The sequence below is a fragment of the Toxotes jaculatrix genome, chromosome 11, assembly GCF_017976425.1.
Source record: "Toxotes jaculatrix isolate fToxJac2 chromosome 11, fToxJac2.pri, whole genome shotgun sequence".
Lineage (NCBI taxonomy): Eukaryota > Metazoa > Chordata > Actinopteri > Toxotidae > Toxotes > Toxotes jaculatrix.
In genome coordinates this window covers 22,575,552-23,079,393 of record NC_054404.1, presented here as the reverse complement: position 1 = coordinate 23,079,393, position 503,842 = coordinate 22,575,552, and the positions used below count along the sequence as shown (strand labels likewise).

At 41.8% G+C, this 503,842-nt stretch overlaps 23 protein-coding genes and 1 non-coding gene across 33 annotated transcripts; 14 read left to right on the top strand and 10 right to left on the bottom strand.

The window, feature by feature from the left end:
• Positions 1–3,488: 3,488 nt before the first annotated feature.
• galm (galactose mutarotase) lies at positions 3,489–12,284 on the top strand. Its single transcript, XM_041050456.1, has 9 exons — positions 3,489–3,560; positions 3,927–4,120; positions 4,467–4,621; positions 6,735–6,848; positions 7,280–7,372; positions 7,629–7,710; positions 10,455–10,605; positions 10,732–10,906; positions 11,861–12,284. The coding sequence occupies exons 2-9, from the start codon at positions 3,934–3,936 to the stop codon at positions 11,936–11,938; spliced, it is 1,035 nt and encodes a 344-aa protein (XP_040906390.1). The 5' UTR covers positions 3,489–3,560; positions 3,927–3,933; the 3' UTR covers positions 11,939–12,284.
• A 10,946-nt stretch (positions 12,285–23,230) lies between these two features.
• LOC121189406 (heterogeneous nuclear ribonucleoprotein L-like) lies at positions 23,231–59,176 on the top strand. The gene is made up of 14 exons (XM_041049501.1): positions 23,231–23,640; positions 34,213–34,331; positions 35,671–35,780; positions 35,872–35,999; positions 36,902–36,987; positions 37,086–37,182; positions 39,586–39,658; positions 51,752–51,823; positions 52,736–52,953; positions 53,558–53,679; positions 54,165–54,366; positions 54,590–54,647; positions 54,917–55,015; positions 55,232–59,176. The coding sequence occupies exons 1-14, from the start codon at positions 23,434–23,436 to the stop codon at positions 55,285–55,287; spliced, it is 1,647 nt and encodes a 548-aa protein (XP_040905435.1). The 5' UTR covers positions 23,231–23,433; the 3' UTR covers positions 55,288–59,176.
• A 735-nt stretch (positions 59,177–59,911) lies between these two features.
• cdk1 (cyclin-dependent kinase 1) lies at positions 59,912–65,953 on the top strand. 2 transcript variants are annotated; one of them, XM_041050525.1, is made up of 8 exons: positions 59,912–59,994; positions 60,601–60,643; positions 60,901–61,057; positions 62,768–62,891; positions 63,606–63,776; positions 63,917–64,080; positions 64,898–65,039; positions 65,691–65,953. In XM_041050525.1, exons 2-8 carry the CDS (start codon positions 60,607–60,609, stop codon positions 65,805–65,807), a joined length of 912 nt encoding a protein of 303 aa, XP_040906459.1. In that variant the 5' UTR covers positions 59,912–59,994; positions 60,601–60,606; the 3' UTR covers positions 65,808–65,953. The 2 variants fall into 2 exon arrangements, with proteins under 2 accessions (XP_040906459.1, XP_040906458.1); XM_041050524.1 differs by having other exon boundaries at positions 59,946–60,124.
• A 5,165-nt stretch (positions 65,954–71,118) lies between these two features.
• On the bottom strand, positions 71,119–77,340 carry ctu2 (cytosolic thiouridylase subunit 2 homolog (S. pombe)). The gene is made up of 16 exons (XM_041050589.1): positions 76,116–77,340; positions 75,584–75,658; positions 74,992–75,070; positions 74,823–74,882; positions 74,587–74,647; positions 74,373–74,482; positions 74,048–74,289; positions 73,700–73,835; positions 73,461–73,592; positions 73,288–73,379; positions 73,043–73,140; positions 72,779–72,877; positions 72,573–72,681; positions 72,068–72,134; positions 71,841–71,899; positions 71,119–71,557 (listed from the first exon to the last, which is right to left on the bottom strand). The coding sequence occupies exons 1-16, from the start codon at positions 76,169–76,171 to the stop codon at positions 71,497–71,499; spliced, it is 1,536 nt and encodes a 511-aa protein (XP_040906523.1). The 5' UTR covers positions 76,172–77,340; the 3' UTR covers positions 71,119–71,496.
• A 542-nt stretch (positions 77,341–77,882) lies between these two features.
• Positions 77,883–88,911, top strand: LOC121189834 (E3 ubiquitin-protein ligase RNF166). Its single transcript, XM_041050303.1, has 6 exons — positions 77,883–78,406; positions 80,847–81,003; positions 81,176–81,288; positions 81,594–81,708; positions 82,040–82,147; positions 83,052–88,911. Exons 1-6 carry the CDS (start codon positions 78,216–78,218, stop codon positions 83,115–83,117), a joined length of 750 nt encoding a protein of 249 aa, XP_040906237.1. The 5' UTR covers positions 77,883–78,215; the 3' UTR covers positions 83,118–88,911.
• trnal-caa lies at positions 82,437–82,509 on the bottom strand. The gene has a single exon. It is a non-coding gene; the product is annotated as a tRNA-Leu (tRNA).
• A 4,136-nt stretch (positions 88,912–93,047) lies between the features above and the next one.
• LOC121189492 (steroid 17-alpha-hydroxylase/17,20 lyase) lies at positions 93,048–181,342 on the bottom strand. Its single transcript, XM_041049654.1, has 12 exons — positions 181,013–181,342; positions 180,778–180,916; positions 179,925–180,160; positions 179,519–179,605; positions 179,042–179,260; positions 178,591–178,760; positions 178,350–178,453; positions 177,857–178,083; positions 176,694–176,725; positions 96,587–96,684; positions 93,847–94,485; positions 93,048–93,506 (listed from the first exon to the last, which is right to left on the bottom strand). Exons 1-12 carry the CDS (start codon positions 181,325–181,327, stop codon positions 93,328–93,330), a joined length of 2,445 nt encoding a protein of 814 aa, XP_040905588.1. The 5' UTR covers positions 181,328–181,342; the 3' UTR covers positions 93,048–93,327.
• A 670-nt stretch (positions 181,343–182,012) lies between these two features.
• On the top strand, positions 182,013–183,456 carry borcs7 (BLOC-1 related complex subunit 7). The gene is made up of 5 exons (XM_041050118.1): positions 182,013–182,165; positions 182,629–182,691; positions 182,807–182,850; positions 182,969–182,989; positions 183,106–183,456. The coding sequence occupies exons 1-5, from the start codon at positions 182,034–182,036 to the stop codon at positions 183,155–183,157; spliced, it is 312 nt and encodes a 103-aa protein (XP_040906052.1). The 5' UTR covers positions 182,013–182,033; the 3' UTR covers positions 183,158–183,456.
• A 1,683-nt stretch (positions 183,457–185,139) lies between these two features.
• nt5c2a (5'-nucleotidase, cytosolic IIa) lies at positions 185,140–200,009 on the bottom strand. 3 transcript variants are annotated; one of them, XM_041049914.1, is made up of 19 exons: positions 199,961–200,009; positions 198,890–199,011; positions 194,223–194,296; positions 192,533–192,650; positions 192,308–192,403; positions 191,780–191,871; positions 191,306–191,363; positions 191,117–191,210; positions 190,948–191,001; positions 190,711–190,794; positions 190,485–190,526; positions 190,090–190,197; positions 189,852–189,918; positions 189,204–189,374; positions 189,050–189,101; positions 188,414–188,474; positions 187,925–188,101; positions 187,588–187,806; positions 185,140–187,551 (listed from the first exon to the last, which is right to left on the bottom strand). In XM_041049914.1, exons 2-19 carry the CDS (start codon positions 198,988–198,990, stop codon positions 187,537–187,539), a joined length of 1,683 nt encoding a protein of 560 aa, XP_040905848.1. In that variant the 5' UTR covers positions 198,991–199,011; positions 199,961–200,009; the 3' UTR covers positions 185,140–187,536. The 3 variants fall into 3 exon arrangements, with proteins under 3 accessions (XP_040905848.1, XP_040905846.1, XP_040905847.1); XM_041049912.1 differs by having other exon boundaries at positions 185,140–187,806; XM_041049913.1 differs by lacking the exon at positions 199,961–200,009 and adding an exon at positions 199,841–199,951 and having other exon boundaries at positions 185,140–187,806.
• A 366-nt stretch (positions 200,010–200,375) lies between these two features.
• Positions 200,376–206,831, bottom strand: wbp1la (WW domain binding protein 1-like a). Its single transcript, XM_041050582.1, has 4 exons — positions 206,630–206,831; positions 205,170–205,272; positions 204,369–204,530; positions 200,376–202,400 (listed from the first exon to the last, which is right to left on the bottom strand). The coding sequence occupies exons 1-4, from the start codon at positions 206,690–206,692 to the stop codon at positions 201,934–201,936; spliced, it is 795 nt and encodes a 264-aa protein (XP_040906516.1). The 5' UTR covers positions 206,693–206,831; the 3' UTR covers positions 200,376–201,933.
• A 7,276-nt stretch (positions 206,832–214,107) lies between these two features.
• On the bottom strand, positions 214,108–252,541 carry fbxw4 (F-box and WD repeat domain containing 4). Of its 2 annotated transcripts, none has more exons than XM_041049884.1 (9): positions 252,182–252,541; positions 249,527–249,622; positions 249,152–249,337; positions 247,176–247,308; positions 246,858–246,943; positions 229,906–229,971; positions 216,893–217,033; positions 214,454–214,595; positions 214,108–214,309 (listed from the first exon to the last, which is right to left on the bottom strand). In XM_041049884.1, the coding sequence occupies exons 1-9, from the start codon at positions 252,364–252,366 to the stop codon at positions 214,175–214,177; spliced, it is 1,170 nt and encodes a 389-aa protein (XP_040905818.1). In that variant the 5' UTR covers positions 252,367–252,541; the 3' UTR covers positions 214,108–214,174. The 2 variants fall into 2 exon arrangements, 1 of the variants encoding a protein (XP_040905818.1); XR_005894899.1 differs by having other exon boundaries at positions 214,172–214,309; positions 214,454–214,591.
• A 10,043-nt stretch (positions 252,542–262,584) lies between these two features.
• Positions 262,585–268,281, bottom strand: fgf8a (fibroblast growth factor 8a). Its single transcript, XM_041049974.1, has 5 exons — positions 268,239–268,281; positions 268,101–268,137; positions 266,978–267,158; positions 264,633–264,739; positions 262,585–262,869 (listed from the first exon to the last, which is right to left on the bottom strand). The coding sequence occupies exons 1-5, from the start codon at positions 268,268–268,270 to the stop codon at positions 262,585–262,587; spliced, it is 642 nt and encodes a 213-aa protein (XP_040905908.1). The 5' UTR covers positions 268,271–268,281.
• A 30,154-nt stretch (positions 268,282–298,435) lies between these two features.
• Positions 298,436–317,438, bottom strand: slc2a15a (solute carrier family 2 member 15a). The gene is made up of 12 exons (XM_041050706.1): positions 317,257–317,438; positions 314,601–314,699; positions 310,720–310,880; positions 309,499–309,623; positions 308,786–308,931; positions 308,144–308,276; positions 307,514–307,701; positions 302,201–302,311; positions 301,564–301,665; positions 300,443–300,518; positions 298,878–299,005; positions 298,436–298,690 (listed from the first exon to the last, which is right to left on the bottom strand). The coding sequence occupies exons 1-12, from the start codon at positions 317,299–317,301 to the stop codon at positions 298,436–298,438; spliced, it is 1,569 nt and encodes a 522-aa protein (XP_040906640.1). The 5' UTR covers positions 317,302–317,438.
• Positions 317,439–350,147: 32,709 nt separating this feature from the next.
• lbx1a (ladybird homeobox 1a) lies at positions 350,148–351,924 on the top strand. The gene is made up of 2 exons (XM_041050279.1): positions 350,148–350,475; positions 351,389–351,924. The coding sequence occupies exons 1-2, from the start codon at positions 350,148–350,150 to the stop codon at positions 351,922–351,924; spliced, it is 864 nt and encodes a 287-aa protein (XP_040906213.1).
• A 31,468-nt stretch (positions 351,925–383,392) lies between these two features.
• tlx1 (T cell leukemia homeobox 1) lies at positions 383,393–388,124 on the top strand. The gene is made up of 3 exons (XM_041050448.1): positions 383,393–383,846; positions 385,630–385,867; positions 387,749–388,124. Exons 1-3 carry the CDS (start codon positions 383,393–383,395, stop codon positions 387,957–387,959), a joined length of 903 nt encoding a protein of 300 aa, XP_040906382.1. The 3' UTR covers positions 387,960–388,124.
• Positions 388,125–392,569: 4,445 nt separating this feature from the next.
• sdhaf4 (succinate dehydrogenase complex assembly factor 4) lies at positions 392,570–393,879 on the top strand. Its single transcript, XM_041050449.1, has 3 exons — positions 392,570–392,749; positions 392,944–393,057; positions 393,512–393,879. The coding sequence occupies exons 1-3, from the start codon at positions 392,668–392,670 to the stop codon at positions 393,619–393,621; spliced, it is 306 nt and encodes a 101-aa protein (XP_040906383.1). The 5' UTR covers positions 392,570–392,667; the 3' UTR covers positions 393,622–393,879.
• A 1,840-nt stretch (positions 393,880–395,719) lies between these two features.
• Positions 395,720–401,364, bottom strand: LOC121189942 (poly(A) polymerase type 3-like). Its single transcript, XM_041050423.1, has 18 exons — positions 401,242–401,364; positions 400,727–400,897; positions 400,376–400,442; positions 400,175–400,256; positions 399,930–400,039; positions 399,789–399,842; positions 399,573–399,684; positions 399,333–399,422; positions 399,067–399,205; positions 398,766–398,838; positions 398,520–398,640; positions 398,328–398,412; positions 397,187–397,240; positions 396,907–397,023; positions 396,675–396,781; positions 396,318–396,580; positions 395,977–396,225; positions 395,720–395,830 (listed from the first exon to the last, which is right to left on the bottom strand). Exons 1-18 carry the CDS (start codon positions 401,247–401,249, stop codon positions 395,720–395,722), a joined length of 2,013 nt encoding a protein of 670 aa, XP_040906357.1. The 5' UTR covers positions 401,250–401,364.
• Positions 401,365–403,826: 2,462 nt separating this feature from the next.
• Positions 403,827–412,748, top strand: cep68 (centrosomal protein 68). Of its 3 annotated transcripts, none has more exons than XM_041050630.1 (9): positions 403,827–404,121; positions 407,229–407,356; positions 407,437–407,727; positions 407,989–409,041; positions 409,364–409,565; positions 409,652–409,848; positions 410,034–410,156; positions 410,290–410,386; positions 410,500–412,748. In XM_041050630.1, the coding sequence occupies exons 3-9, from the start codon at positions 407,470–407,472 to the stop codon at positions 410,691–410,693; spliced, it is 2,124 nt and encodes a 707-aa protein (XP_040906564.1). In that variant the 5' UTR covers positions 403,827–404,121; positions 407,229–407,356; positions 407,437–407,469; the 3' UTR covers positions 410,694–412,748. The 3 variants fall into 3 exon arrangements, with proteins under 3 accessions (XP_040906564.1, XP_040906563.1, XP_040906561.1); XM_041050629.1 differs by having other exon boundaries at positions 409,649–409,848; XM_041050627.1 differs by having other exon boundaries at positions 409,634–409,848.
• Positions 412,749–418,335: 5,587 nt separating this feature from the next.
• LOC121189362 (ras-related protein ORAB-1-like) lies at positions 418,336–428,530 on the bottom strand. The gene is made up of 6 exons (XM_041049400.1): positions 428,133–428,530; positions 424,697–424,769; positions 424,201–424,296; positions 423,966–424,061; positions 422,329–422,460; positions 418,336–419,597 (listed from the first exon to the last, which is right to left on the bottom strand). The coding sequence occupies exons 1-6, from the start codon at positions 428,144–428,146 to the stop codon at positions 419,397–419,399; spliced, it is 612 nt and encodes a 203-aa protein (XP_040905334.1). The 5' UTR covers positions 428,147–428,530; the 3' UTR covers positions 418,336–419,396.
• Positions 428,531–431,777: 3,247 nt separating this feature from the next.
• On the top strand, positions 431,778–440,867 carry hells (helicase, lymphoid specific). Its single transcript, XM_041050655.1, has 23 exons — positions 431,778–432,085; positions 432,601–432,698; positions 432,994–433,112; positions 433,510–433,632; positions 433,735–433,776; positions 433,862–433,895; positions 434,100–434,158; positions 434,248–434,289; positions 434,416–434,643; positions 434,864–435,046; positions 435,277–435,420; positions 435,632–435,828; positions 436,352–436,445; positions 436,550–436,711; positions 437,278–437,420; positions 437,529–437,682; positions 437,925–438,008; positions 438,947–439,066; positions 439,237–439,353; positions 439,440–439,599; positions 439,738–439,834; positions 439,932–440,008; positions 440,101–440,867. The coding sequence occupies exons 1-23, from the start codon at positions 432,078–432,080 to the stop codon at positions 440,187–440,189; spliced, it is 2,574 nt and encodes an 857-aa protein (XP_040906589.1). The 5' UTR covers positions 431,778–432,077; the 3' UTR covers positions 440,190–440,867.
• Positions 440,868–441,625: 758 nt separating this feature from the next.
• Positions 441,626–445,947, top strand: calhm3 (calcium homeostasis modulator 3). The gene is made up of 4 exons (XM_041050252.1): positions 441,626–442,129; positions 442,694–442,821; positions 442,927–443,054; positions 444,879–445,947. The coding sequence occupies exons 1-4, from the start codon at positions 441,843–441,845 to the stop codon at positions 445,323–445,325; spliced, it is 990 nt and encodes a 329-aa protein (XP_040906186.1). The 5' UTR covers positions 441,626–441,842; the 3' UTR covers positions 445,326–445,947.
• A 1,779-nt stretch (positions 445,948–447,726) lies between these two features.
• On the top strand, positions 447,727–451,059 carry LOC121189719 (calcium homeostasis modulator protein 2-like). 3 transcript variants are annotated; one of them, XM_041050121.1, is made up of 3 exons: positions 447,727–447,890; positions 448,231–448,836; positions 450,087–451,059. In XM_041050121.1, the coding sequence occupies exons 1-3, from the start codon at positions 447,855–447,857 to the stop codon at positions 450,498–450,500; spliced, it is 1,056 nt and encodes a 351-aa protein (XP_040906055.1). In that variant the 5' UTR covers positions 447,727–447,854; the 3' UTR covers positions 450,501–451,059. The 3 variants fall into 3 exon arrangements, with proteins under 3 accessions (XP_040906055.1, XP_040906056.1, XP_040906057.1); XM_041050122.1 differs by having other exon boundaries at positions 447,753–447,882; XM_041050123.1 differs by having other exon boundaries at positions 447,770–447,886.
• A 647-nt stretch (positions 451,060–451,706) lies between these two features.
• ncapd3 (non-SMC condensin II complex, subunit D3) lies at positions 451,707–465,669 on the top strand. 2 transcript variants are annotated; one of them, XM_041050316.1, is made up of 35 exons: positions 451,707–451,780; positions 453,052–453,224; positions 453,529–453,691; positions 454,091–454,257; positions 454,474–454,644; positions 454,732–454,793; positions 454,876–454,963; positions 455,253–455,386; positions 455,562–455,634; positions 455,788–455,913; positions 456,078–456,330; positions 456,588–456,626; positions 457,477–457,569; positions 457,734–457,807; positions 457,976–458,110; positions 458,319–458,539; positions 458,648–458,839; positions 458,935–459,032; positions 459,120–459,229; positions 459,817–459,924; positions 460,300–460,414; positions 460,538–460,633; positions 460,763–461,001; positions 461,168–461,247; positions 461,332–461,469; positions 461,618–461,751; positions 461,889–462,097; positions 462,323–462,433; positions 462,619–462,786; positions 462,981–463,093; positions 463,425–463,471; positions 464,034–464,081; positions 464,387–464,449; positions 464,836–464,884; positions 465,442–465,669. In XM_041050316.1, the coding sequence occupies exons 1-35, from the start codon at positions 451,729–451,731 to the stop codon at positions 465,509–465,511; spliced, it is 4,212 nt and encodes a 1,403-aa protein (XP_040906250.1). In that variant the 5' UTR covers positions 451,707–451,728; the 3' UTR covers positions 465,512–465,669. The 2 variants fall into 2 exon arrangements, with proteins under 2 accessions (XP_040906250.1, XP_040906249.1); XM_041050315.1 differs by having other exon boundaries at positions 451,710–451,780; positions 457,731–457,807.
• Positions 465,670–466,087: 418 nt separating this feature from the next.
• LOC121189846 (cationic amino acid transporter 2-like) lies at positions 466,088–474,374 on the top strand. The gene is made up of 12 exons (XM_041050317.1): positions 466,088–466,226; positions 466,367–466,737; positions 468,212–468,367; positions 468,471–468,636; positions 469,594–469,730; positions 469,844–470,066; positions 470,884–471,020; positions 471,142–471,244; positions 471,385–471,509; positions 473,113–473,279; positions 473,616–473,724; positions 473,873–474,374. The coding sequence occupies exons 1-12, from the start codon at positions 466,216–466,218 to the stop codon at positions 473,992–473,994; spliced, it is 1,827 nt and encodes a 608-aa protein (XP_040906251.1). The 5' UTR covers positions 466,088–466,215; the 3' UTR covers positions 473,995–474,374.
• Positions 474,375–503,842: the final 29,468 nt, after the last annotated feature.

Sequence of the window (503,842 nt, the reverse complement as noted above, 5' to 3'; positions counted from 1 at the left end):
GAATGTTGGGTCGGTGGTAGAGGAAAGGTTCGGAGTTCACAGAAAATCCAGTGGTTATTTTTCAAAATTCTTTATCATGGAACAAGATGTCGATCAAAGGAAAACTAGGACAATTACATTTTCCTGACATTTGACAGTGGCACCACACAGGAATGCCAGAGAGGAAAACAGAATCTGGTCTTCACATCGGGCTCCAATTGTGCAACAAAATTGTTTGACTTCAAATATTCTGACGGACTTTTTAATCTTATCTATTCTAGTTGCAAATAAAAGTGAATGTACAATGCTTCGGGCTTGCTTTCCCAGTATCTTTTGAAATCAGTGGTGCCAAAATTTACTTTAAGGCCGAGGTATTTATGACAGGCTGAAACCTGGTCAAGGTGACCAAAGACTTCTTCCATCACCAGGACAGCATAACCAGCTCATCACCCACCATCAAAGCACTTTAAGGCAGACTGTCCAGTCTCTAAATCACCACTGTCATTCTGAAGAGTAGAGTTGAACCATTATGTTAAACCATTAATGGAGCCACATTAACAAGCAATAAATCTGCATGGCAGGGCCAACTGTAGTCCTTGAACCTTCATGGTATATTGGATGCCGTCTCTCTCAAAGAGTCCTGAGCTCCTCCAATAAGACTTGTGCTGTACATAAGTTGGGGATGTCTATGTGAACGTTTGTATCATGTTACAGTGCTTGCAGGTGTAGATAAAAATTTAAACATAGTCTGAGACATGTATAACAAAATCCTTCACTGATAGCTCTAACTAAAGGTGCTCGTTGCATCTGTACATGTCAGACTGAAGTGCTCTGATGTCTCAGTCTTGTCATATGTGATGGATGGTAGAGACTAGAAAGATTCCCATATTTAAGACTTGAAAATCTCCAGGTCTCAAGACAGTTGTGTGAATGCCAAAGTGGTGTTGTTAGAGACAAGGATACAGGTCTTACTGTACTATTTACTGGACATGGTCCTACATTGTAGGACCATGTCCAGTAAATGTAGGTTTAGTTGAATTGCATGAATGATGGCTGTTGTGAAACATCCAGAAAACTCAGTTTGCTGGTTGAAATTGTGAGTCAGATGTTGATGATCTACAAGCTGTAACTCTGATGTGACATGAATGCATCATGAAGGCTTTATCACACCAGAATGTAGGGACCAATATAATGTGTCTGATGGTTGCAATTAGTGGATACACTCAACTTGGCAATGCTGTTCCCTCCAGATTTCACTTTGATTTGGTTTCAGTGATCAGGTTAGCCATGAGCAAACGGTGTTAAATGATTTAAACTGAGAGGGGTGCAGCCTCTCATTTCAATGAAGAAGCTCTCTGAAAATCATTCAATTTTAAACAGTTCATCTCTGGCAGAAAAACAGCAAAATGGATGTTTTCTGGCCTTGTTGGTCTGTGTCTTCCAAACCAAGATTACAAAAACACTCATATCAGTGTTTTCCTTTCTTGGTTCAGTTTAAGCACAGAAAACAGTTAATCATTGTAATCTGAGTTTAAAAAAAATGACTTGGTTAAGTTTAGATAGCCGTTACCATCGTGCGGTCTTGGATGAAATAACCTCTGCCTAATGTACTTCCTAAAACATTACACCTGTGAGACCCGGCCGTTGTGCTGCACATACAGGATTGTTGAGGAGAGTGGAGGAGTCCGTGGGAGTGATCTCTGATTGTAGGAACCACTTTGTGACAATTAGCATTATTTGCAAATGTTGTAATCGATCATGATCTGTTCTGATTGGCTGGTCCACGATGTCAGTGTTGCAGCAGTTAGATCACCGCAGAGACTCAACCTGTGTTTTCAGCCAGGAAGTGGTTTTATTTTGATGATTTATTACTGTGTAGTTACACTGGCAAGCACATATCTTATCACTGAGTAACATAACAGCAGTGGTTTACCTGCTGGGTAGCAGGTTGCAGTAATGGTGTAGAACTGCACTTGATGATAAACAGTTGGGTGTGGTTGCAGGTGCAGCCACTTCTGACCAATAATCCTGGACGTGGTCAGAGGTCCAGCACATCTGAGACATTTAACCAGCCTGATTTCAAGTTACTCTTTCACTTAACTTCCATCTTTAACCGCAGCACAAACAGTAGCCTTCAGCCACCAGCTGTGCTCACAAATGTCAGTGCGGCTCAGGATCAGAATCAACAAATATGAACTGTCAGCTGCACAGTTCAGTCACCAGGGGAAAAAAACCCACTCCGCATACACAATAATGGAGTAGCTGCACACAAAAGCTGTTTTTAGGCATAATGTGACTACAGAGTACTCACATGTGGGAGTAAGAACTTCAGCTCAAAGGAAACTGCCTGTTTTATGATACACAGCAAACATGAAGTAGAAAAGAAAGTTTTCCGCCTGACAGAAGAATCCTATAGAAGCACAGTGTGAAGAAACCACACACACACACACACACACACACACGTTGAAATGCAACCATCAAAGCATTTGTATATACAGCATACAATAATTCTGATACAGTGTCTGTGCATCCGTGTCCTAAGCACTTCAGTGTGCGTTAATAGTAAAGTAATCATAGGGACAGAGTGAGCATGTATGTTCTGTGCAATATAAATCTGTCAGTGGACATAAGGCAACAGTTGCTGTAATGTTTTGTGTAAAATCTGTGTTGACATACATATTCTGTACATAACTAGATATCATTTAACATTTGTGAACAAATCTGTATATTTTTCACGGAGGGCGTTTTTGACATTTTCAGAGTTTTGTTCTAGAGAGAGCAGAATAAAGTTAAGCAATGTCTTCCCCCAAATTGTGTCCACAGTGTATTTTCTTCAGTTCTCAAATCTTGATTTGCAGATTAAAACACATTTCTTTCTTCTTCTTTTAAATTCTGTTAGTAACTGAAAATGCAGTAGTCAGTGTTACCTTTAAATGGAGACAAACATTCAGAGTTACTCACTGATTTCTTACTTAGTGGGTGTTTAAAAATAAGCATGCAAAGTGTTGTTTATACCCAGGATACACAAAAATCTCCAGGGTCTCATCATATTTTGGTGAAACGTGTTTGAATAGCTACTGCTGAGGACAATGAAGTTATTCCTTCAGTATTTTGTGTTTTGGGGCTTTAGGAAGCGGCATGGGAGGATTTTATGCCCCACAAGTAGAAACTAGAGCACATTAGGTATTTTATAAACTAATCACTGCAGTTTTTTTTCTCAATATATTTAAGTTCAATAAACACAGAATAATTTTCCCACCCTAATTCCTGGCAGTATGGAGCAGACGTCTAGATGTTCATGTTGGAAAATGAAAGTACAAAAAAATACCACTGAATACACAAATATTTAAAATAAATAAATAAGTTTCAGAGACTTCATATTTGGTGTCTACAGAAACATTCCTGTGCTGGAACAGTGGAACAGTGGGGAAGAAACTAGCATGTGTCAGGCTAACTGATTGGCTGCCTGTCAGGCAGTACTGAGGGATAATTTGTACCTGCTTTGACCGCGTCATCATTGTAGGAAGTCGGATGTAAACACGTCGAGGTCCAAAGTCTCATGACTTAAAAGCTGCTTGAAGGTAAGAAATCACTCTCATATATTTGTCACTTAAGCTGTGAACTGTCACGTAGTGTAATGACAACAGTTAGCAAACAGTTCACTGACCGTGGACTGTGCTGTCCAGAGTTTAGTGTGTGTTTGTGAAGGTGTACGTACCAGTGCACGTGAAAACCATAGACTATATAAAAAAAACATATGTCGACTCCAAATGCATTTTCACGCTTGTACATTGTTCATTGTTCTGTATATGTGTATGTGTGTGTGTGTGTGTGTGTGTGTGTATACACATACTTTATGAAGCCACTGTAAATCTTAGAGACATAGCAGCATTTTCACTGTGATATCAGGGTGATGTCCTGTTCTGTACTGCCCTGCTGTGGTCCAGGTCCAGGATGACTGAGGTGAGCCACCAGCAGTGGGGAGAGGTGTCTGGCCTGGGCAGTGTGGACCTGTGGGTTCTCCAGTCATCCCAGGTGCGGGTGGAGATCCTCACCCTGGGAGCCATTATCAGGTCTGTGTGCAGCAGAGGGAAGGATGGTCAAGTGGAGGACGTAGTCTTGGGCTACGATGACCTGGAAGGTAGGAGGGAATATACCTGTCTGCTCGTAGCATTAGACTTCATAACAAGTATTCAGAAGGAAGGAAATGCTGGGGACAGATTCTGTCACCATGACAGGTGCCTCATAAACGTTCAAGTTGCAATCACTAAACCTGCGAGTAGATGAGATCAAAATGAAGGACAAGTTGAAAGATGGATGTGACCTGTCACGCTTGTGTGATCCTATCGTTTGATGGTCTGTAGATATTTGTATGTTAAAAAATATGTCCTACCAGAATAACAGTGTTTGCTTAGGAAAGTAAGCTGGGCATCACTTTGGCGAGGGTGAATAAGAGTAAGCCATGTTGTGTTGTGTTGTGTTGTCAGGTTATGTGTCAGATAAGCGGTACCTGGGAGCTGTCGTAGGCCGTGTGGCCAACAGGATCGCTCGGGGACGCTTTGTCGTGGAGGGAAAAGAGTATCAGCTGGATATCAACAATGGGCCTAATGCATTGCATGGAGGGCTGCGGGGCTTCAATAAGGTAAGACCCAGACAATGTGTTCATCAACTAGAATAAATTTGTAGGAAGCTTCTATCCATAGAACCTGAGTGGAAAAATACCATTTGTGCTTGTTTCACATGGGTGCCGCCTCCCAGTTGCAGGTCAATGAGGGTTTGTAAATAAAGCCATGATATGAGCTGCTCTGTATTCAAAGTGTCTCATTGTAAGCTGTTATTCCATCAGGTGTGACTGAGCCATAGCGGTCTGTCCTAAATGATGTACCTGCTTGTGCCTGCAATTTTCCCTCATTAGTTTTCATACCACTTTGAAAAGATAAACGAACAGAGTACGTGAGACGAGCATCCATCCCATTTGTTGTGCCAGGCTTTGCAAGTATGATGAATGGCCAGACAACATTATCTCCATAATACCCATAATCCCTTGCACTGTTGGGTTGTTTTCTGTGCTGCGTTTGCTCTCACTGTGCTACGACTTGTTGCCGCTAGTTGTTCTCACCTGCCCAAAGTAGCAGACCTAAAGCAAACACTGCTTGGTGTAAATGTGCGATGAGTGTTGCTTGACACTCAGTCACAGCCCTTCTTACTGTACCAAACCACAGCTCATCATCATCATCAGCACACAGGCATCATGGACACTCTGCTGGGTCTGCTTTGAAAATAAACGCTTATAAATTCGAAAAACGTATCATGTCTGCAGCTAAATGCTAAATTGTTTATCCTCAGAGGGACATGAATGTTACTACCAAATATTCATCCGACAGTTTGAAAGCTCAAATATCAACCTCATGGTGGAACTACAGGAAAAGGAAGCTTAGAATCATAAAGGTTCATCATCAGGGAACCATTAATGTCTGTATACAAGAAGTAATCCCTCCAGTAGATGCTGAGATTTTTCGGTCTGGACCAACAGACTGATATTGCCATCCCTACAGCCATGCTGCTAGGCTTAATAACTGACAGTTACTGCCACTGTACATAAAACTCTCATTTGTCATGAAGACATTTTCAGCAGATGTGTGATGTCTGTTAGCAACACACAGGTTAAATGGTTTTAACAAACTACATCAATGTGCACTGTTTTGTTTTAAAAGCAGCAGTCTGTTCATTTGACCTGAGGACTGAGCTGTACTCAGCAATGGCTGATTACTGAGGGTTCAGTTAGCTGCTTCATCAGCTACCACACACACACACACACACACACACACGTTTGTGGTTCTGTCTTTGTAAGGACACTCATTGAAATAATGCATTTCCGTAAGCCCTTACCCTAACCCATAACCTAAACCTGATCCTAACCTGAACCCTAAAACCAAGTCTTAACCAAGTCTCCTCTCAAACAGCCTTTTGAAGGTGTGTCAGACAGACGTCTTCACTTTCCAAATATGTCCTCACTCCGCATGGTGTAAAACTCAAACTGGTCCTCACAAAGATAGACATAAATGTACAAACACACACATATAAAAACTCTACATCTAGTATATTATGAGGTGTGTGTGTGTGTGTCTGTTTGTGTTGTGTATCTAGCATGTGCATGTTTGTTTTTGTGACAGATGTCCATTGGCTTTTATTTATTAATTAAATTGAGATCAATCTGTCTCATGGGGCTGAGACAAACACACTTTTATAATTGCACAGCCTGAGGTGATTTAGTGCTCATCAAACATGACGATGTCTTCAGCTGAAACTGTACAGCAGTGAGAAGAAGGGACAGATTGCATGCATGTGTTCACTGCCCACCCTCCACCCCCCACACCCTTCAGCAACTGACAGCAGACATGAAGTAGTTTCCCTGCTGCTGGTGGGGCTGGTCTGGCTGTCTTATATCTGCTGTCTTATATCTGGCTGCCTTATATCTGGCTGTGTTACTTGCAAAACGTATAATAGAAGAGGAAAATTTCCAAAATAAAAATAAAATCAAGTTATACCTGTAAATCCAGTGGACATATACAGGTGTTCCTCCTACACCATCACTCCACAGTATGTAGCTACTGATGCTTCCTGTTAATGTAGTATTTTACTTTACCTTACCTGTTATTGATCTCTTGAAAAGCAAAAATGACTACTTACAGTTTAGAATCCTATATGTACAGTATATACTCCATTATACGCTATGTGTGTGTGTGTTTTTTCAGGCTGTCTGGCTCGCTATAGCTGTGGAAGGGGGTGTACAGCTGAGTCATACCAGTCCAGATGGAGACCAGGGTTATCCTGGAGAGGTTCAGGTCTCCGTCACCTACACCCTGCAGGTAAACGTGCCTCATAACTTTACAGCTCTGAAGCTGATCGCCCTCAAAGCGTCCCAGACATTTTTCTGTTTATCAGCCAAGGCTTGCTCTCGGCCAGGAGGATGTAGCTCTGGTTTTTCTTTTTTTTTTTGCTCATGAATTATTCTGTTTAATGTTTAATTAAGAAACCAAACAAGTTTTAGTAAAAAACTAAACAACATGGGATGAAAAAGGTCCCAGATTTGCTAAATGTAGAGTAATTACAGACTTTAGGAGGAGGACCTTGTTTTTTTTCCCAGAGGAAATTTAAAAAAAAAACCAAAAAAAAAAACCTTAAAATTAAACTTAACTTTTAACAAACCTTTCCACTGTTTTGCAGCCCGGTCATTGTGTCATCAATGAATAAATGGCTTGCAGATCTGAATTCAGTAAGATCTGAGTTGTGTTTTCAGGGGGAAACACTAACTGCTGAATACCGGGCCAGGTCTACCAAAACCACCCCCATCAACCTCACCAACCACTCATACTTCAACCTGGCTGGACAGGTAAGGACACGTGATCAGCTGCAGGATCATCCAGTTTGTCAGTGCTGTATTTGTTGTAGGAAAGGTGGAAGGAAAAAGGAACATTGGCCATTCTGGATAACCTGCACCATGAAGATGGATATCAGCTGGCTCAGTCAGCTTTGTCTGTCCGACTATGAGTGTGTTCATGTAAAAGTATTGTGCATTGAATAGAAACTATAGCAGGCTACACCTTTCAGCTCTGTATTCCACTGTGTGTGTGTGTGTGTGTGTGCAGGGTGCAGCAGATATCTATGACCATGAAGTGTCCATCAGTGCTCAGTCCTACCTGCCTGTGGATGACACATCCATTCCTACAGGTACAACAGTTACATCACACATCATATCTTCCCATTGGTTATATTTACAAAAATATTGTCAATCAGTGTTGCACTGTCCGTCGTTATTCTGCTAGGCTTTAAAATTAATGGAAACTCGAACTCAAACATAGAATTATGTCACCTGCTATGATCCGCATAAGTGCGATGGGTTGTCTCGAGGCCGGATATCACCAAATCTTCCATTCTTCTTTCCAGCTCAACTTCGGTCTTCTTGTCTTTTTCTTTGATCACAGCGTTCAGTTGTTGCACATCCTCAATTAAATCCAGTAGGCCCATCTGTGTTTTCACCACCTTGCTTAGTTACTCTGACATAAAGCTCAAAGACTTTTTCACTTCTTCCATATCTTCTGCCAACTTCTTAGTTGCCATTTCTTTAGATGATTATAGAAGAATAAAGGAAAGAAAAAACTATCTTGCTGAGATTCCAGGTAATTCAGGAATGCTGGTTGCCAAGCACGTGTCATGAAAAGTGCTCAAAACTTCAAAAATAGGAGAAAATGCTGCAGACCTTTAAGCTTCACTTTCTTGTAAGGTTAATAAAACTTCACAAAGAGCTTAGATGTCAAACTCTTTTCATGATATTTGAAGGATTGATCGAGCTGACCAGCACAGTGTGTCTATCCAGCACCCATCTTGCATGTTTTCAGACCAGAGAATCTTGTTTCTCACAGTCTGAGAGTCCTTTAGGTTGCTTGTTGAACAGACGATTCTTTTCCTCCCCCAAAATACTCAAAATTCAACAGGTTGCCATTTATACCCTAATACTGCCATCTAGTGAGCTTTTAAATGAGTATATCAAGTATTATATTGTATACAAGCTACAGTATTTCTCAGTAAATAACCAGTAGCCTACAAAAAATGCAGATGTTGATCACCTGACCGTAAGGCAGGATCTCATCCTCAGATGCACCCACTTTATTTTGAAGCACAAACATAGCAGCAACAATGACTTTTCAGCGTCTGATGGGGGTATGGCCGGAGCAGGGTACATTCCAGATGAATTGTTCACACACTGTAGTGGACACTTTAGTTCCTCTCTATACTTTTTTCCTCTGACAGAAATCTCTGTTGGAGGAAAACCTCTGTGCTACTGACCTCCTGACTCTGTGTGTCATCATCTCTGTCTGTTTCCAGGGATCACATCCCTTTTTTCTGTGTTGCAGTTTTTACATAACTCTTTGGTTTAGTCTTCGCTTACTTTGTGTGACTGCAGAATCCGCCTTTACTGTGTGCTTTGTACTGTATAAACTTTAATTATTGTGTATGTTTGCTATCATGCCACAGTTAATACAGAAGCATGGAAGCTTGAACACTTGTTCTTTTGTGTGGGGGTGTGTCTCTTCATGCTCTGTCAGACAAACATTCTCATTACCCTGCAATTAGCGTTGGTTTCCCCTGGAGACAGAGGAGCTAATGACTGTTTATTTATATCACAGAATCTGTGTTACAATGGAAATCCAGCTCAAGGGCTGAATTAGAACATGACTTTGAAAATATGGAATCAATTCTGTGTCATGCACAGTTAAAATTAGCGGTCTGTACTCAGTACTTGACTAAGCTGATCCCGCCTTTTGTCCCAGCCTGCGCTTTCTGTCCGTCAAATCCCGAACAGGAGGACTTGAGGGTGAGAGGTGGTGTGGTGTGATGACCTTCAGAATAAAAAGAGCAAAAAAACAAAAAAAACAAAAGCCCAGAGCAATAATCTGCCAGACATTTTAACATGTGTCCTCTCCTGTCAGAGCAGGTGTAAAGTTGACACTGTGTATGATTAATGCATGATTTCTATGTGAGGATAAGAAAGTTAAGACTAGAAGAGTTATTTTGAGAGAGAACTTGTGCCTAACATGCTGTGACTCGCCTGTCTTCAGTTTAGAAGGATAGGATTAGATATTACAGTGTTTTCACCATGTTGTCTGACATGAGTTATCAGCTTGTGCTTTCATTTACTTGCTTTGACAATTACATGCTGCATCACATTTGTCAAAACCTGTGTTACTAAAAGAGTTATAGTTTCGCTCTTGAATTCTGAACGTTTCTTCCAAAAGATTTCCCCTTAAACTCAATTTAGCTGTCTGTCATGCCAAGTCAATCTCAAAGTTATCTCAGGGCACTTTTCTCATAGAGCAGGTGTAGACTATGGGGAGGGGAGTCGCAGAGAGTGTGTGAGAGAGCAGGAGGAAAGAGAACATAACGCAGTGCAGGTTCCTAATAATAATGCCGGGGTGTGAGCCAGAAAGTGTTAAAACTATACATTTAATCAAATTGGACATCAGTTTCCTGGTTCCCTTGTAATTAAGATGGAAACCATCAGATTTACACAATGACGGAGGCTGAACAGTCGGCTGAAACGTTGGTAAGTTTGATTTAATTTAGGTGGTTGGGGGACAGACGCAGTCTCTGTGGGGGTTTTGGGTGTGTGACTGCTCTGATGGAATCACAGTGAAGCGTGTAGGACTGCAACACAGCCTCCTGGCCTCAACTCTGGGTTGTCACGGTTTAGGTCTACTAATACAAATTCTAGATATGAGAACTGATCCATCCAAAGTGGAATGTGTGCCGTCTCTCCTCATCAGACCAGGTCTTCCTCAGAGAGTCCACCTGTTATCTACAAAGCCCACGACATGTGTTGGACACCACCTTGACAGCCAGTCTGTGCATATTCTTTGTATCACATTTGTACCGTATGACTCTCGATCCAAATCAATAAGCTAATGTATCCACAGGAGAGATCAGAGCAGTGGAGGGCACGCCCTTTGACCTCAGAAAGCCTGTTCTGATTGGTCCTCGGCTGAAGGACGTTCCAGGTCCAGGGTTTGACCACAACTTCTGTCTGTCCTCACCCGGAGACGCCTGCACAGAGAGACATTCTGCCAGGTTTGTGGCATTTCCTCACACAAACTTAGCACACACACACACACACACACACATAGTCACACACAGCAACACGCATGCCTTTGTCTTTAATAAAGTCTGGCAGGAAAACTTCTTTCTTCACCTCAGAGTGTGTCACCCGGCCAGTGGGCGTGTCCTGGAGGTTTCTACCAGCCAACCAGGAGTCCAGTTCTACACTGCCAACTTCCTGGATGGCTCTATAACAGGAAAGAGTGGGGTTAGGTACGGGAAGCACAGTTCCTTCTGTCTGGAGACGCAGAATTGGCCTGATGCTGTCAACCAGGTATGAAGATTATGATGGAGAGCAATAATAAAGCCTTTAGTTTTATAATAATGTTATAAAAGGTGCCTTATTAAAAAGATCTACCACAGTTTCTGGCATGTGTGTGAGCAGGTGATGTGTTCCAGGTCTGTATGATGGTGAAATTGTCTAAAGACAAGGTTTACTTACACATGTTAAGAAAGGCTGTGGGATATGGTCAGAAGCTCTAGAGAGAGCTTTATTTAGAATACTTTACCATGCATGTGTGGTTGTAAATCTCCATACACCATATACAAGGTAAGACGGAGCATGATTAATTTGCAACAACAGCCATTATCTTTTAAAGCAAATATTATCTCAGTATATTTTTATGATTGAACAGAAGATGGATCATATTTGGAGGCAGGAGGGTCTAAGGTCAGAGGCTGTTGTGTGTGGTACAGATTGTGAAGTTGTCTGAGGCAAGTATTATCAATGAAATTGTCTTAATGAAAAATTCTCCTTCAGCCTCCAAGCCTCAAGGGGGGGCTGTTGTTTCTGCTTACCTGAAGTCTGAGTCATAGACAGAGATGTCACTGTAGCTTACATGCTAAGAGCAGACAGCATTTTATTAGCAATGGTACAGGGACCACCTCATTCAGCAATGCCAATCAGTTTTCTTTAAAAATGAATATTGATTATTTTCCCCATGCCTCTGAGCAGTGTATCAGCCTGACAAGTCTTGCAGTCCTGCAGCCCTACCTGAGGCAGCCGTGTATAAGGTTCTGACCTCAAAGTTAAGAAACTCTGGTTTAGTATTTCACAACCCAGCTAAGAGTTGTACCGCTCTCTGTGGCTGTGAACACAGATACCAGCTGAAAAAAAAAAAAAAAAAGCCATGTTCACTCTGTGTGTGTGTGTGTGTGTGTGTGTGTGTGTGTGTGTGTGTGTGTGTGTGTGTGTGTGTGGTGTGGTGTGGTGTGTGTGCGACCTCAGGCTTCATTTCCTGACTGCCTCCTGCGTCCTGACGAGAACTATCAACACGTCACTCGCTTCACCTTCACCACCGTCTGATCTGACTTCTGCCAACAGTGGGACAGAGAAGAAGAAGAAGAAAACTGGGTAGAAAATGACGTCCATTAATTCATTCTACACATCAACGTATAGAATATAACCGCGTACCACACAGTTCAGTGCCTTTTTTCAGTGCACACTGAGTCCCCCGGCTGTGTCACTGTTTAATTCGATGTAGGTTTTGTTTTACCAGGCCAGTGCTGTGATGGACCGAACAGACAGAATAAAGACTGTGTCTGTGACGTCAGGTGTGAGGCAGCCTGACCAGACTCTGTTAGTTATAATGTGATTTGTGATCTGTGCCATGTTTCTCACTTTAAACTAAAACCTATTAAAGAGCTTACTCACTCAAGCTGGTTGTTGTTGTTTGTTTCAGAGTGTCAGATTGGTCCCTGTCCACTGAATGATTGTAGTCCATCTGTCCTCTTTGTGCAGTATTAAGAATTATGGAGCTGTCAGACTCAGGCTGCACTCGGGATTTATGTTATGTAGCGTTTCACTGAGTGTTCAGAGAGTCTTCATCTCAGTGTCTTTACACGAGCTGAACTATTCCTAGAGTATTAGGTGAGGAGGCTGTTTTGGGTGATAGGGCATCCTACTACTCTGCCAAGAGACACGTTGTGTTGCTATGGCAACCTCTCATCCTTCACCGTCAGAAAACAAGATAGAAGTTGCGAACCTCTCCAACCCCCCACCCAGAGCTGCAGAAAAGAATGGAAAACTGGTTTCCATCGAACAGACGTTGTGTGACTTCCTGACGTCCTGTATGTGGCTGCAGAGTGTGAGGCAGCCTTCACTGTACGCATCCTGAAGCTGCAGCTGAATTTCATGCAGGGAGGAGTAAGAGCTCTGATTCACAGCGGTAACAGTTTCACAGACTCAGAGGGAGGCCTCTCACTGTAGTCAGTTTATTTTCCTACCATTAACCAGCTCTTCTTCAGGAATTTCTGGAAAGTCTAGTTCCTGGATGAACACGGAAACAGATTCTGTTTGCTTTAATCATTCCTCCTGTTCATACTGCCCATTCCCAAAGAGGGGACAAATCCTCTGTCCTTGTTCAATGCAGATAAATTCTAAAGTTTATGTAAAGCTAATATGAGGCTTCTTTTTATAGGTATAAAATTCCCTCTTTGTGTTTCCATGAACAGGATCCTCCCACAAGGCTGCAGTGCAGAGACAGTAATAAAAAGAGTTCCGACTTATAAATGTCACGTAAAACTGGCTGGGTAGGTGACCAACTCAGTACATTTTGCTATTCCTAAAACAAAAAAAAACCTACTGTGAAGGGTGGATGACTGGGAACATTTTGAAAAAGATATATACTTGAAAATAATTTCATTAAAACATTGAGGAGTGTCTTTTATACATCAAAATATACAAATATACGTATATAGATGTGTAACTTACACAATGTTAATAACAATAATTCATTCAATAATGATAATAACTCATAGGCTTGCAGAAGTGGTTAAAAGGATACCTTGCAACAACTTCTGTGTTCCCTTAGCCATATTTGTTGCATTTCCTCTGATCTACAGCAGCAGTCAGTGTGTTGGTGCAGTTCTCATATAATACACCACCAGTTTGGGGAAACGTGCAGATACTACAGAAAGGAGAAATGGTGTAATGTTTTTAGATGGTGCACATATTTCTCATTTCTTCTTTTAGAGGCCGAGCTCTGACTCACAGCCACCGGCTGTGATCAGCTGCAGCTGCTCCGCCTGGCTGTGCTGGGTGAAGCTGTGATGGTGGATGTGGTTATTGCTCCGACTGCATCTCCTGCTGCTGTGGCCGAGTCTCTGATGCTGTGGCTGCAGAGTCTCATTTAGCATCATTAAGCTGATTTGAACTTGTGTTTCCTCTGTCACATATGACAGATGTGTTAATACAGTAGTTTGAATACATCATCAGAAGCACAACCATGTTACACTCCGCACAAACTACAGCACAACACAACCATGGCTGCAGCTACAATCATAGAGACAACAACAGCCCATTTTTTAGAATCATCATTAGTCAACACAGTGTAGAGAGCCAGGTTCGCTAACCGAGCCTGTTCTCTATCTGCCTACAATTGTAATAAGACTTGTGGCTGAGTCTCCACAGCTGAGGATGCACCCACTCACACCGTGGACACGCTGTCCTAATACATCACACATAATGCTATATCATTACCACAGCTCAGCCTTTCTGTATGGATCACAGGGAATACTACATCCACGGCCAAGATGAGATCATCCTGACAACGTCTCTGTGACTGTGAGTTTGAATTGAAAACCAAAAACTCAGTTTATATTTCCACTTTCGCGTTAAGAATGCAAATTGTCAAACATGAAAATGAAATTTTGGTTGGTTTTTGTTTTGTTTTTTAAATTTAATCCTGTCACATTATTGAATAACTTTCTCAGACTTTAAAGACATACTTTGGGGATTGGTTTAATTTGTAACACATATTGTAATTATGAATAGCCATAGCTATAAACCATTTAATTGCTGTGCCTTGTGTCATGTGTCAGTGTTGTAGGACACAATGCAATTAACCCTATGGACAGATCAGAGTTCAGAGGTTCTCCCTTCTGTGATTATATTAGTGATTATTATAATAAGGTCTCTGTAACAGTGTTCACCCATATCACTGTCGCTGCCTCCGTCCTCCCCATCTGCTCCTCGCCATACCACTACCATACTGACTGTATTAATAAGGCATGATTATTGATTTACAGTGCTGTTTCTCTGTAAGTGGCTCTAGAATAATGTGATCATCCACAACATCAGTGCCAAAAATGTAGGTGGAAATCTATCCTTCAAGAGGAATATTGAAAAGAAGGATTGATGTGAGGGGGCAGAGAGAGAGAGAGAGAGAGAGAGAGAGAGAGAGAGAGAGAGAGAGAGAGAGAGAGAGAGAAAGCGCGAGAGAGTGAGAGCCTGCAGCAGGGAACAGAAGACTGACGAGGTGATGAGTGGGAGGGAGAATGCTTTTAGCTGGACTCCGTAACAGTAAGAGAAAGAGAGTGCAGCTGTGCATGAATCATGTGAAAACTGCACTGGAAGCAAGATTTTCATATGAAATTCAGCTCTTTATTTGTGTCAGTACAAAGCTGGACAAAGACAAATGTTCCATCTCCAGTGAAAGGACTAAACACACTGGACTAAACAAGTTCATCTCTGTTGATATGATTCAATTCTTAATTTCCGCTTTATTTTAAGATCAAGAACCATAACCATGCTCCATAAACCAGCCTGTTAATGGAGCATGGTCAGCTGTCCTAAATTACAGAGTAAGGATCACAGAACTCTGTAGCTCTGTTGAATTTGTAGCCTTTGTAGCTCATTGTGTTAGAAACCACACACCCACACCACCAGCCTGTCCACCAACAGCTATGGTGGGATGGTGAATGCAGAGGAGCATCTAACAGCTTTGGAGCCAGGTATTGATTTCAGAGTAAATACATCAGGTGAACAGAGACTCGCTAACATGTTAGCCAACAGTGAGGTGGTGGCTGTGTACAGCGTCAGAATTCCAAACTCACATCAGAAAATAATCACCTGTCTCAATGCAATGCAACCGTTTCACTGCTCTGCATTAAACAGGACACAACTCTTCATGCGTGTATAACATAAACTTGTGAGTGAGTTTTTAAATTACCAGTTGCATTTAATAATTAACTTGAATCAAAGCATGTTGCTGTGGCCTCTCTTGTTACCTTAAAGCAGTAGTGGCTGAAAGGTCAGAGAAGCTGGCTTGTGATCAGAGAGCTGCTTGTTTGATCCTGGGACCAGCAGGGATTAATCTGGGTGGGGAGAGTGATTTATCCTCACTGAGATACCCTTGAGGCAAAAGTCTAACTGGCAGAGCTGAACTCCCAGCTCTGCCGGGGGGGGGGGGGGGGGGGGGGGGGGGGGGGGCAGAAAGAGAGAGAGATGAGAGAAGAAAGGAGAGTGGCAGGTTGCTGATAGCAAGGAATTCTTTGATGGAGATGGACAATAACTGACTACCCTTCATCCCTGAGGTATTTTTGGTTTCATTTCTGTCTACATCTATTTGTTATCCTAAATGAAGTGAAACCAACACTGAGCTCAGTGCACAGTCAGTGACCATGAGAAGAATACTGGAGCTGGATGGGTAAAACACAGTAACTAACAAACTGAACTGATTGAGCTGGTTGCTGACTGTTGATTAAATTGTCCAGTCTGGTCATTTTACCAGTACAAACCTGTGATGTGACACTGTACAGATAAAGGTTAGGTTAGATGTATCATCCAGCCCTTGCTCTGTGTCAGATGAACTTTTGTTAGCCTCACTGCTGGTAAAGCTGTAAGAGCTCACACCTGTAGTTCAGTTCAGTTGGTTCAGGCCACAGAAAGAAAAAAACCTTGTGCTTTAGCATGGGGTTTGCTATCACTTTTGGTTCAACCCTTGGCCTGATGGATGGGTATATGAAATGAGTCATTTCTTAGTGACAAGCTAAGAAATTGCTGAAGGAATCACATGAGTTACTGAAAATTACAAAATAATTCAGGAAGTTTGTTCATACTCAGCGACTATAGTCAGTTTTACCTTATTTTCAGAGTTAAAATGAAATATGAAAGGACTTCAAATTATTAGCACACACTTTGTATCGATGACATGCATCTTATGTGGATACTACTGCGTAACACTAACATACACATACAAGAATGCACAGCCAAGGTTAACAGGTGTTGGGCTCGGTTGTGTTGCTGCAGGACCTGGCAGTCAGCACACACCACCTGAGGGCTTTAGAATTTCCTGATGAGGAAAGACACTTTCCTGAGCTTGTGCAACATCCTGGACAAAACAAAGACAGTGCATCTGTTTGTGCAGGCTCACTACAAACAAGGAATACTGCTCTGCTTCTAACATCTGTGGTGTCGGTTGCTGACCGGCCTGTTTTTCAAGACCATACAACCGCGGTTCATGTGACCATAAAGAGGAAGGACCTCACCGTGCCAACAGCTTATGAAAAGAAGGTCAGGGTTCAAGGCTTCAGCATGGGGTGAGGCTTTTTTTTATTATTTTGGGAAATGGGGATCAGTCATTCTGGAAGGGACTGTGGACAGCAGAATGGCATTTTGACCTCTTTGGCTTCTCTAAGGCCTGTGGGGTTGTCTGCCAAAGAACTGTGATGCATGCATTGACCCCATTATTACATCTCACCTATCTGTATGTTGTGTATCAGACAACAAAAGTGCATCACTCATTTCCATGTGCTGTTGTTGTAGCTTTTCTACCTTAATTTCTACAGCTCTTCTACAGTCTGATGAAAAACCTCCTTCAGGGTGGAAAACCTCTACATTCTTCAAACTGTCATCTCCCTCTGCGCTGGGCCCCACAGGCTCACCTGTACCTGAGGAGCCTGGTAATCCCTTCAGAGGGAAGCAATGAGGATTCGGCTGAGAGAGGTGATATATCTTGTGTTCATTTCGTGTTCTTAATCATGCGATGGCGTAATGGCATGATAGTCACAGGTTACAGACCGCTGTGCTGCTCACCTGCAGGAATATGATTGGATGTTACTATCCATACGGCTGTGAATGAACCAATCACTGTGAAGCATACTGCCAATCAGGGTATAAAAAGAGAGCTTCAGTGCTCTGCCTGAAATAACGATGTGTCATTAGTGTTACCTTACTCAAAGGGACTGAATGATGAAGTCAGCTAATGTTAGCTTTCTTTTGGCTCAGCCACAGCCATGTTTGCTCAGAGTGAAAAACCACTCCAACCAGGAAGTTGCCTCATTTTGCACAGGACATCTGCATTTCACAAATCAAGTCGTTGTAGGTGCTGGACCTTAAGAACCTGCACTGTTCATTTATCATTGAAAATCCTGCAAACTGTTGGGGCCTGTGCTAAGAAACACGTTCAAAATAACCAGGATATCTTTTTGTTATCTGACGTCGCTGAGCCTAACAACTGTAACCACACTAAACCGCCACACACTCATCTTGCCAAATGCAGGAAGGACAGGTGACTGTATGAACACATCATCCCCCATCATTAAGGCACAAGCAGATCTAACTATAGTTACACTTGTGTATTCCGTCAAGTTGATGTGTTGCTTAGCTGTATTCTTATGGTGTGTATGACAGTTTTGGCTTTTTTCTTTCAGCTGCAGCCCTAGCGGTGTCAAACGGACTAAGGACATTGTTTTCAGCCAACAGGAAAAAAACATGCAATGAAGGGGAGAGGAGGGGGCCCTCCTACACACCAGTACACTCCAGCTCAGGAGCTGGCTCTCTGTAATAATGAGGGTCGCTCATATAAAAAAATGTTCAGGTAAAGCCAAAGGAGTGTGCCTGTCTCTGAACAGTGTGGCCCTCTGCACCGAGCTCCATAGGATCCTCTTAGAATGAGGATGCTATTTTCTGAGAGAACTAATTGGTCAGTGGGCCTAAGATAACCTGCACCAGAGCAGGTTAGCAGCATTCCTCACTTCTTTTGCAAGGAACAACATTTGTTATCTCAGGCCTGTGAAGGGTTGTATTCATATTCTGTGCAAGAGACAAACAGATAATGCTCAGATTTCATTTTAGATTTTCAGTTTCGTATCCATAACACGTAGAGTCCATACTGGTACAAAAACTAAAACTCATTATCAGTCCCTTCACTACATCAGAACAATACCCACATTATATATACACTCATGTTGCGTCACAGACCATGCTGCATTTGTCCAGTCTTCATCTGTCCAGTTTTGGTGAACCTCTGTCCACTGCAGCCTCAGATCTCTGCTCCTGGCTGACAGGAGTGAAACCTGACATGGTCTCTGCTGTTGTAGTTCATCCACCTCAAGGTTGTACAGAGTGGTTATGTGAGTTAGCGTAGCCTTTCTGTCAGCTCCAACCAGTCTGACCTCTCTGACCTCTCTCATCAACAAGGTGTTTTCTGTCCTCAGAGCTGCTGCTTCACTGGATGGTTTTACTATACTGCATCCCTTCCCTTCAGAAGCTCCTGACCTGTATCTGCAGGATTTTATTCACTGCATTGCTGCCACATGATTGGCTGACTGGACAGTTGCATGAATAAGCAGGTGTACAGATTTTATTTCTAACAAAGTGCTCAGTGAGTGTGTTTAGAATCACTCCGGTGTCAGAGCTGCCAGGGAACGAAAACTCTCTAACTATAATTAAAGGTACTCAGTTTTGTATATATGTAAACTGATATAACTACTGACATCATTACCCTCTCCATTCCCCACACTTTATTAATGTGTGTGTGCATTTGTGAATCACACACCGTTTTGAAAGTATTAAGTGAAAGGATCATTTGAACCGTCTCATCTTCCACCTGCAGCCTTGTCCAACAGGCCGTGCTACCTGAAAGCTGATCTGAATCACAGAGCCAGTGTGAAAAACAGGCTGCGTGAGAAAGAGCAGACAAAGAGGTGGATTAAGTGCGTCTGCAGGGTTTGACAGGGAGCAACAAGAAATGGCTCTGATATGTTGTATTATTCAGTGTGTGACCTCACGCTCAGGCCACACGAGCACAGCCGCACACGCTGAAAGACTCACATACATGCACACGAATGCAGAAGGCTGTGACCTCGTGACACTCAGACCACAGTCGCACAAATGTGTTGTTTGAATCACTGACTAACTTGTAGCGTGACGAAACCTTGCAAGATTTCTGTGAGGGCTGCAACTTTTTAAAGGGGCGCTCTTCATCCATTTGCACATAAAGATCAAACCACCCATCACGATGAGTACCGCGCAACCTGCTTTAAATAATACACAAGCCTTCATATTATATTGCATGTCTAGTAGTAGTTTTAAAGATTGAGGCTGGCAACATTCAAGATTTTTCTTATTGTCAAAAAAATATCCCACGTGCAGATTCACACTGACGACGTGTTGGTCCATCTCTCAGTACTTTCCAACTTCCCTGTTTTGTCTGTGGCTCTCAGTTTCAAGCAGACCAGCTCCAGCTGAAGACACATCTTAAAAATGGCGCACAAACGGTTCAGTAATTTCCTAATAGTGTGCATCGTGTACAGTGACTGTGTATTCACGAAGCAACATCACCTGTGACCACTGGAATATCACAGCTGGGAATAAACAGACACTTAACAGGATCCAGTAGTTGCTGCACACCACCAAACGTTTACAACACTTTTTCTGACACTTCAAGCGATGCACTTACCACAAGAACAGAGACTGAACACTGGTGGATAATGGTTGTACACAAAAGAGGAAACTGATTCGAGAGGTGGACATTTGTTAAACAGCATTCTGTCTTTAACCCTGCAGAGCTGCTAATGTGGCTAAACCCACAGAACCTTGGTGCAAGGAGCATTAAAACCTGGAAAGGTTCAGTTTTCCCATGAGTCTCTGAGCCACTGTCTGAAACAGGGGAAGTCCACTGAAGAATCTAGCATTTCTCATTTTGTTCTTCATTTCATTGGCTCGAAACTCAATCCTCAATGTCCCAATCATTCAAGAATAACTTGAATAACTGGAAAATGAAATGACCACACCGTTCAGCCATTCACTGGGCTGTTTCTTACATTCTCTGCAGGTCAGTAGAGACGTCACACACTGTGCATTGTTTCACACCAGCTATGTTCCAATTCGAAAAAAAAAAAGAAAACCCTCTCCATTTTTCACATTCTGCAGATGCACACTATGAAAAACACAATGCCATTCACAAAGGAAATGGATTTTTGCAGTCATGTATTCTGAAAAATATCAAGTAAATTGTTAAAACGTTGAGTTTCCATCTTCAGAAAGGAATTTACCTTCTCATTTAGAAGCTGAACTGTCAGTGTGTCCCATAGGCCTTTATCACAGCAGACATTTTGGCATGTCTCTGTGAGGAAAGAGTCCGTTTGAATAATGACTGCTGGCTGAACTCCATTGCTTCAGTTTCAGGGTCCCCGCAGTACTAAGAGTGAAATCTATTTTTGAGCAGTTAGCAGTTTCAAGTGCTCGTTTCACAGCAGATGTTTAACTTGCCAAAGCAGGAAAAGTAAAAAGTAACTATTGTTATTAGTAATAACATTACTGATGGTTCTTTTCCATTTGGTTGTCTTTGTGAGTTGACATTCACCTAACCTTTATTTAGGTTAGTAATCCCAACGTAACGTTCCTGCTGTGCGTTGTGAAAATGTCTGCTGTTTCAGTTTCATCTTTACAGCTAAGTGACTTTTAGATGCACACCTTTCCAGGGTCGCCATCAGACTCAGGGAAAGAAGGAATGACAGTTTTAGACTGATAATCATGTCTGCATGTAAACGTTGTGCAGTCCTGTAGCCTGTTAGAGCTCTGTAAAATTCCGCTGATTTTTCAGTGAAGTTGTTCTTTTGACAAAAAAAAATCTACAGAAGCTCAAAGAGGCAAGAGAAAAAAAAATTTTGTATGGATTTTTCTTTTTTCTTTTTTTTTTGTTCTATTGTAATTTTATTAGGGAGGGTCATTCACAGTCCAAGTTTAAAAGACAACTGACTCCAAAAATCACATTTACATAAATGCACAATAATAGAAGCATTACTGCATTAAGCCTCGTCCAAATAAAGCTTATCTCTTCTCCTTTGCTCTCCCTTTCATTTTACTATTATATTAGACGCTAAAAAACATTTAAACTAATCAATGTCACACACTTTCATTTACCCACAAAAATCTGGTCTTTATAACACATTCTTCTCAGCAGCCTTAGAGACGTTAATCTCAATAAAAGCAGGCCTGGTCTCCATGAAATGATGTACCTAATCCATTTTGACCACATTTCCCTGAATATCTCTGTCTGCATCTTTCAAAGAAATGGTAGTCTCTCCATTGAGTAGATTCATAAATCATTTTAACCAGTTTTCTAATGTTGGAGCATCTGGTTGTAAACCAATTCCCTCCAACTACACAAGGATGTAGTTGTCCACTGTGATTTGCATATACTTCCTCATTCATCTCCAGATATAACCATTTTAATTTCTCCATTCATTCTAAACATAAGGTATATATACTGTGTTCGCAAGTTTCATAACATTACTCTCACGTTTTTATTTTGGCTAGCAGTGTATTTTAAAGCAAAGTCTTTCTGCCAGAGACGCTGTAGGAAGTCACGTGAGACAGTGTAAAGAGTGACAAAGTCCACATAATGTGGTGGTAGTGACAGATGAATGGGTCAAACACAGAAATATCACCCAGGAGACCTGGATTTCTATCCTGGTATATTTATTGACTTATTTAACTTATTATTTTCTTTCTTTTTCTTTTCTTTTCTTTTTTACCTTTCTGCCAAAAAGCTTTGAAGGCAAACTTCTCCCATGTCCCATCTACTCCCAACCCGATGTCAGAGCCAAAAAGACTGACAGAGAACATCTGATCTCAGAAGTGGTCGAGACAGAGGAGGAACAGAAGTAGAACAAGCAAACTTTACATGAAAATATTGAGGACATAGGGAGGGTAAGGGCCCTGGGGTCAGCTGCTGGGGGAGATGTCCCCACTGCAGTTTACCAGTCATGGCAAGTTTTGCTCAGCCTCAAAATGTATTCCAGTCTGCAAACCAGTTACTCACAACTGTAACTAAACACACAGTCAGTAGCAATGTGGTCCAATGTATACTGTCTTAATGGAGAAAGGCTGTCTGTCATGGCTGCCATCAGGTTGTATCAGTGTGATAAGCTCTGTCCATGGTCTCATACCCAGGATGTGACAGGACAGTTGAGTGTTTTACATATTGGGACCGATAAAGTACTGCTATTTAAATAAAACAGAAAAATATCTCCTCATGAAAACAAATGACAGTGATTTGCATTTAACATTGGCAGGTCTTAAGCTTCTGTCCTCTGGACAACGCTGAATTGCAACACACCTCCTCACTTTGTTTGCTGTGTTGTGATTTGATATTAATGCGCCATGGAAGATTCAGCAGAACTATGTCCAATGAGCTTTAAGCAAGGTTGCTGTCTGTAGTCAGGCCTACTGATGACTTATGAGAAATAATGATAATGATGGATAACGAAGAGAATTATATATTTAATAATGGAGAAGATAAACGTTCATACTGACACTCTCTCTATCTGTCTTTTTTTTTTTACGCTTTGCAAATTTAAGTGTCTCCTTCTCCGTCTTTATCTGGACCACCATTCCCCTCTCTGCTCCCTCTCTGCGCACTCCTCTGCAGAGCGTGGAGAACTGTCTTGTTGACGCAGAGACACCGACCAATCACACGCCGTCTCTCTAAGGCGCAGGACCAGCCTCACCAATGACAGATGTACGGGGATGCACGGGGCGGGATGTATCCGGTCCACTCACACCTCCACACAGAAAATCAGTGGCGTTGGAGAGCGACAGGGACCGAGAGTGGAGCTGCGAGACGTGTCGGGGGGGGGGACAGGGACAGATAAACAGGGAGACGCAGGCAGAGAGACGCATTCAGCCGCTTTACGAGGACACTCTACGGCTCAGCTGCGGACATGGACGTGACGGTCTGACGAGCCCCAGACACGGCCCCGCTCTCCAACAGGTCCACCGCAGCCGCGAGCATGTCGACGGCAGAGGGAACCGGCCAGCGCGAGGAAGGAGAGTACGGAAGGGCGGCAAAGCGGCTGAAAACGGAGGAGAGGGAGGAAGGGGAAGAGGAGCTGGAGGAAGGAGAGGACTCGGACTCCGGTTCGCTGCCCGGTAACGGCGAGTCAGCGGCGGACAACCGGGCCCGATGGAGCTCCAGCCAATACGGAGCAGGACGGAGGGTAAGAAAAAAAAAAAAAACAACATTTTTTGTCCAACGATACCCTGCAGCACAGCATCACAGACGCGTGTCTGCATCTCAGTCAGCGAGTGAGCTACCTCCTCCTACCTGTCACGCGCGCACACATACACCCACACACACACACACGCACGCACGCACGCGGGCTACCTCACGTCAGCATTGTTCATCTCTAACAGGACGTAGGCAAGAAAATCCTGACTACATCTTTAATAACATGCAACTGATAGTCAGCTGTTAATGCATCAAGACTAAAGTGATTAACTGATATATTTACATTTGTTTGATAGTGTATTATTTCCTACTTTTCATGATGAATATTTGTATTAAGTATTAAAAAGAATCTGTTTAGTCTTTTAGGTTTGGATTCAGTTATTTGGGCTTGAAGTGACTGTCCCCGATTCATTTACCAGTGAGGCTGTGAAATTTCCTCAGCTCGCTGTGAATTGTGTTGAGTGTTACCACACCAGTATGGAGGGGTTACTGCCCCTGGTCCAGAGGGTGAGTGGGGGCCCTAAACCAGAGTCTCTGTTTACAGGAACTGTCAACATTTCTCACTGGAAGGTCGTTATCGATTATCTGAGATGTTTAATTTTTTGTGACCTATGTCTGTACAATGCACGCTCAGGCTTACAGTAAGTCCATACTGCAGTTGGTAAAATAATAACAGTGCTGAATGTGTTGGCAGTTTGAAGACAGAATAGTTCTGCGTTAAAGTTAACCTTTGAGATTTCAGTCCCAGGGCCCGTTTCACAGAAGTGATTTGTGAGAAGTGCTTAACACACAGGTTGCCTGTAGTGCCAGAGTCACTTCACAAAGGATGGTTGCTTTCATATCACAAAATGAACACAGGAGAAGGAACTGATCTGTGATCACGTTGATCTGATTGTGTTGCACATCGCAGCTTTCATGTCGTAGATGCGTTGAAACAGGTCCCTGATTTGGCAACAACTGTGGTTACTGGTGGTAACCATGTTGCTATCTATAATGTTTTAATATGACTTCCTCTGCCAAATAATGTTGAAGAGCAGCGAGCGTATGTGTTTCTATGTCTGCTTCAGGTGTCTGTGATCTTATGAGGCGTCTCTGAACATCAGTGGCAATAAGAAAATCACAGAAAGTGTTTACATTGTTTTGCCCCATTACTTTAAAGGAGTAGCTCAACATTTAGTGAAATGCACTCATGCTTTCTTCCTGAGAGTGAGATGATGAGATGGATCGGCATCGTGAAGCCTTGTTGTTTACCAAAAATTTGTATCTTCATGCCTTTAATGCTGAGCACTTTTCAGTGCCAAATTTGATTTGATCTGATCACATGTTTATTTATGCTTTTACTATAATCCAGCTGCAGAGCGGACAGAGTCAGTTTTCAGCCCGCAGCAGTGTTTCAGAGACGAGGTGAACCCACAAACTGCACAGCCACCATTAAAAAAAAAAAAAAAGTGACTGTGTTCAAGTTGCTTGCAGTTACTTGCTGACATATCAGTACTTGAAACTGCTAGCTTCATTTATTTTGTACCAGTGTGCAGTTGCTCCAAACACACCAGGCTTTAGGAGCCAGTTGTTCTGATATGGGGTGAGTTTGATGGCTTTGTTACCTGGAAGAGATCAAGTTTTATGTATCTAATAACAAATATTTGCACGTGTTTGTCATTCGACTGTAATTTCTCTACTGATCAGGCTCTTCAATTACTCTGTACAGCATGAATCAATATTTAAAGGCTAAGAACTGCTAGTTACTGTGAATAACAACTGACAAATAAGACTCTTAATTTTCAGATAGTGTGTGTGTATATATATATTTTAGTTTTTCACTGATTTTACATCAGGCAGTATTAAAAGTCTGCTAACATTAAAAGTGTTGCGGTCAGCTGTGCTGCATGAGGCCTTATCATGACCAGTACTTGTGTAACAGTCTCCAGACAAGGAGTGTGAAGACATGGCAGGACCTGTCTTGTCATGTCTTGTAGTAGAAGGTAAATGGTTGGTTTCTAAGAACGTCTGTAATAAGGCAGATAACTAAAGATCTAGCCCTATCACCCTATACAGTACCAGGAGAGGGATCAACATTGTGTACAGATGCAGCAGCACCTTGATGCTTTGTTGAAAATGATGTTTTTGTGACCTTATGGATGAGGGTCCTCCCAGAGAGCCAAAGTGAAACCAGAACTTAAGAGTTTCTGTTCCGGAAATAATACGATCTCGTTCAAAATTTCATCAACGTTTGTAATAAGGCAGACAACTACAGATCTAGCCCTGTAACATAACCTTACTCTACAGTGTGTTGTGCAGCTCACTCCATTTGTCTCAACAGAGATGGAGATTTTTTTTTTTTTTTTTTTTTTTAAACCACATGGTCTGTGGTCTGCTGTGTGTTTATTTCTGGATCTTGGGTTTATGTATGAGAGAACCACAGATAGAAATATATGTGTTCTCTGCATGCAACTATCTGCAGAGATAAACAACCAGCACAGTGGAGTAAACAGAGAAGTGTGGCTCCAGTAGAAGGATGTAACATATACGTGTGGCTATCACTGTCATCCACACTGTTAGTTCACTGTTTCAGGTCTCTTTGTCTCACCAACACAGGATGCAGGGACACTGGAGTGGCACATTCACACACACACACACACACACACACACACACACACACACACACACACACACACACACACACACACACACACACACACACACACACACACACACCCACACACAGAGTCCTGAGTGAAGGTGGTATCACCTTGCTGTGTAATCAGCATTACATGCATGTAGTCTAGTTTCCACACACTCAGGTATGCATGCACATACACAATTACACACACACACACGTCATCTGATCATTAGAGGGTGATTAAGAAGATGGATGGGCTACTTAGGGATGTTCATTCCTTCAACCATTATTTACAGTGGGAAAGATAAATTGAGTCTTGGCAGTCCCCTTTAACAAGTGTACAGTTTACTATTTAACAAAATCACAAAAAGAAGAAGCAACAGAAGAAACTGAAATTATTTAAAGCACAAGGGTAGCAACACGTACTGGAACGTTTATTGCACATTTATTGCAGCCTGTATCACTAAAGTCAGAGCTGTGGCTCCAAACTAAGATTAGGTTTAAGAGGAAATGCTGATCACTGACCTGCTGCCTGCACATGCTGCTTTCACAGTAACCAGGTTACCACAGAGCACGTAAACACCTTTTTTCTTTCTAATCTGATTTCTCAGCATAACCTGGTTTCTTGTGTGCATGTAAGTTGTCAGTTATGGACATGATTCTTTTCTATGCTAGCATTGTGGTTCTGTGATTGACAGTGTTGCTGTGTCAGTCCATCCACCACTTTGGGACAGACTGAAATATCTGAACAGCTATTAGATGGATTGGTTCAGACATTCATGTTCCCCTCAGGATGAATTCTAAAACCTTTGCTGATCCTCTGACTGTTCATCTCGTGCTTCAGCTGTAGTTTGTGTTTGGTACTAAGTAGCAAATGTTATTGTGCTAACACAGTTAACAAAAAAGTAAGATGTGAACCATCGAAACATTTTGACTGCCAAACATCAGCATGTTAGCATTTCCCTTGCCTGCGTACAGTCTCACAGAGCTGCTAGAATGGCTGTAGACTCGTGTGAGCTGGTTTTTGGCCATAGATTTAGCAACATAGAGCCCCGTTATTCAGATGTGTTCTCTGTGAGGATAAAGATCTGTGCTGTAGAGTGAGTATTGTTTTGCTGTTTTATCTGATGATGAAAAAACTATTCTGTGTATGTGATGCAGATGAAAGAGGTGCAGTTCGTGTCAGTGTTTCTGTTACGGAAGCAGAGATGGAGGAGGAGAAAAGTAGTTCATGTCTAAATGTTGCCTTTATAATCATGGGAAATATTAAACAGATTTTTCTTATAAGAGACAACAGAGGCTTTAGTTGTTATTTCCAATCATCATGGTGTTATTCTGAGCTGCAGTGGAATAAGAGAATAAAAGCATCAGCACCGTTGGGAAATGAAAGAATCTTTGTGCTATTAAAATGCAGCTTTAATCATTGTTATTCAATGATAAACTCTCCCTCTGTTACAAGCTGTTTTCAAACCACAGTTGTTTAATATTTAAACCAGTTATTTATCAATTTATTGTAAACTCCTTTGACCCTCTGTGATTAATAAGGAAGTAAGTAATAAATAATAAAGAGGAATAATAATCTAATATCTATTGAGATGAGTGCTCATCATATGATTACAAGTACCTGAGGTAGATGTGCTGGGAACCCTCCATGCTGTGTGCGTGTTTATATGTGGGAGTATTTATAGACACCAATCAGCCCCAGCATTAGAACTGGTTATATATATGTGTTCCTGTGCTGTTTCTGTGGTTGTTTGTCTATGTTGTGCTCAACACGGTTTCCGCACTTTAGTCACTGTTGAACATCAGATCCTTTAGATAAGACCTGTGAATGTGGTTAGACTGTAAGGGATGCAGGTGTGTGGCTGGTGGGATTCTCCCCCACTGGATGTGCAAGATGCCTTTAAGTGATAAGCCTGCCATGAAAATAAAACCTTTCTAAAATCTCTCAAAAAGCAGCTTTAATTGTGTGAACGATTCTCAGCAAAGTGAGTGCTGCAGTTATTTAGCAGGCTTCAGTGTTTAAATGGCAAATTCCCATTTTAATGTCAGATTTCAGGCCATGTTCTGGCTCCACTGGTCCTGTAACAGCCAGAATCTTTTCTAGTGCAGAATATTGTAAAATATTTTGTTGAATATTTTATCATCTATACATATGTGCAGCTGAATAAAAAAACTGTCTGGTCAGCCTTTGACTTAAAATGAACAAATGAATTCTGGATCCAGGAAACAGATCCCCAGCCTGTAATACCAAACTGTAATGAGCACAAGGTCATGGTCAGTGTCTTCTCTGAATAACAAATTCAATAAGAACAGTTTACAGTGAGCATATATGAGACACTGAGACAGTACAGTCTGGACAATCTGGCAACAATCTGGCATATATATGTGTGTGTGTGTGTGTGTGTGTGTGTGTGTGTGTGTGTGTGTGTGTGTGTGTGTATATATATATATATATATATATATATATATATATATATATATATATATATATATATATATATATATATATGCACTCTTCCTTAATTGTGAGATCAGCATCACACCACACTGTGTATCCCACAGATGGTCTGTGAGTTCTCTCTTGCACAGCCTTAAAATGGCCATGTTCAGGAGGCGTTACAAAGGAGTACAGACAGCAGGAACACATTAGACCAAGCATCCCACTCCAGTAGAGATGAGGAATGGGTAAAAGACCCACAGCTGTACCACCTCTAGTTCAAGAAGGGAAAAATCTAACAAAGTCACCTAAACAAATCAGTTCAATGGGATTGATAAATAAGGTGGTAAAGCATGATGACACCTTTTCTATTAGCAAACATTTCATAAGTGAAATAAAATCTCAATACATCATTCAGAGTCCAAACCAGTTTAGAAAGCATAACTCACTACTGTGTCCTTGATGGTCTCTTGTTGGTCTTGTACCGCGAGCATTGTTCTTCAACACATTTACAAGTGATATTACTATTACAAGTAAATGCTATCTGCAAGTCAAGAGAATCAGAGTCTCAAAGTCTCAGTGTGCACATTGTTCCACTCGTACAGAAGAAAATGATTAAGGATTAAGAAATCAAAATTTAACAAATCAGTGTGGACTTTAGATCTTGATCCAAACACTGTTTTGGTTGTGGAACAGGAAATCAACATGGAACAATGATAAAATCATTATGGGCCCTCTGGATCACGGGCCGGCTGCCAGAGATCCTCCTGGGGTGAGAAGGAGTTCCTCTGTCCTTATAATGTCACACCCAAACCCAGTCTGTGAATCAAATCTTGCAGCTGATTTCCCAGGTTGTTCAGCTCTCGTTGCAACAGTGGAGGAGGACGAGTTGCTCCAGGATTTTCACTGAAGATTTTGAGGCCAGGTTTAACATGCAGCTTCATGGAATTTAAAAAAAAACTATGTTTCCTATGAGTGTTGCCTTCTTCTGATGTCCTTTTTTTTTTTTTTTTTTTTTGTGAAGTCTCTTGATGCCTACAGTTGCACTCTAGCAGCCAAAATCTCTTAGCTTAGAAAGCTGAAATAAATGTATCTATTTTTTTCTGATGGTCACTTTAAGCAAAGGAGTCATTGAGTCTGAAAATGAGTTCATGTGTGGAGATAAACTTGATCTAACTCAGTTTTGGCCCTGCACGTTTGCAGGTTTAGCCCCAAGGACTGAGTGAGACTTAGTTAAAGTCTTCTGGTGGAAGTGATTGTTAGTAACCTTTCTTAAACCTAATTGTGACGATGATGCAGCGCTGTATGGTGCAACATTGGTTTAGTTTCTGGCCCTTACAGCACCAATTACAACATCAAATACTGCGCAATCACTCAGTTTGTTATTAATGAGAACCTTCAGGTCCATGTAGACTCTTTTCTAAACCCTAAGGATAATTACTGGTATTCCTGTGGCAGGGGAATTAAGCTGTTAGCTGTTTGTGTTAATGTGTGAGCTGATGACTAAGAGCGTGGCTTTATGTCAGACGGAGAGCAGTGCAAAGATGGCGGCTGTGGGTGTTCTGCAGGCTGCAGCACAGAGGGAGAGATGATATTTTCAGACTGCACTGCTGGCTTTGAACACGAAGATCTGGAAGAAAAAGAATACCATATGACACAGTAGTACAAACGTCAGATAAAAATACCAGTGCTGAAAACTCAGGGGCAACATTGTCCCTGTAGTTAAAACATTTAAAGACTCAGAGCTGAAAATAATAATACACCCCTGTGTGATCATTGCATCTTCTTATGAAATACACACAAAGGTGTAGTGAAATTGATGACGTTATGATGGAGTTACTGGGTGAAGCAATCCTTCAAAACAAATGTTTTCCACTTGTGCAATATCTTATAGCAGAGTGAGCATTAGACCCTTCTGCACAACAGATCCATGATAATTCAACATCCTAAACCTATGCTAGTGATGCTGGGTGTGATCTGGAGGAGTGCTCTGCTACACCAGTAACCAGGGGGTGCTCAGCCCTCCTTGTATGACTGTAGCTCATAGGATACACTGGTCACCCACAGTGAGTGGGTTGCAGTCTCCTTTATCTTTGTAGTCTAACAGTAATGGAAAGTCAACAGTCTGCAGGTTTTCATTCCAATTATCTGAATGAAAACCTGCAGACTGTTGGCTTTCCATTACATGTGATTGGCCACCCCAGATCTATGGTGTGAACTGGGAAGCAGATGCTAATTTCATGGTGCTATGGACCATGTAAGCCTGGCTCACTGTGAAGACTGTCAGCTGGTATACATGTGGGTGTGGTAACAATTTTTATAACATTTAAAACATGGAAAATAATAGGAGATATAACAACCTCCTCTGAAATCACAGCTGTATACTGTACTATTTATTATATCAGATCCACAGAAATCTGTATCCAGAAAATGTTATTCGCCCTAAATTGAAGTGCTCAATGCACTGCTATGGATAATGGACAGTACACACTTTATTTATAAATGTGAATCATACAGAAATAATGCTAATGTGTCTGAATCAGAGAAGCTAGCAGCCTGGTCAGCAGAGAGAAAAGTTAGTCTCATGCCCTGTTTTTCCTCTCCAAACACTCAGATGAGCCATCTGCCTCTATAAATAGACTAAAAGGAATGTCAATGTGAAAGAGAAGGACAAAAAGAGGGAAGATGGGGGGAAGGGATAGATAATAGGAGGAGAATGAGATAAGCAGAAGAGGGAAGAGATTAAAGTTTAAAAGAGTCAGTATCTGAGGGAATAAACATGATGAGAAGGAAAGATTAGAGAGAGAAGTGTTAAGATTTGACTATCACTCTCACATGTACTTTCCCTCTCTCTGCCCCCTCCTCCTCCTCCTCCCTCCGTCTTTATTCCCATGTCCTGATTCTGAGTCCTCAAGAATACTCCATATTCATGACTGACAGTCAAAAAAGGGCCTTATTGTGTGGGAACATGGGGCTTTTGCCAGCACTGCTGCTCTTTAGTGACCAGTCGATTTCCTGTTTGTCATCGGTCCTATATGTATTCAAGATGAAACACTGGGAGATGTGGAAACAGTTCAGACTTGCACTGATTTGTTTTCAGAAGTCAGACAGAAGCGGATTGCTCTGCTCAGTGAGCCTCAGCTGTCAGGGTGGGTGTGTAGTAGCGGACTGGTAGAAGAAGTTACATCCCTTTAAACTGGTCAGGGACGTGTTTCACTTGTAGAACATGCCACAAGCCTTAAGGTCCTCTAAAGCAGTGACTGTGCACAAACAAGCTCCACTTAATTAGGTACACTTTTTTAACATCTGGACCCGACCTCCTCTGCTCTCAAACAAGCCTTAGGTCTTCGTGGCATTGATTCCACCAGATGTGGGAAACCTTCCTCTGAGCTTCTGCTCCATGTTGACATGATTCATCACATCATTCAAGCTGCTAGTCTCCTGTTCTACCACATCCCAAAGGTGTTCTACTGGATTCAGGTCTGGAGACTGGGGAGGCCTCTGAAGTTCACTGAACTCACTGCCATGTTCATGAAACCAGTTTGATGATTGATGGGTTTTAAGGGGGGTATTATGGATCCGTGTTGTTGACTCCAAATTCTGACCATCTTCATGTAGCAGCTGAAATCCAGATTCATCAGACCAGGCTGCACTTTTCCAGTCTTCATCTGCCCAGTTTTGGTGAGCCTGCATCCACTGCAGCCTCAGATCTGTGTTCTTGCTGACAGGAGAGGGACCTGCTGCTGACAGAGAAGCTCCTCAGCAGAGCACTGCTGTACTGCTCGCTTATTTGAGTTACTGTCTCCTTCCTGTCAGCTTGATTCAGTCAGACCGTTCTCCTCTGACCTCTCTCATTCACAAGGCACTTTCATTTTCACCGCAGAGCTGCAGCTCGCTGGATGTGGAGCATGTGGAGATCTGCAGCGTGTAAGCTACTCAAACAACCAACAGTGATTCCACGGTCAAAGCCACTGAGATCACATTTCTGACTTATTCTGATGTTTGGTTTGAACAACAACTTGAACCTTTTCAAAATGTCTACATGTTTTATGCTTTGAGTCATTGCCACATGATCGGCTGATTAGATATCACCACTGAATGTATGTAAAAGCACCATATTGTACTGAAAGTACTGACATTTATTACCAGACAGAACATCAAAACCAAAAAGATGACAGACCATATCGATTCCTGTCGTCAATATTACTCATCAGCTTTTTTTCCTAAGCTTTCAACCACATTTAGTGATCTTGTGTGGAACTTCAGCCACATGATAACCTTGCACATGCAAACCACATCGTTACAGCGCAAGATTTCAGTGTAGATTCAGGAGGGCCAAGCTACGTCGTGGCAGTTGTTTTGCTCTGCACCCAGAGGAAGTGTAATGTCGAGGGTGAAGTTGTTTGGATGATGCTCTCAAATCAGCTGTATACTGGACTAAGGCAGTCCAGGCAATCAGCCCCCACTGACAGGCACATGTCGAACAGGCACGGCACTAGTACATTTAAGGCTGCTAATAAAACATTTATTGCTGCAGTTCACTGCTCTGCAGTTTCTTTCTACAACATATACATCGATTCAGATACAGTTTAACTGTTACAGCCCAATACAGTCCGTTAATATTGGCCAGCTGATATATTACACGGCGCCATTAGATGTTTTCCAGTAACAAAACAAAGCCATATTATGTGAACTCCTCTAGATGTTGTGACTCAGGTTGTTATGTGATGTGTTAATGATTCAATGGTGTGCTGGTTGTTGTTGCCTAAGGATGAAAAATCGAGGTGAACAGCAACTTACGTTCCACATAGTTACAAAAGACCTTCCCACTCACGTTCAGTATTTCACATTTAGAAATGCAACGGCAGTGAGTTGCTACACTGCTGCAGCTTTCGGTGTGACATGATCTGAATGTGGTCCTAATGTTTGTCACATCCTGTTAAACGATTACATGTTTTGTTCCTGTTTTATTTTGAAATACTCACGCGTCCTTGTGTGTCTTAACACACGCAACCCCGGATTAGGACTGTCACAATATCAGATTGTCACTACATGATTATCGTAGCCAAAATAATTCACAATAACAGTATTACCATGATATCTATAGAAAACTCCAAAAAAATAAAAATACTGTCATTTGAGAGAGAGTCTGGAACCATAATTCTACAAAACTACACCTCCACTAGACACGTCTGCTTTCCTTTTCTTATCCAGTGAGTCAAACATTGTAAGCTGACCTGAATTCCTGGCACTCTCTTTCTCTCTCTCTCTCTCTCTCTCTCTCTCTCTCTCTCTCTCTCTCTCTCTCTCTCTCTCTCTCTCTTCTTTGACGCCGCCTATCAAATAACCGAAGCAGGATTTGTGGTTAGCGAGGTAAATTCAGGTTTAACCCTGGCTTTTCAGGGATACAACAATGGTTCACTTTGTACATCGCCGTGGTAATTTATGCTGCACATGTAACCTGTCAGGTTGAGTGTAACTTAAAACTGTGTGTGTTGCAGGATAACGGTGAGGACTCCCATCGTATCTCTCCCAGTCCTGTGGTCCATGTCAGGGGTCTGTGTGAGGCTGTGGTGGAAGCGGACCTGATAGATGCCCTGGAGAAGTTTGGACCCATATGGTGAGACAGTCACCACTGTGTGTGTGTGTGTGTCTGTGAGTGACACAGCAACTGAACTGAGTGTTGAATCTGTCCATCTAATCTCCAAACAGCTTATCCTGTTTTACAGTAGTGGGGGGGTCTGGGATTTACATGCACCCCAGCTTGGGTCTGATGAAAGGTAGACTTGCTGAGCTTCCAGGCCCCTATAGCACCAGAGAACAGACGGATCCTAGCAGGGCTTTACAGCGTGAGCATTTCACTTGCATATGAAAGTGAAAAATCATTGATGTGCACCTGATTATCATGCACCTGATTTAATAAACCCTGTGGCTGACCAATGAGTTATCACATCTTTTATCTCTCCTCCCTCCTAATAAGCAAAGATCAGTGAACACCACATCCGGACCAGCAGGCTGCTCTCTGTCAGCCAGTGTCCATTGCTCTCAGTGGTTAAAATAACAAATGTCACAGCTACAGCAGATCATATTAGCTGTGGCTAATTAACATTAATTCCATCAACTGTTTGACTTGCACTCAGCCAAAGATTCTTTGCGAGGGGAAAAAGAAACCTCGCTCAGTGCGATCAGAGGTGGACTGACTGTGTTTGGAGTTCAGTAATGCGTTTGTGTTTTCATGGGAGAAATAATCAGCTGATTGTGTCATCGGTCTGAGGAGCTTCTATCGTGGTTCTTTGATGTAGTGATAGCAAAGCTACAGTCAGTCCAACGACGTGACCATTTGAACACGCGTAAACATTCGTGGGGGGACACGTCAAGTAAAAAAAAATGAAAGCGTGTGAAGTCACTGATGTCACGTGATCTGGTGCAATAAACTACAGCGAGCTTCAGGAGCTTTAGTGTAAAGATAGTTACAGATCCTGAATAATTGAAGAAAACATTTTGTGATACTGCAGTTTCCAATGACACCTTCTCCATTATTAACACTCCCTGCGTGATGCAGTATTCATTAACTTCTCATTCACCTGAACGAAGTTGTGGGGAAAAGCATACTGTGAAAGATGCGCACACACACACACACTCACATAAACACAGGTATTTAATTATTGCCCTGATTTGTCCGGCTCTTTAGAGCCGCTTACACTCACATTGTTTGATCTTTCATTACTTTTGAAGGCAGTGAACTCCACCCATGTCTATTCAGATCTGCTGAGAATTGAGGAATAAGGATTGAAACTCAATCAGCTGATCTGAGATGTTGCCAAAGAGTGGAGGAGCTGCAGTATGGCTGCCCGAGGAAACGACGAGTGTCGAGTGACAGTCCGTTAGGTGGAAAAGATTTGAATGAACAGCATGTGTGTGTGTCCTGTGTTAATGATTGTGTGTGTGTGTGTTCTCAGTTACGTGATGATGATGCCATTCAAGCGTCAGGCCCTGGTGGAGTTCTCTGCAGTGGAGAGCGCCGACCGCTGTGTGTCCTGCGGAGCCAAGGAGCCTGTCTACATCGCAGGTTTGATTCTCAGATGAGACTGATGAGCTGCACGTGCTTGTATGTAGCAAACTGCGTGTGTTCATATGTGTTTCATCCATCTGTTCATCAGGCCAGCAGGCGTACTTTAATTACTCCACATCCAAGAGAATCACCAGGCCGACCAATGCTGACAACCCCAACAGTGGCAACAAAGTCCTCCTGCTGTCCATACAGAACCCCCTCTACCCTATAACCACGGTAACCACACTAAATCAACTTATTTCTATCGTATCATCAGTGGATATCGCACGTTTGGTCATATAGTGTCAAAGTTTTGATGATACAACTGATTATTAGTCAAGTTGCACTACATCATTATGATAATGGGACTTTTACAATAAACAGAAAAGGGAAATAAAATGGTTCTAATGGCTTCATCTGGAGCTTGTTTCATGTCCCAACCACATGATTTTCACTGGCTGTCCAGAGTGAATAACAACACACCGAGAAGTCTAAAAGATTGATGGTCATCTGTTGCAGCTGGACTGAAATATACTATATGCTCCTCTCAGGCAGTTTCTAATTCTATACACCAACATTTCATTGTCAGGATGGAGCGCCACGTAATATTTAATCTATCTGCCCGTCTGTCAGCCTCTCCCTCTCATACAAACTAGATTTATTAAGCTTCCCTTAAAAGCAGTAAGACCGTCTAGACTCCTCTGAGGTTTTTCCTCATCTATCATTCCCCTGCCATCAGGATCTCTGTCTCTTTCTGTGCTGCCTCTCTCAGGATGTACGTTTGTGTCCAAACTACTGTCAAGACATTGGACCTGTTGACCAGATTTCACACAATTTTTTTTTTTCTTAGAAAAGTAAGGCCATCAGAATATAATACACACAACTAAACTTTGAATAAAATGGAAAGTAGCTGCCTAGTTTGAAGAAGATGAGCTGAAATTTGAGTTGGCTGATTATAGCGTGGAGTTTTATTTCTCTCTTACTGCTGCAGTACCTTTATGGTATTCATGAAATGCACAGTGGCCTGAGGCCTGTGCGTCATGCATGTTAAGACACACTGCAGCATCAGAAACTTCTAGATTGTGTTGAATGTTGATTTTCTTTCTTTCTTTCTTTTTTTTTTTCTTTCTCTCCCTCAGGACGTTCTGTACACAGTGTGCAATCCCATCGGTAGTGTGCTGAGGATCGTCATCTTCAAACGAAATGGAATCCAGGCCATGGTGGAGTATCCTTACTGAACATGGGAGCGTGTGTCTTTACATTGTGTCTTGGAAAGTGTAGTGTCTTCTCCTTAACTGCACCCCCCCCCCCCCCTCCTCCCAGGTTTGAGTCTGTTCAGTGTGCTCAGAAGGCCAAAGCTGCACTGAACGGCGCTGACATCTATGCTGGTTGCTGTACGCTCAAGATTGAATATGCAAGGGTAAGAGATGCAGAACACATCAGCAGTCATCAGCCTGGTGACCGCTCCATCCAAGCGGGATATACTGTTGTGAACAGGCAGAACTAGTCATTTATGTGCTTCTGCTGTTACGGTGATGTAATGTCACACCATACATCATCTAACGCTGTTATTCTGTTAACTATTTATACAGTTATTTATATAGTATATTTCCTGTTTCCTCTAATGGGCGTGAATGAGAGAGAAAATGGCTTAAACTAACATTTCAGACTGTGGTTAGTCTGTAAATTGTTACAGATATTTTATTCGCTCATGCACAAATACATTTCCCAGTGATGTGACTCCAGTGATGAAATAAATCAGGGATTAAGTAAATCCATGTGACACCCACTTTTAGTTTTAAGCCAAGTTCTTCAGTAACAATGCTGGTTCTCCAGTTTAGGGGAAAGGTTACAAGACACACAGTGATTAATATTTCTGAAGTAAAGCTAGATAAAACTAAAGCAGTATAAAACAACAGGCTGAAATAAATCCTCCCTTCTCAAGGAATGTTGATTTATGCTAATGCTCATTTTGGAGGCTGTAATTTGTGGTGCTGTTGCACTGTACTAGGTTATACTGAGAGGTGTTCCTCATATTTTGTCCATCTTATTTATATGAATTAAGGGTTTGCAAAATATTAGGAACACCTCTTTGTGTAGCCCAGAAGGTATGCTTAATAAATGGCTAGTGAGCCTATGTGTCACATCATTCCGGGGCCTACTGAGTGCAGTGGTGATCCGAAGTGCAGTGCATCCACAATCATCAAGATGAGAGTAAACAACAGCATGAATACGTTTTTCACAGCTGTCCCACAGGAGAAATGGTGTGATCCTGACAGAGAGGAAGACCAAGTGTGGGTGTGTGAGGAAGAGGGGAAGTGTGTGTGGACTGAAGGAAAGAAGTGAAACAGACCACTTTATGTGGTAATCCTGTCATGTGATTCACTGTAGCTTCTGTGGTTTGTCAGTGAAACCTATGGATGTACACTCACTACTGACAGTGCCAACCAGAGACTCACCCATAACCTGTCTCTTATGCAGGGATTATTCACAGTTTCCTGTTTGAGAGGAGCCAGCTGGAGCCATTTCCTGCTAGCTGAAAAAAAAAAAAAAAGACAAACTCAAAATGTTTTGTTTACTTTGCAACATGCTGGTTTAACTGTGAAAAACTGATCACTCCCCTCAGATGCTTCTTTTCAACCGTATTTCCTCAGGAACTAAACTAATGAACTCAAATGTTTCCTTTTACACATTCCTGTTTGCAGAGCAGAAAAAAAGGCAAATTAGTGCAATAACAGTTGAAAAACAGATGTTTCAGTTGCAGTTTTCACACAAGAAGACAGACTCATCGTGCTGTTTCAATGGATGTATTAACTTGATACAAAGAAGCCATGCAGTGGTGAAAAAGGAGACTGAAAACTCCTGAGTGCCTGTCCACAAAGTAGACATTCTGTTGCTGATGTTTATTTATTTCTACTTTCAGAGATATAGCTGCAGTGTTGTCATGTTTTGACACTCTCTCTATATCTCACTCTGATGGGCAATTCATCATGATTCGTCATCATGTAATTTTGTTTTTAATATCAGCAAACATTCCAGGAAATAGTCACCTTTTGTGCTGAATGCGATAGCAGGTGGAGGTGGGCTCTCTACTGCTACTATGTAAAAATACCTGTAAAGAAAAAACCAGCCAACCAGTGCTAGTTCACAAGTTGTAGCAGCCACACAGGGGTTTGTGTTTGACCAGTTGGTAAAGTTCAGCACTGCAAACATCACCCCTTTCATTCCTGAACAATCAGAAAGTACTGTGCCCAGATCAGGGACGTTTTAAGTCCTCCAGTCTAAACACTGATAAGGTTCCTGAGTTCCTAAAATGGTTCCTGGGCCTTTAGAAGAGTTCCTGCACCGTGGGGTTGGAACAGATTCTGACATTCTGATTATGGGGTATAATGACTGTATGAAGATGTTGATGAAACATGAGGTACAAAAATGTGGTTTTGATATTCAGTTTGCTAAGCAGGTGTTCCACATGGGTCTTAAAAGTGAGACTGTTGTCTAAGCAGATAGCTACATATTTTTATCAATCAGTGATTTCAATCTGAGAACCCTGAAGGGTTTGGATCCTCTTGACAACAGCATATATTATTTTTTTCAATATTTGACAATCTGACGCACAAGGTTAACAATGGCCACATTAGAAGAGCTTAGCTTGTTGCATGTAAAACTGTGTCATCTGAATAATATAGTGCCTTACAATGTGGTGTGGCAGAAGTGATATTATTTATGTATATGGTGAATAAATGTGGAGCATGAATGCAGCTCCTGTATGTCTGTGACACATTTAACTGGATCCTGAATGTTTATTTCATCCTTGTGTCAACAGCCAACACGTCTGAACGTGATAAAGAACGACAACGAGAGCTGGGACTACACTAAACCATACTTGGTCAGACGAGGTAAGACACACACACTGTCTCCCTCTGTCTCGCTTTCTCTTTTGTCTTTATTTCATTCTTTCACTAAAGTCAGACTATGACTACTGGACCGTTTGGGGTTTTTTACTATGCAGGAGATCCTGTGAGTGGAAGGTAGGACCCTGTTTTCAGTGTGAATTCTCTATAGGGGCACATTTTCCTCCACTGCAGCCTTCTTTTGAGTCATGTTACACCGATAGATGAAAATGATCTTAGTTTTCACAGTTGTTTGCGAAACTGTATCCAGATCGTCAGTCATTATGGGTCAGTCTCCGACTGTGGATTAAGAGTGTAGTCATAAACAGTTTGGACCGTAGACCTCCATCACACCGAGACTCCTCCGCCTCCCGTCTCTCCATCTCTAATCTAAACACTCTCACACCAGCCAATCACGGGCCTCTCACAAGCCTGCACCTCCGCTTACCATGGGGAGAGAGAGAGAGAGAGAAAGAGAAACATTGAGGGAGAAAGGGAGAACACAGAAAGAGGGATGGACATCAGGCTGACCATGCACAGCAGCTCTCTTCCATCTTCACCTTCTGCAACCCAGCAAAAAGAGAGAGAGAGAGAGAGAGGGAGAAAAAAAGATGGATCTCACTCCTGCTGACCGCCATGCAGCTGCTGCTTCAACATGCCCAGGAGGCCTCAGCCCCACCTCTGTCTGCAGGACTCCAGTAGCACTTCCTTCTATCTATCTACTCCACCCCGTGTTTTTAATCACCTCCTCTGTCCGGAGAAGTAGTCTTGCATGGCCTGATGTCTGGTCCACACAGTGCGATAAGCTCTTCAACGACTGTAGATTCTAGATTTTACTCCCAGTGTTTCTTGAACGACAATCGTGCAGGTCTTCCAGCAAACACCTGAAGATTTACCGTTTGCCCTTAACAGTCGTGTTTGATTAGTTTTCACTGCGAAATCTGATTAAAAGATCTTTCTGGTTAACAACAATCAAAACTGTGGACCAGACGTACCTGTTGGTAATTAAAAGTCTGGCTATTCAAGTCTACAATATGGAAGCCTGGCCTAATCTCTGCTCTCTGTCACTTTACCCCATCTGAATTAGGGCTGTCACGATATCTGAATTTCACTGGACCTCTATTGTGGCACCAAACATCTCGATAACCATTTAGCATTTCACTGCCAAATTCAAAAGGGCAGACAAACAATGTAAAATAAACAGATCCATAGACAGAAAAAAAGCAGTTCAGTAGAATAGTGTGTGATTATAGAATCCAAACTATTCCTAAAATATTGATTCAAACTTTTTCCTCCATTTCACCTTGTTATTTATGTGACCGACATGTTGTCTTGTTGTTGGCAATGACACCAACTGGTTGCTGTAAGTAAGCAAATTCCCAGAATACTCAGGGCCTCTGTGTGAGCGAGTGAATGAGTGAACTGTGGGTGAGGAAGCATCGATGAATAGAATAAGATCTACTTACTGAACGGTTTGACTAAATGACACAGTGTTAGTCTGTGTGCTTTTGTAAATGCAGTGATAATGGTGAAAACCAGTATATCGTGACACCCCTAATCTGAATCCCCTGATTACAGTAGCTGTGTGCTCAGACACGTGCATGGATGATATACATACTGCAGCTCATACAGAATGTTGATTGGTATATTTTTGACCTAAAGGTCTGGAATGTATCAGTGATTTACAGGGATCAAAACAACAGTCCCACTGTAATACGAGCAGTGACAGTCTGTGTTATCTATGCACGGTCCTGTGTCTGGTCAACTGCTACAAATGCTGCATTCTTTGTACTGTACTTGGTGCAGAGCGGAGGATTCTTTCTGAAAAGTCTTAATTTGTGTGCTGAGATGAACATTGGGGTCAGTTCATTCTTAATTCAATCAATTCAGGAAATGAGATTAACTTGCAGACAACATGAATGAAAATAACATCTAAAAGCTCTTTAAAAACTGTTAACTATTATACTACTGTAGTTAAACTATTAAAAGAGTTTAACAAAGACTCAATGATGGTGATGATGCTCAGTCTATGTTTAACCCAATGCTGGTTCAGAGCAAGATACAGCTACTCCCCAGACCACCATGAAGTTTGCTGTAGATAGTCATGGCCTATAGAGTATGATTCAGAATTCTTTGGGTGACACACTGACAGGGATACAAGTGCCGCCTTAAGGCCAAGTTTTACCAGAGTAATGTGTCATTATTTTTCATCTCAATGACCCCACTACCGTTTCTGTAGTGCCACCCTCAGAGCACACTTTACACAGTCATCTCTTTGGACGGGTTACTGTGGGGTATATGATGAACAGAGGCTGTAGGAGTCACTAACACAGCCTTTGACTGCTTTGTTTCAGAATGGTTCATGAAATGATTGATAACACAGTGAACTGGTCCCAACTCTGTTATTAATGAATTGTTCACTAAATAAATGCTTATCTACAATGTTATATGTTTTCAATGGAGGCACATTGTAAGGACACAGACAGGGACAAGTCATGGCTGAACATTGTCTGAGAGTAGCAATGGGAATTACTCTTCACAGGACTCCCACAGTAACTGTGACATAGAATACTGAATGATATAAATATATAGACATATATGGATAGATATAGAATGACAGTGGGTTACTTAGGTTACTTGTAAAACTACAGTTACATCCAGGTAACTATTTCTCCTTGTTCCATTACTGAATAGGAGACTGTTGTGTTTATGTTCGTTAGTGTCTTAGATGCTTTTAGTGGTGGATTTTCCTACTGTCTCAGCTTTTTTCAACAACCTCCACCACATCAGAAACTTGAAGGAGAAAGGGCTCTATTTGAACATTTTATTTTAACATTTAGGGCATGTCCAAATCCACTTTTGCTTGTTTGATGTTGGGGAAAAAAAAGGTTGGAGGGCCAGGCACATAGTTCAAAAGGGCTGAACTAAGTCAGATAATCATGGGTTTCGGGTCATCTCCCACCTCCCTTTAAAAGCAAGCTTGCACTTTGGCAGTTGGCTGAACACTTCTCTGCAGAGGAAATGGATGATGTGCAAAGTGTGCAAACACAGCATCTACGGCAACAGCAGGATGTTTGTGTGTACTAAGCAGCGTGTACACATGTTGTGCCCCTCCCTATGTAGGCGCATACTACTATCTTGAGAATGCACACTTAGAAATAACCGTGAAATACTGCACCATTGACTTCTGACCAGGTTTTTATTGGTCAGTTGCACAGTTGCTTTCTGCTGCTTCATGGTTGCAGTGCATACATTACCCAATTTTAAGACCAACACGCAAGTGCATTTCCTTATCTGAGCATCATGGGCGGATGGATGGGAAAATGACATCAGTGTGAAACTAGCAAACACACTTCCCTCGCACTTAGTGCTGCTTTGCACCAAGTGTAAGATAGGGCATCTCATATTCTTTACTTCTGTCACTGAACTGTTTTCATTGTCTGAACCCACATTGTCTCATCAGTCACTTATCTAGTCTCTCTCACTCTTCCTCTGTAGTAAATCAGCAGTGACAAATCAGGTTCAGGTGTTATGTATATAAATGTCACACACATTTTCAGATTTCCAGGTTCTTAGTAATTGTCGTGATATTTAGTCATAATTCTCAGTCATTTTAAGCATGAACTGAAACATATCTGTGAAACATGTTTTGTGTAAATTTAAAAAAGTGTAAATTAAGAGCTCTCAGTGTCATTTTGGCTTTAAGTAGACATACTAGCATACTAGCCTTGGTAGCATTTGTGTGTCTGTGCCCTTTAAACACACCAATTATGATGCCAGGCACTAAGAGGCAGTAGGCTTGCAGCTTGTAGGCTCCAGCACTGCAAACATTTTAGCTCATTGTCTCAGTTCATTAATTTCTGGAGCCAGGCTTACAGATGTGTGGGTGGACGAGCAGGCTGGTACAGACAACAGGTTGCAACATGCAGGTAACTGGCACAAAGGGAAACATACTTAAATATAAACAGACAATCTGGCAAGGAACAAAGGAGGAGAACTGGAATCAGTGGTGCGCGGCTGATTAGGGATTGAGGTGCATGTGGGGAGAGCTCATGTGACTGCAGGGCTGATGAAGAGTAGGAATAGGTGTGTGGATGGGTGGGGCAGGGTCAGGTGAGGAGAAATGGAGGGAGAGTCTGAGGACATCTGGTGGACAGCTAAAGGGAAAGCAGGTTCTGAGGAGATGATGGTAAGAACATAGCCGAGCGGTACTGAGAGGAAGGTTGTGATACTGTGATTGTGATCATTTTATTCACTGTGTGAATATGGTGTTAATTTTTATGCGCAATTTATTGTGCAGCAAATCAGTCTTATTCGTTGATGCACCATTCAGTGGTACACTGACAGATGGAGCATCAGATAGTAATTTACATGTCTAGGAGGAAGGCTACAGAGATGTATAATTGTCTATTAATATACAGTAAAGGTGTGAACACATGTACAGTGTAATGTCCATGTTACCTTACTCACAGTGTGAGCTAAGAGCTTCCATACCACTCTGTCTCTGTTCTCCTCTTCGCCCTCTTCTTCTCCTCTCAGCTCATCCACTTTCCCATCCTCCTCCACCTCTGTTTACACTCCACCTCCATGCTGCTGCCTCTCTGCTTTCACCCTCTTCATCTTATGCACTCTCATCATCCTGTTCCTGCTAATCCTCTCACCCTCCTCTCTTCATCCTGTCATTTCCTTCTCGTCTTTCCTTCAGCGTCCCTCTCCTCCCACTTCTCCCTCTTCCTCCCCCTCCTCTTTCCTCTGTCAACATCTTTTCTCCCATTCATTTCTTCCTCTCTCATTCCTTTTTTCCCGATAGCTTTTTTCTCTTTTACTTGTTTTTCAATCATCCATGTTTCTACTCCTTTGCCTTCCACAGCTTCCTTCCCTTCTCTTCTTTTTAAAGCAGCTCCTCGTTGTTCCTCTCTTCTTCTCTCTCTCTCTCTGTGTGTGTGTGTGTGTGTTGAGGCATCCCATGGCTCATATTGCTTCAGATCAGCTTGCACAAGGTCACAGCCAAGCTAACTATCCTGACACAGTCATTTAAACACTCTGCTGTTGTATTTTCATCCTACAGTTTGCAAAGGGTCTGCAGGTACAGCAGGCCTCTCTGGGTTGACTGGAGTTGCTAAGTGACAGTAGGTTGCTGTAGATCTTAATTTGGTTCCTGTCTGATGTGCTGGTAGTAATGGCCTTCATGGAGCAGCTGGAAACTCCAGCTCGTAATTAATCAAAGCTCCAGGGGATGTGGTCTGAGAAGGATTTGCTTTGATGTAATGAGGATACAAGAAATGGATTAATATACTTCATGTACCAATTTGTAAAAATGGTAACAGGAAACGGTACATTGTGTGTGTCAACAGACGTCAATCAAGCTGTAACACCAAAAACAGTTTCATCAGTGAGAACATCACAAATAGTGGCTCATTATTTGTGGGTTTTTATTGGTTGGCACTGCTGCACCACTGACCAGACTCCTGTTGCTTCCAGCTGTCACCAGCTCTTTCATCTCTGTTATGACACAACAGTCTTTAGCAGCACTACACTCTCTGAGTTTAGTCTGCATACTCTACTGGCATTTTGAAGAAAATGTTTTGGCTTCTCTAAATTCTGTCAGTGTGAATTCATTACACACTCAATATGTGGTTAGAATGAGTAGAAAATTGACACAAACAGCACTTGTAAAGCAGAGAAGGTCAATTGCTGTAAGATTTTTGCCATGTCCGAAGATTTAAATAACTACTACGCTGCTCGTTCAACATGTGTCTGTCAATAGGGGCTGATAGCTTGGCCTGTGTTACTCCAGCTTGCAGCTTGCATCCAAACAACTGCAAACTTGACACTGCGCTTCCTTTCCATGACAAGTTGTGTCCCCCTAATTCTGCTCTGAAATCTTGTGCTCAAACGACTTAGTTTGCAAGTGAAAAGCAGAGTAAATTTGGCATTACACAATGAAAGCATGGGTTTTTTGTTTGTGCTCAGCTAACCCCAGGGCTCCAGTGTCACATATATAGTGCCACTCGTAAACATTCAGTATGGGCGACTCTGTGTTGTTTGGTACTGCTTGAGTTGGCTAATTTGCTTCTCTCCAGTAGTGTCTGAATGACAGCGTAGGAAGTTCCTTTGAGTTCCGCCTTTCTTTAAAACCCTAGCATGTGTGCGCTGTAAGTTGCCAGGTTGCTGCACAAACCTGAGGTGGATGAAGACCCAGTCGATGGTTTGTGAGGTTGTTTAGAAAATCAAAAGACAGATAGTGAGATTAAGACACCTGTGCTGCTGACGACGACAAATATTAATCAACCCAAAATAAAAGACAGTGCTTTGTCACAGTTGGTCATGAAGATCAAATGGTCAAATCACATGAAGAAGCTGGTCTTGGTGGCTGATGGACACAGTATCTGAGCTCAGCTGCCTCTGTGACTAAGCAGATTCTCTTTTCATGCTGACTGTATGTGCTGCTAATCTGTGGTGTGAAGGTCAGTGCAGATGGCCATCCTGCCGTGTGGATTATCTCCAGGCCTTCTCACTTTTCACTGCGGTAGTATGTCTCCTCTAAATGTGTGTGTGTGTGCCCCTGTCTTCAGGACATAACACAGCAGTGCATCAGCACTCTGCCATATAACTGCTGACCTGTTGACCAGTGTGTGTGTGTGTGTGTGTAGGGAGGATAGAGGGGGTGGGGGGAGGTGGCTGTTAGAAGACTCAGGCTCCTAGGAAAAAAGTCAGTGTCATTCCAATGTGCCTCCTAAGTAGTGTATAGTTTGTATGTAGTATATACGCTGCAGTCTGTAATGCACTCACTGTGTTGTGAATGAGAAATTGTGTGTAAATATGTTTGACAGCCACAGTGATGATGGTGATGTTTTTATCATTATGATGACAATGTAATGCAGGTTGATGTTCTTTCGTGCTGAGGGAGAAAAAAGAGAAAGCTTGATGCCTCACAGGTACTGTCTCTTTCATATCTCTGTCCATATGACCTCTGTATCATTATACCTACCTCTCTCTGAATAAAACCGCCTTAAAGCTGTTTATTTCTGATTTACTCACCTGCATCATTTTCATACAATGTACTGAAGTTTTGTTTTGCTGTCGAAGCATTGCCAGTGACTGTGGTTTATAGAAATAAATGTACTTTGAAATTACGTATTTTCAAAACACAAAAATGACAAAACAGTTACATATGTGTAGTGGTTTGTAGAAGGACTGTGGAGTGTTGGTGAATAAAACAGCTGCCCTTCTGTCTGACGTCTGCTTAACCTTCCTAGCTGTGAGATAGGAAGGTTAAGGTTTTTGTAATTCTAATTTTTGAACGACAGATGAAAGGGCTGAGGCAGAAATGACAGTTTTTAAAAACCTCATCTTTTTCTTGATTTATCATGTACATTAAATGAGTTCTTAAATAAGACCACCTCTGTCAAAGTAGAATTTACCAACTTCATTGGGTGTGTATTTCTTTTACCAAAGTATGTCAAACAAAATGTGTAACTAAATGGCCCTTTTGGTGACTGAGAAATGTAATTTTCTTCACCACAGAGAATGCATACTGTGGTCAGCTGGCTTCACAGCTGCTCTAATGGTTATGACAACTTTTCAAATTATGAAAATATCCATCAAAATGTTTCAATCCATTTCCTGCAGCTCCCCTGTCCATCCTTATCCCTCTACACTTGGATAATGTTTAAAGTGGATAAGATTTGATGCTGTCCAAGGCCCCTATCTTTGGTATGGTGTGTGGCAGTGATTTGTTCCTGTGTCTCAGATCTCAGCTATTAGTTAGGTGAGAACAACGTTTGCAGAGGCCATAGGGCTCCGCCACGATTATGCCTGGTTCTGTTTCATGGACAGAATCTCGAGGTGCAGCAGGTGTTGTGTATTTTGGGCTTGCATGACTCCTGTAGTGAGGAACCCAAGGGTAATAATGGGTAACCTATCTCCTCTGTTTTTTGTTGTTTGCTATGCTGCTATAGAACGTGCTGCAGTTGGCGAATAAATGGTTAGTGTTCAGTCGGGGTCTGACTAATTGTTACACAGGTAGCACGAAAAGGTCAAGGATATAAAAGTTGGCAATGAGGATGTCTGAAGCAACGCATGTTGTCCTTGTGGATGTGCACATGGACAGCTGCGGACACCACAGGCACATTGGTGCTCTCACTTTCTAGGCTGCTTGGAATTCATGCACAAACTGCACAAGCCTTTGTGGTGTAGTGGCCGCACGGACACAACAAATTGACGGGGAAATGGATGCCCACACTGTACACGACGGATGCTTTAAATGACACATTGAGAGCAAAGCTTGTGTGTGGACTAAGACACTGGATCAAAGGCATCATTAACGTCACTCAGAATCTACAGGAAATTCATGAGGCACCTCCCACTATGTCCCTCAGTTTTTAGGACCTATACAGGACATCGAGTGCACATGAAAGGGATGACAGATGTGACTGTTCATTGCTACAGCCAAACTGCAACGCTTCCAGCTTATGTTACCAAGGGAACTCATCCTAACCTGGCTAACTTGGACTCTATGATCAAGAATGAGGTTTTGTAGCCTGTGATGGCTAGTGCATAGGCCATGCCCATTGTTCCAGTACCCGAAAAGGCTGGGGGGAAAAGATGTGCTGACTAGAGGGCCTGGCTCACTTCAGCTTGCCTGTGATGCCTCCCCTTAAGGAGTGGTAGCAGTTATCTCTCATGTATTGCTGGATGGTGAGGGAACGCCAATCACTGTCACATCAAGGACACTGAACAAAGCAGAAACTAATTATGCTGTTAGAATAAGACGCACTGATCACTGTTTTTAGAGCCAGAAAATTCCATTAGCTCTTGTATGGAAGGAAGTCTACACTCTCAACTGACCTCTCACGACCATCCTCAACCCACACATTGGAATACCCTCTTTCACTGTATCCTGAAGGAGCAGCTGGTGATCACTCAAACCTGAAGCCCTCCCTCCAGGGGAGGTTGTAGCTGTTTATTCAGTCTGAATAGTGATACTGTCTGTCCTATTCGGGACAAAGTGGAATAGTACAAATGAATGAAATAGTGAGAAGCTTCTTTTGGTGGCCAGGCTTGGATAAACAGAATCAACACACTGCCAAAAGCAATTCATTTTGCCACAAAGTCTGTAACAACCAGTAGCTCCTCTTGACCCCTGGGAGTTCCCACAGGAGCCATGGCAATGTCTGCACATTGATTTTGCAGGACCGTTTGAGGACAGAATGTTCCTTGTTGCTGCTGATGAACACAGTAAATATCCTGAGGTGGCTGTCCTGACATCACCCACCGCAGAGAAGACAACTGATAAGCTTAGATAAAGGTTTAGTCGCTTTGGATCTCCTGCACTGCTAGAGTCTTTTACAGTGGACCTTCACTTGTGTCACAGAAAATTACTGGCTTTCTACAAGCTAATGACACATTACGTCAGCTCCCTACCACCCACCAACAGATGGTCTTGCAGAAAGGTTTGTTCAGACCATGAAACATGCATTGAAAACATGACTGGGGCAAGGAACACAACTTTCTTCTAAACTACCTCAACATATGCCACCACAAAGACATCCCCTGCTAGCCTGATGCTAAAGAGAGACCTGCACACCACCTTTGGCTTCTTGACGTCCTGGTGAAGGACATTGTGCAACATTAACAGGAGCAACAGCTTGTGTGCAAAGAATAAGTCAAAGAGAGTTTTCAAAGAGAGAGAATCTGTGTTGTTGAGGAACTACCGCAGCAAACCTAAGTGCCTGTCACTGTTATTGCCCAAAGTGGATCCAGTCCAAATTGCTGAAAGCGTTTGGAGAAAACATGTTGATTATCTCCTATTTTGTTTGTGGAGCAGTCACTTGGAATTCTTTAGATGCACTTGTCAACACACTGGTTTAACTATTCACACAAGTGCAGAAATGTTCCAGTTGCTGATGTGACTGCAAACGGGACTAAGACACCTTCCTTTGCTTCAGCACCTGCAATTAGTTCACCATTGAGGGACAGTAAGACCATTATTGCTGCATCGACAACAACAGAGCAGTGGCCTGCACACTTAAATTTATAGCATAGATTAGTGACTGATCCAAATCAATGGGGTGGAATAATCTCTATGTACACAGTCAGGGGACAAGGTAGTCTACCCTCATCCCTAGTTTACAGTTATTCTGATACAAATGATGAAGAGGAAGAAAGGTTGTTGGAAGAAGAAAAACAAAATAAGCTGGACAGAATAAGATAATTGTGTAATGTTAAAACAGAGATTGAGGATGTTATGATCTATTTGGGGACTTAAGAATTTGAGTAATCGCTCAGTTGTTTATTCCATACCTCATTGTAAGAAAGGAGGATATGTTGTATGTTTTGGGCTAGCATGATCCAAAGGGGATCATAGGTAACATTCCTGATATGTGTTTTATTGTTATCCATGCTGATATAGATTGTGTTGCAGTTACCAAATAAACAAGTTAGTGTTCAGCTGGAGTCCAAGTATTTATTGTTATACTGATAGCGTGATACAAGTAGCACGAAAGGGCTGGAGAATATCCAATATGGTGGCCTCAGAAACTATACTTTTTGCAGATGATGTGATTCTGTTGATTTTATCAACCTGTGATCTCTATCTACTGGGGTGACAGCAGGACCTTCAAGACCTCTGTACTGGTGGTGCTCTACAGGACAAAGGGGGTTCTCAGTTGGTGAGCAACATGTCAGGGGTCTTACTCACAAGATAGCAAAATGGACCACAACATTAACAAACAGCTTCAGCAGTGTGTTGTACCAGACCATTGTGGTGAAGAGGGAGCTGATCCTGAAGTCAGAGCTGGCAATTTACCAGTTGATCTATATTCTAGCCCTCATCTGTGCTTGTGAGCTTTAGGTAGTGACCAAATGGATGACACTGTGGATAGGGTTAGGGTTAGCTGATAAAGGACCCAGGTTATGCGAAACTGCATTTTCGGTTCTGTATGTTTGAATTCTCCAGCTGTGCTGCTAATGTACCTCTGGCCCCAAGTGCACCTTTGGCTGTGCTGTGCACTGAAACCCTTGGAAAAGTTTACATAATAAACTGATTATGGTTAATAAGGTGGTTGCATGGGTTGCTTATAGGAATGATTCATTCGTAGTCCTGTTTCCAACCAATGACTGATAGCTCCTTCTCAACATGATGCTACAACATCCATTCAAGATTTTATGTAATAATGGGAAGCAATTTATACATTTTAATTGCTTTTTTATTGCCAATCTGTGATCAGATTGTAATGTAACTTACAAAATGAGACCTCCTTGGTTGACTATAACAGCCTGTGGACTAATTTCTATGAAAAGGACACGGGAAAATCGTGGTCTGGCTCCCAGCATAAAACAAAATGTCTGTTCTTGAGAACCAGTAACTTTGTAGATTTTATATTTTTAATCTCCAGTCTAACATTAGTCATCCCACTCCTATCATCTGTTTATAACTACTATTAGTTTGGGAATATCGTTGTCACTATTCTGTTATCCTGAACATAAGTGCATTGATTTAGCGAAATGAGAGTTGTGATGGAAGCTATCACATCTATAATGAAGTGCGGCAACACATCATCTCAACAAAGCAATTAATAAAGCTGGCTAGCTAGCTAATGTCAGGGTATCATATAAATGCAGGGCAAATCCTTTAATGGATATACTGAACGATATTTTTAAGACTTGGGTATTGTTTTGTGTATCATTTATATCAACAAAATTAACATTGTAATCACCAGGTTAATTGCTGAGATCTGGGAACACATCAACACCTCTAAAGATAGGTCCCATGGGTCAATACACACAAGCAATCAGACAGGTTGTAAACAAACCTCCAGAGTGACTGAGTTACTCAAATTAAAGAGAAAACAAAGGTGACCAGTAAACCGATTACAGAGACTGTCCGTTGTTATCCCTGTCTGAGACAAGCAGCCATCTAAAGATGCAGTTTCATACGGTACACACTGACGTGGCCTCATTCTGGGTTAAATACCTTTTCCAGTTAAACTGCGGAGTCTTCTAAAGTAGTGAATGCAAAGTCTCCATCTGTGAAAGAAGCCAATTGTATTTAATTACTGTGGGCCCTGCAGCAATGTATGTGTTTGTGTGTTTCAGATCGTGGAAAGGGCAGACAGAGACAGGCCATTTTAGGAGAACACCCATCATCCTACAGTGAGAATGGTTATGGTAAGACTAAGACACACACACACACACACACACACACACACACTTGAATTAAAGTGGTAACTGAATCAGCTGCCTTACACAATGCTGCTACTTCATCTACAGTCCCCATACCTCAGAGGTGAAACTTGACACTCTCTCTCTCTCTCTCACACACATTCACATTCACCTAGGGTAGGTGTACATTGCCAGTTGTGTAATGGTCTGAGGTGCAACAGTAGGTATAACTTCACCTGCATGGAAACAGATCCCTGCCAGTTACAGTGTTTAATTTAAGCTGTTGCACTCACACACAGTGTGTAAACGATAAGTTTGGATTTTCTTCCAGGATATCTTAACGCAGTACTTACCTACCATATGTATGTTGAAAGAGTTATGGGTAGCTGTTGTCATTCCTCCCTTCTTAAAGGCTTTGAAGTGATCTCCTCTTAGCATGACTACACTGTAAGTATTAGAGGATAAAATCCAATGCCTTCGTTCTGAAGTTCAGCTGAAGCTAAATCGAGGCTTCAGCAGCCAATTCACAGAATCCATTGGGGACCTTGTTAGTACAAAATTCACTTTTTGTGTGTCCATTCTCTGCTGCAGCTCCTCAAGGAATCACAGTGTGGAGAAATACTGTCTCAAAGATTAAAATAAAACTTAAAGTCAGTGTATGTAGTGTCATTTTCACTGATTAATGTACATAATTCTTATTGGATTATGAGTACAATGTGAGATAATTAAAATGGAAATTACAGCTGTGTAGGTCTCATTAATTGATGTCTACAGGGGTGAATGGGAGGCAGTGTGGGTCTCTTTGAAACCAGAGAACGGAATTTAACATAATCCAAGTAATATCTCATGACATTCATTTCACTACACTTTACTGAACTGTAGTGAGAATCTCAGCTTCTGCTGTCTCTGCCTCCTCAGGTCCACCCTGCCCCCTGCTGCCTCTGCCCGGCAACAGCAGGTACAAGCTCACCTCAGTGGATGTTCCTGACATGGTGTCCTACCCTCTGCCCCAGTCATCCTCCTCATACTCTGGCCACGCCCCTAGCTCTGTTGCCATGGTGAGCGGCCTCCATCCATCCAAGATGAACTGCACCCGCATCTTCAACCTCTTCTGTCTTTATGGCAACATTGAGAAGGTAGGTTGTAAATGTGGTTTCACTTGTCCAGGGCTGTCCCTGAATTAGGATGTTGTTGATGTACAGAGTCGACTCAGGTTCAGCACGGTTCATGCTTTTTCTCATCTATAGATATTTTTAATTTTTTATAAACACTCAGCCTTGGTACTGAGGCCTATTCTTCAGTAAACTTTACCTACAGTAGTTTATAGTATTATTCACTCCACTAGTTAGTGTCAGTTCAGCTGTCCCAAACTAAACTCCTGTATCAGCCTACATGTCTCTCCTGCAGGGCTGCTGACAATGCTGTCAGCTGAATATTTAGAGAAGCCTGTGCCAGCATCTGGTTCATAGTAGTTTAACCAACTTCACTGACAGTCAACACTGGAGCAGCCAACAGACACAAGTCCTCTTATTCCACCACTGGTCTCTACTTTGGTCATTTTGAGACAAGATTTAATAATCAGTCTTCATATGGGCACCTGATTTTTGTTTAGAGACAGACCTGCACACTTGTCCTTTAAGGAATCATTCCATATGTGTTTATCAGTGTTACATCTGAAAAGATGAGTACAGTTTGACTTGTCTTACATTTTTAAGACAGCTGTTAACTGTGTGTGTGTAGGTGAAGTTTATGAAGAGTGTTCCTGGGACAGCGTTGGTTGAGATGGGAGATGAGTATGCTGTGGACAGAGCCATCACCCACCTCAACAGCATCAAGGTGTTTGGAAAGAGACTCAACGTCTGGTAAGAAGTAGATCAGTTCACATGCATACACACATTATTTTATTATTTCATGTCTTTCACACTGTGTGCTGTTATAAAGGAGCTACATGTTAGTCAGATGTAATGTTGCTAAATTATAGAGCTTAACACTCGAGTTTGGTGTGTTTTACAGGTCTATAAATAAATAAAACACTTTGATTGTTGATCAATTTGATGAATTATATGAACAGTCACATAAAAAAACGATCTGAGTCAGGTTTGACCTTGTATGAACATTTGTAACAGGGAGGTTGGAGCCTTCTGTTGGTCATGCCCTCTGGGTGGCGCTCTACACTTCACAGTCTCAACACTGAATAATGCTGCTTTGGATGTGAAATGAGGACATGACCACACACAAACATGCAACATATTGATATGTTAATGGTATAGTTGCTCCTTCATGCGACACAGAAGTGATGTGTGTGGATTTGATCGGACACTGTCTGTAACACCTGTGTTGTGTGCAGTGTGTCTAAGCAGCACGCAGTGATCCCCAGTCAGGTGTTTGAGTTAGAGGACGGCAGCAGCAGCTACAAGGACTTTGCCATGACCAGGAACAATCGCTTCAGCAGCGCTGGGCAGGCCTCCAAAAACATCATCCAGCCTCCATCTGCAGTGCTGCACTATTACAACGTTCCTCCGTGCATATCACAGGACCATTTACTGAGGGTATGCTACTAAATATCCTGTTATATATTGTTAAAGTTTACTTTAAATGAATAAATGTTTACAATTGATTTATTTATTTTTTTAATTACTACTTCTCCCCAAAAGGCCTGTCCCTGTCCCTCTGTCTCTTTGGCAGCACTGAACTGATGCATTGAACTTTACACTGTTAGACATTTAGCAGAGTCATTTAATTAATTTAGTGTGTGTGTGTGTGTTTCGGCAGCTGTGTACGGAGCATGATGTGCCCGGCTTCGTCAAATTCAAGATGTTTGATGCGAAACGTGAGTAAAACATCAGTGTGTGAATATTTATTGGGTTTTTGTTCAAGCTTTTGAAGTACACGTTCTCCTTTTTTAGTCACTCTGTGTAAAGATGGATTCTTACTTCTCTGTTTGAACTGGAGGATTTAAAAGTGACTTTGTGAATTACATATTACTCCCTCCTCCTCCTCCTCCTCCTACTCCCTCTGTGTCCGTCCTCATCTTCTCTGCTGCCGTATTCACTCATCTCTTCCTCTCTTTTAATCTCACATTCTGTCTCTTTCTTTTAGCCTCCTCTAAGACCATCTCTGGCTTGTTGGAGTTCGACAATAAGACGGAGGCTGTGGAGGTTCTTACTGTTCTCAACCACTACCAGATTAGGATACCCAGTAAGTCTGTGTGTCCCACAAGCATGTGTATGCTAATGGTCCACCCTGTCAACATGACCATGTTGCAAATCTTATATAACTACACTAATTATAGAGGCAAAGTGTCAGATACCAAACATGACCAGTACCATTTACAGACAGTGTGACCAGTTTCATCTGCTGTTCTGGACTAAAATGTATGTGTGTGTGTGTGTGTGTGTGTGTGTGTGGTTTCAGATGGGTCCAACCCTTACACTCTGAAACTGTGCTTCTCCACTTCATCTCATCTATAAAAAGCTGTAGAGCACAAGAGAAGGCTGCTGAGTCTGATGGTGGCTGAGCTCTGACCTAAGAGAGGGACAGGGACCACGAGAGACAGACGCACAGACAAGTAGAAGAGAGATACAAGCAAGACGAAGAGAGCGAGGGAGAGATGGCCTTTAAAGGACACAAAGAAGATGGAAAGAAAAGTGTTGAGGGGAGAGAGGACGCTGTCACTGTCTCCAAACCCAACATCAAATGTACATCAATCATCCCACCATCCAGTCACACCTCAGAAGCTGACAGACTATTGACTGTCTGAAATACTCTAATAATGTCTTTATGTTGTCACATGGGGACGTCTGGAGGACATTGATCACGTGTGTGTCCCAGAAGTCTTCACTGCATGGTAAACAGGTCCTCGGGTGTGGACCTGAGCAGACAGACTCTGAGGAATCTGTTGTACAAAAGCTGAGTCCACTTCACTTCAGTGTCTGTCAGACATCTGTAAAATCATGCTCTGCACACGGCAGATTGGTGACTGAAATCATATTTTAATGTTTAGAAACTGATAAATGCAGTGTGTTGCTTTGAATTGCCGTTGAACATATGTAGTAAATATGGATGCGATTTTAACAGAAGTTCTCATTTAGGATTCATTAGAACTGCGTGAACCTCTCTGCCCCGGCAGCGAGGCCTCAGGCCTGAGGAGTCGCTCCACTGCTTGGTCAAACACTTTGCCCCGGAGTGAAATATCTCAACTACTAACCAGCTGCTAAGTTTTGCTGTAGATATTCATGGTCCACAGAGGAAGACGTCATGGTTTTGGTGACCCTCTGATCGGACTTTTTCCATTCCGCTAACATAAGTCCATGTTTCCAGAGGATTTTTTCAAGCCCCATCCTCAGCTTTACCACCATCACCAAACCCATACTTACAAAATATCACACTCTAATAGGCAGATGGTCATGAAATCTACTGAGCACATTCATTCTGTTCTTACAATAACCTCCTTGCATTTCAGACACTCCCATTAGTGCCACCCTCAATCCAAAATACCAGCTTTGCATACAAGATACCTGATAATACAACTGGCAGATTGATGAAAAGTTTCCTAATCGCAATCCTTGAACCCTTTTGATTTTAATGCCATTTCTCTAGCACCACCCCCAGGACAAATGGTACATTTTCAGTCGCACTCCTGGCGAGACTTTTAAGAATAACAAAGTTATTATCCTGCATTTTGTTCTCTCTTTCAAGTTGTGATGTGTAATGAAACTACAGCCTGGAGGGGGTTGCTGACAGGGTTTTAGACTTTGAGAGAGAGAGATGTGAAGTCACAGTGAACACAATGAGAAGATGGAGCTAATTAAAAATATAGATTCTGTGCGGAGGTTGCATGTTCTCCTCCCCTGCTTACTTAGGTTTCTTCTCACAGTCCAAAATCATGCAGGTTAGGTGAACTGCTGACTCTAAATTCTCTGTAGGTGTGAATGTGAGTGTGTTTATCTGTCTATGTGCCAGCCCTGTGATTGACTGGTGACCTGTACAGTGTGTACCCTGCCTTTCACCCAGTGTCAGCTGGGACTGGTTCCAGCTCCGCAACAGCTCTCAAGAACAAGTGGGTGTAGAAAATGGATGGATGGATGGATGGAGCACACAGTTAAGTGTCAAATAGTGTATTGTATCTGGTAGGGATTCCTGGCTTTGCTGTGACATTAACTTATTTAAAACTCTTTAATCTCATTTCAGTGTTTTAAAATAATCTCATGGGCTGAAAACTCACAATACTTCTCTGTCGCTCAATATCGTATATTTAAAATCGCAATTTTATTTTCACATGGTACAGTGTAACACTACAGGGGCTGCCTGTGAGTCTGTGTATTGTGTCTATTAATGTGTATTGTGAAAAGTTAAAAATATTCAGCAGAATATTCCTGAGACACACACACACACACACATCAGGATGGCCACACCGAACACATTGGTGACATGTGGCACTGACTTTAGCGCTGAGTTGCTGATTGTGTCAGTTCACTGCTGTCAGACCAGCAGCCTGAGCCTTCATTGTGATGGTGGAAGGTTGAATTATTTGGTCTGGAGTAGAGTTACAACACTGTAATAAACAAACTGTGCATAGAAATAGTGTTGGGGAGTGGGACTGCCCTGCTCTTCTGGTTGTATATTGTTGGATAAAGAAAGGCTCATTTTACAAGGTGTTGAGCCAAAAACCATATCAGACAAATAACAGGCTGGGAGATAACGGAAATAACTGGACCTCTGCCTGCATGTAAACACAGTCAGTGCTTATTCGATGCTTTGATTAAAGATATTAGACCTAATGCATCAGCGTTTCAATATTCAGATCTCACCTTTACAAAAACAGTCCTGCTTTTTATCTTTTATGATGCTTGATTTTGGGACAGTGACTGATCAGTTAATGTGTGTAAAACAGCAGGATATATCTGGTGGGATGAATAGAAAGGCAGGGTTGTCGAAAAAAAAACTCATGACTTTTTGTTTTGACTCGATTTGATACCTAAAAATGCAGCATGAGGTCAGCACCGAGGACACATCAATTTTTGTGGCACTTTTTCAAGACGTTCAAGGCCCATCTTTGAGTCCATGGTGCAACCTAACACAAGACAGGTTTGAAAGAGTCCAGTTTAACCTTTTAAAAAAGGGTGAATGCACCTAGAAATATCTGTTACACACATGCACTGCTTTTTAAAATGGACTGCACAACTACTGTAAGAGCAGTATTTCAAAATAGAACCAGAAAAATAGTCTAATCTTACATCCCAACTCTTGAATTACATAATATTTAAGGACATTTTGCTTTGTCATAACTGCATATTAATTTCTCTTTTAATATTTTGGTTTTTATTGTAAGTTCTTTTTTTTATTCTAATGCTAATTCAAGATTTCTTTGTGGATTTTGCATGAAACTATGTGAATAAACAGGCTACCTAAATTCTGGAAGAGGCACAGGCATGGATGGATTACTAACCAGGCCCAAGGACCCAAAAGGTCTGGTGGTCTCTGAGTAAGAGCTTCTGTATGAAGAGACAGTTAATATATCTTGTTTGAAAGTTACAGAGCTCAGTTAAAAGACACAAGGCGACTATAAAGAGATGCAAAACGACTATAAAGGAGGCCCTGTACAGAGTCACTCTTACCTGTCTGTGCCCATGGGCCTGTTTTCTCATAATCCATCCATGTCCAGGCACAGAGTGGCTGATTGGACACACTGGGCTTCTTTGAAAAAGTGCAGTAAGAAAAAGTGTATTCCTCTGTTCCACACTGTATCTCACATAGGACATGCAGATTTCAGGATCCATCACACTTGTGAATTAAGGCATGCCTTTTGTATATACTGTGTCGATAAGGAAAGGGTGTGAAGAGTTTTGACAGATGAATCTCACTTAGTCTGTAGTTAAATTATTGCTCCTGTAGATGTTGTGCAACAGTTTCATTAAATGGACAATGAGAAGTTTGTACGTCTCTTACAGCACTTGAATCTTACTGTATTTCTAAGGTGTTTTTTATTTATTCTTTTAAATTATTCTTCCCTGCGACCCTGACGGATTAAGCAGTATAGAAAATCAATGGATGGATGGAATTATTCTTACTTTTTTTTTTAAAGCCTTTGTTAAATGAGGGCTGCTGTTACTCTGAAACTGATGTAAGGTTTTAATCACAGGACAGACAGTATGGGACAGATCCACAGGTATCTCATGATTTTTAGGCTGTAAAGGTTTAATGTTGTTAATAGTCTGTAATCACTAACAAAACATTTAGAAAAATACATAGAACTATATTGTGCCATTCATTTAAGAATCTCTGTGGTTGTAATGTACATGTACATGTTCAAACTGAATAAATTCAAGTCTGTGGCTGTAAGGTCAGCGACACAAAGCTCAACTCATCTAACTCCCACGTGTTTTCATTTATACATGGCATTTTTCACATAAAAAGGATGTTCTTCAATTATTTTTATTTTATCACACATTTGAGGTCACTGGGAAAATACTCAATATGTCAAAGTGATAATTTAACTTCTTTAAGCAGGCCACATTTAAAACTACAATTATACATTTTCTTTTAAATTCAGTGATGTTTTCTATGGAGTCTGGGTGTGCCACTGACAGTTTGAGACTTTTAAGTGCCTATACACTCAGACAGAGCACTTTATTAGGAACACCACACTAATACTGGGTAGTTCCTCCCTTTGCTCTCAAAACAGCCTCGGTTCTTTGTGGCGTGGACTCCACAAGATGTTAGAAACATTCCTGTGAGATTCTGTTCCTTACCTCCTAAGGGTAAGGAGTTTATTTAAAGGTAAATACACGATTGTAAATGCGTACATACATCCATGCCATGGGTGAATATACCGTTTATTAATTCTACAGTTACAACCTTACTGACAGAATAAATCCACACAGGTTGCACACATACAGTCTATGGCTGCACAGTAGATTAAGAACAGAAAGGTTGTTCCTGCCTGGAAGACGAAACACGGGGCTTAAATCTATCGGGCTGCGTCGCCGCGTTCTCTCCCGCTCAGCCCACATGACAGCGTCCCCTTCTCTGATTGGCGCTTTTGAAAAGCACCGCCTGAGCTCATTGGTCAGTTTTGAACCGCTGCAGTACTGCGGTCAATTCAAAAGAGTATGTGAGCATTCCAGCGGCAGTCTGTGTGCAGAGAGGATATACAGGAGCGTGCGAAGCACAGTCAGGTAATTATAATTATTAAACTTTATACACGTCTAAACTGGAGCTAAACGACCTATCGGCTTAAGTGAAGACGTGGACAGAAGGAACCTGGACAGAAAGTGGGTCAGCTGCCGTTAGAAAAAGCGATAGAAGGTAGGCTCAGCCATTTAGCATTAGCTAAGCTAACGTTGGTGACCTTTTTTTGCTCGCTTAGCATGTAAAAAACGGTAAACGTTAACGGTAACCAACATACTTCACGGCCATCTCAACACCAACATTAGTTAGCAGTTAACTAACACCTAATGCCAAAAACACCGAAAAAATATAACTTAGCATACAGCATTGTTCAGGTGACGTAACTCCAACGTAAATGTGTTTCCAGTTTGAACCACCACCTTAGTCTCGGCAAGGTAAACAGCCTGTGGTGCACTGATGTAAGCGGTTAGGTTAACATCTAACAACATGATGTGTTGAAATCAAGATGTTGGTTAAGTTACGTTAATCTCTCACAGCCAGGTTACTTGTTAGGCCACATTTTAAACCGGAGTTAAAATAATCACCTTAACCCAATGTCACCAGCTGAAGTTATAGTAGTTGCTGAAATATGACGGAGTTATTTTTCCTTTCAGGCAATAATGGAAGACTACGTGAAAATAGAGAAAATTGGAGAAGGTTGGTGTCAGTGTTTCCTTGTCTTCCTCTAAAATGTTCACTACAAAGTGGTAGAGATGTTATGTTGCTGAAGTTGTGGAAGGTTTGGTCTTTATGCAGTTACAGTTAAAGTTACATTGACACATTGTTTTCAACATCCTCTAATTATCATTATAGCTACTTTAATCACCAGTGTCATGACTATAAAGTTTACTCAGTGCTGGTTTGGCTCTGCTTCATATGATCAGAATTATGCTGGTATCTCATTGTTCTTGCAGGTACCTATGGAGTGGTGTACAAGGGCAGACACAAGTCCACAGGGCAGGTTGTGGCCATGAAGAAGATCCGTCTGGAGAGTGAGGAGGAGGGGGTTCCTAGCACTGCTGTCAGAGAGGTCTCTCTCCTCCAAGAGCTGAAGCATCCCAACGTTGTACGGTATGCTCGCTTTATATGGAGTCGAGCATGGGTCATATAATGGGGGTGTGTGCGATTTCTGTCAGGGAAAAGAATTTAAAAAATAAGATAAGTAAGATTCTGCATCTTATGAAAAATGCTAACCTTATCTGCAGACATTTGTAGAGAACAGCTGCATCAAATCCCAGTCAAACAGGTCTCAAAATAGCAGCGCAGAGATCAGAAAGTGGCTGATGGTCGACAACTGTCGTTGTAGTGGCATATATCTACTCTGACTGGTATGTCACTGTCAGTGTTTGGTAGGCTGCTGCTGTTTAACAGTACATCACTCATGTTCCACTTAACACAGACCAACAGCAACATGCCAATCATAGCTGACACATGCTACTAGGACAATAGTGGCATGCCAACAACCCCTTCTTGATCCTGCATCTCTTATTCCATTCCTACCACAGGTGGAGTTTAGGGCTGCCTCCTAAAAGTCGGTGTGAGGGTTCATCAGTCTAGAAGACCATGAGTCGACTCATATTATGCCAGTTGACTCTCTGCATTTTTTTTAAGCTGCCTCACAGTACACAGAGCAATGCAGGAGCAACTGTATGATGGGTTGAAAACTTAACAGACTGAGTCTTGTCTTAAAATGACTGAACCACAGAACTAACTGATGAAAGTAGAGGTGGGTGATGGAAACAGAGGGCAGCACAGGGCAGGACCTCGTGCCATGTTTCTGTTAGCTGCTTCAGTGCTTTCAGCTGCAGTGTCCAGCTGACAGTACTGTCTGCGTCCCAGCAGGAGAGACACCGTGCCGTGTGGTAGGATTTCTTAACTGAGTTAAGACCAAAACGTCAACTTTTACTTTTTCTGAGTGGGAAAGTGTTGTTTTCCTATCCTAGGTAATGAACAAAGATGTGAAAAATTGAGTTTTTATGTAGAGTCATGTAAATGATGTCTGGTGTGGGGTGGCTGAACTGACACTACAGGTGCAGTGGGGTGAATTGCACATTTCTCCTATTTGTAGATAAGGTGTAATTGAGTAGAAGACACCAGCAAAACTGTTGTGTATACAAATAAAAAATATAGATAAGAAAAAGCATGAACAAATGAGCCTCAAGCACTTGACCAGTTAATATATCAAAGTAGTATTTTGCTGTTGATTTTTTCCCTATTGAATCTACACTCAACACCCAATTTAGATTTTTTTTTTTTTTTTTTGCAAATTTATTAAAAAGGTAAAACAAAATCAATATGACAAAACAAATATATTGACATAAGTATTCTGACCTTTGGCAGCAATTAGAGCCTTGAGTCTTCTTGGGTATGACAGCAACAAGCTTTACACACCTTGGCAGATTTTCTTTCATTCTTCTTCCAAGTTTTCATTAAGGGTATCTCTGTTCTTTGCATTCAGCTTTCCCTCAACCCTGACCAGTGTCCCTGTCCTTGTCTCTTTGCCATAAAGGCCAGTGATGGTTGTCCTGGATGCTTCTCTCATCTCCACTCAGGAGCTCCGCCAGAGTGACTATTTGACTCTTGGTCACCTCTCTTACCAAAGCCCTTCTCCCTCAATTGCACAGTTTAGCTGTGTGCCCAGCTCTAGGAAGGGTCCTATTTTCATAGCCTTTCCCAGATCTGATCCAAAATGTTAAAAAAAAGTGGAGGGGTCTGAGTGCGTCCTGAATCGACCATATAGTATGAACTAAGACAGAACTTGTGTGTTTGTGTATATCCCAGACTCCTGGATGTCCTGATGCAGGAGTCTCGCCTCTACCTCATCTTTGAGTTCCTGTCCATGGACCTGAAGAAGTACCTGGACTCCATTCCCTCTGGCCAGTACATGGACCCCATGCTGGTCAAGGTAAACATGTGTTTGGGTTTAATAAACTTAATCACACTCTGTTGATGTGTGACAGTTTTATTATTGCAGTCAAGGGCTTTGGTTTTAATTTGGACTATTGAATCAAATTATGTATCTCAAGGAACACAGTGACCTGTAAGTGCTAACACCAGGCTTGTACTTTTACATTTCTGGGCTCATTAGTTGCTTTGTGGCAGTTTCTCTCTCCTGTCTAACTGGTCAGACAGCCAAGCTGATTTCCTGAGGTTAGGAATCTTCATGTACAGCACACAGACACTTTACATTCAAATAAGTGAATGGACTAATTGTTTTCCAGCTGCACTTGAAGTGGATCATAACACTATCAGTAATATAGTAGCATCATATGTACTTCAATGCAGAAGCAGGCACTGGCTTAATAATGGTAAACTGTTTTATTTATAATACATTTTCAAACACATCAGAAAAGAAGAGATAAATATCATATCACTATATTAAAACCATATTTAATATACATTTATGCTGTAGTGAGGAATGGTGACATGAACGTCATAGTAACCTAACACGCTCCCCGCTGACACTGACTGAAGGGGTGCTTAGGTTTTAAACGTTTTGGGAATCACTGCTCTTCACATAGATTAATTTTCCCTTGTTCTGTCCATTCAGCTTTACAACTCTAAACATGTGTCCATCTCCATGTTCACTCTTCTCCCCTCGCCCTTCATCACCTTTCAGAGCTACCTTTACCAGATCTTGGAGGGCATATATTTCTGTCACTGTCGTCGAGTCCTCCACCGGGACCTGAAACCCCAGAACCTCCTGATCGACAACAAGGGAGTTATCAAACTGGCAGACTTTGGCCTCGCTCGGGCCTTTGGTGTTCCTGTCAGGGTCTACACCCACGAGGTAAGAATCCATTCACACACCACTGGGATTCATGGACTAAAGCTGCACAGACACGATAGCTGTATAAGGAGACATTTGATTAACATCATTGAACGTAAAGCCTCTAAAATGACACACATAACCTTTGTGTGTCTTCTCAGGTTGTAACTCTTTGGTACCGGGCTCCAGAGGTCCTCCTGGGTTCACCCCGATATTCAACCCCTGTCGACGTCTGGAGCACAGGAACCATCTTCGCTGAACTTGCCACCAAGAAGCCTCTGTTCCACGGAGACTCAGAGATAGACCAGCTCTTCAGGATCTTCAGGTAGACACGCCAGACCACGCCTATGCCCGTTCAATAAAACCCTCGTCAGCTGTTCAACTCTGTTCGATTAAAACATGAGATGTAGTTGCTGAGGTGAACAGTAAGTCGCTCATCATGCTGTCATACTGTTTCTACAGCTGCCACAATATTTACAGCCACCACATTCATTTCCATTTGAGTGATGCTGCCGTTGCAATCAGAGTTTGTTGTTATGCATTTGAAGCAACACTGTGTTTTCCTGTTTATTTCCTGTATTAACTGTTGAGATCTGATGTTTGAGGTTGGCAGAATGAATGAAAACACAGGAGATGTGTGGAGGTGGAACAGGAGACATGTCTGTCTCTACAGGTCTCCACTCTTCAGAGAGTTTGATGGTTATTTATATCTTTAGCTTTCTTTGGAGTGACTGCCATAAAACGATCAGCAACTATATTTCTCTTCCTTCTCGTTCTTTGTTCTGTCACAGCTCCTTCTCTCGATTGTTCACTCTTGCTCCTTGTCACTCTTCTGCCAACAAGTTCTGAAACTGCCGACAAATCTATAGTTTGTTTCTCAACAGTAGTAGACATCAACAAATGTTGATTACATTAATAATGATGGTTACCTAGTAGATCATTTTTGCTGCAACATTCTGTCCTGTAAACCCCTCTGTAAAAGTTCATGAAGCATCAGAAAGAATTATCCCTGGATCAGGTGATTGTTTTTTATTTTTAATTCTTGAAACTGCCATACAGGAGCTAAATGGAGTCCCTGGTTTCTCCTGCAGCCGTCCTTCCCTGCAGGGTCCTCTTTTAAAACTTCTGTCTGTCCTTACCAGGACTCTGGGAACCCCAAATAATGATGTGTGGCCTGACGTAGAGAGTCTACCTGACTACAAAAACACCTTCCCTAAATGGAAATCTGGGAACCTGTCATCAATGGTGAAAAACCTGGATAAGAATGGCCTGGACCTTCTGGCAGTAAGAACAACAGCTGAAATTACAATTATCTGTTTTGTCTTTAACTCCGGGCCTGTACTGGTTGTCAGTGTAAAAGTCCCTCAGAGTCACAGCACAGGTGAACTTAGATTATCTTTAGTCAGGAAAAACAGAATTTAGTTCCATTACATTATAGTTGTTAATTTGTGTTAGAAATGACAAACTGCTGGTTAGTCATGTCTGACTATGTAAAAACCTGCTTAAAGGAACACACCTATGTAGTAGTGCACTTAAAATGAGTGGACTTTTCCCTTGTTTCCTCTTCTGCCTCAGAATGACAGTGAACTACTTCAGCATCATATGTGTTTCTACTTCAGCATCATATGTGTTTCAGAAAGCTGCTTTTATTTACAACAGGATGAACAAATCCAGATTAAGATTTAATCCTGCTTTAGTTTATATTTAGCCTATATTTGAAAACTGTTCACTAAGTCTTTGGTGGGGGTGAAGGACTAGTGTTGCTCATGTGAAGTGGAGAGTGTAATTAGACAGCTACTCAGAATAATCATGAGACAGGCATGTCAGTCACAGTCAGCATTTAGTGACCCTCCAGTCTGAGCTCACTGCACAGCAGGTTGTTATCACCTCATATTATTGTGTATAAAACTGCCTGTTTTTGTTTCTCTGCTGTAGAAAATGTTGATCTACAATCCTCCCAAGAGGATCTCAGCACGGGAGGCCATGACCCACCCGTACTTTGACGACCTGGACAAGTCCACCCTGCCTGCTGCCAGCATCAACAAAATCTGAAACACATACTGACTTTAGATACTAACACATTCATACCCATTGTGAATTATCATTCTGTAAATACTTGTGTGTGCAAATTGTTGTAGACCTTTAATAGAGTTTTGTCTTTCAACAATGTCTTTTCAATAAAACAGCACTTTCTGTGATTCTCAAGACTTTAAACTTGAGGCTTTCTATTTTGTTAGATTTTTCTCAACATGTGCCTCAACATGTACATCTTCAGCTATAGGTTTAAAAAAAAAAAAATTTAAATGGTTCCATGTATCCACTTTATTTACTACAGCCTGATGACTGACTGCTGATGCTAAAACATTAGAACCTACAAACTGTGCCAGAGAAACCTGAGACGGTTAATGCTGCAGTAGAGAGTTAAAGTTAGGCCTCCAAGAGCCTTTTAATACCTCATGGAAAACAGTTTAAAACCTCATGCTGTCGTAAGTGTGAAAGTATGATGATATTTTTGTTCCCTAATATAATTACATGGATTAATAAGTGAGTTGGCTGTGAGGAGATGTAAAAACATATTTCACTCTTACTTACATCCTTGGCTTTTCACAGATGTCTGAGCAGAAGTGACAACATCTCAAAATCAGAGTCCAGAGTCAAGCAGCTGCAGGTGGAAATGCCAGAGTAAAACTCAGCTCACTGATGCACACTGACAACCCATCAGTCAAACTGAAGAAGGTGAATTTGTTGGTAAATAAATAAGACATGAGAAGAAGAAAAAATGTGACCCTGAATGACTCAGCACAGGGTGCTGCATCAGAAGAGCTGCAATGATCCAGAGTCCTGGTAACAAGTCACCTGCTGCTGGACAGTCTCAACACAACATTGTCATTGCGCTGTGAATGAGAAACACAACTGACACAAATTTTCTAATAAACCTTTTTTTTTTTTCCCAGAGTAGCTGAACAGCTCCAGGAGCGGTGCTGGGGTGAGTGGGTTGGATGAGTCCTGGTACAGTCCAGACCAGGAGTCTTCAATGTTTTTCAGGCCAAGGCCCCTGAAACTGATGGAGAGAGGGAGCAGGGACCCCCTATCCCCCTATATTTTATAAAACTGTGTTTATATATTAAACTGAGCCTAGTGCCATGTATAAACATACCTTGTTACTGTGCATTCAGTACTAAGCTATTCAAACAATACACAGGCTCATATATTAATGTTTTTATTTTAAACTTGCAAGGTACAGTGAGTAGGGTTGCCGTGTCACTGCCATTTATAAACATAGTTATCTCCTTTTCAAATAATATGGCAGCGTGCGTCCTTGTGTCTGGGATCTCAGTTAGCTGAATAGACTGAATAGGCTCTGGGCAAATTGAATTGTGCCAAATGATTGGCACAGCAGCGAAAGGGGCGGGTCCTCCTCTTAGTGTGCAGGACGCTTGGAGGCACAGGTATAGTCTCGTGCAGCGAGTGAACTGGTGTCCAGCTTGAGACAGCTCCTGTTTGTCGCTAAATGTGAGCATTTCTCATTGAAAGATGACAATGATCAGTGAAAAACTCGAATGATCAAAGGCGCTAACGCAACAAAGCACGGCTTTGATCATTCGATGACATCACAATGACGTTGTACAGGAGCTGATAAATTCAGCACTGCAGCCTGGAGACGGCCAGAAGGACACCGCCAGCAGGACACCACAGACCCACCAAAGAGGAGCAGACCCCAAGACCAACAAGGAGCAGCAGGACACCGCCCACAATAAAACCAAAGAGGAGCAGCAGGACACAGCCCACAATACAACCAAAGAGCAGCAGCAGGCGCAGTAAAATAAGTATTTGTATTTTATTTATGACATATCTGACATTTATGTTTTTGTGACTATTTTTTTCCAGAGAACAGGCTCATCGGAAACAGGACACCGCCTACAACACTGAAAGCCCCAGGACCAGCGAGCAGCAGGACACCACCTACCACACCAAAGACCCCAGGACCAAAGAGGACCAGGACCCCAGGGGTCTTCGGGGTCTTCAACGCCAAAGGCGGTCCTCTTTGGTCCAGCCTACCAAAGACCCCAGATGATCCTGGGGTCAGCGAGCAGCAGGACACCGCCTACAACACCTGATCCTCTTTGGTCCAGAAGATCCTGGGGTCTTCGGTGTTGTAGGTGCTGTCCTGGTCCTTATAGGCGGCGTCCTGGTCCTCCTGCCAGTCCTCTTTGGTCCCACCTACTGAAGACCCCAGGATCAGGACACCCTCTACCACAACACGACCAAAGAGGAGCAGCAGGACACCGCCAGCAGGACACCGCCCACAACACGACCGAAGAGGAGCAGCAGGACACCGCCCACAACACCAAAGAGGAGCAGCAGGACACCGCCAGCAGGACACCGCCCACAACACGACCAAAGAGGAGCAGCAGGACACCGCCCACAACACCAAAGAGGAGCAGCAGGACACTGCCCACAATACAACCAAAGAGGAGCAGCAGGACACCGCCAGCAGGACACTGCCCACAATACAACCAAAGAGGAGCAGCAGGCGCAGTAAAATAAGTATTTGTATTTTATTTTTGACATATCTGACATTTATGTTTTTGTGACTATTTTTTCCAGAGAACAGGCTCATTTGAAACAGGACACCGCCTACAACACTGAAGGCCCCAGGACCAGCGAGCAGCAGGACACCACCTACCACACCAAAGACCCCAGGACCAAAGAGGACCAGGGCCCCAGGGGTCTTCGGGGTCTTCAACGCCAGTGGCGGTCCTCTTTGGCCCCGCCTACCAAAGACCCCAGATGATCCTGGGGTCAGCGAGCAGCAGGACACCGCCTACAACACCTGATCCTCTTTGGTCCAGAAGATCCTGGGGTCTTCGGTGTTGTAGGCGGCGTCCTGGTCCTTATAGGCGGCGTCATGGTCCTCCTGCCAGTCCTCTTTGGTCCCGCCTGCTGAAGACCCCAGGATCAGGACACCTTATACCACAACACGACCAAAGAGGAGCAGCAGGACACCGCCCACAAGACCAAAGAGGAGCAGCAGGACACTGCCCACAATACAACCAAAGAGGAGCAGCAGGCGCAGTAAAATAAGTATTTGTATTTTATTTATGACATATCTGACATTTATGTTTTTGTGACTATTTTTTCCAGAGAACAGGCTCATCGGAAACAGGACACCGCCTACAACACTGAAGGCCCCAGGACCAGTGAGCAGCAGGACACCACCTACCACACCAAAGACCCCAGGACCAAAGAGGACCAGGACCCCAGGGGTCTTCGGGGTCTTCAACGCCAAAGACGGTCCTCTTTGGTCCCGCCTACCAAAGACCCCAGATGATCCTGGGGTCAGCGAGCAGCAGGACACCGCCTACAACACCTGATCCTCTTTGGTCCAGAAGATCCTGGGGTCTTCGGTAGGTGGTGTCCTGGTCCTTATAGGTGGCGTCCTGGTCCTCCTGCCAGTCCTCTTTGGTCCTGCCTACCGAAGACCCCAGGATCAGGACACCTTCTACCACAACGCGACCAAAGAGGAGCAGCAGGACACCGCCAGCAGGACACCGCCAGCAGGACACCGCCCACAACACGACCAAAGAGGAGCAGCAGGACACTGCCCACAACACCAAAGACCCCAGGATCAGGACACTTCCTTCAGTGCCTACAACAACAAAGAGGAACAGCAGGACACCGCCAGCAGGACACTGCCCACAATACAACCAAAGAGGAGCAGCAGGACACCGCCCACAACACGACCAAAGAGGAGCAGCAGGAAACCGCCAGCAGGACACTGCAGACCCCAGGACCAAAGAGGACGAGGACCCCAGGGGTCTTCGGGGGCTTCAACGCCAAAGGTGGTCCTCTTTGGTCCCGCCTACCGAAGACCCCAGATGATCCTGGGGTCAGCGAGTATCTGGGGTCAGCGAGCAGCAGGACACCCTCTTTGGTCCAGAAGATCCTGGGGTCTTTGGTGTTGTAGGTGGTGTCCTGGCCCTTATAGGCGGCGTCCTGGTCCTCCTGCCAGTCCTCTTTGGTCCCGCCTACCGAAGACCCCAGGATCAGGACACCTGCTACCACAACACGACCAAAGAGGAGCAGCAGGACACCGCCCACAACACCAAAGACCCCAGGATCAGGACACTTTCTTCAGTGCCTACAACACCAAAGACCAAAGAGGAGCAGCAGGACACCGCCAGCAGGACACTGCAGACCCCAGGACCAAAGAGGAGCAGCAGGCGCAGTAAAATAAGTATTTGTATTTGTATTTTATTTATGACATATCTGACATTTATGTTTTTGTGACTATTTTTTCCAGAGAACAGGCTCATCGGAAACAGGACACCGCCTACAACACTGAAGGCCCCAGGACCAGCGGGCAGCAGGACACCACCTACAACACCAAAGACCCCAGGACCAAAGAGCACCAGGACACCGCCTACAACACCTAAGACCCCAGGATCAGGACACCGTCTACAACACCGAAGACCCCAGGGGTCTTCGGGGTCTTCAACACCAAAGGCGGTCCTCTTTGGTCCCGCCACCAAAGACCCCAGATGATCCTGGGGTCAGCGAGCAGCAGGACACCGCCTACAACACTTGATCCTCTGGTCCAGATGATCCTTGGGTCTTCGGTGTTGTAGGTGGTGTCCTGGTCCTTATAGGTGGCGTCCTGGTCCTCCTGCCAGTCCTCTTTGGTCCCGCCTACTGAAGACCCCAGATGATCCTGGGGTCAGCGAGCAGCAGGACACCACCTACACCACTTATCTCCTGAAAATTCTAAAGCAGGGGTCTTCAATGTTTTTTCAGGCCAAGGACCCTGAAACTGGTGGAGAGATGGAGCAGGGACCCCCTATCCCCCTATATTTTATAAAATTGTGTTTTATATTAAACTGAGCCTAGCGCCATGTATAAACATACCTTGTTATTGTGCATTCAGTACTAAGCTATTCAAACAATACACAGGTTCATATATTAATGTTTTTATTTTAAACGTGCAAGTAGGGTGGCCGTGTCACTGCCACGTGCAGTGAGTGATTTGGTGTTCAGCTTGAGAGAGCTCCTGTGTGTCGCTAAATGTGAGCATTTCTCATTGAAAGATGACATCTTCTGCCTCCATTCGTTAATATGTTCAATTCATGTTAACGTGTGTTTAAATTTGCGGGGAAAAAATAATTTAATAGGAAACTGGAGGGGCAGGTTTAGAATCCATAGTATTTAGTGTTAGGAAGGAAAGTGTTCAGGACATAACAAGGTTTTCTTTTGTTGATGCATGAAACATGGTGTGATACACAGCACTGTAGAAAATGCTAAGCTAATGCTAACAGGAGCTGTGACGGTGTCAAGAGTTAACAGCACAGAAAAAAAGGCATTGTAATAGCTTGAGAGCAGCTTTTAATAAAAAAACTTCAGTTTGTTAGAGCAGCAATTAAAAATACAAAATCAAACTAATGTCTGTTCCAGTTCTCTGTACTTCAAACATCAGTTTTCATAATAATGAATGACATAGAAAAACTTAACATTAAGTTGAAGAGTTTAATATGTTCTGTTTCTAAGTTGTCCAACTGAAGGTTGCTGCAATGCAACAAGTCGTCATCCAGCAACGTAAAGACCAATCAAATACATATGAACACACCCTCTTTCTTTAAACTCTCAATATATTTGTCAAGTGTTTACATTTTAAAGTCCTGTCCTAACTGTGATTTACATTTTTTTTTCACTAGAGATGAACACTGAGCTTCAGAGCCTCCTCCCTCTAATCGCCTGCATCACCATCATCCAGCAGGAACTCACTGATCTCCTCTCTCATCTGAGACCTGCAAACACAACACAACACAACTTTTAGCTCCAAATGTGACAGTACTCCCAAACATTTGAGTTTGTATTGTAATGGTGAGACTGTGTTTCATTATACTTCCCAAAGCAAAACCAGAAGATAGCAGGTTATATTAGGCATCAGAGACCAATGAGGAAAAATGCTCATGTATTAATGTTGATCTGGTTGGTTTGTTTGGCACAGTCTAAGTATTCATACTGAATACGTATATGAAAACGGCATCTTTCAAGTGACCTTTCAAATGAACCAAACACTCTCCTCACCTCCTGTGCCTCCTCTGAGCCTCTGACAGGATGTACTGAGGGAGGCGCTCCACTGACGACTAGAGGGAAAACACAAAGAGGGAAAACCAATAACAGCAGGAGTAACATAAAGCAGATGGCAGCTGAGATCATACATGATCTTAGTTTGCTGTTTCTTTTAAAAAAAACATGAGTTTATAAATCATGGCTCCCATTGAGCCTGCTCCTGCACAGGTGTTTTCACTCACCATGTCTTTGATGGTCAGCTGACAGCTGTAACACAACAGGCTCTTCAGACTGGGTATCTCTGGTTCCCTGTAAGGTATCGACAGCACAGAGAGCTCAGTAATGGACGCGATGGTGACAGTTTGTTGGTCTGACATAAAGCAGACAGGAGAGTTTATCATTTAACCTTTGATGAAACTTGCTGCTATAGGCCTAGACCTTCCCATGATGCACTGAGCTCTTCTTCCTCTCTATCTGTTCTCATTCATATTTCATTAATATGTGTTACTAACTCAGCTTCTTTGCTTTCCTGTAGTTTTGTTCTCTCGTCGCTCTCTGCAGGTTCATCTGTCTCCTGTAGAGCTGCAGAGTCTGGATCTGTGGCTGTGGGCCACCTACTGCTCCATCATTAGTCTCAATACTGTATTGTAATGAAGGCGACTAAGAACCTGAGTCCTGTTAATTGTAGACGGCATCATGAGATTAGTCACCGCACAAATCAACTGACACGAATCCCTGAACTCTTACTTGGCAGAAGAACAGCAGCCTCCACCGCTCTCTGCTCTCCCACAATCCTCTGCTCCTCCAGACGAACAGCACCGTCCGGTGGAAGGAGTGGATTCCAGTTCCACTGGAGCTTTAATGGAAATGCAGGAAACAGAGTTTATTATCATAGAGAGACTACGACTGCAGAAACACAAAAGGCATGAGCGGAGGTGAAACGTGAACCACACCTGGGTTTTGCCTCGGGCTCTCAGTCCCGGTAGCCCCTGCAGATTTAGTCTGGGAGAGCTGCTCTGAGGTCAGTGTGGCCTGAAAGGCTGAAGCGTTCTCTGAGAGGGAAAAGAGGGAGACGAAGGCAGAGGGGACGAAAGAAGAGAGAGGACAGTTCCTAACAAGGTTTATTAAGTTAATTCGACTCGGCTCCTAGTTCAAACACCTTGTATGTACATATACTTGCAGTGGTCCATATACTAGCTGTTCCATACAGCACTCACCCACAGCTGTATCCAGGGCACACATACAGAGCAGACACCTGTCAGAGTGCTCGGCTGTAGAGGAGCTCTTACAGGCCGTCTGCAGCTTCTCACTGGTCCTGCCGGACACACAGCAGCCTTGTCATGAGTCCGTGTTGTGCTTCGTGTCTGACGATTAATTGTATCTTAATTATAACGAAATTATCCAGCGATTATGATAATGCCACATTATCATAATCATGCAATCTTTGTGTTCTCCCACTGACCTGTAGATGGTGCTGACAGTGGAGGGGAAGTCTGCCTGCAGTTTGGTGACAAAGCTCTCAGTCAGACGCTGGATACTGGCTTTGTCTGTCGTCTGTGGGACAGACACACACCACGTTCATGGAATCACAGGAGACCAGTTACTGTCACATCTGCTGCTGCTGGCTGATCTTACCTTAGTGTCCAGGGTAGGTATGACCACAGAGGACACGCTGAACATGTAGTTGTAGAAAGCTATTTCTTTGGCAGAGTAGTCCCTCATTGGCCTCACTAGTATTATGTCACCGTATCTGGAGTCTGAGAAACCCTGTTAACACACACACACATCTAATATCATCTGATAAACTAAAGAGAAACTAAACATTCTTTGTGCTTGACAGTTAAACGTCGTTCGACTCTCGCTCTCATACGCACCGTGTCCTGCGCCAGCTGTGCACCTCTGCCCAGTGATATGCTGGTGAGCAGTTTAACAGCCACTCTGGTGCAGTTGTCCCCCAGCATCAGTTTACTGTAGCCCTCGGTCCGAGCTGTGTGCACCAGCAGATGCTGCCTTTGAGGAGAACACAGTGGTGGTGTGAGATGAGCAAATCTAAAAATACACCCTGTGTTTTCAGAATTCTCACTGGTAAGAAGAATAAGAATGCCAAATATATATCCTCCATTTTCTCTGCACCCCTGCTGCTGTTCTCTCTAGACTTCTCTAGATAAATAACACCCCCCCATGGGTCACACCATGTTGGAGCCACCCCCCCTCTGTCTGACCTTAACGTGTTTAGCAGGTCTTGTCTGGCCGTCAGCGTTTTAGCTGAGCCAATCAGCTGCTGCAGGAGCTGAGTGTTGGACTCCTGAACCTCCGGCAGTGATGTCTGCTCCTGGTCCTGAGTTGTCAAACAGCCACCGCCGTCACTCTGAATGAAGCGATCCACAGCCGCTTTATAGTCGCTGGCAGATTTCTCTGAGTCTGATGGGGCCGTCACCACCACTGAACTGGGAAGGTCCAGAACCTGAGAGGACATTGGAGGACACACTGAATAACCAGTTTGATCTGATGGGGCGGGGGTGGGGGGGCACCTGCGTCCTTCCTCACCTGTTCCAGAGGCACGATGTGAAATGGGAAACCAGTAGCTTTGAACACAGCCCGCAGCTCAGCCACCGTCCTCCGTCTCTCCTCCACAGACAGACCCACAGCACCACCCTCTGGGAACAATCACACACACACACATACAGCCAGTGTAAAAAGGGTTTGAGGCAAAGAAATGATGAAAATCAGTTTAAAAGTGATACTCTTCATTTAGTTTTACCATCAATGTAGACGATGCCCGGGGAGAATCTCAGCTTCTTGTGAGCATTCTGACTCAGACCCTGGGAGGAAGGAGACAGGCTTCAGTTCAATAATAACATCAAGTTATACAGTTATACTGTATCTACCGGGTTGGAACAACCACTAAATTGATTATGTGTCTTTCCAGCAGATGCTGAACCTGCTGAAGGGATTTGCTTTCAAGGAACAGAGGGACTGAGAGACAAACAGATAAACCTCTTGGACTTGACTCAGCATTGAACAGGATGAAGGACCTCCAGATACAGCCAACAGCACCTACAAACAGAGAGGACGCTCACAGTTACAGACACATTGTGTCAGGTGAGAACATGAGTTGTTATTCAGGGAATAAAGCATTCACATGTACAAATAAAGCACAGCTCACCTTCTCTCCTGGGAAAATGATCCTGTTTTTTCCCAGCATGGCTCTGAACTTGTGAATGAAGTACTCCTTGAAACAGCCCCTGACGCAGACAGAGAATCGATTTGAGCAAAGTCAGTAAAAAACAGTACATCTGAAGACTTCTGAGTTCAGAGCGATCCTTTTTCTCTGAGAGCACTGGTGTTACTACACCAGATACAGACACACAAACAAACACCAAACACCTGGACAGCTCAGGACTAAAAGGTACATTTAGGTCACTAACACTTTTTAAGCTACCTTCAAACCTTCCTGTACAGATGTTTCTTCACACTAAAAGCCTTCCAGCTGTTCAGTGGCCATACTTCTTCTCCGTAACGGAAGGCTTTTATTGTGAAACATCAGCAGGAAGAGTTGAGTTTAATTAGCAGTCACTCAGCAGCACTTGAGGATTGTCAGGCTTTTATTTGACAATGTACTGACATGCATTTGGAATATTCTTCTTATAGCATCAAAGAGTCATCGGCTGTCTTTTATCCTGCATACAGTCTGTGGTCTAACCTAGCTATTGTACTGTAGATAGCAGTAACACAGTGCTGAGTGCTGAATGATTTACCTGCAGTATGTATCCCCCGCTCTGATGACCACAGCTGCACTCGCCTCTTTGCATTTCACACATTTCTTGGAAACGCTGATGAACGGAGGAAGAACAGACATCATAAAAACCCATGTGCATGCATTCATCATGTATGTGCTGACATTTATATCAATATCAATATCAATATATATATATATATATACACACACACACACACACATAACAGCTTCATCATTTGCCCAGAGACCAGACTGAGGGGGGGTAACACTGCCTGCCCCTGATGTCAGTTAGTTTGTAGTGATTTTTTCCTCATCGTTGTCATGACAACTCCCTCATGCCTTATGTTCCTGTCCTCCTGCTCGTGAAGTCATCCTTTCCTAACGAACACTAACTCTCTCAGCATACATCTGGAGGAGGGCGGTGTTAACACACACACAGACACTTTAGGATTATGCACCGTGACAGCCCCACAGACTGTAAACGTGGAGACATGAGATGCACAGCTGATTATCTAGACCCGGGTCGGCGGTCTGGTGACGTGACAACCTACCTGGGCACCTCCGCGCGCTCCAGCCCATCACGGTAGTCTTCATCCACCTGGCACATCGGGGCAGATGGCGGACAGACTGAGACAACGGTCCGCTGTTTGTACTTTACCAGAAAGAGACTGATACAAAGCTGTTAGTGACTCCACTTCATTCACGTTCAGCCCCAGACAGTCTCATGTGTCTGAGCCGCGGCTCCCTTTGATGACGTAGAGGAGCTTCTTCTTCTTCTTCTTCTTCCTGATTTTTAATGGCGACTGAAAAACAACAAAGTGATGGTTTACCGCCACCAGCTGGTCTGAAGTGTGAGTCGGGTCTTATCATCTTATTTATTTATTTAAAATCTCTTGATCACAGTAATTGTTGCTTCTTGTATCCTGAGACTGGATATTATTGTTTCCCCTCTTCTGCTTCTTCTACACTGATTTTGCCGTCCGTCCCCCAGTCTTATCTAGAGTCTTCATTTCTGTCTGTCCTACCTTTTGTCTCTAAAAGGAGTGATAGATTATAGACAATAACTAACAAAATTAAAAATGTATATATAATAATACATAGAATAGAAATGAACATTGAATAGAGACTAACAATAGAACCATAACTCGACTATATTGTGTGCTGAATATAAGCTGTACAATGACAGGACTACACTGTAATACCCTGTACATTAGTGCAAGTCAGGTCTGTGTTCTAAAAATCAGTGTATAGTTGGGAGCAGGATTGTCATCAGAACATGAGAACTGTGCAGTGAATACATGCATAAAACATATATAATAATTTACACAATAATTTACAGTGTATGACATATGGCAACAGTATATACAGACAACAGGCTGCTGGTGCTCAACAGTATGTGCAGCATTGTCCTCTGCTTAACCAAGAGCTTCAGAGAAGTCCCAGTCACACAGTCAGCCCTCCTGATCAGTTTGCTCAGTTTGTTGGTGTCTCTGGCTCTGATGCAGCTGCACACACTGGTAAAAGTTTTTTTCTCTTTGTAGAAATCTACCTTAGATTTAGGGAGCAGTCAAGAACTAACATGCAATGCTGATGTCTCACTTGTCCTATCCATTCTACTTTCCTATACAGAAACACGCGAGTCACATGTCACTTGTTACCTGCCAAACTTTACTAAAAATGTAAGTCATATTTCAACATTTTACCATAGACTTAAAGGCATGTTCCACTGATTTTACACAGCAAGGTCAGTTTACCTATCACAGGGAGCCACACTCCCTTACATGCTCTGGCTGTATCCCTGCCATGATGAGGTTTGTACATAGTGTTTAATGTAAGCTGCTGTTCTCTTAATAAAGTGGAAAGGAACGAATAAATAGTATAAATGATGATAAAATGTTTATGTACACACTTTTCAATGTGAAACGTCAAGTTTTCACTTCTTGTTCTAAACTACCATCATAGCCTGTTAACAACAAACCTGTATTAATAACACAATTGTGTTCCAACACCTCCCTTTCTGTAAATCCACAGGTTACCGTTTCTCTGTTAATAATCTTTGGCATTAATTACCTTGACAAAACGTTATAATTAATTGGTGGCAATGCGAGGTTCGATATTTTTTGTCCCGGGCGGCTTGCCATACGCTTGTGAAGTGGGTTCTGGGGTTGTAGTCGCAAAGTAAAGAAGAGTAGTGTGTTCAAATGGAGAGCAGGACTACAACCTCCGTAAAGCACAGCGCGCGGAGGGCTTTTGTTGTAGCCTCTCGTGTTGTTCGTGAGCGTGCATTGACGTTTTTCCAAAAGCGCTAATCTGACAGTCAGGTGGATGGAGCATAAGACGCCCTCCGTGAGTTTATAAATTTGTGTTTTTTATTCAGGTCATCCTCGTAGCACCGCGCCGACACTCGTCAACGAGCCCTGCTCCCAATGTTTACTTCTCCGGCATGTCTTCTTCAGTCAGGGGAAAGTAATGCTTCGCTTTAGTGAAGCTAATTTAACAGCCAGTAGACTGAAAAGCCACCATGTTTGTACGACATATATTCAAACTGCTGCACGGATAATGCCCCAGCTAGCAGCAGTTTGAACAGTTGGACAGCTTCCTTCTCTCGGACAGCGAGCTGTTGTCGACAATTGCAGATCCTCTCCGGCTCCATGATGGCGATGTTTCGGAGCTTTGTCTCGGCGAGCACCCAGCTCCGCCAGCAGCAGCAGCAGCAGCAGCAGCCCAGCAGCGGCTCAGGCTCGCCGGCAGCCCCGGCTGAGGGCATCGAGAGCCAGTTCTCTTGTCCCATCTGCCTGGAGGTCTACCATAAACCCGTCAGCATCGCCAGCTGTTCTCACACGTAAAGTAGCTACTTCTTGCTCGGATGTTGTGTCACTGTGTGTGGACATAGAAGTTACGGGTGACATGTCGGGTTCAAAGAAGTAGGTGTAATGTAAAGTTCATTTGGCCCAAACTGCTTGTTTTTATAGGTAGAGTTTAAAACATCTGGCAGCAGCTGTACCAGGCAGTGACACTGTCATACACCTGTGACTGATGTTGACTCCATTACTACAGTTGTCATCCTCAGGTTAGAAACAGGTCACGACAAGCAGCGCTTCAACAGGACACTGCTGTGTTTGGTTATGTGGCAGACACCCTCTAATAATTCATCAGAGCCTTACAGCTGTGAAATGAGCTTTAAGATTTATTTAAAAATATATATATATCTCAGATGCATGTTTTGTGAACGACATATGTCCTAAAGGTGAAATATATCTTCCATACGAAATAAATAGAGATAGGTTTCAGGTGTCTCAGTTTGACTAATTGATTTTTTTCTCTGTAAAATGTCCAGTTTGGTCCATAACCTGGCCACAATCCTTTGATATGCAAAGTAATTAGAGTCACATCAACAGTGTTTATTTATTTTATGTGATCATGTAAAAAAAAAAAAGTAATAGAGGCTGATATTTTGTTGTTAAACTCTCAAATATCAATATTCTTTGGGTTGTATTTACAGACATGCTTTTAATGTATGGAGTCACATTTACTTGTGGATTTCGTAGACATTACCTTTAAGCAAGAGCATCAGTCACTGCAGCATTTATGTACTGATTTAGAGATTCAGTATGGAAACTCATCATTTACAATTCTGTGTGGTAAAGCAGGGGCAGTGTGCCACAGGTGGCCCTGGTGCTGTGTCTTTCGCTTCACGGGTCAAAGTTCAGCAGAATCTGTAAGATTGTGTGTCTGTTTAACTAAGAAGGCTGGAAAAATAATGTCAGTCCTTTATAATGTTTGGATTGTTCAGAAAACTGAGAAGTTTTAATAATAAGATACAAAAACACACGTGAATCTTATTTAATAGATGTTAAGTCCAAATTTATAGTTGTAATTAAACAAAAATAAGAGTTTTATGTGACTATAGTCAGGAAAAGTTAGATATCATACGCCTGTCTGGCATTTATTACCTTACAAGTGCAGGAGCAGAAAATACAGCTACACCTAAATACTGTGGTGAAGTATTTCATTATTTTTTTTATTACAGCTCAACTCAAAATAGTCAGTTGCCAAATCACTGTGTCATGTGCTGGATATGAGGGACACACCTTTAGTCAAGCACAGATTTGCTGGGGAGGCAAGGGGTAAAGATGCCACACATCTCTGCAGAGACCTAGACTTCAGTCCCAGTAGTTGGTACCTCGTTCCTGTCAGTGTGTTTCACTGATGGTGACGTCATGGGACAAATGGAGGTGGCACCCGTCCGTCTGCAGCACTCCTCTGGTCTCCACAGTCGACTGCGCAGCGCAGAGAGAAAACAAGGGAAAACAGAATTCAGCAAAAAGACAGAAATGACACAGACTAACTCTCCTGCATGTCGGCAAACCCACGTGTAAAAAAAAGAAGAGTTTTGATGACAGACAGAGGCTTGTACCTCTGCTCTGTGAACTCAGGTTAATGGTGAAATGTATAACTGATGGGATTGTGTCGTTATCTTCTTACTTCATATCTAATGAAGTTAGAGAGGAGTTAGTCACCGAGGTGTATTTCTAATCTTTCTCAGTCTGGAGCCGAGGAGAACAACAAAGAGCAGACCAGACCTCAGGTAGCCTCAGTTCTATTTCTGGTTAAAGGGAAAATGCGGCTATTTTTACTCTCCTGCTGCTGATGGGGTTGGATGAAACTTCAGGAAAAACTGGCACTAACACTTGCTTGTCACTGGCCCATACACACTGTACACACACACACACACACACACACAAACACACACAACTGCACAAGGAAACATTTGGCCCTCGACAGACTCACCTCTTTACTGTGTGTGTGTTAAATATATTGTCTCCAGTTCAAAGTTTCATTTGCCAGATGAGTAAATTAAATTGAATTGATGTATCTGCCCAGAATAGATCCTTTTCACTCAGTTTCAGTCACAGCCTTTGTGTGTGTGTGTGTTGTACTGTGTATTGAGACATTTGCTCACTTCAGTTTGGGATTTTGAAGTAAATGTAGGTGAATTCAGCAGCTGCAGTGTTGTCTCCTGTATATGGTAGAATTCTAATTTCTTCTAGATAAAACTCACCACTCAGGCACATGATTACTGTGGTATTTCACAGGCAACACGTACCAAAGGCATATGGCATCAACAAAGTTGATAAAACCATGAGTCATCTGTAAAAACTGCACTCTCTGAGTACACTGGTTCCTTAAAGGCTAGAGAGGTGCTCCCTGGACCAGCAGGGTAACTCTGGGGGGACGGTACTGAACTAAACCTGTCCTCCCCTCACTGTCTGCTGTTCCAGGTTCTGTGGGGAGTGTCTGCAGCCGTGTCTCCAGGTGACCTCGCCCCTCTGCCCTCTCTGTCGCGTGCCCTTCGACCCCAAGAAAGTGGAGCGCTCCTCCAGCGTGGAGAAGCAGCTGGCCTCATACAAAGCACCCTGCAGGGGCTGTAGCAAGAAGGTATGTACTCACCATGCATTACTCATGTCAGACAATCATGGGCACAGCTTTCCATAATAGGTGTCTGTTTATTATTTGGTGCAGAAGTAAATCATTATATTGTTGTTGCTGTTTTCTGAAGTTACACTAATGAGAGTGATGTGACAAAGTGTGTGTGTGTGTCCTTTCTCAGGTGGCTCTGGTAAAGATGAGGTCCCACATCTCTTCCTGTTCTAAAGTACAGGAGCAGATAGCCAACTGTCCCAAGTTCGTCCCTGTGGTGCCCACCTCCCAGCCTATACCAAGGTACACACTCTGTCCATGTTGGTGCTTACCTGCAGAAACAGTGTGTGTGTGCACATAAGCAACTACAGCTCCCATGAGTCTCAGCCATAGGGGACGCTATCAAAGCCTCAGTGGGGGTGGAAGATGTTGTATTTAAACAAAATGATCATTTGTTCTTGGTGATATACAGAAGAGAAAACATTAGATCAGTTGTACATGTACACACAGTGGGCACTGTGAGTCAGCCCCTATAAAATGCCAAGGATGCTACACACTTGTGATAATTCATGTCCTGTCTCTGTGTATGTGCGTCCTCTCTTGCGTAGCAATATTCCAAACCGGTCAACATTTGTGTGTCCCTTCTGTGGGGCCAGAAACCTGGACCAGCAGGAACTGGTCAAGCACTGTATGGACAACCACCGTAATGACCCTAATAAAGTGGTAAGAGACGACCGTCTGATGCACTAGATAATCTGGACTAACTCAGGTGATCCTTTAATCTCCAGCTGAAAAACAGCTCGTTTTTACTCTGTGAACTTTTTATAAAAACCCAGAACCATTTGAGGGTTTTCAGCATTTTGACCGCACAAACTGACTTTCAGTTCTGGTCTTTGCTCCTGCTTCCCCCAAAACGTCATTGTTCCTAAGGTGGAGCAGCAGTGCTGAACACAGCTGAGTGTCCAGCAGAGACCTCCAGACTACAACACCTTGTAATCCGGTGCTATTGATGTTTAAACAACCATTTTGTAGCTGTGTGTGTTTGTATCTGCAGGTGTGTCCGGTGTGTTCAGCCATGCCGTGGGGAGACCCCAGCTATAAGAGCTCCAACTTTCTCCAGCATCTCCTCCACAGACACAAGTTCTCTTATGACACCTTTGTTGTAAGTCCGGTGCTGAAATCACGTTATCATTTTAACAACGCTGAAAGAAAACATATTCCTTCCATAAGTGGAATCTCTCCAAGTAGATTAGTTTTTATTTGCCTAAGCTTAGAGACAGAGATCTGTCTCTGATAGTTCTGTCTCCACCTCAATTTAATGGAGGGGCATGGAATTTATCCTGTCATGGGTGTCATCATCTGCCGCTTATCTGGGTCCAGGCCCAGGTCACGGGGGCAACTTCCGCCCAGTCCACAATGCACCGAAGTCCTACAGCACCTCCCATAGGTGCTGTCCGGAGTGGGGCTCAAACCCACGACCCCGAGAGATTGAGTCTCGTGCTCTACCAACTGAGCTAACCGGGCAGCGAGTTTATCCTGTGTACTGAAAAATTATTTTTGTTATAAACATTGAGCAAACTTAAACAAAAGCCCAGAAAACCAAGAAATGTGTCGTTTTTCCTGTTCCATTTCACACTGACCTGCACTCACTGTCATATCTGCAGCTGATAATTGGAGTCAATGCGATTTATCAGTGATCTTATCAGCACAATTTATTCTGTTAGCCTTCAGTAATGTTCATCTGCTGTCGTCAGACTCCCGGTGTATAACTCCCATGAGCACCTGTTTGTATAAGGAGATTTCTCCCTGTTGACAATTTCACATTAAAAATAACTCAGCAGTTTTTTTGAAGTGAGACAGATGTAAGTATTTAATTTTTCTGAAAGACCAGTTTCCACCTGGTCTCTGTAGTCTGGGATTGAGATGATATAACTGTGAAATGATGAATATCTGAAACTTTTTTTTTTGTTCTGCTCCACAAACTGTCAGCTCACTACTGCTCCATCACACAGAGCTCGTACCAAAAGCATAACATATTTTTTACTCTGTGCTTTGTGTTTCGTCAGGACTACAGCATTGATGAGGAGGCAGCACTGCAGGCAGCTCTGGCACTGTCACTGGCTGAAAACTGACAAGTCATTTCACCACCACCGTCCTCTCGCCACCGTTAGCACCGACTCCACCCCAACCACTGTCGCCCTGGTCCCCGCTGCACTGCTGCTGTTCCTCCCTGGTTCACACAGCGTCATCCAGCCCGACAGACACACCTGACCCCAGGACAGGTTCACACAGTGTCTGCACAGATCCACATCGCCGCAGAGAAGCCCAGCCGGCTTCGGATTAGGTGACAACCTCACTTCCTTTTCACTCCGAGGGTGTTTTTACTCTGGTGCAGCAGCGCAGCCAGTTTGCTACGTTTGGATGCATCTTCACTGCTTCATTCAGGTTTGATGATTTGAAGCATCCTGTGGGTTTGGAATGGATCCAGTGACCGAATCAAGATGAGCTGTGTTAAGTCAGTTTGGACCCAAACAGAACCCATCACCCACTGACAATCTCCCACCTGGAAACCCTCCATCCAGTCCCCAGCTTCTGTTCACTGGACACCTGGAATCTGGGCCATCACAGCATGAAGGGCTACCTCCATGGAAATGAGTCTGAAACATCCTGATGCCTTGCTGACTCTAAAAACCCAGACCAGTGGTTCAGGTGTCTGACCGATAGTCACTTGCTAGGAATTCCTGAATGCTGCTGCTCACTGTGAGTAACCTGGTTGATGCTCAGTGTGAGAAATAGTAGGGGGTAGCACAGTTTCCAGTCTCTGGACTGTTTAAAGAGTTCACATACAGTAGCCAGTAGCTCCAGAGCGCCAGAGCTGGTATGTGTTGCTCTGCTCTTACCACACAAAAAACAGTCACAGTAGTTATAAAGCAGCTGTGTCTCTGTCCCTCAGCTCTCTCACTCTTTCCCTCTCCAAAATAATCTACATTTAGCTACTGCATAAAAAAAATAACCATCTGAAGACCAAGGAAATTAGAAAACGCATCAGCATGATAATTCCATTTAGGGCAGACTTAAGCCAAGTTTATACTTTCTGCATTCACATGACAGGAAGTATATTCCCTCCTCCGCCCATTTCCACCTCCGCCAATAAACATTTGTGCTCAGTTGGCAGTTTATTAGGAACTCCTTGCTAAAGATAATGCAGTCTAATACGATAGTCCTGACCCTCGCGAAGGTTCTAATAATCAGTTTGTGTTTCAGGGAGGCATTGGTGCAGCTGCGTAATCATTTTGGAGGCTGGGGTTTGTGTTGCTGTGCAGAAACACCTGTCTGTGCAACACAAAGCAGAACCAGCAGCACCACAAGCTCCATTAGACTGCATTAGTTCATGTAGTATTCATGGCGTTCATAATAAACTGCCAGTTGAGTGTACATCTGAGTATGCAGACACCCAGAGCAGTATAAACAGAAGTGTATCCACTGTTTGCACTGTATCACGGCCTTTCAGCCTCTTGCTGGTGCTGTCTGCAGCCCTCACCCCGATCACAAACACACACACACACACAGTTAAACCCCTGGTTTCCTTGGCTCAGTGCCCTCTCAGTGCTTTGCCCGAAGGCTAACTCACAGATGCAGAGTACAAAGCTGAAAATCAGTGCAGAGTTGTGGAAACTCTGGTGACTTTGCGCAGCAACAGCAGTGTGACTGGTCAGCGTCTACGTCAAACTCGGCAATATAAATGCTCCTCCAAAGGGAGCAACATTTCAGAATAATCAGGTTTTCTATGCTCATCCATTACTGTGGTCGAAGGTTGACTTCAGCATTCAACGCACTTCAGTCTCTTTTTCAGTGGACTGCAGCCACTGGCGTCCAGAGCTGAAAGTACTGTACGTAAGGGTCCTTTAACTGGATCCCAGAACAGCTGGATTCATTGGTAAAGTGACCCCAAGAGCCAAGTAAGGAAGTGTTGAAGTTAGCAGAGCTGTTGGAGACAGGCAGCCAGCTGACATGCGGACCTGCGGGGACTGATCGGAGCTCAGTTCTGTTTCCTGTCATGTTGAACTAGTTTCCATGACTTTTCCATGATAATTTGGTATTTTAGTCACCATCCTGACACGGCGACACCAAAAGGAAGCTTCACAGGCCGACATCTGCTACAAGTCCTGGAAGCTGAGCCGTAGCCCATCCATTACTGCCCATCCCAGCTTCACCGAGGACAACAAGAGAGACATAACCCTGAGAGACGACTCGAGACTCGAGAGCTGGACACGTCACGCTGCACCAACAAAGGAAGGATCATGTCCCTAACAGCTCAGAATGCCAGTAACACCTTCATGAACTCCACAGTACGTTAACGTTTACAATAACAGGCATTAGCAGCCCATTCACTGTCGACCCCCCCCCCCCCCCCCCCCGCCAAAACATAAAGTCAGACAGTTCCTGTTTTTTATTGGTGTGAATATTTGCACTTGTTAAAGTTTTTTTCTACCAGATCGATCTGTAGATATTAGCCGGGGAAAAAAAAAATCAGAAAGGATGGAAGTGCTAGATCGAGGTCTAACCTCCATTTTACCGTTACCTGCTGCTTCAACTCTTACTACAAGGAATATTTTTATGATGCATCTGCCAAGATAGATGAGTATAAAAAAAAAAAAAAGATATATTTTTGGAAAATGTTTCCGTTTCAAACCACCGGACTAATATCAGACAGGGGTCAGACATGTGTCTGCGACCTTTTGGGGAAACTGAAGCTGATTTACAAACTTGAATTGCTGTTAAACACATACACATACACACACACAAGGAACCTGTACAGGACTATAGAGAGTGAGGCCGGGTGAACAGAGGTGTTTTCAGTAGTGTAACCAGTAGATGGCAGTCCTTCTCCAGACATGCAGAGCATGCAGAGCCATATTGAAGCTAACACACACAAGGAAATCCCCTTTTTCTATGGAGGCAGGTTGTGTTCGGGTAATGTTTCCACAGAGGGATGCATTTATCATTTGCACTTTAATTCATTTAGACTTTTAATAATAGCTGGAATTCTTTTTGTATAATCCTAACTCTTCTTTAATGTTTTTGCAGTTAAATTTCATTGCAGAATGAGTGTTTAGTTTAAAAAAAAAAAAAAAGGTTGACAAAGATCTTGTAAATTGTAAAAGGCGTCAGGGGTTAGTTTGTTTGATAGAAAATATATCATTAGTTTTATTTGTATGACAAAAAAAAAAATCAGATATTCGTTGGCTGAGTGCTTAATTTAAATGGGCAGCATGTGCCATTTTTCTTTTTCTTCCAATACTGTTTTTTTGTGCTCAGAATAAGTAGAAATGACTGGGGATGCTCTTTATGCAACAGTAGACCTGACATGCACCCACAGTAAAAACATCCCACGCTCATGTCAGTGTGAGGTGAAGGCGGGAAAGACTCCCATCTTTATGACTCGTGAGCATTCATGCCAGCTGATGATTGAAGACGGCGTCTGTGGGTTAGAAATTTCTTTTCCATTTCCATTTTTTAAAATTAGGTCCAGTTACTTCAGCTGACGACAGGGGTCTGTCTGCTTGGTTTACTGGCACAAACATATTTTAACTGCCATAGATGAACATGCCACATCTGAAACTGGTGATTGTGGTGCCACCAATATGACATGGACTCAGCATTCTCTCAGAATTCAGTCCGAATGCAAAGATTACAGGACAGTTGATTCGTCTTCAGACTGAACATGAAGCTGATTTTTCTTTGAATGATTGGTGATAATTGGACTGTTGGGAGAGCTTCTTATTTCCAAACAGATGATAAAGAACTGTGTGATGTCTGATGGTGTTATTTCCCACCACACTCCTCTCAGTTTCTCACATCTTTGACTTAAAAAAGTGCTGCACCACCTTTTTAAAAATAACTTCAGGTTCAGTCTGAACACGCCTTTTAGATGCTGACAAACCCAAAAAAAAAAAAAAAAAAAAGTCAAAATCACAGTTAAATTCCATCTATGATTTTAGGATTCTGTTTTTTTTTCTAAATCTGACCTTTCCTCTTCAAAATTCAATTGAAGTTCAGAAGAACTGATATCGTATATTTTTAGAATATGCACAGTGAAAATATTCAAAGTATTTCCTCTTCCATAAACTGCTCAAAATATAAAAATGGAAATCTTTCACATGAATGAAAGCTGTTTTTAATGTCTGAGTCGGTTTCAACCCCTTTGCCTCACACAAAGTTATTTCTCCTGATCATTGTTTTTTTTTATATTCACCTTATAATAGCAATCTTTTCTAAATGTTTGTTACCTACTGCTCTTTCACAGCACTCTTACCTCTGTAGCAGGATTCTTAGACTCTTATTTTGTTACACTTTGTGTCGTCCATGTTTATTAGCGTCTGTCTGAACCCTTCTGTTTCCCCATGAAATGTAAATAATCTGTTTTTTGTGCTGTTGCATTGAATATTTTATGAAACCGTTCCTGCTGATGTTTAAAGGCAGCTGTACAGGTTACAGTAGCTCAGCAGTCATGTACACTTAGAGAAACCGAAGGACGAGAGCAGTGTGTGTCAGACTGTGGAGGCTTTGTACATGGACACGTGTTAAAATTTTCCTAACCGTGTGTAATGCAAACATGGAGGGGCATGAAAACTGTCTGACATGTGACGGTTAAAGGAAAGGTTCAGATTGTTGTCTCAAAACAATATTCACATGCCACATGTGGCTGCTGTAATCTCTAGTAGCGACTGCAGCTACATGGCAGACATGCATTTTAAGTTCAGTTGAAGCTGACAGAGGCTCTGACAGTCTGAGTTAGCCAAATCAAGAGCGTATCTTTGTTCTGGTGTGTGTTCAAGGTCTGTGGACTCTGTCACAGCCCTTTCCTGCTACGTGGCTAGCATGGAGAGGAGGCTCACAGTGACTACAGTGACCACAAACTAGTTCAGTATAAATATGACATGTGACTGTTGTTCAGGAAAAATACGAACCTTTCCTTTAAACATTGCTAACTCGCAGACAGGCTCATTTAGCTCCAACATGCTAACACTACCTTCTGCTAGAACAACAGATGCTGTGTTCAGCCTGCTAATTACATTATTAATTAATTATATTAATAGTAGAACTGTAGCCTGCTTGAACCATGACACCAGCTGGCTAACAGGGTGTCAGGGACTGAATCCACATCCCTGATGAAGCTCGGCAGTTTAAGCATCTCTCTGACAGTCATATCTCACCCTACCAGCTGCTTTAAAGGGGCACTCCACAGTTTTTTTACACATAAAGGTCAGTTTACTGTAAACAGCTCTGGCTCTGGAGGAGCTTTCAGAAAATATTCTCCTGGGTCAAGCTGAATTATGGGAAGTGAAGGTATACACAGGTATACTCTCAAGAGTCCCTTCATGGAAGTGTGCCATTAAACCAGTGGAGTGCCCCTGTAAAACACACCGTAACATGACTGGAAAGCAGTTAGATGTGATGGGAAAGGAGCAACTCCAAAACACTGGAGCAAAAACATTTTCATGTTAATTACTCAAGTTTCTGGGCAAAAAAATAAATAAAATCAGGCATCACCTTTCCAAAAATATATTCACAAAAGCAATTTAAAGTCCATTCAGATTCAAATCTTGAGACTGAACCGATTCTGCTTCTCACTCTCAAGTGAACTTTACTGTTTGCTGTTCATGTGGAAAGAGACGATAGAAGGCAAATGTTTTAAGACAGACAAGTAAATCCAAAGTCTGCCTTCAGTGTGATTTAATATGCATTCTTTCTAAACGTAGTAATAATACCAATAAGAAGTGCTTGCAGTGACACTGCTGCTGGAGATGATGATGATGATGTCTGGGTTTTCCAGCTGCTGCACTGCTTGGGGTTTTATCAAAACACTATTAGGATTTTTTTGTAGCATTTTTTTCCCCCCTAAAATAAAATGGAAAAAACGCAGACTGTGTTGCAGTTGTGTTTTTATTGAAATGATACATTAATGCTCCGCCATACTGTAGCTCAAGACTGTGTGGGATCAAATATAAGGGCATGCACTTTAACAGTGAGTCACTGTGTCATGAGGTGTAGTCAAAAATTGTGTTTGTGGAGTAAATGCATCATAAACCATAAGAAGGTTTGTGATGTGAAAAACAAAGGCAGTGTGCCTTTAATAGGTTTTGTGTCCACTCCAGTCCAGTGGAGGTGAATAGAGTTTGTGGACTGTTCATAGTAACCAGGACTCTGTTTGTGTGAGCACCACACATGGTGAAACTCCATTCACCACCATTGCACTGTGCTGGAGGCAGACACATTAAAAACCAAAGCTGTCTGCACAGAGAGGAGGTGAGAAAATACGCATTTTATAATTTGGGTGAACTGACCCTTTAGTAGATGAATCTAAATAGTATGAAGGGTTTACAGTTTGTGCCTGGAGATGACTGCAGACACACACACACATAGACTCTTCTGGTCGTGGTGGAAAAAGAGGCGGGGGGGGGGGCTTGGTTTGGCATAGTTGGAAATGTTAGCACGCAGCACCTGTTGCAACCTCACTGAGCTGCACAGATATACCCAGCTCCATCTCTCCTGTCTGTCTCCACAGCACCACGGCGTGCCTCCCACCCCACAAATTCACTCCGCTCTTTTCTCACTTCGCCTTCTGCATATAATCATGACCGCATGCGCGCTCATGATGGCATTGTTGAGTAAACACTTCATTTTACATTTTGAGTTCTTCTGTGTATATTTATGTCTTGGGCTTGTGACACACTTTGTTTCAGACAAATGGCTGCCACCTTAGCATCATTGCTGCATACTTTGTGCGTACCTGGAGGAATCTAAAGTGTACCCGTACTTTCTAACACTACACTAACAGGAGCACACTGCAAGCTAGAAACGTGGGCCGGGGGGCAAAGTTTTCTTTTTTAAGTTCATATTAGAGCCTTCCTTGCTAAAGAATCCCAAGATTGCAAATTTAGGAGAACACACTGAAGATTGTAGACTTTTATACTTACTGAATGAACTTTTGGTTGCAGCAAGTACATGTATAAGTGCACACTGGCTTATTGAGGAGATGCTAAAGGGCATGGACAAGCAGATTAAAGGAGCTTCATTGGTGACTGCATGGTTTGCCACCTAGTTCATCAATCACCTTCATTTACAACTAATTTTCAATAGCAGAAATGATTTGAAACAAAATGCTGATACTGCGCATGATATAAATATTCTTCTGGTTATGTTTAGGCAACTTTAAGCACCTGGTTAAGGGTAAAAAGTCAGTGCTTACGTGAGACGCCATGTGTTTACTTTTCCAGTATTTTACCAGTTCTTCCCCAGAGTGTTTCAGTGGCTCAAACCTAAACCTCCCTACATCTTCTGTGAGGTACAAGAGCACAAGCTCTTCAACAAGCAATTACATTTCCTCAAAAACATTTTAGACCAAACCATTTACTGACATACAAACATAATTTGGGTGACATGCTCCCTCATCACCACGAACACACACACACACACACACACACACACACTGTGGTGTATTCTGACTCACACACGCACGCACCGTCCTGCTGTCCCAAATACTCACCACAGCACCACTAATAAGTGCCAGACAGGCCTTTCATAGCCACACACCTGTATTCTTGTGCATTTAATGGCCACCATTCAAATCACTTTCACTCAGAAAGACGTAAACACAACCTGAAATGTTCCTTCTGCTGCCTCTCATCTGACTTCACCACAGCCTCTGACCTTCTCCATCCTTCAACCCTAATTAGCACACACACACATACAAACACACACATGCCCATACACACCCTGTTCCACACTGTGGCAGATGTCTTGGTAACAAGTGTCATTTGCAGGGTATCAGAGGACTTAATGGAAACACTCACAGACTCACTGTGGAAAATACCAACATAATGTGCTGGTCATTGTGTCTATTACCCCCCTCCCACCCACCCACCTCACACACACACACACACACACACTCACACGTTTTTTACTGTATCCGCTGGCCTAATATTGTAGCCTAATAATAGGCCTCATGTCTTGACAGCAGCTAAATCTGGCGGTGCTGTCTTGTATTACTGACACACTGTGAGATGGAGAGCTGCCCTCGTGCCTAATATAACAACTTTCCATGTATTTATAGGCCTGCAGGGAGTCAGAATAGCATCTGTGTGTGCTGAAAATGAACCTGGCTGGCTGCTTGGGAATATGGAGCGTCTGCTGTCGTCCATGTATTGTGCTGCAGAGTTTAACATACCGAAAACATCCATCTATCTATGTATGTATCTGTTTATATTTAGACCTTGTTCCACAGACACTTACTATTCACAGCATTCCATTACATCACAACAGAGCTACTCTGGTGGGCAAACAACAGGTGCTCAGACTCATACTGCAGGTGCTGGGCAGGGTAAAGTGATTGCAGCGTTGTGACAGCAGGTCAAGTATCTTGGAAAAACTTGGATCATCTTTTTATTAAACTGCACATTGTCACACAAGACATTAGAAATGCCTGGGCTGCACTAACTGACAATGAACTGATCATTCAAATATAGATAGATTTACCCAGAATTCTTTGAGGCAGAGGTCTGGACTCACTCTTATGCTGCTTGCGCATTAATGTTTAGCTCATGACCATTAAGTGGTCATGAGGTAAACATGACCACTATCCAAGAAGAGCTGAATCAGCTTGGTTGCAGGTACCAGAAGACGTTTCGCCTCTTGTCCAAGAGGCTTCTTCAGTTCTGACGTCTTCAAGATCCACAACCAAGTCCAGTTTCCCTCGATCCAGCTCTTGTTTGATAACCATGACCTGGATGACAGAGTCTTCACAGACACGTCTGTTCCACTCGCTTCTATAACTCTGTACAATCTCTCACTCAGCATCTGTGTCATCTGGATTTATCACTTCCTCTAAAGATGACTTCCTGTCTGTGAGCTTCCTGACACCAGAGTTCCAGTTGTTCCCTCATGTTTGTCACACACTGAAACAAGTGCATACAAAGGTCAGGACTTCATTTATTTATCAAGTTTAATAGAAAAATATACATAACAATGCAGTGTTTTAACAGAACATAACATTTTCCATTACTTTTTAAGTTTTATTCACTCAGTTTAAAGTAATTTCACACAAAATGCAGTTTCAAACAAACACAAAACAACTTTAGGACATCTATCACAATCTTGATGTGAGTCAGTACTAACTTAATGTAACTGAATACTGAATGTAACTGAATACTCTGTCTGCTACACCGGATCAGCAGATCTTCCTAAGTCTACCTGACGCAGGATGGTAGTTAAGGCAATACAAACACTGCTTCAGCTGCTTGTTAGGTCGGCTTTAAGGTGCAGCCCCTTCAGTCCATAATACTCCTCTGAGCTCAGTGATCCCTGTGACTACACTGTGAGTGACTGTCACTGTCACTTCAGCGTCATCTCAAATTGGTTGGGACTTGATCTTTGGAAGATCGAACACCCCCCACTCCTCAGTGAGCTACAGCGAGACACTGCGAGGGGACGTCACGTACTGCGACTGAACTGTTACCTCCCACAGGTTTCTAATGAGACTGCTGAGAGTGGGGACAACATGAGACAAGACGAAGGAAGTAACTCACTTCTAATAAAGACATCTGCACTGTAATCACCATTCACTGTCACAGTGACAGAATGAACATCAGTAATGACTGTAAGGTCTATGTTTAGAGCATGATATAGCCTGATAACACTTCAGTAGTAATACTATTGTGGTGGTGACATCAACAGCTAAATCCCGATACCTAACTATAAATGAAAATCTACGAAGGGACACAGAAGTGTAATTCCACCTCTAAATGTCAACCGGGGGGTGTCCCAGATGAGGTCAGGATCACGGGACAAAGATCCCATCACAGCTGGGGAGCCACAGGACTCCACGACAACAGGGAGGGTGTGTAGTGGGAGTGTGGCCAAACTGTGACCTGCTAGTGTCAGCCAGTTAGTTCTAACTAAGTCACTGCTGTGAGGCCACAGGTCACATCTGAACATCGACATACATGTGTAGCTGTTTCATTGCTGCTGACCTAGTCATGGCGTGGTCAGTCTGTCCAACACTGTAAACACTTTCTACACATATACACCTGGGGAAACTAAGCAGATGGAAGGAAATTACAGATGTTAATACACAAGCTTCTTCTGGGAAATAATAGATTTGAGGAGGAAGAAAGGCGGTCACATGACACCCCCCCCCCGCTCAGGCACTGGGTTTTGTGATCCACACATCAAGTTATACAAACGTAGTAGTGGGTCTTTGGAGGCTGTCTCGAAGATGTTGCCATCAACATCAGCCAGCAGTGAGACACTGTTTTGGAGCAGGTTGGAGTTTACAGGCTGTCAGGACACAGGGCAGCCCGCCTCCTGGTGCTTGGCTAACAGTGAGATCCTGGAGAAGGTCTTAAAGCAGCTTGAACACTGGTACTTTTTCACTTCAGAGTGTGTTTGGAGGTGAGCTCGCAGGTTGGACCGGTCGGCGAACGCTCGGCTGCAGTGGAGGCACGAGAACGGTTTCTCTCCTGCAGAAGGAACACGGAGACTCGTGTCAGTCATCATAACCCCGTTCCAAGTAAAGATTAATACCCGATTCAGACCCCCACAGTGACGGGGTATAAGACCAGAGAAGCCGGATTTCTCTTTTATGGTTGTTTTTCGTCTTTCTTTAGCTACATTTTGTGTCTCTTTATGATTGTTTTCTGTCTCTTTTGGGTCATTGACATATTTGTTGACAAACAGAAGAGTCCTTACCATGACGGCTGAACAGACCTTCATGTGTAAAATGTTTTTTTTTTTTTTTTTACATACTAATGAACTGAACACATCCTTAAAAATGTGTGAATGTGTGTGTGTGTCACTGACCTGTGTGTGTGCGTATATGTCCCTGAAGCAGCCAGGGTCTGGAGAAGGCCTTGCCGCAGAGTTTACACACACAGGGCAGTGTGTGTGTCCTGATGTGCATCTTGAGCGCTCCCAGGCTGACGTACTCCTTCTCACAGTACTTACAGCTGAAGTACTTCTTACTGCTCCACTCACACTGGAGCTGCTTGTGTTTGGCCAGGCCCGAGAAGCTCAAGTACTCTTTATGACAGTCCAAACACTCAAAGCCCTCCTGGCTGCTGCCGCCTGGAGGGACAGCCGGAAAGAGCGCCAGGAGAGGGAGAGACGGAGGGAGGAGGCTCTCTCTCCTCCTGTGGTCTCCTGTGACACACCGGATACAGGATTCTTCTGGTTTATAGGCGTCTGAGGGGCTTCTACCGTAAGCCTCCGAAGAGGGGCCTAAAACGGAGAGAGGGGAGGTGTTTGGAGAGGAGGAAAGATGCTGTCGGGCTGTTCTGAGAGAAAGAGCACAAGAGGACGAAGAGGAGCAGGAGGAGGAGGAGAAGGAGGAGGAGAGAGACTGGGTTCTGTGCTGTAGCTGTGGACTCAGGGATGGACGCTGATGGTGAGGGTGGACGTCACTGTGCAGCACTGAGTCTTTGCAGGAGATGCAGGGGGCCTCTGTGGAAAACACACACATACATTTGTACTCAATGACATAATGAAGATATGTGTAGAACAACTACACTTAAACCTGCAACTACAGAGGTTTTGAGCATCTGTTTTTTTTTTTATTTCAATTTTTAAAATTGTATTTATTTAGCCAGGTGAAAAGTCTCACTGAGATTCAAGTCTCTTTTTATTGTGTGCAGATTTAAGTTTGGCCCCCTGTGGTAACCCTCTACCCCCTTGCCACATTTGCTGAAAGTGCACATATTGTGCATATATTTATATTTGTTGCCTTGCACATACGTGTTGCACTGTTTTGATAATATGTCTCCAGAGTGCAGAGTAACACTGATACTCACTGCTTCGCTCTTTCATCACTGATGCCAGGGACAAATGGGGATCACACCCAAACTCACACGGCGATAGAGAAAAACACGACAGCTGTACACATGCATTCCATAATCAGGATCTCTCACTTCCAGCTCTACACCCGAGCACTAATCTAAAGTGGCAGTGTATGTAGAAAATGAATTTAGGACCCTGAAAACCTGTTTTGTCAATCAGTTTCTTAATACAGATTCACCAATATAGAGACTGAGACTTAACAATTATAATTAATAAGTGGTGCATGTACCAACATGTACACAAAGAATCAAACAATCCATTTTTAAAAATGAGTTTCTGCTAATTACTCATGCATGTTAAAGATGAGAGTGTTTGAATGGGAATGCTGCAGAAAGAACCAGTGAGGTGATGTGCACACACACACACACAGCCCTCAGATCTCTCCCAGAGTTCACCACTGGCTGTGTTTACTCATGAATACTTAATGTTAAAGAGAAAACTTCAGATCTGAAACCAAGTTTTAATGTTAATTCTAATCCCCCCACTCACAAGATCCAGAACTCAAAGAGCTTTTTCATACAGACAGGAGTTTAAGAACACACACACACACATCTGAACGGTTGAAGTTTGAACAGCTTACATCACTGTGTAGTTTCCTTTAAACTGAAGATGATTTCAGTCTCATTACCAGCTCTTCTCTCTTGGTCCTATTCTGATGCTAACGGAAGTTCATCAAGACAGTGGGATGGGGGGTGGGGGGGCCTCGAGCTTGCTTTAAAGGTTGTATTGGAACAAATACAAAGGTTGAAGGAGGGATTGGCTGGTAGGAGCCTGGAAGGCCGCTACATAGGCTCTTGAGGGTGCTTAATGGGGCCCTTCTGGTCTCTTGAGGAGCTGGGGGACAATACTATAACTCTTTTGGGACGGATTTTGCACCTGCTAAACATAAAAGCACATTTTTGTTTGTGGCCAGACAAATCTATCATTCCCCTTTACGCTGCGTTACTTTCTTTAAGAGCTAAAGACAAAAATAGACACGTTGAACGCTGAAACGTTGTGCATCTTCTATATATATATATATAAAAGAAGTATCTATCATAAACATATATATATATATATATATATATATATATATATATATATATATATATATATATATATATATATATATATACATATACATATAGATAGAGAGAGAGAGAGGCCTATTCTAAAGTTTTTAAAGTGCTCAAAAAGTGGATGTTTCCCATCTCTATGAATAATGCTCTGTAATGACTGAGCCAACGAACATCATGGACTAGAAGGATAACAGGGCTGCACTATATACGATTTATATTAGGATATTATAATATTATTTTTATTAACATTAGGACTTTAGAAATGGGGGAAAACATGCTTAACTTGAGACATGTTTAGTAAAAGTCCACCATTCACAGTTTTTAGCAGTAAAATGTGCTTAAATATGAAAATAAGTCGCTCTGAGGCTTGAAGTATTCACTTTCTGATGGATTCATTAGTAAACAGTATTTTTATGCAGCAGGGATAATGTATTGTGTGATACATATATAAAACAGCAGTGTTTGATTATCTCTCAGCTTATTTCACTCTGAATCTGATATAAACCCTGCAGCTACAAAGCAGTGAAAGTATTTTAAGGATATTTGAATATTTCTATTCTACTAACAGTGTAAAAACCGAAAACAGTGCAGAGAAGAGCCTCAGCCTCAGACTCACAGTGAAGTAAGCTGTGGTCAGGACAGAGTCTTACCCTCAGTCTGTGGCTTCACTCCTCCATAGCTCGGTTTCTTGCTGCTCTGTGTCTTCACTAAGAAAGACCGCGGCATGTTGTCGCCCTGCTCGCGCTGACTCCGTGTGAGGTGACCGTGGTCTTACAGCCACCGGTTAACAGAAGCTGCGGTCTCTGGTGGTGTGTCCACCCGCGGCCTCGCGAACTCTGCCGCCGGCTGCAGACGGTCAGGTGTGAGCCAAGGGTCGCGCGGGGGAATTTCCACACACACACACACACGCCAGTGTCGAACCAATTACAATGACAGGACAAGTGCAGGGGGCGGGCTCTGCGTGTCAATCAGCACAGCCCAACAGAACAGGTGTATGAATGATGACTGTATGGAATATTATATCATCCCACACGTGTACTTTTGTGTCTGTAACCGAAGTTTCACAAACTTGTGTACTTAAGTTTGTGTGTGTGAGCTGTTTGTTTTCTGTGCCTTCAAACAGAGGCTTTGCATGCTGACTTTCACAAGCTGTACATCTATAATTGACATGAGTGGTTTTCCACTGTTGAGCGTCTTGGCGTCTGAGTACCCGCAAAAGCGCTACACAATTTTAACAACAATGTGTAATAATAACAATAACAATAATAATAATTTTAGATGCAATACTCATACTCATAATAGATCTGTGCCTGTGTACCTGTTTCGAAAACATCATCTACCACAATTTACCACATAATCCAATGCTGCACAGGTAAAGTCATATTTAATTATTAATGTTGAGTATGACCTTAAAATGTGGCAAAAAACGTCATAGTATAGTATGGCGTCAAAATGGGCCAAAAAAAGTCATACTTGAGTATGACCTCAAAATGTGACAAAAAACGTCATAGTATAGTAAGGCATCAAAGTCGGCCAAAAAAAGTCATACTTTAGTATGGCCTCAAAAAGACATAAAAAACGTCATAGTATAGTATGGCGCCAAATGGGCCAAAAAAAGTCATACTTTAATATGGCCTCCAAAAGTGTCAAAAAAATTCATGGTATAGTATGGGGTCAAAATGGGCCAAAGAAGTCATACTTTAGTATGGCCTCAAAAAGTCATAAAAAACGTCATAGTATAGTATGGCGTCAAAATGGGCCAAAAAAAGTCGTACTTTAGTATGGCCTCCAAAAGTGCCAAAAAAGGTCATAGCATAGTATGGCGTCAAAATGGGCCAAAAAAAGTCATACTTTAGTATGGCCTCAAAAAGTCATAAAAAACGTCATACTTTAGTATGGACTCCAAAAGTGCCAAAAAACGTCATAGTATAGTATGGCGTCAAAATGGGCCAAAAAACGTCATACTTTAGTATGGCCTCCAAAAGTGCCAAAAAACGTCATAGTATACTATGGCGTCAAAATGGGCCAAAAAAAGCCATACTTTAGTATGGCCTCAAAAAGTGCCAAAAACCGCCATAGTATAGTATGGCGTCAAAATGGGCCAAAAAAAGTCATACTTTAGTATGGCCTCCAAAAGTGCCAAATAACGTCATAGTATAGTATGGCGTCAAATTCGGCCAAAAAAAGTCATACTTTAGTATGGCCTCCAAAAGTGCCAAAAAACGTCATAGTATAGTATGGCGTCAAAATGGGCCAAAAAAATGTCATACTTTAGTATGGCCTCCAAAAGTGCCAAAAAACGTCATAGTATAGTATGGCGTCAAAATGGGCCAAAAAAATGTCATACTTTAGTATGGCCTCCAAAAGTGCCAAAAAACGTCATAGTATAGTATGGCGTCAAAATGGGCCAAAAAAAGTCATACTTTAGTATGGACTCCAAAAGTGCCAAAAAACGTCATAGTATAGTATGGTGTCAAAATGGGCCAAAAAAAGTCATATTTAGTATGGCCTCCAAAAGTGCCAAAAAACGTCATAGTATAGTATGGCGTCAAAATGGGCCAAAAAAAGTCATACTTTAGTATGGCCTCCAAAAGTCATAAAAAACGTCATAGTATAGTATGGCGTCAAAATGGGCCAAAAAAAGCCATAGTATAGTATGGCGTCAAAATGGGCCAAAAAAAGTCATACTTTAGTATGGCCTCCAAAATTCATAAAAAACGTCATAGTATAGTATGGCGTCAAAATGGACCAAAAAAAGTCATACTTTAGTATGGCCTCCAAAAGTCATACAAAACATCATAGTATAGTATGGCGTCAAAATGGGCCAAAAAAAGTCATGCTTTAGTATGACCTCAAAAAGTGCCAAAAAACGTCATAGTATAGTATGGCGTCAAAATGGGCCAAAAAAAGTCATACTTTAGTATGGCCTCCAAAGGTCATAAAAAACGTCATAGTATAGTATGGCGTCAAAATGGGCCAAAAAAGTCATACTTTAGTATGACCTCAAAAAGTGCCAAAAAAACGTCATAGTATAGTATGGCGTCAAAATGGGCCAAAAAAAGTCATACTTTAGTATGGCCTCAAAAAGTGCCAAAAAACGTCATAGTATAGTATGGCGTCAAAATGGGCCAAAAAAAGTCATACTTTAGTATGGCCTCCAAAAGTGCCAAAAAACGTCATAGTATAGTATGGCGTCAAAATGGACCAAAAAAAGTCATACTTTAGTATGGCCTCCAAAGGTCATAAAAAACGTCATAGTATAGTATGGCGTCAAAATGGGCCAAAAAAAGTCATACTTTAGTATGACCTCAAAAAGTGCCAAAAAACGTCATAGTATAGTATGGCGTCAAAATGGGCAAAAAAAAAGTCATACTTTAGTATGGCCTCAAAAAGTGCCAAAAAACGTCATAGTATAGTATGGCGTCAAAATGGGCCAAAAAAAGTCATACTTTAGTATGGCCTCCAAAAGTGCCAAAAAACGTCATAGTATAGTATGGCGTCAAAATGGGCCAAAAAAAGTCATACTTTAGTATGGCCTCCAAAGGTCATAAAAAACGTCATAGTATAGTATGGCGTCAAAATGAGCCAAAAAAAGTCATACTTTAGTATGGCCTCAAAAAGTGCCAAAAAACGTCATAGTATAGTATGGCGTCAAAATGGGCCAAAAAAAGTCATACTTTAGTATGACCTCAAAAAGTGCCAAAAAACGTCATAGTATAGTATGGCGTCAAAATGGGCCAAAAAAAGTCATACTTTAGTATGTCCGCAAAAAGTGCCAAAAAACGTCATAGTATAGTATGGCGTCAAAATGGGCCAAAAAAAGTCATACTTTAGTATGGCCTGCAAAAGTGCCAAAAAACGTCATAGTATAGTATGGCGTCAAAATGGGCAAAAAAAAGTCATACTTTAGTATGGCCTCCAAAAGTGCCAAAAAACGTCATAGTATAGTATGGCGTGAAAATGGGCCAAAAAAAGTCATACTTTAGTATGGACTCCAAAAGTGCCAAAAAACGTCATAGTATAGTATGGCGTCAAAATGGGCCAAAAAAAGTCATACTTTAGTATGGCCTCCAAAAGTCATAAAAAACGTCATAGTATAGTATGGCGTCAAAATGGGCCAAAAAAAGTCATACTTTAGTATGGCCTCCAAAAGTCATAAAAAACGTCATAGTATAGTATGGCGTCAAAATGGGCCAAAAAAAGTCATACTTTAGTATGGCCTCCAAAAGTGCCAAAAAACATCATAGTATAGTATGGCATCAAAATGGGCCAAAAAAAGTCATACTTTAGTATGGCCTCAAAAAGTGCCAAAAAACGTCATAGTATAGTATGGCGTCAAAATGGGCCAAAAAAAGTCATACTTTAGTATGGCCTCCAAAGGTCATAAAAGACGTCATAGTATAGTATGGCGTCAAAATGGGCCAAAAAAAGTCATACTTTATTATGGCCTCCAAAAGTGCCAAAAAAGTCATAGTATAGTACAGCGTCAAAATGGGCCAAAAAAAGTCATACTTTAGTATGGCCTCCAAAAGTGCTAAAAAACGTCATAGTATAGTATGGCGTCAAAATGGGCCAAAAAAAGTCATACTTTAGTATGGCCTCCAAAAGTCATAAAAAACGTCATAGTATAGTATGGCGTCAAAATGGGCCAAAAAAAGTCATGCTTTAGTATGACCTCAAAAAGTGCCAAAAAATGTCATAGTATAGTATGGCGTCAAAATGGGCCAAAAAAAGTCATACTTTAGTATGGCCTCCAAAGGTCATAAAAAACGTCATAGTATAGTATGGCGTCAAAATGGGCCAAAAAAAGTCATACTTTAGTATGGCCTCAAAAAGTGCCAAAAAACGTCATAGTATAGTATGGCGTCAAAATTGGCCAAAAAAAGTCATACTTTAGTATGGCCTCCAAAGGTCATAAAAAACGTCATAGTATAGTATGGCGTCAAAATGGGCCAAAAAAAGTCATACTTTAGTATGGCCTCCAAAAGTGCCAAAAAATGTCATAGTATAGTATGGCGTTAAAATGGGCCAAAAAAAGTCATACTTTAGTATGGCCTCCAAAAGTGCCAAAAAACGTCATAGTATAGTATGGCGTCAAAATGGGCCAAAAAAAGTCATACTTTAGTATGGCCTCCAAAAGTGCCAAAAAACGTCATAGTATAGTATGGCGTCAAAATGGACCAAAAAAAGTCATACTTTAGTATGGCCTCCAAAAGTCATACAAAGCATCATAGTATAGTATGGCGTCAAAATGGGCCAAAAAAAGTCATACTTTAGTATGACCTCAAAAAGTGCCAAAAAAACGTCATAGTATAGTATGGCGTCAAAATGGGCCAAAAAAAGTCATGCTTTAGTATGGCCTCAAAAAGTGCCAAAAAACGTCATAGTATAGCATGGCGTCAAAATGGGCCAAAAAAAGTCATACTTTAGTATGGCCTCGAAAAGTGCCAAAAAACGTCATAGTATAGTATGGCGTCAAAATGGGCCAAAAAAAGTCATACTTTAGTATGGCCTCCAAAGGTCATAAAAGACGTCATAGTATAGTATGGCGTCAAAATGGGCCAAAAAAAGTCATACTTTATTATGGCCTCCAAAAGTGCCAAAAAAGTCATAGTATAGTACAGCGTCAAAATGGGCCAAAAAAAGTCATACTTTAGTATGGCCTCCAAAAGTGCTAAAAAACGTCATAGTATAGTATGGCGTCAAAATGGGCCAAAAAAAGTCATACTTTAGTATGGCCTCCAAAAGTCATAAAAAACGTCATAGTATAGTATGGCGTCAAAATGGGCCAAAAAAAGTCATGCTTTAGTATGACCTCAAAAAGTGCCAAAAAATGTCATAGTATAGTATGGCGTCAAAATGGGCCAAAAAAAGTCATACTTTAGTATGGCCTCCAAAGGTCATAAAAAACGTCATAGTATAGTATGGCGTCAAAATGGGCCAAAAAAAGTCATACTTTAGTATGGCCTCAAAAAGTGCCAAAAAACGTCATAGTATAGTATGGCGTCAAAATTGGCCAAAAAAAGTCATACTTTAGTATGGCCTCCAAAGGTCATAAAAAACGTCATAGTATAGTATGGCGTCAAAATGGGCCAAAAAAAGTCATACTTTAGTATGGCCTCCAAAAGTGCCAAAAAATGTCATAGTATAGTATGGCGTTAAAATGGGCCAAAAAAAGTCATACTTTAGTATGGCCTCCAAAAGTGCCAAAAAACGTCATAGTATAGTATGGCGTCAAAATGGGCCAAAAAAAGTCATACTTTAGTATGGCCTCCAAAAGTGCCAAAAAACGTCATAGTATAGTATGGCGTCAAAATGGACCAAAAAAAGTCATACTTTAGTATGGCCTCCAAAAGTCATACAAAGCATCATAGTATAGTATGGCGTCAAAATGGGCCAAAAAAAGTCATACTTTAGTATGACCTCAAAAAGTGCCAAAAAAACGTCATAGTATAGTATGGCGTCAAAATGGGCCAAAAAAAGTCATGCTTTAGTATGGCCTCAAAAAGTGCCAAAAAACGTCATAGTATAGCATGGCGTCAAAATGGGCCAAAAAAAGTCATACTTTAGTATGGCCTCCAAAAGTGCCAAAAAACGTCATAGTATAGTATGGCGTCAAAATGGGCCAAAAAAAGTCATACTTTAGTATGGCCTCCAAAAGTGCCAAAAAACGTCATAGTATAGTATGGCGTCAAAATGGGCCAAAAAAAGTCATACTTTAGTATGGCCTCCAAAAGTGCCAAAAAACGTCATAGTATAGTATGGCGTCAAAATGGGCCAAAAAAAGTCATACTTTAGTATGGCCTCCAAAGGTCATAAAAAACGTCATAGTATAGTATGGCGTCAAAATGGGCCAAAAAAAGTCATACTTTAGTATGGCCTCAACAAGTGCCAAAAAACGTCATAGTATAGTATGGCGTCAAAATGGGCCAAAAGAAGTCATACTTTAGTATGACCTCAAAAAGTGCCAAAAAACGTCATAGTATAGTATGGCGTCAAAATGGGCAAAAAAAAGTCATACTTTAGTATGGCCTGCAAAAGTACCAAAAAACGTCATAGTATAGTATGGCGTCAAAATGGGCCAAAAAAAGTCATACTTTAGTATGACCTCAAAAAGTGCCAAAAAACATCATAGTATAGTATGGCGTCAAAATGGGCCAAAAAAAGTCATAGTATAGTATGGCGTCAAAATGGGCCAAAAAAAGTCATACTTTAGTATGGCCTCCAAAAGTCACAAAAAAACGTCATAGTATAGTATGGCGTCAAAATGGGCCTAAAAAAGTCATACTTTAGTATGGCCTCCAAAAGTGCCAAAAAACATCATAGTATAGTATGGCATCAAAATGGGCCAAAAAAAGTCATACTTTAGTATGGCCTCAAAAAGTGCCAAAAAACGTCATAGTATAGTATGGCGTCAAAATGGGCCAAAAAAAGTCATACTTTAGTATGGCCTCCAAAGGTCATAAAAGACGTCATAGTATAGTATGGCGTCAAAATGGGCCAAAAAAAGTCATACTTTATTATGGCCTCCAAAAGTGCCAAAAAAGTCATAGTATAGTACAGCGTCAAAATGGGCCAAAAAAAGTCATACTTTAGTATGGCCTCCAAAAGTGCTAAAAAACGTCATAGTATAGTATGGCGTCAAAATGGGCCAAAAAAAGTCATACTTTAGTATGGCCTCCAAAGGTCATAAAAAACGTTATAGTATAGTATGGCGTCAAAATGGGCCAAAAAAAGTCATACTTTAGTATGACCTCAAAAAGTGCCAAAAAACGTCATAGTATAGTATGGCGTCAAAATGGGCCAAAAAAAGTCATACTTTAGTATGGCCTCAAAAAGTGCCAAAAAACGTCACAGTATAGTATGGCGTCAAAATGGCCAAAAAAAAGTCATACTTTAGTATGGCCTGCAAAAGTACCAAAAAACGTCATAGTATAGTATGGCGTCAAAATGGGCCAAAAAAAGTCATACTTTAGTATGACCTCAAAAAGTGCCAAAAAACATCATAGTATAGTATGGCGTCAAAATGGGCCAAAAAAAGTCATAGTATAGTATGGCGTCAAAATGCGCCAAAAAAAGTCATACTTTAGTATGGCCTCCAAAGGTCATAAAAAATGTCATAGTATAGTATGGCGTCAAAATGGGCCAAAAAAAGTCATACTTTAGTATGGCCTCCAAAAGTGCCAAAAAATGTCATAGTATAGTATGGCGTCAAAATGGACCAAAAAAAGTCATACTTTAGTATGGCCTCCAAAAGTCATACAAAACATCATAGTATAGTATGGCGTCAAAATGGGCCAAAAAAAGTCATACTTTAGTATGGCCTCCAAAGGTCATAAAAAACGTCATAGTATAGTATGGCGTCAAAATGGGCCAAAAAAAGTCATACTTTAGTATGACCTCAAAAAGTGCCAAAAAACGTCATAGTATAGTATGGCGTCAAAATGGGCCAAAAAAAGTCATACTTTAGTATGGCCTCAAAAAGTGCCAAAAAACGTCATAGTATAGTATGGCGTCAAAATGGGCCAAAAAAAGTCATACTTTAGTATGTCCGCAAAAAGTGCCAAAAAACGTCATAGTATAGTATGGCGTCAAAATGGGCCAAAAAAAGTCATACTTTAGTATGGCCTCCAAAAGTGCCAAAAAACGTCATAGTATAGTATGGCGTCAAAATGGGCCAAAAAAAGTCATACTTTAGTATGGACTCCAAAAGTGCCAAAAAACGTCATAGTATAGTATGGCGTCAAAATGGGCCAAAAAAAGTCATACTTTAGTATGGACTCCAAAAGTGCCAAAAAACGTCATAGTATAGTATGGCGTCAACATAGGCCAAAAAAAGTCATACTTTAGTATGGCCTCCAAACGTGCCAAAAAACCTCATAGTATAGTATGGCGTCAAAATGGGCCAAAAAAGTCATACTTTAGTATGGCCTCCAAAAGTGCCAAAAAACGTCATAGTATAGTATGGCGTCAAAATGGGCCCAAAAAAGTCATACTTTAGTATGGCCTCCAAAAGTGCCAAAAAACGTCATAGTATAGTATGGCGTCAAAAGGGGCCAAAAAAAGTCATACTTTAGTATGGCCTCCAAAAGTGCCAAAAACCGTCATAGTATAGTATGGCGTCAAAATGGGCCAAAAAAAGTCATACTTTAGTATGGCCTCCAAAGGTCATAAAAAACGTCATAGTATAGTATGGCGTCAAAATGGGCCAAAAAAAGTCATACTTTAGTATGGCCTCAAAAAGTGCCAAAAAACGTCATAGTATAGTATGGCGTCAAAATGGGCCAAAAAAAGTCATACTTTAGTATGACCTCAAAAAGTGCCAAAAAACGTCATAGTATAGTATGGCGTCAAAATGGGCCAAAAAAAGTCATACTTTAGTATGGCCTCCAAAAGTGTCAAAAAACGTCATAGTATAGTATGGCGTCAAAATGGGCCAAAAAAAGTCATACTTTAGTATGGCCTCCAAAAGTGCCAAAAAACGTCATAGTATAGTATGGCGTCAAAATGGGCCAAAAAAAGTCATACTTTAGTATGGCCTCCAAAAGTGCCAAAAAACGTCATAGTATAGTATGGCGTCAAAATGGGCCAAAAAAAGTCATACTTTAGTATGGCCTCCAAAAGTGCCAAAAAACGTCATAGTATAGTATGGCGTCAAAATGGGCCAAAAAAAGTCATACTTTAGTATGGCCTCCAAAAGTGCCAAAAAACGTCATAGTATAGTATGGCGTCAAAATGGGCCAAAAAAAGTCATACTTTAGTATGGCCTCCAAAGGTCATAAAAAACGTCATAGTATAGTATGGCGTCAAAATGGGCCAAAAAAAGTCATGCTTTAGTATGACCTCAAAAAGTGCCAAAAAACGTCATAGTATAGTATGGCGTCAAAATGGGCCAAAAAAAGTCATACTTTAGTATGGCCTCCAAAAGTGCCAAAAAACGTCATAGTATAGTATGGCGTCAAAATGGGCCAAAAAAAGTCATACTTTAGTATGGCCTCCAAAGGTCATAAAAAATGTCATAGTATAGTATGGCGTCAAAATGGGCCAAAAAAAGTCATACTTTAGTATGGCCTCAAAAAGTGCCAAAAAACGTCATAGTATAGTATGGCGTCAAAATGGGCCAAAAAAAGTCATACTTTAGTATGACCTCAAAAAGTGCCAAAAAACATCATAGTATAGTATGGCGTCAAAATGGGCCAAAAAAAGTCATAGTATAGTATGGCGTCAAAATGCGCCAAAAAAAGTCATACTTTAGTATGGCCTCCAAAGGTCATAAAAAACGTCATAGTATAGTATGGCGTCAAAATGGGCCAAAAAAAGTCATACTTTAGTATGGCCTCAAAAAGTGCCAAAAAACGTCATAGTATAGTATGGCGTCAAAATGGGCCAAAAAAAGTCATACTTTAGTATGACCTCAAAAAGTGCCAAAAAACGTCATAGTATAGTATGGCGTCAAAATGGGCCAAAAAAAGTCATACTTTAGTATGTCCGCAAAAAGTGCCAAAAAACGTCATAGTGTAGTATGGCGTCAAAATGGGCCAAAAAAAGTCATACTTTAGTATGGCCTGCAAAAGTGCCAAAAAACGTCATAGTATAGTATGGCGTCAAAATGGGCCAAAAAAAGTCATACTTTAGTATGGCCTCCAAAAGTGCCAAAAAACGTCATAGTATAGTATGGCGTCAAAATGGGCCAAAAAAAGTCATACTTTAGTATGGCCTCCAAAGGTCATAAAAGACGTCATAGTATAGTATGGCGTCAAAATGGGCCAAAAAAAGTCATACTTTATTATGGCCTCCAAAAGTGCCAAAAAAGTCATAGTATAGTACAGCGTCAAAATGGGCCAAAAAAAGTCATACTTTAGTATGGCCTCCAAAAGTGCTAAAAAACGTCATAGTATAGTATGGCGTCAAAATGGGCCAAAAAAAGTCATACTTTAGTATGGCCTCCAAAAGTCATAAAAAACGTCATAGTATAGTATGGCGTCAAAATGGGCCAAAAAAAGTCATGCTTTAGTATGACCTCAAAAAGTGCCAAAAAATGTCATAGTATAGTATGGCGTCAAAATGGGCCAAAAAAAGTCATACTTTAGTATGGCCTCCAAAGGTCATAAAAAACGTCATAGTATAGTATGGCGTCAAAATGGGCCAAAAAAAGTCATACTTTAGTATGGCCTCAAAAAGTGCCAAAAAACGTCATAGTATAGTATGGCGTCAAAATTGGCCAAAAAAAGTCATACTTTAGTATGGCCTCCAAAGGTCATAAAAAACGTCATAGTATAGTATGGCGTCAAAATGGGCCAAAAAAAGTCATACTTTAGTATGGCCTCCAAAAGTGCCAAAAAATGTCATAGTATAGTATGGCGTTAAAATGGGCCAAAAAAAGTCATACTTTAGTATGGCCTCCAAAAGTGCCAAAAAACGTCATAGTATAGTATGGCGTCAAAATGGGCCAAAAAAAGTCATACTTTAGTATGGCCTCCAAAAGTGCCAAAAAACGTCATAGTATAGTATGGCGTCAAAATGGACCAAAAAAAGTCATACTTTAGTATGGCCTCCAAAAGTCATACAAAGCATCATAGTATAGTATGGCGTCAAAATGGGCCAAAAAAAGTCATACTTTAGTATGACCTCAAAAAGTGCCAAAAAAACGTCATAGTATAGTATGGCGTCAAAATGGGCCAAAAAAAGTCATGCTTTAGTATGGCCTCAAAAAGTGCCAAAAAACGTCATAGTATAGCATGGCGTCAAAATGGGCCAAAAAAAGTCATACTTTAGTATGGCCTCCAAAAGTGCCAAAAAACGTCATAGTATAGTATGGCGTCAAAATGGGCCAAAAAAAGTCATACTTTAGTATGGCCTCCAAAAGTGCCAAAAAACGTCATAGTATAGTATGGCGTCAAAATGGGCCAAAAAAAGTCATACTTTAGTATGGCCTCCAAAAGTGCCAAAAAACGTCATAGTATAGTATGGCGTCAAAATGGGCCAAAAAAAGTCATACTTTAGTATGGCCTCCAAAGGTCATAAAAAACGTCATAGTATAGTATGGCGTCAAAATGGGCCAAAAAAAGTCATACTTTAGTATGGCCTCAACAAGTGCCAAAAAACGTCATAGTATAGTATGGCGTCAAAATGGGCCAAAAGAAGTCATACTTTAGTATGACCTCAAAAAGTGCCAAAAAACGTCATAGTATAGTATGGCGTCAAAATGGGCAAAAAAAAGTCATACTTTAGTATGGCCTGCAAAAGTACCAAAAAACGTCATAGTATAGTATGGCGTCAAAATGGGCCAAAAAAAGTCATACTTTAGTATGACCTCAAAAAGTGCCAAAAAACATCATAGTATAGTATGGCGTCAAAATGGGCCAAAAAAAGTCATAGTATAGTATGGCGTCAAAATGGGCCAAAAAAAGTCATACTTTAGTATGGCCTCCAAAAGTCACAAAAAAACGTCATAGTATAGTATGGCGTCAAAATGGGCCTAAAAAAGTCATACTTTAGTATGGCCTCCAAAAGTGCCAAAAAACATCATAGTATAGTATGGCATCAAAATGGGCCAAAAAAAGTCATACTTTAGTATGGCCTCAAAAAGTGCCAAAAAACGTCATAGTATAGTATGGCGTCAAAATGGGCCAAAAAAAGTCATACTTTAGTATGGCCTCCAAAGGTCATAAAAGACGTCATAGTATAGTATGGCGTCAAAATGGGCCAAAAAAAGTCATACTTTATTATGGCCTCCAAAAGTGCCAAAAAAGTCATAGTATAGTACAGCGTCAAAATGGGCCAAAAAAAGTCATACTTTAGTATGGCCTCCAAAAGTGCTAAAAAACGTCATAGTATAGTATGGCGTCAAAATGGGCCAAAAAAAGTCATACTTTAGTATGGCCTCCAAAGGTCATAAAAAACGTTATAGTATAGTATGGCGTCAAAATGGGCCAAAAAAAGTCATACTTTAGTATGACCTCAAAAAGTGCCAAAAAACGTCATAGTATAGTATGGCGTCAAAATGGGCCAAAAAAAGTCATACTTTAGTATGGCCTCAAAAAGTGCCAAAAAACGTCACAGTATAGTATGGCGTCAAAATGGCCAAAAAAAAGTCATACTTTAGTATGGCCTGCAAAAGTACCAAAAAACGTCATAGTATAGTATGGCGTCAAAATGGGCCAAAAAAAGTCATACTTTAGTATGACCTCAAAAAGTGCCAAAAAACATCATAGTATAGTATGGCGTCAAAATGGGCCAAAAAAAGTCATAGTATAGTATGGCGTCAAAATGCGCCAAAAAAAGTCATACTTTAGTATGGCCTCCAAAGGTCATAAAAAATGTCATAGTATAGTATGGCGTCAAAATGGGCCAAAAAAAGTCATACTTTAGTATGGCCTCCAAAAGTGCCAAAAAATGTCATAGTATAGTATGGCGTCAAAATGGACCAAAAAAAGTCATACTTTAGTATGGCCTCCAAAAGTCATACAAAACATCATAGTATAGTATGGCGTCAAAATGGGCCAAAAAAAGTCATACTTTAGTATGGCCTCCAAAGGTCATAAAAAACGTCATAGTATAGTATGGCGTCAAAATGGGCCAAAAAAAGTCATACTTTAGTATGACCTCAAAAAGTGCCAAAAAACGTCATAGTATAGTATGGCGTCAAAATGGGCCAAAAAAAGTCATACTTTAGTATGGCCTCAAAAAGTGCCAAAAAACGTCATAGTATAGTATGGCGTCAAAATGGGCCAAAAAAAGTCATACTTTAGTATGTCCGCAAAAAGTGCCAAAAAACGTCATAGTATAGTATGGCGTCAAAATGGGCCAAAAAAAGTCATACTTTAGTATGGCCTCCAAAAGTGCCAAAAAACGTCATAGTATAGTATGGCGTCAAAATGGGCCAAAAAAAGTCATACTTTAGTATGGACTCCAAAAGTGCCAAAAAACGTCATAGTATAGTATGGCGTCAAAATGGGCCAAAAAAAGTCATACTTTAGTATGGACTCCAAAAGTGCCAAAAAACGTCATAGTATAGTATGGCGTCAACATAGGCCAAAAAAAGTCATACTTTAGTATGGCCTCCAAACGTGCCAAAAAACCTCATAGTATAGTATGGCGTCAAAATGGGCCAAAAAAGTCATACTTTAGTATGGCCTCCAAAAGTGCCAAAAAACGTCATAGTATAGTATGGCGTCAAAATGGGCCCAAAAAAGTCATACTTTAGTATGGCCTCCAAAAGTGCCAAAAAACGTCATAGTATAGTATGGCGTCAAAAGGGGCCAAAAAAAGTCATACTTTAGTATGGCCTCCAAAAGTGCCAAAAACCGTCATAGTATAGTATGGCGTCAAAATGGGCCAAAAAAAGTCATACTTTAGTATGGCCTCCAAAGGTCATAAAAAACGTCATAGTATAGTATGGCGTCAAAATGGGCCAAAAAAAGTCATACTTTAGTATGGCCTCAAAAAGTGCCAAAAAACGTCATAGTATAGTATGGCGTCAAAATGGGCCAAAAAAAGTCATACTTTAGTATGACCTCAAAAAGTGCCAAAAAACGTCATAGTATAGTATGGCGTCAAAATGGGCCAAAAAAAGTCATACTTTAGTATGGCCTCCAAAAGTGTCAAAAAACGTCATAGTATAGTATGGCGTCAAAATGGGCCAAAAAAAGTCATACTTTAGTATGGCCTCCAAAAGTGCCAAAAAACGTCATAGTATAGTATGGCGTCAAAATGGGCCAAAAAAAGTCATACTTTAGTATGGCCTCCAAAAGTGCCAAAAAACGTCATAGTATAGTATGGCGTCAAAATGGGCCAAAAAAAGTCATACTTTAGTATGGCCTCCAAAAGTGCCAAAAAACGTCATAGTATAGTATGGCGTCAAAATGGGCCAAAAAAAGTCATACTTTAGTATGGCCTCCAAAAGTGCCAAAAAACGTCATAGTATAGTATGGCGTCAAAATGGGCCAAAAAAAGTCATACTTTAGTATGGCCTCCAAAGGTCATAAAAAACGTCATAGTATAGTATGGCGTCAAAATGGGCCAAAAAAAGTCATGCTTTAGTATGACCTCAAAAAGTGCCAAAAAACGTCATAGTATAGTATGGCGTCAAAATGGGCCAAAAAAAGTCATACTTTAGTATGGCCTCCAAAAGTGCCAAAAAACGTCATAGTATAGTATGGCGTCAAAATGGGCCAAAAAAAGTCATACTTTAGTATGGCCTCCAAAGGTCATAAAAAATGTCATAGTATAGTATGGCGTCAAAATGGGCCAAAAAAAGTCATACTTTAGTATGGCCTCAAAAAGTGCCAAAAAACGTCATAGTATAGTATGGCGTCAAAATGGGCCAAAAAAAGTCATACTTTAGTATGACCTCAAAAAGTGCCAAAAAACATCATAGTATAGTATGGCGTCAAAATGGGCCAAAAAAAGTCATAGTATAGTATGGCGTCAAAATGCGCCAAAAAAAGTCATACTTTAGTATGGCCTCCAAAGGTCATAAAAAACGTCATAGTATAGTATGGCGTCAAAATGGGCCAAAAAAAGTCATACTTTAGTATGGCCTCAAAAAGTGCCAAAAAACGTCATAGTATAGTATGGCGTCAAAATGGGCCAAAAAAAGTCATACTTTAGTATGACCTCAAAAAGTGCCAAAAAACGTCATAGTATAGTATGGCGTCAAAATGGGCCAAAAAAAGTCATACTTTAGTATGTCCGCAAAAAGTGCCAAAAAACGTCATAGTGTAGTATGGCGTCAAAATGGGCCAAAAAAAGTCATACTTTAGTATGGCCTGCAAAAGTGCCAAAAAACGTCATAGTATAGTATGGCGTCAAAATGGGCCAAAAAAAGTCATACTTTAGTATGGCCTCCAAAAGTGCCAAAAAACGTCATAGTATAGTATGGCGTCAAAATGGGCCAAAAAAAGTCATACTTTAGTATGGACTCCAAAAGTGCCAAAAAACGTCATAGTATAGTATGGCGTCAAAATGGGCCAAAAAAAGTCATACTTTAGTATGGACTCCAAAAGTGCCAAAAAACGTCATAGTATAGTATGGCGTCAACATAGGCCAAAAAAAGTCATACTTTAGTATGGCCTCCAAACGTGCCAAAAAACCTCATAGTATAGTATGGCGTCAAAATGGGCCAAAAAAGTCATACTTTAGTATGGCCTCCAAAAGTGCCAAAAAACGTCATAGTATAGTATGGCGTCAAAATGGGCCAAAAAAAGTCATACTTTAGTATGGCCTCCAAAAGTGCCAAAAAACGTCATAGTATAGTATGGCGTCAAAAGGGGCCAAAAAAAGTCATACTTTAGTATGGCCTCCAAAAGTCATAAAAAACGTCATAGTATAGTATGGCGTCAAAATGGGCCAAAAAAAGTCATACTTTAGTATGGCCTCCGAAGGTCATAAAAAACGTCATATTATAGTATGGCGTCAAAATGGGCCAAAAAAAGTCATACTTTAGTATGGCCTCCAAAAGTCATAAAAAACGTCATAGTATAGTATGGCGTCAAAATGGGCCAAAAAAAGTCATACTTTAGTATGGCCTCCAAAAGTGCCAAAAAACGTCATAGTATAGTATGGCGTCAAAATGGGCCAAAAAAAGTCATACTTTAGTATGGCCTCCAAAAGTGCCAAAAAACGTCATAGTATAGTATGGCGTCAAAATGGGCCAAAAAAAGTCATACTTTAGTATGGCCTCCAAAAGTGCCAAAAAACGTCATAGTATAGTATGGCGTCAAAATGGGCCAAAAAAAGTCATACTTTAGTATGGCCTCCAAAAGTCATAAAAAACGTCATAGTATAGTATGGCGTCAAAATGGGCCAAAAAAAGTCATACTTTAGTATGGCCTCCAAAAGTGCCAAAAAACATCATAGTATAGTATGGCGTCAAAATGGGCCAAAAAAAGTCATACTTTAGTATGGCCTCAAAAAGTGCCAAAAAACGTCATAGTATAGTATGGCGTCAAAATGGGCCAAAAAAAGTCATACTTTAGTATGGCCTCCAAAGGTCATAAAAGACGTCATAGTATAGTATGGCGTCAAAATGGGCCAAAAAAAGTCATACTTTATTATGGCCTCCAAAAGTGCCAAAAAAGTCATAGTATAGTACAGCGTCAAAATGGGCCAAAAAAAGTCATACTTTAGTATGGCCTCCAAACGTGCCAAAAAACGTCATAGTATAGTATGGCGTCAAAATGGGCCAAAAAAAGTCATACTTTAGTATGGCCTCCAAAAGTGCCAAAAAACGTCATAGTATAGTATGGCGTCAAAAGGGGCCAAAAAAAGTCATACTTTAGTATGGCCTCCAAAAGTCATAAAAAACGTCATAGTATAGTATGGCGTCAAAATGGGCCAAAAAAAGTCATACTTTAGTATGGCCTCCGAAGGTCATAAAAAACGTCATAGTATAGTATGGCGTCAAAATGGGCCAAAAAAAGTCATACTTTAGTATGGCCTCCAAAAGTCATAAAAAACGTCATAGTATAGTATGGCGTCAAAATGGGCCAAAAAAAGTCATACTTTAGTATGGCCTCCAAAAGTGCCAAAAAACGTCATAGTATAGTATGGCGTCAAAATGGGCCAAAAAAAGTCATACTTTAGTATGGCCTCCAAAAGTGCCAAAAAACGTCATAGTATAGTATGGCGTCAAAATGGGCCAAAAAAAGTCATACTTTAGTATGGACTCCAAAAGTGCCAAAAAACGTCATAGTATAGTATGGCGTCAAAATGGGCCAAAAAAAGTCATACTTTAGTATGGCCTCCAAAAGTCATAAAAAACGTCATAGTATAGTATGGCGTCAAAATGGGCCAAAAAAAGTCATACTTTAGTATGGCCTCCAAAAGTGCCAAAAAACATCATAGTATAGTATGGCGTCAAAATGGGCCAAAAAAAGTCATACTTTAGTATGGCCTCAAAAAGTGCCAAAAAACGTCATAGTATAGTATGGCGTCAAAATGGGCCAAAAAAAGTCATACTTTAGTATGGCCTCCAAAGGTCATAAAAGACGTCATAGTATAGTATGGCGTCAAAATGGGCCAAAAAAAGTCATACTTTATTATGGCCTCCAAAAGTGCCAAAAAAGTCATAGTATAGTACTGCGTCAAAATGGGCCAAAAAAAGTCATACTTTAGTATGGCCTCCAAAAGTGCTAAAAAACGTCATAGTATAGTATGGCGTCAAAATGGGCCAAAAAAAGTCATACTTTAGTATGGCCTCCAAAGGTCATAAAAAACGTCATAGTATAGTATGGCGTCAAAATGGGCCAAAAAAAGTCATACTTTAGTATGACCTCAAAAAGTGCCAAAAAACATCATAGTATAGTATGGCGTCAAAATGGGCCAAAAAAAGTCATACTTTAGTATGGCCTCCAAAGGTCATAAAAAACGTCATAGTATAGTATGGCGTCAAAATGGGCCAAAAAAAGTCATACTTTAGTATGACCTCAAAAAGTGCCAAAAAACGTCATAGTATAGTATGGCGTCAAAATGGGCCAAAAAAAGTCATGCTTTAGTATGACCTCAAAAAGTGCCAAAAAACGTCATAGTATAGTATGGCGTCAAAATGGGCCAAAAAAAGTCATGCTTTAGTATGACCTCAAAAAGTGCCAAAAAACGTCATAGTATAGTATGGCGTCAAAATGGGCCAAAAAAAGTCATACTTTAGTATGGCCTCCAAAAGTGCCAAAAAACGTCATAGTATAGTATGGCGTCAAAATGGGCCAAAAAAAGTCATACTTTAGTATGGCCTCCAAAAGTGCCAAAAAACGTCATAGTATAGTATGGCGTCAAAATGGGCCAAAAAAAGTCATACTTTAGTATGGCCTCCAAAAGTGCCAAAAAACGTCATAGTATAGTATGGCGTCAAAATGGGCCAAAAAAAGTCATACTTTAGTATGGCCTCCAAAGGTCATAAAAAACGTCATAGTATAGTATGGCGTCAAAATGGGCCAAAAAAAGTCATGCTTTAGTATGACCTCAAAAAGTACCAAAAAACGTCATAGTATAGTATGGCGTCAAAATGGGCCAAAAAAAGTCATACTTTAGTATGGCCTCCAAAAGTGCCAAAAAACGTCATAGTATAGTATGGCGTCAAAATGGGCCAAAAAAAGTCATACTTTAGTATGGCCTCCAAAGGTCATAAAAAACGTCATAGTATAGTATGGCGTCAAAATGGGCCAAAAAAAGTCATGCTTTAGTATGGCCTCAAAAAGTGCCAAAAAACGTCATAGTATAGTATGGCGTCAAAATGGGCAAAAAAAAGTCATACTTTAGTATGGCCTGCAAAAGTACCAAAAAACGTCATAGTATAGTATGGCGTCAAAATGGGCCAAAAAAAGTCATACTTTAGTATGACCTCAAAAAGTGCCAAAAAACATCATAGTATAGTATGGCGTCAAAATGGGCCAAAAAAAGTCATAGTATAGTATGGCGTCAAAATGCGCCAAAAAAAGTCATACTTTAGTATGGCCTCCAAAGGTCATAAAAAATGTCATAGTATAGTATGGCGTCAAAATGGGCCAAAAAAAGTCATACTTTAGTATGACCTCAAAAAGTGCCAAAAAACGTCATAGTATAGTATGGCGTCAAAATGGGCCAAAAAAAGTCATACTTTAGTATGGCCTCCAAAGGTCATAAAAAACGTCATAGTATAGTATGGCGTCAAAATGGGCCAAAAAAAGTCATACTTTAGTATGGCCTCCGAAGGTCATAAAAAACGTCATATTATAGTATGGCGTCAAAATGGGCCAAAAAAAGTCATACTTTAGTATGGCCTCAAAAAGTGCCAAAAAACGTCATAGTATAGTATGGCGTCAAAATGGGCCAAAAAAAGTCATACTTTAGTATGGCCTCCAAAGGTCATAAAAGACGTCATAGTATAGTATGGCGTCAAAATGGGCCAAAAAAAGTCATACTTTATTATGGCCTCCAAAAGTGCCAAAAAAGTCATAGTATAGTACAGCGTCAAAATGGGCCAAAAAAAGTCATACTTTAGTATGGCCTCCAAAGGTCATAAAAAACGTCATAGTATAGTATGGCGTCAAAATGGGCCAAAAAAAGTCATACTTTAGTATGGCCTCCAAAGGTCATAAAAAACGTCATAGTATAGTATGGCGTCAAAATGGGCCAAAAAAAGTCATACTTTAGTATGGCCTCCAAAAGTGCCAAAAAACGTCATAGTATAGTATGGCGTCAAAATGGGCCAAAAAAAGTCATACTTTAGTATGGCCTCCAAAAGTCATAAAAAACGTCATAGTATAGTATGGCGTCAAAATGGGCCAAAAAAAGTCATGCTTTAGTATGACCTCAAAAAGTGTCAAAAAACGTCATAGTATAGTATGGCGTCAAAATGTGCCAAAAAAAGTCATACTTTAGTATGGCCTCCAAAGGTCATAAAAAACGTCATAGTATAGTATAGCGTCAAAATGGGCCAAAAAAAGTCATACTTTAGTATGGCCTCCAAAAGTGCCAAAAAAGTCATAGTATAGTATGGCGTCAAAATGGGCAAAAAAAAGTCATACTTTAGTATGGCCTCCAAAAGTGCCAAAAAACGTCATAGTATAGTATGGCCTCCAAAAGTGCCAAAAAACGTCATAGTATAGTATGGCGTCAAAATGGTCCAAAAAAAGTCATACTTTAGTATGGCCTCCAAAAGTCATAAAAAACGTCATAGTATAGTATGGCGTCAAAATGGGCCAAAAAAAGTCATACTTTAGTATGACCTCAAAAAGTGCCAAAAAACGTCATAGTATAGTATGGCGTCAAAATGGGCCAAAAAAAGTCATACTTTAGTATGTCCGCAAAAAGTGCCAAAAAACGTCATAGTATAGTATGGCGTCAAAATGGGCCAAAAAAAGTCATACTTTAGTATGGCCTGCAAAAGTGCCAAAAAACGTCATAGTATAGTATGGCGTCAAAATGGGCCAAAAAAAGTCATACTTTAGTATGGCCTCCAAAAGTGCCAAAAAACGTCATAGTATAGTATGGCGTCAAAATGGGCCAAAAAAAGTCATACTTTAGTATGGACTCCAAAAGTGCCAAAAAACGTCATAGTATAGTATGGCGTCAAAATGGGCCAAAAAAAGTCATACTTTAGTATGGACTCCAAAAGTGCCAAAAAACGTCATAGTATAGTATGGCGTCAACATAGGCCAAAAAAAGTCATACTTTAGTATGGCCTCCAAACGTGCCAAAAAACCTCATAGTATAGTATGGCGTCAAAATGGGCCAAAAAAGTCATACTTTAGTATGGCCTCCAAAAGTGCCAAAAAACGTCATAGTATAGTATGGCGTCAAAATGGGCCAAAAAAAGTCATACTTTAGTATGGCCTCCAAAAGTGCCAAAAAACGTCATAGTATAGTATGGCGTCAAAAGGGGCCAAAAAAAGTCATACTTTAGTATGGCCTCCAAAAGTCATAAAAAACGTCATAGTATAGTATGGCGTCAAAATGGGCCAAAAAAAGTCATACTTTAGTATGGCCTCCGAAGGTCATAAAAAACGTCATATTATAGTATGGCGTCAAAATGGGCCAAAAAAAGTCATACTTTAGTATGGCCTCCAAAAGTCATAAAAAACGTCATAGTATAGTATGGCGTCAAAATGGGCCAAAAAAAGTCATACTTTAGTATGGCCTCCAAAAGTGCCAAAAAACGTCATAGTATAGTATGGCGTCAAAATGGGCCAAAAAAAGTCATACTTTAGTATGGCCTCCAAAAGTGCCAAAAAACGTCATAGTATAGTATGGCGTCAAAATGGGCCAAAAAAAGTCATACTTTAGTATGGCCTCCAAAAGTGCCAAAAAACGTCATAGTATAGTATGGCGTCAAAATGGGCCAAAAAAAGTCATACTTTAGTATGGATTCCAAAAGTGCCAAAAAAACGTCATAGTATAGTATGGCGTCAAAATGGGCCAAAAAAAGTCATACTTTAGTATGGCCTCCAAAAGTCATAAAAAACGTCATAGTATAGTATGGCGTCAAAATGGGCCAAAAAAAGTCATACTTTAGTATGGCCTCCAAAAGTGCCAAAAAACATCATAGTATAGTATGGCGTCAAAATGGGCCAAAAAAAGTCATACTTTAGTATGGCCTCAAAAAGTGCCAAAAAACGTCATAGTATAGTATGGCGTCAAAATGGGCCAAAAAAAGTCATACTTTAGTATGGCCTCCAAAGGTCATAAAAGACGTCATAGTATAGTATGGCGTCAAAATGGGCCAAAAAAAGTCATACTTTATTATGGCCTCCAAAAGTGCCAAAAAAGTCATAGTATAGTACAGCGTCAAAATGGGCCAAAAAAAGTCATACTTTAGTATGGCCTCCAAACGTGCCAAAAAACCTCATAGTATAGTATGGCGTCAAAATGGGCCAAAAAAGTCATACTTTAGTATGGCCTCCAAAAGTGCCAAAAAAGTCATAGTATAGTACAGCGTCAAAATGGGCCAAAAAAAGTCATACTTTAGTATGGCCTCCAAAGGTCATAAAAAACGTCATAGTATAGTATGGCGTCAAAATGGGCCAAAAAAAGTCATACTTTAGTATGGCCTCCAAAGGTCATAAAAAACGTCATAGTATAGTATGGCGTCAAAATGGGCCAAAAAAAGTCATACTTTAGTATGGCCTCCAAAAGTGCCAAAAAACGTCATAGTATAGTATGGCGTCAAAATGGGCCAAAAAAAGTCATACTTTAGTATGGCCTCCAAAAGTCATAAAAAACGTCATAGTATAGTATGGCGTCAAAATGGGCCAAAAAAAGTCATGCTTTAGTATGACCTCAAAAAGTGTCAAAAAACGTCATAGTATAGTATGGCGTCAAAATGGGCCAAAAAAAGTCATACTTTAGTATGGCCTCCAAAGGTCATAAAAAACGTCATAGTATAGTATGGCGTCAAAATGGGCCAAAAAAAGTCATACTTTAGTATGGCCTCCAAAAGTGCCAAAAAAGTCATAGTATAGTATGGCGTCAAAATGGGCAAAAAAAAGTCATACTTTAGTATGGCCTCCAAAAGTGCCAAAAAACGTCATAGTATAGTATGGCCTCCAAAAGTGCCAAAAAACGTCATAGTATAGTATGGCGTCAAAATGGTCCAAAAAAAGTCATACTTTAGTATGGCCTCCAAAAGTCATAAAAAACGTCATAGTATAGTATGGCGTCAAAATGGGCCAAAAAAAGTCATGCTTTAGTATGATCTCAAAAAGTGCCAAAAAACGTCATAGTATAGTATGGCGTCAAAATGGGCCAAAAAAAGTCATACTTTAGTATGACCTCAAAAAGTGCCAAAAAACGTCATAGTATAGTATGGCGTCAAAATGGGCCAAAAAAAGTCATACTTTAGTATGGCCTCCAAAAGTGCCAAAAAACGTCATAGTATAGTATGGCGTCAAAATGGGCCAAAAAAAGTCATACTTTAGTATGACCTCAAAAAGTGCCAAAAAACGTCATAGTATAGTATGGCGTCAAAATGGGCCAAAAAAAGTCATACTTTAGTATGGCCTCCAAAAGTCATAAAAAACGTCATAGTATAGTATGGCGTCAAAATGGGCCAAAAAAAGTCATACTTTAGTATGGCCTCCAAAAGTGCCAAAAAACGTCATAGTATAGTATGGCGTCAAAATGGGCCAAAAAAAGTCATACTTTAGTATGACCTCCAAAAGTGCCAAAAAACGTCATAGTATAGTATGGCGTCAAAATGGGCCAAAAAAAGTCATGCTTTAGTATGACCTCAAAAAGTGCCAAAAAATGTCATAGTATAGTATGGCGTCAAAATGGGCCAAAAAAAGTCATACTTTAGTATGGCCTCCAAAGGTCATAAAAAACGTCATAGTATAGTATGGCGTCAAAATGGGCCAAAAAAAGTCATACTTTAGTATGGCCTCAAAAAGTGCCAAAAAACGTCATAGTATAGTATGGCGTCAAAATTGGCCAAAAAAAGTCATACTTTAGTATGGCCTCCAAAGGTCATAAAAAACGTCATAGTATAGTATGGCGTCAAAATGGGCCAAAAAAAGTCATACTTTAGTATGGCCTCAAAAAGTGCCAAAAAATGTCATAGTATAGTATGGCGTTAAAATGGGCCAAAAAAAGTCATACTTTAGTATGGCCTCCAAAAGTGCCAAAAAACGTCATAGTATAGTATGGCGTCAAAATGGGCCAAAAAAAGTCATACTTTAGTATGGCCTCCAAAAGTGCCAAAAAATGTCATAGTATAGTATGGCGTCAAAATGGACCAAAAAAAGTCATACTTTAGTATGGCCTCCAAAAGTCATACAAAACATCATAGTATAGTATGGCGTCAAAATGGGCCAAAAAAAGTCATACTTTAGTATGGCCTCCAAAGGTCATAAAAAACGTCATAGTATAGTATGGCGTCAAAATGGGCCAAAAAAAGTCATACTTTAGTATGGCCTCCAAAAGTGCCAAAAAACGTCATAGTATAGTATGGCGTCAAAATGGGCCAAAAAAAGTCATACTTTAGTATGGACTCCAAAAGTGCCAAAAAACGTCATAGTATAGTATGGCGTCAAAATGGGCCAAAAAAAGTCATACTTTAGTATGGACTCCAAAAGTGCCAAAAAACGTCATAGTATAGTATGGCGTCAACATAGGCCAAAAAAAGTCATACTTTAGTATGGCCTCCAAACGTGCCAAAAAACCTCATAGTATAGTATGGCGTCAAAATGGGCCAAAAAAGTCATACTTTAGTATGGCCTCCAAAAGTCATAAAAAACGTCATAGTATAGTATGGCGTCAAAATGGGCCAAAAAAAGTCATACTTTAGTATGGCCTCCAAAAGTGCCAAAAAACGTCATAGTATAGTATGGCGTCAAAAGGGGCCAAAAAAAGTCATACTTTAGTATGGCCTCCAAAAGTCATAAAAAACGTCATAGTATAGTATGGCGTCAAAATGGGCCAAAAAAAGTCATACTTTAGTATGGCCTCCGAAGGTCATAAAAAACGTCATATTATAGTATGGCGTCAAAATGGGCCAAAAAAAGTCATACTTTAGTATGGCCTCCAAAAGTCATAAAAAACGTCATAGTATAGTATGGCGTCAAAATGGGCCAAAAAAAGTCATACTTTAGTATGGCCTCCAAAAGTGCCAAAAAACGTCATAGTATAGTATGGCGTCAAAATGGGCCAAAAAAAGTCATACTTTAGTATGGCCTCCAAAAGTGCCAAAAAACGTCATAGTATAGTATGGCGTCAAAATGGGCCAAAAAAAGTCATACTTTAGTATGGCCTCCAAAAGTGCCAAAAAACGTCATAGTATAGTATGGCGTCAAAATGGGCCAAAAAAAGTCATACTTTAGTATGGACTCCAAAAGTGCCAAAAAACGTCATAGTATAGTATGGCGTCAAAATGGGCCAAAAAAAGTCATACTTTAGTATGGCCTCCAAAAGTGCCAAAAAACGTCATAGTATAGTATGGCGTCAAAATGGGCCAAAAAAAGTCATACTTTAGTATGGCCTCCAAAAGTGCTAAAAAACGTCATAGTATAGTATGGCGTCAAAATGGGCCAAAAAAAGTCATACTTTAGTATGGCCTCCAAAGGTCATAAAAAACGTCATAGTATAGTATGGCGTCAAAATGGGCCAAAAAAAGTCATACTTTAGTATGACCTCAAAAAGTGCCAAAAAACGTCATAGTATAGTATGGCGTCAAAATGGGCCAAAAAAAGTCATACTTTAGTATGTCCGCAAAAAGTGCCAAAAAACGTCACAGTATAGTATGGCGTCAAAATGGCCAAAAAAAAGTCATACTTTAGTATGGCCTCCAAAAGTGCCAAAAACCGTCATAGTATAGTATGGCGTCAAAATGGGCCAAAAAAAGTCATACTTTAGTATGGCCTCCAAAGGTCATAAAAAACGTCATAGTATAGTATGGCGTCAAAATGGGCCAAAAAAAGTCATACTTTAGTATGGCCTCCAAAGGTCATAAAAAACGTCATAGTATAGTATGGCGTCAAAATGGGCCAAAAAAAGTCATACTTTAGTATGACCTCAAAAAGTGCCAAAAAACGTCATAGTATAGTATGGCGTCAAAATGGGCCAAAAAAAGTCATACTTTAGTATGGCCTCCAAAAGTGCCAAAAAATGTCATAGTATAGTATGGCGTCAAAATGGACCAAAAAAAGTCATACTTTAGTATGGCCTCCAAAAGTCATACAAAACATCATAGTATAGTATGGCGTCAAAATGGGCCAAAAAAAGTCATACTTTAGTATGGCCTCCAAAGGTCATAAAAAACGTCATAGTATAGTATGGCGTCAAAATGGGCCAAAAAAAGTCATACTTTAGTATGGCCTCAAAAAGTGCCAAAAAACGTCATAGTATAGTATGGCGTCAAAATGGGCCAAAAAAAGTCATGCTTTAGTATGACCTCAAAAAGTGCCAAAAAACGTCATAGTATAGTATGGCGTCAAAATGGGCCAAAAAAAGTCATGCTTTAGTATGACCTCAAAAAGTGCCAAAAAACGTCATAGTATAGTATGGCGTCAAAATGGGCCAAAAAAAGTCATACTTTAGTATGGCCTCCAAAGGTCATAAAAAACGTCATAGTATAGTATGGCGTCAAAATGGGCCAAAAAAAGTCATACTTTAGTATGGCCTCAAAAAGTGCCAAAAAACGTCATAGTATAGTATGGCGTCAAAATGGGCCAAAAAAAGTCATACTTTAGTATGTCCGCAAAAAGTGCCAAAAAACGTCATAGTATAGTATGGCGTCAAAATGGGCCAAAAAAAGTCATACTTTAGTATGGCCTCCAAAAGTGCCAAAAAACGTCATAGTATAGTATGGCGTCAAAATGGGCCAAAAAAAGTCATACTTTAGTATGGACTCCAAAAGTGCCAAAAAACGTCATAGTATAGTATGGCGTCAAAATGGGCCAAAAAAAGTCATACTTTAGTATGGCCTCCAAAAGTGCCAAAAAACGTCATAGTATAGTATGGCGTCAAAATGGGCCAAAAAAAGTCATACTTTAGTATGGCCTCCAAAAGTGCTAAAAAACGTCATAGTATAGTATGGCGTCAAAATGGGCCAAAAAAAGTCATACTTTAGTATGGCCTCCAAAGGTCATAAAAAACGTCATAGTATAGTATGGCGTCAAAATGGGCCAAAAAAAGTCATACTTTAGTATGACCTCAAAAAGTGCCAAAAAACGTCATAGTATAGTATGGCGTCAAAATGGGCCAAAAAAAGTCATACTTTAGTATGTCCGCAAAAAGTGCCAAAAAACGTCACAGTATAGTATGGCGTCAAAATGGCCAAAAAAAAGTCATACTTTAGTATGGCCTCCAAAAGTGCCAAAAACCGTCATAGTATAGTATGGCGTCAAAATGGGCCAAAAAAAGTCATACTTTAGTATGGCCTCCAAAGGTCATAAAAAACGTCATAGTATAGTATGGCGTCAAAATGGGCCAAAAAAGTCATACTTTAGTATGACTTCAAAGAGTGCCAAAAAAACGTCATAGTATAGTATGGCGTCAAAATGGGCCAAAAAAAGTCATACTTTAGTATGGCCTCAAAAAGTGCCAAAAAACGTCATAGTATAGTATGGCGTCAAAATGGGCCAAAAAAAGTCATACTTTAGTATGGCCTCCAAAAGTGCCAAAAAACGTCATAGTATAGTATGGCGTCAAAATGGGCCAAAAAAAGTCATACTTTAGTATGGCCTCCAAAGGTCATAAAAAACGTCATAGTATAGTATGGCGTCAAAATGGGCCAAAAAAAGTCATACTTTAGTATGACCTCAAAAAGTGCCAAAAAACGTCATAGTATAGTATGGCGTCAAAATGGGCCAAAAAAAGTCATACTTTAGTATGGCCTCAAAAAGTGCCAAAAAACGTCATAGTATAGTATGGCGTCAAAATGGGCCAAAAAAAGTCATACTTTAGTATGGCCTCCAAAAGTGCCAAAAACCGTCATAGTATAGTATGGCGTCAAAATGGGCCAAAAAAAGTCATACTTTAGTATGGCCTCCAAAGGTCATAAAAAACGTCATAGTATAGTATGGCGTCAAAATGGGCCAAAAAAAGTCATACTTTAGTATGGCCTCAAAAAGTGCCAAAAAACGTCATAGTATAGTATGGCGTCAAAATGGGCCAAAAAAAGTCATACTTTAGTATGACCTCAAAAAGTGCCAAAAAACGTCATAGTATAGTATGGCGTCAAAATGGGCCAAAAAAAGTCATACTTTAGTATGGCCTCCAAAAGTGCCAAAAAACGTCATAGTATAGTATGGCGTCAAAATGGGCCAAAAAAAGTCATACTTTAGTATGGCCTCCAAAAGTGCCAAAAAACGTCATAGTATAGTATGGCGTCAAAATGGGCCAAAAAAAGTCATACTTTAGTATGGCCTCCAAAAGTGCCAAAAAACGTCATAGTATAGTATGGCGTCAAAATGGGCCAAAAAAAGTCATACTTTAGTATGGCCTCCAAAGGTCATAAAAAACGTCATAGTATAGTATGGCGTCAAAATGGGCCAAAAAAAGTCATACTTTAGTATGGCCTCAACAAGTGCCAAAAAACGTCATAGTATAGTATGGCGTCAAAATGGGCCAAAAGAAGTCATACTTTAGTATGACCTCAAAAAGTGCCAAAAAACGTCATAGTATAGTATGGCATCAAAATGGGCAAAAAAAAGTCATACTTTAGTATGGCCTGCAAAAGTACCAAAAAACGTCATAGTATAGTATGGCGTCAAAATGGGCCAAAAAAAGTCATACTTTAGTATGACCTCAAAAAGTGCCAAAAAACATCATAGTATAGTATGGCGTCAAAATGGGCCAAAAAAAGTCATAGTATAGTATGGCGTCAAAATGGGCCAAAAAAAGTCATACTTTAGTATGGCGTCAAAATGGGCCAAAAAAAGTCATACTTTAGTATGACCTCAAAAAGTGCCAAAAAACGTCATAGTATAGTATGGCGTCAAAATGGGCCAAAAAAAGTCATACTTTAGTATGACCTCAAAAAGTGCCAAAAAACGTCATAGTATAGTATGGCGTCAAAATGGGCCAAAAAAAGTCATACTTTAGTATGGCCTCCAAAAGTCATAAAAAACGTCATAGTATAGTATGGCGTCAAAATGGGCCAAAAAAAGTCATACTTTAGTATGGCCTCAAAAAGTGCCAAAAAACGTCATAGTATAGTATGGCGTCAAAATGGGCCAAAAAAAGTCATACTTTAGTATGACCTCAAAAAGTGCCAAAAAACGTCATAGTATAGTATGGCGTCAAAATGGGCCAAAAAAAGTCATACTTTAGTATGGCCTCAAAAACTGCCAAAAAACGTCATAGTATAGTATGGCGTCAAAATGGGCCAAAAAAAGTCATACTTTAGTATGGCCTCCAAAAGTGCCAAAAACCGTCATAGTATAGTATGGCGTCAAAATGGGCCAAAAAAAGTCATACTTTAGTATGGCCTCCAAAGGTCATAAAAAACGTCATAGTATAGTATGGCGTCAAAATGGGCCAAAAAAAGTCATACTTTAGTATGGCCTCAAAAAGTGCCAAAAAACGTCATAGTATAGTATGGCGTCAAAATGGGCCAAAAAAAGTCATACTTTAGTATGACCTCAAAAAGTGCCAAAAAACGTCATAGTATAGTATGGCGTCAAAATGGGCCAAAAAAAGTCATACTTTAGTATGGCCTCCAAAAGTGTCAAAAAACGTCATAGTATAGTATGGCGTCAAAATGGGCCAAAAAAAGTCATACTTTAGTATGGCCTCCAAAAGTGCCAAAAAACGTCATAGTATAGTATGGCGTCAAAATGGGCCAAAAAAAGTCATACTTTAGTATGGCCTCCAAAAGTGCCAAAAAACGTCATAGTATAGTATGGCGTCAAAATGGGCCAAAAAAAGTCATACTTTAGTATGGCCTCCAAAAGTGCCAAAAAACGTCATAGTATAGTATGGCGTCAAAATGGGCCAAAAAAAGTCATACTTTAGTATGGCCTCCAAAAGTGCCAAAAAACGTCATAGTATAGTATGGCGTCAAAATGGGCCAAAAAAAGTCATACTTTAGTATGGCCTCCAAAGGTCATAAAAAATGTCATAGTATAGTATGGCGTCAAAATGGGCCAAAAAAAGTCATACTTTAGTATGACCTCAAAAAGTGCCAAAAAATGTCATAGTATAGTATGGCGTCAAAATGGGCCAAAAAAAGTCATACTTTAGTATGGCCTCAGAAAGTCATAAAAAAGGTCATAGTATAGTATGGCGTCAAAATGGGCCAAAAAAAGTCATACTTTAGTATGGCCTCCAAAGGTCATAAAAAACGTCATAGTATAGTATGGCGTCAAAATGGGCCAAAAAAAGTCATACTTTAGTATGGCCTCAAAAAGTGCCAAAAAATGTCATAGTATAGTATGGCGTTAAAATGGGCCAAAAAAAGTCATACTTTAGTATGGCCTCCAAAAGTGCCAAAAAACGTCATAGTATAGTATGGCGTCAAAATGGGCCAAAAAAAGTCATACTTTAGTATGGCCTCCAAAAGTGCCAAAAAATGTCATAGTATAGTATGGCGTCAAAATGGACCAAAAAAAGTCATACTTTAGTATGGCCTCCAAAAGTCATACAAAACATCATAGTATAGTATGGCGTCAAAATGGGCCAAAAAAAGTCATACTTTAGTATGGCCTCCAAAGGTCATAAAAAACGTCATAGTATAGTATGGCGTCAAAATGGGCCAAAAAAAGTCATACTTTAGTATGACCTCAAAAAGTGCCAAAAAACGTCATAGTATAGTATGGCGTCAAAATGGGCCAAAAAAAGTCATGCTTTAGTATGACCTCAAAAAGTGCCAAAAAACGTCATAGTATAGTATGGCGTCAAAATGGGCCAAAAAAAGTCATGCTTTAGTATGACCTCAAAAAGTGCCAAAAAACGTCATAGTATAGTATGGCGTCAAAATGGGCCAAAAAAAGTCATACTTTAGTATGGCCTCCAAAAGTGCCAAAAAACGTCATAGTATAGTATGGCGTCAAAATGGGCCAAAAAAAGTCATACTTTAGTATGGCCTCCAAAGGTCATAAAAAACGTCATAGTATAGTATGGCGTCAAAATGGGCCAAAAAAAGTCATGCTTTAGTATGACCTCAAAAAGTGCCAAAAAACGTCATAGTATAGTATGGCGTCAAAATGGGCCAAAAAAAGTCATACTTTAGTATGGCCTCCAAAAGTGCCAAAAAACGTCATAGTATAGTATGGCGTCAAAATGGGCCAAAAAAAGTCATACTTTAGTATGGCCTCCAAAGGTCATAAAAAACGTCATAGTATAGTATGGCGTCAAAATGGGCCAAAAAAAGTCATACTTTAGTATGGCCTCAAAAAGTGCCAAAAAACGTCATAGTATAGTATGGCGTCAAAATGGGCAAAAAAAAGTCATACTTTAGTATGGCCTGCAAAAGTACCAAAAAACGTCATAGTATAGTATGGCGTCAAAATGGGCCAAAAAAAGTCATACTTTAGTATGACCTCAAAAAGTGCCAAAAAACATCATAGTATAGTATGGCGTCAAAATGGGCCAAAAAAAGTCATAGTATAGTATGGCGTCAAAATGCGCCAAAAAAAGTCATACTTTAGTATGGCCTCCAAAGGTCATAAAAAATGTCATAGTATAGTATGGCGTCAAAATGGGCCAAAAAAAGTCATACTTTAGTATGACCTCAAAAAGTGCCAAAAAATGTCATAGTATAGTATGGCGTCAAAATGGGCCAAAAAAAGTCATACTTTAGTATGGCCTCAGAAAGTCATAAAAAAGGTCATAGTATAGTATGGCGTCAAAATGGGCCAAAAAAAGTCATACTTTAGTATGGCCTCCAAAGGTCATAAAAAACGTCATAGTATAGTATGGCGTCAAAATGGGCCAAAAAAAGTCATACTTTAGTATGGCCTCAAAAAGTGCCAAAAAATGTCATAGTATAGTATGGCGTTAAAATGGGCCAAAAAAAGTCATACTTTAGTATGGCCTCCAAAAGTGCCAAAAAACGTCATAGTATAGTATGGCGTCAAAATGGGCCAAAAAAAGTCATACTTTAGTATGGACTCCAAAAGTGCCAAAAAACGTCATAGTATAGTATGGCGTCAAAATGGGCCAAAAAAAGTCATACTTTAGTATGGCCTCCAAAGGTCATAAAAAACGTCATAGTATAGTATGGCGTCAAAATGGGCCAAAAAAAGTCATACTTTAGTATGACCTCAAAAAGTGCCAAAAAACGTCATAGTATAGTATGGCGTCAAAATGGGCCAAAAAAAGTCATACTTTAGTATGGACTCCAAAAGTGCCAAAAAACGTCATAGTATAGTATGGCGTCAACATAGGCCAAAAAAAGTCATACTTTAGTATGGCCTCCAAACGTGCCAAAAAACCTCATAGTATAGTATGGCGTCAAAATGGGCCAAAAAAGTCATACTTTAGTATGGCCTCCAAAAGTGCCAAAAAACGTCATAGTATAGTATGGCGTCAAAATGGGCCCAAAAAAGTCATACTTTAGTATGGCCTCCAAAAGTGCCAAAAAACGTCATAGTATAGTATGGCGTCAAAATGGGCCCAAAAAAGTCATACTTTAGTATGGCCTCCAAAAGTCATAAAAAACGTCATAGTATAGTATGGCGTCAAAATGGGCCAAAAAAAGTCATACTTTAGTATGGCCTCCAAAAGTGCCAAAAAACGTCATAGTATAGTATGGCGTCAAAATGGGCCAAAAAAAGTCATACTTTAGTATGGCCTCCAAAAGTGCCAAAAAACGTCATAGTATAGTATGGCGTCAAAATGGGCCAAAAAAAGTCATACTTTAGTATGGCCTCCAAAAGTGCCAAAAAACGTCATAGTATAGTATGGCGTCAAAATGGGCCAAAAAAAGTCATACTTTAGTATGGACTCCAAAAGTGCCAAAAAACGTCATAGTATAGTATGGCGTCAAAATGGGCCAAAAAAAGTCATACTTTAGTATGGCCTCCAAAAGTCATAAAAAACGTCATAGTATAGTATGGCGTCAAAATGGGCCAAAAAAAGTCATACTTTAGTATGGCCTCCAAAAGTGCCAAAAAACATCATAGTATAGTATGGCGTCAAAATGGGCCAAAAAAAGTCATACTTTAGTATGGCCTCAAAAAGTCATAAAAAACGTCATAGTATAGTATGGCGTCAAAATGGGCCAAAAAAAGTCATACTTTAGTATGGCCTCCAAAAGTGCCAAAAAACGTCATAGTATAGTATGGCGTCAAAATGGGCCAAAAAAAGTCATACTTTAGTATGGACTCCAAAAGTGCCAAAAAACGTCATAGTATAGTATGGCGTCAAAATGGGCCAAAAAAAGTCATACTTTAGTATGGCCTCCAAAAGTCATAAAAAACGTCATAGTATAGTATGGCGTCAAAATGGGCCAAAAAAAGTCATACTTTAGTATGGCCTCCAAAAGTGCCAAAAAACATCATAGTATAGTATGGCATCAAAATGGGCCAAAAAAAGTCATACTTTAGTATGGCCTCAAAAAGTCATAAAAAACGTCATAGTATAGTATGGCGTCAAAATGGGCCAAAAAAAGTCATACTTTAGTATGGCCTCAAAAAGTGCCAAAAAATGTCATTGTATAGTATGGCGTTAAAATGGGCCAAAAAAAGTCATACTTTAGTATGGCCTCCAAAAGTGCCAAAAAACGTCATAGTATAGTATGGCGTCAAAATGGGCCAAAAAAAGTCATACTTTAGTATGGCCTCCAAAAGTGCCAAAAAACGTCATAGTATAGTATGGCGTCAAAATGGACCAAAAAAAGTCATACTTTAGTATGGCCTCCAAAAGTCATACAAAGCATCATAGTATAGTATGGCGTCAAAATGGGCCAAAAAAAGTCATGCTTTAGTATGACCTCAAAAAGTGCCAAAAAACGTCATAGTATAGTATGGCGTCAAAATGGGCCAAAAAAAGTCATACTTTAGTATGGCCTCCAAAGGTCATAAAAAACGTCATAGTATAGTATGGCGTCAAAATGGGCCAAAAAAGTCATACTTTAGTATGACTTCAAAGGGTGCCAAAAAAACGTCATAGTATAGTATGGCGTCAAAATTGGCCAAAAAAAGTCATACTTTAGTATGGCCTCCAAAGGTCATAAAAAACGTCATAGTATAGTATGGCGTCAAAATGGGCCAAAAAAAGTCATACTTTAGTATGGCCTCAAAAAGTGCCAAAAAATGTCATTGTATAGTATGGCGTTAAAATGGGCCAAAAAAAGTCATACTTTAGTATGGCCTCCAAAAGTGCCAAAAAACGTCATAGTATAGTATGGCGTCAAAATGGGCCAAAAAAAGTCATACTTTAGTATGGCCTCCAAAAGTGCCAAAAAACGTCATAGTATAGTATGGCGTCAAAATGGACCAAAAAAAGTCATACTTTAGTATGGCCTCCAAAAGTCATACAAAGCATCATAGTATAGTATGGCGTCAAAATGGGCCAAAAAAAGTCATGCTTTAGTATGACCTCAAAAAGTGCCAAAAAACGTCATAGTATAGTATGGCGTCAAAATGGGCCAAAAAAAGTCATACTTTAGTATGGCCTCCAAAGGTCATAAAAAACGTCATAGTATAGTATGGCGTCAAAATGGGCCAAAAAAGTCATACTTTAGTATGACTTCAAAAAGTGCCAAAAAAACGTCATAGTATAGTATGGCGTCAAAATGGGCCAAAAAAAGTCATACTTTAGTATGGCCTCAAAAAGTGCCAAAAAACGTCATAGTATAGTATGGCGTCAAAATGGGCCAAAAAAAGTCATACTTTAGTATGGCCTCCAAAAGTGCCAAAAAACGTCATAGTATAGTATGGCGTCAAAATGGGCCAAAAAAAGTCATACTTTAGTATGGCCTCCAAAGGTCATAAAAAACGTCATAGTATAGTATGGCGTCAAAATGGGCCAAAAAAAGTCATACTTTAGTATGGCCTCAAAAAGTGCCAAAAAACGTCATAGTATAGTATGGCGTCAAAATTGGCCAAAAAAAGTCATACTTTAGTATGGCCTCCAAAGGACATAAAAAACGTCATAGTATAGTATGGCGTCAAAATGGGCCAAAAAAAGTCATACTTTAGTATGGCCTCAAAAAGTGCCAAAAAATGTCATTGTATAGTATGGCGTTAAAATGGGCCAAAAAAAGTCATACTTTAGTATGGCCTCCAAAAGTGCCAAAAAACGTCATAGTATAGTATGGCGTCAAAATGGGCCAAAAAAAGTCATACTTTAGTATGGCCTCCAAAAGTGCCAAAAAACGTCATAGTATAGTATGGCGTCAAAATGGACCAAAAAAAGTCATACTTTAGTATGGCCTCCAAAAGTCATACAAAGCATCATAGTATAGTATGGCGTCAAAATGGGCCAAAAAAAGTCATGCTTTAGTATGACCTCAAAAAGTGCCAAAAAACGTCATAGTATAGTATGGCGTCAAAATGGGCCAAAAAAAGTCATACTTTAGTATGGCCTCCAAAGGTCATAAAAAACGTCATAGTATAGTATGGCGTCAAAATGGGCCAAAAAAGTCATACTTTAGTATGACTTCAAAAAGTGCCAAAAAAACGTCATAGTATAGTATGGCGTCAAAATGGGCCAAAAAAAGTCATACTTTAGTATGGCCTCAAAAAGTGCCAAAAAACGTCATAGTATAGTATGGCGTCAAAATGGGCCAAAAAAAGTCATACTTTAGTATGGCCTCCAAAAGTGCCAAAAAACGTCATAGTATAGTATGGCGTCAAAATGGGCCAAAAAAAGTCATACTTTAGTATGGCCTCCAAAGGTCATAAAAAACGTCATAGTATAGTATGGCGTCAAAATGGGCCAAAAAAAGTCATACTTTAGTATGACCTCAAAAAGTGCCAAAAAACGTCATAGTATAGTATGGCGTCAAAATGGGCCAAAAAAAGTCATACTTTAGTATGGCCTCAAAAAGTGCCAAAAAACGTCATAGTATAGTATGGCGTCAAAATGGGCCAAAAAAAGTCATACTTTAGTATGGCCTCCAAAAGTGCCAAAAACCGTCATAGTATAGTATGGCGTCAAAATGGGCCAAAAAAAGTCATACTTTAGTATGGCCTCCAAAGGTCATAAAAAACGTCATAGTATAGTATGGCGTCAAAATGGGCCAAAAAAAGTCATACTTTAGTATGGCCTCAAAAAGTGCCAAAAAACGTCATAGTATAGTATGGCGTCAAAATGGGCCAAAAAAAGTCATACTTTAGTATGACCTCAAAAAGTGCCCAAAAACGTCATAGTATAGTATGGCGTCAAAATGGGCCAAAAAAAGTCATACTTTAGTATGGCCTCCAAAAGTGCCAAAAAACGTCATAGTATAGTATGGCGTCAAAATGGGCCAAAAAAAGTCATACTTTAGTATGGCCTCCAAAAGTGCCAAAAAACGTCATAGTATAGTATGGCGTCAAAATGGGCCAAAAAAAGTCATACTTTAGTATGGCCTCCAAAAGTGCCAAAAAACGTCATAGTATAGTATGGCGTCAAAATGGGCCAAAAAAAGTCATACTTTAGTATGGCCTCCAAAGGTCATAAAAAACGTCATAGTATAGTATGGCGTCAAAATGGGCCAAAAAAAGTCATACTTTAGTATGGCCTCAACAAGTGCCAAAAAACGTCATAGTATAGTATGGCGTCAAAATGGGCCAAAAGAAGTCATACTTTAGTATGACCTCAAAAAGTGCCAAAAAACGTCATAGTATAGTATGGCATCAAAATGGGCAAAAAAAAGTCATACTTTAGTATGGCCTGCAAAAGTACCAAAAAACGTCATAGTATAGTATGGCGTCAAAATGGGCCAAAAAAAGTCATACTTTAGTATGACCTCAAAAAGTGCCAAAAAACATCATAGTATAGTATGGCGTCAAAATGGGCCAAAAAAAGTCATAGTATAGTATGGCGTCAAAATGGGCCAAAAAAAGTCATACTTTAGTATGGCGTCAAAATGGGCCAAAAAAAGTCATACTTTAGTATGACCTCAAAAAGTGCCAAAAAACGTCATAGTATAGTATGGCGTCAAAATGGGCCAAAAAAAGTCATACTTTAGTATGGCCTCCAAAAGTGCCAAAAAACGTCATAGTATAGTATGGCGTCAAAATGGGCCAAAAAAAGTCATACTTTAGTATGGCCTCCAAAGGTCATAAAAAACGTCATATTATAGTATGGCGTCAAAATGGGCCAAAAAAAGTCATACTTTAGTATGGCCTCCAAAAGTCATAAAAAACGTCATAGTATAGTATGGCGTCAAAATGGGCCAAAAAAAGTCATACTTTAGTATGGCCTCCAAAAGTGCCAAAAAACGTCATAGTATAGTATGGCGTCAAAATGGGCCAAAAAAAGTCATACTTTAGTATGGCCTCCAAAAGTGCCAAAAAACGTCATAGTATAGTATGGCGTCAAAATGGGCCAAAAAAAGTCATACTTTAGTATGGCCTCCAAAAGTGCCAAAAAACGTCATAGTATAGTATGGCGTCAAAATGGGCCAAAAAAAGTCATACTTTAGTATGGCCTCCAAAAGTCATAAAAAACGTCATAGTATAGTATGGCGTCAAAATGGGCCAAAAAAAGTCATACTTTAGTATGGCCTCCAAAAGTGCCAAAAAACATCATAGTATAGTATGGCGTCAAAATGGGCCAAAAAAAGTCATACTTTAGTATGGCCTCAAAAAGTGCCAAAAAACGTCATAGTATAGTATGGCGTCAAAATGGGCCAAAAAAAGTCATACTTTAGTATGGCCTCCAAAGGTCATAAAAGACGTCATAGTATAGTATGGCGTCAAAATGGGCCAAAAAAAGTCATACTTTATTATGGCCTCCAAAAGTGCCAAAAAAGTCATAGTATAGTACGGCGTCAAAATGGGCCAAAAAAAGTCATACTTTAGTATGGCCTCCAAACGTGCCAAAAAACCTCATAGTATAGTATGGCGTCAAAATGGGCCAAAAAAGTCATACTTTAGTATGGCCTCCAAAAGTGCCAAAAAACGTCATAGTATAGTATGGCGTCAAAATGGGCCAAAAAAAGTCATACTTTAGTATGGCCTCCAAAAGTGCCAAAAAACGTCATAGTATAGTATGGCGTCAAAAGGGGCCAAAAAAAGTCATACTTTAGTATGGCCTCCATAAGTCATAAAAAACGTCATAGTATAGTATGGCGTCAAAATGGGCCAAAAAAAGTCATACTTTAGTATGGCCTCCGAAGGTCATAAAAAACGTCATATTATAGTATGGCGTCAAAATGGGCCAAAAAAAGTCATACTTTAGTATGGCCTCCAAAAGTCATAAAAAACGTCATAGTATAGTATGGCGTCAAAATGGGCCAAAAAAAGTCATACTTTAGTATGGCCTCCAAAAGTGCCAAAAAACGTCATAGTATAGTATGGCGTCAAAATGGGCCAAAAAAAGTCATACTTTAGTATGGCCTCCAAAAGTGCCAAAAAACGTCATAGTATAGTATGGCGTCAAAATGGGCCAAAAAAAGTCATACTTTAGTATGGCCTCCAAAAGTGCCAAAAAACGTCATAGTATAGTATGGCGTCAAAATGGGCCAAAAAAAGTCATACTTTAGTATGGACTCCAAAAGTGCCAAAAAACGTCATAGTATAGTATGGCGTCAAAATGGGCCAAAAAAAGTCATACTTTAGTATGGCCTCCAAAAGTCATAAAAAACGTCATAGTATAGTATGGCGTCAAAATGGGCCAAAAAAAGTCATACTTTAGTATGGCCTCCAAAAGTGCCAAAAAACGTCATAGTATAGTATGGCGTCAAAATGGGCCAAAAAAAGTCATACTTTAGTATGGCCTCCAAAAGTGCCAAAAAACGTCATAGTATAGTATGGCGTCAAAATGGGCCAAAAAAAGTCATACTTTAGTATGGCCTCCAAAGGTCATAAAAGACGTCATAGTATAGTATGGCGTCAAAATGGGCCAAAAAAAGTCATACTTTAGTATGGCCTCCAAAAGTGCCAAAAAACGTCATAGTATAGTATGGCGTCAAAATGGGCCAAAAAAAGTCATACTTTAGTATGGCCTCCAAAGGTCATAAAAAACGTCATAGTATAGTATGGCGTCAAAATGGGCCAAAAAAAGTCATACTTTAGTATGACCTCAAAAAGTGCCAAAAAACGTCATAGTATAGTATGGCGTCAAAATGGGCCAAAAAAAGTCATACTTTAGTATGGCCTCAAAAAGTGCCAAAAAACGTCATAGTATAGTATGGCGTCAAAATGGGCCAAAAAAAGTCATACTTTAGTATGGCCTCCAAAAGTGCCAAAAAACGTCATAGTATAGTATGGCGTCAAAATGGGCCAAAAAAAGTCATACTTTAGTATGGCCTCCAAAGGTCATAAAAAACGTCATAGTATAGTATGGCGTCAAAATGGGCCAAAAAAAGTCATACTTTAGTATGGCCTCAAAAAGTGCCAAAAAACGTCATAGTATAGTATGGCGTCAAAATGGGCCAAAAAAAGTCATACTTTAGTATGACCTCAAAAAGTGCCAAAAAACGTCATAGTATAGTATGGCGTCAAAATGGGCCAAAAAAAGTCATACTTTAGTATGTCCGCAAAAAGTGCCAAAAAACGTCATAGTATAGTATGGCGTCAAAATGGGCCAAAAAAAGTCATACTTTAGTATGGCCTGCAAAAGTGCCAAAAAACGTCATAGTATAGTATGGCGTCAAAATGGGCCAAAAAAAGTCATACTTTAGTATGGCCTCCAAAAGTGCCAAAAACCGTCATAGTATAGTATGGCGTCAAAATGGGCCAAAAAAAGTCATACTTTAGTATGGCCTCCAAAGGTCATAAAAAACGTCATAGTATAGTATGGCGTCAAAATGGGCCAAAAAAAGTCATACTTTAGTATGGCCTCAAAAAGTGCCAAAAAACGTCATAGTATAGTATGGCGTCAAAATGGGCCAAAAAAAGTCATACTTTAGTATGACCTCAAAAAGTGCCAAAAAACGTCATAGTATAGTATGGCGTCAAAATGGGCCAAAAAAAGTCATACTTTAGTATGGCCTCCAAAAGTGTCAAAAAACGTCATAGTATAGTATGGCGTCAAAATGGGCCAAAAAAAGTCATACTTTAGTATGGCCTCCAAAAGTGCCAAAAAACGTCATAGTATAGTATGGCGTCAAAATGGGCCAAAAAAAGTCATACTTTAGTATGGCCTCCAAAAGTGCCAAAAAACGTCATAGTATAGTATGGCGTCAAAATGGGCCAAAAAAAGTCATACTTTAGTATGGCCTCCAAAAGTGCCAAAAAACGTCATAGTATAGTATGGCGTCAAAATGGGCCAAAAAAAGTCATACTTTAGTATGGCCTCCAAAAGTGCCAAAAAACGTCATAGTATAGTATGGCGTCAAAATGGGCCAAAAAAAGTCATACTTTAGTATGGCCTCCAAAGGTCATAAAAAACGTCATAGTATAGTATGGCGTCAAAATGGGCCAAAAAAAGTCATGCTTTAGTATGACCTCAAAAAGTGCCAAAAAACGTCATAGTATAGTATGGCGTCAAAATGGGCCAAAAAAAGTCATACTTTAGTATGGCCTCCAAAAGTGCCAAAAAACGTCATAGTATAGTATGGCGTCAAAATGGGCCAAAAAAAGTCATACTTTAGTATGGCCTCCAAAGGTCATAAAAAACGTCATAGTATAGTATGGCGTCAAAATGGGCCAAAAAAAGTCATACTTTAGTATGGCCTCAAAAAGTGCCAAAAAACGTCATAGTATAGTATGGCGTCAAAATGGGCAAAAAAAAGTCATACTTTAGTATGGCCTGCAAAAGTACCAAAAAACGTCATAGTATAGTATGGCGTCAAAATGGGCCAAAAAAAGTCATACTTTAGTATGACCTCAAAAAGTGCCAAAAAACATCATAGTATAGTATGGCGTCAAAATGGGCCAAAAAAAGTCATAGTATAGTATGGCGTCAAAATGCGCCAAAAAAAGTCATACTTTAGTATGGCCTCCAAAGGTCATAAAAAATGTCATAGTATAGTATGGCGTCAAAATGGGCCAAAAAAAGTCATACTTTAGTATGACCTCAAAAAGTGCCAAAAAATGTCATAGTATAGTATGGCGTCAAAATGGGCCAAAAAAAGTCATACTTTAGTATGGCCTCAGAAAGTCATAAAAAAGGTCATAGTATAGTATGGCGTCAAAATGGGCCAAAAAAAGTCATACTTTAGTATGGCCTCCAAAGGTCATAAAAAACGTCATAGTATAGTATGGCGTCAAAATGGGCCAAAAAAAGTCATACTTTAGTATGGCCTCAAAAAGTGCCAAAAAATGTCATAGTATAGTATGGCGTTAAAATGGGCCAAAAAAAGTCATACTTTAGTATGGCCTCCAAAAGTGCCAAAAAACGTCATAGTATAGTATGGCGTCAAAATGGGCCAAAAAAAGTCATACTTTAGTATGGCCTCCAAAAGTGCCAAAAAATGTCATAGTATAGTATGGCGTCAAAATGGACCAAAAAAAGTCATACTTTAGTATGGCCTCCAAAAGTCATACAAAACATCATAGTATAGTATGGCGTCAAAATGGGCCAAAAAAAGTCATACTTTAGTATGGCCTCCAAAGGTCATAAAAAACGTCATAGTATAGTATGGCGTCAAAATGGGCCAAAAAAAGTCATACTTTAGTATGACCTCAAAAAGTGCCAAAAAACGTCATAGTATAGTATGGCGTCAAAATGGGCCAAAAAAAGTCATGCTTTAGTATGACCTCAAAAAGTGCCAAAAAACGTCATAGTATAGTATGGCGTCAAAATGGGCCAAAAAAAGTCATGCTTTAGTATGACCTCAAAAAGTGCCAAAAAACGTCATAGTATAGTATGGCGTCAAAATGGGCCAAAAAAAGTCATGCTTTAGTATGACCTCAAAAAGTGCCAAAAAACGTCATAGTATAGTATGGCGTCAAAATGGGCCAAAAAAAGTCATACTTTAGTATGGCCTCCAAAAGTGCCAAAAAACGTCATAGTATAGTATGGCGTCAAAATGGGCCAAAAAAAGTCATACTTTAGTATGGCCTCCAAAGGTCATAAAAAACGTCATAGTATAGTATGGCGTCAAAATGGGCCAAAAAAAGTCATACTTTAGTATGGCCTCAAAAAGTGCCAAAAAACGTCATAGTATAGTATGGCGTCAAAATGGGCAAAAAAAAGTCATACTTTAGTATGGCCTGCAAAAGTACCAAAAAACGTCATAGTATAGTATGGCGTCAAAATGGGCCAAAAAAAGTCATACTTTAGTATGACCTCAAAAAGTGCCAAAAAACATCATAGTATAGTATGGCGTCAAAATGGGCCAAAAAAAGTCATAGTATAGTATGGCGTCAAAAGGGGCCAAAAAAAGTCATACTTTAGTATGGCCTCCAAAAGTCATAAAAAACGTCATAGTATAGTATGGCGTCAAAATGGGCCAAAAAAAGTCATACTTTAGTATGGCCTCCGAAGGTCATAAAAAACGTCATATTATAGTATGGCGTCAAAATGGGCCAAAAAAAGTCATACTTTAGTATGGCCTCCAAAAGTCATAAAAAACGTCATAGTATAGTATGGCGTCAAAATGGGCCAAAAAAAGTCATACTTTAGTATGGCCTCCAAAAGTGCCAAAAAACGTCATAGTATAGTATGGCGTCAAAATGGGCCAAAAAAAGTCATACTTTAGTATGGACTCCAAAAGTGCCAAAAAACGTCATAGTATAGTATGGCGTCAAAATGGGCCAAAAAAAGTCATACTTTAGTATGGCCTCCAAAAGTCATAAAAAACGTCATAGTATAGTATGGCGTCAAAATGGGCCTAAAAAAGTCATACTTTAGTATGGCCTCCAAAAGTGCCAAAAAACATCATAGTATAGTATGGCATCAAAATGGGCCAAAAAAAGTCATACTTTAGTATGGCCTCAAAAAGTGCCAAAAAACGTCATAGTATAGTATGGCGTCAAAATGGGCCAAAAAAAGTCATACTTTAGTATGGCCTCCAAAGGTCATAAAAGACGTCATAGTATAGTATGGCCTCCAAAGGTCATAAAAGACGTCATAGTATAGTATGGCGTCAAAATGGGCCAAAAAAAGTCATACTTTATTATGGCCTCCAAAAGTGCCAAAAAAGTCATAGTATAGTACAGCGTCAAAATGGGCCAAAAAAAGTCATACTTTAGTATGGCCTCCAAAAGTGCTAAAAAACGTCATAGTATAGTATGGCGTCAAAATGGGCCAAAAAAAGTCATACTTTAGTATGGCCTCCAAAGGTCATAAAAAACGTTATAGTATAGTATGGCGTCAAAATGGGCCAAAAAAAGTCATACTTTAGTATGACCTCAAAAAGTGCCAAAAAACGTCATAGTATAGTATGGCGTCAAAATGGGCCAAAAAAAGTCATACTTTAGTATGGCCTCAAAAAGTGCCAAAAAACGTCACAGTATAGTATGGCGTCAAAATGGCCAAAAAAAAGTCATACTTTAGTATGGCCTCCAAAAGTGCCAAAAACCGTCATAGTATAGTATGGCGTCAAAATGGGCCAAAAAAAGTCATACTTTAGTATGGCCTCCAAAGGTCATAAAAAACGTCATAGTATAGTATGGCGTCAAAATGGGCCAAAAAAAGTCATACTTTAGTATGGCCTCCAAAGGTCATAAAAAACGTCATAGTATAGTATGGCGTCAAAATGGGCCAAAAAAAGTCATACTTTAGTATGGCCTCCAAAAGTGCCAAAAAACGTCATAGTATAGTATGGCATCAAAATGGGCCAAAAAAAGTCATACTTTAGTATGGCCTCCAAAAGTCATAAAAAACGTCATAGTATAGTACGGCGTCAAAATGGGCCAAAAAAAGTCATACTTTAGTATGGCCTCCAAAAGTGCCAAAAAACGTCATAGTATAGTATGGCATCAAAATGGGCCAAAAAAAGTCATACTTTAGTATGGCCTCCAAAAGTCATAAAAAACGTCATAGTATAGTACGGCGTCAAAATGGGCCAAAAAAAGTCATACTTTAGTATGACCTCCAAAAGTGCCAAAAAACGTCATAGTATAGTATGGCGTCAAAATGGGCCAAAAAAAGTCATACTTTAGTATGGCCTCCAAAGGTCATAAAAAACGTCATAGTATAGTATGGCGTCAAAATGGGCCAAAAAAAGTCATGCTTTAGTATGACCTCAAAAAGTGCCAAAAAACGTCATAGTATAGTATGGCGTCAAAATGGGCCAAAAAAAGTCATACTTTAGTATGGCCTCCAAAAGTGCCAAAAAACGTCATAGTATAGTATGGCGTCAAAATGGGCCAAAAAAAGTCATACTTTAGTATGGCCTCCAAAGGTCATAAAAAACGTCATAGTATAGTATGGCGTCAAAATGGGCCAAAAAATGTCATACTTTAGTATGGCCTCAAAAAGTGCCAAAAAACGTCATAGTATAGTATGGCGTCAAAATGGGCCAAAAAAAGTCATACTTTAGTATGGCCTCCAAAGGTCATAAAAAACGTCATAGTATAGTATGGCGTCAAAATGGGCCAAAAAAAGTCATACTTTAGTATGGCCTCCAAAAGTGCCAAAAAAGTCATAGTATAGTATGGCGTCAAAATGGGCCAAAAAAAGTCATACTTTAGTATGGTCTCCAAAAGTGCTAAAAAACGTCATAGTATAGTATGGCGTCAAAATGGGCCAAAAAAAGTCATACTTTAGTATGGCCTCCAAAAGTCATAAAAAACGTCATAGTATAGTATGGCGTCAAAATGGGCCAAAAAAAGTCATGCTTTAGTATGACCTCAAAAAGTGCCAAAAAATGTCATAGTATAGTATGGCGTCAAAATGGGCCAAAAAAAGTCATACTTTAGTATGGCCTCCAAAGGTCATAAAAAACGTCATAGTATAGTATGGCGTCAAAATGGGCCAAAAAAAGTCATACTTTAGTATGGCCTCAAAAAGTGCCAAAAAACGTCATAGTATAGTATGGCGTCAAAATTGGCCAAAAAAAGTCATACTTTAGTATGGCCTCCAAAGGTCATAAAAAACGTCATAGTATAGTATGGCGTCAAAATGGGCCAAAAAAAGTCATACTTTAGTATGGCCTCAAAAAGTGCCAAAAAACGTCATAGTATAGTATGGCGTTAAAATGGGCCAAAAAAAGTCATACTTTAGTATGGCCTCCAAAAGTGCCAAAAAACGTCATAGTATAGTATGGCGTCAAAATGGGCCAAAAAAAGTCATACTTTAGTATGGCCTCCAAAAGTGCCAAAAAATGTCATAGTATAGTATGGCGTCAAAATGGACCAAAAAAAGTCATACTTTAGTATGGCCTCCAAAAGTCATACAAAACATCATAGTATAGTATGGCGTCAAAATGGGCCAAAAAAAGTCATACTTTAGTATGGCCTCCAAAGGTCATAAAAAACGTCATAGTATAGTATGGCGTCAAAATGGGCCAAAAAAAGTCATGCTTTAGTATGACCTCAAAAAGTGCCAAAAAATGTCATAGTATAGTATGGCGTCAAAATGGGCCAAAAAAAGTCATACTTTAGTATGGCCTCCAAAGGTCATAAAAAACGTCATAGTATAGTATGGCGTCAAAATGGGCCAAAAAAAGTCATACTTTAGTATGGCCTCAAAAAGTGCCAAAAAACGTCATAGTATAGTATGGCGTCAAAATTGGCCAAAAAAAGTCATACTTTAGTATGGCCTCCAAAGGTCATAAAAAACGTCATAGTATAGTATGGCGTCAAAATGGGCCAAAAAAAGTCATACTTTAGTATGGCCTCAAAAAGTGCCAAAAAATGTCATAGTATAGTATGGCGTTAAAATGGGCCAAAAAAAGTCATACTTTAGTATGGCCTCCAAAAGTGCCAAAAAACGTCATAGTATAGTATGGCGTCAAAATGGGCCAAAAAAAGTCATACTTTAGTATGGCCTCCAAAAGTGCCAAAAAATGTCATAGTATAGTATGGCGTCAAAATGGGCCAAAAAAAGTCATACTTTAGTATGGCCTCCAAAGGTCATAAAAAACGTCATAGTATAGTATGGCGTCAAAATGGGCCAAAAAAAGTCATACTTTAGTATGACCTCAAAAAGTGCCAAAAAACGTCATAGTATAGTATGGCGTCAAAATGGGCCAAAAAAAGTCATGCTTTAGTATGACCTCAAAAAGTGCCAAAAAACGTCATAGTATAGTATGGCGTCAAAATGGGCCAAAAAAAGTCATACTTTAGTATGACCTCAAAAAGTGCCAAAAAACGTCATAGTATAGTATGGCGTCAAAATGGGCCAAAAAAAGTCATACTTTAGTATGGCCTCCAAAAGTGCCAAAAAACGTCATAGTATAGTATGGCGTCAAAATGGGCCAAAAAAAGTCATACTTTAGTATGGCCTCCAAAGGTCATAAAAAACGTCATAGTATAGTATGGCGTCAAAATGGGCCAAAAAAAGTCATACTTTAGTATGGCCTCAAAAAGTGCCAAAAAACGTCATAGTATAGTATTGCGTCAAAATGGGCCAAAAAAAGTCATACTTTAGTATGACCTCAAAAAGTGCCAAAAAACGTCATAGTATAGTATGGCGTCAAAATGGGCCAAAAAAAGTCATACTTTAGTATGTCCGCAAAAAGTGCCAAAAAACGTCATAGTATAGTATGGCGTCAAAATGGGCCAAAAAAAGTCATACTTTAGTATGGCCTGCAAAAGTGCCAAAAAACGTCATAGTATAGTATGGCGTCAAAATGGGCCAAAAAAAGTCATACTTTAGTATGGCCTCCAAAAGTGCCAAAAAACGTCATAGTATAGTATGGCGTCAAAATGGGCCAAAAAAAGTCATACTTTAGTATGGACTCCAAAAGTGCCAAAAAACGTCATAGTATAGTATGGCGTCAACATAGGCCAAAAAAGTCATACTTTAGTATGGCCTCCAAAAGTGCCAAAAAACGTCATAGTATAGTATGGCGTCAAAATGGGCCAAAAAAGTCATACTTTAGTATGGCCTCCAAAAGTGCCAAAAAACGTTATAGTATAGTATGGCGTCAAAATGGGCCAAAAAAAGTCATACTTTAGTATGGCCTCCAAAAGTGCCAAAAAACGTCATAGTATAGTATGGCGTCAAAAGGGGCCAAAAAAAGTCATACTTTAGTATGGCCTCCAAAAGTCATAAAAAACGTCATAGTATAGTATGGCGTCAAAATGGGCCAAAAAAAGTCATACTTTAGTATGGCCTCCGAAGGTCATAAAAAACGTCATATTATAGTATGGCGTCAAAATGGGCCAAAAAAAGTCATACTTTAGTATGGCCTCCAAAAGTCATAAAAAACGTCATAGTATAGTATGGCGTCAAAATGGGCCAAAAAAAGTCATACTTTAGTATGGCCTCCAAAAGTGCCAAAAAACGTCATAGTATAGTATGGCGTCAAAATGGGCCAAAAAAAGTCATACTTTAGTATGGCCTCCAAAAGTGCCAAAAAACGTCATAGTATAGTATGGCGTCAAAATGGGCCAAAAAAAGTCATACTTTAGTATGGCCTCCAAAAGTGCCAAAAAACGTCATAGTATAGTATGGCGTCAAAATGGGCCAAAAAAAGTCATACTTTAGTATGGACTCCAAAAGTGCCAAAAAACGTCATAGTATAGTATGGCGTCAAAATGGGCCAAAAAAAGTCATACTTTAGTATGGCCTCCAAAAGTCATAAAAAACGTCATAGTATAGTATGGCGTCAAAATGGGCCAAAAAAAGTCATACTTTAGTATGGCCTCCAAAAGTGCCAAAAAACATCATAGTATAGTATGGCGTCAAAATGGGCCAAAAAAAGTCATACTTTAGTATGGCCTCAAAAAGTGCCAAAAAACGTCATAGTATAGTATGGCGTCAAAATGGGCCAAAAAAAGTCATACTTTAGTATGGCCTCCAAAGGTCATAAAAGACGTCATAGTATAGTATGGCGTCAAAATGGGCCAAAAAAAGTCATACTTTATTATGGCCTCCAAAAGTGCCAAAAAAGTCATAGTATAGTACAGCGTCAAAATGGGCCAAAAAAAGTCATACTTTAGTATGGCCTCCAAACGTGCCAAAAAACCTCATAGTATAGTATGGCGTCAAAATGGGCCAAAAAAGTCATACTTTAGTATGGCCTCCAAAAGTGCCAAAAAACGTCATAGTATAGTATGGCGTCAAAATGGGCCAAAAAAAGTCATACTTTAGTATGGCCTCCAAAAGTGCCAAAAAACGTCATAGTATAGTATGGCGTCAAAAGGGGCCAAAAAAAGTCATACTTTAGTATGGCCTCCAAAAGTCATAAAAAACGTCATAGTATAGTATGGCGTCAAAATGGGCCAAAAAAAGTCATACTTTAGTATGGCCTCCGAAGGTCATAAAAAACGTCATATTATAGTATGGCGTCAAAATGGGCCAAAAAAAGTCATACTTTAGTATGGCCTCCAAAAGTCATAAAAAACGTCATAGTATAGTATGGCGTCAAAATGGGCCAAAAAAAGTCATACTTTAGTATGGCCTCCAAAAGTGCCAAAAAACGTCATAGTATAGTATGGCGTCAAAATGGGCCAAAAAAAGTCATACTTTAGTATGGCCTCCAAAAGTGCCAAAAAACGTCATAGTATAGTATGGCGTCAAAATGGGCCAAAAAAAGTCATACTTTAGTATGGCCTCCAAAAGTGCCAAAAAACGTCATAGTATAGTATGGCGTCAAAATGGGCCAAAAAAAGTCATACTTTAGTATGGACTCCAAAAGTGCCAAAAAACGTCATAGTATAGTATGGCGTCAAAATGGGCCAAAAAAAGTCATACTTTAGTATGGCCTCCAAAAGTCATAAAAAACGTCATAGTATAGTATGGCGTCAAAATGGGCCAAAAAAACTCATACTTTAGTATGGCCTCCAAAAGTGCCAAAAAACATCATAGTATAGTATGGCGTCAAAATGGGCCAAAAAAAGTCATACTTTAGTATGGCCTCAAAAAGTGCCAAAAAACGTCATAGTATAGTATGGCGTCAAAATGGGCCAAAAAAAGTCATACTTTAGTATGGCCTCCAAAGGTCATAAAAGACGTCATAGTATAGTATGGCGTCAAAATGGGCCAAAAAAAGTCATACTTTATTATGGCCTCCAAAAGTGCCAAAAAAGTCATAGTATAGTACAGCGTCAAAATGGGCCAAAAAAAGTCATACTTTAGTATGGCCTCCAAAAGTGCTAAAAAACGTCATAGTATAGTATGGCGTCAAAATGGGCCAAAAAAAGTCATACTTTAGTATGGCCTCCAAAGGTCATAAAAAACGTCATAGTATAGTATGGCGTCAAAATGGGCCAAAAAAAGTCATACTTTAGTATGACCTCAAAAAGTGCCAAAAAACGTCATAGTATAGTATGGCGTCAAAATGGGCCAAAAAAAGTCATACTTTAGTATGGCCTCAAAAAGTGCCAAAAAACGTCACAGTATAGTATGGCGTCAAAATGGCCAAAAAAAAGTCATACTTTAGTATGGCCTCCAAAAGTGCCAAAAAACGTCATAGTATAGTATGGCGTCAAAATGGGCCAAAAAAAGTCATACTTTAGTATGGCCTCCAAAGGTCATAAAAGACGTCATAGTATAGTATGGCGTCAAAATGGGCCAAAAAAAGTCATACTTTATTATGGCCTCCAAAAGTGCCAAAAAAGTCATAGTATAGTACAGCGTCAAAATGGGCCAAAAAAAGTCATACTTTAGTATGGCCTCCAAAAGTGCTAAAAAACGTCATAGTATAGTATGGCGTCAAAATGGGCCAAAAAAAGTCATACTTTAGTATGGCCTCCAAAGGTCATAAAAAACGTCATAGTATAGTATGGCGTCAAAATGGGCCAAAAAAAGTCATACTTTAGTATGACCTCAAAAAGTGCCAAAAAACGTCATAGTATAGTATGGCGTCAAAATGGGCCAAAAAAAGTCATACTTTAGTATGGCCTCAAAAAGTGCCAAAAAACGTCACAGTATAGTATGGCGTCAAAATGGCCAAAAAAAAGTCATACTTTAGTATGGCCTCCAAAAGTGCCAAAAACCGTCATAGTATAGTATGGCGTCAAAATGGGCCAAAAAAAGTCATACTTTAGTATGGCCTCCAAAGGTCATAAAAAACGTCATAGTATAGTATGGCGTCAAAATGGGCCAAAAAAAGTCATACTTTAGTATGGCCTCCAAAGGTCATAAAAAACGTCATAGTATAGTATGGCGTCAAAATGGGCCAAAAAAAGTCATACTTTAGTATGACCTCAAAAAGTGCCAAAAAACGTCATAGTATAGTATGGCGTCAAAATGGGCCAAAAAAAGTCATACTTTAGTATGGCCTCAAAAAGTGCCAAAAAACGTCACAGTATAGTATGGCGTCAAAATGGCCAAAAAAAAGTCATACTTTAGTATGGCCTCCAAAAGTGCCAAAAACCGTCATAGTATAGTATGGCGTCAAAATGGGCCAAAAAAAGTCATACTTTAGTATGACCTCAAAAAGTGCCAAAAAACGTCATAGTATAGTATGGCGTCAAAATGGGCCAAAAAAAGTCATACTTTAGTATGGCCTCCAAAAGTGCCAAAAAACGTCATAGTATAGTATGGCGTCAAAATGGGCCAAAAAAAGTCATACTTTAGTATGGCCTCCAAAAGTGCCAAAAAACGTCATAGTATAGTATGGCGTCAAAATGGGCCAAAAAAAGTCATACTTTAGTATGGCCTCCAAAAGTGCCAAAAAACGTCATAGTATAGTATGGCGTCAAAATGGGCCAAAAAAAGTCATACTTTAGTATGGCCTCCAAAGGTCATAAAAAACGTCATAGTATAGTATGGCGTCAAAATGGGCCAAAAAAAGTCATACTTTAGTATGGCCTCCAAAGGTCATAAAAAACGTCATAGTATAGTATGGCGTCAAAATGGGCCAAAAAAAGTCATACTTTAGTATGACCTCAAAAAGTGCCAAAAAACGTCATAGTATAGTATGGCGTCAAAATGGGCCAAAAAAAGTCATACTTTAGTATGGCCTCAAAAAGTGCCAAAAAACGTCACAGTATAGTATGGCGTCAAAATGGCCAAAAAAAAGTCATACTTTAGTATGGCCTCCAAAAGTGCCAAAAACCGTCATAGTATAGTATGGCGTCAAAATGGGCCAAAAAAAGTCATACTTTAGTATGGCCTCCAAAGGTCATAAAAAACGTCATAGTATAGTATGGCGTCAAAATGGGCCAAAAAAAGTCATACTTTAGTATGGCCTCAAAAAGTGCCAAAAAACGTCATAGTATAGTATGGCGTCAAAATGGGCCAAAAAAAGTCATACTTTAGTATGACCTCAAAAAGTGCCAAAAAACGTCATAGTATAGTATGGCGTCAAAATGGGCCAAAAAAAGTCATACTTTAGTATGGCCTCCAAAAGTGCCAAAAAACGTCATAGTATAGTATGGCGTCAAAATGGGCCAAAAAAAGTCATACTTTAGTATGGCCTCCAAAAGTGCCAAAAAACGTCATAGTATAGTATGGCGTCAAAATGGGCCAAAAAAAGTCATACTTTAGTATGGCCTCCAAAGGTCATAAAAAACGTCATAGTATAGTATGGCGTCAAAATGGGCCAAAAAAAGTCATACTTTAGTATGGCCTCAAAAAGTGCCAAAAAACGTCATAGTATAGTATGGCGTCAAAATGGGCCAAAAGAAGTCATACTTTAGTATGACCTCAAAAAGTGCCAAAAAACGTCATAGTATAGTATGGCGTCAAAATGGGCAAAAAAAAGTCATACTTTAGTATGGCCTGCAAAAGCACCAAAAAACGTCATAGTATAGTATGGCGTCAAAATGGGCCAAAAAAAGTCATACTTTAGTATGACCTCAAAAAGTGCCAAAAAACATCATAGTATAGTATGGCGTCAAAATGGGCCAAAAAAAGTCATAGTATAGTATGGCGTCAAAATGGGCCAAAAAAAGTCATACTTTAGTATGGCGTCAAAATGGGCCAAAAAAAGTCATACTTTAGTATGACCTCAAAAAGTGCCAAAAAACGTCATAGTATAGTATGGCGTCAAAATGGGCCAAAAAAGTCATACTTTAGTATGACCTCAAAAAGTGCCAAAAAACGTCATAGTATAGTATGGCGTCAAAATGGGCCAAAAAAAGTCATACTTTAGTATGGCCTCCAAAAGTCATAAAAAACGTCATAGTATAGTATGGCGTCAAAATGGGCCAAAAAAAGTCATACTTTGGTATGGCCTCAAAAAGTGCCAAAAAACGTCATAGTATAGTATGGCGTCAAAATGGGCAAAAAAAAGTCATACTTTAGTATGACCTCAAAAAGTGCCAAAAAACGTCATAGTATAGTATGGCGTCAAAATGGGCCAAAAAAAGTCATACTTTAGTATGGCCTCCAAAAGTGCCAAAAAACGTCATAGTATAGTATGGCGTCAAAATGGGCCAAAAAAAGTCATACTTTAGTATGGCCTCCAAAAGTGCCAAAAAACGTCATAGTATAGTATGGCGTCAAAATGGGCCAAAAAAAGTCATACTTTAGTATGGCCTCCAAAAGTGCCAAAAAACGTCATAGTATAGTATGGCGTCAAAATGGGCCAAAAAAAGTCATACTTTAGTATGGCCTCCAAAAGTGCCAAAAAACGTCATAGTATAGTATGGCGTCAAAATGGGCCAAAAAAAGTCATACTTTAGTATGGCCTCCAAAAGTGCCAAAAAACGTCATAGTATAGTATGGCGTCAAAATGGGCCAAAAAAAGTCATACTTTAGTATGGCCTCCAAAGGTCATAAAAAACGTCATAGTATAGTATGGCGTCAAAATGGGCCAAAAAAGTCATACTTTAGTATGGCCTCCAAAGGTCATAAAAAACGTCATAGTATAGTATGGCGTCAAAATGGGCCAAAAAAAGTCATGCTTTAGTATGACCTCAAAAAGTGCCAAAAAACGTCATAGTATAGTATGGCGTCAAAATGGGCCAAAAAAAGTCATGCTTTAGTATGACCTCAAAAAGTGCCAAAAAACGTCATAGTATAGTATGGCGTCAAAATGGGCCAAAAAAAGTCATACTTTAGTATGGCCTCCAAAAGTGCCAAAAAACGTCATAGTATAGTATGGCGTCAAAATGGGCCAAAAAAAGTCATACTTTAGTATGGCCTCCAAAGGTCATAAAAAACGTCATAGTATAGTATGGCGTCAAAATGGGCCAAAAAAAGTCATACTTTAGTATGGCCTCAAAAAGTGCCAAAAAACGTCATAGTATAGTATGGCGTCAAAATGGGCCAAAAAAAGTCATACTTTAGTATGGCCTCCAAAGGTCATAAAAAACGTCATAGTATAGTATGGCGTCAAAATGGGCCAAAAAAAGTCATACTTTAGTATGACCTCAAAAAGTGCCAAAAAACGTCATAGTATAGTATGGCGTCAAAATGGGCCAAAAAAAGTCATACTTTAGTATGACCTCAAAAAGTGCCAAAAAACGTCATAGTATAGTATGGCGTCAAAATGGGCCAAAAAAAGTCATACTTTAGTATGGCCTCCAAAAGTCATAAAAAACCTCATAGTATAGTATGGCGTCAAAATGGGCCAAAAAAAGTCATACTTTAGTATGACCTCAAAAAGTGCCAAAAAACGTCATAGTATAGTATGGCGTCAAAATGGGCCAAAAAAAGTCATACTTTAGTATGGCCTCCAAAAGTGCCAAAAAAGTCATCGTATAGTATGGCGTCAAAATGGGCCAAAAAAAGTCATACTTTAGTATGGCCTCCAAAAGTGCCAAAAAACGTCATAGTATAGTATGGCCTCCAAAAGTGCCAAAAAACGTCATAGTATAGTATGGCGTCAAAATGGTCCAAAAAAAGTCATACTTTAGTATGGCCTCCAAAAGTCATAAAAAACGTCATAGTATAGTATGGCGTCAAAATGGGCCAAAAAAAGTCATGCTTTAGTATGACCTCAAAAAGTGCCAAAAAACGTCATAGTATAGTATGGCGTCAAAATGGGCCAAAAAAAGTCATGCTTTAGTATGACCTCAAAAAGTGCCAAAAAACGTCATAGTATAGTATGGCGTCAAAATGGGCCAAAAAAAGTCATACTTTAGTATGGCCTCCAAAAGTGCCAAAAAACGTCATAGTATAGTATGGCGTCAAAATGGGCCAAAAAAAGTCATACTTTAGTATGGCCTCTAAAAGTGCCAAAAAACGTCATAGTATAGTATGGCGTCAAAATGGGCCAAAAAAAGTCATACTTTAGTATGGCCTCCAAAAGTGCCAAAAAACGTCATAGTATAGTATGGCGTCAAAATGGGCCAAAAAAAGTCATACTTTAGTATGGCCTCCAAAGGTCATAAAAACGTCATAGTATAGTATGGCGTCAAAATGGGCCAAAAAAAGTCATACTTTAGTATGGCCTCCAAAGGTCATAAAAAACGTCATAGTATAGTATGGCGTCAAAATGGGCCAAAAAAAGTCATACTTTAGTATGGCCTCCAAAAGTGCCAAAAAACGTCATAGTATAGTATGGCGTCAAAATGGGCCAAAAAAAGTCATACTTTAGTATGGCCTCCAAAGGTCATAAAAAACGTCATAGTATAGTATGGCGTCAAAATGGGCCAAAAAAAGTCATGCTTTAGTATGACCTCAAAAAGTGCCAAAAAACGTCATAGTATAGTATGGCGTCAAAATGGGCCAAAAAAAGTCATACTTTAGTATGGCCTCCAAAAGTGCCAAAAAACGTCATAGTATAGTATGGCCTCCAAAAGTCATAAAAAACGTCATAGTATAGTATGGCGTCAAAATGGGCCAAAAAAAGTCATGCTTTAGTATGACCTCAAAAAGTGCCAAAAAACGTCATAGTATAGTATGGCGTCAAAATGGGCCAAAAAACGTCATACTTTAGTATGACCTCAAAAAGTGCCAAAAAACGTCATAGTATAGTATGGCGTCAAAATGGGCCAAAAAAAGTCATACTTTAGTATGGCCTCCAAAAGTGCCAAAAAACGTCATAGTATAGTATGGCCTCAAAAAGTGCCAAAAAACGTCATAGTATAGTATGGCGTCAAAATGGGCCAAAAAAAGTCATACTTTAGTATGTCCGCAAAAACTGCCAAAAAACGTCATAGTATAGTATGGCGTCAAAATGGGCCAAAAAAAGTCATACTTTAGTATGGCCTGCAAAAGTGCCAAAAAACGTCATAGTATAGTATGGCGTCAAAATGGGCCAAAAAAAGTCATACTTTAGTATGGCCTCCAAAAGTGCCAAAAAACGTCATAGTATAGTATGGCATCAAAATGGGCAAAAAAAAGTCATACTTTAGTATGGCCTGCAAAAGTGCCAAAAAACGTCATAGTATAGTATGGCGTCAAAATGGGCCAAAAAAAGTCATACTTTAGTATGGCCTCCAAAAGTGCCAAAAAACGTCATAGTATAGTATGGCGTCAAAATGGGCCAAAAAAAGTCATACTTTAGTATGGCCTCCAAAAGTGCCAAAAAACGTCATAGTATAGTATGGCGTCAAAATGGGCCAAAAAAAGTCATACTTTAGTATGGCCTCAAAAAGTGCCAAAAAACGTCATAGTATAGTATGGTGTCAAAATGGGCCAAAAAAAGTCATACTTTAGTATGACCTCAAAAAGTGCCAAAAAACGTCATAGTATAGTATGGCGTCAAAATGGGCCCAAAAAAGTCATACTTTAGTATGGCCTCCAAAAGTGCCAAAAAACGTCATAGTATAGTATGGCGTCAAAATGGGCCAAAAAAAGTCATACTTTAGTATGACCTCAAAAAGTGCCAAAAAACGTCATAGTATAGTATGGCGTCAAAATGGGCCAAAAAAAGTCATACTTTAGTATGACCTCAGAAAGTGCCAAAAAACGTCATAGTATAGTATGGCGTCAAAATGGGCCAAAAAAAGTCATACTTTAGTATGGCCTCCAAAAGTGCCAAAAAACGTCATAGTATAGTATGGCGTCAAAATGGGCCAAAAAAAGTCATACTTTAGTATGGCCTCCAAAGGTCATAAAAAACGTCATAGTATAGTATGGCGTCAAAATGGGCCAAAAAAAGTCATGCTTTAGTATGACCTCAAAAAGTGCCAAAAAACGTCATAGTATAGTATGGCGTCAAAATGGGCCAAAAAAAGTCATACTTTAGTATGGCCTCCAAAGGTCATAAAAAACGTCATAGTATAGTATGGCGTCAAAATGGGCCAAAAAAAGTCATACTTTAGTATGGCCTCCAAAAGTGCCAAAAAACGTCATAGTATAGTATGGCGTCAAAATGGGCCAAAAAAAGTCATACTTTAGTATGGCCTCCAAAAGTGCCAAAAAACGTCATAGTATAGTATGGCGTCAAAATGGGCCAAAAAAAGTCATACTTTAGTATGGCCTCCAAAAGTGCCAAAAAACGTCATAGTATAGTATGGCGTCAAAATGGGCCAAAAAAAGTCATACTTTAGTATGGCCTCCAAAAGTGCCAAAAAACGTCATCGTATAGTATGGCGTCAAAATGGGCCAAAAAAAGTCATACTTTAGTATGGCCTCCAAAAGTGCCAAAAAACGTCATAGTATAGTATGGCGTCAAAATGGGCCAAAAAAAGTCATACTTTAGTATGGCCTCCAAAAGTGCCAAAAAACGTCATAGTATAGTATGGCGTCAAAATGGGCCAAAAAAAGTCATACTTTAGTATGGCCTCCAAAAGTGCCAAAAAACGTCATAGTATAGTATGGCGTCAAAATGGGCCAAAAAAAGTCATACTTTAGTATGGCCTCCAAAAGTGCCAAAAAACGTCATAGTATAGTATGGCGTCAAAATGGGCCAAAAAAAGTCATACTTTAGTATGGCCTCCAAAGGTCATAAAAAACGTCATAGTATAGTATGGCGTCAAAATGGGCCAAAAAAAGTCATGCTTTAGTATGACCTCAAAAAGTGCCAAAAAACGTCATAGTATAGTATGGCGTCAAAATGGGCCAAAAAAAGTCATACTTTAGTATGACCTCAAAAAGTGCCAAAAAACGTCATAGTATAGTATGGCGTCAAAATGGGCCAAAAAAAGTCATACTTTAGTATGGCCTCCAAAAGTGCCAAAAAACGTCATAGTATAGTATGGCGTCAAAATGGGCCAAAAAAAGTCATACTTTAGTATGGCCTCCAAAGGTCATAAAAAACGTCATAGTATAGTATGGCGTCAAAATGGGCCAAAAAAAGTCATACTTTAGTATGGCCTCCAAAAGTGCCAAAAAACGTCATCGTATAGTATGGCGTCAAAATGGGCCAAAAAAAGTCATACTTTAGTATGGCCTCCAAAAGTGCCAAAAAACGTCATAGTATAGTATGGCGTCAAAATGGGCCAAAAAAAGTCATACTTTAGTATGGCCTCCCAAAGTGCCAAAAAACGTCATAGTATAGTATGGCGTCAAAATGGGCCAAAAAAAGTCATACTTTAGTATGGCCTCCAAAAGTGCCAAAAAACGTCATAGTATAGTATGGCGTCAAAATGGGCCAAAAAAAGTCATACTTTAGTATGGCCTCCAAAAGTGCCAAAAAACGTCATAGTATAGTATGGCGTCAAAATGGGCCAAAAAAAGTCATACTTTAGTATGGCCTCCAAAGGTCATAAAAAACGTCATAGTATAGTATGGCGTCAAAATGGGCCAAAAAAAGTCATGCTTTAGTATGACCTCAAAAAGTGCCAAAAAACGTCATAGTATAGTATGGCGTCAAAATGGGCCAAAAAAAGTCATACTTTAGTATGACCTCAAAAAGTGCCAAAAAACGTCATAGTATAGTATGGCGTCAAAATGGGCCAAAAAAAGTCATACTTTAGTATGGCCTCCAAAAGTGCCAAAAAACGTCATAGTATAGTATGGCGTCAAAATGGGCCAAAAAAAGTCATACTTTAGTATGGCCTCCAAAGGTCATAAAAAACGTCATAGTATAGTATGGCGTCAAAATGGGCCAAAAAAAGTCATACTTTAGTATGGCCTCAAAAAGTGCCAAAAAACGTCATAGTATAGTATGGCGTCAAAATGGGCCAAAAAAAGTCATACTTTAGTATGACCTCAGAAAGTGCCAAAAAACGTCATAGTATAGTATGGCGTCAAAATGGGCCAAAAAAAGTCATACTTTAGTATGTCCGCAAAAAGTGCCAAAAAACGTCATAGTATAGTATGGCTTCAAAATGGGCCAAAAAAAGTCATACTTTAGTATGGCCTGCAAAAGTGCCAAAAAATGTCATAGTATAGTATGGCATCAAAATGGGCCAAAAAAAGTCATACTTTAGTATGGCCTGCAAAAGTGCCAAAAAACGTCATAGTATAGTATGGCGTCAAAATGGGCAAAAAAAAGTCATACTTTAGTATGGCCTGCAAAAGTACCAAAAAACGTCATAGTATAGTATGGCGTCAAAATGGGCCAAAAAAAGTCATACTTTAGTATGACCTCAAAAAGTGCCAAAAAACATCATAGTATAGTATGGCGTCAAAATGGGCCAAAAAAAGTCATAGTATAGTATGGCGTCAAAATGGGCCAAAAAAAGTCATACTTTAGTATGGCGTCAAAATGGGCCAAAAAAAGTCATACTTTAGTATGGCCTCCAAAAGTGCCAAAAAACGTCATAGTATAGTATGGCGTCAAAATGGGCCAAAAAAAGTCATACTTTAGTATGGCCTCCAAAGGTCATAAAAAACGTCATAGTATAGTATGGCGTCAAAATGGGCCAAAAAAAGTCATGCTTTAGTATGACCTCAAAAAGTGCCAAAAAACGTCATAGTATAGTATGGCGTCAAAATGGGCCAAAAAAAGTCATACTTTAGTATGACCTCAAAAAGTGCCAAAAAACGTCATAGTATAGTATGGCGTCAAAATGGGCCAAAAAAAGTCATACTTTAGTATGGCCTCCAAAAGTGCCAAAAAACGTCATAGTATAGTATGGCGTCAAAATGGGCCAAAAAAAGTCATACTTTAGTATGGCCTCCAAAGGTCATAAAAAACGTCATAGTATAGTATGGCGTCAAAATGGGCCAAAAAAAGTCATACTTTAGTATGGCCTCAAAAAGTGCCAAAAAACGTCATAGTATAGTATGGCGTCAAAATGGGCCAAAAAAAGTCATACTTTAGTATGACCTCAAAAAGTGCCAAAAAACGTCATAGTATAGTATGGCGTCAAAATGGGCCAAAAAAAGTCATACTTTAGTATGTCCGCAAAAAGTGCCAAAAAACGTCATAGTATAGTATGGCGTCAAAATGGGCCAAAAAAAGTCATACTTTAGTATGGCCTGCAAAAGTGCCAAAAAATGTCATAGTATAGTATGGCATCAAAATGGGCCAAAAAAAGTCATACTTTAGTATGGCCTCCAAAAGTGCCAAAAAACGTCATAGTATAGTATGGCGTCAAAATGGGCCCAAAAAAGTCATACTTTAGTATGGCCTGCAAAAGTACCAAAAAACGTCATAGTATAGTATGGCGTCAAAATGGGCCAAAAAAAGTCATACTTTAGTATGACCTCAAAAAGTGCCAAAAAACATCATAGTATAGTATGGCGTCAAAATGGGCCAAAAAAAGTCATAGTATAGTATGGCGTCAAAATGGGCCAAAAAAAGTCATACTTTAGTATGGCGTCAAAATGGGCCAAAAAAAGTCATACTTTAGTATGACCTCAAAAAGTGCCAAAAAACGTCATAGTATAGTATGGCGTCAAAATGGGCCAAAAAAAGTCATACTTTAGTATGACCTCAAAAAGTGCCAAAAAACGTCATAGTATAGTATGGCGTCAAAATGGGCCAAAAAAAGTCATACTTTAGTATGGCCTCCAAAAGTCATAAAAAACGTCATAGTATAGTATGGCGTCAAAATGGGCCAAAAAAAGTCATACTTTAGTATGGCCTCCAAAAGTGCCAAAAAACGTCATAGTATAGTATGGCGTCAAAATGGGCCAAAAAAAGTCATACTTTAGTATGGCCTCCAAAAGTGCCAAAAAACGTCATAGTATAGTATGGCGTCAAAATGGGCCAAAAAAAGTCATACTTTAGTATGGCCTCCAAAAGTGCCAAAAAACGTCATAGTATAGTATGGCGTCAAAATGGGCCAAAAAAAGTCATACTTTAGTATGGCCTCCAAAGGTCATAAAAAACGTCATAGTATAGTATGGCGTCAAAATGGGCCAAAAAAAGTCATACTTTAGTATGACCTCAAAAAGGTCCAAAAAACGTCATAGTATAGTATGGCGTCAAAATGGGCAAAAAAAAGTCATACTTTAGTATGGCCTCCAAAAGTCATAAAAAACGTCATAGTATAGTATGGCGTCAAAATGGGCCAAAAAAAGTCATACTTTAGTATGGCCTCCAAAGGTCATAAAAAACGTCATAGTATAGTATGGCGTCAAAATGGGCCAAAAAAAGTCATACTTTAGTATGGCCTCAAAAAGTGCCAAAAAACGTCATAGTATAGTATGGCGTCAAAATGGGCCAAAAAAAGTCATACTTTAGTATGTCCGCAAAAACTGCCAAAAAACGTCATAGTATAGTATGGCGTCAAAATGGGCCAAAAAAAGTCATACTTTAGTATGGCCTGCAAAAGTGCCAAAAAACGTCATAGTATAGTATGGCGTCAAAATGGGCCAAAAAAAGTCATACTTTAGTATGGCCTGCAAAAGTGCCAAAAAACGTCATAGTATAGTATGGCGTCAAAATGGGCCAAAAAAAGTCATACTTTAGTATGGCCTCCAAAAGTGCCAAAAAACGTCATAGTATAGTATGGCGTCAAAATGGGCCAAAAAAAGTCATACTTTAGTATGGACTCCAAAAGTGCCAAAAAACGTCATAGTATAGTATGGCGTCAAAATGGGCCAAAAAAAGTCATACTTTAGTATGGCCTCCAAAAGTGCCAAAAAACGTCATAGTATAGTATGGCGTCAAAATGGGCCAAAAAAAGTCATACTTTAGTATGGCCTCAAAAAGTGCCAAAAAACGTCATAGTATAGTATGGCGTCAAAATGGGCCAAAAAAAGTCATACTTTAGTATGGCCTCCAAAAGTGCCAAAAAACGTCATAGTATAGTATGGCGTCAAAATGGGCCAAAAAAAGTCATACTTTAGTATGGCCTCCAAAAGTGCCAAAAAACGTCATAGTATAGTATGGCGTCAAAATGGGCCAAAAAAAGTCATACTTTAGTATGGCCTCCAAAAGTGCCAAAAAACGTCATAGTATAGTATGGCGTCAAAATGGGCCAAAAAAAGTCATACTTTAGTATGGCCTCCAAAAGTGCCAAAAAACGTCATAGTATAGTATGGCGTCAAAATGGGCCAAAAAAAGTCATACTTTAGTATGGCCTCCAAAAGTGCCAAAAAACGTCATAGTATAGTATGGCGTCAAAATGGGCCAAAAAAAGTCATACTTTAGTATGGCCTCCAAAGGTCATAAAAAACGTCATAGTATAGTATGGCGTCAAAATGGGCCAAAAAAAGTCATACTTTAGTATGGCCTCAAAAAGTGCCAAAAAACGTCATAGTATAGTATGGCGTCAAAATGGGCCAAAAAAAGTCATACTTTAGTATGACCTCAAAAAGTACCAAAAAACGTCATAGTATAGTATGGCGTCAAAATGGGCCAAAAAAAGTCATACTTTAGTATGGCCTCCAAAAGTCATAAAAAACGTCATAGTATAGTATGGCGTCAAAATGGGCCAAAAAAAGTCATACTTTAGTATGACCTCAAAATGGGCCAAAAAAAGTCATAATTTAGTATGGCCTCCAAAAGTAATAAAAAACGTCATAGTATAGTATGGCGTCAAAATGGGCCAAAAAAAGTCATACTTTAATATGGACTCCAAAAGTGCCAAAAAACGTCATAGTATAGTATGGCGTCAAAATGGGCCAAAAAAAGTCATACTTTAGTATGGCCTCAAAAAGTGCCAAAAAACGTCATAGTATAGTATGGCGTCAAAATGGGCCAAAAAAAGTCATACTTTAGTATGGCCTCCAAAGGTCATAAAAAACGTCATAGTATAGTATGGCGTCAAAATGGGCCAAAAAAAGTCATACTTTAGTATGGCCTCAAAAAGTGCCAAAAAACGTCATAGTATAGTATGGCGTCAAAATGGGCCAAAAAAAGTCATACTTTAGTATGACCTCAAAAAGTGCCAAAAAACGTCATAGTATAGTATGGCGTCAAAATGGGCAAAAAAAAGTCATACTTTAGTATGGCCTCCAAAAGTCATAAAAAACCTCATAGTATAGTATGGCGTCAAAATGGGCCAAAAAAAGTCATACTTTAGTATGACCTCAAAAAGTGCCAAAAAACGTCATAGTATAGTATGGCGTCAAAATGGGCCAAAAAAAGTCATACTTTAGTATGGCCTCCAAAAGTGCCAAAAAACGTCATAGTATAGTATGGCGTCAAAATGGGCCAAAAAAAGTCATACTTTAGTATGGCCTCCAAAAGTGCCAAAAAACGTCATAGTATAGTATGGCGTCAAAATGGGCCAAAAAAAGTCATACTTTAGTATGGCCTCCAAAGGTCATAAAAAACGTCATAGTATAGTATGGCGTCAAAATGGGCCAAAAAAAGTCATGCTTTAGTATGACCTCAAAAAGTGCCAAAAAACGTCATAGTATAGTATGGCGTCAAAATGGGCCAAAAAAAGTCATACTTTAGTATGACCTCAAAAAGTGCCAAAAAACGTCATAGTATAGTATGGCGTCAAAATGGGCCAAAAAAAGTCATACTTTAGTATGGCCTCCAAAAGTGCCAAAAAACGTCATAGTATAGTATGGCGTCAAAATGGGCCAAAAAAAGTCATACTTTAGTATGGCCTCCAAAGGTCATAAAAAACGTCATAGTATAGTATGGCGTCAAAATGGGCCAAAAAAAGTCATACTTTAGTATGGCCTCAAAAAGTGCCAAAAAACGTCATAGTATAGTATGGCGTCAAAATGGGCCAAAAAAAGTCATACTTTAGTATGACCTCAGAAAGTGCCAAAAAACGTCATAGTATAGTATGGCGTCAAAATGGGCCAAAAAAAGTCATACTTTAGTATGTCCGCAAAAAGTGCCAAAAAACGTCATAGTATAGTATGGCATCAAAATGGGCCAAAAAAAGTCATACTTTAGTATGGCCTGCAAAAGTGCCAAAAAACGTCATAGTATAGTATGGCATCAAAATGGGCCAAAAAAAGTCATACTTTAGTATGGCCTGCAAAAGTGCCAAAAAACGTCATAGTATAGTATGGCGTCAAAATGGGCAAAAAAAAGTCATACTTTAGTATGGCCTGCAAAAGTACCAAAAAACGTCATAGTATAGTATGGCGTCAAAATGGGCCAAAAAAAGTCATACTTTAGTATGACCTCAAAAAGTGCCAAAAAACATCATAGTATAGTATGGCGTCAAAATGGGCCAAAAAAAGTCATAGTATAGTATGGCGTCAAAATGGGCCAAAAAAAGTCATACTTTAGTATGGCGTCAAAATGGGCCAAAAAAAGTCATACTTTAGTATGGCCTCCAAAAGTGCCAAAAAACGTCATAGTATAGTATGGCGTCAAAATGGGCCAAAAAAAGTCATACTTTAGTATGGCCTCCAAAGGTCATAAAAAACGTCATAGTATAGTATGGCGTCAAAATGGGCCAAAAAAAGTCATGCTTTAGTATGACCTCAAAAAGTGCCAAAAAACGTCATAGTATAGTATGGCGTCAAAATGGGCCAAAAAAAGTCATACTTTAGTATGACCTCAAAAAGTGCCAAAAAACGTCATAGTATAGTATGGCGTCAAAATGGGCCAAAAAAAGTCATACTTTAGTATGGCCTCCAAAAGTGCCAAAAAACGTCATAGTATAGTATGGCGTCAAAATGGGCCAAAAAAAGTCATACTTTAGTATGGCCTCCAAAGGTCATAAAAAACGTCATAGTATAGTATGGCGTCAAAATGGGCCAAAAAAAGTCATACTTTAGTATGGCCTCAAAAAGTGCCAAAAAACGTCATAGTATAGTATGGCGTCAAAATGGGCCAAAAAAAGTCATACTTTAGTATGACCTCAAAAAGTGCCAAAAAACGTCATAGTATAGTATGGCGTCAAAATGGGCCAAAAAAAGTCATACTTTAGTATGTCCGCAAAAAGTGCCAAAAAACGTCATAGTATAGTATGGCATCAAAATGGGCCAAAAAAAGTCATACTTTAGTATGGCCTGCAAAAGTGCCAAAAAATGTCATAGTATAGTATGGCATCAAAATGGGCCAAAAAAAGTCATACTTTAGTATGGCCTCCAAAAGTGCCAAAAAACGTCATAGTATAGTATGGCGTCAAAATGGGCAAAAAAAAGTCATACTTTAGTATGGCCTGCAAAAGTACCAAAAAACGTCATAGTATAGTATGGCGTCAAAATGGGCCAAAAAAAGTCATACTTTAGTATGACCTCAAAAAGTGCCAAAAAACATCATCGTATAGTATGGCGTCAAAATGGGCCAAAAAAAGTCATAGTATAGTATGGCGTCAAAATGGGCCAAAAAAAGTCATACTTTAGTATGGCGTCAAAATGGGCCAAAAAAAGTCATACTTTAGTATGACCTCAAAAAGTGCCAAAAAACGTCATAGTATAGTATGGCGTCAAAATGGGCCAAAAAAAGTCATACTTTAGTATGACCTCAAAAAGTGCCAAAAAACGTCATAGTATAGTATGGCGTCAAAATGGGCCAAAAAAAGTCATACTTTAGTATGGCCTCCAAAAGTCATAAAAAACGTCATAGTATAGTATGGCGTCAAAATGGGCCAAAAAAAGTCATACTTTAGTATGGCCTCCAAAAGTGCCAAAAAACGTCATAGTATAGTATGGCGTCAAAATGGGCCAAAAAAAGTCATACTTTAGTATGGCCTCCAAAAGTGCCAAAAAACGTCATAGTATAGTATGGCGTCAAAATGGGCCAAAAAAAGTCATACTTTAGTATGGCCTCCAAAAGTGCCAAAAAACGTCATAGTATAGTATGGCGTCAAAATGGGCCAAAAAAAGTCATACTTTAGTATGGCCTCCAAAGGTCATAAAAAACGTCATAGTATAGTATGGCGTCAAAATGGGCCAAAAAAAGTCATACTTTAGTATGACCTCAAAAAGGTCCAAAAAACGTCATAGTATAGTATGGCGTCAAAATGGGCAAAAAAAAGTCATACTTTAGTATGGCCTCCAAAAGTCATAAAAAACGTCATAGTATAGTATGGCGTCAAAATGGGCCAAAAAAAGTCATACTTTAGTATGGCCTCCAAAGGTCATAAAAAACGTCATAGTATAGTATGGCGTCAAAATGGGCCAAAAAAAGTCATACTTTAGTATGGCCTCAAAAAGTGCCAAAAAACGTCATAGTATAGTATGGCGTCAAAATGGGCCAAAAAAAGTCATACTTTAGTATGTCCGCAAAAACTGCCAAAAAACGTCATAGTATAGTATGGCGTCAAAATGGGCCAAAAAAAGTCATACTTTAGTATGGCCTGCAAAAGTGCCAAAAAACGTCATAGTATAGTATGGCGTCAAAATGGGCCAAAAAAAGTCATACTTTAGTATGGCCTCCAAAAGTGCCAAAAAACGTCATAGTATAGTATGGCGTCAAAATGGGCCAAAAAAAGTCATACTTTAGTATGGCCTCCAAAAGTGCCAAAAAACGTCATAGTATAGTATGGCGTCAAAATGGGCCAAAAAAAGTCATACTTTAGTATGGCCTCCAAAAGTGCCAAAAAACGTCATAGTATAGTATGGCGTCAAAATGGGCCAAAAAAAGTCATACTTTAGTATGGCCTCCAAAAGTGCCAAAAAACGTCATAGTATAGTATGGCGTCAAAATGGGCCAAAAAAAGTCATACTTTAGTATGGCCTCCAAAGGTCATAAAAAACGTCATAGTATAGTATGGCGTCAAAATGGGCCAAAAAAAGTCATGCTTTAGTATGACCTCAAAAAGTGCCAAAAAACGTCATAGTATAGTATGGCGTCAAAATGGGCCAAAAAAAGTCATACTTTAGTATGACCTCAAAAAGTGCCAAAAAACGTCATAGTATAGTATGGCGTCAAAATGGGCCAAAAAAAGTCATACTTTAGTATGGCCTCCAAAAGTGCCAAAAAACGTCATAGTATAGTATGGCGTCAAAATGGGCCAAAAAAAGTCATACTTTAGTATGGCCTCAAAAAGTGCCAAAAAACGTCATAGTATAGTATGGCGTCAAAATGGGCCAAAAAAAGTCATACTTTAGTATGACCTCAAAAAGTGCCAAAAAACGTCATAGTATAGTATGGCGTCAAAATGGGCAAAAAAAAGTCATACTTTAGTATGGCCTCCAAAAGTCATAAAAAACCTCATAGTATAGTATGGCGTCAAAATGGGCCAAAAAAAGTCATACTTTAGTATGACCTCAAAAAGTGCCAAAAAACGTCATAGTATAGTATGGCGTCAAAATGGGCCAAAAAAAGTCATACTTTAGTATGGCCTCCAAAAGTGCCAAAAAACGTCATAGTATAGTATGGCGTCAAAATGGGCCAAAAAAAGTCATACTTTAGTATGGCCTCCAAAAGTGCCAAAAAACGTCATAGTATAGTATGGCGTCAAAATGGGCCAAAAAAAGTCATACTTTAGTATGGCCTCCAAAGGTCATAAAAAACGTCATAGTATAGTATGGCGTCAAAATGGGCCAAAAAAAGTCATGCTTTAGTATGACCTCAAAAAGTGCCAAAAAACGTCATAGTATAGTATGGCGTCAAAATGGGCCAAAAAAAGTCATACTTTAGTATGACCTCAAAAAGTGCCAAAAAACGTCATAGTATAGTATGGCGTCAAAATGGGCCAAAAAAAGTCATACTTTAGTATGGCCTCCAAAAGTGCCAAAAAACGTCATAGTATAGTATGGCGTCAAAATGGGCCAAAAAAAGTCATACTTTAGTATGGCCTCCAAAGGTCATAAAAAACGTCATAGTATAGTATGGCGTCAAAATGGGCCAAAAAAAGTCATACTTTAGTATGGCCTCAAAAAGTGCCAAAAAACGTCATAGTATAGTATGGCGTCAAAATGGGCCAAAAAAAGTCATACTTTAGTATGACCTCAGAAAGTGCCAAAAAACGTCATAGTATAGTATGGCGTCAAAATGGGCCAAAAAAAGTCATACTTTAGTATGTCCGCAAAAAGTGCCAAAAAACGTCATAGTATAGTATGGCATCAAAATGGGCCAAAAAAAGTCATACTTTAGTATGGCCTGCAAAAGTGCCAAAAAATGTCATAGTATAGTATGGCATCAAAATGGGCCAAAAAAAGTCATACTTTAGTATGGCCTGCAAAAGTGCCAAAAAACGTCATAGTATAGTATGGCGTCAAAATGGGCAAAAAAAAGTCATACTTTAGTATGGCCTGCAAAAGTACCAAAAAACGTCATAGTATAGTATGGCGTCAAAATGGGCCAAAAAAAGTCATACTTTAGTATGACCTCAAAAAGTGCCAAAAAACATCATCGTATAGTATGGCGTCAAAATGGGCCAAAAAAAGTCATAGTATAGTATGGCGTCAAAATGGGCCAAAAAAAGTCATACTTTAGTATGGCGTCAAAATGGGCCAAAAAAAGTCATACTTTAGTATGACCTCAAAAAGTGCCAAAAAACGTCATAGTATAGTATGGCGTCAAAATGGGCCAAAAAAAGTCATACTTTAGTATGACCTCAAAAAGTGCCAAAAAACGTCATAGTATAGTATGGCGTCAAAATGGGCCAAAAAAAGTCATACTTTAGTATGGCCTCCAAAAGTCATAAAAAACGTCATAGTATAGTATGGCGTCAAAATGGGCCAAAAAAAGTCATACTTTAGTATGGCCTCCAAAAGTGCCAAAAAACGTCATAGTATAGTATGGCGTCAAAATGGGCCAAAAAAAGTCATACTTTAGTATGGCCTCCAAAAGTGCCAAAAAACGTCATAGTATAGTATGGCGTCAAAATGGGCCAAAAAAAGTCATACTTTAGTATGGCCTCCAAAAGTGCCAAAAAACGTCATAGTATAGTATGGCGTCAAAATGGGCCAAAAAAAGTCATACTTTAGTATGGCCTCCAAAGGTCATAAAAAACGTCATAGTATAGTATGGCGTCAAAATGGGCCAAAAAAAGTCATACTTTAGTATGACCTCAAAAAGGTCCAAAAAACGTCATAGTATAGTATGGCGTCAAAATGGGCAAAAAAAAGTCATACTTTAGTATGGCCTCCAAAAGTCATAAAAAACGTCATAGTATAGTATGGCGTCAAAATGGGCCAAAAAAAGTCATACTTTAGTATGGCCTCCAAAGGTCATAAAAAACGTCATAGTATAGTATGGCGTCAAAATGGGCCAAAAAAAGTCATACTTTAGTATGGCCTCAAAAAGTGCCAAAAAACGTCATAGTATAGTATGGCGTCAAAATGGGCCAAAAAAAGTCATACTTTAGTATGTCCGCAAAAACTGCCAAAAAACGTCATAGTATAGTATGGCGTCAAAATGGGCCAAAAAAAGTCATACTTTAGTATGGCCTGCAAAAGTGCCAAAAAACGTCATAGTATAGTATGGCGTCAAAATGGGCCAAAAAAAGTCATACTTTAGTATGGCCTCCAAAAGTGCCAAAAAACGTCATAGTATAGTATGGCGTCAAAATGGGCCAAAAAAAGTCATACTTTAGTATGGCCTCCAAAAGTGCCAAAAAACGTCATAGTATAGTATGGCGTCAAAATGGGCCAAAAAAAGTCATACTTTAGTATGGCCTCCAAAAGTGCCAAAAAACGTCATAGTATAGTATGGCGTCAAAATGGGCCAAAAAAAGTCATACTTTAGTATGGCCTCCAAAAGTGCCAAAAAACGTCATAGTATAGTATGGCGTCAAAATGGGCCAAAAAAAGTCATACTTTAGTATGGCCTCCAAAGGTCATAAAAAACGTCATAGTATAGTATGGCGTCAAAATGGGCCAAAAAAAGTCATGCTTTAGTATGACCTCAAAAAGTGCCAAAAAACGTCATAGTATAGTATGGCGTCAAAATGGGCCAAAAAAAGTCATACTTTAGTATGACCTCAAAAAGTGCCAAAAAACGTCATAGTATAGTATGGCGTCAAAATGGGCCAAAAAAAGTCATACTTTAGTATGGCCTCCAAAAGTGCCAAAAAACGTCATAGTATAGTATGGCGTCAAAATGGGCCAAAAAAAGTCATACTTTAGTATGGCCTCAAAAAGTGCCAAAAAACGTCATAGTATAGTATGGCGTCAAAATGGGCCAAAAAAAGTCATACTTTAGTATGACCTCAAAAAGTGCCAAAAAACGTCATAGTATAGTATGGCGTCAAAATGGGCAAAAAAAAGTCATACTTTAGTATGGCCTCCAAAAGTCATAAAAAACCTCATAGTATAGTATGGCGTCAAAATGGGCCAAAAAAAGTCATACTTTAGTATGACCTCAAAAAGTGCCAAAAAACGTCATAGTATAGTATGGCGTCAAAATGGGCCAAAAAAAGTCATACTTTAGTATGGCCTCCAAAAGTGCCAAAAAACGTCATAGTATAGTATGGCGTCAAAATGGGCCAAAAAAAGTCATACTTTAGTATGGCCTCCAAAAGTGCCAAAAAACGTCATAGTATAGTATGGCGTCAAAATGGGCCAAAAAAAGTCATACTTTAGTATGGCCTCCAAAGGTCATAAAAAACGTCATAGTATAGTATGGCGTCAAAATGGGCCAAAAAAAGTCATGCTTTAGTATGACCTCAAAAAGTGCCAAAAAACGTCATAGTATAGTATGGCGTCAAAATGGGCCAAAAAAAGTCATACTTTAGTATGACCTCAAAAAGTGCCAAAAAACGTCATAGTATAGTATGGCGTCAAAATGGGCCAAAAAAAGTCATACTTTAGTATGGCCTCCAAAAGTGCCAAAAAACGTCATAGTATAGTATGGCGTCAAAATGGGCCAAAAAAAGTCATACTTTAGTATGGCCTCCAAAGGTCATAAAAAACGTCATAGTATAGTATGGCGTCAAAATGGGCCAAAAAAAGTCATACTTTAGTATGGCCTCAAAAAGTGCCAAAAAACGTCATAGTATAGTATGGCGTCAAAATGGGCCAAAAAAAGTCATACTTTAGTATGACCTCAGAAAGTGCCAAAAAACGTCATAGTATAGTATGGCGTCAAAATGGGCCAAAAAAAGTCATACTTTAGTATGTCCGCAAAAAGTGCCAAAAAACGTCATAGTATAGTATGGCATCAAAATGGGCCAAAAAAAGTCATACTTTAGTATGGCCTGCAAAAGTGCCAAAAAATGTCATAGTATAGTATGGCATCAAAATGGGCCAAAAAAAGTCATACTTTAGTATGGCCTGCAAAAGTGCCAAAAAACGTCATAGTATAGTATGGCGTCAAAATGGGCAAAAAAAAGTCATACTTTAGTATGGCCTGCAAAAGTACCAAAAAACGTCATAGTATAGTATGGCGTCAAAATGGGCCAAAAAAAGTCATACTTTAGTATGACCTCAAAAAGTGCCAAAAAACATCATAGTATAGTATGGCGTCAAAATGGGCCAAAAAAAGTCATACTTTAGTATGGCGTCAAAATGGGCCAAAAAAAGTCATACTTTAGTATGGCGTCAAAATGGGCCAAAAAAAGTCATACTTTAGTATGGCCTCCAAAAGTGCCAAAAAACGTCATAGTATAGTATGGCGTCAAAATGGGCCAAAAAAAGTCATACTTTAGTATGGCCTCCAAAGGTCATAAAAAACGTCATAGTATAGTATGGCGTCAAAATGGGCCAAAAAAAGTCATGCTTTAGTATGACCTCAAAAAGTGCCAAAAAACGTCATAGTATAGTATGGCGTCAAAATGGGCCAAAAAAAGTCATACTTTAGTATGACCTCAAAAAGTGCCAAAAAACGTCATAGTATAGTATGGCGTCAAAATGGGCCAAAAAAAGTCATACTTTAGTATGGCCTCCAAAAGTGCCAAAAAACGTCATAGTATAGTATGGCGTCAAAATGGGCCAAAAAAAGTCATACTTTAGTATGGCCTCCAAAGGTCATAAAAAACGTCATAGTATAGTATGGCGTCAAAATGGGCCAAAAAAAGTCATACTTTAGTATGGCCTCAAAAAGTGCCAAAAAACGTCATAGTATAGTATGGCGTCAAAATGGGCCAAAAAAAGTCATACTTTAGTATGACCTCAAAAAGTGCCAAAAAACGTCATAGTATAGTATGGCGTCAAAATGGGCCAAAAAAAGTCATACTTTAGTATGTCCGCAAAAAGTGCCAAAAAACGTCATAGTATAGTATGGCATCAAAATGGGCCAAAAAAAGTCATACTTTAGTATGGCCTGCAAAAGTGCCAAAAAATGTCATAGTATAGTATGGCATCAAAATGGGCCAAAAAAAGTCATACTTTAGTATGGCCTCCAAAAGTGCCAAAAAACGTCATAGTATAGTATGGCGTCAAAATGGGCCCAAAAAAGTCATACTTTAGTATGGCCTGCAAAAGTACCAAAAAACGTCATAGTATAGTATGGCGTCAAAATGGGCCAAAAAAAGTCATACTTTAGTATGACCTCAAAAAGTGCCAAAAAACATCATAGTATAGTATGGCGTCAAAATGGGCCAAAAAAAGTCATAGTATAGTATGGCGTCAAAATGGGCCAAAAAAAGTCATACTTTAGTATGGCGTCAAAATGGGCCAAAAAAAGTCATACTTTAGTATGACCTCAAAAAGTGCCAAAAAACGTCATAGTATAGTATGGCGTCAAAATGGGCCAAAAAAAGTCATACTTTAGTATGACCTCAAAAAGTGCCAAAAAACGTCATAGTATAGTATGGCGTCAAAATGGGCCAAAAAAAGTCATACTTTAGTATGGCCTCCAAAAGTCATAAAAAACGTCATAGTATAGTATGGCGTAAAAATGGGCCAAAAAAAGTCATACTTTAGTATGGCCTCCAAAAGTGCCAAAAAACGTCATAGTATAGTATGGCGTCAAAATGGGCCAAAAAAAGTCATACTTTAGTATGGCCTCCAAAAGTGCCAAAAAACGTCATAGTATAGTATGGCGTCAAAATGGGCCAAAAAAAGTCATACTTTAGTATGGCCTCCAAAAGTGCCAAAAAACGTCATAGTATAGTATGGCGTCAAAATGGGCCAAAAAAAGTCATACTTTAGTATGGCCTCCAAAGGTCATAAAAAACGTCATAGTATAGTATGGCGTCAAAATGGGCCAAAAAAAGTCATACTTTAGTATGACCTCAAAAAGGTCCAAAAAACGTCATAGTATAGTATGGCGTCAAAATGGGCAAAAAAAAGTCATACTTTAGTATGGCCTCCAAAAGTCATAAAAAACGTCATAGTATAGTATGGCGTCAAAATGGGCCAAAAAAAGTCATACTTTAGTATGGCCTCCAAAGGTCATAAAAAACGTCATAGTATAGTATGGCGTCAAAATGGGCCAAAAAAAGTCATACTTTAGTATGGCCTCAAAAAGTGCCAAAAAACGTCATAGTATAGTATGGCGTCAAAATGGGCCAAAAAAAGTCATACTTTAGTATGTCCGCAAAAACTGCCAAAAAAAGTCATAGTATAGTATGGCGTCAAAATGGGCCAAAAAAAGTCATACTTTAGTATGGCCTGCAAAAGTGCCAAAAAACGTCATAGTATAGTATGGCGTCAAAATGGGCCAAAAAAAGTCATACTTTAGTATGGCCTGCAAAAGTGCCAAAAAACGTCATAGTATAGTATGGCGTCAAAATGGGCCAAAAAAAGTCATACTTTAGTATGGCCTCCAAAAGTGCCAAAAAACGTCATAGTATAGTATGGCGTCAAAATGGGCCAAAAAAAGTCATACTTTAGTATGGACTCCAAAAGTGCCAAAAAACGTCATAGTATAGTATGGCGTCAAAATGGGCCAAAAAAAGTCATACTTTAGTATGGCCTCCAAAAGTGCCAAAAAACGTCATAGTATAGTATGGCGTCAAAATGGGCCAAAAAAAGTCATACTTTAGTATGGCCTCAAAAAGTGCCAAAAAACGTCATAGTATAGTATGGCGTCAAAATGGGCCAAAAAAAGTCATACTTTAGTATGGCCTCCAAAAGTGCCAAAAAACGTCATAGTATAGTATGGCGTCAAAATGGGCCAAAAAAAGTCATACTTTAGTATGGCCTCCAAAAGTGCCAAAAAACGTCATAGTATAGTATGGCGTCAAAATGGGCCAAAAAAAGTCATACTTTAGTATGGCCTCCAAAAGTGCCAAAAAACGTCATAGTATAGTATGGCGTCAAAATGGGCCAAAAAAAGTCATACTTTAGTATGGCCTCCAAAAGTGCCAAAAAACGTCATAGTATAGTATGGCGTCAAAATGGGCCAAAAAAAGTCATACTTTAGTATGGCCTCCAAAAGTGCCAAAAAACGTCATAGTATAGTATGGCGTCAAAATGGGCCAAAAAAAGTCATACTTTAGTATGGCCTCCAAAGGTCATAAAAAACGTCATAGTATAGTATGGCGTCAAAATGGGCCAAAAAAAGTCATACTTTAGTATGGCCTCAAAAAGTGCCAAAAAACGTCATAGTATAGTATGGCGTCAAAATGGGCCAAAAAAAGTCATACTTTAGTATGACCTCAAAAAGTACCAAAAAACGTCATAGTATAGTATGGCGTCAAAATGGGCCAAAAAAAGTCATACTTTAGTATGGCCTCCAAAAGTCATAAAAAACGTCATAGTATAGTATGGCGTCAAAATGGGCCAAAAAAAGTCATACTTTAGTATGACCTCAAAATGGGCCAAAAAAAGTCATAATTTAGTATGGCCTCCAAAAGTAATAAAAAACGTCATAGTATAGTATGGCGTCAAAATGGGCCAAAAAAAGTCATACTTTAATATGGACTCCAAAAGTGCCAAAAAACGTCATAGTATAGTATGGCGTCAAAATGGGCCAAAAAAAGTCATACTTTAGTATGGCCTCAAAAAGTGCCAAAAAACGTCATAGTATAGTATGGCGTCAAAATGGGCCAAAAAAAGTCATACTTTAGTATGGCCTCCAAAGGTCATAAAAAACGTCATAGTATAGTATGGCGTCAAAATGGGCCAAAAAAAGTCATACTTTAGTATGGCCTCCAAAAGTGCCAAAAAACGTCATAGTATAGTATGGCGTCAAAATGGGCCAAAAAAAGTCATACTTTAGTATGGCCTCCAAAAGTGCCAAAAAACGTCATAGTATAGTATGGCGTCAAAATGGGCCAAAAAAAGTCATACTTTAGTATGGCCTCCAAAAGTGCCAAAAAACGTCATAGTATAGTATGGCGTCAAAATGGGCCAAAAAAAGTCATACTTTAGTATGGCCTCCAAAAGTGCCAAAAAACGTCATAGTATAGTATGGCGTCAAAATGGGCCAAAAAAAGTCATACTTTAGTATGGCCTCCAAAGGTCATAAAAAACGTCATAGTATAGTATGGCGTCAAAATGGGCCAAAAAAAGTCATACTTTAGTATGGCCTCAAAAAGTGCCAAAAAACGTCATAGTATAGTATGGCGTCAAAATGGGCCAAAAAAAGTCATACTTTAGTATGACCTCAAAAAGTACCAAAAAACGTCATAGTATAGTATGGCGTCAAAATGGGCCAAAAAAAGTCATACTTTAGTATGGCCTCCAAAAGTCATAAAAAACGTCATAGTATAGTATGGCGTCAAAATGGGCCAAAAAAAGTCATACTTTAGTATGACCTCAAAATGGGCCAAAAAAAGTCATAATTTAGTATGGCCTCCAAAAGTAATAAAAAACGTCATAGTATAGTATGGCGTCAAAATGGGCCAAAAAAAGTCATACTTTAATATGGACTCCAAAAGTGCCAAAAAACGTCATAGTATAGTATGGCGTCAAAATGGGCCAAAAAAAGTCATACTTTAGTATGGCCTCAAAAAGTGCCAAAAAACGTCATAGTATAGTATGGCGTCAAAATGGGCCAAAAAAAGTCATACTTTAGTATGGCCTCCAAAGGTCATAAAAAACGTCATAGTATAGTATGGCGTCAAAATGGGCCAAAAAAAGTCATACTTTAGTATGGCCTCAAAAAGTGCCAAAAAACGTCATAGTATAGTATGGCGTCAAAATGGGCCAAAAAAAGTCATACTTTAGTATGACCTCAAAAAGTGCCAAAAAACGTCATAGTATAGTATGGCGTCAAAATGGGCCAAAAAAAGTCATACTTTAGTATGACCTCAAAAAGTGCCAACAAACGTCATAGTATAGTATGGCGTCAAAATGGGCCAAAAAAAGTCATACTTTAGTATATCCGCAAAAAGTGCCAAAAAACGTCATAGTATAGTATGGCATCAAAATGGGCCAAAAAAAGTCATACTTTAGTATGGCCTGCAAAAGTGCCAAAAAATGTCATAGTATAGTATGGCATCAAAATGGGCCAAAAAAAGTCATACTTTAGTATGGCCTCCAAAAGTGCCAAAAAACGTCATAGTATAGTATGGCGTCAAAATGGGCCCAAAAAAGTCATACTTTAGTATGGCCTGCAAAAGTACCAAAAAACGTCATAGTATAGTATGGCGTCAAAATGGGCCAAAAAAAGTCATACTTTAGTATGACCTCAAAAAGTGCCAAAAAACATCATAGTATAGTATGGCGTCAAAATGGGCCAAAAAAAGTCATAGTATAGTATGGCGTCAAAATGGGCCAAAAAAAGTCATACTTTAGTATGGCGTCAAAATGGGCCAAAAAAAGTCATACTTTAGTATGACCTCAAAAAGTGCCAAAAAACGTCATAGTATAGTATGGCGTCAAAATGGGCCAAAAAAAGTCATACTTTAGTATGACCTCAAAAAGTGCCAAAAAACGTCATAGTATAGTATGGCGTCAAAATGGGCCAAAAAAAGTCATACTTTAGTATGGCCTCCAAAAGTCATAAAAAACGTCATAGTATAGTATGGCGTCAAAATGGGCCAAAAAAAGTCATACTTTAGTATGGCCTCCAAAAGTGCCAAAAAACGTCATAGTATAGTATGGCGTCAAAATGGGCCAAAAAAAGTCATACTTTAGTATGGCCTCCAAAAGTGCCAAAAAACGTCATAGTATAGTATGGCGTCAAAATGGGCCAAAAAAAGTCATACTTTAGTATGGCCTCCAAAAGTGCCAAAAAACGTCATAGTATAGTATGGCGTCAAAATGGGCCAAAAAAAGTCATACTTTAGTATGGCCTCCAAAGGTCATAAAAAACGTCATAGTATAGTATGGCGTCAAAATGGGCCAAAAAAAGTCATACTTTAGTATGACCTCAAAAAGGTCCAAAAAACGTCATAGTATAGTATGGCGTCAAAATGGGCAAAAAAAAGTCATACTTTAGTATGGCCTCCAAAAGTCATAAAAAACGTCATAGTATAGTATGGCGTCAAAATGGGCCAAAAAAAGTCATACTTTAGTATGGCCTCCAAAGGTCATAAAAAACGTCATAGTATAGTATGGCGTCAAAATGGGCCAAAAAAAGTCATACTTTAGTATGGCCTCAAAAAGTGCCAAAAAACGTCATAGTATAGTATGGCGTCAAAATGGGCCAAAAAAAGTCATACTTTAGTATGTCCGCAAAAACTGCCAAAAAAAGTCATAGTATAGTATGGCGTCAAAATGGGCCAAAAAAAGTCATACTTTAGTATGGCCTGCAAAAGTGCCAAAAAACGTCATAGTATAGTATGGCGTCAAAATGGGCCAAAAAAAGTCATACTTTAGTATGGCCTGCAAAAGTGCCAAAAAACGTCATAGTATAGTATGGCGTCAAAATGGGCCAAAAAAAGTCATACTTTAGTATGGCCTCCAAAAGTGCCAAAAAACGTCATAGTATAGTATGGCGTCAAAATGGGCCAAAAAAAGTCATACTTTAGTATGGACTCCAAAAGTGCCAAAAAACGTCATAGTATAGTATGGCGTCAAAATGGGCCAAAAAAAGTCATACTTTAGTATGGCCTCCAAAAGTGCCAAAAAACGTCATAGTATAGTATGGCGTCAAAATGGGCCAAAAAAAGTCATACTTTAGTATGGCCTCAAAAAGTGCCAAAAAACGTCATAGTATAGTATGGCGTCAAAATGGGCCAAAAAAAGTCATACTTTAGTATGGCCTCCAAAAGTGCCAAAAAACGTCATAGTATAGTATGGCGTCAAAATGGGCCAAAAAAAGTCATACTTTAGTATGGCCTCCAAAAGTGCCAAAAAACGTCATAGTATAGTATGGCGTCAAAATGGGCCAAAAAAAGTCATACTTTAGTATGGCCTCCAAAAGTGCCAAAAAACGTCATAGTATAGTATGGCGTCAAAATGGGCCAAAAAAAGTCATACTTTAGTATGGCCTCCAAAAGTGCCAAAAAACGTCATAGTATAGTATGGCGTCAAAATGGGCCAAAAAAAGTCATACTTTAGTATGGCCTCCAAAAGTGCCAAAAAACGTCATAGTATAGTATGGCGTCAAAATGGGCCAAAAAAAGTCATACTTTAGTATGGCCTCCAAAGGTCATAAAAAACGTCATAGTATAGTATGGCGTCAAAATGGGCCAAAAAAAGTCATACTTTAGTATGGCCTCAAAAAGTGCCAAAAAACGTCATAGTATAGTATGGCGTCAAAATGGGCCAAAAAAAGTCATACTTTAGTATGACCTCAAAAAGTACCAAAAAACGTCATAGTATAGTATGGCGTCAAAATGGGCCAAAAAAAGTCATACTTTAGTATGGCCTCCAAAAGTCATAAAAAACGTCATAGTATAGTATGGCGTCAAAATGGGCCAAAAAAAGTCATACTTTAGTATGACCTCAAAATGGGCCAAAAAAAGTCATAATTTAGTATGGCCTCCAAAAGTAATAAAAAACGTCATAGTATAGTATGGCGTCAAAATGGGCCAAAAAAAGTCATACTTTAATATGGACTCCAAAAGTGCCAAAAAACGTCATAGTATAGTATGGCGTCAAAATGGGCCAAAAAAAGTCATACTTTAGTATGGCCTCAAAAAGTGCCAAAAAACGTCATAGTATAGTATGGCGTCAAAATGGGCCAAAAAAAGTCATACTTTAGTATGGCCTCCAAAGGTCATAAAAAACGTCATAGTATAGTATGGCGTCAAAATGGGCCAAAAAAAGTCATACTTTAGTATGGCCTCAAAAAGTGCCAAAAAACGTCATAGTATAGTATGGCGTCAAAATGGGCCAAAAAAAGTCATACTTTAGTATGACCTCAAAAAGTGCCAAAAAACGTCATAGTATAGTATGGCGTCAAAATGGGCAAAAAAAAGTCATACTTTAGTATGGCCTCCAAAAGTCATAAAAAACCTCATAGTATAGTATGGCGTCAAAATGGGCCAAAAAAAGTCATACTTTAGTATGACCTCAAAAAGTGCCAAAAAACGTCATAGTATAGTATGGCGTCAAAATGGGCCAAAAAAAGTCATACTTTAGTATGGCCTCCAAAAGTCATAAAAAAAGTCATAGTATAGTATGGCGTCAAAATGGGCCAAAAAAAGTCATACTTTAGTATGACCTCAAAAAGTGCCAAAAAACGTCATAGTATAGTATGGCGTCAAAATGGGCCAAAAAAAGTCATACTTTAGTATGACCTCAAAAAGTGCCAAAAAACGTCATAGTATAGTATGGCGTCAAAATGGGCCAAAAAAAGTCATACTTTAGTATGGCCTCCAAAAGTGCCAAAAAACGTCATAGTATAGTATGGCGTCAAAATGGGCCAAAAAAAGTCATACTTTAGTATGGCCTCCAAAAGTGCCAAAAAACGTCATAGTATAGTATGGCGTCAAAATGGGCAAAAAAAAAGTCATACTTTAGTATGGCCTCAGAAAGTCATAAAAAAGGTCATAGTATAGTATGGCATCAAAATGGGCCAAAAAAAGTCATACTTTATTATGGCCTCAAAAAGTGCCAAAAAACGTCATAGTATAGTATGGCGTCAAAATGGGCCAAAAAAAGTCATACTTTAGTATGACCTCAAAAAGTGCCAAAAAACGTCATAGTATAGTATGGCGTCAAAATGGGCCAAAAAAAGTCATACTTTAGTATGGCCTCCAAAAGTGCCAAAAAACGTCATAGTATAGTATGGCGTCAAAATGGGCCAAAAAAAGTCATACTTTAGTATGGCCTCCAAAAGTGCCAAAAAACGTCATAGTATAGTATGGCGTCAAAATGGGCCAAAAAAAGTCATACTTTAGTATGGACTCCAAAAGTGCCAAAAAACGTCATAGTATAGTATGGCGTCAAAATGGGCCAAAAAAAGTCATACTTTAGTATGGCCTCAGAAAGTCATAAAAAAGGTCATAGTATAGTATGACGTCAAAATGGGCCAAAAAAAGTCATACTTTAGTATGGCCTCCAAAAGTGCCAAAAAACGTCATAGTATAGTATGGCGTCAAAATGGGCCAAAAAAAGTCATACTTTAGTATGACCTCAGAAAGTCATAAAAAAGGTCATAGTATAGTATGGCGTCAAAATGGGCCAAAAAAAGTCATACTTTAGTATAGTAAGGCATCAAAATGTGCCAACAAAAGTCATACTTTAGTATGGCCTCAAAATGTCATAAAAAACGTCATATAGTAACGTTTCAAAATCGGCCAAAAAAGTCATACTTTAGTGTGGCTTCGAAAGGTGCCAAAAAACGTCATAGTATAGTAAGGCGTCAAAATGGGCCAAAAAAAGTCATACTTTAGTATGACCTCAAAATCTGCGAAAAAACATCATAGGATAGTTAGGCGTCAAAATCGGACAAAAAAAGTCATACTTTAGTATGACCTCAAAATGTCATAAAAAACGTCATAGTATAATAAGGCGTCAAAATCGGCCGAAAAAAGTCAGACGTTAGTATGGCTTCAAAATATGCCAAAAAACATTATAGTATAGTAAGGCTTCAAAATGGGCCAAAAAAACTCATACTTTAGTATGACCTCAAAATGTGCCAAAAAACGTCATAGTATAGCATGGCGTCAAAATCGGCTGAAAAAAGTCAGACGTTAGCATGGGTTCAAAATGTGACAAAAAAAACGTCATAGTATAGTATGGCGTCAAAATCGGTTACATTGAGCGACAGATTCGTAGACAGGCACTGGCAGTTAGATCTTTTCTAAAGCATCAGCTGGGCTAGGCAGCTACATCCAATGGCCACCGGCTACCTCCAGCGGTTGACAGAGGCTGCAGAGGACGTATTTGTTTGCCAATGTTCGGATGGGTTTTTGTGACAGTATGGCTTGTTGTAGTGTAGACTGTACTAACTAGCATGTATTAACATATTTTGCCGCTGACTTATGACTTAATTGCCGATTTATGGTCGCTGCTGATACAGATGGAGGACTGCAGCAGCTAATGTTAGGAATGCTGTTGCGGTGTGTTCCATGCTCTCAGAGTCTGTTCATTGTGGGAATACTAGGCTACAATTTTATTTCATCTCATTTTTCTGTTTAAGAAGTCAGACGTTGCATGGACAGAGCAGCTCCGTCAGTAAGCAGCTGCTGTTGTTTGTGTGCTGCTGTAACTGTAAGTGGATAGTGGATGGAGGCAGCGGCGAAATCCAGTAAATATTAAACATTTTAATATATTATTATGATTATAATTATCGTTATTTTTATTGTTATCATTAATATGACAATAAAATTCTTGAAAAAAATTCTTAACATCATTTCAGATAGTAATTGTTGTAACGAGTTGTAACGTTGACGTTAACTTTTAAGATGGGATTTTTTTGGCTTTATTTCTTATGTAGTATGACCTCAATAAAAGATTAATTATTATTTCATTATTACGAGCGCTCGCTGTGTGTCGCGGTCGCACAGGGTCGAGCTAGTCGGGTCAGACTTAGGGACTGTCGTGTACGCATGTAGCTGCCGCTTAGCTTGTTAGCCTAGCTGATTAGCAGTACGCTAGCTCGGTTGCTCTGAGCTAAGTGGGTGGGGGGTTCTCGGCCAGCTGACCCATAGAGTAACCGCCTCTCTGCCAAATATGTACACTCCCACTAAAATCCAAGATGGCGCAGCTCACGTGCCCATGGTTTGGTCACAAAACCGACTCCCCGAAACCAATGGGTGACATCACGGGTGCTACATCCGTGTTTTATACAGTCTATGAACCTAACGTTAGACTGGGATGATTTCGCACCGCTGGACTGGGTGAAAGTAATATTTTGCATATTAAGGGGGGATACGAACGGCCCCTCCCAATTTGAGATGATCCCTGTTTCTACTGAAATGTGATTGGCTCAGCCGCTCAGTCAGTCATCAAACTGTCAAAAGAAAACAAGAAAGACGGGCCAGGTAAATTAAGAAAGAAGCCACAGACACACACACATACACTTAATTGCTTTTATTTGAGCAAAACCACATGCAAGCAATACACAAAGCATGTTCTTTTCCATGTTTTCTTGCTACCAAATAAAGCAGAAATTGAACAGAATTTTGCCAGTCTTTTTGCCTCTGTTCTCCGCGCGCATGCACACACGCACACACACACACACACACGTTTTAATTTTTAAATAAACATAGTCTTTGAGTATGCATAGTATGTGTGAGCATATGTAGCTTACTTTAGTACACTCTACTTACTGTATATCATTAGATTGTTTTTATATTGCAAATAAAGTATTCATGTTAAAATCACAGTTCCACTTACATCCATTGTGCGATCGGGTAAAAGGCCTCTCCAAACCAAGCTCCCGGGCTGAATTTCAACCCCAGCCCGCCCCTGACTATCGGTACGTGGACCCTCGTCTAGTCTTATTTCATGTTTTAGCAGAGTGTCCAAACACTACATATCAGACCCCAAACTGTATTCATAAAAAATGTTGAGAGCTGTTAGTTGACTCTGAGTTACATTGTTGAGAAATACTAATAAATGTCATGCATACAAACAGATGTCATGTTCTCTGCTTGATCTCCTGCCTGATGATGTAAAAAACATGGGGTCCAGTCTCACTATGCCTGGAACTGGTTTGTCTCCCATCCTGGTCTGGGCGTGGCGTTCACCTTGTACTTGGCCGGCTGGAGGACCACACCAAACTTACCCTCCAGACTGGGCAGAGAGTGGCCCGGTGGGACAGAGAGGATGAAGTGCTGCAGGATCCAGGACAGGAAGAGGAAGAGCTCCATCTTGGCCAAGGCCTCGCCGAGACACACCCTGACCCCTGCCCCGAACGGCAGGTAGCTGGACGAAGGGATGATCAGACCCGTGCCTTCGCTGTTCAAGAACCGACCTGCGGAGGTATGAAGACGGGGATCAGAATAGAACAGGGTTGAACTGATGACACCGGTAGATGTGCTGATGTCCATAATAACAGTAACAGTGACCAGAGATGGCTTCTTCATTTATATCATCATTAATCAGGTTCTTTAGTGACTTCAGTAAAAAAAAATATCAAGATGACTTCAATTGTCTGTCAAAGGCCAGAATAGCCACTAGTTCCAAAGACCTGTAGGTTCCATGAGTAACATGGCACAGTGAGCAGACGTTTCCTCTCACCAGGGTCAAAAAGCTCAGGGTCCTTCCATTCCTTCTCGTCATGATGCAAAGACCACAGGTTGATGATGACTCGAGTTCCTCTCCTCACGGTGAAGTCCCCGATGCTGCAGAGGAGAACAGAGACAGAGAAGCAACTTAGAGAACACTGTTCTCTCACACATCTGTAGGTCTGAAATTCTTCTCAGTGCGTGAAACAAATATCTTTGTAGGGATGAAGTCAGGAGTAAAATCCTGAGTGTACCTGGTGTCACTGAGGGCCACGTGGGGGATGAACAGAGGGGCCACAGGACGGATCCGTAACACCTCCCTGATGGTGGCTTCCAGGTAGGGCAGGCTGCCTCTGTCACTGAGTTGGGGGGACCGCCCCCTCCCCACTTTAATGTCCAGCTCCTCCTGGATACGTCTCTGCACCTGGACACCCACACAAAGACGGTCAGAAAGACCCATATTCTGCACCAAGAACTCACTTTACTTTAATGAACGTGTGCTTCTGTCTCGTCTGTCAGGGTTTTGAATTACTAACAAAACTGTAACCAAGACCCACAGGAGGAGAAGTGACTAACTATTGAGAGCTGCAGCTGTGGAAATAAAAATGATTTTTCTCCTCTCATCTCAATAGAGTCAGAGCAGCATCTAGTGGACTCCAGAGGAACTGCAGCTTCTTGTGCACCCGGCTGCCATTCCAGCCTCACCTGTGGGTGATGGATGAGGTAGGTGACGGCCCATTTGAGAACAGTGGTGGTGGTTTCCACGCCGGCTCCAAAGATGTCTCCCACAGTCATGAGGAGGTGGTCCTCACTGAGGCCCACGGATTCAGCGCTTAGCTCCGCGGTGTTGTTGTTCTCAGCGCTGCGTTTGGCTCTCAGCAGAGCGTCCAGAAGGTCCCTCTGCACATGGTCGCTGTACTCTGCCTGGGAGGGGGCACCACATCAATGTACAGCACACACACTCATAGTTTAATGTATATTCTATTGGTTGACTGGGTTAGTAACCATGATGGCCAATACTGTCCATGTATTTAATATCACAAATTTCCTATCCAGAAACTGAAGTAAAAGGCGTCATCTGATTGGTGAGAAGAGTTGGACAGAACAGGACTGGACTTAGACTGTCTGACTGTCTGACTGTGCTCACTGTCTCCAGCTATTTTGAACTGAGGAAAACTTAACCTTGTGTTCATCATATTTCTTCTGTAGTAGTTTGTCTCTGATTGAAACACACTGCTTCAGAAGACGCAGGTCTGCGCTGGGAAAAATCTGCAACAGACAAAGAGACAGGCACTGATTAGTTTTATACACACAGTATGATTTAGTATTATATAATTAGTGTATATGTATTTTCTGTAGACACTGTGATATAAATACAACTAGAATCTCTAGAAACAGTATGGATACTCCCGTCCTTTTACACTGCCAAGTCCACATTAAGACAGTGACTAGATTTTACAAGCACACAGCAGATGTCCATTCCTGTATCTCCTGTATGCTCCTATGTTTCCTGGTTTATTGCCTCATTTCTCACATTCAAACTGCGCTATAACAGCTTTTCCTGTGTAATAGTGTTCATGTTGTCTACCTGTAACCAGGGGAAGATGTCCACCAGGCTGTCCTTTGCCACAGTGTCCACGATGCCCTGGCTGTAGCGGAGCATGGTCTCAAACTCTGGATCTCCTCTGCGGTAGGAGGAGTTGAAGCAGAGCGAGCAGATGACGTTGGTGACGGCCCGAGTCAGCTCAGGAGACAGATCCAGGGCAAGTCCAGCAGCTGCTGCCTCGGACAGGACAGAGCACAGAGACTGAGCCTCTGCGCAGACTGAGTAGGGACACAGGGGACAGGTCGTCTTCACTTACTGACATGCTTACAAAAAAACAAAACAAAACTGTGCAACTTCATTACCGTGATTACCATTTTTTTTGTTAAAAATTATCAAATTAAATGAACTGATTTTCTAATTTATCAGCTCTATGCTTAATATTCTGAGAGGATCATGGAGCATATTATTAAACTTCAGAATCATTGTTAAAGTACAGCATTAATTTATTTGATTGTGGGGATGGATATTCCAGTTACTCTTCTCATGCAGAATGCATTCGGACATTTCAATCAGGTGGAATCTCACTGTTTCTGCTTCACAGCTACTTTTTCCTGTTGGTTTCATGTTATTCCATCGTATGGGTTTGGGGACAGAAATCTCAGGGACAGAAGTCTCAGAACCTGGACAAATAAACCTATCTCCATGGAGAGATGCAAAGAGAACATGTGCTTTTGTAATTTGGATGAGCCGACCCTTTAAATGACAACTTGTGTATCTGTTTTAGACAGAACTTCCATCATTCATCATAAATACCACATGCATAGGTCTGTTTGCCAAAGAAATGTCAGGGCTGCAGCTTAAACATTGTATAAAATGCAAAGTGTAGTGTACTCACTGATCTTCTCGATGGAGGCAGAACCCTCTCCGAACATGCAGAGAGCTCCGTGGACTATTTTCCTGTGGAACCTCCAGGTAGCACTGTAGTCTCCAAATGCGATGTCTTTCCCATCTCTGGTCAGAACATCTGTGGTTACCTTCATCAAACAGGACACGGATGGAAAAGGAAAAAACAGAAATGACTGCTGCTGCTGAGAAGAAGAAGAAGACGTTTAAGGTGGAGGTATACCCACAGATCTGGGTCTTCCTGCAAATATCTTTCCCTTCTTCAGCAGGACTTCTTTAGCGTGTTTGTGCTGGTTGACGATGATGACGCTGTGGGAGCCCATCATCAGAGAGTACGTCTGTCCGTACTTCTCCTGCAGTTCTTTGAAAAGCACATGAGGAGGGTGCGGGCTGCGCAGGCTCAGCAGACTGCCGATCAGAGGTAGCGCTGGGAGGCAGGGGGGCTCCTGGGGGCCATTTGCAGACATTCTGAGCATTAACTGAATTGCTAACAAAACCAGAGCCACGACCAGAAACACACATAGACACAGAAACCAAGCCATATCTGTAGCAGAGGAGTCTGGTTTAGCGGAGGCCGAGCATCACAGAGAGGAGCTGTGCAGGACGGTCCTGAGCTGCTGCAGGGCCTCCTTTTTATGCTTACTCCTTCAATGCCAAATCCTTGACTCTGAATATTTAAGGCTGTGCCAATTTAAACAAGATAAGACGACATTTGATTTATTGAATCCTCGCAGAAAAGAATGACAAAACAAATCCACATAATACTGTGAATGTGCAGTCAGCAATGGTGGAAAGCATTCATTTCCCTGTGAATGTGACTTGAAAATGAACATTTGGCACAAAAAACACACAATCACTCTAAAATATGACACACTGATGTACACTCAGCAGCCCAACAATTAAAAAAAGAGGAGTTAAAATGAGTAAAACAGCTGCTTAAATCGCAACACATGAACATTACAGTAATACAACACTCATGACATGGGCAGTTTTGATTCAATATGTTACAGTATTATTGATAATACCTCTGTACCTTTATTACATTATTTCTTATTTTACTTAAGTAAAGTATCTGAATACATCTTTCACCACTGGTAAGTTCTGGCTGTACAGTTAACTATTGTTCTCATTGCGCTAGAGATCATGATGTATTTTGAAGTGAAACGAAAAGCTCAGTGCGATCGTATAGGTACGCGTTTCTGTGGATTTTGACCCTGCCCGCGCACCGTCCCTATCCAAAACAGAAATATGGCGTCGACTGAATCGCAGCCGCGGTTCGGCCAGTCTGTCAAAGGTTTATTATCCGACAAGGTGGGCTCCTGTAGCGGGGATGTGATTGCACTGACCCGCCAGGTTCTGAAAGGATCCCGCAGTCAGGAGGTAAACCGACACGAACAGTTTTATCTCAACACTTCCTCAGGGCGCTAGCTAAACGGGGAGAAGAACCGGAAACACCGCCGGAGCAGCTTCTGTGTATTCAAAATAAACTACTACTACTGGACCCTGTATCGACTCCACTAGCAGGGAGTTGATTTTGAAAGTGGAACTTTAGGTTTTATTTTCGTTAACTTGATAAAGCTAATGCCTGCTAGCAGGGTCTGAACTGTATTAATACAGCTAAACTATGATTTTAAAAAAAAACCCTTTAACGTTATTAAAATGTAACTAAGTGTTCTCATAATCGATTGTTCGTTTTTCAAGCAAAAGCACGAGATTCCCTGGTCCAGCCTCTCAGCTGAGAGGATCTTCATGCGAAGATCTTTGAGTTTGGAACTGTTTGTTTGACAGAACACAAACGAGATCATCAGAAATAGTTCCACATTGTTCCTAATTTATCTTCCAGCTTCTTGGTCAAGCAGCAAGAAATATGGTCATTCAGGAGGACGCCATCCTGCACTCTGAGGATGTGAGTAAAGTTAAAAATGTTCCTCTCCCTGATGACACACAGTGCAGTAATAAAATCTGATCTTGTTTTGTGTGATCCATGAGAAATTTAGTGCCATCTGTCATCTGTCTTCCAGAGTCTGAGAAAAATGTCCATAATCACCACACATTTACAGTACCAGTGAGTATCAGTCAGCTGTGTGTGAGCACAAATATGTGAAACTCCTTGACTTTTGTTCAGACTGAATATTGAATCTGTCCTTCCTGTCTGTTTGTCTGTCTGTCTGTCTGTCTCCCAGGCAGGAGGCCATCCAGAAGAAGTAAGTCTAAACACTACCTTGTTTATTATTTAGCAGAAAGAGCTGTCTCCACTGTGTCCTCAGCGAGCCATAACACAATCTGATGACACAGTTCACTGCCTGTTTCTGTCCTCTAGCGTGGAGCACTCTAAAAACCTGCAGGACCAGCTGAGACATCTGCTGAAGTGACGGTGACCTCCCCTGCACCCCCGACCTCAGGAGGGATCCTGTGTTCACCAACACTGTCTGAGCAGGGAATGAAGCATCGGCAGGCTTTAGTACCATGTTTATACTTTGTAACACAGTGCAGGCTGGTACAGCTGGGACTGTTATCCACTCACATTATGGAGGTGAGGTGCTGCTCTGTGTGAAACGCAAACACAAAACTGTGCCTAAGGGTTGCTCTGCAAAGCAACAGCCGTGGAACACTTGTCCTTGAGTTGTGTGAAATGTTGTGATCGGTTGTATTAAATTAATTTATTGAGTGACTCGTGTGTGTCGTCTTTGCTTCCTGTAATGCAACAAACAGCGTCTGACTGCGTGAGTGGTAAAATGGTGTAAGATCAAATACACATAGACCTTCACTGAGACTTAATGTCGTTTTTACATTTGTATGAGAGACCAGGAATTTCTTTAACTTCAGTGGCAGAAGTTAGAGAAAATTTCTTCTCTGTTGAATGAGATGGGAAATGACTCACTGGGGAAAAGGTTTTTGGCAGAGACACAGAGTCCAGAGCTTTTGCGGTTTTATGGATGGAGCAGGTCCTGGCAGTGGATGCTGCAGGAGGTCATCACCATCCAAACAACAAGCACATGTTTAATCAAGAACGCGTTGGTGATCTCATCTTCCTGGATCTCCCCAGATCAGCACATTTCTGGTTCAGAGTTGCACCAGGTGCTCTGACACAAACATAGCTACTTGCAAGTTTATTTAATTTTCATTTAAATGATGCACTTCAGCTGGTTTTCTGCTTCAACATTTACAGATTCCATTTTGTGAGTTCACACTAAGAACCAAAGATGTGTGAGCACTGTGCCTTAATATGAAATGAGGCTCCACCTTAAATGTATCCATTCATTAATGGATCGTAGGCTAATTAAAGAGGGAGAAACATTGATTATTCCACTGACACTTGACAATGAAAAGTGTTCCTCCATAAAGCTAAGAAATCACTAGCGACAGCCTTTTCTTTGGCTGCATCCTCAGCTCAGACTTCTGATAAGGAGCAAAAGGGACAAACTTATCAGCAGCCGGAAGGACGCACAGCTGCTTGACCCTGACAGTGTCCCTGAGGCTGTGCTGCTCTCTGAGGCTTCTTACCTAATGCTGCACGTGTTGGACACCACTGCACGGGGAGTTTGCAGCTGATGAGCAGGCTGAGGGGCTTCAGGATTGGACACATAAGAGGGGGACACACTGTGGGGCCTTCAGCACTGGCCAGTAGACTCCATGTGTGCAGACACTTAAAATTACACAGATGTCTCTCATACTGTGTGTGTGTGTGTGTGCGGACATGAATCTCTGCTCACCTTTGAAGTGCTGTATGCTCCTCCCAAGTTAGGACCACTCTCTCTCCTGCTCTTTAGATGTTCAGATTCTTCTCCATCATCTGCACCATCAGGGAGACATCTGATTGGCCTCAGATTCATTCTGCAGCAGCACAAGAGTCAGAAAGAACTTTTTTTTCAGAAGAACAAGGAGTCCTGCAACTGATTATCTGGGCTCCACGGAGTTCTGATCTCAGCATCATGGAGTCAGTCTTGGATCACAGACAGAGACAGAAGACACTGAGACAGACAGTTGTCACAAGAGAACTGTGGCAACTGCTCTGAGATGTTCGGAACAACCTAATATATCCTGAATTTCCTTTTAGGGCCTCAGACACACAGCGTTTACACTTTTCTTGTATATATTTTCTTTCTGATCTCAGTTATAAATAAGGATAAATGTTCCCAAAAGTAAACCTTCAGGTCAGGTCTTTGGAGACGAGACTTTAGACCTGGGAACAGCACAGCAGAGTTTGGTGTGCTGATGAGAAAATCAGGATTTCTGATGCTAAACAGCTTTTTTATAGTCTGATGTGACTCTGAGCACATAAACAATAATTACACACAGATATAAATGGTACAACAGGATACTGGAATTTTATGAGTAACTAACAAAACCCGGCTGCAATTTCAGATCTGAAAATTTATTACAAACAGTCACGACTCAAACCGTCTCGGCTTTTCAGCATTCTTCAACACAAAGGCAACACGTAAAAGAAAAAAATGCAACTTCAACACATGCATTAACTGTTGCTGGTAAAAAAAAAAAAAAAAGAGAAAAAACATTCATTTGGTTCACTTTACAGTATGTCTGATCATCAAAGTTGAAAGTAGCTTTGAAAGCAGCGGACAGTCAGTGATGGCTGTCATTAAAACAGGCATGCACAGCAGATCTGAAATGATGTGAATAAGTACACTGAACTGGTCCTGCTCGCTTTGGGGGCGTCCACGCTCAAACATGGCCGCTCTGAAAAACAGCAGCAGCAGTGTAACACAGTCTCCTGTTGCTCCCGTACTCAAATGACAAGATAAGACATCTCAAGGTGCAAACGGAGGGGCAGAGATAAGTCAAACAATCAACTGTCCTTTTGCACGCAGATCTCAATGACGGCAGGACATTTCAACTTTGACCCACAACTGGGGGAGAAAAGGTATCACCGGTCCAAACAGGACAGGTCAGCTCCAACCATTTAAATCTGTGTGAGGCTCATCATCGCACACAAACAGCAGACTGAACACAACAAAACGTAACAATCATGACGGTGTGTCATTCCAGCAGACCAGACTTATTTGAAAAACAGTTAAAATCACAGGTCCTTTAAAAATCAGGGCAGTAACATAAAAAAAAAAGATTAGAATCAAAGAAAAACAACCTTATCAAGTTTACTAAAAGAGACACGATTGCATTTGATGGCAGTATCTGTGATGACATTAGTGCGGAGACAGGCCCCACAGAGACGCCCGTCAGCAGCACAGTCCACTTGTCCTGTGACAGTAACAGCATGTTTACAGCAGACAGACCAAGGTTTACATCTGCTGTAGAAGACCATGACAGGAGTCATAACTTTGAGACAGAGGGTCAATAATTTGACTAATCTCATCATTACAACTTATCTCGTAAGTTTAACCGTTGCTAAATGTAGACAAAAATAAAAATTACAAAATTAAGTCATTTAACAAACTCCTTCTAAGTTACAATCCACGTCTAAACCGCTGACGTGACCATGTCTAAATTTTGAATCTGATTTCAGTCACGACATAAACTCCATTTAAATCCATTTATTTTTCCTTGCGCCTGTCCTGCTTGAGAAGAAAACTGTTCACCATTCCTGTTCAAAATATATTCTTTAACAATCATTCTCACTCACACTCACTGTATCACTGTAGGAATAAGGCAGTAACCGTTTCACTGTGCAGGCCGTGACATCTACATTACTCCTGCAGTCATTTTAAAAACACATAAGGCAGCCTGACTGTTTGACAGCAGGGACGTCAGGGCCATTAACCTTAGGCAACCAGTCTTTCTGATTCTGTGGAATATGAGAAACGTGGTCCTGTTGTACAACGCTGTGAGGTTAAGTGATGCAGGCCGTCAGCATGTGATAAGGTGTCAGCAATTTCCTGTTGGCGTCCGCTCCCCACAGTTGGACGTCCAACACAGAAAATCAAACTGTTTTAGCACTGACTCTGGTTTAATACACACAATACATGTAAAAATCCTAGAATTCATGTTTCTTTTCAAGAAAGTTAAAATGGGATGAAAGTTTGATGGAGTTTTGTTGCACCGTTTAATGCACCGTTTCTTCTGTTGAATTTTACTCATTCTAAAATACGTCCACATGTCATCACATCTCATACATTGGACCATTAGTCTTTGGAAGTGGGGAGATAAAATGACGCCTCAAAAAATAGTGTGGTCCCTGTAATGCAAAGGATGTGATGAATGTGGCTGTCCCAACCGTGTGTGCGACAAGAACTAAGCTAGGCTAAGGTGAAGCATGTTTTTAAAGTTAGAGGTACGGTGCAGGAGAAAGCAGCAGGGCAGTGAAGTGTGTACAGTACAAATGAATAAATGCATAAAGAGCTGTGGCTCCTGATAAACTGAACGAAGCCCGAACAAAAGCAGAAAACATACCCAGAAGAACCAGGAGGAGCAAACAGCAAACAGCTGCTCTACCTGAGTCAGGTAGCTCTTCTCTGCCGCTCTCTCACTGCCTGGATCTTATACGACGAACGGACAAGAATCTAAACTCACTTTATAAATCTGATTTACCTGTGGACAGGTACAGTCGCCAGGGATGTGGCAAGACCATTTGAATGTACAGTAGTCCCTTATCAAGTACAAGACCAGGTCCTGGTCTTAACCCTAACCCTAACCCATGTACAAGTGAATCAACGAGCCAGCAAATGGATCTGACAGCCAGACTCAGCCCTGCAGCTATTAACCAAAGAAAAGTCTGACCGAAAACACTAAAACCGAATGAACTGGATGAGAGACCCCACTGCTTTTCTCCCTCCATCTACTCTTCTTCTTCCTCTTCCTCTTCCTCCTCCTCTTCCTCTTCCTCCTCCTCCTCCTCGTCATCATCCTCGTCGTGGCAGTGGGTGATCTCCTGTGGAGCCTGAGGGAAGAAGTGGGGGGGTTGGATCTCGCTGATGGATCGGGTCAGCTGGTGCCGTTTGCACTCTATCTCCTTGAAGTCGACGTCGTGGCGGTTTCGCGTGGCCAGCGGAGACTCTGTGTCGATGATGTTGACGTGGGTGTGCTCCACCGTCGACTCGTGGGGCATCTGGGAGGGAAAAGCGTTTTAATGTCGTGCCGTGAATGAAAAGCACATGACAGACACACACGTCAGGGGCTGCACAGACGCCCCCCGCCTCTGAGCAGCAGCTGTGAATGAATCTCACCAGCACGTGTGCAGCTCTGAACAGATAGCTGAAGGGGTAGTAGAGCAGGTTGATGAAGGAGGCGGCGTACAGGTCGGCGTAGCGCATCACTTGGGAGGCAAACAGAGTCTGACGGGAGCCACTGCGAAACAGACTTCCCATCATGCCGTAGCACATGTCCATGTCATGTGTCACTTTCTGGAGAGGACACAGAGACATGCATGAGAACACTTCATGTTCTGATGTTTGTCCTGTGTTTGTCCACCATGATTCATCCTTTTTTTTTTTTTTCGGCAAAAGACAAAACTTTTCTCTGCAGGAATTTTTTTTTTCTAACATTTTGAGTCTTGTGCACAGACATACAAACAAACGACATATCAGCAGCTTTCATTTTTACACAATTATCCTTCAAACTCTCATAGTGGTCTCCTTCTGTGTCCAGTGGAGCTCTTTCTAAGTGAAAGACAGGAGGAAGAAGTGTGTGTGTGTGTGTGTCAGAGGAAGTTGTACCTTAATCCGTCTTTGCAGGGAGCTGATGTCAGGCCTCTCATTGCTGCTGCTGTCCAGATGCCTGGGGACACAACACAAGTGTACTGTGATCTGCTAAAAACCAGTCATGGTCATGTCACCAGTACATGGATATGAATTAACATGAAAAAAATTTAAAGCACAATCAGACTGTATGTTAAGTACCCAGGTATTACTTCTACTGGTGTTACCATGACAGCAGGGATAATAAATGACAGTGTGCACACTGGAAGACAGTGTGCACACTGAAACTAAATAAAACTGTAAACCATCACCTCAGACGCCTTCACTTTTTGCACTTTGTGCTGTAGGTTTAAGTTTGAATGGATAAATCATTATTAATCTACTCTCAATAATCCATAATGACAACGTGAAAACGTGTTTAGACATTTTTTCACATTCCTGAAAAATCTAAATTTTTTCATTTATAAAAGCATGTGTGTGTTTCCTAAAACTTTCAATGTCAGGAACCAGTTTCTATAAATTCCTTTTGTACTAACAGTTTTTTTTTTTTTTTTAAATCTTTCCTGACTAAAATGTCTAAAAAAGCAAGAACTTCCTTTGACTGGACACACTGAAAGACACAACAAACAGCTGCCTTAACATAGAGGAGCTCACTTGTAAAGCTCTGCCAGGAAGCAGTCCAGAGACTGAAGTTCCTCAAATATGGCTGAAAAACAAAAACTGGAATTAGTACATCACAGTGCATTCCTGATGGTTCTAATAAGCAGCGTGTGTGTGCGTGTGTATGTGTGTGTGTGTTGAGTCTCACAGCTCTTGTCAGTCCACACATGCAGCTCCTGGGCCAGCTCAGGTATCACCAGAAAAGTCCTCCAGCCCTGACGCTTCTTGGATTTGAGAATGTCACCAAAAATGTGGTCTCCGATGTAGATGATGTCTTTTCCTTTAGCACCCAGCAGGTCGCACACGATGTCTGAAGACCCTGGGAGCAGAAATATGCCATGTGGGGCACTTTTATCCACAAAGCCTATTAAAGCAATAATCCATGATGGGTTTATACTGAGTTGCAGTTAAAGCTGAGATTCGGGCCTCTACAAGGGTTCCTGTTACATTTCCTGTTCTACACATCAGGGTTGCTCAGGCTTGTGATAATGCTCTGTATACTCATGTATGAGTATACAGGGTGTTACATTACAGGGTGGAGGCAGTAATGCTGTCCACACTTCAGTTTAATGAGTATGTTTATGACTCAGCACATCACGTCTCTACTCCTGTGTTATTCATAGAGAATGTTTAACATGAGTTTCTTCAAGCTCAGTCACAAATTTATGAGAAATAAGCAAACACCACTTCCAGACACACGTGCCTGCACTCTGATGGTTGTTTGTGGGACTGTTGCATTATTTTTTAAGGCAAATTAAGGAATCAATAAGCTGTGTTAAGGTGGCTTCTTATTTACCTCCGGAGTAAACGATGCCGTGCTGGAGAGGTCCAGTGTACGTGCCGATCTTCAGCCGACCTGTGGTCTGAAAGAAACCAAGAACAAAATATTTATGGATCTTTACGCAGCAAAAATTTAATTGACCCACATCACACTTTGTACATAAAAAAAAGTTATATTTTAAACATTTAACTGCCCTCAAATATAAGCAGAGCATGCTATTCTGTCCATGCAGGCTTCCATAGTACACACTCACAGTGTCAACCTGCCGCAGCACAGTTCCTTCTCCGAAGAACACAGGCTTCCGGGCGTCCACCAGGATTAGGTCAAAGTAGGACTGCCAGGGCCGATGGGGTGTGCTCGGCTGCAATAAGCACACACACACGCACACACATACACATACACCAGCATCATCATATGTTGTATGTACAGCACCATGTATGCTGGTGGTATGATTTTAGGAGTGTCCACATTCAGTAGCTCTGTCAGTCAGTCCATCGCCCAGACTGAAATATCTCATCAACTATAGGATAGAACATCAAAACATATCTGCTGTAGAACTTTCTAAGCACTGTGGTCGATTTCACATCCACTCAGGCTCCTGACAACACACACATTATCTGACCATGACTGATTGATCATTAGTGTTACCTTTGGGCCGTGAGGAAAGTCAAACAGGTAGGTCATAATTTTCTGTGGGATGACAAGAGAGGTTTTGTGTTAACAACACGGAAATGATGAACATCTCCTGGCATTATCAGCAGCTGTCTAAACGAATCAGGAGGTGATGAGCTTTCCTACAGAAACAAGAAAAGGAACATAGGCTCTGGTTTGATTTAGTCGTTCATTAACATGTTCGACTGAACTTTCATCTCACCTCTGTGTATTTGTAATCACTGTTGGTGGCCAGGAATACTTTGGCTACTTCATTCATGCGACTGAGGAGGAGAGGAAGCTTCGGCTTGGAGGAGGAACAACACAACAAACATCAACAACGCAGACAAACAACAGCAAAAAAAATTAGTCTTAGCTAATATTTGTTGTTTCACGACTACAGAGTGACACAGTATTCATCACCCCAAACTATACACCAAGTCCAAATTAGTATACTTACATCCTTTACCACATACTTCTCCAGGTTCTCAACTGTTTTCTCTTTTAAAGACCCCTGTGAAAATAAAGAAACAACAGTGGACTGAGAGCTGAGGACGAACTGAGCGGTAGACGGACTACAGTTGCCTGGACATGGGCTTCATGTGGGAAAGGATATGAAGGATACTGACCTTGAAATGAACCCAGTCCACGGCGTCTCGGACGTCCTGGAACATGCTTTTGTAGGACATGAAAAGGTCGCCATCTTTGAAGCCAGTCTCACAACTACAGACACAGTTAAAATCATGGTAACATTAGCATCACTTCCCACAGACAGAAAGACAGTCAGAGCTCTGGGTTTAACAGTGACCATGCAGTACCTTGAGTATCTGGAGCAGTTACTGAAGAAATCAACCAGGCAAGCAAACAGGTAGGTTTCTGAGGAAGAGGACAGTGAGACTGACTGTAAAGCTGAATATCAACATGCATCCAATACGACCAATCAACTATGTACAGAAACCAGTGGAACCAGATTCACAGTTGAATCCAGTTCAAGCACTTCTTTCACATTCAGGTGGCTGTGACACTGACAAAAAATCAAAAATCACTTTGTGTTCTGGTAACATGAGTAACTGTTTTTACTTTTTAAATTAAAAAAAAAAAAAAAAAAATCTATTATCTTATAAAGTAAATGATTATTCAAACAAATGAACACAAGCCTGATCAAAGATGTACCTGAAGCCTGCTGATTCTCCTTAAAATGTTAGATTATGATTTTATTGTGCTTTAATACTCAGTGTTTAATTATAAGATTCTAAAAGTTGTGGAGTAGTTGTGCTGATGTCTCATCTTACCAGGCAGGTTGAAGAGTGTGTTGAGAATGTAAAAGCGGTCTGTGTCTCCACGCTGAATAAATTTGTTGGGGTACATCTCTCTGATGTCAGGTCTGTGCAGAGTGAGTAGAGATACATGAATACAGGAGGACAAACCAGGAACAGACCGACACAAACTCTGCTCATCCTGATGACTTCTCTTCTGGTGCCACCATGAGGCTCACGTGTGGTTTTCACTGACATGTACTCGACACAACTCTCACTCATGTCCCTCTCAGGATAAACTGCAATAACTCTGGTGATCCTCTGACTGTTTAACTAGCACCATCATCAGATAAAATATGTCATTCAAGTCAGTGTGTCCAACTTTGGTTTATGACAAATTACCCGCAAAACTAATGACATTCCCATCAGTCTAAGTGATACTCAGTGCTGCTAGCTTGGTGGTAGGTTCTTAGTTTGTCAGTGATTAATTTGCAGAACACTGTTAAAATGAGCGATGGAGGAAGGATCTAGGACTGTACTGTAGATGATGATAGTGGGACTCACCCCCTTAAGAAGTTGAACCCGTGCACACACACCAAAATGTTCCCATAGGCATCCACTTTGAGCAGGTTGCCATACATTGTGTCAAACACCAGACCTCTGAGAAGAACAGAGACAGGTGAGTGAGGACAGACAATAAGACACAGAAATCACAACTGAGAGTGACGATTCAAACATCCAGTCAGTATTCAAACCGATTCCCACAGAGGCAGAGCTCTGTGAACCAACCTGGTGGGGAAGGAGGGGTCGTAGACAAAGTTGAGCAGCTCCTGTGGATATCCAATGGACACCAGGCGCTCCACTGTCAAGTCGAAGCCAAGCGACTCATACTCAGGGGATTTGTACACTGTACAGACAGACAAGGAAACAGGCTCATGTTCACAACACACAAATCACCCTGGTGAAGGCAGTGCACCAAAAACACTGCTACACAGAGAGTTTACACAGAGAGCTGTGTGTCTCATGTCTTCATATGAAGCATTTAACACATTTGTTAGAAAAAACAAAAAGATCATTTATAACTTTCAGTGCTGCTTGTTACAGGCTGGATAAATGGCTTATTTGTATTGAACTCCACAGGTTAGAGGAGCACAGTCTGATATTTTATCTCCAGTAGATACAGAGAAGTTACAGTCTGATATATCAGAAGAGAACCTTTCGAGTGGTGTATCAGTTATTGTCACCCACGTCCTCAGACGATCTAATGAAGTGGTATGATCAGTGGTGTCAAAAGCAGAACTTCAGTTTAGAAAAATTAAAAAATGCAGCTTTCACCACAATCATCCTGTAACAGGATGTTGTGTGTGACTCTAAGGAGAGCAGTTTCTGTGTCTGTGACGACAAACAATATCCACTAACACATTCTAAGAAGCAGGGATGAAACTGAGAATTGTCAGTTCAATCCAATCTTTATTTACAAAGTGACAAAGAATAACATTTATTATCAAAGTCAGGACCTTGTTGTTATGGAGAGAAAACTAATAGTTACCACTATGAGCGAGCACATTGTTTCACAGGCAGAAACAGAGGGTGAAGAATTAATGCACGGGTTATTGCTCCGTAGAAGATCAATGGTTTTACTGGCACATACTATCAGCTGTTAGAAACTCATATTGCTCTAACCCTTGCTCACACCCTCACCCCCTCCTCCTATCATGGTGTGTAGGATTACAGTGTTGACTGCATTCAGGCCAGGAATATCCTGACCCACAGCTGGACGGCAGCGACTTGGGTTACACACTGGGTGCTCCAGTGAACCAGGGCCAGGATGGCGTCCCCAGGAACCCACAGCTTTGATTGCCTGACCCATTAGATTATAAAAGGCTGCGTGTTGGTAACTTTAAAAACTGGAGAAAACTGTACAAGCCTGGTCAAAGCAATACACAGTCTGGGGGTAAAAGCTAAGAAGAACTGAGCCTGAGAAGCTCGTTTAAAACTGAGGCTCAGTTTCTGATCAAAGTGGTTCTGAATTTCATTATTTCTATGCAGAAAAAATGATTATTGGTAAGCACTGTTTTTTTTTTGTTTTAAATTGTGGGGTTGTGAACATATTGCAACTTATAGAAAACATAGCTGTGAATTTGGAAGAATCCGCTTTAACTCATAAACTGAGCAAATGAAAGAAGATGAACAAACAAATGAAGAGGATGTGAGGACTTAAAGTGTGTGTAACAAAGAAAGAATCAAATAGGACTGGAAAGGTGGCACATATGGAGTGTATGGAGTGCATCCTCTTTCGCTCACTGCCACTTTTTTAAAATCAGATCCCCACTTTAATTAATCACTCACTGACCTGTATCAGTGAGAACGACACAATCAGAGGCAGGACGTTCAGAGTCCACACACAGATCATGGTGTAAGCAGCTAAACCTTTATGTGTTATCGAGGCTGATACCAAAAAGGCTCAAACTGCACTTACCTGCCAGAGTGTAATCCATATCAAAACCAAAACACTTGATCTTCTCCATGGCCAAGCTTCGGTTGACAAACACTCTGCAGGGGGAGAACAGTGCATGGTCAATGAATGCATGACAGCTGGCAGTTCACACTGACTTCCTACAAAACCCCTCTAATTCATAGTGAGTACCAGATAAACCACGTTTTTCAAGTAGAAAAAGGGCCAGAGCTAGAACTACAGGAGAAAACAAACACAGGAGCAGGATTTTATCGGTCTGACTGAGCAACAGTTGTTGGGGAACAGGTTTTGATGCATGGCAGGCTGTGTTTGAGCAACCTAACATGAGTGGTTTACACAAAACTTATCCACAGCACTAACAGACATGCAATCCCACAGGGTTATCTATACAATGATCAGTGCGTCTGAAGTAAAGAAACACCCAGAAATTTGAGAAGCTGAACTGAGATGTCATCGAGATAGCCGTTACACAAAATTAGGATGTTCTCCATAATGAGTTATCATTTGTGCCACACACAGAGAAGAAGGCCATCATCTCTGATGTGTAGATTTTACATGTACTGCCAAATTCACTGCTGTGTGTGTGGATTTTTTTAGATGAGCATCACAATCAAATTAAATCAGCACAATGATAACTTAAATAATACACATGACACACTCAGCTGGCAGTTTATTAGGTCCACGAGGTTAAAACGAATGCAACAGTCCTGTGATGAATCCTCCTTCATGAAGGTTCAAATGTTCAGTTTGGGTCGATTCAACTTTATGTTTTGTTTAGAGGCTGCAGTTAAATTGTACTGTGTCATACAGAGAGATGTTTCTAATATTAAGCCTCTCCTCGCTGGTATAAACAGGTTAAGCTAAATAACTGAGACACCTCTCAGTATAAGAAACTACAGTTCAACAGCAGCAAAAACTACATCCTCCAACATGACCACACAGCTGAATCAACACCTCTATTAAACAATGTGAACACAAACTGAACCCCAGAACCTTCATTACAGGACTCGTGAATGAGCTTACATTACTTTTAGCTAGGTGGGCATAATAAACTACTAAGAATATAATCAAAAATAACAAACACGACTAAAAATGTGACAAAGCATTTGACTTTAGATTTCGGGACTCGACTGCAGCTGCAACTAATGAACACTTGCATTACCATTGACCTTTGATTATTTTCTCGATTATTTGATTGTGGTTTTTGTTGTTTGATCAACAGTCCTGAGCCTAAAGTTATTCAGTTTACCATTATATAAAACTGAGAAAAGCAGCAAATCCACAGGACAGGAGCTGGACTCAGAGAATGTTTGGCTCAGCTGTTTGATAATGTCTTTAGTCACTGATCAGTTATCAAAACAGTTGATTAATTTTCTGTCAATCAACTTATCTATTAATCAACTAATCGTTTCAGCTTTCAACTTGACAGTGTGAGACGTGTTAAAGACAAAGTCCAGTATCATTTAGACATTTTTAAGCCTATCAGAGAACCTGCAGTAAAAAACGAAGGACTCCACCGATGTACATTTCACATCGCCTGTTTACATCAGTTGTACATCCTCACCCAGTTGTTGCCCAGCAGTGACTCACATCAAGTCTCACTCATGAATGACTGCTTATATGCAGAAATACAGATTATACACAGCGTGAACATATAATCTGTGACTCTGCTCGGACCGCACACTGGCCTTGACTATCTGTTCAGATGGCGTGTGAGAGATGACATCAGACTGACAGCAACGGATGGGGATTAAAGAAAAGATGCAGGGACGAGGGAAATGCGAGAGAAGGAGCTCACACCAAGAAATCACAATGACCACCAGCTGCCGTTTCCACGGGGAGAAACCCGACTCACAATCAGTGTCAGTATGAATGGAGTTCCATGAGGGTTGGATGGAGAGTCAATTCACATCATGGACATCAAAACGAAAGAAGTCGTTTAGTCAGTAGTCGAAGTCTGTTTCAACAACAAAAGGATGGCATACCTCATTGCAGGATGGTTTTGGGCCAGATCCCTTGGAAAGCTTTGTAATAGAGAATACATGTCGTATTACCACTGAACTCACAGATGCCTGTTACCACTCATGTCATGTCTTCATCAGTGAATGATCTATATTCTATTGCAACTCAGTACTCCTGCCTCCATTTCCTCCTATCAATTTCATTTTAGTCTCAGTTTCACACATATAAAAATAAACACAGACACATTTGACATTTCAAAGCAGTTATTTTCAATACATTTCACAGAACTGAGGCTCCATTCTTTGTATGCAATGTATCTGATCCAGGTTAATATGCTGTTATAGTGTAATGGATCTGAGTAGTTCTCATTCAGCTTTCCTGCTTCTCTGAGGATTGGGAAAAGCAAGCTTTGATAAAAGTGTGCTTTTATTTTGAAATTAAGGGAGCCTGGGGTGGAAACTAACTACCATGCTCAGACCGTTTGACTTTAAACTTCACTTGGTGTTCAAGCTCGACCAGTCGTTCTTTGCCTGGGAAACAGCAGTTGACAAAACGACGATGACTCAAGCCTAACTCACTTGTTCTGGAGCTTTCTACCACATCACACAGTCTTCCATGAAGTGTCAAGCTACACATTTTGGCAAATATGGACAAGTGGTCCAAACATGGAATATCTAAGACTGTGCAATGCTTGAAAGCTCCTGATAAACTTCACCTAGAGATGTTTTTGGAATTTAAAGGTACCCTGTGGAGCCGTTGACCATTAGCGGTGCTATGGAGAATTTTTTTGATGAGCAAGTCTTTTTTTTGTTTGTATCACATCCTCTACTGCCATATACAGAGGGATGCACAAGGATGTCGGCAGACAGCCCCCCGGCCCACCCACCCTACAAGGGGAGCCCCATCCAGCCAACCAGCATGAAAAGAAAGAGTCCAAGTAGTTGGTGAACAAACTGTAGCATTCATTATGCCGGACCTGGTGTGGTAACGTTTGAAAAGTTTTAATACCAGAGTTGATCCCATGCACAAGTTTGCGTATTGAAACGTCAGAAAATGTCAGGAACTGTCTGATTAAAGACAAAGTCAACAAGACGAGGAATCTGAGCAGACAGGTGATGTCAGCTTCCAGTACGTCACAGTTTTTAAAACTTGGTGCTATGGACACACTGTAGTCAGTAGGTTCCTTAAAGGTTTAAAGGCCAAAGAGTATAATAAACGTCAGCATCAGTATTATATCAGTAATGCTTTCACAGGTAAATCCGAGGTTGTAAGAGCTTTAACACTAATTCTTTCCAGTTATTTGACAGAATAATCAGTAAACTGAAAACAACTGCTGTAACTTTATGGCTTTAGAAGTTTCAGTCAGATACTGACTTCCGGTTCTGTTTCCTGTTGCAGTGGAGCAAAATCCTTCCGGTATGAGCACACAGCTGACTTCTGTGAGAGCCTAAAAATAAAACCCCTGAAAGCTGCATATTCCCAAGGAGATCACTAGAACCCAAAAGCACCCAAACTCTTGTCTTCATTCAATAGGGAGCAGATTACTTTACATTCTTCCTCGCTCACATCAGTTAGCAGCTACTGGTACACTGTGTGCTCACAGAGATCTGTTGTTTTCTTTCACTGTTGCAGCAGTTGCAGTGCGGGCAAACTAATGCTATTTATTAAGATACAAGAATTGATTTTGGGATTTTGTGACTCTAGTCAGTTGCAGAAGACGAGATTCTCTGTGCATTCATATCTGTCCTGTCTCTTAAGATCAAACTAAATGACTGATATCTTTGGCTCATTGTAGAACTTAGCAGAATTTGGACTGATACTTTTTTAATCAATGAAAAACAACAAATATACAACAGTACAAAACATAACAAGACAGCAACACACAACAGTGAGAACATGAAATTGTCACTGAACTAAAATGGGCAGAATAATTACAAAACACGAAACTGTGTGTCAAAGACAAGGATGGCGTTAAAGAGCAACGTAACAGAAACAGGTCATCTTGTTTTTGCCAAACCTGTAATGGTGTAACTTGTCACCCTGCTGCAGTGATGGACAGGTGAGCTCAGGGTGGTTCAGTGCACTGTGACATCACTGTTGGGTATAGGATTTGAGATGTGTTTTCAGCCCATTTCATTCGATTTCAAATTCTAATATCCATATTTAAGAATGGCTTTGGATATGGATATTAAAACTGATGGGAGAACTGGGGGTAGAGGTAAGGCGTGTATGAGATTTAAAGATATTGAAGGCAGGTAAACTATGTAGTGTTTAGTTGCACTGATTTTAGTAGTGCAAATTTTACTATTTTATAGAGAAAATTAAACTGTGATATTCATCTAAACTCCTATGTTTCACAAATCAAGCATGTTGCTTATTTACCAGTAGTTTATTTTATGAAAGCTGTAATAAAAACACAGCGTGGTTGTTGCCTATAAGAAGAGGTCATTTTTTAAATGGGTTCCTAGTTTACTTTCATAATTACCGAAAATTCAGGTTCATGTTAGACCGTCACCAAACAACAAAGATTACTCAGTTGCTGATGCTTTACAAATATCTGATACCAAACAAAACTCAATAACACACACATCAGAAACTGGAAAACAGACTGTAACACTGGTGTGACCGTAAACTTTGCGTCAGGAACAGAAGGACTTGTCCGCGTTAAGTACATCAGCAGCACTCTTGGCTGGCTGAGGACCACGTACCTGTGGTGGGCTTCGCGTCGATACTTCTTCATGGCCACACCGTCCATGTTGGCCGGCAGGTCGGCATAGTTCTGCAGACGGTCGCTCCACGAAGTCGTCATCTTGAACCGTTAAAACCGTTTCTGGGAAGAAAAGAGCTGCTCAGTAAACCCAGAACCACACACACACACACACTAAACACAGTCAGTCAGGCTGTGTGACTCTAGCCTTTATCTACACAAGACTGACTATAGACCTTTAACCAGTCTACTCACAACTGCAGCATGATGGGAAAATATCCTGAAGAAAAACAAACTGTGAGGACTAACAGAGCTCTGATAAAACACTGATTTACAGGCACAGACTTGCAGGCAGCAAGATTTCAGCTGTACAACTCTTGAAACAGTCTGAAGACAAAGTTACACCAAACTACTGCAACAAAACTGACTCTTTAAACATGACATGAATCTGATTCACCAAGGAACATTTCTTTAAACAAGATGTTATAAGTGTGGTATCTAATAGGTGTAGATCTTCCACCAAAGCAGCTGGCAGTCAGGAATGTCAAAATAAGATGTGATAAAACTTTGATCAGTTTTTTTTTGGGGGGGGGGGGACTTGGAAACTTCTTCATTTACTGTATGTTACAGCATTAGCAACCACCGTTAGACATGGCAAAGGTTTTGATGTGAGGACGGTGTCCTGTGTTACAGTTCACACCGGGGAACAGAGTCTGGCCTGACGTTAGTGCTAAAAGGAAAATGGAGGCTAAGCTAAAGTTAGGTCGGTGTCCTGTAGACGCGGTGGCGGCTAACATTAGCAGCTCGGTGAGGGGGCCGCTGAGTCTCTGGTTCCACAAAGAAATAACAACATTTAGAGAACAATAATAATAATTTAAAAAACCCTCTCCACGGACACGTCCGTCTAACAGCTGGACGTCTCCTCCAGCCGTCGCTCGGTAACTTCACGTACCTGCGGACTGACCCAACACAGCTGCAGCCAGCTCTCCGAGTCAGGGACCACGTCTCACAGCAGTCCGAGAAAACACTCACAGGCCGTTAACAACGGCACAGAGACAACAACAACACTTACCGTCTCTACCGGGGTCCGTCGGTGGAGGACTTAATGTACGGAGCATGCGCACATCTTTGCAACTTCTTCTCCTTGTCCTCCTTCCATCCTTTAACTCAGAAGGACCCCGTCTTTGCTCCACTTTACTGCCACCTGCTGGACGCAGTGGCCTCCTCCAACCTCTTCTTCTGCTTCTATCCTTCAACAGGTTTCAGTAAGGATCTTGTCTTTGGACATATGTGGACCCCTCACAGCTCTTCAGGGTGAGAGGAAGCCAAAAGAACCCCTCACACAGAAACAGAGCAGAAGCTGATAAAATGCCTGTCTAAAATAAAAATGTGTATGACATGACAGCTTTTTGAAGGTGATCGGTTTCTAAATTACAAGTTGTAAGTGTAGACTTAGTGTTCAATCCTACCAAATAAATGCAGCCATATGTTCTCCATAACTTTTATTAACTATATTTTATACAAAATGCAACAGAAAAATATAATTTCTCTGGCAGATAATGAAGAGCATATTTACAGAGTGCAGCACCAGGTGCTGAAAACCACTGTTCAATGCTGCATATGTGGAAAAAGTGCTCAACTGACTCAATTGGAGCAAAGTTCCCTCAGTGCACTGTAAGGTTCAGGTTTCACTGTCAGCTTCCCAAACAGCCTGACACATGTATACACGGAGTGTGTCGTCCAATTGCACCACAGTCATTCCCTTTGTATACACACATACACTTATGAATTACAAACAATTCCCTCCTACACAAATGTTTTCAGGATAACCATACTGATGCTGATATGTTCAGATATTTATGTTTCTAGAGTTTGGTAACAGTTTGTGCACAGCATATTCAAGCAAATTCAATGTGTGCAGGTCGTTTTGGCAAACTACAAGGAAACACAGCTGTACATGGATTAAATAAGGATGAATGTGTTATTGAGTACACTGACGGGTTACTCAGCTATCAGCTCTAAGTCAAAGAGACTCCAGAGCTTTGATTAAGTTCAACTAAATATTTCTATTAAAAGGCTACATAAGGCTACACATCATGGCACTATGGCATCAGAATCTTTCATTAACACCAGTGTGACAGGCGACTGGAGACTCACAGGGGTTAATGATCACTCACTAAAGGAATCCTGTGCACGAGGAACTGGATCAATGTACAATCAACAGTATGCTGAAACAAACACTTTGCAGCACAACTGGATTTTTTTCTGTATGAACTTCTGAATGAAGCAGCCATGTTGTCGTCATTTTCTACAAGAATATTGTACAATAAACCCTGATATTATGAGTTAGTTCTAGTGAAGGAGGACTGTAATCTGCTGTACTGCACACACCGGATGGAGGCTGGTTCAGGCAGGCTTTGGCTTTGACTGAAGGCAGCTCATGATACTGCAGCTTGTCATTCACAGAAAAAGTAAGTTGAAGTGAGATCATCTGCTCAGTTCAGCCATAAAATCAGTACTGGTCAAGCTCTAGCTATTATGTTATAGCAGCTATGCTATTCATGCCCACTTGCACTGTCCTTCTCTTTAACCTCTGGTTAACTCTTCTCTGAGTCACAGTGCCTCGTTTAACTAAAGGAGCTGTTGTGACTGTTCTGTCACTGACTGCAGCATCAGATTAGCATAGCTGCTCGGGTTCAGTGATCTGACCATATACATTTGTCAACCTTATACCTCTTATAACACAGTAGCTAGAGTTTGACCACCACTGATTTTCTGGCTGTCATAAATACTTGAAAGCTTTTTTTTAATCTATTAAAAAAACAACAACACACTTTCTGCTTCAAACCACACTTCACATGATTTGGCTTCAAATTTTTGGAGAGTGTTCAAATACTTTACTCTGTCTCCAGGCCTGTCACACTGGTGTCAGACAAACTTAACACATGTACTAAAAGACCAAACCCCTGAGCACCAAAGGTATAAGATTGCATCAGTGACTGCTGCAGAGTTCTGTTTCTGCAGGTTGAAAGTCATTATTCTGGATTACCTCTGAGACTGAGGCTCTGTGTGTTCATCTGTGTTTTCATGAATGACTGGATCACTGTGTTCACAGGTACCAGGATCACAGCGATCACATGGGTCCTCCACGTGCCCTATCCCCCGTTCCTCAGTCTCTTCCTCTCTTTCTATAAAGCCGTGTTGATCCCACAGTTCCTGACCATCGCATACTTCAATCCCAGAATCCCCTGTGAAGCGCCGGTACCTGCCCGGTGTTGAGTCCTTGTTGGGGTTGTAAGCACTGTGGAGGTGGGTCTGCGTGGCTTCTGGAGTAGCGGGGAGCGCTGCATCTGCATCACTGGGGACGGAGACAGCCATGTGAGGGCACGCAGATTCCTCAGGTGGGTCTGTTGGTGCAGGTTCTGGCTGGGGAGGGGTGTAGGGAGGAGGAGGTGTGGCTGGGCGGTCAAAGACCTCTTCATAGGCTGGCAGCAGAGAGCTGGGCAAGAATCCTGGAGAACAACACAATGGAAACAACAAGTATGTCAGTGTCTCACTCATTCCTAGTCCAGTGATAGCACTGAAGGAACCAAGCTTCATTCCATTCACTCAACACAACATTATATAGCGTTTAAAGCAGCACCAATTACTGTTTTAATATTAATACTGGGCCAAATGACATGTAAAGTGAAAAGGGGCCACTTGTGGTGATAAACCCAGAGAGAGATAACTCCAACTCTGCAGAGCTTTATAGCCTCTTTGTGTAGGGTTTTCCATCCTGAAAACTCCTCTCTCATCAGCCTTGGAGATGCAGCTGTTCTCTGAGAAAAAGCTGTGCACTACCTGCTAGCTGCAAAAAGACACAGTTAGAGAATAGAGAGTGAATATTGGACTTAGACTCATCAGGTGGGCACAAAAACCACTCCAATCCAACCATCATGTTGCTGGAAATATCTAAACAATTAAGACAAATGTTTTTCCTGGTTTTATAGACTCATACCTTAGCCACACAATGGGTGTGTTGTTCACACTAGCTAACATTAGTGCAGCTGCTGGAGACACCTGCTCAGGTGGGACAGATATCCTGAGATGTGCAAATACTGTTGTGACATGCTTATCAGTAATACCAAACTTTATCCAGTCCAGCGAGTTAAAGCAGACAGACACCAGACAACAGCTTCATGCTGCAGTGTTCATCAACAGGACTCCCACAGTGAGCACAGAAAATCATGCTGACACTCCTCCTTACATAGCAAGGAGGTGCGTTACAATCTGCACAGCCCCTCACGAGCGTTCAGCAAACTTGTGTAACTCCATCTCATTAAAAAGTCAGAGGCACCTCTTAGCAGTCAGTCAGGAACTGCAGCAAACCACAGTTACACTGCATGTCCTTGTCTTCTGCTTTGGCAGTGAAAATGTTTTTAATTTTAATTAACTGATAATCTTTTAAAATGTAAATATAAAAAAGGAAAAAAATTACAATGAATGTAACTTTACATTACTTTATGACTGACGAAAAAAAGAATATGAAGTTCTACTGTTACACCACCATCAGCCCTGCCACCCTTACTAACTCTACAGCATAAAAATATTTCACCTTCAAACCTTTTTAATGATGAAATAAATATATGCCAAACCTGTTAAGCACAAAGACAGCAGTGATATGTGTGGATCTACAGCTAAAGACCAGGATCTTGAGCGAATAATGAAGACCTGGTATTCCACCAATTGTTAAATGACCGTTGAAAGAATTATTGGCCACTGTAATTATCCTTACTGTTCATACTGGCTACAGAGAGTAAATTAAAGTGATTTTAATGTCACAGAGGACAAAATCCACAGTTGTCTAAGCAAAATGTCTTCTTAAGCTCAGCTGAAGATAATATGCAGCTTCAGAGGTCTGGCTTAGACATATCAAGAGCATATTTTCAAAACTTTGTCTTTTTAGCGCTTCCATGCAGAACCTTGGTAAAGGGTTAGCAAGACAAAGCAGAAATGTTGTACTAAAAAGATCATAACTTTTGGAGACATCTCCTTGATTTGTTGTGCTCAAAATGCTGAAGCCTCATATTTTTTTGAGCTGAACTTCACAACACATTTTCAGAGACTGACACCTTACACTGAAGTTGTTTTAAGCTTCCGTTGTACGTATGGGCATTTGAGCATTGTATTAAGACTATTAAAACAGAAAAACTTCAGTCTTGTGTGGTGACCATGGAGTTTGCAAGGGAAACTTGTATTAGGAGGTGGATCAGCACCAGTCAGTTAGAACAGCAGATTTTATTGGTGAGTTCTACTTGTCCGCATCTCAGTGGACAGACTGACAAATTCAGACATATAGAGTCTGTAATTTCCCATTCTATTTACAAACATGTATGATGTGTGGCTGGTAATGTATCTGAGAGGTGGAGACTAACTATGTGTGGAATGTGTAGAGGCAGCAGCACGCCAGACACAGTTCCAGCCACACAGCTACTCACTGAGATAGAGGGGTAGCTGAGAGTTGTTGTGGGCCTCTCTGTAGGCGATGAGGTTGATCTCGTTCTGCCGGCGCTGCTGCTGGAAGCGCTGCTTGGAGCGCCAGTGCTGACACACACAGCAGCATGTCAGGATAATGATCAGAGTCCACACCAACCAGAACCCTGTAGGGAGCCCACAGTACATGTGGCAGAACACCTTCAATACACAACCTGACAAATGGTAAGAAGGCAAAGTCTTTCTTTTATATAGCTGTTAAAATCTGAGCTTCAGCACTGACAAACAAAACAATATTTTCTGATACCTTAGTTTGCTGTGGCCTGAACACATTTTTATTCAACTTTTTTCTTTGACAAAATAAGCCAAGCTTCTTAGGTGCATCGTAGGTCAGTGCTGAAAAAGCAGTGAGACCTGACACCCGGTCTTGGTTACTATTAACATCCCTTCACTGGTTGAAGGATCTCAAGTTCTTTTTCAGTCTGTCTGTCTGCAGCACAAACAGTAAACAAGTGGAGATTGTAAGTGACAGATTAGACTCAGGGCCCGGTTCCACTCGCCTAACTGGTACCTGTCCTGACCTTTATCAAACATCTGCTCTGCTACTGTTTGTTAGATGGCATAAAAAATTTAGCAAACATGAAGCGTATGAACCAGTATGGTATGGATTTATGCACAAATGTCTGTGCATTAGTTTTTAGTTTCTTTAGTTCTTTGTATTCCTGCTTCATATCACTTTATAAATGTCATGAGAAGGAACCATTCAAATTCACTAAGAAAGGATAAAGTTGAGCTGGGTAACTTACACCACAGTTCATAGTAGTAGCTGCAGCACTGTGTCTCTCCGCAGCAATGACCCAACTCACAGATGTAGCTCTGGTTGTTTACTCCTTGGCACACAAGATTGGCCTGTAAATACACAAATATACCACCCGGTCACACACTGGCTTGAGGAAGCTACTGATAAGACAAAACACAGTGATAATAAGAGCTGGGCATTTTTTTGTTTGTTTTTTAAATGTTACTTAACAAAATACATTGTGGCATTGCAAGCATAAGCATAATATCCAAAACTCGAGCTCAGCGCCCCAGAAACTGCATGGATCCAGCTGAGCAGAGCCAATGGAATCAGATGTCAAATCTTTCCCAAGTAAACACTGGAACTATGTAAGACACACAGACACTACAGCAGACGTGCTGACACACTGTACTACCATTTCTATCTGCAGCAAGGTGTAATGCTATGAAAGCAAAGACTAATTCTACAGTCTCCTCTTCTCTTATACGTAAAACAGCTTATCAACCGGTAAAATTAGATTCCAACATGTCACTTCCATTCATCATTGTTTTCCTGATTCATACATATAGCCTACCGACCTGCACTATTTTATAGTCTGAACTATGACTTTGACCCCATTAATGCAACCCTGGGTAATGAATGGATACACCTCACTGATAGCGCCAATCCTGATGTTTTTACAGCATTTTCTCTGACCTTATTAGAAATGTCAGCTATATTTATGTACCTGTAGCTGAGCATATTTAGATAAAGAGATAAAAGATTCAAGGAGCAAACTGAAAGTCTGTCTGTTTGGCCCTGACAGCTGATCTCTCAATACTTCTCTAATGCATCCGTCTGTTTTCCACAAGAATGATCACTAGCAGCAGTAAAACGTAAATCTGATTTTTTTTCTTTAAAGGATGTATCTAATGAGTTTAACAAGTTTATTCCCTGTCGACCTTTGTGTAAATGGTGCCACGTAACTAGCCGCTTTAAAGATATAATTTACTAATATCTCAGCAATCATTATGCAATCATATTCATTAGCCTTTTTTTCGGGTTCGTCATAACTAGTATCTGACAGCCCTCGATGGTTAAGGAACTAGCTGCGTTAGGAGACCAGCCAGCATTAATCCTCTGCATTACTGTGTGTTAAAGAGAAACCAAAACGTGTGCTAATGCCCATCCCTGCTAACTTTACCTAAGTTAGCAACTAGGTCTAACTTGCCATTTCATGCTATTTTCATGCTATTTCACTGCTAACTTCAGTGTCCGTGTTTCTAACTGTTGGAGCGAATAACTGGCCTACAAGGAAGACAGCTTTTAAAATTCAACCCACAAGCCCGCAGTGAGCTCCCAGAGAATGAAAGAAAATTATTTGGCAAGTCAAAATCTGGCTAATACGTTTGAGCTAACAGGCTAGCTAAGTTTATGTAGTTAGCTATATAACTGCCACCCTGTTAAACAACGTCGTCCAGCTGCTACCTCTGACACTGTGGTCGTCGTCGCTGACTCTTCTTGTCCAACGTTGAACTTCAGTGACCCCATAGCCAAAAAAGTTAGAGACTAATATTTATTTACTACTGAACTGTTAATTAACAATTGCATTGTTAAAAAGAAAACATCGGCTTCGATGGCTAACCAAAACAAAACAAGTCCAGCTAAATTTCAACAATTGTTTCCCTGAGATCGCTCTGACTCTCTCTCATTGGTCCATTTAGGAATGTAGGCGTTCCACGAACACTGATTGGCTCTTCTGTTGTCACTCTAAAATGGTTTCGTTGACGTGTGTGTCATCTGTCTCTAGGCGGGCGGGGTAAATTTGATCAAAACGTTCAAGAGTAATTATTTTCAAAGGAACGTGAAAAAATGTAGAGATTGGATGGGAAATATTATCGTTACAAATATAATCACCACTAATAACAGGTATTTAATCACTCGGGTCTTTCATTTGTGCTGTTTTCTCATTTTCTCAGCACCACCTGACAGAGTGGAGGTGAATTGAATAATTTCTTTAAGTGCTCACACTGTTGAAAAACTATATTTAAAAACTTGAGTGGTAATGTCTCTCTCTGGTAGCAATGTCCTGATCTCTGGTAGTAGAAAAACTTCTGTAGAAAGTAGTTACAATGGGAAAAAAATCTCCTCCAGCATTATCCTGCTGGAAGAAGCCATCAGAGGATGGTGAACTGTGGCCATAAAGGGATGGACATGGTCAGCAACAATACTCAGACACACTGTAATATTAAGACCATGACAGCTCCAACCAATCTGACCTCTGACCTCTCATCAACAAGATGTTTCTGTCATCATTTTTTTTTTTTTTATTTGGCTCCATGCAGGTTAGCAGGTTCAGAAATACTCAAGCTAGGCCATGAACAGTTCCTGAAGCTCTTGACATGTATCTACATGATTTTATGCACTGCCGCGACATGATTGGCTATTGGATAATTGCATGAATAAGCAGACGCACAGCTTCTCCTAACTGGTCTCTGTGATTCGTTTATTCAGACGGATGCTTTAAAAATGATTCACTACTTGACCACATGTATTGTATACTGCTCATGTACCATGTCATTTGGTCTCATATGTACCTTATTCTTGTCTAGGATGAGCCTCATGAAGTGCTGCTCCACTCTTTCTGTTTCCCACAGACCAGTGCCAGAGGAGAAGGACACAGTGTTCACCACCATGGAGGTGTGTGAAATGCTAAAATTACATCCCAGAGAGGAGAGTGAGGAGCCTCCTACAGTCACTCACAATACAGCCATGACCATGGATGAAAAGAAGCTTCCATCTGACTTTTGACTCCCCGAGAATGAATATTCCTGAACTCTGAATAAGCTCAGTCTTTTAAGTCTTCCACCTAAATCTTTGTTATTCAAAAGAAATGTGACAAAGAAAGTGCTGTTTTATCATCTGTCATGGACTAACCTGTCCGGGGCAGGGCTGGATTAACCACCTGGGAGGGCCCTGAGGCAAACATGAGCTGAACATTCCCCCCAGTTCTCTTGCTTTCTGCACATTGTGTACCTTATAGTAAGTAATATGTGATTATAATATACTTCTTTAGCTAGCAAGTTTGGCAGTATGTTTGGCCTCTTGAGTGTAAATTGGCTACAGAGATCCCACATGTAGACAACAAGGGCTGTGACTGGTCAACTTTGGCTGGTTGCGTTTTTTTTTCCTTACATGTGGCTGATGATGGTGGAGATCACTGATAGTGACGACAACATGAAGCCCATTTCAACAAATCGACTGTCATGACCATCTCTGTAGTGATATGAAATCAGTCTCCTCTCCTCTCCTCTCCTCTCCTCTCCTCTCCTCTCCTCTCCTCTCCTCTCCTCAGGGCCGGCCCTTTGAACCTTTCAGCCCAGTTTGAGGGAACAAAAGCAAACAAATCACATTGTCCTTTCAGGAATTTTGGCTTGTTCACTGCCTTTCATGACCTCTTCTTTAGGCACCTCTCTGCCTCTCCTCATTCAGGGTTCCCAAGAAAGTCAATGGTTCCTTACATCCCAGTTTGACAAGTCAGGAGGATACACGCTAATCCCCTTAATCTGGCCTTTCTCCTGCACGCAGCCACAGGGAGAGGGGGACCACAGAGAGTAATCCTGTCGGAGAAACAATAGGATTAAGGGCCCAACCCTGTGAGTGACAATCAGGTAGGCTATCCACTGACTGATCTGCAAAGCAGGAGCCCCGGCCACTCTCTCTTCAATGTGACTTTATTTTTGTTTGGCGGGCCTGAGAGGGATGGGGGTGAGGCAGGGGAGGAACGGGTGGGTTGTGACGGGAGGGAGGATATTTCTTTGAGGGACTGCTGGAGGTCTGACAGGCCTGTGGTCTCCTGAGCACCAGGGTCCCAGGAATGACTGACAGGTGAGGGGTGAGAGCTGGGAAATTTGTTTCCAGGGGTGTGGGGTTGGGGGTGGAACAGATACAGTTGATGTGTGTTCACATTTCTCTAGAGATGTTTTAAGGAATGTGATTGTGTGTGGTGAACCCTGGTTCCATCATGGCAGCGATTGCATAGATGAAACTATTCTCCTTCTTAAAGGATAAATGATGTTAATACTTTATACAGATATAGTAATCAGACAGACACAGTGTCCATCTTCACATAATATGCAGTCATTCAGTTTTCCCAAATTCCCATACATGGGCAGACATGTCTGATAGATGATAGAAAATTACAGTATGCTATATAATCTATCTATCTATCTGATTCAAGCATGTTGTCTTGTCCAAACAAAAAAAGAACACCCCCCCAAAAAAACAACAAAGGAAAAATGACCTATTTATATTAAACTAAAAAAAAAAAATTAAATTAAATTAAATTAAATGAATAAAGTATCTAAATGATACAAACCACATTCAAATAAAGAGTGTATGTCTATTCCTTTCAACGGCTGAGTCTCTAATGCTATGATCAATATGTTAACTTCAGTATATGAACACTAGATGGCCCCATTGGTATAAACATATCCTCAGGTACAGCAGCCCTCTTTAGCCAAAGATCCTCAGGTCAGGGGAAAGACAGCCTGCTCATTGCACCAGTACTGTGAGCACAATAATCCACCCAGAAACCATGCAAACCTCAAGCAGGGAGGTTATTTCTGATATCCAGTCGTCTGTCTCTGCCACTGCTGCAGCCAGGAGCCATCCCCAGGCCTCAGAGCTGGAGGAAACAAGCCTCACATCCAGTGAAAAGAGAAGCTGTCTGCTCCATTCAGCTCCAGTGAACGTGGCCAAAGAAAACAGTGGCTGATTCTTCTCATCTCCTCACGTTACCGTGATGGTCTTGTTAAGTGCTGGAGGTAAATTACAGGTTAGCCATTGTGTGAAAGGGAATGAGTCACAGGATGGTGGATTTCCATGTGTGACAGGTGCCTACAGTGGTTACTCTGTGTTTGTTCAGGCTAGTGGGAGCAGCACTCTGAGGTGACACTGTGGAAAATCCCATTGAAGGCTCAGCCTCAAAGGCGAAGGTTTACTGAGTGGTGACCAAAGTAGGTTTGAGGAACTCGCAAGGGTCCCCGGCAGTGACCCTGCCGAACGACTTGAACATTTTTTGCAGGACAGGAGAACATGGAGACAATGTCTTCAGCTCAGTATTCATCAAGAGTGAGATGAGATCATTAATTTTGTGCTGGAGCCAGGATGTGGTCAGCCTAGCTTAGCATAAAGACTGGAAATAGGGGGAACCAGCTAGCCTCTAAAGCTCTCTGACAAACATGTAAAATATAAAAACAATAATTTCTAGTTTTTGGGAAATTCAGCTTCCCAGCATCATATCAGTGAGATTGCCAGATTTTGTTCCACTGTGCTTGAACAGAGACCAAAGCTAAAGTCTTTCCTCACTGATCATATCTGGCAGTTTGCACTACAGAAGTATTGGGCATGAACTGGTGTTCATGAAGAAACAGTTCTAACATGTAAGTGATCCAAAAACCACAAACTGTGATTTCTATATTTTTGTCTGTTTGTGTAGAGATTAGAGATTCTCTGCTCTCAGAGAACCTGAGTTATACACATAACCTCCTCTGAGTGACACTTGAGTTTTGAAATAAATTCACTCATTTGTCTGTCTGTCTGTACATCATAGTAAATTCCAGTGTGGGATTCAGACTAGAAGCTTTAAGCTTGTGGCTGGCACTAAAAGGAAGGAGTTCAAAGGTCACAATGTGCTCGACAGTGATCCAGTGAGGATAAAATAATTAACATGGTGTTTGGAGAAGAGAGAAACTAAAGGGAGACAGAGCAGTTGCAGCAGCATCTGTCTTTTAAAAGCCAAACTTGTTTGAAGTGTTTGGGGTGAACATTTTTCACAGGCCTGACGCTCGACAGCGGCTTTGTGCCTCGTGATGTAGCACCTTCTGAAATGGATGATGTCACCTGGGACATGGGTATCAGGGATAAGAGGGCGAGCGAGGAGGCTTTTTTCTCCTACAGTGGTCTAAGCTCCCAAACCCTGACTGACACTACAGAGGAGGAAAGACATGTGCAGGCAAGAAAACACATAGCTCACTGCCACTGACTGATACTGATACCCACGCATCTACCATCAGCCACCCACTGTCAGACACCTCCGACTACAGTTTAACTGATCACAGATTCATCTTAAAAGTGATACCTTTGGTTTCCTATACAGGAGTAGCCTATAGGACAGCTAGTCTTTAGGACTAAGGGACTATTTCATGAGACGCTGTTATGGGTTGCCTCAGGGGGTAGTAGCAGTAGCAATATTTTCAACATTCTTTACAGATCAAATGATCAAGTTTTATAAACCATTCAGTACCTGCAGTATGATCTTGTCCACACCACGACTGTTTCTGCTGCTTTAACTACTCATCCTAGTACTGCAAACTACAAAGTTAGAATTCAAGATGTTCGGACTCTACACTGACACAGTCCTTACTCTGGACTCAAACAGGATTCATCGTTTTTATCTGAAAACTTTTGTTCTCAAATGTGTAGCCCTGGCTAAAAAAAACTACCCACTGACCATGTTTAACAAAATCCTCCACCCAGAAAAACTGGTGTGAGGTGTGTTGTCGTGGAGACAGCCCCCATCCCCAGACTCTATGATTAATTCAACTGTCAGGAATCCCTGGGGGTCACATCTCCTGCATGGGTGTGCAATGTCTGTACGCACCCTGGCCATTCCTCTTATGTGGCTCTGACATATTACTTAATGGACAGCATATGATCTAATATATGCCATTAATGGCCAGCAGGGAGGGTCACGGCTCTGACTCACAGTGGACACCCAGGGACATGTGTGGCTGGAAGAGTAACACATAAACACAAACTGGCACACAGCCTTATTATAGCTCTGTTGTAAGTCTGTCCTGCTTAAGCTGTGAAGTGTGATTTAGACTCTGTCTTAACTGCTTGTCTCTCCCTCATCCCACATATTTCCAACATCACATGTTGGGGTCGGTGTCCGTCCATTTCTATAACTTTCTGAAACCAACGATCCGACTACTTTATTTTGTGAGTCACATTGAAAATGATATTCTCTCATCCCTCAGAGAAACTGTGGGCACAGCTACAGTAAGTACAGGTGATCAAAGCTGAAGCCTGAGCAGGAGAAGTGGATCGGATAATTGTGAGTTTGGGTTATAATTTTACCTGCACCTGTCTGATGCTCCACCTCCTATTAATGATTTTACAATGATAAACTTACAAAATATACCAAAGCTGTAATAAAACCTCTTGTCTACTAATGTAACATATTTCTGTATTATGATATTTTTAGTATAGGGCAGGGTATTGAACCTCAGTGCATTTTTGGCACAGACCAAAATGTGTCTGAAGCTCTGGGTACTGGAAACTGCCAAGAACTGAAGGGTGGCACTGAATGTGCCACCCTACCCTGTGCTCAGACTCATACCTATGTTACTGTGTTCAGATGTGTTATTGTTATGTTCCTGATTAGCCTGGGCCCACACCTCTGTATCACTGTCCACACCTCCAGGTTATTTAGTAACTCAAACACATGTGCTTAAAGTTCTTTCATTGCACCTACCTACCTACCTGTGTGCCTGTGTTTGGGTCCTCCCTGCCTGTGCTGCTACCATCAGCCCTAACATTGTGCCCACATTGCGATTGCATTGATTTCTAAATCGCTTTCTAATCACAAGGGAAGACTAGCTTAGCTACTGCTACTACCTGTTGCTTTTGCCAGGCATCTTAAGCTAGCTGGAAGAGGTGGAGTTAGGTGACCTTTCTACTTGCTGGATGGATTTATTTTTCTTCAGAATGTGGTCTCACTTTACAGACTGCATTTACACCTGATCTGATCACAATATGGGCCTGACCACCCAACCACTAACATGCATACACACCATACTACATACACAGCTAGGACAAGACCTCCAGCTGTGACACACCAGGTGCACTGTATGTGTGGTTTGATAATCCAGATGTGTGATCATGTAGATTTGATCTCTGTCCATCAAGTGGATCCTCACATTGTACGGAGTGGATTTGCGGGGTCAAACACTCCAATCCCCTCTGTTGTGTGATCTCAGGTGCAAGGGTCAAATGTATGTAAACCCAAACAGTGTGTTTCCACAGTGATGAGATGGGTTTGTAAAGAGGGTAATGTGCCTTAATCCCTTCAAAGGCTTCGGCTGGATCAGGACAGCCACTCCAAAGTGTTGTGGAGAGAGAAAGAGCAGTGTTTTCCTCACAGGGACTTCTTCTCAGGCTCTGCAGATGGTGTGCGCACATGATTTTCATGCATTGAGCATTTGTGCGCATGGCGCCTCAAGCTAACGGATTAGCCCTTTACCTGCAGGCTGCAGCATGCTTCTCATGTCCAACAAATGAGCTCTGTCCGGCTCACTTTCACAGGGTGAAACTCTGTCCACAATCATCCTCATGCCAGATGAAAATGCTATTCAGAATCAAACTGATACTCACAATCATGTAAACTGAAGCTACAGTATTTACTGTACAGTATTAACTGAAGCTACAGGAAATACAAGGAATGGAGAAACTAATTTATCTGGAATATGGCGACTACACACCAGGATTGTTTCTCTCTTTTCATAGAAAAATAATAGCTAGCATGGATGTGACATCTGGACTCTGGGACTCTATGGCTTGTTGCTGCTGATGTCACAGTGATGTCGTTAGGGTTACCCATTTATAACAGAAAGCCTGCGTTACACACTCGGGCTGTGGAGTTTGAAAGACACGGGCCAGTGACAGATACCATACCAGATACCATCCTGTTTTTTGGAGCTTAAATAACACCAGGGACTAAAAGTCAGGATCCCTCGGTCTCTGCCTCTGACCGTTCTTCTGTCTCTTATGAGTCCCCTGGAGTCCTGTAGAGTCCCCTGACTTTATGGAACACTTTACCCCTTTAAACACATCATTTCACTGCTTCTAAAACCAAAAGCTGTGCAGAAAACATACAAGGATAAATCATTTCCTTTCAGAATTTGAAAACATTTATTGTGAAAATAGACAACTTTATTGAACTAATAAATTAGTGTGTGTGTGTGTGTATCATCTCGTGGACATGGGGTTCTGTCTGAAGTCCAGTGAGTGCAGAGCGGTGGCCAGGGCTGCGTACAGATGAGCGCTGCTGAACCTCAGGCAGTAAACTGGGCTGCTCACTGGGTCTGAGCTCAGCTGGAAGAACTGCACAACAAACAGAACATGAAATCACATAACTATTTTATTATTTATTGTATTTTTTTCTTTAAAATGTGTGAGGAACTGTACCTAACTCACACTGTTCATACCACAGTCCTTTGTTACATCCTGTGAATATACTGTGCATACCTGCAGGCATTCAGTCTGCCGTTTGTCCCAGAGTCGTACCACACCGTAGTACGAGGAGCCGCTGGCTATCATGTGATTCCTGTCAGTCTGGATGCAGTACAGAGCGCTGTCATGAGGCTCCTCCCACTCCATCGCACACTTCCTGTCGGGAAGGATGGGAGTTTACACACGTGCTGAGGTGAACAGGATCTTGTTTTTTAACTTACAGTGGAAACGTTAAATTCTGGTGACGCTGTGATCCCAAACATTGGATTTCAAATGAAAAGGTGACCTTGATGTTCAAGTGCTGACTGTCAGCTTTATTTTGAAGGCGAACAAGGCAAAAAAAAAAACAACAACTTACAAATCAAAAATCTTCAAACTGAAATTACTGAGACAGAAATAACAGAAAAATAAAGGTTTGAAACAATCTCAAATGCAACAATTCAGGTGAGATTACATCCATGTGTGTTGTGGAGGTTTGGAGACAATGCTCAAACTCCATCTCTTGTTTACAGGAAAACCTGATACTATAGTGAACAAGGAGGTGTGTGTGTGTGTGTGTGTGTGTGTGTGTGTGAGTGAGTGCATGCAGCAGCAGGCTGGGTGGTGGTGGCTGTGGTTAAGAGAGAGGGGAAGTATTTTGGGGATAAGTATTTTCTGCCAATAGACATCGATCCTCCATTAGAGCAGCCTCATCAATAAGTGATGGAGAGACACCAGGGGCAGACAATGGGGCAGCAGAGATGTCTGGAGGTTCTCTCTCTCTCACTCACACACACATACACACAGATAATACATACAAATGTACACTAAATTTAGTAAGACGCTATGGGGAAGGTCACCCATTGCCACTGCATCCTGGAAGGGAAAAATGCAAACAGTAGGAAGGTAAAGCTTTTTTTTTTTTTAGTATATTCGTGGGAACCCATCATTGACATAATGCATTCCCTTACCTTAACCCTAACCATCACAACTGAATGCCTAACCTGAGCTCTAACCTTAAAATAAGCCTAATTTTAACCCTAACCCTAAAAGCAAGTCGTAACCCTCCAACAGCCATTCACATTCATCAGGATGAATGATGTTAGTAAGGCTATTTACTGATTTATGTCGCAATATGGCAATGGCATGACACATTCAATGCACGAGTCAAAGCTCATGATAATATGATAACATCGTCCTGTCACAGTATGATTTAGCTGACAGCTGATAACAACGAATATTGAATTAATGGCCAGTTTTACTTTTAGTGTTAGAACTAAAAGTTAAGGAGGAACACTGAACACTACTGAACCTCATATACCATATAAACCATATTTTATATGTATTTTATCTACAGTTTCTTAGTTGAGTTGATATTGAGATCTCAATATACAATAACATATACTGTGAAGGAGAATTTTATCTGTATCACCTGCTCCAATTGTTAGTGAATTCTTCTTATCAAAAAGGTGATTATCAAACTAATCATTCATTAGATCTGTTAAGCACCATGGGACCAAACCGAATCTGCATTTGTCTTTTTGTCTATCACAGCACATTTGTCTTTGCTGGTGAGCCCCACCTCCAGACAACCTGAACCTCCTGGATGACCCTGGGAGCCTTTTGAGGTTGGTTAGGTTTGACCATATGAATTATTGATATCTAAAGAGGTACCCCCCTCTGCCAACCTTCACCCCAATGAAACCCCTTTCAATGTCCCCAGAGCGATCTGCCAATCACATCTGATTTGTCTTACTTGACTGATCCCCCTGAAATACAGCCCTGAAACGCGACTAACCCCTGCTGTCCTAAATAAATGCTGCCCTCCCCGATCATGTTGGGGACCCTGTCGCCATATACTGAAGTGAGAGCTGCTGCATTAATATGGACACCAAACAGAGCTGCTGGTTAGCTCCCTGTGCTCACACTGCTGGAAGAAAAGAGTAAGCCTGGAAGGATTTTTACACCATGAAGCTTTTCCATCCTGACAAGAAGACAAGGGAACTATAGGCAGGGTTCAAACACATTTCGGCCAAAGGGCTTCCACGAATTCAAGTCAATTTTGATGGAACATTCTGTAATTTCTGTCTATAGCTGAAAAGTATGTATATTGAAATATCCCATAATAATTCCCAAGTGCAAAGTGCATTTACAGTGGGGTCCAAAAGTCTGAGACCACTTTCCCTTTCAAGTGACCAGGAAAGTGGTTGAAATCCCAGAGGAAATACTGTGGACAGTGTCCTCTAAGGTGGCTACAGCTCTGGTTTCAAGCTCAAGTTGTGGTAAAAATCTAAAACTGTGCAGTAGAAGCACTGTAGGTGTCACTATTTAACCAAAAGATCCAACATTCACTGATAACACTATAGCTGACAGCGTGTTAGGACCAATGGTTAAAATATAAAATCCTAAAGAAGCACTAACTGTTGCACTGACTGTTCAAGTTGAACTCAGCAAAAGAGAGAGATGGGGGCGTACCGTGGGCTGAGTCGGAGGTCCCACAGCCGGATGAAGGTGTCATAGCCGCAGGTAAAGAGCTGGAAAGGAGACTCAAACACCATGTCCAACACCCCGGCCCCGCGCCGAAACTCTGAGCCCAGACTGCACACACACTCCGCCCTGGTGGAGGAGAGAGGGTTGGAGGAAGACAAAAAGAGAGGCAAAATTAAATTTGTGTTTTCAGATGTGATGTGTTTAAAGAACCACAAGTGAACTGGTCTCTAACCTAAACCTAAACATTTTACCTATTTAATTAGTGAGACTCTTTGTCGGTGACTGAGTTCAAACAAATGTTCTATTGCTGAGGATCATATGGCCCTGTCATGATGACTAAGGAGCTAAGGTGCAGGTAGATGCCACATGCTACCACCTCAAAAATGAAACTCCACCTCTGGGCAAAGCCAGCTACAGAGAGACCACATGGAAACAACAAGAAATGTCATTGGTTAGCATGGGTTGCCCGTGTTTTCTTTCAAAAGGCTGTGATGGCTGTGGAGACTGTTGAGAGTGAATATAACACGAGAGAACTGAAGAAAGGCTCAGTACAGGTCCTTTCAGAACCACACATCTAGTGAAACCACTTCAGTTGCAAACCTCCTGCTACCTGTGGGTCCTGCTCTCTGTCACGGTGAATGAGCATGGAGATTGAACAGAACAGTCCCATATTCAATAATAAGGCTGAACTTGCTCATATCACACAGTAACTACAAAGAACGTACACACATTTACTTGGAAAAACATACTCGTGCCCTGTGGATGGGGGCAGTGTCATCCTGTTTCTCCTTTAATTTTTCAGGTTTTCCTTTCATTTGTTTGTTCCATCGTCTGTAATTAAATTGTGATGCAACTCGCAACCCAGGGACGGGTTACAGTGGCAGCTGGCTGAGCGAGGTAGACCAGATGTCCAACCAGCAACGTTTTCTAGCTCCTCCTGGGGGGGTCCCAAGGTGTTCCAGGTCAGATGAAGTATATAATCTCCCCAGCGTGTTCTGGTTCTACCCTGGGGTCTCATACCAGTTGGAAGTGGCCTGAAAAGATCCGAATGGACCCTGATCAGATGCCCAAACCACATCAACGGGCTCCTGAACTCCACGGAAGAAACTTATACTATATCTGTGATCTCATTCATTTGAGGGATGGAATATATACTGTCTGGATGTCGCCTTCAGGTCAAGCTCCTTCTTCACCACAATGGTCCTGTACAACACACACACACATTACAGCTGATGCTGCACCTGCATCTGTAGTCCTCAGGCTCCATTTTACCCTCACTCATGAACCTGGGGTGATAATTTGCAGGCAGAGAGCCATGGTTTCAGACTTGGAGGTGCTGACTCTCACCTTGGCCACTTCCCATTTTCCTGCATCCACATTGGTGCATCCGATTAAACCAACAGAACCACATCATCTGCAAAGAGCAGAGAAACAGAACTGAGGTCTCCAAACACAGTGAACCTGTGCCAGGAGCCAACCCTGACAGAGGCCAACACCCACTGAAACAGGGGTAAATTAAGGTTGCTACTGTGGGACTCCCATTACCTCCTAGTGCCAAGACTAAACCCAGCTCATGTTAATGTTTGACTGATTGTGTTTGAATTCCGACTTTGTGCACCTTTTAAAAATTTGGATACACATTTTTATTTTTTCACACTATATGAAGTGAATTAATCAACACACACTAATTGTAATAAATACTCATGTAGGACTAGCCAACATGGATATGACTCACTATCACAGTGCAGTTTCTAAAATGTCTGTTTTTGTCTAATCGGGGGAATTAAATAATTAACAAGGAATTTTTAACACATTGATAAATCATATACTGTTTCATAGGAATTACCGTCCTTGTTATCATTACATGCTTCCTCCTGTTCAGGCTCACAGAGGGCTGCAGACTGACACACCACACAGATGCTATCACTCTGATGAACTGAGCTAAATCTTGTCGTTTTTAATTAGAGCATTTCAATATATATTTTCAATCTTCAACAAAAAGATTGTTTGCTTGGAATCAGTGCTGACTGAGTGTTGCCTGTGTGTCACTGTGTCTGGATTAGTGAATCTGGCTCTGACTGTGGGACTGGGAGACACATATAAACTGTGTGTATGTGCAAGTGATAAATAAAGTTTGTCTGGGTTGATGTGGTGTGACCTGTGTGTGTGTGTGTGTGAGATCCAGCTCCATGCAGCACCATGCTCTTGTGATCACAGCTCTGTGCCGCTCGCTCCTCGCCTCTTGATTATTGGAGAATAACTTGCACTCAGCAGGGCAGATTATTGCAGAATAACTGTCTCTTTGTTGCCATTTAATACCCTCCATGACCGTGACTCTGTGCGACTCTCGCGCGTTTGATACCTGCCCCGTAGCAACCATTTAAAGGAGGCCGCTGGCCTTGGCGACAGAGCAGCCCTGTGCTTCGACTCGTGCCCCCCTCCCTCGCCCTGGAGCTCAATCCGCAGACTCGGGCTGGTAATCCCCCAGCCTTACCCCAGGGGGCCTTCTTATTGGACCAGGGCTTTCCCCACAGGGCGCCTTATTGGGTGAGAGCTCTCTCATTGCCAGGATCTCATGACTAAGCCCGGGCCAATGGGGAGTCTGTGATGAGGCTGAGTTTGTGTCTGTGTGGGGTAGTGACCCCTCATTTTCCCCTTACCACTAAAACCAAGGAGCTTAGCACATGCCACACAAAAAGAAACTCATTCAAGCCAAAGGGATGCGAGCCTGTTCATTCATAACTAAATAATGATGTCTCCATCTCAGCACTTCCACTCTAACTAAAAAGAGATCATCAATTCATAACCCTAGCGCTGAAATCCTTCAAACAACATGATCACAATCTAACTGTAAAAAAAACAAAAACAAAAAGAAAAAAACGGTTACAAACACCCGAATGTGAGAAAAAAATAAAAGCTGGGCTTCCATAAAATGGACCTGACATCTGTGCAGGGATCTTAAACCCAGTAATAGCACCATGCGATGAGCTGGTGCACAGTGCAAAACAGCAGGGATTTTCAAATTGGTAGGTCACTGGCTTTTATGGGCCGCGTGTGATTACAGGATGGAGGTGTAAGCATATAATCTGTCAAAATGACTGTATCTGTTAGCGAGCAGCGGCACAATGTTCTGATCTGACCATCCTTTCCAATGCCTGTCTGGGTCCATAATGTTAAATACCTGAGTCTGGCCTCGAGAATGCCTGACTGAAAGGTGTCACATGGGAGGCTCTAAAACATAGCTGACTGGCTGAGTCATAACCATCCCACGGGCTGTCCTCAAAGGGTTAGCGATGTACTCAGGAGAACACACCATCTCGGGCTGCGAGCTGTAAAAATCACAGGGTGGCTGGTGTGAGGTACTGTTAAAGTCATCAAGCCCAAATCAGTGGAAACGTAGTAATGCCATACTGCATGTGGATGATGTTATAAGTAGGGGTTCAGTTATGTACCTCAGTTTCAGGGTTATGAGGTGAGGAGGGTTTATTTATATAGCACCAATCAGACAGAAGGTAATTCAAAGGGCTTTACAGAGACGTAAGACAGAACATTATACTCAGCCAAAACTCTGTGTGCAAAGTTTTACCTGATTCAAGGATAAGTCAGGTGTTGTTCTATATCAGTCTCTGCCAAACTTAAGGTCATGACCTGAAATGCTTTTATTGGTTTTCCAATTAGCAGAGTAAAACGCAAATCAGTGCTCTAATATGTGAATTCATTTTTCTCATTAAAATAGAAGAAGAGTGTTTTTTTTTTCAGCTCAGATCTGTATGCTGAACAATCCCCCCCTCCCACCCCCCACATAGCATTTGAATTGATTTTTTTTTATCTGTTGCTATCTAGCTGACATTACTTGTCAGTGTCTGTCGTGATTGCTGACGTTACGATGTACTTCTGTAACTCTGGTTCCCGAGGAGACACGTCATAAAGCTGCTGTATTACATAAGCTGTTTGTTCAGGGGACACCCGGAGTAACAGTCCCACTGTCAAAACTGTGAACTCTACTCTACTCTGAACTTCTAAAGTGCACTTTAGAAGTTTTGTTTTGCACGTGCTAATGTGTTGATTAATGAGAGTGTATCAGACTAATTCAGAACTGCAAGAAAACACCATATGAAACCAAGCATCCTGCACAGAACAGTCTGGGATGAGAACACATTTACTGTCACAACCCTGCTTATAAGGTATAGGTGTTCATATTCTATACATGAACATCACAAAGTTAAACAATGAGCCTGTGTGTTTCCTTTCATATGTATTATCTGCGTAGTGTGGAAAGGAAGAAGCAGTTATGTGGTCAGTGATACAAACACACACGATGTGCTAGAGCACTTCTGAGGCTGGTTTACTGTCACGACATGCTGAGGGTGAGGTAACATTTGGATAAGTAGGAGGTTCAAAGGTCACTGGCAGACAAGAAAGGGACTCATGGGACACAGTCAACCTGCAAAAGACATCACACAGGTGGTATAGCTGACAGAGGAGAGGAGGGGAAGCCGGGGGCGGAGGCTTTTATGAATGATCTGCAACACCACTCGCATTACTGTTAGCACCACAGTGCTGTCGTGATTTCGCTACAATAAATAAAGAAATATGAAAACTTTTGGCCATGATTTCTACCAGTAATATGAATACTATACACAGCACACACAGCACATAGCATCAGCAGCCAGAAGATCATGCAAGTTGGAATCAGGTTAGTCAAACTTATGTGAGGCAGCACCAAGGATGTGAGCTGCAGCAGGGAGCCAGTACAGTGAACAGGGGGATGATGTGGGAAAACTCTGGGAGGCTGAACGGCAGACGGGCAGCAGCATCTTGGACCAGCTGCAGAGGTTTTAGTGGCAGATGTAGAGGATACGGAGAGGAGGAGGAGGTTGGTCCAGGTGGGAGACGACAAGCACCTGGGTGAGGACCTGGACTGCCTCTCTAGTGAGGAGGGAGACTTAAACTATAAAGGAAGGTTCATGTTAAAGAACCAACCGCAACAAAAGTCAGTACATCCTTCATTAGTGAGATTCCTTTCTTTTCTTTTCTTTTTTTAATGTTTTGTATGTCCTCCTTTATTTTTGATGACAGACTCCATCCTCCTACTCATGGATGATACCAGTCTAACATAAATATGTGGAGGTGGATGTCCTGTCTTTCCTCACAGATGATTCTTTTCAGCTGCTCTTTGATGGAGGGGGTTTGTCGCTCTACCTCCCGCTTCAAGATACTCCGGAGGTTTTCTATTGGATTGAAGTCCGGGGACATTCTTGGCCAGGTCACAGTTTTCACTTTTTCCTTCTTCACAAACTCTCATGTGATTTCTGCTGTGTGTTTGGGATCATTGTCATGTTGGAAAATTCCTCTCCAGCTCAGCTTCTCGTTACTGGGAGTCGTCTTTTGATTCAGTATTTGGGTACAAACTGGTATCCATAGTTCCATCTATAAATGTCATCTCCCCTACACCTTTTGCACTCATTGTATCAGGTGAGAAGCATTAACCTGTCTGTTTTTAAATGCTAAGTTGTATAAATAGCAAACTGTGTGTGACGTTATTTTTCGAAAACAGCCACTGAACCCTTCTGTCATTGGTGGTATGGCTCTTCCTTCGCCTCCTAACCACTACATTTCAACTTAAGTTCAAATATTCTACACTTTCTCTAAATAATAATTATTTAGCACTTCTGAGATATTGCACTGTGGTGTTACTCAGTTTTGTTGTGCACTGTATTTAATGCTGACGGACTTTAAATTATTTATTTAATCATAACAGAACTGACTACACTACAAAAACAGGGCCCAGGTTGTAACTCCAGCTCCAACCCTATTGACAACGATTCTTTGAGCTTAAAGTAAAAACTTCCTTTAAAATGACAAAGATTCAAAAGGAAGTCACTGGTTTTTGAGAGGAATAATTTTGCTGTTTGAGAACGAAGCGGTTTTAGCTGCAGTGTGGCAGCTACTTTGTGAGATGGGTAGACTGGTGGTCCTAGGGGGCACAGACTTAGTGATTGTTATGAGGAGGCCACTGGCTGTGTGACACACAGGGTCTAAGTCCTGATTTAAGCCTGTCTGGTCTCACTGCAGGAGTCAGGTTGGCTTTAGGGGCCACACACACACAGGTTGTGAAAGGAATCATTAATGAATTGACAATGTTGAAAAAAAAAACATAGAAGAAGCTAAGGGCATTATCCTTTAGTGTGGGGACAGCCAAAGAAAAGCAGTGTGTGTGTTTTTGTGACAGAAGTGGTTGGAGGCTCTTGTAAAGTTAAGTCTGAGCTCTAAACAGGAGCCTGGGGACGCACTGGGAAACGGGCCCTCTCGTCAAAAGCCATCAGACAGGTAGAGAAAAGGAGCCCTGCTGAGGTTTTTACTGGCTAAAACAAACAGAGGGGAGCCATGCAACCTGCTGCACATCCACCCACTTTACCCCGCACCTCTGAGCTCACTGCAGCACAACTGCAGCAGGAATGTGAGCCTTCATGGCAGACACAGCAGAGAGGAGGGGCACTGGCTGCTGGGACCCATCAACAATAACCACCTTCAAAATGTCACATACACGCGTGCACTGCAAAGACAATACAGCTGCAATTTGTATAACAGAGCGTCCAGCCCAATGCAGACATTTAACCCCGCTCCTTTCAGTGTCAGGAATGTCAGGAATCCTCGCCTGGCCATTTGATTGTAAAAAAAGGAGGGCTCCCTTTCTGAAGAAACAGAGGGGAATCTTGGGAGTTGGGAGTGATGGTCAGGGTCCTTTCTCTTTGATGCTTTTTTTTTCCCCCCTCTGTGTTTAGCCATGAGCGAAGACAGTGTGAAAAGTTGGGGTGCTGCTCTGATGGCGCCACTTGTGTGGGATCTCCCTCTATATGGCTGATCATAAGACCCCTTTGTACCACTGAGATGAAAAAAAAAACTGAATTAATTGCAACGGAGGGAAGAAGAGAAAGTGTTAAATGAAATTAAAATCAAACCCCCAAGAGTTCAATGGGAGCCTGGGGCTTTATGACCCCCCCACCCCTCCCCCCAACGCCTATTCCTTTTAGGTGTTCTTTAACCTGCATTTCGCCTGCTGGTGCCAAGAAGAAGAAAACGATTCTACAAATGTAGAATAATCACAGAGGATTAACTAGAGCTGAACAATGTGAGAAAAATATCTAACTGAAGGGTTTTTTTTTTTATCTGTTAGTCATCTGATAGTGGTCTTGGAGGTTATGGAGATTTTCTTTTATTATTCAGTAGCTTTTCAGGTTATAAAATAAATTTGATCAAATCAAACTATTCAGGACTAGAAACTGAAATTTTCTGAAAATTTTTCTTTCTACATTCAAATATCTTGGTACATATCTTTTTTTATGTTTAACACTAATTATAAGGGTTTGTGCTATTCTGTGACCAAGGACAGATGGTTCAATCCCAAATTGCCATCATGCAGTAAAATATTAATTATTAATATGAATATATTAATGAAGATTCATTTTGCATCCAACATGCTTCCATTACCCACAGTCCCCTGATACTGGAACAGGTTACATGGCCTTGTTTCTAAATTGATTTGGAAAGGGAAGTGATCAAAGCTGAAAAACATAATTCTCTGTCAAATAAACACCAGGAGGGGGGGTTGATATATCAGAAGTGAAGTAAACATTATTGTTCCCTTGGGGAAATACTACAGTCTAAACAGCTGCTTCACACACAAGGAAAATTTTAGCAACACAATGGTTTAAAAGGAACTGCTCTATTGCTCATTGCATTAGAATTAGCATTCAGCCGCCTGGTGGAGGCTGGAACAAACGATAAATTCAAGCAGTTTGATTTGCACTTTGGCACTCTGAGTCTTCGTCCTGTCGTTAGAAGTTTGTATTCAGTATCTGAAAAGTGAAAACATGCTATGGCTCCTGACTGAATGTAGTAAAGCTACTGCTTAAAAATTAGACAAAGTTTTATTCCACGGTTTAATCTCACAGGGATGGCCAGGAAAAGTTTGGCCCTGTTATATCTCACTCTATCCAAATGTGGCAGTCAGTTGAAAAACTGGGAAACAGGGAGGTAAAGTGGCACACTCACACACCAATTTCTGAAACTATTTTGTTTAGGAGGGGAAACTATGGTTTTTCCTGCCTGGCATAAAGGTGGCATCCACACTCTCTCTCATTTTATTAACAATGAAGATCAAAGACTATTTGAAAATCATATGTTGACATATGGAATTCATATTCCTAGTATACCCAGTGCGAGGAGAATTAATCTTACCAAATATCACAGAAAACTACTTTTAGGTCTTTGTATTAAATAAACTCCACATCGCCCAGTGGATACTCTCATTATTAGGCATCATTACTGTGGAACTCACTAAAGCTCAGATACACAACACAAAGGCGAATTCAACTGGTGTCTTGTCCAAACCAGTTGGGAAAGTCAGATTAAACCCAGATTTGGAACTAATGTCTGATGTTTTCTTTTAATTGTGTGTAGTGTTTGTGTATTCAACCTCTGTCTGTTTTAGGTTTCTCATACCCATGTGCCATACAGGTTGTGGGGAGGGATGGGGAAGACCAGAGGAACAAAAAAAAAGGCAGTCAGTGACTATTATGTGGACATGGATAGAATGTAGAATCATGTATGTATGGTTAAGTCAGAATACTCTGTTTAAAACTATAGATTTATGCAGAGATTGATGATTTGCATAGGGATTATAAGGATACAAGAATGCTCCTGATATATTGTGTCTAACCTCCAGGGTTGGAAACAAAAAAAAATTGATCATTAAAAAACAAAACAAAAAAAGCTGTGATAAGCAGTGACTGTTTTCCACTATCCATCCACAGATTTTCAATCAGATTTAGGCCGGGGCTCTGCCTTGGTCATTCAAGGACATCATTTATCTTCTTACCCTTAAGCTACTGTTATGTTTTTTTTTTGGCGTTGTGTTTAGCATTTAGCTTAAAAGTGAATCACCTGCACACCGTCAGCTGTTTAGCAGAAAGCCACAGGTTTTCCTCTTCACCAGTTCTGGGTCTATCCATTTTCTTTTCAATCCTGATCACTTGCCCCTTTCCCCACTGAAGACAAACACCCCTACAACCTGATGCTGCTGCCACCACGCTTCACAGTAGGTATGGTGTGTTTAGGGTGGTCTGCTGTGTTTGCTTTTGGCCAAACATAGCACTCGGAGTTGAGTCCAAAAAGTTCAGCCTGACCATAAAACCTTTTGCCACATGGCATCAGAGTCTTCCATGTGTTGCTCTGCAAAGTGCAAATGAGCCTCACAGGCCAGCTTTGTGAGGAGCTTCTGAAATGCCCACTTTATTACTTACTCTACTTTGTGTTTATATTTTATAAGTATTTGTGTTATTTATTTATATGTGTGCCTTAAAGCCGGGAGTCTCTGCAAAATTTCCTTATGTTTGCATAATGACAATAAAGACTCTTGAATCTTGAAATTGCTGTCACATGCATAGGTCGACCAATCTCAGCCATAAAGGCTTGTGAGTCCTTCAAGCTTGCCTAACCTCCATGATTAATATTCTCCTGGTTAATATGAGGGTTATAATATGTAAATGCAGCTGGAAAATGTTAGATTGAATTTATTTTAATTTCCAGGGTCTTATGTGACAAAAAGTGAGGATTTAGACAGAGTATGATGATTTTCTAAAGGCACTGGAAATACTTAGTTTGCATGGAAGCTCTTTACTTTGGGAGCAGTTGCTGAGGAAAATTGTGAGATATAGCTGACAGCTCTGAATGAAGCTAATACACTGAACGTTTTTAATTACAACTAAATATGCTTTCTAACTAAAGTAGTTCTTACAGCAGGTGAAGTCAATGGTTGTTGTCTAATCTCAGTCAACTTATAACAGTTTGCTGAGACATTACAATTAACACAATCTCTTCTGATCTGTAAATTCCACTATTAAACTATTAATCATTCCACATCAAATGTCTTAAACTCAGCACGTGAAAAATAACATTTCTTCTTTGATCTGATTTGATTAAAATGAAGATTTATAACAAAACTAACTAACGTCCTTCCACCTGGAAATATTTCTCACAGCACCACCACTATTTTCCACAGAGACAGGAAGTGACTGCTGGAATCCTTCCTGGCAGCTTGCGGTCTCTTGTCTCTGATCTGGCTGCGGCCGTTGTTTGCTGCTGCAGGTGTAACGGTCTTGTTTGTGATGTTTTGGTTCAGATGTTTTGGTTCAGATGGGTCGTGAATCAAAGGGACATGCGGTTGCGCTAATGCACAGGGCTTGAGGCTGATGCTGGTGGGTGGGGGCAGACAGAAACTATCTGCAGCGTCTGAAGGGATTACTGGAACTGAGGGAGGAGCCAGTGTGTTTACAAGTGCATGCAAGTTATTGTTCCTCACGACTGAGACATTAGCATGCATTCATTTCAAAGATTCATCTCAGATGAATACAAATGGTCCCCTGTCCTGTTCCAACCTGACCCAGGTCTCTGTGCACAAAGCAGCTCCATGAAGAAAGAACCTGACTGTCCTGCACAGAGCACAGACCTCAACCCATCCAACACCTGTGAGCCAGACCTCCCCACCACCGTCAGTGATGGAGCTCACTGATGCTGATGGTGTCTGAATGGCAGCAAATCCCCACAGCAGGTTCAACATCTGCTGGAAAGACTGAAACCAGAGGAGCGGAGGCTGTCAGAGCAGCACCTCAGTGAACTACAGAGTAAGAACACAAAAAAAAAAAACACAACCCCACACATCGACAATGTTTGGATGTGACAGCAGTGTGAGTGCTGATTAAAGCTTCAGAGTACACAGTAACAGTAAATATGAACAATGCGCCCTGATCGCCCTCACCCTGCACCCATCTTTGCCTGTGCAGCCACGCTCAGCCTGGTATGCTGCTCTCAGCCAGTTATCAGATGGAAAATCACAGCGGGGCATTGTGTGAGACACTCTCCAGGTGCCTGTATTTACGGACCTATGAGAGGACGACAGCAGCAAAGTCATTTCACCCTCAGCCTCTGCCTCTGACCACAGTGAACCTGTCCAGCTGCCATTAACATCTGGATGAGCAACAACTTCTTAAAGGTAAGACTGCTGTGGTGGATGTCTGACAGGCCTACCAGGCTGCAGACTTCCAGACATTGCAGGTTTCGTATATCTGCATTCAGACAGAGATGTCTGTGTGTTTTATCTTTATTTCAACATGACAGGACGGTGGCAGAAACAGCCCACCGTGCCCGCACCATGTTAGCCTTCTGGTCCACAGAGGGATGGAGTGCTGTCTCTGCTGGACAGCAACACAACTGAGTATGAAGGAAGAAGAGTGTCCTCACTTCTCACTCAGGCTCACAATTGCAAGAGTTGGCGTGGATGCAAGTGGATGCAAGAGTTGGCGTGGATGAAGACTGCTGGGGTCACATGCATGAAACTGTGTCATTTTCCCACTGAAGCTATGTATGAACATCTTGTAAATCTGTTTTAAGATCTTGTGAACATCTTGTGAACATCTTGTCCCGTTATGAAAACATTTCCACGTCAGGCAGGGGCAGCTTCTCATGTATGGCCAGGGAGAAAATGAAATCTCTTGGACTTCAGACGACACTTGCATTATCGAGGTCCACTACACTTTGTAACCACGTCAATTTCCCTCAACACCTGCAAACTCCAGAATAACTTGCCCACTCATCCCTTCCCTCACTCTCCCTGTGTGTCTCCCGTCTTCTCCCCTCCTCAGATTTCCAGGCCATTTGGAAGCAGGAAGCAGCTTTTTGTGTCCGGGCCTGTGTTGTGTCGTGTCGGCCTGTTTTAATTGGCTCAGGTAAAGCTGGGAATTACAGCTGCCTTGTCAAAGATGTATCAGGTTTAAGCCTCGCCTTTCAAAGACAGGAATTTTCAGAGGCCCCCTCATTTTCAACTGCTCCTTCCTCAAGACTAGTGTGTTCTGTGGTGTTTTCAAACCTGGGCTTCGTTTGCTTTTTGGATAGATAAAGGGCCACGCCGCTGCTGTGTTCATGCACACACGCAGGACAAAAGAACAGGTGAAACCTGTCCATAACTGATAATCACAGTGGACTGGATATAGAATATATGAATGCACTTCCACTGTTATTCTGTCTGAGTCTTCTCATACATCATCTCAATACAAACCAGCGATCACACAACCCACCCATGTCCAGTCAGCATGCAGCTAACCTGATTACTGAGTGAAAACATCTGAACCCACAGCAGCTGGGTACCAAAATGTAGTTGCTAGAATGACATGGAAGGTCTATCCTCTGCAGGGCTGACAATTCAAGCCTTGTAGGGACATGTCCCCTACTGTCCCCTATTATTTATTTCTAAAAAAAGAATGCAATTAAAGGTAATAGATTAAAGAGGGAGGGAAGAAAGTGTTTTCTTTAAATTTTACTTCACGTCTTCATTCCACCAAACAAACTTGGGACTCGAAAGGATTTGGATTCGGGAACTGGATTCAGATTTAGTTCTGTGCTATCAAACCCCATCCCTTGAGTCTACATCACTGAGAGTCTGAAATGGTCCTCAAACATGGTGAGAACTCCAGCTTCTACATTCACACTCCTCTGATCCAGTACAGAGAGACTATTCACTCAGTTCATTAGGATGATCTCTGTCAGGACATCTGTATCTGAGCGTGTTCCATAAATAAACATAGAAATATGCACTTTAACTATTTAATACTTATTAAATATTAATAATTTTTAACCTTTGGTGTCAACAGCATGAATCCATGGACCCAACCTGCCTTGTTTCTTGAAACAATTTGGGCTCTTGCCAGGTAAAAACCTTAGGAAACAGCAGTAAAAGCTGAAGAGCTGCTGAATCTGTTTGTTATTTAAATGCTGACCATCTTCTTGTATTTGTAAGGATGTTGTTCAATTTGTAAGATCTAAACTGAACTTGCAGAAGCACCTGGGATAACAAAACATCTCACGTACAGCGAACAGTAATTTGTTTAGGTGTCACAATGTATGGCCGAGCTGTAGCGTGTCAGAGCAGCTTCCTGACTTACCGTTCTACATCCCAGATGCGAAGAGGGGAAAAGTTCTTGCAGCATGCAGTTCCTGTGACAAAGGAGCTGTAAACACAGAAAGAGAGAGAGAGAGAGAACAAAGGTATTTAAAAGAGCTGAACTAAAATTCTCCAATGAAACCCACAGCAGTAGAATAAATATCTATCATTCAGACAAATCCAACCCTGTGTAGCGGCTAACAAATACATCAGGGAAGTCAGCAGCCTGCTACTAAAACTCAGTGTGCCACAAATAAAATCAGATGTGTTCATTCAGACAAACTGTGGCTATAAAAACAAACAGAAACAGACAGAGGTGTCGCTTTTTGTTCTACACAGCCCTGTTTACCACCAGTAACCTGACCTGGTCGTGTTCATTTTACCATCCAGGTGAAACTGTACAATGCATGTCTTCTTTCCAGAAAGCTGCAACAAATAATTCTTTGTATTTGGTAATTATTTGATTATTTTGTCATTTATTTCTGCTTTTTTTTTTTTTTTTGCAATAGATGTGTCCTTTGGTCTATAAAGCTTCCAAAAAATAGTGGCGCTCACCAGTTTGTTGAGTCTAAGGTGACATTTTAAATGCTTTGTTTGGTCCAACATCAAAAATATTCCATTCAAAATGTATATTTTTGACTCTGACCTACGTTCAAACCATTCCTCCAACATTAACAGCTTCAGACAGCTTCAGATCGGCCTGCTATATTTAAATATTTCTTCAGGATTAGTGTTACCAGTGACAAGAACAGTACATCAAAATCACACTGGGACTACAATCTGTCCATCAAATGAAGTGTAAGTGTAAAACAGGGATTCTCCTTGCTGTCACATAGCAGCACTCACAAACCCTCGCCCCTGCCTCCATCCACCCCACATTGTTTCCTAGCTGAAGAAAAAGAGAAGAAAACTACAACACTCGTGATCCTTTGATTGGAGTGGCAGGTTGGAATTAGCAGCCTAGGTATGCACACTGAATGCCACGCATGTGGAGAGGTGTGGGAGTGGTGAAAGGAGAGGGGAGGAGCGCTGTGGGAGAGGGCTGATGGGGTGTGTTTGGCTGTTAGAAGCTATGTAGAGGGTGGGGTGGTGACCAGGGGTGCTGGTGGTAGGGGGGCTTCTGTTGAGCCGGGCCTGAGTCTCAGGGCTTAGTGCCCTCCTACAGGGTTGATGGACAGGGGGGAGGGCCCGCCTTTTACAAACAGAGAGGTAGTTACTGACAAATGCTGTTGGCTGGATGTGAGTACTGTAGATGGAGACACAGAGACAGAAGCATTTCTGTGTAATCATGAAGAGGGTGGAGAAAGGAAGAGGTTCCCTTCAAAGCAAAAGTAATATACTATATTTAATCAGACCTAAACACAGTTTGATGATGTCCACTTCTGAGTCCCAATATTCAAAGTCTTAAAAAAAAAGACAAGGTTGAGGATGCCATGGTAACCCACACTGATTTCCCTCCTTACTAAACATCATCTATACTTGAAGCCATTGAATGTGTTGAATTCCTGCACGTGGTCGGGCAGCTCAAGGGTCAGGTTGTACACACTGACACCTCTGAACCCACTGAAGGTACGAGTTGTAACTTCCAGCACAGACAGGACTGATATTCCATCTCTACACATGAGGCCCCTCCAGCCCCCTTTATTGGTAAGCAAAAAGAGTGGTCTAAGACCAGAAGGAGCACGTCAGATTCTAAAGAAATACAGAAGCTGATTTCACTGACATAAAAATGAAAATTCACACAAAGACTGTGGAACTGAAAATACAAACACGGCTCAGGAGAGATTTGTTTGAGCAAAACCATGAAAGCCACCACAGTTCTCCACTTCTTCTTTTTTATCTTTACCAACGCTATTCACATGAGTTAGGAGGCACATTGGTAGATTAGTACTGCAACTAATTTCACAATAAATGAACCTGAAGTATTAATTATTTTGTGCATTAATTAATACAAGGCAACAGTGGTTGTTGAATATTTATCTGGATCTTTTGTTTATAGACCCTAAACTGTTTTTGATTTATCTCAAGGGCATAAAAGACAAAACTGACAACATTGCTAACATGGTCATTTGCAGCCTACAGATAAACCAGACGGCCTTCAGTGGATGCGTAAGGGTATAAGAAAATTCCAGAGATAGTTTCAGGGACTGAGTGTATGTATATTCAAACCAGAAACCACATTTATGTTGACCCCAAGGTTAACTCCCTGCCTGTAAACCACAGTGAAGGGAAGGAAGCTATTAGCTCCAGCTGTGGCGGAGGATAGGTTAGGATCCCTGTCGGAATCTGACACGAGCCCGTGCCTTCATTTAACTACTCAAACAAGACATCCAGTGCTGCTGCCCTGTTGTCACACTGCATCTTTTCATAACATCCTCTGTGCGTGGAAACTGTGCCACAATCCAGAGACGAAGCTAAACCCCGACAATGAATTCTCAGCACCCCTAGGCCACCAGTGTGCCCTCAACTGATAAAGATCTACCCACAATATTGCATGACATCATTTAATCAACCAATCAATCAATTTAATAAATTACTCAATAACCAATTTCGGAATACATTATTTTCTAGATAAATGCACAAACCACTACCTTCGTTTTGTGCAAACCCCTCTAAAACAAAACCTACGTTGCCGACAACCACGGTCTGGAGCTGTAGTCTGGACTGGGATCCACTCAGTACCCCCTGGAGCAAAAGTTGTCATGTCATATTTTCTGCACATTCTCCATCCAAAGTGTCCCTTCTGGAGTTGTTATTATGTAATACTAAAACATTGACAGATGACTGTAAATTCAAATCGAACTCATCCAACGGGGCTCCAGATGAGTTCTCAGAAAGGGCTGTTACGTAAAAAGTCCGCGCAGCCGTCCAGACAGTACCAGACAGAGCTGTGACTGAGGGATGCTGCTGGCATCAACACACGCATGCACTGCCAAGGGGAGTGGTGATGAGTGGGATGTGTGTGTGTGTGTGTGTGTGTGTGTGTTGGGGGGTTTAAAAGGGTGGCAGGACAGGACAGGGCTGTTGGGGGGTGGTGTGGTGGTGGGGTAGGGGGACATAGAGGCAGCTGTCAGGTCCGTTAAGCAGCGCAGCCCATTGGCAGGCCCCCAGTAATTAGTGTTGGGTAAACTCATTTATGGCCCAAATGGGTCGGGCAGGGCCGGGACCAGTATGCGTGGTGGGTGACCTCTGACCCGTTGACACAGGATACAATAGGGTTACGGTCACACTCACTATCTGGACCCTATTACTCTCCATTACTCACATTACTCACCCCTCACTGGGCCGTGGCACTGGCGGAGGCAGGGCGGGGGACACCGGCCATACAATGAAAGAACGACTACCCCCTCGTCTCCCCCAGCTCTCTCACCCTTCTGAAGCGCCAACCAGGCCTGATCTGGGGTCAGAGCTTGCACTGATATTATAGCTGCTAAGGTCAGAGCCTCTCTCGCCTAATGTGGGGCAGATGTCCCCCCTAAACACACACACATACAAACACACACACACAAACACACACACACACACACACACACACACACACACACACACACACACACACACACACACACACACACACACACACACACACACACACATGCACACACTCATACACACACAGTCATATCTCTGACCAAACGGAGTCACCCTCCTCTGTCCTGATCTGTGCCTCCCCCCTCACTCCGCCTCTCATCATTAGCAGCATGCTGGGCCTCCGCTGCCGTTTGGGTAACCTCATCAGCTGGCTGTATTATCTAAGGGCCTGTGTGGCAGGGTCACACAAACTCACTGAGTCCTCAGTGGGAACCCAGCCCCACACACACACACACACACACACACACACGCACACAAATCACAGATATGAAGAAACGCATCTACACACATTCACAACACTCTCTCATGCGTGCAAACACACACTCAGAAGCACAGACATGGGCAGCAGCAGCAACAACAACAACAACACACACACACACAAAGTGTGAGAGCCCCTGCTGGGAGTTGAGTCCAACAGTACCAACATTGTTAGCTCCAAATCAACACTCTGACCGCACAGGGAGCACCACGCTTTCCCAAGACCACCACCAACACACTGCTGCTGTCGAGACTGTCACCATTCTCTGATCCCAACTCAGCACACACCAACACCATCTTCTACAGGACAGGACAGGACAGGACAGGACAGGACAGGACAGGACAGGACAGGACAGGACAGGACAGGACAGGACAGGAAGCCTCTCTACATGTATTTACAGGTGGCTTTCCAAGGTACAGTATCATGCACAACTAGGGCCAAGGCTTGATTACGAACTAGGCAGTGTGGGTGACTTTCCACTAGCCCCAGACCCCCTAAAAACCCCATATTTATCCTGTATCGCTTGGATCTGCATCATTTGTTGCCAATTAATTTTCTGTCAATCGATCCAGTACTCTAGAGTACTGGTTGGTTTCTGGGTGACTGGTAAAATAATGAAACATCTATGTATTTTGGGGGATGATAGGGGCCCAACAGCAAATGTTTGTCCTGGGCCCTCTAGGAGGTAAATCCGGCTGTGACTGCGGGATGTACCTGAATCCATGATTACTTTTGTAAACAAGAGATTTCAGTTTTTGATTTTTAATACATTTACGTTTAAAATTAAATCAGCGACACTGTAAATAGTGCAAAGATATGGCTGTGCTTTACATCATGAATGACAAACCAGTTCATTTGTGTGCTTTCATGCACCTGATGACCCCTAACAATGATAATATCAAACAGTCACGCTGTAGAGAGGCCTCAGATAAAACCTACTATCAACTGATAGTTATTTCAGTTAGCAAACCATGAGTGTGGGAAATACAATCATCCATCCATTTTCTATGTCATGCTTATTGCTTATCTGTTAACCTGACCTGCATGTCAGTGTACTATCAGAGGAGAGCAGAGGAAACCCTTGCACACTGCACACATGAGGATTCAAACCCAGGACCTCTAAGCTGACAGTCCACAGGGCTAAATACTGCACCACCAGCCTCCAACAGAGTTTAGTAAAGAGTATATCAAAAAAATATAATGTCAATCAGTGCAGATAATAATATATTAGAAAAGGTAAACACAACTGCAACTTAAAGGCACATAACATGTAGTTAAAGATTTTATTTCCACCAAATGTTGCTCTGTTGTATGTGTGAGCTACCTGTCTGCAGCAACTCAGCAAGAAAACCGGACATTTTAACATCTCTGTAACCGAATGAAGCTGATTATAATACTCTCACCTGCTCCGCTTCCTTCAGCTGCTGGCTACTGCAGCAGCTCTGACCAAGACTTCATTACCCACAGAAAAAGAATTCAAAAATATAATACATTTGGACAACAGAGAATTTTTCTCCAACAGTGAGGCCTGTGGACTATCCTGAGAGACAAGGACACTTTCTGGAAAGACAAAGCACAAATGAAAGTGAATTTACCTCCACTGTTTGGGGGTTTGAGGACTGTTACACCGTGGAGATATATATCAAAATCTGGGCCAATGAAAGCAGAACTGTCTGCATGGCTGGATACTACCAGGGCTGACGTATAAAGCCTTTTATTTTGTTTTGGATGAAGTAGCCATTGAATGCCTCCTGATATTTGGTAATGACCAAATCTATATCCTCTTCCTACGCAGTGATGGAGGAAACTTTTTTTTTGTTTGTTTTTGCTTGATACATAATAAATGACCTTTATTTGATTGATGGACTCCTCCAACTATGTTTGTGTTCCCAATCACATCCTATAATAATTACATGCCATATATTTGCCAGATGTAAAAGCTGTGATGGCCTGATGATTTAAAATGGTGTGATTCAATTTTATTTTATTTTGTTTTTAGAATTAGAAGTCTTCTAATAAGACACAAACACAAAAAGTAAGTCAGTATTTATCTTTTAGTATTTATTCTCTCACCCTCAGACCAATTACACATTAATGCAGGAGAGCAGCCCAAATCCCCACTCTGGGAATGTGGAGGCATTTGGCTCTGGACTCCAGGGGCGGTTTAGCTTTGCCATGTCAACCCCCTCCTCACCCTCTCCAACCCTCTCCTCCCCACCCTACCTCCCGTCAGAAAGAGGGTTGTTAATTTGTTGCGCTTGACCCCAGGCTTTGTGTCTGACGTGTATCTAGTTTGTAAAAAGTGCTTTTATCTGCTTTCTAAATATGTCTGAGCTCAAAGGGTTATGATGCTTTTATATCGGTCAGGGAGGGAGACAATGGCCAAAGGGTGCAAGTGCTGATCCCCGCTGACACACAGACACACACACACACACACCTCTCTCTCTCTCTCTCTCTCTCTCTCTCTCTCTCTCTCTCTCTCTCTCTCTTTCACTCCCAGCCTCCTCGCCCTCGCTCCCTCTAGCCCTTTCTTATACACCGATATGCATGGGCAAACATATGCATGCACACAAACATGCACTTTCTCTCTGTCACAAATTCACACTGCTATGCATGAACACACACACACACACACATACACACACATACACAGACACACACGCCTGGACCCAGTTCTCCCATCCCCACCCCCCCTGTGGCCCTTTTGGCTTCTGTTTGTGTCTCCTGTGTGTAGGGTCACCAGGACATTCCTCAGCCGGCCCCTCGGCTCTGTTCAGCCGCCTGGAACAGACCGGGGATCCAACACAACCGTCCCCACTGGACACACACACACCCCAGACGCAACAACACGCTAATGCTAGCTAGCTGATTCTAAAATCCTGTTTGGTCTCAATGGTACCTTGATAACAACAATAACATGTTCCTGTAAGTGGAGTAAAAATACATCTGTTAGAGAAAGTTTGTGTAGTTTGGCTGAACAGCAGCTACTGATGCCACAAGTGACATTTACAGGATAATATTACTGTAAATGCTGAAACATAGTGTGACTGCACAACCACGTCCCCTAGAAATTATGTTTCTATATAACAACAACAAATACATTTTGTAGGAAATGTAAACGTGATCTTATGTTTTCTTAAGCTCCTTCTGCAAATTGTTGTGACTCAGAGTTAAGTCTTCCTGTTAGGTGACCTCTTGCGGATGAGGTAATTATTACAGGAGCAAAGGAGGAAGTCAGGTGATGCTGTATAGAGTGACAAAATCCACATATGGAGGAGGGTGGGGTGGGTGGACGCATCAACAAATCACAGGACTTCAACACGCTCAGGTCGCCGTTCGTTTGCCATTTGAAACTACTTATAACCACATAACCAATGACTTCTTCTGCCTAAATCTAACCAAACCACTATTTCTAGTTTGATACTGGATTCAAATTCAATAAAATGCTGTCGAAGCCCAAACCTAGCGGTGAACTCCTGAAGACTCTGAACCCATCTATCAGGACTTTTTCACAAACAGCCTGGGAGTCTTTACTGCATCAGCATATTCACATCATGATGCCTTCAATTTTTGTTATAGCTATTATGTTTTACACCTCTCTTATTATTATCTTTATTGTTTTTCATGTTAAATGTTCATACTTTTTAAAACCCTGTGTTCATTTAATTTTTTTTGTTTTGCATTTTTGAAGATGTCATCTACCCATCTTCGATATTTTTACTTGATAACACAAAACAGAAATGAATCAGTTATTAAATAAATCAGTAATATTATGCCATTAACTAGATGATGGCTAAGTGGACACTTTGATGGACTGATGGATGAATGTCTCCTAATTAATGGATACCAAGAGATGACTTGTTAAAAACATTGTGGCCGTGCTAAGACCTTCATCAGGAGGTGACACACTTCACTGCACTGAGCTATTTCCCCTTGAGGACCAGAGGACAGCAAAACTATGTGGAATTACTCCTTTTGAACAAGCAATTCAATTCATAGAGGCTATAGCAGGATTTTGTTCAAGAAAAAAAACAAAACAAAAAAAAACAAAGACCATTTCTAACCCTGAAAACAGCCTTTTTAAACCAATCCACAATAATTCTGTGACATTTTGGTGTGAATCAGTGAAAGGAGGTCTCTGTGACAAGTGTCTGTATAGTCGGGGTCGGCAAGGAGCGCGACTGACAAGTTTTAAATTGGGATCCACTAGAAGCAGAGCTTCAGTGATCACAGAGCTTTCTGCTGCTCAAAATGTGGTGGGAGTGACGCTCATTAGGATAATGTGCTGTATGAATAACACTGCCGCCGGTGCACATCACACACTCCCACGCTGTTAATGCTCCGCGGTGCCTGGATCAATCTGCACACGGAGACCTTAACACTGTGGGTACGGCGATTTGTGTTTTTAAAAATCCAAATGTAAAACCTGCCTCGACTAAATAGAGGTATTCTAAAAAATAAATAAATAAACAAATCTCAGAAAATTAATGCACAGCAAAGTTGATCATTCAATAACCGTTAACACCTTTATCTCTAACTCTGGGCTCTGAAAAACTTATAATATCACAATAAATACATGTGCTTTTACAAAAATGTGTTATTTAAATCAAATTATAATAAAATACGTTAAAACATTTAACATACTGAGTAGAAACATATTCATGCTAATATTGTGATAAGAGCTGCAGCTGACGATTATCTTTATTCTTACTTAGTCCATTCATCAGATGGACTGTTTATCCTTCTGAGGGTTGTGGGTGATGGAGTCAATCCCAGCTGACACTGGGTGAGAGGCAGCGTACACCCTGGACAGGTGGCCAGGCTATCACAGGGCAACAGTGCTCACCACTGCACCACGTTGCCACCTCATTCTCCCTTAATCTGTCCATCAGTTTTACGATTAATGATTATCATGGAGTCCAAAACATGTCAGTCAAAAGCACAAAGTAAATTTACTGTGATAAACAGACACAGCAAATGTTTACCATTTATCTGCTGATGATGATTTTCTCTTAAATTGCTAATCAATTAATCTTTAAGACCCTAATATTAGTACTAATCTCAGCTATATTACCCAGCTCCCACAGTAAGAAAAAAAAAATCCTCAGCAGATTAACAAATCACAAAATACATCTCTACCACATGTTGTTCTGCAAATATTGTTGGGAAACAGACTTGGACAGTTGTGTGTCTGCAGTTCTGTTTGTCTAACATCAGGCAGAGTGTGTCTTGCAAAGCGAATACATGAAAACACTCTTCCTTGGTAAACCTGAGACCTGAGAACACCTGTATGAGGCCAGCGTGTAATGAGAGGTCTTTATGTGCTGTGTGTATGTGTGTGTGTTTGTGGTGTGAATCTGTGTGTGTGCGTGTGCTGGAAGTTTTTCTCTGTGTGTGTTTATGTGTGCAGCGTGTCTGCAAAGGTGTGTCTCTCTTCAAGGGAATGTCTGCCTGTAATGTGTGTCCCCATGAAGCTATCTATGTGAGTAAGGAATGTAAGGTGTGTGTGTGTGTGTGAGAGTGTGTGTGTGTGTGTGTGTGTAATGAAGGGGTTCAGAGGGAGCTGTGATTATTCTCGCCTCCTGCGGTGCGGGTCCTCTGGCTCTGTGGGCCCCAGGGAAAGCGCCCTGTATTTAGCGTGTGGGAACGCACATTCTGCCCCCTTATCGCTGCATTGTTGCAGCCTCGCTCTTTTCTTCTCTTTTTTTAACTAATTGAATTCTTGACTCCTGAGCCACAGGGACGGCTCGGGAGAGACCAAAGAGAAAGACGTGAATTTCGGGTTTTTTCTTGCGGTTGAGTGGGGCAGAGCAGTGGGGGTGAAATTGGAGTGTGTGAGGTTGGGTGGTGGCGGCGGTGGGGGTGCAGTCAGAGAGGGCCGGCTCTGGCTGGCTGGGTGGCTGCTGTGGCGTCACCCTGTACTTTCATACCGGAGGTCAGAGGTCATCCTCCCCCGGCGGTGGTGAGAAAGTGGCGAATTGGGGACGGTTTATCCAACAATCATGTTCTCCTTTTGGAAACTTTCAAAAGCGCTTTTGGCCCCTGCAACATCTTTGTAGTTGTGCTTGAGGAATTCTAGACAAAACAATTCTAACCCCCTCCCTGTTCTCACCTCTCTTCAGGGTAGCTTCTCCCTTCACTGGCTTCTGCCTAGCCCCAGCCCCAGCCCCCCACTTCTCTACACTAGTGGTCAGTGTAGCGTACCCCCGACGCCAAACCCCACCCCAGCTCCAAGTCAGGATACCCACCTAGTCTGGCAGGAAATTGGCATCAGGCAACATGCAGACATTACTGGCTCTGTGCTACTTGGCATGAGCGGTCATCACAGTCAGGTTAACAGCAAAATTCCTGGTTTCTTATTGTGAAAAGGTTTTCAGTGTTTAGTGTGGACAGGGCTGTAACGCCGCTGGCTTCTTCTGTCTCTTAAAGTGATGACTTCTTACCGTACATTAATGCTCATTTTGAATTTATACAGACATGACAAGGCTGTTACACCAAGGGTCACAATGTTTGTGCTAAATTTGGCTCCTGGTGTCTGAGGGAGGCTGTGTCAAGGGTTCGGCATGTTTCAAAAGAACTAATTTGTAACTTCAAATTGGGATTTTTACTGAGGATCTGTGGCTGTTTTCTTAAGTCGTCGTTTCCAAAAAAGGAGCTTTAAAAGTTGGTACCAACAAGTTCCACAGACTTTTCTGAACTTTTTCTAGACGTGCCTTGGAAGCAGGCTCGCAGGTTATGGCATAGACTACACTGTAGCTGATGTGCATCTGGACTAAAATGTAACTACATGTCGGGGCTATGGTGTCGATGGTCCACATACCATCTCCTCCTGCGAGGCTGTCGCCTTTTTTTTCTCAGTAACAGAAGGCAAAGCTGTTATTTCAGAGCAAGTTAAGTAAATTCAAGTTCACCCCATCGACTAACCTTCAACTGTACCATGTTGCAAGTGACTGATGTAAACACGGTTTCATGGTGTCTAGTCACTAGACACGTAGGGTACGTAAGACTGCCCCCTAGCATTGCAGTGGTGCTACGTCAGTCAACTAAAAAAGTCAACGCTAAAATATAAATCAAAGTCACGCCACACACACATCTGTGGTGGTTCCACCATAACTTCAGCCACAATCTATGCTGTAACTCCTCAATCCAACTTCAGTCAATTAGAGAACTGCAGTAATGCTAAACTTTGCACCGCTCGTACTAATTTGCCACCGGCTCAGTAACTATCACCCTAAGGGTCACTGCACCATGGAAAAACTGTTTCCATTTGCTCCACATGATATGACTATGTTCTATGTTTATATTCTACCTAAGTGAAAATCTGTACTGAAAATAAATAGTGAATTTGTAATGAAAATACTTAAACACCTTCAATTTAACTTTACTCTGCACCACACTACAGTTATCAGACATACGTTATAGTTAGTATTTACTTCACAGATTAGGTTTAACATAAAAACATGGCCAGTTTGTAAAATAAGTGGTACTATTATAAACTCCTCACATATATATATAAGGGAGTTTAAATTGTCTTACATGTTAATGTAAGACAATTTAGTAATAAATCATCAACAACAACACTTTAAATCCTTTTTGCTGGTAATAGATTTACTTGAGAACAAGTTTGACTGCAGGATTTTTCTTGTAATGTGTATGAGCATTTTTCCATGATTGTTTACTTACTGTAAACAATACTTTAGTGTAAACTATTTCTTATGCACAAGAGATGATAATTGATAGTTGAGTCAGAGTCATATACACACAGGTATGAATAATCAGATTTCCTTATTAACGTTCATGTAAAAATACTCATGACCTGCTGTTTGCTACTTAGCATGAGGAACCATCAAAGCTGCATTAACATGCAAAAACCTGCTTCTGTGTCATTGTGATGAAAAATACTGCACCATTCCTCAGTGAAAAATTCATCTCCACCACTGTTATACCTGCACCATGGATGCAGACTGGCTATTGGGAAGAAAAAAAGCTAATGAGAGATCTTCCAGCCCAAACCCAAACTTCATGTCCACAGAAGATCACTATGAGCTGGACATGCAACCAGCCAAGCGTTGAGCTCAAAGCCAGCCTGGTCCGAGAAACCTTATCAGCCGTGACCTGCCGCTCCACATCTGCAGCTGCCCAGCCCACACTTCAACCTGTTGGGTCTTGTTTGAACGCGAGCAGAGTCTTCAGGAAACACCTTAGTCAACTATTAGCTAACCACCTGCCCCACTTCCTATTGCCTGGACCCGCACAAACAAGGTATACAGCAGTCAGAGTAAGCTAGAGACACAGAGGAGAGAATTAGAGCGATAAACAAGCAGGAGACTCATCGCTAATAGAATCTACTGTAAATTCTTATGGAGTCTCAAATATTAGCAGGCATGAACCAATAAAGGCCAGGTAAACAGGGGCAGTGGTTTACTGTAACGGCTCACACGGTGAATTCCATTTGTGTCCATGTTCACTGAACGACTTCCATCAGTACAATAACCCAGTCATGTCATACTCACCACCCTGCTCCGGTTTCTCCTGTTATTCTACCGTCCCTACCAGCACTGAAAAAGCAGGTAAGCCAAGTAAAGAACCTTGGCAAGGTGTCTGACAGCACCATGAGGGATATATCATCCATCAGGTCCACCTGTATTGATGTGGAGAGTTGGCTGAGAGTAGTGGAGCGGTCAGGAGCTGCCAGGAAAGTTTAAAGCATGGCTGTGCCTTCGAGGCATTCTGCCATGAGGCCTTGGAGATAAAAGTAAGTACTCCCCTCTGGTGATGGTTGGTGCTGTCTGGGAGACTGAGCAGCATCACATTCTATGGGAACAACAACCAGCGGCAACTGCCACTCAGATCCTAGGAAAAGGAATTCAATAGTCAGCTGACCTGAAGGTGACCACAGCTGAAATACAGGTGGACACTGAGACAAGATGCATGCAGTGGAAGCCTAGTCAGTGCTGGACTGAAGCAAACCGGTGGGAGAGGTGACTCATGGCGGAGTGGGGTTGAGATCTTCCCAGACTGATGCTACTAAGGAGAAGCAGATCAGCAGTGAGTGGGAGAGGTCATCCAGGATGCTGGCAGTGGGGCGCAGGGGCTACCTGGTCATGGTGGGACAATGTGCTGGAGTAGACATGAGTAGTGACATGGGCTGAGCTGTGGAAAGCTGAGCCCCACTGGATCAAGGAAGGTGTACAACATGCTCCCCAGCCTGTCAATTCTGGCCAACTGTGCTCCAAACATGGAACCCCAGAGCACATCCTGAGATGCTCCCATAAGGCACTAGGAAAGGTGACAATATTTCTGGTGCCATGGTCAAGTCCTAAAGGCTACTGCAGAAACTATTCCTGTGAGAGTTGGCTGAGGCCACGTTCCTCAGGGCAAGGGAACAGCCAGGACCCTCAGCTAGGATATCTGCAGGAATCTTGGCCTCTGCAAAGAACTCAACCTCTGCAAGGAACTCAGCATCTTGAGTCCAGATTTCAATCTCATGTCTGAGTTCTCAATTTCATTTTAAACTAAAAGACAGAAATGCAATGATTGCTTTTTTTATCTTTTAATTTTACCTTACAAGGTAAAATTAAGAGATTGTGGTGGAAGGAACCACTGAAAACCATGTACAGTAGAAGATTTACCCACAGAGGGACAAAAACAGACAGATAACAGTGTGAGAAAAACCTGTCTGACCTTATTTTACCCCTGCTGCCTCCTGTAGTGCCTCGTCATATTTCACTGACCCTGTCCAATATGAGCTCCATCAGAGTGTGAGCACACAATACGGTGTGGAAAAAGGAACACAAGAGAGAAAAGCAAACTGAATTGGGGGGGGGGGGGGGGGGGGGGGAAGAAGCCAAGGTCCACGGGCACGGATGGGATCGATATCTTTTCCGAGGAGGCAGGGAGAGTGAACGGGGACGGCCGTCCTGCACTAGCCTTGGCATTTCACTGCAGCCACAATAATCCTCACTAACAGACCTTGAGATGATATCCAGTGGAACAACAGAAACAAAGAGATGGAAACAGAGGTGGGATGAGACGTGTGTGTACAGTATGTGTGAGATGGATTGAGTAGTTTACAGATTATCAGGTCTGCGCAAACTGATTTTCCACGAGTTGGTTGTTGATATACTTTTCGTAATCACTTGTCGGGCATCAACTGTCAGAAACAGGTGCTTCTAACTTTTAATGGGGTGCTCCACCAAGTTCACTTATCAGAATCAGAGGAGTACAGCTCAGCCTGTGAAAACAGCTGTATAATGTCTCCTGTGGCTGTGGACGAGTTCCTGAAAATAACTCTAGCCTGTGTAAGAACTAGAAGGAAAGGTTTGAGAGTGAAGCAGGGACAGTTGCATTGCTAACACAAGCTGCTTCTCTCCTGTTCTGTGGAGGCAGCCACTCTGTCCCTCGCTCACTCTGAACTAACATTTAAACATCTCACAAAATCTGTCAAAGTGGCACTACGCACAAGCAAACGCCACAAACTGTTAAAGAGAGTGAATTACGACGTCTGTCTTGGGTCGCACATCTGGGAAGAGAATCAGCCTCCTGACCTGAAACCACCGCAGCTGGAGACCATGGTTCAACTAATGAAGGCTTTTGGGACAATGTAAGGATCAGCACTGTGTCTAAATTTGGCTGATGACAATTTTAAAATACATTTGTAGACAGTTATTCAGCAATATGTCAAAAATGGTCAATCCAAAATGTTTGTTATAGGCAGTGACATTCTCTTCTACACTGATTTTAATATCATTCAGTCATGAACTGAGCTGTCATCGTGCAGCTGGACAGTTATATGGCACGTGATTTACATCCACAGCCATGCTGATTCTTATACGGGTGGAAGGTTAATGAGTGTGGAGGTTCAGGTGTCCAGCATTTGTTTGTTTACCTTAAAGTATTTTAGTTGTCCAACCATAACCATACAGGGCCATACATGGATATTGGCAGATGATGTAAATAGTTGTAAACTGAACAAAACGACATGTCATAAAGACAACATGGACAATCCTGCGAGAAGATTATTTCTTGGAGTATTGGAAAGAAAATTTTAGCCGTTTTGCAGAGGTTTACATTATTTCCATTATATTATATTTTCATGCAGATAAGTAAATCATGCTTGTGCATTTAATGGTACAAGTGTCTTCTACCATTCAGGCCATTAACCATGGTTCTGTGGTGTTTACTTGAGAAGCTGCTGGGCATTAAATAGAGGTACAAAGCTTCTGAAAGAGGTGAAGGTGTGTATGGTGCAGATTGGGCTGTGTGCTGCTTTAGGGGCTGCACATGTGTGCACATACACACACTGTGTCTGCAAACATAAACTTCAGAGTGAAACTGATACTGTCTGAAACACTAATAACATTTACAGACCATTCACAGGAAGTGTAACATGAATATTGATTACCGATCGGTAGAAAATTGTCTAATCAACCAAAAATTTCATGACCCCTCCTGCAGTACCTCCGCGGACCCCCTGTTGAAGACCTCTGCTCTATGACTTTTAGACGGACTTTTGCTGAAACAACTGAGGTGAAAAAAGGTGACAAAAACTCTGTTTTCCTCTGAGGAACCAGCTGGAGTGGTGAGTTACTCGGTGTGCAGAGCAGAAGTGGGTTTAATATGTATATCAGTGAGTTGACACCTGGTTTCCAGAGGAGTTTTAATTAACCAGGCCGCTGGTCAGTGAGAGGTAGGGAGCAGGTTTCCATTATGAGGGGGCAGCAGGCTGAGGCACGGTCTGCTATTTCAGCCAGCAAATTGGAGAATTAATGATGTGGATAATCTGCCTGTTCCTCTCAGATCTGAGAGACACTCTCAGAGGCCTGGACCAGACAGACGAGGCCACCACGCATGTATGCTTATAGTCTGGATTTCGTATTTCCTTGTGGGCAACGGCTACAAGTTTTAAACAGAAAAGTGGATATTTTATCTGCTCCTCGCTTATTTACAGGGCTTAAGGATCAGACTATGACCGGACTAAGACTGGAATCATAGTAATTCTGTCCATACTGGACCACTCAGCAGCACACACTCAGAGTCACTGCAGGAAGTAGCATGTCCTGTGGAGGTGGACGGGCGCTAGTGCATCTGACTTTAATGTGGGACACCAGAGTTTGTGTCCCATCACAACCCAGTGGCTGTCAGATGTTCTGGTTTATCCTGCTATGAGACAGGATTTTACAACTCACAGCGAACGCATCCTTTGCGTAAGCAAAGAAATTAGTTTTAAAATGTTCACACTGAAAGTTACGGAAACGTCTAACACAACCTGAGGTTTTTCAGAAATGTTCTGCCTGGTCACAGGCCAGCTTGTTTTTTTTTTCTGATCATGTTCTGCAACTGCAAAAACAAACTCCTGACATAAACTATTCTGAACAATTTTTAACTCCGTGAATACAAAACAGCTGTCCTTGTCTGACAGGATAATGGTATAAAAGTACTGTAGGCAGACCAGACAAAGATGCCACTGACTTAACTGAATCAACAGAAACCCTGCTGAGACCATTCTCTCACAAAACTGCAGTGAAACAGAGGAATATTTAACCAAAGCAGTACCCGGCTATGCAAAAACCAAAGGAGCTACCATTAACTACTGTACTGTGTAATAAATCCTGAAGCTGTATACAGAGCAGGCATTTAGTGAGATGGGAACCCCCCCCCCGCACACCCACACACACCCGACCTCGGACCTGTGATGTTTCCACTCTGCAGCCAGATGGACGATCACCTGTCCTCTCTGCTGGACTAGCAGGTGATGAAGTCAGGATCCTGTTACAGTGCTCTGCATCTGTCTGCCTGCATGTCTTCAGTGCTGTGAGCGAGGGTGTGTGAGTGTGTCTTATTAAGTGTCTGAGTGTAAACATGGCTGAGAAATCAAAGGCTCTTCTAAAGCACCACTACAAAGAATTAGGTTCCGCTCTCTGAAGCCCACCTCAGTCAGCCCCTTTATGGATATTCCAGCCTTTACTATTTCCTATAAATGTTAACTCAGTCCCTCTGATTTGTACAAAGTCTTATTAGTCTTATTAAAATACAAATTAAAGCACTGTGGGAAATGAGTGTGTGTGCGATGCAACTAAGAGTGATTCTGAGCAAATGCGTACCTCATTGTGGGACTAATGGCAACAGACCACACTCTGTCATACATGGGAATTGTGACTCTGGGGCAGGAGGAAGCCAAAGTCCAGATCTAGAGAAATAAAAGTCCCAAGTAAGCACAATTTATAACACGTGTATAGACAGACATACAATGATATGTCCGTGTCACATAGTGCTGAAACATCAGCGAAGCTTATGATGAATTGAATCTTAAGTGAAATATAACATGGTTAATGTTTACAGCATTGACTATAATGTGGATTATAAACACCACTGGCTCTGTGCATCACATTAGTAAATCTGAATTGTAGAGGTGTTCTGACCCGGGCTGTTCTGTCCCTGGATCCACTGATGATGAGTCCATCTTTAGAGTCCAGGCAGTTGACTTCCTGGTTGTGACCCGATAACTCCACCGACATGTCACTCGTCCTACTGTGGACCAGGATCTTGCCGTCACTGACAGACAAAGGGGAGTCATTTTTAGGACTAACCTCATCTTAATATACTTTATCTTAATGTAGACAGAACTGTGCACTAAAAGCAAAGTCAGGATTGTTTCATTAATAATGCCATGAATAGTTTTTATTTATGAGTAAACTTCTTACAAAGTGCAGGAAAGAGAAAAAAAAATACTAAATCAAACCAGTATTTGCTGTGACCCCCCTCTGCCTTTAAAACAGCCCCAGTCCTCCTCATACACCTGCTCACAGTTGTTCAAGATGCTCGGCAGGTAGGTTGTTCCAAGCATCTTGGAGAAGTTGCCACAGTTATCCTGTGGATTTAGTCTGTCTCAGTGTCTTCTGTCTCTGTATGTGATCCCAGACTGACCCCATGATGTTGAGAACAGGGCTCTGTAGGACTCCTTGTTCCTCTTGTCTTCAAAGATAGTTCTTTATGACCCTGGCTGTGTGTTTGGGCTTGATCAGGGGGCTCCCTGATGGGACTGCGATGGATAAGAATCTGCTTGTATTTCTCTGCACTAAGGAAACTAATTTTCACAGAATCCCCAGACCCATTTGTAGCTTCAAACCTGAAAGGAACCTCCACTATGCTTCACTGTTGCCAGCAGACAATGATCCTTGTAGCGCTTTCCAGCCCTTTGGTTCACAAATTGCTCCTCTTAGAGCCAAATATTTCGAATTTTGACTCACCGGTCCAGAGCACCTGCTGCCATTTTTCCACAGCCCAGTTCATGTGTTTTGGTGCACAGGTGAGGCTGCTGGCTTTGATTCCACATTGGAGGAATGTTTTTTTGGCTGTAAGTCTTCCAGAAACACCACTTCTGACCAGACTTCTCTGAACTGGACATGGCGTATCAGGGTCCCACTGGTCTCTGTGAGTTCTGATGGACACCTTGGTGTGTCTTTCGTCTGCTGCACTATCTGAGGTGTTCTGCTTTATTGGCTGACCGCTGTGTTTCCAATCCTTAGCCTCGCATGTGTCCTTCTTAGACAGCACATCTGGGAACACCTGTCTGCTGCCAGATTTCTGCCTGGCTGAACACCTCGTGACTTGTTGCCGTGGCGTAAGACCCTTAGATGAAACAGTCACTTCTTCAGCAGCCTCATCTTTTCAGTCTGGCTGTCCCAGACAAGGTAACAGAAGTTCAATACTTAGTAGGTCACTTCACTTGTCATGTGTGTGTTAATTTTCAGGAGCTTTTGACACTGTGAAATGCATCAACACAGAAAATTCCTTGCAACATAAAGGATGATATAAACTTCAGACTCCAATATAATTTGACTTACAAGATAATTGTACAGGACATAGCTGCACCAGTTTACCCCACATGATCAGGATATTAATAAATTGTTTGTGCACATTTGTGCAGACAGCATAAAAATTAAATATCACATTTGTCAGCACAGGCCTCAGCAGCCCATGAACGCCCAACTGACTCCAAAGTGCTGACTCATTCATTTGCACATCCTTTGTGCGGCAAAATAAATATTTTCGCTTCATTAGTTCTCATGTTATGAGCATTACGAGTCAGATAAATAACTGTGACATAATAATAAAGCACAACTGTTTTCCTTGCACAAAATGAGCACAAACGACGTCCAAATGAATGAGACCCTTTGGAGTCATCTGGGTGTTAATGGGTGATAAATCTGGTGCTTAAGTCACAGTTGTGGGGGCTGCATCAACGGTTGTTGTTAGTTTCAGACACAGGCGATCCAACAGTAACACACACCTGACTGCAACACTGGCTCAGAGGTACTGGAGTACATCTGGCTGTTACATAACGACCTATGCATGCTGTCTATGGCAGACAAAGTGAGGAGAGAACATGAGCTACCTTCCACCGCTGATCAGGTGAGAGTCCGTCAGGACAAAGTGACACACATCACCATTGTGGCCTGAGTAGATTTCAAATGGGTTACGCTGGAGTCTCCCAGAGTCTCGGCGCACGTGGTACGCTCCAATCTCAGAGGCCTGAGATAGATACAGTACATCTCCATCCAGCTGCAACCATGGCAACAGTCTGAGGAAAAGGAATATAAGAATATAAAAGAGAAAGAGAAACACACTTAATCCCTCTCTTTCCAAGAGTTAAATAAGAAGATGGACGTCAGTCTCATGTCTGTGTGTTTACAACGGAATCAGGATGTTAGTGGTTAGCCTAGCTTAGCCCCACAGGAGTGGTGGAAAAAAAGGCAAATGACTCACTCACTTTGTTTTCCATTTGAGAGGAATTGCCCTTTTGCAGATCCCACCACACCAGTTTTGAGCTATCTTCACTCTCTCCTTCAGTGGGATGTGAGGATATCTGCAATTACACATACAGCTGAAGGTCACCATAAAAAAGAGAAATAGCAATAAAAAATGCCACATTATCAACAATTTAGTGTCTGCCCTCTTATTTTAGATTCCCAGACTAATCATAAACAAAATAGTAACAACAAAAGCAACATCATCCCTCAACTCCCAGAGCCACAGAGCCACAAACTTAAATACATGCAAACCTCAACAAGCTCATTAATTAGACAGAGCCCATCCTCTGTGCATCCATAGTCCTGTCCCGAAAATAGATAAGCACAGGTTGCCACATTTTAATATAATTATTTAATTTATCATTATCTTTGATCCTTCCAGTGGAAAAAATAACTATACAAAAGATGTTTCCACCAGTGCAGTGGTCTGGGTGCTGTCTGATCCATCCAGACCTGTGAATCAGGATCCAGGGAGTTAAAACCACTGATACACTGAGGTGGATTCAAGCTCACTTTGAATTAGAATATCTGAGAAACAAGATCTGATCTCAACCTTGAGGTTTTGAATACACTGGGCAGGATCACGTTAGGTAGACATTAGTTAATCTATGCTGTTTAACTTTCGCGTATAATGGAGAACAAGCTGATCAGCGCAGTGCAAGATTATATAAGATCTCTTCATCAATTTGAATACCAGGCTCCTGCTGCCATGATAATCTACTGCCATGTGTATTTACTTCAAGCTACCTTAAATATACTACAATTATGTATGTATGTATATATGTGGGGTTTAAAAGTTGGAGATCACTTTCTCATTGACTTGACTTGAATGGGACTTTTGAACCCCACTGTGGGAATAATATACATAAATATACTGTATATTTATGTAAATATATATTTGTGTGTGTGTGTGAAATGTGTATAAATGACAATAAAGCTGAACCATTTCATGCTTCCTTATGCTAATGACTCACATCCAATTTAACAACATTCCAATTCCCAAACATTTACATGTGGGGAAAGAACAAATCAAAGCTCTGCACACATTTCATGAATCAGAGCAGTTTTCTTATTTTTCTTTGACTCAAAAAAAGAATTTAAGAGAAAAAATTCATGAATAGAAAAGGTAGAAAACATGTTGTTTGGATCAGGAGATGCAGCCACACCTCATGAAACAGGTTCAATTTAAAATACACTGTGCATCAGACAGTGTGTTGTGGTGGTAGGGTATAAGGCTGAGGATGTGTTTTCAAATAAGCCTCACAGCTTGTAAAAGGACCCCTAACACAGATGATGACATGAGAAGCAGAAGCTGGGTCCAGGTCGTGTGTGTGTGTGTGTGTTCTGATACTGATAATGATGCCACGTTTGTCTGAGGCCTACGGGCCTGTGTGCAGGAGCAGCCGACGCTCATCCAGAACAGCGTAATCCTTCTCATGTGTGGAGTGAGCCCATGCCAGAGGGGAGGACAGAGAACAGGAGGAAGCAGCTTGAAGCTGTCTCGCTGTGAGGATCTACAGGATGTCTCAGCAGGACCGACAACTGCCATTACACCACCACCTGCTTCTCTGAGGCGAGCAGAGAACGGGGGAAAGGCCTGAACGATGACACAGGGATGCCAGTGTGGCTCAAGCTGTTGAGTGCTCCTAAAGGATAATTCTGATTTATAATACCTAGACATCATAATATTCACAAGCTTCCCTGGTGGTCTAGGGGGTAAGATGCCAGCCATGAACCCAAAGTCCCTGCTTCGCATAAAGCTGGGGATGTCTGACATTATGTCTTCTCTACTCTCATCTCCTAGATCCAGCTCTCTCTACCATCAGGAATCTAGGAAAGGCATAAAATTCCATGAAAAACAAAACCTTAGTCCTCAGCAGTTAACTACAGGTCAGCCCAAAGCTACATTACAAGCTGGGCAAAGCGGGTGACTGCTCAGGGGCCCCAAAAGCCCCAGGTTCGCTCTGTATGTTTTGGGTCTCTATAATTTGATTAATCACACACTGAAGTATATCACCATACTATCCACAAACACGGGTCCTCCACCCTCCATTCTGTGATCCCCAGTCTTGTACAGGTGTGTCAAAATCTAGTTTTAAGAGAGAGCTTTTAATTTGTTCTAAGCTGTGTTTTATCAAATGACTTTATTTTTTTATGCGTCAGTAAAGAACAGACAGAAAACAGTGAATAAAATGTGGGAAAATAGTGTAAAATATTCATCATTATTCCCCTGGTCTCAAAAATGTCCAAACTATTACTCAGTTATCCAAATAATTGCCAGTTCATTTTCTTTCAGTTCTGTTATTAATTACTCGACCAAAGCTTTCAGCCCTAGAGCTCTGGTTGGTTTCTGGGTGCCAGAGTAATTAATGAAGTTGTGACATACAGTGGGGGCCAACAACAAATCCTTAACCCGGGGGGCCTCTGGGGAGTCAATCCAACTATGCTACAGCCACAGACTGGTGTGCCATGGTGGCCCTGCCGGGGTGGTTCAGTGTGACCCGGGCTACAGGTGCAGCCAGTGGTGGCTCCTCACAGACTTGACAGGCTAACGCTGACAGGCTAACGCTGACAGGCTAACAACACAGCTGCTTTTCTCAGCACTGCCATCTTACATGTCCGTGCCGTCCCGACTGATCCCCGTGTTTAGAAACTCTTTGGCGATCCTCCTCCACACAGCGTCCCGGTTTACAAAGCGGTAAACGCTTTTACAGACTTGAGAGAGACGACTGAGAGACCTGCAGTCCAAATAAGACAAGATGTGATAGAGGACATCCTCTGGCAGCTGGAGTAAGAGCATGGTCTGCCCGCTGGCAGCACTGCCGCTCCCCCCTCACACACTCTGTGTCCGGCTCTCGGTGTGTGTTGTCCCCGTACAAGCTGCTCCTCGGTAAAACAAAAAAACAAAAAAAACGGGAGTTAAACCAAACAAACTGTGCACCATCTTTCACTGAGCAGCCGCGCACAGGAAACAGGAAGTAGCTCCCACACTCAGCTGTTGACGACGGCGACACGTCACTGGGCGCGATGACGTATGGTGTAATAGTAATAATACTCAAAAATAAAGGGAATGCTTTGAATAATATAATCGAGGTGTTAAAATATATAAACAGATTTTGTTTCATCTTAGAGTTAGCGATGATTGTTGAAATCTAAGCTTTCTGTGTACAAAATCTAACTGGCCAACTTTCACAGACAAGCTCCCTCAGCCTGGACCTTGGTATAAACACAATTTCAGTGCACACTGATACTGTACAATACTGTATATCCATATTATGTGGAAAATTAGGCTATATCATATTTGTTGGTGGGTGCGTTGGTATACAAAAACTTCAGAATACTGTATATGGTCCATTTTCAGAATACCCTCAGATTTGTTGCAGCAGTCAGACCAAAAGAATATGCAATTGAACATTAGACCTTTGCGACATATGCCACTTGATGCAGTTCCCACTGGGTCTCTGCTGGTTAATTGCTGGAGCCAATCCCAGTTGACATTGGGTGAACCTGGACAGGTCTCCAGTCAATCACAAAAAAAAAAAAACTCAAAAAAACACTTTCACATACCTACCTATGAGCAATTCAGAGTCGTCAGTCAACCCAACCTACATGTCTTTGGGCTGTGGGAGAAAACCCATGCAGGCTGAGGGAGAACATGTAAACTCCACACAGAAAGGCCCCTGGCTGGCCAGCGGGTTCAGTCCCAGAACCCTCTTGCTGTGAGGTGACAGACCACTGCACCACCATGCATATAATTTAATTTGAACTGAGTGAACATCAGTGAATAGACTTCAGTGGTCTTGATGGACGCAAGTCTCCATTTTCTTTAATTAAAATTAATATGAATGTCTTCTAGTAGTAGTAACAAGTTCCTGATTTGACTTATTCCTCTGTGCCATAGAGCTCCGTTGTTGTTAAAAACACTTCATTGAGCCACGCTGTTACACTGGGTGACATGTACCTTCATTACCATGAACACACACACTGTAGTTTTTTTTTTTTGACTCAGTCCCACACACACCGTCCTGCTGCCCCAAATACTCACTAGAGCACCAAATGTGCACTGCTGAACATAGTCCCCAAAACATGCACTGTTTCCTCCTGACTGAGAGTGACCAGCTATTTTAGGAAATCACTGAACCTTTGTTAAAGTCAAAACTATATATTTATACATTTGTTAGTTTTTTGTTTTGTTTTTTTTTGATCGATGTAAGTGTGGAAGAGAGCCGGGATGGTGGGACAGACGCTGGCGCTGTTGTGTTACGCGTCATGCTTCTGATTCTGGAACGCCAGCATGCTATCTAAAATCACACACTGGGGCAAGATCATGTCGACTTTGTCTGGTTCATTGTAGACAAGCAAAGCTGATGTAATAAGGCAATAGAGCAGGTTCTCTGTTTAAAGGAGCTAAACACGTACATCTACTGTAGGAATGGACAATGGTCTTGGAGCTGAGAGCCACAGACAGAGTGGGGATGTAAGAAAATAATGAGACAGATACTAACACATTGGGGTTTGTTGAATAAGAAAATTACGGATTATCTCTCAATGAAGGTTTCTTTCTAGAAAGGTGAAACATATTTGTGAAGTTTGTGAATATTTGTAGGCCTTGATATTAAAATGTGAAATCTTGATGATTTTAAAAAGTTGTGAATGGATGTGCACATACTTTTAACTTGGTTTCTTCCATATCCAGATTCCTTTCTGATCATCTTTCCAACTATGTAGTTGTAATCGCTTCTGTCTAAAAAGTCCACAATTCTGTCTTTAGTTCTCTCTGTCCTGCTGTGTGTGTGTGTGTGTGTGTGTGTGTGTATATATATATATATATATATATATATATATATATATATATATATAAATAAATATATATAAACTACCTCTCACATAACTACCAGAAGGCACCATCAGCAGTCTGAAAAAGTCAGAGTTTTAAAGGGTCAAGAAAATACTGAAAGGTCCAGAAAAAGCTAGTAGGTGGATCTCTGAATTAACAAAACTTTTCTGTTTACATTCAGTCTCTGAGAAAGGTCGGCTGATGTTTTTCAGCGTATGATAATCCCAGTGAATCCCTGTCATCGGAGAATGACTCCAGGTTTTTTTTTTGTTTCAAAGCTCAAAATATTTTTACTGGCACACACATGCATCACTGCATACATGCAGACCTTGTGCAGCAGAATGAAAGTGGAAACCAGCCCAGCACAGCCCTGAGGCCTGTTTAGCCACTAAAACTGCCAAGGTTGTGTCACGGTCAAATGACTACCAAAAGTTGATTGACCTTATGACATTTTATGAGGCGCTTAACCGTTTAGCATCAGTAGCATCAATTTGTGCTCATTCACATCATGAGGGTCCTGAAGCCTTCAGTTGCGAGTGGCATCCCTGCAGCTCTTTGATCAGCTGAGCACAACCGCACATAATTGAAATATGCAGATCGTTTTTCTTTCTTAAAGACATGTCCCCTTGTTGAAAGCTGTGTGCTCTAAAAGGCCATGTCCCAAACACTGGGCCGTCGAAAAAAATCATTTATGGTTGGTTTTCCAGCTGAACTGTCATGGCTAAAAGGAAATGAAGAGGTTGGGAGGAGGGATATGGGGAGTGGAGGGGACGTTTGGGGGTTGTGGTGGGGGTGTTTCAAGAGGGCCATGGAAGGGAGGGGGGTCTTCCCTTTTGATCTTTTTAGGGCAGCAAAGAGGGAGGGGATGGGTGTGGGGGGGGGGGGGGGGTGGCTCTGCCTGAGCTGGCAAACACATTTAGCTGGTAATTGTTCAGATCAGACTGACAATCAGTCTTGGAAATGCACGGACAAACAAAAGTTTACAGCTCCAATTGGAAAAGTCAACAGGTCTCGCATAAGGCCCGTACATAAACAATGAAACTGTCGAGCTGGAGCTTCACTTTGATCAGTTGTTTGCGTTTCAATTATCCAGCCTGGTTCGACTGCTGGCTTTGTTAACACTGCTGAATGGGGGCTTGGGTTTAATGGGCTGCCTGTCATTTTTGATAGAGAATCCATCCACCTTACCGCTTCTGCACTCAGTACATCTGAACGTCCTCAGACAAGTGTTAGGCTGCAGTCATACCGAGATTTGTCTCGCAATTAAACAACGCAATGAGCTGTGTTGGTGGGTTTTGTGTTGTTTCATGTACTGGTGAGATCGTGAAATGACCAGTCCGGTTGAAGGAAGGGACTTGCATGTATGTGACTGGTCAACCCAGGACTTTGTCGGATGACGTCACATTGTGACAAAAGCTAAACCAGGTTTAACTTTATTGCCACACAGTGTGGCATAAATTTGGATGACCACTGACCCCCTCGGCCCCAGTGCTTTGATTCTTGTCATTATATAGTGTAAATTTGTTTTGTCTTCTAAAGTAACATCATGCAATTGTAGTTTCTTACGATTCAGTGTGTGAGGTGAGTCGTACAAATAAACCTATAAGAGCCTTCTAAGACTAGCCCTTATGAACAATGTCTCTGCGTGATTCCCCACAACTGCCACTTCAAAAGACTGGGCCTGGGTATGGAACGTTAGTACTTAGTGAGTGCGAGCTGTAATGTGTCTGAAGTATTAGTTTAAAATGAAGTCAGTATCATGAGGTCATGGGGTTCGTGCAACAAAATGTTCCCTATGTGTTTGAATTCGTGATGATAGTGGTATCAGGTGTTCCAACGTGGAGTCCAAATACAAATTTCCCTTCCTATGGTGACAATAAAGCATGTCTTATCTTATTCAGGATTTCAGAAGCCTCAAATTCTCCTCACAGGTTGTTAAAACCTCCAAAGTCTAAGAAAAATACAGAGGAAATTACTTTTTATATTTGACAAAAAAAAGTGCTGTACTGAAACTCAGGTGTTGTTACCACTACCACAAATATTCAGCTCTGAGAAAAGGTTAAACTGCCGATGATAGCACTGTGATGCACGAGGAAACCTCTGATTTCATTGTTTTGTTGTGATCAAACACTTGATTTGCAAATTAAGAATAACCAACAATAGGTACACACATACCTTTTTACATTTTACACACACTGTAAATGTATATGAGAAGTAGTTCCACAGTACAGTCAACACCAAAGCATAAAAACCAAACACACAATGACATAACAAAAACACCACGTCAACTGTAAGAACAGAAAAAGGAAACATACCTCATTTTGAAACTTAATAAAATATCAATACTTTACTTTGAAAACTATCTATCTGAATTTATGTGGTTTGAATATCCCCTTTTGAAATTTTAAAATGTGTTCAGGGCTCATTAATTCAGGTGAAACAATTCAAGTGTCCAATACTGAAAAAAATATTAAAGTTACTCCGGTTCAGTTAGTCACATTTGGATCGACAATTGTTTACTTAAAGAATAGGATATCTTGATATTTCAAGACCGAGTCCAAGTACTCTGAGCAGTTACTTTATTTCTGAAGGGGAAACAATTCCAAAGGCCTGTCCATGTCTGATGAACTGGAAAATCATATTTTTGACAAATGTTCTTAGAGAACCTTCAGATAACTATTGTTAAATGACTGTTTTCAGCTTTTCCTCCGATACCTCTTTTCCCAGTCTGTACCACGTGGAAGTGGAAGTCAGCCCAGAGGGACAATCCTCATCTTAAAGAGAGTTTCAGAGCAAATACAAGTGGCTGGAGGTTGTAAGTGCTTTTTGATGGGGGGGCAGCTTCTGTGTCGGCTTGTGGCATTCTGGGCTGCTTAGGGAGGCAGGGTCGCGTTCCCTGGTCACCCCTGCTATTCTACAGCCTCCACGGGGGAGAGGGGTGGAGGCAGGGGTTAAATTGCTCCCTAAGCAAATGAAGAAGGTAGCTCTGTTTGTTTATCTTGGGTTAAGGACGATGGTTGCAGCTCAATAAAATGGATGAAAGTGATGTTCCCCCTGTTTTTTTCCACGCTGGAATTGCTCCACATTTGCATGGCAGCACTGGCGACACAGAAGGTGTGATTTTTCCCACAAGTCATTTCTTCTCTGGGGTTCACTCTGACTCTGCAGACACTAGAGGCAGCGGTGGGGGCTGTAATAGAGAGGGCAAACTAGGGCCCTAATTCCTTCAGTTTACACAAAGTCTACTGGTCCAAAATCCTGGATTTGAGAAGCAACATTGCATTGATCAGTATTTTTCTATTGCTATCAGGCGACGTCATTGAGTTGTCACAAAGCACCGACTTTAATTGATTGATCTGGTGTCTGTAAGCATCTATGGGAAGTCCTCAGTGACAAATCCCTGTGTTAATCCAAAGTGGAAGGAGTTAAGCAGATTAATGTCAACTACTGTCAGGAGCATTTAATTCAGTGCTTTAGGTCAGACAGCCGTTCGTAGGTCAGGATTAATTAGTGAAGCAACTCGTACATTTTTCAGCTGTGTAATCTCACAGTGTGTGTATTTTAAAAAGAGTGTTTTTATCAATCCAACAGTCGTAATGGCTGGTGTTTTATTTGTGTAATACGCCCGTTAACATGAGCCAAAGTGTGGTTTTACACTTCAAGTCTATCGTCCTCTGTTTTACGTACATATGTACAGTGTATGTATGTGTATTGGGATATGAGTGCTCCCAAATCCTGGGTGACGTACTGTGCCTGAACGCCTCCTGTGTGACACAGAAACTGAGGAAACCTGATTCATTTGATATTTTTCAGTATGATTGAAATACCTTTCTTTAATATTCATTTGAGTGGAAACTCTCTCTCTCTCTTCTGTCCTGTTACAGGACAGAAACAACACAAAGGATAGAAGAAATCCAAATTATCAGCAGTAAAACTGCACCAATTAGTCAATTAATCAATTAGTCTGATAGAAAATTAATCTGCAGCTAATCTGAAAGATGCAAATAACTGATCTGCATCTTTTTCTCTCTCTATACAGTTGTACCCTGCCTGTTATACTATCCCGACCATTCACAGGTTCTTGTAGTATTTCCAGGGTTGGTACAATGAGCACACGACCATGTAGTGTATAATTACATCTAATCAGAGTCCTGATTCAGCTGTCAACAGCCCTGTGTAAATCTATTTTTAATTACTTGTAGAGGGACTAAAATCAGTTTACACACACTCATCTAAACAGACATTTTTTTAGCTTGGAATTAAATGTGTGAAAATGTCTGTGCAGTTAATAGCAGAAGTTGCCAGGCTCCTGAGAACTCCAGCACAACAGTGAGCAGTGAGAGAGGAGAGTCTGCAACAAATGTCCTGTTGAAGGAACTTTATGGCCAACTTTCAGTCAGCAGCGCTGGAGCTATTTGCTCTCCTGCTGGCAAACAAACACACAAACTAACACAGAGAAACTGAACCCCCCCCAACACTCACACACACACACACACACACACACACACACACACACACACACACACACACACACACACACACACACACACACACACACACACACATTCAGCAGAGGTTTTCCTCAACAGAACTGGTGCTTCTTAGACAGACTATTATTTAGTTCAGGTTAAAGTACAACAAACAATGTTATCATGTGTCAGATCGTCATATCAGAGGCAGACGACACTAACTGGCTAATATCGGACAACAGCAACTGGCAAAGCAATATAGTGATCTAACTCTCTCTCACACCAACATACCTACAAAGACACACACACTAGTGCATGTCGGGACTGTTCGATCAGATTAAACGGTGTGGTGTTAAAAGGCGAGAGATGAAAGAATAACAGTGGAGATACTGAGAGTTACAGAACCTGAAGGAAGCTAAAGCCTAAAAACAAACACAGTGGTATCATCACCACAACAGCACAGCGCTCTGACACTGACATGCTGCTATCTGCTAAAAAGGAAGGGGAGGGTGGGGTGTGGGGTGGGGGAGCTTCATGACTTCAAATGACCTTGTTATCCCTGTTGGGATCAGTCTAAGAATACCCTCCCTGTTAGCTTTCCCTGGTCAGGTTTCATGTGGGGAGAAACCTCAGCGGCCGCAGCGTTTCCTCTCTGTTCGGTTAAGAGGTGTTGGTGTGAGAAGGTTAAAACTGACACTAGAGAAGAAGAATGTTTACTTCTCAACAAACCTCCAAAAGAAAATAAGAGAAAACTCAAAAGCATTCTATCGATAATGTATTAGACAGATGAAGCATACAGTGGGGCATGGCATCAGTAAGGGGGGGGGTCAGGTTCAGACTTGAACTGGTCCTGGGTCTGTGCACGACACAAGCAACACCTGCTCCATCATCAGGCAAAGGGCAACAAATTACTGAGGGATATGGCCTGGAGGCAGCTCTGCTGGCTACTCAGCTTTTCCTTGAATTAGCCAGCCCTGGACAAATTTCACTACTGCCACTTTTATACACATTCAGACTACGTCTACATAAATATTAAAATATTAAACAGTGTTTTCATGTGGTAAGGATCTGTCCACACTGACAGATTCTCCAGGTGCTTTTAACAGAGGGCTCTGTCCACAGTGAAACACCTGAACAACAACAATCTTTTCACTTAAACAACAAAACTGCATCACAGCCAACATCTGGTGAGGAGTGAGACAGACAACTGATAATATCTGCATTTTCAGTTGTTGCAGCGTTTAGTATAAATCCAGGTTAATAAGAACAGCTGTGCTGTGTGTTCAGAGATATGAAAATTTAAACTGACGGATCACAGAGAATTGACCAAAGGTTGTGTTCTGAACATCACTGAGCAGCTCATGTCATCATTTTGCAAAATCTCTGTTTACCCAGAATGAACATGGGAATAAATTCTTCATATATGAGACTGCCAGTGAATTTGATTTTAGGGTTTTCAGGGATTTGTGTGTGTTAATTAAGGAGTCACCGAGACCTTGCACACTGATCTTATTTTAGAAATTCCATACTTCAGTAAGGTGATCCATACGAATTCTATTCACCTCCACTGTACTGACAGATCTCTAAACCTGGACAAATAAAACTACACCCATCTGCACAGAGCAATACCACCAGAGGGAAGAGAGAACATATGTTGTAAGCGCAGCCAACCTTTAATTAAAGGTTTTCCAAGTGAACAAGCACAGAGCAAGTGTTCGACTCGGGTTTCAATTGAATTGGATAAAGAACCTGAGCAAACTTTCAGTGTTAACCACAGTTTCCGGTCTCGGGTCACGTTGGGTCTGTCTGGCACCTGTTTCCAGCTCTGGTCCACTTGTTGCTGGTCGCTTCAGTTTGAGTTTGTATTTTTTTGAATGGCTGGGTTGTATTTTAGTTTCAGCTACAACATTTACAGGCTAAGGGCAAATGCTCAGACCTGTAATTACTAGCGTCTACTGCTATTGCCACTGTGCAGGAAGACACGGATGGACAGCTCATAAACAAGCTGATGGTACAGAAACATTAAACTAATGATCTGTGATTTAGATTTGACAACAACCAGAGCCCTGTCAGGGCTATGCTGACTGCACAGTTAGCATTGCTTAATAGATCGACTGCTGTTGGCTTGTTCACAAATCTCATGACTTCATACCGAGTGTACAGATGTTGTTTGTCAAGACACTGTGAAGACATGGTACAGTAACTGGAACATACATGCTATAGATAGCTTTCCTATGACTGTTGCTACAGTTAGTTGTGAATTTACCGATTTTTAGTTTTAGCCTCTGTTTCAGGAAAAGTTCATTGAAACATTTTACATTAAAAGACAATGTTGCGAAAAACCACAAAACCAGAGCAGCAAGTGCACAAGTGTAAGATGCATGGAAGAAAAAAAAAAAAACTATAAAACTATAAATCTTTCTCTCTGTTTAATAACTAGTGTGCACAGATTACTAATTTGGGCCTTTGAAATAATCATATGTGCACACACATGAATGGAACATAGAATTAATCTGATATCTGATGGCCCTTAATCATGCTGTTAAAATCTTACCAATATTAGTTCATTCTGTGTTTTGCACACACATTCTTGAGATTATAACTCATTTGTGTGCACAAACTAGTTTCTTATTTCCTCTACAGCACCTTACAGGCTCAGTAAAGGTGCTATCACCAAGCACCAAGTTAAAAAGCATTTACACACAGCGAAGAATGTATGCATAGAGGATAAGATTTGTCAGGACACTTATGTGTGTCTCTTCAGCTTTTCACAGATGGGTCCAAAGCAGGCATGTACCAAACAAGAGTTTAATATCAGTATTCTAATGTACATTTATTACACATTTTAAATAAATATTCCATCCTTAAAATTATTTTACACATCCTCAAATAAAAATATATTTATATATGTATAAAAACAGACATTCAGGGAGCAACAAGAACACAAGTGGACGAGGGGTAGCGGGTGTGTCGAGGGGGTTCCTTACACTTCAATGCATTTTGTACACATCAACATTACAGTCAGAACAGGAAACCTGTGATTATCAAATGTAGCTGCCACATTGTTCCATCAGACGCTGTTAAAGCTCTGTTTGCTTGAACTGTGTGAGAAAGATTCAGAACGAGCCCAGTCAGGACGCAGCATCGAGCAAAAAAGCTTAAACACCGCAGCGTCATGGCCGCGTGCTTACGCAACGTTTACTGACCCTGGCGCTCCACGACGCAGTGTGTGACAGTTTGTGTCTCTGAACGCAGCGTTCCCTGGCAGTGCGGTCAATCAGGGCCCTTCAAGTCTCCTTGAGCAGCAGGCGAGAGTCCAAAAAATGACTCCACTGGTCAAAATGACATAAAAAAACAACACAACGCACTCTACTAAGATATCCCCGATTAGTCGGACAATGAGTTATGTGCATCTAAAAACAAACTTTACTTTTTTTCTTTCTTTTTGTTTTTTTTTTAAACACAGGTCAGTACTAAAAGTCTGGAGTACAAAAATAGATTTCTCATTTTTTTTTTGTCTATGTACAGCCTTTTTTTTTTACCTTGAGAAAAATAGAAAACAAACTACATATTAAGATATAGTAATGCTCAGTATAAAAAATGTCTCTAGAGGTTTTTTGTGGAAAGCAGAGGAATGTGTCGGCTGCTGCTACTTCAGTCAGTCTGTCAGTTTCTCCTCTTTCTCTCTCTGTCTTTTCTATCTTCCTCCTCCTCAGCGCTGTGACGAGTACCGTGTGCGTTTAGTCCTTTGATTGAAGGGGTAGTGGATGAAGTCGAAAGGCCGGTGGTGGCTCGGGTGGGCGGGCTGCTGCCCCTTCGGCAACCTCTTCATGAAATGGACTTCGCGCTGGTGCTGGCGCGTCCGGGAGCCTTTTCGTGGCCGCCCGCGGCGGGTGAAGGCCATGTACCAGCCCTCGTAGCGGGCGTTCCTCAGCGCTGTGTAGTTGTTCTCCAGAACAATCTCAGTGAAGATACAGTCGCGGCCTTGTCCGTTTTTCTGCAGAGACACACGCACACACAGAAAAACAGTTAGTGGGAATGATCAGAGAAGAGTCCTCGATGAAGATTTACAGATGGGAAATATTAGATGTATAAAGGCTTCCCTGTGCAGCCTGTCCACTGCACACACACACACACACACACACACTCACATAGCCCTCCCCACATACATGCAGCATATGCTACAGTCATTACAGATCAGAGAGAGGGGGATGACAGTAAGCGATGACTCTTCTCCCCCTTCAGCAAACATCCAGCAGTCCTCGTGGGTCAGTAGCCACAGGACGGATCCTCCAGCCATAAAGCCTTAATCAACCCCCAAGGGTCACTTTCACTCCTGCTTTGATTTCCTGTTGCATTTGTGCTTAAATTTAACCAACCAGCTCTGCTTGAATTGAATAACAATCCATAGACCTTTAAAGACATCTCACCAGTTCACTGCTGTGTTCAGGTGAGGCCCCTTTAGATCAGGTTGCTGACTTTTAGACAAAAGTGCAGCTCAGGGATGAGACGCTATATAAAAAGGTGGGTGAGGTGTGACCTCCACTTGGCGATATCATCAAGTTAAAAAAAAAAAAACCTGTTTCCATTAGTGATGAATTGTACAGTAAGGTCAGCTGAAACAGCATAACTACACTTGGACACTCAGTGCTAGCCTACAGTAACAAGCTCCCACCTTTTTGGACAAAATAGTGTGTTAAAAATAGTCATGGTACACCCAAGTGCACGCATACGTCCAAAAGACACACTCTCTGTTCATTCTTTCTCCCTTGAAAACACACACACACACACACTGGGGTTGGGGCAGGCTGTGACTGGGCCGGTAGCTCAGGGCAGATGGTGTACGAGGCAGGGTGCTGGGTGGGTGGAGGGGAGTATGTGTGTAAGTGTGTGAGTGTGTGTGTGTGTGTGTGTGTGTGTGTGTGTGTGTGTGTGTGTGTGTGTGTGTGTGTGTGTGTGTGTTTGATGAGGGGGGGGCTGGCAGCTCTGTTTATTAGCCATCATAGAGAGAGAGGGGCACTGAGAAGCCTCAGCCTGGAACACACACCCACACACTCACAGAGCAGCGAAGTGTATATATCTATATATATGTATATATGTAAAGAAATCATGTAGGGTTAGCTAACACACAAATATCATTAGCCTTTTAACACTCTGCTGTAAAACACCTCGTAGGTTAAATTAGTGCAACATGATAAGAAGATAGTATAATAGGCCACTACCATCATGTGACACTAAAGCTGCCTCGTTGATTTGAAAATCTGATCTGCAGGTTGGAATGATGCCTTAATTTTCTTATTGTTAACAAATCTCTTTTAAACACTCAAACCAAGAATGTGTCAGTGCGTCTCTAAACCCCCTTCCCTCCCCTGTCTGTGGTTTTCAGCTCCTAGCACATTGGTTCCTACTCAAGACGGAAATCTTTCATTTAAATAGAATATTCTCAACTGTAATGTTTGTACCTTTGGTTATTTCTGGATCTGTTTCAGGTGAGGAATCATGTGTTCAGGTGCCACGCAGTGATATTAGGCTGTACACAGTCTCTCATCATCCACCGACTTTGATTCACATGGTCATAGGGAAGGTAGTCCCAGCTATTTCAGTTTGATAGATTTACTGTCAGTTTGACCTGCTTTCAAAACAACCCTCCCAGACTTGGCTGCAAATCATTCTATATTTAATTTTCTTTTTTTTTTTTTTTAACTTTTCACAAATGTAGCCTAAACCTTTGCCTCTGCTGAGGTGGACTTCTCTCCTTACCTTGCCGATGAGCTTCCCCCTCTTGTTCATGCAGATGTAGAAGCCCGTCTCAGCTCCTTTAATACGGACTCGGCTCCCAAAGGTGTCCGTCTCGACCACAAGTTTAGCTAAAGAAAACAAACAGGAATAGTTTTATGAGTCACTACAGCTGAGAGCGGGCCGGTGGGTAAAATGCTTAATATGTGATTTTAGAAAGAAATGTCTTTTTCAAGTGTTTGTCTGAAATAATCTTCAAACGTTAAAACCTGAATGAATGACTTAACAGTGCACACGTGGACATAAAAGCATCGACAACAAATGCTTGAGTGTGTTTCCAAGCATGCATACTCTCCTCACACACACACACAAACACACTAAAACCTGTGGGACCATTCCTGGGGATTCATGCTCGCTGAAATTCTTGCAAAATGATAAAACCACGTGTCTCTTGATTCTTTGAAAGCTAAAGAGGCGATCCTGGCAGGCCCATCAAGAATTCCTTTTCAAATAAATCTGCATTGACCTCACACATAAAGCTTCACATTTATCTCTGTGTCCCGAGAAGAACTGAAAGACACAGGAAATACGGACCGTTCACCAAACACAACTTTATGGAGCTTTGTGCTTTCAACTAGAGGAAAAACAACACAATGAGGGCAGATTTCATTATTTTTGAGCTGTTGCAGAATGAGGGTCAGATCCAGTCTGCAAAGTGATTTTTAGATTCTCATAGATATTGATCCAGAACATTAAAAGCCAATAGCAGACGACCTTCTACAAATCCCAATTTTAATCCACACTGGCTCATAAAAATGGTTCCATGGCGTAGACCACAGGGTCAGTGGGGTCACTGAAGATGGCCAGGACCTTCTCCACCCACCCACTGACTAACCACTACACAATTGAGAGTTATAGTTGTGGTCAGAAGCAGCAGTTACAGCTGAGCTGAATAACGAGCAGAGTCTGAGTCAAAGACACACACACACACACACACACACACACATACTTTGTCTCTCATTTCATACAAAATGACTTCAGGTGACCTGAATAGCTTGCACATTCTTGGATTCACACACACGTGCCTACAATTACGTCCTGCAACAACTACATTTGAGCTCCCTGTGCAGACAGAAAGACAGAAAACACTGTCTAACAGATGAGTTGATGTTCCTTATACAATTTCCTTAAGTCTAAATACGACAGAGATTGTAGGCCAGAGAAGCTGCAAAGCCGTACGAGGCCTGTTTGGTTCTGAGGCTGGACGGAGTGGGGTTGAAGGTGGGGGTGGAGGGGAGAGAAGGAGCTATGCAGGAAATGTTCGGGAGGTAGAAGTAAGATGACTTCTAATGGCTCTTCCAGACCTGTGGGATCTCTGGAGGATCACCTCCAGCACCATCTACAATCCACCGGACGCTTTCTGTGAGATCTGAGCTTCTTTCCCTCCAACACTACAGACTGGGATCACAGGCGGTGCAAAGAATGACTCTCTCCACCCGTCAGCAGCTTGGTTAAGAGGTAAAAGGCTTCAAGAGCACTTTCGTCCAGAAATGTCAGCATTTTGAAACATCAGAAATCAGTAAAACTGATGACTGAATGACTGAATGAACAGGGCTTCATTCAACAAATTCTGCAGCTGTGAGGATTTTAAAATAGAAATACTTTCTCTCATTGTACTTGGTGATTTACACTTTTGTATGAGAGAAATAATAATAATAGCATAATTAAATATATGACTTTTATTTTGTTGTTTTCACATCTCTGGTATTTTGCTCTTGAAATACTTCAGGCCCCTGAGATTTTGTGGCCCCTAGTTCACCATTTGACTTTGACATTACAATATTGTCCTTGAGCCATGTTAGGAAAAATTCCTGGGAATAATTTCAATCACAAAGGAAAAAAAGAAATTTAGAAGTAGAAATAAATCCACGAAACTAAACAGTAAAAAATGATTGAATAATAAAAAATTATACATTTGCAGACCAACAGAATGTGATATGGATAGATTATTTTTTTTTTTTAATTACATGTGGAAATTTAAATTGTAACTCGAACACCTGACATATTAATTGGTTGCAGGGACAATGAAGTGCGCAAAGTGGAAATGAACATTAGGTGAAATAAATCCAGACTTCTCTTTGCATTTACGCGAAAATTCAAAAAACAAAACAAAACAAAAAAAACCCAAAAAACATAAAATCATTTGCAAACTAAAGCTACAAAAATGAATTTAAACGTGGATCACAGTGGGCCACTCTCCCCTAACACTGAAAGCACCTCGGCGAGGTTTTTTTTTTCCAGGAGATTTCCCACTGTTGTTCCCACAGAAGGAGTTTGTGTCCATGTTAAACTGCGGGGTTTTCTCTTACCGTGCACGTCTCCGTCCTCGGCCATGGCGTTGATCTTCTTGTTGGGCAGGACCTGGACGTGCTTGCCGCTGGTTCGGCTGTACAGCTGGTAGATCCGGATCAACCTGTGGCTCTTGACGTCCGTCACTTTGCTCTGCTCGCTTACGTGCTGCGTGAAATTAGGCGGGGACTGATTGGTTACCTGTCAGAAATTAGATGTCATCACAATCATCAGTATGTGTACATTTGTCTTTTGTTTGTTTTATTTTATTTTATTTTATTATATATATATGATTTTTTTAAAAGCTAAAATTAAACTTCGCAAATCGCAGAGAAAAAAAAATAAATCAGCACTCAGATACTGAGAGAGAAGCCAACTGTGTGTCTGCAGTGTAACTGTAGGAAATGACTGAAGCACTTAAACACAGAGGGAAAATATACTCTAACGCAATAACAGCTTGTTGTTGTGTTTTCCCGAGTGACAAGTGTAACAAGTTCCAGGAGAGCTGCTGCCAAATGAAATTAACAGCTTCCAAAAAGACGCGCGGTGTGATTACAGGTTGTGCGTACAGGAGAATGTGCGCCACAGCGCAGAGAGAAAACACCGTGGACGGGAGCACAGCTCGACCTCTTCGCTGTTGGTGATGTGAACTTAAGTCAACATCTACTTTCACTTTATACTAAGTCTGATTTTTTAAATTCATGTCTCTCTTTCTCTTTTTCTCTCTCTCTCTCCCCGCCGCGCTCCGCTGTGATGGAATGACTGCTGCTGACGGTAACATTGGCCCTCGGTTTCTTTGAGCCCCACGACATTTTTCACAAGACTCGCAAGCATTTCCCCCTGCCCCGATGCCCCGTCTGTGCCCGCGCGTCCTGTGCCAGGGCCGGTATGTTCATCAGCAACCTGCCAGCAGGCCGCGCTCCCCCGCAGCCCGGCGCACCGTGGGAGCCATCCGATATTGTTGTATCACATAATGTTATGATGATCCCTCACCTTTTCCTGTGCATCACACGCTTTGGCTGCCATATGTTTAAGAGATTTTTTTAAAGGCTAATCCTTATTTTATTTCGCCCACATTTAAAAAAAAAAACCCGGTACATTTTGAAATATTTTATATGAAAAGAAATGAAAGCAGCGACATACCTGAGCATAGTAGCAAAATGCAAATAAGTGTAGAAACCTGCAAGGAAGAAGAATAACATGCATTAAGTCACTTAGAAGCAGAGTGAAGGAGCATTAACGGTGCGTAAAGAGTGGAAGTGGAGAAGTGAAAGCACTCACAGATAGCTGAGTCTGGATGGGATGGGTCGCATGTTGGATGGAGGTGAAAAGCTCTTCCAGTAAATTATGACCAGGATCCTTTCAGAGCTGCAAAGTCCAGCCGATGTCGTTAAAAATAAAAAAAAATAAATCAAAGAAGCGAGTCCAGAGATTTCAGCGAAATCCACAAAAAAAAGGGTCAGAGGTTCTGACAGAGAGACTCACGCACGCACGGCGGACGCATTCTTCACCAAATCAGAGTCCATCACGGACAAGCTCCTGCTCCGCTCAAACAGCTGAATGGCAGCAATTAATGTTAATTTAGCAGTAAAATAAAGACTGCCCTTTTCTTTTCAGCAGGCTACGCAGTGTCTAAGTGCACTTGCAGAGGCAGAGCTGTGCGTTGAAGTTTGGAGAAAAGCGCTGCAAAAAAAAAAAAAAAAATGTTTTTTTTTTCTTTGAAATTTATTTCTACAAACAAGTTCGTCCGGGCTGTCAGACTATCCTCCTCTCGGTTTGTAATCCCTGTGGTCCTTTGCGGCCTTCAGGTGTGTGTATGTGTGAGATCCCCGCTGTAGAGGAGGCTCGGGCTGGCTCGGGTTCCTCAGTGTTCGCGCAGTGACTCGATGCTGCTGCTCCGCTCGGCTGTGGCAGGACTGCAGGCAGGACGCTCCTTCTCTCCTCTCTCTGCTCCCATCCCACACCGCTCCCGTGTCAAGCCTCTCGCTCGGCGCTCGCACACCCCCGGTTAAAATGGCAGGCTGATCTGCTAAGAACAAGCCCCCTTTTTCTGTAGAACAAAAGCGGACACCCCCCCCCCCCCCCCCCCCCCCCCCCTCCACGCACACACACACAGCCCCCCCTCCCTCCTCCCCCTTGATTTAAAACATCTCTTTACCTGAGGAGCGGTCCACACTTGGTAAGGGGGAGAAAGAGGCGAGGAGGAGCCTGGGTCGCTCCCCTGCGCGCGCTGCCACCACAGCTCTGTAGAAAGCACTAAAACGGGAAATGAGCGCCTCTCATCACGGTGATACAGAGCTCTGAGTGCATCATCTGTTTGTGATGAATGGTTTGCAGTAACCCGATGACCCCCGCAGACCCTCGTGCTCATCCCTCCTCTTCTCTTCTCTCGTGCACGTGAATACTCTAATAATTCTCTCTCCACACTTTTTTTGACTTTTCCAGTTCAGCAGTGAAGCAGGAGCTGCTCTGAGCTTTGTGTATTGACAGAGCAAAGTGTGAGACATATTAAAAGGATTACAGGCGATTAGCGTTTTTAAAACACCCCCCCATGCACCCCACCCTCACCTCCACCTCCCTTCATTTGATAAAGAGAGCGGCCTCTTTGCCTCAAAGGTTGAACTCCTCTGCACAGAGTTTTTTTTTTTTTTTTATAAATACACGTATTCATGGGGTTTAATCCAGAAGTATTAACGCATGAACTTCTGGAAAGCAACGCTGCTCAAAGGTGACAAGAGTGAAACATCAATTCATTAAGACAGTGCAGCATGGACAGGCACTCACGGCCCGCTCAGTGAGAGATTAATTATCTGCAAACCGCGCCCTTTTATGACAGAAGAACGCGACCATTACCAGTTAAGACTTTATTGATTGATTTGACCGTTAATTAGACTGCTGGGTATCGACCACGACTACAAGGGCACAGAAACTCAGCGCAGTCTGATTAATAAACATCACTTACAAGCTGTCATTAAAGAAGCTGGAAAGGCTCGAAGTGGCCCATTGACACATCAGTCCGCTCTGTCTGTAGTGTAAAAAAGGTCATTCTGCAGAGTTAAGACCACCACTCAAGGACCTGAAAGGACCAGGCCAGCAGGTCCGGAGCCAGACAAGCAGAAAGGTTGGTTCTTTTTTTTTTTTTTTTAAATCTAGTTAATTAGGAGTGATTTACAAAGCCGCAGAATTATGAGTGCACCGTGTTAAACATATCCTAGGTTCATTATATCACAGTTGTTCAATGACGGCTCAGCCTCCCAACCATGAGAGACGGTTTTTAGTGTCTGCCTGTCATGCCGAGTTACGCCACCAGTGGGCGCTCCAGTGGGGTGGCGGGGGGGGGGGGGGGGTGGGTGATAACTACGTGTAGGCTGAGCCATTTGCCCCCAGTGTCCTTGATGGTGTAATATGACAGTATTAAAGGTAGAGCGGGGCTGTGACCCGCTGGAGACACTTCATCTGTTATCTGCTCCACTGACAGAATTCATGTTGTCAGATGGTTTGTTTTCCCCGTTTCCTTCCCTCCCTCCCATTAGCATCTCCTGCTCTGTGGGTGCATGTGTGACTCTGTGTGTGTGTGTGTGTGTGTGTGACTTTGTGTGTGTGGGAGAGAGTGTGTGGATACAAGTTAAACATGTAGCCCCCTTGTGAGACATGAAGTGGGCTGGTGTGAGTGTGTGTGTGTGTGTGTAAAATGATATGCATAAAAGTGTTGGTGTTTTACTAAAAACTGTAGTAAAAGCTACTGGTGTGTGTGTGTGTGTGTGTGTGTGTGTGTGTGTGTGTGTGTGTGTGTGTCTGTGTGTGATGAGCGGCAGGTAGCTGCCACTCTGTACCCTGGCTCAGGGCCTGGCTGCCCTCCCCTTAACCCCAGGAGCCCTGCATCCATCAGCAGCCCTGCAGGGGGGCAAACACCCTTCCCCCTCTGCTCCTGCTCTCCCTCTCTCTTCTCTGGTGCTCTCATGACCACAGCTCCACCAGTGTCTTAGGAAAAACATATTTTACACTGAAAATAAAACATGAATTAATATTGGTCACTGCCTATGCTAAAAAAAAAAACAGTAGTCAGAAGACAACAAATGTATGTATAAAAAAACATTTGGGCCATCATGGGACATTAAAACTTTAAATGAAGTTTAATATCTTTATCATAGGCTTCAGCTCCCTGTGACCCTGATGGATCAAGTGGTATAGAAAATGGAAGGATGGATAATATCTATACCTATGAGTGCTATGCATGTCATTGGCCAGTTAGTGTTTATGCTTTACATTACCTAACATTTTTCCTTTGACAGTCACTGCTATTAAACTGCTATTAAGTAATGCAGCAGCAACTTGAAACTATAGGTAGACAGGCCCAGCTGTAAACATCATATCTGTTTTCACTGTTTACAGTGTTACATCACAGGTGTACACATTGCTCATCTTCTAACAAATGTCATCCTCCTTTTCTCCTCTAACTTCCCTTTCTTCACTTCACAACCTTGGTTACACCTCTCTCTCTCTCTCTCTCTCTCTCTTTCTCTCCCTCCATCGTTCCTGCTCTGCAGCCATCTGCCACCTCCCCTCCTCCCTCTGCTCTTCCTCCTCCCTACATCCTTCCTCTCTCTGTTCTCCTCTTCTCTTTAAGCTGAGGTGGACTCGGTGCAAGTCTCAGTGCGAGTCAAATGAACGACTTGCTGTCCATCAGTGTCTAAAGTCACCTGACGGACTGAGGTTTCTACCTGTGCAGTGTGGTGAACAGTCCCTCCTTTCAGTGCAACACACAGTGACTGCGTCAGGCAGCGTCATGACATTCGATGTGTGTTACCTGATGTGTGTACCACAGACTGGATGCTTCATACAGACCGGACAGTTCATACAGACCACATGATCTACTGGAGAGTAGAACATGTGTCAAACCAGGTTGACAAAAACAAAAAGCTTGAGTTTTGACAAATCATTTCAAGTCATTTTACACCACAGAAAACAATTAGGAGTCAACTTTGCTGGTGTTGCACCTGTTCAGTGGTTCTTCATCCTGACCAAACAAAGCTAACGTTAGGAAAAGGTAACATGATTGTAGCTTAGTTAAAGAGCAACATCTCTACTGACAGCACCTGTGTCCCCTCCCTCACCTCTCTCTGAATGTTGTTCTCTGGCTGTTCAGGCACCACAGTTCATATGAGTGAGGATCTGAGCTGAGACGTGGTGATACTCTCATCTGAGTTTCCTTCAGTTGTCACTATGCACACTGCAGTGAAGCTGTAAAAGATGCTCTTTGATGTAAAGGTCAAAATACAACTTTATGTATCAAAAAGCATCAGGTCTCCGTAACAGGAGATGATACACAAAGCTGTGAGCAGCTACTAAAGAATGAGTGAGGAATTAATCAGGAACTATAATTAGTGGTTTGTTAATGAGGAGTTCCTGAGCCGAAACCGGTAGAGAATGATGAGTTACTAAAGAACAGACTGGAAGATATCATGTTAATGAATGATTAGGTAATGATTAGTTGATAAGTTTCTGTGGAACAAAGAACAACTACTTTCTTCATAAGTGCTTTGTGATAAACTCTGAACCAGCCGGTCACTCATTCATTATCAGTTACATCATCATCACTTACTCTTTTTGTGCCCCTCCAATAAAGTTGGTGTATAACCCCTCGTTACTTTATGATGTATATCATGGATATGTATGGAGCCATTGTGGTTCCAGCATTAAGCCAGCAGCTGAGGTGGTCACAGATCAACTTCTGTGTAAAAGGGAGAGCACAGGATGGGTGAGATGCCTACACTGTTCTGTTAGAGGTTGTGCCTCTGATGCTGCAGCACCGGTGTGTTATCTCCAATCACACACTGGGGCTGCATCATGTTGACTTTGGTTTAGTGTAAACAAGCAGAAGCAGCATAATCAGGATGCTTCTTAAAGGCATTAAAGCAGGATCTCTGCTTAAAAGGGGCTTGTGTATCATTAATGATGTTAATAATACACAGTAACTGTCAGCTCACTTCACTCGGAGAACTGTGTTCATGTACAGTAACTTCTGTTGTTCTGCTTTGCTTCAAAAACAATTACAGCCATCCAAATAATAGACAGAGCTGAACCAGAGGTCTCAAGTAACTCTGTGGTCCTCCAGTCACTTTCTCAGGCTCCAGTCATTAGGTGTGTGTGCCTTCAACGGTTTATCCATCTGGATGGAGAGAGAGAGAGAGAGAGAGAGAGAGAGAGAGAGAGAGAGCCTGGCATCTATGAACCTACAGACATTTCCAGTCTCAAATCCAGGGTGTCTTTGATTGCCCTGCTGGGTTTGACCAAATATACCCTCCTTCAAGGAACACATGCTAGTAATACCCATTCCATATGACCACTTAAACCCAGCACAGAGGTTTCAGCAGCAGCCCCCGTTCTGCTCGGCTCTGCTCTGATGCCTGGATGTGCTCAGCACTGTCAGACACTGAGGCCATGTTTGCAGAAAATGACTCTGCAGAGCATCTCCATTGTATTGAGTGTTCAGCTGCCTGGGACTGTTTCTGTGAAGTGCTGACCTACAGTAAGTAGGCAGAAGGAGTGTAATTTGTTTGATTACTTGTGATTGATCCATATTATTAAAATAAACGTACATGAATTCATCAGCAACATCATATAGGTGTTTTTTTGAATAAGAAAGCCTTGTTAAGGTAAAAGGAACCGTCATCATCAAGGTCCAAAGAAGAACAACCGCTTGGTTAAAGGTAAACTATCCAGTGGTGCTGCACGTGTGAAGACAGTGGTGTAAAGTCTTTAGTGTCTCCAGAGGGTGGAGTACGCTTTGAAGGTTGGGGGACAATCATAGTCTTTGTTAAAGCTAGACGGATGTTGGCTGTCGGGAGGAAACGGAAACAAAACCGCGAGTTCCCGTGTTAAAGTCACAAGGTTTTGTTGCCAAACCCATTCACTCCAAAATCCTCAGGTTTTGTGGCTTTGTAACTTTGTCTTGTAACTTGTGCCTGGACACAGCTGCCTGACACAGTTTGCTGCTACATTTTTTTTTTCTTTAGCAGGCTGTCATTCTGTAAATATTAAGTTAACATCTGCACGCAGAATCTCAGTATACATGAATTAAAATGCAGCAAATTTGCATCTGAAATGTTTGCTGAATCATAGTATATTCTATATATTCTATATATTCTGTATGTTTGTTTCTACAGATAGCATGCAGGTACAGTCATAGCAGTCTACTTGAAATTAGACAGGCTTACTGCTTTAGGAGGAGCAGGTCAGGTGATGAACATGGGTGGGACGCTCAGTAACACGGCAGGTAGGGGATGGGCCCACCTGAAATGAGAGCAGAGCACAGGGATTACTGTGGCATAGGAGGCATATGTTAATTTGGCGGTGCACACAGCTGTCTCCATTATGGACTCTGGTTGGACAAAAAGTAATTGAACATGTTCTTCTTCAGTGTCCATCTGACTGCAACAAACATGTCTGAGAGCAATGGAGATACAACCCAGAGCCCAGCAGTGCAGGAGAAACTGCAAGATTGAACACCATTATCAATAAAATTGGGAATGACAGAGCTGCAGTGGGGTAAACAAATCTCTGGCTTGTGCTGGACCAGGCAGAATCCTGGATCCACTGTTTGTGTGTAAACTTGTATCTCATGTTCACATAAAAAGGAAAGAAAATTGCTAACAATAATCAACACCACCTCTTCTGTCACTGTCTGTAAAATACAGTTCAGCGCAAGGAAGAACATAGTACCACAAGGTTGTTCAGAGTTGTTCGGGTTCTGGGAAAACCTCAGTTGAGGGTTGTAAAGTTCCTGCCTTGGATCTGTTCCGCCAAAGTTCAGCACATTTAAGACAGCTTGTGTTCATGTGGCTGACATGATGGCTGACCAATTGCGAATGAACAAGTTTGGTGTGAAACGTTGTCGTCACGAATGCAGGTGTGACTGAGCCTTTAAGAGGACAGAGCAGCTCTCACCATGACGGAGACAAGTACAAAAAAACGAAGAAACAACGTTTTTAAAAAATATATATTATGCATGTTAAAATAAAAATATGAGACGAGACTGAAACAGTCAGGTCCATTTCTCATCAAAGTGGTGAGAACACTTCTGCCCAGAAATCTGTCTGACAGGATGATTATACAGAGGAAAAATTACTAGAGACGCTAATAAGCCAATAAGCTGAGAATGGACTTATTCCACTGACTTAGTAACTGTTGTTCTTCAGTAATAATGAAACTGGAAACTTCTTAATGGAATAAATGCATGTCAAAGTGTTTGTGATGCTCTTCCAGTCTGTAGGTGTCATCTAGTTCCTGGCAGGAGGGTTGAGGACCACCACATTGACTCTCTGACACACACACACATCTAATGACACACCCAGACCCGCACACTGGCCTCAAATGGACGTTGTCCTTTGACACACACACGCAAGCAGAGTTTACTTGAGCCTGAGCTGGACTGACTCTGACCTGGTGGCACAGGGTCATGTTGAAGCAGAGGTCAGCTCAGAGTCTCCACAGAGAACCTCACATGTGTTTCATGACTTGAGCTGTTACTGTGACAGCTCGCAGCGAAGCAGATGACCATGGTTCTGCTTCACTGACATAGAGCACGGCACACAAACACATCTACAGCTGACCTGTTTACCAGACTGTAACTGTAAATATTCCTTAAGCTACCCACAGTCTTTAAACATGGAGGACAGACAACTGAGAGTAACGTTAACCTTCCTGTTAAAATGATGATGTCACATTAACCGTCTCTAACTGTCGGCGTGCTGCCTGCATGTCTTCATGGTTTGTTCCAGCTGTGTCTGGTCTAATTCTCAGTGGACTGTAGATTTAGCATTTAGTCCATAAATCTGTTACAGACTTTCCCTCCAAGTACCGCTAACATTAGCTGACATTACTATCAGAGACAGAGTCAAATGAGATCTTGTAACACAGAAATATAAGATGCTGCTTATTAGTGCAACAGGCCACCCAGCTCAAACCAAAGAAGAGATGTTTTGGGTAATGGAGGATTATGTTTTACCAACCAGGAGCACACAGTGAGACATGATGATTGCACACGTTGGCTGGCTGGTCTGCAAGCTGCACAATTTAACTTTAACTAAATTAGAGCATCTATGTATGTGTTGTACTCATGTCAGTGGTCAGTGACCACACAGGACCTCACACTCCATCCACCATGGCTCTGGGTGAGAGTGCTGCCTTTGGATTTGCTCCAGACTTTGCCATGTTCTCTGCCTTCACTTCAGTCCACTGGACGTCACTGGCCTGCTTTTCACATCCATGCTCTGCTAACACCATCCACGCACATGCACATGCGCGCACACACGCACACACGCACACACACACACACACACACACACACTGAGGTGAGGCAGTAAAAATACCTGGCAACCTGCCGCTGCTGAGAATTAGCTGAGCTGAGTGAACGTCTGAGAGCGCTGCTGCGAGCAGACTGTGGGCACAGGCACTTTTTCACTCTCTCTCTCTCACACACACACACACACACACACACACTTACATGTCACATAAGTGCATACGTGGGAAAGAATGAACATTCATAATCAAAGGCACTCAAAAACATAAATATGCACAGTCACACGAACAGACTCACAAACACAAAAACATGCACATGCAAATTTTTGTATAATATACTGCTATAGCTTTACATGCACACAGAAATGCATCTACACAAAAAACACTATCTGCACACAATAACAAATGAAACAATCATCCATTGCATCCACAGACAATGCAGATATTCAAATTCAGCACACACATATGTACGCTTAAATACTATTGAATATAGAACTAAGAAGCATAAACACACACACATAATGCTGAGCTCCCTCTATGCCCCACAACCCCCCTACACACACGTGCAGGCGTGGGCGAGGTGCTGAGGAAGACGTGTATAAAACAGCGTGGGAAACTGTAGAGCTGTGTGGGTTTAAGGCGGAAGCTGCTCGGTACACACTGATGGACTCATGGTGTGACGAGTGTGTAGGTGCGTATGTGTGTGTGTATGTGTGTGGGTGTGAGGTGGGGTCTATCCAATTGATTTGAATCCCAACTGGTCCCAAATTTGCCCACTGTGCCTCTACGAAACGTGTGTGTAGCATGTTGTAGGGGCAGAGAGGTGGAGGTGTGTGTTGTTTTCTGATCAACACACACGTCTGTGAGTCGAATCGATTCACGGAGTCTTTGTATGAACAGGACACTGATAATTGGGTTTCAGATGAATTTTGTCAGGTGCAGCTCAACACCTCTGTGTGTGTGTCCTCTGTGTGTGAAATCAGATTAAAGTGTGTCCAGGACAGAGGACACCTCATGGGGCACCTGAGGTCATCAAGCACCATAACACCTGTGTGCGTAAGACATCATAGACAGATGTGGTATGGGGCTGACACATTGTGGCAAGACCTGTACTCAAATAACAACCTGGGCTCCATGTGGGTCTCAAATACAGTCAGGGTTAAAAAAAAAATGAACACTACTAACCTGCTGAACCCTGGTGAATAAAGAGTTTAGGACAACTAAACCAGTTGACATGTGATCATGTAGACAAAAAAAATGTTGTATTCTGATAATGGCATCGGTGCCAGGCAGACCAAAGAACCATAATGATTGATTCCATACTAATGACCCCTAATTAACTGTCACTGTCAAACCACAATTACACACAGCAGATCCACTGGTTTCATTTTGTACAGCTGGCACCTGAGAGTTGAAAAATAACCACAGGAACCTCTGTGCTCGTGTTCACACCAAGCTTCACATAGTCTCATGAAAAGTTTGAGATCACTTAAAACTTCACTCTCCACCAACAACTCTGTCAGCACTATCCATCCCATTCAACACTGCGTGTAACCGGGGCAACACCACCTTCTTACGGAGTTTGGTAACACCTTCAGCTCTGCGTGTATAATAAGAACACAGGTAGACACGTGGCTGACAGCTCTGCACAGGACTCCCAAACTGTCAGTGCAACATGATGGAGAGAGTCCTGTGTTTAAAGGGGAAGAGAGTAGTGAGTGAGTTGTCCAATATGGATGTAATACCTCAGGACACTGCGCTGTATTTTTCATAGAAAAACAGTTTTGCTCTGTTTTTATGTCCACCACACAGGTCAATGACTAAAGTGCAAAATACATCAGCCACTTTGCAGGGTGTCGTGTCATTTAACACGCATGGCTCACGCTGTTCATGATGAGAAACAGGACATTTTATCCTGACGAGTAGACTCATGTCAGTTCTGCTGCTTTATGAGCTGCTGCTGCTGCTGCTGCAGCGTGTTGCCAGAAAAGTGTCTCATTCAGTAGGTAAAGTTAAGCGCACATCACTGCAAGATGGCTAAAAAAGTTGCTGCTGATACACAATGGGGCCTCAGGTGCCTCCAGTGGCTTCCACTGTAAATTCCTAATGTGACAGCATCATTTACATTTCTACAACAACACTGTTTTGCTCAGTTACCACTGTGCAGATCGTTTTGGTTTCATTTGTCCAGGTTTGCCGATATCTGTGTGAAATATCTGCCTTCACTCCAGTGCAATGGAAGAGAACAGTGCAGTTTGAGGTCTAGTTCTGGCAATTTTTTTCAACTAAAATATCTCACACCTCTCAATGGAAGAGACTTAATTGAAATAGGGGAGGTGATGAATATCAATAGCAGCTTGGGGTTGTAGGGATTATTTGTGTGTGTGTGGGGGGGCTGAAGTGAAGAGAAAATGAACAGCAGCTGAATGATGTTTCTTGGTGTGACAGTAAATATCAGCACAAGAAAAAACAAGTAATGTTCAGCATTTTATCACTGATGTGGCCTCTCATTACGTTCTACCCATTGACATATACTGTAAGAGTAACCTAATATGGCCATGTGCCATGACAATGACATTAGTGAGCACAACATCAGGAGACTGCAGTCTTCACATTCCTAAGAGGACGACCACCAAATGGGCCTGATGCTGAGTGGAGCAGCATGTGTGACATCTCTGACAGATGCACCACACACGAACACACACACACGGACAAACACAAATGTGTACATGTGCTCTCAGTCCTTCCTTTTCATGTGGCTTGGCTCTAAAAAGAATGCCATTGACTTGTGTTTGCAGTTTTAGTTTTCTGTGATCACCTAAATCTGGGCTTCCAGACCAATGGTGTCAGGATAAGTCAAAGATGTTTAATGGGCAAAGAAAGTTTTTTTGGAGGGGACAAATCTCATGACATTTTTAGAGCTTTGAGTGTCTAAAAATCCTTAAAATGGAACAAACTTAGAAAAAAAAGTCACTCACTACCTGTCCGATACATGTAACGTGTCATTTTAAGGAGTCACAAAAAGAAAAAAAACACATAATCAGAAAACCTGACTCGTGCAGCCATTTTCTGTTTACATTTATCAGAAATAAGCTGGTCTGTGTGACCTGTAAGGAAAAATTCAGAGAACCGTACTGAGACAGAAAGTGAGAGCAGAATCAAGAGGCAGGTTAGGGTTAAGTGGAATGAGTGAGAGGCAGAGAGGGAGTGAGGGAGGGGAGAGATCAGGCGGTGAGCAGGAGGGGAAATAAATTGAAAAAGCAGAGAGTAGTACGGGGTCTTGTAGGAATTTTTTCAAAAAAGAGAAGAAAAAAGTGGGGCTGGTGGAAAAGGGAGACTCGGCATCGTGTTCAGAGCTGTTGTGTTTCTTTCGGTCCCCCTCTTCAAAGGGACGCTGGTCCTGATGACTTTACCATACGCTGCTCTGGGGGTTAGAGCTGGAGCACGGCTCCGCGGCGGTACCTGCAGGACTGGAGCTGCGGGACGGGGCTTAGCAGGCAGCTCCAGCATGGCACTGCAGGTGAACCTGCAGACACACACTGGCAAGCACACTGACGGTCTGCCTGCTGGTGACGGAGAGACTGAGCGGCTGCTGCTCCGCTGAACTGAGCGTGTGTTTCAAAATGAGCCGAGTGAAGAGGTGACAAGGTGTCATACCGCGGGCTTTGAAAAATCTGCAGCCACGGTGCTCAGTGATAACTTGAAATTCACGGCTCAGACTGGTTAACTGGCAATGGAGCGTAACACCTCTCAGCACACTTTGCACACCGTTTGAACTGTTAGAAGAACATTTCTTCTGAATTATTGTGTATGCACATGCACCCCTTTTCCAACAAGTCCACATAAGGTTAGCTATCAACCGTCAGTGATCAGAAGCTCAGAAAGGAGGCAGCTAGCTAGTATGCTCAAAACTTCCCGGTGGTCTGACCCACCTGGCTCACTCTAACAGATTTTACTCCAATCAAATTACAAAACAGACGTCACCTGTGAGAAGCAGCTTTTCCCTGGAGAACATTAACACAGGTAGCAGTGTCACTGTGGAAAGGTAAATTCAATTCAAGGCGGACTGTTGAGCTTTCTGGCAAACAAAGTTTAATTTTAAAGTCACTGTTTCTCACCAAAACTCAGTGTGAGTCCTTGAGGTTTAACACCCGTTGAATGTATTTCCTTCCTCATAAAACATTTGCAAAGCCATTTTTCTTCTTCTTCCCTGTTACTGCTGCATATCGATAAAATAAAATGATGGCAAGAAATGAAGATTAAGTGAAATAAATGACGACGATGATGATGATGCAGTATCCTGCACAGCCTTGACCTTTGAGCCCTACATTGTGATGTGACCCACAGGAAAGTGAGGTCTAATTTCGATACAATAACCATCAGACAGACCTCTCTGCCTCCATTATGCTGTAAGCTCACAGTGTTTTCAGTCATTTCCCTCTCACATTTCACGTCCTATTCCATCGGCAGTCTGTATTTGGGCAGAACTAGAGCCACAGTGGAATACTCCGTGGCAGGACTGATGCCTGAAGGCTGTGGGAAGTTCACAGGGTGGGAGGGCGGCAGTTTAGCGGGGGAAGACGAGGCTGTCAATCGGATGCATTATCTCCACTCCTCCCTGTTGGCGGGCCTATCACCCCTGGGTGGTGACGAGAGGAGGTCGCTCATATCTGAGAAAGGCTGATAACCCTGAGGACCCACACAGCAGAGACCCTCGATGTCCAGCTAGATGGAATGACAGCACATTCACTCCTCCACACACACCTTCTCATCTTTCTCTTCTTCTCAGTGCAGGACTGCTCAGATGGAACAGTAGTCTGACTTCGACCAAACTGCATTGTTGTAAAAGCTTCATGCAGATATTTCACATTTTGAAAGTACTGAAACTCCAACCTCTGTTTCCTTTATACACAATGTCAACTTTGTCAAAGTCAAAGCACCTCTGTGGTTAAGTCCAGCCTCATAGAGATACTTGTATGACTGCCAGCAACCTGCTCCTCTCACCCTGTACGTACAGAGATGAAGCCGGTAATGATCACTGTAATTAATTAGTGGGCAGAGTTACGTTAAATAGGGACAGTCGAGTTAAGTGGGACTGAGTCTGTCTTCACTCAGCCCGTTTGTTCTAATTTGGACAGTGAACTCTTTTCACCTCAGCAGAACATGCTGCAGGACCCCGTGCATGTGTCTACGCTTATCAGCAGACTGAAATAGTTACCAGGGTTAACAAGGAGCTCAGTCTGACACCTGGCCTGTCTGAACTCACAGCCAGTGCACTCTGTGTGAGACTGTGTGAAAATTGGTTCTTTTATTGGACAAGGGTTATTGGTCAGTTAGTACCATTCACTTATGATATGTCTGAGCTACCCCCCACCACCCAAAATCTTCTAGGAAACATGGCAAACATTTCACTTGCTGCTCTTATTAATCACAAATGCAGTGTACAGTCCTCTCACCTTGATTTAAATGCAGCAGTGTGTGATGGTGAGTGTCCCTCACCATGATGGGTCACCTCCTGACAGCTCCTTGTTTTAATGGACAGTATGAGTGTCCCCCAATGGTCTTTGTCCTGTACAAACACATTTTAAAGTATTAACAGAAAATAGTAACAGCTTTGATATGAAAAATGACTTAACTAAAACAGAAATACACAGCGTGGACATCCAGTGGACACATTATTTTATCTGTTTTACCTCAGGCATGAACTGAAAACCCATTCAATCATGTAACAGTCATTTGGAGTTTTTTACTGAAGAAAACAGTACGAGTTTTAGAGACTTCTTTCCATGTTACTGCTGCCCTTCATTTCAAGGGGGAATATTGTCCTTTCTATTGCTTTAGATACTGGATACTTTTCTTATATGATACTTTGCTGAAAGTTATACTACTCAACAGTAAGTACAGCTGAAACCATTAGTTTATTAATTTTTTTTTTTTTCTTAGTTCTTATCATGAAAACTAGCTAAACGTTTCATGGTTCTGGCCTCTTAAATTGGGTAATTGTGATGTGAATTTCTCACTATTTCCAATGTCAATCAAAAAAATTAAGCTTTTTAGCTCCAGCTCAACCAGTTACAATAATAAAATGCTGTTGTTTACACATTAATGCATCAATAATAATGCTGTAATGCTATAGTATATATGAGTATAACACCGACAGGAGACATTTGTCTGCAAACCACTTTCTTTTGATACTTCCTGATTCTACTTACAAACTTTTACTGAAGTAACATTCTCAGTGCAGGGCCGCAGTATAGCATTTTTACGGTGTGGTATTAGTACATTTATTTAAGTGAACGATCCAAGTACTTGCTCCACCACTGAAGCATTAAACTACTGATGTTCATGTCTACATTTCTTTGTTGATTTGTGATTTTAGTGACAGACTGAAGCAGAGGTAAATAATAGGTGGTTAGGACAAACTAAATGTTTTGGCTGTTCTTCTGTGTGTGTGTGTGTGTGTGTGTGTGTGTGTGTGTGTGTGTTGGGGGTGGGAGCGGGCTGTACCAGTTGATACATCTGATGTGAGACAAGCTGGCACTCTGACAGGAGCTGTCACTGGAATAGCAGGGGGGTCCTTATCAATCAACCCCCCCCCACAGCTGCCAATCAAATGCCCTCACTATGGCAACCGGGGCCCTGTTATCTACACAGCTGTCAGCTCTTTCTGTCTCTTACTCTCTCTGAGTTTGGACCTGATTGGGACAAAACATCAACATTAAAAGTAAAATCAGACTAATATGGGTAGAAACCTGCAGAGCTGTTCTTAGTATCAGTCTACATTTGAAAAAGCCATATTGCAGTGGTGAGAAACTGTATATCCTTTCACAGCTTAGCAAGTCTGACTATGTCAGAGTTTGACGTAGTCAGCCGTGTGATTTTCAGGCTGCCTGATGTAGTGAAGAGTAGCATTAATCAAACACACCTTGAAGCCTGGAACACATCAGCAGTATGTGAATGTAGAAGCTTCATGCTACAGAAAGTCAATTTCACATGTTGCTGCATTCAAAACTGTGTCACCTTAAACTGACAAGCAAGTTTGAAGTGTGGCAGAGAGTTTCCATCCACCTGTCGTTTACAGTTTGCCCATCAGCAAACCTCAGTGGACATATAATGTTTTTATGCTTAACTGGCAGGTAGAATATTTGATGTATCCATAAAACAAAATGTGACAAAGTTGAGTGGAAACTGAGTGAATAAGTCCTGACATCTAAGAAGCATGTGACCTAAATGTCATTCGTCACTTCCAGCGAAGTTTGACTGGAGCTCTTTTAACGACCTCATCTTGTTTTGTCCTCTTCTTCTTCTGCCGTGGTTTAATGGCACCGTCTGAAAAATCTGCTCTGCCAGATCTTCATCAACCAGTCAGCTCATATTCAAACTGCAGAGGTGGATGCTAACCTGTCTCCTAGAAATGATGTTCACATACAAACTATTTTCCCCAATTAGATTTGGTTGTGGTGGGAACAGAATCTCTGACACAACTGTCACACCAAAGACTATGGTTCACATCCAGAGTCCTGTTTGTGGTTTAAGCAACAAAAGCACTTTGGTTCACAATTAGTTATGTATGAACAGAATTTCTAGGAAACAAGTGTCCATTTTGTTGTGTTGATTTGGAAATTCGATTAAAATGAGTTTTGACAGATCCACTGTATCGTCCCCCTGAGGACTCGTTGAGGTGTTTTATAGAAAACTGCACAGTTAGTATGTGCATGCATGCCCTGCTGCAATTGTGCTCAACACTGATGCATAAATCGGTCTGCCTGTACATAAAACTGTTGGACGTTTAATGACCTGCCAATAAAATGCTCAGCTCTCAACAGCTTCGTACGACAAAACTGAACTATGTGATAACCCACCTTAAAGTCTCCCCCCTCAATGCATGGAGAGTTTTAATGACTCACATACTCTCCCACACTGCAGAGAATATACAGTATATAGAGGAAATAACAAAGAACTGATATTAAAAGATATTAATTATGGTCCAAAACATTATCTGCAATCAGGATCAAATTGTGACTGCATCTGCTTCACCACCAAATGAATGAAATGGCAGAAGGAAAGACAAAAAGGCAGAGAAACTGTTTCTCTTTCCGCTTTTCTCATTCTTTTCTGCCATCAACAAACACACTGACACACACACTGCACTACAGTCACAGAGGGAGCAAGGCAACCTGTGGCCTTTGTTTAACAGCAGCAGAATGAATATGTAAAGAAGAGCTCATAAATAGAGAGCTGAAAAACCCCCAGCTGAGGCTGCTCTGGGCGGGTCTGCAGCCACACACACACACACACACACACACACACACACACACACACACACACACACACACACACACACACACACACACACACACACACACAGGTCCTTTCAGGCAAAGACAAGCAGCACTCAATCAAAGGTCTGTAAGGGAAATAGTTGTTAACAGATCAATCACCTGTAGGATGAGACCAACAGAAGAGCAATCCATCTATGGCTGAAGCTGTATGCTAATGAGAGGAGTCACTGCATCACCGCAAACATGCACTCACTCACACACATACACACACTCACACAGAAACACACACACACAGTTTTGGGATAACAATATGTTTCGTAAGGAACGGAATTGCTGGCTGGATCATGTTTAGAGGTCACTGATTTTTGCTGATTTTAAGGTACCAACAAAATTCACAAAAAGTCCCAACCTATCATTCGTGTCACATGCAGACACTTATTTGCCCTGAAATTATAACGTCCTTTATATGTCTTTGCTTATATATATTCTTTTCTCCATATCGTCATCATAGTTTTCCAATTTACTGAGAAGTTTTATCTTCAGATTTTGTGATTTTATTTGGCATATTGTGGCACAGCAGCTACTGGTAGTCATTGGATTCTGTCACTCAGCTGCCCCAAAGTCTTTCTGCAGGTCTTTATCTAGAATCATCTTCTGCCATATACAGTAGGTGATAACGTTATCCTCTCTAACATCCCAGGGAGCGCCATGTGACTTCCTCACGTATTAGTCAGAGCTTTGCTTTTTGCTGGCATCCAACGTCATGTTAATTCATCCTGTGTCTGTTACGATAAGTTTCAGCTTTACAGCTTAACTAATAATTATTTCAGGTCCTGTATCACCACTACAATGACACTGCTCAGTGAGTCTGCTGATTTCTGGCAGCAGGACAGTGTGAAATTCTGTTTTTTACTCTTTGGTCACACTTTTTGTGAATGAAACTTTCTCACAGAGGGAGCAGAACAGGTTGTCCTATAGGATAATTCTCAGGGTGTCAATTATGCCAATAAACAAAACTCCCAAACATTCACCTGTTCCTGAGCAGGTGGTATCCATCAGGGTCAAACAAGCCATTTACGGCAAATTTGTTCAGTTAAGAGACTTTGGTGAATCCGACTTGGAACAATTGTACGTAGGCAGAAATCGTTCCAGTGAAAGGTGCTGACGCTGCTCTCTGTGGACCGTCCACAGTACGAGTAAGAGAAATGTCACAGCTGAATTTTTAAAGACCACAACTTCACACAGTCTCAGTGATAACCAGCGGTGAGAACAGGTTTTTTCTTTTTCCCACCAGCACACCTGACCACATCCAGCGGTGACGCTGGGCGTGTTCAGAGGTTCAACCAACTTCTACCTTTCAGCCCGTAGAGGTCAGTGAAGTCATGCTTCACTTCCGTCCAAAATGACTCTGTAAATGTCTTTTTTCAGTGATGTAATCTGAACAGAGTAAATTCCACTCGTCAGCAGCAGCTGCTGCTGGGATTTCATCCACCAGGACCTTTGTCCTGGACTGTCCTGTCCTCCCTCAGCCTTGGTCGACACATGCTAAGATACAGTCATTCAGGACTGCTGATGTCCTCATCAGCTGTGTTGGTGGTTTCTCCTTCCCATACAGCACGCAAAACAGTAGACCAAAGTAGGTTTCAGATCACAGGATGTCAACTGAACCATCCATGACAACTGAGCAAACCCCATCCGCTGAGGAAAGCCAGAAGATGTGGTCGAAAGCTGCATAAGAAATCTAGTGAGAGGATCCAAGTAATTTGAACTCCTGTGCGAGGAGGAAATGACCGTGCATGATGATTTATTGTGCGACTTTTGTCATTGCACTGAGCATACTTTGTGTGTCAGCACAGTGGAACTGTGAACAGGTCCAAGAGTGTCCTTGAACGCTAACAGCAGAGACTCAGAGAGAGACAGAGTCAAATAGCAGAGAGAGAGAGAGAGAGTGTGTGTGAATGAAAGTGAGAGGGAGGAGAGACACAGAGCATAGCATGCATAGCTGAAATAGCTGATGTTGACTTGTTTGTGTAGATGTATGTGTGTGTGTGTGTGGTCATGTGTTTGTGTTGAGGTACAGCCACTCTCTGCTGTTTGTCTCCAGTCTGTGGAGCCTGGCCAGACACTGTGGATTTTCCTTCTCCTCTGTCCTCCCTCCACACTTCCTCTGCCTCACTCTTCATCCTCATCTCCTCCTCTCCTGCAGTGTCAAACTTGGTTTTCTCAACATCTCCACATCGACATTGGTTCTATGTATCAAACAATGCTGACTAGGAGTATGGAACTGTACATGAACACAGCATATTGTTGAAGACAGCTACCTCCACACCCTGACATTACACTGCTCTGCCTGAACATCAGACTGGACTATAATGGCACTGAACGTTGCAGATGACAGTAAATCATTAACATGGAATAGCTGAATGTGGATAAAACAGGACACTGGATTAAGCGCTCAAGGGCTTTTCCTCTGTAGTTAGCTCTGGTTGATTCTGATTTCACAAAGAAATATAGTTGCATGTCAGTGATTTGCAGCTGCATGAGGTCGGAGGACTCACAAAAGGCAGATTAAAAAAACAGTGGTCAGAATTCATACATCAGAGGCTGGTCTGTGTCAATATCCAAAAACACTGAATCCTACATTTTCCATGATACAACCAACATGATGTTTTTGCTAGACCCTCTCTTACTTTGAATAACAGGCTTTCTCTTATCAATGTATTATCTCACCCTGTACTCCTAATACTGACAAGTAAACTGAACTTTATACGTAGCGCTATTATATTTATATCATAAATATAATAGCACTGATAACAGAGAAAGCTCAGAATGTCCACATGTGGCATCTCAAATGTACCCAGTATGAAAGAGTACAGCTCCTCTTCCAGCATATTTTTCTCTCCCTCTTCTCTCCATTCATACTTTCTGCTGCTCTTCCTCTCTTCCTACCCACCCTGCCAGCTCCCACCAGTTATTATTGTGGCCTGCTAGCCACTGCTGACGCTGTAATCATCATAGCTGTGGTGGCCCGCTCATTACACCAGGGCTGTGCTGTGATTTGGACAAATTGCGATGAGATGTCTTCGCTTCTCTAAGGGTGAAAAACACTGGTTGAGACACATGGAGCTGGATCAGGAATAAAGAACGTGGACTAGAAAGGGAAGGGAAATATTCTCTTTGTCAGGGAAAGATGCAGAATGTGATGTCTTTTTAAACCTCAGTTCTTGTGATTGTTGTAAGTCGTGCAAATATGGTGAATCACACAGTCTTTGTCTGACAGAACACCGCAGTACTGAACACATTCACACTGATATTCCATGTGCGCGCGCGCACACACACACACAGCTTACGATTATGGATCTTGATGTTCAGTTGGGAAACAGACTACATGGCCTGAAACACCTCAAATTTATTTAGCAACTACAAGTAAAACTGAGATGTAACTGTACAGTAACACTCAAAACTCTGGACTCGCTTGATAATTAGTTTGATTGATAACTTTTTCACCAAAATTGATATATTATTCACCGACAATAATAGTATATAAGGATATAATGAAAGTATATAGCCATAAAGTATACACTGTGTACTCTATATACTGTGTTTAATATTGAATATGAACATATATATGAAGGGTGATTGATAAGTTTTTGTAGTAACGTAGAAAGAGTCAATTTTAGAAAACCTAGCACATTCATTTAATCTATTATATATTTATTTTAGTCCTCTCCTATATTTACACTCTTAGTCAAGTGGTCGTGGAGCTAGGAAGAGTCTTGGACCAGCAGATCCAGCAGTGTAAGGTAACACTCAACGAATTCATAAAATTAGGCAAATGACCACTATAGCCTATTTGTTCCTCCAGTATTAGTCTCCTTCTTCTTCTTTGGGTGTATTGGCAGATTAGGCACCATTTACAGCCACCTACATTATACAGTCATTCAATAAAATGGGTCTAGCTCTCTTTAACCTTGAACCACAAAATCATTGTGATTGGCTGCTCCACAAGAACGTGCGTCGCAATAAATGCTGTTGTTGCTGGCAGTTACAGCAAAATACAATTCAACAGAAACACCACTACACCTGATTCAGCTAACACTTTGCTATGAGCACTCGTCCTCACAATATTAACCAGCTCTTTTTTCCCACTTGCCATGTTCTCTGAGCTTCAGCTAATCTGAGACAGGAAAATTGTTCATTATTTATTATCATCATCCAAAGCAGCGCTTCTCGGGATAATAATGGATTTTCCAGTCTGCTCGAGTATCTAAGTAAAACCAAAGGTGCTAGGATTGATTTGAAGGAGAACAGTGTCTCCCTGCGTTAGCATGAAAAAAAAAAAACAGCATAGGCGTATAGATGAAATATCTGCATGTCTGCTCTCAGCACCTCTGTGGTTTTGTTTATTGCAGACAAGACTTCCTAGTCTTTGACTGAGACTTCCTATCAGTTGTGTATACACAAGACGTCTGCAGATGCATACTGACTCAACCAGTCTGGATGATCCTGCTGAGGATTCTTCACTACTTTAGGATCAGTGTTATAAATGATAAGTCAGTTTGGAAAGCAATGCTTGTCTTGCCACACCTTTATTTATTGGACTATCTTGTGTATCTCTATGGAGAACTTTGCTATGCTGTCATTTGTTTCACAGACTAATTACCCAACTCAAGAAAAAAAAGTACTTCAGATCCCTATATTGCTGACTCCAGAGAATACATCCTAGTCACCATGAGTCACCAAAGGGGTCTTAAAGCTATGGCCAGGTCTGATGTCCTGAGCACTGTGTGCCAGTTATCTGTTTTCTGAAAGCTTGGCCTGGTGTTTGCTTTCCTCATCTGACATTACACATTTTTCACAGGCTACATAGTTGGACGCTCATCCAGAGTGCAACACAAATGTTGAGTAAAAGGTTTATGGCAGACTCCAGGGCTAAAAGTTGACCTAGGTCAACCTCACAGATCAGAGCCGTGTCTTCCGGGCCAGGTCCAGAATGTGGCCGCCGCTAAAATCACAGGTTACAGATGGTCAGTTTGTGCTGGGCTCTACGTGGACCGAGCTCCACCCAGAAAGGTTGGACACACCTCTGACCACAGCTCCCCTGGCCAAGCGCAGACAGACCTAGGCGTTATCACCTTGGCTGCTTTCCTGTACACACCAAATGTTACTGAGAAACATCAATTAATGCACAGAAAGAGTTCATGTTTTACTGTTTGAATCTTTTTTTTTTTAAACTTCTTGTGTTAATGTTGCCTTGAATTGAACTGGTGCTCTAATGATTGTTTGACAGTGTGTGTGTTTAAGGAGCTAAATTGTCCTGAAGTACTGGAGAGAACTGATTTGGTGCCTCCACTTCCTCTCAACTCGATTGGACAATGTCTGCTTCACTTAGTGGTTTCCAGATTCCCAGAATGACATGCATGGATCAAAACATGTCTTCAACAGGCTGTAATACATTCTAGTTTACTGAGTCCATTGTCCACGGCTTGTACCATTTTCTAATTTTAGCAGTAATTGCTGCTGCTCAAAAAATGTCTATATCATTCAGACCCATAGCTTACCACTCAACTGGCCTCAGTCTGTCAGGCTGGTGACCTTTAACCTTCAGTGGTCTTGGGCATTTATGAAATGCTAAAGAAGAGAAATATTAAATCAACAACAATACTATATGGTTTGTTCCATGCGCTGTCAACTGAAAAATGGAGTGAACAACAACATGCTAAAGTCAGATGATGGTGTATAAAGAGCAATAAAGTCCATGTAAGGAGGAGTTTGTGGTGGAAGGATGGTGGTTCAGGTTGGAGGACTCATGGCTATAGGAGGAAGGTCTCTGTTTCTGAAAGCTGGACACAAAAGCTTGACAATATCACTGTTTTAGCTGCACTGTAAATGTTCCTATGTGTAATTCACCATCGTATCACCACGTTTCCAAAGATATATAAAAAACTTCACCACCAAACAACAAAGAGGTCCTTGAACAGTGACCTAACTGAGAAGCAGCCGACTTTAAAGGTGTTTTGTGGAGTGTGACTTTAAACACTGTGAATGAATCCTAATTGCTCAGAAACCCAAGCCATCAAATCAGCAAAGCACAGTTAAAACTTAGTCCATTCTGGACAATTAGCTCAAACATGCACCTCGAGTAACCTAACCACTATTAACACCCAATCAAACTGCCATTCAGCTCTCCAAAACCCAAAGAGCTGATCGTATTTTTACATCCTGGCTCAAGTCACAGCTCAGCCAATCATAGTGGCATCTGGAAAACCTGCTATTGTTGTGTTTCATGTATTAGTGACCGTAAAGAGCCTTCATAGGGCCCAATAGACCCTCTGTGGGATCCCAGGGACTAAACACAGGGGCCACAACTGGGAAACAGTTGTATTGTTATTCGTAGAGGCAGACCCTCAGGTCTCCCTTTTGAGCGCAGTTGGGGGATCCACCATTACAGGTAGTTGTGAAGTGTCGCTACTTGTTGAGATGAGGGCCTAGTACACAATGCACTACTGCGGGGTACAATGACTTCAAATAGGTTTCAAGGTAAACTCCCTCTGCACAATAGAAGGGCCCAGGCCCGTCAAGTCACAGACACTGAGGGCCACCTTGCGTATTGAGCTGTGTATTGGTGATTTGATGTTTTCAGGGTTTTGAGAGTCGTAAATGAACAGAGTAATAACATGCCTGTGCCACGTTTTCCGGTGAAAGGACAGTGAATGGAGGAGGGCCAGAGTGATGTTGTTGTGACCCTGTTGTGATTAAACAGAGGGAAACTGCATGGGAACCCGGCCCAGTCTGAGGGTCTGGACAGGCTCATGGTCTGATTGAACTTTAAAGATGAGCTGTTATTACCACATACGTCCTACTTCCACCTGCTGCTTTTCTCCAGTCCTGTATCATGAGGCAACAAAGCAGCTCTGAATACATCACTAGTGTCCTCTAGTGGTAGTTTCTGTCCAGTGCAGGAACACAGATGCACTCAAAAAACTCCTGTCACTGTACCAACTAGACTGAGTGCAACTGCAAAACTGAAAGTACAGGTGCAGGAACAAGCACAGTAATTAAGAGTCACCAACAGAGAGCTCACAACTCCAGGTGGGCCTGTTTTCGTTACATTAAATAGACAGATCAAGTGAAGAAGCGTCATCAAAGGATAAGTCTGGAATTATTCTATTTTTTACTTGTCATTGAAGGCTGTCATTAAAGACAACCTGGAGGAAATGATGCGAATGTCTAGGACTATTTTCAGTGGTGGACTAATACACACAGACCAGCTGTGAGCATTTTAGTAGTTTTATTCAAAACTGTCACAACTACTGGACCTTCCATAGGAGGCTGACTGCACGACAGTATCAACAGTCCATCTATCAAATCAGCAGATAGAGCTCTTTGGGGAGGTTCTAGCCTTGATGAGAAATATTCGACAAGATATTAATTATTAAACTCGGTGTAAAAATGTATAATGAACGAATTTACAAGAAGAAATTTTATCCTTAGCTCCATCACGAGCCTGCTGTGTGGAGCTCAGTGTCAGAAGTTTTGCTTTAACCTGAGCAGGTTTTGGCCCAGAGTAACTGTATTACAATGTCATGGTTTATGAAATCATTTTTTGGTTCCTAACTAAAATCTGGGAATGTTTTCAGGTTAATGACGCATCACACCTCATTTGTTGTTATGACAAACCATCCAGGGTGCAGCAAAACAACCAAACATGTCCCTGAATGCACAGGAGTTTAGTTAGGATACTATTAATTGGTTAATCATTAACCTCTGACTCTGACAATAGACTTACATTTCCACTTACACACACACACACACACACACACACACACACACACACACACACACACACACACACACACACACACACACACTGCTCATCCACATCAAAGCCATCGGGTGGAAAATCACTGCAACACATACACATTGAGGAATGAAAGGCTGCAATCAACATGTGACTGTCTTTAATGATGTGGGAGAATAAACGTGAGTAGTGGAGCGCTCAGCAGAAACCAGCTCAGCTCTGGAAACAGCTCAGATGCTTATTGGCCGGCCACGTTAGCATACCAGCATCTGTGGCCCTGTCTGTAGCCCCGGGGCAAGGCAGTGGTGATTAACATTTAAAACAGGCCCCAGGACTCCCACACCGCCCCCCACCACAGCTCTAGAAGTATGATATATTCTGGGATTTGGTCCATCTCTGATATGATGATATGATAAGAGTTGGATTTCTGAGCTGTCACATAATGATGGAAGGTGTTGGACAGCTGAACAGCATGGGGCCGTCCAACAAAAAAAGCTGACCAGGGCTCAACTGCAACGTAACATCATCAGGCTTAAAAGCTGCATCGACCAATCACGTACATGCAAGAGCAAATTCCTGGCAGGTCACTTTGTAGCTTGAACTTTTAGTCCCGGGATGTTTGAGTGTTATTTTTCCTCAGTATATATCAGGAGCAGATGTCTAAATGTATCATGGATTTTGAGTTTTCCAGTATTGAGTGTTGCTCACCACCCAGGTCACAGTGTGACCTGGGTGTTTTGCTCATATGCTTCATTATGAGCAAAACATTAAGCTGCAGGCTTAATGCAGGCACATGGCTATTTCCTGGAGGCAGTACATCCCAGTGCTAAGGCCCTTTTAAGACATGGAGCACATAAATTGCTCTCCTCCTCTGTCTGCGATGCCGCCTGTCATTCATACAGAGGTGTGGCTTCACTCAGACATGACAGCACATTTACAGCAAGAACTTGTACAATATTTTGCTCCAGGTCCAGGAGGCCTGGAGCAAAATATTGTAGCTGTTAATGACCATCCTGATGCTCACCACCTCTGCTGATATAAAATCTGACAGTGCACATTAATGACAGGATGTTAAGTTGGGAAGTTGGGTTGTATGTGAAGAGCTTAGCTGGATAGAATCCCTTCAGCTACTTAAAGTTGTTTCTTTAGTTTATTCAGCTGAATTTGTTTTCTCTGTGCAGAAGAAGAGATGAAGACTGAGATACTACATTTATTCTTGTGATCTTAGAAGTCACTAATGCTGAATGTTTCACCTTGTACTGCAGCAGGTTTTATGTTAATGTTAATGTTAGTCATTCACTTCAGTCTTGTAATGTGTTAGAAGTGTTACAGAAATGTTACAGGTCCAACAAGTCAGACTGCAGTCAGGACTTTTATGTGAGTGTTTATTCAGACACGAGACCGACTTGTTAAATCGCTGCCAGTCTCTTTGCTTGGTTTATATTCCAGATGTATTCAACAGGCTAAAGGACACAAAAATCACCTTTTTCATGGGCTTTACAATTACAGATAAAATTCTCAGTTTACCTTCATACACGCTGAAACACCGAGCTGGAGTTTTCAGATTTACACACTCTGGAAAAGCAGTTTCAGTCTGGACAGAGTTCTGAAACAGAGAGAGAAAGATGTGTCACAAATTTAACTGGATTGATGTGGACATACTCTGAGTCACAGGTTCCCATTTCTGTAAATATAAGGTGTGTGTTATTATACATGCAGCTTTCAGGGGATTCCCAGCCTGTGCATTGATGTATTTGTTGGGGGGGCGGGCACAGGACCACAGAGCTGTCTGTGTGGCAGCATGGTGCCAAAGCATAAAGAACAGGCCGGCCCAGTTGTAACACACTCTGTCACAAAACACTTCCAGTCTGTAGCAGAGAAGTGCCACATTCATCAGCTACCTGCCAGAGCATTTACACACCCGCCATCAACAGCCCTGACAGACAGAGGACGGAGTGGAGGACAGAAACAGAGACAGGGGACGGAGGAAAAGAGACATGCAATGAGGGACTGCAAAACTTAACAGTGATATGAGGAGTGATTTGTATATAAGCCAAAAATATATTATTAAACATCATTAAGATTATAATTGTTATTAAAGGTGGAAATCAAACAAACAGAAGAGAGAAAAGTCTGTGGTCATGGAAAAGCTGCATCACCATGCATGAAGTGTTGAGCATTCAGGACCATCATACAGCTAAAAGGAATCACATTCAGATGATGACTTTTCCCTTTAATACTCTGAGTGAAAGTACTAAAGGAACACCCAACAACAGATCTTTAAAAAACCAGATCCAGGGTGAGTGGACAACATTTCACCTTGCTCTTAGTATAAGGACAAGTGGGTTTTTGGAAAACAGTGAGGATCTTCACATGTTCAGGCACAGTCAGAGTAGTGTGGTATCAATATAAGATCACAGCTCTCTGTGTACTGTGAACTGAATCTATGATCACTCATTTTAATGCTGTCATTACAGAAAACTGTTATCTTGATTTTCTCAGGCGGCTTTACAGTTAGAAAATGATTAAATGTTCTCAGTGCAGCAGCACAGGAATATAATCATGAGGCACAGTGAAATGACTATTTCGTGCTCGCACACTTGTCTGTCAACAGTAAGAGAAAAACACAAGGACAACTGAACTGTGAGTTTTTCGCATCGGAACACAGAGTAAGCCATGACAGAGAGCGGAGGGGACAGAAAGCATCCCTTTCTCTGTGTTCTTGTTTTCCATCTGCATAAATTTCGTGTTGTCCAAAGAACAAAATGTTTCTGCTTGGCAGAAGTGAATTTTTGTTCATGTCCAGCTCTCTCCTTCTTCATTTTGTCCTCACGTTGAGCTAATTACACACACTTTCAGATGATCACATGGATATAAAGCAATGGTTTCAGTGAGGGGTCCTAATGCACATACCCATCAATTCTATATAATCAATAGTTGTTATTAGCAGATAGCAATACATGTGATGGGCTGATGCTGCAGCTCCGTATGATTCCTCCACAGGACACAGCGACACTACTGCTGCATTTACATCACATAATTCATGTGTTCATGTCTTTATCATAAAATACAGCTGAAGTATCTCAGTGTGATTTGGTCTTTACCTTAATCTGCTGTGTTCTGTTTCTATGATTGTAGCCCTGTCGTCTCCCCTCTGTTCTTCTTCTCTGGTTTAATTACAGCAGCTGTGAGTGGCTGCAGTGGAACTGTTGCTGCTGGATCGTCCATCCAGTTTTATTACTCAGCGAGGTTCTCTCCGCTCTGTCATCAGCCTTGTTCCATGATAACAGACATTTGTCACTGTCCTGTGCCTCCCTGATGCAATACCATCAGCACCAGTGACAGCCACTTGGCAAGGGACACTGGGGCACACACAGAGAGGCTTGTATGACCAGAGGGGAACACTCTGCAATAAAGATCACCAGAATGCTTATTAGGGACGGAGGCACTGCCATTAATTACAATGCTGAGATGTGTGAGGTGGCATTTGTGTGTGTGTGTGTGTGAGGGAGACAGAGAAAGAGAGAAGGTTATGTGGTGCTGGTAATAGATGGAGGGCCTTGTTCTGAATCACATGCCGTTGATTATAATTTATCATCATATTACTAGAAGCATCAAGAAGTGGATTTATTAGCAATGACATCATAATATATCCAATCAATAATCGGTGTGTTTAGGGAACAAACATTGTGTTAATGAGAACAAACGTGTTATGGTAGAGGCCAGTAACACAGGGAAAGGCAGACCCTCCTGCAGGCAGATTCAGTGAAGTTATTTTAATAACAAAAATATGCTTACGGGCTGATGGGTCCACGCAGGCAGGAACAAAACTGAGGAAATCCCCCAAAAAATCCACATAAGGAAAACAAACACAGACAAACTGACAAGGAGAGGAGGGAACACAGAGACTGAAACACTCAAAGATGGCTGAGGTAAATGGGAACAGGTGAAACAAATCAGGGCGGGGGAGACACTAATAAAAGGCGGGGAAACATATTGACAGGAAGTAACACAACAACTGATACAAAAGTAAAGTCATTTCAAAACAAACCAGTAATACACCTACAAGCTGGGTTTAGGAGCTTCACTAATAAAGAGATGAGGAAGCTGAAGCTTATGACATGATGGATTATTCACATCCCAGCACAGTTATGACTGAACCCTGGCAGCTGGTGGTTTATTGTCAACATAAATATTATGTAATATAATGTTGTTTGGTCAGAGATGTTGGGTAATAGGCCCTTTCACTAAAGGTGTAACCACTATCAGCTCATCATGTGCTGTCATACACATGAATCAGTAGGCTGGAGAACAAGATGTTTGTTTTTCACTGTCATCTCTCTGATTCTAACCGTAGTGCTGCATGGACTCATCTGACTTATACTTTTTTTTAAGGTAGAAAAATATCATGAATATAAATTTTAATTTAGTATTAGACTTCTAGTAGAACTATGGAGCTGTTGGATTGACAATACTTTAAAAATAAGCTAAAAATAAATAAGCAAAAGTAAATGCACTTGACATGTCTGTTAGACCTCAAGGATTCCCACGGTGTGTTTCAGTGAGTAAACCTGAATGTGAACAAAACATTTGTTTGTTTTACAAGAAGAGGTGCACGGCACCTTTAACCAACCTTTAACCAAGTGTGTCTCAGGAAGACTGGAGTAGTAGGACAGTTCCCTGTTTGACCACTGAGGGTCAGAAGTGAGTCAGGGTTGGTGTTGGTGGTGTGCAGTCAGGAGAGTTTCAGAAGGGTAATTTAGGGTATGAGGTAAAGCCTCAGGTAAACTGCTTTTAATCCATAGTTTCAAAACACTGAAAAATAATTTTATTCATCAGACGTGTTTTTTCTTACTTTGACAAGTCAAAATGGCTGCTGTGAAACAGGCCTGTCATGAGTCTGATTCAAGTTTATACCTCTGCTGTTTGTAGTGTTATCAGGAGGCATTCAAGCACTCGGGTGTGTCATTTCCACACTTCCCATTGACTGAAAACGAGTAAAATTCACATTCTTCACACCTAAACTCTGTGAACAGGCAGGGTGTTGGAGGTCTGTGCATTTTATAGTTTTCTCATCACCATACAGAGTGAAAAGAGACAAACAGTCATTAAAAACATACAAAGACACAGTTTTAAAAGTAGTAAAAGTATATTTCAGTTATGTCGTTATCTTCCAACAGTTTGTAAAGACACATTTGTCCACATATTCAAAACAAACTGGATTTTGCTGTTTGTACAAAACACACTTACTGTATAGTGCACAGTACTCAGATACAGCCTGTAAAATGACTGTAGAGGGATTTTTTAAAATTACAAGTGAAAAAATATTAACAGGTGAAATAACTTTACAGCAGAAAGAAGACGATGTAGTCAAAACATGCATAAATATTGGGATCATAGATTATTTTTTAGTGCAATATACAAAAGATTTTTTTATTTAAAAATGCATTTTTAAAAAGGTTAATTTCTGTCACACATGCATTCTGCTCATCCTCCCAGTTTCCCACAAGCTGCTGCGTCTTTGTCCACAAGCTCTGATCATTTTGCTGAATCCAAACCCTACACCTGTTTGTTGCCATGGCAACATGAGGGACACCAGTGTGTACAGCTTAAGCACTGCTAGCATTCAGATGATGAAAGCAGGTGCGTGGCGGCTCGCAGCTAGCTGTGCTCATTATATTACAAATTCTACTAAAACTAATGTCACATTTTTGATGAAAGTGCCATAACAGACTCCCCCCTTCAGCTCTTACACTGGTGAGTACAGTGTCACTCGCACTGAGAGGAAGAAAAGCCAAACCGAACACAACAAGAGCCATGTTTTAATTAACTGGAATTTTCCTTTAATGGCTCAAACATACTAAAACATTACACTGATAAGAAGTTGCAAGTACCAGGACTGTATGTTGAACTGCATATTCAGCAGTGTTTGGAACCTGAGTGTCATCCAAGTGAAAAGTCTAGCTTCACACAACCAGAGTCCGCTGAGTCCAGGCCGAGGTGGTGTTTGGTGAATGTGTACACATTGCAACACAAGAATCAAGAAGAGGAAATGATGAGTGGTTTTGTATTCCCAGTGAGAAGCTGATGCTCGGTTAAGGTACAGAAGAAGAGCTGTCGAACTCCAGAGATGCATGTTCCAAACCACCGTAACCGTTCATCTTCTTCAGCTTCAGCTGGTCCACGTGGATCAGGCCCTGGGTCTCTAGGACTGCCTCCTTCTTCGAGAACATTCGGCTGATCTCCATGAATGTCTTGTTTTTGGTCTCTGGGATCACGATGTAGACATAGACGGCTACGGACAGACAAATGGTGGCAAACACCAAGTAGCAGTAAGATCCTGCTGACATCTGATGGTTGGATGTGGCAGATGGATGAAGGATTGGGAGAAGAGGATAGAACACTGATCAGTGACTGAGGTTTGGAGAATAGACTAACATCATCATAGTGGAAAACATGGGTCATTTTCTGGATATAAAGGGAAAGGATTTAAGTCATCTATACTTTTTGTATATGTGTGCTGAGTGTAGCTCTCACCTGTAAGAATGGGAAGACGAAGCCCACAGTAAAGTTGGACAGCCAGTTGAGTGATCCACCCACGATGTAGGCCGCTGGGCGGTGGGACTGTTTAAACAGCTCTGCTGTGATCAGGAAGGGAACCCCAGCTGGAACAGGAACAGAGTCAAGCATAGAAAAACATAAATACAAATCACACTATTCTGTTCTGATAGTGTCTTTCATTACACCTACATCTTTCAAACTGTGTATTTTCACTTCTTCTTCTTTTTTTTTTAAATAAAACAACATGCAGATGAGTCTCCTAACAGGATATGTCTGGGCGAGCGAGCAACATTTCTACTGATGAGTGGCTGTGAATAGAATTTATTATTCATGTTCCTGATTTGATTATTCATGTTCATTCATCATCTTTCACACCAATAAGGCTTATGGAAGGCTAATTAGAGATAAACGGAACCAGCCAATCGGGTGAGAGCCAGGCCAGCATGTGGACAGGAGAGTCATATATCAAATGAATTACTAATATTTTATTATTATATTCTATCATTAAAATTGCATTATTTGTCTCCCTTACAGGGGGGCACAGAGCATGAATTTGACAGTATGCATAATTGCATAGAGAAAAATAAACAGGCATATTTATCACTCACTGTGGAAAACCATACTTACATGCTGAAATGTACAACATTACTCCTGTGCCATACATACTTATACCATAGTTATTACTAGGGTTATTATTAAATTATTAGCAATTAACAGATTTGACTAATAACTTGAGGTATTCAAGGAGCAACAGTACGCTTTGTCTTTTATTGTATTATTAAAAATGTTGAAGGTCTGACCACCAGAGGGCGCCATTCAATAACACAAAGCAACCTGAACCTGTGCAGACTAACCAGGTCAGCGGTACTGTTTATCACCTGGGAGGTGGAGAAGTCAAACAGAAAGTGCTTTGATTTTTAAATTCTGCTCTGCTTAAATAATGAAATCATTCCTTCACAGCTGCATTCAGATCAGACTGAAATGCCAAATATTTCTGTATTTATAGTGGTGACGGGTTTTGGTTCAGAGATATTTGTCTCCAAGATTTCAGTCCAATACAGTGGAGAAATGTAATGGTTTCAGCTTGGCAAATGTGAATACTTTGGACTGTTGGTGGACTAAACAAGACCATTTGAAGATGTCAGCCTGAGCTTTGGTAAACTGTGACAGACGTTTCCTAACTGTGGACTTATTATGGACCAAACAATTAACTGACTGAGAAAATAACCAACAGATGTGTATTTGTGGGACTATTTGAGCAGAAAGCATTGGATTGTTCTGCTTTTTTCTCTGTTTTCATAATGCGTTAAACCTGTTTTCTTGGTGAATTTACAGTAACGTGCACACCTGTACTTCTCCTGACTCTTTGTCTAAGTTTGTACTAATGTGAAATGCTGTGTCTGTTCATAGCTCCTCTGACATTATGTGATATGACTAATAACTACAGAAAAAAATATATCATCACAAGAAGTGAGTGAGAAAATATGCTATTTGTCATTTGGGTGAAACAACCCTTTAACATGCAGTGATGAACGACTTGCCTGGACCGATGCAGAAGCCGGCGATGATGCCGACCACACAGCAGACACTGACATAGCGCATTAATGATATGTGAGTCTGCAGAGAGAGGAAACGGCACAACATGAAGACGTGGGTTTGATTATACTGAGTTTTTTTCTCTGAAGGGAAACTTGACTCCAACACAGCTTCACACCACAGCCTGCAGCTCTGAGGCCCTGCATGTGAAAAACTGTTCCACGGGGGCAAAGCAGGAGTACAGTTCATTCTGCCAAGTGAAAGTGAAACAGGCGCAGCTGTTCCTCCCCACACTCATCCCTCTGCTGAACATCTGGGATGTGTCCATTTGTCTTTCCCCCTGCTTGTTTCCTTTCCTCCCTCACTTCCCACTTGTCCCCTACCAGAAAGCAACTTGTAGGAAGTGAGGAAGGGAAGGGGGGAAGGTGACTGTCGGGAGAAGAGATGGAGTGATATTAAGTCAACCTGGAGATTTTCTGTATGGAGTCAGCTGGGGTGTCTTCCCACAGCCTGTAGCTGTGTTTGTCTGTCTGTGGTGTTCAGACTGGAAACAGCATATTAACAAACACGAGGTGTGTGTTGGTGTGGGTGTGTCGCTGCAGGCATGAGTGAGAAGATGAAATATTCATATATAATCAGACCTGGTGCAACTTGAAAATTATAGTGTCCACACTTGAGATTAAGGCTAGATTAAAGGTAAAGGAACAGGAGACTTGTGCAGTGCTGAAGATGCTGAAACATGCTGAGCACTGTGGAGGTACTGTGAAGTTACTATTTACCAGCTGTGACTGTTGTTACCATCAATATGGATATTCATTTTCAGCAATAGTTCAGAACATGTTTAATGTGGTCTGTGTGTTAATGAGAGTTAACAGCAGCTGTGCTGTTTTCCCACAGTACTAAAATCACTGCTGTCAAGTCCACCATGGATCTGAAGAGGCAGTTCTGAGGTGTCCTGTAAAAAGTTCAGTCATTTCTTTGTGATTTCTCTTTAAATTCACACAGGGAGAAAAGGTACATCCCCCCTCTGTGGATGACTGAGCGGTTACTGAGGTAGGAGCTTGCTTACTGTCTTTTTTGCTTGTCACCCACACGGTTTGGGTCTCACACACACACACACACACACCTGTAAAATAAGCGCCAGTGTGATTCCAGCACTGCAGATGCCCATCATGGTAAACCCTCCGATCATGAGAGGCCTCCTGCCCAGCTTCTCTATGGTGAAACACTACAGGAGGAGACACAGAGCTCAGGTCAGATGCTGTTAAATAATATATATACACTCACAGTACAGTGAGCTTTAGTGTATCCAAAGGAACAACTCGACATTTGGGAAACGCACTTATTTTTTTTCTTTCCAAGAGTGAGATGTTCAGATTATATCAGTCTCATGTCTGTGTGTTAGACCCAGAGGTGGGGTCAGGACGTGGTTAGCCTAGCTTAGCATAAAGACTGGAAGTGGAGGGAAACAGCTAGCATTGGCTCTGTCAAACATTCATAAATACACCTATCAACACCTCTGAAGCTCACCAATGAACTTGTTGATCTTATTTGTTTAAAAACATTGTGTAATGCTTCCTGTCTTTATGCTAAGCTAGGCTCACCATGACTTGACCCCAGCTCCACATCACACAGAAATGCTGATATCTATCTTCTTATCGAATCTTACTGTATCTCAAACTAATCGATTATAAAACACCTTTTTAGGCACAACACCAATAAAAAGATAAGACCAGCTGCTCCTCTTTATTTTGTGAGTTTACCCCAATGAGTCCAGCGATGATCTCAATGATTCCTGTTCCTGCTGTGGTATATTGGATCTCTGGAGGTGGGATACCCGCATTTTCAAAGATGTTGTTGGTATAGAACCAGATCTGTGGAGGAAAAATAAGCACTTCAGTGAGGTGAATTTGTAGTTACAGTGGGCTCTGTTTTAATGAACTCATTTGCACAGTGCAGACCACAGTTCCAGCTCAACTGGTGCACCTGTGGTAAGATGAACACTTTCCATCACATCACATCGCATTTACATTTTAAAAAATGAAATCAAATGAAATTAGACATGTTCCTTGATGTGGGAGAACATCAGTGACAGAGACGCAGGCTAATGAATCCTTTAAAATCCTTCTCATTGTGACAGTTTCAAATTTACACACATTTATATACTTTATTTGATTCCACATTACAAGGTAATATCATTAGGAACCAAATTTGCTGAAAGATCCAACTAGTACTTTGACCAACAGAACTTATGCTATCAGAATGTTACTTCAAGGAAACAGGAAGCATCTTTTTTTCCAGATAAACATGCTCCCTATGACTGCTGATAGGGAGCAGTATCTGGCCAGCTGTCTGGACCTTCTCTTACTCAGTCCACTGATGTTCAGTCCACTGACCACCAGCCTATGCACGTGGCCTAAACTGCCAAACACAAGCACAATCAGTAAACATTTATAGCCACAGTTCTCAATAGCAGATATTAAAGGTTGGTATTTTAGTTTTTTTGTACAGTAGGATTCCTCCATGAACAGGTCAAAGGCGCAGGCTATTTCAAAAAGTCTGACTGTTTTCTTCTCATGTGATAAACATATGATATCTGGTGTGTTAGCTATTCCTGAAAAATGGGTTATGGACAGATTAAACCAATGCGCATTGACAGGGGTGTGTTTATAAAGCTGCTCCAGAGGAGCACGGGGGATCTGGGCAGCGATGATGTCCACCAGTCTGTCATGTCTGGATATGTACAGTCCTTTGTAGGATGGGCAGCTGTTGAGAATGTGGGCTACTGACTCCAGGTGTTGAGGGGTTTCATGCATTATACAGAAGGGGGAGTGGGCAGAGGGGAACCACAGAGACAGGTTGTATTTTGTTGGAAGAACCTGCAGACGAGCCTTCACACAGAAAATGAGGATCTCATCACTGGTGGCAGCATTGCTGTATATGGTGTGTGATACAGAGTGGTCAGCACAGGCCAGTCCAGCCAGCTTTCCCTGAAGCTTCAGGCTGCACCAATACTCCATGTTGCGATCCCTTTGGATGGACAGTAGGGTTTGCCGTGATGTTTTAGGCAGCAGGAGATGGGTGGTGTTGTTATGATGCAGCTTGGCTTGCACTGTGATCGTCACGTCGTCCACCACTGCATCAGTGACCTCTACTGGTTGAAGGTGGGAGAACCAATTCAGTTCTGTGCCTGTCCTCCAGCACAAGTCATTGAGATCAGGCCAGTCCGATGACACCCCGAAACCTTGTGCCCTGGTATCCAGCTTTCCACTGTTCTTCCTCCTGAAGCCCAGAAAGTTGTCCTGCCCCCTGCCTGCACGGGGTATCTTCCGTTTTGTGAAGTCCAGCAGCAGTGATTCTCTGGCCAGTTGTCTCACGCTGGTATCATCAGAGTTTAGCATGTTGATGAGGTGTGACTGCCGTGCAGCTGTGTACTCCCACATACAGTTTGGAACACCCAGCCCACCATCTTGTTTTTTCTGAAAGATGAAGCATCTTGTGGAGTGTGTGTTGAGACACAGCCATTTCCTCACCACTTGCACAGTTTTGCTGTTCATTCTGTGCAGGTCTTTTTGTGGGATGTGGACATTTGCAAATAGGTGTTGGATTTTGGCTAATGCTATGTCTCTGATTGCCTGGACTTTCAGAGTTACTGGGAGAGGTGAGGCATCAATCAGATCCAGTCTGCTTATGAACTGCTGAACCATATCATTCACCTGCTGACTCCAGTCTCCAGCGATGTTAATTTTATGTCCTAGGTAGTTGTAGGCTTCATGTCTGGCATACACTTGGAGTGGCTGGTCCAAGATGGTGAAGGAAGGAGGTCGGTCGGTCTTGGCTCTGTACCAGCGGTTTCCTCCACTTCTCCTCTCCCAAAATACTGCACATTTGCTCTGTTTAACCTGTAGGCCAGACCAGGTTAGGAAGCTGTCGGTGCAGGCCAGCATGTTTTTAATTACTCCTTCATCACGGGATGCGATGACCACATCGTCAGCATAGCCCTGGACTGGATTTGGTGAAAGCACTTGTGGTGGGGCGTGTGTACATAACCATTTTAACCACTGATTAATGGCAATGATAAAATTTACTGCACTCCAGGGGCAACCTGTTTTGATTCCCACTTCAAGTTTTACAGGCAGGGTGAGCTGTTTTCCACAGATGATTTGTATGGAAGAATTCCTATAAACATCTCTTATTATATCAGAATACATCTTTGGCAGGTGTATTTCTTCCAGTGCATTCAGCATGACTTGATGGGGCAAAGTGCCAAAAGCATCCCTAAAGTCCAAAAACACTACAAATAGTTTGGCAGAGTCGTGCTTGAAGTCATCAATAGCCGTTTTTAAACAGAAGACATGTTCATTCATGCCTTGGCGTTCAATATAGGCTTTCTGTTTGCTGGACAAAGTCCCTGTATCAACAAGCCATGGCAATATTCTAGAGAGGAGACACTTCATAAAGACCTTGTACACAGATGGTAGGAGAGAGATGTCCCTCCATGTGGAGGGGTCTTCAGGCACATTGTCTTTCTTAGGTATTCTGTAGATCAGTGCTCCCTTCCATGAACAGGGGACTTTACCATTAAGCAGACAGGTGTTAAATATGCTTCTCAGTATAGGACACGACACTGGCCTGGTGGACTTAAGGGTTTCATAGGTGACACCGTCTGCACCGCTGGCTTTGTTGTTAGGCAGGTTGAGAATAACTTTCTCAATCTCCTCGACTGAGAAGGCTGATGTGACTGGCATGAGTTCAGTAGCTGTAATGTTTAAGTCATTGTTCCACGGGGGCGGCTCAAGGGACCGCGTTGATGGTTCGTATTTGCATTTTTGGCGATAGTAATTGTATACCTGTTCAGGATTACCCGACTCAGGCGGAGACGTGGGGAACATGCTGTTGTTGAGGATAACATCGATTGCCTTTTTTCTACGGTGTTGCCACAGGTAAGTAAGCTAGACATGTTCCTTGATGTGGGAGAACATCAGTGACAGAGACGCAGGCTAATGAATCCTTTAAAATCCTTCTCATTGTGACAGTTTCAAATTTACACACACACACACACACACACACACACACACACACACACATTTGCAGGTAGGCACACTCCGTCTTTCAGCCCACAGTTGGCCGACAACAAAACTGGCTAAACGCTCACAGATGACTAGTTACAAGTCGTCTGTGAGCAGTTTGGATGAGAGGCACAGGTAAAACATTATGTGACATATGTATGCCTCAAGAAGAAAAAAAAAAACAGTGGAGTAAAAATCGAAATGGGGATGCAGACATTTAGGACCTGCAGGGCTGCACAGGTGGTACAGCACTGCCACAGCGAGACAGCAGACATTTGCTCACATTCAATTCTATTCAATTTGAGGCTTCAGGGGGAGCAGGACAGGACAGGAGGTATATTAACTGGAGACGGCAGACGGTGATGGTTAGAGGAGCAGGTAGATAAGTACACCAAGTCACACAACTGGCGTTTACTCTTACACACACACACACACACACACACACACACACACACACACACACACACACACACACACACACACAAACACACACACACACAGTCCTGTGGAGTGCCAGGGACTGCTGTGCCATGGCTTGCCAACTGTCAGATGCACTTAGGACTAAAGATCACTTCAAGCATCTGCCACATTGCACTCACCATTACTGCCATCCTCATCCTCATCACATCAGTGTTCTGAAGAACATCCTGAACATAATCGCAGTGTTGCCCCCGCCAACCCCGTCACTGTCATCAATATCGTTTTCACCATATTTCTTATCACTATCAGTGTCGCAATTCCTCTGATTGGGATCATGTTTCTCAGCTTGCTTATCCTCATTATTCTCATCATCATCATTATCATCAGCCTCAGCCTCATCATCATCATTACACATAAATGGTATCACCTCAATCACAATTACATCATCACAGTACGCATCATCATAACCGTTGTTGTCAAGCACAATAATCATCTTTATCACTGTCATCTTCATCACCATGGTCCTTATGATTAATTTGCATTGATTTCATCCCATTGCCATGTACTGTATTACCCTTCTCATTCCAACCCTCTTCATCCTCAGTGCTGCTCTCAGTGTGTGCACGTTTCAGCACTGCTCCACTGTTGTGGGCAGAGCTAATTAGCAGCAAAAATACAGCCTGGAGAAGGGCGTGCTAATGAGTTCAGCTCTGTAGCTTACAGTGTGCACTCTCTGGCCCGGGCGCCCCGGTAATCATTTGAATAATTAATTAATCTCTAGGGCATAATTCAAAGAGGGAATTTGGCTAATCGTATGGGCAGAAAAATGATGACACCGGCTTTTGGCTTTATTCACAAGACCACTCAAGGCTTATAAAACAATGAGGGATCATTTAGAGCAGTCTTTGTCTAATAAGCTAGATCAGATGGGGGAGCTGTAGAAACAGGGGGAGAGGGCAAGGTGGACAAAGAGGGTGAAAAGGCAAAAGGAGAACGAGGGGAAATTAAATGATGGTGAGGGAGACATAGTGCAAGTGAGAAGAGCCAGACCTGACTAACACCATCTGAAGCTGTTTCATTGGGAGCCTGTACCAGTTTGTGCTGCTCGTCAGGGTAGCCTAAAGACTCAATTTACCAGACATTTGGCAGCAACAGCTGATGGTAAACATGCTCAAAGAGGGGCTATAGAGACTGAAAATGTCTACTGATACCCGTTAAAGTAAACACCTGCTAAACCTTGAAATGCCTTCTGCACAATAACACTCCTTTATACAACTGGGAAAGTTGGGGCACCTTTTGGAGAAATGTCAGGACAACAGGTCACAGTATGAGACATTACTAGTTGTATTGGCAGAGGTGTGATCAGTGTGGACTTAGTCCCATGACTTAGAGTAAGACACAAGACTTAAATCTGGTGGCTTTAAATACTCACTTTTTCAAACCTAACTTCCAGAGAAAAATATCATTTGGACCAGTGCAATATATTTTCGGGGCTGTAGAGAACTCTCAGCGTAGTTTTTTTCTGTTCATTCTGCACAAAAAGGCTTAGGTGCTCTAACAATGTTAGGGAAAACCCAGAGTACTTACAGCATCGATACCAGACAGCTGCATGCCGATGTTGATGACCACCACACTAAGAATCTGCCAGCGGACTGTGTCGTCCAGCAACAGTTGCCACACTGACAGTGTATCCACTGATGACAAGGAGCGCTGCTCCTCCTGCATCTCTTCAATCTCAGCCTGGATGTTACACTTTGCTCTGTACCACTTTAGAGCTGAGAGACAGGGGACAGGGAGCAGCATGGTAAGATCATCATGGAAAGATGCACATCTGGAAGGAAACCTTTGTAACTTAACATTTGGACAATCAGATCCACCAGCTTACTGGTGGTGTCAGCAGACAGTCATCAACATCTTTAATAAGCGGTGTGCTACAGGGGTTAATTCTTGGTCCCATCTTGTTCTCTGTGTTCATGCCTCTCCTCTACCACATCATGGGTTGCTTTGATTTCTCTAATCACTGCTTTACTGATGACACACTCTTTTATTACTGTGAACTACGCACAACTCAAAGCAACCACTGTGCAATAAAAGAATGCTTGTCTCAAAATATATCAAAACTAAACTGTGACAAATCAGAACTTCTTATTGGGCTAGTTACTATTCTAATTTAACAGGACTCCCATTGTAGATGTGCAGCCGTGCCACAACACTGACCTGTGATGGTGGCATGGACGTTGTGTTTCTCAATCAGCAGGTATCTGGGGCTCTCTGGGAACCATGGCAGCAGCAGCAGTTGGATGAAGGTGGGCACCACCACCACGGAAAGAAAGAGGGGCCAGTGCTCCTCCTGTAACAGTTCCAACAGAGTTAGACTTAAAAAAGCTGCTGAGGATGTTACTCCCAGTGGGTTACTGTGAGCCTTAAAAGCAGATGATGTAATGACAACAATATCACCATGGATGGGTACTGTGTTTTTGGTTGATGGCATACCTGTTACATCATTAAATACTGCATTGGTTGTCTTTGGCAATTATTCAAATGTGAATAAATTCTAATGTACGGTGGCTGGAGGTCTTTGGGCTCTTAACTTGTTAACACTAAGCACATGAATGTGAGTTCTTCAGTCACCTTACGTTGTCTACTGATCAGTGTGAACACACATTAATAAATTTACAAGTTTCAAAATAGATGTTTTGATATTGAGGTTTATTACTGATTTGTGGAAGTGAAGAACTCATGAGAAGAGATGAGATGTAGAGCCAAGCCTTTGCTCCACACTGTAACCACATGGTCACATGACTTTTGCTTAAGTCCCCTGCAGACGCTGGCTGCTGTTAGAAAGCATCATTTACCTACCTTTCCTAGAAGCTCATGCAGGCCAAGAATTTGGGCAGCAAAGACTCCAGTGCCGATAAAGATACTCGGCACGAGACCTAGGAAGCCTCGCAGGTTCTTAGGTGCTATCTCACCCAGGTACATTGGTACAACACTGAGAGAGATGCCTGCAGCAGCAAAAGCAGAGAAGAAGAAGAAGATCTATGTGACAAAGTACTGATCCACTTTCATAAAATCGTCTATAAAGATTTAAAAGTATGATACAACCACACTGTAATATATATGGAGTGTCTGACCTAATAGTGAGACTTGGAACGACATGGATGAATGTCTGCAGACACTCAAACCAGGCATGAAGCTGCTCTGTGCAAAGCCAAAAAAACACAATAGTGGCACAAAACCTGCCAACCCACCCAGCCTACTGGTCACAAAGTCTTTTTTTGCTTAGGAAGGTTCCTAACGGCATGGAATGACCCAGAAGTTTCTAAGTGGCAGTCGTGATTAGAGCTAGTCAAATGATCTAAATGCTAATGAAAGTTGCTTCAGTGCTTGCTATTTTAAATCTCCTTTAGCCTAGACCATCCTTTATGAAAGGAAAGGAGACAATGTCATCCCTGGAAACTGGAACAGGGGTGTCCACATACATTTGGCCATATAGTGTACATGGCTTATTGTATTCAGCAATAAATGGGTGCATCTCAGTGTGTAGTGGATGTAGAGGTGTGTGTGTATACCTGAGTGAATTCCTGTGATGAAGCGGCCAAAGATGACCATCTCAGGTGAACCACAAATCCTGCTGAAGCCCATGAGTGAGCCGGCAATAAACACCAGCACTGTTGTGTTTACCACTGTGCCTTTCCTGAAAACACATACATACACACACACACACACACACACACACACACACACACACACGCGCACACGCATGCACGCACGCACACACACACAAGCAGCAAGCAGACATTATGAATATACATAAAAGCATATGAGCCAGAGGTTTATGAAACAAGGACAGCGACAGCAGCGACCCCCCCTCCCCTGATATACACAGAGTCATAATGATAGACATGTATGCCTGTATAAGTCCTGATTAGCCATAAAACGCTATCACAGCTCACAAGGGGGGTCATAAGCTGTGATTAGCCATAAAACACCGCTGTGTGAAGAAAGTGATCAGCCTGTAAATGGGATTATAAATCGCCTGCTTTTCATTTGCATTTAAATGTCCACTGAAGTTGTGTGAAATAGTGGAGATGAATGGAGCTTTCAGCTGACTTGCACTGAATATAAAAGAACTTTCCCTCGCACTTTGAGGACTAGTACACTTCTGAAGGGCAGAGGGGACGAAAAACATGCCGGTGCACTCTGAAGGACGACAGGGCACCAGGGGAGGGGCGAGAGGGGTTATCAGCAGCTGTGAATGCAGAGGACAGAGGTGTGATCTAGTGCCTTTTGTGCCAGTGAAGTGCATGTGTGTACTTCTCTGTGCCCTATTTCCTCTTTTTGTGTTAAGACCAGTGTATTTTCAGTATCGTATGTTCTTTGGCGTGAGTGTGTTGTGTCAACTGTGTGTGTTCAGGTGTTCATGTTGGCGGCAGCACCAGATGCTGCTGAGTGTCTCTCAGGTCGCCACCGCCAACTGGCCAGTGTCCACTATCCACCCTCGTGGTTGGACAGTCTAGGGTTTGGTGTGGATGTGGGGGGTTATTGGGGCAAGGACAGAGCAGAACCAGTGTCCAAATGCAATGTTCAATGTCCATGCAACTTCTTTCCTTTTTCTTTAAGTTTCCAGTGACACAGAAGTGAGTCTGGGTAGTTGTTACATAGTAAGTTGACTTTTTTTAAAAAGTAGTTTGAAGTATATCAAGCAGCTTTAGGGAAAGACTGTGTTCATGGCTGAGAGGAAAGAAACGTTTTCCGGTAAGAAACGGGTCTAGAATCCAGAATCCTCTCACCTGCCAAAGCGACTGACCAGCATGCCCACGATGAGGGAGCCCAGCAGACCTCCAATGGCGAAGACAGACACGGTGAGAGAGTACATGAGGGTCAGGGTCTCCTCACTGAGTCCTGTTCCATTTCGTCTCAGCACTGTCTTGTTGTAGAAGTCCTTAATGTACTGAGGGTTTGAAGGAGAGTAGAAGATCAGAGGAGGAAGAAACACTGAAAAACCATGAAGGACATAGGGGGAGACTAACTGTCCTGCTCCTCAGTGTAACATGGGCAGAGACTTAGAGCTGGTGGTCAGAGCTAAGCATCAATGAGAAGCTGCTGTCAAACTGTGCTGAAAGACAGGGAGACTGTGAGAGCTTTGACTGTCACAAGGATAGAGAGTAACTGTGTGGGTACCTGTGTTATACCTGAGATCTACAACAAGAGGCTCTTTGGTTGTGTGTCTGTGGGGGAGTGTCAGTACATAGCCATAGCCCTGCTGTGTATGTAACATTGTTTGTCAGCCCTAAATATCCTGTTAATCTCTGAATACAGGAGATATATTCAGTGAAACCTGTGGGCCTGTGTGTTGTGTTCACCGCCACTGTGGAGGAAATAAATCTCATTCATGTACAACATCATTTTCTATTACTCATTCACCTTTAGTAACATCAGAGTCTGACAGTAATCTTTGTGATCATGTGTACAGCACAAAAATGAATAATTTAGTGTGTAGTTCCACTTTAAAGGTCCCTCTGTGTTTTTTCAAACATCAGTGGTTAATTATCTGATGGTGGTTAAACTGATGGTTATCCCTGTGACTCAAATGTATGATGGAACAAACTGGGATTAATCTGGGTTTAGACACAGAGGAAGAGCTAAAATACCAGATAGTGTACTGATGTTTCTTTTGTGAAAAAGAGAAGACAGTTTGACTGTTCACATTAATCCTGAATCTTACTCAGTCCTTCCAGCAGCAACACCAAAGATGTCCGAGAGAAAATATGTTGCACCCACGTGACAGAAACAGGATGTAAAGTAGTGTCAGAGCAACAGGAAAAAAAACTAGCCACATCCTTGTTCTCTAAAGGCCGACTCTGACAAAAGCCTTCACCCTCTCCCGCCTGCTCAGCTTTTACATGTCACCAAACTAACTGTCAGACATAAATGAGTATTACAACCTTAAACACTGTCACAAACTCCCCCCGAGTCCTGTGTGACACAGTTTAGCTTTAATCAGTGCAGGTGCAGACAGACTGACACGTTTTTCCCTCAGGGCTTACCGTAGCTGTATGCACACTGCTGAGACTGTTCAGTACTACAAACACTCATAAAGCTGTGCAGCCGACTCAACTCGACTGAAGCTCCTGCTGCTGTACTTTAGTTCAGTTACACAACTTTTAGTGTCTGTTAGTGTTTATATTTGTTTTACATTTTGATTTAAATACTTATATCATCTCCAGGTTATATTTTATTTCTGCTACTGTCATTTTACAACATGACAACACAATTCAGAGTTTTGTCTATTCACTGTGAAAGCACACATGTTGCATCAACACATTATTATCATGGTAACTTGGGTAAAAAAACACTTGAAGCATATTGTTTAATTTCCACTGGATACCCACTTATCATCCTGCGCTCTGTGACCTGGAAGGTGAGCAACACTCTGTGCTGGAAAACTCTAAATACAGGATACATTTAGACGTCTGCTGACCTGATATATAACGAGGGGAAAACTAACTCTGACATTTTCAGCTCTCAGTCTAATCAAATCCCCATTCTTTTTCATGACCTCAGTCTCCTAATCAGTTTACCATGTGATGGCATGAGTTTGTGGACCAGCATTAGTTCCCCCAACTGCAGGAAGAAGGCTGGCAAACACATGCTCTTACTCAACTGGTGGCTTCTATGCATGTGACTTTGCCTTGGCTCAAAGCCTGACAACAGTAACTCAGGAGGTCTCCTTAAATCTACAGCAAAACATCACCAGGCAGATTTTGGCAGATTTTTTTTTTGACAGACCTACTCTATGGCAGACAAAAAAAAGCCCTCTTTCCTACTGACTGAATATTGACGATGGGTATTTGTTGTAAGTTCAGGAAAAGGCCTTTCAGCAATGATAGAATGAGAAAGAGAGGTGTAGAAATTAGACTATTCTTATTTCAAAAAACACCAGAAGAAAATGATTGGTCAAAATATGTATAAAATCATGTTTAAAGGGGGCAAAATCTTTACAACAAGCTCCTTGTAAATGCTAAAATGTAGGAGTATCCATGTTTGGCTTTAGATGAAGCACCATGCAGCTACAGAATTATTGGTTTGAACATTCTGGTTGAACATTGCTATCCATAGGCCCAAAAGCCTTATAGTGGGCTAAACCTCAACAGCTTGATGGAGGAGAGGAGGCGAGCGGAGAGGCTAATTCAGATTTGGCTGTAACAATAGCAGGACTGGATGTAGTAGACATTTTAATACAGCAGAGGTCACAGCTAAAATATCAGAAACATGGCATTAGAAGAGAGCCATATCAAAAAGGGAAGAGCCAATCATTACAATGACTTCTACTACTAAACTTCAGATGAGCATTAGTTTATTTTGCATCTGAATGAATCATTTCTTAACTTTTATAAAACTATGAAGGGTTCAGAGTTTAATAGCAAGTGGTGGAGTAGTCATGTAACTCCCCCAGGAAAAATGTTTTTGCCATGGACCTATCAAAGAAATGCTCAGTGAGCTGTAGGAGTTAGAGAAGCTGGAAGAGCAGCAGGAAGTTCAGTTCTGTCTCTGTCTGTGGTGTTAGACTCCACTGTACACTCACCCTCACTGACCAGGCCACAGGCTGCATTCCATCCAATAAAATCCCGTATGTCAGGAATTTCTCATTCCTCACAACAAGCAGCTCTTCACACACACACACACACTATCCATCAACTACTCGCTCACAAGCAAGCACAGAAAGCCACACACTCTGTCAGATAAATATACACATGCATACAACAAGCGTGGACTGATACAAAACCACAGTTTGTCATTTTGTACCACACAAATGCCTGCAGAGAATGTTTTTATCTATTTTCCATTGAAATTACAACCATAACAAATTGATTTTCAAACTTACATAAACCTCTCCTGCATATAGCTCAGGACCACACAGTATTTTCACTCAAGCTGAAACATTTTCAACTCAACCATATAAAATCGTCACCTAATTCACAGCAGCGAGATGAAATGTGCTTCTGTTTGGCTCATTCCACTGACTTTGTTGGCATCAAATCTGAGGTATTTCTCCATGACATTAAAACAGAAATATGTGAATTCACCTTTTTCCAACTGAGCTCTGCCCACACGCATCATTCCTGTTGAAATCAAAGCTGTTGTAACTTTGGCAGAGAACTGTGTTAAAAAAAATTATACTGCACAATGTAAGGACAGTGAACAATAAGATAATAGAGACATAAAATTGTCTAAATTTTTCTGATGTACTTTTTAAACACATTGTGAGTTTATTGAGCCTTGTCTCATAAACTGAATCCAGTGAAACTGATGTGAGCCATCTCTAACCTTTCTAATCAGTAGTTTAGATCACTTGCTGTGCTACATTGTGGTAATTCGATGTATCACCGCTTTATTCAGGAGTATATACACCATGTGAGCACAGGTCTGGTACTTGACAGGCCAAACAAAATAAGCTAAAACTGCAGGGCCCACCTTAGTATGTACTACATACTTCACATTCCTTAACAAATGTTGTTAATTAAATTACCAAATGTCACTTGACAATCAACATGCAGGGAATTTGTACCCCTGAGCAGTTGCCCACTTGGGGCCTGGTTGGAAATCCAGCACTGGATCACAGTCTGTGTCTTTTTGTGTGTGTGTGTGTGTGTGTGTGTGTGTGTCCTACCACAGCAGGCGAATTGACCACAGCCAGGTTGTAGCCATAAAGCATGGAGCTCCCGAAAGAGGTGAGGAATGCCACCGCCAACAGAGAGCCGGTCAGGTGCTGCAGACAGAGGGAGAGAGGAGTGTGTTAGGAAGAGCAGAGTACTGAGTGTAGCTTTGATCCAGAGAGCGAGAGGGACGGAGATTCCTTGTTCGAACTACAACTAATGAGACCACGATGAAGACTGGTGGCTTTTTATCTCACACCAGTTGTGTTATAAGTGATGTTTCTCCAAAACAAACTAAAGATGGTGGAGAGCCCTGTGTATAAAGAGAATGAAAGTAGAGAATGTGGTTGACCATGATTGTCACAGCCTCTAACAAGCCCACATATAACACATCTTATTTCTGATCTCAAACTGTTTCCAGGCCACCATAATACTGAAAGTGCACTTGGCACACCAGGGTGCATCGAGTTCATCCAAAGAGCCCCAAGAATCTGCAGCCTCTTGTGCTTAAGCTGCTAGCATCAGCTTAAGCACAGTGGAATGCTAACATCAGCATGCAAACATGCTCACACTGATAACGCTAACATGTTGATGTTTAGCAGGTATAATTTAACATCTTAGTTTAGAATGTTGATGTCACAAAGTCCAGCTGAGGCTGATGGGAATGTCATTAGTTTTGCAGGTATTTGGTCATAAACACATATATCAACCTCAGATGTGCTGTACTGAGTGACTCAGCCACAGGTTTCTGTCATTTCAAAGTATTCACACATTTGAATACTTGAAATTATTGATCATCTGAGTGTGACACGAGGACAGAGTGCATCAGTTTGGGAAAATCTAACATACACATGTCCTGTCAGTTTAAAGGTCCATCAGTCCACTGGTAAATTGGATCATAGAAATCATCACTATCATATTACCATTGCTCCACACGACTAATTCATTCACAGTTTCCCTCAGAGCTACAGTCTTCTCTTACTTACACTGGAAGTTACTCTCTTGACTAAGGCAGCTGCCTTTTGTGTTTCACCGACAAGAATATTCTCCAACTCTGTTATTTTGTCATTTGATCAAATATCTGAGCCGTTCTATAATTTAACGTACAGCATAAAATACTGACAGAGCTGGGAGAAAAGGAGAGACTTTTCCATTACAGCAGTCTGACAAACGTCCACTAATTTACATAGAGAAGCTAATCAGATCAGATCAGTTCTTCTGCCAAACCCACCTCCAAGAAACTATCCTTACATATGACTAAATTGTTTTCCTAGTGACTTTGCAGTGCCAAATGTAGCACTTTGGTTAAGGTTAGTGAAAAATAGTGGTTTTGATCAAATGTTCAGGTTGTGTCTCAAATCACTGTGGACATTTTCTGTATTGAACCAGACCAAAAGAAAAGATTGACAGTTGATATATTATCTCTTCATCCAAGCTGATCTTATTATGTCAGTGGTGGATATGACCTCCTCATAAATGTTGGTCAGTGTTCCCAAATTTGAGAAATTTATATTAGGGTTTGCAGTATATTATATTAGAGTATGCACTATAAGGTCAATAACATGTCCATTGATAAGTAGTAACCATGGGGATATTTGCCATACTACTTTCCATCACACATTACCTGATATGTTATCACCAAGCAACCAATTACTGTAAGCAACCACATCAATGATCAGGGTTCATGAGGATGGTCATGATTCCCTATGATTATCTGCCAGTCATAGATATTGTCTCACCTGTTATCAATGATCTAATATTATAAGTCCGCAGACATTATTGTCTTTAAACTGTTCCATTGCACTCTTGAGGTTTTCTGGAGTCGTTTTTAATCATCACATCATTAGTTTTAACATTGTTCAGAGGAGGCCAAACATGAGTGTGCTGTGTTGGTTGTAACACTCATAACACTGACACACTCAGCAAGAATGATGTCAAACTCACACAACCAATTACACTGAACCCTGGTCCAGAAACGTACCAGTCCGTCTCTCATGGATGAATGAGTCTGTATATTTGGTTATGAAACACCAACGCATCAGTGTTAAAAATATAAAATTTATTTCTTCAGTTTTGTAATGTGTGAATGTTTTTATTTTTTCAAAGCAGATGAGATGCAACACACTGAAACAACGAGCTGGTAAAAAAATACTGAACATCACTGTTACTACTACAGCTGATGACAGCTAATTTTCATTACACGTTTCTTAAATTGAAGCAAGTCATTGCTGAACTTACAGAAGTTGGTGCAACGAGCTTTTTCACACAGGCACGACATGCTGCATTACAGTAAGTATCACAGTCACTGTCCATGATTGACTTTGACCTGCTCCAAACATCAGTAAGTTCACCCAGCTTCTAAAAAATAACAGGAAAATGTGCATCCTCTTTTTTTTTTTTTTAGTAAAATCAAAGTTTTTACACTGTAGGTTTCTTTATCACAGTAAATGTTATGATTTTAAAGCTTGGTGACCTGCTTTAAGCATCTCATAAGGCGTTGCATAGTGCAGTCGCTGAGCTACTTTGTCCCAAGTACAGTGCTACAAGTTTGAAAGATGGTAGCAAATGCTATTAGCTGCTGGGACTCTATGTCTGAAACAATAGGGGATCAGTCAGCTGACGACCCTGGCTCTGGGTCTGACCTGATTCATGCAGTCAGTCTCAACTTACCGAAGTGATTTTCCCCGACGATGGAATTAAAACCTCCTCAGCCATTTAAGAAATCTCTCATCCAGTCCCAAACAGCAAACAGCAGAAGGGTTCCTCTCTACTCTGCACAGGATCTCATGGCTGCAGCAGCAGGCGTGGTCAGACAGGTTAAAGTGGTCAGGCCTGTTCATGTGCAGTGCATCGGGCAGCAGTCCCACAGGCCCCCGATAACAAGCCCACACAGTGTCATCACATGACGGAGAGCAGCGTGACGGACTGAGAGAAAAGCCTGCTGGAAGCAATTAGCTTTAAGTGAATTTACAAAGAAAGAGACAGAGGAGAGGAGAGGAGAGGAGGAAACGAGAGGAGAGGAGAGGAGGAAACATGAGAAGGAGAGAAGAACAGAGGGGAGAGGAGGAGAGTAGATGAAGGAAGGAAAGGGGAGAAGACGGAAAAGGAAGAAACCAAAAATAGAGGAGGGCAAGAATGGAGAAGTAAAGAAATGAGGAGAGGAGAGGTGAAATATGGGTAAAAGAAGGAAAGGAGAGCAGAGGAGATTAGAGCAAGACACAGTGGAGTACAGGGGGAGAATGAATGGAAACCAGTGGATCTGCAGAAAAATACATTCAAGACTTCAGAGTCTGTAAAGCAGTTCACTGTCAAGGGTATTACAGAGGAGAAAACATGCAAAGTCACAAGTTTAGTCCTTCTGAATGTGAAACCTTTGATTGTGTTATTGTTTTTACTGAAGTAAAGGATAAGAATTCTTCTTCCACCTCTGACAATGAAATTATTAATCATCCGATTCGGTTTAGCTGGCAGACTCCCACAATCAAACACTCCCCTAGCCATCATACAGGGATCATGTGCTCGTAATGTTGGTTACAGTTGAAAGAAGCAGGGCAGTGTTTTCTGGGAGAGATCGTTGGGTAACAACCACCCGCCTCGCATTACACATTTCTTAATCCTATGACTTTACCTCCACTGGTGCTGCATGAAAGACCCGTTTTGTTCAAAAAATCCTGCCCCTTGGCACCAACTTTCTCTCGATTAGCCTACACTCCAGCACACTACGCTCAGTTTTTATTACAGAACAAGACATTTGTAAATTCCACCGGCTGGCCTGAGACCTGCTGTACTGTATGTCACGAGCGGATACAAGCACCTTCAGCTAATTAGATTAAATTCAGATTTTCTCACGTGAAGTGTGGATTCATCCTGGTGAACACAATGTCACGAAACACCTTCTATTTAAAGTCTTAATTAAATCAAAGTCAACTGTAGGTTTCTGTTGCCCACAGTTGACTTCACTTAAACCCTGCAATTGCTGTGTAATTCATCACAGCAACTATGTCTCCTAGAAATCACTTATGGAGACCAGGGTTCATGTCCTGAGTCCTGGATGAGGTTAGTCTCAGGCAACAAAAGGCAATTTGATTAAAGTTGGATAAATATGGAAGTCCTCCAAAGTCCTCCAGATTAGACGATAAAACGCGTCATTTGCCCCTGCCCTCCAGTCATTGACGTGTAAGACAATGACCCTCAGCATGTCTTTGACCTCTCGAGAAGGTAAATACCCTAACCCTAACCATCATCATCCAGTGAGGGAGGATGTTTCGGAGGAACACTGTTCATCCCTCCAGTAGAGAACTGAATATGTTCTGGAGGCTTGTGGTGGAACAGCAACTTCCAAACACACTTGATGCTGTGTTTTCTGTTTTGTCTGTGTTTTTTTTTTTCATTTGTCACCGGTCAGTATTTGTCAGTATAGTCATAGTAAGTATACACAAATCGCATATTGGTATCCATGATTAGAGTATGTACATACAGGTGTGCCTTTAAATGTGTTTGTTTGGGTTTTGAATTAAATTCCTTTCCTCATTTTATTTATTTATTCTTTTTAAAGATTTAGAGAGTGGGTGGGGGCAGTCGCATCCACTGGATGGCTGATCCAGACATGAGGCATAGGCAGGACTCAGGAGGTAGAGCTGGTCGTCCACTAATCACAGGGTTGGCTCCTCCTGCCCACATGTCAGTATTCAGTGTCCTTGGGCAAGTCACTGAACCCCAGAGTGCTCCAGGTGGGCAGGCTAAGGCCTGGTATGGCTGGCATGTTTTTTTACATGGTGTCACACACATGTCCAAATATCAGACTTTACAGTGCGTCTGAAAGAGCACTGTGTTCAGGAAAAAGCATCCAGAGTAGTAGTAGTAAATGATGACTGATATCCCTTTGAGTCTACCAGATCTTGGGATCGTGTGTGTGTGTGTGTGTGTGTGTGGTGACCTCACTTGGCCTTTATTTCATCCCATATCCTTTTCCTTCCCATGAGTTTAGCTCCAGGTTAATCATTAGTGGAAGACAGATTGAAGTGAATTGAAAGCAGTGTGGCTCTGGTTAAGCTAACGGCAGCCTGCCATCACACCAGCTCTCACTGAGTCCAACTTAATCAGTTTGAGCTGAGAATCAGTTATATGTTATAGGGGAGGCTGATCACATTAGGGTCAAAGACAGGGACTTACACAGAATGTCTTTACATATTCATTAATGTCTAGTTATGATTGATAGTACTGTTGCTTAGGCGGATCACAGGAGACGCATGCTAATGCCAGGTCTGAACAGGGCCCATTACATTGTAATGTTGAATCATAGTGGGTCCAGGAAAAGGTACAGTGTAACCAGATGCTAGTGTTCACTGCTGATGGGTCACATGTTGGAATACGTCAGATAAAATCTTCTGGAATGGAGAGTTGAGTGTTTGGTCAGCCTCACTCTTTTCCTCCACATGAGACCACACTCATCCATTGATATGTCAGTTTTCCAGGTCTGGCATCAACAGGTCTCACTCTCTGTAGTAAAGGTTGTCCTCCCTGGTCAGCTGTGGAGAGCAGTGACTGCTAGAGTCTTTCTGCCTCTACCTCCATTCTTTGTGTCTCCTCTTAAATTTGACGTAGCTCTGTTTGTGTACTCAGGTTCTAATACATACCTCAGCAACTGAGAAATGACTTGGGATCATCCTCAGAATAATCCACAGGATAATCCCCCATTATATTTAACCTTATAAACCACAGTGGCAATCAGTCTCACACATGAAAACAAACCAGAGTCTGTGGAAGAGTTAGGTCAAGGTGACCTGGATGTAGATTCAGTTAGCCATGATGGCTGTTCAAGGAGGCTACTGTTTGTGTTTGACATGAGTCATGTAAAAATATGTCCCCTCAAACTACAGAATAACATAAGCCTCATACAGTATATAACCCTCTCAAAGTGTAATCTTCTTAATGCAGTGCTGTTATTTTCTCATTATGAAAGGCCTTAGTTGGCCTGGTAATGTGAATATATGGTACATGTTTCATGGGTCACAAACACTGTAAGCTGCAAGTTCACACTTCATTTATTCATTCATTGTTTTGCTTCTGTTACTGCGTCACACAGGTACCATAGACTAATTCAAATACTCATTCAGAGTGACAGCTGGGTACCACACAGGAGACTGATTGTGATGCTGTTTTGTTGAAGTATAACCTAGTTAGCTTGTTCTCCTCTTCACACATCTGAATTTACAAGTGACAGCTCAGTCTAAACTCTGGCCAGAGCAGATTAATTACAGTGTCAGATTGAGGCCTTTTTATCTCATCCTTTTTTCTAAGTAAGTTAGTTGAGTTAGAATTTTTTTTTTCTAACCATGAGCAGACTGATGTTTTTATCACTAATGATTTTTTTTTTCTTTTTCTGACTGACACTGGCTTCCAAAGATCTGGGTAAAGTCTTTTTTTTTAAGCAGCCTCATTTCACTGTCTTGTCCTCTACTCATAATCACAGGTGTTTTTCATTTGTCGCTTCACCTGACGGGAATTTAAAGGACTACTCTGCACCTTTTCTTTCCTTTAATATATTTTAATTTACAAATTGTATTGGTACAGCTATTTCATTGATTTGTCTGTACATTGTTCTTTGCGTTTTGTTTAATCCAGCTCATTTACTCCACTCACTCAATGTCTGTCCTATCTTACCTCACGTTTCCTTCTTCATTCGTCATAAATGATGCTTTGATGTTTTGCTTTCTGCTCCTCAAGTAATCTCGCTCACCTTCTGCCTGAGACTACCTAACTGAGGTGTCTTCTCTCACAGATGCACATATGCACACACATGGACGCAAACACACACACACATTTATAGTATAAGCTAACATTGAGTCATGGAGGCCCCCTGGTGGCCGTGTTATTGACCTGTGTGACAGGAAGGCTGTGTGTCCTCTGTGACATGGGAGAGCTTGATTAAGACAGCTGTCCTGGCTGAAGACTGACACATCTGTCACACTCCTTGATAAGATCGGTGCAACAGAAAAACAAGCAGCAGCAGCAGACAGCAGCACTGTTGGTAGGAGCCGCAGTCCAAACTGAAATGAACTGAAACAAAAAAGACTGAATCAAAAAGTAAAACAATAGTTGTAGTAGTAGTAGTACTACCCTGCACCACGTAGACATAGTAGTAACAGTAGAAGTAGTGGAAGTTAAAATAGTAGCAGCAGCAGTAGTGGTTGTAGAAGTTTTAGTAGTAAAAGTGGTAGTGCATCTTGTAGTAACAGCAGTCGTAGTAGTAACAGTAGTAGTAAATGTAGTTACAGTAGTACTAGTAGTGATAATGAGTCAGTGTTATGTTTACCTTAGTTGGTCTGTACCTCGAGCTTTACTCCCTCCCTGAACTTTCCCCCTCCTCAGGGTTAGCTGCTGTTTCATTGGCTGATGCTCACCCAGCAGGTCGCCAGCCGGTCGTTAGGGGGAGTGGCTCGAAGATGGATTACCTGGCACCATATTGGCCATCAGGACCAATCGGCAGCCGGGCAGGAAATGGATGGCTCTCATTTGTTCTCATTATTACCGTAACAGCCATAATGCTCAGACAGACACACACACGCCGCTCGCTGTCACCACCATGAAACGTTCCCATTAGTTATGCTGGGAGACAGCCTGTGTGTGTGTGTGTTAATCAGGAGGCTCCCAGGCTTCTCAGTGCAGTGATATAGCATCTCATTATTCCTGCAGTACAGGCAGTCAGAGCGAAAGAGCATTTATCCAGCAGTAGATGTTTCACAGAAAGATAGAGTTCTTCACTCACACAGCACAGAAGACCTGACCAGTGCTGACACATGCACTTAGTCCGTCTAAAAGCCTGAGCTCTGTCAACTGGCTGAAAGAGAGACATGCTGAGTGAGATATAAAGTAGAGTTAGACATGTGGAGCCCATACAGGCCTTCTATGAAAGTCAGACCAGACCATCTCTGATAGAACAGATATGATCCAGTTTGATGGAGTGTATATTTACTCCACTGATATTACTCTGGTGGTAGTTTTACTTTCCCATGTTCAGAGGCTTCGCTCCTGGAAAAAAAATTTTAAAAAGTAGGGGAAAAAAATACCTAGAGCCCTGAAACTTTATAGAGTGAGAAGAAAGGATGGAGGGAGGAGGGGAATCCGATAGTCCTGGGGTGGCTTCTAAATTTGCACCACATTTAGGCCCCAGGACAGACAAGAGTTTGATGAGAGAAGCTGTAAAATTTAACCAAGTGGTTTTAGTTGCCAAACGTGAACTATATTGTTTGCAATGTGTGAATACAGGTGAGATAACTGAGTGGCAAGTGTGCAGATACGTTGAAGGAAATCTTTTCATACATACATAACGTTTGTGACTTATTCTGTGTTTTGCAGATGAAACGGTGAATCTTTCTTTACAAAGGTTAGAATGTTCTTTGTGCTTAACTAACTTTATGATTAGTCTGGAGGCTGTAGTTTGTGGTGCAGTTGAATTGTATTGTGTTATATGGACAGGTGTTTCTGTTATTGTCAGTGAGGCTAAGCTAAATAACAGACGTCCCTCTCTGTTTAATGCAGTGCAACAGCATCACACGCTACTTTCTCCAAAATGATCCCACAGTTGATTACACTCTCTGAATCGGTTTCAGTTTCAGCCTGTGGCCTTAGACTGCATCAGTTTGAGATTCCTAATAAACTGACAACTGAGTGGAGGTTTTCTGGTCTCAGTCTTGACTTGGTCTCAAGCCTGTTAAGCTTCAGTTTTGACTCAGACAACAGCCCTGACTGAAGCAAGTAGTATGGTGTAGTGTATGGCTCATCCATACCTGAGCTCCGAACGCACCACTAACTACAGGACACCAGTACAACTGAGAGTATTTTCAAAATAAATGACTTACACCTTGAGCTGTTTTTCTTTTTTCATGTTGTTGTTTGATCGACAGCTCACACTGGTCAGTCCACTCTGTTCCTATCCACGCTGGAAATGTCACGCAGGCAGGAAGGGAAGGCCTGCAGGCCTTAATATACTATAGGTTGTATTAGATGTGTGTGTGTGTTAGTGTGTGTGTGTGTGTGTGTGTGTGTGTGTGTGTGTGTGTGTGTGTGTGTGTGTGTGTGTGTAGCCTCCAGGGTCTCAGTAAAGGCTGCTTTCCAAAATGGAAACACTGATTAGATGTGAGCACTGAGTTCAAATGTTGGTACACAGTTCACACACACACACACACACTTAGAATCCAAAGAGTAAAACACATCAATATTACCTATAATAAACGACCTTACAGAGCACTTTTCTCTCACGGTACCATTTTTAATATCTTATAGATTCAAACAAACTCTGACCCGCCCTTTTATTACACTACAACAATATTTCTAGACAGAAATAAAACAGCCACACAAGCCATTACTTATTTTTCTATCAATTAACCCAAAGCCCCATGGAAAAAAAAAAAAATCAACCCAGTATAGAACCAGGTTCTACTGACCTTATGTTTATATTTAATTTCAGAATGTTCTTCAGAGAACATTCACAAATATGTAAAGTAAACACGCACACATTTTCTTTCTAAATTAAAAGCTAATTTTAGTAAATAAATAGGAATTGACCGAGGGTTGAATCAAACCCAGCATCCCCTTTCATGGTTCAATTTCCTTTCATTAATGACATTCTGTAGTCAGTGTTGCAGCCTGCCTTTGAGACACTGGATATTAGTGTTATGGACAATAACCTTGATTTGGTCTGATATGGCTTCATCCAGCACAAACTAAAGCTTTCTGAGCTTCTGGCCACTGCAAACGGTGGAAGAAAGAAACCTTCACTTGCAACATTTTATCCTTTTTAAATAAAAATACATTTTTCATGGAGGGAAAGGAGCGTTTTGAGAATTACTCTTTATTTAGAATTGTTATATAAATCAATGAAAACTCATTGGAGAAAGTAGTTTACTGAGAGTTAACATGGAGGAAATCCAAATAAGCTTTACTGGCATGAGTGTTAATGTTACATTACTGTGGTCTCACAGATCTTCCCTAAACGAAACAGACCTCCTTTGTGTCAACATAAATGAGCCAGACTGCCGGGAGAGGAGAGTATTATTAGTAGCAGCACATGTCAGTAGACTCATAAAATACAATGGTGTGGTTATGGTGGTTATGGCGATTATGATGTGTGTGTGCTGTGGGTTTCTGCCAGCGCAATCACCTAATTCTGCCGACAACACACACTCTGTTTATTCAGGCAGATCGTATGGAAACATCTGACAAAGAATATGCTCCTGGGATGTGGCCGGGCTCCCTGCTGTAGTATTCACACAAATTACATGAGAGCACACAAGGTCACGTGTGTTAAGAGGTGGTAATAGAGGTTTATTTAAGCCTGTAACAATTAACATCAGGATGATGGATGGAGAAGCTCGCAGTGTGTGTGTGTGTGTTGACAGACTCAGCTGCTCATCAAGGATGAGGAGGCTGGCCCTTTGCTGGGTCCTCCCACCAATAATAATGAAGTGTGCACTCATATACACATTGAAGCTGTCAGGCTGTGATCAGTCAAAGCTGGTCCAGACAAAAGCATCACATGTTCTGGACGATAAACTGCTGCATTTGCATAGAAACTGAGTGGAGAGGCTGACAGAGGACGGCGGCCTGGGACTCATCTATTAAGAGAACTGAGGACACTGACTCTACCCCCGGTGTACGATAATTCACTCACACACACACACCTACACACACACACACACACACTCGAAAAATTCAAAAATGCAACTATGTATTGGGGCTATGGTGTCCATGGAGATACCATGTTGGGACTGCAAGAGCTGTAATCACTCTCAACCTCCACAATTTGTGTGTGGTACAAAAACATCACTCTTTCTTGACTGGAAAAATATGACCACCGAATATAATCCAGGCAACAAAGAAGATTCTCAAAAACACATTCACTGGTAAGAAGGAATAAAATATTTTATCTGATATATAAAAACTTGGATAAAAATCCAACGTGCATTTTGTTTGTAATATGTAAGTTAGAGATGGAGCAATACAAAAATATTATATGTGAAAACCAACGACTGTTTATTGTGGGCCCAAAGATGAGAACAGGCAGTTAGAACCTTATTTACTGTGAAAGGGGCTGATGGAGACTGGAAGCCAGCAGACTGAGGAGTGAGGGTTGGGTGGGCTGTGTGTGGCAGGGCAGTATGACTGTAGAGGGAAATCCAGGGAGGTGTGGTTCTTGCAGGTAGGAAGGCACAGGTGAGTCTGAGGAGGTGAAGAGTCTGACTGGAGGGTGGAGCGGGCACAGACAGGTGGGTATGATCGTTAAAAAACATGCACATGAGGTAATGCAAAAACTCTAGAGCTGGTAGGCCTGATGTTTTACCACTGAACAAGACTGAGCAATGTGGTGAAGACTGGCTGGAGAACAGGGCTGAGCTGATGAGTTGATGTGATACAGGTGTGTAGGCAGATGCAATCTGGAGGTGGAGCTGACTGAAGCAGGGGAGTTGTAGGAACTGCTGCTGCCACACCCAGAGACAGACACAGACTCACTCAGAAAAAGAAACATACACAGCATACTGTACACTGTAGATGGGTGTGTGTGGACATGTGTGCATGCAGGCTGCTGGGTCTCCACAGTGGGACTTAGCTGCTGCTGTAATCCAATTACAGGACCATAACTGATTTTTTTTACACACTTCTCAGAATGTAGCAGTTTCCCAATAAGCTCTGCCTGTAATAACTGCAGTGGGCCTGAGCATAAATCTGACAGGTTTTGGCAACATGTGTGTGCGTGTGTGTACTTTACACTCTCCTGCTTTTGACATACTCATTTTCACAGTCACAGACAGTGGTACTACCAGTACCATCAGTGGAAAAACATCATCATTTCTATGGGAAAATACAACTGACTTTACAGTAAAGGGATAAGTACTAAACAGTGAAAAAGTGACGTTTTTGTGAAACGTGAAGAAAGCATTCGTACACTCAGAGGTAAAAACATTACTTCATAAGAAAACTTTACTGCAACTTTACTGAATTATTTTAGACAATGACTGTAAAAAGTGCACTCAGTGTGGCCTTTTAGGTAGAACTATCATGGTTTGTTGTTGTTTTTTTTTTTTTTTGTGATGCTGTGTTTGTTGTCGACAGGATCCCAACACAGCTGGACCCAGGTAAGTACAAGAAGGATTTGATTTTCCTTTATATAAGTATAGGCTTACATACTTTTACTTAAGATTGATCTGAGTTCTTCATCCACCACTGAGGGGTACCAGTAGTTTCCCCCAGGAAATGAGGGATGTCCTTGATGCACATCAGCTCACTGCAAGAAAAAAAAGACTCAAAAAAGGTGCAGAACCACTAATGTATACCTAAGCACGTAGTACAACTTTTCTAGGCACTTCAGAGTTAAATAATTTACTGCTGAGAAAAATGTTTTACATTTGCACCCTTACTGTACTGAAACAAGCATGTTAAACTACAATGTGATGGAAAAAGTGGTCCTGATGAGTTTGTTCCATTTCACATATTATCCCAGGGAGCAGCACTTAAGAGAGGAAATACTGCCCGACATGATATCCCCAACCACTCATTCTCAGATATTGACCACCTGTTGTGATTGGCTGAATAACATGCTAATCACCGCTGATATGCTGGGCTTTGTGGGAGTAATGCTGCAGTCACATGGGAATAACTGTCAAAACAGTATGAGGGTTGAAATCAACATCTTGGATGTGGTCATACATTTGATTTTGTCAGATGTCAGTTGCTTCTTATTTTGTCCACATTGTTTTCCATATAAATACATTTTGAGTGTGTCCATACCAAACCAACCAAAAAAAAAAAAAGCAACAGAAGCTTCCATGACAATGGCAAATGCCATGCAATTGATTGAGATTGCCTTTGACAAAAAACAAAAAAACAAAAATCCAGATTCTCAGCAAGAAATCAGCAAACAGTCCCACACTTTCAGGCAGAATGGAGGAAGTGAAATTAAATGGGAATTCAGTCTGAAAATCAGGTTAGATGTAGCATCTGATGAGCAGCACTGCATCAGTAACAAACAAAGATTTTGATGTGTTTTTTTTAATGGAAGGGACTTTTCTTATTGAGAGGAAAATAAGAAATCATGTTTTTGTTATATTATATGGACCTGACCTGTTTATTTCCCACCTTACCATATAAAACAACTGAACTTATATGAAGAACATAGGACTGGATGATATCCAATGCTCAAGACACAAGAAGTGCTGACAAACAGCAGTCCAAACTATTTTATCATCACATCTAAATCGTCAGTCAGTTTCTACACAGCTTCTACACACATATTTAACAGACTGAGGGCTGAAGATCATCTAATAGGATCAGATGTGGCCTGTCCAAAACCCGGCAGAAGGTAATTTATCAATGTATTCATCAAGTACTGTGCGTCGATGGGTTCATTACCATCAAATTAGTCCTAGGAATCATTGCAAAGCCTTGAAATGATGTGGAAAGACAGCACTGATGAGATTAATGGTAAATACATTGCCCATATGCTTGCAAAGCGCCAGGGTGATTGATGGTGTTGGCATTAGCCACATACTAGCATGTAACGTTGCTGGGATGATGAATGGACAGACACCTTAGCTGCGTTGCATTAGAAGCAAAGTTGATCTTCATGAAATGATCACACTAATTGTTCTTTTTCCAAAGCAAATAGATAGATAGATAGATTAAAAATCAACTTTAAGGAAATAAATAGAACGTGTTTGTTAAAATACTTGTAAAGTTGCTTTCTTGTTAGAGACACATCAGATGAAAAAAAAGAGCAGTAAAGCAGAATTTAACCATCAGCTCTACCTTCAGCTGAGCTGTAGTGTGTGTGGAGAAAATGGAGGTAAAAGTGGGGGACTAAGCTAGTTCTTCACAGTCCAGAGGGTTTCACTGCTGTCATGGGGGGAGAGAAGAATGAAACGTTAACAAAGGCTCTCTGCTGCCCCGGGCCCCGTACATCTGCCACCAAGATGGATCCAATGAACGCAAGGAAAAGGGTGGATGAGGGGGGTGAGTAGCAGTGACAGAGTGCAGAGAGAGAGGATTCACCAACGGATGGTGATGAAGGGCATTGTTGCCACTGGATGGAAGAACAGAAAACATACAGGCTGCTCTGTTTTCCTATCTTTACCAGGACATTTTCAAAATACTGTCATTCTGCCAGTTGTGCCATCACAGATTTTTCCTTCAGAGAAACAGTTTTTCCACATTGTTCCCTGGAGTTAGTTGTTACTGGGCAGAGCACCAGAAACACTCTGACCACAGGCAGCCTCTTTAACCAACTGTCCAAACCAACACTGTTGAATTAAATCTCCCGAAATTCTTCATTTCTCTGAGAAACTGGATGAACCCAAACAACAGAACTGGCTGGCTCAGGATTTGTGTGTGTTACAAGCATTATTCCAGGTGATTTCACCAATATTTTACTGATTACTGATAGTTTTCCAAACTAAAAACCAAAATATGCTTGGAAACTTAAGGGAAGGAATCTGGTTTGGGTTAAAAACAATTACTTTCTTAAGGATGGTAACCCTTTGTCGTCATGGTTGAAAGAATAACCACTGGTTAAGAGAAACTAACCCAGACTGTCAGTTGGAAATGGGAAATGAACAGCAGGCTCCCCCTGTGAAGGTCACAGACTTATTTGTCTGTGACCAGACTTACTCATTCATCTTCCCTGTGAGGTTTTGTGGATCTATAACAGTGTCATGCTTCTTCCACCTTTGTTTCAGACAGCTGTGTCATTATTCACACAGCTGACAGAGGTCACCTGTCCATTAAACATCATCTTAGTCTGTCTTAGTCAGTCTGTTTCACCTTCAGCTAGAAAGGAGGAGAAAGGAGGAATGTGCTGCATAGAGACCTGCAGACTCAGTGGCTTTGAGGGCACCACTGATCTGTTTGGTCTAGAAGGTATGGAGATCTGCAGTTACACCAGATGCCCATGCAGGCTCAGTTGCTGCAATGATCCTGCCGGCCTGATCCTGTTTATCATTCATCAATGTGGCTTCAAAAGCTCATCACTGTAATTTCTGTGTGTTAAGTGGATGTACATGAGTGAACATACAAAAAGGAAATTGATCCGTGTCCACACCTGCTCCTCTTTTAAACAGTTATCAGACCAGAACCCAACAAGTCCTTTCATGTCAGTATAATCTTATCTGTTAACTTTATCAAGCAGAATCATGTCACGTCTAAGGAGAAGATTAAGAGAAGTTTTCCAGTCAGAAACAAATGCTTTGGTCCTAAGTGGTAAAGTTTGGTGTTGCTGCAAATAGCGTGCACGGTAATTATAGTTGAGGTTGTAGTGAAATCACAGGAGCAGCAGGAGGGTAATAGCCTCTCTGCCTTCATCTCTTTCTATTTCCCAGCCAGTGCTGACATACCTCACCACACAGGCACACAGGCGAGAAATTAAGAGCGAGGAGATGCTGATAGCTCTTACTAATGTTACAGGCCAAGAGGTTACTGACAACACACGCACATGCACTTTGCACGTAGCACCGGTACGTTCTTGCAACAATGCAGTACGTACAGTGTGATCTAAGAGCTCTTTTGAGTAGCTTTGTTCTTCATAAATCTCAATGTGTCGCACAGGAGAGCATGAAGACACTCACTACCAACTGGCCACCAGTGGCAGCACTCTGAGCGCGTGCAAGGGAGAGGTGGAGGGAAGTGTGGGCCAGTTAGCAGAGAGGATGTCATCAGCGTAATGGTCAGTCGTTGTGACACTCTTGTCTCTGGCCCATTGGCTTCTGTGGTCAGATTCAATTTCAGCCAGTATGAGTGTGGGCTGCTCTGCCATTAGCTGACAGCTACGTCTTGCGGCTGCAGACTTTGGGGGTCTGGCCAAATTTTAAGGCCAATTGACTTTTAATATGAATCACGCTGGGATGCCAAGGACTCATCCCATCGCTGGAAATTAACACCCTGGAGCACACACACACTGTTACAAATAGGCATATGTGATGCACACACACACACACACACACACTACTGACTCACAAACAGTTATTAATGGCTTGACTGAGTACTGTGATTGTTTTCCCTGCAACTAGACAAGCATCATGTGGTGCAGCCTATGACACTTGTGGTGCAGTGTTCAGTAAAGTCAGACCTTTCCATTTAAGGCTGTCAGCCCTGCACACGGTGCACCTCTAGCCTCTGGCTTCACCCTCCTGCTCTTTTGTTTTTAATGGCCTCCCTGCCAATTCCTCCTCATCACTGTTATTAACCTTTTGTTCCTCCTTTTTTGGTTCCCTTTCTTCTTCATCTCACAAGCCAGATCTCGCTTTCTCTTCAATATTCAGAGTGTTTTTTAAAAGGGATATTTTGTACTAATTTTCAGGAACATATTTTAATGTCAGGGGTCTATGAGAAAACATTTAAATGCTTTAAAGTTCACAAAAGACACTACTTTTCTGCAGCACCTCCTCTGCCGGTAATGGTCTGTTTTATATCCTGTCTCCTTAAGGCACCCGTCTCAAAAAGCCCAGTCAGCTCCCACAGGCCTAAGCAGGAACCACCCACCAACCCTGAACACAGGCGGCTGGGTTTCCGGTCTTCTGCATCTCTGCAACCAGGAAAACACTGCAACCAACTTCTGACGTGATTATCACCACAACTGCTTCTAAACCCAAAACTAAACAACTGCTCATGCTCTAGCGGCAGTCTGATCTAAAACTGAGAAGAAATGAACATCGGCCACCAAGATCACAGGCAGGTAGGCCTGATGTTTTCCTAAGGTAAATACTGCTATTTACTGTATATCTCTCTGTCTTAAACTGTCCAAACTGCTAACAACACTGACATTTCTGTTCACAGGTTCATCTGTGAGAAATTGAAACTCCATGGAACTTAAACTCAAACTTGCCTATGCAATTGAGAAAAGTGCTCAGTAACTGTACTGTGTCCGTGGATACTACTGTGTAGTACGTATTGCAGTGATCTGTCGATGCTGTAATAAAGTTGACTGTCAAACAGAAATGTCTGTCTGTACTTACAGCAAAACTTTTACTTACATTTTCCGAGCAAGTATGTGTGTATGTACATATACATAAAAGCAGACATATACACGAATGCACACCATGAGTGAGTTTCAGTATTGTATTTCAGTATGTTCGTATGTGTGTGTCAGAGTGTATTTATGTTTGTGCTTACTATGTATGTGTGTGTGCATAAGTTTGTACATGTGTGGTTGTGGATGTGTGTCCGTAGGGCACCATCCTTTAACCGAAAGTTTCTACCAAGATGGAGAGAGGCCAGGATTGTCCTGGTGGCACTGTGAAATAATGGCACCTCAGTGGCATCATGCATCAACCATTCACATTTCTGTTCACAGGTTCATCTGTGAGAAATTGAAACTCCATGGAACTTAAACTCAAACTTGCCTATGCAATTGAGAAAAGTGCTCAGTAACTGTACTGTGTCCGTGGATACTACTGTGTAGTACGTATTGCAGTGATCTGTCGATGCTGTAATAAAGTTGACTGTCAAACAGAAATGTCTGTCTGTACTTACAGCAAAACTTTTACTTACATTTTCCGAGCAAGTATGTTAAATGAATCAGTTTTTGGAGCCTTCTACATTCATGAAATTAGTTTTTCATATCTCTTATTGAAACAGTGTAATTACATAAAACTTGAACGTGAAAGAAAATATTCATCTAAAACTAAAGGACCCTTTCTACTAACTACGAAATTTACAACAAATGGAAAAATGAATCCAGATCATGTCCTATATGGAGGTAAAGACTTACTGAAGTTGTGTGTGAAGCTGGTGCTGGAGCTCTCAGAGCAGAAAGTCAGAGTGATCATCATTTAAATATTCTTCTTGTTCTTTTAGTACCTGCAGTAATAGGGAATGATGTATTTCCTTGTGTATTATTTAGGACTTAAATTACTTTTTATTTTTTTTATTAAGTTACGCATCTTTCAAATCACATATACTGTACTTTTAGTAGAAAAGATATTTGCTTATCAAGGAAAAACTCTAACATTGACATTAACCACATTGTTGATAAATGTTTACCTCTGCTGTGTTCTTTCTGTGTTACTTCTAAACCCTGTTTCAAGGTCATACTGGTAGAATGAGACTCCTGGATCAGAGCCAGAGTTGCTCTGTTGTTAATATCAAAAGATACGTGCTCATGGAGCAGCTGGGGCTGCTCTCGGTGGCGAAGGGGAGACTGGCCTCAGTTTTACACTGTGAAAAGACCGACAAGAGCAGATAAATGTGAGAAACTGTCCAGGCTAAAACTGCATACTTGCACATACAGTATAGACATAGCAGTATTAAGCACTTGCACATACATGTCCGGGCCATTTTCAGACACACACACACACACACACACACACACACACACACACACACACACACACATATATACTGTATGTGTATCTGTATGTATGTGTATATAAGTATACGTGTGTGTGTGTGTATGTACATATACATAAAAGCAGACATATACACGAATGCACACCATGAGTGAGTTTCAGTATTGTATTTCAGTATGTTCGTATGTGTGTGTCAGAGTGTATTTATGTTTGTGCTTACTATGTATGTGTGTGTGCATAAGTTTGTACATGTGTGGTTGTGGATGTGTGTCCGTAGGGCACCATCCTTTAACCGAAAGTTTCTACCAAGATGGAGAGAGGCCAGGATTGTCCTGGTGGCACTGTGAAATAATGGCACCTCAGTGGCATCATGCATCAACCATTCACCAGCATATTTACATTATTATTGACCATGTTCAGGGGCATAATGTTTTAGATTTACACTTCATAGAAAAGCTGATGCCTCTGCCTTTGCCCATCAGAACAAGTTGGATGGACTTTCATAAAAGGTCATAGATATCCTGGATTAAGAACTTTATTCAATGGGACTCTGCTTTCTAAACTTCAGCCCATGAAACCTTGAATTCCACCAGTTGTTCCCATCTTGTCCAGGTTCCTTGCTTGTCCTCCTGTCCTGACCTGGATACCAGCCTGGCAGACTTTTGCCTTACAGGATTCTCTCTTTTGCAGCACCACCCTGGTACGGGTCACAATGAATTCTTCATTCGGGCTGCTAACTGGGAGATTCAGCTTGTTGTTCTGACTGTAAAAACTGATGCTGCTCAGGCTCTGAGGTAGTCAGGTAGAGTAGTGGAAAAAGCCAAATGTGGAGCACAGCTTGTGATTTAAGGCTGAACGTGTGGACTGGTGAAGGAATTAATGCCTGATCCCCTTATAATCCCTACATAGGCTGATATCAGATACCCCTCAGTGGGCGCTTTCATCTAAAGGCTTGTAGGGAGTCATGAGTACATGCTGAACATGGTTCTGGTCCTCCGTCCCACTGGAACATTAGTACCAGCCTGTATCCATAAAAGATCTGACTGCTGAGTTTGACTGTGTCTGTGTTTTCCTTTGTGTTTCCTTGTGTTCCCCCTTCCCCTGTGTCTCCTGTGCTCCCTCATCTGTTTCTCCGTATGTGTATGTTTGTGTGGCAGTGGCATGGCGCTCCTTCGTTTGTTGATCACATTTGTTCCTCATTCTGATAAAGATGTAGAATGAAGCTCCTGACCTGGATCTGCACTGGACTGTATACACTGTTCTGCTGCCACATGATTGGCTAATAGGATATTTGCATGATTGAGCAGGTGTACAGGTGTTTGTAAGAAAGTGCTCAATGTGAGTAGTTCCATATATGAGTAACCTTACTGAATATACAAAATGGGGACTATATGCTGTACAGTGTTGACTGTGTACCTGGAAATAGTAATAATGTGAATTTAGATTCATATTTTTGCAAACATACTATATTGCCATTATACACACACACACTAATTAGGTCTGATGCATATTTGGTACTGCAGTGTATTAGTCGTGCTTACTCAGCAAGTCTGGGCACCTGCATGGCACCTGTGGGATATAACAGATTGAGCTGATTATAGAATGAGCTCTTGCCAAAACAATTTTGAAACATTCTCATCTCATTGAAGTCCAGGGTCTGAACGTCCTCACAGATTCTTGATTTGCTCCTCAAAATTAAAACACAGTCACAAAATAGATGATTTCACCACTCTGTTTCTGTATGTACTGTAATCCCATATGAGCCTCTGTAAAAGATTCAGATTCCAGATTTATTTGTCACCATTTGCACCTGTTCAAATGTCATGTCCTGTCCTGGATCTATATTTGATCTCAAAGCTAAGTGTAAATGGGTCATTATACACGTTTAAATGTGTTTGCATGTGTGTTCCCTTGTGCTTTGTGTATCTGGACTACAGGTGTGAATTTGCTCACTTTCTCAATTCATCCACTCCAACTCCTTCCCTTTGCAGCGCCCCCACCCCTCCCCTACCCCATGTGTGTTACTGATGTGCGAAACTCGCATGTCCTCCGTGTGTGGCCTTCTCCCAGTTTCCTCACGTTCCCATGTTGCTGCTAAGAGGCCAAGCTGCAGGCGAATGGTCACTGTGGAAGCACTGGAATCCTCAGCCAACAACTTTTTAATGCCAGCTCGTAAAACAGAGCGACAGCAGAGATATGTTTGGACGTGAATGAGGCCAGACAAATGTTCCCAAACCAAATGGCCTGAGGTTAATGTGTTGACAAAGCAGTTGGCTCATTTTAACTTCAAGCCTTTCTGACCCAGGCAAATGAGAGAAGCATCCTTTGTGTTACGTGTTGAAAGAAGCTCGAGTCATGTGTTGTTGGACTTAATTGGCTGTAATGATGTTGTGTTCTTGATGACAGCAGTTGCACAGTAGTAAATGTACTTGTCAAGCATGTATAAAGAGGTGTACAGATAAATAGACCAATGAGTGAGCTCTGATCTACATGACATAACTGTAGTACCAGCATTAAAAGCCAAATAAATTCATTCTCCTCTAATTTATTTATTTTATTCATGTTAACTTATAAAAAGTGGGAAAACTAAGCTGGGATATGTTTCACTTTTCCCTCTACAGTTTTACTGGCTAACACCTTCAAGTAAAAACTGAAAAACAGTCTCTCTGTTCTTCCCACTTTCTCAGACCTTTTCTTTGTGTGTGCAGTAAAAAATGTTATTTTCCAACCTCTCTTGGTCATCAAGCACTAAGCTGAGCCATCAATGCCAAAATCCTGCACCTGTTCCAGGGACACAAGATGGGATAAACTTTCCCTGCCTGCAGCGGCTCAAGCCTGCCAGAGGCACGGATCACTGTAGCCATTGTAACGTGACAGTATCTGCGTGGTATGCACAAAGGGTTAACACTGGGCCAGGTGTCAGCTCATGTTTAAATCCAAATGTCAACTTCTGAAACACTCAATTGCTTGTGCAAAAAAAAATCACACCAAAACAAACTTATTGTGAGGTGATTTGGATTACGAGAAACAAAAGAAAAGGAGGATATAAGTCATGTTTACAAAGACTCCTATGTACTTTTTAGACTTTTCTGACTTTTTAGGCTTTCTCAAAACGTGTTGTTGTGGTAGCAGATTTAAGTGATTTTGACTTGTGTGTGCTCATCTGTGTGTGTTTGCTAAAGACTTGTGATAGCATGGAAAACACAAGTGGAACTGCCAGTGAGTTCAATTAGAGGTGTGCCCTGTGACTGGCTAAACTAAATGGGACGGTGCCATTATTTTAGTTGTTGGTAACACCTTTTCATTTCCTGTTGTGACATGTTCAAATGTCTGCTGTGAGTAACTCAGCCTCTCAGGTCCCGATGCTGGAAAATTGATGAGTCCATTTTAAGTCACCTGGGTAATTTAACTATCTATATAACACCTTTTTATGTTCTATAAGTAAATCTTGTAAGTCCAGAAAGTAAATGTGTGTAGAATGTAGCAGAATGCTGTAAGTTGCACTTTAATTTTACAGTTTGTGTTATGTTTTTAGGTTTTGAATGTAACTTTAACAGTTTTTACAACAGCATGTAAACATGTGTAAAATGGAGTGTAAATACACAGAGGTTTGGTGGTGGCTCAGTCTGAGTGAGAAAAAAGTATGATGAATTTTGAAAGATGTGGTCTTTGGATGCATTTGATGTCAAAGCAGTGAATAGTGATCCACAGTTTAGTCCACACTGGTTGATGCAGCACTGACTGTTTGAAAAACTGAATAAAAAATGTGTACAAGCGTCTTTTTTAGGAGACCTGATTTTTAGAAGAATACGTAAAACATCTGACGTAAATCCCACTGAATACTAAATCTTAAAAGTAATAAATACAAGCTATAGATCTGTCCAACAACAACAGGACAGAATATGAGAGTTCACTCGCTGCTGCTGTGGGGTTATCAGAGGTTAATGGAGGTCAGCTCCTGAGTTCAGAAGTCACTCTGGGGGGAGTTCAGGTAGCGAGTGATTGGATGTCTGTCTGTGTGTATGTGGCCTTGTTTTTATGTCCTGATGGGGACTTAACCCTGACTGTACACTAACCCATGAGGACTTGTGTCACTGTGGGGACAAAAAAGTTGTTTCTACCCCACAGGTAGAGACAGCATTTTGACGCTTAAGACTTGGTTTTAGGGTTAGGTTTAAGGTTAAGGTTAGCCATTCAGTTGTAATGGTTAAGGTTTGAGTAAGGGGCTAGGGAAGGCATTATGTCAATTATCCCCCAAGGGGATAATGAAACAGGTTTGTGTGTGTACTGTATGTGTGTGTGTTTGTGTGCGCCTGAAGTTTCCTGAAATTTTAAAACTTGACCAGGCTGTAGGCACCTGTGAGAATACACACACACACACACACAGAGGAACTCAGATTACTATCAGCCACTGAGCTCCATTGCCTCTGATTGTTAAATCATAAACTGTGGTTACATACCAGCTCCTTTATCATTGGATCTGTGTGATCACACACAGGAAGCCAGACAGACAGAGGAGTGTGGAGGCAGTGTTTGTGTTAAAGGGGTCACTGAATCACATTTGTCCATGTTTTTATTACAGCTCAACATTTCAGTGTCATTTGGTCCTTGTCAGCGTGGCTCAGGTCTTTACATCTGCCCAGCATTGCTCCAACATCCATCACGGTGACTACGAGAACCGACCGCTCACTTCCAAGCCAATATATCCCAGAATTGACATGGGGTATAACATTCACTTCATTTGTGAGTGATCATAATGTTTTGGCTCTTCTGCATACAGTGGTCAGGTATGTTTTCCCCATATATAACTGCTCATCAAATTTTTGTAACCATAATCAAAATGCTCAAAATCCAATATTCAACATGCAAAACTGCATACACACATCTACACTCTACAGTGACCCTTATTGACTTACCCACTGTTGCCTGGCATTGCTATACATCACAAGTCTTAAATGTACTGCCTTTTTCATTATGTACAAGACTGGTTACTGGTGTCTTCACTTTATAATGGCCTTGATTTGAAAATGAGAAGTGTAGGATGGAGTTCAATCTACTGGCAGTCAGGCAGGTGAAGACAAGGAACTCCTTGTCTGGCTCTTCATTAAGAAAAACGTCCTCCCAGGTAAATGGCAGACTGAGCAGGGGCTTGTCTGCTGGGTCCATGTCAGGCCAGATCATACTGTCATGGTTAGTGTTCGGGGCACAGACAGGGAGGACCCAAGCCCAGACACATAGGCAGACTAGTGCATGACTGGTGATGAAAGAATTGTAGATAAAGTGATGGGGACCAGGTTTACAGATCAACAGATGGACAGAGAGACAGGCAGACAACAGGTAACTACATACAGGTAGAAGAACCTCAGCATGAGCTTCATATAAGGAAACACTCAGAGACATTAGCAAACGTCTGGCAACTGACTGAAGGAAACAGAGCTGGTGTAATTACTGGGGAGAAGATGAAGGAAACAAGGAACAGGTGTGTAGGCAGGCGGGGAAGGTCCTGTGATTGGAAAGGGAAAACAGGTGAGCAGGTGGAAACAGGAGGAATATTTGGGGACATCTGGTGGGCAGGAGGAGTATAACAGGAGGCCAATAAACAGGGCTCAGACAGAGATCAACTATTCTAAACTATTCCATTATCTATTCCATTTTTCTCCTGTCTTAAAAACTTAAAGTGAAACTTAAAAACTTAAACTTTGTGATTTGAGCTATATAAATACCATGAACCTGACGTGAGAGGACAGGCAGAGGTTTTTCAGAGCTTAATCACTTGACCAAACAGTCATGATCACAATCATGTGTCATTTACCTTGTTTTATTTTAAAGCCTATTTGTATAATGACAAGTATATAGTGTGGCAATAGGTTTTCCCATTGTTCTTTGGTGAGAGATACTCCCAGGTCTCTTTCATACTGTGAACAATTTACACAACTGACTCTTATTATGTCAAACTTTTGAATATTTAAGCTTGTTGGTTATTTCACACATTTGAGACCACAGGTGTGTAAATATCAAGATGTAGGCTACATAGAGCTGATAACTTATTAAGAGGTGTTTAACTTTCTGTGATAATTGTATTGATGCTACGAGTGTACCCTGTTACTGGTGGTTTGGTCAAAAGTGGGCTTCTTCACAGCTTCAGTTACACTCATGTCTCTCCTTCGCTCTGTCCTGCATGCTCTCACATGTTCATCTGTAGACTCAGCTGCACTTAAATTTGTTCAGTTCAGTTAATTTACTACCACGTAACTTTGCGCTGAAGAGGTGGAGACGAAATGTCTTCACTTTCCAAAAATGTCATTACTCTAAAGGACTAAAACCTAAATTGGTTCTCACAAAGATAGATGTACAAGAGTACACACACACACACACACACACACACACTCAGGGCCAGCGTCTGTGTGGTGTCTCTGCAGGCTGTGAATGATGTACTGGTTAAATGAACAGCTTTATCAGAGAGGTGGCTTCATGTCATCAATATCCTCTTATATAAATGTCAGCCAGGCCATTTTACTCTCAGCTATTTCCCACGCTGCTGATTACATTACTCTCTCACTCACTGCATCGCTTACCTCTCTCACCCTTCCTTCATTCTCTCTTTACCTGCGCTCCATTAATCGTTCTCTGCTCTGAACTCAGCGCCTTGTCTTTTCTTTCTTTCCTCTCTCTCTCTCTCCCTCTCTGCCTCTCTCCCTCACTCTCCCTTTCCCTCTGTCTCTCTCTCAGTAGTGTGTCAATAGCCTGCCTCCATGAAACAAGTCAATTTTCTGCTGCCTTGGCAGGGGAATAAATCTTGGAGCAATCTGAGAGGCCACAGATATTTATTTGTGTGACACACACACACACACACACACACATATATATATACGCCCACACATGCAGTCGTGCATGCACACAAACACTGTGCACATACACATCTGCTCAGAAGTTGGGGGGAGGTGGGAGTGTGTATGTGCTTTTTTTTTCTCTGTACATGGACCAGTTGGGTTGCAGTGCACACACATGTGTACAGAGTACAGACGTGCACAGAGACATGCAGGAAAAGGGCTACGTGTGTATGTCTGTGTTGTGAAACTGACCAGTGTGTGTTCTACTGTAAGACTAAGACATGTCCTTCCTTGACAGAGTCACACACACACACATACACACCTCAGTCAGACCAAGTGATTCATTACTAAGAGTTCAAGTGTAGCTCAGCCTGGGTTTCTGGATGATTTAAAGGAAAATGTTATCACCTCACACACACACACACACACATACACACACACACACACACACACACACACACACACACATACACACACACACACACACACAAACTTGCTTATTTATATACAAACACATATATGCACATATAGATGGAAACAGCTTTTTCTTCCAGGGTTGCTCAAGGTCTCCTTACTAGTTTCTGAAGCTCTTAGCTGTATCACATACTATTCCTCATCAGACAGCAGTTTGCCCAGTTGTCAGTGAACTGTCGATGCTCTGAGCACTTCTTGTCCACATTAGCTTAAAAGCTGAGATTGAAAGCAAACACCACGAGGACTGTGGAGACCCAGACGTATTAGTTTCACTGCGGCCTTAAAAGAGTCCTCCATAGATTTATCATTGCGCTCCTATAACACCGTCGAACTCACGATGGACAGTTAAAAAAAAAAATCTGAGCTGTTGTTTTAGTGGGTACAATGTCATCATGACTGATGATGGATAAACATAGGGAAATACAACACTTTCTCTCAGAAACAACTAAACTGCAACAGTGTTTCACAGGAAACATAATCTCTGGCTGGATCATGTTCAGAGGAAACTTATTATTTGAATAAATGAAGCAACACATTTATTAACAGCAGCAGAGTCATCAGTGTGTGTACCTGTAACTTCGGTTCTGATTTGGCACTATGTACTAAAAACTGACTTGGATTGACTTCAGCAGCCTCTACGTGTCTTCACAGCAGGATGATGGTGTGAGCGAAAAACAACCTTTTCATCCAATCAGTGTGAGTCTAGAAGGTCGCGACCCCCTCAATTCTCCCCTAGCCTCGGGAATATTTTAATTCCCATTGATCTGGAGAGGCCGGTGTTGGATCGATGCAGGAGCGAGGTGGCATTTCCAGCCTCTGATGGTAGTGGACCACAGCACTGGATGGAGAGAGCAGGATGGAGGTCTAGACACAGGAGTGGTTTTGTGCAGTGCGCAGTCTATTACCAGTAAAATTATTAATACCACACTGTAAAAAATACTCTGTTCCAACATTAGACTCGCGTGGCGTTGATAATGTTAGATAATATAAAAGTCTGTGATTATAGTCAGATAAATTGGTCTTAAAGTATTAAAAGTATTCAGTGCAGAAAAACAGTTATACCATTCGATTATTATTGCTCATGTATTAAAGTGTAAACATCATTTTACTATTGTAGCTGGTTGAGGTGGAGCTAATGTTTCGCTGTTTCATATATTAATTTATTAATTAAGTATTTGATTGTTTGGTTTATAAAACTTCAGAACAGTTACCCTGAGCCCAGACTGACTCCTTCATGTTAGATCACAAAAATAAAGAAGTAAAATAAAATAAAATAATTATAATGATGACAAAGAAAAACAGCAAATCCTCCCATTTGAGAACCTAGACTGTGTTCACATGAAAAACTATTCACCAATCATTAAAGTAGTTGAGAGTTTTTTAATTAATGAACTGACTGTTTCCCCTCTAATTGTAAATACTGATGTGTATCTCCATCTATGACACAGCTTCATATTTTATAAGCCCTTCATGTGTTGTGTCTTTAAATTCTTTTGCTTCCTGGTTGAAGAAGAGGAAGAGAGGTCAGGATCTGTGGTGGCGTAGTGAGGGGTAAGACAGCAGAACAGAGGAACAGGCAGAGGAGCATAGGGACATAGTATGAGGACAGTCTCTCTCCCTCGTCTCCTCTGTGTCCCCTCCCGTGTGTACTTAGTTTGTCCCCGTTTTGTCTCTCCACCTGTTTGTGTGTTTTGTGTGTGTGCTCTGTGCCTGATAGAGATGACCTAGATTTTCTTCCCGCCCACTCACTTACACACCTGACGGTCATCACATCATCAACCCACCTCCAAACTGCTTCACTTAAAGCCCGGCTCTTCCCTCCATTCCTCCATCAGTTCTTCTTCAGTGGCAGTGATGTTTTCGGCCGACGTTCTTTAGTTTCTCAGTGTTGTTCTTACCTTGCCAGCTCCCTGGAGTTCATTACTTATCTCTCACCTGTGCTGCAGGTCCTTCTGCACCAGCATCCAAGAACCTCTACTGTTTTTCAGCTTGCCTCCAAACTCTGCCAGCTCTCTCTCTATATATGTGTGTGTGTATCAAATTCTGAATTATGAACAGATTTAATCCCACAAAAGAAAAAAGTAAATGTCCAATGAGTGAACATTTCACTAATGAACCTCATTCAGTTTTGATCAGTTCTAAATATCTAACCAATCAAACTGCATCACTGAATGGACTGGAACTAATTTTCCGCTCAAGGGGCGGGTGATGGTGATTGGTTGACTGATGTGTAGTTTAATATTAGAACACTACAGGTCTCATTCATCAGTCTGAACCACACCAGGTTCCCTCGGCCACCCCAACCCGTTACAGCTGGGAGGAGACTGTGCCTCCTCCCAGCTGTAACCTCTCATTGACAGTCAGTCATCCTGCACTAACACACTCACTGAGGACTCCAGTCATGCAACGCCCACTCACTAATGTGCATCATTTAGTTAACTGAGATCCTCCAGACCTGAGCTGACTGCAGTCTCATGCTACACACACACACACCTTTACATTTACACACAGCTGGCAAACTGACTGCAGAGCCATGCTGACTCCAATCTCTTGTATTTACTCTCCTTATTGTAGTACTCCATTTCCCATGAGTCCAGAGGTGATAGATGCAGCTAATCATAGCTCTGAGCTTCCTGTCAAACGGCAGCGATCAGCTGAGACTGTGCGTTAAAGAGGCTCTGTTTTTGTCTGATGCTGCTAAACACCTTCCCTTTAATTAAACATTGATTTTCCTTGAGCACACTTCTCTCTGACAAATGGTGCGCTGCTGCAGCAATAACAATATTTGTTGGTATTAATGATGGGCGAAGAGAAAAAAAAACTGCATCCTTTTGAGATTATCTCTTGAATGTCATTAAGTCCTCGCCCAGCAGCGGGTAGTTAACTACCCAACCTTGGATGTGACACCCTATTGACCACAACTGGCTAGAAAACAATGGCCTGGATCATTACACTGGCTGACATATGGAAAGAGTGATTTCCACCTAACTCCATGCTGTCCCTGCAGTGAACCTCTTTATAGGGAGGAGAGGAAGAAGGGAGGAGAGGAGAGGAGGAGGTGATGGGAGAGGAGAGGGTATGAAAGGAGGAGAGGAGACGAGGAAGGGAGTAGTTGTTGCAGGAATCAACCTCCTGATGGATCCACATGAAAAGTGGGTGGTTGACCAAAGTCATCTTGTGGACTGTGACTGTCTGTTAGGTGTTTCGTGGTGGTCTGGAAAATAAAAGCAACAAACATATTGAAAAGGTACATTTCAGTCAACCACCTTCGTAGAGCACAGTTCAGTAGGCTATGATTTTTTTTTTCTTTTCAGTTTTTCACTTTTCAATTTTTCTGTAAAACAGATTGAAAATACTTAACGTGTCCTTTGTGTGACTTTACACTGCAAATCATTTTTAGTTTGTTCAACTTAGAAACCTAAGTTTCTCTGCTGCCTAAACAAAAGTGAGGTAACAGTTTAAAGAGTCTGTTTTTCATTTGACATGAACTCACACCTGCAGCTCAGGTCACACAGTCAGTACAACACACAGCATGTGACCCTGCTCCCAGTGTGACTCTGTTAGACTCTGTTAAAGTGTGTGGGTGTAGGGACTGAAGTCCACACTAACCTTCATCATGGTTCACAATGTTGTCATCATCATCATCATGTTTAAGAGTGGGCTTTCCTTGAACCATCCTCTAGTTATGCTGTTATAGGCCTAGACAGCCAGGGGACTTCCCATGATGCACCAAGCCCTTCTCTTTGTACATCTGCCCTCAGAGCTGTAGTGTCTGTGGGCCATCTACTGCCCCCATAATTAGTCGGATTAATTATTATTATTAGTTCTATAATTAGTTTTACTATTGTTATTGTTTGGTTTGAGGCACAAAGAGGTGAAATTATTCAATATTTCTCCAAAAAGCAAAGAGTAGAGAAAAGTCCTTTCCTCTCCGTTAATCATGTGACGATCACCTGGAGGGGCCCGACTTTGGAGAGAAACCTCAAGCTGCTGCAACAGTAAAATCCTGCTGAAGCATTTATGATTTTTTTTGATTAGATTAAGAATCTAATAATGTCAGATATGATAATACATGGTTCAAAATGATTTTCGTCATAAATATACAGAAGCAAAACTGTTGCATACCAACTAAGAAAAGCAGTATTTAACTGTATTTTCATTTAAAGCAGAGTAAGATCAGATTTTCAGGAGCTGAAATTCACTAATTTTGTTCTTTCTCTCTTCAGATGAAGTTAAAACAGGTCATTTTATATTCCTCCCCTGGCTGTTTAAAGACTTTCATGGGGCCCAGCATCTTATCTGGAACATAAAGCTCCGTCTCCTCACCTTTCACATCCAGCCGTACAAGTCGAGAAGGGGAAAAAAAAAAAAACTCAACACTGAAACTGGAGTAACAAGTTTTTCTCATCAAAGTGTCGATTTGTCACAGTGTGCAGCTGGACAGGAGGGAGCACAGGGAAGGGTTGGGTGGCCCCCGCTCACTATTAATGAACACTTCAGACTATTGTCATCAGTCATCAGTAATGAATAAATCCCTTTAGTCATGGTCCACAGTCAGTGAGACCAGCGGTCTGGTGGAGCCAGGCTGATCACATGACTTCATCCTGCCGCTCTGGACCCAGACAGGGATCACATTAAGTCTTCCAGCTTAACGTTTATTTACATGTGTAGAGTCTGATGGCATTGGCTGTTGTTAAAAAAAAAAAAATCAAGCTCTCACAAAACCCATAACATCATATTTAAATCACATGTTTAAATTAATCAAATTATAAAGCAGGATTTTTGTGTGAATCCTACATTTGAATAAATAAGGAAAAAAATAATAATTAATATCTGTGTAAATGTAAATGGTGCAGGGGAAATGCATAGTGGGACGTTTTTAACAGCAGGAAATTACAAATCAGAAATGCACTGGGGCAAACTGAATGATGGAGGAAGCTCAGCTGAAAATAAGATAGGTCTGAAGAATCTGTGATTTTAAAAAAAAAAACTGACAAAGCTGTTGACAAAAATCTGAAAAGCTCTCATGGCCATTTTCCATGTACTTTTGAGACGGCCCCTAACCTCAGCTCATTGGTCTCAAGTTTAGTTATAATATCTGCTCCATTTGGTATAAAAAAAAAACTACTGTGAAACATCAGTCAAGCTTTATTCTGCACTGAGCAACAGATTTAGTGAAATCTGAGAAATGTTATTGAGGATGAACGTCGCTGAGCGCTTATGTACATCTCTTGGTTTTTGCCTATTTTTCTATCAATAAATTATTTTAAAGCACTTCTGAAAACATTTTTATCACAACGCTTAGGAATACCTTCTTTTAGTTTATGTTTTTTCTTTTATATTGCTTCTGAAAATGCATTTTTATTTTATAATCTTATTCGTTTTGGATGCATTTGTCTGCTCGTGTGTATTTTTACATGTATACAGGCTGATTACATTTAAAACTCATACGTAACGTGCATGTTTTATATTTTAATTCAGTTTTTGGATTTTAATAAATTTGCAGACATTTTCTGTTTACACTTTCTCAGTGTGGATCACTGAGTGTAGATTCATGGGGAACAAAAATATAAAGGAGTCTGAAGGTTTTCTGAAGCCACATTAAACCACTGATGGAATATTCTGTGAGATAATTCTGCATCCACAGCTCCACAGCCTCTCTTTAGAGAGGTCCCTCTGCCTTTTTGTCTGTACTTCCTGTCTGTCCATGTGTGCTCCTTCCCCCAGACCCTGTCCTCTGCCTGGTGGAAGTGGTGCCATCGATCATACAGAGTTCCTCGCTCAGAGCTCTCTGAGGTGCAGCTGTCCTGTTCTCTGCTCCGAGCAGCAGCCTCTGCAAAAGCAAGACATTCATCACGAGTCAAATCCTTCCTCATGAACACGCCTACACTTCTGCTGTGTGGATGTGGCACGCGTGCGGACACGATCCCGCCTGTCAGGCAAGTCAGATTTTCCAAACATTCCAACACATTGCAGGTCTTTAATGACATAACATTTACATAATGCAGGTTTTTTGTTATTTCCTTAATAATAAAAATGAAGTCAACACAGCCATCACTAATCAGAGTCACTGCTCCTGTTTATTGCAACATAGATCTGTGCACTGTTTTGTTTTGGTTTTTTTTTTTGAACTTTCAGAACATCCATCAGCTTTGGGAAGTTGTGCCACCTCCGTCCTTTCCTCTAATCTGTGTCCACAAGCAGCTGAATTCTAACTTTTTTCGAGAGGGCATCGCTTGTGACACTTTCTTCCCAAGTTGGATATCTGGCCAGGAAAACTGCCTTTGTATTTACAGCAGCAGGGACAAGGCAGTTGAGGTAATTATATGAGGTTCCCTCATCAGTCCTAACTTCTCTTGGGAGCATACATTGACCACTGGGAGCATACATTGTCACAGCAGGATAAAGTTTGAGGAATAACAGGAAGTTGAGTGTTTCATTGAATGAAATGATGGCATGTGTGACATGGACCCAGGCTGATAACGACACTGCTTAAACGCTGACTCATCAGTCAGCTCTCTGCTCCTCTTTGCTGCTCAGTAGCTACCCCCCTCCCTCCCTCCCTCCCTCACTCTCTTCTGTCTCTCTCTCTCTCTCAGGTAGTGACAGTTTGATTTACTGTCTACATCTGAGGAGCCTCTGTTCTGGTCAGGAACAGACGGCATATTCTGAGAAGACTACTTTCAGCTTAGATTTCTGTAACTTGTTGGTCATCTGTTAATTTCTTTGCACAGACCCTTCTGTTACTGCCATGAATCTCAAACTTGGATTCATGGGTAAACAGGATTTTTTTTTAATCCCGTTATCCGCTGTGAAATGCTGGCATCTCTTAGACCACCCCTGGCTTTTGGCCTCGTTGCCTCATCTGAAAAGAGGCTTCGAAACTACCGTTCATCCTCTGAGACCATCCTCTGGCAGTACCAGGCTCTCAGAGAACTAAGCTCTGATGCTGTGGTCTAACATGGTTTTCAATCTGCAGAATAATGCACTGTATATTTCTTTGTCTGTGAAGGACTTGTTGTTGTTGTTGTTGCTGCTGCTGCTGTTGTTGTTGTTGTTGTTGTAAAATGGAGGGCTTGGAGATTTGAACGAGTCTGTCTTGAATAAAGTTTCAATCTCTCCCTGAAAATTATTTAGCAGCTGTGCTGTAGTTAACAGTTAGAGGGAGACAATCATAAAACATGGGAAAACTAAGCCTATTTCCTCTTACAGATTTGTGCAGCCTTTTAATGTTGGCAGTGTCGGCCAAGGCCTGTACAGCCACAGGGGTCCATATTTACAACAGAGCAGCCAGGGGCCCGGGTCGGCACTTCACAGAGCACACTTCCCAAAGATGAAATTAAAACCTAGGTAGAAAAGTGAATGTTCCTCCATTTGGGAGTGGGTATCATATGAAGACATCACATCCATCAGCGTGGATGTTGAGCTCACTGATGGGGAATGAAACAGGCGAGGGTGCAGGCGGGAGGCCCGCTCCAAAAAGATCCAAGACAAGGCGTGTAATCAAATGTCACAGCACGACCAAAGCAGGAGTAAATTACAAAATAAAACCGTCCGAGGACTTTGTCAGAGCTCCAAAAGGCTGTGACTGCAGATGGCCTCCCTAAACTCCCCTAATCACTCATCCATCTTTTTTATGGCCCGCTACTAAATGTTTAGCTGTGGGATAACTAATGGACAAACACTATCTATCTATCTATCTATCTATCTATCTATCTATCTATCTATCTATCTATCTATCTATCTATCTATCTGTCTATCTGTCTATCTATCTGTCTGTCTGTCTGTCTATCTGTCTATCTCACCTTTGGACTGGAGACAAATGCATAAATCCCCGTGGGAACAGTTGACTGATTGCTTTTATATTGTACAATTTCCTTTTTAATTCAATTTCCTGTGGAAAAAAAATCACTTTATTATTATTATTATTAGTAGTAGTAGTAGTAGTAATAGTAGTAGTAGTAATAATAATTATTATTAATAATAATACATGGCTATCTTGGGGTGAACATACTAAAAAAATACTTTATTTATATTTTGCTGGAGGATCACCAGTTTGTTTGTTTGTTTTTGGTGTAAAAGTTTACACGTGTCCTTAGAGATAAAAATAGATAAATAAAGGTGTGAACTCCAGTAACCCATTTTTTATTTTTTTTTTTTGTTTCCATAATAACGAGTAACCAAATCTAAAGGCTGACACTCGGATATAAACTGCTGCCACTATTACTCTTAACAGTAGCGATTGATAATGATAGTAAATAGATGCAGCAGATGTCTGTCCTGTTACATTATGTTGGGCGAGGCAGTGCAGTGTGAAACTGTTTGGTGAGTCCAGCCAGGCTCCTGCATTTGTTTCATTGCTGAGAGTCCACATCCCCCAGGAGGTGTTTACTGTCAGATATGTTCTAATTTTTCTTTTTAAAAAGATAAATAAATAAATAAATAAATAAACTTTTTTTAAAAAGTGAAAACATCTTTCAGTTGTGGCTTTAATTAACACAAAAGCATTGAGCTGTTAGATAAAAGGCTTTAAACCTGTCTGTGTCCCAAACTAACATCACTTCATGTTTAACCAAGTTCCAGATAAACAGAGGATGGGAAAAGTCTAACAAACAGAAAGTCAAAATTTGTCTTTTGAAACTTTTCATTTAAAATTGTATCTCAAACATTTTAAAATACAATCATGCTCTAATGATATGATATGATATATGACATGACATCAGAAGAATCTTTGTGCATTAATTTTCGTGCAGGTACAGCAGGTTGTAAAATGCAACGAGATTTTGTAACGAGACATGATACGCCTGTCCCTGCCTCTATATTTTTATGGGTTAAAGTTATAAAGGAAGAATGTGAAACAGTTTAAACAAGCTGCGAGTGTTTGTAGAAAGAAAACGTGTCCTAATATTTGTGTCCTGATGCTGAGCGGCTGAAGGTTTTTCTCTGAACCCTCTTTGCTGCTGAGTTAAAGCATGGTGCTGTTTTGTGTGTGTGTGTGTGTGTGTGTGTGTGTGTGTGTGTGTGTGTGTGTGTGTGTGTGTGTGCGTGTGTGTGTGTGTGTGTGTTGGTGGTGGTGGTGGTCGGTGATGCCCTCCTCCTGTCACTCTGCCTGTCTCTCTCACGCGTTTCCGGGCTGATCTATAACTCTCAGTCTCGACAACAACACGGTGCCTCTGATTTTCTGGCTTGACGGGAGTTTCTCGTTCGTGTTTCTGGGTGTTGTAATTGGCCCGAAGATTGACACCGGTGTCGGTGTTTCCAAATTGGCACGCGCTCACCCGGTGATCAAACGCGCGGTGCCAATTACACCGTGTATGCAAATGAGGCTAATGTCACGCGGAGAGAAACATTTGCTTGTTTTTGTGACAAATTATCTAATTTTAGGGAGAAAGTGTTAAGTGGGTCTGCTCTACTTTCTAATTGGACTCCTCCTCTCCGCCGTGCCCTCTAATTACCGCTCCCCGGTATCTGACTGCATCACTCTCACACACACACACATACTCTCACACACACACACACCACAGAGGAGAGAGAGAGAGAGAGAGAGAGAGGGAGAGGGGGAGAGAGAGAGAGAGAGAGGGAGTAATTGATTGGCTTCCACTCAGCAATAACTTGTTACTGGTGGTCAATCGCTGCTGCTTTTTGTACATCACCGTCCACCGGATGGGTTCGGTGCGTGTCCCGTTGTGCGTCACGCTGGAAAAGTGGCTCGGAGACGTGGTGTGGCTCTCAGTGGAAGTCAGAAGTGTCCCTGCAGCCTGCAGCTCAGCGGCCAACATGCGGCTGCAGAGGCACCTGTGATCAGAGCGGCGGATTATCTTTCCTCTGCTGTTATTTCTCTCTGCAGAACTTTACCACACAGCCCGCCAGCTTTGAATCGCTCTTGTATAAATTACCGCAGTCGGGTGTCACCCGCTGAGCAGCCATGACCTCTAAGGACGACTCGAAATGCCCAGCGGTGCTGGAGGAGCGGAGGCGCAGTCCGCTGGATCAGCTCCCGCCGCCGGCCAACTCCAACAAGCCGCTGACGCCTTTCAGCATCGAAGACATCCTCAACAAGCCGTCTGTGAGAAGGAACTACTCCCTGAGCGGAGCCGCGCACCTCCTCTCTCCCAGAGAGAAGCTGGCCTCGGCGGGTCACAGCCTGTCTGGCAGAGCGCTGCTCAGTCAGACCTCCCCGCTCTGCGCGCTGGAGGAGCTGGCCAGCAAAACCTTCAAGGGCCTGGAGGTCAGCGTCCTGCAGGCTGCCGAGGGTAAAACGCTGCTTTCCTTCACCGTGTTTTCGTGTTGTTATGAAAATGATAGGAACGCTCACTATTTGTACTAGTGTTGCAACAGCAGTATTTTCTTTTGTGTGAACTGTTTTTTTTGTTTTTGTTTTTTTTTTAAGTAGAAAGACGGAGCCCGCGGGCTTTATGGAGAGAACGTGCGCGTAAATGTTCATTTGTGGAAAGTGTTCATTTGTGGGTTTTTTCTCATTATTATTCATTCTAGAAAAATTCAGCAATTTGTTTCATGTAAAAAATAATTTTAAAAGGGGGCTTAATGACATTTTCATTCTATTTATTATTAATTTAGTGAAACCCTTGAGAAAATTGTAAGGTTTATAATTTTATAATATTATTATAATAGTATCTTACTAAAATAAAATGTGCAAAATAAAACAGGAAAACACAGTATAGTTGTATTTATGCAAATGAACCTAAAATCCAATCTAATTCAATTTTCGATCTTGTTTCATTCGCACACAGGAGACCAGCCGTATTTTAGAGAGTGTTTTCGTTATTAATATCTGGTGGAAATGTAGAGCAGCAGTGTCCTGTAATTTAAACACCCCCGTTTTTACTAAATAATAACAATTATCATACAGGAAAATGAAAGTAATTATATATTTGTAAGGAATCAAGAAATCTGTTCCGACAGTATTCAGAATATTGAAGAGAAATATTTATGGAAAGCGCCTGATTGATCTGACTGATCAGCTGATCAGAATCAAATCCAGTCATTGATCACTGATTCTGCTTCAGCACAATTTTACTGGAGCGGCTCTTAAGTTTTTGGTGGTTCATAGGTTCCTGATGCTTGGGCACAGGTGCAGTTGTAAAGGTGTGTTGTGTTAGTCTAATTTTTGCTCGTTGTATGATTCTATTCGTCTCCTTCTTTAAGGCCGAGACGGTCTGACGCTCTTCGGGCAGAGGAACGCCCCTAAGAAGCGGCGGAAGTCCCGCACTGCGTTCACCAACCACCAAATCTACGAGCTGGAGAAGCGCTTTCTGTACCAGAAGTACCTGAGCCCGGCGGACCGGGACCAGATCGCCCAGCAGCTCGGTCTGACCAACGCGCAGGTCATCACCTGGTTTCAGAACCGGCGGGCCAAGCTCAAGCGGGACCTGGAGGAGATGAAAGCGGACGTGGAGTCGGCCAAGGCCGCGGGCAATGTGGCCTTTGAGAAGCTCTCCAAGCTGGCAGAGCTGGAGAAGTGCGCGGCGGGAGGTATGGGCGGAGGGGCGGTGTCAGCTCCAGGCCACACCGACCCAGAACCGGTCTCGTCCAGGTCCCCGCACGACACCACCGCCGAGAGCCTTGGCTCCAGCAGGCCGCACATGTCGCCTTCTTCACCCGCGTCGTCGCGGTACACAGACCGCCTGAGCAGCAACTTCTGCTCGGAGGATGAAGATGAGGAGATTGACGTGGATGACTAAAGTATGTCACTAGTCACCGAGACAGCCGCGTGAAGTGCCAAATAACGCGATGTTTGCAGACAGAAAGTCTGGCTTTCGGAGGATGTCAGGCTTCACGCACGGACATGCGGCGATGCGGTCAAACTATTCACAAACAAGCCCCGGTGCTTTGATTTGAGAGGAGCCAGAGGGCCCAGCACTCTCTGAGGAACAGAGGAACCTGTGACACGTTCACATGGAAACCGGCAAGCAGAGGGACTGTCAGAGGGGAAACATGCAGGTGCACAAACCCACACGAGTCAGATGGTCATTCTGGTTCCAATCACGGAAATACTTCACCGCATATTTCGTTTTCCTTTTATTTTGAAATGGTCGAGAAGGCCTCTACAAATCGTTTTTTTTCTAAGCACGAGCCGAGTGTTTTCCATATATGAATTGTTCTGAAATGATAATCACACACAGAAAATGTGTAAAAGCTTGTAATAAATCACGATTTAATATATTTATAATGCTTTGTACACCCTTCAAGTGCCTTTACTACACACAGAACACAGAGAAACTGTACAAATTGTAATGTAAACTAAAACTGAGGATGTAAAATAAAAAGACCTTTTCAAATATTCAGTCTTTCGCACATTTCTATCAATGATTCCTCTGGAATACGCTGCAGTCATTTTGGTCTCATCATATTTCCGTGTAAAGGTCAGGTCCCCGTGTTTGGGAGGACTGTGGGATTGTGGCGCACGCACAAAAAAAAAAAAAGATTCATTAGAACAACAACTTGCCTTCTGACCTCCTGCGTGTATTTTCATTTTTCTCTGTGAGAAACACAATCTGGAGCGAAGGGGAGACAGAGAGAGAGGGAGTGCGTGTGTGTGTGTGCGTGTGTGTGTGCGTGTGTGTGTGTGTGTGTGTTCCCCGGGGGCCGCTCTCCAACAGCGCGTAAATACTGAGACAAGCGTGTCTCCCCCCGCCGCGCCGTCCGGCAGGTCTCGGCGCACAAAAGCGGCCGGAGGAGAGTGTTTCAGAGGCCATATGGTTTCGGGATTCTCCTCTCAATTACGAGTCACTTTGATGAATGGACTTAACCCGTCTTTTCAACAACGTCGCCTCTCTGTTTTATTTTGTCGCACACGCAGACACGGTTGCCGATCTGCGGGGCCCGCTGCGTTAAAACACGGCCATGAATGTGAATGGAGCTCGGTAGGCCCCGGTCGGAGCTTTGTGTCGGTGCGAGAGTCTTGAAATAATTGACTAGAGGATGAGAGAGCTCTGCCACACACTGCATCTGCTCTCCATCAGCTACCTGTAGCAGTCTGTGTCTGTAGTCAAATGCATAAATAAAACACAAACTATAAATACGTTTTGGAACTGTTTTTAATGAGTGACTTGATGTAGGTTTGCAGTCACGGCATCTCATAGGCTTTAACACGGTTCAGTCTGATGGTGAATTTCCACGTAAACCAACCAAAACATTTTTATATAATTATTTTATTATTTCTATTTAATTATATTATTATTTTTTTTATTAGGTGTTCTATTTTTATTAGGTGAACATTCTTACCTGAGGATCTGAATGAAATTCAGTGAATCACTCATGAATTCACGTTGAGCTGATGAAGACAGAAAAAATACCAGTTCCTCCTCAGGAATGGAGGACAGATTTTTTTTTCTTCTCTTTCTTTCTTTATCCAGTCCGCTGCAGCGAACACAGGCCGCGTGCAGACTACAGTTACAGCATGAGGGGACTGAGTGTGATGAGGACGGAGACTGTCTGTGAGTGTCTGAGCTTTTCAATACTAAGCAGGGATCACACTGCTGGGAAAGATGGGTTTCTTTAAGAGGGAGATGTGGGCCAAACATTGCAAAACACACACACACAAGCAGAAAGAGAGAGAGGGGGGAATCATTTATTCAATCTGCCGGAAAATTGAAGTTTGATACATGTCCCCCTGCTTAAACAACCGGACCTGACACCGCCCCCCCTCCTCCCTTTCTGTCTGCTGGACCTCCAAACAACTAGCTGCTACCATCTGGGACCTGCCAACACAATCAATGACAAATGCATTTATACACAAGTATTCATTAGCCTTATAACATCAAAGGCATTCAAAGCTTGCAGCCCTAACATATTATTATTATTATCATTATTATTATTATTATTATTATTAACAACAGTAGAAATATAAGAAGTATTAAATTTTAATTGTGCCTTTTTCAACATTATTTTTATAATACTTTTATTTTCAAAATTCTAGTTTCTCACTTACTGTTACGGAAATATATAATTAATATTTGAGTTATTTGTAATAATAATAATAATAATAATAACAACAATAATTGCTATTATGACTACAATAGTATTATAATAATGTAATATAGTAAGAATATGGTATTAGTGTCAGACACATTCCTCTTTTTATTCCTATTTATACACATCAGTGATCACATTGGAAGAGGTTGATCAATAAAGTTTTGAGAAGATATACACTTTATCTATCAAGACTATATCACATTGTCACAGTCATTTCATGAGAAGAGGTAAAATATATTTTAATCCAATTTTATGGGCAATAGTGTATTTATATATATAGCATAACAACACAGTAGTAATTGCAATTACATCATGTTTTTTAATACTATTTTATTTTATGTACACATTGTAATGGAAATCATCAGTGTGTTATTTAACACCAATGAAATTCTTCTTCTTCTTCTTCTTCTTCTTCTTCTTCTTATTATTATTATTATTATTATTATTATTATTACTATCAACAACAACAACAACAACAATACTAGTAGCAGTATCTGTAGTAATAGTTAGAAAACAATTGCTATGTTAATAATTATCTCCACTGCAGATTATGAATGGATGTTATTCATATTTTGTATATTACTAAAACTAATAACTTACATTGGTGATTATTATTGTTTTTATAGTAATAATAACAGACATCATTCTTATTGTGTCTTTGTGCCTTTAACAGTTATATCAGATAATAGTGAACTGAGGTCTGCCAGTCATCAGTGTTCAGTCCTCTCCATTCAGAACAACACTGTCCTGTGTACTGTGCTCTGCAGTGCTGTCTACTGTACTGCTCAGTGTTACACTGTGCTGTGTTGAACTAAGCAGTGCAGTGCAGTGTTATATTGTACTGTGCAGTGCACTGTTGTGTTGGGGTGTGCAGTGCGGGGCTTTGTGTGCTGTGCAGTGAAATGCTGTGCAGTAAAGTGTTTGCACTGTGCTGTACAGTGCAGTGCAGTGCTGCACTGAGTCTGCTGCAGCTCTGGCTGAGGAGCGGTGTGTGTTAAGCAGCAGCCGTCTGTGCTCTGTGTCTCAGTGTGTTAGGACGGAGCTGGAGAAATGAGCTGCCTCTGCCGCAGGGCACAGCTTGATTGATCACTAAATAGGGCTGATTTGAAAGTTTTAGTTATAACGTGCCTGTAGAGCCCCTTAACACTTCAAACTTCAATTTTACGGGCTATTGAACTAAGCGTGTCCCTGACAAAATTGATATATGTATTAATTTACTTTAAGCGGTGATTAATTACTATCCACAAAGAGAATTATCCCAGACTTTCTCCCTCCCCCCTCTGAATTTGCATATTAATCAAATTCTAGTTGATAATTCAGATGGAGAAATGGATTTAGCAGTGCTGGAAGGCATAACTCTCTCTCTCTCTCTCTCTCTGTTTCCACACATACACACAGTCTCTCGCCCTCCCTCCCTGGGGCCTGAGCCCTCTCTCTCTCCCTGGCTGCTAAGCTGCTTGTCGAGTGTATTAAAATCAGAGATGCAGAACGAGCTCGGCTGGCTATTTGGTGAAAACAGAAATTGCCTGTCCACTTTTATGATGTGTTCATGCTGAGCAGGCTCTTCTTAATGTGGCCTGTCAGAGTGCCCCGGGATTTACAGAGGGCAGGCGGGGAGCAATCGTGTGTGTACACGCATGTGTGTGTGTGTGTGTGTTGGTTAGGCCTGCGTATACAGTGTGGTCACCTGTGTGTAAATCCGTGTGTATTGATGAATGGAAGTGAATGCTTTGGCAGATTCAGGTTAACAGGAGTAGGTAGAGTTATATGAATGTGTTGATGTAAGCAGAAAGCTTAGTGTGCACATGCACTTAAATATGAAAAATGTCAATGCAAACAAACACATACAGTGGATTTAAAGATGTGTAAAGCCACTGAAGCCCACTGTTCACTTGGGTGAATTGTTAAGAATTACATACTTTTTGTTTTGCAGTCCTTATAATATCAATTCAAAGTTTGTACTGTTGTAACACACTTATTGTTTGTAATATATGGTTCCATTTGACCTTCTGTATTTTATCAGGTTGGCTAGTATCAGAATTTTCTTGCACATTTCCTGGGGTCATTTAACCAGTTGGCACATTTTTTAAATCTTTACTTTAATTTACTTTAAAATAAAAATGGCTGATTGTTTAAAAAATAAGTCAACAAGCCCAAGTGTTGTTTGGACACATTTTCATGTTTTTTTTTTTTTTAATGCTTAATAATAAGTTACGATTCAGGGTATAACTTATGAGGCTTATCACCATAGTGTAAAGGAAATGAAGAAGAACGGTGGCAGTGTAAACAAATGGAAAAACTTTGGCTTTAACAGGGAAAATGTACAAAGCCTCAAAGGAAAATTAATTTTCCTCTGCTCTGCTGGAAGATAACGTGGGGTAGTGCTATTCTGAAATATAACTCTGCCCAAACTCTGAAAGAAAAAACGTCCTTCAGACCACCCAATCACCAACCAGTCAGCTTGATTGTGAAAATTGCGACTTTTATTTCTCAGAAGCTGGTGAAAGTAGTTTGATGCTGTTGTAGCAGCGCAAAACCCCTCCCTCAGGGAGAAGACTGGTCAGGCAAATAACACGTGACTTTGAAACTGGAGGCTGATTTTTGCCTCCCAGGTTGGTTCCAATAAAGTTGGTTTCCTGACAATAACCCAGTCACCAGTGGAGATTTTTTCCCAAGAATAAACTGTCAGACTAAGCTTTTACTCCAACATGGATGAGAAATCCCTGCTGAGAATAATGGAAAATGAAAACTCCACCACAACCGAGCAAACCTGCTGATGAAGACTGTATGATACGGTCGAAAGCTCCAGTACAAGCAAGTACCTGGACCTTGTTGTACAAGTTCTGTTCTGAAGAATTTGTGGTACAAGAGGCTTTTCCATGAGACAGGATTTTTGTTTTGTTTTGATTATTTCATAAAAATGATCATATAAATAAATATCAGCACAAATATCTGATGTCCGTGTCAGCCTAAAAACACAATTATTTATTTTCCTTCTAAATATGTATCAATGCCAAGAGGTCCTATGTCATTGTAAGAAATGTCAAACACGAATTTTGGAGATATGAGGTTTTATCCCAGCAACAGCTGTTGTCAGGCTGTTCCTGAACTCTCCCTGAGGAGGACGTGATGGGCTGAGTTGATGGGGGTGTGTTGCTTTGGGCACGGTCAAGATAGGAAAAACAGTCCAGGAAGTCCAGTTTCAGTAACACATCTGTGAATTCAAGAGCTTATCAGATGCCAAAACACTGAACAAATATCAGTCGATCAGTTGATCAGTTGATCTCGCTGCAGCCTCCACAGTGGACTTGATGGCTTTCCTTTTAGCAGCCCCATTGAAGCCTCTTCCATACAGTCCTCCCAGAGAGGTCAGCTCTATAATGATTACCTGCATTGGAGAGGCTCATGATAGCACCGGGTCTGGCCTCGACAAAGTTGTCATGATGTGGTCCAAGTAAATACTTAAGACTGGATAATTAGAAAAAAATCATAGCATAAATTTAACATCAGTTTGGAAAGCCTGTATCGTATGAAGTCATACCCTGAAGAAATTCCAAAAAATTGAAATATGGTTTGAAATACTGAAAACCTATGAGCAGGCTTTAAATGTTGGCCCTGAACCACTGTGAAATAACATTAGCAAAGTGGTTACTAGAAAAAAGTCATGAGTTGGAATAAATGGAACGAAAAAGGCATCATGAAATATATCATCCACTCACTAACTACAATTTCAAGTCTCCAAATGAGTTCCTTTCAGAATATGGTACATCTGAACCTGAATACCTGAACCATATTTACTACAACATGCTAAATATAAAACTATGTCCAGTGAAAACTTAAGTTAACTCAACACTCAACATACCAATAACTTGGAAACAGACATAAAAGACATAAAAGAAGAGGAGACTGCGTTGACTAATGAATGGAGAAACTCAAGGGACCCTTTACTTTCAACCAGAAATAAATTTTAATATTATTATCCACTAATCTTATACCCCAGTGCAGCTGTTTAAAGTGGGTGTGTGATGTGAAACAGCAACTGTTTGAAATGTAGCTGTGTTTCTAATGTTCTCCCCTGTCCAGTGTTTCCTGTTGGTCCCCTGTTTGTCCGTCTTCTTGTTTGTGTGTGTGCAGGCCTGGGTGTGGTTGACCTGCCTGCAGTTTCCTGCCAGAACTCCTGCTCACCTGTCTGCAATCACCTCATCAGCCGCACCCTCAGCCTGCAGTATATGAACTCTAGTTCCTCACTCCACTCTCTGTCAGACTGTCAGATCACTCCAGTGGTAATGTGTGGCCTACTCTTATTTTACCAGGGATATTTTTCCTCAGGCTTATACTAGTTTCTGCAGTGCTGCAGGTTCACCTCTGCATTCTGAGCACGCTCAGTACCGTCTCTGCCCTCCTCACTCTCCAGTTATGTCCTGCTCTCCTGGTTCTCTCCAGCTCCAACCCTCTACCTTAGCTGGACACACACCTCAACTTGTTCAAGTCTGTCAGCAGTCTCACCCAGCATGCCTTGTTCCAGCGCAAAGAACATTATTCTTTTTGGTGTCTCTGAGTTTGAGTTCTGCATCTGGGTCTTTAACTCTGCCTAAAAACATAACACTAGTGATTCCTCGTTCTTACACTTGTGGCATGGTCACAAAATCACCAACCCATGGTCTAGAATCTCAAAACAAATATTGATTCACAATAAAATAGTGATTCAATGAATCCTAAAACATGTATCCTGGGAGAGTTGCATGAATATACCGCTTAAATGAAAACTATTTTTTTTTCAATTTGCTTAGTAAGAAAAAGGAGAAAAATCATTGAAAAGATTTTATTCTATTTTAAACAGATGCTGATGAATGAAAAAGAAATGAGTATCAGAATCAGCTGTGGTAGATTTCTTATTGTTAATAAAGTTCAAACACATTTCACAATGACACAACTGTAACAGAGGCAGCTCAAACTGTTAGCTGCCAGATGTGCATACATTACAGCACAAACTGGGATGTCGATTCAGGTTTGCTGAGCTGCTGCAGATCACAAGGACGAGTATTGAATGTGACTGACTCTAAAACATTGATATTTTGCTGCTCTTCATTGGCTTGTTTTGAGCCAGCAGCACAGCACGCTGTGGTGATGACATACAGTGTGTGTGTGTGTGCGTGTGTGTGTGTGTGATTTTGGCTTCTAGTCCAAACATGAGAACCCTTCAGAGCTTGATCTTAATACGTCTCACTGTGTTCTTTTACTGGGTGTCTTGTCCACACTGAGAAGTAAGAATGTAAGAAAACCATTAGTTTCACCCTGAGACTCAACATATTCTCCCATGATGCTCCTGTTCCACAGATAAACAATGGCTGAATGAGAGGCTCAGCTGCTGTGTGGCTCTACAGGTCTATGGTGATGGTGGTCTGCCTCACTTTAATGTTGCACCCTCTCATGCTCAGAGCACCACGCAGGACTGACCCGTCTGTCGTGCCTCTGCTGACACCTTGTGGTGGTTTCATCGTGTTACATTCACATTTAAAGATCGGATGCAGCAGCTCATCTCTGTCTCTGCAGGAGTGAAGTCAGTGCTGAGACTGTGCAAATTTCTTGACTGTAACACATGGGACATTCTGTCAGTGATGCCAGGCTGGACCTTGACTCTCTGATCAGCTTCAAGTCAACATCATAGTATATTAAGGTTTAAGGTGAGTTTTCAATTCAGGGTAATTATTTTGGTCACCTCAGAATATTTAATATTTAAGCTGTTCTGTATAACACATACAAAAAAGACTGCTCACTGAATAAAGAAGAAAAAACTCATAGACTGATGAAGACTGGCACAGGGGAGAAGGGTCTTCATATTTATATACAAAAACAATCAGTAACACAGTTTATCAGTAACACTGATAAACTGAAGAGTATAATAAACATTTCTGCTCTGCATCTGGCTCAACCCTCATCTGCAGGATTCAGGAGATTTCTTTTAAACAGTGCTCACAATGTCACATTCAGTGTTACTCACTATAACACAGTGTAAATCCCAGAGGCCCAACAAACATGTTGACTGTGTTTCCTTCTTCATTTATGGCATTCATTGTACATATCAATAATTATTGATATCAATCAAAATTTAAAAAAAAAAATACAGTGACAATAACATACATAACATAACAACGATAAGTGTATCTCATAGATTTTTTGCAATATTTAAACACAAAAAGAAAAATGAAGCACTCAAAAACAGGGGTTCAGAGAACACACACACACTAGACTTGGAGACAAGTATGTTTCTGTACAGTGTACACAGCATAGACTGTATAAGACACAGCAACAAATAAAATGTTTAAAATTCAAAATTCTCTCTGTCTGTACTTACTGTAAAAACTCTTTTCACTGAGAATAAATTATTAACCCTCCTGAACCTGATGCTGATCATAGAGTTTCTCCTCCACTGTGCTGAACTTGGTGTTGGAACTACTGTACTGCTGTAAACCACAAGGGGGCGTGTCCTCACTGTGAATGTTGTTTGAAAGCAGAACATCATCACTGAAACCTATGACAAGTGGGAATTCATCTGAAGATACCTGTGGTTTGTATTAACTCCAGTCTAAAGCTCCTTGAGCTCATTCTGCTACAGGTTTATCTTCTCACCGGGTAAGAACTTCGATCCATCCAGAAACACTCAGCTGCTTTTACAGGAAGGATCCCACAAATTAAATTGCACGTGGTGCTTTTTTTTCTACCACATTTTTATTTATTACATGTTTCCTGGAATAATTTTCACAGTTTGCTCAGATAAAGGTAAGTTCTAATGACAGTGAAGAGGAAAAAACAAACTTAGAGCTGAATAAAACTTCACACTGTGATACATTCACCACACACCCCAGGTCAGGTGCTGGTCATGGCAGGGACATACTGTTAAAAAAAAAAAAAAAAAGGTTAACTAGCTCCAACCATTTTATTGTATCACTGATTTGTCCACTGCACCTTTCCCTGAAGACACGCTGCCTGAACTTGAAGCCAGGAGATGAAGTCACGGGTCCAAGATGGTCTCCTCCTCTGAATTGACCTCTTTTTAACGTTAGCTCCACTCAGGGTTCCTGAGGCAGATCTCCAATGAATTTCTGCACTGGATTATGAAGCAGCGCAACAAGGCAACAGTCATACATCTCCACAGGTTTTTACCATATTTGAAACATAATTTCCAAATGTAAAAGGGGCACTAATAACTAAGACATATAGACCTTATGTCATTTTAGATCCATTAGTTGATTTATGGAAAACATGAAGACTAAAACCTTTGTTATGCAGTGAGTTCAATTTGAAGTAGGTGTTATTGTAAGTTATTGACATAATGCTTCACCAAGGTAAATGCAGATCATTCAATTTGAAATAAAATGATGTATTAAAGTGCCAGGTCTCAGCTTTAATGGGAGCAGGTTTATATCAGTGTGGGAAGAACTGTGCGGGAGAAAGAGCCTTTTTAATGAATAGAGCCCAAAGTTTAGGAGTTCAAAAGTAAATGAACACTTGGCTCCTCAAAAGAGATCACACACAGCTTGAATCTGACTGAAAGTCAGTGTGAGGAGTAAAGAGGTGACCACGCAGGCGAGGAAAATGACAAAATCATTTACAAAGTGAAGAAGAATCCGTCCCAACTGCACAGCAAGTTAAGACTCTCTCCAGGATGCAGGCAGACATGTTTCCTTGTCAGTGATCCAGAGAAGACTTCATGACCACAACCTCAGTGGACTCACCACAAGATTCAAAACTCTGGGAAGCCTCTGAAACAGAAAGGCCAGGCTTCAGTTCACAAAGACATGCAAAGAGAAACCTGTAGATTTCTGGAACAAAGTTTTTTGGTTTTATGAAACACAAATCAATCTCTATCAAAATGATTTGACCAAAGAGTCTGATGCCAACATTCATCAGGCCTCTTTTCATGTTCTTTGGCAAAGTTTAATCCTGCAGTTTCGTGCCGTTTTGTGAGTAATGGTTTTCTTCACAGACGCCGTCCATAGAGGCCAACTTTATGCAATATCCTTCACACTGTCTGATGAGTCACTGTAACATCAGCTTCCACAGATATTCAAGTCAGAAGCATTAACCCTTATATTTTGAAATGCACAGCTGTTTAAATAGAAACTTGGGTGTAACAGGTCATCATACAGAAGGACAACAATCTTAGAGATGAGGCAAAACAACCAAGGAGCTTTTCAGGGTGAAGAGGTGGGATCTATCCAACTGGAGTTATTCACCTGATCTCAGTTGGACTGAGCTGCATTCCACCAGACTAAAGGCAGAGAGACCCCACAAGTAAGAGCTGCCTGTGGCTGCAGTAAAGGCCTGGGTGAACATCAGGATACGAAGAGTCGGCTGATGTGTGTGGTTCTAACACTTTAGACTTTATCCGTCCAATTACTTTTGAGCTCCTAAACTGTGGGTGCTATGTGTTAGAAGGGCTCTATCTCACACACAGCTCTTTCCATACTGATGCAAACCTACTCAAAGCTGAGACGTGGCACTTTAATGTAGAATGTTATTTTATGTCAGACTGATTGTGCTTAAGCTCAAAACCTGAAGAACAAAGACTGTGGAACTGTCAAAATACTTATGGCCTGGACTGTATATGTTCACGAACAACCTACGCAGCATTAAAGTTCATTCAGTTTTAGTAAAAGCTGCCTCCTCCTCCACCACAAACACATACACGTGGAGGTTTATTACAACACCTCACTGAAATACAAAAGCCAGCAAAGCTAATGCCATGAAAATATGTGATTCAGTTTTCATCGTGGTAAATTATTCATGTTGATGTAAATTATTCACCTTTGACAACAAACAGGATATTTCTCTGATTTATGGTAATGTGAAATAAAGGCATGTTACTGCATTTGTTTGATGTGTGTTTTCTGGTGAGAAAGCTTGAGAGATTAGTGTCACAGTGTGTGACTGTTATTCGCTCTTCACTCACTTCACACAGAGCATGTAATTACAACAACTGCTGTAATAACCTGCACTAACCTCCCTCTAAATTTCTACAAATTTTCCCATTATTTCTGCTCATGTCAAACATTATCTCATCATACACCAATTCTTTACAATATTAGGTCTGTAATTTTAATTCTGCATTAACTACATTAACATATTGTCATTCATTATATTTTGACTGGGTGAACTGAGCAGCAGTGGGAGCAGCCAGAGAGCCACAGGTCTGACAGACCTTTCTCACAGGAGACATTTCAGTTTGTCTGCTGTTACTAACAGCTCTGAACATGGCTCCATTCCATTTATGAAGCCCAGTGAGCCATGCAAGTGAAGATGCATTCTCTGAGATGCAGCTTTCATTAATTATATTATGTACAATGGAGCTTTCTCTGCTGTGATGAGTCCAAATACAGTGCCTGCTGTGAAAAAGTTCTATGAGAAAAGTTGTGGTAACGAGTTAGTATTGATTTGTATGGTAAATTTGCAGTTTCACCACTGAAATGAAGGGATTCACAGAATAAGAATGTTGATAAAACTGTATCACTGCCTACATCTGGTGAGGAGTGAGACGGATAATAACCATTACAGAGGAAGTTAGAGAGGACCATAGGTTGTCTTAACTTCACTTTCACACAGCTCTGAGCAGCTTTTACAGCATCGTTTATTAACGTCTCAGTTTACCTTCATACAGGCTGAAAGTTCTAACCTTGAGTTTTCAGATTTGAGTATCGTTAAGGTCTCACAAACATTTTAAATCAGCTTCCTTCCTCATGAAACATCTGCAAAGCCAATTTTAAAAATGTTTTGAGCCCTGCGTTGGTTTTATGTCAGTGTTTGGTAGCTAGCAGTCTAATTTTTCCCTGCCTTTGTTCAGTAGAATTTTAGTTTGACTCCCAACAGCACAGGAATGGGTGCTGAAATATGCATGAAATATGGCTAGTCTATGTCCTGTTGTCATGAAGGTGAACTTCCACTGTCACAATTACTATAAAATCATTTACCCTATAATTACACTTGTATTTATATTTACATTTTGACCAGACTTTCTCTTATGTTTTGGCTTGTCTTGCTGATAAACTGTAGCCATTCGGCTCCGCCCACTGAGGTTTAACTCAGCCAATAAGATCATTTCCACATCTGAAAGTTAATTAAAATAAAACTTCATCTCAGAAAAATGTCACTGCACCAAATTCTGTGTAAACTGTAGATAAACACCAAAGCTCTGATGTTTTTTTTTCTTCTTTTCTAATGCTTTTGAAGAACGTGGGGGCATCCTGCCCCATGTTTTTACTGTCCACTCCAGCAGCAGTGAGCTAGATGTATGTACTGCACTTACACTTTAAGTGGTGTTTATATGGAGCACTTGTGCTGTAAACTGAGCTCAGCCTGCAGTCTGATTTACTCTGCTTTAATCCAAACCATCCAGCCTGACTCAGGATGGGTATTTACTCACACTGTGTACACCGTAACCATGGAAGTATAGGAAACATGGGAGAGGTGAGGCAAGAGGGAGGGGGGGAGACAAGGTGTCTGTGTGCTGTAGAGGGAGGGAGGGAGGGAAGGAGGGAGGTGGGTGCTGAAAACAGAAGAACAGTAAGAGGGAGAGGGTTTTTTGGTCACATGTGTATATACATGGCTGTGGTAGAAACTTGGTGTGTGTGTGTGTGTATGTGTCGGTGGGTGGGTGTGTGTATGCGCGCATATGCAGTGGTACCTGTGCTCTGTCTCAATCTGTCAGCTGCTCTGACACTGAGATCTATCTTGCAGCAGCGGCCAGGAGACAGGGAAACCGAAAGAGAGGACAGTAATTAAACCTCTTGGTGGATGTGTGAGTGTGTCTTTGTGTGTTTCTGTCTATATGGATGTGTATGAATCTTTGTCTTTATTTGTGTGAAGATGTGAGTTGTAGCAAACTCATGCTTACTCTGTGTGTAGCTTTGGGTGTGTGTGTGTGTGTGTCTGTGTGTGTATGTGTGTGTGTGTGTGTGTGTGTGTGTGTGTCCAATATGCTTGTGCAAATTTACTTTTGTCTTTTTCTGTATGCAGGTGTTAATGTACTGTGTGTGTGTGTGTGTGTACATACATGCATTTTTGTGTGTATTTGCAACTGTCACTGCATGTGTGTTCATGAATGTCTGTGCCCCAACGTGTGTGTGTCCAGGTGTTCACAACACTGTGTGTATATATTAGTATGTCTATGAACAAACCCCGAGCAGCACAGATCCCATTTCATCCCATATGACTCTAATGAAGTCAGCAGTGGGCTAAGTTGAGGAGTGGAGCGGTGTTTGCTGTAAGCTTCGTCAAGAGACTGAGTGTTAGAATTTGTTTAGGCTTCATTAAGGATTAAGACGAGTCGCCTCAGGCTCCAGATGGAGGATCAGGACTGCAGCACACATCTAAAACAAATATGTGTAACATGTTAACTGTTAAACTGGAAGTCCAGGTTTTCCTAAAGTGAATCTATTTGATGTTTAAATCCAAATTAACCAGAAAACAGCCACGGATTCATTAAAATGCTCATATTTGAGGGAATGTCTGAGAATGCAAATCCTATGACACAAACACAACAAGGAGCGAAAAACTCTTTTTCCATTAGGCATAAGAAAACCTTATATGCACCTGCCCTAAATGTAAAACCCTTTTTCCACTTTGCAAAAGTGCAGGATAAAGTTAGATTGAAAAATATGGAATAAAAAATATGTTTTTCAATGGCTTAAGGGTAATTGTTGTGTCCCTTAGTTCTGATGTTATTTTACATGTAGAATTGTGTGAAAGTACAGAGAATAACATATGATTTGCTGTGTAAAGTTTGAGTGTGCGGTTGGGTGACAGTTTCCACTTAGTAATGATTCAGGTATGATTTTTTTTAAAAAAAAGCCCAAGGGCTTTTGATGGATGTCTCATCTTAAGTGCTACACCCACAGCCATTATTAAAATACGAAATACACCCAAGGTTTTCCAGCTGTGACAGGACCAGTGGAGGACTCAGGCTGTCTGAGGGGACACCCATCAGCAGAGAACATCAATATGTTTGGTGAAAAACTCTGACTCTGAAAAACATCTTTCTCCACACCAGTATCTAGGCAGTGTCTTAAAGGGGGTTCGGCTGAGTAAACTAGTGTGTAGTACTGTATCAAAATCAAGTGAATGGAATAAAATGCTTTATTCTCCAAATAATCACCCTACAGAAAGGATAGACTTCTTTCTACCATGATCGCCAGTTCATTCCATCATGGGGTGAGAGATAAAGATTTAATTTCGATGTTGATGTTGGGTTGAAGAGATTGAGTGGCTGGGATGATAAAGAGTTCAGCATACCTTGCTGATATCACTGCCAAGACTGTGGGTCATCTGATGGGAATGACAGTTACAGTTGGATGTAATCTGCATAGCAGTGATATGAGAAGCCATGCAAACAGATAATTGGACCCAAGGAGGTGATGTATTTGGCAAAGAGAACAGACCCTTTCACTGAGCCTTGGGGCACCCCAGTGGGGAGGTGACAGGATAAGGACATGTATCTTCGCCATGACACATTGAAGGAATGCCCAGTGAGGTAGGCTTCAAATCATCATGTGGGATAACAATATTCTATACAGGATGCTACTGTGTCAGAGGCAGCTGATATATCCAGCAAGACAAGGACCAAGGGCTGAGCCATAGCTCTGACTGCCCATAGGGCTGACTGAGCCTGACTGATTTGGATCAAGGAGGGTGTTCAGTGAGAGGTCTGAGACCTGTTTGAAAACCATCCTTTCTATAGCCTTAGATAAGAATGGAAGTAATGAATAGTTTTCAAATTGAGCAGGGTTGAGTAAAGGCTTTGAGCAGAGGTGTTACCCAAACCTGACTGAGTGTGGTTGGAAATGTTCCCAAACTCAGTGATGCATTTATCAAATGTGATAGCTGGCACAATGGTATGAGATATGGCTCAGAGCTCTTAGGTGGTTGGTGAGAATGGGGTCGAGCACACCTGTAGTAGGATGGCTATTGGTCAGGAGTTTTGATACTTCACTCTCAATGAGAGGGGTGAATGATAAAAGTTTACAGGGCCCTATCATATTTTCTTCCATCAAAAGGACACCAATGTGGGCACTTCATTCCAGATTGTCACACCTAGGGACACTCCTCAACTTTGGTATGTTTCCTCCTTTGTGGACACCTTAAACTGCATTTTATCAAATTTTTTTCTGAAGTCTATAACAGGACATACTACTTCCTGCAGCGGTACTGAACATTAACACCAGACATAGGTTGTGGGGTGTAGAATGAACTGTATGTGAATGTAATTCCTGGGGGTACTGGTAAGAGTCCAGTGCAATTTTATATATAAGTGAAATAATTTTAATCTTGTCCAGATAGTGGTGTTATTCTAAATGCTGAAAATGTCTGCTGATAAGTTATCCCAATATGCCAAGTATGGTTCCTTTACCCTCACTGTGATTACTTGTAGGAAGGTTATAAAAAAGACAAAATGCAAATGTGATCTAAATGTCACACTACACATCTCCTCAGACTCAGGTCTACTCGGGGATATCCTGTGTAGTACCAATCAGTTCTACAATAAATTTATAATCAATCAAACTGCATTATATCAAACGTGGATGACACTGACTGCATCACATCTGACTGTCAATAAAAAGACAATACCTGCTTTATACAGCATTACAACCTGACCACACACACATACACAAACCTCATCTCCCACTCCTGTCTTGCCTCCACCTGGTTCATCAGCTGTGTGTGTATGTGTGTGTGCTGGCTGTAGGTGGGCGGCTGTGCGTGGCCGCGTCCAGCTTTGAGAGGGTAATCCATCTCCATCACTTAAATGATTATCCCCATTAATCTGCTGTAAACTAATAAAGTAAACACCATTCCCTCCTCTTCCTCCCCCCTCTCCTCCCCCTCCTCCGCCTCTGCTCTGGATGGAGGTTCATTAAGTCTTTAGTACATTAATACGTCTTCATGTCCCCCCAACGTTCCTATCACCTGGTGCTTGGGGCCCCCAGAGGCCCCAGTAGAGATTCTTTCTCTTTCTCTCTGTCTCTGTGTATAAAAAGGGCAGAGGAGGATGAAGCTGCTTGTGTGTGTGTGTGTGTGTGTGTGTGTGTGTGTGTGTGTGCAGATGTGAGAGAGAAAGAGCAGTGTGCGTGTGTGTGTGTCTTTGTAAGAGTATCACTGAGTTGAGGTGATGAGCTCAGTGGATTTAATTTTGCGGTGCGGGACTCAGATGGCCCCGGCGGTCGCCACGGTAATTTGCCTGATCAGGTTAGAGAATCGTTGCTGTTGGTGATCAATCATCCGGGTTGTCACGGCGACTAGGGGCCCGGTCGGCATGGAGCCTCTTGTAATTGGCACTAGATTGATGTGGCCATGTTTCCCTAGCATGTCGAACAAAAGTTTGGTCAATTAAAGGTTGTTAAAATTACAACCTCTTCTATACACAGAAACACACACACACACATACAAGGAGCTCATACCTTTGTGTGTGTGTGTGTGCTATACTTACAAGGAACACACACACTATGCTGGTAGTGTTTGGCTGTGCTGTCCCTGAGAGGGAGATTGACAGTGACAAGGCAAGTGTGTGTGTGTGTGTGTATGTATGTGTGTGTGTGAGAGAGAGATGGGACAGTAAAGCAGAGGGAGGTCTGGTCTATTTTAAACTCTGACACTGTTTATGTTGTTGAGTGATGCCGCACTGCCTCTACTTATTACTGACTCAAACATATCATAATTCTATCACACACACACACACACACGTTTGTACGGCAGCTGGAGCTTTATGCCTCACGTTAATCATGAAAGCTCAGCGTTGCGTAATTACTTTACAAAGTATTTTTTAATCTTACTTTTAAGCAGACTGAAACTTGGTTTTCTTTTTACTCAGTTTTACTGCGTTTCACTGTTTGTGTGCAACCTCTTCATTTGTTTAATTTCTGGTCTCTTATTTATTTTATTTTATTTTATTTATTGTAGTTTCATGGAAAGCACTTTGAGCTGTCATGAATGAAAGGTGCTATACAAATAAAGCTTATTATTATCTTTACTAAATTAAAGAGGAGAAGGAAGGCAGCTTTTATACTGAGGCAGCTTCTATAAGAGATCTTTAGAAATAAATATCAAGGAATGTAGTCCTCTGCTTTTTTACATTAGACAGTGACAAGCGTAATGTTCATGTCCTGCAATGAAACACAAAGCACAATAACAAACCGTATCAGGTTGTTTTAAAGTGGCATGAGCAGCATGAGGATAAAGGAGACATGACAGTTAACTGTACAATCATTTTCCTGTCCATAACACATGAACATTTTTTGTTCAGATGTAAGAATCTCACTTTCACCTTACCCTAGTTTATGAGTCATTTAAAACTCAAAATCCTCAGGTGTCTGTGAGTCTGAACAACTGGAATTAGAATCTGAAATCTGAAAAAGGACAGATTATAATCTTGATGCTCAAGCTGAAAAGGAGCCAAATGCATATAAGACTGTCATCTGCATAAAATCAGATATTAGAGTGGTAGTATTGTTTATGTAGAGTGTAAATAACCAGGATTCAGCACAAATCCACAAACAGTGCAGCAGTGTTTTGTCCTTAAATGATTTAATTAATTAGTAGTATGTAGTGGTGGTACTTTTACTATGTAACTGTCTAAAACCTGACTGCTGTAGCTGAAGAGTACACTTAAAAAGGAGAAAGGTTTTCCTTTATTTCACAGTAACTGCTGATGACAGAGGGATGACCTGAGCTGCCTTCAAACTGCTTGTATCTCACCATAACAACAGTTAAATTAAATAAATGGGTGATGCAAAGGCAGTAAGGCTGAGTTTTCTTTTCTTTTTCTTTTTCTTTTTTTTTTTTGTTTTCCACAAAGAAGCTGCATCTCTCTAACACTTAGAGAGTGTTGACTCCATTATACTCAATTTAGTACGTCTCATCGTGAGAACATGGTTTTTTGATGTCTAAATACTTGCCTGGCATGTCACAGTTCATGAGAAAACCAAGGATTTGCATGTTTTTATTTATTCTATGTTCTTCACTGGCCTCTATCAACAAACTGGGTAAACAGAATACTGCACATACTACTCATAACTTTTGGAAGTTGGAAGGCTACTTGTGTTAAGGCAGACAAGACTAAGTCACTTGCATGATTTAAGAGAGTTTCACATCGTTACTGATAAAAGAGATGAGGGAAGGAAATTGAGGTCCTCGTCCAGGCCTGGAGGAGGAGCTGATGTGTGAAACAGGGGTACAGGATACAGGCTGAGCTGAGCAGTGAGATCAGTGTTGTGTTGTTTGTCCAGGTGCCATTAGGCTAAGATGAGGTAGTTGTGTGGCATGTGGACTGAGATGGTAAAATATATTCATGTTATAGTTTCCCAACCAGCTGCTTTTGAGACCTGAAACAGATCCTAACCTTTTTTTCATGTTAGGGCTTTACAAATGTGTCCACAAAGTTCAATTTATATAATGTATTCCAACACTGCACTTGTCTATTGAAGAAAATAACAAAGTTTTAAAACTGATATTTGTATCCTGAGAAACCACTGGAGCTGATTTGAGGGAGGCCTGGCAGTCTCTGCTCGTAACTATGGGAGTGCCTGTCACAGAGACAAAAAGGCATACAGCAGCCATGATTCTGGAATGAACTTTCCAGGTCGAGGTCGAGGGTTAGGAGCCATCATAACTCCTGGGTGAGTATGTTTCTCCAGCTTCCTGGAGCTGGTCGGAAGCGCTTCACTGCATGCCTCTCAGGCCTGTCACACTCAGAGATATTTATGAGCTGGAAAGCCCAGAGTTCACACAAGCTGTTAGCCAAACTGATGCTGGTCCATAAATACATAGAGGTCCAAAATGTGATGTGGCTCCTAATTCTGCTTCCTATAGGGCCCCAAACTGCAGAATTCACCTTAATTAAATTAGTCCACATGAGAAAGATAAAATGAAAACCAATAGTAAATACATGACTGAAGACTTGTATCTCTGGTTTGGTGCAGTATTCAGTCAGTGCCAGTACTTCCATCCTCTGTGTATCCTATTGGACCAAGTTATTCAAAGGGCTTGTCTCCACCTTGTACTGAAGAGAATATGTGCAGCCCAGGGAAGTGATGCCTCCGGTCAGCACAGCCTGGGTCAGCAAATTTGAACTTTTGGCGCACCACCACACCACATGAGGTATTTCAGTGTTTCTAAAATCCTGACCATGGCACTGATCAACACTCACTGTTCATCATTGCATATGGACACGGTGCCGATGTGAGGGAAGTCTGCAGGTCGGAAAAAACAAAATGATGAAGTAAAGGAAGTTAAAAAGCTCCACAGAGCTGCAAGTTGGTGATAATCTCTTTGGGTTTGTTACTGTCAGTCATTTAGATATTTAGTTTTCTACTATGTTTCTAAGGGGTATAGTATACCATCATGGGAAGTGTATGTTAGGTTGTGTTTGTGCTGGAACTATTTCTTGATGAACAGCACTCTATCCATCCGCTCACTGCTTCTTTTGATGGTAAAGAAGTGCGTCAGAGTCCACAGAGAGAGCTGCTCAGTAACTCTATCTGGCTGCTGGATGGCAGTGTTGTGTCTAACAGAAGTCTGTTTACTGGTTAGTTGCTTCATGTTGGCCTCTGATCTGGGCTGACCTGAAATCTGCTTGTTTTAGGTTCGGACAGTCCATTAAGCCAATTAGAGCTCACCTCTGACCTCTGGAAAAAAAAAGAGACCGTCCCCCCGGACACACACGCACACATACACACACACACAGTCTCATGCAGACATGTTGGTCTCTCTATAGTTAAGCTCTCACCTTCTAATCTGTTTGTGTGTGTTTCTTCTGTCTGTCACTGCCCTTTAAACACACCACTTCACTTGTGCGGCTTAATTTTGCTCACACACACACACACACACACATACATTCATGTCTTTCTATAGTTGTGAGGACACTCATTGACAATATGCCTCCTCTGGCCCCTTACCCTAACCCTAACCTAAACCTGATTCTAACTTGATCCCTGAAACCAAGTCTGAACCCTCAAATAGCCCTTTGAATTTGGGAGGACCGGCCAAAATGTCCAATGTCCTCCTTTTGGTTTCAAACCAAAACTTGTCCACACAAACACAGAAAGACATGCAGAGACACACAGACACACAGACACAGAAAGAATTCAGGTGAAATCCTTTCCATCTTCCCCAGGAAAACTTAATGTTTTGTAAAACTCAAAACAGTTGAAGTGGGTTCAGTGTCACATGCTGCTCATTCAGCAGTGCAGCTCACAAATGCAACACCCATGGGTGAACTGTTTCACTGAAAACCATAGAAACCACAACCTTGCACACACAAGACAATGGAAAAACAACAGTGACTGCTGCACTTGAGTTTGTCAATGTGATTGCAACTTAATGAAGTGACAGAGTGAGTCTTGGCTGGACTCAGGCAAATCTGTTAAAACGGTTTAAAGAGGAGGAGGAGGAAGAGGAGTAGTTGTAGTAGCAGAAGGAGGAGGACGCCGTCTGTTTGGATCAGTTGCTGCAGCTCCTCTCTCCTCCCTGAATGAGGCTGAGGAGACGCTGCAGCTCGATCTGGATCTGAGCACGTCATTAAGGCAGCAGCACACACCCCTGGGGCTACACAGGCACCAGCCAGTCTGTTTTTGAAGTGTGTGTGTGTGTGTGTGCGTGTGTGTGTGTTTGAATTGTTGAAATGGTGGAGCTTTTCATGATTGTGCATTTAAATTCTTCTCATTTATTTATTTGTCATATTTTATAAATTCCAAGTCTGTTTGTAAATGGTCTGTGGATGATAAACATTAAAATACATCCATTATTATGACTATTAATGTTGCATTTGATGGCTAATGTTACACAGCACAGGAGCCTGTGTAGTTTTACTTACCATTGCGTAATGCCAGGCTGTGTACAGCAGCGTGAGCCTCTGAGCCTGAGCCCAGGGTAAAGTTAACCTGGAGATGTCACACAGCATAGCATAGCATTACTGTTCTTGCTCTAGCAAGAAATGAGCAGCAAGGTAAGATAGTTTACATGTGTATTTCCACTTCATGCCACGTTCCTCCACTATATTGCAGAGGGAAATATTGCACCTTTTGCTGCTCTGTGTTTTTCTGATATTTTTAAGTACAGGAAAAATGATCATTTGATTGGCAGAAAATGAATATTTTGAAAATTGTTTCTCCACCGTTTTTTTTTTTTGTTTGTTTGTTTTTTTTAATACCACATCATGTGACTTCCTCCTTTGCTCCCATCAAACATCATTTTGGGGCTGTCAGATGTCACTGAACAATAAAATGTAACTGTTGGTTGTGATAAGCTGCTGGACGTATGGGGTTGTTTTGTAGGAGAGGACAGCCTCTAACACACAGGTCACAGGCACACACATACATGACTTGAATCCAACAGTAGATTTCACAAAAAAAATGATGCTGTCAGATGAGGACCATAATAAGTCATCCACATCAGAGTCCAGCAGGATGATCCCATCACCTCCCAGCTGCCCACACTGAATGGATGGATGAGAACTGGAAACCAGAATAGTCACCACTCATCCCACCCAGTCTGACACAGACAGCAGGAAGCACACACTCAACCCGTGGAGCCTCGGACAGGACGGAGGCACCCACGATGCACTTGGAGGATAGTAGGGGTTGTTGGGGCCTCAGGGTGCTGACAGAGGCTACCGTTCCACCGGACACAGTCCACCTGTTGGCTCTGTGTGTGTGTGTGTGTGTGTGTGTACATGTTGTCTTGAGGGAAGCTTCATAAACCCTGAGTGAAACCAGTTTGTGCTGTCTGCTGACAAACTACAAGCAAAAACTGCAAATATCAGAGTAGGACATTCAGCTCCAGTGTCTCAGTGAAAAAAGATTTTAAAGGGGTGAAAAGACAAGTTCTCTACAGTCACTTCTATGAGGAACATGTTGGTTAAAGAATAATTCCAACAATTTAAAATAGTCCCCCGACACACACACACAGATTCCTCCTGACTGTTTGATAGAACTGCAGTCAGCAGATGACATTTGTGAACCCCAGTCTCTGGTGTGACAGTCGTGTTCTTTGAACGTCCACCATCCACACCAACCACCTCCCGATGACTCTGCTGCTGTTGATAAATGTAGTGCCTCATTCATTGAAAAAAAAAGAAAGTTTCCTCTGAACGTGATCCAGCCAGCAATTATATTTCCACCACAACATAACAGGGAACAAAGTGTAGTTGTGCAGGGATGTGATTTGTAGGAGATGTTTTTAAAGATTTACGCCTTAAGTAGGAACCAATGGGCTTAGAGCTGAGACCCACAGACAGGAGTTTTCCTGATGGAGAAAAGAATCAAATGATGTTTACTCACTGTATGTTTGAGTTCGTCAGCTCCAGCTTACTGCCATTTGTCTGCTGTCAGTGTTCCACCATGGTGTCAACACAATCACAGACACACATTAGAGAGGCGAGTAGTCATGTACTTATAATACGATTACACATATAAAAAGTCCTGTGGTAGCCTCAGTGCTGTTCATCCAGCCTTAAGACTGTTGTTCTTCTGGTGGCATTTGCTCACAGTCACATTAGACTGATGGGTGATATAGTATGTCTGTGTGATAGATTGTGTTTGGTCTAAAGAGGACGTTTCACACTGGCTCCAGTGATGGACTGTAGTATCACAGCTCTGTTGTTGTGTCTATGACTTTAGGCTCTAATGACACACGTTGCCCTCATTTGTTACCACAGAGCCAACTACGAACAAGAACAGACTAAGTGCTGATAGCAGAACTGTACGGCTGAAACTGCCAATTGTTAAATATTTCACCATTTCTAATAGATTTTAAATCTCCACTGAAACTCATCCAACAGGAACAGCTTCAGGTTTGGAGGCACAGGATCAGTTCATGTGCGCTTTGCATTAAAAACAGTCTCACCCTCTCCACTCCCCCAAATCCTGCAGGTGTAATCAGTTACCACTGATTAGAAGCAGCATGTGTCCCCACTGAGCACATCACCAATGAGACAGGTCCAATTTCATCTCATTTTGACGAAAAAGAGTCCAAACGAAGGCTGGTGGCTAATGAAGGCCGCGTCCAAAAACGCACTGAGGGGGTGAACAACGTTTCTTCAGCAGAAATACCTGTTTTGCATCACCTTTTAATTCAGCTTTTCCACTTTAACGTTTTTCCCCTGTCACTATTAAGCTGCCAGAAATGAAACTCAACACCTTCCTGTAGGTTTTTCACAGTAAAAAGGATAACAATAACAGGAAGGCTGCAGATGAATTCACAGCAGAGTTACGCGGATGAGAAAAAGCAGGAAAGCGAAAGGGCCGCAACTCAATGAAAACAGGCTTTCTGTCAGAGGAGAGGGAGTGAGAGCAGCAGAGCGGTGAGTACGACACGACTCTTCCTGCGCTGATGAATTAGTTTGGCAGAAATGTACATTACTGTGAATTTATGAAGACAACAGGTAAAAACATGATGGATGTGGTGAGTTAATATCCACCGGGAAGCAGGTAAAATACAGAATAAAATCATGTCTCTAATATAAACCTGTTCTGAGTGAAGCCTCTCTCTGCAGCCGAGGTGGATAAAGTAGATAAACTCTGAGAATTCGGGGTTAGCGTTTAGTCGCTTTGAGTGATCGATGCCAACGTGGATCTTCCTCATGTGGAAATTCACACAGAAACCATCTGTAATCCCAGAGTCAGAGATCACAGCGAGAAGAGCTTTCTTCATCAACATCTAAAAGTTTCATCTTCCGCTCTGAGAGCTCAGGCCAAACATCAAGCATTCCCAGCTTCCTCCCCATTCCTCCGCACAGAGCCAGCAATTCCTCCCATCATCCACTCGGTCCGTCTTCCTCAAGAGGTCAACAACGCTGGACCTGACTGACATGAGGCCTTATATGGGAAAAGTATGGAAAGTTGTGGGGTCAGTGGGTCTGTTACTGTAAGCTCTGGTCTGAGCTCTCTTTTACAGTACAGATGCATGGTCTCTCTGACCATGTCCCTGGTGCAGGTCTACCTCTCGCACCTCATTCCCATTGTAATTTTTTTTTTCATTGGATGGTTAAATCATTTACAGTCCTTTTAAAATGACATTTCAAATGAGTTACATTAAACCCATTTTTAACAAATATGTGAGCAAGTTTAAGAAGCAATGCTGCTTCTTGTTTTCGATGTTATGGATACTTTGGTGTTTTGTTTGGGGTTTTTTATATAATATATTTTTAAAAAATAAAAAAAAAAATATTTTTTTTTTTTTTGATTTTCCTCTTTGACACACTCTTTCTCTTCTCTCTCTGTCTCTTTGTTTGCTTACTGGCTTCCATCAATCACCTGAAAATGGGATTTTCTGGAAGTCCTTGACATTCAGATGATAAGTGCTCTGATAAGGAACTGTCAGTCTCACGGCAGGAAGGAAAACAGCAGCCCTCTGCCTCAGAGAGGCCCAGAAAATACGGAGATCATTACAGTAGCAGTGTTTTCTCTGTGTGATGGTGGACAACAAGTTAGCTGGTCACATTTCTCTAGATTTGATCAACAGAGGCAAAGAAACCTTTTATTAAATGTGCTAATGTACAGTATGAGGCCGGTATAACGTTCACCAACCTGAAATAGGTCAACTGTCTCAGCTCTGCCAATGATCTGGACTGTATCATGTACCATGGCTGCAGTAAAATCAGCTGTTGGGCCTCTATTAACCCCCCACCCCCACCCCCCTCCTGTGCATGAACACACAGCAGACTATGCATGGCAGCTTTTTGAAACGCCCACACACCCAGAGACCAACCAGTCCCCCTGTGCTGAAATATCAGCAACTGAGCCCAATTTTTTTTTTTTTCTAACCTACAACTCTTCACCACCTCAGTCATCATGCACAGAGTTTGACTTATTTCCTATTGTCTGGAGCTAAAATTACATAGCATATATGAGGTGGCACATGTTTTGTTTGTGAGCAGGTCTATTATCAAATATAAAATATAATAATATATTATTATATTACTGAAGGGGGCTTTCAGTGATGACCGATCACACGAGCTCCTCTCATTCTCTTTAACTGCAGCAGTGGGGGGGGGAGAGTCTGAGGTCTGTGAGAGAGAACAAAGGTTCGTCTCCATGAACAAAAAAAAAAAAAAAAAATAAGAAAAGAAAATATTTATCGCCCCAAATCTGGGAAATGAACACGCAGCTGATGCATGTTGGAGCAGCAACTGCTGGGATATCTGCAGGGCTAGTTATAGTTGTGCAAACACTTAGATTGTCGGCATTATGCGTCCTCGTTCATGTCTTTAAAGCACAGTCAATGTTTACCACGGTATCTGAAAACTGTCAGTTCTTCTTTATCCAACAGAAAAAAAAAATTAAACGGCCCTTATCTCTTTAAACAAATAAATACAACATGGAGATTTTTAGCGATTAGAAAAACGCAGAAAGTCTTTTAAAATTCTATCAGAGGATTTGATGGCCTAATGTAATGAAGGTGTATCACAGCAGCTGTGCCAGCTGTGCGTAAATGGAGAGGTGATGTGAGTGCGTTCAATTCACTTTTTATTATGTATGACCTCTTGCTCGACTCGTCTCCTGCGCCCAGAGTTTTTGCCTTCACTGTTCAGCAGCAGTTCTGAGGCTCTAACAGATCGGGATCAGGTTTGTAAATTGGACCCGCGCAGGTTTCTGCTCCGGAGATTAAAAAAAAGAACTAAAAAAAGAACTCACACTTTTGAACTTGTTTTCTCTGTATTCTATGGATATGTTTCTATGATGTTAAGCCACAACTGCAAAAAAAAACGTCGGGACGGGGGGGCATTATTTACCGTTAGATCCTGACCGATCTTGTCGCCACATCCAGAGATTTAAATAATTAAAGGTGCTGTGCGCCATCATTACGCACAGCTCCTCCTCTCAGATCAGACACTGATCTGAGAGGAGGAGCATCATTGCTGCATCGTTCCTGCTGCTGTGTGATCAGGTATTAAATTACACTCATGTGCATGATGATGTTGGAAATCTCTGCCTCACTAAATATATATTTTTGATCCATATATCAATCTGCAGGTGCAATTGGGACAAATCGAAAGAGATCAAACTTGATGTAACTGAAAAGTGTTTTTCATTTTTGGTAAAAGTTTTATCGCAAACATTAACGAGCAGTAAAAACCGCCTGATCAGGCGCTGACGGCATTTTTTACATCTCTGGAAATTTATGGCAGCAACTATTTTATCTTTCCTCACAATCACCTTGAGGTAAACAGTGGAAATACAGACCCCAACAGCCCCCACCCCGGAGTCTTTGCCTCCTCACATTTCTCAATAATGTGACACCAGCGCAGGGTGAAGTCTGACAGACAACACACGGACACACAAGCAAAACAACCTGTTTCCCTGACACTGTGTCCCTGCACGTATGGAAGTCTACAACATGGGCGCGTATGTGTGTTTCCTCCTGGGGGGAACAGGGTCCATGCAGTCCAGGTTCCCTTCGGTGTGTGCCGTTTCCCTGTGTTACTAAACAGGATGATCAGTCACTTGTCTCAGCGTCTCTGTCCCTCAAAGTGTTATTTCAGAGCTGACAGAGACAGGCTCTTTATTAACTTCTGTCAGTCTCAGAGTCCAGCAGCTCGGGGTTCCCTTTCTGACCCAGCGCTGTGCAAAAGGAACACACTCATCAAGATAGTGCTGCGTTCAGGTCAGTGGGAGAGATGGAACATCCCAGCTCATCCCACCAGTTTACAGCTTTCCAAAGTAAGGCTCAAAAAGGGACAAGGTCCTTGGCCGTGGACATGGGGCTGTGACTTAGACTGGGGCAGGAACTGTTTCTGCCAACAGGGCTTGTTATTCTTAGAGTTTGTGCACCAACTCCATCACTTTTGACATCACACACAGACTGAAAACAAATCTACAAACTGGCCTCTTTTTAGCCACATATGTGTTCACTGTGTAAGACTGTGCTGGACAGTAAAATCTGGTCATGACTGCAAATCATGGAAACAGTTCACCTCATACACTCTGTCATTTTTATTAATGTCTAAATCTGCTCCTCCAAGTCCCCCACGCCCTATACTGGACGGTGGTTAGGGGAAAGCTCATATTGCATTGAGAGGGAAAGCTGATGAAGCTGGCGCCAGAGAGGTAGAGGTCAAGGGTCAAGGACTCTGCAGGTAGAGCCCTCCCCACACACACACACACACACATCTTTCTCCCTCAAAAAGGGGGAAAAAAAAGGCAAGACAGGAGCCACAAGTTACAACAGAGTCTTGGAAAACATTGTAAGAGAATTTGATGGCTCAGAAGATTTCAGTGTGTCCATACACACATAATTCAAATTATCACAACACTCTAAATATACTAATCAGCTTATTGTTGTATAGAGTCTAATATTAGACCAACACCAAAAACTCCATGTCCATGTTTATTCTAAATAAATCCCAATTGGTTCTGGAAGCATTTAAAGTATGACCGTGCTTTTCTTATTTCTGCCTTCATCTGTTTTACACTTTTCTTTAGACTCTATATTTGCAGTATTCATTTCAGGCGCTGTGGTTATGAGGAGTTATCTGCCAACCCTCCCTTTTGACTTTCTTGTTTCCCAGAATGACTCACACTCGGCACATCTAATGGCTGCTTCACACAGGAGAAAGCGTTGCCTCTGACTCCACTTTGATTCATTTCTATATGAACGGTTGCTGAACATGGGTTCAAAATGAATTGCTGTTCATGTTAGACCGTTAGAACCTCGTATGAATTGAATGTGTAGATGCTGTCACATCTCGACATGGTTCCGTGCTACCTACGCTCGGTTGGCACTCTTTCGGGTCCCCCTGTCTAGACCTAATGCAGTCCAACACAGCAGCCCTGTGATAAATCCGGCCTCCACGCAGAGACTGCCCTCCTGAAAAACAATGGCAGCGGGGTGAAAGGCGTGTGACTCATCTCCACTTCCTGCCACCAGACATGACTGGTTTGTTTTTTATTTACCATGGTCGTGATCATTCCTCAGCCTGGGCCTGAGCAAACCTTAATCATCACAGTGACGGATCAGAAAGTGTTTGCATGAATCATATTTGTAATGGACTGATTATAAACAGTTTTGGAAGGCACTGACAAAGGATCAGGTAATCAGATCAGAAAACACTCCTGAGTCATTTTATAGAAGGAGCAGACTCACTTTGTTATAACATGTTATGTTGGATGACTTGTTGTTAATCAAAGTTCTAATGTCAGCTTTTTGTTGTCAACCTTTTTGGAAGCTGCATGCGTGGTACTGAGAGCTGTTTCTAATATTTTGTCCACCCTTCTCACATCAACAAGATCAGACAAAAATATTAGAAACACTTTATAGTTTATCTGTAACCAAAGGTCACAAAGCTGAGTCATTCTGTCACTTCGTAATCTGAGCTGAAGGTCAAGACAATAAAGTGAGAGGTTTATAACTTGTACCTAAAAAAAACATTTCACAAACATGTCTGTGTTTTGAATTGAATTATTTTATAAAATGTTGTTAACAGCATTATGTAGATCCCCTTCCTGCTCCTAAAATGAGAGCGCAGTAACAGACTACAGCAGTTTCCTGTTTGAAGGAGGTCGTTAACACCGTGATGATATTCTGATACAGAAGTGAACAGGGTGGTTTCTTCAGATTAAAGCAGCTGCGGGGTCTGAGATGGACTCCAGAGTTTAGGCTGACTTTCTGATGGACCGTGGCAGCTTCAGGCCTGTGGAACTTCTGCTGCTTACAGGGAGCGAAAAATCAATACGTGTCTCCATTTGAAGCGAGGAGATAATTTTTTTTTTTCCAAACCCCATAAGGACACTGGAGCCGCTGAGATGAAAATGGTCGCTCGATAATTGAGTTTGAAAAGATGCCACAGCCATTGTTACTGTCAGGCATATTAGGCCCCGCCACAGCCTCTGAACACCCCCACATGTTAATACTACGTTTATTATACAGGCAGCTTCCTGTCGCAGATACACGGGACCATCAGAACAGCCGCAGTGCAACAGATATATTTATCATTACATGTATTTCAACGAAACGTATAATCAAAAACTGGTAATAACATCAATTATTATTAAAATTATTATTACTATCCACATAATGTTATTATATTTACACATTTATCCTTGTTTGGAGAAAAATGTGATGATAAACAAAACAGCAGACATATATGTCCTCGTGTACTGTTTTGGGTGAATTACCTGGTTAAAAAAAACCTGCCTTTAAACACAGCTCAGTGCTTGCGGCTGCATTAGTCCGCTATTGCATTTCACCTCAGTAATTCAGCCGCTGCCTAATGTTCATTATTGGTCCACATTTAAACGAATAGGTGCGCCTCGGCGCGCGGGATAGGTTGCCGCGCGCATTAAAATTTGATGCGGGTCAATTGACCAATGAGAGCAGCTGAAAGCGTATCAAATATTAATGCTTTAATGCCCCGCGTTAAGTAATTACGTCCCAGCGGCTTTTAGAAGGAGAGGAAATCAATGAGCCACATTGGTTTAATTTTTCATTTAATTGTTGTGCAGGTGGTATATTCGTGTCTTGGAGCAGCGCGTGCAGATTATCGTTAATAGGAAATAACGCGCCATACAAAATGCGCTCGTTATTTATGATCTACGATTAAACACAGTTGCATCCATTTGTTCTGGTATAAATAAATATCCCTCTCATTTAAAGCCGCAGCACAGTCATTGATCATTTCCGGATTCGTTAATATTTTTTAATGAATGTAGCCTAATGTCAAATAAATGACTTATCACTTATTTGCATTATTAAAATGTCGCTTGAACTCTGGGGTTTCGGTGGGTTTTTAGTGCCGGAGAGAGGCAGGGAAACAGTGCGGGGAGATGTTCCAGCAGCCTGTGCTGCTCTGCTCTGTTCCCCGCAGAAACAAATGAAAACGCATCAGTGTTTGCAGCAATGTCATCACTCTGAACATGAATTAATAATGGCGCCAGCTCCACAACAATTTATATGCGTGTAGCGCACATTAAACATCAGTCATTTTTTCCACTGATTTATGCTGGAACATTTGAAGCCATTACGCCAATTTATTAAGGCTCCAAACTTCCTGCAGCGCGAATGAAAACAGACCGAGTTATATGAATTTTCCTTTTAAAGTGTGTTGTGGTGTTTTATTTTATTGAGTTCATTCTATTTGTTTCAGCTGAATAATGTCAATAATGTTAGAAGATTTTACACAAGAACTGACAGACGGTCACTGCGCACTTTAACGCGAGTTTTTTTTTTTTTTTTTCTCCAAACCTTCCTGTATGTCTCTATAGAGCACTGTAGAAATATATTTTTGTAAACCATGCATGGAAATCTGGAATGCACGTTAAAGAGTTATTCTGCTAGTTCTATTTTTTATTTATTATTTTTACCTAGTTTTATCTGCTTTGTAGTTTATCAGTCTAATTTTAAAGCAGATTTACTTCATGCTCTGTTCAGCTGCAGGGAAAAAAATAATACATCTTTCCATCAGATAATAGTACAGGATTAAGGTTGTGTGTGATAGTGATGTTGTGATAACTAGTTCACAGAATAAACTCGCAGTGGAATCAGTGCAGGAAAAGGTGTGTTGCTGTGATCATTATTATATGTTACATTATCTGCCGGGACTGGATGTGTCAGAGACCATCTGAAAAAAAGGTGGAAAATAAATTATCAGAAAAAGCTGTACCATAGATATTCACTACACGGTAACGAGAACTGATAGGAGAGTAAAACTGTCTCTGTCAGCGGAGAATCAGCGGAGCGGCCGGAAACGCTTTTGTTGGAGGTGTTAAACTAAAGCTGAGCAATAGTGTGTGTGTGTGTGCGTGCGTGCGTGCGTGTGTGTGTGTGTATGCGTGCGTGCGTGTGTGTGTGTGTGTGATTGATTTCGTCCACCTGTTAATCAGTGTTTTATGAAGTGTACCATCACAGAGCTCGCGCAGTCCTTAGGCCTAAAATCGGGTCTTAATCTCGCGCTGTCTATTTGGCACTTTGATTGATGTCCTCCCTCTGGGGGTGGGATGGGGTGGGGAGGGGGTCGGGGGGGCAGTCCAGCCTCGCTCCTCTGCATGCGCACACAGACAGACGCACACACGTGCGCCCGCGCCCACTAGATAACGACCGGAGCTCGAGCAGAAGAAGCCCAGACGGAAGAATCCGGGGAGCGGCGCGTGGAGCAAGCTGTGTTCCTCGCGCCGGAGCGGGGGGCTCGCGGAGGCCATGGATCACTTAGGGATACTTGGGGCGCATCTGCAGCAGCACGCGCACGTGGAGCCCATCAGTTTCGGCATCGATCAGATCCTCAGCAACGTGGAGCAGAGCTGCATGCTGGGCGCGAGGATGCACGAACCGGACTACGGACACCCGGCCTACGGCAGCGGCGCGAGCGGCGGCGGTAACGGCGGAGGCTTCACGTGCGGGAACACCGGATATAGCGGTGGCGGCAGCTCGTGCGGAATGGCTTCCCTCGGCGGAGCTTATCACATGAACATGGGCGTGAATATGAACGGAACTAATGTGAACGCCGCCGGAGTCATCCGTGTCCCCGCGCACCGGCCTCTGAACGGCGGGAACCCCTCCGTGCCGCCGGTGAGCGGGACCATTAACAACCTGACCGCGCTCACCTTCCCCTGGATGGAGAGCAACCGACGCTACACCAAAGACAGGTTCACAGGTAGCTCACTGCATGTTTAATAAAAACAAAATAAAATAGAAGGAACAGGAACAAGGGAAATTATTAAAAGAAAAAAAAACATTACAGCGAGTCTCCTTTTAAAAAGTCAAAAATTAGTGAAAAAATACGATAGTGCTGCAGCTTTTTACTGTAAATGATTTCTAATATTCCTTTGCAATAATATTAATAATAATAATAATAATAATAATAATAACAAAGATAGAAAGTGTGTGTGTGTGTGTGTGTGTGTGTGTGTGTGTGTGTGTGTGTGTGTGTGTGTAGACGCAGACAAAATCTTAGATGATGTTCTGATTATTAGAAGGAGATCCTCATTTGAAAATGCTTTCAGGGTGTGAACGTCTTTACAGTTTCTCGTTTTTGTCAGTTTTAGTTGAATTTTTCTTCTCAGCCCATCAGACTAATGATTAAAAATCTGATCATTTAAGATAAGTTATCAGAGTCAGAGAGCAAAAACTGTCCGTTTTATAAACGTAATAGAAAAAAAAAACGAATAAAAAAAAGCTTTTTAGTTCCAACAGTTTTTATTACAGAGAGAAAATGACTATAGCTAAAGCTTATTGTTATTGTCATGAAAACTACTGAGTAATAATGAAAGAATAATATATATATAATATTAATATAATATATATCATATATAATATGATTTATTGATTTAAAGCATCGGTCATTGAGAGACCAAACCTAGTGACACCGTTTCATCATATTTGTTTACTATCTATCTATCTATCTGAGCAGTAACACACTACAGTATTACTGTGAGATATTGAGGCATTATTATTATTATTAGTAGTAGTAGTAGTAGTAGTATTATGTGAATACAAAGACTGCACCTATCCTGTTGTCTGACATTTCACAGTGTGGTATTTGTTGTGTGTGTCAGGCAGAATGTGAGCTGTGTGACTCTTCTTCTGTTTCTGTAGCTTCTCTGCGTGCAGGCTGGCACTTTATAGTCAACCCCCTGTACACATCCAAAGCTATTCATTTTAAACGTATTACACTGGACTGACATATTGTCAAATGTGAGCCCTTTTGCTGCAAGGGCACTAAATTAATGTGATAAAGAATTTCATCTCAATTCTACTTTCTCCAACAGTCTTTGAATATGCCATGGGTTGAAATAAATGCATACACACTCACAAGCTGTGGTTCCTTGGTTATGGCATAAATATACAATATAAATGTATATTAATATTTACACATATAAATGCATAATATCCAACTTAAGAATAGACCAAGTTCTTCAGACGTTATCTGAAGGTCCTCTAGTTACGGCATTAAAAATAAAAATGTAAGTAAATAGAAAAGTAACAAAGGTTCTCTAAAGGTTTCACGGTGTAAAAATGAACAGGACCTGAAAGTAATGTACACTGCAGTACGACCTACACTCCAGAGCTGTTCTTTACAGAACAGTAAGGGTGTGAACAGTTTGTTGTTTGTGTTGGAACAGTTTGTAGATTTAATACTTATACTTTGAGATCAAACACTGTCCTGTTCTTTACAATACTATACTGAGACCGTAGCTTGTATAATGCCCATGCTGTGCTGCTGCTGCTCTGTCAGTTCTCTCTGCTCATTGTCTGTCTGTTTGCCTTGCATACCTTGCTTTGACCTGTCCTCTCCTTTACTGCCTTGTCCTCTACCGTTGTGTCCTGTCCTTTACTGACCTGTCCTACCCCTTTCTCCCCTGTCCTTCCCTATCCTTTCCTGTCCTTTTCTATCCTTTCCTGTCTTTTCCTGTCCTTCCCTTCCCTGTCCTGTCCAGTGTCCCTCTCACCCCTCACTGTGACACGTCGTGTAGGTCATCCTTACCAGAACCGGACGCCTCCTAAGAAGAAGAAGCCACGGACGTCCTTCACCCGCCTGCAGATCTGTGAGCTGGAGAAACGGTTCCACCGGCAGAAGTACCTGGCGTCTGCTGAGCGAGCTGCCCTGGCCAAAGCCCTGAAGATGACTGACGCTCAGGTCAAAACCTGGTTCCAAAACAGACGCACCAAATGGAGGTGAACTCATGCTTGATTTGATAAGACACTGTTTTTTTCTCTTTGTAATCTCTACACAGCAGATGGTGGGTTTTGAGTCATCCTCCTTTACAGAGGGATGAAGGTCCTTTAGGTTCCTAAGGGCAGTTAGGGTCCTCCAGTGGCTTTTAAAGGGCCAGGAGGTCCTGCTGGACCGAACTTGAAAAGTTGTTTTTATACTTACCGTATAAGTAATGACTGTTTTCTTCAGTGGGCTCCCTCCCATCACAGCAGTTATCTCCTTATGTGCCTTTATCTGACAATTCAGTGCCCCTTCACACTAAATTCTTACAAAACAGAAGTAATAAACACTCAGGGTCCAGTTTATTAGGAACATCCAGCTCAAACTGATGTAGTCTGAGACCACAGTCCTCCTAAATCCTCCTTCATAAAGGTTCTAATGTTCAGGATGTAGATTGTGGTGCTGTCGAGCTTTACTGGGTGATATACAGAGGTGCTTCTGTTATGTAGCCTAGCTTCACTGATATTAATGGTCAAAATAATAAAGATGTCCATCATGAAGGTAGGAGTTACTGCAACAGTGCTGTATTAAAATGCATTAGTTTGAGCTAGGTGTACCTAATAAACTGAACACTGAGTGTATAAAATAACCAAAACTCTTAAAATAGACTGTGTATGTGAATGAGTGTTGATATGAAGAGCCTCTGAGTCTCCACATGCACCAGCGGACATGCAAAGCTTCGTTAACCAGAGGAGGCCTAACTCCACATTTCTCTGAGGCAGAGAGGAAACATCCTGGCTAGTTAAAAAAAAAAAGAATAAGAAGAAATGTGTTTATTTGTTTGCTTAAATCTAGTATTTCGTTTATAAAAAATAAAATGGGTTAAAGTACGAGTAAAAAAAAGCACAATTTCATTAAGGAAGACAAGTACAGGTGTAGACCAGTTTCCATGCGTAATACAAATATATTTAAAATAATCTGTGAATTCAGCACATTCGGTAAATAAAACACGACGTTTTGATTTAAATCTGTCTTTATAATATTTTTGTATAAGAGAAGATTTTCAGTGGAAAAAAAAGCCCTGAACGTGTTTATACGTTTTACCTCCATTTAAATTTGTTGAGTTTCTTCATTGTTTCAAAATTATTTAAAAAGAAAAATCTAAAGAAAAGCGCAGACAGAGTGCTCAAAACCACCGGACACTCAATAGGAATAGATCAATCAAACAATATATAAATAAATAAAATAAAAAATAAATATTGCGTCCTATTTTTGTATTTTGCTGAAATAATTTCGGCGTTCTGCAGAAATTGTCTAGCAACTGTTTAAGAGACTGTTTAAGAGTAAAAAAGCGCCGAAAATGTAATAATAAACCAAATTTATTATTTATTATTATATATTTTCTAAAATTAGCTGAGAAACTTGCAACAGATTTCGATCTTTTTCCCGGTGACCATTTATCCATAGATCTATTTATTAGACTGTGCAGCCAAATCCTTACATTTTAAAAATATGTTTTTGTTCCCTGACAATAATAAATCTTGCGATTTTATATTAATTTGGGATTGGATTTACAGGATGTAAAGTGAAAAACACACAAATACAGAGCACAGGTCCAAGGGCAGTTTATATAGCTATAAGTATATTTTAAAATATACAATCTATAGATATACGCACCATAGAGAGAGATTTGAATTTGCATAGCGCACTTTCTCTGAACAAATTCTGACCAGGACTTGATGTTGTTTCGTCCGACACTGTGCAACACAAAATGTTCAAATGGTTCAGATATTCTGATTAATATTATCCCGCAGCCTGTGAATGAAGCTTGAGTGGAGCTTCTCTGCTTGCTTTGGCTGGTTGTGTGAGCGATCCGCGCTGTTTCCTTGTGACTGTTGCAGGCGGCAGACGGCGGAGGAGCGGGAGGCCGAGCGGCAGCAGGCCAACAGGATCCTCATGCAGCTGCAGCAGGAGGCCTTCCAGAAGACCATCAACCAGCCGGTGACCCCGGACCCGCTGTGCCTGCAAAACAGCTCTCTGTTCGCCCTGCAGAACCTGCAGCCCTGGACCGAGAATACCGCCAAGATCAGCAGCGTGTCGGCCTGCGAGTAGAGCCAACACACGGCCTGCGGTCGGTACCTGTAGCCGGTACCGACCGACTGCTGGAGGGCGGAGACATGGGCTGTAGCCCGCTGTGGGGCACCGAGCAGAGGAGGTCCCGGTGCTGGACACTGTTTGATAGATGCTGGTTATCAGGTCACCTCCCTGCTCTTATTATCACCCACCCTCTGTCAGACACGCGCCGGTGCTGCTGCTAACAGCAAACATGCTTCACGTGGGCTCACTCAGCACTACTCCCATCTAATGGAGGTCCACAGTCTGATGTGGATCCCTCAGAGCCCTGGACTGAATCCTTGCTTCAGCCCTGCACAGACCGGACTGTGGTGTTGATGCAGTGTTGAGGCATCATAATGAACTGTGTGCTCCTCTGTCAGAGGACCAGGACAGACCGGCTCCAGCGAGCTGTTGTATCATAGCTGACCTGTAAGGGGACTTGATGTTTCATAAACAGCATATTTTCATACTTGATGTCTGCCATCAGTGTCTGTCAGTATTTATCTGCCATGTTAATGGACCTTTTACTCAAAAGCAGAATAACAGAGCACTTGTTTTAGCACCTTTGTATGAATTCAAACATATAATCCAACACATGAGAAAGAAAATGACTCAGAGTGATGATTTACAGCAACAAACTGAGGATCTGACCATTTTAGAATTTAGGTATAAATGGGCCTAAAGGCCAACAAGCATCTGATTGGATAAGAGAGAATATTTAATGGCACTTTGTGGCTGCATTTAACAGTGAGCGTACTTTTGTCCAAGGTTTAGCACATTTTACATTTCCTTAACTCTTATTTTTGTACAAATGTTTTACAAACTGTATTTTGCTATTTCCCTCTCTCCTCTTTGTGAGGTGTGGAAGCGGATCACCTCAGACCTGTGAGGCCGAGATCAAACAAGCTGACCAACCACAAACAAAGACCAGTCATCACTCCACACGGGCTTTTATTATCTTATCAGACTTTTTTCAGTGTGTTACTGCAGTGTGTGTGTGTGTGTGTGTGTGTGTGTGTGTGTGTGTGTGTGTGTCAGCCATAACATCTGTTTCTATTCATACTGGTGACAATGATGTTTTCTAAACAGTGAAAATCACTTTTCTCTCTGTGGAGCTGATTAATGCAAGTCAATTAAAAATCTGTTCAGTATACAGCTCTCAGAGTTCGTCCATGCATTGACCAGGATTTCCACTGGAAGCTGATGAGCAAATATTTTAATAATTTAGATAATGATTTCAGTCTCTTTCTTTCTTTCTTTTTTTTTTTTTTTACGAAAGTGTTCAATATTTGCCTTTTCCAGCTTCTCAGATGTAAGAATTTGATGCTTTTCTTTGTCACTTCATGTATCATGTATCTTTGGGGTTTGGACTGTGGGTCAGACGAAACAAAACATTTGAACATGTTACCTTGAACTGTGAGGCTTTTTTTCACAATTTACCATCATTTTATACACAAAACGATTTTTTTCTTAATCTAAAAAAACAGATGAATCAATAATGAAAATAATCATTAGTTGCAGTCCTAATTCAGATAAATGTAACTTTTATTTTTCTCAGTGGAAACACGTTTAGCTCATGTTCATTTTCACGCTACATACATGTTTTGTCAGTTAGAGTAAACATAAAGTCAGAAACAGAATCAGTCCACTGTGTCTTGTTCACACCATGTTTTTCTCTCTCTCAAATGCTGTGCAATTGGACCAGTGGATCTTCATCAGCCACTAAACACTGCTATAAACATGACAGTAAGCAACACGTGTCCAGTTACAGCACAAGATAACTATGTATGCATATTCATACTCAGCCACAGGTGAAAGCAAACCAACATTTTAAACAGTCTAATAAAACCACGGCTGGATTCCTGCATATTCTCATATTTTCAGACTTTGTTTCGACATATGGGAACATGTCATGGACTAAAGCACAGCACTGACTGACATAATAAAAGCCTTAAACCTGCACTAACTGATGATCTTATCAGCTTGTTTTCAGCAGAAACAAGTGGTGAACACAATACTGACTTATCATCACCTTGTTATCAAGCACTTGTTTATTTACACATCCAGCAAACAAACAGCAACATTATCTGACAAATGCAACCAAGTCCAGGATTCTGTCTCTTTTCTCTCTGTTTTTGGTCTCCACCATCTCCTGAAGGAAATCTCTGACTCTTAAGCTGCTAAATACTGCACTATGTTCATTAGCTGGTCTCTGACTGTGCCTGTGTGCTGTTTGCTGCTGAGCAGGTAGTGGACAGTGGCTTTCAACAGCTTTTAACAGCTGCTGCCGGGGAAAACAATGCTAAGACATAAAAACAATGAGCTGAAACTCAGAGTAAGGCTCTGCAAAGCTGAGAGGAGCTGCAGAGTTAGCTGATACTTCACCGAAGGTTCATCACTAACAGAGACTCCTTTCATTTTGTTACATGAGAAAACTGTGATTATGAAAACATTAATTCCAGCTGCTTGATGCCGAGGTCCTGTCTTGAAGTGGGTCACTATGTTAAAAACATTCTGTTTGTTTTTTTGTTTTTTTTCACAAAGTAAATGTAATAAACAGAAAAGGGAATAAAATAAAATACAAATGTAATCAACTGATTTAACAAAAAAACAAAGACAATAAGTGAAATAAAAATATTAAAATAAAATAGAAAATGAATTATGAATTGTTGAAAAATGAATTGTTTCCTGTTGAAGTGAACTGATCCTGGCTGTTTGGGTTCATTTGTACAAATACTGCTCCTAAAAATCTTGCATGGTTGCTGTGCGTCCCCATCACAGGCCAGGCCACGTTTAACCATGTGACCATGTTTTTGTGCTTCAACTGATCATCGCATTTATCAGCTCACACAGTATAGTCCCAGATATGAGGACTACATGAGGAGATTTTTCAGATGTATCTCTGTTATTTTTTTTTTTTTTTAGAAGGAAGAATACTGTATACCACTCTTTCTTTTCTACACAACAGTGATCCCACAACTCACAAACATACCATGTATATTTTTATGCATTTATAAACATTCTCTGCTGGAAAAAAAAAAAATTTGTCCAAGAATTTTTGGGTGTGTATTGAAGTTGGCAGTGCATGCTGAGCCAGCTGTTTGGCTGTGTGTGTGTGTGTGTGTGTGTGTGTGTGTGTGTGTGTGTGTGTGTGTGTGTGTGTGTGTGTGTGCGTGTGTGTGTGTGTGTGTGTGTGTGTGTGATGTGACATTCTCCAGGACTGCCTTCTAAAAGCTTGAAGAGGAATGTAAAGGAGAATTTCATCATCCACTCAGAAATATCAGCACTGAGCCACTGGAGCTGAGCTACACTGAAACCTCCTGGAATTCCTCTCACACATAAAGACACACACACACACAATTTCACCCTGGGGAGGAAGCATGGTCACCAGAACTGATAAAGATAAAGCAAGTTGAGAAACATACTCTGCACAGCACAGAGTTTTTTCACCAGTGACCCATAAAAGCACATACTGAAACCAGAAAAGTGGAGGCTGTTAGAGCAGCACATCAATGAACTACAGTGTCACAGTCTCATGTTTAACACACACTGTGTGTGTGTGTGGAGTGCTGTGAGGTCCACATGACCATTTATTATACAGTGTGCACATAGCATCACACATGACGTCAGATCACTTTGGCAGCTGCAGAGTATGAAGGTTCATTCTTGGACCTCAGAAACAATAGATTGAAGAATATGTCACCAGATATTCCCAAGCTTTCATCTGCATATTCCTGACTTGTAGAGAGCACTTTGTCATGCAGAAGCTTCAGTCAGCTGTAGTTCTGGTGTAACCCTGAACTCTCTGAGTGATCCACTCATTTTTTGTCTTCATTTCACCTTTCTCCTTTCACAGGAGCAAAGCAGAACACATTACTGAAGCATCTCAGTCTCTGATTTTCAATAAATCAACATGTGTTGTCTGGACATGCTCCATGAAATATTTCCCTGTTAAACGGGACTTGTGTCTGTAGTGTGACAGCAGAGTTAATGTGATGTGCTCTCTGACTGTGGAGCAGACTGTGGAAGATTCATTCCAGTTCAGGCTTGTAGGAAGAGATGAACAGAAACATGATGTGCACACCCTGAGACCTGAGTCCAGCAGAACACCTTTGGGATGTGGTAGAACAGGAGATTGGCAGCTTGAATGATGTGATGAATCATGTCAACATGGAGCAGAAGCTCAGAGGAAGGTTTCCAACATCTGGTGGAATCAGTGAGAGCAAAGGGAGGAACTACCCAGTGTTAGTGTGGTGTTCCTAATAAAGTGCTCAGTGAGTGTAATTTATCAAGTAAACTGGTCTTTTATTGAGTAAAAATCCATTACATTAGTGTTTGGTGTGAGATTGGTGTAGGCTTAATAAGTTACACAACATCATTATTTATTCTACAAGTTCTTGAGATGACCCTATCATGTCGAGATCCTAAATATACATTTATATTTAGTAAAGAGGAAGAAGAAGAAGAAGAGGAGGGGGAGGGGGAGGATGAATAGTTGCGATCGAAACTGATATGCAGAGCTTTGTCTCCCTCTACTGGCGAGTAATAAACATCGCAGCGTCTCGTTGAGCTATATTTTCCGTCGCAGGATGATGATGAATATTGCGTAGTGAAGCTCGACAAACAACAACAACATCCTTGTGTAAGTGTCCGAGCAGCGCATACAGAAAGTGCGTGTATGCGTGTGTGTGTTTGAGCTGCAGACATGTCAGTCCTGCGGTGTCTCTGCGCTTCAGTCAGGAGACACATCGTCTCTCCGAGTCTAACGGTGGACCGGGTCTTCACGGGTAAGCTAACCGAGCCTCGGTCACTGCTCCCGGGCTACATAACGTCATGTCTAAGCCTGAAGCTGCTGTTTACTCATATCTGACACGGCAGCTCCTGGTTAAATGAGGCTGGAGGTCCATCATGTCTTCAGGGACTGCAGACAGGTGTGCCGTCTCTCTCTCTGGGCTTTATTGTCAAACTGTGTCCTCCTCAGGGTGTTCACGAGCAGCCAGCGGAGCGGTGAAGGACAAGGAGCCGCTGAAGAAAGCTAAAACCCCGCAGGGTCGGTTTGACAGCCCCGAGGAGAAGAGCAAAGACGTTCTGGAAAGTAAGAATGATGCAGCAGGACACTTTGTGTCTTTGGTTTGGTTTCTGTCCTCAGGGACCTGAGGAAAGAGGATTATCTCCAAAAACGGAGCTAGGTGTGTAATGAGTTGTGTGTTTTGTAATCGTTCCGATGAGACAGCTCAAACTAAATCAGTCTGATCCATCAGTGCTGTGATAATTAAGGATAAGGCTTCATGAAGCCTTATACAGTATGTTATACAGTAGAAACTCCTCTCACGACCTTAAAGTCAAATCAGTACCTGTGAATTGTCACTGTTGATCATGGAAGCAGTGCTTCAGTAAAACAAGTCTAAACTCAAGGTCAACTTACAACAGTATTTTCTAAAACTTTCAACGAAGGAAGGTTGTGCAGTGTGTTTGATAGCTAGGGAAGAAGCTAGTAAATGGACTTTGAGCATCTTTCAGACCGAACCAGTGTCTCGTTGTCCCTCCAGAGTTCCCCGATGACGTGAACCCTGTGACCAAGGAGAAGGGGGGCCCTCGAGGTCCAGAACCCACCCGCTACGGAGACTGGGAGAGAAAGGGCCGCTGCGTTGACTTCTAGATCATTACCCATAAATCCGATGTGTCACATCTGCATTATGGAGATGCAGAGTCAGTGTCACTTGTTAAACCATTGATTGTTTTTTGCTGTAAAGGTCAGTGTTTCAGATCAGAAGGTGAGAGGGAGATACACACTCTGAAATCTGAAGCTCTGAGACGTGTTTTGCACATTGATGTTGTTGTGTTGCAGTTGAGCGTGAGACTGGTCTTGTGTCTTCAATGTTAGGATCAATAAAAAGAAATAGGATTCTAAATACAAGTCCTCGGATGATGATTGATTTATTTTCACCACATGTTTACAGCTACACGAATCAGACAGACAGATGGCCGGAGCTCTAAACATCTGACCACACAGGCTTATCAAATACACTGATCAAGGAAAGCAAGAAGTTAGAACGAGTCATTTGAGAAGGGCAGAATAATCTGAGCCTGTTTTCCCTTTGTGATCAGACTGAGATAATACTGGACATGTTTGGAAAACAGTCTTTAAGCAGGATTCTTACCGGTAAGTCCAGTACAAGGTGCCCTCAGTCATTCCAGACAGAGGTGTGTGTGCAGCCTGGTGGAGATCACCTGTGTATTTGTAATGGATCATGTTTGTGCTTCCTGTTTGTGTGTTTCCAAAGAAAAAACAAACTCTTTGCAGAGAGGTTATGCTTTTCAGTAAATTTGATGTAAGTTTTAATTTTTAAAACAATTCTATCCTCATCGTTATTGTAGTAGCAGGGGCAGTACTGCTGGTGTTAGTATTTGTTAAGTGTTTCCTACGGTTTTTGACAGGCGATGCTGTTTAATAAAGATGCATGCGATTCTTGTTTTGTCCGCTAGAGGGGAGTGAAGGACCACATCTACAGTGGCCGAGAAAGGCCACGCAAATGTAAACGTCGCAACACAAACGCAAAAGCCACAACACAAAAACAAAAGCCTCACAACGGAAGTTGTTACTTGCTGGATACTAAGTGGAAGAGGAGGAGAAGTAAGTGAAACCTTCTTCAGATACTTAGGCTAACTTCGAGGCAACGTTAGCTAACGTTGCGGCGAATTTAGCTTCATAGTAGTCCAAAGTTAGACGGCAGTGTACATAAATATTAAAATATAAAGGTAATTATTAGCATTGTTCATTTGTGACAATCACATAATGACAGCAATAATTGTAAGTTTCTGAAGAAGGTTTCACTTATTGCTCCTCCTCTTCCACTTTGTAGCCATAAAGTAAGTTATCACGTAACTTCCCTTGTGAGGCTTTTGTGTTTGTGTTGCGACGTTTGCATTTGCGTGGCCTTTCTCGGCCACCGTAGGTCAGTGAATGACAACGGTTCAACTGATACACAGCCTTCGCCACCAGGTGTCTAGTGAAATTGCAAATGATTGTATATTTCAATAAAAGCAGTCCCTTTTAGAACCCGTCCCTCTTATACACTTTCTATTCTTTCGCCTCTGACACTGGACCAGACCTGGTTAACAAAGGTGGTGGCAGCTTCACGCTACCTTTCACTCCTTACTTGTATTACAGGTATAATCCCAAACCATAGCCCACACATTTTGTTGTCTTTTTCACTTTTAACTGTACCCACAATAAGTACATCAGACTCTACAGTTCATCTGATTCTGCCAGGCCTGCTGACACTGATCTTTGGACTAGACTTTAGACCACGTTTGTGCAGGTGGAGCAGAAATGCTCCAAGTGAGGACGGTTGTCTGCTCGCAGATACTGTTCTGTGAATTCTTATCACGTGCATGCACCTGGTTTTTATGTGCACGGTTTTGAGACTAATTAAAAACCACAGCAGACGATCCATGTTGGTTGATTACATGATTTAATGATCAAGCACACATTAAGAAATAAAAGATACAGAAAAAAGGGGAAAAAAAGAAGAAAATAAAAACATAAGATCTGGTGTTTTTCCTCAGGCCCTTCAGTGAGTCAGTGGAGCTCAATCAGTTTCGCCTGCTGTAAGAGGAACAGGACTGTGAGACCAATAAGTTCATGGAACAGCATCTAACACCACCTCCCGCATTAACACAGAGAGAAAGGGACCAGCTGCAACACAGTCGTAGATCTAAAAGCACAGTGAGCATAAACAAGGAGAGGTTTCTGTTCATGATTCTGTGCTGTACCTGACGAGGTGTAGTTTGATGGAGCCTTTCTTCACACTGACAGGTTTGGCGGGGCCGGGAAGCTGCTCACTCAGCTCAACAGTGGGCTGATTCTGAGAGGGAGGGAACAGACAGAGAGATAAGTCACAACATGTGAGTATCTTTACTAGTACTAAGTCTCTTAGCAAGACTTTGTTCATCTAACTGCAAGCTGAGAAGTTTAATAATGTCTGTTAACAGGACACCTCCCACAACATACCAGGTCATATCTGGGTTTCTTTGTCGGCGTCTCAAGCTCAGGAGTGCCAGGTCTCTTTTTGCTTGGAGACGGACTCTTACTGAGCGAGACGCCTGACTCGTCATGGCAGGTTTGTTTTGTCTCCTCGTGTGGTTCAGTGTCAAGTTTGATCCTCTTGGATGTTGACTCTTCTGAACTCGGAGAACGAGGTCTTTTTGTGGCCTGTGGAGTCATGGAGGAGGGAGTGGCTGTGGACACAGACACCGATTCCTGTAGAGAACAAGGAAAATGTGTTTTTTATGGTAACATTCTCAGAAAAAGCTCAGTTACTGCATCTTAACACAAGTCTTGGTTGTACAAACCTTGTCAGTCTTGATCTTCTTAGCTGGCATCTCAGACTGAGGCCAGCCTTTTCTCTTTGTGCCTGGGTGACACGCGCCCTCAGGTGCTGTGAGGTTTGCTGGTGCAGAGATCTGGTGGCTCACTGCAGGCTGTGGTTTCGGGCTGAAAACCTTTTTCCGTGAACCATCAGGCATCTTCCAGCAAAGGTTCTCCCTCTGCATGTATTTGGCTGATACAGTCATTCCCTCTTCATACACTTCACTGGTCTTTGCCTGGGTGTAGACTGCAACAGCACAAAATAAAAATACACTTTATCATTTTTCACAACATTGCTCCATTTCAACTAAACCTGAAAAGAATGAAAAAAAAAACCATACTGGCATCAGTGAAAGAGAGGAGGTCAGAGGTCAGGTCTATCTTCTGGTTTTTGGACCCGTCTGTATTTAGGACGAGTCCAATAAGCCAAACTGTGCTCCCTCCCTCTCTGAAACAGACAGAAACACAGGTCAGTGAGCTGACAGTACAACACCTACATACCAAAATAAGAAGCTTTAACACTTTCTCTCTGCTGCAATTAGTTGAAATAGAACCATAAAATCACATCCTTACTTGTTGTTCTTCCTGGGTCCAGGGAACATCTGTAGATTAATGTGAGCCAATGAAATGTTCACATTCCTCTCCAGAATTCCCACCAGGAGTCTGATTTTAGACTCCACCAGGCTCGTCCTGACAGAGGGAACAAAGCATAATGTTCACAAAGAGCAAAGCACTCAAGTATCTGGACAGAAAATATGAAAACTAAGAAGCCGTTTCACCCAAAGATGTGAGACTGTCGAAAAAAGCTTTTACTCAAACATGGCTTCTCACTTTCTTTGTTCTCTGTACTCACCATCCAATATGCTGCTTGTCTGTGGTGGACGTCACTTGGAGCAGAACGTAATGCCTTTAAACATAAGAGACAGAACGATGGCAGCACATGTCACAGCACTGAGCCTTTGTACACAGGCTGGGATCTCACTACAGGAATAATCATTTCTATTTATAAGATGAATCCCAGTCTTCACTGGATCCATTATCCACAAATCGGATTGTTTTAAAAACATGAGTGATGGGTGGTTGTGTATTTAATGCCAAAACTCAACAATGCAACTTTTAAAACTTCACATCAAAAGCTGAACACAACTGCTAATAACTAATATAATCACAAGCCATATCAAGGATTTTCTGCCTGTTCTGATCTTTCTGTCACCAAATGATTGTAAGAGATCATGAAGAGTTTCAGTCAAACTTCCTCAAAGTAAAAAAGTGAGATCAGAACACACGGCAGATTTATTCAGACAGAGACATTATATTAACTGCAACAGAAAAGAGAACAATAACACCTGGTTTGCAAAGAAATCAGAACAATCAGCATATTAAGAGCTTAGAGACGCCATTTAACATAAATCCACAGGGAAACAGATGATCCACTTCCTCTAAAATGACTTGAACAGAGCTCAGTCAACACTTTGAATGAATAACAGCAAACAGCAAAAACCCGTCAGCACATTCATTCAAAACAACAACAACATATCAGTTTCATTATGTAACACTCAGTGAACCTGCCCTGAGCAGCTTACTGTGAGGAAACAAATCACAAAATAAACTTCAATACAATGTCACACCCTAAAAAGCACAATGTGCAAACACACGTTCATTTAAGTCGACACAGTTCAGAATAAAACATATGATACAGAACACAACACAAAATCATTTGAAACAAACCAGAGTACAGACATTTTCTTTTTTCACTATGTACAGAAATATCTTCATTAAAAAAATAAGAAGAACCATCAACTATAAAGCTCTGGCTGCTTTGAAGGCACAGCTACATGGGTCTTCCAGGTTTATCAGAAAGAAGTATAGAAGGTATATATTAAAAATATCTAAATGATAAACAATGAGAAACAATGTTGGAAGAAATGTCCATATTTTAGAAAGCAGCGAGCATGTGAGTCCTTATTTGGATCCTTAGGCAGCTCAGTACATACTGGTATTTCTCAAAAAACTCTGGAGTCTCAAAGAGCTTGGACCAGGTGGCTTTTCCCTGCTGGATCTCCTGAGCGATGGCGTGGCCTGTGAATACGGAAGAGTAAAAACAAAATCAGCTTTGTCACAGTTAAGGGTTAATTGGCCCACAGTGCAGTGAGCAATTGGCTGTTGTCAGCTAAGTGACTACATACCCCGTTTGATCTCCTCCGTTATGATTGTGAAGGTGGAGGGAGACACGTTGTAGGACGTGTTCTGCTGTGGGTATGCCGGGGTAATGATGGGCATGATGTGGCAGCGGTCACTTGGATTCACCTGGAAATGTAGAAGGACACAGATTTTCAGCTTCCCTGAGTTTAAAATGTGATAATTCAGCAGCTGACGTGATTCTATGATTGTAGCCTGAACTCTCAGTAAAAATGCTTTAGCTGAGGCCTTACCCTGGGGTCCCAGAAAGGAAGGTTGTAGCGGCAGTCTTTCACCTCCCTCAAGCAAACTGGGACGGACCACACCCTGACACAAAACACAAGATTTTCAAATCCACTCTTCCTCATCTACAACTTTTTACAAAGCATTAACATGCAGCTTCACTTTCACAGAGAGACAATGAAGTCACAATTGAAAAATCACCCAATATTTTCTATTTGCCTTTCAAAAATTGAAAAAGTTGCATTTTAAGAGGAAAGCACTGATGTTTTTACATTGAACAAGGACACCACCAGAAATTCTGGGACAACTCACCACATTGAGTAGATCTTGAAAAACTTGGTCACCAGGGTGGAAGCTGTGGCATTTGGAAATAGCTGACAAATCCTGGCGACCAGTATGGCCCACGATACACCGCCCAGGAAGCCCAGCTTGTTGGAGTAAATGTTACGACCTGAAGGGAGATGAGAGGAGGAGAAAATGAAGGAAACATCTAAGTATCATGTAAGGGGACATGTCCACCTATTGACAGTCTCCTAAGTGACTAACAACATGAACTAGTCCTGTGTAGTTCAGCTCACGTTTGGCCCACAGCTTGATGGTTCTCAAAGTCAGCCTGAAGTTATAAACATTAGGCACAAGGCTGAGGATCTCCTCTGTCACTCTGTATCCTATAAAAACAGAATGAAAACAAAGATTCAGACAGAAACAGATGCAGTGAAAATGGCCAAATCCCAAATGAACAAATTGGTCCACAGTCATAAAGAAAAGGAAAATGACAGCAGCTGTCAGGTAATACTGCACTTTAATCTGATGCGTACCACTGAGACTCCTGATGCAGAGTTTATCCAGGTTCTTCAAGAGCTCGTCGTTGCAGAGCTTGAGATCTTCTGGAATGGACCTCTGCAGCAGCCGGGCAAAGACTAAGTCCACCTAGAAAATGATGAAAACACAAAAACAATGATTAAGGCACATGCAAACAAAAATGAGGACACAGCAGACAGAAGAGTTTTTAGTTATTTCTCTGCACAAATTACCTCAGTCCCGTCGTAGCACAGCTTGATGACAGGGACAAACGTCTCTTCGACGGCCTGAGGACAAAAGAAACTGTTAGTCACTTGTACTAGAGTGAGAAATATCCTTTGACGTGCAAACAATAAATCACTTGTACGTCAAACCTGTATGTCTGTGACCTCCTTCTGGGCTTTCAGCTTCTCATAGAAGGAAGTGAAGAAGTCTTTTCTCTCCAGAAATCCAGGTCCGACACAAAGGGCATCAATATCAGCACCTGTCAAAGAAACACACGTCCATATGAGAGGAAAGTCTGTATTTAAATAGACCATTATCTTCACCATATACTCTCAGAGGCAGTAGCCCACCACTCAAAGAACCTGTGCTGCATGTGTGTGAATCTCTTAATTACCTTTGGTGTGAGCTCCCAGGTGAAAGGAGCCAAATGGAGAGATCTTACCTCCAACATTGTCAGTAACAACCTCAGGTAAGTTCTAAAATCAAAAAGCAAAACAATCAAACTGTCTCGTCTGTGCAATCAAATGTTTTCAGTATCACATTCCAAGATACTTTTCAAATAACAGCACAGAAGATTTCACCAACAATTTCTTACCATTTCTTTACACATTTCTTTAAGCCAGTCTTTGTAGACTGACTCCAGCCGCTTGACAACGTTCTCTCTGCAAAATAAAACAGAAAAAGCCTTTTCAAATATTGAGCTAAAGCATCTTATGGTCCTCTTTCACTTGTGCTCTACCAATGGCATTAACTTCAGTCACAGAGGAGTTTGTTGTTTAACTCATTGTTCTTTTCACAGTAAAAACCAACCTAGAGGTCTCAATAGCAGCATCACATCCAAGATGCTGAGTCACAACAAAAGCAACAGGTTGTTTTGATTCTACCTCTACAAACGCTGTTAATTAAACAAAGTGAGAGTAATGACATAGAAAAAGATGTGTCATACCTGTGTCGCAGCTGCAAGTCGTCCTCAAATATATCATATGCTCTGAGACTTTCACTCAGTTTTCTGCTCTGGATCAAGTCCCCCTCTTCCGGCAGATCCTCGCTGATGGGACCGGTGATACCATAGGTCTTGGGTATCTCAGGGAATAATGGGTCTTGGATATTCTTTGGTCTGAAAAGGGATATTTACACGTTGGTGCACTCTTCATCAAACAGTAGTGAAACAAAAAGCACACAGACCTTAGTAGGAAGGAAAAGGTGTGTTGTGTTAAATAGAAGGAGACTGGAGCCTCCTATTGTGCTGAGAAATCTGTGTCAACTACGTATATTACTCCCATCATAAGGCAGCTCTCAACAGCAACCCAAAACATTTCCAACATCACAAGTTAAGCTGCTGCAAAATCACTAGTGAAAAAAATCACAAGTGTGAACAGCAGATGCGCTGCGCTGCTCATTTACCTGTTTACCTTCCTCAGTCTTTAAATAAACAAGAAAAAACCAGCCAGCAGTGCTCACCCAGACATTGTTGTAACAATGAAGTCTTTCTTTGCTCGTGTCGACTCTCAAATCTTCTGTTTTCACTTTGTAAAACGAAGCCAAATCCATACAGCGCGCGCGTACTCTGGTTGCAGAGATGCTCACTGAACTTCAGGGCGAACGTCGTCACTGTGACGTCAGCTCTCGAATCCCAATCAAAGGCAACGACTCGTGACAGAGAAAAAGAACACGTGAGCCCAAACTGCGTTCAAATGATACAGCCTCAGATTATTGGAATAAAATTCAAAGATGTTACCCAGTCAAATGTTTTTATCTGAATATTAGTTATTATGATTATTAATGTTCTATATTTGTAAAATATATGAATAAACATAAATACACACGCACGTTTATACCTGTGGTTCAGTCTAAACTCAGTTGCTGTTTAAATGAGCTGCCAGATGTTTTAAAGTTTAAGCTAAACTTTCTGCACACACGATGTAAAAACACGACATAACTGTAATTCCAGTTTCCAAGACATTTTGAAGAACAAAGAAACTGACTCCTTACCCCAAGAAAACAGATTTTTATCATTTCTTTTAGTAATTCAGCTATTATCAAATAGTAGATATCAGATAGTCAGATACCTCATTTGTGATGTGACACCTGATGCAAAAAAGGTGATTCCAAACATTATAATATTGTTTGTAGTCAAACTACTTCACCATTTTCTCTATGGTGAACACAGAAGTGGGTTTTTAAAGAAAAGGAAAATACTGGATGTCATCATCATCATGCAGCTTTCCTCTGGATCAGCTGCACTGGGTGGATTTTAAAGATCTGCTCTGATCAATATTTGGATATGAACAACTGATCAATGACTGTGTGTAATGTGAAAGGCATGGCTTGTGATGAACCTATAGAAAATGATCATCTCTCTCTGTAGTTCCCCTCAGCTCTTCAAAGAGTTTTAGCATCTTCCAGTTCATTATTTTGCTTTGACAGTGCATCTTCACTGCTTTGGTTCACTCTCACTCTTTCCTTCCAGGAATGCTTTGCAGATCTGACTTTATATTTTTAGTTCTCTGTCTCGTGCACCTGCACGTATCTGTGAGCGATCTGCTCAGAGGGAAAATGTTACATGTGCATCTGCAGCAGTGTTGGAAGAAATATTCAGATGCTTTTCCTCAGTAAAAGTAGTTAAATCTTAGAGCATCTACACACACACATAGTCCCCTCTACAAACTCTACTTGACTGACACCTCTCTCACCTTTCTTTGGATTCTGGTGCATCTTCAGGGGTGGAACAACTTACACCCCATCAATCTTAGTCCATGAGTTTGGTTAAACGCAGAGTCTTTCATTTGCACAGAAACCAGTAAACAGAGTTGTCAGATGTCTGCAATGGAGTAAGAAGTACAGCATGTCAACATCACTGAATATAATCAGAACAGATTCTTTACAAATACAGATTCACTTTCATGTTGCAGCTGTGTGGTAAGAAGGTTTGTATACTTTCCCTGTACAACTTTTTCCGTCACCACTATGTGTCAGAAAAGTATGATGCTCCATGTCTCAGACGACTGCTGGAGATCAGATGGACAAGCCATTATGATGTCACAAAGTACATTGTTGAGAATAAAGTTGGTCTTCTCACTATCCTGTCAGAGATCTCTGAGGATGACAATGCCACAGTTGATTTTTCCACTGGTGCATCAGGCCTGCTGATGCAAATTAAAAAGCATCATTTCTTTGAGATCGGCAAATTCCTGGTACATGTACTTGGTGTGTTAAAACCAGTGAATGCGATTCTACAGTCTCACACTGTGGACATGTGCACTGCTTGTGATGTTGTTGGTGCAACACTTAAGTCTTTAAAGAACATCCGTAAAAACTTATGCTGCACAGAGCTCACACAGACACCTGCTGAGGATGAGTAAGTTCAAGTCAGTGGCTTGGTGAAAGTGTTGTTCTCTCATCTGTGGGTCATACAGACTCAGATGAGCCCATGTTCAACATGTCTCAGTCTTTGAAAAGATCCCTGATCAACATCCTTGACAGGGCAGTTTCAGAGATGGACATCAGAGGGGAATGTAGACCTAATGACAGCCATATCAAGTCTCATGTCCACAATCTAGTGCATTTCTAGATTTTAAACTGTTGCGTCCTCTGCATGTGCTTGCTGGCACTGTGACACATGATTCGAGTCTGCAGAATGAAATTAAACGTTTGCATTTGCGTGGCCTTTCTCGGCCACCGTACACATCAGCCAGGTCCTGCTGTTTAATGCACAGTTCAATGGTTTGTTGTGTTGCCTTCAAAGCCGACAACAAATGTTGGAATTATGATATATATTTCCCTCCCCAACAAAAGTAACAGATACTAAGACTGAATGTTTGTGTGAATTAGCTTTATATCATTAAAGGTAGGCTCATCACACACACACACACACACACACACACACACACACACACACACACACACACACACACACACTGTGCTTGTTACATACAGAGTACATAGACAGACCAGTATGAGCGGAGCCTTTATGACACGAGAAGGGCCAAAGGACCGGAGAAGCACGCGAAGGCAGCACGGTTAGAGGAAGAGGTCTGTGACAACACGAAGCTGCTGTTCACGGCTGTGACGACGGGACGAGGCTGCTCCGAGCCGTGCCGAGCCGAGCCACGGCGCTTCGTGTGGCGAAGCGCTGAATATCTGCTCTTTGTCTGGCTGTGACTGTGAGGGAGGATCGGGGCGGCTGCTCCGACACTTCCGCTAACCAGACAACTCAGCAGTGGACTCTGGGAAGGAGAGAGATTTTCGGAAAAGGAAGCGGAGGCTGGTGGATCACACTGATGCCGAATATACGAGAAGATGCCAAAGAAGTGTAACAGGCCGAAGTTTTCTCCTGCTGGGGTTTGTACACATCCAACTGCGAGATGTTTGAAACGACTTTAATACGTGTTTTTCAGAAGTATCACTGCTGCTTTAAGTCTACGCCTTGTAGCTGTGCTGGGTTCAGGTTTTATTCAGCCTCAAAACTGATAGTGGTCTTCATGTGTGGAATGGAGGACGTGAGTAAACCCGGGACTCAGGACTTTACATGGACAGTTCTCTCATGTCCTCTCTCTCCCTGTGTAGGTCTTGGTCACCTGTGTTTGTTGCCATGGAGCCCCCCCGTGTTTCTGTGTTGGACAGACTGTATGTCAGCATCAGCCCTGTGTTAATGAATGTTCTGTGGCTGGCACCACATGTAGTGTATATGTAACACAGCAGAGCAAACTGCTTTCCTGGTACAGAGCTGTGAGAGGTGAAAGGTCAGGGTGCCTCTGTGTTCCTGCTCCACAGGTGAGGCATCAGGATGTGTTTATGCTGCTATTATCACGTTCAGACCACTGAAGACAATGAGGTCACTTCCTCTGTATTTTTCCTGGGAATTTGTGGGTATACGCCACCTTTGTGGAGTTACATTGTTTGGTTAAAACATTTTTAAGGACTGTGTTTAAAGATCAGCATTAAATTGTCCTGGTGGGAAATAAAACAGTGAATCCTTTGTTTTCCGGGTTCATTATTTCTTAGTACGTCTCCTAGCAAGAAAATTGTAATCTGATACATGTCGCAGGCACATGAAGAGAGGGGAAAACGAGGGTTGAGAGGACATTTTGATCTGTCAAACACAGGTGGAACTTATAACACCGACAGAGCTTTTCTTGCTGTGAAAGGTCCAAGTGTGTGTGTGTGAACTGGGCTGTGAATCTGAGGCAACAGGTTTCTTGGTGGATGTCGACAGACCTAGAGCACAAACAGCCAGTTGGTTCATTGACAGAACATACTAGGGTTTATGCACATCCAATTAATCAAGTTTAAGTGCTGAGATCACTTCGCTTTGTCTGTGACGTGCACTGCAGCCATTACTGTGGCTCTGCACGAGAACCGCCTGATCAGAGATCCAGTCAGTGCAACGATCATAGACCAGGTGGTGTTGCAGTGGATCACATTCGTCCCAGCCGTCAGACAGTTAATCAGTTAATTCTGGACTTTTTGCTCTGTTTTAGCCTCTGATTGAAAATTTCCCTCTTGAGTCTAGCACCACCCTCTCTAGGCCATCACCATGGAAACCAGGCACACCACCACCACAATGGAGGACAGTGTGAGAGGTTCACCCACCCCCTCCAAAAAAAACCTGAAAACAATGCGACAGAAAGACATGTGGTGGTCCTGTCTTAAACTGAGACATTTTCAAAATGTCTGCAGCCCACATGAAATTCAGATGCAGCAGTTTCCTCTTGCTGCCGTGCGGAGCGGGCGGCGGGTCGTTGTTCCTAATAGAGATTCAAAGCAGAGCAGACGGGAAGCGATAGAAAACAAAGCTGACTGCAGCCTGCTTTAATGCATTCAAACAGTCAGCTGAAGGCAGCAGTGTCTGTGCACACTGACAGCAGAGCCCGTCAGAGAGTTTCTACCTGCTCTGACTGAGCTTCATCCTGCTGCTTCACACGGTCTCACTCATCTCTCTCTATACTTGCAGCAATGTAGTTACACATGCAAATTATGGAAGTAGATTATATTTACCTTTGTTGTGGTTTGCTCAGACAACCAAGCCCCCCCCCCTTTTCTCAGTCTTTCTCAGATTCATAATCTTTTTGACTTATTCTCTGATCAGCTGGTTCAGTCCAGATTTTGCCAGATGTCTCAGATGATTTCATTCCTGCTGGCTTCAGATTAAGTCTGTCTTTGTCTTTTCAGACAGTCACTGTGTCACATCAGATGATCATGAGGTCAAAATTCTTTCCGTGACTTTGCTCACAGACATGGTGGACTACGCAACCCGATCCTTAACCCACCTTTCACAACCTGCTGTTTCACATGTTGACTTGTCATAGCAACCTGAAAGTCAGTGATAGTGACATTATACAGGGGGAATATATTGTATTTACTGTGATATAACATGTTTGCACTTTGTTGGACAGCTGTTGCTGTGTAGCAGACAGATCACCCATGTCCTTATTCTCAGTCAGCTGCAGTAACGGGGCACAGTGGTGTGTGAGTTGTCCATACTGATGCGTCCAAGGCTGTAAGGACACCGACCCACTGGACAGCCAGTACTCTTTCTCATTGGTGCAGTGAGCACAAGCAGGTCTGAGCATGCAGTCTTAATGAGATCAGTCAGGTGAGGAGCAACATATCATTACACTGCCTGGATCCAACTGCATGCTTATCTGTCCTGCTGCTTAGTGATCCCACAACAAAAGGTAGAGCACCCTCCACTCACTATGCAGCTGGAAGTATGTATGTGCCACATAGAGATATATAAATACATGTTTACACAGATTCCATCATTGTGTGTCCCGTGGAGTTCAGTTCCTAGAAATTAAAATAAATACTGTAGCTTTCAGAATACAGTCTGTTTAAGGCTACACTTGTTTGGATTTCTGTATTGACAGTCAAATGACCTGTCAGCTTGTCAGTGCTCTCTGGTGGAGTCACTGTTACTGATGGGCCAACATATACACTGATACCAATATATCTGATATATCTGAAACATTATTGGTGTAGCTCTGTCTTTTACTGTGTCTGAGCTCATAGTTTTACTGTTTGGTTCAGGAACAATAGTGGAAGCTAAAGAGCCATATATTTCCCTCAGGAGTTGGTTGTGTAAAGTTTAGTGTTATGTATTTATAAATTCCTCTCTCAATTTTTAAATGAATTGTTCAGTCTATAAAATGTCAGACATTTGCAAGAAAAAAAAACCCAGAGTTGTGCAGAAATTACAACTATATACCATGAAAACATGTCAGATGTTGTGTTTTCAGATCATTCTGCTGCCCCCTTGTGGCCATAAACTAAATTAATATAATGTCTACTATTCACACTATTCTAGTATAATTTATAATTATTCTGAGAAGAAGTTTTTGTTTTTAGAGAAACGAGTCTTCAGTCTGTGTGTTACTGTCGGTTGCTGTGTCTGTGAGTGTGTTACTTTATGTCTTTATGCACTGTGCTTGTGTCCTGTGTCATTACAGGACTCCTGTGTGCCTTAACTCAGCACCATGAAGTTTGTTGTTGAGAAGACATTGGACAGAAAACTCTGCCAGAACCTTGCAGCTCCCCCAAGAAGCATGACTGAAACCAAAAGAATCAGATAATAAACGTAATTCAAACATTTCCGTAATTTAAATCATCTTAACCTTTCCTAGAAAACAACGTCTGACACTTGTTTTATTCCTTCAGTTGACGGGATCCTTCCTACATTTCCTGTGTCCAATGGAAGCCAAGGGATGCAGCCAGCGATGGAAGATGCATCTCCCAGAGTTTAAACACAGCAGAAGATGCTTGAGTACGAATACAGGGGACGGTGAAAGAGGCAAGACACAGAGAGAGACAGACAGAGGAGGGCCACACAAAAGCGTGTCTCTGGCGCCTACCTCCAGGTATCTGACCGACAGACAGTATGTGATGAGGAAGCCTCTGTTCTCTGCAGAGCAGCATACGTCTATCTTAAAGAAGACACACCTACAGAAGGTGAGGAGGACGGTCAGTATTTATTAGTTTTCTAGAGGAAATGATGTAACATGTGTAACATCCTAGTAACTACAGACCATTTTAGACATGTGCTTTATTATGTAAATGTAAATATGAGTCTACATGTTGCTCTTGTGGATGAATCCAAGTTCCAGAGTCACACCTCTGTAAAGCTCACAGCAACAATCTCATCAGGTGGAACCTATTACCACTTCCAACACTGGTCAGGTCTGAACTGTGTGTCGTGTGTGTGTCTTGTAGCAGAAAGATTCAGGTGTCAGCAGAGGAGAACACACTGATCTGAACTTCTTGACCAGACCAAGAGAGGAGCTGACCCCACAGAGCTTCAGCCTCTCTCACAGAGACGTCTCACCTCCCTCAGCCTCTAGCGAAGACCTCAGCTCACCCTTGGGTGTCTCAGAGCTCAGGGGCCGTCTGTACCATGAAGAACCCACTTTCGGGTCACCTTTCTCTGCCAGCAGATCAGCTCAGCGGAGCCTCTCCAGCTCCTTCCTGGAGGTCCAGAGACTAAACCCTCCTCTGAGACCGCAGCTGACCTCCACTGTCCTGAATCCTACCTACACCCCTCGCTCAGGGTACACGAGGCCAGGCCACATGGAGGAGAAGGGTGGGGAGAAGACCAGATTATTCTCATCTGGAGGACACTCAAAAGGAGAACCCATGTCTCCCTATCAGGCAAACTACTGGGCTTGTGCCATCCCTAAAGCTTTGCCTCCATCTCCAGACAGGCACTCTGCAGCCTGGGACCCAAACAGGGAGTACCAGGCTTTGCTGGACTACACCTATCCTCTGAGACCAGGACATGTGGTCAGTGAGTGGGACAGCTCTGAGCTCCAGGGAGACTCTCACCTGCAAGCAGACCTGCAGGACTCAGGGATTGAAGTAGACCACCTTTGTAGCTCCACCAGCCTGTCTGGGGTGGACTTCTCTGTGAACAGCACAGGGCTGACCAGAGAAAGAAGTCCTCTCGGTGCAGGTCAGAGTTCACCTGACCTGCCGGGGTTTACCAGATCCTCAGATGGTCTGCCCACCGGTACCCCTCTCTCCCTCACAGATCCGGTGGGTTTGTCCTTGAACAGTTTGGACTGCAGTAAGGACAGAGGTGGACTGAATCGTCATAGGAGTGATGACGATCACCACCGTCAGCACCATGCACCGTCCTCCTCCACCTCCACTGCTTTCATCCGCACCACCAGTGTCCTTCCTCAGCCCGGGTGTGTATGTGGGGAGACGGACGAGGAGTTCTGGCGTCTTCCGGAGCAGCTGGAGGAGCTGCAGCTGCTGTCCAGACAGGTCAGTGCTCAGCAGAAAATGTTAGTGGTTAGTAGTTTGAGAATATTTCAGATTGCTCTGACATCAAACAGTGAGTATTCACATTGTTTGAAATATGGGCATAAAATGAGGTTAAATGTAGGATTATTTATAACCTTATAATGACAGAGAGAGAGATTCAGATTTTAAAACTCAGTTATTCAACAAGCTGGGGTCGTATTTGGACTAAAGATACAGCGTTTGCAGAGCAAACATTCAGTGTTTTCTTCACTCTGTATTAAGAGAAGCTTGTTGAGAGCTGTGTAAACGGTGCTGAGCCGTGGCCTCCGGTCCCTGTGTGCAGGTGAGGGAGGTGACGGCCCAGCTGAGCCGGCCTGTCGCAGCCAGCTGGGAGTCTCTGGAGCCGGGCACCACCTCCATCCTGTCCTCCATCACCTTTCCTGAGAAACAGGAGGCTGACGATGAGGAGAAGGAGGGCGACAGTCAAGACACAGAGGAGGGAAAAGATGAGCCGGGCAGAGAGGAGAGGAACGCTGCTCAGACATGTAATCCCCAAATCACTCCTGAACATGTTTTCTGTCCATACAGAGTGTTTTGGTTTTATTTACAGCAGTGAAATGTCCATCAGCAGTTGATCACAGGGACTCTGAGGCGGTGAGGAGGACTTCGGGAGCCTGGGTGGAGCCCGTTGGAGGGGGGCTGAGTCGGTCCAGTCTCAGGGAGGTGGAGGCTTTGGTGCAGCAGCTGAGTGGCCTCAGCCTGCCTGGCAGCCAGAGGAGCAGCCAGGAGAACCAAGAGCAACGTGACTCCCTGATGCAACACATCCAGGTAGAGACATGATCTGACCTGTCAGACAAGAGTCCTACTGTGGGTCAAAGTGCAGCGTTTGTATAAGTGACAGGACACTGTCCTTGTAGAGACACACAGTGCTCTGACTGTATTTGGGTCAGGGGTAGGGTTTTACTTTCACTGCACGTTGTGATGTGACCCCCATGATATCCTGGATGTTTCAGGTCTTCTGTTCACACCTGGAGCAGCTCATCCAGCGGCTGTACACGATGTCGGAGAAGATGGAGCTGCTGACCGCACCCGCTGTGGACATCGACAGCGTGAAGTCGTCTCTGGCTGAGTATCAGGTAAGGACAGAGCCTCAGATGTGGTCCTGTTTGTGCTGCACTGGCTGAGCCGACATGTTCACAGGTCTGTGATAGGGTTGTCCCCGTCTTACGGTGTCACGCTGACAGTAAAATGTGACGTTCTCGTGTTCAGAGCTTTCAGAGAGAGGTGAGCAGCCATCAGCCCCTGACCTCCTGTGTTCTGCTGACCGGACAGCTTCTGCTCAGCTGCATCAACACCACGTCTCCACGTCAGTCTGTCAACTTTATCGACACAAACTCAGATGAAAAGCAAAAAAAAAACGTTCATGTCATCGTTTTATTTCTGCTTTATCTTCTGTGCTCTTTTTCTCCTGGTTTCCAGTTTTAAGAGACACCCTGCTGCTGATTGAGAGGCAGTCTGGAGCTCTGCAGACCTACACTGAACACCTGTTCTCCTCCATCCTGTCTGCCATGGACACCCTGACCCAGCCCCCTCAGCCCAGTCAGCCCAGTCCAGTCCAGCAGAGCACAGAGGAGGACCTGCACCCAGTGGATGTCCAGGGATCTGCTTCGTAAACAGACTGCAGGACACCTCTCACCTTTTGTTTTTGTTTTCTTGCTTACTTCCATCAGTTCTGCTTTTTAATACCAGGTTCTTCATCAGGATTCACAAAAAGCACAACTGACTTTTATTTTATACACATCAGCAGCATGTCTGTCAGTTGTCTGTGGAATAACATGCTGTTTGTTTACCATTGTAAAGAGGAACAGGGTGTCCACAGATTTTCATGAAGTTCCATGAAGGAAACATTGAGGACAAGTTCAGAGTCTAAAGTGCACTGATCACACTTAATAATACAGGACGCCAAAGTGCTCTTAAATCTCCGTCTGAAGCGTTTTCTACTTATTCTTACTGTCCCTGTTGTGTTTATCCCTCCTCTGATCACTGGTAACACACATTCATAGTCAATCAACCAGTTACAGAGAAGTGACTGTAGCCAGAAACCAAACAGACATGATGAAGAGTGGTCAGAGTGCTACAGCACGTCTGTCATCACTGCTCTGTGGAATGAACTACAGCTAAATCCTAATCTGACTGTGAGCAGTGAAGTCAGACTGTGGCATCAGTTTCAAAAAGCCAAATGGATTCACTGAATTTGAAAAATCAGAGTAATAATACAAAGGTCATTAATCCAGCAAATTACAATTTGACATTAGTTTGTCTCCTGTGTTTACAGTCACACTTTTCATTTTGGGATTGTTTTCTTTCAGAGGCAGCTGTCCTTCCTTTAAAGACGTGTGTCCCCCTGAACCTACGAATCCCCCAAAGGGACATAGTGGGAATAGTTTTTCCTCAGCTACTGTTGCATTTCCTCTGATCTACAGCAGCAGTCAGTGTGTTGGTGCAGTTCTCATACAATACACCACCAGTTTGGGGAAACGTGCAGATACTACAGAAAGGAGAAATGGTGTAATGTTTTTAGATGATGCACATATTTCTCATTTCTTCTTTTAGAGGCCGAGCTCTGACTCACAGCCACCGGCTGTGATCAGCTGCAGCTGCTCCGCCTGGCTGTGCCGGGTGAAGCTGTGATGGTGGATGTGGTTATTGCTCCGACTACAGCTCCTGCTGCTGTTGCTGCTGTGGCCGAGTCTCGTTTAGCATCATTAAGCTGATTTGAGCCTGTGTTTCCTCTGTCACATATGACATGTGTTAATACAGTGGCTTCAATACATGGTCAGACAACCATGTATTGAACAACCATGTTATACTCCCCACAAACTATAGCCCAACACAGCCATGGCAGCAGCTACAATCATAGAGACAACAGTACGATAACAGTATGTCAGCCCATGGTTGTAGTCATGATCACAGCTACAGTCTGTCTCCGTCAGCCTTGGCCATCTGACACATAATATTAAATCATAATACAGATTTTCTCTATGGATCAGAGGGGCTGCAGAAGATATTGTGAGGTAACGTTAAATATCAACACTAAGACTGAAGAATTTCATAGAAAAATTCCCACCATGACCTTTCGGGGCTCTGTAGGAAACTGAGGAGAAGTTTGAGAGTCCACAGAGCAGTGGACAGTTTCTTTGAGTCTGATCTGTGATCAGCTGATGGACAGTCACAGTCATACACCATGTCCTGGACTGTAGGACATGTCTTCTTGCACTATGATCTGAATTTCTCATAGCTTTCAAAGAGTAATCACTTGTACAGAACAGATGGTCCAACCTTCAAACACGCAGCCTTAAACACACATTTTTGATCTATTCTCACTGATGTCACTGTTAACAAGTTTGTTAAAGGGTTAGTTCACCCAAATTGCAAAACAGACATTTTCTCTCATCTCTTCAGTCAGGTAGTTTGTAGATATCTGCCTCTGCCACAGCACAATGCAGGAGAATGACATTTATTTTGTGGTGCTGAAACATGTTACCTGAGAACTCCATCATAACCTCTCTTTCCAGATTCTGTGTGCTGTTAATGTCACTAGTTTTCACTGAAACTACTTCCTTCATCATACTGGATACATCCACTTGAGTTTTTTTTTTTTGTCATTTTGGTGAATTTTTCACTATACTGTCATTCAAAGTCACAGAATAAACCTGGTTGTGGTTTTAGTCTCTGTTTGTGTACACACTCTTGATGCTGGTGGTGTTGGGGATGGAGGATGTTGTCATGGACTGGAGGTGCAAACATGCTGGACCAGTTCATGGAGTGTGGAAAGTGCACAAGGTTGGATCCTGCCTTCATGTACCAAGAAGAGAGGGATAACAGGGATTTTCTGACTGGGCCATTCAAACCCACAGAGGGAGGTAAGTAGCTTCTATGAAAGGACAAACCTGGATCACAAATACACATGGTCTTCAAACTTCTGCTCATAGTTTTGGTCTCCAGTACATTTCTGAGCTGGTCACTGACTCCAGTTCAGTCAGAGCTCTGAGGTCATCAGGTGGTTGTCCTCTAACAGGATGTCCACTGAGGGTGTTTTTGTTCTGCTTAATGACCTGGGATCTAGAACTGTGTCCACTTTCAAAAGCCAAACTGTAGCTTATTATTTTTTGTGTGTGTCTTCATGTGAGTCTGAACATGTCTGTCATGTAGTTGTATGTTTTTTTTGAGTATTGTTTTGAAAGTAGTTATTTCTGTTACAGAGCAGGGACAAACGTCAGATCAGAAATGCTAAGATCAACTTTATTGTACAAACCAGTTCTGTATTATTGCATCTTCCTGTATTTTTAAATATTTTTTGAAAAATGTGAACACACCAATCAGCCACAACTTTAAAACCACTGACAGGTGAATTGAATAACACTGATTATCTCGTTACTATGGCACCTGTCAGGGGTGGGATATATAAGGCAGCAGGTCAACAGTCACTTCTTGAAGTTGATGTGTTGGAAGCAGAAAAGGATGTGATGTGACTTTGACAAGGGTGAAGGTCTGGATCAGAGTATCTCCAGAACAGCAGGTCTTCTGGGGGGGTGTTCCCAGCATGCAGTGATCAGAACCTACCACCAGTGGTCCAAGGAAGGACAACTGGTCAACCAGTGGCTGGGTCATGGGTGCCTGAGACTCACTGATGCGCATGGGGAGCCAATGCCGGTATGGTCCAGTTAAAATAAATAGGCAATTAAATGAAACTGAGAACAGCATCACCCAGTGGCCATCTTGTATGAGGCCTACATTCTCTCTGATCCTGAGGTCAGAGTAACCTGAGACTGAGACAGCTGGACTAAAAACCTGAGAAGTCTGCAAAGCATCCCTGCTCTTTGCCCCCTGCAGACTTTGGTGAAAAGACTAAAAACTGAAGAAAACAGACTTCAAGACATAATTTACTCCGAAGTCTGAGGAAATTAATTTGCAATAGTACTGCATAATAAAAGCTGCTGTGCCTCTTCATATTACAAAGGTTTATTTGGTTAAATGAAGATTTTCACAACAATAAAAACCTCAACTCAACAACCGTAGAAATATCTGGTGCTGAACAAGCAGCATGCAGTGGCTTTTTAGACCTTTTTCTTAACTCTTCTTTCTTTCTTAACTCTTTGAAAAGCTGAGGGGAAACAGAGTCAGGTGTTTATTTTCTGTAGATTCATCCAAGCCAATCCCTTTCACATGCCACATAGTCATCTGATCAATTGTTCATATGCAAATGTTGGCTACTTCAATGATTGTGCTGTAATCTTGGATTAAGTTAGCTCAGTTTAGTCAAATCACATTAGACTCTAAACTTCAAGGATTCTTCAGGGGTTTAATCCTGTAAACAAAGGGATGGGATTTAGTTTTATTTGACTTAAACAAGCTTCTTCTTCCTCATTCACAGGCCACGCTGTTCTGAATGCTGCAGTACGCCAAAGCGCAAGTGCAAACGCAAGAGACAAAACACACCTGTAAGGGTCCGTCTCCCGGTGAGAGCCCACAGAGCAACAAGAGGTCTAGCACTGCTGAGCTTGAGATGCCAACAAAGAAATTCAAACAGGACCTGGTAAGCTTTACTATCTTCTAAAATGTCCTGTAAACAAACGCTGTTAAACTTCTCAGACTGCTAAGAGACTTAGTACTAGTAAAGATATTGTTGTGTGACTGTGTTGTGACTTACTTCACTGTCTGTCCCTCCCTCTCAGAGCCAGCCCACTGTTGACCAGCTTCCTGACCCCTCCAAGTCTGTTACTGAGGTGAAATGCAAACTACAACTCGTCAGGTACAGCACAGAATTCTGAATAGAAACCTCTCCTTACTTCCCTCTGGCTGCACATACGTCTGCTCTCTCCTACATTTGTGATGTCCTCAGCGTGACACATGGGGCACATGCAGTACACATGTTAAGATCTATAGAAGGTCTGTTGCAAGGTAGACTGTTAGAGTTGGATGAATGTCATGTCTTATCACCACAAGAGGGCGGTGAAGCCTCTTTGCTGGCCTCTTCCTCAACCACAGGAAAGCCGTGGGTACACAGTGTTCAGAGACCAGTCAGTCAGTGACAGCAGTCCCTGCTGCAGAGTGGTTATATTTACCTTCAGTAATTTTGTGATGTATTTTTCAGTGTTGTTGTTGATCATTTTCCTGAAAGTGTTGCACCCAGAGGTTACTGTTTTGCCACGTTCTGTGAACTCTGTGCAGAGTGATGCCTTTAAGTCATCTGCTGTCTTTGATGAGCTGTAGTTCATGACAGGGACAAACAGACATCACTTGTTATTCAACAGTAATTGTTTTTTAGGATAAAGAGGGTATTAGCAAATACGCTTAAGTATCAAGTATGTTTGAGTACCACAGAAATCCCACTCAGTCTAACGCCATTAGACTAAGTGACTGCTCTATATTGTGCTGACGGCATGATGGACCTGATGCATTAAAGTGTCTGTAGTATGGTTTGGCATCATATCGTCCCTCATAGCAGATGCAGATAACGTCTTCAGAGGAAAGCATAACAGAACACTACGTTTCCTCATGAGATAGTTTAACTTTGGATAGATTTCCACCCTCGTTGCTGGTTTTGTAACATTTCAGACATTCAGTAATGATACAGAGTCGTGAACAGGACTCAGCACAGCACAGTTGACCAGTTTATGACCTTTGAACTATACAGAGGATCCACTGTACAGTAACTCGGACAACTGTCATGTAAATGTTTTAAAAGAGTTTTAAAGATACTTTCATGTGGAAAAATAGTAACTCGACCTTTGTGTTGATGGAATTGATGGAACGTTTATCGTATGACTTGTGATTGAACTGAACTAAGAAGGGCTGAGATTTCTCTTTGCAACATACCACAAACTTGCTGGTATTCTCTGTATGCTGTTTCTTTTTTGATATGCAGTATGTATCATTAGTTGGGGGGGGTTCTGTTGTTTCTATTCTAAGATGATGATCAAATTCCCAGAGTGTGTATGTTGCTGCCAAGAAACAGTTCTTCCTGTGCCCCCAGTAGGTCGTGCAAGATGTCTCCATCCCTTGCACACCATATTTCTCACTATTTTCACGTCTCAGTGTGGGAGGGATGTTTATCCTCACTGTGGTGTTAGACCTTTATGAATTCACTGATAGACACAGTTGTGATGTAAAAGTACTTGCAGACATAAAGGAGAGGCTGTAACACAAAGGAGACAGGCTGTGATTTGAAGCTTTAAAATAATTATCTCATGGGACAAAAGTCCAGATCAAAAGCAAGTCTGTTTTCTTACACTGTCTGTAATTAATCATGGACAAGATTAGGACTTGTGGATCCAGAAGTGTATCCACAGGAGATCCAGTTTCAGGTATGGAGCTCCCCAGTTGTGGCCCCTCTTACCCCCGCCTAGTTCGCAGCTGGCTGGTGATTCAGGACAAGGAGTAAATCTCTCTCTGGTTTCCTTCTTAACACTCTGTGGTGCAGGAGTGGCACCAGTGAACATTAGCGAGCTTTAAAGCATGTGCAGGCATCCATAGAAACCAGCCTTCTAACTTCTGATTTGTGTGAGGTGATATGTCAAACAAAGGCTTCCAGCTGTTAGGGTTTTTTTTTTTATTTCTGTACTTGATTTTGTTGATAATCAGATTGATTCATTTACATGAACATAAAAGACTGAAAATGCTATAAAGTATTTGTTGGTTAATCCTTTCTGCTGATCCCTTTCTCCGTGCTGTGTTAATGAGGGAGGTGGTGTTACACGCTGTTCCATGAACTTACTGGTCTTACAGTCCTGTTCCTCGCTGTTTCTCTTAGAGCAGGCGAATCATCCATCACCAGCCATTATTTAGTTTCTATTTCTCTTTTTGTGTGCCTATTGTGTGTTTAGTCTGCAATGTATTGAAAAAAAGTAAACAATTTTAAATGCATCTGTTTTGTGTATAGACTGCTATAGCTTTTAACTAGTCTCAAAACCCGGGCACATAAAAACCAGGTGGTTGCATGTGATACGAGTTCGCAGAACAGTTTCTGTGACTGGAAAACCAAAGGAGCATTTCTGCTCCACGTGTCCCCGACCTCCATGCGACACTGAAGAGTCCTGTCAATCATAACAGGCTTCAGCATCTCAGGGTAAATTTCATCCACTCTTTGCACCTTGCTGCTGCTTACTGCTCAGAGACCTCCCCCCTAAGTCAGACTCTGCCCCCTCCAAAAAGGACATGGTTGGGTTCAGGAGTTCAGCTTTCACCACCCAACAATATCCCCAGTCAGAGTCAGCAGTTCTCATCCCCTTGCTGAACACAGCTTGGGCCAAGTCCTGCTTTCCCTTCCGGAGTCGTCTGATGGTTTGCCAGAACATCCTTTAGGCTAACAGAAAGTCCTCCTCCTTAGCCTCCCACACTCTGGTTTTTGTGTCTGAAGCCGCCACAGCTGGTCTGGCCTCCTGGCACTCTTGATCATACAACCACAAAGCTGATCATCGATCTTAGGTCTAAGGTGTTCTGGTACCAAGTACTCTTATGAATCACCCTGTCTTGGTACGGTGGTGTTTGTTCCACCTCTGCTCTCGAGCTCTGGTTCCTTCCCACATCCCCAGAACCAATCTGCCATGGCAGGGGTCACCACACCTAGGTCGCTGCCTCTGCCTGTGGCACAGCTTACAATGCACCCAGCCCCAGTGCCTATCTGTGCAGGTGGAGGGCCCACAGGGTGGCTACAACTACTGTATCATAGTGCAACATAAATCATACCCCTGCCTCCGATTCTGTTCTGGCCTTGAGAAAAATGATTTTCAGCATATTCTGTGATGACTAAATGTTTATTCCAGACGCAGGATTAACTGTTGTGATGACCACAGGTTTCACTTCTTTCTGCGTGGACAGTGGACACTTAAGTACACTACTCTTGTTTCAAAAGTTTCTGGGAAGTCTGATCAGACAGGGGTCAGCGTGTTTCTGATTGGTGACGTGGCCCATGCAACAATTAAGACATCATGTTTTAGCGACGCGCTGACTCAGGAGCTTCCTCTCTCCTGATGTTAACTGACGCTGAGTGATTCAGGCTGTTTTCCCGGTCAGTTGCTGAGTGAAACCAGCAGCCTGAACGTTGTGGGATTTCCTGTGAAACCTGCTGACTTGTGTTTAAGTAGAAACTGGGCCACACTCGAGCAGCTTAGGATTGAGGTAAACTGACTAATGAGCGGCTTGTACGTCCAAATACGCACATCTATAGCCATTGTGTTGTGACCTGACCTTCGTATATAGCTGTACAATAGAGCACTGTTCTTACCCACACAGCAAACACTTGTCCCAGAGTTCCTTTCAAACTGAATTCAGTTGCCTTTATTAAGAAAACAAGAGAACATTGTATTTTATATATGCAATTCTGTACTGAGATTACACAGCAAATTGCAAACAGACCCCATGTAACTGGCAGCAGATCTGCCAAATGAATGCAGAATAAATAATTCAAACAGGTCTCCTACACAGACAGGTCCTCCCATTTCTTACAGTCTGGTAGTACAATATTTATTTTAAGTTGAAGTGTTACATGTTGAGCAACAAACTGACAGTTGTCTTCAGCCACAGATTTAATGCAGAGAAAAAGAGTCAGGACTATCCCAATAATGTATTGAACACTACAGAACTAGCAAATCAGATCTTACATATATATATATACATATTGTTTATGTACATATACTGTTGCACTAGACTTCAGATGCTGGACAGTGAGACACTGCTGTGCAGAGGTTGGTGAAGAAAAAAAAAAAAAACACCTTCAAATGAGGACAGAGACTGACAGATGGACGCGCGGTGATACAAACAGCAACATAATCACAGAGGGAAAAGAGAAACAACAGAGAAGATCTTTACAAACACAAACCTTAATGAAACCGATTCATTTACCAACCCCGCTGTAGGAATGCAGAGAAACACACACACACTCTCTCTCTCTCTCTCTCACACACACACACACACACACACACACACACACACACACACACAAACACTCCTCTCATGAACCTGTATTCAGAGGGCCAAATAAAAGTAGTCTCTGAGAGGTCTGAGATGGGGTGGGGGGTAAGGGAGGTGGGGGGGTGGGGGGTGGGGTCAGGGCTGGGTCATCAATAACAGGACAGTATGACAAGAAGGATGCTTTATTTGTTTTTGGTAGTGCGGCTACAGTATGTACAGTACAAATACAGGCAACTTCATCTTGTTCTCACATACACATGTTGTGAATCATGTCTTCCCTGTCCTGTCTGGTTGTGGGGGTGGGCTTTGCTGGGATACAGTGGAGTTTAGAGGGGGACGGTGGCCGGAGAGGGGGAGGTGGGGGAGGCTGGAGGAGGGGGTTCAAAGTGGAAGTGGTTTCTCTCTCAGCAGCATCCTCCTGATGAAGGCTTGACAGTAGTGCCGGGGGTCAGCTTCACGTTGGGCTTCTCCCCTCCTCCGGCTGTGGCCCCAGGGCCCATCCTCTTCTTGATTTCAGCAGCCATTGTCATGAAGGCCTGCTCCACATTGGTGGCATTCTTGGCGCTGGTTTCCAAAAAGGGGATGCCCAGAGAGTCTGCGAACTCCTGGATAAAACAGAGCAGGGAGACAGAGGACAGGGGTTTACACATCTCTTTTTTTTTTTTTTTTTTGCAGTTGTGAGGTCTTTTACTTTTGGAGGTTGTGTTTTCACCTGTGTCTGTTTGTTGGTTTGTTTATTTGTCAGCAGGATTACACAAATAGTACAGAACCGATTGGCAGTGAGCTTGGTGGAGGGATGGGACATGGGTGAAGGAAGAACCCGTTCAATTCTGCTTGTGGATCTGGTTAATATTGTGAGCTGGAAGATTTTTTGCGTGGGCGCAGGTATGCCCTCCACTGAGTGCCATTCTCGTTTATTTTTGTATTAGTGCAAAGCAAATGCAGAAAAAGCAGATAAGAAAGAGCTGGTACACACAAAAATTAGGTCACGTTGGTTATGTGGGTTGCAGGATGTAACAAATCTAGATGTAAATACTGTCGGTTGATGCTGAAGTTCACCCTGAGATTAGCTACAACTTCAGCCTGCAGCAGTAAGAGTCTCTCCCAGGCTTCCTGTTGTTTCAGATACAACAGGCTGTTACAAGCATCTGATAAAATAATGTCACTGTTATTTAGATCTTGATATTTTTATTATTTTGATAGTTTCAGCACACATGAAATATAACTTTTTGTTTTACTAGCAATTTTTGTCCATCTATGCTAAGTAACCTACAATGACAAAGTGACATTCAGAAATGTTCTGAAAATTGATTAAAACTCAAACTGAAATCTCTCATTTACAAAAGTATTCAGATCCTTTGCTGTTTCCCTCCTAACTGTGGTCAGGTTCATCCTCTTTGCTTTATTTATCTTTGAGATGCGTCCAGAACTTGACAGGAGTCCACCTGTGCCAAACTGAATTTATTGGACATAGTTTAGAAGGACAAACACCAGGTGCATATAAGGTCCGACAACTGACACTGGACATCAGGACAGAAACCAAGCCATGAAGCCCAAACTCTGTAGAACAGTGGCCTCTCTAACTGTGAATGGACAAAGTTTGGAACAACCAGGACTCTTCCTAGAGTTGGCCGTTCAGAAGTCCTCTGTAGAGATGGGAGAACCTGCTGGAAGGACGACCATCAGCCAGGCCTTCATGGTGGAGTGACCAGACAGAAGCCACTTTGAGTAAAAGGCATTTAACAGCCTGTTTGGAGTTTGCCAAACAGTATTTAAAAGACTCTGAGAGCTTGAGGAAAAAGATTCTGATGAGACAGAAACTGAACCCTCTGGGCAGAACTCCAAACGCTACGTCTGGCCAACACCAGGCACTGCTCATCACCTGGCTAATACCATCCCTACAGTGAAGCATGGCATGATGGTGGCAGCATCGTGCAGCCATTCTCAGCAGCAGGGACAGGGAGACTGGTCGGACATGAGGGAAGGATGAATGTAGCCAAATACAGAGAGGTGCTTGAGCACATGACCTGAGACTGGGTCAACAGTTCACCTCTCAGCACAGCAATGACATGAAACATGCAGCCAAGAAAAAACACTGGAGTGGCTCCAGGACAAGTCCGTGACTGTCCCTGAGTGGACCAGCCAAAGCCCAGACCTCAACCCCATGAATCGTCTATGGAGAGACCTGAAGATAACAGCTCACAGACACTTCCTGTCCAATCGGACGGAGTTTGAGAGGATCTGCCAGGAAGGATGAGATAAACCAACCAAATCCAGGTGTGCAGAGCTTGTAGAGAACTCACCCAAGAAGACCTGAAGCTGTAACTGCTGCCAAAGAACTGAATTAAGGGTCTGAATAAAGTTGGAAATGAGGGATTTCAGTTTTTATGTTTAAATAAATTTGGGGAAAAAAAAAAATCTAAAACATGTTTTGTTCAGCTAATAACACACAAACAATTATAATCTTTTGTGTTTTTAGTGAACACACCAATTAAACCAGCCCACCAAAGTGCTGGTGGAAAAAGTAAATGAACCCTTGGATTTAATAACTGTTGTCTCCTTTGGCAGCGATAACCTCAAACAAGAGCTTGCACTGGCTGCAGATCACACCTGCACAATGTTGAGGAGGAATTATGGACCTTTGTGCTGAACAGAGCTGATTCAGCTCAAACTTATTCTTCTGATGTCTGGTGTGAACGGGTCTCTGAGCTCATTCCACAGCATCTCTGTTGGGTTAAGCTCTGGGCTCTAACTGGGCCACTCTGTCACTGTCACTCTGTTGTAGTTTAGGATCATTGTCCTGCTGCATCACCCAACTTTTACTGAGCTTCAGCTGGCACACAGCCACCCTGACATTACCTTGTAAGATACCTTGATAAACTTGGGAGTTTACTTTGCCCTCCATGATGGTGAGCTGTCCAGGCCCGTCTTTATGCAAATCAGTGTATTTTTTGCAGGGCATGGTTTGCATGAGCAGATGCTTCTTGTGATTAGAAAACGGTTTGTTGTTTTTTTGTAAATCATAGCAGCTCTAACCCAAACCCCCAGTCTGCTTTCACTGACTAGACTCCAGGCTCACTGCACACCATATACTTAAGTGTCATAAAGGTACGACCTGGCTCCCCTGAGAAGGCCTGAGTCTGAATTTTAAGGGCAACCCATCTAAGGCCACCTTAAATAAGACATCTTTTAATCACCTCCATACTAATACAAAGACACTGGCTCCCTGCCAGCAGAAATAGGACAAGGCAGAATATAAAGACTAATTTAAGTTAAAAAGCAGCTGTAGCATGAAAAAGCTAGTGTGTGTGTGTGAGTAATACTAAGGTGCCTTACCTTTGCTGTTGTATAGTCCACAACTTTCTTTGTCGTCAGGTCACACTTGTTCCCGACCAATAGCTTGTTGACATTTTCACTGGCATAGCGGTCAATCTCCTGTAGCCACTGTTTGACATTGTTGAAGGACTCCTGAGACAGGAAACAGATCAGCATTAGCACTGAGCTAAATCTCCTACTAAAGGACCTCGGCAGCCTCGACAAATTTACGACTTAGTGCAATAAGGGTGTGTTTTTAAGACCAGTGTGCACTGGTTCTTGGCACTTTGCTGACAGGGAGACAGTTTGAAACGTTGAGAGGCGAGAACACGATACAAGACAGCAAATCAGAAAACAGTGCAGAGTGATGTTACAGCTTTTGAACTTTGAGCTCTACACAAAAGTTATGGATCCATTCACAGGCCACATGCTACAATGGAGAAGATTTGAATTTTACAGTTCAAACTTTCAACAAGTAATGAAGATCAGGGGGCCTAGTTCCTCATGTCTCTGTCCTCTGCAGTGTGGCTGCAGCATGGACTCAGTTCACAGCTGCTCACAATTGTTTCTAACATCTGCAATCTACATAATGAGCTGTGCACGTTACACATTAAATGTACTATATGTCTGCCCTCAGGGGAGGATGTGGTATAAAGTCCACAGCAGGTGTTCACATGTAGAAAAACCACTTTTTTCAGTTACTAACAGAGTGGAATGGGTGGACCAAGTTACATGTGTCCACTCAGACATTCATAAGACATTCTCACTCGGGACTTAGACCTGGCGAATGGTAATGGCTTTCATTTTGTTTAAACTGAACCATTACCACTACATGGTTTCAGGAAGATCCTCACCAGGAGCCAAAACTATTTCCTGATTATTAAGGTCTGATTGTGGTAGCGAATCAGTTGGGTTTTAGCACAGGGACCCAGAAGACACAGTGTACTTTCGGAGCTACCACAGACTGCATATGTATAGACCCTTATGTCCTTCTTTGTTTCACCTGATGTGCTAACATGATGTGCTAGACAATATCAAACCGCTAAAAGCAAGAGAAAGAGTCATTCCTGTGAAAACATGGAGCCCAGAGCCCAACCATAAAAACAGATGTATTCCTGGCCAAATATAGACCTGACATCAGGTCGCATTATTTCTAGTGCAGCAACAACAGACCCCACAGTGTTTCTCGTTGTCTCTTTGACTCAGACAGTTGTTGTGCAAGTCTTTGACCTGCAATCAAAGATCATACAGTGAGAAATCCAATGAGGAAGAGGAAGATGGACTCATTTCCCCTCATCACAGGTCAGAGAGCAATGATTTGAATGAGGTGAACACTAGCCTCTCACTCAAACACAAAGAACTTGCTCTTTTACATTCACTAATACATTTTACATTCACACAACACCATGCTCAGATGTCCAGCTCTGACTGTGAGCACCAGGCTCCTCTTGTCTGGTGGTTGTTAAAATATCTAACACGGTCCAGAGAGACTTCAGCAACATAAGGAATGATTATTTATCTGCACTGCAGTTCATTAGAAGCCAGCCAATCCGATTCTGTCTTGTCATGGTCAACCTCCTGTCTAAATGATAGGAAGTTCAACTTTTAATTAAAACTATGAGTTGTAATAGGTATGAAAGGTGTGGTGTTATACTGACCTGGTCTGTGACATCATACACTACAATGATACCATGAGCACCTCTGTAGTAGCTGGATGTGATTGTACGAAACCTCTCCTGACCCGCCGTATCCCACTGTCAAAGGAAAAACATGAATACAGCCGATGACTGACTTTGAACCAACAAAATACTGAAGCAACATATATATATATATATATATATATATCACATATGATATATATCATATATGGTATGTGTTACCAGAGTTACTTACAATCTGAAGTTTAATGGTCTTTCCGTCCAGTTCTATGGTTCGTATTTTGAAGTCCACACCAATAGTGCTAATGTAACTTTCTGTGTATGTGTCATCCTGCAGAGAGAAACAGAATCGGTTAGAGGGCTCACACATCCTGTTCACTTCCTGCCTCCTTATACACACATACAGTACCATCCGTCATTACTAGCTCAACGTGCTGGAACAGTCAACTTTTCAGTAGTATACGAACTGAAGCATATTGCACTGTGAATGAATGAGTTACAGACACATGTAAGCATCAAATCCTGTTTACAGTGACTTGGTATCTTATTGAGTGAATAAGAAACCCAGTTGAGATAGTTAATATAATTTGTTGTCTGACTGAAGACATCTTTCAACACTTTGCACGAACCACTGTATAGTAAACTTTAAAATACTGCCAGACTGACTCAAGCTGAAGGGAAAACCGAGTTAATATAAAGCTAGTGTTTGTGCTATTTATGAAGAAACTTACTGCAAATCGGAGAAGAAGGCAAGACTTTCCAACACCAGAGTCACCAATCAGGAGCAGCTTGAATAAATAGTCACTGTGAGGGAAGGGTAAAAAACACACAAGTTAGAGGATACTCAGAAATGGTTAACCAAGTAACCGAGTTACAGATTACCCATTTAAATAAGATTCCACACTGCTTCTTCACAGAAGTCAAGGGACATTCACATCAAAAGCATTAGACTTCTTTCATTTAATGTCAGTTTCAGTTTGATGCAAATATGCTCATCAGCAACTGCATCATTACATAATTTGGCAGAGTGACTGAAATGTCTGCATTTTACAAGGAAAGGAAAGACTGAGGACAATGAGCCTCGCTGAGCTCAGCTACATTTTCAGAGGGACATGCAGGAAGCTGGCTGATCATGTGATTGGACATATGAAGCTAACTGAAAGGAGCAGGGAAAGCAGAGCAGAGAGAGGTCTCTTTTTTTGGTCACAGGTTATACTGCTCTACTTCTGAGGTTAGTCTAATTCATATTTAGTGCAAATGCAAAACAACCACAAAGAGACTCAAAACGACTATAGCATGGCTGCAGTAATTTTGTTTTAGTGTGGTGGTCTTATATAGGGGGGGTGCATGACCTTTTACCTGCCCATAGGCCCATTTTCTCATGGTCTGTGTTTGGCTGATAGAACAGCTCAGTAGTTCCTACTATTGAGTTGGTACTTCACCAGGATTTTAACCACAGAGCCATAGTTCCACTTTTGGTTCCTGGGCCAGAGCTCCTTCCCCACCCTCAGCAAAAATCCCTAAAGTCCCTCAGTGGTGCTTTCCAATAACCCAGACTCAACTGTATCAGGATGGAGTTAGTCGTACTGAAGACCCCTGCTGTGTACAGCATTTATTAGGACTGCTAGTATCAATTTTAAGATATGGTATGAGACTTTTATGTAACATTATTGCTGTTGAAAGAAGAACTACAGAGCTGACTTCCTGACTACACCTCAAAAAAAAAAAAAAAGCTATGAGTCATCAAGAGAAAAGAAAAAAGTAAAACCAAAACTTAGTGATTGTTTCAGCAAAACAGCTACTAATTTTCTACCAAGTGGCTTCCTTTTAATAAGTTACCGATCTAATGTGCTTAATCTTCACAGTTGTTAAAGTTGTGTGAAGGAACTGTCAGGTCCTGGGATTATGCTGTCTGTCTGCTGTGGGATGTGTCTGACAGACACTCAATTTTTTATTCTCAAAGAATATTGTTGTGTGACAGCTTGCATACTAAGGGTAGGGCATCCTGCTATGACATTAATCCTGCCAAACAATCCACCTTAAAGCTATCATGCAACAAGGCGGGTCTAGGCAGCCTAGAACCAACATACAGGTCTAAACTACAGCCTGTACTTACAATTACACCCGTATAAAATTGGGCAATATAATGATAATTCTTCACCTCCCCATAACCCGTGCACACACAGGTCAATTTTGTCCTTCTTATACTTGGTTTGTCAGAGATTTGCTGGTATTCAGGCTTTTTTCTGTCCCTTACTTTTCCTGCTGACCCTTTGCAGCACCACACTCCTGAAAAGAAGCCTAAGCAGAAATCCAGTGGTGTGGCAAAAAAAAACAAACACTACACTTTTCTTTCAATTTCAAGGATTTTCCCTGCATGTTTTGATCCTGAGGTGTGAAACCCTGTGCAAGGACATGGACTTCTTGGAGTAAATGATAATGTGCTTCCTCCTTTAAGTACGATGCTGGCATACTTAAACCAGGAGGAAGCACATTATCAAACCAAATAAATACCAGCAAAGAAACTTGATAGTATGTCTTATTCACACCATATGATGAAACATGTCTGATCTGGGTAAAACCCCAAAACTAACAAAGGATTGTAGTAAAAGTAGTAATTGGCACTTGGCAGTAAACCTACTGATATTCCATCAGCAGCATAAGTAGAGGGAAAGCAGGTTCTCACACATCAGCTGAGCCTGGTTGTTCTGCCTCTCGGTGCCATCTTACTTCCTCTCCTTTTCATTGTAATAAAATCCAGTCATTCCCTCTTCATTAAGCCTGAGACTTGGGACAATGTCTGTCCCTGTGCAAAGCTGACTACTCGCTGCTCAACACAACTCTAACAGTAATAAGTTGTCCTGCAATGGTGTGAAAAAAAAAATCTAAGGTTCAAAATAGGTGAAGAATCTGTTTCGTTACCTCACTCAATGCATGTTTATCTGACATTAAGCCTGCCAAATGTCAAACACCATCATTAGTCTTTTCCCCTTCAACAGAAAAGTCCAAATACACAATTGATAAAGATGAAGCTGTGCAATTTAGAAATTCCTACAGTCTCATAACTGCTTGTCTGTCATTTGAACTAAAAGTGTGGTATTCAGCATACTGAATTACACAGTAAACCAAAATGTAGGGTAATTATGCCTCACTGTCATTCTGACACTCACTCTGTATCTTGGACCTTGCCTCTGAGTATCTGGTCTATACCAAAGAGGTGAATCATTAATACTAGATCAAGCGCTTTACTGAGGGGAATGGTGGATCAAATTTCACTATTTAGCTTAATAACATAAAAACCACTACATTTTTTCAGATTTAAGGAGCACTATGTAACAACATGCCAAACAATGAGTGCAGTGCAGTCCCAAAAATTCTGTTCTCCACCCAGGAGAACATTTCTGAATGGAAAACCAAAGACAGAGAAAGCTGAAGTGACTGATTGCTCAACATTGCTGTGGTGAAACCAGGGGTTTGTCCTGTGGCATGTGACCTACACATGACTGCTTATGCGCTACTAGACCATCTGACTGAAAACTGAGTCATGATCAACACCAGGTAAAGCATACAACCAGTTATCTGGACGTAAACAACAGATGACGGCTGCTACAGTGTCTGAGTGCTCATAGTAGCAAGGTTAGATAAGTGAGTTAACACAACGACACAGACTCAACCTGATGGCTGTAACCATCGGCTTCAAAGAGGTTATCCGGCTATAAATATAATGAAGGGAACCTCTGATGTCGACTTTAATGAACCAAAGCCCAGTGTTTGGTAGTATAATGACACAAAACGTCGACTCTCTACGTTTCAGGGAGCAGTCACAGCTTTGTCCCGAATTTACATCAAGAGAACTGATACCAGAGCCAGTGAAGATGCTGCCGCTGAAAACAACAGCTGGATAGCCGGCTTAATGAGGATCTAGACAACACTTAACTGTCTTATAAATGTCTATCTATTATTCCACCCCTGCAGGAGAATAATCGCCGTATCTGAGGCTGGCACAGGGGGCACATTCACGTCAGCTGATGTTAGCCGCTAACTTAGCTCAACTGCTAATTTCAAGTTATTTCTCAACGCTAACTTACGTGTTAGCACTGAGCTAACCTTAAGCTAACCCTAGCTCTGACATCCAAAATGTAACACGTTTTTCAGAATGATACTTACTATTCTGGATTCATTGTTGACTCGACGTATGGCCTATCCCCTCTCGTGAAATGTCTCTTTTTAAATCAGATAAACGGCGCTGTTTAGTGATGAAAAAGGCGTTAGCTTACTCTGCTCCCCAAACCGCGGCCGGCTACTTGTTTCTCAGTAAAAACCCAAAATGGCTGCAGCTCCGACCAGGAAACAGCTAACATTAGCCAGCTGGTTAGCCGAGTCAGGAATAACGATGGGCCGGTGTCTAAAAACAGACGGTGAAGCGTCTCTACAGCCGTAAACCTAACGAGAATAACAGGGCAGATGTGTCTAATCGGGCCGGTTCTCTCTGAGTGTATCGGTGGGTCGTTAACGTTACCGCAGCAGCGACCTGTCAGCCCTCACAGGGATTACGTCATTTAGTGAAACGTGGCACACAGGACTCACACACTGCCCTGTGTGCACAAGTACACATTATACACAACTTCCGGACAAATACTTCAACATAAACCTCGCCCTCCTGGACTTTGTACTTTATCCGTATGCTCTGGAACGAGGCTTTTATTTATAAAGACATGAGTGTTATTTCCGGTCAGATCCCAGTTACATCGGACCCATTTGACACACCAGTTTGCCCTCCAGGAACACTGGACGCTGCTGGTTTGGTGTTGTTACATCCCACACTGACGGTTTATGGGTTAGAATAGTATCAATGTGAATGATATACCACATTAGAAATGCTGAGTATACTGTCATAGTGGCACACACGTGTCCCATCCAGAAACTTCTGTGCGTAAGTTCATGAGCATGTTGTTGTGTCATCACTTAGGAAACAGGTGCGAACTGCTAAGTCATGTCAGCACCTGCACACAGGTAGGCTACAGATAGCATGAGTCAACTGATAAAAATTTGCTGCATTTTTTTCTGCTTCCAATGACTCATGTAAAGGATCGTGAATAACTCGTTTAGATTCGGTGCTTTCAGTAGCAGTGAACTGGAATTTTTTTTTTCTTTGGCTTAAGATGTACTGAAGTATATGTTTGACAGAAGAGTTTGTAACTGTTCGAGACACTGAGGACAGTTAGTACATTTCTTCACCCAAACTTTGTCAGAATTCTGAAAGGTGCAGGGAAACTCCCCAGCATGCACCTCACTCTGAAGGAAAAATACAAAACTGTAAACAAATAATAAAACTGGCTTCTTTTTTATTTATAGTCTGGGACAGGAGGAACAAGGACGGATGTTCTGGCCCCTGCAGAGCCCCGATCGCAGCATCAAAAAGTCAGTCTGGGATTACATGCAGAGACAGAAGACACTGAGGCTAAATCCACAGAAGAACTGTGGCAGCTTTGAACAACCTACCTGCCAAGAACCCTGAACTTGTTTAAAGTTCACCGATAACTAAAAACTATTCATGACATTATTTTTGTTAAAATATCAGTATGTAAATAGTGATATAAAAAAAACATTAAAACCCAGAAAAAAACTATCACAAAGTTCACTTTAAAGATTTCTAGTCCACACATGCTCTAATCAGTATCCAGACGATCTTGGGACACTAATGCCCCACAAAACTTCAGAGAGTATTAAAACTGAAGCTAGAAATATGTACATATGAAGAACAGATCGTTCTCATAGTCGCTTCTTGGCCTTTCCACCTGCACTTTGAGCCTTTACCCACAAGAAGGCACTATAGACAAGTTACACCAAACATGACCAGCAGAAAGTCACTCTAAGACTCTTGTCTAAGGCAGTGGCTAGACTGAATTCAAAGCTTCATTAAATCCTATGTTTCATTACCTTTTATACATTTTACAACCGGTGCTCTGTGTGTTTTTTTTCCTTATGAGTTTTTGTAACTGCATCTGTCTTTTGTATTCCTGTTGGCTGAAGGAAGCGCTTCATTTTGAATGACTGTCAAGTGTCTTTAAAGTCATATAGGGAGACACCTCTGACACAGTTTTGGTCAATGGTCTATCAACTCCTCTAAATTAGTGCACAGTATCTATGCAACTGGATGTTTTTATAGCAACATTACTGATTACCAGAGAAGTGACTGCTTAAAGGAAAGTCAGTTTTCAGTAACAGTAACAGTAACATTTCATTCATGTCTGATTTGTTTGACATTCAGAGTTTTTTGTATTCTTGTATGAATGATTCAGTTACAAAAAAAGCTTACATACAGCATTCATACCTGATCAAAGAAGTTCACTTTAAGATTCTTTATAATATACAATCAGTTGTCAGGTTATTAGGAACACCTAGTTAAAGATAATATGACATTTCTGCTATAAATCCTCCCTCATGAAGGTTATAATGTCCAGTTTGTGCATGTCATTTAGCCTACCCTTAGCTTGAATGGGGTGGGCAAAATAATAGGCACACCTGTCAGCATATCACAATGCAGTTCAATGGCACCACAAACTGCAGCCTCCAAAATGATCACACAGTTAGTATGATCATTGTATCTGGGAGTGATGAACGTACAGAGAATTATCAGCTGAATCTGCAGCTTCCCTCGGCTTTACAGACAGTTTCAACTCATTGTTTGTTTTTCTGGAACACAACCTTATTTTTTTGTTTCACCCTCACTGCTCTCACATCAGCCTCAGGTCTTACTGTGTTCAGAAACATTAATGACTGATTTAATAACTCAGCCTGAGTTTATATTCAACATGACTCCTATGACTCCAGTCAGTCCATTTAAGAATGATAGCAGGGTCTAATCAGTATTTTCAGTTTTATGAAATACAGTAATAACTGTATAATCATTAGTATTAGTATTATTATTGTTGTTTTAATACTTTAATCCTTTCTTAGTGGACACAGAGCCTAACAACCGGCACACGTGCATGTGTTTACTTGGAAATTCAGTTATTTGTGGCAATGGCTGTATGAAAAGGGGAAGAGAGGGGCTACTGAGAATGCATATATGGGGTCACACCACATTTTTGTGCTATGAAACTGTTCTTTGCAGAAATCCTGCTCAGCCTAATAAATGCCCATGAGATAAACATGCAGGCCATGCAAAGTATATATCTATAAAATTATTGTTTGCTTCTCTTTTTAAAACCATGGACAATAAAAAAGATAAAACAAACATATCAAAACCAGAGTGGGATCTATATCATGACCTTATTAACCCTCTTTATGCAAATATGAGTAAACCTTTTCCCGCAGCCTAGATTCGCGGGAAAGATTGGATCAGGTTTGGCATTTACGGGCTTTCCGAGGGGTGGCTTTGCTGTTAAATTGTTGCTTCTGTACGTGAAATGGTTTGTAGTCTGTTAATAAACATTTCACTTCATTTGTAAAGTGTAAATACTCATTATTCTGTCTGTGATAGTCAGCTTTACGTCTAAACTTCAGCATCACCTACACTCTTAAATCACTTACTACCCTGTTTTACAAGCAGTGGTTTCGTCCGAACTGGCGCGAAATGGAGTAGCCCCGCCCACAGCAAAACTCTGAGCTGCGTCAAATCAGACGAGTTTATGTAGAACACGGCGGAAAGAGAAATGATTCGGACTTAAAAAATAAGAACTCACATCGGCCTCTCCCCGTAGCCGTTGAGTGGAACTTTCGGCTGTGCGGTTTTATTTTGAAAGGTATTGTCCGGACGTATTCTTGTTGTTTGTCGAAGCTTCCTGTTGCTGAAGACTCGGAGCCACTGCAGAGGACTAACGTGGAGTCGAGTCCAGTCTGTCTTTACATATCTACAAAGTTTTAGATAAGATTAAAAAAAATTCGGAGTCCGTCGGGATACCTGCTGTCCTGTACATTCAGTAACAATAACATCGTATGTTATCTCGTAAATTTGGTCACACGCGTCACAGTTAGCTTTATAACCACCTGAATTACCAGCTTGTGTAACTCGCGACAAGTCGTTATTTTGTTGAGTAAAAACAACTGTTTTCTTAGTAACCTGTACATCTTCAGTTAGCTCCGTCGTCTGCGTCGCTGCTGGAAACAATGAGCTGGTAAGTAAATGAACTGAGCTTTAATAACGTTAATTCACGTTAGGAATCACAGCATGTCTGTCAGTGTAACAATAAAGCCTAAGCTACCTGATGTGTTAAAAAATGGACCAGTGCATGTATTTAAATGTTACACTGACTGTTAATCTCTTTATTTAATTTCTTAACGTGAAGGTGTAAATGCTGAAAGCCTTCTCTACATTTTTAGAAAGTAAAACTCTGCTGGAGAAACACTCAGTCACTAATTTATCATATTAATGTTATACATATTTTACACTTTTCATTAAAATATAAATAGTGACTATAAATATTAATTACCCCTTATGTGTTTTCAGTGTTCTCTTATGGTAGAGTGTACCCCTGGTTACACACGGTTGATAGAAGTCATGTTCTGTAAAGTGACTGTTTCACAGATGTAACAGATTTCACACATGTGAGTGGAGTTCATCCTGCTCCTGTTAAACCAGCAGGAAAGATTCACCCTCTGGGATTCAATGTGTTCTCCCTCATGCCGACAGCACAAAAGAAGAAAGTCGCAGTGCATCCCCTCACTGCCCCAAACCAGATGAATCTGAGGAACCGCTGGGCACAGCCATGGAGACTGGAGCTGCCAATGGTCAGTCACAAAAGACCCCGATCTGTGATCCCCCCCCCCTGGGGCCCTGGAGGAGCTCACTGGGGGATTTTCTCCAGCTAATCCAAGTTTAATTAATGAGTTGTTGCTCTTGTGTCATTTAAGTTTAAGATGATGGTGATTATGTAGTTTATCCCACAATTCTCCTCACCTACATTATTAACAACAGTCCAGCAGGACCATGTCATGCCTACATTTATCTTATCAAAGTTTGGAAAGAAGTGAAACTGTGTTCAGCCGGCTGCGATCCTGACCTATCACTGCTGTTTCTTTGAAGATGTTGGTGTGAAATCTGAGAATATGGCATCTGAAGTGGTTATCACCAAGGAAATGGAGGAAGAAGAGAAGCAGCTCATGGAGGAAGGCGAAAGGAAAGAGAGGGAGATGATGGAAAAGGTGCGTTTCTTTTTTTCTTTTTTTTTTGCAAACTGTATCATGTCTAGGCCTGCGTGCTAAATCAACAGTGCTGGTATCAACTGTTATCAAAGTTGGCATCAAATGTGTGAGATTCTTCATCTCTTCGACTTATTCTTTGATCAAATGGTGCCCGATTAAATCACAAAAATAGCCAATTCCCTTTGGCTATTATTCTCATTAGGTTCTGGTATAGCTGCTTGTGTTTAGACAACATTTAAAATGTAACAAAGTGGTTTTAGTTGTAGAAAAACATACTCCATAAAGATAAAGTTACAGTATGCAATTTCTAGAGACAAGCTAGCACTAGCAAAATACAGAAAGGAAAACCTCTAACCCTCCGCTCCTCCCACCCCTCCCTCTCCTCTCCTCTCTTAAGGCCCGGGAATCATGGCAGAGGGACTCTCATGACATGCGCTTTAAGAGACTGCAGCATCTGCTTCAGAAGAGCAACATCTACTCTAAATTCCTGCTGACTAAGATGGAGCAACAACAGAACGAGGTAGAGTGTGGGCAGGCATCACATGTGAAACTCCTACAGGACGTACCTGTGCTGTGTTAGCACTTGCACACTCACACTCTGTTTTTCTGTCAACCGTTTCAGGAGAAACTCAGGAAGGAGAGGCTGGAAAAGAAGACCAAGAAGGTGAGAGGCGGTTTACTGGGAAAACATTTGAGCTTAGCATTAAGATTCTGTGTAAGTCATTGATAGAGGGCTATCTGTCTTTTAGGTGCAGAGCACAAACAGTGCAGAACCTGACAAAGGTGAGTAGATCCTCTTACATTTGATATATTTATATTAAATTCAGAATGAAAAATTGTCAATGAAGAAATTCTGTAATTAATACTTGTGTTTACACACTAACAGTTTGTGTATATCAAGAATAAGTATTAACCTTGGTTTGGAAAACTTTGAATCCAAATATATAAAATTTGTGTGACGTGTTTGACCCTTTACTGTTGAACTAGATAAAAAGAAGAGGAGGAGGGATGAAGACTACAAAATATCAGATGTCATGTCAAAAGAAGTAAGGTCGCATTCATCTTTCTGTCTCTTTTGTACATTTGCCACTTACTGGTTGTCTCACATTGCTTCTCCTTGATTTTTGTCCTCTAGGAAATCATGTCACAAGCCAAAAAAGCAAAGGTGGAGGAAGCGGTAAGGGTTAATTTTGTTTTTCTGGGTAGATGAGATATGAATACATACTAATAATCCATATGGACACGAAGTAGAGTCACTGAAAACATCCAACTGTACATGAACATATAAAACGTCTGATATTAGGATGAAGCACCGGCTCAGAAAAAACTAGAAGCCGAGGACATTGAGAAGATGAGTGACTCCAATCAAGACATCAAGAACCGTCTATCAGAGACGGTGCGAGACAACGCCAAGCATCTCCTGCATCCTCACAGGAAGGTGAACGGCCAGCCGGTCCCCATCCAGCAGCCACAGCTCTTCACCGGAGGGGTCATGAGGTGGTACCAGATCGAAGGAATCGAGTGGCTGAGGGTGAGTGGGGCTGCACCAACATGGGATAATGGAACCTGATTATTTATTCATTCGTTTGTCGGTTTGACATCCACGTTGGCTTAAAGGTTGAGTTTCAAAATTCAAGGTTGATGTTTTATGTCAGTAAAGTATATTTATTGTTTCTGTTAGTAGAGGAGAATGCTTTTTGTGAATGCTGAGTGTGAACAGGCAGCCCGTGTTGTTCCCTCTGTGCCGCCAGATGTTGTGGGAGAACGGCATCAACGGGATCCTGGCTGATGAGATGGGACTGGGAAAGACCATCCAGTGCATCGCTCACATCGCCATGATGATAGAAAAGAAAGTGATGGGCCCCTTCCTGGTGGTTGCCCCTCTCTCCACTCTGCCCAACTGGATCAGCGAATTCAAGCGCTTCACGCCAGAGGTGAGAGGACGCGTTACCGAGACGAGCCACGTCTCATCGGGCTCGTAGAGGTCTCACTGCTTGTAGTGTAGTAGTGAAATAGTAGGATTGCATATTTGACTGTAGTAAACTAGTAACACAGCACAAACCACATCAAGCAGCTGTGCTCTCTCACATCCTGTTGACTGACACAGGCTGAGTCTGTTCATACGTGCAGCAGTCTGAGCAGAGGTCATGTGTTTGTCCCCCAGGTGTCTGCGGTGCTGTACCACGGCCCCCAGCCAGAGAGGGCCAAACTGCTGAAGCAGATCCGCCGGCCTCAGGGGCCCCTCAGCATGTGCCCCGTGGTCATCACCTCCTTTGAGATCTCCATGATTGACAGGAAATTACTCCAGGTAGGATCCCTGCTCATCCATCACCGATCTAAAGTTTTACATAACTGAGCTGTATTTGTCATTTTTCAAGTGAAACTTCCAAATATTTAACACTGGTCTAAGATGTGATTGACTATAACAGTTACTTTATACAAAATCATGAAAAGTAACTGTTTGACTGTTCTCATGAGCACTGTATAAGAAGCCAGGCCACATCTGTTTTCTGCTGCAGCGCTTCCAGTGGAAGTACCTGATAGTGGACGAAGGTCACCGGATCAAAAACCTCAACTGTCGCCTGGTCCGGGAGCTGAAGACACTTCCCACTGACAACAAGCTGCTGCTGACGGGCACGCCGCTGCAGAACAACCTGGCTGAGCTCTGGTCCCTCCTCAACTTCCTCCTGCCAGAGGTCTTTGATGACCTCAAGAGGTGATTTCTGTAGATATTGATTACTGAGTGCTGATCACAGTTAATAACCGTTCCAACGCCTGTTTGTCTTTTGCTCATCGGCCAGTTTGTTAAAACATAACACACATTCCGAGAGTGTGAGTAGTTGGAGTAATAAAATACGAAACATAAAATGTAAGGAAACACCTTCAGAGCAGATGGAAGCTGAGTGTGTTAGAACAGGGCCTGTGGGATAAAGGACGTCTTGTTACCTGAGACTTCCTGCAGTCCACAGGCCTTATGGATAATCCTCATCAACTCACTCAGGTTAACACCACAGTGACGTTATGCCTTTGATCAGAGATTATAGACTTCTGGTCTGACAGAGAGTGGGACAAAGACTTATTCTTTCTTTCTTTTTTTTTCTCTGTGCAGTTCAACCTCAGTAATGCCACACTTGCACATACCGACTGAACATACGTAGTTAGATGTGAGATTTGGGATTCCTTTATGTTGTTCATTGTTCAGGTTTAAACTCCTGGCTCTCTGTTTTTAATGTTTACAGCTTCGAGTCATGGTTTGACATCAACACCCTCGGGGAGGCTGAGAGTGTGGTGGCTACAGAGCGTGAGCAGAACATCCTGAGCATGCTGCACCAGGTCAGTCCTCCAAACCACCGCCATGAGCGCAGTGTGTTTAATATGATGGCTCTGTGCACACTTTCCCTATCAGTAGATCTTATTTGTTTGTCCACTTGTTTCAGATTCTGACTCCGTTCTTGCTGAGGAGGCTGAAATCAGACGTGACGCTGGAGGTTCCCCCTAAGAAGGAGATCATCGTCTACGCTCCTCTAACAGCCAAACAGGAGGCCTTTTACACAGCTGTGGTCAACAAGACCATCGCCAAGATGCTGGGCCAGGAAAAGGTAACACCATGTTACGTTCACTGACGTGGTAATATATCAGCTGATGTGGTGTTGATAAGTGTGTGTGTCGACTGATAAGTCAAAGACTTTGCCATTATTATTCTTCTTCCTGTTTACATGTACGGATGGTCTCTATGTATGGATTTGGTCAAAGGTCAAGGGTCACTGTGACTTTACAAAACATATTTTCAGCCATAACTGAGGCATTTGAAACACTTTATACATTTATTACATGAGTCTGGACAGACATGGATATAAACAGCAACTTGACTGGTATGTGGAAGCATACAACCACGAGGTGCTAAGTCTTATATGTTTTAATATGTATTTATGTGTAACATAGAGCACTTCGGTTTATCTTGTGCTGCACAAATAGACCTGCCTTGCCTTATTTGAGCAGTGCTAAAGTGTTGAAGCAGTAGGAGGCTGAGCTCTGCTTTGTCCTCTGTCATCTTCCATCTGTATCCCTGGGTTGACATTGCATGGGTCATTTTCTGGTGGTCACTTTGTTTAATCTACGTCAAAAGCAAAGTGACTGAAATCATCCGCTCTCTTGGTTTATTCAGACGGAGGCTCCTGTAGCGCTGACGTCGAGCGGCAGGCCTAAGCGCCGCAGCCGAAAGGTGGTGGACTACAAAGAAAGAGATGGAGACACACCGCTTGGCCTGGAGAAATACCTGGAGAAGGTCCGCAAGGAGCTCGAGCAGAGGTGAGCACTGCTTCCACACACCTCAGATGCAGGCTAAAATAATTGAATATAGCTGTATAGAGGCACAACCTGTGTCTGTGTATCAGTCTAACTGGAATCTGCTCACAGCTCCTCCAGCGCCGCTCCAGTGCTGGACGTCCAGAGTCCGCTGGACGCTCAGATCAACCTGAAGCTGCAGAACATCCTCATGCTGCTAAAGAGATGCTGCAACCACCCCTACCTGGTGGAGTACCCCCTCGACCCCGCCACACAGGAGTTCAAGGTAACACAGCACTTCTTTGGTGCAGTTATGTGGGTGATTCAGGTGTTTAAGTTTGGAGTGTTCTCTGTGTTTGATGGGAAACGGTACAATGTGTTGGTTCATAGTCAAACAGAAGAGGAAGAGAACATTATTTTATAGTGATATTAAAGAAGCACAGTTGGTGTGACTGCCAGTGAATAGATTATTTCCTCTTCCCCGTGTGACTTCTTCATGTATTGTCCTCACTGCCCTCCTCTGTACAGATTGACGAGCAGCTGGTGCAGAGCTCTGGGAAGTTTCTCATACTGGACAGACTGCTGCCTGCACTGAAGAAAAGGGGACACAAGGTGAAGCCAGTGGCCAGATATGAAGCTGCATGTCCCTTGTTCCGATTTCAAACTCACTAACATGACTCATTCTATGCTAACTCCAACAATGTAGTTTAGAAAAATAAAAATGAAACCATAAGTGTGGCATGTGCAGGGGCTGCTGCCTGCTGCCATCACTGCTGTTGGTGGCAGCAGGTGAGGTATTGAATGATATTATAATCTTACACATACAGGTCATTATTGATACATTAGGAGCCAATAAATATATTGAGAAACAAAAAAGAAATTATGAGGCAAATCAACGGTGAGCAAAGGACACACACACACACACAAACTAGACTTGGAGACAAGTATCATGTTTCTGTACAGTGTACACAGCAACAAATAAAGGTCTGTTTAAAATTCAAAGATCAAATTTCCGTCATAAGCAGATGAATCAGCCTTTTACTTTAAGATTGACAAAAGACACTTGAACGCTATTGTCAGACCTGGACAATAACCCTAAAAAAAGACCAACAGTGATATTTCCACAAATGTCACTTTACAATGGGAACACACACAAAGGAGACCTGTTCTGAATATAATCATTTAGGCCTGAAAACAAGTTCCACTGGAAACTTCAGTCCAGCTGTCAGTGAACCAAGAACCATATTAAACATTGGCTTCATCTAAGAAGTGGCCCTGTCAGTCTGTGTTTCATGATCCTGTTATAGGTTTATATTTATTTTAGTTATTAAGATTCAAACTTTGATATACAGTTGTGTTTATAGCCTTGTGGGATCTACAGTAAAGGGATTTAGTACGTGTCAATACAGTGATTCATGTTTCAGTCCATCTCAGTGGTAACAGTATTGTGTGTGTCAACGCTCCTCTACACAATCTGTCTGTAGCCTTTCGTTTATTCCGTGCCTTCATATATCCCTGACTCGTTTGTGTGATTGGTTGTTGTGGTCCAGGTTCTGATCTTCAGTCAGATGACGTCCATCTTGGATTTATTGATGGATTACTGCTATCTGCGGGGCTTCCAGTACAGCCGGCTGGATGGCAGCATGTCCTACGCCGACAGAGATGAAAATGTGAGTTTTCACTGAGTCGATGCAGAGGCATGCCAACCAGATACACCGTCACTCAGTATCTGCCTCCCACACCAGTTTAAAAGACTCCAGAGTGTTTCTGTACTTTCTTTATTTGTTAGAACTGTAACACATCCGTGCTACTGCTTCATCCTGTTGTTATTCTCTTCCAGATGACCAAGTTTTCCAAAGATCCGGAGGTGTTCCTGTTCCTGCTGAGCACCAGAGCAGGAGGACTCGGCATCAACCTGACAGCTGCTGATACAGTCATCATCTTCGACAGTGACTGGGTGGGTGCAAATTACAAATCAAGTGTTTCCTGCACATGTGTTGAGCTAAGTCAGCGTGTGTTGACTCTTCCTCCTCCTCCTCTCAGAACCCCCAGGCAGACCTGCAGGCTCAGGATCGCTGTCACCGCATCGGTCAGACCAAACCAGTGCTGGTGTACCGCCTGGTCACAGCCAACACCATCGACCAGAAGATCCTAGAGAGGGCCTCGGCCAAGAGGAAGCTGGAGCAGATGGTCATTCACAAGAGTGAGTAGCTTCGCTTTAATGGGAAGTTTAATGGAATGTACAAAGAAAGCAGCGGACCGAGGGGGGAGGGGGGGGTCTGAAATCTGTTCCAAATGCAGATATTTGATGGTTGTTTTCTTTTGTCACCTTCCTCCACAGATAAGTTCAAAGGTGGGAAGGCAGAGCTGAACCAAAGCAAAAGCTGCATTGATCTGGATGAGCTGATGGATCTGCTCAAAGCCAGAGGCACCGAGAAGTAAGACATGATCCTGTGCTTCCACACGTGCAGTGGTATAGACTGTTAGGAAGAAGTAAAACGAGTAACATTTGGCTGTAACCTTTGTCCCTGTCAGGGAGGTGAAAGCATCGCGGGGGAAGGTGATCAGTGATAAGGACCTGGAGTTTTTGCTGGATCGCAGTGACTTGCTGGGTGAGGACACACACACACACACACACACACTGCTCTGCAGTTATCAGTGGTTTAGGCTCAGCCAACAACAACAGTCTTTCTTGTGTTTTCAGACAAGGAGAAGGAGAGTGTGAAGAAAGAGAAGGTGGGAGTCTTCAGAGTGATCGATACCAAAGAGTCGTCGGAGATCACGCTGACCTGAGAACACTTGAACTATTCAGACATGAACGTCTGACCACAGTGCTTCAGGAAAAAATAAATAAAAAGAAATAAAAAAAACCTAAAGCTGCATCCAGGTGGCTCACGGCTGCTGACACTTGTAGTAAAGACTGAAACTTCATGAAAATATTCTGAAACTGCTGTTTGTAGACTTTAAATAGTGTAGGTTTGATAGTCCTCTGTTTAATGAGCTTTGTGTTTTTGTACTGTCTCGGTGCTGAACCACTGTGCCCCTCTTTGAGATGTGACTGACACTGGGGGTGTTTTTTTTTTGTTTTTTTTTGAAGGCTGTCTGTGAGATTTTGAAAGACTGACTTTGCCCAGGTTCTTGAGCTCCTTTTCTCCCTGCCAGTGGCATTAAGACTATCACAGTACACCAGGACCTGACCTACTCATTTTCAGGATGCATTCACATCGATGGTTATTTTTTTTTTGTTAAGAGAGAAGCCTCCTCCTACCTTCACACAAACTGTCCTCGACTGTTAACATGCGTGGGTTTAACATGACTAAGCTGTAGAGACGAGAGCTCGTCGAGTTGGTGCTCTTGTTTGGCCGATCAAAACAGATTATCTCTATTATCTTTAACAATGTTGTAATCAAAGCACTTTCATGCATACATGTTTTTTCATGTCTTTTTATATAAATAAATATGATTACTGTAGTTTTCTTTCTCCCTAGTATTTACTGAAAAGCAAAGTCCAGTCAGGTTCTGATTTGTAATACTGAGTAGTAATGCTCTGCCTGTGCTACACCTGCAATGGTACATTTTAGGCCATTGCCAGTTCACTTTGAATTGCACTGGTTACCTCAAGCCATGATGCAGATAAAAGTTTTCTCTCCAGGAATTATCTTCTATCCAGGCTTTACCATTTACTGTTCATGGTAGAGGATGTATCAATGCAGGGCCTCTGTTACTAGTTGGTGACTTGATGTAATTTGTCACGTTAAGTATTTACACCTTCAGAAGTACAATGATGTCTCTAAAGTTTACCAGATGCTTGTGTCTGACCACGTACAGCGATGTGACGGTGATTCCTATGTGGCTCAAACAATGAAAAACTAGCAATAACTTTAATATGAAAATCCAGCTACACAGTCGCCTAAAGATATTGGAGCTAAGTCTCATATACAAAAGCATCTGTCCTTTCAACAGAAGTCATCAACACATCAGACATCAGAGACTGATTAGAGAAGTAGAGTTTGAGGCCCAGTCGTGACTGTAGCTCAGCCTTCGGGGGAACTTCCTGCTGTGGCTCCTTTAAGCTTTTAACAGAGAGGCAGGGTGTGGCCACACATCTCTCACCTGCTCAGGTGTATTCATGCGTTCTCAGACCCACTCCAGAGCTGCTACCTTCCCACAAAAGCTCAGGCTGTTTTTTTTTTTTCTGAAACTGTTCATTTGTGGATTTAAGACTTTTCTTCTGAAAGGATCGGTTCATGTATGTGAGGTAGGCTGAAATGTTTCAGGTTTAAAGTGAATAATCAGCATTAATCGACAGATTTCCTTTTTACAAGCACATTTTTACACAAGCTAAAACATTTGGTAACACAAGGAATTCCTACTGGAACTATTTGTGTTTCCATCACTTGTTGAATTAAAAACCACAGCAGCTGTTACCTACAGTAAATTGAAACTATGGAGCGTCTGAAGTTAGTCCTGCAGTACTTCCAGTCCAACTCTGAGTCCATCTCCAATGGGATCTGTATCATCCTGGCCTTGGTCAGCGTCAAGCTCTACACCAGCTTCGACTTCAACTGCCCGTGCCTCCCTCAGTACAACAGACTGTACTCTCTGGGGGTGATGGTCGTCCCTCCCATCATACTGTTCTTCCTGGGGGTCCTGATCAACAGGCACACAGGCGTCATGATGGACGAGTGGATGAGACCCATCGGGAACAGATCCAAGAATCCTGCTGTGGTGAAGTGAGTCAAAGGTTTAACTCCTTTAATTTACTCAGACAGTTCTTACCATTACCTCTGAGCGCACAGTGAACTGAAGCTGTTAGTGCCACTGATACTCAGCAAAAATGTATGATGCATGATGTATTAGCCCAAATATTTTAGGGAATGCATCTCAAACAAAATCTTCTTATATACACTACTCCTGCTCCTGCTCCTCTTTTAGCAGCTGAAACCTTGAGTTTTGGGGCAGTTCCACATCTCCTTAAGAAAACTGTGAACTTGTGATGCTTTCTTTCCGTGAGTTGTGTCAGCTCAGTGCTGAATGCACAGCATGCTGAACCTTGAGGTGGATGGGCTACATCAGCTTCCCCTCCTTGTCATCCTCCCCAGTCTCCAGACCTGGATCCAGTAGAACACCTGTGGGATGTGGTAGAACAGGAGATTGGCATTTTGTTGATTGTATTTTATTTGCTATAATGTCTATGTTAATTTTTGTAGATGTTTATATATTTAGATATTATAGATATTTGAGGGTGGAGTTGTTGAAAACACAAGGATGAACGATGGTTCTGTGTCTTCCTACAGGTACCTGTTCTCAGCCATGATCCAGAGGGCCCTGCTGGCCCCGATGGTGTGGATCCTGGTCACTTTGCTGGATGGAAAGATCTTCATCTGTGCCTTCAGTGTTAGTGTAGACCCTGCGCTGTTCTCAGGTATCTGCAATCACACCCAACATTCCTCCTCAGAGAAATGCATTTTCAATCTAGAATTACTGGACTCATCGTCACTTTGTGTGATCTGTCATGTGGTTTCCTCAGGTATGCCCAACAACACAGGTCTGGATGTGATCAAAATCATGGCCAAAGTTCCCTGTAAGGAGGACATTATCTTCAGGAACATCTCTTTCCACAAAGCAGTCTCTCGTTATGTTCGCTGCTATTCGCAAGTAAGCTGTTTCACCCTCAGCACGCAAATGCATACACTACATACACACAGGCTCATACTTTGAGGGGTGAGGGGTCAGGGTTCGTTTATTCTACACACCTGGTCTGGTCAGAGGGTCACTGAAGTGGTGTGATACAGGGTTAAGGCACACATGAACACACTTTGTTTTTGTACTTAGATTTTATATTTCTATTCAAATGGCACACTTCCTTTTTTACTCTTATTTTAAATTCCTATTTCTGTAAATAATGTCTATATTGTTTATTTTTACCAATAGAGGTTTATATTTGGAGGCTGAGTGCCTGTGTATTGCTGCTGTGATAGTGAAATTTCCCAACTTGGGATGAATAAAGTATTTCTATTCTATTCTATTCTATTCTATTCTATTCTATTCTATGAAGCCTGTGGGTGTCCCAGGTTTGAAAACAGAGGAAAAAGGGGGTTTATTTTGTGGATACAAATAAACAATGCCCACGAGCCTGACATTCTACAAAGCTAATATTCATTTGACAAAAATAAACACACTTCTCATTCTCAAAAGCATCTCCTGTTTCTTATCAGCTGACATTTACTGATTCTGATATATGTACTTTAAGTTCAGCTGGTGTATAAAGTGCCACAATATGTTGAATATTTTATATATATATATACGGTGGTACGATTACAAGCAAAAGAAAGTGATTTTTTTCCAACCTTGTCTTTGGCCTTGTTTTAGTGACGTCCTTGTCTTCCCAGATCTCAGCGGTGTCTTTTTGCACAAACCTGTTACCACTCCTGTGTACAAATCCAAAAACACTGTACCAAAATGAAAAGGTTACTGTTCTTCAACCCTTTTTTTTTATTACAGTCAGAACTTTGCAACCAAAAGTCACAATGAGAGTATGAAAAAAGAAATATGAAGTTTGTGGTTGAACGTGAAGGAAAACACTTTGGAGCCACATCCACACGTCTGAAATAACTGTCAGCAGCTGTTGCTGTGATGTGGAGATCCCAAAATGCTTTGCATAGAATCAGGAGACTTAGAGCTTTCAAACAATGTAGAATTTGTCAAGGTTGTGTGAAGACTGAGTCCAGTACAGACCAAAACACACCTAAAGCAGTGCTACACACAGACTGTAGATTCAGTCACTGTTCACTTACATTAACATGGCTTGGGATGGGATTTCTTTACAGCCTGTATGTAAAGGAGGATTAATTACAGGAACAATAAGGCTTTTAATATTCATATGTACATGCACATGCATATATTGGTAGAGCAGTATTGTGCGTTCCTCTGTCAAGGTAAAAAAATGTTGTCCTGTTTTGCATTGTTAAGAATGGCAATTAAAAAAATTCCTGAATCTACACCAAAATTTTACGGGTTCTTCCCCTGGCCCATACTAGGGCCCATTCCTCCACCAAATTTGGTACAAATAGGTTCAGTACTTTTTTGTGCCCTCCTGCTGAAAACTAAATGAACAGACCAACACACAGACCAGGTGGAAACATAACCTCCTTTGCAGAACAGAACCAGATTGTCCTTCAGTCCTTGATGAAGGACTTGAATCTTAACATTGTGCTTAAAAGGATACGAGGGTGAAACACACACACACAAACACATCATTGGAGTCATTTGTAAAAGAGTTATTGTCAAAGCTGATCAGGCTTTTGTGAGGTGTTCAAGTGCACAAACACACACTCACACACACCCCCTCCGTATGTGGCAGAATTGGGAACAATTGCTGCCACTGACTGACGGCCCTTTGTGGGCTCGTCACAGTCACCGCACCACATGACTGATAGCCTTTGTTGCCTTTGTGTAGCTAACTTTCCTCGCCCTGTCTAGGCAGTTGGCTGGTCCATCCTTCTCTTCCTGATCATACTGGGAGCACTGGCACGCCTCATCAAGCCCTGTTTCGATGACCACGCCACCTTCCTGCAGACTCGTTACTGGAGCAACTACCTGGATGTGGAGCAGAAGCTCTTTGACGAGACCTGTGTCCTTCATGCTCGCGACTTTGCCCGCAAATGTGTGGTGCAGTTCTTTGAGGACATGAGGGAGGACACCATACTCCGTCTCCCCCACCCGCTCTTCATCACCAACCACCAAGAAGAGTGGGAGGATGAAGAGGAGAGACTTCATGGGATATCAAAGCAGGAGCAGGTGGACCAGCTGCTCGACAAGTGGTACTACAATAAACCTGAACTTGACGTGACGAGGATCGCCCACAGGCCCAGGACGTCTGTCACCTGGGAGGACCGTGGAGGGAAGACTTTATACTCTGATGTGTAGGACACACTCAGAGGTGTGAAGCTGCAGCGTGAATCATGATCATCCGTTCACTTACATTAAACTATAGCAACAAGTTAGATGTGGGTTACCTCGGTTTAGCAGTGAGTTTTCCTAAACTCAGACTGATGTCTAAGCTCAAAGGTCCAGCACTTCACCGTCTTCATTCAGTGAAGCGAACTGGCACAGATGTCATCACATGACCGAATCGTTAACTTCCGGTCACATGGTGGCTGTTTATGGGTGGAGATAGTAAACTCTGTCTCTTTGTTCTGTGGTGTCAGATGTGAAGGTTCTCCCCAATCCTTCTGCTGTCGACCACTGACTCCTGTTCGATGACTTTTGACCTCTTCCAGGGGATGCTGGGAGTGGTTTTCACTGACAGCTGAAACCTCTGCCCTTGTTTCCTGTCTCTCAATGAAAGGCAGAATGTCATAACTAATAATACGACTACTACAAAGACTCAAGGAGATGTACATCGTAAAGTTTTCTTGTTCCTGTTCCTGTTCCTGTTCTGTAGGTGCAGTGCTGCCTTCTCTGTCTGTCTTTTGTTCTTAAACTAACTGACAGGAAAGAACAGGAAGTTTCGTTTGAGGAATTATATCTGAGGACATTGCCTGTTTAAAAGCAAATGTACCAAAACTGAACATGAAAAAAAAGAATAAACTATTTGTCAATTTTATTGATGTTGCTGCTACAAGTTCACTGCAAATATGAACCGTCCTGTCATTCACAGCAAGACTCACAGCCCAGTCAGTCCTGTTTGATGGTTCTACTGCACCTGACATGGGTGAAATGGAGATGCAGGTGAATAACAGTATCTAAAGTCCTGTTTCTTTACATCATGCTAGTCTTTGACTTGTTTCTTTTGTGTTATGGATTACTAAACAAAATTCTTTTGCTCAAAGGGTCAAACCATGTTGAGAGGGTCATTTGACTATGCTAGGGTTTAGACTGGCTGGCTTTGCATACAGGTTGTTGACATGGAGCTCACCCACACAGATTGATGGAAACATGCAAATGGACATTTGGAACCAAACAAACTTTACAGACTCACACAAAATTCTGTTTTTTATTTTATGTACTTTGCCTTAAACATGAAGTAGTAAATAGTTTTACATTCGGTACAACAACGTACCGAATGTGTTGCTTACAAAACAAACACACACACACTTAAGCTCATGAGAAATATTCTAATGTAATTAAATGAATGATAATATTGCTCTGTAGCTGCTGGATGCATTAACAATATTTTGCCAACATATTCACATTTCAAACATGATGGGGTGTTAATACTATATGTCAGGTGTTTACACATTGTCCTGTTGCTCCCAGGTTGACAAAACTGTTAATGCAGATTCAGAGGAAGACTATGTCACTTTTCAGAGAGGAAATAACACATTCTCCCTCTTGCAAATCAAGTTTGAATTCATGAGCAGCAAAACACGTTCTTACTGCTGTGTTTACAGTTTTGCCATGCTGGCTGTGAGGCTGTACTTATGCCAAGCACTGCTAAGTACTGTAGGTATAATGGTTGTTGAGATAGTTCACTCAAAACCACAAATGCTGACCTCATATTGGCGCCAGAGAAAAAGTCAGTCAGGATCTTTCCACCGGGGACAATGAATGTCCGTACGGTGTCTGTCAGGTTTCATAGAAATCCATGATATAGTTGTAGGGATATCTGAGTCTGGACCACTGTGGTGGACTGACCAACAGACTGACATTACCATGCCACGTTAAACCCACCATGCAGTGTCGTGCTGAGGTGCTGTTCCACCACCTCTGTGTCTCCAGAGCAGCTTCCTTATGCTACTGCAGGTATTCTTCTGAAACACGTTTGCTCATTTAGTGTGGTGACAGTGGTGAAGAGCTCTGTCTAATGGGTTGCTCAGAGGAGTGTTTCCCTTTTCTGACAATGAAAACATTGGCTCTGACTAAAACATGACGATGGAAATGTAACTCTTCCTCTATCAGCATCCTTTGTCCCTAATGATTACAGTAATCACACATTTAGTGAAATATGTCTTTATAGTGCTGACATATTATATGTTATTATTATTATATGTTAGCATAGTAAAAACAACTGTTTCTTCTCCATTCATTTTCACTCATCTTTACATACAGAGTCTTAAAACTGTTTTTAAGGAAAATTCCATTTGAAACTGAATGAAATGTTTGCCAGCTGATTGTGTGTCTGTAACACTCATGTGCGATTCATACAGACTCTCAGTTCCTGGTCTGCCCCGCTTTGTCACGATATTGCTGTGTGATCTCCAACACATGTTTTTACTTACACACCGCATGTTTTTTTCTTCTTTTTTTTCCACTGGGAGGAAACTGGAGGGCAGTTCCTGACTGTGAGTCATCTCTGGTGCCCAGACTGCAAACACAGACTCAGAGTTACATGCAAGAAGAGGAACGTCTCTTTTTCAGCATTACATAAAGTTGATTTGATGTTTTGGACTCTACAGTTTTTCCTGAGATGTTACTGCATTGGATGTTTGTAATGGATCATGAAGGCTGAGTCACATGTTTCGCCTCAGGAAATTGCCACGGCGTGAGTTTGTATGACTGCATTTCATAGTAGCTCTTTGTTTTCAGTATCATTTAGTTTGGTGATATATCGTTTAGGATTTCATTTGAAAAAAACAAACAAACTTCAGTCTGAACATGTTTTCAACTGTCTCTGGCATCTTCGCTTGTTAAAGCATGACTTACTTTTAATACTTATTCTCATAGTATATAGTATTCTGCAAGTAAACTGAGTCCATTCATTACTAAACAGTTGTTGTAAAACTTGAGTCTACTCTGAGAATCAAAGCAGTGTGTTGGTTTCAAACAGAAATGTCTCTTAAACTCTTAGTTTGTTATTTCTTTCCCTTCTCTTTGTCTCTTGTCTCTGCAGCCTGACACTGCTGTAAACCACACTCTTCAGTATTATTCTCAGAAAAGACCAAACATGGCTGCTGCTGCACTGGTCACAGAGAACTTTAAGTTTATGTCGCTCTTCTTCAAGAGTAAAGATGTGATGATCTTCAATGGTCTGATCGCTCTGGGAACTGTGGCCGGCCAGACTGCGTACAACGTTTTTGCCTTTCACTGTCCCTGCTCCTCTGGAAGGAACTACATCTACGGCTTAGCTGCCATTGGCGTTCCAGCGCTGGCACTATTCCTCGTGGGGATAATGATGAACACGAACACCTGGGACCTACTGTCCGAGTGTCGGCTCAGACAGTGTCGGAAGCTGTCTGGGGCCAGCGCCTTTGCACTGCTGGGAAACATTATTGGTCGAGCTATTGTGGCTCCACTGACATGGGTGGTTATCTCTTTGTTGCAAGGCCAGGCGTACACATGTGCCCTCAGTGAATTTATTGACCCCAGTACCCTGGAGGGCTTCCCTTCAGGTCAGCTGCCAGAGGTCATGGCGAAATTCCCATGCCAAGAAAGTGTTCCAAAGGAGCTACAAGGCTTCTGGGTCGAAATTGAGCGTCGACTTAAATTTGAATCTCAGGTAGTGTAGTACTTTATTCTTGGTGTTTGCAGGACTGTCTTGATTTTTGCATATTCTGTGTCTGGACCTTGGTCTTTTTAACAGGTTACTCAGTTTTTGTTTGTTTCTGAGAATGAAAGCAACTTTGGTAAGTAACATCATTTTGAGTGCCCCTCTGGGTATCAAGTTCTAAAAACAGTAATGAAACTAGCAAATAAAGCCGTGCTGCAGTGTCAAAAAAAAAAAAAAAAAAAAAGTCACCCTGCTGGCAATGCTGTCAGGCACACAGGAAGGCTGGAAGAGAAAACACCATATGAACGAGTAATGTCATGAATTCTAGTAATAGCTGATCAGCTTGTTGTGTCTTTTTTTTTTTTTTAATGACACTATGTTGCATTAGTTACGTGTTGGAACTATTTCTTGATTAATGACAGTGTATCCATCCGCCCAGCTCCTCTGTATAGCGTCTCTGTCTGTGCTGCAGGTTGTCAGACAACATCAGTGAGTACAGGCTGTGGTTAGGGACATTTTTCTTAAAAGACCTTTTACACACTCACTCACTCACACACATACAGGGGTGTTTTCAGACATTCATGATGCCACTGTGTGAAATTCACAGTGAGAAGATCAGTCCACCACTTTTACCCCAGGTAAAGGTCCCCCTGGTCCAGCTGGTCCAGGATATCTTAAACCTGTAAGTTAAATACACAACTTCCAACAAATATGAAAGTTGTGTCATTTAAGGAGGCAGAAACATTAAAAACCACTCACTCAGTCACTTTTATGAAGAAGACACTTATAGACATTCATGAGACAAATATCAGTAAACCACTCTGGGTCCAGTGTATTTAGGATGTGAAAGCCTCACTATGAGGATATGATACTGTATTTACTGCACAAAGGAAACAGCTTATTTTACATTTTAATGCATGTTGAATGACAACATGTTGATAACAACACAGCTTTAGAGCTGTTGAGACACGAGATGTGTGTGTATCAAAGCCTGATATATGTTATTCCTCTGTACCATAGAATACACACTGTAGTTTATTTTGCTTCAGTCCCACACAAATCTTCCTGTTGACCCCAAATACTCACTCGTGCACCAAATGTGGATTAATCCGCTGCTGAAAATAGTCTCATTCAGTGTATTTGCACCATATAAGTGTTGAGTTCCTCATGTTGAATGTAGTCTGCCATTTCTGCCTGTTTGCCAGAGCATAAAACAGCAAGCACAAGGTGTTGACTTCACGACTGTCCCCTGTTTTCAGCTGATTGGCTGGCTGCTGGTGGCAGGGATGTCTCTGACCGTGTTCGTGATGCTGTGTATGAAGCGCTGCTCCTCTCCACTTGGCTACCAGCAGGAGGACTACTGGTCCGTGTACCGCTCTAATGAAAAGACCCTGTTCCAACGCACAGCTGCCGTCCACGCCCGCCTCCTGGCTGCGGAGAACATTAAGAGCTTCTTTGGCTTTGTGGCACTGGAGAAGGAGGAGAAGGAGGAGCTGGCTGAACACCAGAGCGCTAATCCCATCTGCAGCACTGACTGGAACAGAGTGACTGGTGTCTACCTCTACAGGGAGAAGAATGGACTGCCCCTGTACAGCAGGCTCAACAAATGGGCCACTTACAGCCAGGAGAATAATTTGGAGGCCCTGGAGAAAGAGATGGACGTGCTCAGTTGACAGCATCCTTCAATAATGTGGCTGCAGCCATGACAGTGTCAGTGTATTTGACAATTTTAGTTTCTTTCTATTTTTTTTTTCTGAAACTAACAATCTGACAATCACGGACACTAGTTTTTCTACTTCTCCCTTTGACGTGTGTGGATGACACTTCATAATGACATGTTTTGTTTGATACTGAACCCTTAAGCCATCAGAATGACTTGTTAAGCATTGAAATGAGGTCAGATAGCTCAGAACTGAAGCCCATCATGAGGAGCAGAAGAACGACATCGAAAATGTAACTAATGTGTGAGCAGTAGAGTAACATTAGCAGATTAGTTGGGTTTCATGGTGCCCATTATTTCTCACTTAACCTCTTTGACTGTGTTAGAACCATCGTTTTAAAGTCATGTTGCGTTTCAGTGCCAGAAAGAACAAATACAGAGTCTGTACTGTCATATGTTGTCCTGCATACTCTTATTTTTCTCATTTATTATTTTAATTCATAGAAATATTCCACTTTCATATTAGTCTCTGTTGTTTTTGTCATGAATATTCTCTGAACTAACGATTACACAATGACAAAATGCACCTTTTGTTGATTTTGCATGGTAATCCAATAAATAAATAATATAACATAACATAACATAACATAAAAAAAATCCATGAAAACAGAGCAAGCTCAGCATTTTACTGCAGAGATTGCTAATGAAGAAGTGTAACTAAAATAGACTGTAGATTTACACTTTGCATTCATGATGTTTTCCGTGATTGTTGACAAGTCCACCAGCTCTGCTCTCCAAGTTTTCATACTGCTGAGTCTGTGATCACAAAGCAGGCAGAGACAAGGTGAGGATTATAGATTACTAACACCTCAAATATTTTGCCTTCAGCTTGATGTTAAAAATAATCCTTTGAAAAGTTAACATCCCTTGTTAATGAACTCAAAACCAGTGTGGACTTGTACTGATTCCACAGGCTGAATCTGTCAGTACTCCATGTGTAGAGCTGGTCCAGATCCATCTCAGATTGAGTCACATATGCATAAATTAACAAGGTGTAAGGTTATATATGGTTTAAAGATTTTCATAATTAGTGCCAGAATGATGCGTGTGTTTTATACACAGTGCATCCTCCACACCAGAAGATGGCAGTAATGACAGCTGAAAGAATCAACCTAAAACGTTTTCACTGCGCATGTGTAAAAGTCTGCGTTTCTGGCGGGCTGATTCAAAACATAAACAAGATGGAGCTGATATCTGCGCTGCAGTTTCTGAGGTTAAATGAAGTACCAGAAGGTAAAAATATATGTTTTGTCTGTGTTAAACGCATTATATAGAATGAACGGGGACTGGTTATATCGGGATAGTTTTGGCCGCCCTGGCTGCTAACGTCGCTGTTTCCCGGGTTATGTGACCGGCGCTGCTGTACAGGAAGAACAGCAGTCAGAATCCCATTCACACATCTTTAAAGTTAGTCAGTGTCGCCTGGTTTGGAAACAAAAACACACTTCAAACCAAACGTCAAGTCTTAAACCTCAGTGGTCGGGAACCAGTGGCGAATTCAGCTAACAGCTGAGTAACCACACTGTGGTCCGGGTCATCAGGGTGTGTGTTTCTGTGTTTCAGGAAAATGACACGAACCGATTGATGAAATCTAATTTTAATTAAGTGAGCCTGTCAGTTAGTTACCTGTTTGTCTGACTGAAGAGCAAAGGTTTTTAGTTACGATTAAAGGCGTCAGAGCCATGTTGAAACATCGTGGTAAAGCTTAAACTTGGCAGCGTTAAATTGACAAGTTCAGAAAGGGAGTTTGGTGCAGAGTTTACTTATCAGTACAGTTATTAGGCTAATTTTTCTCTGGACATTTCTGTCTCATACAAACATCTTCTACATGTCTGTCTGTCTGTCTTCAAAAGATCTACTGTGCTGGTTTTCCTCATCCCAGTTCAGAAAAAAAATTAAATTCACTGTTTTGATAACTGATTAACTGTTTCAGGCATTTTTCAAGCAAGCTACCAAAAATTTGGTATTTTTCCTGACATCTTGCAACCAAACCAAACAAGTAATTGATATATTTAGAAAATAACAGATAATAATTAATAGATCAAGAAAATAATAAGAGTCCAGCCAGTACTGGATTTACTGGAGCTGATGCAGATACTAAGTAGAGAGTAAAAAAATTCTGATATCAACATTCTGACTGATACGGGGAATATAAGTACTTAGTGTATATTGTTATAATTTTGATAACTGTACTAAATGATGTATGAAAGTTATTTCTTTGACCTCAGTAGAGTTATATTTTATTACCTGTGTCTGCTGAGGAAGTGCTCGCTGTGGCTGTGGTGTCAGCTGAGCAGCTGCTGTCAGTAACTTTAGTCCACGGAGACACAGGTGGGACTGCATCAGGTTTGAGTTTTGCAGGGTAGTTATATGACTTAAACATATAAAATCCCTGGTATGGTCCTAGAAATATTTTTGCCATCACACATTTGCTAACAGAGTGCTCCAAGTTCTCTTGTGGTGTTGAATCACTGCAGGTAATGTGGTAACTGTTGTGATTTCAGCCTGGGTGGATGCAGTTTGGGACTTAGAGTTCACAGAGAGAAAACCCCTGGATGACACCATTGAAAAAGATCTGACAGCCAGTGGAGACAAGGCCTTCAGAAACCTGCACCAGTGCTTACTGGCCCATGCTGCTGAACAACAGCAGTCTGCGGGCAGCGGTGGAACCTCTCAGGTAAAACTGATCTCTCCTCTGCTTCAGGGAACCAGCTAATACAAGGGTTATTTACAATTAAGTATTTTTGACTCTGTTAACTTGAAAGTATGTATATTTCAAATTTCAAATTTACTCATTTTACTGTATGTCACAAATTTCTTTTCCTTTTAAACCTGAAGGCTGAGGGCTTTCTGACCTGAACTTGCAGGCTTTATTTGTCTGACCTGAATTTATACTGATTCTTAAAGTTCAGTGTTAACTATTACAATATGTTCAGACAGCACGCACTATACTCTCACGTAAAGTTAATTTTGCATTGCAGAGTATCTGGGCGATCCTGGGAGAGAATGGCGTGTCAGTCAAGTCTCTGGTGGCCGTGCTGTCCTTCTTCATCCTGGCAGGAAAAACCAAAACCGCCAGTGTCCAGCAGAGAGTGAGCGGCCTGAACGCCGCCTCACTCTACCTGCTGCTGCTGGGAATCCCAGGTGAGGAAATCTGAAGAACATACCTACAAAACACAGGCAGTCAGGAGGTATGGAAGCAAACCAACAGGAGAAAGTGAGTCTGTAAACTGAAGGAGGTTTATAATGAACAGTTAATGGGTGATCATTTTACTGCTCACCTTCATCTTCCTTATAACAACATTGGATGCTTGATGCTGGAATGCAGAATATCTGATCCTTCGCTGTGAATGTTAAAGGTTCCCAAAACACATTCTGTGTGTCCTTGAGCTCTAAGTATTTAAATAAGCACACTTTATATCCATGTTAACCAGCCAATGCTCTTCTTCTTCCCTGCTTCTGTTATGAGGCTGACAGTGATGCACAGCTGAGTGTGTTTGTGAGCAGTTACTTTTCTTTTTACATGACTTTCTGTGCTTTCAGGGAGCATCGCCAACAAGGTTTTCCATGAGGTTTTGCTGGACACGTGTTCTGACCTGACCTCTCACTGCTGGCCTCAGGAATCTGGAAAAAAGCGCAAGAAGGACAGCCTGAAGAGTTCTCAGGCAGACGGCAAACGCTCCAAACCACAGCGGAAAGACGCTCCAGATGTACGGTCCAGTGCCACAAATCAGTCCAACCTGTAGGGTCATTACGAGATAGGACAGGAAGCAACATCTGAGAGTCACCATGAACGCACCACGCAACAATAATGTAGCGTTGAGGAAACAAAATGCTGCTATCTAACAGAGAGAGATGTATAAAATAATGTGTTATTAAAATGACCATATGTATCTGGAAATGATGTTGCCTGTTCTTTTCCTCAGATGGAGATGGATGACGCAGAGGAAGAGGAGGAGGACGAGGAGCTTCATTTCTCCGGTCAGGACCTTGTGAAGATCAGAGATGCTGTGGTCCTCCTGGTACAAAGCCTCCTCAGACTCCTGCAGACGTTTCCACTCAAAGACAGAGTGCAGGGCGCCAGCAACTGCACACAGGTAACTACCGCTTCCACCATCACGGTGCCTCCCCGTCGTACTGCACTGAGCAGCTAACCTGTGTCTTTGTTTTTTTTTCCTCTGCAGATCTTTAGCAAGCTGCTTTACTTTGAGCCGGTCATCGGAGAGCTAACCTTCGGCGCTGCACAGTGAGTTTTCTGACGTCTCGCTCTGTCATGTTGGAGAATGTATCCAGGACGTGAAAGAGACAGTTGTGTTATTTCTGCACAGAGACATCACCAAGCTGAGGAGTGTCCCTGAGATGGCTTTCTACGGCCTGCAGCTGCTCTGCTCGCCGAAACACGGAGACCAGAAAGAAGTAAGATCCCAGAGTCATGGTCCACGGTGGGCCAACTGTACACAAACTGTACAGATTACTGTGTAAACTCATCTCTCTGAATACCATGTTCAGGCTGCGGAGATTAGAAACATTTTCTCTTCCTGCACCGGTGTGGCTTCTTTCTTTTAGCGTCACGACCTCCAACATATATTTCTCACAGTATTGTGTGATCTTATAATGGTTAAACATGCAGCATAGTTGATATCTACAGTGTTATTTGTCCTTAATGTCATAACAGAAGATCTGACCGGCTGTGTTTGTTGTTCAGTCCCTGCGGAGGGTTTTCCACCGGCTTCTCTACGTGATTCTGATGATGAATAAAGGCAACAGAGGGAAGCCCACCCTCCTCGTACCCAGCCAGGCCGTCCTCTCCACCCGTGACCTGGTCCTCCATTTTGTTTGGTAAACAGCAGCTTTTTTTTTTTGATCCAATGTTAAACCAGACTGTGGAGTTACTGCTCTAAATTTGATCATGGCGTTCAGCACATTTATTGATATTTGAAGCAAGTGAGGAAGTTTGAGAAAGTGGAGCATCTTGGACCATATATGACTTTGCTTACGATCTGCGTGTTTACAGTCACCTGGTGGAGGAACTGAAGGAGCTGGCTCTACCTTTCCTGCATATCCTCCTGCAGCACATCTGCTTCCAGGTGAATCCTCCCGCAGACGCTCAGCAGCGCTGCACTTCCTGTAAAGATAAAAGTGTCCAGTGATCGTGTTTCTCACACAGTTTGCTGTTACTTTGTTATTAGCTGATGCATTAGCACAGCTGTGATAAACCGTTCTGTGTCGTGGACGTTTAGATGGTGGAGAAAAGCGAGTTTCGGAGCCACGGAGCCCAGGCTGTGGGTATGCTGACGTCTCAGATGACAGGCAAAGACTACGCCTGCTTCATCAAGTGGCTGTTTAACTTCTCCAGACACTCGAAGGTAACACGTCCCAGTGGTCGCCTCTTTAAATACGTGAGAAATGTATCTCAAACCTTACATATGGGTGTGTGCATAAACGTTAGTAATCAGTAGCTGTAGTCGAACTATCAGGCTTCATTATGTGGAATCCCAGTGTGTTCAGTGTGCTGCTCTGGCTTCTGTAGATGGTGTGCCGGCTCTTCTCTGTGGACGTGGTGATGGTTTTGCTGGAGCAGCCGGAGAGGAGGCCGGAGGAGTGTCAGGACCCGGACCTCACCTGCTTCCTGCCACACAAGGTCCTGATCCAGGACCTGCTGTTCGCTCGGCGGATGGACGAATCTCCCACCGTCCAGGGCCACGCCCTCGCCTGTCTAGCCCGGTGTCTGGAGCTGCCTTCACTCAATGTCACCCGGGCCGTCCACAACCTCTTCTCTGCCAGTGAGAAAACACACACACACGAGACACACACACACACACAGACCTGAGAAACAGAAACACTTGAGTTTAGCCTTTTTTCCTGTGAAGTGCATTTAGATGTGAGGAATCTGGGCTGGTTTTGGATCTGAATCTAGGACCTGCTTCACTTTATAGAGCTGAAGCATGAAAGTACATGTGGGGGTGAAATCACATAATGCTTTGAAGTGTTAAAGAATATATATATATATATGTAGTAACCTGTCTACTCTTCTGTTTAGCTGGAACCCACACAGTGCTGGAAGGTGAAATCACAGAAGGTAAACCTCTTTTGTGTCTTCATTACAGAGTTTGTTGTTTGACTGACAAAACCAAGTGTTTCTCAAAATAGAGAGAGTTTGGTTTGAGATGTTTATGTTATCAGTTTGTTTAGCCTGATTAGATTAATACTAGTGTCTTAATCTGTCTGTTTTTACTATTTCTGCGGTGATAAACACCTGCTGAGGGCGAAACAGGTCTGTGTTTTAAGTCATCTGCCTGATTGAATAAAGGCTTTTGATATAAATCTTCCTCTTGCTCTAACAGTGCATAAAGAATGTTCTCTGCTCCCTCATCATGTTCAGTTTGATCTGGAAGTGAAGTGGTTTGTTTCTGACCTCTCTGATTGTCTGACTGCAATGATTCATCGATGAATTCATCTAAAATTTATCAGCAGCTACTTTGATAATCGATTAATCATTTAAGCCATTTTTCAAGCAAGAATGTCAACACTTTGATGGCTGCAGCTTCTCAGATGTGAGAATTCAGTGCTTCTCTTGCTCTTAAATGATATTGAATTGAATGTTTTGTTTTTGAACTGTCGTTTGGACAAAACAAGATATTTGATGACATCATGTTGGGCTCTGTGATGTTATGATGATTATGATTTTTTGCTGTGTACTGATTTTATTTATTTTAAAGATCAAATGATGAATCGATTAATCTCTTAATCTTAAACAGTTTTCATGAAAGAGTCTTCACGGTTACAGTGAACAAGTCTTAAAATCTGATTAAGCATTGGCTGCTTGCTCTTGGTGCTTCACTGTGTGCTAAGGATGGACAGTTCAGTCAGCACTGTAGTACACGTTGTTGAAGTGTTGGTGTGTTAATAAATGTGACTGTGTGTTTCAGGAAGCCTGAGTTCTCAGCAGAGTCAGAAAACCTACCGCTCTCTGCCGTTCAGGACCGTGGAGTTCAGCAGCACGTGCAGCTCCGGCTGTGACGGTGAGACAAACCAACCTCAGCGTGTCATTCAGCTGATTTTTTTTTAATACACACACACAGGACACTGGGCAGCTTTTGTTTATAATTGTGCAAGCGCTGTTTACACATTTGTTCTTCTGTGTCTAAAGTCTGAGATTTATTGTTATTATATATTTTCAAAGCAGCAAAAGAGAACATGGCTCTTCTCCTGCGGCGTGTAAAAGACGGGAAGACCAACGTGAGGAAATCTGCACTGCAGGTACCTGAGGCTGAGCTTTACCGCATAGCTTCATGTTTAGATTCCATAATGATGAGTACAATAACAGATCAGTCAGTCAGTTATGTGTTTTCACCTTTAAGTAGTCCTCTGTGCAGCCTGCTCCAACAGATGACCTTTAACCCCCTGTGCTCTGCCGTCCCTCCACAGGCCCTGGTGGGTCTCCTGAAACACGGCGTGATCCCCACGAGCTGGGAGAACCTGGCGATGCTGTCGGAGCGCTGCAGAGACCCGGCTGTGTCTGTGAAGAAGAAGGCCCTGCAGTGTGTGGGAGAGCTGCTCGCTGTGAGTCTCAACCAACAGCTCTGAGAGACGGTAGAACACGGACAGAACCCACCGCAGAAAAATCTCTCTGATGGGTCTGTCAGTAAACAAACAAATATTTATTCTCTTGCCAATCTAGTGACAAAAAAATGTGTAATAAATTTTGCAGTGCACATTTTTAAAAGTGATTTGTTATTAAGAGTTAAATATTTTTTGCTGTGACCACCAGGCCAAACCAGAGTGCAGTGTGGTGCAGAAGGCGTGGCTGCAGGGGGTGGTGCCAGCTGTGGTGGACTCTGAGAACTCAGTACAGGACAAGGCCCTGGAGGCTCTGGACCAGGTGCTGCTCAGCCAGGTGAAGCTGTACGCTGCCGGCCACCACCTGGATACCAGTCAGAGGCTGACCTGGGACCTGCTGGGTCTGCTCTGTCACGACTGCCAGGACCTCAGGTGGGACCAACTACATTCAGTCCAGTTTAATTAGATTTCAAAACTATTTTTGCTGACTGTCACCTCACCGCGTCTGTGTCTAATTTTGTTTTTGTCTCCGGTCTCCAGCCGATATTTCAGCAGGGCTTTCACCATCTGGTCCAAGCAGAACAAGTTCACACCGACGTTCATCACCAACCTGATCTCACACACGGAGGCAGATCACGCCGCTGGGGCTTGGCTGCTGCTCTCCAAGGTCGTCGCTTTCTCTCCCAGACTGCCCTACGGCAAGATCCTGGACGCCTGGGACAACATGGTCAGGTGTGAGGGACACACAGTATTCTTTTAGATGTACTTTGAGCCAGGGGAGAATTCAGTGTTACATAGATGAATTACTTACTTCTTTTTGCTCTTAGTTCAAAGGATGTAAGCGTGACAACCTGCTGTCACATCCTGTGCGTGATAGGAGACGTCGCTGCAAATTTGAATGAAGATACCAAAGACAGGATAGTTTGTAAGTGATCGAGCTTTGAGTTGATGGGACAGTTCACTGGAAGAGTCGGGAACTATCATAATTTGTTAACTTTCTCTCTCTCCCCAGGTGATCTGATGTCTCGGTTGAAGACTTTCACTTTGTCTCTGGAGGTGATCAGTGCTGCTGTGGAGACCCTTTATCAACTCGGACGCAGTGAAGATGTCAAAGAGACTCAGGTTGGAGATCTTGCCTCCTCACTGTTATACAGTAGTGTTTCCTAATTAGAAACATTAGGGAGCAAAATGTAAACCCTGTCAGAGAGGTCTGTTAGTAAAGGTGTCAAAGTTTTGTTTTTTTTTTTTTTTTTTTTTTTTTTTAATATTTACTGATGTTTTTTGTTTGGGTTTGGTTCCTAATTGAAAAACAAACCCAGGTTCTGGAAATCAAGTTTGTTCCAGCGTCAGACTTGTAAGAAAAACACTCTGCTCTGTTACGCTCCACCCAAGCTGAACATTCAAACTGCCAGTCTCCTGTTCTACCACACCCCAAAGGTGTCCTACTGGATTCAGGTCTGGAGACTGGGGAGGCCTCTGAAGTTCACTGAACTGACTGTCTCACTGAAACCAGTTGGAGACGACTTTAGCTTTGTGACATGGAGCATTATCCTGCTGGAAGTAGCCAGTAAAATTTAGGTGTTGAACACAGTCAGTAATATGATGTCCACCACATCAGCGTCCACAAAATGGAATCATAACATTACTTCTCTCCAAAGCCCGCTCATAGTTTCTGTCATGTTATATGACTTTTCTTGTGCTTTCTTCAGGCTTTTCTGAACCAGCACTGTGGTGAGCTGGTGTCGGTGTGTGAAGCTTATTTAGCCGCCATCATCCTGAGTGAAAATGGATCCCAGAACCTCAATGAGGAGCTGATGGTGAGAACTAACCCTTTGTTGGATTTTCCCTCTTAGTGTTGCTGTTGTCATAAAAGGGTTTGGATATTTAATCATGACCCATAAACACTACATGTTAACCAGCAGTCATTCCCAAGCTGCTGCACTGAAATCCTTATTTTTCAAACATTCTGGTGTCGTCTGACATAATCAACATAAATCCATGGTTAATGTTTCAGTGTGGACAGAGGTCTGAAACAGAGAAACAGAGAAGACGAAGAAGCTTAATTTGCATGTACTCAAAGTGTCACATTATTGTTATTTGTCAGAATCACAGACCCAATATGCTGCACCATCCCAGGTCAGTGCCTGTAAAAGCTGTGCTTCTCATATAACTGAAAATATTCTGTCTTCCAGGTAAAACACCTCCACACACTGGGTGTGGCGTCACTCCACTGTCCTGCCAAGGTTGGCAAAAGGACGGTGCTGCTGGTGGAGTCTGTCCTCACAACACACTCTGACAAACTGGCAGGTACGTAAAACATGAAATGTGATTGGCCAGGCAGCACCTTCTGATGATGCTGTGTCTTTAAGAGAGGAAAAGATTAACACGGTTGGTATGACTGACTTATTTTTTATTGTTGGTTGTTGACAGAGTGTCAGGAGGAGCTGCCACCCTCGCTGCCTCTGTCCCAGTTCAAAGCAAACTCTCTGTCTACCAGAGTCAGAGCCCACGGAGTCATCACTTTAGGTAAAGTGTCCTCTCAGTGGTTCAGCATTTCTCATCACAGGAAATGATAGTCTCATTCAAAACGCAAGCATTCCTGCTGCCCCATCACACATGTAATACTTCCTCTGTTTCGGCGTCTGCCTGGTTCAGGTAAACTGTGTCTACAGCACGAGGAGCTGGTCCAGAAGTACCTGCCGGTGTTTGCCAGGGAGCTGGAGGTCGGCACTGAGGTTGCCGTGCGCAACAATGTGGTGGTGATCATGTGCGACCTGTGTGTTCGATACACTAACATCGTGGATCATTACATCCCTAACATCTCCGCCTGCCTGCGAGACAGTGAAGCTGTCATAAGGGAGCAGACTCTCATCATGCTGACCAACCTGCTCCAGGTGGGGACTGTTCCATACAGGATGAAAATTATCTTCAAATTTATTAAAAAGATTTGAATTCCTTATCACTTAATGTAGTTTGACCTGATGGAGGGAACTTGTGTTTCTTCTAATCAGGGTTTGTCATGTCTGTCTTTTGAAACCTTTGTTGTTGTTTTTTTCCTAGGAGGAATTTGTGAAATGGAAGGGCTCCTTGTTCTTTCGCTTCATGGTGGCACTGGTCGACCCAGTCCCGGCCATCGCCAGGTAAATCACTCTGTGTGTAGACAGAAAAATGATGACTGAATAAATAATAGTCAATAGAATCAAACCTCCTGTTTCCTGCCCCAGTCTGTGTGAATACTGCCTGCTCCACCTGCTGCTGAAGAAGAACCCAGAAATGTTCAGCCAGCACTTCATCGAGTGCATCTTCCACTTCAACTCCTACAGCAAACACAAGTCCTACAACAAGTTCCCTCAGAGTGAGAGGTAGGAAGCGGTGGGGGATATCGTCTCTGTCATCCAGTTCACGTCTGGCTTTTTACTGTTTGATATGTTCAGAGATGGCACACTGAAACAGCCCTGTGCATTTTTTTCTTTGTCCTTCATGGACTTTTTTTTTTTTTTATGTCCTCAGTGAAAAGGTCCGGTTCTCACTGAAAGGAGCTCAGCACCGTGAGAAGCGTTTTCGGATCTACCGCTTCCTGTTGGAGCACTTCACAGACGCCCAGCGCTTCAACATCACCAACAAGATCAACCAGACCGTCTTAGGTGACCACGTGTTTGAATTCCACACAGAACCACAGATCTCTCTGGTTTAAATGTTTTTCTTTCACTTTCTCTTTGTGAAATCTCCAAGCACCACTTTGGGCCTATAGTAATATTAACCCTTTCCCCATCCATCCCAGCATGCTTTGCGGACGAAGAGCTGCCTCTGGATGCAGATGGTGCTGAAATTTTGTCGGAGACCTTCAACATCTTGAGCCTGAAGGAGATGAAGCTGCAGGCCATATCTGCTCCAGCTGGAGTCCCGGCAGGAGAGGAACCAGAGGAGGAGAACATGGCCACCATGGCTAAGGCTGTCCTGCAGGCCGCCCAGAAGAAGGTGGTGTCCCAGGTAAGCAAAGCTGTTACCTAAACACTGCTCATTATTGGAAAAAAAAGCAATCACATTACTGCAACATGTTACTACGTAACAGTTTACTGCCCCACACTGCAGGTGAGTGGGTGGAGTCAGTGTTTGGTTGCAGGTATTATATGAATCTGATAGAGTGTAGCAGCTGTTTACTACCAGTATAAAATTGTAGGTGAGCTCCTTTCAGCCTCCTGCTCTGACCCGTAGGTCCAGAAGAAGGCCTTCATAGAGAACACAGTTCCTCTCATCATCAGCCTGAAGAGTCTGCTGGAGCAGAAACGCTCTCCTGTCGTCAGAGACCTCATGGCCTACCTCCAGGTGAGACCACAACATGGACATGTGGAGGTTCTCTGCTTATTCATTTGATTAATGTAACCTTACCTCTGCAGCAGCTGATGCAAAATGCAGGCTGTGGTAGAGCAGGCTGACCACACCCAATGGCCAGTGGCCCCTTTCAAAACTTCTAACCCCCATTCATGATGTGACGCTGTTGTTCCCATCAGGTGACGATGCAGGAGTACCGTAGTGAGGTCAAGGAGTTTTTCTCTGGAGATGAACAGCTGGCGGCTGAGGTGGAGTTTGCTCTGCAGACGGCTGAGAAGGAGAGAGAGATGGAGGAACAGATGGACAACTGCACCCTGACCGGAGACGCTAAGACTCCCACTGCACAGGTCAGGATACACAATGAAACACAACACAGACAATTTAGTAACAATACTCAACACATTATAATGTTTCAGAATTATCCAGTCTTTTAAGAAATAATTGCAATGAAATTGTTATTTTCTAAAATAAAATGCACGTCAGCATCTCTGAATTTCCCATAGTCAGTCAGGGTGTCCTGGTGATTCTGGTCTTTCCTCAGGTTTCAGTCCAGGACTCTCCTATCAGGTCCAGGCCCCTCCTCCCGTTTAGCTTTGCCACCCCGCAGCCGCCACGTCTGGACCGTCCATCTGTCAGACTGTCGCACACTGACAGGTAGGTTTCCATCACAGCAGCTGATCCACACCAGGGACTCAAAAGGCACGCTGCTGGTTTCTTTTGATTAATAATGACCAGTATCTTAGACTAATATACTGTATACTTTCTTGGATGCAGCAGGAAAGTCAAATAAAGGACTGTCATTTTTTTCAAAGATTATTTTTAGGTCTTTATTGAAGAGGTCAGAGTGTAGATACAGACAGGACACACTGGGACAGAGAGAGAGAGGGACAGGGACTGACTGCAGTTGTATGGTGAGGAATCTCTAATAGGTCACAAGGGTTAAAAGTGTTTTACATTTTGTGTGTGTGTGTGTGTTTTTCATCAGGCGTATGCACAGATCCAGGCAGGAGTCAATCACACTGGAGGGAACAGGTACGACACACTGGAGGTTAAAACTGTGTCGCTGGTAGCGTTGAACAGAGAATCATCACCGACCCTTCAGCTCCTCTTTGCTCTGCACAACTTTAAAGTCTCTTCTAACTGTTTTGGTTCAGTCTCACAGCTCTCATCAGACAGACTGTACAAAGTCCACTTCCTGTTCAGCAGCAAACAGCAGACAGACACAGTTAGAGAGCAGCTGCTCACACATCAGAGGTGCTAATATACAGTATCAGTGTTGTATTTCGTGCTGCTGCCACCAAGTGGCCAAAACATCAGTCACTGCAGGTTTAACTTAGATTTTAAATCCACACATTTTCTGAAATCCACTAAAACTGATTAGAGGAATGTGAAGAGGACTATACAGAATGCAGCATTTTTTTTTTAAAGTAGAGAAACAATTTAAATAAAAAAATCCTTCCTGATCTCATTTATCATGAACACTTAAGTTTAATATTTAATCCAATCTGATGACTGAAAGTTTCTTTTCTAGCCAACATCAGTATCTTAGGCAGCGACAGCTCTACCCTGACTTGTTTTGTGTCTTTGTTCCCAGTGATGCGTAAAGGAGATGTAAAAGACAGAGCCATCAGCACACCGAAAGGTACGAAGGTTAAAGGTCAAGGTTTTGGGGAAATCGTTTACTTTAAGAGTGACGGGTTCAGGTGGATATCAGCTAGCTGAGCTTAGCATGAAGAGTCGAGGCGGGGGCAAAGAGCTACACTTACACATCTAAAACTCACTGTCATGTTCATTTAATCTGTACAGAAACGTAGAAATGACAATTTGTGGGTGAGTTATACGAGGGAAGTATTTTTAGAGTTGTTACCTTATGGATAAGAACTTCCGCCCTGCCTGATACTCACCTTCATCCCCACCTGTCCATCTGTCCTCTGCCCTATGATCCAGATGTCAACATCAACTTAACCTTTGATGAAGGAGTCAGTGCAATCTTCAGTGACCGAGGAACAAGTAAGCTCAGTGTATTTTTTTTTATTTTTCCCTGTTTTGTTGTTCTGTACAAATGAAACTGGGACAGTTTGTTCCTATTATGTGGTTGTTTTCCAGCAGCAGAGCTTCCAGCATCTTCACCACTTGTTTAAAAGACACTGATATATATTTTGGTTTGACTTTCAGATGTTTGGGGTCAGCTTCTGTCCATCTTTGATTTTAGAGGACTTTATAACACTACTCTGACTTCTCGCAGTTTGATCAGGTGTTCATGCTGCGGTTAAAGAGTATGAGAATCTCTGTTCTAATTGAAAATCAACTTCAATCCCTCCACAACTGAAAAGAGGAAGGTAGGCAGGCTATCAAGTTTGGCTTTAGATGAATCTGTTTCCATTGTGTCCTCACAGGTCTTGGCGGGGACGGCAGTGTCCTTCACATGCAGTCAAATGAGCAGCAGTAAGTCACCACTTATGTCTTCTCTTCCACACAGTCTGTGTTTCAGTCACACAGTCAAGAACGTAACACATTAATACAGCTTTTCCTTTTCCAGTGTGGTGTATTGTCAATTTCTAATGTCATTGCTAAAGGACAGCACTGAATGTCTCCCTGTGACATGTGCTGTGTGTGTGTATCAAAGCCTCAGACTCAGTTCCACACACACACACTGCCCCAAATACTCAGAGCCCCAAAAGTGAATTAATCCAGTTCCCAACAAGTACACTATAATGTCTGATTAAAAACTGCAGTGTCCAGCTGTTGTAGGAAACTACTGAGCCATTTGTTGATGATTTAGAAAAATATGAATTGTAATCATCCATAACCTTTAAACAGTTGGTTCATCCAAATTACAAATAAATATAGTTATGTACAGAATGTGTGTTTATGAAGGAAAAACAAACCAATCAGTGTTTGCTGTGACGCCCCTCTGCCTTTAAGACAGCACCAGTTCTCCTCGTACACCTTGCATTAATCCTTTGTGGTGTGTTGTGGTGGTGGTCTGTTCTGTGTTTCAGAGCTCCTCGGCAGAGGCAGTGGAACGTGCAGTCTCCTCTCCGTCAGAAGAAAAGATCGTCTAAAGTTTAGCTGACAAACAGCGTCACGGTTTTCTCTCTGTTTTGTTTGTACGACAGCTACCACTCATCTTTCTCATCTACATGCTGTTTATTGATATTCTGTTGTGTTTATCTTCACTGTGTTTATGTGACTTTGTTGATGTTTTTGGTAATAAATGGTGTCATTGACTTCATATTTTTTTGTGTCCAAAGTATAAAGACCTTTGAGAATTTGAATTATCAATTAACAGGAACCGGAAGACGATACAACATATTTCTATCTAGTGGACATGAGGTGATCAAAACAAACATGTTTTGATAAAAAAGTACTTTAAACTTCAGCCCTATAGTTGAACAAATACTGAAGTTGTTCACTATGTGGTTGAGATCTTTCACTGAATGGAGGAGTTTCCACTTGCTGGACCACTCCTCTGAAGAATGCTGTCCATGCCTGTTTGTGTTTTTTTTTTTACTCAGGAAAACACCCAATGAGATGTAGATGATGTGGAAGCAGGTGGTGTCAGTCAGGTGTTCCAGCTTCAGCTCAGTGCAGTGATTGCTTTAATTGATTCCAGGTGTGCGCCTGCACCAGGCAGCAGAGCTGGTTCAGGCTAACAGGAGGAAGAAGGTGGTGTTTCTCCTCTGATCTGTCTCTGTCTCACACAGCAGCAGTGAACGTATGCTGCTTTTTATTTTCCCAATGTTAACAGCAGTCTGAACACACCGGCTTTGGAAATGACTTGCAGGTAATTCACATCACATGTCACTTCACTCAACAATGTTACAGAACATGTTGTGTTCCATCTTTTTACATTGTGTTTCTGTACCTTGCTAACCTAAATACACTGTGATGTTGTCATTAAATGGTCCTCGCTGCTGATTTCAGATTATCTTGTGCCAAAGTGTTGGAGTTCATTCAGACTCTGACCCTTAAGAAGCCTCTGGAGCCAGAAGGAGAGGAGTCCAACTTCTGCCGATGCCTGACCACTGTGGACCTGGTGGGTCTGGGTGTTGGCAGCACGCTGGGAGCTGGTGTTTACGTGCTGTCAGGAGAGGTGGCCAGGGAAGTGGCCGGCCCCAGCATCATCATCTCCTTCCTGGTGGCGGCGGTGGCTTCGGTCTTCGCAGGGTTGTGCTACGCAGAGTTTGGAGCCCGTGTCCCCAAGACAGGCTCAGCTTACCTTTACAGCTACGTGACTGTGGGAGAAGTGTGGGCGTTTGTGACTGGTTGGAACCTGCTGCTGTCCTACGTTATTGGTAAGTGAACCGATTATATAAAGGTGTATATGTTTTGTTTTTTTTAAATATATGGTGAATTGAATAAACATGCAAAAATGTATGTGTGACTATGGCCTACTGTTAAATTTCTGTGTATTCCCAGCTTTTCCCTTTGTTCTGAACTATGCATTTATGCTAATGTATGTGACTAAATATTTGTCAGTTCAGTACATCAATGGTTCCTTTGGGGATGAAACAATCCTGTGTAAGAGGCACTTGCCCAGATGCTTGGGGAGTTGGGGTGGGGATGGGGGGGGTGATGGATTATTTATTTTATATCTATTTATATCCTCTTGAAGACTGAAGTAGCACCACCAGTGCGTGGTGGTGTAGTGTTGAGCAGAAAAGGTTCTGAGTTTGACCTTCCACCTCAGGTTTCACCAAACTTTGCAGGATGGAAGGTAAACATGTTTTCTGTTTGCTAAAACCACTAAAAGCCTGTACTGCATGACTTCTGTGAAGCTAGATTTTGTGCAAGTGCAAAATTCCTAAGTGAGAGTGATAGTGAGGATACAACAAACCCACATTCTGGAGCTTCCTCTGAAGCCTCTAAAAACTACTGTTCAGTGTAAGTGTACACCCAAAGTTAATGGATGTTGTGTCATATAATCAGTTCATTTTAGAGTTGGTGATTTTAGATCACAGTCCTGAGCACTGCACAAAAACACACAATTATGGGGTGTGAGAGTAACATTAATGTGAATCATCAGGTGTGATCCTATTGCAAGCTGTTCTCTGGTTTACACTGAGAATGAGCACAGAAACTGCACCCAGAGCAGATAGTGGAGATCTTCATGGAGGGAAAGGCTCACACAGGTAGTCAGAGTACAACAAACCACTGGTTGCTGTTGTAACACACTGTCCAGAGAAGAACAACCACTGTGTTGTCTTGCAGCATAGCATTTTGTGCGTGTGTGTGTACCACTCAGTGTGCAAACACAAAAAGAAAACTGTTTTCTTTTTGTATTTGCTGGCTGCAGCCGCTGAGGAAGTTACTGTATATTGTTTACACTTCTCTGCGGTAGTGATGCTTTATTCTGCTGTTATTTCTATAAGAAGTGCAGGTCTACTTGATTTATGTAGCTTAATGTTGCTACATAAAGTGTATGAACACCTGCTTTTTATTTATTGCTCATTTTAGTTTACTCATCTGAGTTTTGTCCTCTGTTCTGTCCTGTAAAGCTACACCATGGCTGGATATTTATAACTGATGACCAGTTGTATGCACAGGCTGCAACGTGCAGCACACATGCACTGATGTTTCACTGCACTTTATCTCAGAGCCTAAAGACAACCCAGAATTTAATAGTTCTGTAATGAAATGTAACATTTATTCACAGAAGACTAACTTTCATTGTAATATACAAATGTTTGTAGAATTAATTTTACTTGAGTAATATTAGTTTGTAGTAACAGCACTTAAGTACAGCTTTCCACCCCTGAAAATTCTCAGGAACATCAAGTGTAGCCAAAGCCTGGACCGGGACCTTTGATGACCTGATAGACAACGTCATTGCTAAAACTCTGGCAGAACATACACCCATGGACTCACTTGGCTTGGCTCTGTACCCAGACTTCTTTGCTGCTGGGATCATTATGTTGCTCGCTGGTAATATTTGTAATTTTTGTCAGAGTTATAATCCAAAGAAAGGTGCCAGATATTCTTTAAGCTGCAGTTCACTGACAATCCTGGAGCTTTTGTTTGATTTCAGTGATACTTGCGTATGGTGTGAAGGAGTCTGCAGTGCTGAACTCTGTTTTTACTGCACTGAATGTGGCCATATTGGTTTTTATTATCATCGCCGGCTTCATAAAAGGAGACATCAACAACTGGCGCATCAGTCAGGAGACTATCCTGAATGCAGTGCGACAAATGGAGTAAGTTAGTTTTATGCTTATCTGGCATTAGTTATGTATTTAAAGGGTCAGTACACCTAATTTACTAAAACATTTTCTCACCTGGGGTCGAGTGATGGTTTTAGGTGGAAAAAAGTGAATGGTGGGGAAACAACTATTTTGGACACATGCAAGAGAAGAAAATTACACAATTTTACAATTTGACACGAGCTATTTCACGTTTCCCACACATAATAAATAATAAAGGTCGTAATTCAAATGAGCTGTTCTAATCAACTTGCTGTTACACTGCTCAGTTTCCTGTTTGTATGTGCTGTCAGTTTGGACAGCTCTGTTTGCTCTGCTGAGCACGCCCATTTTTTTACCACATCGTCTAGATGAGTACCACTGCTTTCACGTTTCGTAATCCTCTCTGAAAGATGACTGAGGTCCTGAAAGCCTGTTCTGGACCAGGTACCATCCCCTCTGAATAACACGCCACGGGAAGCAGCTGTTTGAAACAGCAGGTTGGTTCATAGCTCTGTCCTGTGGCAGGCTGGCACTGAAAGGCAGACTTTCAGATGGAAGACCATCCACTTCATTCATGTTGACCGCAGCTCCTGCTTTTTAAGGAAATACTAACATATGCTAGCAAATTTATTCCATGGGCTTTCATTGCCAACGGCCTCAGCCATGCATATAGTTGTTTTCCCACTCTCAGTGCACTTGACATTGCGAGGGTGTCAGTGTGGCCTCTCGAGCCAAGTGCAATTAAACACCATTTTAAAACTATTCCGTCCAGCCACTGGCCATGAATGACAGAATATTGATAATTGAAGGTGACTGTAATTTAATTTGTGATGATTCCAGCATCAAAAAAATTAAACTGGAGAAATGGTGTTCGGATTACTAAGGATAATCCACCGATCTCATTCTCACCTGCTTCCATAGGGACTATTTCTTCAGACCTCTGACAAAAGCCACTTTTCCTTTGTACAGGAACTTGACATTGGCACAAAATGAAACTGCTGACTTTGGTGTTGGCGGCTTCTTCCCCTTTGGCTTAGATGGAACTTTGGCTGGAGCAGCAACATGTTTCTACGCTTTTGTTGGGTTCGACTGCATTGCCACAACAGGTACAGCTGACTAAACTTAAAAGAGTAATAATAGGATATCTTAGGAATACTCACCTTCTGTACTTAGGAACATAGGAACCAGGTAGCCTAATGCTAACAACTTGCTCTTTCAGGTGAGGAGGTGCAGAACCCCCAGAGAGCCATACCTCTTGGGATTGTAGTGTCCCTGCTAGTCTGCTTCCTGGCCTACTTTGGTGTGTCGGCTGCTCTAACACTTATGATGCCCTACTATCTGCTGGACCCTCACAGTCCTCTACCTGTAGCATTTGAATATGTTGGCTGGGAGCCTGCGAAGTACGCTGTGGCTGTGGGATCTCTCTGTGCACTCTCAACAAGGTAGTCCTATAGATTTGGTTTTCAGAGAGGGTAAATTGAGCTGCTCAGCCAATCACAGTAGACCTGTCAGTCTGGGACAGGAGTATTGTTTTAGTTCTGTTTGATCTTTGGGGGGAAAGTTGGGTCAGAGTTGAGAGAGAGGGCAGAGATACAGTCAGCATTTTTGTGTAAAGTTGTTGTAAATGACTGAGAAAGTTCCAGTTTCTAATTGAATGTCTACAGTTGCTGTTTGTTTTCCTTAAACACAAACAGCCCAATATTATATAGCAATTGCTCAGAGTAAGAATCACTACTTACATGTTAAAACAAGAACATAAAGACTGTACAACCCTTCATACTGTTAGTGTCATAATCAGCCGTCAGACAATAAAGCAATCTGTGTTACACCACTTTTTAGTTTGGCATCAAAGACAATGAGATATATGACTTGAAAAAAAAAAAGCTTAGACTAGACAGCTGTTATCCAATGATTGATTGACAGATAGATAGATAGATAGATAGCAGGATGGATGGATCGATAGGTTGATAGACTAGAAAATGGAAAAAAATCAAAGAAGCAAGGCCTGAAGTCTATAGATCCAAAAACCTGGATCCTTTTACATAATGACACCAAGATCATAGCTTTTTCTAGTAAACTGAGAAAATGTAATCCAGAGCAAAGGAAGTATGATACAACCATTCTCACAGACACTACTCAGGACTTGATGAGTCACAAATCCACTGATTGCTTGACAGAAATTAACTGCTGGAATCAACTTAATGTCTAACCTGGTTTGTGTCTGTAAGCTCCCCCTTCACCTGAGTTTTTCGTCCACAGTCTCCTGGGAGTGATGTTTCCAATGCCACGCGTGCTGTTTGCTATGGCGAGAGACGGCTTGCTCTTCAAGCCTCTTCGCTACATGAGCTCCAGACAGAGTCCTGTCTTAGCCACGCTGTCGTCAGGTGCTGTGGCCGGTAAGGCAGCCGCTCTATAACTGGAATTATGTCGGCATTTTAACTATGGTGAAATTAGGAGACATGGTGTGTAAGAGTCACAGACTTTCAGCAGGAATATGAATGTCTGAATGTCTTGCAGCTTTCATGGTCCTGTTATTTGACCTTAAAGCACTGGTTGACATAAGCTCAATTGGGACCATCTTCGCCTACAGTCTTGTTGCAGTGTGTATTCTCATATTACGGTAAGTGCACTTGGTAAAACCACATGTAAACAGAATCTGTTCAGTAAATATCCACAAATTTAAGATTTAAGAGAACTAAGTCTGAGTCACATCAAGTTCTGCCTCAGCTGTTGTATAAACATGTTGTTTTTACCTCCCAGGTACAAAGAAGACACCAGTTTTGTCCATAGATCAGAACCGTTTACAGTGATGGGGCTGTTCAGGCCTCCGTCTCGGCCCACTCACCGCACGTCTAAGAATGTCAACATTCTCACCATCGTTATTTGTGAGCAAACCTTCTCTGTTGCTGCTTTGAGCTGCTGTGACTTGTCTTCAGTAATCACTTGTCATAGTATGGTGGAAAGTTTATGCACTGGCATTTGTTGTTGCCACCCATTCTCATACATTATTTATGAGAGTATATGAGTACGGTCAATGCAGGAAGTGATGTCGGCCAGCTGCTAAACCCAGCATGAAGCCTCGGTGTGAGAGGAGTAGATCAGATCAGAGATTTGCCCTTTTTTGTGCGTTTTCACAAATAGAATGACGGTTTGGTGAATCTGAAAATGGGTTTTAAACAGTTACTGGAGTGTAGTTGTTAAAGATGATGTCCAGGTGGGACTCTCCACCAGCCTTTTAGACCTGAAGACGCTTTTCAGATGAAAGGTGAAATGTCTTCAGGAACCTCAAACAAGTACAGTTGCCTTCATACAGCACATAAAAATACCATGACCTGGATGGCTGAAAATCTTTACAGACATAAATAAAATAAAGTTTTCACATCTGAAACAGCTTCAAGGCTTGAACTTGGATGTGTAACACCATTTCACAACAGTAAGTGGATCAAAAAATGGAGAATCAGTTGCTATATTATGTTATTAATATTGTCTCTTAACTGCAGAATCTGATCCTTTTTAGAGATCAGGGTGTTACAGTTGTTGTAGTAATATAACAGTCACTGTGATAACTACAATGGCAGTAGAGCACATACCTCCACCAAGGCCAAACAACCCTAGCTCTTACAACAGAAAAATGAAAGGAAAAAGCAAGTAGTTTGATTGATTAAAAAAAAAAAAAAAAAAAAAAAAATCCAGGATCTTCCCCTTTAACTAGACTGGCATCCAAATGTAAAGGGTTCTCCCCTGGCCCATGCTCCAACACTACATCAAGTTAGGTATAAATCGGTGCAGTACTTTTTACGTAATCCTGCTGACAAACAGACATGGGTGAAATCCCAACCTCCGTGGTGGAGATAGTAATAGAGACTAAAGATAAACCCATAGCTGTACTATGTGTTGGATAGACACTATACGGTGGTCGTCATAACACACTGTATATTAGTTGAGTGTACAGTAAGGTGCACGATTGTCCATGAATGTTAAACAGAATTAAATGTACATTGAATTTATGTATAATGTATTAATCAATAACACAATTTAAATACTTATGGTGAAGTATATACAAGAGGCGCACAAACCTTGGAAGATCAGATTATGAAGATCTGATATGTAACAGATATAATACATAATGTGATAGATAACAGTTAAGGTGAGCTGCTCTTCTCCAGCTGATGGCATCCCATGGTACATCAGCAGTAGCTGATGGTGGGATGCTGCACCTGAATAGTCCTTTAAGCATTTCATTGACATTGATATGGAAATTTCTCTTTACATGTCTGTTTGATGTTGCATTTACTTCTTTTCACTGCAGAATATGTATTTGCCCAGGGGGCATATTCTGTACGAAGCTACTTTCCAGAGATACTGAAAGAGGCAAAAACATGTTCCCCATTAGAAACTGGAAGTGGTAGAAATGAAACCTTGCACTGCATAAAGTTATTTTCTTTTTTTTTTTTTTTTTTTTGTCTGAAGTCTCTGATTCCTTTCCAGTGTTCCTGGTGATCGTTTTAAGCGTGCTGTTCTCCGTGGCTGTGGATTCCCTCCGCAGGCGTGAGTGGTGGATCGAGCTGCTCGTCTCTGTCCTCACGCTGACGCTGGTCCTGGCTGTTGTTGTTATCTGGAGGCAGCCACAGAGCACATCTAAAGCTGCTTTCATGGTATACAGGAGGGTGGATGCTGGTGGGCTCTCTGCTCTATGTGCATCTTTAGGATTTGCACCTTTACAGTTCCAGGAGGGATATCCTGTTTGTCAGTTAGTGGACCATATGAAGGGGCTGTTGAAGGGCACTTAGAGTTGTGCCCATTAAAGTGAGGTCAGCCCAGAGTAATCCAGTAATGAATGATAGTGCTTTTGTATGTAACATTCAGCCTGTCACAAACTACTGAAATTCTAATTCCTGCACCCATCTTCAAATTATGTTTACATGCAAAAGATGCATTGATGACCTGACCATTAAGAGTGCAGAATTATTACTGTTTGTGTATTTCTTTAGGTTCCTGGTCTACCTGTAATTCCAGTTTTAAGTGTCTTCATCAACACCTACTTGATGGTTCAGCTGGGAGGAGAAACCTGGATCAGCTATACTGTTTGGATGGTAATAGGTAAGGACGTACTGGTTTTAACTGCCTTCAGTAACCAGTACTCTTTTAGTCCTCTGAAGTATAAGGCTCATGTGATTAATGTTTCTTTGGTGGAGGAATCTGAATAAACGAAGGCATCATCTGAAATCCCTCCCACCTCTGTGCTCAGGCCTGATCATCTACTTTGGCTACGGCGTTCGTCACAGTGTCCAAAAACAAAGATTCATGGAGGCTCACGCTGTGCAAAGTATCGCTGGTGTAAACAACAATGTTGTGGACTCTGCTGCTTGATGTTGTGTATTGAATAGTGCGAGGTGTTAATCCACTTGTGTGGATTAAGCTGATCACAAAATATGTTCAAAGTTTTGAAATCCTTTTAGGATTTCATTCAGGATTCATTCAGGGTTGGATCGACCTGAAGCGTACGCGAGGCGTCTCTGGATGTTTTTATGCTAACAAATGTTTTGCTAAAAGTATGTGTTGTACCTGAAAATACATATTATAATATTATATAAGTGCTGTTATGCTACACTGTAACTTATAAAATATCTTGTCTGTCATTTTATCCATTTTGGCTTGATTAGTCATTCAAGACTATACGGATATTGTTGTTTGTCAGTTATAGACAACAACAGAAATTTTAATATTGATCTGTCCTGTTAATTGAAATGAGTAAGAATAAATGTAATAAATTAATTTAATAACAAATTTCACTTAAGTGGATCATAGTTTTTTTCAGTTTATGCTTCCTCTGTTTTATCATGCAAGTGTTGTCTATGAATTAGATTGTACAGAATTCAACAGATTTTCTTTAATAATATAATGTTATTTATATTTTTTTGTCGTTGACATGATTCTAAATGAGAGGATAAAGTGTTTAGTTATTATTTTACAAAGTGGCCTGGAGCCTCATGCTGAGCGACTTACGATGTGCTCCCATCTTGGGTGTTTTAACAGCAGCCATTGGGTTTACAGTAAACTTAGAATTGAACAAGATGGGTTTTGTTTGTTAGGGTGTACAGGCATGAAGCAGGGCAGCTAAAGACAGGGAAGCTCTGGAAAATGAGATTAGATGTAGGAAAACCAACCATAGTCCCTCAGGAGATAGATGAGCAAAACGAGGAGACATTTCAAGGTAACGAGGAACACCCCAAAGATCCACCCAGAGGACACTGGCTGTGTTGGCAGACCATTTCTGTCCCTGTTAACCAGTCCCTGTGAATGACTGTGAGATAGGAGGGTCCAGAACTGGTATGTTGGCGTGATGGAGAAAACAAAGCTTTCTGAAGCACTGAGTCAGTACAAAGCACTTGCACTGAAAATTGTTCAGTGTTTCAAAGCATTGGATACAGTGAAAATGGCACCATCTGCTGGACAAACTTAGGTATTGCATTTATGCAGGTATGTTTTGAGCCAGCCACCGGGCTTTAGCCTTAGCAGATACAATGCAGATATCACTATTTGCACATGTTGTAAGAGATTCTTTCTAACTGTATTATGGGAAGTAGTATCCAGGTTTTTGGAACTTAATGCGAGTTGATAAAACTTGATCAGATCAATCAGGATATCTCAACCTCTGCTTTCACATGGAAGAACCCCAAGTTTATGGAAGTGTAACACTAAATCACTTCAGGAGGTTTTACATGTCAGAGTTGCTTTGACATCTGGAATCTCTTTAATGAAAGCAGTATGTACACAGTAATACTGCTGACTGGGTTTTGGAAAGAGAGGAGATCCTGATTTCACTGACACTACTGTTCACTCATTGTTTATAGCCTTCAGTGCAAAGAATGATCCACTTTGAGACATATGCTTACGCTTGGACAGACACACACACACACACGAATATTTTTCTTTTATCCTGTATGACTCCTGTCAGTCTCTGTGGCTCACCTGAGCAGCTGCCACCATCAATGCTGAAAATGAGTCCATCAGGGACACACACACACACACAGCAGTGCAAACCCCCCCCCCCCATTTGCTGCTCCAGATTGGCCATCCTGAGGGCCAGATGCCTGTGACCTCCCTGTGCCCCCTAAACGCAGAGTTATTGTGATTAAAGCATGATTGGCAGCGCTGGTTATTAATTCTAATCTTGGGCACATATGTGGGGTGGTGGGCAGAGGGCAGGCAGCAGTGTGTGCCAGGCGGATGCCACACGGAGGCTAATTCAGTGTGACACGCTATCAGAGCACGGTCACACACACACACTCCACGTTCCCTCGACACGCAGGCCCTGCCTATAGGCTACACACACTTCTAATGCACAGGAGCAGAAGAGGGGTTTAGAGGAAAGAAGGTTATCCTTTAACAAGACACACACACACACACAGATTTCACAGCACTTCAACACAAAAAGTGGCATTTCCTGAAAACCACAAAGTACATCATTTGAAAACAAGAAGCAGCATGTGTTTAGAAAATCATTTCCATCCCAAGACTCGTATAAAGGTCTTGCATTTACCTGTTAGAGGCAGAAACTCAAGTGATGGGTTATTTTGAAAATATGTTTTCTTCCCTCAAGGTAAAAGCCTCGAGGCAAATGATGTCTCATCTGTGTTGATAAGTCTCTTCTCGGGTAGAATGTCTTCTTCACAGCTGGAGTCAGCCTGAATTACAGCAGGGATGTTACAGGAGGAATGGACCGAGGGTGATCACTCATCAGGGTGATGTCGGCATTGTAGAGCATAATGAAAATAACAGTGGTTTAAAAAAATACGCAGGTTCAATTGCTCTAACCAGCATAACTTACAGTACACTAAACTCTGACAATACTGGACACTGTGACTGAATGTTAATGTGACCAGAACCAACATTTTATAATAAAGGCTACTGTTTTTCACAGTTCCAGCTGCAGTGGCAGCTTTACTGATCTGTCAACTGTCAAAAATTACATGTATTTCAGATTCATCGTATGAGCAGGAGTGCAAATGATTCAATGTCAGATCTAAGCAGACTGAAAAAGGAGAGAGGAGGTTCTCCTGTTTCCCCTGCAGAGGGCATCACAATATCACGCACAGTGAAAGTGGACAGGCGTGGCAGATGATATGGCAGCACATACACAGCTGTATGCAAAAGTTGTGTGTGTGTGTGTGTGTGTGTGTGTGAAATGAAGTACAAATTTTAACCCCATGTAGAGATATTTAGCCAGGGAATAACGCGTTTCCATCTGCTACTGAAATGTGAATATTAGGAGTTTGTTTGTTCAGATAATAGCTAATGGCACTAATTCTCCAACCATGACAGAAGAAGAGGCTGCAACAAGCTGAGGCAAGACAGAGTCCGTCAAAAGGCTAAAAGGGAACCAACCTACTGACTTTTTGACTATGTGGGCTGATATCCTGGTGTCCTTCATAATTCCGTTTCCTTTCATTCAAACCATGTGGATGTCAAGACCAACACCCCCAACTCCCTGTGTTATCATTGTTCCTCATTTTTGCTTATGAAATGTGCGACCTCCTCACTGTGATTTCCACTTGTGTTGGGAAAAACTGTTAGTTAGCCGGTAAAGGTCACCGGTGGCCTGAAGTTCCTTTCATTTTCAGGGACACAAAGTTCTGCAGGCGACTGATTCCTTGAACAGCGGTTCACATGAATACAGAGCATGTGGAAGCTTAAAGTGTGAGTCTGTGTGAGCGTGAGTCTCCTCTAAAATACACTTCACTTCTCCCCATCATCCTCTCTTTTCTCATCTCTCCTCTCTTCTCATCTGCACATCTGGAGGTGTCATTTGAAACACCCATCCCTTCAAGACCTGACGCACACACACACACACACACACACACACGCACGCACACACACACAAAGACATTTATATCAGCATGGACACACATTACCTCTGGTGTCATTACTATAATGTTATTTTTATGCGAATTCAACCCTGAAAATAGGCAGGGGAGGACAGAAACGAAAAGCAGGAACATCATAAAAAAAGACTCAAACAAAGGGACACACAATACCCAAGGAGCAGAGAGCAATCTTTCATTTATTCAATTAGCTAACGAGGCAAGGGATCCAGACACCGACAGAGGATTGATGGTGAGGAAGAACTTCTCTCAGCAGGCAACGCTTACTAAGGACTTTTTCTCCTGTCTCTCTTTGCTTCTTTCTCTCTGTTCAGTAGGATAGTTCACCAGAGGAGGCTGAAGGGAGGAGACCTTGAAGATGACCTTCAGCAGCTGTTCTCTGTCTTAGAGGGAAATAACAGAATAAATGAAGATGAGATGGAAAGAAAGAAAAACAGCATGTTTTTGTTTTGATACACTTTTCTTTTTAGTTTCTCTCTGACTTTGTCATTAACACTGACGTCCAAGGTGAGAGACGTCTTATCACCCATGTTAAAGTTCCTTTGTGAAAGCTGAAGATTCCTGTGTTGAAAAACTGAAAACAGAGTAAATCAGGTCCCTTTTCTTCATGTTTTGAATTCAGTAGTAGTATTCAGATCAGTCTTCCATGTCAAACTAATGGACAGAACACAAGGAGCTAAGTTAAAATAACTAAAACTCAGGTCATAACATCAGCCTAGGAGAAACTCAAGCCAACACTGACATATCACTCTGTCCATGGTGTTAATAATTGCAGATTTACACATCAAGCAGACATGGAGCCCCATTAGAGTGAATTAGGAGCCACATTCATGGCCATCTGACGAATGCAAAAGCAATATTCACTGTCTTTCACCTCTGTTTTGGTCTCCACCAAGTCCTGAGAACAATATCTGGCTTTTTATCTGCTAAATGCATCACTGTGTTCAACAGCTAGTTGCTAACTGAAGTAGTGTAGGTGAGTTTTTAGTGCTGGAAATAGCTGTTTACTGCAGTGAAAAACAAGGTCGATGTGAAAACTGAGCCAAAACAGTAAAGTGGTGAGTCAAAAAACTAAAACACTATCTAAAGGGAATTTTAAGGCTTAAAAGCTCAGCACAGATAGAGTCAGATGGTAATTCTCTCTGGGTTTGTCAAAGAGATATTATATTATTCTTTATGTATCTGTATTGATAATACTAATACTAATTTTGACATCTCCTAAGTTTGGGATCTCCCGTTTTTGATTTTTGTTTTTTTCTATGTCTTTTTCTGTGATCCAGGTCATGGCGATATAAATGGCTGCCACTGAAAACAGATGCAACATCTGCCTGAGTCAGAAAAATGACTCATTGCTGTGTTTTTCATGTCCAGAAGGCCATGAAATGTCACTGCACACAAACCCAGGGCACAAGTAACACTAAATAAAACCAAATACAACTGAACACCCATGGATGGATCTTAATAGTCCTCCAAAAATCCAGCTTTCGGCATAAAAAAACAAATTCAAGAAACTAGATTCATCCACTATTAAAAGAGAAAAATAATGACACACAGCAGCAGTAAAAATAAGTGTCATACTTTTGGAGGAGTGAGGGCAACAGTCAAGAGCTGTGGAACTCGGTTTACATGGAGCTTGGACCAAGTGGGACTTGCCAAAGCGGAAGATCATGTGGCCAGAACTTTAAGACTGGAGCCCTTCAGCACCTTCAGTGTTTCCTGCTCCAATCAGCTTACAACGCTTTTTGAGCACCAACAAACCTGCACAGGTGGGGAATGAGGGAAGACACACTGTCCAAGTTATGCATCTTGGCACACATACTGGTGTACCCACGTCCAAGAAGACCAAAAAGAGCCTCCTGCCATTGGCACAATGGTGGGAGATGAGGGTGGACCTGTGAAGAAAACTACACTTTCTCCACTTTGACATCTTCTTCTGGACGAAAGCTTCAGATATGAGACAATGACTGAAGGTGTTAGCATCCAGATGTATCTAACAGTTTCCCTGGATCACCCTGTCCCACGAAAGGAATAATCTGACACCTTGGAAAAATGTGCTTTCTAAGCTTAGTCAAGCATGTTTTTGAGCCTTGAGCAGGCTAATAGTTTCCCCCTGGTTCCAGTCTTTATGCTAAGCTAAGCTAAGATAAACCAATTGCCCCTTGGCTCTAGCTACATACTTAGTACACAGTGGAGAAGGCGAGTAAGCTTCCTGTCTGACGAATGTCAAAAACAGCTTTTTTTAGCCACAATCCAGTGCTTTGGGGGTGAAGTGTTGACCCCTGGCCTGAGGTCATGCCCTGACATTCAGCTTGACATTTCAGAAGGATGTCAGCTTTCATCGCTAGTAAAGGACAACGTTGCTGTCCTGTCAGCAGGAGGCGAACTCTGATCCTGAGGGGACACCAGGATGGAGACTGGACTTAAGAAAGGGGGGGAAAAAAAGAACCCTGTGTGCTTTTATGTGTGAGTCAAACTGTTGATTAAGAGTCTGAAGAACTGTTCCTCCAGACATCTGTGGAGGACTTGGACACTCGCAGATACACACACATGCACTATGGAACCAGTGACCTTGAGGGGTGTCAGATTTGGGTCAGGATCAGAAAGTCTCTCACAGCCCATCTGTGCTACTCTGGAAACAGGCCTAAGCAAATCCACAGAGGAATAGGACGCCTTTACTAGTGTGACAGAACAGACCAATGGGAAAAACTCAACAACACAACAATCAAAAAGTAATCACAGGACAGAGTCAGAGTCAAAGAAGGACAGATGTGTGGACAACAAAGAATTTTAGAAGGGCCATCTACCATCCACCTGGCCATTTAAGTGTGTAGGTGTGTGAGTGTGTGTGTGTGTGTCTGTGTCAGTAGGCTGGATGCTGGAAGGCTTCATACTCCCATGACAGCACTTGTGATTATCAACTTAATCAATCAGCTCGATCAACTTAGACCTACTTTTCTATTTTAGGTGACCGGGGCAGTGCATGCAGATGCAGTGGCCTCTCAATGACCAAATTTGTCAGAGCTTTTGTCATTTTGCATGTCTACAACTGTAATAAAAAGATCACTTTTAAGGCGCTGAAACTTAGCCATGGCCGCCAGGGGAGACTGGCAGAATGAGTACAATGGAGTATAAAGTGTGAGTGAAGACCTGCTGTTTCCTTGTTTTCTCAGTGACACAATTTTAGTCCTACGTTTTAGGACTGTGAATAAAAACATTTTATTAGCTTTCTAAACTTAAATGCTGTCGTTTTTCTCTACCTCCTGCTCTCGTTCTCTTCCTCTTCATCCTCATCCTTCATCCTCACTCCCACCCATCTCCCTTACCTGTCTTCCTCACCTCTCTCTCTCCTCCTTCACACTCCCCCTTTTGTTTCCCTATTAGTTCTCTCTTTCTCTGATACCTTGCTCTATTCCCTTTTTCGTCCCGTTCTCTCTCTCCCACCATCTCCTCCCTCCTTCCTCCTCTGTGATCCTGCTGTGTTTCTCCTTTATTTACCACAGGAGCTGCTGAGTTTTCCGGCAGGCCCTGACACTTTAGGCCCTGATGGATAGGTATGTCAGTGGATGAGTGTGATAAACGGTGAGGTGATGGATAGAACTGCCGGGGTGGTGGAGACATCACAAGGCAGTTTTACTGCTTCGCAACTCCTCCCCAAGCAGCGGGAGGGCCTGAGAGTGGCCATTTTGTGCCAAGCCACGGGCCCCCACTGGAGGAGCCGAGGCCTAATGAGGCCAGATGATTAGACAGCATAAAGGCGGGGGAGGAAGGGGGGCCAGTAACCTGACTGCTGTAGAAGTGGTTTGATTTTCCTGACATAACACAACTGGTGGTAAAATCTAACACAGCAAAAGCCCCTCACACCAAGGATTCAACTGTGATTTAGCTGAATAATAAAAATGTCAGTGAGCCATGAGTGTAACACTAGTACCCGCAATAGCATTTAATGCTGCCATCAAGTACAAATCACTAATGCAAAATCGATGGATACAAATGTGATTCATACTGTATCAGATGACTAATTTGAGGTAGATATCAAGTAAAGTCATTGGTGTATTTTAGGCAAGCAAGCGTAATGACGAGTGGCAGGTCTTGGGCATATGGACTGTGTGGGCGTCTCTAGGTGCATCAGCCATTTTGGTTCATGTAGGTGCAGGCACAGTGTGCACAGAGCACTGAGTGAAGGGGATTACTGATCACAGAGGAAGGTGTGGCGATGAATAAATACCCTTTAGCCAGTCACATCACTGGTCTCAGTGACAGCTTAACAAATAGAAAGAAGCTTCTTCAGGAAATCATGTTGTTTTCTGGTATTGTGGGTTTTTATTTACTTTGTACAGTGGTGATAATAATTAATAATTAAAAAACATGTGGCTCCGGTGTGTCTCACATCATAAATTGTCACATCATATATTAAAACGGGACACAAGAGCTTTTGCACCATTACGCACTTTTTTTTGCTTTTGCACTTTTGTGACACCAGAAACAAACGTGGTTCTGTCTGCTCTCAGCACCACATCTAAGAAACATGTTCCACCAAAATACCAACAACTGACTATGCACGGTCTCATCTGAATGGACCTCCCACCTACGTGTACCTCTCTCCCTGCCTTTGCACCAACCAAGCTTCCCTTTCGTCCGTCACCGGACTGCCATGAAAATAGGGCCCAGTTTGGACTAAACTAAACTACTTGGATGAAGTAAGGGAAACACTGTGGGACAAATCCTACAGAAATATCTACATATATGTTTTAAAGGCTTGAAATGAAATAAATTACATCGCTGGACCCTGCAGGGTCTGTGTTTCCTCAGGTCTGATTAGAATTAAGCGTCCAGTGTTCAGTCACACAGTATCCAACCAAATGCTTTTAACTACATATATGTTTTCCTGTTTCTGAGATTTGAATTAGCTGTGATCACACTTTCCCATTTTCCATCCTCTCTGTCGTCCACTTCTCCTTCCCGTTGACTGTACTGACAGTGAATGTCCAGAAGAGATCGCTCTTGTCCTGCATTTGAGCTGGATGCCTGACACTTCACTGGGCCGCAGAATGAGGCACGTCACTGTGTGTTTGTGCTTTTCATGTTTTAATTGCAGAGCCGTGATAGAGACCAGTGAGTCTGAGAACAAGAAATGTCACCTTGTGCAGGTGGAGTGCCAAAACTGTCAATATTTGAATACAGAACCTGAGCCACAGAGCGGCCTAATTGCCCGATCCAGGCAGACCAGTGAAAAGAAACACACTAAAATTAGACTCTTACCATTTCTAATCATATCACACATTGTAGAGTAAAGGAAAGTGCCTCATTCAAAGAAGCAAACTGGAATCCACCTGTTATGATGATCAGTACTTTCAACTGAGCAGTTGAAGAACCTCCGCCAATAAAACATATTCAATCTAGAAAGTAGGAGATATTCTAAAAATATCAAATCTTAATATGAATCGTAATATCTTGATGCTAGTGAAACGCTAGACCTGATTTTTCATATAAAAGTCGTGCTCAGAGAAACATTAGAATAATTTAAGGCTCAATAAATCTGCCGGCTTCGCTCTGATGTAGAGACAACAAATTCTTAATAAACCTCCACTACTTTGTGGACAGAGGTGTCACTCAACACATTTTATACATCACCGACGCCGCCTGTAAAAAGTCACTTTTCCAAACACTATGCTGATATCATTCCTACCAGTATGGATCACTTATGAGATTGAATGTTAATATCTAATAGCACTTCTTACATGTGACAGTCATAAACATGTCAGCCACTAGACGTTTAATGTGATGATAGCTTGGCTGCTGTAATAGGAAGCTACCATCAGCCTGCTAGATTTAGTATTCATGTTCTCCACTGGCCACTTTAGTAAATAAGCTAACCTTAACAGTTACATAGATCTTTTATACAGAGTGACCTTTTTTATTCACAGAAAGTAACAGTAACTCTTTAAGCATTGTGCTGTAGATTTTTCTCTTGGCAGATTTTCAATTACAGTCCTCTGCTTCTAGCTGCTGAAGTGTTGTGGGCTTGAGCTCATGACAGAGCGAGCAGCCTGCGTGTTTGCAAACTCGTGAAAAAACGCAACCCATGACATTTTCCAACAATTAATGTGCCTTTGTGCCAAGCAGACCTTTGTTTTTGTTTGTATCTTCCAGGCAGGGGGCATACACAAGAGGGATCAACAGCAAAGATCTTCTCCTCCACACGCCTTCATCAGGTAAACTAAACTTCCTGTCTCACCACTATGTCAGTTTCTTTGTTGTATTTTCTGGCAAATCACAACTGTCTCCGGGCAAATTCCACTCTCATTTTCAATTTCATGCAAATGAAGTTTTCTGGCCATCGCTGGTCAGTCCTGTGTCACCTGGAATCCAACAATATCTCACGAAGCGAACTGCTTGCATCCTAAAGAAATATTTGCGTCGCCACATTCGGTCGACCTTTACTGTAAAGCCTCAGGAAAATCTCAAAATATTGATGAAGATCCAATGGAAAGACAGACAGACAGACAGACAGACAGATAGATAGGACCAGTAAAGTTTATTGTGAACACCTTTCCTTTATTTTTCAAACTGTCATGTTTTACCCTTCTTTTCACTTCCTTCCCGCCCCTTCCCCCATATGAGCACTTGAGGACTGAGAAGACATACACACACAGAAAGAAATGCTGTCACACACACACACACACACGTGGGTACGCAGTGTGTGTGACGAGGAGGTAACTTTTTGTGGCGGCTAGCTGTGAAGAGACCCGCCTAATTAAAAAGATCATGAATATTCATGAAACACTTGTTCTGCTACAGCTAATTACATATTCCGAGAGGTTTGGTCGCCAGCGCTGGTGTGAGTGGTCTGATTCAACTCCGACACACTGACAACTCAATGAAACACAAGCTGCAATGTTTCAGTCTGCTGCGGATGTCACAAATCAAACCCACTGACTCAAAAGATGTGTATGTTGACGTGTTTACATAAGTGTAACAAGGTAGCATAGCATTTAGGCCAAACAACTAAAATGGATTTCTTATTACCTGAATATCCTGGTTTCAAATTACTCCTTTCTTTTGTAAGTGTCCTCTGTTTTTCAAACTCTGTTTTGCAGAGTTTTAGGTGATAGACCGTCATAAAAAATACAAGCTTCACCAAAGAGCACATAAGGGCTTATGATGGCTTTCTAGAGTACCCTTGCAGAACACATAAACCAAAATTGGACACCCTAAACCCCTGCAAACATTCAGGCTCTCACATAAGGACCTCGAGTCCACAAGAACGTAAAATTGGACCAGTACCAGACACCATCCATATACAGCATTAAGGCCTATTCATATCAGAAAGTGGCTCGAAAGTTTATCTGCACTCCCTGGTGAAATAAGTGGCTCCAGAAGCTTGGTGATGAAGTGACTTTTGTGTGTAGCTGGGAAGCTGATGACTCATTCATGTGATGCACGAGTTCGCATCAACATACAAGTCAAAATGATGACGAGGAGACTGATTTTTGTTATACGTGACTTGGCATTTAAAGGAGTGCTCCACCGAGTTAGCACTGTGCTCTTGTAACATTGTTGGACTCCAAATGGACATTTTGAAAAGATGCTCCAAATCATGCAGCAGAACCAGATCACTTCTTTCTAACTCCACAGTTTCACAGTTTTCTTTCTACATCTGTCTCGAGTTGGTCAGCATCATCAACATTTGCATGTGGTAATCACAGAAATAACTGTGAATGACCAAAGCCAGTATCAGCACTTGTCTGTCCGCAAACATTAGTTCCCACCTAAATAAACAGTAACACAGTTCATTCATTCAGTCATTTCTGAAAACCATTTGGATAATATTGACTTGTTTAAAGGTGCAGTCTTGCAAACCGACTGCTCAGAGGATAACTGCACAAGGAAGGATGATAAAGTGAAAAAGAGAAAACAAAGGCAGGATTTAAATGGATGAAAGAGGTAGAGAATAAAAAGAAGAGAGTGTATAACAGGAATGATGGAGGAAGTGGTGCTGAGAATTACTGTGCAAATTCTGATAGGTCTACTAATCACCACTTTGCCCTACCTAATGTGGAGCCCCTGTAGCAACAGAGCATGTTTTATTCACTAACTTATCCCATCCCAGGCCTCACTCATTGATAGTTAGCAGTTAGCACACGATAGCACTGGTACCACGACAGGAGCATCTTCACAAGCTAAGAGCTAAACATAGAGTAAACTGCCTGAAATTCAAGATAATGAGATCCTTGACCTACATGTACAAAGGACAAAAGCTTCGCAGCTGCAGCCAGAAGTGGCCACTACACTAAGCATCATGTTCCACTAACAGACTGGTGTGTTAGTGCTAATAACTGACAAGCAGAAATTACAAAATATATAGTCTACCAGCACAGCGAAGAACTATTTAGTATGATGGCATTTTAAAATTTCAAGGTCCAAATGAAGGGGTACCTGTAAAGTTATTTTTGAAATTTTAAGGGGTTTTTAATTCCCTAAAATCACCAAAATGCATGACATTTTCCTTTTCGAGATGGTCTCATATCCACAGAGCTGGAGTCAGGATGTGGTTAGTCAGGTGTAACATAAAGACTGGGAATTGGTTAACCTGACTCTGTCCAGGGGTGTCATGATCTGTCCCTTGAGTGATTATTTGCCTGGAGTCTAGTGTTTCCTGTTTTATTTTGAAAGTACATTCCTTCTGTGTTCATTTTGGTTTTACTTCCTTTCTTTGTGTTTTTCCTGTGTCTGTGATTGTCTGCACTGCCGTGATGTGTTTCACCTGTTTCCAATTACCCCTTCCTCCCTTGTGTATTTAGGTCTCTGTGTTCCCTTTGTTTCTCGTCAGTTCATCTGTTTTAGTTACTTGTTGTGTTCCCTACTGTTCCTTGAGGTTTTCCTTGTGTTCCTGCCACTCAGCTTGTTCCCGTTATCTGCCTGTAAGTCTGTTTTTGTCGCATTAAAGTATCCTTACTGTATCGACCTGCCGTCTCCAAGGCCATCGCACAATTCAGGACCAAGTGGGTCAAATACCAAAGTGATGCACTGTCCCTGCTGCTGTTCTGTACAAGCCTGAATCCCCTCAGCCAGATCATCACAAAAAGCGGGTAGGGACACAGATTCAGAAGTGTACTTATCATCATCAATGTCCTGTACATGGATGACATCAAACTGTATGCCAGGAGTCCACAAGAGATTGGCTCACTGATCCAGCTCACCAAGATCTATAGCAAGGATACTGTGATGTCATTTGGACTGGATAAGTTTGGCTGCATGGTGGCATAGACAAAGAAGGCGATCAGGACTGAAGCGATGGCGTTACCAGAAGGCAGCTTAGCTAAAATACAAGACATACAAGACAATAAGTATATTGGTATCCCACAGGCCAATGGGAGCCATGATGAGGATGCAAGTAGGTCAGCCAAATACCTCCAGAGGGTAAGGTAGTGCTGAGAAGCCAGCTCTGTGATACGAATAAGACTGAGACTCTATGAACAACAAAAAGAGGGAGGGTCAGGGTCATGTCAGAGCCATGATCCAGGATGAATACATCAGGAAGAAAAGAAGCACCCCCCCATGATAAACTTCTAAGAGAGTGCCTCAAGCAGCAGAAGAGGATGATGAGGAGACAGAGAACATATTGTGGGGGGCCGGGCCCGTCCATGGTATGTACCATGAACAGCCAGAGAAAGTTAGAATGAGGAAATCCTGCCAATGGCAAGGACAGCCCTCAGGTTCTGATCATGGCAGCACAAGATCCAAAACCAGATCCAATGGTTTAGATATGTTTGCTACCATTTCCATGAAGACTCCATAAAGCAAAATGAAGATCTTGAAAAGTGGCTCAGAAAATGTGTTGGCACATGACAGACCCAGAAAAGGTGGGTTTTAACATTCAACACTGAACGTATGTAAGTTAACATATAACAGTCTATAGAAAGGGAAAGATTTAACTGGGTTTAGCTCATTTTTTAAAATTCCCTTTGCAAGAGTTGCTGACTGAAAGCAAAGTTCCTGACAAACATAAATGTGTAGGACAGGAGGAAAGAAGTGGAAAGTGGGGCCTTTCAGAGCAGTTCACACATCTGAACATGCACTAATTATTTTTTTCCTGTTAGTGGTGGTGGTGGTGTGTGTGTGTGTGTGTGTGTGTGTCAGACTCTGCATGTCTGTGTGCTCACTGGGCATTTTGAGGGGGGGACATGCTGGCCATATGGAAAAGACAATGACGCAGAGTAATTTAAACAGAACAAAGAAGAGAAGCGGCGGAACCATAATTAGAACACTGATTAATCAGCTGATAATTTTATCTTGATTAATGTGACTGATTTTCTCTTCATTTTGACCCCAGCCAGTCAGGCCCAGTCCAATTAAATTTAAATTATGCGTCGGAATCTGTCCAGTCCCCCCACCCACATCCCCTCCTCCATCCCCAAACACACAGGCACCTCCACACACACATGCACACAACTCCATGGATTAAACCATATACGGCAACCTGGTGTCACACTTTTTTGTGCTGACAGTCACAAAAATTAATTTATTGAATCGTCTCCTTGAATGTGATTGACTTTCTACGTGTAACACAGAATGAAATTTTAACCCATTTATTCATCTTTTTAAGTCCCCATAACGAACATCGCAGCTTTAATGGTGATTAGCAGCATTCACCACAGAGCTAACACTGTTTAGCATAACATATGTGTATTATAATAGCTGAATACAAGTTGACTGAAATTATTTTTATTATATATAATAAAATATATATATATATAATTATATATAATTTTGAGTCAGTCTAACAAGATCTTTGACTTAAACACACAGAGCTGTGGAGGATGGCAAATGGGCATGGTCTGGAGGGGACTCGCCACGGAGCTCCACCAAAAGGAGCTGCTGTGGACATGGCAAGGCCGGAGGGACATGTGGGGGCTGTGCAAACTGGACAATATTACACACATGAGCAAGGTAAGGTCTGACATACGTCTAGCTGTCTAGTCTTCCTGTTCCTGTTCTCATTTATTTTGTCTGCTGCTTTATACCGTTACAGTAAATCATGTGAATTGACTTTTCTTTTGGACAGTCTGGATTTTATCAACTGCGTAGATACGTGGCAGGTGCAGTGCTGTGCTGGTACTGTCTAACCTGTCTAACATTCTTGTCTAGGAAATAAAATTAACAAAATGCATGCAGTACCGGAAACCCGCGAGTACATGGCATAACTTAAATCCTCAGAGGAGAACAATTTCAGCTTACTCCTTATCTGGCATCTTTTAAGATGCCACATAAGCACAATTTAAATGTCTTGAACTTCCAGGGATAAAAGCAAGACGACCTCCGATTTCCACTTTCAGTACAACCCGGTCGCTGCTTGGAAGGGTATTCACAATGACTCCTATTGGCCTTACATTTCTTTTTACTTGATTGCCCTTCATGAGAACAATGCTTCCCGCTTTCAAGTTCAGCCTCCTACGCTGCTGCTTCTGTTGATTCTGCAGAGCACTGAGGTATTCTTTGCACCACCAGGCCCAGAACTCCTCCTCCGCCAAGACTTGGATCCTCTTCCACTGGTGTGCGAAAGAATCTGTTTTGGAACACTCTTCAGGAGAAGGAAAGACTGCACCAATCTTCTGTGTGACAAGAGCAGCAGGATTTACTATAAAGGGTGCTGCTGGGTCTTTCCATTAGCTTGACCACCTCTGGGATGTCATATAGTGATCTCTCAAGGACCAAAGACATCGAGTCCCACATAGGAGAAAGGAGGGTCTGTTTAGAGGTATTCAGCAAGTAGGTCTGCCATTTGCTGCTGCTCCAATTTCCCCTGCAGCTTCCGGCAGGTCACACATTTGTGAATGATGCGACTTCATCTACATCTCTTAGCTCCTACTATCCATTGACCACCAGTGTTCCCTTGATGTCTCACTGCTTCATGATGATAACGGACGAGCAAACTAGCAATGCGTTGTCTCGATGAGGATAGGATTAGCTTAATTCTTAGGCACTTTCACCTGAGTGAGATGTTGCCCTACTCGCAACAAGCCTTCATCATTAATTAAAGGTTGAGGCTGGCAAAGTGGACTTTGTCTGGATGTACTCTCTTCAGAGTGCACTTCCTGCTGCACACATCTCACTATTGTGTGCATTTTCTTACAGTGCCAACCAACACAACTGTTATCAGCTGTGGACTTGGCAAAACATTGAGTAATGTTAATTCCTTTTGGTTCTGTTCAACTGTCTGATACAAATGGACCAGTTTCCCAGTTTTCAGTTTTCATAGTAATCATTATTGCACCTACCAAATAGTTGACAGTCAGTTAGCGACTAACTGGTGAACATAGTGGAGCATTTATTAGCTAAAAATCCCAATATTTTTCTCAGAAGCTGGTGGAGATCATCACAGAGCTCAAAGGAGAGTGAATATTAGATTTTATTAGGTGGTTGTAGAATTAGCTAAGTGAAAGAAAAACGGGATGCAGTTGACCCTTTGCATTCCTCCAGCCAACTTTCCTCCTCTGGTGTCTCTACAGGCACCAGAACTCATTTCTGTGATGCCCCACAATGGCAGGTGCATTTATTCTGTCAATTAGAAGAAGAGGGAGAAAACAGTTGGACAGCTAAATGAAAGAGGAAATGCTGGTCTACTTTTCTCTCTCTTCATCTGTCCCTTGTTCCCTCCCCTCCTCTCTGGCTGTCTTTTTATTTTCGGCCTTGGCTCAAATGACTGGCTCCGTGCCAGGGCCTGCCGAGTGACTTTGGACACGGCTGCCAATGCATGCAAACCCTCGCCACGCAGCCCCGCCGAGCCGATCATCATGTGCCAACGCTGGCGGAGGCGCGGCGGTTGGAGGGCAGCGCTGCTGTCGTCCACGGCCGAGGTCTCCCGGGAGAGAACGCGCAGGGCGAGGGTGTTAATGCTTTCAGATCTGGTTAAGACCAGGGTGACAGCTCTGTTACCTGGGTGGGAGGTAGGAGGAAGCAGGGGAGGAGGATGGAGGGAGTAAAGGGCACCTGCTTCCCTCCCAACACTCAGACATGTAATATGAACCACCACACACCGGAACAGGCCACGAAGGACACTTAAGCCCACATTTATTCAACAGTATATGTTTACACAGATGCACTGTATGCAAATAAGCAAGGACATAGGTTTGGTTTCAGAAGTGCGGGGGAAGCATATGGTTGCAAAAAAAAAAAAAACAAACCTGAGAAAAAAAAATTATGTTAAAATTGGTTGTCCACAATAATGGCGGTTTAGCAAAAAAAACCCAAAAACAAAACAAAGTTAGTTCCCAAAATTAGTTTTTGGGAACTAACTACAAAGAGTACAGCTCTTAAATCTTATTTTTGTGTGATGTTTAATTGCAGCATATATTAGATTAATGTTCGCTGAAATTAAACATTTAGATTAAATGATTTTTCAAAAAAACAAAAAAACCAATGTTGGATTCACCATTTCCACTCCTCAATATTCAGGCTGGATACAACCTAAAAAAAATTAACCTGAGAGACAAAACTCAGGGCAAAAATGTGTCGTGGTCAGAAAACACTGGACTCAAATACACGAGTCAGACACTGATTAAAAGTTCAGCTTTATTAAAAAGTAATCCAGCTGCGGGCAGGTGAGGGCTAAGGGTGAAGTCAGCAGGGAAGCAGCAACACAAGGGCAAAAACATGCACAAGGAGCAGGCAGGCAAAAACTGTAAGGCAGCTACAAAAAAAAAAAAAAACAAACAAACTTGTGGTAACTTGTTTTTCACAACTTTGATCACCCACCACCACCTTTAATATAATAAAATCTCACCAGTAACTTAACATGATAACCTCTCACCACCCTCACACACACACACACAAAAAAAAGAATTGTAAAACTAATACAAGTACAACATCAAGATGATCAGCTACTCTAATATAGGCTGCCAAAGACCTTTATTCTGACACCACCCGTTGGCCAGTTATTACACTCTCTCTAATCCACCACAACTACCAAACATCTACAGCACTAACAAATTTTATGCCTCAGCATTTACCTAAATAGTTCATCTTCCTTAGTCTTGTTTAGTCTCACACTTTGCTGCCAATCAAGCTAAAATCAAATGATCATATTACTACCTGTATTCATGGAATGAAATCAGATTCAGGGCACTGAGAGTTCAGCTTTACAGCTTTCTTTTTTACGCTGAACTCGTGGTCTCACAGTCGTGGGAGGCTGCTTATTAAAATAAGAAATCCTGTGAAACAGCGAGGTTGCTTCTTCTGCTGCCTTCACTGTCAGTGGTCATTGGGTTTTCCAGAGAAATAATGTTGTCTTCTGTCAGCCTCCCCATACCTCCTGTTTGAGGTCCTAGTGTTAGTGTGCCAGCCTGGCTAGGCAATAAATAAATGATGAAATGTGAAATGAATAAAAACATGAATGACTGTGGCGATGACACTGTGTGACAGCCCAGAGATGGGAATTAGGAGCCAAAGCGGCGCTAAAGCTGGGTTATTGGGCAGGGGCCACGCTAACGAGCCGTGAGATTGAGTTTGACACGACGAAGAACAGGTGCTCGTTTATTTTCCCAAATAAAATGACTGTGCCAAAACTCGCCTGTCCAAAGTAACACATAACAATGTAAAGCCTTCAACTGGTAAGGTTTTTTTTGTGTGATTACAAAGCAACTTAATTAAAACAATTTTTTTCTTCAGGAGTGTTTGTGTCTATATCTCTGGCTGTACTCTGGCTAATCCATCTTGATGCCATCCTTGACATTCTTCAGATGTTGTTGGACGCCTTCCGGCGATGTACCGGCATTTTGCCGGGCGCAGGTGTGGCAGCGTGGGCAATAACAAGCACTGAGTAATTACCACAGCCATATCCATAACAGCACTAAACCCCTAAAGAGCTAAAGTGTGCTCAGGGTAACCCTCTACCACCACCTCCCTCCATCCTCTCTTCTTGCTATCGCTCTCTCTCCAGCTAAATCATAGAACTGGGCTTGGGTCCAGGGGCCTCGCTGCCGCTGCCCGGTTTCTGGCGGGGAGGGAAATAAAGCCAGCCGGGCCTCTCGGGATGCTCTAATGTCTGCGTTAATTGTGAGTTATGGGAAAACATGGCGAGAGCACAGGGGTCAGGCCTGTCAGTAATCACACTCTTCAGGCGGAATTTACCACAATGCTTCCTGTTTATCCGCCCATCAACGGGGAAGAACACAAGGAAATTAGCATTAGCACCCCGATCTGTTTCTATCACACACACACCCCCAACTTCACCCCCCCCCCCCCCCTTTTTGTTTTTGTCCTGCTCATCTCAATCCTTCCTAGCTGGCTATGTCATCCTCTTGGTTACAGTATGAGCTGGAGTGGACCAAAATTTCACAGCATATCTTTTTTTTTTTTTCCAGCAGCTTTGGGAAATATAAGATTTTATAATACCTCTGAACGGGGTTATATAGCCACGTTCATTCATTTAATGAGAAAAACTAAACTCTCTGGCTCAAAGGTGAAATGAGAGCAATAATGATTCTCATGATGGGCCATTTTTCTCTATGAGTCATTGCACACCCTGAACCCGGTGTCGATGTCCCAATCTCTCATTATTGCGTCGGTACAGAGCCAGATTAGCTAAAACAGACGGTGTTAGACGGTGCAGAGAGCCAACTTCCATGTCATAGACATCAGAATGAAAGCCAGTTAAAAAGCCAATAAGTGAGGGATGTTCCCTTTTTAGAATAAAAATCCTTGCAACGACTGATGGAGATGATAGAGGGTATCAGAGCTGGTGCAGTATATTGCTGTAATAATTTCTCTGTAATTTACAATTAAAATTTCAATAATCCTATTACAGTTACAAAGAAAAAAAAATAATTACTTCCACACCTTTAAATTCCGTAAAACTATATCTTCCTGGATCTTATAATTTGTTGTCTTCCTCTCATGATAAGCTCATTTACATGACACACTTTTATGACTCTACAGTAATGAGAAATGGTGGAAAGAAAAGTCCCTCTGTCGACTACCTAGTAGTGTGCTGCTGCTTTGACTATACAGTATAACTGAAAGGACAACCCAGTGTTATTTGGTTTCCAAATTACTATTTTTTTTCTTTTTTTTTTTAATATTTAAAGGTTAGAGAGGCCATAGTTGCCACTTTTGGGCCAATTACATAACAAGAAACATCATCTTTCCCCAGCTAGAACAAGAACAAATTTGTTCTTGAAAACATGAAAAGTGGTCAGAACCTACTGAGTAACTTGCGGAAGCTCTTTTCCTTTTTCCAGAGTAAGGCCTATAATGCTGTCCAATTGAAGCCCCCCAAAAATGTATGAAAACAGGACACTCGACACATAGTCGGTCAACTGTCTGCAGTGAGACATTATGGAACATGAAAATGTTAACAGCATGTAACCCACATGTAAAGTAGTGGTTAAAAAAACCCCCAACAAACTCTCTGTTGTGATGATGGTGTGTGTGTGTGTGTGTGTGTGTCATGGTTCAAATTCATTCTTTTAATTTGTGAAGGAGGTCAGTTCAAGCTAAAGCAGGATGTTAAGTTGCTCTTTAAAATTACAATCATATGTTTTAACAACACAGCCTCTGACATAGTCTGACCTAAAAGTTGTTGTGGCAAATGCATAAGCAAACAATTGCCTATTTACGCATTCATCACTGCAGACAACACCTTTCACATTTCACAGTCTTGTGATCCTTTGTTAGGAAACATATATTAGTGGGTGCAGCTTTAAATTCCAGTTTTTGTCATTAGCAGGCCTAACACTGCTGATGGAGAGATGAAAATCAGAGGAAAGGTTGGAGAGATAAAAGGAGGCCTTTAGCAAAAGTGACTGAGGAAACATGCCACAACTAAAGTGTATCAAATAGACTGAGAAAAAAAAAAAAGGAAAATTAAAATTCATGAGTGTAGGAGGACAATGTGTTACCATCCTTGTGGCTTGCAGGCCCTGTCTCTGCAGCAGAAGAATGAGGTAGCATTACTTTCACAGCTGTGCAAACACAGCTAATGCCTGCTACTGCTGTTTCCCCTCTCAGCCTGCGACGATGCTAATCATAGCCCACAGCTCCTGTGACTTTACCTAGAAGCCTGCAGAAGCAAACCAATACGCTCCTCCAAAAATATCATCGTCCTCAAGCTGCAGCCAAATGACTCAGGCATCACAGAGCGGGCCTAAATGTGAGAGCGTTTAACTGGAGGGACTCTGCATTTTTGTTGTGCTTTAAGGTGTGTGCTTTCTCGCTCTGGCACTCACCTGTTCCTCCTGTGCTAATTAGCTTTTGTGTTTTACAGACAGTAGACTGACAGTGTCTGTGGGTTGATGATGATGATGATGATGATGATGATCACTGATGATCCTTTCATCTGAGGAGTCAGAGGACATGAGGAAAAGAGATCAGAACCACGACCAAGGATCTCATGATCCAAAAGTCCTGCTGATCATCTGGATCAGCACCAGGTTCCAGCCTATCTGAGTACTGCTGCTGAACATGATGAAGATGATGAGAGATCTGTACTCACTGGTTTAGAGCAGAATGTTAGAACAGTGAATGCAACACGAACAGTGAAGGCAGGGGGACACAGCCTTTGATTGATTACCTCGGCCCTCACCCTGCTGTATTGTTGTTTTGATCATTTTTATTATTATTATCATTTGATTCACTTCCTCATTCTCTATGGAGTAACTGTATGAGCTGTATGCGTGATGGACAGGTGAAGACTGGACACTCCTACAAGTCCAATCCTCTTTTTTGAATTTCTGAGAGTATAAGAAACTGCACTCCTCCACTCCTTTTTTGTTTTGCATTGGTGTGAGTGTAATAAACATATATTTCCATTTTCCCTATGAAAATTGGAGAAAAAAAACATTTATTATTATTAAGTTGGTATTATGTTTGAAGTTGTATATTGTCTTTGGGGTTCTGGGCTATTCTGTCTTATTCAAGTTTAAAAAATGAATTTCCTCCCAGCATTCAGTTGTACTCAGTTGTACTCAACATATACTGATTGTTTTTTTTAATAAAATCTGCTTGGAGAAATATTTAAGTATCAAATATCAAACACTGTCCATCTCTGGTATGATGGAAATAACGGTTTGATGTTTGTGTTTCCACTGATCAGTGCAGTCAGTGAGAATACCTGAAAACCTGAACGGGATCCCTCCTGGATTCTCATCAGGACCGGACGCTGACCAGCAGAACTGAGTGAGTCTTGCATGCACAGACACAGTATGTTAACCAGACAGGGACGCTGCAGCAGTTATGAATAATACACAAAGGACATCATAGACTGCTTAGTACTGCACACACAACTCAGCTGCCCTCCATACACTCATCCACCTCCTCTTCCTCCTCCCTGTCCTGTTTTCCATAAATAATGCATTAAAAGGAGGAAGAGCTTGTTTATTTGAGGTTTGTGTCGTTCTTCTCAAGCAAATTATTTTCCTCTGTTTGACTGATGGATCAACATAAGGCTGGGAGGAGACTTCGTTTTCCATGTCCTTCCTTTTTTGTCACTTTTATGTTTTTTTTCATACATGTTTGCATGTATACATACCTGCAAATAAAGACTAAAATAAAAGATCCAGAAGAGAGAGGAGACTCCTCCTGTATTTCACATGTGCAGTAGTGCATCAGAGGAGGCAGATTCAGAGGCAGGTCTGTCAAACGAAACCACGCCTGACGACTGGAAAGTGGTCCGTTCGTCTTCTCTCAAATAATTTGTCCGTGTGTGACATTAATAAAGGTCCAGAAAGTGAGAGAAATGCCCACACAGCCATACTTTACCATTAGTGTAATGATCAGCAAACTGTCAGGTGTTCACTCTGGGAAAAGTGGAAACATTCTCGGTTTGTTTACCGCACCGAATGCCACACCAACTAGTGAGAAAAAGTCCTTGGTCGTGCAAAGACTTTTTCAAATAAATTGCACCATTTTGTTTCCCAAGCAAAGGGCTGACGCAAAGCAAAACACAACTCTGCCAGAAATACAATATATGTACGGTACCTGGAGACAAATGAAACCACAATCTGAGATGAATGAAACGGGAGCCTAATGAAGAGGCTCAGACAGAGCATCGCTGACCCTCACATGACCTGCACATGAAAAGAGAAGCAGTCGGCAGAATGCCTACAAAGCATAGTACCTGCCACTTTGAAGTGACATGGAAAACTCGCCATCTGGCGTGAGCATCGCATTTTCACTTTGACAATCCTCGAATTCTCACACTTGCTGTATATCGCCGGGCTGAAGCGGCTCCGCTCCACCTCGCTTCTCCTCCATATTGTCTCCTCTGCAGCACCACATGGAGCCTGCTGCTGTATGTCCAGTCACATGTCTTAGCTTTTTGTGCTTTGACGGCCAGCACTTTTCAAAATTGTATTTTGTGTGTGTGTGTGTTTAAGGCCATGTTAGCAGTGAAATGTCATGTAATGTGCATCTGTATTACTTCTTCACATCTCTTACTTCCACTGGATGTTCATTACATTTTCACTTTCACTTCTTTTCTTCATGAGATGATCATTTGTGAATGTGTGATTTTCCTGAGCACATGTTATTTACCTGTACAAGCAACATACATGGGGGCGGCCATGGTGCAGCAAGTGCGGCTTTGGACTTTGGACCGCCTGGAGATTGGAGGGTCGCCGGTTTGATCCCTTGACCAAGCACAATGGATATGCACAACAGATATGGGTGGTGGTGAAGGAGACGCGCCCCCCCCCCCCTGCCTCTGCGACCATGGCCGTGGTGCCCCTGAGCAAGGCACCGATCCACCCCAGCTCCCCGGGCGCCTTACTTGGCAGCCCTCTGCCCCAGCATCTCTTCTGCATGTGCATGCTGGTGTGTGTGTGTGTTGAGGGATCAATAAAGGAATAAACTTAACTTATACTCTGGTTATCTTTGTCCTGCCTTTGCAGCCTTGTTCCTTAAGCTTGCATTGTGGAAGTTTGCAAGATTTTGTTTCTTGACTGCACAGATCTCATAACTTTGAAAACAGGTAGGGAAGGTTGTAAAGGCTTATAAAGCTCTGGTTGTTGATTTTGTTCAAGCTCTTTATCCTATGCATTTGTGTGGATGGAGCAGTTACACTTTTAACTCCGTAATATACATTCAGTGTTTTCACAATGGACACCTGCAGCTGGAGCAGTTACACACACACTTACACTTCTTATATGTTTCCACAAAAGCCTGTATGTGAGTGGAGCAGTCACACTGGAACCTTTCATGCAGGTTACACTGTTCATTTTTTTGTTGAAACAAGTTGATGGATATGTTTCCAATATTTTTGTTCAAACTATTTTTCTAAAGAGATTTGACCAAATATTAAAACTAAATTAAAATTAAAGCTGTTGGATTACACTGCACTATAGGTGTACCTGTGAGGTTTTTGTTTTCTTTTTTTTAAAATAATTTTGTGGACTTTAGGTCATTTAATGGAAACAAATGCTTATTAGTACTTGTAATGAAATCAGCATTAATTGAAGCAACAAGCCTGGTATTAGTAAAACTGTCTAAATCGCATTAGTTCATTCAACTATCCTTACATCAGTGGAAAAGTTCATACAGTTTTGTTGTTCTAAGCAGTCTGACTAATATTCATCAAATTAAAAATAAATTTAACTCAAATGACTAAAGGGAAATAGTTTATAATTATTAATATCATTAAATATTAACAAATAAAATTCAAATAACAGTCTAGTTCAATTTATGACAGGATTAAGTTACATTCATACGAAGATTTATTTATTTATTTATTTGAGTGTGTTAAATATGCACAGTGAAATCCATCTTACACTGCTGGTGAGGGTGAAACCATCACCACTACCAGCACCACCATCACCCTGTCCACCCAACCTGGCAACACGGGAGTGTCAGCCACATCACCAAGCCCTCAACCTGGCAACACAGAGGTGTGATCCTCACTTCATGGTCTATAAATTATTCAGGTCAGACGGTGATGATAAACCCAACAACACATTTCCTTTCTTGACAGCAGTGCTTGATGTTGAGCAGCCAGCCGCACACTGGAACTCTCTGCAGCCATGAGGCTTTATTTCATCCAATTATAACTCAACCTTACACTTTAAGGTGATCATCTGTAAAAGCAGGAAATAAAGTGGGGAAATAAGATAAGCAGGCCATGGAATTCATGTAAACATGCAGAGTAGAAAGTGTGTAATAGGCTCCAGAAAGCAGGTCGTTCTCAGTGAAGGAACAGTCAACAGCTTTACTAGATTTACCAACGCTTTTCTTAATTTAGTTTGAAAGATTGTCATGGATGTAAAACACAGTTTGGTGCACATGTTTGGATCAGTGTGTACAAGAGATGGTATGTATGTAGTAACTTGTGTCTGATTGATCTCTCCTGGTAAAACTGTTTCCATGTAAGCAGGAGCAGTGTGGTACAGTTATGTTTGTCTGACCAGTTAAAGTCACCGTGCACTTAACCCTGGGAAAAAGATGTGCTGTTACAGTTCCAGTGTGGGTGATAAAATAATAGCGAACAGAGAAATCACAAACTTTAAACAGTGCATGAGAACGATGCAGCAGTTTGTAGTGTGGTAGTATGACATGACAAGGTGATGGCACATTTTTGTAGCACCGACTCCACCATTTCCAAACAAAGTGAATTAGTGATTCTGCTGCTGATTGCGCTCATTTGCATTGCAAAGTTGAACAAAAGTGAAATTGTAACTCTGAGGAGACACGTGTTTGAATTTGTTTGTCATACTTATTGAGGTCAATGGGAACGGGACAGAAGTGTAGTGGGACTGTGCCTTTAGCATCATGTACCTTTAGCATCATGTTTAAAGTCAGACTCACACTTCATTAAATGAAGGACAGAACAGAAGAGTAATGGCTACTTGACTGGTTTCTACATCCATCCATGTCTTGCATTGTCCTCTGTGAGACAAATGACTAATCCTGTGACGGTGTTCAGGTCCCATCAGCCACAGTACAGTGCTGATGGATTCTCTTTCATGTAAACCTGCTCTGCTGCAGTCTCCAAAAATAAGACATAGTTTGTAGACAGTTATTGGAATAATCTTGAATAAATGATGTTAGCTTATTGTGCCATTAGCAACCAAGCTGGTTTGCTAATAAAGTAGCCAGATTGAGGAGCTATTGCAATTGCCTCGTGACAGCAGAGTGGTAGGTGGATATACTGTAGCTTCAGTGGACCTAATCCTCTGATCCCCTGCTCTCACCTGGTCATCCTTACTACATACTTGTTAATACTTACTTGTTTAGAATGTAACTATGTACATTTACTTAAGTCCTGTCGTAAAGTACTTAACTTGAGGGTTTCCAGTTTGCTTCACAACAATATAAAGGATTCAGATATTAGACTTTATACTTCACTGTATTTATTTGACAGCATCAGTTACTGTTTTCTTCTGCATACTAAAGAAATGATGGCCTCACAAAATTTGACAACAGTTTAAACCAGCTCCAGCTTCACCAGCTACAAGAGTAAAACAACATTTACACATTAATGCATCATTAATGCACAAAAAGTATGTATGATCATCTCATTTACAGTTATAACATAATAAGTCTATTTAACTAATAATGTCAATCAATGTATTGTTCTTGTACATATTCAGCGTGTCATTCAAACGTTCACCCCTTGACTAATGTCATCAACAAAAGCTAATTGGAGTCAGGGGTTAGGAAAGCTGGAGTCCAGTCAATGAAACCTGATTGGAGGTGTGGATTAGAGCTGCATTGATTCATAAAATAACGTTTCTGAGTTTGCTTTTCACAAGAAGCATCTGCTGATGTGAGAAGACTTACAGTCAGGGATTGTTGATTTGCATAAAGCTAAAGGAATCTAAAACTGTTACTGAGCGGTCCACAGTCAGACAAATCGTCCATAAAATGGAGACTATTTAGTAATGTGTCAACTCTCGAGCTAAAGCCTGAAAGGCACAGATTACTGTACACGAAAGTAGTCTGCAAGATGTGCACTGATACGAATCTGTAGCTATTTTAGGTATATAGTAAAAAACCCCTGCCCAGAGGTGGGTATACACCACATATGCATCACTACACTTGTGCCACACCAGTTTCACTCGTTCATCATCTAGCCATGCCTGTAGTCACTATGTCTTAAGCTTCTAGCACCTACTTTAAGAAGACACGTTGATTTTGACTTGATTTGATTTTTTTTTTTTTTTTCTGTTCATTGATCAGTGATGTTGCTGTTCTGAAAAATGTATCTTCCTGTTGGTAAAATCATAACGTATCACAGAGCTCTCATCTCACTTTATATCACTTTTATCTTAGCAGATCTGTGGCATTTGCAGTACACACACACACACACACACAAACAGCCCAGCATTTAGCTCTTTTCCACTGTTCTATTTCATGGTTTTGATCTCTGTTCAACAGCACCTTGTTTATGTCCCTGCTGCCACATTTTACCACACACACACACACACACACGTTCAAACACACACACAGCCCGCCTGACTTTTATTCACCATTTTTCATTGCATGTGAATGTGCGCCTCATATTTTACTGATATTTCACTTGCCTACTGAGTATCATTGGAATATGAATGTCTGTGGCTAACTTCCAATAGATATTACCAGAAGGAATTTGGGGATTGGTTAGGAAATAAAAACTTGGTTAGAAGAGATGATTGCATGTGCGTGTGAATGAGCAGTGAACTGAGCGGAGATTTCTCGCATTTCCTGCTGCGTGTGCGTGTTTAAAACCTCATGTGCACATTGCTGAGCACGTGGCTGTAAGCATGTGTGTCTGTGTGTGTGTGTGTGTGTGTCTCGTACAGCGCCGGTCACAGGTGAGTGTCATGTGTGATGATCATTATTGCCATACACCTGCTCCGCTCCCGCAATTAACTTTGCCGATGCAAATGAGCCTTATTGCATCACCGAGGCCGAGCCTCCTCCCCAGCAGACTTGACGATGTTCATCTGCTGGATCTAATTAACGTAATGAGAGAGGGAGGGAGAGATGAAAGGATGTATGGAGGAGTGGAGTGGAGGAGAAAAAGAGAGAGATGGAGGGGGAGTGGGAGAAAGACAGAAGACTGAAAGAAGTTGGCACAAGAATAGAAAATGAAGAGAAATGGGAGAAAGAGGTGGAGGTTTGTGTGTGTGTGTGTGTGTGTGTGTGTGTGTGTGTGTGTGTGTGTGTGTCTATTTATCTTCAGTGTTACTGTGTCTGTTTTGGATGTGACAATGTATGGATGCATGTGTCTGTACATAATTACATTTATCTGTGTGTGTGTGTATAGGATCTCTTAGTATGTCTATGTGTATGCACGTGTGTGTGTGGATGTGTGTGTGGATGTGTGTGTGAATTGATGAAGTGTTGGAAGAAAGAAAGGAGGAGAGAGAGAGGAGGGGAGGAGACAGCAGGTGTTCTGACAAGGACAAAAGCCGTCTCACACACACACACACATACAGTGACTCACAGACACACACACACACAAAACAGAGCACAATACAATTATACACATGAACATACAAACAAACACAAATTAAAAAACAAAATGCAGGGACACACGGGGAGAAACACACACACACAAAATAATTTTCTTAACACAACTTTACACTGAAACACTGAAATACACATGTGCAGACACACATTGAGAGAAACACCTTGCATACTACACCAGTATGACTGTTCACACACATTCTCACCCTCTATTTACCTTCCTCTATCACGTCAGGCACCTTTAAGGCTGATTTACAGCTTCCACATATGCCTGGATATACACGCACAGCACACGTGCACACGTCTCTATACATACTGCAGTTGGGCTCGTAGATGTGGGGACATATTCCACACATGTGCACATGTGCACTAAAAAACATGACATGACCTCGTTGTTCAATGCATTTGTCTAAACAACAACAACAACAAAAGAAAGTAGTGTTAACAAGAGTAGGAGCAAGGACGGGAAACATACATCACATACATACGGTGCATGAGACCAGCACTCAGTTTACTGCTCTGAGCTCAGTCATCATGCTTGTAGTGCAGACAGTCATTACCTCAATGTGATGCCACGGTTTATTACAACTTTTATTTTCATAGGTATGAATTTACTCTCTAAAGTAATCACTGAGCTCTCTCCCCTCTGACCTGTAACCCAGATGGAAATAGATGCTAGCTTTGTGGCTTAGTGGCCACAATCATTCCCTAATGTAACCTAGTGTTTACGTACACACTTAGTAACCAGGTCACTTAGAGAACCGAGGTTACCCAAGTAACCTAGGAATGTGTTTTACATGCATCGTAGTACTGTAGATTTGTACATATATGCAGATGATCAGTCACCAGATTTATCCTCTGTGTCCCTGCTGCACAGACTCTGGCTCCAAATCATGTCAGCAGCACAAGATGGCAGCACCCGTATCCGGGAGATTTTGGCTTCTTTTTTTGTGCTGTGGGAGGAAGTGGAGATGTGGAGTCCATCTTTATTTACAGTCAGTTGGAGGAGAGTGACAGCACAGTGAGAGCGAGACAGGCAGGCAGATGGAAGGGAGCTCCCCCTCACAGCGTGAAGTGTCCGAATTTAACATATACTCAAAAGTTCAGCAGTGAAAAACTTTTTTAGGCTGGTACAGGCCGCTTTGTGTTGGCTCCAGGCTTTAGAAGAACTCACTCACTAAATGTGAGGACGCAGTGTGGAGTAGCCAAGATGTCCTTTCACCACATTGTTGGGCAGGCAGAATCACAGACATTACCATCCTTCGGTCCTTCATTAAATATACAGGTGCTTCTCAGGTATATTTCTGGTACAATTTCAGGTAAACAACAACTGCACAGTGATTTTTAGCTTTGTCTTGTCTCGCCCACTGCTTCGACTTCCCATAAAGAAAACAGCCCCTGCTGAACGTCCTAGACTCCTTAAACATCTGACAGATTTACCCAGAGATCATTTCAAATGATTCTGCAAGAAATGTTTGAGATAAAGTTACCTGGCCTCCTGTCATCTCGCACGACGTCTTGCCATATTGTGTTCTTAGGTGTTAGTATGAAACACTACAGCATATGATCCACCAGGTGGTGTTCTCATCACTTATCCGGTAAACAGGACCAATCTCCAAAAGCTGCTGTAGTCATCGAGGACATCACTGTGTATTTATCTGAAAGGACAACACAGATATTTCATGTGTACTATTTTTCATTGTGTCTTTGTCTCAGCTGTCCTCTCCTCTAAACCTCTTTCCCCTCTGGTTTTCTCATCTTTTTCTCAACCTCTGCTGGGTTTAATCTGACTAGCCGCTGAGGTGACTGATTGACCAGTGAATGAGCTGTTTATTGGATGCAAGGGAAACAAATTGCAGTTTGACGTGTCCCCCGAGTTGTCTAATGAGAGCCAG

Excerpts from the sequence above, each read along its gene's own strand:
- galm (XM_041050456.1), top strand. The coding sequence starts at position 3,934 with ATGACTGAGGTGAGCCACCAGCAGTGGGGAGAGGTGTCTGGCCTGGGC. Across the intron at positions 6,849-7,279 it reads CCGTCACCTACACCCTGCAG|GGGGAAACACTAACTGCTGA; the intron begins GTAAACGTGCCT and ends TTGTGTTTTCAG. Across the intron at positions 10,907-11,860 it reads GGCCTGATGCTGTCAACCAG|GCTTCATTTCCTGACTGCCT; the intron begins GTATGAAGATTA and ends GTGCGACCTCAG.
- LOC121189406 (XM_041049501.1), top strand. The coding sequence starts at position 23,434 with ATGTCGACGGCAGAGGGAACCGGCCAGCGCGAGGAAGGAGAGTACGGA. Across the intron at positions 35,781-35,871 it reads GGAGCCTGTCTACATCGCAG|GCCAGCAGGCGTACTTTAAT; the intron begins GTTTGATTCTCA and ends TCTGTTCATCAG. Across the intron at positions 53,680-54,164 it reads GGAAAGAGACTCAACGTCTG|TGTGTCTAAGCAGCACGCAG; the intron begins GTAAGAAGTAGA and ends TGTTGTGTGCAG.
- cdk1 (XM_041050525.1), top strand. The coding sequence starts at position 60,607 with ATGGAAGACTACGTGAAAATAGAGAAAATTGGAGAAG. Across the intron at positions 61,058-62,767 it reads AAGCATCCCAACGTTGTACG|ACTCCTGGATGTCCTGATGC; the intron begins GTATGCTCGCTT and ends TGTATATCCCAG. Across the intron at positions 64,081-64,897 it reads CAGCTCTTCAGGATCTTCAG|GACTCTGGGAACCCCAAATA; the intron begins GTAGACACGCCA and ends TGTCCTTACCAG.
- ctu2 (XM_041050589.1), bottom strand. The coding sequence starts at position 76,171 with ATGTGCCAGGTGGATGAAGACTACCGTGATGGGCTGGAGCGCGCGGAG. Across the intron at positions 73,593-73,699 it reads CACAGCTGGCGCAGGACACG|GGTTTCTCAGACTCCAGATA; the intron begins GTGCGTATGAGA and ends GTGTGTTAACAG. Across the intron at positions 72,135-72,572 it reads GGCTGCTGTTCTTCTGCCAA|GGAACCAGAGATACCCAGTC; the intron begins GTAAGAGTTCAG and ends GATACCTTACAG.
- LOC121189834 (XM_041050303.1), top strand. The coding sequence starts at position 78,216 with ATGATGGCGATGTTTCGGAGCTTTGTCTCGGCGAGCACCCAGCTCCGC. Across the intron at positions 81,709-82,039 it reads GTAATGACCCTAATAAAGTG|GTGTGTCCGGTGTGTTCAGC; the intron begins GTAAGAGACGAC and ends TTGTATCTGCAG. Across the intron at positions 82,148-83,051 it reads TCTCTTATGACACCTTTGTT|GACTACAGCATTGATGAGGA; the intron begins GTAAGTCCGGTG and ends GTGTTTCGTCAG.
- LOC121189492 (XM_041049654.1), bottom strand. The coding sequence starts at position 181,327 with ATGGCTTGGTTTCTGTGTCTATGTGTGTTTCTGGTCGTGGCTCTGGTT. Across the intron at positions 178,761-179,041 it reads ACCTCATCCATCACCCACAG|GTGCAGAGACGTATCCAGGA; the intron begins GTGAGGCTGGAA and ends GTGGGTGTCCAG. Across the intron at positions 176,726-177,856 it reads TCCAGCCGGCCAAGTACAAG|CGGCAGCTACATGCGTACAC; the intron begins GTGAACGCCACG and ends TAACAAGCTAAG.
- borcs7 (XM_041050118.1), top strand. The coding sequence starts at position 182,034 with ATGGCGTCGACTGAATCGCAGCCGCGGTTCGGCCAGTCTGTCAAAGGT. Across the intron at positions 182,166-182,628 it reads AAGGATCCCGCAGTCAGGAG|CTTCTTGGTCAAGCAGCAAG; the intron begins GTAAACCGACAC and ends TTTATCTTCCAG. Across the intron at positions 182,692-182,806 it reads CCATCCTGCACTCTGAGGAT|AGTCTGAGAAAAATGTCCAT; the intron begins GTGAGTAAAGTT and ends TCTGTCTTCCAG.
- nt5c2a (XM_041049912.1), bottom strand. The coding sequence starts at position 198,990 with ATGACGACTTCGTGGAGCGACCGTCTGCAGAACTATGCCGACCTGCCG. Across the intron at positions 191,002-191,116 it reads TGGACTGGGTTCATTTCAAG|GGGTCTTTAAAAGAGAAAAC; the intron begins GTCAGTATCCTT and ends TTATTTTCACAG. Across the intron at positions 188,475-189,049 it reads TTCCTGGCAGAGCTTTACAA|GCATCTGGACAGCAGCAGCA; the intron begins GTGAGCTCCTCT and ends TTGTGTCCCCAG.
- wbp1la (XM_041050582.1), bottom strand. The coding sequence starts at position 206,692 with ATGGGGTCACTGAAGTTCAACGTTGGACAAGAAGAGTCAGCGACGACG. Across the intron at positions 205,273-206,629 it reads CGACGACCACAGTGTCAGAG|GCCAATCTTGTGTGCCAAGG; the intron begins GTAGCAGCTGGA and ends GTGTATTTACAG. Across the intron at positions 204,531-205,169 it reads CTACTACTATGAACTGTGGT|GGTTCTGGTTGGTGTGGACT; the intron begins GTAAGTTACCCA and ends GGCTCCCTACAG.
- fbxw4 (XM_041049884.1), bottom strand. The coding sequence starts at position 252,366 with ATGCTCTTACTCCAGCTGCCAGAGGATGTCCTCTATCACATCTTGTCT. Across the intron at positions 249,623-252,181 it reads AGTCGGGACGGCACGGACAT|ATATCCTCACATCCCACTGA; the intron begins GTAAGATGGCAG and ends GTGTAATTGCAG. Across the intron at positions 214,310-214,453 it reads GGCAGACTGAATGCCTGCAG|TTCTTCCAGCTGAGCTCAGA; the intron begins GTATGCACAGTA and ends TTTGTTGTGCAG.
- fgf8a (XM_041049974.1), bottom strand. The coding sequence starts at position 268,270 with ATGCGACCCATCCCATCCAGACTCAGCTATCT. Across the intron at positions 267,159-268,100 it reads CATTTTGCTACTATGCTCAG|GTAACCAATCAGTCCCCGCC; the intron begins GTATGTCGCTGC and ends AATTTCTGACAG. Across the intron at positions 264,740-266,977 it reads CGAGGACGGAGACGTGCACG|CTAAACTTGTGGTCGAGACG; the intron begins GTAAGAGAAAAC and ends TGTTTTCTTTAG.
- slc2a15a (XM_041050706.1), bottom strand. The coding sequence starts at position 317,301 with ATGGCTGAGGAGGTTTTAATTCCATCGTCGGGGAAAATCACTTCG. Across the intron at positions 314,700-317,256 it reads CGTCGGGGAAAATCACTTCG|CACCTGACCGGCTCTCTGTT; the intron begins GTAAGTTGAGAC and ends CTCTGTCTGCAG. Across the intron at positions 308,932-309,498 it reads CATCACAGGAATTCACTCAG|GCATCTCTCTCAGTGTTGTA; the intron begins GTATACACACAC and ends TTGCTGCTGCAG.
- lbx1a (XM_041050279.1), top strand. The coding sequence starts at position 350,148 with ATGACCTCTAAGGACGACTCGAAATGCCCAGCGGTGCTGGAGGAGCGG. Across the intron at positions 350,476-351,388 it reads CGTCCTGCAGGCTGCCGAGG|GCCGAGACGGTCTGACGCTC; the intron begins GTAAAACGCTGC and ends TCCTTCTTTAAG.
- tlx1 (XM_041050448.1), top strand. The coding sequence starts at position 383,393 with ATGGATCACTTAGGGATACTTGGGGCGCATCTGCAGCAGCACGCGCAC. Across the intron at positions 383,847-385,629 it reads CACCAAAGACAGGTTCACAG|TGTCCCTCTCACCCCTCACT; the intron begins GTAGCTCACTGC and ends TGTCCTGTCCAG. Across the intron at positions 385,868-387,748 it reads AACAGACGCACCAAATGGAG|GCGGCAGACGGCGGAGGAGC; the intron begins GTGAACTCATGC and ends TGACTGTTGCAG.
- sdhaf4 (XM_041050449.1), top strand. The coding sequence starts at position 392,668 with ATGTCAGTCCTGCGGTGTCTCTGCGCTTCAGTCAGGAGACACATCGTC. Across the intron at positions 392,750-392,943 it reads GGTGGACCGGGTCTTCACGG|GGTGTTCACGAGCAGCCAGC; the intron begins GTAAGCTAACCG and ends TGTCCTCCTCAG. Across the intron at positions 393,058-393,511 it reads GAGCAAAGACGTTCTGGAAA|AGTTCCCCGATGACGTGAAC; the intron begins GTAAGAATGATG and ends TTGTCCCTCCAG.
- LOC121189942 (XM_041050423.1), bottom strand. Across the intron at positions 399,685-399,788 it reads TGTGCTACGACGGGACTGAG|GTGGACTTAGTCTTTGCCCG; the intron begins GTAATTTGTGCA and ends ATCATTTTCTAG. Across the intron at positions 396,782-396,906 it reads GGACCCAGGAAGAACAACAA|AGAGGGAGGGAGCACAGTTT; the intron begins GTAAGGATGTGA and ends TGTCTGTTTCAG.
- cep68 (XM_041050627.1), top strand. The coding sequence starts at position 407,470 with ATGGAAGCCAAGGGATGCAGCCAGCGATGGAAGATGCATCTCCCAGAG. Across the intron at positions 409,566-409,633 it reads GAGGAACGCTGCTCAGACAT|TGAAATGTCCATCAGCAGTT; the intron begins GTAATCCCCAAA and ends TATTTACAGCAG. Across the intron at positions 410,387-410,499 it reads CATCAACACCACGTCTCCAC|TTTTAAGAGACACCCTGCTG; the intron begins GTCAGTCTGTCA and ends CCTGGTTTCCAG.
- LOC121189362 (XM_041049400.1), bottom strand. Across the intron at positions 424,297-424,696 it reads GCCTTCTTCTCCGATTTGCA|GATGACACATACACAGAAAG; the intron begins GTAAGTTTCTTC and ends TTCTCTCTGCAG. Across the intron at positions 424,062-424,200 it reads AGACCATTAAACTTCAGATT|TGGGATACGGCGGGTCAGGA; the intron begins GTAAGTAACTCT and ends TTCCTTTGACAG.
- hells (XM_041050655.1), top strand. Across the intron at positions 435,421-435,631 it reads TTGACAGGAAATTACTCCAG|CGCTTCCAGTGGAAGTACCT; the intron begins GTAGGATCCCTG and ends TTTCTGCTGCAG. Across the intron at positions 439,354-439,439 it reads TCATCTTCGACAGTGACTGG|AACCCCCAGGCAGACCTGCA; the intron begins GTGGGTGCAAAT and ends TCCTCCTCTCAG.
- calhm3 (XM_041050252.1), top strand. The coding sequence starts at position 441,843 with ATGGAGCGTCTGAAGTTAGTCCTGCAGTACTTCCAGTCCAACTCTGAG. Across the intron at positions 442,130-442,693 it reads AAGAATCCTGCTGTGGTGAA|GTACCTGTTCTCAGCCATGA; the intron begins GTGAGTCAAAGG and ends GTCTTCCTACAG. Across the intron at positions 443,055-444,878 it reads ATGTTCGCTGCTATTCGCAA|GCAGTTGGCTGGTCCATCCT; the intron begins GTAAGCTGTTTC and ends CGCCCTGTCTAG.
- LOC121189719 (XM_041050121.1), top strand. The coding sequence starts at position 447,855 with ATGTTTCGCCTCAGGAAATTGCCACGGCGTGAGTTT. Across the intron at positions 447,891-448,230 it reads AATTGCCACGGCGTGAGTTT|CCTGACACTGCTGTAAACCA; the intron begins GTATGACTGCAT and ends TTGTCTCTGCAG. Across the intron at positions 448,837-450,086 it reads GACTTAAATTTGAATCTCAG|CTGATTGGCTGGCTGCTGGT; the intron begins GTAGTGTAGTAC and ends CCCTGTTTTCAG.
- ncapd3 (XM_041050315.1), top strand. The coding sequence starts at position 451,729 with ATGGAGCTGATATCTGCGCTGCAGTTTCTGAGGTTAAATGAAGTACCA. Across the intron at positions 463,094-463,424 it reads AGACTGTCGCACACTGACAG|GCGTATGCACAGATCCAGGC; the intron begins GTAGGTTTCCAT and ends GTTTTTCATCAG. Across the intron at positions 464,082-464,386 it reads AGCCATCAGCACACCGAAAG|ATGTCAACATCAACTTAACC; the intron begins GTACGAAGGTTA and ends CCTATGATCCAG.
- LOC121189846 (XM_041050317.1), top strand. Across the intron at positions 468,368-468,470 it reads GATCATTATGTTGCTCGCTG|TGATACTTGCGTATGGTGTG; the intron begins GTAATATTTGTA and ends GTTTGATTTCAG. Across the intron at positions 471,510-473,112 it reads CATTCTCACCATCGTTATTT|TGTTCCTGGTGATCGTTTTA; the intron begins GTGAGCAAACCT and ends ATTCCTTTCCAG.